Source organism: Oncorhynchus masou, chromosome 12 (assembly GCF_036934945.1).
Source record: "Oncorhynchus masou masou isolate Uvic2021 chromosome 12, UVic_Omas_1.1, whole genome shotgun sequence".
Taxonomy (NCBI): Eukaryota; Metazoa; Chordata; class Actinopteri; order Salmoniformes; family Salmonidae; genus Oncorhynchus; species Oncorhynchus masou.
Genome location: NC_088223.1, coordinates 79625565 through 80202280, shown reverse-complemented (window position 1 = coordinate 80202280; position 576716 = coordinate 79625565). Strand labels below are relative to the sequence as shown.

The following is a 576716-nucleotide window of genomic DNA, read 5'->3' as shown; positions in this document are numbered from 1 at the left end:
TGAATTTATCTTTTAAGAAACACTAATTTTTGTTACAAAACATTTTCAGTTGCAAAACGTTTTGCAACGGTGTGCACTGTAGTGTGGTTTCCCACTTTAATTTTGAGTGTGACTCCAAATCCAGACATCCATGGGTTGATAAATTTGATTTCCATTGATAATTTTGTGTGATTTTGTTGTCAGCACATACAACTATGTAAAGAAAAAAGTATTTAATAAGAATATTTCATTCATTCAGATCCAGGATTTGTTATTTTAGTGTTCCCTTTATTTTTTTGAGCAGTGTATTATAATCAGATTACAGATACTTGTGAAAAACTAGATGATTTCTTTGAGGATTACTCTTAAATTCAGAAAGGATATTGTCGGAAAAAAATCTTTGACACTTCTCTGCTTCCTCAATGACATTCAAATCAGCATTGAAAAAAGGAGCACATTTTAAATGAGTTCCACCTGAGCAAGTCTGACCACAAGTCAGAGAAAACTATGATGACACACCAAATGTGTTTGATGGATCGCGGGAAAAGAGCAGGAATATGCATTTGTAGGCTTCAGTCCAAGCTATGGTGCAACTGTTGTCTGCATCCAAAGATTATCCAATTTGAATAAACGCTTGAAGGTAAGGATGACAGCAGTGGTGTAGTCTACGGCGATACGGATATCACTTATTATTTATATCTATGTAGCGCATTGATGTGAATCACCCAGCTGTTCTCTCATTTAGCTATTTGCGCCTTACGGATTGTGGTTGTTGTGGATGGCTGTTCACAAATCTAAATGTGTATTTGAACCCAATAATGGTTGGATAAAAGAAGTGTAAGAAGTTTATGTTGCCTATCAATCATTGTTTTTTAAGCAAATGGACAGCCTTTGACAAATGCGCTCTTGTAACAGCTGCACAGTGCAGATCACAGCCTATGGAATAAAAGTGGGGCTTTTATTGCTCAATCTAATTCATGCTGATTAAAAAAATGTATCCATAGGCCTAATAGGCACCTGCTCAAACTCACACATGTTTGATAGACTTAAAGGGACAATCTGTAGTTGCTACATCAATTTTTGGACATAAATGATATATCCATTGATTCTTGAAGAATATGAATCAAATACATTTTTATTGGTCACATACACATGGTTAGCAGATGTTATTGCGAGTGTAGCGAAATGCTTGTGCTTCTAGTTCCGTGAGTGCAGTTATATCTAACAAGTAATCTAACAAATTCACAGCGACTACCTTATACACACAAAATAAAGCAATGTAATAAGAGTATGTACATATAAATATATGGATGTGCGATGCCCGTGCAGCATAGGCACAAGATGCAATAGATGGTACAAAGTACAGTATATACATTTGAGATGAGTAATGTAGGATATGTAAACATTATTAAAGTGGCATTATTTAAAGTGTCTGGTGATACCATTATTAAATCCATTTATTAAAGTGGCCAGTGATTTGAGTCTGTATGTTGGCAGCAGCCTTTATGTTAGTGATGGCTGTTTAACAGTCTGATGGCCTTGAGATAGAAGCGGAGTGAACAGGCAGTGGCTTGGGTGGTTGTTGTCCTTGATCTTTTTGGTCTTACTGTGACATCGGGTGCTGTAGGTGTTCTGGAGGGTAGGTAGTTTGCCCCTGGTGATGCGTTGTGCAGACCGCATTACCCTCTAGAGAGCCTTGCGGATGAGGGTGGTGCAATTGCCATACCAGGCGGTGATACAGCCAGACAGGATGCTCTCGATTGTGCATCTGTAGAAGTTTGTGAGGGCTCTAGGTGACAAGCCCCATTACTTTAGCCTCCTGAGGTTGAAGAGGCTTGGTTACACCTTCACCACGCTGTCTGTGTGGGTGGACCATTTCAGTTTGTTCGTGATGTGTACGCCGAGGAACTTAACTTTCCACCTTCTCCACTACTGTCCCGTCTTTGTGGATAGGGGGGTGCTCCCTCTGTTGTTTCCTGAAGTCCACGATCATCTCCTTTGTTTTGTTGACATTGAGTGTGAGGTTATTATCCTGACACCACACTCTGAGGGCCCTCACCTCCTCTCTGTAGGATGTCTCGTCGATGTTGATAATCAAGCCTACCACTGTAACGTCGTCTGCAAACTTGATGATTGAGTTGGAGATGTGCATGGCCACACAGTCATGGTTGAACAAGGAGTACAAGAGAGGGCTGAGAACGCACCCTTGTGGGGCCCCAGTGTTGAGGATCAGCGGGGTGAGCTTAGTTCAACTGTTACACTCCATGAGAACCCAAAATATAATTTTGTTTTTCTCCAATGTTTGTAAACATTGTAAATGTAAACACTGTATAGCCTAATAACATGGTTAAAACAATAATTTTGATATCAAAATTCTGCACTCATCGACAACAGCCACCCCCGAAGCATCGTTACCCATCGCTCCACAAAAGTCGCAGACCTAGCAGAGCAAGGGGAACAACTACTTCAAGGTCTCAGAGCGAGTGACGTCACCAGTTGAAATGCTATTAGCACCACCACTAACTAGCTAGCCGTTTCACTTACGTGACACTCACCCCACCTTTTGACCTCCTCCTTTTCCGCAGGAACCAGTGATCCGGGTCAACAGCATCAATGTAACAGTATTGCTTCCGTCCCTCTCCCCGCCCCTACCTGGGCTCAAACCAGGGACCTTCTGCACACATCGACAACAGCCACCCTTGAAGCATCGTTACCCATTGCTCCACAAAAGCCACGGCCCTTGCAGAGCAAGAGAAACAACTACTTCAAGGTCTCACAGCGAGTGACGTCACCAATTGAATCGCTATTAGCGCACGCCCTGCTAACTAACTAGCTATTTCACACTGGTTACACTTGAATCTGTAGCTCTGTCTATTAATCTGAGGGTGGTTACATTTCTCCAGGCCCATCCCTCAGCTTTTTACCAAAACAGAGACGGGATGTCTATTTTGTTATGGTTTCCTCTGTGAATTTGCCATTTAAACAGCTGCATATTATCATGAAATCAAAGTGTTTGGGATTTGACTGCTCCAGTAACTGGAGCAAAAAGCTCAGTAATAGTAATCTACTCTACATTCCGTGGGCTGTTTTGCTTTGAGTCCCATATTGACGGCTTTGTTGCCTTCAACACACTAGGGATGAGGTGATAATGAAAGACCATAAAAGAAAGAACTAACTTGAAAGATACCTCAAATACATTTTAATTTAGCTTTTGAACCTTTCTAAGTTGAGTGTTAGCCTATAGGCCAACAGTAAATGCTTGATAGTTACATTGTGTTACTTTAAGTTCACACAGGCTTACATTTCCGATTGTATTTCACGTTAAGATTCTGCTGAAAATCGAACCCCAAGTTAGAGTTCAGTGGTATTTTCATAGATAATGGTGTCATCATTATTAGGTCATTGTAGTTAGCCTCTAATTAGCCATCATATTATTAGGGCCTAAAAATAAAAAGAGAAGATGAGGAAACGGTATGTTTTGTTGAAAACCACCTTTGTCACTTTGTAAATAAAAAGGGCTGAATAGATAAATGGAACAATAGCCACCCCAGTAAACAAATCTTCAATCTTCAGTGGATATCAAAGCTGTATGAATGTCATTGGCAATCCACATGAGTTCTGACCTATAGAATCACTGCACCGGCTGATGTGCTATCTGGAATGCTTGTTGCATTTTGTTAGTATGAGCCCTAAATGGCAACAGAACAAAAATGTATTGTTTTTGATGATCTGTCTTTAAGTAACATGACTTTTTAATAAGTGTGAGTCCATGCCCATTATGTGGTACATATACCTGCTTGAAATATGTTAATAGTCTTTTCTAAGGTGGCCTAAAATAATGTTGCCTGTGGTTCTTTAGAATATCCCTACAGGACTGATAAAACATTTATTCAGCTAAACATAGGGTCTATAAATATACTTAAGACTGGTAGGTACTAAAAGAAGTTCTGACTCTATACTTATGTCACTCTTGATTCATTTGAGAAACTTAGTTCCTTGTTTAGGTATTTTCCTGAGGTGATATGTACCCCTGCTGAGTTGGACAGGAATCCTCCTCAGCACCAGCATTCTACTCAAAATGAGTCCATTTGGGAACGGTTACTTTTTCCCGTAAGACATTTCTTGTATCTTTAGTAATTCCCACTGAGCAATAGTTCCTTTAAGTTATTTTGGTAGCAGTTTTTATGACCTACTTTATCTACTTACTTCATTCATGGTAGAAAGAAAACTGTAAGAAATACATGCAGTATGCATTGGGACTACAGTTCAATGTCAAAGGTCAGGTCTCCCAGACAGAGTAAGCCTAGTCCTGGACTAAAAAGTACTTTCAATGGAGAATCTCCATTAAGAAAGCTCTTCAGTCCAGGACTAGGCTTAATCATTTTGGGGGGAAACTAGCCCTATATGTCCATTATAAGGTATTGATATTTACAGATTACCCAGGCCTCCACAATGTGGTATTGTTAACTGTAAAATTGTATTTGATGTCCAAACTCACATTACGATAATGGGTCATATGATATAACAGATTGAGATTCATTGCTTATATTCAATGACCTCAAACTGGTAAAGTGCATTAACAAAGATGTAACCTTGTGATCAGAATGGACCAACTCAAGGTAACTTAGAAGGACAACCTCAGGTATTTCCACTAACCAAAAATACACTATCAACCGTGTTAGGTGCCAGTCATGATATTACATTGACGTCAGTTCTACATTATCTGACCAATGGAGATATGTTAAATGTGATATCTTAAACAGACTAACGCAGCTCATTTTGTACAGTAGGAATTTGTATAATGCATTTGAAAATGATATTGTCCATTCTGTCATCAAACCTGTCTGGGACAACACAAGATGGTGAGGAGCAGTTGGTACACTGTCTGTCATAATGATTTGTTTTTCATCCTCACCTCTAATTACTTTGCTTGGAGTCTAAACTCACTTAATTGAATCCATGTAACTCTGCATCCCATGGCATAATTGGTAAATCATTTTCTTGTCATCCAATACCATGCCCAGGAGACATATACAAATGTGAAGAACTTCACTGCTTTGGTGGTGGTACAATACATAGCCACATCAACAAATCAGCATAGCTATAAGCACACGTGCTGCAATACATTGGATATGCATGGGCTGGCATATCGATGAATTATTCATTCTCTGGGCTCCCGGGTGCAGGAGATTACACGTGCGCCAACACACATGTGCACACACATAAACATGGGCAGACAAAATACACACCGGTATGCATGCATGCGACCTCACGCACACACACTCACACACTCACACACTCACACACTCACACACACGGCCTTTTGTAGAAAGTTGTAATCGTCCCTTGACTAACAGTAAAACGCTTACTTTCAGGTCCTTTTCAAACAATGCAGAGATAGAGATAAAGATGAAAAAATAAAACATTTAAATAGTGACATGAGGAATAAATACACAGTGAATAACAAGTAAAAATAGCATGGCTTATACAGAGAGAACCAGTACCGAGTCGATGTACAGGGGTACGGAGGTAATTGAGGTAGCTACAGTATGTACATTTAGGTAGGGGTAAAGTGACTAAGCAACAGGATAGATAATAGACTGAGCTATTGCAACAGCGTACAGTATATGGAGAGTGTGAAAGTGTGTGTCTGTGGTGTCAGTATGCATGAGCATGTTATGTGGGTGTATGTAGTGTGTGTGTTGGGATGTCAGTGTATGTATGTGTGTACATGGTTCTATAAAATTATTATATTTAACATGGTGCACAACCTCACAGATGTATTATGAGAGCTCCAAAGCTCTGACAGCTTATTCCAACCACTTACCAATCACCAGCACTAGTGGCTTCTCTAATTCTCCACAACATCATTACCCAGTGAATTCCAGAAGCGTTGTTTCTGGTAGCCAGTTTCTGCGTCTCAAATAGCACCCTATTCCATGTATAGTGCACTATGTTTGACCCAGAGCCTCATTGGGTCATATAGGGAATAGGGTGCCATTTGGGACTCGGAGGTTTTACTTATTTTTGTTAACAACAAGATCTCGCTCACGGACAGGTCATTCTCCTCCACTAACGAACGATGCCAGTGAAAATGGAGAGCGCTGAACATCAGCTATAATTTTTCATCAACTCCTTTACTGCTGAAATGTGGTGTTAGGTCCTATGGAACTGAGTAGATTTCAATAAATCATTATGTTTAGCGCACTGGAATTAAGGATTAATAGGCACCTTTAAGAAAAGTTGTGACAGGCAAGTGGATACACAAACATACACACACACACTGTCATGCCCTGACCTGAGAGAGCCTTTTTATATCTCTATTTGGTTTGGTCAGGGTGTGATTTGGGGTGGGCATTCTATGTTTTGTTATCTATGATTAAGTATTTCTATGTTTTGGCTAGGTATGGTTCTCAATCAGGGACAGCTGTCTATCGTTGTCTCTGATTGGGAACCATACTTAGGTAGCCTTTTTTCCCTCCTTTCTTTGTGGGAAGTTGATTTTGTTTAGTGCACATAGCCTTTAGCTTCACGGTTTGTTTGTATTGTTAATTGTCAGCGTCATCTTAAATAAAGAATATGTACGTTCACCACGCTGCACCTTGGTCCTCCTCCTTCAACAGCAATGACACACACGCATGTTTTGTTCTTCTATCTCTGTGGAGACCTAAAATTGATATCCATTCATTCTATTTTCCCTACACCTTACCCTAACCTTAACCCGTAACCCTAACCCTAATTCAAACGCTAAACCTAACAACTAACCACTTACCCTAACCCTAAACCTAACCCTTTAGCTTAAACTAGTCTTTGTCTTCATGGGGACATGGGAGAAATTTCCTTGTTTTGCTATCCTTTTGGGGATTTTAGGTCCCACAAGGATAAAATCACCCCCCCCCACAGAAGTAACCATCTGTTTGACCAGCAAAGCTCTTGATAATTCCTAATTTTAGAATGGAAAATAGTTGAGAAATGTATCTATGCCTTCATTTCTCAAAAATATAGAATCTTAGCTTTCATTTGACACCAAATTGGAAATGCTCCTATTAGATGGAAATGTGCCTTAGCATTAGTGAACCTCCATTCTGCCACAACAAACTGGACAACAACTCGACCATGATTATCAGATTATTTACAGCCTTGCAATTCAATGATTGCACAGTGTATTAGACAAATAAGTGTAAAGATACACAGCAAAGAACAGGTAGGGATTTTAAGCTGCCCGTTTCAATAAAAAATATTCATAGGATATGGTTTGCCATAGACCAACAACATACCTTTTGAGATTCAGTTAGTGGATTTTCATTAAAAATGATTACATCAATGTTGGGTGTGTCTAACTGACACAGCAGCCCGCTATACTTCTTGTCACCACCTCAAGGCAACAGCATGAAGCCTTATCCTGATTAATTTAGGGAAGTAAGCTGTAAACAAACATTTTAACATTCAATTGGAAATGGAATGAGAGAGGCTCTGTATCAAGTATTCTGCAAGAATTCCTAATGTTAAATCCCCTTAATTTACTATGAGTACAAATTAAATCACAAATGTATTTCCAGATGTAATGCAATGGGCATCTCATGGGAGGGGGGACTTGAAAGTCAGAGTAAATAGTGAATGTTAGATCGAAAAAAAATTACTAATGAATTACCTCTTTTTCTGCAGTTATTCCCACTGCCATTGCATTGATTGTTAACAGGTAAGTGCATGCATAGTAAACATTCTTCCCTATAAGTTAGCCAAGAACATGGAGAATCGTACAGCACTAAATGCTACAACTTATTTGAGTTACATACGGAAGTTAGCATTCAGGATTATTGATAAACTTGTGTATGAGTGTGTGTGTGTGGGGGGGGGGGGGGTTGCCCTGTCAGACCTGTGGGTTCTTGACCTGTCAGTCTTAGGGATATAACCTCCACAACTCATGGCTTTCAATATGATTAATGTCCAATGCATAATGGTAATTGACTCCTTTCAAACTTTCATTGTCTGTGCTGAAAAAACTGAACTCTCTGGAGATAGAGTGAAGGTGAAACTTGTGAATTGCAAAACATCAGGGTTGTAGTGAAACTGATACTATTGGCTAGTCAGGCAAACATAAGCACTGAACGATTTTCTATTGGTTGTAGATTTTTTTTAAGCCTCACCCATGTAAAACCTGCTGAAAATGTAATGGACAGTATTTTCAACAATCCACTGTGGCCCAGCACATCTGTTTTCTCCAGCCTTAACTTGACTGAAAGTTCTTCTTTTCGTGTTCATAGTGAAACAAGATAAAGCTGTGACTTGGCAAAGCAAAATCAATTATAGTTGTAAAGATCTCCAGCAACATGTTGGGACAACAACATGTAGCCAGAAACATAAAGTTCCTTAAACAAATAATTAGGATTACCATTTGTTTTGCCCTATGATCGTGTCCAGATTAGGACACACATTTTCTACCCAGGCATTACTGGATCTAAGTGGAGCACAATACATTAGGGGCATTCCAGAAAATATGTGACACATTTCTAACTTTAATCAGTTATTTCTCAATAATCATTTTGGATACAGACTTCAAAGGAATGCCACACATCCTTCCCCCAAAGGACCTTTTAATGGATTTAATTTCTTGAAGATCCAAAACATCAGAAATATATTTGGGCCGATCTCATGTGGGGCGGCAGGGTAGCCTTGTGGTTAGAGCGTTGGAAGCCGGAAGGTTGCAAGTTCAAACCCTCAAACTGACAAGGTACAAATCTGTCGTTCTGCCCCTGAACAGGCAGTTAACCCACTGTTCCTAGGCCGTCATTGAAAATAAAAATTTGTTCTTAACTGACTTGCCTGGTTAAATAAAGGTACAATTTAAAATGCCCATTAGGGGATCAGCCTCCTCTTGTCCCTGGAGAAGTAGACTCCATCAGTCACACCGGGCAATTGCCCTTTTTTGTGAATAAATTAGGTAATGTTACTTCATTTCTAAAGATTAAAATAATTATGGCTGCAATTAAAGGCAACCCTGCAGCAGAAAGAAGTCTAGGCAGTCACGTGGGGAGTAGAGTTGAAGATTACACCGCTGTTATTGAGATTGGTGGAGAGATCTTAACACAAAGACAAGCAATGAAATAGAAGACTAAGCGAAAACAATGCATACACTAACTGGCCTGCTACGCTTGATGCCTAACTGAGTGAGATGTTCATGAGCAATATCCTTAGTAAAATAATTATACTGAGACTCAGATTTTTCACTTTAAAATGTATGTCTAAAATGTATGTCTAAAACCAATGATTGCAAAGTTAAACAAACCAACTCTATGCACTAGGACTACTTTTAACAATTTCCACAGAAATTTTACAAAAACCCAATTACTTGAAGATCAGATGCAGATGCTAAGTTTGGTAAAGAATGATGGTTTGTGCAGTTTTTGCTGTCATTCTGTTACCAAACATTGCATCTGCACCCAAATATTGAGCTCAACTATCATGTACCTTTCCTATTTTTACCCATTTTGACAATGGACCATCAGAGTCGATTAAAAAATGAATATGAATTTAAAAAACTGAGATACTATAAGAGCTGTCTCCACATAAAACACTGAAGCTCCCTTTTCTTTGTGTTCTGCTGCGAAAACAAGTCGATATGCATCCAAAGTGACAAATCTCACTCCAGTTCCCTCCCTCTCTCTTTCCTCCCCTGTCTCTGTGCAAGTTACTTGACTTTCAGCAGCCGAAGTGAGAGTTAATGATTCATGGAAATGAGAACAGACCGAGTGCAGGGGGGCGTTTAGCCAGCCACTGATAAAGAATGACAGTGTGCCTTGGCGTCCATTGGCCACCCAATTGATACAAATAATCATGATGTAGTTCTGTCAGGTAAGCCTACTTTTCTGTTAACATTTAATTGAGAAGGTTTTTGGGGAAAGTCTTTGTCTACCCACATATGGCATATATTGTGTTACGTTTTGCTTTTTAAACCAATAGTGACTAACCAGGGGTGGGATTATGTCAATGTGCCTTTGATTGGATAGTAGCTGGGAGCTTTATGTTTATGAAACACATGAAATGCATGTACTTTCAGAAATGATTGGCAAGCTGTTAGTAGGTGAGCTGCGAGCTACTGGTAGCGAATGACCTACCTGTTGGAGACCCTTGATATAGACAACTGGGTGCCATTTGGGACCGAGATCAGCGTCCAGGGGTTGGATGCTGTGCCATATGCACAATCTCCACCCTCCAGGGGAATCTTCTGGTTATAGGCCTCATTAATTCAACGTGAAGCAGTCACGGTAGTCACTTAGCTCCGACACAGTAGTGTATGCTTTGGCTACATCTCTCCTGGTAACATGACCAGATGGTGCCCTTTTCAAAGAGATACCAAAGGTGGCAAGGAAAGGTGTTAGACTCTGTTGCACACAGGATACGACTCCATTTTGTTGATCCCTGCCTACAGACAGAAACTAAAAAAAGAAGCTCCCACGCTGAGGTCTGTCCAACGCTGGTCCGACCAATCTGATTCCACACTCCAAGACTGCTTCCATCACGTGGACTGGGATATGTTTCGTATTGCGTCAGACAACAACAATGACGAATACGCTGATTCGGTGTGCGAGTTCATTAGAACGTGCGTTGAAGATGTCGTTCCCATAGCAACGATTAAAACATTCCCAAACCAGAAACCGTGGATTGATGGCAGCATTCGCGTGAAACTGAAAGCGCAAACCACTGCTTTTAATCAGGGCAAGGTGACCGGAAACATGACCGAATACAAACAGTGTAGCTATTCCCTCCGCAAGGCTATCAAACAAGCTAAGCGTCAGTATAGAGACAAAGTAGAATCTCAATTCAACGGCTCAGACACAAGAGGTATGTGGCAGGGTCTACAGTCAATCACGGATTATAAAAAGAAAACCAGCCCCGTCACGGACCAAGATGTCTTGCTCCCAGGCAGACTAAATAACTTTTTTGCCCGCTTTGAGGACAATACAGTGCCACTGACACGGCCTGCAAAGAAAACATACGGACTCTCCTTCACTGCAGCCGAGTTGAGTAAAACATTTAAATGTGTTAACCCTCGCAAGGCTGCAGGCCCAGACGGCATCCCCAGCCGCGCCCTCAGAGCATGCGCAGACCAGCTAGCTGGTGTGTTTACGGACATATTCAATTAATCCCTATCCCAGTCTACTGTTCCCACATGCTTCAAGAGGGCCACCATTGTTCCTGTTCCCAAGAAAGCTAAGGTAACTGAGCTAAACGACTACCGCCCCGTAGCACTCACTTCCGTCATCATGAAGTGCTTTGAGAGACTGGTGAAGGACCATATCACCTCCACCCTACCTGACACCCGAGACCCACTCCAATTTGCTTACCACCCAAATAGGTCCACAGACGATGCAATCTCAACCACACTGCACACTGCCCTAACCCATCTGGACAAGAGGAATACCTATGTGAGAATGCTGTTCATCGAATACAGCTCGGCATTTAACACCATAGTACCCTACAAGCTCGTCATCAAGCTCGAGACCCTGGGTCTCGACCCCGCCCTGTGCAACTGGGTACTGGACTTCCTGACGGGCCACTTCCAGGTGGTGAGGGTAGGCAACAACATCTCCACCCGCTGATCCTCAACACTGGGGCCCCACAAGGGTGCGTTCTGAGCCCTCTCCTGTACTCCCTGTTCACCCACGACTGCGTGGCCACACATGCCTCCAACTCAATCATCAAGTTTGCGGATGACACAACAGTGGTAGTCTTGATTACCAACAACGACGAGACAGCCTCAGGGAGGAGGTGAGGGCCCTCGGAGTGTGGTGTCAGGAAAATAACCTCACACTCAACGTCAACAAAACAAAGGAGATGATTGTGGACTTCAGGAAACAGCAGAGGGAACACCCCCCTATCCACATTGATGGAACAGTAGTGGAGAGGGTAGTAAGTTTTTAAGTTCCTTGGCATACACATCACAGACAAACTGAATTGGTCCACCCACACAGACAGCATCGTGAAGAAGGCGCAGCAGCGCCTCTTCAACCTCAGGAGGCTGAAGAAATTTGGCTTGTCACCAAAAGCACTCACAAACTTCTACAGATGCACAATCGAGAGCATCCTGGCGGGCTGAATCACCGACTGGTACGGCAACTGCTCCGCCCACAACCGTAAGGCCCTCCAGAGGGTAGTGAGGTCTGCACAACGCATCACCGGGGGCAAACTACCTGCCCTCCAGGACACCTACACCACCCGATGTTACAGGAAGGCCATAAAGATCATCAAGGACAACAACCACCCGAGCCACTGCCTGTTCACCCCGCTATCATCCAGAAGGCGAGGTCAGTACAGGTGCATCAAAGCTGGGACCGAGAGACTGAAAAACAGCTTCTATCTCAAGGCCATCAGACTGTTAAACAGCCACCACTAACATTGAGTGGCTGCTGCCAACACACTGACTCAACTCCAGCCACTTTAATAATGGGAATTGATGGGAAATGATCACTAGCCACTTTAAACAATGCTACCTAATATAATGTTTACATACCCTACATTATTCATCTCATATGTATACGTATATACTGTACTCTATATCATCTACTGCATCTTTATGTAATACATGTATCACTAGCCACTTTAACTATGCCACTTTGTATATACTGTACTCGATACCATCTACTGTATCTTGCCTATGCTGCTCTGTACCATCACTCATTCATATATCTTTATGTACATATTCTTTATCCCCTTACACTTGTGTGTATAAGACAGTAGTTTTGGAATTGTTAGTTAGATTACTTGTTGGTTATTACTGCATTGTCGGAACTAGAAGCACAAGCATTTCGCTACACTCGCATTAACATCTGCTAACCATGTGTATGTGACAAATAAAATTGGATTTGATTTTGATTTGATTTGATTTGATATATGCTTTTTGTTGCTTGGCCGCTTGCCTTGAATGGAAAACAGTGAAGACTTACTGTATATGTGGGTAATGACATTCAGAGTACAGGAATCGAAGGCTGTGGTCAAAGCTTATCTGTGTGAGGTTAATGTTTGTGTCCCAGCATTCACCTTTGCACGCCTCACAGGGTCAAGCTAAGCTATTTGATTTGGTTTCTCAGTTAGGAAATTGAACATTGAGAGAAAGATGAGAGAATGTCAAAAGTTCCAGGAAGGGAAGTACAGTCATTGGCTATAGAAGAGGTGTGGAGAAATTTCCCCCATTCAGCATCTCTTTCTCTTGGAGAAACACACTGTTCTGTTCCCTTGGGACGAGCCTTGACTGTGCATGCCAGGAGTGTACAATTAAGCATTACCCTTGCCATCTTAATAAGATGCATGTGGAAAAGAGGTACTCAGCACAACAACAACCAAAAAAACACAATGTCAGTGAAGTCAAAGTACAAGAGAATGCCCATCATAAAGATAATGGGGTCACAAGCAATAACAATGCTTCCTCAAGTGTTTACTCCTGTTGTCTCGAATTACAAACTAGTGTCCTGCACACTTGCATACTGAATATTTATGTACTGTATGGTATGAAAATCCGTCAAACAAAAGGATAACCAAGGGGACGCACACATATGCACGTGTGCGTGCACACACACTTGAGAAGCACGTTGTTTAGGCTTGTAGCTTTGGTATTTGGAGGCTAAATGACGGTTGACATGATTACTGCTATGTAGCTTCACATCACTGAACTTAAATCAGAACCACTTGAATTGATCCAGCAAATTCCCTGAGGGCCAAGTTGTGTGGTCTTTGAAAGTCTAAAGACTGCCTCCGTCAGAAGGGAAGACAGATCATGACAGGCCAACATTTAAGACATAATTTGTCTATCAGCCATTCAGATTGATGATAGTGCAAACATGTCTGACACAGGCCACTCTCGACAGGACCATGGACTGAGTGCTGGGAAGGCAATCCATCATGATTACGAACTTCTCAATGGAAAATCAGGTAATTGTGATGGATGGCCAGGCTTCTTGGTTTCCAATTTAAATCCTCATTCTACAAGCGGCAACAGTTAGAAACGTCTGAATATTTTCAGCAAGATCACTTGATCAGCCTTTGAACATAAAGAAACAATAATCAGCTTTAAAAAAGGGTTTCTAAAAGATGAATCTATGTTTTGACTATAATTTAGAATTTGTGAATAGCAGATCATATCTGTTATGAACTTGAGTGAAGACCCAAAAGCGGTTTTAACAGAAAACAGAGTTCTTTAATGAAAATACAGGAATGGCATAAATCCTCTTCCAACGTTGTCAGCAACAAAAAGAACGTTAGTATAGTGCAGGATACTCCTGCCAGGCAGACTCCGACAGGACAGGACAAGTGGAAGCAAACGAGACGACAGCTTGCTTCTGGCATCAAAAAACACAAACAAGAATCAGACACTGAAAGTAGCAGGAACAGAGAGAGAAATAGAGACCTAATCAGAGGGGGAAGAGAGAACAGGTGGGGAAGAGTGAAAGAGCTAGTTAGGGCAGATGTAGAACAGCTGAGGAATGAGAGACAGAGAAGGTAACCTAAAAAGACCAGCAGAGAGAGAGAATGAAGAGAAAGGACAGGAACAGACATAACAAGACATGACAGTACCCCCCACTCACCGAGCGCCTCCTGGCGCACTCGAGGAGGAAACCTGGCGGCAACGGAGGAAATCATCGATCAGCGAACGGTCCAGCACGTCCCGAGAGGGAACCCAACTCCTCTCCTCAGGACCGTACCCCTCCCAATCCACTAGGTACTGATGACCACGGCCCCGAGGGCGCATGTCCAAAATCTTACGAACCCTGTAGATGGGTGCGCCCTCGACAAGGATGGGGGGATGGGGGGGGGCGCGAAGAACGGAACACAGGAGACATGGAAGACCGGGTGAACGCGACGAAGATAGCGCGAAAGAACGGGCTTAACACAGGAGACATTGAACGCACTGCGACAGGATTAATGACCTGGGAAATACGGAACGGACCAATGAACCGGGGGCCAACTTGCTGAGTGGAGAGCCATACTCTCTGACCGCAACAATATCTAGGACTCTTGGTCCTACGCTTATTAGCGGCCCTCACAGTCTGCGCCCTATTACGGCAAAGTGCCGACCTGACCCCCTTCCAGGTGCGCTCGCAACGCTGGACAAAAGCCTGAGCGGAGGGGACGCAGGACTCGGCGAGCTGAGATGAGAACAGCGGAGGCTGGTACCCGAGGCTACACTGAAAAGGGGATAGACCGGTAGCAGACGAGGGAAGCGAGTTGTGGGCGTACTCTGCCCAGGGGAGCTGTTCTGACCAAGACGCAGGGTTACGAAAAGAAAGACTGCGTAAATGCGACCAACAGTCTGATTGGCCCGTTCGGCTTGACCGTTAGACTGGGGATGAAAGCCGGACGAGAGACTGACGGAAGCCCCAATCAAACGGCAAAACTCCCTCCAAAATTGAGACGTGAACTGCGGGCCTCTGTCGGAAACGACGTCAGACGGAAGGCCATGAATTTGGAAAACATTCTCGATAATGATCTGAGCCGTCTCCTTAGCAGAAGGGAGCTTATCGAGAGTAATGAAATGAGCCGCCTTAGAGAATCTATCGACAACCGTAAGAATAACTGTCTTCCCCGCTGATGAAGGCAGTCCGGTGATAAAATCTAAAGCGATGTGAGACCACGGTCGAGAGGGAATGGGAAGCGGTCTGAGACGGCCGGCAGGAGGAGAGTTCCCAGATTTAGTCTGCGCGCAGACCGAACAAGCGGCGACAAATCGACGCGCGTCACGTTCCCGAGTGGGCCACCAGAAACGCTGGCGAATGGAAGCGAGCGTACCCGAACGCCGGGGTGGCCGGCTAACTTGGCAGAGTGGGCCCACTGAAGAACGGCCGGACGAGTAGGAACGGGAACGAACAGAAGGTTCCTAGGACAAGCTCGCGGCGACGGAGTGTGAGCGAGTGCTTGCTTTACCTGCCTCTCAATTCCCCAGACAGTCAACCCGACAACACGCCCCTCAGGGAGAATCCCATCGGGGTCGGTGGAGACCTCAGAAGAACTGAAGAGACGAGATAAAGCATCAGGCTTGGTGTTTTTGAGCCCGGACGATAAGAAATAACAAACTCGAAACGAGCGAAAACAGAGCCCAACGAGCCTGACGCGCATTAAGTCGTTTGGCTGAACGGATGTACTCAAGGTTCCTATGGTCAGTCCAAACGACAAAAGGAACGGTCTCCAACCACTGTCGCCATTCGCCTAGGGCTAAGCGGATGGCGAGCAGTTCGCGATTACCAACATCATAGTTACGTTCTGACGGCGATAAGCGATGAGAGAAAACGCGCAAGGATGGACCTTGCCGTCAGAGAGAGAGCGCTGAGAAAGAATGGCTCCCACGCCCACCTCTGACGCGTCAACCTCAACAACAAACTGTCTAGAGATGTCAGGTGTAACAAGAATAGGTGCGGATGTAAAACGATTCTTAAGAAGATCAAAAGCTCCCTGGGCGGAAACGGACCACTTAAAGCACGTCTTAACAGAAGTAAGGGCTGTGAGAGGAGCTGCCACCTGACCGAAATTACGGATGAAACGACGGTAGAAATTAGCGAAGCCCAGAAAGCGCTGCAGCTCGACGCGTGACTTAGGAACGGGCCAATCAATGACAGCCTGGACCTTAGCGGGATCCATCTTAATGCCCTCAGCGGAAATAACGGAACCGAGAAAAGGGACAGAGGCGGCATGAAAAGTGCACTTCTCAGCCTTCACATAAAGACAGTTCTCCAAAAGGCGCTGGAGGACGCGTCGCACGTGCTGAACATGAATCGAGAGAGACGGTGAAAAAATCAGGATATCGTCCATGTAAACGAAAACAAAAATGTTCAGCATGTCTCTCAGGACGTCGTTAACTAGTGCCTGAAAGACAGCTGGAGCGTTAACGAGGCCGAAAGGAAGAACCCGGTATTCAAAGTGCCCTAACGGAGTGTTAAACGCCGTCTTCCACTCGTCCCCCTCCCTGATGCGCACGAGATGGTAGGCGTTACGAAGGTCCAATTTGGTGAAAAACCTGGCTCCCTGCAGGATCTCGAAGGCTGAAGACATAAGAGGAAGCGGATAACGATTCTTAACTGTTATGTCATTCAGCCCTCGATAATCCACGCATGGGCGCAGGGACCCGTCCTTCTTCTGAACAAAAAAAAACCCTGCTCCGGCGGGGGGGAGGAGGAGGAGACTATGGTACCGGCGTCGAGCGAAACCGACAAATAATCCTCGAGAGCCTTACGTTCGGGAGCCGACAGAGAGTATAATCTACCCCGGGGGGAGTAGTTCCCGGAAGGAGATCAATACTACAGTCATACGACCGGTGTGGAGGGAGAGAAGTGGCCTTGGAACGACTGAACACCGTGCGCAGATCGTGATACTCCTCCGGCACCCCTGTCAAATCGCCAGGCTCCTCCTGTGAAGAAGAGACAGAGGAAACAGGAGGGATAGCAGACATTAAACAGGTTACATGACAAGAAACATTCCAGGATAGGATAGTATTACTAGACCAATTAATAGAAGGGTTATGGCGCACTAGCCAGGGATGACCCAAAACAACAGGTGTAAAAGGTGAACGAAAAATTAAAAAAGAAATGGTTTCGCTTTGATTACCAGAGACAGTGAGGGTTAAAGGCAGCGTCTCACGCTGAATCTTGGGGAGAGAACTACCATCTAAAGCGAACAAGGCCCTGGGCTCCCTAACTGTCTGAGAGGAATGTCATGTTCCCGAGCCCAGGTCTCGTCCATAAAACAGCCCTCCGCCCCAGAGTCTATCAAGGCACTGCAGGAAGCAGATGAACCGGGCCAGCGGAGATGGACCGGAAAGGTAGTGCGTGATCCAGAAGGAGAGGCCTGAGTAGTTGCGCTCACCAGTAGCCCTCCTCTTACTGATGAGCTCTGGCTTTTACTGGACATGAGGTGACAAAATGACCAGCGGAGCCGCAGTAGAGACAGAGGCGATTGGTGATTCTCCGTTCCTCTCCTTGGCCGAGATGCGAATACCCCCAGCTGCATAGGCTCAGCATCCGAGCCGGCGGAGGAGGGTGGCAGTGATGCGGCAGGTGGCAGTGATGTGGAGAGGGGAGCAACGGAGAACGTGAGCTCCCTTCCACGAGCTCGGCGACGAAGATCAAACCGTCGCTCTATGCGAATTATTAAGGAGTCCAGACTGGAAGGAACCTCCCGGGAGAGGATCTCATCCTTAACCTCGACGTGGAGACCCTCCAGAAAACGAGCGAGCAAAGCCGGCTGTTCCAGTCACTAGAGGCAGCGAGAGTGCGAAACTCAATAGAATAATCCGTTATGGATCTATTCCCCTGACATAGGGAAGACAGGGCCCTGGAAGCCTCCTCGCCAAAAACAGAACGGTCAAAAACCCGCATCATCTCCTCCTTAAAGTCCTGATACTGGTTAATACACTCAGCCCTCGCCTCCCAGACTGCCGTGCCCCACTCACGCGCCCGTCCGGTAAGGAGAGAAATGACGTAGGCGATGCGGGCTGCGCTCCTGGAGTAAGTGTTGGGCTGGAGAGAGAACACCACATCACACTGAGTGAGGAATGAGCGGCACTCAGTGGGCTCCCCAGAGTAACACGGCGGGTTGTTGATCCTGGGCTCCGGAGACTCGGAAACCCTGGAAGTGGGCGGTGGATCGAGGTGGAGTTGGTGAACCTGTCTTGTGAGGTCGGAGACTTGGACGGCCAGGGTCTCAACGGCATGTTGAGCAGCAGACAATTCCTCCTCGTGTCTGCCTAGCATCGCTCCCTGGATCTCGACGGCGGAGTGAAAAGGGTCCGGAGCCGCTGGGTCCATTCTTGGTCTGATTCTTCTGTTATGAACTTGAGTGAAGACCCAAAAGCGGTTTTAACAGAAAACAGAGTTCTTTAATGAAAATACAGGAATGGCATAAATCCTCTTCCAACGTTGTCAGCAACAAAAAGAACGTTAGTATAGTGCAGGATACTCCTGCCAGGCAGACTCCGACAGGACAGGACAAGGTGGAAGCAAACGAGACGACAGCTTGCTTCTGGCATCAAAAAACACAAACAAGAATCAGACACTGAAAGTAGCAGGAACAGAGAGAGAAATAGAGACCTAATCAGAGGGGGAAGAGAGAACAGGTGGGGAAGAGTGAAAGAGCTAGTTAGGGCAGATGTAGAACAGCTGAGGAATGAGAGACAGAGAAGGTAACCTAAAAAGACCAGCAGAGAGAGAGAATGAAGAGAAAGGACAGGAACAGACATAACAAGACATGACAATATCAGGATGTTTTTTAGGGGATAGCCTTGCAGTTGAAGCTTTGGTGGGGCATCATTCTATGTTTAATTAGTTTTACAGACAAGACAAAAGCTCATTTTAATATGAATAAAGCCTTACAATTTGTGATCCATGAATAATGTCATTTCTTCTGTTCAAATCAAGTGTTCTTGCCTCTTGCCATAAATCTGACTATCGTGCAGACATAAAACATAAAACAGCACCTCATAAAATATACAACGTAGTCTGTCATTTTTTAAAGCAAGAGTAAACTTTCATTATGGTTTATGAGATTTATTAAGCATGTTACCGAAAGATCAATGGCACAAATCAAAATTATTATTTTGTTTCTCCTTCGGTGGCTAGTATAAATCTGTTAGGGTGAAAATGGATTCTCTATATAAGAGCCATGACATTGGGCAGTGGCACATACTGGATCTTAGTCTTTGACCAGAATTGATATTTTCAGACTTCCATGCAGGCTGTTTCCAAATGAAGAAAGATATTTTCTGTTAAAAATAATAAATATTCTCATTTACAAATAGTACGGGGACCTCCTATTTTTGAGACCCGGTTTGAGAAAGGCTATTTCTGAATTAGCCTAGTTTACGTTAGTGGTACATGCTTTCGCACCCCTACCTAAAAGGCTCTGCATGGTCAATCTGACGACTGTAGTGGCCATACAGCATTTAATGTGATACAGCCTCTGCAGAAGTTAGGGCATTCATACTTCTTGCGCTTTTCTGAGCAGAGAAAAACTGTTGTGAAGGACGTTGTCAAAGAAGTGAGTTTGTGTTTATACAGGACCTCCCGTCCCCACCTACCGTCAAGCAATCATGTCAATGCAGAGCTATACCTTATTCTAAAATGGCCTGATCAATAAAGGTCTGATTGGTGGAGTGCTGCAGAGATGGTTTTCCACACAATACGCCATAATGACAAAGAAAAAACATAAAAAAAAAAAAACATTGTTGCTAATTTATAAAAACAGAAATACCTTATTTACATAAGCATTCAGACCCTTTGCTATGAGACTCGAAATTAAGCTCAGGTGCATTCTGTTCCCAATGATCATCCTTTAGATGTTTCTACAACTTGATTGGAGTACACCTGTGGTAAATTCAATTAATTGGACATGATTTGGAAAGGCACACACTTGTCTATAATAAGGTCCTACAGTTGACAGTGCATGTCAGAGCAAAAACCAAGCCATGCAGTCAAAGGAATTATCCGTAGACAGGATTGTTTCGAGGCACAGATCTGTGGAAGGTTACCAAAAAATGTCTGCAGCATTGAAGTTCCCCAAGAACAAAGTGGCCTCCATCATTCTTTAAATGGAAGAAGTTTGGAACCACCAAGACTCTTCCTAGAGCTGACTGCCCGGCCAAACTGAGCAATTGTGGAAGAAGGACTTTGGTCAGGAAGGTGACCAGGAACCTGATGGTCACTCTGACAGAGCTCCACAGTTCCTCTGTGGAGATGGGAGAACCATCCAGAAGGACAACCATATTCGCAGTACTCCACCAATCAGGCCTTTATGGTAAAGTCGACAGATGGAAGCCACTCCTCAGTAAAAGGCACATGACGGCACACATGGAGTTTGCCAAAAGGCACTTAATTGACATGCATAGGTGTAATAGGTGGCAGGGAAGTCAGGCGCAGGAGAGTCAAATGGAGTGTAAAATGGAGTCTTTTAATAAAGTCCACGGAGTATGCTCCATAACACTATAAGTACATAACAAACAAACATGGGTACAAGGACACGACGCGCACCTACACAACAAACACACTACACTGACAATGAAACAATCTCTGCCAAAGACATGAGGGGAAACAGAGGGTTATATACACAACAGGTAATGAATGGGATTGAAAACAGGTGTGTGGGAAGACAAGACAAAACCAATGGAAAATGAAAAAAGGATCAATGATGGCTAGAAGACCGGTGACGTCGAACGCTGAGCACCGCCCGAACAAGGAGAGGCAACGACTTCGGCAGAAGTCGTGACATTAATAAAGACTCTCAGACCATGAGAAACAAGATTCTCTAGTCTGATGAAACCAAGATTGAACTCTTGGGCCTGAATACCAAGCGTCCCGTCTGGAGGACACCTGGCAACATCCCTACGGTAAAGAATGATGGAGGCAGCATCATGCTGTGGGGATGTTTTTCAGCAGCAGAGATTAGTCCGGATCGATGGAAAGATGAATGTACAGAGAGACCCTTGATGAAAACCTGCTCCAGAGCGCTCAGTCTGGGGCGAAGGTTCACCTTCCAACAGGACAACGACCCTAAGCACACAGCCAAGACTACGCCGGAGTGGCTTCGGGATAAGTCTCTGAATGTCCTTGAGTGGCCAGCCAAATTCAATCAAATTTTATTGGTCACATACACATGGTTAGCAGATGTTAATGCGAATGTAGCGAAATACTTGTGTTTCTAGTTCCGACAGTTCAGTAATATATCTAACAAGTAATCTAACAATTCCACAATACCTACCTAATACACACAAATCTAAAGGGATGGAATAAGAATATGTACATATAAATATATGGATGAGCGATGACCGAGCGGCATAGGCAAGACACAATAGATGGTATTAGACACAGTATATACACTACCATTCAAAAGTTTGGGGTCACTTAGAAATGTCCTTGTTTTTGAAAGAAAAGCACATTTTTGGTCCATTAAAATAACATCAAATTGATCAGAAATACAATGTAGACATTGTTAATGTTGTAAATGACTATTGTAGATGGAAACGGCAGATTTTTTATGGAATATCTACATAGGTGTACAGAGGCCCATTATCAGCAACCATCACTCCTATGTTCCAATGTCACGTTGTGTTAGCTAATCCAAGTTTATCATTTTAAAAGGCTAATTGATCATTAAAAAACACTTTTTCAATTATGTTAGCACTGTTGTTCTGATTAAAGCAGCAATAAAAATGGCCTTCTTTAGACTAGTTGAGTATCTGGAGCATCAGCATTTGTGGGTTCGATTACAGGCTCAAAATGGCCAGAAACAAAGTACTTTCTTCTGAAACGTGTCAGTCTTTTCTTGTTCTGAGAAATGAAGGCTATTCCATGCAAGAAATTGCCAAGAAACTGAAGATCTCGTACAACGCTGTGTACTACTCCCCTTCACAGAACAGCGCAAACTGGCTAAAACCAGAATAGAAAGAGGAGTGTGCTTTTCTTTAAAAAACAATGACATTTCTAAGTGACCCTAAACTTTTGAACAGTAGTGTACATATGAGATGAGTAATGTAAGATATGTAAAAATTACTAAAGTGGCATTATTTAAAGTGCCTCGTGATCCATGGCTTGGTGGTGAGAAGCCAAGTTTCTTCAGCCTCCTGAGGTTAAAGCAGCGTTGTTGCGCCTTCTTCACCACACTGTTTGTGTGGGTGAACCATTTCAGTTTGTCTGTGATATGTACGCAGAGATACATAAAACTTTCCACCTTCTCCACTACTGTCCCATCAATATGGATAGGGGGGTGCTCCCTCTGCTGATTCCTGAAGTCCACTGTCATTTCTTTTGTTGATGTTGAGTAAGAGGTTGTTTTACTGACACCACACTCCAAGTGCCCTCACCCCCTCCCTGTAGGATGTCTCGTCATTGTTGGTAATCAAGCCCACTACTGTTGTGTCATTTGCAAACTTGATGATTGAGTTGGATGCATGTGTGGCCACGCAGTCATATGCGAACAGGGAGTACAGGATGGGGCTGAGCAACCACCCTTGTGGGGCCCCAGTGTTGAGGATCAGCGAAGTGGAGATGTTGTTTCCTACCTTCACCATCTGGGGGCGGCCCATCAGAATGTGCAAGATCCAATTGCACAGGGCAGGGTTGTGACCCAGGGCCTCAAGTTAAATGATGAGCTTGGAGGGTACTATGGTGTTGAATGCAGAGCTGTAGTCAATTAACAGCATTTTTACATAGGTATTCCGCTTGTTCAGATGGGATAGGGTAGTGTGCAGTGTGATGGCGATTGCATCGTCTGTGGACCTGTTGGAGTGCTATGCAAACTGAAGTGGGTCTAGGGTGGCGGGAAAGGTGGAGGTGATATAATCCTTGACTAGTCTCTCAAAAATGAGGTGCCTTTTGTCAAACTCCATGCTGCAGAGCCCAGACTTGAAACCGATCGAACATCTCTGGAGAGACCTGAAAATTGCTGTGCAGCGATGCTCCACATCCAACCTTAGAGCTTGAGAGGATCTGCAGAGAAGAATGGGAGAAACTCTGCAAATACTGGTGTGCCAAGATTGTAGCGTCATACCCAAGAAGACTCGAGGCTGTAATCGCTGCCAAAGGTGCTTCAACAAAGTACTGACTACAAGGGCTGAATACTTATGTAAATGTGATATTTAATTATTATTAAATGTCGCAAAAATTTTGAAAACCTGTTTTTGCTTCGTCATTATGGGGTATTGTGTGTAGATTGATGAGGGGGGGAAAACATTTTAATCCATTTTAGAATAAGGCTGTAACGTAACAAATGTAGAAAAAGTCAGGGTCTGAATAGTTTCTGAATGCACTTTATACAGTGTATCCACAAAAATTATGCTTATTCATGATTTCAACTGGCTGACAAAAGCTGACTGCCTGTCCGTCTCATCCCGACTCCTGACACCTTCATTACTCTGGGACAGCTTGAGATCGAATTTGAATATTGAAACAATGTTGCAAATGTCGGTGAGACAGAGAGCAATGTTTATACAAATCCCCTCTGTTGAAAACAAAATATTAATCTAAAAGAAATGTGAGATAATATCTAGATGCTTTTTATAGTCGATATCAAGTTCATAAATTGCCTGGCTGGGCTGATAGCACAGATAGTGGATTGCGCAGTCAGATGGAACAGTGTAAATAGGCACTTTAACCTTATAGATTTAGCCGGTGGTAGACACCGGCTGGAATGCATTTTTAACCAATCAGCATTCAGGATTATACCCACCCATTGTATAAATTTGGACAATGCCATTGATGACATCACACCAGCAGATCTGAGAGTAGAAACGATTGACCAGTCTTTCAGACATTGCCATGATGCTCCTGTACTGCCTGCATCTGAGTGATTGAAGCGGAGAGAACAGGGCATGGTTGGGGTCCCTGATGAAGCTTAGGAAGTCAGGTTTATCTTTCTGAGATGGCGTTTCATGGGATTCTCAAGACATAACATGCACAGTTTTATCTACTCCAGGAAATGAGCTCAGTGCTGCCCTCTCTCATTGAGTTTGTCAAGTTGAATGCAGCCCGGGGGTACTGCACAGGTAGAACCTAAATTATGCTTCTTCTGTACGCGTTTTTTTTTAAATCGGTTCAAGGACATACAGTTGAAGTCGGAAGTTTACATACACCTTAGCCAAACATATTTAAACTCAGTTTTTCACAATTCCTGACATTTAATCCATGTAAAAATCCCTGTCTTAGGTCAGTTAGGATCACCACATTATTTTAAGAATGTGAAATGTCAGAATATAAGGGGAAAGAATAATTCATTTCCGCTTTTATTTCTTTCATCACACTCCCAGTGGGTCAGAATTTAACATACACTCAATTAGTATTTGGTAGCATTGCCTTTAAACTGTTGAACTTGGGTCAAACATTTTGGGTAGCCATCCACAAGCATCCCTCAATAAATTGGGTGAATTTTGGCCCATTCCCCCTGACAGAGCTGGTGTAACCGAGTCAGGTGTGTAGGCCTCCTTGCTCGCACACGCCTTTTCAGTTCTCCCTGCAAATCTTCCATGGGATAGAGGTCAGGGCTTTGTGATGGCCACTTCAATACCTTGACTTTTTAAGCCATTTTGCAACTTTGGACGTATGCTTGGGGTCATTGTCCATTTGGAAGACCAATTTACGACCAAGTTTTAACTTCCTGACTGATGTCTTGAGATGTCAATATATCCACACAATTTTCATGATGCCATCTATTTTGTGAAGTGCACCAGTCCCTCCTGCAGCAAAGCACTCCCACAACATGATGCTGCCACCCCTGTGCTTCACAGTTGGGATTGTGTTCTTCAGCTTGCAAGCCTCCCCCTTTTTCCTCCAAACATAACGATGGTCATTATGGCCAAACAGTTTTATTTTTTGTTTCATCAGACCAGAGTACATTTCTCCAAAAAGTATGACCTTTGTCCCCATGTGCAGTTACAAACCGTAGTCTGGCTTTTTAATGATGGCTTTGGAGCAGTGGCTTCTTCCTTGCTGTGTGGACTTTCAGGTTATGTCGATATAGAACTCGTTTTACTGTGGATATAGATACTTTTGTACCTGTTTCCTCCAGCATCTTCACAAGGTCCTTTGCTGTTATTCTGGGATTGATTTGCACTTTTAGCAAAGTACGTTCATCTCTAGGAGGCAGAACGCTTCTCCTTCCTGAGCGGTATGACGGATGCGTGGTCCCATGGTTTTTAAACTTGCATACTATTGTTTGTACAGATGAACGTGGTACCATCAGGCGTTTGGAAATTGCTCCCAAGGATGAACCAGACTTGTGGAAGTCTACCATTTTTTTCTGAGGTTTTATTTTGATTTTCCCATTATGTCAAGCAAAGAGGCACTGAGTTTGAAATACAGCCACAGCCATAGGTACACCTTCAATTGACTCAAATGATGTCAATTAGCCTATCAGAAGCTTCTAAAGCCATGACATAATTTTCTGGAATTTTCTAAGCTGTTTAAAGGCACAGTCAACTTAGTGTATGTAAACTTCTGACCCAATGGAATTATGATACAGTGAATTATAAGTTAAATAATCTGTTTGTAAACAAAGAAATATGTGGAGTGGTTGAAAAACGAGTTTTACTGAATCCAACCTAAGTGTATGTAAACTTCCGACTTCAACTGTACATCTGTGGTAATAGTATACATTTTTGGTACTATGATTGTCTTCTAATTGTATTTTATTTACACAAATATTGACCAGAAAGAATGGCATATTCCCATTGCCTATAATGGGGATGCTGATTTGGGAAAAGGAGCCTGCAGTAAGTACCCTGGCTTTTCAGTTCGAAAAGTCAAAAAAAGGTTTTATGGTCATTCAGTGTATTCTGTTTATTCCGAAACCACACATACACCATTTTCATAATGACACAACTCAGTTTTTTATTATTCAACAAACACAACTAGCATGATTGCTGCTCCATCTGAGAATCATTATAGCTGAACAATCAAAAATAACATTTGCCTCTTATTGAGAATCTGCTTGGAAAAAACAAATTTCCAGACGCATCATCTTCCATCTTGCATTGTTTTTATATTGCCTAAGATGGCTATGGCTCTATTAAATCCGTAGCGCTAAAGATCCGCTTTATAGCGTGATTGAACATTAAAGGCAATGTTCCCGCAGTCGCCAAGACTGCATGAACGCAGATATTTGGCGATACGGATTGAATCCAGCCCTAGGAGTAGACCTTGAAGTGACTTCATATTTGTTCAGTCTTTCCCTGAAATGGAGACAAAGTCGTCTTGGGGTTTGGGGCTTGGGGCTTGGCAGAGTCCCAGCTGCTTGTCCTTTCCCTGGCAGAGTTGTGATGGTACAGCAGCCTCTGTGCTCCGAGCGCCTGCTGGGTAATGCTTTGAATGTTAATGAAATGTGTCATTGCGTGTTTTCCCAGTAATTAATTGTTCGCATCACATATTTGAAAGGCCACCAGGAACGGGTCCCAGTTGCATGCGCAATGCGCTCCCTTTTACCTCCCCCCTTTGCTTCAAGGCCAAGAAAGAGAATGTTCATTGTGCAGCGCGGAACATCAGGATGTTCGCTCTGCCAAACACTGTAGGTGGGTGTTATGAGTACTAAAAGCACACACAGGCCTTAGATTTTTTTTTTAACAAGGAAAGTCAGTTAAGAACAAATTCTTATTTAAAATGACTGCCTACCACGGCCAAACCTTAACCCGGCGATGCTGGGCCAATCGTGCGCAGCCCTATGGGACTCCCAATTCCGGCTGGTTGTGATACAGTTGTAATGAATTAGTATTATAGAATCACATAGCTGCAAATTTAGAAACGTATGCGCCTGTTGGCTACACAATACCATGCACATCCATTAACACATAGACCAGGGTTTCCCAAACTCGGCCCTGGGTCCGCTTAACCCCCCAGGAGTTTGGGAAACCCTGATATATATATTTTTTTATTTAATTTTGATTGAACTAGGCAAGTGATTGCTATGTGATGCGAGTTATTGCTGGTTTTCAACCTGATAATTTACTTGCACCTACCTAGGGTGTATTCATTAGGAACCAAACAAACCAAATAGAAGCAAACTGAACGGAACTGGGAGAAACCCACCTGAATTTTTCCAATAGAAACACGATTTCCGTATGGAGTAAACGGTTTCTTTTGCAAAATGTTTTAGACTAATGATTACACACCTGGTGTCACAGGTCTAAATCGGTCCTGGTAAGGGGGAAATAATTAAAATCAGAAGTGGAATTGGCTTTAAGGTCCAGATTTGAATTAGCCTGATTGCTCCTGTAATTCACTCTGGATAAGAGTGTCTACTAAATGACAAAAATGTAAATGTACAAGTAATATAGACTGAATAAAGAAAAGGTTAAATAAGCCTACAGTAGTTTATTATGCTGTTATGCTCCTTTGGTATTATACTGTTTCAGGTTGCAATACTTTTTTGCTATAGATGACCTTTGAGATCCAAAAATTAAGTTAAATACTTGCCAAACAATACCATAGAACACTGTATTCATATACATGTATTCTATGAAGGACCACTCAAGCAGTACTTTCAGGTCATGCAGATTTACTGTATCTGTCGACCAAAACGATATTGTAAGTAAGTAGTCAGGTGGGAAAGGACGTGAGCAGGCAGACAAAAATATGATTTGTCATGTAATTACCATCAATCCCTTGAAACAACACAAGCGTTTGCTTTGCTCTAGCAAAAAGCCAGCAATATCAATTTGAAATATAATATGCTTTTTAAGGCTCAAAGAAAATCGATAACACTTTGAGATAACACAATTACATGACAGAGGACAAGATTGGGGATCTGGCCTGTTTAAAACGCAGGCCAAGATAATTGTGTCATAGCGATCAATAGCTATTTTCAAATGTAGTTATTTTTAAGTGTTTAGGCCTTATGATGAGTGGGTTGAATAACTGTCCACAAGCCATGATAACCCATTGAAATGCATTATCATCATTCAGTAATGTGTTTTGTGTGAGGAAATATATAATTGAGACATTTGTGAGTTCCTTTTTACTGCTGTACTATACAGTGGGCCACGTAATCAGGAAAAAAACTTTGATATTAAATGTGAGGGCTCATCGAAGATAATGTCTCACTTTGAATTTGTTGCATCACCCTAACTTGCATCACCCTAACCATCACTGTGAAGTCCATGGAGAACAAGAGCACCTCCTCCCAGCTGCCCACTGCACTGAGGCTAGGTAACACGGTCACCACCAATAAATCCATGATTATCGAAAACTTCAACAAGCATTTCTCAACGGCTGGCCATGCCTTCCGCCTGGCTACTCCAACCTCGGCCAACAGCCCCCCCCCCCCCCCGCAGCTCCTCGCCCAAGCCTCTCCAGGTTCTCCTTTACCCAAATCCAGATAGCAGATGTTCTGAAAGAGCTGCAAAACCTGGACCCGTACAAATCAGCTGGGCTTGACAATCTGGACCCTCTATTCCTGAAACTATCCGCCGCCATTGTCGCAACCCCTATTACCAGCCTGTTCAACCTCTCTTTCATATCGTCTGAGATCCCCAAGGATTGGAAAGCTGCCGCAGTCATCCCCCTCTTCAAAGGGAGAGACACCCTGGACCCAAACTGTTACAGACCTATATCCATCCTGCCCTGCCTATCTAAGGTCTTCGAAAGTCAACAAACAGGTCACTGACCATCTCGAATCCCACCGTACCTTCTCCGCTGTGCAATCTGGTTTCCGAGCCGGTCACGGGTGCACCTCAGCCACACTCAAGGTACTAAACGATATCATAACCGCCATCGATAAAAGACAGTACTGTGCAGCCGTCTTCATCGACCTTGCCAAGACTTTCGACTCTGTCAATCACCATATTCTTATCAGCAGACTCAGTAGCCTCGGTTTTTCGGATGACTGCCTTGCCTGGTTCACCAATTACTTTGCAGACAGAGTTCAGTGTGTCAAATCGGAGGGCATGCTGTCCGGTCCTCTGGCAGTCTCTATGGGGGTGCCACAGGGTTCAATTCTCGGGCCGACTCTTTTCTCTGTATATATCAATGATGTTGCTCTTGCTGTGGGCGATTCCCTGATGCACCTCTACGCAGACGACACCATTCTATATACTTCCGGCCCGTCCTTGGACACTGTGCTATCTAACCTCCAATTGAGCTTCAATGCCATACAACACTCCTTCCGTGGCCTCCAACTGCTCTTGAACGCTAGTAAAACCAAATGCATGCTTTTCAACCGATCGCTGCCTGCACCCGCATGCCCGACTAGCATCACCACACTGGATGGTTCCGACCTTGAATATGTGGACATCTATAAGTACCTAGGTGTCTGGCTAGACTGTAAACTCTCCTTCCAGACTCATATCAAACATCTCCAATCGAAAATCAAATCAAGAGTCGGCTTTCTGTTCCGCAACAAAGCCTCCTTCACTCATACCGCCAAACTTACCCTAGTAAAACTGACTATCCTACCGATCCTCGACTTCGGCGATGTCATCAACAAAATTGCTTCCAACACTCTACTCAGCAAACTGGATGCAGTTTATCACAGTGCCATCCGTTTTGTCACTAAAGCACCTTATACCACCCACCACTGCGACTTGTATGCTCTAGTCGGCTGGCCCTAGCTACATATTCGTCGCCAGACCCACTGGCTCCAGGTCATCTACAAGTCCATGCTAGGTAAAGCTCCGCCTTATCTCAGTTCACTGGTCACGATGGCAACACCCATCCGTAGCACGCGCTCCAGCAGGTGTATCTCACTGATCATCCCTAAAGCCAACACCTCATTTGGCCGCATTTCGTTCCAATACTCTGCTGCCTGTGACTGGAACGAATTGCAAAAATCCCTGAAGTTGGAGACTTTTATCTCCCTCACCAACTTCAAACATCTGCTATCTGAGCAGCTAACCGATCGCTGCAGCTGTACATAGTCTATTGGTAAATAGCCCACCCATTTTCACCTACCTCATCCCCATACTGTTTTTATTTATTTACTTTTCTGCTCTTTTGCACACCAATATCTCTACCTGTACATGACCATCTGATCATTTATCACCCCAGTGTTAATCTGCAAAATTGTAATTATTCGCCTACCTCCTCATGCCTTTTGCACACAATGTATATAGACTCCCCTTTTTTTCTACTGTGTTATTGACTTGTTAATTGTTTACTCCATGTGTAACTCTGTGTTGTCTGTTCACACTGCTATGCTTTATCTTGGCCAGGTTGCAGTTGCAAATGAGAACTTGTTCTCAACTAGCCTACCTGGTTAAATAAAGGTGAAAAAAAAAAAACTTAACCCTTTTAGCTAGCCCTTCCACTAACCCCAACTTTATCCCTTAACCTTACTCCTAACCCTAACCCCTAGTCTAGCTAACGTTAGCAAATTCGTAACATATCAGACATTTTTGCAAAGTCGTAACATATTGTATTCGCAACATATAAGATAAAATAAATTCGTAACATATAAGAATTGTACATTTTAACATATCATACAAAATGGAGTGACTCAGATTTACGTACAGAATAATATGAAATGCTCTGAGACCAGGTTGTGTTATACGGTCCAATGTTCAGATGCTTCACTCTTCTTGAATGTTCTTGACTGTTCTTGTCTCATGGCACATGAAGGCTGTTAGTGCTTTCTGGAATTATTGGAGTATGTAGAAGTATGCAACCATTTTACATGCATAGTTGTAATTATATAGATATTGCTTTGTAATAACATGGGTATGTCATGTTATTTCTGTTATAAGTTCCACTAACGTTTGAGAGTACAATCACAGTACAAGAGATGATACTGCACATGATAACCTAATTACCAACCACGATATGGGCCATATGCTCTGCAACTCTATTTGCACCCCAGGTAGGACAACGCTGTCTAGTCTATTGAATATATGACTCCTTTGAACAAATTCACTGCTTACTTTTGCTCTCTGGGAACGACTTCAGTTCTCTGGATTTGTTATGTAATTAACCTGCGAGTTGTGTTCTCGCAATCACACACTCCTGCAGCTGGATTAGGTACCCTTTACATCATTCACTCGACTCGAAAGCTTTGATCAAATAGCACTGGAGTGACATCTTATTTTATTTAGCTAGGCAAGTCAGTTAAGAACAAATTCTTATTTACAATGACGACCTACACTGGCCAAACATGGCGCAACGACCGATGGGACTCCCAATCACGGCCGGTTGTGATACAGCCTGGATTCGAACCAGGGTGTCTGTAGTGACGCCTCAATCGTCACTCGGGAGAATGCGTCACTCAGGAGACATAGCCAGCGTCCTAACTGCTGCCTTATACCCTACATAATACACTACTTTTGACGAAAAGTATTTTATTATGTAGGGAATAGGGTGACATTTGGGATGTAACCAGAGGGTAAACCTAGTTTAATTCAAGTACCCTTTGACAGCACCCCTTTTGATTTGAATGAAACCTTCCATACATACTTGCCCATTTTAAGTGACTTTTTGGACCTGAATGCCAAAACATTCAAGAGATAAAGGACCTCAAAGTTGAACTATTTTGCATACTCCACTATACCATGAGACATCCATGTCTTCATCACTGGAAGAGATAAAGGGTGGAGATTGATATAATTTAAAAGCTTAGAAACAGGGTTCTCAAACTAGTGTATATAATGTCTTAAAATATTTTTTAGCTATATCAAAATGTTCCTTTTTGAAAATAAATTATCTAAAAACTCCGATTTTTTTCATATTCGCATAGTTTAGACCCTATTTTACATCATCCAAGTATTTTGTGTTGTGCCTGCCATCGTTTGAGACTCAACATCCTCTTGAATACAGGGTGGTTGTCATGTTTTGGCTGATAAAAGTATTAATTAAAAATTTGAATAAAATAGAAATTGGTCAGCACACCAGAGAATGTTATCATGAATGAGAATATCTGTTGTTTTAAATTATAGTGTCAATCTTCCGTAGGAAACCTATAGAAATATAGATAATAGAATAGACATGACCTGTTAAGTTGACATTCAATGGTGGGTACCCCGGCATTCACCTTTGTGGTAGTAATTGGAATTAAAACGTTTAAATGAATAAAAATGTCAATGGTGTACCAGCTAAATTGCAGTGGTCTGAAAGGATGAATTCTATTTCTATGATTGAAATCACACCCACCCTGTATTTCAGATTATGATGTGGCTCAACCGATGGCGGGCACAACACAAAAACCTCAGATTGTGTAAAGTTGGGTCATATGTGAATATGAAAATAAAAAATAATGAAATAGTTTGACAACCCTGTTTCTAAGCTTTTAAATAATATCAAACTCAACCGTTTATCTTTTCCAGTGATAAAGACATGGAGGTCTCATAGAATGATGGGGTATGCAAAATGGGTCAACTTTGAGTGCCTTTATCTCCTGAATGTTTTGGCATTCAGGTCCAGAAAGTCATTTTCCGACCTCTTCTTCCCTTTTTGATTTAAACAAAAGTTTGGTTTAAATCAAAAGGGATGCTGTCAAAGAAGGGATTAAATTCAAATGGATTTACCCCATAACCTTCTGAATACAATTCTCACCCAGGGCCACTCAGTCGTCATGTTTCATTATTGCCATTGCCATCCTGCGCCTTTGAGTTTTTCTAGGAAATTGCATTCCAAATGGCACTACTTATGGTTTCCTTATGGGTCTGGAATAGGGTGCCATTTGGAATGCAGCAAAGTAATCTCTGGATGCCTATTGGGTACAGGTCCTCACAATGTATCTTTTTATTCTCAAAATGTCAGTAACCTTGGATGGCATTGAAGTACAGTATGCTTGAGAATGTCCCTCCTTTGAAATGTTTCTTCACTGATGGAATTTTCGTATCATACAGTGCCTTAAGAAAGTATTCACATGCCTTGATATTTTTAAAATTTTGTTGTGCTAGTCTGAATTACAATTTTTTGGGGTGGTTGCCTGTTTTGCATGTTATTTTGCCATTAATACCTGTCACTAATCAGTTGCGCCATGATTGGGTAATGTTCTCTAGTTGCGCCATGATTGGCTGTGTTCTGTCACTCATGGGAACACTACGTCACCGCCACATCTAAGGGTAGAAATAAAAAATTCAAACCCCTTGGGTGCTGCCATAGGGTTACATTAGAAGTGCCCATCTAAGAAGGCTCAAGATCATTGGCCACAGATAAAAGGATGTCAAATTATGTTATATCTACAGTAGCTTTGATTAGACTGATCATGACAACATGATACTTTCAATATCTTAGATAGCAAGCTAGCAGTAATCATCATGAATCAAGTCGACAATCTACTGGCAAAAGCTTTTTAATCCTTGTCATATGAAGATACATAATGAAGAGAAATTATAGATGAAACGTATCGGTGCTCATCGGCCATTGGACATAAACATGACACAACAAGTTGGAAGTCACAAATTCAACAATGAGTGGTTTGGAAGGAATTAGTGGATAAGTCTGGATTTAAGGGTCTCTTTTCCAAATTTAAAATGATGAACATTCAACATCGGCCATGCTGTCAAGCCAGCATAATTTCTGCCGAGCTCAAAACAACTGTTAACTCGGAACTGGGAAATCTTCAGTGAGTTCAAGACAACTGGGAACTCGGAAAAAAATGAGCTCAGACTGGGAAAATAAGTTCGGATTTGTAGGTCGGGAACTCTGGCCACTTTTTCTAGAGCCACGACCTGAAGATCGCTGATGTCATCATGATTTGATCTTGTTTTTTCAGAGTTCCCAGTTGTCTTGAAAGTGCCAAATTCAGAGAATGCGGCCCACCATTACACACCCACCTGTCACCATCGTTATGCGCATCAGCACTTCATGAGACTCACCTGGACTCTATTACTTTATTGATTGCCTCCCCTATATCGGTCACTTTCTCAGTTTCTTCCCCGTGTCTGCATTAATGTCATTATGTTTTCTCCTGTCCAGACGCTGTCCTTGTTTGTTTCTGGTCTGTTATCCATTAAATGTTCACTCCCTGTACTTGCTACTTGCTTCTCATCTCCCAGCATCTGTCCTAACAGTAAATGGGGCTGAATGAACTGTTTCGCTGCCAGACAAGGCTCCACTGATAGCCAGGTGTAGTAGTGGTAAGGTAATTGGACTGCTGTTGGGACTCCCTTATGTAGGCCCTAACAGTTTGTGGTCACCGTTGGTCACCGTTATAGTGCAATTAACATGTTGTTTTGTGTTGTGTAGTGGCTTTGCTGGCATGCACCCCCCCCCCCCACCAAAAAAAAAAAAAAGTTTTCCCCACCAAGATTTACATGCGAAAATCGCCACTGAATAGAGCAAAGCACAGGCAAAATCCTAGAGGAAAACCTGGCTCAGTCTCAGACACTGGGAGACAAATTCACCTTTCAGCAGAACAATAACCAAAAACACAAGGTAAAAAATACACTTGAGTTGCTTACCAAGACGACATTGAATGTTCCTGAGTGGCCTAGTTACAGTTTTGACTTCAACTGTCATGAAAATCTATGGCAAGAGTTGAAAATGGCTGTTTAGAAATGATCAACAACCATCTTGACAGAGCTTGAAGAATTTGTGAAAGAATAATGTGCAAATATTGTACAATCTAGGTGTACAAAGCTCTTAGCGACTTACCCATAAATAATCACAACTGTAATTGCTGCTAGGTAATTCTAACATGTATTACCTCGGGTGTGAATACTTACGTAAATTTGATATTTTTGTATTTCATTTTCAAGAAATTTATAAACAAAAATGTTCACTTTATCATCATGGGGTAGATATACAGTATATGGGTGAGAATTGTTTTTGATTTAATCCATTTTGAAATCAGGCTGTAACACAACAAAATAAGTGGAATAAGTCAAGAGTTGTGAATACCTTCTGAAGGCACTGTGTGTCAATCTCTGCAGTAAAGTCATACTACACACATAATATTGTTTTCAAACACCCAATTTTGCTCAAGGACTAAGTTTACAGACAATAATGTAATGGCATTGCTCAATAAAATCCACAAATAGTTTTTTTTAACAAAAATTCAGTTTAATGGTTAATTTAATGTCGTTACACTGTGTAGAATAACACCTTTTATTTGCTTGTTATAAAAGTGCTACCTGTTGAATATCTGTACAAAATAATGCTGGAAAGGTTCCTGGTTGAAAACAAGTCCTGCACTCATTAGCTGAATACCCACAGGATGTGTTTCTTGACAGATTCTTGACATGGCAAATTAGGTGCTACATTTCAGACGATAGAGAGTTGTCACATGTGTGCGTACTGGCAGCGAAGTCAGGTGCAGGAGAGCAGAGATTTGTGAACAGGCGCACACTTTATTTAGGCAAAAGTGCAAAACGCGCAAAACAGTCACAAGAATTATGTTTAACAATAAACATCTTCGTGAAAAATAACACAGAAAAAACAAGACAGTCTGGGGCGTCAACAAAGCACACATAACACAAATAATCTTACTGTCATGACTGTCCTGCTCGGCTCAGGTTACCAATGACCACAATCCTGCAGAGAGATTTCATCCCCACCAGAGGAGAAGGGATCACAAGGGAGAGGAAGATGTGCGGGTTTTATGACCCCTCACGCCCATGGTAAATCTTAGGCCACAGACAAAATTCCTTTGTCCTCTCACTATGGAGAACCAGCATCAAAACATTAAACATGAAATAAAGGGACTTTGGAACAATGGTTTCCGTCAGCCACAATGGTGGTCATGACGATAGGTGGAATATAAAAATGTATGTCATTTTTGTTTTGTTATTAAAGGTTAATAGATGACTTTATTATGAAAACATAGTAACGTTAAGAGTTTTCCTAGTATATGTTTGATGTTTATACATTATACGTTGTGTGGAAAATGTCCAAATCAAAGATAATTATTTGGTAAAGATGAAATGTGAAGTTAGTTGTCTAAAATTGGATTTGAGTAAAATCTAGACCTTGCCTCTTAACTTGGTACGCCCAGAGAATTGTACTAAAGGCGGTTACGCCCACTTCTGACCCGAGGGTATAAAACCTGCGAGTGAAGAATTAACATATCAGACTAAGTGACCCAAGCTGCAGCCAAGGTCTAAAACGTCAACGAACCCAAAACGCAACACAAGTTTGAAGACAAAGAAATATTTTTTTCTACCCAAGCTACGGATGAGAAGCTGTGTCTAAGCCGGTGAATTCAAGCCGGACCACCTAGCCTCCACTCTCCATCGAATCATGGTATCTACACTGTTTCATTCCTATGACTTTGAGCTCTGAGCTACAGAGCTGTCTGTCCCCAGAATACCCCTTCCAGAGCAAGGGCGAGGAAACAGACCACTAAGTGAGGACAACCAGGGAGTTGTCCTCACTTAAACGGTCCACGCAGAGCTTCCCATCAAATTTTATTGGTCACATACACGTGAGGAGCAGATGTTATTGCGGGTGTAGCGAAATGCTTGTGCTTCTAGTTCTGATGCAGTAATATCTAACAAGTAATATCTAACAAATTACAAACATATACCCAATACGCACAAATCTAAGTAGAAATTAATTAAGACTATATACATTGGCGAGCGATGTCAGAGCGGAATGGACTAAGATGGTCTCAGGGGCCAAGCTGAATTTCTTCAGTCTCCCAAGGTTGAAAAGGAGCTGTTGCGCCGCCTTCACCACACTATGTGAAAGGACCATTTCAGATTGTCAGTGATGCGCATGCAAAGGAACTTGAAGCTTCCGACCCTCTCCACTGTGTACCCGTCGATGTGGATGAGGGCGTGCTCTCTCTGCTACATCCTGTAGTTGACATTGAGGTTATTTTCCTGGCACCACTCTGCCAGGGCTTTCAACTCCTCCAGGTAGGCTGTATCAGTGTTAGTAATTAGGTCTACCAATGTTGTGTCATCAGCAAATGTTATGATTGTGTTGGAGACATGTTGTCATGGGTGAACATGGAGCACAGGAGGGGGCTGCTCACGCTGTGGGGATGTGTTGTCATGGGTGAACAGGGAGTACAGGAGGGGGCTGCTCACGCTGTAGGGCCCCTGTGTTGAGGATCAGTTTGGCAGAGGTGTTGTTGCCTACCTTCACTTCTTGGGGTCAGCCTGTCAGAAAGTCCAGGACCTAGTTGCACAGGGAGGGGTTCAGACCCAGGGCACCTGAGCTTAGTGATGAGCTGTAGTCGATGAACAGCATTCTTACATATGTATTTCTCTTGTCCAGGTGGGATAGGCCAGTGTGCAGTGCGATGGCGATTACGTTGTCTGTGGATCTGTTGGGGTGATGTGCGAATTGTAGTGGGTGTTGGGTAGGGTGGAGGTGATATGATCCTTAACTAGCCTCTCAAAGCACTTCATGATGACAGAAGTGAGTGCTAAGGGACGGTAGTCATTTAGTTCCGTTACCTTTGCTTTCTTGGGTACAATGGTAGTCATCAAGAAAGAGGAGACAACAGACTGGGATATGTAGAGATTGAATATGTCCGTAAACACTCCAACCAGCTGGTCTGCACATGCTCTGAGGCGTGGCTAGGGATGCATCATTGCCATTGTTAACACGCTTAAATTAGTTCAGCCACAGAGATACAGGGAAATAATTTCTTGTTCAATATCAGACTTAGAGATGTTCCATTTAATGCTTATTAACTGCCTTATATCTTGAGAGGGGCTTGTTGACACAGATGCATTATTGCAACACAATCTGCTGATCTAGTCATTGCACCAATGTTTTTATTTGGTGTTTTCATTTCATTTCAGGTCACTGTTGTCTATTATCTGCATATCAGTGTGGAGAGTGTTGTGTCTATGGTTACGCCTTTGAGGTAATGTACAAAAGAACAAAACATGACTTGTAAATTGATCCCTGAGGGAGATGAGTTGATAGGGACATGAACCCAACATGGAATAACAATGAAGTTGTCAAAGTCATAACTAAACAGCTGACAGACACAACAAATGCCATGTTCAATGCTGAAACTCTTGAATATCTTGGGGAAATACCTAGAATATGGTGCTCACACCTGGATATTTATTTATAACGTAGCTGTAACGGGATTCTTCTGTTAAAGGAGAGGCGGACCAAAATGCAGCGTGGTTATTTTTATACATCTTTAACCTCTAGCGTCGAGCAATCCCATATCCGGGAGCGTAATCATAGCCTCAAGCTCATTAGCATAACGCAACGTTAACTATTTTTGAAAATCGCTAATGAAATGAAATAAATATATTGGCTCACATGCTTAGCCTTTTGTTAACAATACTGTCATCTCAAATTTTCAAAATATGCTTTTCAACCATAGCTACACAAGCATTTGTGTAATAGTATTGATAGCTAGCATAGCATTAAGCCTAGCATTCAGAAGGCAACATTTTCACAAAAACAAGAAAAGCATTCAAATAAAATAATTTACCTTTGAAGAACTTCGGATGTTTTCAATGAGGAGACTCTCAGTTAGATAGCAAATGTTCAGTTTTTCCAAAAAGATTATTTGTGTAGGAGAAATCGCTCCGTTTTGTTCATCACGTTTGAAAATTCAGTCATTACAACGCCAAACTTTTTTCCAAATTAACTCCATAATATCGACAGAAACATGGCAAACGTTGTTTAGAATCAATCCTCAAGGTGTTTTTCACATATCTTTTCGATGATAAATCATTCGTGGCAGTTGCCTTTCTCTTCTGAACCAAATGGAAACGTGCATGCAGCTGGAGATTACGCAATAATTTCAACGGAGGACACCAGGCGGACAGCTGGTAAATGTAGTCTCTTATGGTCAATCTTCCAATGATATGCCTACAAATACGTCACAATGCTACAGACACCTTGGGGAAACGACAGAAAGTGTTGGCTCATTCCTTGAGCATTCACAGCCATATAAGGAGACATTGGAACACAGCGCATTCAAAATCTGGGGCATTTCCTGTATGAAATTTCATCTTGGTTTCGCCTGTAGCATTAGTTCTGGGGCACTCACAGACAATGTCAACACGTCAGAGTGTTTTCTTTCCAAAGCTGTCAATTGTATGCATAGTCGAGCATCTTTTCGTGACAAAATATCTTGTTTAAAACGGGAACGTTTTTTATCCAAAAATTAAAAGAGCGCCCCCTATATCGAAGAAGTTAATAAAGATGAAAATAGTACACAATAAACAAAACAAGAACCGTGAAAAAAAAACTAAAACTGCCTTATCTGGTGTAACAAACACAAAGACAGGAACAATCACCCACAAATCCCAACACCAAACCGGCTACCTAAATATGGTTCCCAATCAGAGACAATGACACCTGTCTCTGATTGAGAACCATATCAGGCCAAACACAGAAACAGACAAACTAGACACACAACATAGAATTCTCACTCAGAGCACACCCTGACCAAACAAAACATAGAAAGCAAACTATGGTCAGGGTGTGACAGTAGCAAGGATTAGATGTTTAAAAATCCATTCCTTCAAGCTATTTTTATCCCAATGGAATTTGACTATTCTCTCAACAATATATTCTAATCCACTTCAACACCATTACAGTTAGTTTTGGGTAAAACAGGCAGGCAAATCCATTGCATAATCAAAATCACCTGTTCCATCATCCATGGCTTGATAGTGGATGCTTCCCAAATGGTAACATTTTCCCTATAAAGTGCATTACTTTTGACCAGAGCCCTATGGGTCCTTGTCAGAATTAGTGCACTATAAAAGGCATGTGGTGTCAGTTGTGACACACACAGTGAGACAGTGTCTGCTCTGAATGTTGAACCTGTGTTCGGGCTCCCATTGCCGCATCACCGACTCCCCAGATATATTATTAGGTCTAAATATATGGAAATCCATACAAAAAGTAAAGGTATGTTTCATATTATTCACAAAACGAGCATACATGAGCATGTGTCGGCTGAGATATATTTCAACACGACGAAGGAGATCTTCTTGTGCACGGTAGTGGAAAGGGACACAGCTATGAGAGAGCATGGCAGTCTTTGGTTAGGCTTGATGGAAAAGGGATGCAACTCAATATTAGGAAGGTGTTCTTAATGTTTGGTATACTCAGTGTATACTTTTAGTTTTCCAAAACACAGTGTTCACCTTTTGAGGAATCTGTGATTAATATGCACTTAGACAGCAGAGGTATCCAATTAAGTATCTTAATCAAATCAGACAGAGGTAATGGCACCGGAGCTGGAGACATGAGGCAATTTTAGCCCTTATTACGGCTAGTAGCTGAGAATTAGCAGTGCACGGTTGTTTGCAGTGCTTAGTTTACTAGAGACCAGAATTTTGGAATATTTTAAAAATGTCGTCAGAAGGCATAGTACTTTAGGATAACATAATTACAGGTAACCTAAATTTGATACTGCATAGGCTAAGGTCAAGTGCACAACCTATTAGGGACATTTTTACTTTTTACATATTTTTTATGAACCTTTACCAGTTCAATGTAGATGCAAATGTGGGATTGTTTTGTATATTCTTTTTCTTAAATATTGTAATAAAATATGGAAATTAGGCAATATAGGCCTACATGTGCTTGTACCGCCAATTTACTTTTCTAGACACAAGATTAAGTCAGCTTATTTTGGGGCTGCTTAATTTGAAAAAGACACTCTAGGACTATTCACAGTGTGTGGATAAACACACTTTTCATCTTTCTATCAAAAATACACAATGTTCATTTTTGAGAAATGAATACAGGATAATATATATATATATTCAGGATATCAATTGCTTCAGTAAAAGTCCAAATAATACATCTCAGAACAAGCACACAAAATGTAGTGAATGCACATGCTTCTGAAGCCAAGATAATAATTAAAAATACATTTAATTTGTTTAGCGCTTTAATTAGAGATCTCAAAGCTCTACTGAGGAAAAATGATCTGTATACAATAAAAATAGCATGCATTTACAATCAATGCAGGTAAAATAGCATTAGTGGGTTAGGTGATAAATACAGTGCCTTGCGAAAGTATTCGGCCCCCTTGAACTTTGCGACCTTTTGCCACATTTCAGGCTTCAAACATAAAGATATAAAACTGTATTTTTTGTGAAGAATCAACAACAAGTGGGACACAATCATGAAGTGGAACGACATTTATTGGATATTTCAAACTTTTTTAACAAATCAAAAACTGAAAAATTGGACGTGCAAAATTATTCAGCCCCCTTAAGTTAATACTTTGTAGCGCCACCTTTTGCTGCGATTACAGCTGTAAGTCGCTTGGGGTATGTCTCTGTCAGTTTTGCACATCGAGAGACTGAAATTTTTTCCCATTCCTCCTTGCAAAACAGCTCGAGCTCAGTGAGGTTAGATGGAGAGCATTTGTGAACAGCAGTTTTCAGTTCTTTCCACAGATTCTCGATTGGATTCAGGTCTGGACTTTGACTTGGCCATTCTAACACCTGGATATATGTTTATTTTTGAACCATTCCATTGTAGATTTTGCTTTATGTTTTGGATCATTGTCTTGTTGGAAGACAAATCTCCGTCCCAGTCTCAGGTCTTTTGCAGACTCCCATCAGGTTTTCTTCCAGAATGGTCCTCTATTTGGCTCCAGCCATCTTCCCATCAATTTTAACCATCTTCCCTGTCCCTGCTGAAGAAAAGCAGGCCCAAACCATGATGCTGCCACCACCATGTTTGACAGTGGGTATGGTGTGTTCAGAGTGATGAGCTGTGTTGCTTTTACGCCAAACATAACGTTTTGCATTGTTGCCAAAAAGTTCAATTTTGGTTTCATCTGACCAGAGCACCTTCTTCCACATGTTTGGTGTGTCTCCCAGGTGGCCTGTGGCAAACTTTAAACAACACTTTTTATGGATATCTTTAAGAAATGGCTTTCTTCTTGCCACTCTTCCATAAAGGCCAGATTTGTGCAATATACGACTGATTGTTGTCCTATGGACAGAGTCTCCTACCTCAGCTGTAGATCTCTGCAGTTCATCCAGAGTGATCATGGGCCTCTTGGCTGCATCTCTGATCAGTCTTCTCCTTGTATGAGCTGAAAGTTTAGAGGGACGGCCAGGTCTTGGCAGATTTGCAGTGGTCTGATACTCCTTCCATTTCAATATTATCGCTTGCACAGTGCTCCTTGGGATGTTTAAAGCTTGGGAAATCTTTTTGAATCCAAATCCGGCTTTAAACTTCTTCACAACAGTATCTCGGACCTGCCTGGTGTGTTCCTTGTTCTTCATGATGCTCTCTGCGCTTTTAACGGACCTCTGAGACTATCACAGTGCAGGTGCATTTATACGGAGACTTGATTACACACAGGTGGATTGTATTTATCATCATTAGTCATTTAGGTCAACATTGGATCATTCAGAGATCCTCACTGAACTTCTGGAGAGAGTTTGCTGCACTGAAAGTAAAGGGGCTGAATAATTTTGCACGCCCAATTTTTCAGTTTTTGATTTGTTAAAAAAGTTTGAAATATCCAATAAATGTTGTTCCACTTCATTATTGTGTCCCACTTGTTGTTGATTCTTCACAAAAAATACAGTTTTATATCTTTACGTTTGAAGCCTGAAATGTGGCAAAGTTCAAGGGGGCCGAATACTTTCGCAAGGCACTGTACGTTTTAGATTGGGACTAGGACGATGATATATCCATATCCATCAGCCACAACAACCATTATGGATGTGTGAGATATCATAATGCTGAAGTTTGGTGTGAATGTAAAATTAGCACAGAATGTTGAGTTACTGTCCTTGCCTACTTCCATAAGAAATACGAATATACTGTTGAAGTCGGAAGTTTACATACACCTTAGCCAAATACATTTAATCTCAGTTTTTCACAATTCCTGACATTTAAAAAGTCACTGTTTTAGGTAAGTTAGGATCACCACTTTAGTTTAAGAATGTGAAATGTCATATTAATAGAGAGCCTGATTTATTTCAGCTTTCATTTCTTTCATCGCATTCCCAGTGGGTCAGAAGTTTACTGCACTGTTGAAGCTAGAAACACAGGCATTTCACTGCACGTGCGATAATATCTGCAAATCTGTGTACAAGACCGATAAACTATGTTGATTTGAGATGTGTTCACTGTAAGACTTGGCATTTTGTACGTTAAAACCAAACCTATAACTGGCATATGAACCAAAAAGAGGAAATGTTTGTTATGAAGCGATAGAGGAGAGGATAAGGGAAACAAGATCTTAGCTAATGGAACAACTCTCTATCGTCTGAAATGTAGCACCTAATTTGCCATGTCAAGAATCTGTCAAGAAACACATCCTGTGGGTATTCAACTAATGAGTGCAGGACTTGTTTTCAACCAGGAACAGACATCTGAACTTTTCCATCATTATTTTGTACAGATATTCAACAGGTAGCACTTTTATAACAAGCAATTAAAAGGTGTTATTCTACACAGTGTAACGAGACATAAATTAACCATTAAACTGAGTTTTTGTTTAATAAAAAAAACTATTTGTGGATTTTATTGTGCAATGCCATTACATTATTGTCTGTGAGCTTAGTCCTTGAGCAAAATTGGGTGTTTGAAATCAATATTATGTGTGTAGTATGACTTTACTGCAGAGATTGACATATTTTTTATTTTTTTATTTCACCTTTATTTAACCAGGTAGGCTAGTTGAGAACAAGTTCTCATTTACAACTGCGACCTGGCCAAGATAAAGCATAGCAGTGTGAACAGACAACACAGAGTTACACATGGAGTAAACAATTAACAAGTCAATAACACAGTAGAAAAAAAGGGGATGTGTGCAAAAGGCATGAGGTAGGCAAATAATTACAATATTGCAGATTAACACTGGAATGATAAATGATCATGTACAGGTAGATATATTGGTGTGCAAAAGAGCAGAAAAGTAAATAAATAAAAACTGTGGGGATGAGGTAGGTGAAAATGGGTGGGCTATTTACCAATAGATTATGTACAGCTGCAGCGATCGGTTAGCTGCTCAGATAGCTGATGTTTGAAGTTGCTGAGGGAGATAAAGGTCTCCAACTTCAGCGATTTTTGCAATTCGTTCCAGTCACAGGCAGCAGAGTATTGGAATGAAAGGCGGCCAAATCCGTAGCGGATACAGGCAATGAGGCAGTGGTCGCTGAGATCCTGATTGAAGACAGCGGAGGTGTATTTGGAGGGCCAGTTGGTCAGGATGACGTCTATGAGGGTGCCCTTGCTTACAGAGTTAGGGTTGTACCTGGTGGGTTCCTTGATGATTTGTGTGAGATTGAGGGCATCTAGCTTAGATTGTAGGACTGCCGGGATGTTAAGCATATCCCAGTTTAGGTCACCTAACAGAACAAACTCTGAAGCTAGATGGGGGGCAATCAATTCACAAATGGTGTCCAGGGCACAGCTGGGAGCTGAGGGGGTCGGTAGCAGGCGGCAACAGTGAGCAACTTATTTCTGGAGAGAGTAATTTTCAGAATTAGTAGTTCGAACTGTTTGGGTATGGACCTGGAAAGTATGACATTACTTTGCAGGCTATCTCTGCAGTAGACTGCAACTCCTCCCCCTTTGGCAGTTCTATCTTGACGGAAGATGTTATAGTTGGGTATGGAAATCTCTGAATTTTTGGTGGCCTTCCTGAGCCAGGATTCAGACACGGCAAGGACATCAGGGTTAGCAGAGTGTGCTAAAGCAGTGAGTAAAACAAACTTAGGGAGAAGGCTTCTGATGTTGACATGCATGAAACCAAGGCTTTTTCGATCACAGAAGTCAACAAATGAGGGTGCCTGGGGACATGCAGGGCCTGGGTTTACCTCCACATCACCCGCGGAACAGAGAAGGAGTAGTATGAGGGTGCGGCTAAAGGCTATCAAAACTGGTCACCTAGAGCATTGGGGACAGAGAATAAGAGGAGCAGGTATCTGGGCATGGTAGAATATATTCAGGGCATAATGCGCAGACAGGGGTATGGTGGGGTGCGGGTACGGCGGAGGTAAGCCCAGGCACTGGGTGATGATGAGAGAGGTTTTATCTCTGGACATGCTGGTTGTAATGGGTGAGGTCACCGCATATGTGGGAGGTGGGACAAAGGAGGTATCAGGGGTATGAGGAGTGGGACAAGGGGCTCAATTGTGAACTAAAACAATGATAACTAACCTGAGCAACAGTATACAAGGCATATTGACAATTGAGAGAGACATACAGCGAGGCATACAGTAATCACAGGTGTTGAACTGGGAAAGCTAGCTAAAACAGTGGGTGAGACAACAGCTAATCAGCTAGCATAACAACAGCAGGTAAAATGGCATTGACTAGGCAACGGGGCCGACAGATAAAACAAACAAGCAGAATGGAGTACCGTGATTAATGGACAGTCCAGCGTGTATCAGCTATGTAGCCAAGTGATCAGAGTCAATGGGGCAGGGGGGCTGGACTGGCGAATGTTATGTCCAGGTTAAAAAACTAACAATGACTAAATAGCTTGTAGCTAGTTAGCTGGTTAGCTTCTGGAGGTTCTTGAGTGTGTTCTAAAAATTAAAAATAGCGATTCCGTATCACATTGGGTGAGGCAGGTTTCTGGAAGGTATATAAAAAAAAAATATTAAAAAAAATAAAATAATAATAATAATAATAAATAAAAAAATCGGGAAGAGATAGAAAGTACATATGGGCCACTGCGTGTTTGGGACGCGGCGATGCAGACGGTTAGCAGGCCTGTGCTAACAAGCTAACAGATTAGCAGGCCGGGGTAAACAAGGTAGTAGTTAGCGGACCTGGGCTAAACAAGCTAGCAGTTAGCATGCCGAATTAGGAAGCAAGGAGGTAGCGAGGGCTAGAGAGTTAGCCTTTGGAGGGCGTCGCGATGGGGTAAGTCTGTTTATTCCTCTTCATGCAGTGACATCGATAGACCGGTCGTGGGTCCGGGTATTGTAGCCCAGGAGTGTGCTATGAGCACAGGAGCTCTGGCCGGGCTAGCTTCAAGCTACGTGGGTGGAAACGCTGGCCAGGAGTAATCAACCAGGGTTGCAGTTTAGCTCGATAGCTAGTTGTGAAGATCCAGCTGAAAGATGTTCCGTTTGCGGTGGGAATCCGGGGTTAAAAAAATAAATAGGTCCGTTATGCTCTGGTTAGCGTCGCGTTGTTCGAACTGGCGAGAGCTTTCCGAGCTAAGGGTTAGCTGATGACCGGTTAGCTGAAGACCGCTAGCATAGCAGGTGGTTAGCTGGCTAGCTTCAGTTGAGGGGTTCCGGTTCCGAAGTAAATATAAATACTTTAGGAAATGTAGCTACATTGGGTGAGGCGGGTTGCAGGAGAGTATTTGGAAGCGAGCAAATATGTTTTTAAAGATATGCGAAGAAAAATATCTAAAACGAAAAAGAGACGATATTTACAGAGAGATGATACGACAGGACGACTTACTGCTACGCCATCTTGGATTAAAGCATATAGTGCCTTATGAAAGTATTCACAACCCTTGACATATTCCACTTATTTTGTTGTGTTTACAGTCTGAATTCAAAATGGATTAAATCATTTTTTTACTCACCCATATACATATATGAAGTTGGAAGTTTACATACACCTTATCCAAATACATTTAATCTCAGTTTTTCACAATTCCTACCATTTAATCCAAGTAAAGATTCCCTGTTTTAGGTCAGTTAGGATCACCACTTTATTTTAAGAATATGAAATGTCAGAATAATAGTAGAGAGAATGATTTATTTTAGCTTTTATTTATTTCATCACATTCCCAGTGGGTCAGAAGTTAGTATACTCAATTAGTATTTGGTAGCATTGCCTTTAAATTGTTGAACTTGGGTCAAACAGTTTGGGTAGCCTTCCACAAGCTTTCCACAATAAGTTGGGTGAATTTTGGCCCATTCCACCTGACAGAGCTGGTGTAACTGAGTCAGGTTTGTCATCCTCCTTGCTCGCACACGCTTTTTCAGTTCTGCCCACAAATGTTATATAGGATTGAGGTCAGGGCTTTGTGATGGTCACTTCAATACCATTTTGCCACAACTTTGGAAGAATGCTTGGGGTCATTGTGGGAAGACCCATTTGTGATCAAGCTTTAACTTCCTGACCGATTTCTTGAAATGTTGCTTCAATTTATCCACATAATTTTGCTCCCTCATGAAGCCATCTATTTTGTGAAGTGCACCAGTCCCTCCTGCAGCAAAGCATCCTCCACAACATGATGCTGCCACCCCTGTGCTTCACGGTTGGGATTGTGTTCTTCAGCTTGCAAGCCTCCCCCTTTTTCCTCCAAACATAACGATGGTCATTATGGCCAAACAGTTCTATTTTTGCTTCATCAGACCAGAAGACATTTCTCCAAAAAGTACAATCTTTGCCCCCATGTGCAGTTACAAACCGTAGTCTGGCTTTTTTTATGGCAGTTTTGGAGTAGCGGCCTTTCAGGTTATGTCGATATAGGACTTGTTTTACTGTGGATATAGATACTTTTGTACCTGTTTCCTCCAGCACCTTCACAAAGTCTTTTGCTGTTGTTCTGGGATTGATTAGCACTTTTCACACCAAAGTACGTTCAACTCTAGGAGACAGAAGGCCTCTCCTTCCTTAGCGTTATGACAGCTGAGTGGTCCCATGGTGTTTATACTTGAGTACTATTGTTTGTACAGATGAACGTGGTACCTTCAGGCATTTGGAAATTGCTCCCAAGGATGAACCAGACTTGTGGAGGTCTACCATTATTTTCTGAGGTCTTGGCTAATTTTCTTTTGATTTTCCCATGATGTCAAGCAAAGAGACACTGAGTTTGAAGGTAGTCCTTGAAATACATCCACAGGTACACCTCCAATTGAATCAAATTATGTCAATTAGCCTATCAGAAGCTTTTAAAGCCATGACATCATTTTCTGGAATTTTCCAAGCTGTTGAAAGGTACAGTCAACTTAGTGTATGTAAACCTCTGACCCAATGCAATTGTGATACAGTGAATGATAAGTGAAATAAGCTGTCTGTAAACAATTGTTGGAAAAATGACAAGTAGATGTCCTAACCGACTTGCCAAATCTATAGTTTGTTAACAAGAAATATGTGTAGTGGTTGAAAAACAAGTTTTAATGACTCCAACCAAAGTGTATGTAAACTTCCGACTTCAACTGTATATGGTCTAAATATACAAATCATAAACTCTTATCAAATAACTATTTTCTTCAACATCACCCTCCCTCACCGGAGGACAACTTATTGTAACGTTAAGAATACTCAGTCTTTAAACACTTGTTTTTCCTTGTCACCCTCCTAACTATGAAAAACTCCTAGTTCCCTTCATGCATAAGTGGCAGTTGTCAGCCCTCTCTTTCACTTACACAATCCCATCTGTCCAGAAAATCCTACATTTGACTATCAATATTTGCCATATAGCCCTCCACAATATAACAACGCTTAAATAGTCTTTGGAAGCTATTCAATCTCAATGATTCCTGCTCTAGTGTCTTAAAAATAAAAACTTTCCCCTCTTATCAGATTACTTTATTAACCTAAATGTACTTCATGGAGACAAATGTATTGCCCAATTGCATTGTATGACAAATCGTTTTTAACTTGCAAATAACAAGTTAGAGGAAATAAGTACGATGAATCGAGCGCCACATGCAAAGTTCTTATCTCAAACAACTTTGAAGGTTACATAATCCCATAAATGTTGGTGTGCAGGGGAGACATTGCATTCCGTTTATACTTATAGGCCATTAGTAAAGTTAGAGGCCTCCATCCGTTGTGTACAGTACATTGCAAATCATATTACACCCCCGATGCCTTTGCTTTCAGAAGTTTAGCATTACAGAGCTAATGGTGTGCTATTAATCATTTTACATTAAAATGTCAGTTAAAGCTAACAGAATTAAATGTAAATTCTACATGGAAAGGCCAAAATATTCCCACTGGTGTTCTGAAAACCACATGCAGGTTCTCATTTATAAGTGTGGGAGATTCAACGTTTTAATTCACAAGTTAAATTGCATGTCAAAATACCCCATCTGCAATTGAATGAAAAATGTATCTCCAGGTAACCAAGGAAACATTAAGGTATATTAATAGTTTTACTTTTTTTTATCCAGGCACTGTATGTATGAAGAGTCTCAGAGCAGCAGTGCTGGTTTAGGATCAGTGTTGCATTTTCAATCATAATTATGAAAAGATTACATGGACAAGGGGTACTGTACCTGATCCTCGATCTGCACTTATGTGATATGTACAGCCCCAGAGCTCGACTTAATATGGTTCTGGGAAACCGGCCCCTAGGGTTTATTTATCTCATTTAAGTATGGGGCCTTACTTTACATGCCCATATCATAATTATATTGATATTACACATATTATACGTACATAATGTATCCAGATGACATAGTAGCACATAGCCTCAACATTGCAAAAATTATAATTACATTATGACAGCTAATCATGTGGGGAGAATAACGTCCTCAAAATGTTCTTCTAAATATTGGCATGTTGATGAAATAGAAGAGAACTAACAGGTGTTATGGATGTTACATGAAATGGACAAACTTTTTGGGGAGACTGAACATACTAGAAAAACACTGTGAGTTTGTAAGTCTTAGGTTAAAACATAAATAGTTATTTTGAAGCAAAGACTTGGGTGAACACAAAGACAATCATTTTGAAAATACTGTAATTTCCATTGTTATTTTGGACAGAAAAAAACAACCGTTATGGATTGTTTACCTTTCGTTATTGATTTGATGGTCTGAAATATACATGTACATTCAAATATGAAAGCTTTCTTGATCAACAATATCAGAACACATTTGTTGCCATTTGGAATGTTTTTACATTCAATTTGTTTAGCGCTTTCGTTAGAGTTATTTCAATTATCTATATACAATAAAAACAGCATGCATTTAGAATCAATGCAGGTAAAATAGCAATAGTGGGTTAGGTGATATACATTTTAGATTGGGACTGGGAATATGATATACACATCAATCACAACCATCCCGGGCACCATCCAATGTCTTGCCTCTCACCATTTGCTCAAATGAGAAGACGTTCCAATGTTCTTAAGAATTTTCATTACTATTGCAGTTAACTTTATACAGTCCATAGTGGATTTCATATTTATTGCTCCTCCCTTTGCAAACGACTGAGTCAGATCTATTGCTAGACACCCACAGTGGTTTATTGCCCGATTCAGAATACATAGCTGGAAATGGTGATTCCTCTCATAACACTTCATTGAATTGGAAAATCTTGGTTTTCATGAATGACAGCATTTTGATAAGAATTCAAAGGATATTGGGGGAATATAGTTCCAACCTGGACAATCTTGTGTTTTACTAGCTTCTCATATTGTTTTGGCTTTGTCATCAATATGCTGTGCAGACATGTATAGCTTCAGCTGCACCTTTGGGGTATCGTTTAGTATCTTACTAGACATGAGGAAGTGTCAACTCATGTCTATTGCAAATTCACTCTAGAGTGAAGCAAAACACATTCTGTTGACTTGATAGTGTATCTTATTTATTTTGTACTGTAATATTAGCACTAAATGATTTCAGTGTTTAAAAATAACTTCAGTGATCACAAATCCTTGAGATGATCTGATGTATTTATCACCTATCCCACTATAGCTATTTTATCTGCCTTGATTCTAAATGCATGCTGTTTTTATTGTATATAGATAATTGAAATAACTCTAACGAAAGCGCTAAACAAATTAAATGTAAAAATGATTTCAGTGTTTAAAAATAACAAAAGTGAACATAAATACTTGAGATGATCTGATTAGATGATTGATAACACTCGCAACCAATTATCACTCCTTTTAGTATTTGTGCCTCAGTGTCATTGTGTTTTGCCCGTTATTGAATACATCTTCCATAGTTGGTTTCCCAAAAATAATTGTGGATGAAGTCCTTGAAAGAAAACATTTAACTCAGGCATAGTCTATGTTACGTTACGATACGATACAATGTACTTTATTGTCCATTTACATGGACATTCATTTTGTGCAGTCATACAAATACACAAAACAATACACTACAATATATACAATATGGAAAACACTGGTGTCACGACTCCGACCGATGGTGGCTCCCCTTCCCGTTCGGGTGGCGCTCGGCCTACTAGCTGCCACTGATTCTTTCCTCCCCTCCTTATGTGTTTATTGAGTACACCTGTTTTGAGTTGGGTATAATTAGTGAGGCTTTATTAGTCAGCCGGCCCGCCTGGTTCTTTGTGCGGGATTGATTATTGTGACCTTCTGTTTTGTATGTAGAGGAACGTGTTTGTTCCTGGTCGTATATTTTGGTTGTGAGCACCCTGTGTTGCGTTTTTTGGACATTAAATAGCACAGCCAAGCACTCTCTGTTTCCTGCGTCTGACTCCACACCCACGACACCCGGAGCGTTTCAACTGGAAAGTTAATAGTCTAATGCACACATATTCACAATCCCTGTGGCCTACTGTCCACTGTTTTGGGCCTACTTCTGTCCTACAAGATAGAGCCCCACAGAGGAAGTGTCATAATACCCATAAAACCTAGCAGTCAAACACGGAAATGGTTCCAATAATTTCCCCACCAAACAGTTAAAATAAGGTCTGTGCTTCGTGTCGGCTAACCCTGGTGTGACGTTTTGATAACCATGTACGTCTCTCTGAGACAAGGTGACTTTTATCAATATATTCCTCTCTATAAATATGCAGAAAAACAATATCCTTAGACTAATCATATCTTCTCTGCAACATATACTGTATAGTAATTAATGAGAACAGCATACATGTACATAAGCAAGTGAAGTAAATATGCCAATTTAGTTTCAGCAGACCAGCTCTCTGGCTTTTCAAAGTGGAATCAGAGGATTAGACTTTAGAAGCCCTACAGTAATAAAACTATAATTTGCATTATTTTCACGTAGTGCCTTGTGCTTAGACCCAGAATAAATTACATGATTTAAGTCAAAACCTTGCATAGATAGATATTATGCTTGCCTGTCATTGTCATTGCTAATTAACATATTATGTATTACCTGGTTGCTATAATCCTCACATATGTCATAAAAATGTTCATGAAAGCAAAGCCTTGAATTCATAAATTGAGCTCTTCATATGGTATATAAATAAAAGGTTAAGATATGGTAGAGATGCAGGGAGACTGTTTTCCAACCAATTTCACATATTACTGTGCACTCTTTATAGGTAGACCCTTATAAATACACATGACACAAACACAAAGTGAGAGATACAAATCACCTCCAGATTTGTATAGAGATTATACAGCAGGTGCATGATAAAATGGATAACAGACATGTAAAGACCAATAGCCGACATTTTAACAACTCTGGTGAAACGGCTATTTGCACATCCCATATTCCACCTGCTAATATTACAGGGAAAGATGTTTGTCTCCATGGCCAATCATGATACTTTGCTTAAACCTTAAGCAAACTATAAACCTTGAAAGCACAACCTCGGATATGGTCTACTGTCCAATGGACATTTGAATGTATGATATCAATCATACCAATTGATTCTGATGTCTTAGTGCCTTGGCCATTGGGCCGAAACAAAAAAAAAATTCAGGTTGTGGAAGTTAAAGGGATAGTTCACCCAAATTACAAAATGACTTATTGGTTTCCATACCTGTAAGCAGTCTATCAATGGACAGGGTAAGGCAGCAACACATACTCTTTACCCATTTATGTAGATTCCCCCATATGCACATGCATAACTATATATTATTTCAGGTCTTCGTGTATAGAGTGATTCTGTTTTTTTCCACCAAAGTCAGTTCTTATTTGATAATTTGTAGACTTTTTATGAAAATATAACTTGGCTTAAATGTTACTCTGTACTTGTTATTCTTTTTTCGGCAACGCTTTTTTAAACCATCCGAATTTCCTACACCTCAGCTAAAGAAAACTTGGTCTGCACTTAAATGTTCCTGTGCTTTCAAGATCAGAGTTAGCGTAATACAACTTTAATTTCTAAATACAGAGCCAAGCTCAACTACTGTCAAACTGATATAATCATATCTGCGGATTTCATAAGAGGATGTCAGTTAAATTATTCATTAACCTGTTGAACCAGATACAGTATTATCTTTACATGTACAGAATAGTGAATAAAATGTATTATACTTTCCTCCTATTCTCTGCATCAGCAGTGCAATGAAAATGTCGGGGGGAACTCTTATAACCTTTATAAAAGGGCTGTTTTTACCAATGACTTTGAAGGGACGTATCTCAATGGAATTGACCTCCCCTTTAATACATATCAATAAAGTATCTAATATTGACCTCCGACATGGTGCCTTTCTATGTGGTGCCTGGACTGCCTATTCAGAGTATTTTCTCGCTCTTGCTGCAGAAATCTATCCTCTATTCATCACACCCTACAACTCTCGCTCAGCCATTGTGTACACAGAAAAACAGTACAGAGATGTATTTTACCTCTGGTGGATCAATCCCGGGGGACCCACGGTACAATGATAGTCCAGTCTTTTAAACATATTGCTTCAGGAAAGGCTGAAGAAATGCACTAGGCCCTTCAAACTCAACTCTGAACCTCGAAGCCAGTTCCACTGCATTTTTTCATTGTTCCTCTATAATCAGGGACTGATTTAGACCTGGGACACCAGGTGTGTGCAATTAATTATCAGGAAGAACAGAAAACCAGCAGGCTCTGGTTGAATACCCCTGCACTAAACCTGTTTTGAATCTATTGCTGTCAATATATTTTTTACCAATCTAAAACATATTGCAAAGTTTTGCTCAAATGTACATTGTACTGTATGCCTTTAGTTTATAAGCTTGCCTTTATGTGTTCAAAATGAGTAATAAGCATGTATAAACCTTTATTTGTTATAATCAAGTATTCATCTTTATGTCTTATCCACCTCAATCAGCCTGACTAACCGATGTCTGTATGTGGCCCCGCTACTTTTATAGCCTGTTATTTTTCTCTGTCTTTTTACTGTTGTTTTTATTTCTTTACTTACCTATTGTTCACCTAATACTGTTTTTGCACTATTGGTTAGAGCCTGTAAGTAAACATTTCACTGTAAGGTCTACATCTGTTGTATTCAGCGCACGTGACAAATAAACTTTGATTTGAGGTTCATAATATGTCTCTAAACAATATGGATCGTATGGATTCTTATGAGGCTGATGAGTCTAAGGAAAGTGAATGAGGAAACATGGTTGTCTGTAATCATGAGTAAGAATGCTAGAATTGTAATTAAGGCCATTAATAAAGTATTTATCATGTCATGTAATCATGAAAAATGTGTCAGTTGGAGAGAAACAGCCATTCAAATCACGAACATGTACTGTTCGGGATCCCTAGAGGGGGTTGTTTGTCAAGTAAGGCTACATTATGTAATGCCATTATGCCTTCAGTGTGCTCTATGTAGTAGACTGTCACAGGCCTCATGTGTTTTCAGTAACATTACAATTTTGAGCATTACTAAAGCTTTTGAGATCATGTTGGCTGTATGATGGAAATATGCACACATTTAGATGAGAAGCTCTGGTGAACACCTGGAATTGTCCAAGACCCATGCTTAGTAGTTATGGTTATGTTACAGAGCCACAATTGATTGGGATGTTGTTTACACAATATTTTTAGAGCTGTTGTCAATGTGGCAAAGAGATAAATGTGCCTCTTTACGCTCTTAACATTCTGAATTCTCACCGAACTATGAAATCTCAAAGACATTTGAAGGAAATGCAAGTATATTAGGGGAGTGCCTTTATTGTACATCACCATGTTACTGAATGCATTTTAAGGTTAGTATAATGTTAAGAACAAAGGAGTAATGTTAGGAACTCTAAAGGTGAACTACAGGATACAGAAACTCATGTTACTGCCTGCTGTGTGGGCCTGTCTATTGGCTTATTTCCATTCATGCAATACTGTAGGTTCTCTTTACACAGCACATTATATTTTACATTTACATATCATATGTACGTAGAAGTAGGAGATCAACTGAATTTTAAGTGCTGGACCATACTGCCCTACAAAGGCAAAATGCAGTAACTATGAATTTGGACAAAAATATTTAATCTGTTGTAATGGCCAGGTACTGTCACGCCAGGCAGAACATCATTACCCACACCTGTCACCATCGTTACATGCATCAGCGCGTCATGGGACTCACCTGGACTCTATTATCCTTATTGACTGCCTCCCCTATATCTGTCACTTCCTCAGTTTCTTCCCCGTGTCTGTTAATGTCCAGACGCTATCCTTGTTTTGTTTCATGTCCGTTATTTATGAAATATTCACTCCCTGTACTTGCTTCTAGTCTCCCAGCGTCTGTCCTCACAGGTACAGTATATTATCTGATGTTCTATTTCGTTTCTTGACACAAGAACAAGCCAGTCGATCAGAATATATTATGAAGGACCAGAAATGTCATCTTGACAGAAATTGTCCGATTTTGCAGATTAAAAAAGTATGCTGTTACTGAACCTTGCTTTTGTACGGCAGAATGCATGTAAAGGCAATTTGTTAATTGAGAGCTTTTAGCTGGAATAGCCTCTGCAATACTTATATACAAGAGTATACTCCATGATATGATACATTTACCATTAGTGATCAGTGGTAAACATGTCACCTAAGCTTGCTTTGAGTATGGAACATATTTCAAAGGTCTCTATTCCATAAAACAGAAAATACTGCCCTGGTCAAAATTCAGATGCTCTCACAGCTTGAGAGACCATGACTGTGCCAAATTCAGAGTGAGCACAAACAACCCCCCTGCCCTGGCACCCACCAGTGCTTCTATCTCATTCTCTTTTTCCATGTATTCCAACCACGTGTACTGAATGCACCCGCTATATGGGGTCTAAACCAGTGGTGTAGAAAGAACCCAATGACTCAAGTAAAAGTGAAATACTACTTGAGTAAAAGTAAAAGTATTTGGTTTTAAATATACTTAAGTATCAAAAGTGAATGTAATTGCTAAAATATATTTAAGTATCAAAAGTAAAAATAAGTGTAAATAATGACAAATTACTTATATTAAGCAGACCATACCACTTTCTTGTGACATCCAGGGGCACACTCCAACATTCAGACATAATTTACAAATGAAACATTTGTTTTTAGTGAGTCCTCCAGATCAGAGGCAGTAGAGAAGACCAGGGATGTTCTCGTGATAAGTGGGTGAATTGGAACATGTACACATCATACTACAGTAATTCAAAATATTTTGGTTGTCAGTGTTACAACTTCTAGAAGTAGTGGGTGCGGAGTCAGGCGCAGAGGGTAAAGGACAACTGTATTTATTCCGGAGAAAAGTAGGTCACGCCTAAACACCAGCCGCATACAATGACCGGCACAAAAACAGGACACAAACAGTCCGGAGAAATACAGAAAATATCACATCCACAAAACGAACAGAGAAACAAGCCCACACAAAAGCCGACGGGCTTACTGGGTTTAAATAGCCCACAATCACAACCTAAACACAAAACAGGTGCAACTAATCAGACACAACTAAATGAAACAGAAAAGGGGTTCGGTGGTAACTCGTAGGCCGGCGACGACGACCGCCGAGCGCCACCCAAACAGGAAGAGTGTCACACCCTGGCCTTAGTATTCTGTGTTTTCGTTATTATTTTGGTTAGGCCATGGTGTGACATGGGGATTTATGTGGTTTGTTTTGTCTGGGGTTGTTTGTAGTTATGGGAATGTGGTTAGAGTAGTACTCTAGGTAAGTCTATGGTTGCCTAGAGTGGTTCTCAATCAGAGGCAGGTGTTTATCGTTGTCTCTGATTGGGAACCATATTTAAGCAGCCATATTCTTTAGGTCTCTTGTGGGTGATTGTTCCTGTCTTTGTGGCACCAGATAGGACTTAGGACTTTTACTGAAGTACATTACACCATTGGTCTAAACGATTCGGTGCGCATGAAAACACACTGTTGAGTGTCAAAGAAAACGAACAAATTAAGGAAAATTTGATTGAACATTAACATAAATCACAATGATGAGAACAAAATGTTCAATATGATTGAAATCCATTTTTGGAGAACCAGATAATTAACCATCCTGATATTACCTTTGCGTTTGTTTGGTTCCCAGCAACTTTTGACAAAATGGGAGCATTCTGTGCGCTAGTGTTACAAATGCCTTGTCTTTCACAAGAAGCACACTGAGCAGAGCAATAAAATTACATTTGCCTCTCGATCAACAATTGTTACTAGCACTGCTAACATGGAAGCATCCTGAAACACTAGAATCTCAAACTGTGTTCCGAGAGCATTTCTGTTTGCTAATGTAGCTATGAAGCTTCCCTCTCTATTTATTTAATTTTATTGAGTACATTTTTTGTTGTTGCCCTTTTTCTCCCCAATATTGTGGAATCCAATTGGTAGTTAGTCTTGGCCAATCGCTGCAACTCCCGTACAGACTGGGGAGAGGCGAAGGTCGAGAGCCGTGCGTCCCTCCCAAAACACGATCCCACCAAGCCACACTGCTTCTTTGACACACTGCTCGCTTAACCCGGAAGCCAGCTGCACCAATGTGTTCTTCCCTCTCTTTAAACCATTATAAATTGTCCCTCTTTCCAACATATAGTGCTACATGTACTGCTTGATATGTTTTGGGGTGTTTTTTTTAATACTCAGTATTCATCTGTCTTTTGTTCTTTTGTCAGATGCAACCCTTGAATAATCATGCCAATGATGCAGTGTGGGTGCCAACATTTCCTAGAAACCAAACCTAAAGAGAGTGGTCGGAGACAGTAGAGATACCCAAACCAAACTGACTTACACACAGAAAGGTCTTGGTGGACTATTCCCCCTTGAATCAATAGACGCCACTGTGGCTAAGGGTATGCATTGCAAAGGACACTATTCCCTATATAGTGCATCGAAAAATGACACCAAATCCCCTATAGGGGGCTCTTTTGACAAGAGCTGTAGTAGAACGTAGTGCACTATGAAGGGAAAAGATTGCCTGACGACTCATTCTGAATTGAATTCTTCTGCCCTATCGATCGTTCCATACATCTGTCTAAACCTACCATCCTAGAAGTTGTTTGTGCTGACGTCAAAAATATGTGATTTATGATTTGTGTAGGCCAGCTCTGGTCCAACCCATCAGTTTCTGGAACCCATCAAAATGCTTTGAATGTGTTTGCATTTGAGTAGTCATCGAGGAGAAAGAAAATCCAGTCTCATCGTGGAGAAGAAACATTAGTGGGCATGGCGTTTGGCCAGAGAAAAGTGGATGGGCAGCCAGGCAAGGGAATAGAGTACCATTTGAGACACAATATGATCTCTGTGAGCTGGTTTGTTTCCAACTCTTTGACCGTGTTCGAGAGCATCGAATCCTTGATGTATCATAGGTAAATTGTGTCTGACTGACTGATCTACAAATAGTATTGAGTAATTATTGATGATGTAAGGTGATTTGTAGATCAATCAGTCTCGACTCGCCTTTAAAGTCGCCTGCAATGTAGAACGTGCCCATTGTCTTCATGAGTCACGGCCCAGACTGCAGACTGCAGGGGGTGCTTGGAAACAATGGGGAGTGTCACTACTACCCAGCAGGGCAAACCTGATCCTGATGCAGTGCACAGTTAATCCACACATTCCCCAGATTCCATTATATCAGGAGATTGAAAACACAGAGGAACTACCCATTTCAAGGGATTTATGATCAGAACTGGAGCCTCTAAAATTTTAAATAGACGTATTTTCCATATTTACTTCAGCAATAGTGGCCCCAAAAAACCCACACTGTATTTGATAAGGCTATGAAAGGCAAATAACTCACTCAGTATTCCTCTGTGTGTGCGTGCGTGTATATGACAAGTGTTGTGTCAACAGATATTATACATATCCCGATTTCACATGGGTACATCAAAAGGTCACATTGAAATCTCAAACAAATTGTCTGAAACAGGCTAATTCAAATCTGGACCTTGAAGCCAGTTCTGCTGCTGAATTCCATTCTTGCCCTCTAATGAAGGACTAATTTAGACCTGGAACACCAGGTGCGCACAATTCATTATCATGTAGAACAGAAAACCAGCAGTACTCTGGACCCCCCGGCTTGGATTTGAATACCTCTGGTCTAAAATGTGAATAAATTAACTTAAAATATTATATTATTTTTTATTTTATAGCTAATAAGTGGCCTACTTCTAATTTCACTTGATACTAGTAACCCAATTCTCTCCCCTGAAAATACTGGAATATCTTTTTCATGGATTATCTGCGAAAAGTAGCAATGGACCTAATTCCTGCTAAAATAGTTTGAAGTATACCATCAGTTTAACCTAAAATCATATTTTGTACAGATTTAAGAATGAAAAGATGAACATACACATCAAATGTTGGCACCATAACACTAGAGAAACATTTTAATAAATCAGATATTGTACTTAAGAATGACTTCTGACCAGGGTTGAGGAGTAACTGATTACAAAAACTGTAATAGGTTACTTTACCAGCAAATATATTGTTATCAGATTAGATACTTTTGAAAACTAGATGATTACTTCTAGGATTACTTTTAATTCCTGAAAGGATGTTTGCGAAACAATTATTTGACACCTTTCAGTTTTCCCAATGGCATTGAAAAAAGGTGCACATTTAAGTTTGTTCCACCTGAACGAGTCTGACGACAAGTCAGAGACCACTATGATGACACATCAAATGTGAAATGGATAGCGGGAAAAGAGCGAGATTTGGAATTTGTAGACTACAGTCCAATGGTGCGACTGCAGTTGCCATCGAAAGATGATCCAATTTGATTAACAACCTGGTCTCAGAGCATTTCGTATTATTCTTTAACTATGCCACACTCCATTTAGTATGTTATTTTACGTTTGGCATGGTTACATAAGACAGATGTCTACTTAAATCAAAAACTAACCCTTTTAGCTAACCCTGCACCTAAACCTAATCTTAACCCTTTTAGCTAACCTTAACCGTTTGACCTAACTCCTAAACTTAGCCCTAACCTTAACCCTAAACCCTAACCTTAACTCCTAGCCTAGCTAATATTAGCGAGCTAGCTAAAGCTAGCCAACCTACTAGAATTCGTAACATATTGTATGTTTTGCAAATTCGTAACATATAATGATAATTGTAATTCATAACATACTGTATCATACGAAATGGGTCATTGACATCCACAAATCAATACATACCATACAGAACATAATATTTAGTATCATACTAAATGGATTGTTCAGATTTACGTACTGAATAATACAAAATGTTCTGAGACCAGGTTGTGAATAAACACTTGGATGTAAGGATGACAACAGCAGTGTATCCTATAGGTGATACTGATAGCACTTATTATTGATATCTACATAGCACATTGGTGTGAATCATACTGCTGCTCTTTCAGTTAGCTATTTGCGCCTTACGGATTGAAGTTTAAGTTGCCTATCTATCATTGTTTTTGCGACCCAGTGGACAGCCAGTTAAAAATTATCTCTTGCATCAGCTGCATAGTACGGATACCAACCTATGGAAAAAAAGTTTGATGGAGCTCCTCCCTTCTAAATTCCTCCATGGTATTGTACTTTTTATTTTTATTTTTTTATTTCACCTTTATTTAACCAGGTAGGCTAGTTGAGAACAAGTTCTCATTTGCAACTGCGACCTGGCCAAGATAAAGCATAGCAGTGTGAACAGACAACACAGAGTTACACATGGAGTAAACAATTAACAAGTCAATAACACAGTAGAAAAAAAGGGGAGTCTATCTACAATGTGTGCAAAAGGCATGAGGAGGTAGGCGAATAATTACAATATTGCAGATTAACACTGGAGTGATAAATGATCAGATGATCATGTACAGGTAGAGATATTGGAGTGCAAAAGAGCAGAAAAGTAAATAAATAAAAACAGTATGGGGATGAGGTAGGTGAAAATGGGTGGGCTATTTACCAATAGATTATGTACAGCTGCAGCGATCGGTTAGCTGCTCAGATAGCTGATGTTTGAAGTTGGTGAGGGAGATAAAAGTTTCCAACTTCAGCGATTTTTGCAATTCGTTCCAGTCACAGGCAGCAGAGTACTGGAATGAAAGGCGGCCGAATGAGGTGTTGGCTTTTGGGATGATCAGTGAGATACACCTGCTGGAGCGCGTGCTACGGATGGGTGTTGCCATCGTGACCAGTGAACTGAGATAAGGCGGAGCTTTACCTAGCATGGCCTTGTAGATGACGTGGAGCCAGTGGGTCTGGCGACGAATATGTAGCGAGGGCCAGACGACTGGAGCATACAAGTCGCAGTGGTGGGTAGTATAAGGTGCTTTAGTGACAAAACGGATGGCACTGTGATAAACTGCATCCAGTTTGCTGAGTAGAGTGTTGGAAGCAATTTTGTAGATGACATCGCCGAAGTCGAGGATCGGTAGGATAGTCAGTTTTACTAGGGTAAGCTTGGCAGCGTGAGTGAAGGAGGCTTTGTTGCGGAATAGAAAGCCGACTCTTGATTTGATTTTTGATTGGAGATGTTTGATATGGGTCTGGAAGAAGAGTTTGCCAGACACCTAGGTACTTATAGGTGTCCACATATTCAAGGTCGGAACCATCCAGTGTGGTGATGCTAGTCGGGCATGCGGGTGCAGGCAGTGATCGGTTGAAAAGCATGCACTTGGTTTTACTAGCGTTTAAGAGCAGTTGGAGGCCACGGAAGGAGTGTTGTATCCATACTATCAAAAAATAGTTTAATTTAAGAAAAGCTTTTATTGCTCAATCTAATTTGTGCTGATAATAACGGACCCCTGCACTTTTGATAAACTTAAAAAGCTGTGAATTATTGAGATATCAGTGTCACCAACCAAAATATAAACAATAGTTCGAAAGCAAATGCAGCATATGGCATGACCTTTTCACATGCAAATAGCACTTTTTGGTTCAAAGCATTCCGTTCCATGAGAGCACCATTTATTTTCAACTCAAAGCAATGAACAGAGTAGGCTGCTAATAAGTCCTTAGTTTTTGGGTTATACTCAGGTAAAACAATTTGGCTAATCTATATTTCCTATTCTTGAAGATCAAGGGGTATCAAATTAATTGGAATGTCTGTTTTTTTAGGTTAAGGTATAGTCTAATCGTATTATTATCTGAAGTAGAAAGCAATGGGTTAAAGAAGCCTACATAACCAACCCATAAAGTAAAATGCAGCATACATTTATGGCCAGCTATTGATTTATCCTGCCATTGGTCATATACATTTTGTTCATGTTCTTTAAAAAAAAATGTCACCTTTATTTAACCAGGTAGGCCAGTTGAGAACATGTTCTCATTTACAACTGCGACCTGGCCAAGATAAAGCAAAGCAGTGTGACACCAACAACACAGAGTTACACATGGAATAAACAAACCTACAGTCGGGGGCTTTACCTGATAAAGACTTATAGATGACCTGGAGCCAGTGTGTTTGGCGACGAATATGAAGCGAGGGCCAGCCAACGAGATCATACAGGTCACAGTGGTGGGTATAATATATGGGGCTTTGGTGAAAGAATGAGTCTCCATCTTCAGTGATTTTTGCAATTCGTTCCAGTCATTGGCAGCAGAGAACTGAAAGGAAAGGCGGCCAAAGGAGGAGTTGGCTTTGGGGGTGACCAGTGAAATATACCTGATGGAGTGCGTGCTATGGGTGGGTGCTGCTATGGTGACCAGTGAGCTGAGATAAGGCGGGGCTTTACCTGATAAAGACTTGTAGATGACCTGGAGCCAGTGGATTTGGCGACGAATATGAAGCGAAGGCCAGCCAACGAGATCATACTGGTCACAGTGGTGGGTATAATATATGGGGCTTTGGTGAAAGAATGGATATCACTGTGATAGACTGCATCCAATTTGCTGAGTAGAGTGTTGGAGGCTATTTTGTAAATGACGTCGCCAAAGTCGAGGATCGGTAGGATAGTCAGTTTTACGAAGGTATGTTTGGCAGCATGAGTGAAGGATGCTTTGTTGTGAAATAGGAAGCCGATTTTAGATTTAATTTTGGATTGGAGATGCTTAATGTGAGTCTGGAAGGAGAGTTCACAGTCTAACCAGACGCCTAGGTCTAATACTGCTTAAAAGGGAAAAGTAATCTAAAAGTAACTGGAAGTAGTCATATTGCGTTACTGAGTTTGGGTAATTCAAAAGTTACATTACAATTTTAGACAGATAACTAGTAACTGTACCGGATTACATTTAGAAAGTAACCTACCCAAGCCTGCTTCAATATACATTTCCATAGGCTTTTCATATACAGATTTTCCAGGCAAGGCTCTTCTCAGTGCCAATAGCTGTGGTGATTTTCAAACCAAATATTTTCCAAATTAGATCAATTAAAGATACAGAAACCACAAATATAATTTGTCAAACAAGCAAACATAGTATTCCTAATAGATTTCAGAGATTTGTTTCTGTATTTGAGGAATGAGGGGAGGGTCTTTGAAAATGCCAACCAAAAAAGAAACAGATTGCCATAAATTGAAGTTGCTATTTTGTATGTTGTTTTTTTTAAGCCGGTGGATGTAATTCATAATTCTGTGTGAAGAGAACCTATAGAGGGCATCTTTGATGATTCCCTCTAATGTGATCCAATCTCTCTTGTACCTCAATTCTTAATCGACATTCATTTTCACATCATTCAATTCCTACCTTTAATACCTTGATTAGACTGTGGGAGTTGTTTAAATTCAAACAAGGCAGCAAGTATTTCAACAGCAGAGCCGATCCTATTGATTCAGAGAACAGACGAGATTCAAACCACATCTAAGTAATGCATAATGAAGGGTGTCTTACAAGTGTAAATTTCCCTCCCCGGAGTATTCGCTGCTGATAATGGCCTGTGTATTATGAATTATAAGACAAAGGAAAATGCCGATTGCTGTGCTTTATTTTATTCCTCACAGCTCTATTGAAGTTCATGAAGGGACAGGTGCTGTGTTTGGTCCCACAGGACACTACAATCTTACAAATTGCTCTTCTTCCTACCTGTTCATGCCTTTTCACATTCACAGGTACTACATGTGTCCCTTATCCCCTTTGCACCAGTTTGTTAGGCTATGTAATCAACAACACAGTAACTTGCAAAGTGAAGGAAGAATCTATAGGCAACTGGGCTGCTTTGTTAAATAACTACATTTAAACAGTGAGGATGTTATGTAGATTGCTGACTGAGGAAGCTGAACCTACTGTACTTGAGGGTTGAGGAAGGACACCTTTTCATGTAAGAAATTATCCCATAATGGTTGAAAATGGATTCCGTACTGCTGCTATCCTACTGATCTAAGAAATCTCAATTTTCAATTGTGGTTTTGGGAGGTTAATATCATGCGTTCTATGGTTCTTCTTACCTCCTGCCCTCGGTCAACCTGTGTCACCAGAGGTTTCCCCAGGTGGCCCTAAGGGTGATAGCTGTTTTAGTTCCCAGATGCCTACTCACCAGGGCAAATAAGAAGACATCTGTCCATAGCTACATTTAAAAAATAAAAAGATTCAACCTTTATTTAACTACATACACATCTGTCATCTCTAAGGGGTTTTGGGAGACCATCTCCAAATTCAACCTTGAATTCATATTACTTTGTCAATACCTAGCAAGATCGCAAAGATCTTGGAATCTCTTGGCTTAGGTGTTGATTTGACAGCTGCTGGACCCGGGTTTGAGTCCTGAAAGGGGCTAACCCCCAAAATCGCTACATTGGTGTTGGAAGGGTGATGACGCTACCATGAAGCCATCGAAGGCATTCATTGCAATACTTAAGGCTTATTGGTACAAAGGATTTACACGGACTCCTTTTCATTCCTTTTTCCCTGCAAAAACTCATATTGTTGTTAATAATACGGCAGACGGAGCGGTCTTCTGGTCAAGCTCCGTAGACGGGCACATCGCGCTCCGCTCCCGAGCATACTACTCACCAATGTCCAGTCTCTTGACAACAAGGTAGATGAAATACGAGCAAGGGTAGCCTTCCAGAGAGACATCAGAGATTGTAACGTTCTTTGTTTCACGGAAACATGGCTCACTCGGGATACGTCATCAGAAACGGTACAGCCACCTGGCTTCTTCACGCATCGCGCAGACAGAAACAAACATCTCTCTGGTAAGAACAAGGGTAGGGGTGTATGCCTTATGATTAACGAGACGTGGTGTGATCATAACAACATACAGGAACTCAATTCCTTTTGTTCACCTGCCTAGAATTCCTTACATTCAAATGGTGAGTGCATTATCTACCAAGAGAATTCTCTTCGATCATAATCACAGTCGTGTATATCCCGCCCCAATCAGACACATTGACGGCCCTGAAATAACTTCTTTAGACTCTATGTAAACTGGAAACCACATACCCTGAGGGTGCATTTATTGTAGCTGGGGATTTTAACTTCTTGGTGACGGGGCAGTATTTTCATTTCCGGATGAAATGTATGCCCAAATTCAACTGCCTGCTACTCATCCCCAGAAGATAAGATATGCATATTATTAGTAGATATGGATGGAAAACACTCTGCAGTTTCTGAAACTGTTTGAATCATGTCTGTGAGTATAACATAACTTATTTAGCAGGCAAAACCCCCGAGGACAAACCATTAAAAAAAAATTCTAGGTCACTCTCTTTTCAATGACATTTCATTGGGAATCCAGATTTCTAAGGGACCGTCTTGCAGTTCCTATCGCTTCCACTGGATGTCAACAGTCTTTAGAAATTGGTTGCGGTTTTTCCTTTGTGTAATGTACGGCCATCTTGAACGAGGGTAACTTGAAGTGTACTGTTAGATAGAGGCGCGTGATCAGAAAGCGAGCTACAGTTTGTTTTCCTCCTGTATTGAACACAGATCATCTCGGCTTCAATTTTACCAATTATTTACGAAACAAAAATACCGAAAGTTGTATTACAAAAGTAGTTTGAAATGTTTTGGCAAAGTTTACAGGTAACTTTTGAGATATTTTGTAGTCACGTTGCGCAAGTTGGAAACTGTGTTTTTCTGAATCAAATGCGCCAAATAAATTGACATTTTGGATATATATCGACGGAATTAATCGAACAAAGGGACCATTTCTGATGTTTATGGGACATATTGGAGTGCCAACAAAAGAAGCTCGTCAAAGGTAAGGCATGAATTATATTTTTATTTATGTGTTTTGTGTCGCACCTTCAGGGTTGAAATATGCTTCTCTCTCTTTGTTTACTATGGTGCTATCCTCAGAAAATAACATTGTTTGCGTTCGCCGAAAAGCCTTTTTGAAATCTGATATGTTGGCTGGATTCACAACAAGTGTAGCGTTAATTTGCTATCTTGCATGTGTGATTTCATGAAAGTTTGGAGCTCTGCATTTTCTCTGGCTTTTGGCCAGGTGGGACGCTACCGTCCCACATATCCCACATATCTTGCGACTAGCAAACCCGTATCCGGGAGCGTAATCATACCCTCAAACGCATTAGGATAACGCAACTTTTCCTATTAATGAAAATCGCAAATGAAATAAATATATTCAAACACAAGCTTAGCCTTTTTGGTAACAACACTGTCATCTCAGATTTTCAAAATATGCGTTACAGCCAACGCTAGACAAGCATTCGTGTAAGTTTAGCATGTCATAATGCTATGCTAGGCTCTGCTGGCAGCAAGCAACATTTTCACGAAAATAAGAAAAGCAACCAAATTAAATCATTTACCTTTGAAGAACTTCACATGCTTTCACTCAGGAGACTCCCAGTTAGATAGCAAATGTTCCTTTTTTCCAAAAATAATATTTTTGTAGGCGAAAAAGCTCCCATTTGTTCATCAGTTTTGGCTGAGAAATCGACCGAAAAATACTTAAACTATAACGCCAAACGTTTTTCATAATTTGCTCCGTAATATCGACAGAAACACGGCAAACGTTGTTTAGGATCCATCCTCAAGGTGTTTTTCACATATATATTCGATAATATATCCGTTGAGGCAATTGTTTTCTCATAGCCCACCCATTTTCACCTACCTCATCCCCACAGTTTTTATTTATTTACTTTTCTGCTCTTTTGCACACCAATATCTCTACCTGTACATGATCATTTATCAATCACGTGTTAATCTGCAATATTGTAATTATTCGCCTACCTCCTCATGCCTTTTGCACACATTGTATATAGACTCCCCTTTTTTTTCCTACTGTGTTATTGATTTGTTAATTGTTTACTCCATGTGTAACTCTGTGTTGTCTGTTCACACTGCTATGCTTTATCTTGGCCAGGTCACAGTTGTAAATGAGAACTTGTTCTCAACTAGCCTACCTGGTTAAATAAAGGTGAAATAAATAAAATAAATAAATAAGAAGTGATTGGAAAAATGGCTACCTCAGTATTTTACGCAAGATTTTCTCCGGGAGACACCATGTGACCACTCGCCAAATATGGTCCCTTACAGCTATTCTCCAATGTCACAATGCTATAGACACCTCGGGGAATGCGTGGAAAACGTAAGCTCATTCGAAGCTCATTCACAGCCATATAAGGAGTCATTGGCATGAGGCGGTTTCAAAAAATGCGTCACTTCCTGATTGGGTTTCGCCTGTAACATCAGTTCTGTGGCACTCACAGACAATATCTTTGCAGTTTTGGAAACGTCAGAGTGTTTTCCTTCGAAAGCTGTCAATTATATGCATAGTCAAGCATCTTTTCGTGACAAAATATCTTGTTTAAAACGGGAACGTTTTTCATCCAAAAATTAAAATAGCGCCCCCTATATCCAACTGGGCTAATCTGAAAACGAGGCTCCCTAAATTTTATCAGAGTATCGAATGCGCGACCCGGGCTGGCAAAACCCTGGATCATTGTTATTCTAACTTCCGCGACGCATATAAAGCCCTCTCCCGCCCTCCTTTCGGAAAATCTGACCAAGACTCCATTTTGTTGCTCCCAGCTTATCGACAGAAACTAAAACAGGAAGCGCCCATGCTCAGGTCTGTTCAACGCTGGTACTAACAATCGGATTCCATGCTTTAAGATTGCTTCGATCACGTGGACTGGGATTTGTTCCGCTTAGCGTCGGACAATAACATTGATAAATACGTTGATTCGGTGAGCGAGTTTATTAGCAAAGTGCAAAGGTGATGTTTTGCCAACAGTGTCTATTAAAACAGAAACAGGGGATTGATGGCAGCATTCGCGCAAAACTGAAAGCGTGAACCATTGCTTTTAATCAGGGCAAGGTGACCGGAAACATGACAGAATACAAACAGTGTAGCTATTCCCTCCGCAAGGCAATCAAACAAGCTAAGCGTCAGTATAGAGACAAAGTAGAGACAGAGTCGCATTTCAACGGCTCAGACACGAGAGGTATGTGGCAGGGTCTACAGTTAATCACGGACTACAAAAGGAAAACCAGCCCCGTCGCGGACCACGATGTCAAACTAAACAGCTTCTTTGCTCGCTTTGAGGACAACACATTGCCACTGACATGGCCCGCTACCATACCCTGCGGGCTCTCCTTCACTGCAGCCAATGTGAATAAAACTTTTAAACATGTTAACCCTCGCAAGGCTGCCGGCCCAGACGGCATCCCCAGCCACATCCTCAGAGCTTGCGCAGACCAGCTGGCTGGTGTGTTTACGGACATATTCAATCAATCCTTATCCTAGTCTGCTGTTCCCACATGCTTCAAGAGGGCCACCATTGTTCCTGGACCCAAGAAAGCAAAGGTAACTAGCTAAATGACTATCGCCACGTAGCACTCACTTCCATCATCATGAAGTGCTTTGAGAGACTAGTCAAGGACCATATACCTCCACCCTACCTGACACCCTAGACCCACTCCAATTTGCTTACCACCCCAATAGGTCCACAGACGACAAAATCACAATCAAACAGAACACTGCCCTAAACAATCTGGACAAGAGGAATACCTATGTAAGAATGCTGTTCATTGACGACAGCTCAGCATTTAACACCATAGTACCCTCCAAGCTCATCATTAAGCTGGAGGCCCTGGGTCCCAACCCCACCCTGTGCAACTGTGTCCTGGACTTCCTGACGGGCCACCCCCAGGTGGTGAGGGTAGGTAACAACATCCACCACTGATCCTCAACACTGGGGCCCCACAAGGGTGTGTTCTCAGCCCTCTCCTGTACTCCCTCTTCACCCATGACTGCGTGGCCATGCACTCCTCCAACTCAATCATCAAGTTTGCAGACGACACTACAGTGGTAGGCTTGATTACCAACAACGAAGAGACAGCCTCCAGGTAGGAGGTGAGGGCCCTTGGAGTGTGGTGTCAGGAAAATAACCTCACACTCAATGTCAACAAAACAAAGGAGATGATCATGGACTTCAGGAAACAGCAGAGGGAGCAGCCCCCTATCCACATCGATGGGACAGTAGTGGAGAAGGTGGAAAGTTTTAAGTTTCTCGGCGAACACATCACTGACAAACTGAAATTGTCCACTCACACAGACAGCATGGTGAATAGCTTCTTCTACCTCAGGAGGCTGAAGAAATTCGGCTTGTCACCAAAAGCACACAAACTTTTACAGATGCACAATCGAGAGCATCCTGTCGGGCTATATCACCGCCTGGTATGGCAACTGCTCTGCCCACAACCGTAAGGCTCTCCAAAGGGTAGTGAGGTCTGCACAACGCATCACCGGGGGCAAACTACCTGCCTTCCAGGACACCTACACCACCCGATGTCACAGGACGGCCAAAAAGATCTTGACCAAAAAGATCAAGGACAACAACCACTCGAGCCACTGCCTGTTCACCCTGCTATCATCCAGAAGGCGAGGTCAGTACAGGTGCATTCAAAGCGGGGACTGAGAGACTGAAAAACAGCTTCTATCTAAAGGCCATCAGACTGTTAAACAGCCATCACTAACATTGAGTGGCTGCTGCCAACATACTGACTCAACTCCAGCCACTTTAATAATGAAAAATGTATGCAATAAATGTGTCACTATCCACTTTAAACAATGACACTTTATATAATGTTTACATACCCTACATTACTCACCTCATATGTATATACTGTACTCTATACCATCTACTGCATCTTGCTTATGCCGTTCGGCTCATTCATATATTTTTATGCACATTCTTATTCATTCCTTCACAATTGTGTGCATAACCTAGTTGTTGTGAAATTGCTAGGTTAGATTACTTGTTAGATATTACTGCATGGTCGGAACTAGAAGCACAAGCATTTTGCTACACTCGCCTTAATATCTGCTAACCATGTGTATGTGACAAATAACATTTGATTTGATATGGCATGACAAAGCCACTCTACTATTGTCATCCTGCAAAGACCCATCTGTACAATGTCCCATAATTCCTAAATAAGCTGCAATATTTACAACACATCACTTTAGGTGGCTAGACATTCAGCTAAAAGCAATGATTTCTTGCAAGAGGTTCAGCCTATTTTAATAGTGTGACTGCTGTGCTAAAAGGTTAGAGTACACAAGTGCACCGCTAAGGACATGAACAAGAGAGCAGATTGCTTTGACAGATACATGGGGTTGAGGTGACTCTCTGCAAACTTTGCATCAAAGTCTTGATCAAAATGAATTCATTTCTGATTTATATGCAGACACATTAGTGTGAGCCACAAATCACAATTACCATAGGGAACTCTGGTTTCTGAATGGGAAAAGTGTGTAAGGCCTTTGGGCATATTAACTTGTCTGATATTTGCATCTGTGGTCATCTATGGAAATATATTTTTTGCTCCACAAGCAAATAGATGACAAATATCAGTATTCTGAGAAAGTACATCCATAAATACACCCACAAGTGTATGCTAGTGGTGACTAACGTGTTCTCTGGGCTTTCTGCAGTGCAATAAGATCATAAAGAAGTCTCCTCAGACCAAATTATGCAGAGAACAGCAGCATTTCCCCTGCCTTGACCTGTGAATCATGACACAAAGATGCCATTACAGTAGATCAGAGCTCCAACTACAGATGTTTAACATTCTTCACCACAACCAACATCCCTTTGAAACCTTTACCAATATTCCATGTTAAAATATCAATGTAGTAAAACATTCAAAAAGAGAATGTTCCACTAATACACTGGCTAAACAAGTTGAAGTGAATTACATTTTCAACATTTCTGCATGACGAATAATTGCTAACAATATTTGATTGTTAATTAAACATAATACAAAAATATATGTTGAATCTAATTTATTTAATCAAGTCAATTTGCATTATTTCTTACTGTTATTAAAACATGAAATAAAAATGTGTTGATTGCAAAATTTTGGGGTGTCCGTGTTAACATTTGTTCTTTTTTCAGGTGGAAAGTCAAATTGAATTACGATAGTTGCACCATTTCGCATAATACTGATTAATTACAAATTGTGAAGATCTTACATTGTTCTCATTACTAGTAGTTAAACTTTAACACTACTTATTTCTTACACAAACAGTATTTTTCCAAACATCAAAGCCTCTTGGATAAAGTTTGTCCCAATTCTGTGCTGTGAGGAAACTTGTTTGTCAACCTGTGGTTAATACTCACAGTTAATGATTTTCCATCATTACACAATTCCAACTAGTCTAAACATATTTTGTGGAAATAAGAGGTCACTACTGGAAATGTGCATGTTAAAAACATGTTGAATACACAATAACTACTACACAATAACATATTATATTCGAACACAAATTGAATTGTAACATGTATTTAAGCAATCTTTGCTTTCACAAACCCCTGAAAAGGTTGTTTGTAGTTCATTTAAAATGTATTGGAAATTAAACCGCTTATCAAGTCATTTCACATCCCATGGAACATGTTCCAAATGGAATTTGTTCATCTTATGTGAAGTGTCCGGTAGGGATGGCTTAAATGATTTGATTTAGTTGTTTTTATTCCCCCAATCAAACCTCTTAGTTAAAAAGGTTTCCTGGACACAGATTAAGGCAGCATATTCTTTGGTCCAGGACTAGGTTTAATCTGTGAGGTCATCTTGAAATCTGCAGAGCTGCATGTGTAATGTTCATCTATGTTTTCATCACCAGTACACAACATTTTCTGGAGTTGTTGACTCTTCAAACCTGTATGTCTCCAATAGTTTGGACATTTAAAAGTACAGACAATGTAATCGTCCACCTCAAGTGCTTTAGGAGGTGTGGAGATAGACATAAAATATTACACTGATTCCCAAACACTTTTACAGATTCTTCATGATTGCAAATAAAAGTCTATGTTAAAAGTATATGCAGAGAAAGAGAAAAGAGACCTAGCACACTGCTCACTTGCAAGACTCTCCTCTGCATTTTCAGCAAAAAACTTCAACTGACCTGCTGTGAACTGTAATCTACATGTGTTGAGTGCTTCTTTACAAAACTGTCATACAATCTACCATACAAACACAGCTTTACATACAAACTTAGAAGGGTAAACATACTGCTTTTTCATGGGTGTTCTAGTATTTGCATTCTTCATGATTTAGTTTATCTGTGAAATACTTAAATTATGGCATTATGCCTGCATAATATATTCAGAAGTTCTACTCTTGGGTATTTGGATCAACAGTTCAGGCCCTTTCGTCTTCACCGAACAACCAGCCCAACAACTGTACGCCAATAATTTGACAGGGGACTTTTTTTCTTCTCTCGCCTCGTTACAAATTGAAGAAAATGGACAGGGAAATGTTGCTGAAGTTGAAGTCTTGTTGGCAGTTCACTCGCTTGCATATTTCTCCACCACCACCTCCTAGATGATACGCTCAGGGATCAATTAGTGGCCATGAATGAGAGAGATATAAGCCATGCTTATTTGCATAGTGCTTTCATCACACCGGCGCAGCCCCAAAACACTCCCCTGCCTTTCAGCTGTACAGCCGCTGATCAGCTGGGAGCGAGGCAGCAACATGTAGGGCAGATATCAAAGAGGTCTGACAGGCTTTTCAACGCCTGTCCTAGCCTAGTGCTCACTGGGAGACTCCAGTACTGTGATAAGTTAACTCTCAGCCTGCTACTGAGGAGTGATGTCATGGGCTAAAAGTGCTGCAGATCTCAGAGAAATTAAAACCACCAGGAGGAGGATATAAGGGGGAAACAGCAGCTGGGGAAACTGCATTTCTCACCCTGTCAAGGAAGTGTCATTGAAAGGCACACAGCTTGAACAAGAGAGGAGAGGTACTCTTTGTAAGTCAGGTGGGGTTTGTTGAATTAGAGTTGCAATACAGAGGCACACCTTTACGCGACGTGGGGATAACTGAGGATTTTGGATGTCATGGTCTAAGTATCCACACCTTGGATATCTTTATGTTTGTGGATATTTGTTTTTTGTCTTGCTGTCATGCTAGCGACTGGTTAGTGTGATGGGTTACGGTAAAGGTCAGGTTTAGGCATGCTAGCGAGTTAAGGTAGGGGTTGGGTGTATGATAAGGTTGAACACTTGTCATCAGCGAGTGGCAGATATTTGAATACGAGTCCTGCGAGTTACGCCCTCCGCCACCCTAACCAACCTCCTTCTTAGCAATGCTATTTCCCGTTGACTTCTGCCGACATCAGGGATAGCTCACTCTGGAAATTCCTTTACTGAGGTCTCTACTGAGTTAACTAAAAGCTGATTTACCTTTCTTGCACCTTATTTGTAGAACAATCTGTCAGGATTTGGCCAGGGTTGTTCCGGGTTTTGGTCAGTAGATGCCCCCATTGTGCTTTTTGTCCTTATGTTTTTTCCCTTGATCCCCATTTATTATTTGCACCTGTGCCTCGTTTCCTCTAATTGTATTTAAACCCTTAGTTTCCCTCAGCTCTGTGCTCTGTGTTTGTATGTTAGCACCCTGCCCTAGTGTTCTGTGTACTCTTGTCGATTCCGGGGGACGCTCTTGTGGTATTCTGTTTTTTGTTTTTTGTTTATTTTTTGTGAGTTTCTTTTGAGGCCTTTTTGTGCTTTTCCTACCACCTTTTGGATTTGCCATTTTTTGTATTTAAGGATTTTTCTTTATTAAATACACCGTCTTAAGTACTGCTGTGTCTGCCTCATCTTCTGGGTTCTACTGACTATTCGTGGCTCAGTTGGTTAAGTGACTGTTTCTCACTCCGGAGACCCAGGTTCGAAACCGGGTCCTGACAGAAACACAGAGCCAAAAATGAACCCAGAGGCAGGCAGTTCCCAGGACCTTTTTGCCACGCTGTCCCACCACCAGGAGACTGTCCAACGCCACGAAGCCGCCCTGGTTCAGCAAGAGGCCTTAATGGCTAGACATTCTCATCTTCTGTCGGAGATGCTGACTTCCATTAAGCAAATATCTGATCGACTTACCCCGGCAACAGTTCCCGTCCCAGTACCTCAGGTTCACATACCCATGGCAGTTAACCCCCTGGCTGAACCTCGTCTTCCACCTCCCCAACGGTTCTCAGGTGATCCAAGTGCTTGTAAAGGGTTTCTCACTCAATGTTCTCTCTCCTTTGAGCTGCAACCTCGTCGTTTCCCACCGACCGGTCTAAGATCGCATATATCATCACCCTGCTGTCGGAAAAAGCCCTGGCCTGGGCTACTGCTGTGTGGGATGCCCATAGTTCCTGCTGTGCCAGCTACTCTGCCTTTGCTGAGGAATTCAAACGAGTGTTTCAAGGCCCAAGCAGTGGTTCTGACTCAGCCAAACAGCTCCTGACTCTCCATCAAGGTTGGAGCAGCGTGACGGAATATGCCATCCAGTTCCGCATGGTGGCAGCAGCGAGTGGCTGGAACAACGAGGCGCTCACGGTGTGCTTTCTGAAAGGCCTTTCTGACACTATCCAAGATGAACTGGCCACTCGGGAACCACCGGACAATCTCGAGTCCCTGATCAAGTTGGCCTCACGCATTGACCAGCGTCTGAGAGAGAGAGAACTCAACCGTAGACCTCTAGCCCCTATCAGTCCCAGCTCCGAGTCCCCACCTTTATCATCGCTTGCTCCACCGGAACCCATGCAGATTGGACGCATCTCCCAGGCTGAGAGAGACCGCCGGATGAGGGAGCGACGCTGTCTATATTGCGGAAAACCGGGCCATTTCCGTTCCACGTGTCCCGGGCTCCAGGGAAACGCTCTGTCCCGTACAGACCGGGGGAACTGTAACGGGAAACATAACCTCCTCCCATCCGTCCAACTCCCGTCTGCTCATTCCAGTCACCCTCTCCTGGGACAACCACAAGCTTCACCTTCAAGCCTTGGTAGACTCTGGAGCCGCAGGTAACTTCATGGATGGTGTCTGGGCGAAGGAGAATGGCGTTCCCTCTGAACCTCTAAGTGACCCCATGAGGGTTACTACATTGGATGGAAGCCCTTTGGGATCTGGACTTGTCACTCATGTCACTACCTCCTTGCGACTTTCAGTTTCACAACACCAGGAATTGATGAACTTTCATTTGATCTCCTGTTCCGAGTTCCCTCTCGTCCTTGGATACCCCTGGCTTCACAGCCATAACCCTCACATCGACTGGTCTGTGGGCACTATCAAGCAGTGGGGTCCTACGTGCCAAGCTACTTGTATTTTCCAGAATTCCCGAGTTCTACTCCCGAGTCTTTAGAATCCATCGACCTGACCCAAGTTCCCGAGTGTTACCATGACCTCAAACTGGTGTTTAGCAAACAGAGGGCCACCATGCTACCACCCCATAGATCTTACGATTGCCCCATCGACCTGTTTCCGGGCACTTGCCCCCAGGGTCGGATCTTTTCCCTATCTCCACCCGAACGAGCTGCTATGGATACCTGCATCAAGGACGCTCTGGAAGCAGGCCTCATGCGTCCATCCACCTCCCCCGGCGGGAGCAGGGTTTTTCTTTGTGGCCAAGAAAGACGGTGGATTACGTCCTTGCATCGACTACCGGGGACTCAATGCCATAACCGTCCGTAACCGTTACCCGCTACCCCTTATGGCCACAGCCTTCGAGCTGCTCCAGGAAGCAGTTGTTTTCACTAAGCTTGACCTGCGGAACGCATACCATCTTGTGTGGATCAGACCTGGTGACGAGTGGAAGACCGCTTTCAACACGCCTACTGGTCACTATGAATACTTGGTGATGCCATTCGGCCTGACCAACGCCCCAGCGGTGTTCCAAACGCTCATAAACGATGTGCTTAGGGATATGCTTAACATATTTGTGTTCGTTTACTTGGATGACATCCTCATCTTTTCGAGCTCCCTTCAAGAACACACTAAGCATGTCAGACAAGTACTCAAACGCCTCCTAGACAGCCATCTGTACGTTAAGCCGGAAAAATGTGAATTCCATTCATCCCGAGTACAATTCCTGGGATTTGTAGTGGAACCCGGTCGAGTCCAAATGGACCCTAGGAAGGTAGGGGCGGTAGCGGATTGGCCCACCCCCAAATCCGTTAAGGATGTTCAGCGTTTCCTGGGCTTCACAAACTTTTACCGCAAGTTCATCAAGAACTTCAGTTTGGTGGCAGCTCCTCTCTCAGCTTTAACCAAAGGTGGCAATGCAAGGTTTTTGTGGGGAAGAGAAGCTGAGACGGCTTTCCAAGGACTCAAGCAGCGCGTCCTCTCTGCTCCCATCCTGATACTACCGACTACGGATGAACCATTTGTGGTGGAGGTAGACGCATCAGAGGTTGGTGTTGGAGCTGTCCTGTCTCAGAGGGGTGAAGACAAGAAGCTTCATCCGTGCGCTTTCTTCTCACACCGGCTTACCCCGACTGAGAGGAACTACGATGTGGGGATCGTGAACTCCTAGCGGTTAAGATGGCATTGAAGGAATGGAGACACTGGCTCGAGGGGGCTTCTCACCCGTTTCAAGTGCTTACGGACCACAAAAATCTGGAGTATATCCAGCAGGCGAAGCGATTGAACTCTAGACAAGCTAGATGGTCTCTTTTCTTCAATCGATTCCAGTTTATCCTCACCTATCGGCCCGGGTCGAAGAATCTCAAACCGGATGCCCTGTCCCGAGTCTACGCTCCTGCCATTCGAGATGACACGGACATGCCTGTCCTTCCTGCTGCTAAGATTGTGGCTCCGATCTCGTGGCAAGTTGAGGATACCGTGAGACGTGCTCAAGCTAGCGAACCGGACCCTAAAGGAGGCCCTGCCAATCGGTTGTTTGTCCCCAAGGCAGTGAGGACTCAGGTCCTTCTGTGGGGGCACTCCTCTCGCCTCACCTGTCATCCGGGCGTAGGTCGCACCTTGGAGTTCATCCAGCGTAAGTTCTGGTGGCCTACCATAAGAGAAGACGTTGCCACTTTCATCAATGCCTGCCCCGTGTGCTGCCAGGGCAAATCTTCTCACCTCCGCCCTCAAGGACTCCTTCACCCTTTACCTGTTCCCCACAGACCCTGGTCCCATATCTCATTGGACTTTATTACTGGACTTCCTCCATCCCATGGCAATACTACTATCCTAGTCATAATCGACAGGTTTTCAAGGCGGCCAGTTTCGTCCCTCTGACTAAGTTACCTTCTGCCAAGGAAACGGCTGAGTTGGTAATTAATCATGTGTTCCGAGTCTTCGGCATTCCTCAAGATGTGGTTTCTGACAGAGGTCCCCAGTTCGCCTCAAGGTTTTGGAAGGCCTTCTGCCAACTCATGGGGGCTTCTGCCAGTCTATCTTCAGGGTACCATCCGGAGTCCAACGGCCAAACAGAGAGAATGAATCAAGAGCTGGAAACCACCCTCCGATGTATGACTCGTGACAACCCGTCCACATGGTCATCCTTTATTGTTTGGGCCGAATACGCGCACAACACCTTGCGCTCCTCCTCCACTGGTATGTCCCCGCACGAGTGTCAGTTTGGCTATGCTCCTCCATTGTTCCCGGACCAGGAGGCAGAAGTCAGAGTGCCTTCAGCCTTGAAGTTCGTCAGACGCTGTCGGCTTATGTGGAGGAAGACCCGTCTTAATCTTATGCGTTCCTCACAGAGGTATCAACAACAAGCCAACAGACGTCGCCGTCCGGGCCTACCCTGCGCCCGGCCAGAGAGTCTGGCTCTCCACAAGAGACTTACCTCTACGGGTGGAGTCTCGCAAGCTGTCCCAAAAATACATCGGTCCCTTCAAGGTTGCCAGGAGAGTTAACCCAGTTTCTTATCGCCTACACTTACCCAGATCCCTTAAGATTAATCCCACATTTCATGTTTCATTGTTAAAACCTGTTGTTTTTTCTCCCCTTGTCCCGCAGACAGACCTCCCCCTCCGCCTCGTGTCATTGGAGGCCAGCCGGCTTATACCGTCCACCGGATACTGGATTCCCGCCGGGTGCAGCGGTCCTGGCAGTATCTGGTGGACTGGGAAGGCTACGGTCCTGAGGAGCGCTCCTGGGTTCCTGCCAAAGACATCCTGGACCCTGACCTCATTCGTCAGTTCAGGGTCCTCCACCCTGAGAGAGCTGGTAGGAACGTCAGGAGCCGTTCCTAGGGGGGGGATTCTGTCAGGATTTGGCCAGGGTTGTTCCGGGTTTTGGTCAGTAGATGCCCCCATTGTGCTTTTTGTCCTTATGTTTTTTCCCTTGATCCCCATTTATTATTTGCACCTGTGCCTCGTTTCCTCTAATTGTATTTAAACCCTTAGTTTCCCTCAGTTCTGTGCTCTGTGTTTGTATGTTAGCACCCTGCCCTAGTGTTCTGTGTACTCTTGTCGATTCTGGGTGACGCTCTTGTGGTATTCTGTTTTTTGTTTTTTGTTTATTTTTTTGTGAGTTTCTTTTGAGGCCTTTTTGTGCTTTTCCTACCACCTTTTGGATTTGCCATTTTTTGTATTTAAGGATTTTTCTTTATTAAATACACCGTCTTAAGTACTGCTGTGTCTGCCTCATCTTCTGGGTTCTACTGACTATTCGTGGCTCAGTTGGTTAAGTGACTGTTTCTCACTCCGGCGACCCAGGTTCGAAACCGGGTCCTGACACAATCTTCACAATGTTCTTAAATGTGATGTTCTGGTGCCTCTAGGGCAATTCAGAAAGCTGATTGAGGACCTTATTACTTATGAATGATGTTGTTTTTCATTCTGCTTGCATTTTGTATGTATATTTTGATGTGTATTTTATGTAATTCAGGACTTATCTGTAAAAGAGACCTTGGTCTCAGTATGACTCCCTGATAAAATAAAGGTAAAATAAATAAAATAATTGCCAGTTGATTTTAATTTAATATTCAAATTCAATATTTTATATATTCCGTTTCAATATGGTAGATGTTGCATTCATTGTTTGTGTATTAAGTTTACAATTTAAATTTTCAAGTTTATCAAATATTAAAATGAACTTCTCAGATGCATTCAGATTAAGTTTTCAAAACCAGAGATAACATCCTGGTACTTTGCCAGTCAGGAGAGAAAAGCAGATGAATCAAATGTTCTCTATGGTCAACCAAAGCTTTTGGCGGTTTCTGATGTTGAATGTAGTTTGCGCTAGCATTAGAACCGTTTCAGCTATACGCTATTATAACCCCATTCCTGAAAGCTAAGACCCTTTGGAACATGGACCTGCCTTCTGTTCCCCTCTATGATGATCAGAGGCCATGCAGGACATGGTAGAATTTGCCACAAAACATTTGCTCTATTGTTACCACTGGTGAGAGAACAGGCTGATACTATCATATGAACAAGAGCAAAAAACATGACAAAATATAAACCAATTACCATGCACGCAACACTTCAGTGTACAATAATATACAATTCTAAATGTATCACTATGTACTGTTTACAGTCAGAGATAGGAGGGCCTTTGCACATGTAATATGACCCCCATTTACTCTACAATCATCAGAGAAGCCTATGAGAAGTTCCTCTGTTCATTCTGAGACACTCTGGCGTCACTGAGTCATTCTAATGATTCTAGAAAACTAGAATTAACATATAGAACATATCAAGCACCTATATGATGATCAAAAGCCTAGGCAGGAATGTGGATCTATTCCCAGAATTGGAAAACAGAGACTAAGCATTACGCCAGCACAATCCATGTGACTGTATAGCATCATCAACATCAATAACACAGGTTTTAGATGGATCAGGATTAATATTGTTGTACAGTTTGACCTCACAAGGTTGAAGGTTGAGTTCATAAACCAATATGGTACCTATTTCTTTATGTGACTGAGGGTTGTTTGTCAGCATGTAATTACTCCAGAGGGTGGTTTTGTCTGCCCAACTGTAACGGTTTTCTTTCGTTGAAGGAGAGGACCAAAATGCAGCGTGGTTAGTGTTCAACATGTTTAATAAAGACAATAAACATGAACACTACAAAATACCAAAACAACAAATGTGAAAAACCAAAACAGTCCTATGTGGTGCATAGACACAAAGACAGAACCCAACACAAAACAGGCTACCTAAATATGGTTCCCAATCAGAGACAATGACAAACACCTGCCTCTGATTGAGAACCATAACAGGCCAAACAACAAACCCAACATAGAAACACAAAACATAGAATGCCCACTCAGCTCACGTCCTGACCAACACTAAAACAAAGAAAACACAAAAGAACTATGGCCAGAACGTGACACCAACGCATCACCGGGGACAAACTACCTGCCCTCCAGTACACCTACAGCACCCGATGTCACAGGAAGGCCAAAAAGATCATCAAGGACAACAACCACCCAAGCCACTGCATGTTCACCCCGCTGTCATCCTGAAGGTGAGGTACAGGTGCATCAAAGCTGGGGATGAGAGACTGAAAAACAGCTTCTATCTCAAGGCCATCAGACTGTTGAATTGTCATCATTAGCACATAGAGACTGCTGCCTACATACATAGACTTGAAATCACTGGCCATTTTAATAAACAAAACATACATATATGTGTTTACATATCTTGCATTACTCATCTCATATGTGTATACTGTATTCCATACTATTCTACTGTATCTTAGTCCATGCCCCTCTGATAATTCTCATCCTCATATTTATATATTCTTAATTACATTCCTTTACTTATATTTGTGTGTATTGGGTATTTGTTGTGAAAAAACGTTATATTACTTGTTAGATATTACTGCACTTTTGGAGCTAGAGACACAAGCATTTCGCTACACCTGCAATAACATCTGCAAAACACATGTATGTGACCAATAAAATTAGATTTGATTTGTGACTGAGGGTTGTCTGCATGTAATTACTGCACAAAATGTAGTCAACAGTTTGATTCTACTGACTTTTGGAATATTGGAAACTTATTTTTGCATCTTATATCCCTTTTTACAGTAACATTTGACCTAGCCTTCAAACTACTAAACATTATAACACATTTTTCTACGTCATTTCGGGAACTAGCAAAGACGTTGTGCGGTTTGATGTGCAGAACTTAGATTGGGATTTGGATGAAAGCTAGCGTTGTTTTTCAAACTAATTAGCAAACTCAAACATTGTCCAGCTACTCTATAACTTTATTTTCCGTGCCATCCTACATATCGAATCGAGTCATAACGTCCTATCAGACTTTTTCCTGTTGCTGGTGTTAATGCACCTTAAGTGCAGAAGTATTTAAAAGGAGTCCGAATAACATTTCAGTAAAGGTTTCATGACCAGTGAAAAAGACTACACAACTGAGTGGCATTTTTTGTATCATATCCTGGGCACAGCATGAAAGGTGGCCGTACACAGACACACTAGACAGAGAAAACATTCCTTTCCTTGAGATGTGAATAATGCATTTAATTAAATAAGCAATTAGCAACACTTACCGTGCGTGAGGTAAAATAAAGTGCTCTTAAAGTACTATATCATTCAAAGCCACAGAGGCAATGTGTCCTTCAAAACACTAAACACTGCAATTTGACATCACCATATAATTTAGGAGGAAAGAATACCATTTCAAAAACCAGGCATTGAGGAAAAACTAATCCTTGGGTTAAAAGCCCATTGCCTTACCTTATACAGTATCCTTTAAGCCTGCATTCATAGACTGTTTTTAAACGGTTCAAACACAACATACAAATGGATTAATCAAACAGGAATTGTTAAAAGCAACATAATGACTCTTCTTTAGGGGAATGAACTGCACTTCCCATTGTAGTAATCCAGTCATGAAGGTGAGGAGGTGGACCTGTACATGATGAATTTAGCTGCCATGCAGAGTAGCCTAGACACTCCCAACACATCCATATCCAACATTCCCTGCCACAAACCTTATGGATCATTTCTGTTCCTCCTCTCTTTTTTAAAATTCAGAATTAAATTAAATTATACATTGATAGACTTGTTTAGATATTTGATTGGTAGGTGTTAAAAAGGGCGGGTGATAGTGAATAGTGGTTGGGGCAGGCTCTAATGGCTTTCAAGCAGGAGCACCTCACTACGGCGACCTTTGTTTATGACATGTAGTGATTTAAGAGAATTCACTCATGATTAAATAATTGTCATATGTTCAATATTGTAAATAAAATCATTATCTAAAATGCTGAAAGATTACATAGTGTGCGGAGACAATGCCCCACTTTATATTCAATGTATATTTTTATGTCAGAGCCTGTTGGGAAATTCATACTGGAACTTGGGAAATAATACATTATTTTAAAGGTGATCAGGAACTTGGCTACCCAAAACTATTTGTTTTTTGGGATAGTGCAGTAGGAAGTGGTAGATCTGTAAATTAGCTGTGAAGAGGGGAAATATAAGGGCATAGACAAGAGGAGAGGCCGGGATGAGACTTGTACACCCGTCGACCGGTGTATACAGTGCCTTGCAAAAGTATTCATCCCCTTTTTCCTATTTTGTTGCATTACAACCAGTAATTTAAATTGATTTTTATTTGGGTTAAGTGAAATGATTTTTTTTTTTTACTTGTTTCATAAAATAAAATTAAAAATTAAAAAATGGAAAAGTGCAATGTATTCATCCCCTTTGCTATGAAGCCCTGAAATAAGATCTGGTGCAACCAGTTACCTTCAGAAGTCATATAATTAGTTAAATAAAGTCCACCTGTGTGCAATCTAAGTGTCACATGATCTGTCACATGATCTCAGTATATATACACACCTGTTCCGAAAGGCCCCAGAGTCTGCAACACCACTAAGCAAGGGGCACCCCCAAGCAAGTGGCACCATGAAGATTAAGGAGCTCTTCAAACAGGCCAGGGACAAAGTTGTGGAGAAGTACATATCAGGGTTGGGTTATAAAAAATATCAGAAACTTTGAACATCCCAAGGAGCACCATTAAATCCATTATTTAAAAAAAAATTAGAAAGAATATGGCACCACATCAAACCTGCCAAGAGAGGACAGCCCAACAAAACTCACAGACCAGACAAGGAGGGAATTAATCAGAGAGGGAACAAAGGGACCAAAGATAACCCTAAAGGAGCTGCAAAGATCCACAGTGGAGATTGGAGTATCTGTCCATCACACCACTTTAAGCCACATCCTCATCGGCAGACTCGACAGCCTTGGTTTCTCAAATGATTGCCTCGCCTGGTTCACCAACTACTTCTCTGATAGAGTTCAGTGCGTCAAATCGGAGGGTCTGCTGTCCGGACCTCTGGCAGTCTCTATGGGGTTGCCACAGGGTTCAATTCTTGGACCGACTCTCTTCTCTGTATACATCAATAAGGTCGCTCTTGCTGCTGGTGAGTCTCTGATCCACCTCTACGCAGACGACACCATTCTGTATACTTCTGGCCCTTCTTTGGACACTGTGTTAACAACCCTCCAGGCAAGCTTCAATGCCATACAACTCTCCTTGCTCTTAAATACAAGTAAAACTAAATGCATGCTCTTCAACCGATCGCTACCTGCACCTGCCCGCCTGTCCAACATCACTACTCTGACTTAGAATATGTGGACAACTACAAATACTTACAGTGCCTTGCGAAAGTATTCGGCCCCCTTGAACTTTGCGACCTTTTGCCACATTTCAGGCTTCAAACATAAAGATATAAAACTGTATTTTTTGGTGAAGAATCAACAACAAGTGGGACACAATCATGAAGTGGAAGGACATTTATTGGATATTTCAAACTTTTTTAACAATTCAAAAACTGAAAAATTGGGCGTGCAAAATTATTCAGCCCCCTTAAGTTAATACTTTGTAGCGCCACCTTTTGCTGCGATTACAGCTGTAAGTCGCTTGGGGTATGTCTCTGTCAGTTTTGCACATCGAGAGACTGAAATTTTTTCCCATTCCTCCTTGCAAAACAGCTCGAGCTCAGTGAGGTTGGATGGAGAGCATTTGTGAACAGCAGTTTTCAGTTCTTTCCACAGATTCTCGATTGGATTCAGGTCTGGACTTTGACTTGGCCATTCTAACACCTGGATATGTTTATTTTTGAACCATTCCATTGTAGATTTTGCTTTATGTTTTGGATCATTGTCTTGTTGGAAGACAAATCTCCGTCCCAGTCTCAGGTCTTTTGCAGAATCAGGTTTTTCTTCCAGAATGGTCCTGTATTTGGCTCCATCCATCTTCCCATCAATTTTAACCATCTTCCCTGTCCCTGCTGAAGAAAAGCAGGCCCAAACCATGATGCTGCCACCACCATGTTCGACAGTGGGGATGGTGTGTTCAGAGTGATGAGCTGTGTTGCTTTTATGCCAAACATAACGTTTTGCATTGTTGCCAAAAAGTTCAATTTTGGTTTCATCTGACCAGAGCACCTTCTTCCACATGTTTGGTGTGTCTCCCAGGTGGCTTGTGGCAAACTTTAAACAACACTTTTTATGGATATCTTTAAGAAATGGCTTTCTTCTTGCCACTCTTCCATAAAGGCCAGATTTGTGCAATATACGACTGATTGTTGTCCTATGGACAAAGTCTCCCACCTCAGCTGTAGATCTCTGCAGTTCATCCAGAGTGATCATGGGCCTCTTGGCTGCATCTCTGATCAGTCTTCTCCTTGTATGAGCTGAAAGTTTAGAGGGACGGCCAGGTCTTGGTAGATTTGCAGTGGTCTGATACTCCTTCCATTTCAATATTATCGCTTGCACAGTGCTCCTTGGAATGTTTAAAGCTTGGGAAATCTTTTTGTATCCAAATCCGGCTTTAAACTTCTTCACAACAGTATCTCAGACCTGCCTGGTGTGTTCCTTGTTCTTCATGATGCTCTCTGCGCTTTTAACGGACCTCTGAGACTATCACAGTGCAGGTGCATTTATACGGAGACTTGATTACACACAGGTGGATTGTATTTATCATCATTAGTCATTTAGGTCAACATTGGATCATTCAGAGATCCTCACTGAACTTCTGGAGAGAGTTTGCTGCACTGAAAGTAAAGGGGCTGAATAATTTTGCACGCCCAATTTTTCAGTTTTTGATTTGTTAAAAAAGTTTGAAATATCCAATAAATGTCGTTCCACTTCATGATTGTGTCCCACTTGTTGTTGATTCTTCACAAAAAAATACAGTTTTATATCTTTAAGTTTGAAGCCTGAAATGTGGCAAACGGTCGCAAAGTTCAAGGGGGCCGAATACTTTCGCAAGGCACTGTAGGTGTCTGGTTAGACTGTAAACTCTCCTTCCAGACCCATAACAAACATCTCCAATCCAAAGTTAAATCTAGAATTGGCTTCCTATTTCGCAACAAAGCACCCTTCACTCGTGCTGCCAAACATACCCTTGTAAAACTGACCATCCTACCAATCCTCGACTTTGGCGATGTCATTTACAAAATAGCCTCCAATACCCTACTCAACAAATTGGATGCAGTCTATCACAGTGCAATCCGTTTTGTCACCAAAGCCCCATATACTACCCACCATTGCGACCTGTACGCTCTCGTTGGCTGGCCCTCGCTTCATACTCGTCGCCAAACCCACTGGATCCATGTCATCTACAAGACCGTACTAGGTAAAGTCCACCCTTATCTCAGCTCGCTGGTCACCATAGCATCTCCCACCTGTAGCACACGCTCCAGCAGGTATATCTCTCTCGTCACCCCCAAAACCAATTCTTTCTTTGGCCGCCTCTCCTTCCAGTTATCTGCTGCCAATGATTGGAACGAACTACAAAAATCTCTGAAACTGGAAACACTTATCTCCCTCAATAGCTTTAAGCACCAACTGTCAGAGCAGCTCACAGATTACTGTACCTGTACATAGCCCACCTATAATTTAGCCCAAACAACTACCTCTTTCCCTACTGTATTTAATTAATTTATTTATTTTGCTCCTTTGCACCCATTATTTTTATTTCTACTTTGCCCATTCTTCCATTGCAAATCTACCATTCCAGTGTTTTACTTGCTATATTGTATTTACTTTGCCACCATGGCCTTTTTTTGCCTTTACCTCCCTTATCTCACCTCATTTGCTCACATCGTATATAGACTTGTTTATACTGTATTATTGACTGTATGTTTGTTTTACTCCATGTGTAACTCTGTGTCTTTGTATGTGTCGAACTGCTTTGCTTTATCTTGGCCAGGTCGCAATTGTAAATAAGAACTTGTTCTCAACTTGCCTACCTGGTTAAATAAAGGTGAAATAAATAAATAAAATAAAAAAGCTGTACACGCCACAGAGCTGGGCTTTATGGAAGAGTGTCCAGAAAAAAGCCATTGCTTAAAGAAAATAAATAAGCAAACACGTTTGGTGTTTGCCAAAAGGCATATGGGAGACTCCCCCAAACATATGGAAGAAGGTACTTTGGTCAGATGAGACTAAAATTGAGCTTTTTTGTAACGTCGTTCTTCGTTTGTCGAAATAGAGTCGGACCGAAATGCAGCGTGTTGGTTACTCATGTTTTTTAATGAATGAATCGCGGTACATGAAATAACTGATATTAATAAATAACAACAAAACGGAACGTGAAACCTAATTACAGCCTATCTGGTGAAACTACACAGAGACAGGAACAATCACCCACGAAATACACAGTGAAACCCAGGCTACCTAAATACGGTTCCCCATCAGAGACAACAAGAATCACCTGACTCTGATTGAGAACCGCCTCAGGCAGCCAAACCTAAACTAAACACACCCCTAATCAACCACAATCCCAATGCCTACAAAAAAAACAATACGACAACACAAAAACATAAACCCATGTCACACCCTGGCCTGACCAACTAATTAACTAAAAACACAAAATACTAAGACCAAGGCGTGACATTTTTGGCCATCAAGGAAAACTCTATGTCTGGCGCAAATCCAACACCTCCATCACCCGAGAACACCATCCCCATAGTGAAGCAATGTGGTGGCAGCATCATGCTGTGGGGATGTTTTTCATAAACAGGGACTGGGAAACTGGTCAGAATTGAAGGAATGATGGATGGCGCTAAATACAGGGAAAGTCTTGAGGGAAACCTGTTGCAGTCTTCCAGAGATTTGAGACTGGGACTGGGACTGGGACTGGGACGGAGGTTCACCTTCCAGCAGGACAATGACCCTAAGCATACCACTAAAGCAACACTTGAATGGTTTCAGGGGAAACATTTAAATGTCTTGGAATGGCCTATTCAAAGCCCAGACCTCAATTTAATTGAGAATCTGTGGAACCCATCCAACTTGAAGGAGCTGGAGCAGTCTTGCCTTGAAGAATGGGAAAAATCCCAGTAGCTTGATGTGGCAAGCTTGTAGAGACATACCCCAAGATACTTGCAGCTGCAATTGCTGCAAAAGGTGGCTCTACAAAGTATTGACTTTGGGGGGGTGTGTAGTTATGCACGCTCAAGTTCTGTTTTTTTGTCTTATTTCTTGTTTATTTCACCCCAAAAATATTTTGCATCCTCAAAGTTGTAGGCGTGTTGTGTAAATCAAATGATACAAAACCCCCCAAAATACATTTTATTTCCAGGTTGTAAGGCAACAAAATAGGAAAAATGCCAAAGGGGTGAATACTTTCGAAAGCCACTGTATGTGTGGCCTGGATTCGAGTGCTTTGCCACTTGAATCCAGGACAACAACGGCACACATGGCTTGCACGGTTGAGGAGTAAACTATTTTACAATACACAATGAGTATGAGTTAATAATTTATTACACAATTTGATACAATGTCAAAGAGTGTCATTATGGTAAGCAGTGGGATTTGTTTTCAACTTTTTCACGTTGAAATGCATTGCATGTCCCCAGTTGTCCTTTTTTGTATCTGAAAAAGAAACTGTCCACACACTACATAGAATTAATTGAAGTTCAAAAGAGACCAATCATACTCTCATTTGAGTGAAATAATATAAAGATTCAGAAAAAGTGATAACCCTTACAGAAAAACCATGATTTCACATGTGAGATTTCCACATTTTGCACATTAACATTTTTGATGATATTTCACATGAAGTTTTACATGGATATTCACATGATGCCTTACAAACAAAAATGAGTCATTAGGATATGCCCAGTACGTCACCAAATAGACACAGTATTTTTAACTATTGAGTACATTGTGTATGTACATATATTTACACAGTATTTATTATTCAACATCTCCTCACCTGGGATTTGAACTCCCACCCTTTTGTTTTATAGCATTCCAATCTTTCTGCTACAGCACATGTGAATCATGTCATTACATTAGATCAGAGTTCCAACTACAGATGTTTCGCATTCTTCACCACCACCAATAGGCCTTTGAAACCATTACCCATAATCCATGTTACAATATCAATATATTAACACATTCAAAAAGAGAAAGTTCCACTAATACACTGGCTGAACAAGTTGATGTTAATTTCATTTTCAACATTTATGTATGCTGAAAAATGTATAATGTATAATGTATTTAGTCAGGTCAATTTGCATTATTTCTTACTTTTATTAAAACATTAAATAAACATTTTGCCGATTTCAAATTTATTTGTGGCTGTGTTAACCCGTTCTTTCTTCAAGTGGAAAGTAAAGTGTAATTACAATAGTTGCACCATTTTGCATAATACTGATTAATTAAAAAATGTAAAGATCTTACATCGTTCTAATTACTAGTAGTTAAACTTTAACACTGCTTCTTCTTACAGAAACAGTCTTATTCCAAACATCAAAGCCTCTTAGATAAAGTTTGCCCCAGTTCTGTTCCGTGAGGAAACTTGTTTGTCAATGTGTGGTTATTATTCACAGTTAAACATTTTCCATCATTACAGAATCTGAACTAGTTTGAACATATTTCCACATTTTGTATAAATAATAGGTCTGTAATGGAAATGTACATGTTCAAAACGTGTTGAATATATAATAATTACACAATAACAAATTGTATTCTAACACAAATTGAATTGTAACACATTAACAAGCAATCTTTGTTTTCACAGACACCTGAAAAAGTTGTTTGGAGTGCATTTTTTTTGTTTCTAAATACATTCAGAATGTATTAGAAATTAAACAGGTTATCAAGTAATTTCACATCCTATGGAGCATGTAACAAATGGAATGTGTTCATCTTGTGTGAAGTTTCCGGTAGGGATGGATTTAATAATCCTTTAATTTAGTTGTTTTTATTCTCCAAGAGAATCAACCCTCTTAGTTGAAAATGTTTTCCTGGACACAGAGGACACAAGGTTTCCCGGACACAGATTAAGGCAGCATATTCTTTGGTCCAGGACTAGGTTTAATCTGTGTCCAGGAAACTGGCCCTGACTGTATAAAATGAGGTCATCTTGAAATCTGCAGAGCTGCATGTGTAATGTTCATCTATGTTTTCATCACCAGTACACAACATTTTCTGGAGTTATTGACTCTTCAAATCTGTATGTCTCCAATAGTTTGGACATTTAAAAGTACAGACAATGTAATCGTCCACCTCAAGTGCTTTACGAGGTGTGGAGATAGACATAAGATATTACACTGATTCCCAAACACTTACAGATTCTTCATGATTGCTAAGGACAGTCAATGTTAAAGGTATATGCAGAGAAAGAGAAAAGAGACCTAGCACACTGCTCACTTGCAAGAATCTCGTCTGCATTTTCAGCAAAAAACTTCAACTGACCTGCTGTGAACTGTAATCTACATGTGTTGAATGCTGCTCTTTACATGTATTATGCTAAGAACATAAAACATGACAAAATATTGAAAGATTCCCAAGCACGCAACAGCTCAGTGTGATGTAAACATACTGTAAAATAACATATCAGTCAAAAAGTATTCTTATGTACAGTTTACAGTCAGAAATAGGAGGGCCTTTGCACTTGCAATGTGACCCCTATCTACTCTACTATCATCAGAGAAGCCTATGAGGAGTTCCTCTGTTTATTCTGAGTCACTCTGGCATCACTGAGTCATTCTAATGATTCTAGAAAACTAGGATTAACATATAGAACATAGCAAGCACTTCTAGAATTGGAAAACATAGACTAAGCATTCTGCCAGCTCATAATCCATGTGACTGTATAGCATCATCAACAGCATTAACAAAGGTTTAATATGGATCAGGATTCATGGTTTTTGTCAGATTGACCTCACAAGGTTGAGTAATTCATAAACCAATATCGTACCTATTGCTTTATGTAGCTGAGGGTTGTTTGTCTGTATGTAATTACTGCACTAAATGGAGTCAACATTTTGTTTCTACTGACTTTTGGAATATTGGAAACTTATTTTTGCATCTTATAGCCCTTTTTGCAGTAACATTTGCGACATATCCTTCAAACTACAATTTTTTAAAACATATATTTCTATATTTCTTAACTAGCAAAGACGTGCTGTTTGAAGTGCAGAACTTAGTTTGGGATTTGGATGTAAGCTAGCATTGTTTTTCAAACTAATTAGCAAACTCAAACATTGTCCAGCTACTCCACAAGTTTATACAGGTTTATTTTCCGTGCCATCTGCACACCGAATCTACAGTCATAACTTCCTATCAGACTTTTTCCCGTCCCTGGTGTTAACTCACAGTAAGAGCAGAAGTATTTAAAAGGAGTCAAAGTAACATTTCAGTGAACATTTCATGACCAGTGAAGAAGACTCCACAATTGAGTGGCATTTTTTGTATCATATCCTGGGCACAGCATGAAAGGTGGTCGTACGCAGACACACTAGACCGAGAAAACATTCCTTTCCTTGAGATGTGAATAATGCATTTAATTAAATAAGCAATTAGCAACACTTACCGTGCGTGAGGTAAAATAAAGTGCTCTTGAAGTGCTATATCGTTCAAAGCCACAGAGGCAATGTGTCCTTCAAACACTAAATACTGCAATTTGATATCACCATATAATTTAGGAGGAAAGAATACCATTTCAAAAACCAGGCATTGAGGAAAAAGCATGAGAACCTCACCACTGTGACCTTTGTCAATGACATGGAGTGATTAAGAGAATTAATCCGTTATTAAATCACTGTCAGATGTTCAACATTGTAAATTGGCTAATTATCTAAACTGCTGAAAGATTACAGTTTGCAGAGACAATGCCCCCCTTTATGTTTAAGGTATATTTTTATGTCAGAGCCGGGTGGGAAATTCATACTGGAGCTTGGTGAGAAATTCATACTGTTACTTAAAGGTGATCAGGAACTTGGTTAACCAAACATATTTAATTGTCTTTGGGATAGTGCAGTAGGAAGAAGTAGATATGGAAATATGTTGTGGAGAGGGGAAATGTAAGGGCATAAACAGGAGAGAGAGGCCGAGATGAGACTGTACACCCGTCGCCTAGTATACAGTGCATTCGGAAAGTATTCAGACCCCTTCCCTTTTTCCACATTTTGTTACGTTACTGCCTTATTCTAAAATTGATTACATCAATCTACATACAATACCCCATAATGACTAAATTAAAACACGTTTTTTTTCTAATTTGCAAAAAAATAAAAACAGAAACACCTTATTTACATAAGCATTCAGGCCCTTTGCTATGAGACTCGAAATTGAGCACGGGTGCATCCTGCTTCCATTTATCATCCTTGAGATGTTCTTACAACTTGATTGTAGTCTACCTATGGTATATTCAATTGACTGTACATGATTTATAAATGCACACACCTGTCTATAAGGTCCCACAGTTGATAGTGCATGTCAGAGCAAAAACCAAGCCATGAGGTTGAAGGAATTGTCAATAGAGCTCCGAGACAGGATTGTGGGGAATGTTACCAAAACATTTCTGCAGCATTGGAGGTCCCCAAGAACACAGTGGACTCCATCATTCTTAAATGTAAGAAGTTTGAAACCCCCAAGACTCTTCCTATAAGGTCACTCTGACAGAGCGCCAGAGCTCCTCTGTGGAGATGGGAGAACCTTCCAGAAGGACAACAATCTCTACAGCATTTTGCCAAAAGGCACCCAAAATTTCTCAGACCATGAGAATCAAGATGCTCTGGTCTGATGAAACCTAGATTGAACTCTTTGCCCTAAATGCCAAGAGAGTTCTGGAAGAAAGAAACCTGGCATCATCCCAATGGTGAAGAATGGTGGTGGAAGCATCATGCGGTGGGGATGTTTTTCAGCGGCAGGGACTGGGAGACTAGGTAGGTTCACCTTCCAACAGGACAATGACCCTTAAGCACACAGCCAAGACAGCGTAGGAGTGGCTTCGGGACAAGTCTCTGAATGTCCTTGAGGTGCCCAGTCAGAGCCTAACATCTCTGGAGACCTGAAAATAGCTGTGCAGCGACACTCCCCATCCAACCTGACAGAGCTCGAGAGGACTGCAGAGATGAATGGAGAAACTCCCCAAATACAGGTGTGCAAAGCTTGTAGCATCACACCAGAGAAGACTCGAGATTGTAATCGCTGCCAAAGGTGCTTCAACAAAGTACTGAGTAAGGTGTCTGAAAACTTACGTAAATGTGATATTTTGTTTATTTTTTTCTCCAAAAAACTGTGTTTGCTTTGCATTATGGGGTATTGTGTGTACATTTATAAGGAAAAAAAACATTTAAACAATTTTAGAATAAGGCTGTAACGTAACAAAATGTCAAAGGGTCTGAATACTTTCCGAATGTACTGTATGTGTGGCCCAGAGTCGAGCGCTTTGCCATTTGACCAGACTCCAGGACAACAACAGCACTTTTTGACTATCACACATGGTGTAATACACTGAAGAAAATTGATAATATTTTTGTGATTCAAGAGTAACATTAAAGCAGAAGACAACTATAGACCTTTTCAACTTTCAAAACAATAACATGTTCTATATGCAAGCGCAACCAAAAGGTTCCCCAGTAAACATCTGGTGCTGCAGCGAGCCATAATTGCTGCACGCTAGTTAGTTAGTTGGCTAGTTGCACAAATTAACAAGTTTGTATTTCTTGATCCAACCAAAAAAAGGAAAAATCTTGTAGCAACATTGACCTTTTACTACCAGATCCACTAAACAAAATCGTCAGACATTTATTTCCTGTTTTAATATCTGTTTGCCCTGGTGGTGTTACATTTGGATAGCACAGCAAATAACCACAGAGCTAGCATAATGTGAAGGTAGAGAAATATCAGAGTACCTTGTTAGCCAGCTTGATGGATACATTTCTCTCATGACAGCAACAATATAACTAAACTAAATGTAGTTAGCATACGAGTCCAATGTTTGACAGCCACATTGTTTACATCGAAAGGTACCTAGCATCAGTAATTACCCCACTATCATCCTCTCTCCCCCTCTCACCAATCTATCTTTCCTAGCTCTCCACCTGCTTCCTCCAAAACACAACTATATTTTACCCAGGTATATTGTCCACTTGGTTTCAATTAAGAAACATATTGTAGTTTTAATGAACCGCTAGCTTGTGCTAGGCATGTATTCTCGACCTCATGTTAAGTAACCTAGCTGGTTTGATTACATGTAATAAAGTCAGACTATAATATAAAATCCTAGAGCTGACACCTTGTGGTGATAGTGTTAAAACCTCCTAAGGATCGGACCCTTTAATTTTTTTTTTTGCCTAAAATGACATACCCAAATATAACTGCCTGTAGCTCAGTAACTGAAGCAAGGATATGCATATTTTTGATACCATTTGAAAGGAAACACTTTGAAGTTTGTGGAAATGTGAAATTAATGTAGGAGAATATAACACATTAGATCAGGTAAAGATAATACAAAAAAAGACATGTGTTTTCTATTTTTGTGTGTGTTTTGTTTGAAATGCAAGAGAAAGGTCATTATATCACTTTTAAGTCTAGCAGCAGTAGATGGCAGCAGTGTATGTGCAAAGTTTTAGACTGATCTAATGAACCGTTGCATTACTGTTCAAAATGTTGTATCAAGTCTACCCAAATGTGCCAAATTCATCGATTGATACATTTACAAGTACATAACTATAGAGAACATACAAAAATGATATGGTAATACATTTATACATTAAGTACATTATTTACCAGAGGTGAATGTTTCAGACCAGTTGCCGTGATAAACGTGTTGTTGTGCACTCTCCTCAAACAATTGCATGGTATTTTTTCACTGTGCATCTAGATTAAGAATAATGTAAGCTTTCTGCCCGCTAATCTAAACTGCATATTAGTTACACCAGGATGATACATACTGTAACATGAAGCAAACAGATCGCAACATTATTTCAATCATCTTGTATTTAGAAATTAAAAAATATATATATATTCCTTTCTGCACACCCTAAATATAGTGATATTTGCTAAAAATGTCTCTCCCCTATGCATGTGATCTTTAAGGCTTACCTTCATTACAAGGCTAGGGCTTGCAGTAATTCATTTCATGACTGCATGTACAGTCGGTGTTGAAGTCAAGTCTGGCATCGTTTAATATGGTTAGCCTCAATAATTTTCTAATGGAAAAAGAAAACACACACTGATCTTGATAGTATCATCCTTTTCTTTTCTTTCAAATTATTAGCAAATGATTCCCACACACGTTCTCAAAAGTGTGACTGCTTTTCCTATTAATAATAGTATAATTTAAAATGGAGAAAACATCTCAACAAAACACTGTGTGAGGATTTGCTAATCCTGTTTCAGTATAGAAATGATAAACCACATGTACCCATGCATTGGACATGCCCACGAGGCCAATACTATTCCCATTATATGTCTACATTGGGCATGCATGCCATAAATAATCTCACATCCACTGTTACCAAAAGGGGTAGTAGAGCACAGATAGTGGAGGCAAGAGAAAAATACCCTGGAGACTGACCACAGTGAAGGGTCACTTTTTCTTGGTTCCATCCCTGTTTGGCTGACCCTAATCAAGTTAAATGTAAGCTAGTTGACATGTAGGCCTTTATCAATTCCTCCTTCCTCGATTCCTCTCCTCACCTCCTTCTAAAAACCCATTGCAGAAGAACGTCAGAGGGGAGGGACTTTGTACCTTCTCCTCCAATACAGTTGTGATACAATACAGGTGAGCAGATAAGGAAAGACAAAGTGACACAAAGCCCTAGTAGCCATTGTGTGGTGATGTCACCCGCACTGAGACCTAAAGTACTGGTATTCTAGCCCAACCAAAATCATGGTTTTGGAAGGCTTATGAACGCTGGTTTGGGGGTATGAAGTGCTGTTGTGTACAGGGGTTGCATCCTAGTTCAGCCATACATGGATTGTTACACTCACACCAATGTTCAAGGACATCAGCTGCAGCTGCAAATCTGTGCAATTTCAGACAAATGAGAGTGAGTGACAACCAAATAAAACATACACTATACTTAAATCAAAGAATCAACACATTATTTCATATCATATCACATAAATCACATCTATGTAAATGGTTAGTGGGTTTAGACATGAATCTTACTACAAAGCAAGAGAGGATTGAATAGATAATTACTAGTGTCTAATACAAATAATAAGAAAAATGTCAGGGCTGTTGTCGTACAACCAATTATAACGTAAAAAAATAGCATATGTAACCCATTGGAGAATTACCCTTCAGTCTCTACAGCTTTTACAGGTCTCTGTATCTGACGTTAGGAAACATAGAAATTAGACCAGGACTTCCTTCATTATTCTCAAGTGTTGTAACATTTGATATTTCTTTGCAATTGTATTTTTGTATTGTTATAGTTCTCTCTTTGGACTGGAAATCTGTTAATTTGCTAAATAGCTTAGTTACTAGCTAGGTAGCTAACATTGTTTTTAGGAAATAAAGCTAAGGTTCGTGTCATAAAAAAGACTGTCTATCCTAGGTATATGTAGCTGGCTAGCTGACTTTACATAGAATAGATGGTTAACTTGATAAACATCTTACTTGTGTGCTACACATCATCCTGGCACCGCTACCTCCTGCTGCTAACGTTACTATCCATGCAGGCAATGCAGCCTGCTGTGATGCTTTTTTGGAAAATCTATAAACGTTCAATTAAAAAATGGATTTGTCCCCAGACGTAAGGACCATCCCACCCACTTATACTATGGTCAAAATGCTAATTTTGACCTTGAGAAAAACAAGGCAAAGTTATCTAGCTAGCTGTTTATAGCTGCGATGGATCAGCTATTGTTTATAAACGCACGGGAAGTTCTATGGGGGTTCCAGGATTCACTTCTGCTCCTCCTCAAAAAGCCATTAAAAAGATCTATAAAGAAAACCATCAAATTGCTGTAATAATTGTCACATTCTATCCTTAGTTCCTTTGTTATGTCTTTGTTTTAGTATGATCAGGGCGTGAGTTGTGTGGGTGCGTTTGGCCTGGTATGGTTCTCAATCAGAGGCAGGTGTCGTTAGTTGTCTCTGATTGAGAATCATACTTAGGTAGCCTTTTCCCACTTGTGTTTCGTGGGTGTTTATTTTCTGTGTCTGTGTGTTTCACACGGAACTGTTTCGGTTGGTTATTTCACGTGTCGTTTATTGTTTTGTTTCAGTGTTCGATTGTTTTAATAAAGAGCATGAACACGTACCACGCTGCGCATTGGTCCTCCGATCCTTACTACTCCTCCTCGTCATATGTTCACATGTATTCAATATAGTGTTCACATGTTAACACCGTGAGTAGTGTTCACATGTGAGTAGAAAACATGTTTTCACCTCACGTGTGATTTGCAGATTCACATGTGGGATTTGCAGTTTGACGCGTGAAAAACTTTCACATATGAAAATCTAACTCTCACATATGTGGAGTTATAAAACAATGAGGGTAGAATTTGACAAATGCTTTGGCCGATCATGGAACATTATTTCACAGCATAACGCTAGGCACAGAAGCACAGACCCATTACACAACAGAACATGCATCTTTTAAAGCTGAGGCACAATCACTGACTTAAGTGAATCCATCCTATGGTGAACCTATTCAAACACTTGGAAAGCTTTAGTTAAGAAACTCGCCTTGGGGTTGAGAACAAGACTCCTCTCTCATCTTCAGTGGGAACAAATGAGTATCCTTAGGCTTGGGATTTACTCTTGAGATAATGCAGTCAACTAAGGGTCCCTCAAAAAAGACGAATGATAGCCTCAGAGATCTGTACAGTTGTAGAAGCATGAAGAGGAAGGTTGTTAGAGAGAAGGGACAATAGATCATCTTCTAAAGATTGGGAGAAGGAAACTATTCAGTCGGAACCTTAACACACAGAAAGAGACAAGGCAAGTTAGTGTTTAATGTCTTTCCAGTACCAGAGAGATTCATCTCTCTTGTGTCATTGGACATGGGAAACACAAAAACAGTAGCATGGACCACTCTTATCTCACTCCAACCTGGTCTCAGAGCATTTCATATTCAATCCGAGACATGATGTCCATCATCCATTTTGTATGATAAGTTACAAATTAGCGAAATGTACAATATGTTACGAATTTTTAAAAAGTATGATAAGTTACGAATTAGCAACACTTACACTACCGTTCAAATGTTTGGGGTAACTTAGATATATCCTTGTTTTTGAGAGAAACGCACGTTGTTGTCCATTAAAATTACATTAAATTGATCAGAAATACAGTGTAGACAATGTTAATGATGTAAATGACTATTGTAGCTGGAAACGTCCAATTTTTTTATGGAATATCTACATAGGCGTACAGAGGCCAGTTATCAGCAATCATCACTCCTGTGTTCCAATGTCAAATCAAATCAAATTGTATTTGTCACATACACATGGTTAGCAGATGTTAATGCAAGTGTGCTTCTAGTTCCGACAATGCAGTAATAACCAACGAGTAATCTAACCTAGCAATTCCACAACTACTACCTTATACATACAAGTGTAAAGGGATAAAGAATATGTACATAAAGATATATGAATGAGTGATGGTACAGAACGGCATAGGCAAGATGCAGTAGATGGTATAGAGTACAGTATATACATATGAGATGAGTAATGTAGGGTATATAAGTGGCATAGTTTAAAGTGGCTAGTGATACATGTATTACATAAAGATGGCAAGATGCAGTAGATGATATATAGTACAGTATTTAAATATACATATGAGATGAGTAATGTAGGGTATGTAAACATTATATTAAGTGGCATTGTTTAAAGTGGCTAGTGATACATTTTTTTACATCAATTTCCATTATTAAAGTGGCTGGAGTTGAGTCAGTATGTTGGCAGCAGCCACTCAATGTTAGTGGTGGCTGTTTAACAGTCTGATGGTCTTGAGATAGAAGCTGTTTTCCGTCTCTCGGTCCCTGCTTTGATGCACCTGTACTGACCTCGCCTTCTGGATGATAGCGGGGAGAACAGGCAGTGGCTCGGGTGGTTGTTGTCCTTGATGATCTTTATGGCCTTCCTGTGACATCGGGTGGTGTAGGTGTCCTGGAGTGCAGGTAGTTTTCCCCCGGTGATGCGTTGTGCAGACCTCACTACCCTCTGGAGAGCCTTACGGTTGTGGGCGGAGCAGTTGCCGTACCAGGCGGTGATACAGCCCGACAGGATGCTCTCGATTGTGCATCTGTAGAAGTTTGTGAGTGCTTTTGGTGACAAGGAGAATTTCTTCAGCCTCAGGCTGCGCCTTCTTCACAACGCTGTCTGTGTGGGTGGACCAATTCAGTTTGTCCGTGATGTGTACGCCAAGGAACTTAAAACGTACTACCCTCTCCAATACTGTCCCGTCGATGTGGACAGGGGGGTGCTCCCTCTGCTGTTTCCTGAAGTCCACAATCATCTCATTTGTTTTGTTGACGTTGAGTGTGAGGTTATTTTCCTGACACCACACTACGAGGTCCCTCACCTCCTCCCTGTAGGCCGTCTCGTCGTTGTTGGTAATCAAGCCTACCACTGTAGTGTCGTCCATAAACTTGATGATTGAGTTGGAGGCGTGCATGGCCACGCAGTCGTGGGTGAACAGGGAGTACAGGAGAGGGCTCAGAACGCACCCTTGTGGGGCCCCAGTGTTGAGGATCAGTGGGGTGGAGATGTGTTTACCTACCCTCACCACCTGGGGGCAGCACATCAGGAAGTCCAGTACCCAGTTGCACGGGGTCGTGACCCAGGGTCTCGAGCTTGATGACGAGTTTGGAGGGTACTATGGTGTACTATGGTACTATGGTGTTAAATGCTGAGCTGTAGTCGATGAACAGTAGTCGATGAACAGCATTCTCACATAGGTATTCCTCTTTTCCAGATGGGTTAGGGCAGTGTGCAGTTTGGTTGCGATTGCGTCGTCTGTGCACCTATTGGGGCGGTAAGCAAATTGGAGTGGGTCTAGGTTGTCTGGTAGGGTGGAGGTGATATGGTCCTTGACTAGTCTCTCAAAGCACTTCATGATGACGGAAGTGAGTGCTACTGGGCGGTAGTCATTTAGCTCAGTTACCTTACCTTTCTTGGGTACAGGAACAAGCATGTGGGAACAGCAGACTGGGATAAGGATTGATTGAACATGTCCGTAAACACACCAGCCAGCTGGTCTGCGCATGCTCTGGGGATGCGCCTGGGGATGCCATCTGGGCCTGCAGCCTTGCGAGGGTTAACACGTTTAAATGTTTTACTCACATCAGCTACAGTGAAGGAGAGCCCGCATGTTTTGATAGCAGGCCATGTCAGTGGCACTCTATTGTCCTCAAAGCGAGCTAAACATATATTTAGTCTGTCAAGGAGCAAGACATCCTGGTCCGCGTTGGGGCTGGTTTTCTTTTTGTAATTCGTGATTGACTGTAGACCTTTGCTACATACCTCTGTCAAAATATTGTCTGTGATTATAACAGAACTGATATTGCAGGCGAAACCCTGAGGAAAATCCAATCAGGAATTGCCTCTTATTTTGAAACCCTTCTGTTCCTACGCATGTCTAGCCTCCATTTAAAGGGATATCTACCAGATTCCTTTTTCCTGTGGCTTCCCTAAGGTGTCAACAGTCTTTAGACATAGTTTCAGGCTCTTATTTTAAAAAATGAGCATGAAGGATCACATTGCGTAAGTGGAGAGGTGGGGAACAAAAGGAACATTTGCTGTGTAACTGGGAGTCTCGTGAGTCAAAACATCCAAAGATCATCAAAGGTAAACGGTTAATGTGATTGCTTTTCTGATTTTCGTGACCAAGCTTCCTGATGCTAAGTGTACATAATGCTATGCTAGGATATCGATAAACTAACACAAACGCTTGGATTGCTTTCGCTGTAAAGCATCATTTAAAAATATGAGACAGGGTGATTAACAAAAGGCTAAGCTGTGTTTCGCAATATTGCACTTGTGATTTCATGAATATGAATATTTGTCAGTAATATTATTTGACTGTTGCGCTATGCTATTCAGCGGTGGCTGACGAAAATGATCCTGCTACAGGGATGGGTATCGTCAAGAAGTTAAAAGCAGCGGTTCGCGCTTTCAGTTTCGCGCGAATGCTGCCATCAATCCACGGTTTCTGGTTTGGGAATCTTTTAATCGTTGCTGTGGGTATAACATTGCAGATGCACTTTCTAATGAACTCGCTCACCGAATCAGCGTATTCGTCAATGTTGTTGTTGGACGCAATGCGTAACTTATCCCAATCCACGTGATCGAAGCAGTCTTGAAGCGTGGAATCAGATTGGTCGGACCAGCATTGAACAAACTTGAGCGCGGGAGCTTCTTGTTTTAGTTTCTGTCTGTATGTTGGAAGCAACAAAATGAGTCATGGTCAGCTTTTCCAAAAGGAGGGCGGGGGAGGGCCTTATATGCGGGGGAGGGCCTTATATGCGTGCCGGAAGTTAGAATAACAATGATCTGTCTCTGCTGCTAAAGCCACTTTCTACCACTCTAAATTCCAAGCATCTGCCTCTAACCCTAGGAAGCTCTTTGCCACCTTCTCCTCCCTCCTGAATCCTCCTCCCCCTCCCCCCCCCTCCTCCCTCTCTGCAGATGACTTCGTCAACCATTTTGAAAAGAAGGTCGACGACATCCGATCCTCGTTTGCTAAGTCAAACGACACCGCTGGTTCTGCTCACACTGCCCTACCCTGTGCTCTGACCTCTTTCTCCCCTCTCTCTCCAGATGAAATCTCGCTTCTTGTGACGGCCGGCCGCCCAACAACCTGCCCGCTTGACCCTATCCCCTCCTCTCTTCTCCAGACCATTTCCGGAGACCTTCTCCCTTACCTCACCTCGCTCATCAACTCATCCCTGACCGCTGGCTACGTCCCTTCCGTCTTCAAGAGAGCGAGAGTTGCACCCCTTCTGAAAAAACCTACACTCGATCCCTCCGATGTCAACAACTACAGACCAGTATCCCTTCTTTCTTTTCTCTCCAAAACTCTTGAACGTGCCGTCCTTGGCCAGCTCTCCCGCTATCTCTCTCAGAATGACCTTCTTGATCCAAATCAGTCAGGTTCCAAGACTAGTCATTCAACTGAGACTGCTCTTCTCTGTATCACGGAGGCGCTCCGCACTGCTAAAGCTAACTCTCTCTCCTCTGCTCTCATCCTTCTAGACCTATCGGCTGCCTTCGATACTGTGAACCATCAGATCCTCCTCTCCACCCTCTCCGAATTGGGCATCTCCGGCGCGGCCCACGCTTGGATTGCGTCCTACCTGACCGGTCGCTCCTACAAGGTGGCGTGGCGAGAATCTGTCTCCTCGCCACGCGCTCTCACCACTGGTGTCCCCCAGGGCTCTGTTCTAGGCCCTCTCCTATTCTCACTATACACCAAGTCACTTGGCTCTGTCATGAGCTCACATGGTCTCTCCTATCATTGCTATGCAGACGACACACAATTAATCTTCTCCTTTCCCCCTTCTGATGACCAGGTGGCGAATCGCATCTCTGCATGTCTGGCAGACATATCAGTGTGGATGACGGATCACCACCTCAAGCTGAACCTCGGCAAGACGGAGCTGCTCTTCCTCCCGGGGAAGGACTGCCCGTTCCATGATCTCGCCATCACGGTTGACAACTCCATTGTGTCCTCCTCCCAGAGCGCTAAGAACCTTGGCGTGATCCTGGACAACACCCTGTCGTTCTCAACTAACATCAAGGCGGTGGCCCGTTCCTGTAGGTTCATGCTCTACAACATCCGCAGAGTATGACCCTGCCTCACACAGGAAGCGGCGCAGGTCCTAATCCAGGCACTTGTCATCTCCCGTCTGGATTACTGCAACTCGCTGTTGGCTGGGCTCCCTGCCTGTGCCATTAAACCCCTACAACTCATCCAGAACGCTGCAGCCCGTCTGGTGTTCAACCTTCCCAAGTTCTCTCACGTCACCCCACTCCTCCGCTCTCTCCACTGGCTTCCAGTTGAAGCTCGCATCCGCTACAAGACCATGCTTGCCTACGGAGCTGTGAGGGGAACGGCACCGCAGTACCTCCAGGCTCTGATCAGGCCCTACACCCAAACAAGGGCACTGCGTTCATCCACCTCTGGCCTGCTCGCCTCCCTACCACTGAGGAAGTACAGTTCCCGCTCAGCCCAGTCAAAACTGTTCGCTGCTCTGGCCCTCCAATGGTGGAACAAACTCCCTCACGACGCCAGGACAGCGGAGTCAATCACCACCTTCCGGAGACACCTGAAACCCCACCTCTTCAAGGAATACCTAGGATAGGATAAAGTAATCCTTCTCACCCCCCTTAAATGATTTAGATGCACTATTGTAAAGTGGCTGTTCCACTGGATGTCAGAAGATGAATTCACCAATTTGTAAGTCGCTCTGGATAAGAGCGTCTGCTAAATGACTTAAATGTTAAAACAAATGTAAAATCCAGGGTTTTACCAGCCCTGGTAGCACAATCGATATGCTGATAGAATTTAGGGAGTCTTGTTTTCAGATTAGCCTTGTTAAAATCCTCAGCTACAATGAATGCAGCCTTAGGATATGTGGTTTCCAGTTTACATAGAGTCAAATAAAGTTTGTTCAGGGCCATCGATGTGTCTGCTTGGGGGGGGGGGGGGAATATACAGCTGTGATTATAATCGAGGAGAATTCCCTTGGTAGATAATGCGGCCGACATTTGATTGTGAGGAATTCTAAGCCAGGTGAACAGAAGGACTTAAGTTCCTGTATGTTTATATGACCACACCACGTCTTGTTAATTATAAGGCATTACCCCCCCGCCCCTCTTCTTACCAGAAAGATGCTTGTTTCTGTCGGCGCGATGCGTGAAGAAACCAGCTGGCTGCACCGACTTCGTTAGTGTCTCTCGAGTGAGCCATGTTTCCGTGAAGCAAAAAACAATGTCACATTGTGTAAGCCAAGTTATTCATTTTAAAACATGGCATTCTCTGTAACCAAGCATTGCCTTACTGCCTGTCATTCAACATGGTGTCAGAAGTGGATTGTTTTATTGACAAGAGAAAGGACAGGAGAAGGACAATATTGAAATGAACGCAGGTAAAAAGGAAAAGTTTCTCTCTACCAAACTCGCAAAATCACTTACAATGCACATTTCCTGCAGTTAAATGACCAAATCGCCCTTTAGTGGCCTCATGGGTGGAGAGTTATTAATATTTTTCATAATTTCGTGAATGAAAAAAAATGAAGAAAATCCTGTTTCTATTTCAAATTATATTGTTACATTTCAGTCTTCTGTGATGTATATAAAGTGTAATATTAGGATAAACTCAAAATTGAATACGTTTCAACTCTATATCTGACATGGTACAGGTGTCTTCTTTTCTTTAAACCCATAACCATGTGTGCGAGGTGTTTACTTTTGTTTCAAAGTAGTCTACCAAGAAACACTCTGTGTAATCCTTAATTTAGCCCACTGCAGTAAAAGGATTTAAATCAGGAGTATGTTGTAGAGCGTTGTCATCATCAAATGTAATGTCTAACAACATCGCCCAGCCAACCTGCTGTCAAACTCTCTTCAGATCTAAAGTAAGAAGATATCTACACAGCAGCCAACACATCCTTGGCAATGTATTAGATCTACATACTGAAAATATGCATAACATCAAAGACACGTACTGAAGAAAATATGGTTAATATGGATAACGGAGTCAACCATGGCAGGCCATCTCTCATCACATATGGAAGCAATAGCAGTCAGAATATGGGAGCACTATAACTATGCCACTGGTTTCTCAGAAGGATCATATTTTATGCTAGTTATACTCCAGGGCCTCTTGGAATCCAGAGTTAAAGATGAGTTGTTGCAGCGGTAATTAGTAAACATTCCCTTGGCTCTCTAGTTCAGTTATAAGTGAGAAATGAGGCACCTGAGCCTCCCTAACTGCCAACATGGCACTCAGTCAAGCTGGCAAGGAGTGGCTTTCTGAAACGTGCAATTTTATCAGCAGCAGTCTAGTTTTTTCCACAGGCATTCACAAAGACCACTATTATATATGAAATCCTGTTTTTGAATCAAATGTATGGAACTGTCCAAGAGCTAATTCTTACTTTTGAAAATCTAGATAACACTTAAAGGGACATGGCTGCGGGAGTATTGTTCTCTGCTCTGCTGATTAGTATTTATCTCCCCTCATACATGTGTAATATAGGCCTAGTTCACAAACGAATATACACTCCTCAAAAAACTAAAGGGAACACTTAAACAACACAATGTGACTCCAAGTCAATCACACTTCTGTGAAATCAAACTGTCCACTTAGGAAGCAACACTGATTGACAATAAATTTCACATGCTGTTGTGCAAATGGAATAGACAACAGGTGGAAATTATAGGCAATTAGCAAGACACCCCCAATAAAGGGGTGCTCAAACGGTCAGAAACAGACTCCATGAGGGTGGTATGAGGGCCCGACATACAGCCCAACACCGTGCAGGACGTTTAGCATTTGCCAGAGAACACCAAGATTGGCAAATTTGCCACTGGCTCCCTGTGCTCTTCACAGATGAAAGCAGGTTCACACAGAGCATGTGACAGACGTGACAGAGTCTGGAGACGCCATGGAGAACGTTCTGCTGCTTGCAACATCCTCCAGCATGACCGCTTTGACGGTGGGTCAGTCATGTTGTGGGGTGGCATTTCTTTGGGGTGCCGCACAGCCCTCCATGTGCTCGCCAGAGGTAGCCTGACTGCCATTAGGTACCGAGATGAGATCCTCAGACCCCTTGTGAGACCATATACTGGTGCGGTTGGCCCTGGGTTCCTCCTAATGCAAGACAATGCTAGACCTCATGTGGCTGGAGTGTGTCAGCAGTTCCTGCAAGAGGAAGGCATTGATGCTATGGACTGGCCCGCCCATTCTCCAGATCTGAATCCAATTGAGCACATCTGGGACATCATGTCTCGCTCCATCCACCAACGCCACATTGCACCACAGACTGTCCAAGAGTTGGCAGATGCTTTAGTCCAGGTCTGGGATGAGATCCCTCAGGAGACTATCTGCCACCTCATCAGGAGCATGCACAGGCGTTGTAGGGAGGTCATACAGGCACGTGGATGCCACACACACTACTGTGCCTCATTTTGACTTGTTTTAAGGACGTTACATCAAAGTTGGATCAGCCTGTAGTGTGGTTTTCCACTTTAATTTTGAGTGTGACTCCAAATCCAGACCTCCATGGGTTGATAAATTTGATTTCCATTGATCGTTTTTGTGTGAATTTGTTGTCAGCACATTCAACTATGTAAAGAAAAAAGTATTGAATAAGAATATTTCATTCATTCAGATCTAGGATGTGTTATTTTAGTGTACTTTATATATATATATATATATATATATAAAATGTATTTTTTTTCTTTTTGTGTGCATTTGTTCATGTCTTTTGGGGGCCCCCATACAACACAACGTGGATGATGAAGTGATTTGCTGTTTGGGGTAAGTTTCTCAAAAATGTGAAATCACAAAAAATGTGTCTAGACCCTTCTTTACAGTGGTGTAAAGTACCTCTCTAACTTAAGTAAATGTCTTTAAAATACTACTTAAGTAGTATTTTGGGGTATCTCTACATTACTTACTATTTTTGCCAACTTTTACTTTACTCCATTCTTAAAGAAAATAATGTACTTTTTACTCCACGCATTTTCTCTGACACCCAAAAGTACTCATTACATTTTGACAGGAAAATGGTCACCCACTTATCAAGAGAACATCTCTGGTCACCCCTACAGCCTCTGATTTGGAGGACCCACTAAACACAACTGCTTCGTTTGTGTCTGAGTGTTGGAGTGTGCCACTGGCTGTCCATAAATAAACCAAAAACAGAAAATCCAAACCCAAATTGGTCTACACGGACAAGTTCTGGCCTGGTTTAGATCGTATCTGTTGGGAAGATATCAGTTTGTCTCTGTGAATGGTTTGTCCTCTGACAAATCAACTGTAAATTTCGGTGTTCCTCAAGGACCACTATTGTTTTCAATATATATTTTACCTCTTGGGGATGTCATTCGAAAACATAATGTTAACTTTCACTGCTGTGCGGATGACACACAGCTGTACATTTCAATGAAACATGGCGAAGCCCCAAAATTGCCCTCGCTAGAAGCCTGTGTTTCAGACATAAGGAAGTGGATGGCTGCAAACCTACTTTTAAACTTGGACAAAACAGAGATGCTTGTTCTAGGTCCCAAGAAATTGCAAAAGTCAGAAAATTTCTGTCCAAAAATGATGCAGAAAAATGAATCCATGCTTTTGTTACTTCTAGGTTAGACTACTGCAATGCTCTAGATAAAGCACTAAATAAACTTCAGTTGGTGCTAAATACAGCTGCTAGAATCCTGACTAGAACAAAAAAAATTGATCATATTACTCCAATGCTAGCCTCCCTACACTGGCTTCCTGTCAAGGCAAGGGCTGATTTCAAGGTTTTACTGCTAACTTACAAAACATTACATGGGCTTTCTACTACCTATCTGTCTGATTTGGTCCTGCCGTACATACCTACACGTACGCTACGGTCACACGACGCAGGCCTCCTAATTGTCCCTAGAATTTCTAAGCAAACAGCTGAAGGCAGGGCTTTCTCCTATAGAGCTCCATTTTTTATGGAATGGTCTGCCTACCCATGTGAGAGACGCAAACTCGGTCTCAACCTTTAAGTCTTTACTGAAGACTCATCTCTTCAGTGGGTCATATGATTGAGTGTAGTCTGGCCCAGGAGTGTGAAGGTGAACGGAAAGGCTCTGGAGCAACGAACCGCCCTTGCTGTCTCTGACTGGCCGGTTCCCCTCTTTCCACTGGGATTCTCTGCCTCTAACCTTATTACAGGGGCTGAGTGACTGGCTTACTGGTGTTCTTTCATGCCGTCCCTAAGAGGGGTGCATCACTTGAGTGGGTTGAGTCACTGATGTGATCTTCCTGTCTGGGTTGGCGCCCCCCCCCCCTCCCCCCCTCCCCCCCCGGGTTGTGCCGTGGCACAGATCTTTGTGGGCTATACTCGGCCTTGTCTCAGGATGGTAAGTTGGTGGTTGAAGATATCCCTCTAGTGGTGTGGGGGCTGTGCTTTGGCAAAGTGGGTGGAGTTATATCCTTCCTGTTTTGCCCTGTCTGGGGGTATCATCGGATGGGGCCACAGTGCCTCCTGACCCCTCCTGTCTCAGCCTCCAGTATTTATGCTGCAGTAGTTTATGTGTCGGGGGGCTAGGGTCAGTTTGTTATATCTGGAGTACTTATCCTGTCTTATCCGGTGTCCTGTGTGAATTTAAGTATGCTCTCTCTAATTCTCTCTCTCTTTCTCTCTTTCTTTCTTTCTCTCTCTCGGAGGACCTGAACCCTTGGACCATGCCTCAAGACTACCTGGCATGATGACTCCTTGCTGTCCCCAGTCCACCTGGCCGTGCTGCTGCTCCAGTTTCAACTGTTTTGCCTGGGCTATGGAACCCTGACCTGTTCACCGGACGTTCGGCCTGTCCCAGACCTATTATTTGATCATGCTGGTCATTTATGAACATTTGAACATCCTGGCCATGTTCTGTTATAATCTCCACCTGGCATAGCCAAAAGAGGACTGGCCACCCCTCATAGCCTGGTTCCTCTCTAGGTTTCTTCCTAGGTTTTGGCCTTTCTAGGGAGTTTTTCCTAGCCAACGTGCTTCAACACCTGCATTGCTTTCTGTTTGGGGTTTTAGGCTGTGTTTCTGTACAGCACTTTGAGATATCAGCTGATGTACGAAGGGCTATATAAATACATTTGATTTGATTTGATTTTGAAAACCGTTGGTTTGCTTAATATAAGGAATTTGAAATGGTTTATACTTGTACTTTTAATACTTAAGTACATTTTAGCAATTCAATTTACTTTTAATACTTAGGTACATTTAAACCAAATACGTTTAAACTTTTACTCAAGTAGTACTCAAATAGAATAGTAATGGCGCCAGAGGAGATGGCTGACATTTCACGGTCCCCTACCCAATTGCTATTGTGTGTGTTTTTTTGCTACTTATTTTGTACTTAATGTTTCTGCCACCGTCTCTTGTGACCGAAAATGTAAGGATCCGACGGTGAGTGGGAAATCTGCCTTTACCATCGATCCTATTAGCCAACATACAATCATTGGATAATAAAATAGACTAACTACGATCACGTATATCCTACCAACTGGACATTAAAAACTGTAATATCTTATGTTTCACCGAGTTGTGGCTGAATGACGACATGAATAACATGTCGCCGTTTTACGCTGTGTTGGAAAAATAGAACAGACGCTTCTGGTAAGCAAAGGGGTGGCTGTCTATGTACATTTGTAAACAACAACTGGTGCACAAAATCTAATGAAGTCTCAAGGTTTTGCTCACCTGAGGTAGAGTATCTCATGATAAGCTGTAGACCACACTATTTACCAAGATAATTTTCATGTGTATTCTTCGTAGCTGTCTATTTACCACCACAACAGATGCTGGCACTAAGACAGCACTCAATGAGCTGTATACGACACTAAGCAAACAGGATAACACTCACCCAGAGGCGGCGCTCCTAGTGGCCGGGGACATTAATGCAGGGAAACTTAAATCAATTTTACCGAATTTCTTCCAGCATGTTAAATGTGCAACCAGAGGAGAAAAAACTCCAGACCACCTTTACTAAACACACAGAAACGCGTACAAAGCTCTCCCTTGCACTATCCTACTGATTCCTGCTAACAAGCAAAAATTAAAATAGGAAGCACCCTTGACTCGGTCAATAAAAAAGTGGTCAGATGAAGCAGATGCTAAGCTACAAGACTGTTTTGCTAGCACAGACTGGAATATGTTTCGGGATTCTTCCGATGGCATTGAGGAGTACACCACATCAGTCTCTGGCTTTAACAATAAGTGCATTGATTATGTCATCCCCACAGTGACTGTACGTACATTCCCCAACCAGAAGCCATGGATTACAGGCAACATCCGCACTGAGCTAAAGGGTAGAGCTGCCGCTTTCAAGGAGCGGGACTCTAACCCGGAAGCTTATAAGAAATCCTGCTATGCCCTCCAACGAACCATCAACAGGCAAAGCATCAATACAGGATTAAGATTGAATTGTACTACACGGGCTCCGACGCTCATCGGATGTGGCAGGACTTGCAAACTACTGTCATGACGTTGCCCTCTTTGGGGATAGCGAGTACCATCCCCCTCTCTCACCACCACTCTCTCTCTTCCCCCCACCAACAGGCTCTGTTAGGCAGCTCATAAATTCCTAGAGGAGTTCTCTCCTCATGGACAGAGTATAAGAGAGAGTGAGTTTTCATAGAGAGAACAAAGGAACTTCTTCCACATCACAGAACTTGAGAACTGAACAATATTCATGTTCTGGAGAATGTATAAACGGTCAGTGAAGTAGCCAGCTACGAACTGGTCCGTTTCGTACAATTTGGTGACCTCAGGAAAGACAATACAGCCACATTACCATAACTCTGTTTAGGCAAGAGTCTAAGTTGTGTGACTTGCATCTAACTGTTGTATAAAATAAATGAGTAAAGATGAAACCCTTTGTGAAATTATGTAATGTGATTTTTTAACCATATCTACTTCGTTTGTTTGTATGTGCATTTCTGTGATTATTTAGTTAGTTAATAAATCAATGATTGAGACAATTGATGTACGAATGATTAATAGTGAAGACGGGTTTGTGCAGATAACCAACAATTTATTACGTTTGGAATGAGACTAACGTGAGGTAAAGAATAATTAATTAATTAGAAGACTAATTGATCAGATATTAATATATATGAACGTTATATTAGGAAAATTATAACTTTGTAATCTGAATATTTTCCTTGGTGCCCCGACTTCCTAGTTAATTACATTTATATGATTAGAATAATCACGTAATCATAATTACAGAGAATTGATTTGATAAAGTAACAGTCTTCATTTTAATGATGCCAAAGACACGACACTACTACAGACCACAAAGGGAAGCACAGCCGAAAGCTGCCCAGTGACACGAGCCTACCAGATGAGCTAAATTACTTCTACCTTTGCCTCGAGGCAAGCAACACTGAAACATGCATGAGAGCATCAGCTGTTCCGGACGACCGTGTGATCATGCTCTCCGTAGCTGATGTGAGTAAAACCTTTGAACAGGTCAACATTCACAAGGTCGGATGGCCAGATGGATTACCAGGACGTGTACTCCAAGCATGTGCGGACCAACTGGCAAGTGTATTCACTGACATTTTCAACCTGTCCCTGACTGAGTCTGTAATACCAACATGTTTCAAGCAGACCACCATGGTCCCTGTGCCCAAGAACACTAAGGTAACCTGCCAAAATGACTACCGACTCATAGGACTCACGTCTGTATCCATGAAATGCTTTGAAAGGCTGGTCATGACTCACATCAACACCACTATCCCAGAAACCCTAGAACATGTCCAATTTGCATACCGCACCAACAGATCCACAGATGATGCAATCTCTATTGCATTCCACACTGCCCTTTCACACCTGGACAAAAGGAACACCTATGTGAGAATGCTATTCATTGACAACAGCTCAACTTTCAACACCATAATTCCCTCAAAACTCATCACTAAGCTAAGGATCCTGGGACTAAACACCTCCCTCTGCAACTGGATCCTGGACCTCCTGACGGGCCGCCCCCAGGTGGTAAGGGTAGGTAACAACACATCCGCCACGCTGATCCTCAACACGGGGTCCCTCAGTGATCTGATCACCGCCTGATCACCGACAATGATAAGACAGCCTATAGGGAGGAAGTCAGAGACCTGATTGTGTGATGCAAGGACAACAATCTCTCCCTTAACGTGATCAAGACTAAGGAGATGATTGTAGACTACAGGAAAAGGAGGCCCGAGCACGCCCCCATTCTCATCGATGGGGCTGTAGTGGAGCAGGTTGAGAGCTTCAAGTTTATTGGCGTCCACATCATCAACAAACTAACATTGTCCAAGCACACCAAGACAGTCGTGAAGAGGGCACGACAAAACGTATTCCACCCCAGGAGACTGAAAAGATTTGTCATGGGTCCTCAGATCCTCAAAAGGTTTTAAAGCTGCACCATTGAGAGCATCCTGACTGGTTGCATCACTGCCTGGTATGGCAACTGCTCGGTTTCCGGGCAGTGGTATACCAGGCAGTGGTCTTAAAACTGCATTGTTGGTTAAGGGCTTGTAATTAAACATTTCACTGTAAGGTCTACACCTGTTGTATTCGGCACATGTGATAAATAAACAAATATTTACTGGGTGACTTCCACTTTTACTTGAGTCATTTTCTATTACGGTATTTTTACTTTTACTCAAGTATGACAATTTAGTACTTTTTCCACCACTGCTTCTTTAACTTGCCATTTTCACATCAAAACTTTGCTTAGAAAAAAGTTTACTTCTCCTTTAAATGAATAAAAACATGGATCCAGATTGAGGAACATCATGATGGCAGCGTTATAGAGCATAAAGTTACATGTTATATTTAGGAGTTAAAGTAAGTAACAAAAATATGAAATAGTGACAGTTCATCTAAATCAATTTCACTCATCATGGTAATTACTAGTTTGAGAATAATTCACTTTGACAGAAGTTGTGACGGTTTGGCGAAGTGCAGCACATGTATGACAGAGTATTAAATTACTTCCACATTGTACTACTTTTAAACCTTTGGATGCCGTCTATTATAGCACCATTCATTTTATCACTGGTGACATCCTGTATCAAAATGTTGGCTGGCCCTCATTAAAGTCATTACTCCCTTTTTGATTAAAAAAGCCCTTCCACACCAGCTTCCAACTTACCTAACTTTGTTGTTAAAGTATATACTTTTTAAACATGTCACACCAAACCCGCTCACAGAGATGGTTAACTCTTGAGATGCCTCGGGTCTCCACTGAATTAGGTAAATCTGCTTTTAGTTTTAATGCACCTCATTGCTGGAACCAACTGCAAAATACACTGCAATTGGATGCTCTGATGCAACTTGGGCAATTTGAAATATTGATTGGGGAACTATTTGCTGAGGAATGTGGCTGTTTTTCTTGATTGTTTGTTGTGCTGTATTTTAGATGGTGTTTGTGATTTTGATTAGATTTGTTCTATTAATTGTATGTGCAGGGCTCCCTTGCGAAAGAGACCCTGGTCTCAATGGTGACTCCCTGTTTAAATAAAGGTACTTAAAGTAAAGTGTAAGCCCTTCAAAATGATTGAGAGGATGCCTTCATTTTGAAGTGGAAAGAGGGGTGAAGCTTATGTTTTGTGTTTTTCAAGCCTCAGCTTGCATGTGAAATAGGTCATTATCTCCTCCAGTCAGTGTGGTTCCTCTAAAAGGTGTCACAAATATGTTTACAAGACAAAGCACTTGAGGATTTCACTTGGGCTTTAATCAGTTGGTTTCAAAAGTATTTGGCAGGTATGTAAGACTATTGTTATTTTTTTCTGTGTATTATTTTCATATTTGCACTCACTCCAGACCAATCGAACACTTTCAAGATCAAGAAAACATTAAGGTATTTTGTAATGTATGTGGAATATCCCTTTAACAGAATCAAAAAGCCTAGATTCAGCTTCAGTTTGTTTTCTGGTCTTGAAAATGCAATATGGCCTTGTTCTGCCAAATTGTACACTGTAGTTCACCTGTCCTTGCTATTAATGTCATCAGCAGATGCTGTCAGGCTGCCATTTAGTTGCACCAGGCAAAGAACAAATGGAACAATCACAAAAATCATGATAAAAGGCAGGTCAAGCACACAATAGTTATAAAATATATCCTAAGTATATAATCGCTGAGGGAAAAACAGTGGCCTTGTGAGCAAATAAGTATCACATGGAAGTGCTTCTGTTTCCTGTACTCACACCATTTAATAAACACTTGCTCAAGGGCACGTCAACAGATATTTCACTTCGTCGGCTTAGGGAGGTTGAACCACCAACTTTTCAATTACTGGCCCAACACGCTTCACCGCTAGGCTACCTGCCACCTAGGGTAAGTGATGGTACATATTGTACTTTTGTATCTCCTGAAAACGCTTTAATGGATCAGCCAGGGTCCATGTTAAAGGCACAATGCAAACGTTTTTCAATCAATATAAAATCATTTCTGGTTAACAATTAAGCTCCTTAATATATTTCCATTAAAATGGGCATATATAGCTTTTTAGCAAAATATCTATTTCTCAAGCAAGAATATTGCTAGGACTGTTTTGGAGAGGGAAGGAAGAAACGGAATACTAGCTGTTATTGGCAGAGAGGTTTGGAACTATTTACCACATGGTGATGTCACCATGAAAAGCCGACATTCCTGCCCATGCAAACCCATGAATTTAACAGCCTCAGCCGGGCGTCCTAATAAGCTAACTGTCACAGCCGTCGAAAGAACTGGACCAAAGCCCACCGCAGTGTGGTGAGCGTACATTTTTCCTTTATTAAAAATGACACCAACAAAACAATAAACCATACAAAACGACCGTGACGCTTAAGGGCTATAGTGCCACAAACAAAGACAACTTCCTACCCAGAAAGGAGGGGAAAAGGCTACCTAAGTACGGTTTTCAATCAGAGACAACGATAGACAGCTGTCCCTGATTGAGAACCATACCCGGTCAAAACAAAGAAATACAAAAACATAGAAAATAGAACATAGAATGCCCACCCAAATCACACCCTGATCAAACCCAAAATAGAGATATAAAAAGCTCTAAGGTCAGGGCATGACACTAACATATGGAATTGTTTTAAGATGGTCATACCAAGGTTCATTTAGCTATTTGATTTAGAATTTTAGGACCCATTTAGGTATAAAAAAAAGTATTTCATGAAACAGTAAATTTGGCCTTACCGCTATTAGCACATAGAAACTTATTTTATAACAGAATGAAACATGGAAAAACAGATAGTCCAAAATAAATCTAATGAAATTTTGTTTTAAAGTGTCTGTACTATATCTGAGAGATATAAGAAAGATCAGGAAAATAAGCATTTTTTTCTACTCATAACTAATAACATTTTGGGGGGCACTGAACTACTTCTATATATGTACTTCCATTCATTTTTTAAACTGGTACCAGGCTACCGTCAGACGAGTCTTGTGAGGGGACATTTACGTGTTTGGGAGCTTCTCACCTTTCCATAGAGGGGTCATATTAGTGTGTAGCCCAAACTGTTCGGACGCTACAGTCGGCGGTACTGACTTCAGACGAGTCCCATGACCCTTGTTGGGGTTGTGGATTAAAATGGCGAACACAATTGTGGTCCCGAGATCTTACTTTTCGGACGCTACAGACGTTTTCGTGAGAATTCGTGAGAATTCAGCCACCTTCCACCGCAGATGCCCGCCAATGGCAGATGTGGTGGATTGAGACGGAGTCCATGCAAAGAAACAGATATCTCTATCTTAAACCAATGGATTTTAATGCTAATTTGGTTTCCACGGGGGCGCAGACATCAACTCTAGGTTAAGAATTAAATAATTAGACACATCAAGACAATCAGTACTGTCCCAGTGACGAAGAGGCGTAAAGTGAAAGTTATTTGGCAATAATCCCAGTAACTAATCTTATTAGGCTATACAAAACATGTTTTTAATTAGAGCTTTGAAAGAGAAATGTCTTTTGAGTTCAAGGGAAAACGGTTGCTTTTGAAGATGCCTCTGCCCTATTGGATATGTCTCCAGCAGAATAAAAAAAACTTGGATGAGAGGCGAAAAGACACCTGAGAAGCACACGAGTACACAATTTGAGGATTGCTGGGGAGTGAGACCTCTTGCTAGACCATTTTGCTCATTGCAGGGGATTTGGGAGAAGGAAAATTGAGTAATTAGATAGAAAATGAGAGTGGATGGGCAGGACAAACCGCTACGTCCCCAATCCTCAGTCTACAACATTTTAATCTGGTTTGGGATTCCATATAACCATAACCCAATATATCTAACCTAATAACATGCAAATTACTCAGTGAACACTTCTATTTCTCTGCATAGGTCCAGAGAATCAAGTGGTTTTATAGGCCATTATAGGGCCACAAGGAACTGTCGTAAAATAAATATTGGACAAAATATTGTGCCTTCCTGGGGAAAACTGAAAACTAGCTGTTGTTGGCAGACAGGTTTGGAACTCTCTTTGTTATTGGTCTATAGATACACATGGCGAGGCATGGTTTAGCATGATCATGCCCCCGAGTAGGGTACAGTCGGGGGGTTCTCCTGTTAGTCCCATGTTAAATTGCCTACTTTACTCATAACCCGACAACGGCTGTATTACTTATTTTTATCATTCAATAAAAATGTTGAATGTGCTTGGTTGGTAATTTTTAACATACTTCCATGACGTCATAATCAACAAACTACATCATACTTAAACTTAAAAATATTAGCATGTACCAATAGACTGTGCATGTAATGTACAACTCAATTATCTGCCAAAGTGCCGATTCCAACAGACATTCTTCAACTAGCTAACTAACCCTACTGAAAAGCTGTTGCCGAACAATAGTAGGAGAAAAGAACACCAAATTAAGTTTAATTAACTGCCCAAGGACCAGGTTAAATGAACCTCATGGTTTCAGGCTATTACGTCGCAATGATGATGGAAAGCAGAGGGCTCTGGTACTCGATGACAGCTACATTTATGTGTGATCAAAGCACTGGTAAGTCACTAACACTTGTTTGTTTCTAACTAGCCATGTGTATTGCATAATGCTTGCTAGTTAGCTTGTAGTAAGGACTAGTGAGTGAGCTGTGTCCGTCAAAATAACAGGTATAATACTTTTCTGCATTTGGATATTTATGCAAACCTAGAGTTTCTACCAAGTAGGTATAGATATTGGCTTAGGCTACTTTGGGTCATTTGGTAGGGTTGTCTCCCCAGCAGGTCTGGACATATAGGCAAGCAAACAAGAGTCTAAATATCTTGACCATTCAAGGGCAGACAAAGACTGGAAATAGCAACACGACATATCTAAGACTAGTGACTAGCTCACAGATCATTACACCTGTACATAGCCCATCTGTAAATAGCCCATCCAACTTCCCCATATTGTTATTTATATTTTTGCTCCTTTGCACCCCAGTATCTCTACTTGCACATTCATCTTCTGCACATATATCACTCTAGTGTTTAATTGCTCAATTGTGATAACTTCGCCACTACGGCCTATTTATTGCCTTACCTCCCTAATCTTACCTCATTTGCACACACTTCATATAGATTTTTAATATTGTGTTATTGACTGTGTTTGTTTATTCCATGTGTAACTCTGTGTTGTTGTTTGTGTCGCACTTCTTTGCTTTATCTTGGCCAGGTCGCAGTTGTAAATGAGAACTTGTTTTCAACTGGCCTACCTGGTTAAATATAGGTGAAATAAATCAAATTAAATAAAACTTTTGATTGAGATGAACTTCTCTCGCTAGCCAGCCAGCTAACATCAGCTAACCGTCGAAAAAGCTAGGGGTAAACAGTGACGTACAGCACCAGTCAAAAGTTTGGACACACCTACTCATTCCAGGGTTTTTCTTTCTTTTTTTACACTTTGTTGTGTTTGGACGACCAATGTCAGAGCGGCATAGACTAAGATACAGTAAAATAGAATAGAAAACGAGATGAGTAAAGCAAAATATGTAAACATTATTAAAGTGACTAGTGTTCCATTATTAAGGTGGTCAGTGATTTCAAGTCTATGTATATAAGGCAGCATCCTCTAATGTGCTAGTGATGACGATTCAACAGTCTGATGGCTTTGAGATAGAAGCTGTTTCTCAGTCTCTCGGTCCCAGCTTTGATGCACCTGTATTGACCTCGCCTTCTGGATGATGGCGAGGTGACCAGGCAGTGGCTCAGGGGGTTGTCCTTGATGATCTTTTTGGTCTTCCTGTGACATTGGGTGCTGTAGGTGTCCTGGAGGTGTCCTGATTTGCCCCCGGTGATGCATTGGGCAGACCACCCCACCCTCCGGAGAGCCCTGCGGTTGCGGGCGGGGAAGTTGCCATACCAGGCGGTGATACAGCCCAACAGGATGCTCTCAATTGTGCATCTGTAAATCTTTGTAAAAGTTGTGACAAGGTAGGGGTGGTATATAGAAGATAGCCCTATTTGGTAAAAGACCAAGTCCATATTATGGCAAAAACAGCTCAAATAAGCAAAGAGAAATGACAGTCCATCATTAGTTTAAGACATGAAGGTCAGTCAATACAGAACGTTTCAAGAACTTCAAGTTTCTTCAAGTGCAGTCGCAAAAACCATCAAGCGCTATGATGAGACTGGCTCTCATGAGGACCGCCACAGGAAAGGAAGACACAGAGTTACCTCTGCTGTAGAGAATAGCGTTACCAGCCTCAGAAATTGCAGCCCAAATAAATGCTTCACAGAGTAAGACACATCTCAACATCAACTGTTCAGAGGAGCCTGCGTAAATCAGGCATTCATGGTCGAATTGCTGCAAAGAAACCACTACTAAAGGACACCAATAATAAGAAGAGACTTGCTTGGGCCAAGAAACATGAGCAATTGACATTAGACCGGTGGAAATCTGTCCGTTGGTCTGATGAGTCCAAATTTGCGATTTTTGGTTCCAACCGCTGTGTCTTTGTGAGATGCAGGATGGGTGAACAGATGATCTCCATATGTATGGTTCCCACCATGAAGCATGGAGGAGGAAGTGTGAGGGTACTTTGCAGGTGACACTGTCAGTGATTTATAATTCAAGGCACACTTAGCCCACATGGCTACCACAGCATTCTGCAGTGATATGCCATCCCATCTGGTTTGCATTTAGTGGGACTATCATTTGTTTTTCAATAGGACAATGACCCAACACACCTCCAGGCTGCATAAGGGCTATTTGACCAAGAAGTAGAGTGATGGATTGCTGTATCAGATGACCTGGCTTCCACAATCACCTGACCTCAATACAATTTAGATGACCAAGGATTTACCTCAATACAATTCACAACACTGGCGACATCGTGTGGAAGCTGTAGGACCTGTAAGCCAGTAGCTATCTATTTTACCTTGCAATAGACAATACAGAGACTGGCGGATTGATTTTTTCTTCGTCGATTTTGTGATCAGGTTTCCTTGGGATTTTGACACCCCGAAACACGTTCTGTTATAGTCACAGACATCATTTAACCAGTTTTAGAAACTTCAGAGTGTTTTCTATCCACACATACTAATCATATGCATATACTATATTCCTGGCATGACTAGCAGGACGTTGAAATGTTGCGTGATTTTTAACAAAATGCTGCGAAAATTCGCAGCAGCCATAACAGGTATAACTTGTGCTGTAACTGGAGTTCATAACTTGTGCTGTAACTGGAGTTCATAACTTGTGCTGTAACTGGAGTTCATAACTTGTAACTTCATAACTTGCTTAGATGTTTGAAAAATGTAAAAATGTCATTACGTTAAACTAAACAATGGGGAGTGCAAAACTTAATTTCGTTGTGATTATTACTGCTTGAAGCTACTACAGAATTAAGGGAATCGCAGAGTAGGAAAATATATAACAATTTCTCCATATAATATGAATGTGTCCCTTGCATTGATGCTATTTTAGAGTTTTACCTGAGGGTATGATACCACCTCCTTATTTGTAAAATCACTACTAATTCATTGGATTTATGTAGTGCTTTTCTAACAACTGACGTACTCAAAGCGCTTTACATAGTAAGGAGGAACTAACTTATTACCGCTTAATTTTCATGTTTTGGGCCAACATCATCATGAGCTGACAGTGATAATGGGTTAGCCACTATGCCACATACTGTAGCTAAGTCAACAAACATTATGCATATTGTGTTGACACAAAAAAAGGTGCAAAGTATGTCACGTTCTGACCTTAGTTCCTTTGTTTTGTCTTTTTTTTGTATGGTCAGGGCGTGAGTTGGGTGGGTTGTCTATGTTAGTTTGTCTATGATTTTCTATTTCTGTGTTTGGCCTGGTATGGTTCTCAATCAGAGGCGCTGTCAATCGTCCCTGATTGAGAACCATATTTAGGTAGCCTGTATTCCATTGTGTTTTGTGGGTGGTTGTTTCCTGTTTAGTGTTTTTGTTTCACCTTTCAGGACTGTTTGTTTGTTGTGTTGTCTATTGTTGCATATTTCATTAAATAATATGAACACTTACCACGCTGCACCTTGGTCCTCCTCTCCTTCCCCAGACGACAAGCATTACAAGGTAGTGATATGCCAATGTCTTCGCTAATTGCAGAAATCAGATCGTGGTTTTAATTAACGTGAAAAGAACAACTATGAAACACATACTATGGATACTCGATTTGGTTGTTAGCAATTTCAGTCTTCCAGAGTTCACATATACAGTGCCTTCAGAAAGTATTCATACCCCTGGACTTAATCCACATTTTGATGTTATACAGCCTGAATAAATTTCAGGATTTTAACAAATGTATTCATACACAACACCCCATAATGACAACGTGTAAACATGTTTTAAGACTTTTTTGCTAAATTATTGAAAGTTCAATACATAAATATCAAATTTACATAAGTATTCACACCCCATGAGTCAATACATTTCAGAATCACCTTTGGCAGTGATTACAGTTGTGAGTCTTTCTGGGTAAGTCTCTCTAAAAGCTTTGCACACCTGGATTGAACAATATTTGCACATTATTCATAAAAAATTCTTCAAGCTCCGTCAACTTGTTTATTGATCATTGCTAGACAGCCATTTTTAAGTTTGGTCATAGATTTTTTTGGTAGATTTAAGTCAAAACTTTAACTGGGCCACTCAAAAACATTCAATGCCGTCTTGGTAGGCCACTCAAGTGTATATTTGGCCTAGTGTTTTAGGTTATGGCTTAGCCTGTGCTTAGCCTGTGCCTGTGTTTAGCTCTATTCCTTTTTTTATCCTAAAAAAACTCCCTAGTCCTTGCCAATGACAAGCATACTCATAACATGATGCAGCCACCACCATGCTTGAAAATATGGAGAATGGTACTGTGTGTTGTGTTGGATTTGGCCCAAACATAACGTTTTGTATTCAGGACATGAAGTTAATTTCTTTGCCACATTTGATGCAGTTTTACTTAATTACTCTATTGCAAACAGGATGCATGTTGTGGAATATTTTATTCTGTACAGGCTTCTTTCTTTTCATTTTGTCATTTAGGTTAGTATTGTGAAGTAACTACAATGTTGTTTATCCATCCTCAGTTTTATTCTATCACAGCCATTAAACTCTGCAACTGTTTTAAAGTCCCCATTGGCCTTACGGTGAAATCCCTGAGCGGTTTCATTCCTCTCCAGCAACTGAGTAAGGAAGCACACCTGTATTTTTGTAGTGACTGGTTGTATTGATACACCATCCTAACTGTAATTAATAAGTCATTCAAAAATAATGTTAAACACTATTATTACAACTTATTATGTGACTTGTATTTATGCACATTTTACTCCTGAACCTATTTAGGCTTTCCATAACAAAGGGGTTGAATACTTATTCACTCAAGACATTTTCATTTTTTCGTAATTTGTAAACATTTTGAAAAAAATATAATCCACTTTGATATTATGGGGTATTGTGTGTAGGCCAGTAACACAAAATCACAATTTAATCAATTTTAAATTCAGGCTGTAACACAACAAAAATCCAAGGAGGTGTGAATACTTTCTGAAGGCACTGTAGATTTACAGTTGACAGACCATGTAGACGGCACGAGCATCAAGTATCAAACATAATATTCAAACTTTTATAATTGATTTATTTAAATCAAGAATATCCCCAGGTTCACTATATATAATTTGAATAACTCCTGTGAGTGAACCTCTTGTGTGCAGGGGTTTCATACAACACGTCACAGACAAATAATAAATAAAGGACAATGGAGGAAAGGACTAACAGCCCATTCAATCATGAAACAAGCAAGGTTAGAGCTGACTACCACATTGAGTTAAGGAGCTTGGTGGAAGTAAGGCTAAATCAGAATATTTTCCTTCCTTTATTCATGTTATTCCCTTTGTGAGCTCAGGGTAAGCTTAATAAAGGGTAAACTACACTTGATATCCAGCCTCGAATCAGTCAGAGAGACTTTAAATATTTCCCTTTGTTTCACTCTTGATTTGGAATTTGATATTTGCCACTACTACTGCGCTTACCCTGTCAGTGTTAATCTCCACTTCACCGGTGCTGTGATCTGCGCATTATTGCCTTCTAGTCGAGGGTATTACCTCCCCTCTATGCCACACTGAGCCTTCGGGCCTGCCATCAGCAACGCAGCAGGGATCCTCTCTCTAAGCACAGGTTGCTACTATTGGAGGATCTAGCATAGAGGAACTAACATTTAACTACACGAAAGAGAGTGAAGGAGAGCCGGCTCAGTCAAAGAAGCACGCCTGGCGTGTAAATGACAGACAGCGTTATGTGAGTGGGAAACCTGCAGGTGTTTTCAGGTCTTAGGTATTTTTTTTTAAACATTGCTCAAATGTATCACAAACACCCCAGTGTATACTTTCTTAGGTATGAGAGGACCTCTGCTGTCAGAAATGCTTTGTAAGCTGCATTACCTAAGACAACTGTGGGTTACATTGAATCAGCTTGCAAGCCACATTTGGCCCATGGGTCACCAGTTTGAGACCCCTGTTTAACAATGCATTTCCCACAATAATAGAGCCTCTCCAAAAATACTGTCTCTTGAAACTACTACTGTTTATAGCACAATATTAAGGGTACATTTAGAGCTTCATATGCCCATGGTTCAACATTCTGCATACACATTGGATTATCCACTAATATTCAAGGGAGCTGCATGATAAGTCCAAACCCATTCACAATGTCAAATACTAGCTATTCCCATCCTGGCACCCAGGTTACTTGCATATTCGTGACATTCTTCAGGGGAGAATGCATTTCAACATCATCCAAATGAATGAGTTTGCTTAGGAGCACCATTCTAATGAATATGTAAATACAGTACATAACTGAGAATGGAGAGTTCTTGTGGTTCCGCTGCTGTGAGGGATATCTCTCAAAAGGTATTGAGGCTCTGAAGGATGGCATTAGAATGAATTAAAGCAATAGGTGGTGTGCAAATGCCAAGATCATTAGCAGTCAGCTGAAGCAGGAAAGAGGCACAAAGTAAAGGAGTGCCAGATAGGTGTCTAATTGAGTGTCAGTCATAGGGAGGAGCTAATTACCTGTGTTTTACTCAGATATACTGAATTTACAGTGCATTCGCAAAGTATTCAAACCCCTTGACGTTTTTCACATTTTGTTACTTTACAGCCTTATTCTAAAGTGGACTTAAAAAATTGTTCCTTATCAATCTAAACACAATACCCCATAATGACAAACCAAAAGCAGGTTTTGATAAATTTATGCAAACTGCGAAAAATGAAATATAACATTTACATAAGTATTCAGACCCTTTACTCAGTACTTTGTTGAAGCACCTTTGGCAGGGATTACAGCCTCAAGTCTTCTTGGGTATGATGCTACAAGCATGGCACATTTGTATTTGGAGTTTCTCCCATTTTTCTCTGCAGATCCTGTCAAGCTCTGTCAGGTTGGATGGGGAGTGTCACTGCACAGCTATGTTCAGGTCTCTCCAGAGATGTTTGATCGGGTTCAAGACCAGGCTCTGGCTGGGCCACTCAAAGACATTCAGAGAATTGTCCCGAAGCCACTCCTGCATTGTCTTGGCTGTGTGCTTAGGGTCTTTGTCCTATTGGAAGGTGAACCTTCACCCAAGTCTGAGGTCTTGAGTGTGCTGGATGAGGTTTTCATCAAGGATCTCTCTGTACTTTGCTACGTTCATCTTTCCCTAAAACCTGGCAAGTCTCCCAGTCCCTGCCGCTGAAAAACATCCCCACAGCATGATGCTGCCACCACCATGCTTCACCGTAGGGATGGTGCCAGGTTTCCTCCAGATGTGACGTTTGGCATTCAGTCCAAAGCGTTACGTAAGGCCAAAGAATCAGACCAGAGAATCTTGTTTCTCATGGTCTGAGAGTCATTTAGGTGCCTTTTGGCAAACTCCAAGCTGGCTGTCATGTACCTTTTACTGAGAGGTGGCTTCCGTCTGGCCACTACCATAAAGGCCTGACTGGTGGAGTGCTGCAAAGAAGGTTGTCCTTCAGGAAGGTTCTCCCATCTCTACAGAGGAACTCTAGAGTTCTGTCAGAGTGACCATCGGGTGATCCAATAATAATGGAGCCGGAGGGGATGGCTGCCTTTTTATGGGCTCCTAACCAACTGTGCTATTTTGTTAGTTTTTATACATATTTTGGAACTAATTCTGTACATAATGTTGCTGCTACCGTCTCTTACGACCAAAAAAAGCTTCTGGACAAAGATTATTTTCTTTAATGAGTCCAAGGAGATACTGCTTTGTCGAGGTGGCAATAAAATCCCTGTCATCCGTGTGAAGAAAAGACAAAGAGAATGGGGAGGAGAGGGGGTGCCTTGTAAGAATTTGCAGATGAGAAGGTAAACCACCGTTACCCTCTGTACTATTGGCCAACCTGCTATCATTGGAAAACAAAATTGACAATCTATAATTTAAGACTATTCTACTTAACGGGACATTAAAAACTGTAATATCTTATGTTTCACCGAGACGTGACTAAACGATGACAGAAATAATATAGAGTTTGCTGGCTTCTCTGTGCATCGGCAGGGCAGAGCAGCTATGTCTGGTAAGATGAGGGGTGGGGGTGTGTGTCTGTGTCAATATCTGCTGGTGCGTGATGTCTAATATTAAAGAAGTCTTTAGGTATTGTGCGCCTGAGGTAGAATACCTCATGATAATGTGTAGACCACACTATTTACATTTACATTTAAGTCATTTAGCAGACGCTCTTATCCAGAGCGACTAGTTCTCATCTATATTATTTGTTGTCATCTATTTACCACCACACTGGCATTAAAACCACACTCAACCAGCTGTATAAGGCCATAAGCAAACAAGAACAACATAATCATCAAGAAGTGGTGCTCATAGTGGCTGGGGACTTTAATGCAGTCAAACTTAAATCCGTAATACCGCATTTCTACCAGTCACATGTGCAACCAGAGGAAGAAAAAAAACTCTAGACCACCTATGCCCTCTATTTGTCAATTCTGACCCTATTTCTATCCTGATTCCTGCTTTCCAGCAGAAACTAAAGCAGGAAGTACCAGTGACTCGCTCAATACAGAAGTGGTCAGATGACATGGAGGCTACGCTACAGAGCTGTTTTGCACAGACTGGAATATGTTCCGGGATTCATCCAATGGCATTGAGGAGTATACCTCCTGTCACCAGTTTCATCAGTAAGTGCATCGAGGATGACGTCCCCAAAGTAACCTTACATACATACCCCAACCAGAAGCCATGGATTACAGGCAACATCCACAATAATCTAAAGGCTAGAGCTGCCACTTTCAAGGAGTGGGACACTAATCCGGACACTTATAACAAATCCCGCTATGCCCTCAGACGAACCATCAAACAGGCAAAGCATCAATACAGAACTAAGATTGAATCCGACAACACCGGCTCTGACACTTGTTGGATGTCACAGGGCTTGAAAACTTTTATGGACTACAAAGGGAAACCGAGCCGTGAGCTGCCCAGTGACACGAGCCTAAAGACGAGCTAAATGCCTTTAATGCTCCTTTCAAGGCAAGCAACACTGATCCATCCATAAGAGCAACGGCTATTCAAGACGACTGTGTGATCACTCTCTCCATAGCCGATGTGAGCAAGACCTTTAAACAGATCAAAATCACAGGGCCAGACAAATTACCAGAACGTGTACTCAAAGCAAAACAAAACGGGACAAAACAATCAAAACAGACATCCCACTGCTACACCATCTCGGAAGACTTCTTTGCTCCCGGATGGCAAGCTGTACAGGAGTGCCAAGTCTAGGGACCAAAAGGCTCCTTAACAGCTTCTACCCTGAAGCCATAAGACTGCTAAACAAGTAATAAAATGCCACCCGGACTATTTACATTGCCCCCCTTCCCCTTTGTTTTTACACTGCTGACACTCACTGTCTATTATCTATTCATAGTCACTTTACAAATTACCTCGACTAACCTGTACCCCCGCACATTGACTCGACTAACCTGTACCCCTGCACATTGATCCTGTATATCTGTATATAGCCACTTTATTATTATGTAATTTTCTTGTTACTTTTTAATTTCATTACATTTTTTTACTTTAGTTTATTTAGTAACTCATTGAACTACATCTTTAGTTAAGGGCTTACAAGTAAGCATTTCACTGTTGTTTTTGGCGCATGTGACAAAATGTGATTAGATTATGATTTTATTTTATTCTTGGTCACCTTCTTGACCAAAAGCCCCTTCTTCCCCGATTTCTCAGTTGGTCGGGCAACCAGCTCTAGAAAGAGTCTTGGTGGTTCTGAACTTCTTCCATTTAAGAATGATGGAGGTCACTGTGTTCTTGGGGTCCTTCATTCCTGCAGACATTTTTTGGTACCCTTCCCAAGATCTGTGCCTCAACAAAATCCTGTCTCGGAGCTTTATGGACAATTCCTTCGACCTCACGGCTTGGTTTTTGCTCTGACATGCACTGTCAACTAGCCTTTCTAAATCATGTCCAATCAAGTTAATTTAACCCCTATGTGCACCGAACCCGTTAGCGTGATGAAATTCGACAACATACGGTGATCGCTACATAAATAGTCATATTAAACATTCATTAAAATACAAGTTTCTCGAAAGCCTAGAATCTTGCTAATCCAACTGCATTGTCAGATTTAAAAAAGGATTTACTGCGACAGAATACGATTTCATTATCTGAGGATAGAGCCCCCCAAAAAACAACTATTTCAACCAGCACAGGCATAACAAAATCACAAACTGCAATAAAACAAATTGTTTACCTTTGACGATCTTGCTCTGTTTGCAATCCCAATGCTCATTGTTACACAATGAATGGTCTTTTGTTTGATAAAATCAATTTTTATAGCCTAACACGAAACATTTTGTGAACCGCTTGTGTCGTGAATTCCGTCTCATTCAACTTCCGACGACACATTCGATGTAAAATACACACACTAAATATGACTTTTCCAGTCATGTTTGGTTTCATTGCAATCATCTGGTTTGTTTGTAACACAAACCTGATGGGTGATTTCGCGGGACGTATTGACTGAAAGAAACCGATTTGAAGACAACAAGTAATGACATCATAGTGCATCAATGATATGACCGCTGTTTCGTTGATTGACTGTATTTTAACCCAATGCCCACTGATCGTCTTGAAATCTAGCTGGGTAGATAGCCAATGAGCTGAGGTAAACGGCAATATGTGATGTTTAAGAGTTGGAAGACCAACCCATGTGGTAAACTCCGGCGTAAAGAGGGTCATTCGCCATTGAAGTTTCATACTGGAAGGAGCAAAGCATGTTACGCACAGCGTTGTTTTGGTAAAGCGCGTCTTCAGCTGTTTATATATTAATCGGTATGGCGAAGTCAGGGAAAGCTAAATCTAAGTCTAGATATACGATGTACACACAATTTTAGAAGAAATTGATCGGGAAAGTGAGACAGAGATTGTTGGAGGACGATTAATTTAGTAATTCCCAAATGGAGGAATATTTTTTGAACGGAGAGGACATCGTTTTGGACTGGTAAGTTCTTCTCATGCTAATGCCGTTGTTTGAAATTAATAATATAAAATATTATTTGTGATTTATTTTTATTTTTAGTAGCAATATATTAAAATGTAATGTTATGAAATGTGAGATGTGTGTGTCTGCCGCCCTAACCCACCCCCACATGAAATAGCCTATTTGAGGCTGTTGAGGGGAGGGCAGGCCCACAACAATGGCCAAAGTGAAATGGAGACAGTAGATACATCTAGCTGGTCTGTCATAATATAATAGAGACAGTCGATCTAGCCAAAATGTCATAATATAAAATAGACAGTAGATCTAGCTGGTCTGTCATAATATAAATGAGACAGTAGATCTAGCAGGTCTATAATAATATATTCAACCTTATGTTCCCTGTACTCTACATATATATCTGTTTATTATACCTGTTGATACAGGGCTCATATGTGAAACTATTCTAACTGAATATTTTCTTTCACAGTGACACTGACTCCGAATGGGAGCCCCCAGTGCCAAGGTGTCCATCCCCCACTGAAGCTGGTTCATCCAGCTCTTGCCACAAGTGGTGTTCATCTGCCCAAATGTATTTCTGCAGGCATGGATGTGCCTCAGGGCCAAAAGGGCACAGCATGGAGGCGTCGCTGTGTTCTTTACGAAATGAAGTCCCCCATCACCTGCACCACATGCTTAGTGACCCTCTGCTTTACAGAAGAAAGAGACTACGATGGCACAGGGCATCAGCAGCACAATATTGTGCATGATAAATGTATATATTTTTTCATGGGTTTTTTTCTCCATTGTTTTGGGGGGGGGGGGTGTTAGAATACCATTTTGGTATTTTGTATATAGTTATTTGTTTCAAAATGTATAACTTCACCAATTTGGCCACTTGGGTACATTTGGACTACTTGGTACTGTTGCCCTCTTATGTTTTTCGCTGAAATTCTCCCCATCATCCTATCTGAATGTTTGTTTTGTCTTGTTCATTTTAAAGATGATGATATGAAAATGAAAAAACATATGTTTTTTTCATTGTATTATCTAAACCAGATCTATTGTGTTATATTCTCCTACATTCAATTCACATTTACACACACTACAGTGTTTTCTTTCAAATCAAGAATATGCATATCCTTGGTTCGGAGCCAGAGCTACAGGCAGTTAGATTTGGGTATGTCTTCAGGCGGAATTTGAAAAAAGTAGGGGGGTAGCTATAAGAGGTTTTAATCTTGACGCTACCCATCCCGGTACCGGGATAATTATCATCAGCAACCGCTGAATAGCATAATGCCACAGTCAAATAATATTACAAAAAAATATTTGTATTCATGAAATCAGAAGCTCAATATTGCAAAACACAGCTTAGCCTTTTGTTAATCCACCTGTCGTCTCAGATTTTGAAATGATGCTTTACAGCGAAAGCAATCCAAGCGTTTGTGTAAGTTTATCGATAGCACAACATAACATTATGTACACTAAGCATTAAGTAGCTAGGTCACGAAAATCAGAAAAGCAATCAAAAAAATTGTTTACCTTTGATCTTCAGATGTTTTCACTCACGAGACTCCCAGTTACACAGCAAATGTTCCTTTTGTTCCATAAAGATGATATTTATACCCAAAATACTGACGTTTGTTTGTCGCGTTATGTTCAGAAATCCACAGGAAAGAGCGGTCATGACAACGCAGTATATTCCAAATAATATCCACAGAAACATGTCAAACATTTTTTATAATTAATCCTCAAGTTGTTTTAAAATATATATTTGATAATATATCAACCGAGTGTGTATCTTTTTCAATAACAGCGGGAGAAACAATGGCCGCTTTACTCAGTTGCGCAAAACTCACTCTGAGAACCCCCACCTATCCACTTACGCAATGTGATTCTTCACGCTCATTTTTCAAAATAAAAGCCTGAAACTATGTCTAAAGACTTTTGACACCTTAGGGAAGCCGTAGAAAACGGAATCTGTTGATATCCCTTTAAATGGGGGATAGGCATGCATAGGAACAGAGAGGTTTCAAAATAAGAGGCACTTCCTGATTGGATTATCCTCAGGCTCGCCTCCAATATCAGTTCTGTTTTACTCACAGACAATATTTTTACAGTTTTGGAAACTTTAGAGTGTTTTCTATCCCAATTTGACAATTATATGCATATTCTATTTCTGGGGCTGAGAAATAGGCTGTTTCAAATGGGTACGTTTTTTTAGCCAAAAACTAAAATACTGCCCCCTACACCAAAAGGTTAACACAGGTGGATTCCAATCAAGTTGTACAAACATCTCAAGGATGATCAATGGAAACTGGTTGTACCTGAGCTCAATTTCTAGTTTCATAGCAAAAGGTCTGGATACTTATGTAAATAAAGTGTTTCTGTTTTTTATTTTTAATGCATTTGCAAACATTTCTAAAAACACTTTTTCACTTTGTCATTATGGGGTATTATTTGTAGATTGATGAAAATATTTTTGTATTTAATCCATTTTAGAAAAAGGCTGTACTGTAAAAAAAAATGTGGAAAAAGGGAAGGGTTCTAAATACTATCCGAATGCACTGCAAGTGAAATTGACTAAACTATTTGGAGAGTGCACAGGGTTCACTTAGGGAGTAGTGTGAGTGTAGATGGTGTGAAATAGGAAGTGAAACCAGTCATTGACGCAAGATGCATGCTAGTAAAAGTTAAGGATGTGAAAGTGTGTTGTTAGAGTCACGTTCATGACATGGTTTATCAACAGGGTCAAATTGACGATGAAGGATGTTTCCCAAATGGCACCCTATTCCTTATATATTCCCTGGACATCCTGGTCAAAAGTAGTGCACTATAAAGGGAATAGGGTACCAGACCAATTCAGCATCTATTCCACATTGGTTCAACGGAATTTCATTGAAATTACTTGGAAACAACATTGATTCAACCAGTGTGTGCCTAGTGGGACTTTATCAGAGGGTCACATTGACGACACAGTTTAGCAGTAGGGTCTCATTGATAAAGGACATATTGATAATATATTGTTAAGGCGGCAAATAAATGAATGATTAATGGGTTAGAGTGACCATGCGTTAGCTCTAATGAGATTTGATTGGATATTAAAATCCAGTAATCTGCTGAACTCACTACTGAACTTAAGCCTTAGCTTCCAACACGGGTCTGCAGGTGTCAGACAAGATTATCCACCGTCACCTCCACTACAGTAAGATCATCAAGATGGGTGTGGCAAGGGGAAAAGTAGATTGAATGAATAACAAAGGGATGAAACAGGAAATGTTTGTGTGGGTTTATATTCAACAAGAGCTCCATGATCTACAGAGAGAATACAGTAGACGGCACGTGTCAAACGTTTGATTTATGACCCTATGGCTGGATGACGTGTGCATGCCCATATTTTGGCATCCAGTCAGGACATCCTGGAGGGAAGTTATCACGTGCTCTAGGGAGTGCCAATATAGGGGCATCCAGTCAGGACATCCTGGAGGGAAGTTATCCCGTGCTCTAGGGAGTGCCAATATAGGGGCATCCTGTCAGGACATCCTGTTCCTGTTCTCACGCCTTAGAGTGAGTGTATATAGTGCATCGGTTCTTTTGAAGCTGTCAAGCTTTAGTTGGTGTTTATTTAAGAAGATAGTGCATCATCAGATGTTATAACTATCCCTGATGAGGATTTGGAGGAGCAACTGGAGGACACCGAATTTGACTCATTATGTTCCGGGGTACCCCTTCCGTCTCGACCATGTCCTCTCGTGGTGTAGGGCCTTCGGTGTGGATTATACATTTTATCATAAAAAATACATACATTTGCCATATAGATATCTCGTGAAATTTGGGGTCCTCCTGTTGCTCCTCCGAATCCTCATCAGGGATAGTTATAACATCTGATGTTGGATGACCCAAAGCATTTATCCCCGGGAGCAGTTGGCTCAATGTTGGATATCCTACAAACGTAGATAATATTAACATATATTTATACAAAATATATACATTTTAACTTATAAAAATGTGCATTTGGCCTAAAATACATACCTAAAAAATCGGTTGTTTACCCATTTTAGAATATCTGTAAAAACAAAAACAGTCTGTTTAATGTTAGAACAATATCAAATTGTAATATCCAAACAATTCCTAGAAAAAATACCAAACACATCCAAATCTAATATATTATTTTAACTAACTGCTCCTTCAAAAATCTCCATTAGGATGGACTCACAGATTATGTTTTAGCTGCTAGGTCTTCTGGGCAGTTGGGTCGGGGGTTTGGACTTGCGTTAAAGTCGGTCGTACAGAAGTGTAGATTACAGTCTGTTTCACTAGCCTCGTTCCGCAGTCGTGTCCCTAACGCTTCATTTGGGGTGAGTTTACAGAGCGGGGGTGAAGTTTTTCTGGGGCGCCATCCTATATGCAAAAATGGACCTGTAGGACGCGAATGTTTAGAGACCAAAAGCAGTGTTTTATAACACCAGGGGGGGATGTCTAGACATATTCTATGCTGGCTGTATTGCCTTTTGATTTCCTACAACCTCAGGGATATAACGCCTTCTATTATTTTAGTCGAACCCTGTATACATATGTCACCGGTATACCATTGATTTAAACCCTAGGGGTCTGTCTCGACATATTGTATTCTGTCTGGGCTGTTTGACTTTTTAGCCCCCACATCCTCTGGGGTGAGATACATTTGGATTTCAAAGGCTTGTGTGTTAATTAAGCGAAGGTGCCGTTATTGTTTCAACTCTTTTTGATGGGGGTAGGCAGGTATCTGGACAGAGAGAGAGAGAAAGAGAGAGAGCACCTGAAGTGCAAAATGCCATGGTATTGTTGAACACCCCCCCCCCCCCCACCGAAACCCTTTGATTTGAAACACACCCATACATGCCCGCACGCGCACACAATTCTAAATCTTTAGTACAAACCTTTTTAAAACATGCTATTATTATTTAAACAATTTTACTGCGCAATATTTAAACATGTTCGAATGTTTTATGTATAAACATTGTTGGACTACAGTTGTACATCATTACCACACACAGTACTGAACTTTAATAACCTTTTAAATATTTATGTTTATAACAGGCTGTTGCAGGAAAGAATGTATTCGTATAAAATAATACATTGTTTTGAAACACACAGACCCATTTTCCCAGAAAAGCCTTTCTCTGCGAGAGAGAAGACGGTTGATTCCCGTTCGTTAAAGGGTGAGATAAAATTTTAAAACCATTTATTTAATTCTAAATATTTAGTACAGACATTTTAAAACATGTTATAATTAATTAAACAATTTTACTATTCCTTTCTTACAGGTAAAGGGCCCGGTTATAGGTTTATACATCCTGCCGTTTCCAATTCCACCCCGTCGTCAAGACAGGCTCTCTTGCTCACAGGATATCCCACACAAGCCCCACCTCTGTAAGTTTTCCAGGCATAAAGTAGTTCACATCCAGAAAGGCTTTGGAAAATACATACGAACTAGCAGATTTTGTAGCATCTCTACTATATCTGATATGTTACTGTGGTCTTTTTTTAAGTCAATAAACATGTGTGAAGTGTACACTTTTGTTTCACAGTAGATTTGTTTAAGACCACCAAGAAACACCTGATTTATCCCACAGCATTAATTAATAAGCTGGGTAGAAAATTAATATCTTTAAGTCATAAGTAAAGGCCTTTCAAAAAGAGCCTGGCATGATTGACCTTGACAGCCCCCACCCTGGAGAGCAGCTCTCTTTTGATCCCCAATCTAGGATGCCCAAATATGAGCATGCACACGTCATCCGGACATAGGTTCATAAATCAAACGTTTGACGTGTGCCGTCTACTGTATTCTCTCTATCTACAGTACATGATTATAAAGTAAGAATTCACATTATTGTTTTAATAGATCATACAAATTCAACCACTCAAATACGGACTGGCCATAGGGGAGTTTGGCGAATGCCAAATGGGCTGGTCTAGCTTTAGCCCAGTGGGCCTGTCTACATTGTTTGTTTGTTTGGTTGGTTGGAAAGAAAACGGGAAGTTGTGGTGGACAGGGAAAAAAGGTCCGGTGTGGGGGCCTCAAGGTCAAATAATGGGCCGGTGGACCGATTTCTGGTCCCAGTCTGTCCCTGCACCCAATGGATGATTTTGCCTCGTTTGACAAAAACACTTTGTTGTTGTTCTTTTTGCTTCAGGAAATGCACTTGTAATAATGAGTAACGTACCCTTATTGAATAAGCACTCCACCTCTGTTCCCCTGGTTGTCATCCCAGAGCGTGTTTGTCTACTCACACAGAGGGACCTATTTCCTCCCCATCAATTAATACTACGCGATGAATTGTGCCAAGATTAATGGATGTGGTAATCAGACTGTTTTCTAAAGAGTGACTGTTAATGGTGTCTAGCGGAGTCTAGCTTTCCAAGGACATTAGCGAAGGGTGACTCTTTGAATAGACTGATGAGAGGGAAATGGGAACTAAAAACAAATACAATAACCAAACAGTCTCCTTTATATCGCAAAAACAAATTATATTAGCGCACCCATCATCAATTAAGACAGGTGTGGCGCAAAAACCATTGTTCGCCCGGCTCTCACTGAGGGATTGGAGACATGGATGCATTATGTTTGAATATACTTCAAGAACAATGAGGCCTTTTCTTTAGGAGGAGAATTTGGATAAACCTCTTTGCAGAGTTCAGTGTTTGAATTAGAATAAAAGCTTTCGACAGTGAATGAGATCGGCTTACATCTCAGAGGAAAATGGCTGCTTTCAGTCAATCTTTGTCATAATAATTGTTATTGTCGTCGATCTGTTCATAAATCTCTGAAAAATTTCATTTTTTAGGTATAATTTTCATTGATCATTTGTAATCTTTTGCAAGTCTCACCATTTATTGTTTAGCTGTTAATTTTTCAACATGTTACGTTGTGTCAATATTCTGTAAAATCACCGCGCGCTGCCACTTTAAGAGCGCATTGGCAGTCAGGAAGAAGGGAAAAAAGATGGCTATTCTGGCTCTGTTTGAGAGTTTTTAGTTTGCAAAAGTAGCAGCGTACTGCGGTGCAGATGGCATGGTGCCGCAGAAATTTATGGCAGGTTATTAACAGTTGAAGTTGGAAGTTTACACTGTCTTAGGTCAGTTAAGATCACCACTTTATTTTAAGAATGTGAAATGTCAGAATAATAGTAGAGAGAATGATTTATTTCAGCATTTATTTCTTTCATCACATTCCCAGTGGGTGAGAAGTTTACATACACTCAATTAGTATCTGGTAGCATTGCCTTTAAATTGTTTAACTTGGGTCAAATGTTTCGGGTAGCCTTCCAAAAGCTTCCCACAATAAATTGGGTGAATTTTGGCCCATTCCTCCTGACAGAGCTGGTGTAACGGAGTCAGGTTTGTAGGCCTCCTTACTCACACACGCATTTTAAATTCTACCCACATGTTTTCTATTGGATTGAGGTCACGGCTTTGTGATGGCCACTCCTTGACTTTGTTGTCCTTAACCTCTCTGCGCAACGAACCCGTTAGCAGGATTAAATTCGACAACATACGGTGATTGCTACATAAATAGTCATATTAAACATTCATGAAAATACAAGTGTCTCACATGTTTTGAAAGCCTAGAATCTTGCTAATCAAACTGCGTTGTCAGATTTAAAAAAGTATTTACTGCGAAAGAATACAATGCGATTATCTGAGGACAGAGCCCTATAAAAAAACTATTTCAACCAGCACAGGCATAACAAAATCACAAATTGCAATAAAATAAATTGTTTACCTTTGACGATCTTCCTCTGTTTGCAATCCCAATGCTCATTGTTACACAATGAATGTTTTTTTGTTTGATAAAATCCATTTTTATAGCCAAACACAAAACAATTTGTGAACCGCTTGTGTCGTAAATTCCATATCATTCAATTTTCGACTAAACATTCGATGTAAATACACACATTAAACATGACTTTTCCAGTCATGTTTGGTTTAATTGCAATAATTTGGTTGTTTGTCACACAACCAAACGTGATGGGTCATTTCGCGGGATGTATTGACTGAAAGAAACCAACAAGTAATGACATCATTGTGCACCAATGATATGACCGCTGTTTCGTTGATTAACTGTATTTTAACCCAATGACCACTGATCGTCTTGAAATGTAGCTTGGTTGATAGCCAATGAGCTGAGGTAAACGGCAATATGTAATGGTTATGTGTTGGAAGACCAACCCATATAGTAAACTCTGGCGTAAAGAGGGTCATTCGCCATTGAAGATTCATACTGTAAGGATCCGCGTATGTTACACACAGCACTATTTTGGTAAAGCGCATCTTCAGCTCTTTATATATCAATCAGTATGGCGACTAAGTCAGGGAAAGCTAAATCGAAGTCTAGATATACAGATGTACACACAATTTTAGAAGAAATTGATTGGGAAAGTGAGACAGAGATTGTTGGAGGACGATTCATTTAGCTAGCATAACTTTGATTCCCAAATGGAGGAATATTTTTTTAACGGAGGGGACATCGTTTTGGACCGGTATGTTCTTCTCATGCAAATGCCGTTGTTCGAAATTAATAATATCAAATATTATTTGTGATTTTTTAAAATTTTAGTAGTAATATATAAAAGTGTAATGAAATGTGTAAAGTACACGTTGGCTATACATTGTGGGTGGGGTATGTTTGTATGTATGTATATGACACATAGCCTATGTTTGTGTGTGTATATATACATATTCTGGATTAGAGGGAGCATGGCCGAGATGCGTGTCTGCCGCTCCACCCCCACATGAAATAGCCTATTTGAGGCTGTTGAGGGGAGGGCAGGCCCACAACAATGGCCAAAGTGAAATGGAGACAGTAGATACAGCTGGTCTGTCATAATATAATAGAGACAGTAGATCTAGCTGAAATGTCATAATGTAAAATAGACAGTAGATCTAGTTGGTCTGTCATAATATAAATGAGACAGTAGATCTAGCAGGTCTATAATAATATATTCAACCTTATGTTCCCTGTACTCTATATATATATCTGTTTATTATACCTGTTGATACAGGGCTCATATGTGAAACTATTCTAGCTGAATATTTTCTTTCACAGTGACACTGACTCCGAATGGGAGCCCCCAGTGCCAAGGTGTCCATCCCCCACTGAAGCTGGTTCATCCAGCCAGACACCTGTTGTCTCAGCACTACTGCAAAAAATGGCCCCATTCCAACTGCAATGAAGGACTACAACAAGAGTATGGGAGGTGTGGACCTGTCAGATACTCTGATAGGCTATTACAATGTTCTCCATAAGACGATGAAATGATACAAGACCTTCTTCTATCATTTCATCAACATTGCTGTGGTGAATGCATTCCTCCTACACAAGGAAATGGCTAAGAGCTGTGGAAAGCCCCCCATCTCACAGCTAGCCTTCAGAGAGCTGTTCATCAAGGAGCTTGCTGGCTACAGCACCACAGCAGCACGTTCTGGCCCCTCTACCTCTGTCCCTTCTGCTCCTGCCACAAGTGGTGTTCATCTGCCCAAATGTATTTCTGCAGGCATGGATGTGCCTCAGGGCCAAAAGGACACAGCATGGAGGCATCGCTGTGGTCTTTGCAAAATGAAGTCCCCCATCACCTGCACCACATGCTTGGTGACCATGTGCTCTACAGCAGAAAGAGACTGCTATGGCACCTGGCATCAGCAGCACAATATTGTGTAGAGGACTGAGGGTCTTCCAAATATTGAAAGTGTTATTTTGTAAATGTATATATATTTTTTTCATGTTTTTTCTAGAAAGAAATTTGGGGGGGGGGGTGTTAGAATACCATTTTGACATTTTGTATATAGTTATTTCATAAAAAAATGTGTAACTTCACCAACGTGGCCACTTGGGTACATTTGGGCTACTTGTGTGGGACATGATAAGTGTCATGTAGCACACTCATTTTGAAAGTTATCATTCTGAAACTTTGCACAAGTACTGTTGCCCTCTTATGATTTTCACTGCAACTGTCCCATCATCCTATCTGAATGTTTGTTTTGTCTTTTTCATTTTAAAGATGATGATATAACAATAAAAGAAAAAACATGTGTTTTTTTCCCAGTGTATTATTTAAACCAGATCTATTGTGTTATATTCTCCTACATTGAATTCACATTTACACAAACTTCAGTGTTTTCATTCAAATCAGGCGAAAATTGAAAAAAGTGTGGGGGGGTGGCTGAAAGAGTTTTAAGCCATTTTGCCACAACTTTGGAAGTATGCTTGGGTCATTGTCCATTTGGAAGACCCATTTGCGACCAAGCTTGAACTTCCTGACTGATGTCTTGAGATGTTGCCTCAATTTATCCACCCTCATTGATGGCATCTATTATGTGAAGTGCACCAACCCTCCTGCAGCAGAGCTGGGATGATGTTCTTCAGCTTGCAAGCATCCCACTTTTTCCTCCAAAAATAATGATGGTCATTATGACCAAACAATTCTATTTTTGTTTCATCAGACCAGAGGACATTTCTCCAAAAAGTACAATCTTTGTCCCCATGTGCAGTTGCAAACTCTAGTCTGGCTTTTTTTTATGATGGTTTTGGAACAGTGTCTTCTTCCTTGCTGTGAGGCTTTTCAGGTTATGTCGATATAGGACTCGTTTTACTGTGGATGTAGATACATTTGTACCTGTTTCCTCCAGCCTCTTCACAAGGTCCTTTGTCCTTCCTTTTCTGGAATTTTCCAAGTTGTTCAAAGGCACAGTCACCTTAGTGTATGTAAACTTCTGACCCACTGGAATTGTGATTGTGAAAAAGTAGTGCTAGTTTGACCACCTGATGGCATCTTTGAGAAACATTTGATAGCCTTCAATAATGGCTTTACGAGAGAATGTGGGCACATGGGAGAACGGAATTCAATTCCCCGATGGGGAGGCTGTAGGCTGTCCTTGTAAAGTAGGCTGTCCTTGTAAATAAGAATTTGTTCTAAACTGATTCCGTATGTGTTATTTCATAGTTGTGATGTCTTCACTGTTATTCTACTATGTAGAAAATAGTAAAAATAAAGAAAACCCTTGAATAAGTAGGTATGTCCAATCTTTTGACTGGTAGTTGCTTTATTAATTTGATTTATATTATGGTGTTTCTATTCCAAGAAAAACTAAAAACCCTCCGTTAGGATGGTACGGAAAATATGACGCTGTACAATGTGACGATCGAGTGTACAGTACTGGGCTATTTAGCTGAAGATTCCCTGTGTGCATGCCAGAAACAGGGTTTCAATTCCCCGACAGGGAGGAAGGAGTAGGCTGTCCTTGTAAAAAGAATTTGTTCTTATCTGACTTGCCCAGTTAACTTTTTGCGACTAGGTGGTGCTATTAAACATTTTGGATGAAAAACGTTCCCGTTTTAAACAAGATATTTTGTCACGAAAAGATGCTTGACTATGCATATAATTGACAGCTTTGGAAAGAAAACACTTTGACGTTTCCAAAACTGCAAAGATATTGTCTGTGAGTGCCACAGAACTGATGTTACAGGCGAAACCCAGATAAAAATCCACCAAGAAGTGCTGCATTTTTTGAAACCGCTGAATGAGCTATGAATGAGCTTACATTTCCCAAGGTGTCTACAGCATTGTGACATCTTTTTAGGCATTTCCATTGAAGAATGGCTGTAAGGGACCATATATAGCATGTGGTCACATGGTGTCTCCCGCAGAAAATCTCACGTAAAATACTGATGTCGCCATTTTTGCAATCGCTTCTTATGAGAAACCAATTGCCTCGACGGATATATTATCGAATATATATGTTAAAAACACCTTGAGGATGGATCCTTAACAATGTTTGCCGTGTTTGTCGATATTATGGATCAAATTTTGAAAAAAGTTTGTCGTTATAGTTGTAGCATTTTACGGTCGATTTCTCAGCCAAGCATGATGAAGAAACGGGAGCTATTTTTCCTACAAAAATAATCTTTTTGGAATAAAGGAACATTTGCTATCTAACTGGGAGTCTCCTGAGTGAAAGCATCTGAAGTTCTTCAAAGGTAAATAATTTAATTTGGTTGCTTTTCTTATTTTCGTGAAAATGTTGCCTGCTGCCAGTAGAGCCTAGCATAGCATTATGTCATGATAAACTTACACAAATGCTTGTCTAGCCTTGGCTGTAACGCATATTTTGAAAATCTGAGATGACAGTGATGTTACCAAAAGGCTAAGCTTGTGTTTGAATATATTTATTTCATTTCATTTGCGATTTTCATGAATAGGAAAAGTTTCTAGGGGTATTTATGTCCGCTGCGTTATGCTAATGCGTTTGAGGCAATGATTACGCTCCCGGATACGGGATTGCTCGTAGCAAGAGGTTACAGTTAACGAGTGGAGGACAGAGGAGCCTCTTAAAGAAATCAAATCAAATTTTATTTGTCACATACACATGGTTAGCAGATGTTAATGCGAGTGTAGCGAAATGCTTGTGCTTCTAGTTCCAACAATGCAGTAATAACCAACAAGTAATCTAACTAACAATTCCAAAACTACTGACTTATACATACAAGTGTAAGGGGATAAAGAATATGTACATAAAGATATATGAATGAGTGATGGTACAGAGCAGCATAGGCAAGATACAGTAGATGGTATCGAGTACAGTATATACAAAGTGGCATAGTTAAAGTGGCTAGTGATACATGTATTACATAAAGATGATACAGAGTACAGTATATACGTATACATATGAGATGAATAATGTAGGGTATGTAAACATTATATTAAGTAGCATTGTTTAACCACTTACATCTATGGGGGCGCTATTTCATTTTTGGATGAAAAACGTTCCCGTTTTAAACAAGATATTTTGTCACAAAAAGATGCTCGACTATGCATATAATTGATAGCTTTCGAAAGAAAACACTCTGACGTGTCCAGAACTACCAAGATATTCTCTGTGCGTGCCCTAGAACGTGAGCTTCAGGCAAAACCAAGATGAGATGGCATCCAGGAAATGAGCAGGATTTTTGAGGCTCTGTTTTCCATTGTCTCCTTATATGGCTGTGAATGCGAGAGGAATGAGCCTGCCCTTTCTGTCGTTTCCCCAAGGTGTCTGCAGCATTGTGACGTATTTGTAGGCAGATCATTGGAAGATTGACCATAAGAGACCACATTTACCAGGTGTCCGCCCCGGTGTCCTGCTCCGAAATTGGTGCGCAAAGTCACCTGCCAGTATTTTTCCATGGGATACAGAGAGGAAAGCAAGCTTCCACGAACTGCATATCAATGAAGAGATATGTGAAAAAACACCTTGAGGATTGATTCCAAACAACGTTTGCCATGTTTCGGTCGATATTATGTAGTTAATCCGGAAAAAGTTTTACGTTGTAGGTGACTGAATTTTCGGTTCTTTTCGGTAGCCAGACGCAATGTAGAAAACGGAACGATTTCTCCTACACACAGACGCTTTCAGGAAAAACTGCGCATTTGGTATGTAACTGAGAGTCACCTCATTGAAAACATCAGAAGCTCTTCAAAGGTAAATGATTTTATTTATTTGGTTATCTGGTTTTTGTAAAAATGTTGCGTGCTAAATTAGTCAATTTCTATGGTTCAAAAGCATATTTTGAAAATCTGAGATGACAGTGTTGTTAAGAAAAGGCTAAGCTTGAGAGCAGACGCATTATTTTCATTTTATTTGCGATTTTCAGAAATCGTTAACGTTGCGTTATGCTAATGAGCCTGAGGCTTTAGTCACAAACCCGGATCCGGTATGGGGAGTTTCAAGAAGTTAAAGTGGCTAGTGATATATTTTACATAATATCCCATCAATTCCACTTATTAATATGGCTGGAGTTGAGTCAGTGTGTTGGCAGCAGCCACTCAATGTTAGTGGTGGCTGTTTAACAGTCTGATGGCCTTGAGATAGAAGCTGTTTTTCAGTCTCTCGGTCCCAGCTTTGATGCACCTGTTCTGACCTCGCCTTCTGGATGATAGCGGGGTGAACAGGCAGTGGCTCGGATGGTTGTTGTCCTTGATGATCTTTATGGCCTTCCTGTAACATCGGGTGGTGTAGGTGTCCTGGAGGGCAGGTAGTTTGCCCCCGGTGATGCGTTGTTCAGACCTCACTACCCTCTGGAGAGCCTTACGGTTGTGGGCGGAGCAGTTTACGTACCAGTCGGTGATTCAGCCCGCCAGGATGCTCTCGATTGTGCATCTGTAGAAGTTTGTGAGTGCTTTTGGTGACAAGCCAAATTTCTTCAGCCTCCTGAGGTTGATGAGGCGCTGCTGTGCCTTCTTCACGATGCTGTCTGTGTGGGTGGACCAATTCTGTTTGTCTGTCATGTGTATGCCGAGGAACTTAAAACTTACTACCCTCTCCACTACTGTTCCATCGATGTGGATAGGGGGGTGTTCCCTCTGCTGTTTCCTGAAGTCCACAATCATCTCCTTAGTTTTGTTGACGTTGAGTGTGAGGTTATTTTCCTGACACCACACTCCGAGGGCCTTCACCTCCTCCCTGTAGGCCGTCTCATCGTTGTTGGTAATCAAGCCTACCACTGTTGTGTCGTCCGCAAACTTGATGATTGAGTTGGAGGCGTGTGTGGCCACGCAGTCGTGGGTGAACAGTGAGTACAGGAGAGGGCTCAGGACGCAACCTTGTGGGGCCCCAGTGTTGAGGATCAGCGGGGTGGAGATGTTGTTGCCTACCCTCACCACCTGGGGGTGGCCCAAATTACCTCTAAGTCACATGGTGTAAGCTTACAATTTTTAAAGGAGGAACCTCTGTAATTGTTCAGAAGCCTTGGTCATTTTCTATGTGTGTAGACTGTAAAAGTTCTACATTTATTGCTCTACTCCCAATGTGTTGCCGTTCAAACGTGGATTTTATGTATTACTGGCGACTTTGTTTTTCGAAGCTTTGACAAACCAAACAGATTGTGTATCGGACGGTTGGAGGGGTACAACTGCAAGCCTGAAGTCAACAGCTCAGACCCCCCTCTCTCTCTCATTTCCCTCTCTCGCTCCAGTGCTTTAAACTGCAACAGAGGGAATACAGATTATTGCAAATTCTTTAAAAATTTCTTAGGGATCAGATCCCGTCAACGGGTTCGATTTGACAGCCAGTGAAAGTGCAGGGCGCCAAATTCAAACAACAGAAATCTCATTATTAAAATTCCTCAAACATACAAATATTATACACCATTTCAAAGATAAAACTTATTCTTAATCCAACCACATTTTGATCATTTTATTCAGAAATGTCATGTGCTCCATTCCCCTTGGACAAATATTACTCTGCAGCACCAGAGCTATTTCCATGATGGTTATGGCAATCTGCAGCACCAGAGCCGTGATGGTCACACTCCGTGATCTACCACTTTCAAACAAGCTCTTGTGGAAGTGTGATTAGGTACACAGTGCCTATTTCCCTGAACAGAAGCAACAACCTCTGAAACGTGGTGGAACCAAGCCTCATCTACATTTCTTCCCATCACTCATATATGCAATTAACATTGTTGACACCTCGGCACATGTACATTGTGACTGTGATAAAGGGCATATATGTGAGCAGAAGTGAACAGAAAATATGGTTTATTTGACACTCAAGCAAACACAGGGAGTCGTTGACTTAAATGGATGAGCAGTCAATGTAAATAAGAATTTGTTCTTAACTGACTTGCCTCGTTAAAAAAATGACATGCTGGGCAGGCCTCTTGCTGGCTGTCACTCAAATGCGAGGGGCTGATCTCCAATTGCTCGGGAGCTGCCCCACATTAGGGAAATGTAGGCAAAATTGCACAGCGTAGGTTCAAGAAAACAGTGGATTTCAAACTAGGGATCTTATAGCTAATTGAGGTAAGACAGTAATTCTGCTCCAGTGGAGGCTGCTGAGGGGAGATCGGCTCATAGTAATGGCCAAAACGGAAACCATGTGTTTGATACCATTCCACTGATTCTGCTCCAGTCATTACCCCAAGCCTGTTCTCCCTAATTAAGATGCCACCAACCTCCTGTGTTCTGTTAATAGATTATGTATGGACGACACATTGACACATCCAGCCCAAAGAGGGAGGTTTAAAGTATACTTTCTTACTCTCCAAAGTACCAGAGCATGTCTTTAATGAGCTTTTAGGAATTATCTTTCCATGCATCACATTTGAGGTAAAGTCACTAGTTTATGACTCAGAACAGAACAAGGTGTTAATTGCAATGAGAAGCTTTAAAAAGCATTTGCAGGGTAGAGATTAACCAGCCTGGCAAGAAGGACCATTTCTTATCTTTAATTTTTTTTTTAAATAACCCTAGCCACAACTTTAAGAGTATACTTGGGAGAGAATTACGAACTTTTAGGAACTCTTAACCTTCATGTTGGAGTCCTGCAGAAAACTATAAATCGGAGAAGACGAAGAGCCAGGCGTTCATGACCTTCATGAACAGATGAGAGCTCAGGACAAGGAGGAGCTGTAATAGAAATGGAGCCTTGAAGTGCTTCACTGGAGAGAGTAATACGCAAAGAAAATCTTCCCATTTGACAAGATCATAGCAATCAGAAACCGGAGGGGTAAGAGGATGATGAAGAATGAGAGATCCCAGAAATTCCAGGTCCAAATGTTATGAGGTTTGGAGTGTGGCAGGACCAGGTGGCAAGTAACCTAGTGGTTAAGAGCATTGGACCAGTAACAAAGTTTGCTGGTGTGAATCCCAAATCTGAATAGGTGAAAGATCTGTTTATGTGCCCTTAAGCAAGGCACTTAATAATTGCTCATGTAAGTCACTCTGGATAAGAGCATCTGCTAATTGACAAAAATGTAAAAACATTTCGATCCCAGGTTGTGTCACAACCGGCCATGACTGGGAATCCCATAGGGCGGTGCACAATTGGCCCAGCGTTGTCCGGGTTTGGCTAGGGGGTCCTTAACTTGGCTCATCGCGCTCTAGCGACACCCTGTGGCAGGCCGGGCACCTGCCTTCGGTCGTCACTTGAATGGGTTTCCTCCGACACATTGGTGCAGCTGGCTTCGGGGTTAGGACACATGGCTCGACCCTCCTGAGCACGTTGGGGAGTTGCAGCGATGCAACAAGATCAAAAGTCCGGAGAAAAAGAGGGTAAAAACACAAATATATTTTTAAAGAAATAAGAAATTACTATTTGAGGTTGAGTTTTATCTATCATCTGTACTTTACAGCTCTAACTAAACCAACAATTATTTGATTGCAAAATAGTATAGGGTGAATTTAGAATGCTATTGGGAAAGCAATCTTCACAAAGTGGTGTTGTGTGTGATATACAGTACACTTCATATGCTATTGGTTAGTAAGAAACATATGGTGTAATCATTGACCATGTTTCCATCCAATCATGTTTGTGAGTAAAGTACCTGTCAGGTAAAATAAACCTCACGACAGGCCTGATGGAAACAAATAGTTATTTAACTATTTTAAATGTGAACAAAACAAGTTAATTATTATTTTGTCGGTGAAGTACATAGATCATGCAACAAATGGAAGTGGAAATGTCTTTTCCCTTACAATTGTAACCTTGCAGTAACACAATGCCATTTTGTGTTGTGCTACCACTACAACTTGGAAAAGCACGTACAGTTTAATAGGCAACATATTAATTTGGTTATGAACATCTCAGGGTGGGGAAAGTGCACGGTGAAGAGCTTGAAGACAATTTTCATTAAGCATCAAGAAAGTGTATGCTGGTGACAATGCTCGGTGCTTGGCTGCCAAGTAACAAATTTCGCTCTTTCCCATAATCTCATCATGTACCCTCAGCACTGCATATACCAGCTGTTGGCTAGAGCTCATGTGCCAAACTCAGAGCAGGCACATAGTTTATCGTTTGTTGCAAAAACTTTGACAATGTTAATGGGATTGGAAACACAAATTATGTGCTTGAGTTATGTGCTTGTAAATGGAACATTAATCCCTTTTCATGCAGTTATTTGAGTATGTTGACCTTGAATTTAAGCATGAGAATGTGCTATTCACCTGCTATTAATTTTGGGTGGAGCTCAAATAAATATAGATGTGGCAGAGGTGTCTGCAGATTCTGACTTTGACTTAATTCCACCAACATTTTACGTGAGGGAACCATGAATAAGGTCTAGCGAACCTACTGGTTCCATTGTGAAAGCATTGACTATTTTTTTTCCAATAGAAATAACACTTATCCATGCAATGTAATTCACAACTTGATAAGAGCTAGGTCAATTTATCCATTTGGATAAGGGAATTGTAAATACAAATGCCACGAACCGGATCAAAGTTCTAAACAAAAGGAAGACAATGAATAATAAAATATATGTATTAAATAAAGTAAACTAATATAACTAACAATGGTGTGTGTAATCAGTAGTGTAAGTGAGTGTTTGCATGCATAAATGTGATGTGGGGTGTTGAGAGGTGCCAAAGCAAACAAACGGCCACAACCAAAATCTACCAGTGTCTGCCTGGAGAGAGTCAACTCAATGAATGGGGAAGAGGTGCATTTATCCTGGGACACAGGAGCCCAGGTGTCCCATTTTGCTGACGACCCTCCCGGCACCACCCACCGAGGAAAACAAGAGCAAAGAGAAAGAATTCGGCAGACAGAGTGGGAGGGTCATCACACCCCTCCCCCCCATAAAACCGGGGACCAACAAAGACCCCGGAACACCATACCAGTCACACAAATTAATCCAGCCTTTGCGTCCCTTTACCCCAGCCAACCTCATCCTCCCCAGACCTCAGCAACCTTTGCAGACAGGAAGCAACCTTTAAGAGGAAAGAAAATGAGACCAGAAGGGAACAGACAGGAGCGACAGAACAGGACAATACCAGACATAAAATAAGTGGTCAGTCACATGGACATTCAGGAACCGGGCTAACGAAAGCGCGTCAGCAATGACATCAGTCCCCCGGATGTGCCGCACACCGAGATGGTATGCTTGTAACAATAAACATCTCATTATCCTCTGATTAGGACACATCATGGACCTCAAAAAGGTGAGGGTTATGGTCAGTGTAGACCACAATAGGCACTACTCCCGACCCGATATACACTTCAAAGTGTTGTAAGGCCCATATGAGTGCTAGCGCTTCTTTTTCCAATGACCGAGTAGCTCACTGATAATGGTTAAACTTTTTGGAAATTAAACAGGCCTCTCAACCCGACATCTGCTTGCAGCAAAACTGCACCTGCCCCCACATGTCTATCATCCACCTGCAAGGTAAATGACAAATCCACATTAGGAGCAGCCAGCACCAGAGTTGAGGTAAGCAACCTCTTTGCATCTTCAAAAGCATGTTGTCAACGAGAATACAATACGTAAACAGCCTTATCTTTCAGCAAATCTGACAAGGGAGCGACCACAGTAGAAAATGTCCTACAAAAACTACGGTAATAACCAATCATTCCCAAGAAATGCGTCAGTTCCTTTTTAGTAGTTGGTGGAATAGCATCAATAGCTATCACTTTAGCCCGAACTTCACCCTGCCCAACCATCTTTCCAAGGTATGTAGAGGTCGCTTGAGCAAACTCGCATTTAGCCAGATTGATCGTGAGGTGACCCGCAGCTAGGCGGTCGAACAAGGCTTGAATACGGGAAAGATGTTCCTCCCAAGTATCTACGTATATCACTACATCATCCAGATAAACAGCGCACCCAGCCTGACCGGAGTCAACCCTGTTCATAAGTCACTGAAAAGTGGCAGGTGCATTAAGCAGGCCGAAACTTATAGCCGAATACGAGTACAGACCACAGTGTGTAATAAAGGCAGAGATTTCACGTGCCCTACTCATCAGTGGCACCTGCCAATAGCCCTTCACCAGGTCAATTTTGCACAAACTTAGCGGCGCTGACTTGATCAACACAGCCCTCCATCCGAGGAAGAGGAAATTAATCTGGTTTAGTGACACTTTACCTTACGGTAGTCCGTACAAAATCTGTTTGTCCCATCCGGTTTACTGACCAAGATACAGGGAGAAGCCCAATTGGAGAAAGGCTCTGCTATCTTACTCTCCAGCATGTACTTGACCTTAGCATCCAGACAACGCAGTCTCTGAAGAAACTATAGAACCACTGACTAATGGGGTCAGCATCACCAATGTCAATATCATTTGTACATCAGAAAATAAATCAGACCAACCATCTCTTTCTGCCCATCAACAGATAGATGAGCGAGAAGGCTGTCTAAAATATCCAGTGTCTCTGAATTTTTCAATCTACCCTGCAGTATGCAATCATCGGGACCAAGAACATCCTCCTCATGCACGGACCTAGCATGACAAGAACCCAGGGAAATAACGGTATCGGCCAAAATAATAGGTAATACAGTCCTCTGTAGACTCCCACTGTTCAGTCTGAGGAACGTGCATAATAGGGTTTTAACAAATTTACATGGCATAGTTGGTGTGTTTATCTCCATTCTAGAGTGGCAACTAGATAGTTTTGCTCAGTGTGCTGGCGCACCACAGTATATGGACCTTGAAACTTGGCTTGAAAAGGAGAACCAATGATTGGCAGCAGAGCAATAACCTGGTCACCTAGACTAAAGTGACGAGGCTCAGCTCACCCATCAAATATGCCCTTCATCCTCCCCAGTGAAGAGGATAGCTCCTCTTTAGCCATTTCACCAGCGGCGTACAGGCGTTGCCGGTAATCACACACGATAACAGGGACTGAGGGGGCTCGGGAGACGGAGTCAAAGCTTTTAACACAGACTTAGTCATGATAGACCGGAGAGGATAGGCAGCAGGAAACCTAGTGGTCTGACACATTAGTGAACAGGTAACTACTACCCTTTTTAGAACGAGACGAACAGTCAATAATCAGATACTCAAAAAGTTGGCTGAGTACAGGAATAGGAAACAGTGGTACCGGCTTAATAGCTTGATTAGGTTTACCAGTTAATTGACCAGTTTTGATGAGCTTAGAAACATCCCTCTTTAGCCGAGGTTAAAAGAAATGTCTTAACATGCGAGTGTAGGTTTTTCTCACACCCACATGTCCAGCAACATTGTGAGAAGTTAGCAACACCAGCTCACTGGTACAACAACCTGACTAATCGCCTCCCCTAGAAAACAACTATCATGAAACACCCACTTCCTCATCAGAACATCCTGTTGGAGAAAATAGCCATGGGTTACATCTCCAAACTGTTCCACAGGCACAATTTGGTCACACAACTCTTCTAATGTGGGATCAGTCTGTTGCGAATTGATTAGATCTGAGCGGGTTACAGATAACGGGATAACAGGGCAACAGTGATAGACTGTGGTATTCTCGTTAGCCGGCGCAGTGACCAGGTAGAACACGTTACTGCACATGCAGAGAACACCTATGGGAAACTGATCACTCAGCCATCATTTGTAGGGAATCCTGATTAGTGGAAACCACTAGATAGAAACACGACAGGCCATACACGTTCACCAGCCAAGTTTTTCCCAAGGATAACGTCGATAACCTCAATAGGCAACAAAGGACGCACCCCCACAACAACCTCACCTGTCACATCCACAATCCAACGCCAATTAATGCAATGGAACTGTTAGTGTTCAAACCTTTCCCCTAATTAGAACACTATTCCCCAAATCAGTCTCAGCAGAGAAGGATAACAGATTCCAACAAATGATTGAGGCACCTGTGTCTCAGGATCTTCACTTGCACTAGGTTCTTCCTTCCTAACATAGACACAAAACCCTCCGTAATGAAAGGTAAATAGTTTAGGTCAATATGGACTTTCACATGCCCCTGGGTATGAGACAATGTGTCAGGAGTGATCTGATGTGGAACAGGCGCAGCTAACGCCATAGGCTTATATTTAATATAAGCACATGTACTGAATTTACCCCTAGCCCTGAGAACCGGACATTCATTTTCCACAGTAGTGACACTCTTGACCAAAGTCAGTTTTACCACGGGAGTCAGGTTCAACCCTAGTTGAATGAAACTCTGCCCGTGAACCAAAGTATCTCGGTGAGCGAGGCCCAAATCTCTCCAAACGTCCCCACTCAATCCGAATACGGGGCTCTGCAAAGACACTTTTGTGAGTCAAAACATACCACCAGAGATTCTGGGTTCGCGCCCAGGCTCTGCCAAAACCACAGCTTCAGCGACAGTCTTAATTTTTCATTTGTTAATGTACACGGCTATATGATCAGGGATTGTGCCCTTAAATTGCTCTAACATAATCAGATCACAGCCCTTGGAAAGTCATAACTGCAGAGGCGGAACACCAGCGATTAAACTGTGAAGATAATTCTCACGCAAACTCAACATGAGTCTGCCTATCCCTTTTTTAACACCTTTTTCTACCCAATTTCATGGTATCCAATTGTTTATTGTTCACTACAACTCCTGTACGGGCTCGGGAGAGATGAAGGTTGAAAGTCATGTGTCCTCCGATACACAACCCAACCAACACACTTTAAAAAGGGATGATAAGGGGCCTCCCGGGTGGCGCAGTGGTTAAGGGCGCTGTACTGCAGCGCCAGCTGCACCACCAGAGACCCTGGGAAGCCAGCCTGGAAGCCAGCTGCACCAATGTGTTGGAGGAAACACCATACATCTGGTAACCTTGGTTAGCGTGCACTGCAACTGGCCCGCCATAGGAGTCGCTGGTGTGATGAGACAAGGATTTCCCTACCGGCCAAGCCCTCCCTAACACGGACGATGTTAGGCCAATTGTGCGTCGCCCCACGGACCTCCCGGTTATGGCCGGTTATGACAGGGGCGCGAACCCAGGGTCTCTGGTGGTGCAGCTGGCGCTGCAGTACAGCGCCCTTAACCACTGCACCACCTGGGAGGCCTCTTATCATCCCTTTTTAAAGTTTTAAATTGTTGGCTGTAAGCCTCAGGAACAAATGTGTAAATCTGTAACACAGTCGTTTTAACCTTATAACTGACACTTGGCTACACTAAACGCTGAATATGCATCCTGTCTGCCAGTCAGCACACACTGCAACATTAAAGTGCAGTCAGAATCAAGCCAACTCCTTGCATCAGCAAAATGCTCAAACAAAAATAATGTCTCAGGGTCCTTTCTATTAAACTAACGCAAGCGTAAGTTCCCAACAATTTCAAATGTGTCCTGGGCATGACTTAGGAACGACCCCTAGGTAAATCTGGGTCACCTTCCCAGAGCAAACTCTCCCGAGAGTTTTCCTTCCCTAACAAGCTCTAGCCGCTCTTGCTGCAGCTGGATTTTAGCACGCTCCATATCCTGTTTAACCTGTTACATCTATGGGGGCGCTATTTCATTTTTGGATAAAAAGACGTGCCAGTTTTAAGCGCAATATTTTGTCACAAAAAGATGCTTGACTATGCATATAATTGATATCTTTGGAAAGAAAACACTCTGACGTTTCCAGAACTGCAAAGATATTGTCTGTGTGTGCCCCAGAACAGATGCTACAGGCAAAACCAAGATGAAACTTCAACCCGGAAATGAGCAGGATTTTTGAGGCTCTGTTTTTCATTGTCTCCTTATATGGCTGTGAATTTGCAAGGAATGAGCCTGGCCGATCTATAGTTTCCCCAAGGTGTCTGCAGCATTGTGACGTATTTGTAGGCATATCATTGGAAGATTGACCATAAGAGACTACATTTGCCAGGTGTCCGCCCGGTGTCCTCCGTCGAAATTGGTGCGTCATCTTCAACTGCACGTCTTTTTCCAAGCGATTCACTGGAGAAAGGAGACTACCACGAATGATATATCAATGAAGAGATATGTGAAAAACACATTAAGGATTGATTCTAAACAGCGTTTGCCGTGTTTCAGTCGATATTATGGAGTTAATTTGGAAAACAGTTTGCCGTTTTGATGATTGAATTTTCCCAAACGTGATGTACAAAACGGAGCGATTTCTCCTACACAAAGAATCTTTCAGGAAAAACTGAACATTTGCTATCTAACTGAGAGTCTCCTCATTGAAAACATCTGAAGTTCTTCAAAGGTAAATGATTTTATTTGAATGATTTTCTTGTTTTTGTGAAAATGTTGCTGGCTGAATTCTAGGCTTATAGCTATGCTAGCTACCAATACTCTTACACAAATGCTTGTTTAGCTATGGTTGAAAAGCATATTTTGAAAATCTGAGATGACAGTGTTGTTAACAAAAGTCTAAGCTTGAGAGCAAATATATTTATTTCATTTCATTTGCGATTTTCATGAATAGTTAACGTTGTGTTATGCTAATGAGCTTGAGGCTATAAATAGGATCCCGGATCCGGGATTGCTTGACCCAAGAAGTTAAATGCCATTTTTTTTCATTCTTCACACGATCATGCTCTAGCTGTAACAGGAGCAGTTCTTTCTGCTGATCATATAGAAGATTACTACGACTAACTGATGGAGCGGTCATTGTAACTTTACGGGGAGACGGCGAGTCCTCAGCAGAGGCTGTCCCAGTGGTAACATCAAGATTACCATGCCAACAGATTGGCCTTCAATATTAACCTAATAATTTAGACATCACTAATTTCAAACTTGTAGTGTTCAGCAACCTTCAACAGCTGTTCTTTAGTACATCATTCTAACAGTTCCTCTGAGGGAAAGCGAATGAACGTGTCACCATAGTCAGAAAATACAAATAAATAATCTCATTCTTCCCCTCTGCTGAGCACACCAGACCACAACCAGAGAAATGACAATCACACTGGGCACCACAGAAGAGAGATGAAATATTTATGAAGCTTCCCTAAAACCTACAGTAACTCAACCCTAGTCTTTGTGCAGATTTGCAGTGGATAATTACACACTGTAGCCTGCTGGCAAGAAAATAAACCACCCAGCATGCTGGCAGATTTCCCCAAGCCACAGATGTGACCCGAGACAACTGCTCAGTCCAAAGACAACACGCACAAAAAAAACCATGCCCAGCATATTCCAAAGTGAAACAACGCTAAGCCTAAGAGGAAAAAAGGCTATAGCGCCAGGTAGCTAGTGTCACTACCCTACCCAAATCTCCCACTGAGGAACACAACCAATTGTACTCACCGCCTTGGACTTATGTCCCAACAGTGAGAACAGCAAGAGTCTCCAGCCTGGGCAGGGGCCTGGAAACTAACCAAAGTACTTTCTCCAACACAGCACACAATGAACTATCCACCGCATTGGCAAGTTTACCAACCAAGCAAACACAACCAGTACTGGGCACCAAACATTACAACTCAAACAAGCTGTAACAAAAAATGCAAACAGAGCACCTAGAGTTTTAACATTAACTACACATTTTCTCCCAATAAGAGTAAGCCAAATTACATCAGTATTAGTCCTTCATAATGCAACAAAGTGCTATACGCCAAAATGTCTAGGAACCAAAATTATGATCCCGGATGAGCCCCCACTTGTCACGAACCGGCTCGAAGTTCATTACAAAAGGGAGACAACATGGAGACAAAGATTGACAAAGATGAACAAAAATAAATTTATTAATGTAAACTAAATATAATTGACAATGGTGTGTGTGTGTAATCAGTAGTGTAAGTGAGTGTTTGCATGCATAAACAGTAGTCTATGAAATGCTGTGCCATTATGCAGAATTTAAATTGTACGGCCTTTTAACTTAAATGTAGACTACTGTCGTAGTCAGTATGCCGGATTAAGTGATATGACATGCTATTCTATAAAATAATTTCTCCGAAATTAATATCACCTGATTGAGCAAATCATGTAAATGTAATTAACTAGAGAGTCGGGCACCATGAAAGAATATTTATAGAGCTGTTATCTTCCGAATAAACTCTTAAAGACCTAGTAATATTTTACATCAATAGCAGTCAATATTAATCTTCATCTTAATTCAGTCTCATCTGAATGTTGTAAATTCTTGGTTATCTGCACGAACCCTGGCTAACAATTTGTATCAGCAATACAAATTTGGGTTTAATCATGTATTTACTAAATACCTAACTAATCAGAATTACACATACACTTAATTAAATCATAACTTGATTACAAATTACATCATAAAGGAAAAAGTCCCTAGTGGGCGGAATAGATATGACAGCTTGTTACGCAAAAGAAAAAGGGGCTGGGTTTGAGTGGAAGAGCGGGAAGACAGGAACAAAGAGAAGAAGCTGTGCTATCGTAAATACAGTATCTGATGCATTCTAAATTACCGCCCATTTGGAAAAGGAAAATGCAATGAATATTTACTCTGAGCTGCGCTTCGGTAGGTTGGTTGCAGATGGAAGGCCGTGTTGCCAAACCGATTCCTTTGAAGAATATCTCTGCTTGTCAATTGAATACGTTGTAGTAACTTCGTTGGGTGATAGACGGGATACTCTGTCTGTTTCTTCCTCACCCTCGTTGCATCTGCTGTTGCTAACTCAACGGCTAGGAGGTATCACTTCTGTAGTGAATAAGAGTTCAAAGTTCATACCATTCGCAACCAAAGCTCACGCTGATGTTGGCTTTGTTCTGTAGTTATTATCTGAACCATTCTGACATAGGACCGTCATCCTACATCCTTGGAACAGGAAGTTATATTGTCGTCCAGGGCTTATATAGGAAGGGAGAGGAGGGCGTGTTTGAAAAGTTTTATAGCCCATTTGTAGCAGAGTGCTGTCTTATGAAAACCCAATTCTCACATTTTAGAAGCGAAAATTCACATTTCATCCCATCACGAATAATTTCATATTCAAACATTTAAATTGAACAACAATTCCATGTAAATCCGATAACTCTGATGTGTAGACTTTCCACTGTAGAGTTGGTCATCTTATCATTGATGAGAACGTCTCAGATGACAACCGAACTGACATCATATTCATTAAGTACCACCGCATATGTTCAATTGTTCGGATTACCAGAATATAGTTCATTTCCCCCACCTACTGATGTTCCCAGAATCTCTATGTTAACCAAAGGTTTTGCAAATGTAACCTCAGTAGGGTAAAGAGAGGAAAAAGGGGGAAAGAGGTATTTATGACTGTCATAAACCTATCCCCCATGTTGGGGTCTACCCCCCATGACAGTCCCCCCATGTTGGGTTCAATCTTGCGATTAACCTGCATGTTGCAAACCAACATAAAAATGACCGTGGGTTGTCCTGGTTGTGGACCATCGTTGTGGTCCCCATCTGGTGGTTGACCCGGGTAGGGTGTCTGCAAATGAAGAAGTCCGCTCCATGGTTCGGCAGCGGATGTCCAGATTGGGATCGCCATTGCAGTCCCCCCTCTGGTGGTCGACCTGGTTAGGCTGTCTGCAAATGAAGAAGTCTGCTCCATGGCTTGGCAGCGGATGTCCAGAATGGGATTGCCGTTCCGGACCCATCGTCTGGTTGTCCAGACGGGAAGATCTGGGCAGTAACTTAGGGAGATGTTAACAACGCACACACACTCATGAAATATATCATTACATTTCCTCCAAAATGAGCACCATTGTGGCACTAACTGATGGTTGCATGGAGAAGTTGTTTATGGCTCTATCACTTTCTACATGCCGAAGAAAATGAAACAAAATGAATGAAAGCATAAACAAAACAAAATATGCCCCGTGATCATCTAATTGAATGTATTATATCTACAGTGGGGCAAAACAAATATTTAGTCAGCCACCAATTGTGCAAGTTCTCCCACTTAAAAAGATGAGAGGCCTGTAATTTTTATCATATGTACACTTCAACTAAGACAGACAAAACGAGGGAAAAAAATCCAGAAAATCGCATTTTAGGATTTTTAATGAATTTATTTGCAAATTATGGTGGAAAATAAGTATTTGGTCAATAACAAAAGTTTATCTCAATACTTTGTTATATACCCTTTGTTGGCAATGACAGAGGTCAAACGTTTTCTGTAAGTCTTCACAAGGTTTTCTCACACTGTTGCTGGTATTTTGGCCCATTCCTCCATGCAGATCTCCTCTAGAGCAGTGATGTTTTGGGGCTGTTGCTGAGCAACATGGACTTTCAACTACCTCCAAAGATTTTCTATGGGGTTGAGATCTGGAGACTGGCTAGGCCACTCCAGGACCTTAAAATGCTTCTTATGAAGCCACTCATTGGTTGCCCGGGTGGTGTGTTTGGGACCATTGTCATGCTGAAAGACCCAACCACGTTTCATCTTCAATGCCCTTGCTGATGGTAGGCTTTTTTACTTTGGACCCAGCTCTCTGCTGGTCATTAACTAGGTACCCCCGTGTGGTTCTGGGATTTTTGCTCACTGTTCTTGTGATCATTTTTGACCCCACGGGGTGAGATCTTGCGTGGGGACCCAGATCGAGGGAGATTATCAGTGGTCTTGTATGTCTTCCATTTCCTAATAATTGCTCCCACAGTTGATTTCTTCAAACCAACCTGCTTACCTATTGCAGATTCAGTCTTCCCATTCTGGTGCAGGTCTACAATTTTGTTTCTGGTGTCCTTTGACAGCTCTTTGGTCTTGGCCATAGTGGAGTTTGGACTGTGAAGGTTTGAGGTTGTGGACAGTAGTCCTTTATACTGATAACAAGTTCAAATAGGTGCCATTAATACAGGTAACAAGTGGAGGACAGAGGAGCCTCTTAAAGAAGAAGTTACAGGTCTGTGAGAGCCAGAAATCTTGCTTGTTTATAGGTGACCAAATACTTATTTTCCACCATAATTTGCAAATAAATTCATTAAAAATCCTACAATGTGATTTTCTGGATTTTTTCTCTCATTTTTCTCTGTCATGGTTGAAGTATACCTATGATGAAAATTACAGGCCTCTCTCATGTTTTAAGCGGGAGAACTTGCACAATTGGTGGCTGACTACATTATTTTTTGCCCCACTGTACGTCCATGGTCTTGGCAAAATGACCCTATCATGGCATTGTCTAATGTCATATCTAGGGCTTTCCTAATTTGCTGGGTGTTGCTTAGGGTACTATCCCAAGGGGACTAAATGATAAGTCTACAGCTGTAAGGCACTAGTTTTGGGCAGTCTACAGGGATAACCTATGGACTTCTGAGAAGATAACTGGTCTGTGCTGTAGCTGTAGAGTTAAAGGCCTCAAAATAAATGTTCAACTTTACTAAGGCTGGTATTTTGCTCGAACCCTTAAGTGATCCTAGCATAAATCCTAATCGGATGTTCTGTTGTGCATGTGAGTTTATTCTTACGCAGGTGCACATGTCAAGGGAAGGAAACCAAGTATCCTGGCAGATTACAACTTGTTCAGAATGAGTCTGACGTAGTCAGGTAATTTTCAAGTCAATGCCTGGAAGTCAGTCAGAATTGGTGTTGAGGGAGTCTGTAGTAGTTTTACTACCAGTCACTGTCTTCCACTATAGTAGTGGTGGTAGGTATGAAGAAGTATACTTCATAGCTATGTTATCCACGGAGGAGCTAACCTTATGACGGAAGTACTCTAAGTATTAGACCAGTCGTACGTGGTGTGATCGTGGTTAATGACTCTAATAACGTTTCTCCTGAACGGAGGGTTCTATTTATTAGTGGCATTTGTAACCATTGGAAGAATGCAATGGAGATTCCCTTCCACGTGCTGCACTCTGAGTGACTCCTATTTTGCTATTATCAATAGCAATTTAAATTGTGAGGTCACTAATCCACTTACTGAGTGTTGCTGGACTGACTGTGGTATTGGTACTGGTACTCAAGGGGTCCAGATATCCTACCGATTTATTCTAAAATGTTATCCTCCAGGAATACATGATTAGAGCATTTTACTAGTTGTCTTGTTGTGACATTTACATTTACATTACATTTAAGTCATTTAGCAGACGCTCTTATCCAGAGCGACTTACAAATTGGTGAATTCACCTTCTGACATCCAATAACGACTACAACATCCAATAGTGACTACAACACATGGCAAGGAATGATTATTGTTGCCATTTATTTGGTAGGTGGACAAGTCCACTGGACTTCCTTTACCACCAGTGTGGTACACCTCAGTACTATCTTAGATGTGTTCTAAGATAATCCCCTTCTAGGGGCCTGTCTGCTCCACACTGTTCTCAAAGGGGAGTTTACAACTAGATTTGATTTATGCTCTGGCGGCCTCGTACGGTGTTGTCCATAGTCTCGACCCCCCCACTGGCCTCGATAAGGCTCATCATGGGTCTGGGCTACTATTCCCCGCCTTTGTGTCTTGGGATCCCCCCACCAGCGGGTGGTGTTGGTATCCGAGGCGCAAATGAAAAGTTCGGACCCTATGTACGAGTTGTCAGTGGCCACGTTATTATGAGAGTGGCTGTAACCTTTCAACCAAAGCTCCCAGTGTTTGTGCTTCAACACCCTCAGTGGCCTTCGAGGTCTGTCAGTCACCACCGCATCTGCGTATGGCAACCTCTTCAGTATCTGCGAACTGAGATGAGGATATCGGTCTATGATATCGCAAAGTGTTTCACCATTGGGAGTCATCGGGTCAGTTGCTGGACTGACGCCATTAGTGTCATTGTAAGGGTTGACAGTCCCCCACAAAGCGGAAGGTGTAACATCGGAAGCAGAGTATACTCTGCGCATCAATGTTTTTCTTGCTGGGACGGCCACAGTGTTTGCGCAAGTGTCCGAAGGGCAAGAGAAGTTCATCTCAACTACCGTATTGCACGACTGCAAGGAGGAGGGAAGTTGCTCACTCACAGGGACAGCTGGCTCAAAATCATGAAAATAATTTTCAATCAGATTGGCTGATGGAATGTGTCGAGATATCGTAATATCTCCTTGGATTCTGCACCAAGTGTTTTCTAAACGTCTTTTTCCCAAGGGGTGCTTTCGACAGATACCCCTCGTGAATGACTGCATTGCAGCTAGCATTAGGGGAAGACAGTGTGGTCTGTGGAGAAGGCACTGTAGCCTGTGACCATACCTGGTTGGTTTTCCAATCCATCAATGGGAGTAACCGATCCATCAATTCTGCTCCAAGTAGCAGGGGTACAGTTTCGAGGCTGGTAACATACACAGGGTGAAAGAGCGATACGTCCTGGAAGTAGTTTCAGCATGACTCTCAATGTGAGAGGCGAGGTAGTCTGAGTGACCCCTCGAAGTGTAGTGTGGCATCGTTCCACTTTTAATCAATGTTTAGTTGGCTTCAAAGCCCTTTTTAGATCATCAAACAATGTTTGAGAGATATTGTCACACCTGAATCAATTAGCGCATGACAAGTTAAACAGTCCTCCAGGACTGTTTCCAGGTATGGTCGTTTTGATTTGTGTTTAGTGGACATATTCCCCACAAAGTGGAGTGGTCGTTGGCAACGACGTGATGTGTCAATTCTGTTCAAGGTGGAAGCAGATCGACTTTTCAGATCTTGAGTGGGCTTGGCTTTAACGAAGCGTTTGACCTTTTTCTTCGTAACTTTTGTATCAGAGTCTATAGACAAAGCCCGTGGGCTTGTTTTTGATCAAGCGGGCCCTGGATAGGGTCTCGAGTGAGAGATTTTAATTTTAACGTCCTTGATATGGGTGTTAATTCCTGCGTACCTGGTGTCCGGTAATTCCCCGTCTAGTCCTTGTGACTTATCTTTTGCCCTTTTCTCAAATGTTTCTCACTTTAGTTCTTCACATAGTGGAACTTCTGGAGAACATTGGTCTATGTTTTGATCATCCTGCAACCCTTTGTTACCCTTGTGCTCTGACACTTGGTGTGGGTTGGGTGCAGGAACGTACTGAACAGGTCGATTGTAGAGGTAGTCAATTTGATGACGACGTACTTTACAGTTATTTCGACAGCGGAGGCTATTGGAATCATGGTTTCGTGGTAGAAACTGTTCTTGTGCGTCATCTCTTGACGCTCCAATACCTGATAATGAGCCCTCTAACTGGAGTGAGTGCTCCTGGTCAAACTTCAAAACCGAGTGATCAAGGCTCTTAGCGTTGCGAGCTTTTGATGCCTCAAAAGCTGGGCTTGCAAGCTCTCTGAGTTGTAAGATAGGCAAGCCAACGTGGGCTGCAGGGCCAAAGTAGGTAATGAAGGTGGGATACATGTTCGACAGGAACATTTGTTTAAATGGTAACAGGTCTTCCATGCCTGTTTCAGTGAGTAGGCCAAAGTAAGCTGAACGAAGCCTATAATAGTAAGCTTGTGGGTGTTCGTTCCGAGCTTGTTTGACTGTGTTAGCCAGTGAGCTATCGTGTTTGCGAGACGCAGATCCACTGAATTCTAATTTCAAAGTTGTGGCAAGTTTAGCGTAGTCATTTAGCACGTGTTGCTGTTGTAGACGAATGAACCTCGTCATGTGTCTATTCGATGTTTGCTTCAACGGGTAAACCCTGGCAGAACCTGTAGCATTCAGGTAGCCATCCAACGCATCCTCTATGTCAGCTAGGAACGTCTCAGTATCGTATGGCTGACCTGGAACGGGATCAAAGGTGGGGTAATTGTTGACGAGTTTGTCAAGGTTTTCCGCGTCAAGCGGGCGGAGAGGGTTGGCTTAATCCTGTGGGGAAAGTGGGGCCAAAAGGCCAAGAGGAGAAGCCAAGCATGGGCTTTTTTGGCTAAGAGGCGCCATATTACTCAGTGCCGAATGGCCATAAGGAGACTGACTGAGGGACACTTAATCGAGGCAATGTCTGAAACCTATAGTCTACACTCCTTTGAGTGCAGGGCTCCGAGCGTGACCATTCTGGATTTCCTCCAGATGGCACCTAAGGGTGGTATTCTGCAGCATTGCAGAGTCCACTTGAGCGCTTAGAGTACTGATTTTGGACACATGAGTGTCGCACTTGCTCCTTTCGGTCTCAAACTTATCTGTCATGGTTTGCAGATAGAGGTCTTGAGTACGGAGAGAGAGATTCAGTGAGGAGATTTCTTCTCATCACCCGAGTTCTCTCATCATTCATTTGGTCAGAAACTTCAATGAGTTCTGCTGATTTGTCGTCCAACTTAGTCATTGTGTTCATCAATTGATTGTCTTTGGTGTGCAGAATTTTGACTAGAACCGTGTTACTCTGAATAACGTTCAACAAAACTGCCTGCATGTTATCAAATTGAGCGCTCCTGTTTCTAGATAACTCAACAGATTTATCTAGTTTGGAGTGGACTACATTGTATTTAGTTTTGGCTAAATCGAGTTGTTCCTGGAGACAACGATTTTGTTGAAGAGTTTGTGCTCATTCATCGTCATAAGTATTTGAAATTACTTTTAATTGTTCAGATTTCAAACACAGTTCCGTCGACTAGAAGAATGTTTTCATTTCCTGCTTTTGTCAATAGTTGCAATTATAAATCAGACGTGTAAAGGCTATTTGGAAATTAAACTTTAATTAACCTGAGAAGTTGCTTCATCTAGGTTGGTTTGGAAAAAGTTTACAAAGTCTTATTTAGAAAACATCAATTTGGATATTATTTTAAAGATCTATTTCAGAATGTAAATTGCCAGATTTACACGTATTAGTTCAATTGGATAAGACATTAATATCCGTCTGGATATCAAAAGTAATGACCTGAGTGTGACCTGAATAATTCTTCAAGAAAGAATATACTAGGGCACATCAGCAGTCAATGATTTCACACTCTGAAATCAAACGGAACTATCCGGGCCGGGACTTCCATTCCGCAAGGCGGAGCAATTTCAACGTCGCACAAGAAAACAACATTCCTATTTTCCCTTGTTAGCTTTAGCATGCAAGCTAAACCCTCCTTTGTGCTTGAAAATGCAGCACATAGGATTCCCTTGGTAGGGGAAAGGTTTTACTTATAACGTGTTATGTTCAAACCCTTTTCGTCATTTTTTTTACGATGTTTTACCCGGAACACGCGGCAACAATGAAATGCGCCTTGGTCTACCCACGAGAGAGACACACCACACAGGGGGCACCAATTATCCGTAATTAATATCACCTGATTGAGCTAATTATGTAAATGTAATTAACTAGAGTCAGGCACCACAAAATAATATTTATAGAGCTTGTCAGGACCCGGTTACGAACCTGGGACTCCGGAGTGAGAAACAGTCACTTAACCAACTGAGCCACGAATAGTCAGCAGAACCCAGAAGATGAGGCAGACACAGCAGTACTAAAGACGGTGTATTTAATAAAGTAAAAAGGTGAAGTCCTTCAATACAAAAATGGCAAATGCAAAAGGTGGTAGGAATAGCACAAAAAAAGCCTCAAGAGATACTCAAAAACAAAAACAGAATTCCACAAGACCATCCACCGGAATCGACAAGAATACACAGAACACTAGGGCTGGGTGCTAACATACAAACACAGAGCACAGAACTGAGGGAAACTAAGGGTTTAAATACAATCAGGGGAAACGAGGCACAGGTGCAAATAATAATGGGGAACAAGGGAAAAAACATAAGGTCAAAAAGCACAATGGGGGCATCTAGTGACCAAAACCCGGAACAACCCTGGCCAAATCCTGACAGAGCTGTTATCTTCCTAATAAACTCTTAACCTCTAGCGTCGAGCAATCCCGTATCCGGGAGCGTAATCATAGCCTCAAGCTCATTAGCATAACGCAACGTTAACTATTCATGAAAATCGCAAATGAAATGAAATAAATATACTGGCTCACAAGCTTAGCCTTTTGTTAACAACACTGTCATCTCAGATTTTCAAAATATGCTTTTCAACCATAGCTACACAAGCATTTGTGTAAGAGTATTGATAGCTAGCATAGCATTAAGTCTAGCATTCAGCAGGCAACATTTTCACAAAAACAAGAAAAACATTCAAATAAAACAATTTACCTTTGAAGAACTTCGGATGTTTTCAATGAGGAGACTCTCAGTTACATAGCAAATGTTCAGTTTTTCCCCAAAAATGTTGTGTAGGAGAAATCGCTCCGTTTTGTTCATCACGTTTGGCTAAGAAAAAACCCCCGAATATTCAGTCATTACAACGCCAAACTTTTTTCCAAAGTAACTCCATAATATTGACAGGAACATGGCAAACGTTGTTTAGAATCAATCCTCAAGGTGTTTTTCACATATCTATTCGATGATAAATCATTCGTGGCAGTTGCCTTTCTCCTCTGAACCTAATGGAAAAGTGGACGCAGCTGGAGATTGCGCAATAATTTCGACGGAGGACCCCAAGCGGAGACCTGGTAAATGTAGTCTCTTCTGGTCAATCTTCCAATGATATGCCTACAAATACGTCACAATGCTGCAGACACCTTGGGGAAACGACAGAAAGTGTAGGCTCATTCCTGGCGCATTCACAGCCATATAAGGAGACATTGGAACACAGCGCATTCAAAATCTGGGGCATTTCCTGTATGAAATTTCATCTTGGTTTCACCTGTAGCATTATTTCTGGGGCAATCACAGACAATATCTTTGCAGTTTTGGAAACGTCAGAGTGTTTTCTTTCCAAAGCTGTCAATTATATGCATAGTCGAGCATCTTTTCGTGACAAAATATCTTGTTTAAAACGGGAACGTTTTTTTATCCAAAAATTAAAAGAGCGCACCCTATATTGAAGAAGTTAAAGACCTAGTAATATTTTACATCAATAGCAGTCAATATTAATCTTCATCTTAATTCAGTCTCATCTGAATGTTGTAAATTCTTGGTTATCTGCACGAACCCTGGCTAACAATTTGAATCAGCAATACAAAATTGGGTTTAATCATATATTTACTAAATACCTAACTAATCACACATAATTACACATACACATAGACATAATTATATCCATAACTTGATTACAAATTACGTCATAAAGGAAAACGTCCCTAGCGGGCAGAATAGATATGACAGCTTGTTACGCAAAAGAAAAGTGGCTGGGTTTGAGTGGAAGAGCGGGAAGACTGAGGAACAAAGAGAAGAAGCTGTGCTATCGTAAATACAGTATCTGATGCATTCTAAATTGCTGCCCATTTGGAAAAGGAAAATGCAATAAATATTTACTCTGAGCTGCGCTTCGGTAGGTTGGTGTTAGATGGAAGGCCGTGTTGCCAAACCGAGTCCTTTGAAGAATGTCTCTGTTGGTCAATTGGATACGTTGTAGTAACGTCGTTGTGTGATAGACGGGATACTCTGTCTGTTCCTTCCTAACCCTCGTTGCATCTGCTGTTGCTAACTCAACGGCTAGGAGGTATCACTTCTGTAGTGAATAAGAGTTCAAAGTTCATACCATTCGCAACCAAAGCTCACGCTGATGTTGGCTTTGTTCTGTAGTTATTATCTGAACCATTCTGACATAGGACCGTCATCCTACATCCTCGGAACAGGAAGTGATATTGTCGTATAGTGAGCGTACTTCGTTATTTATCTCCGGTAATGGTCTCCGGTATTCTCAGTCTTAAATTTGATCGTTTATTGACATATTAGGGTCCCTGAGGATTGATTAGGATCATTGTTTGTTATGTTTGGAAGAAGTTTGTTGGTAATTTACGGGATTCATTTGTATGCATTTTGAATGAGGGAAACCGGTGGATTACTGAGTCTAGAGCGCCAATGAAACAGACTTTTTTGGGATATGAGGAAGGACTTTATCAAACAAAGGACCATTTATTATGTAGCTGGGACCCTGGTGATTGCAACCAGATGAAGATCTTCAAAGGTAAGTGATTAATCTTAGAGCTATCTGCTTGATTGGAAAATGTATGTAATGCTTATGTGCACGAGGCGTTATCCTCAGATAATCGCATGGTGTGCTTTCACCGTAAAGCCTTTTTGAAATCTGACAACGCAGCTGGATTAACAAGAAATTAATCTTTTAAATGATGTATGACACTTGTATTTTCATGAATGTTTAATATTACGATTTCTGTCATTTGAATTTCGCGCTCTGTATTTTCACCGGATGTTGTCGAGGTGAGACGCTAGCATCCCAATGATCCATAAGAAGTTAAGAAGAATCCTAGAGTGTCAACATCTCTGTTGATGAATCTACAATACATAAAACACTAAACATGAATGGTGATCATGGGATGACCTCACAGAAAATGCCACTGCTGTCCAAAAAAAACATTGCTGCATGTCTGAAGTTTGCAAAGTGCACCTGGATGTTCCACAGAGCTACTGGCAAAATATTCTGTGGACAGATGAAACTACAGTTCAGTTGTTTGGAAGGAACACACAACACTATCTGTGGAGAAAAAAAGGCACAGCACACCAAGATCAAAACTTCAACCCAACTGTAAAGTAAGGTGGAGGGAGCGTCATGGTTTGCGGCTGCTTTGCTGCTTCAGGGCCTGGACAGTTTGCTATCATCGACGGAAAAATGAATGTTGCAGGAGAATGTTAGGCTGTCTGCCAATTGAAGCTCAACAGTAGTTGGGTGATGCAACAGCACCACGACCCAAAACACAGAAGTAAATCAAAAACAGAATGGCTTCAGAAGAAAATATGCCTTCTGGAGTGGCCCAGTCAGAGTGCTGACCTCAACCTGATTGAGATGCTGTGGCATGACCTCAAAAGAGCAGTACACACCAGATATCCCAAGAATACTGCTGAACTGAAACAGTTTTGTAAAGAGGAATGGTCTAAACTTCCTCCTGACCGTTGTGCAGTTCTGAGCTGCAACTACAGAAAAAGTTTGGTTGAGGTTATTTCTGTCAAAGTAGGGTCAAACAGTTATTAAAACCAAGGGTTCACATACTTTACCCACCCTGCACTGTGAACGTTTACACGGTGTGTTCAACAAAGACATAAAAATGTATAATTCTTTGTCCATTAATAGTTTAAGCCGTTTGTCCATTGTTGTGACCTAGATGAAGATCATATTTTATGACCAATTTATGCAGAAATCCAGGTATTTCCAAAGGGTTCACATACTTACATATCGTGTCAGGAAAAGGTATGTATGTATGTATGTATGTATGTATGTATGTATGTGTGGTACATGGCGAGGAGGAGAATCTCCAATTAGTGTGAATCTATAACTTCAACATACGTGGTGTCACTGACTCCTTATTGTTTGCCCTCCCACATGTTAAGCTGTGAACTAAGATTTGCTTCAATGCGTTCAGTTAGTAGTGGGGTTACCACATCACATCATTACTTTCTTTCAAAAACAAGGACATTTCTAAGTGACCCCAAACTTTTGAATGGTAGTGTGTATATATATACACACACAGTGAGGGAAAAAAGTATTTGATCCCCTGCTGATTTTGTACGTTTGCCCACTGACAAAGAAATTATGTCTATAATTTTAATGGTAGATTAATTTGAACAGTGAGAGACAGAATAACAATAAAAAAAATCCAGAAAAACGCATGTCAAAAATGTTATAACTTGATTTGCATTTTAATGAGGGAAATAAGTATTTGAACGCTCTGCAAAACATGACTTAGTACTTGGGGGCAAAACCCTTGTTGGCAATCAGAGGTCAGACATTTCTTGTAGTTGGCCACCAGGTTTGCACACATCTCAGGAGGGATTTGGTCCCACTCCTCTTTGCAGATCGTCTCCAAGTCATTAAGGTTTCGAGGCTGACGTTTGGAAACTCGAACCTTCAGCTCCCTCCACAGATTTTCTATGGGATTAAGGTCTGGAGACTGGCTAGGCCGCTCCAGGACCTTAGTGTGCTTCTTCTTGAGCCACTCCTTTGTTGCCTTGGCCGTGTGTTTTGGGTCATTGTCATGCTGGAATAACCATCCACGACCCATTTTCAATGCCCTGGCTGAGAGAAGGAGGTTCTCACCCAAGATTTGACGGTACATGGCCCCGTCCATCGTCCCTTTGATGTGTTGAAGTTGTCCTGTCCCCTTAGCAGAAAAACACCCCCAAAGCATAATGTTTCCACTCCATGTTTGACAGTGGGGATGGTGTTATTGGGGTCATGGGCAGCATTGCTCCTCCTCCAAATACGGTGAGTTAAGTTGATGCCAAAGAGCTCCATTTTGGTCTCATCTGACCACAATACTTGTCACCCAGTTGTCCTCTGAATCATCCAGATGTTCATTGGCAAACTTCAGACGGGCATGTATAAGTGCTTTTTGAGCAGGGGGACCTTGTGGGTGCTGCAGGATTTCAGTCCTTCACGTCGTAGTGTGTTACCAATTGCTTTCTTGGTGACTATGGTCCCAGCTGCCTTGAGATCATTGACAAGATCCTCCCGTGTAGTTCTGGGCTGATTCCTCACTGTTCTCATGATCATTGCAACTCCACGAGGTGAGATCTTGCATGGAGCCCCTGGCCGAGGTAGATTGACAGTTCTTTTGTGTTTCTTCCATTTGCAAATAATCACACCAACTGTTGTCACCTTCTCAGCAAGCTGCTTGGCGATGGTCTTGTAGCCCATTCCAGCATTGTGTAGGTCTACAATCTTGTCCCTGACATCCTTGGAGAGCTATTTGGTCTTGGCCATGGTGGAGAGTTTGGAATCTGATTGATTGATTGCTGGACAGGTGTCTTTTATACAGGTAACAAACTGAGATTAGGAGCACTCCCTTTAAGAGTGTGCTCCTAATCTCAGCTCGTTATCTGTAAAGAAGACAGCTGGGAGCCAGAAATCTTTCTGATTGAGAGGGGGTCAAATACTTATTTCCCAGAACGACAGATTTTTTTTGTTAGCTCAGGGATTTGATCTTGCAACCTTTTGGTTACTAGTCCAATGTTCTAACCAATAGGCTACCTGCCACACCAGTGCAAGCCTATCTGGCACTCCAGACAGGCTCAAATAATCATTGAAAGGATTTGAAAGAAAACAAATACTAATTGAACTCAGGTTCTGGTTGATTACTATGTTCTACTGAATAAGTGTAAAATAACATCAAACGGATCATAAATACTATGTAGACATTGTTAATGTTGTAAATTATCCTACCTGTTTATATCCTGCCTGTTTGGCCCTGTCCCGGGGGTATCGTCGGGTGGGGCCACGGTGTCTCCCGACCCCTCCTGTTTCAGCCTGCAGTATTTATGCTGCAGCAGTTTGTGTTGGGGGTCTAGGGTCAGTCTGTTATATCTGGAGTACTTCTGCTGTCTTATCTGGTGTCCTGTTTGAATTAAAGTATGCTCTCTCTAATTCTCTCTCTCTTCTCTCTCTCTTTCTTTCTCTCTCTCGGAGGACCTGAGCCCTAGGACCATGCCTCAGGACTACCTGGCCTGATGACTCCTTGCTGTCCCCAGTCCACCTGGCCGTGCTGCTACTCCAGTTTCAACTGTTCGGACCCTGCTGGTCATCTAGGAACATTTGAACATCTTGGCCATGTTCTGTTATAATCTCTACCCGGCACATCAAGAAAAGGACTGGCCATTCCTCATAGCCTGGTTCCTCTCTAGGTTTCTTCCTAGGTTCTGGACTTTCTAGGAAGTTTTTCCTAGCCACCGTGCTTCTACACCTGCGTTGCTTGCTGTTTGGAGTTTTAGGCTGGGTTTCTATACAGCACTTTGTGACATCAGCTGATTCAAGGGCTTTATACTTACATTTGATTGATTGATTAACCTCATTGAGCATTCTGTGCTGTGCTCTTGCAGTTATCTTTGCAGGGCATCCACTCCTAGGGAGAGTAGTAACAGTGTTGAAATTTCTCAAATTATAGACAATTTGTCTTACTGTGGACTGTTGAACCTCAAGGCTTTTCAGCTTTATGCAAGTCAACAACTCTTAATCTTTGGTCTTCTGCGATCTCTTTTGTTTGAGGCATGGTTCACATCAGGCAATGCTTCTTGTGAATAGCCTTTTAATAGGGCAAGGCAGCTCTAACAAACATCTCTGATCTCGTGTCATTGGTTGGACTCCAGGTCAGCTGACTCCTGACTCCAATTAGCATTTGGAGAAGTCATTAGCCTAGGGGTTCACATACCTTCCCAACCTACACTGTGAATGTTTAAATGGTGTTTTCAATATGGACAAGAAAAATACAATAATTTGTGTGTTATTAGTTTAAGCACACTTTGTTCATCTATTGTTGTGACTTAGATGAAGATCAACTTTGATTACTAATTTATGCAGAAATCCAGGTAATTCCAAAGGGTTCACCTACTTTTTCTTGCCACTGTACATACACACACACCTATGCTTGCTTATACTGTAGCTTCCTTGCTCACAAGTCCTTACCGGTTCTTGATCTTGGTCCTCTCCTTCACAAACATATGACCTTGCCGCTTGACAACCTCTTAGCCAGCTTCTCTACAGAAAAGCTGGCACTTCGATAATGCGGGTGGAGGCATGTCAAGTTGGGGAGTAAGGTTTCCAATCCAACTCTATTACATATATACATGAAATCTTATTGCTGCACTCCAAAAAGGAAATGTATCACACTTGTTCTGGTAAGGTCAATGATTAAATTAGCCATGTGAATTATCAACTAATTTGAGCTTTTTCAAACCACCAAAAGCCTCTGAATTTCTGTCCAATTCCCTCTTAGTTGTAGTTCAAAGAAATGGTTACATGCTGTCTGTCTGTGTTTAGTGACGTGTGAAAATAATTGGCTGACATCTGACACCATGTTCCACGTTCCATCTCTCAGAGGCTTCAGAGAATCTCTCCTCCATTTTGTTTAGTCCTTTTGAATCTAACAACCATGAGAGAAACTCGTCCTCAACAGCGAACATCCCATGTCTGTTTAACCATAAGTAAAAAATATTTCAACACAAGGAGCTAGACAAAAATATTGTCTGTATTAGAATCGTTACATACCTTCACTCCACATGATTTTGTTGAGTCAAACAAGAGGTTTTTCTAAGCCAATAATATTTAGAAAGATCCGTAGGTTCTTTCCCTATTCCCCACCATTTCAGCATTTAGACTTCTAAATGTACAGGATAGATGAAAGAAACATGGCAGAGGGTGCATTTAGCCTTTTGCAAGGTTGGGCCATTTCTGTTTTGTTTAGGTCTGAACAACAGTCTTTTATGATCTGTAGATTAGAACCGAACCAATAGTGGGAGGAGGAAAGAACTACCAGCACTTTTGAGTTCACAGATGACAATGTGGCACTCTTTTCCATGATCCTTCGAGCCAGATAGGAACAATTGTCCTGGAACATGACGTGTAGGGGTACAGTGCAGGTGACGCACTCTGGTGCGTACACAATGCCTCAGTCCAGACACACACGTCAACTATAGTAGGAGGACAAGTGAACTGGAATGGGTTTTGTACAGGCAGAAATGGAACCAGCCAGATATCTTCTAATTCCAACCATGAACAGAGTAACCAGTGCCCAGCACACAGTAAGGATCAGGCCACATCCAAGTCTACACAAGGAGAATGTGAGCTGTAGGGCTAATACTGCCACAGGCCCCAAAGGTACTGGCCTTTCCAACCTCCTAATCACAGCTAGACTGGGTTTAATATTTTGTGGGTGAGTGGGCTAGCAGCACAGGCATAGTTGGATTGTTGCACAGCACCTTGAATGATAATTACACATTATTAACTCTAGCCATTGTTCCACAGTAACATTGCTTTGACAAAGTCCTGTTAGGCATTTTACATGTTAGACATTTAGCAGACAGATCGAGAGCAACTTACAGGTGCATTTAGGGTTAAGTGCCTTGCTCAAGGGAACATCAACATATTTTCCCCCCAGTCAGCTCAGGGATTCCAACCAGCAACCAGAGAGTTACTGGCCCAACACTCTTAACTGCAAGGCTACCTGTCGCCCTGTCAGACCATCTGTCAACCACTCACTTTTAAGCAATTTATAAATGTAAAAAGCACAGTGTCATCAAATCGTTTTGTGGGTAGATACAACAAAATGCTCTGACAGAGGTCAAAAGGCTGAAACGTTAGCACAATAAACAAGCAATAATTTAGAAGAGTGTGCAGCATTCTGTCATTTCTTTAGAATAGTGTAGTTGTGAGTTTATTGGGCTACATACAATAGAACATTCAACTGACTATTTTTGTATCTCTGGGCTCAAATAAAGGTGGGTTCACACAATGTCAACTCTTTCAGAAGCCAACATACTTGTAGCTGTTCCTATCTCGGACATTGTCATTGGATAATGACGTGTATCACACCTGTCCTGTAAATACAATATAAACATTCCCTGAGGGAACCCACAAGTGCGGTCTCTCTTTATCTCAAATGTATGCCGGGAGTTTTTTTAGAAAGGCAGCAAGTTTGTATCCAAGCCGAGTATGCTGAGTGAAGAATTCTGCATAAATTGCATACCCTTAGAGCAATTTCCCCTAATATCTCATCCAAATACGTTGGCAATGCCATCATTCATCTCTAATCTATTAAACCTCAATGCAACCAATGCACTAATCACAATGTGTTAGAGGGCACATTTTGAAATTTCATTTCAATGAACCTCTGCCATTTTGACATATTCTGGTAGTGGATAATGTAATTTACCACACACTGCACATGAATAATGTCTTATAATTCAAATTTTCTGCGCTGGCCGTTTGTGTGCTATTTTTAATTAATTAAACATGGGAATCTGTAATATCCTCAGAGATGCAAGAAGGTGATGTATGAAATTGAATGTCAATATGTATTTTATTTAATAATGAATAGATATCATAAATGCTATGATGAATGACTAGCCTGCATGCTATCCTGGTTAGGCATAGGATACATCCCAAATGGCTCCCTATTCCCTATGTTTGACCAGGTCAAAAGTAGTGCACTTAATAGGGAATAGGGTGCCATTTGGAACACAGGCTTAGTTTCCTCATCCCTAGTGACCCTCTACTTGTCCGACCTGCTATTTCATATTCTTATGACCTGTGTCTGAGTATCTGTACTGCTGCTTGCTTTACTTGATTTTTGATAATCGCTCTGAGAAGATTGTTGTCTGGCTAATAACTGGAAGGAAATTTAAAATGTCAGCATGAGGGTGATGATGTCACGACTTCTGCCGAAGTCGTTGCCTCCCCTTGTTCGGGCGGTGCTCGGCGTTCGACGTCACCGGTCTTCTAGCCATTATTGATCCATTTTTCATTTTCCATTGGTTTTGTCTTGTCTTCCCACACACCTGTTTTAAATCCCATTCATTACCTGTTGTGTATTTAACCCTCTGTTTCCCCTCATGTCTTTGTCAGAGATTGTTTATCGTCAGTGTAGTGTTTTTGTATAGGTGCACGTCGGGTCTTCGTACCCATATTTATTTTATTATTCATTTGTCTATTTAGTGTTATGGAGCATGTTACTTGGACTTTGTTAAAAGACTCCATTTTACACTCCGTTTGACTCTCCTGCGCCTGACTTCCCTGCCACCTATACACATATGCCTGATAGATGAACACACACACACAATTATTTGACCATTTAAATACGCTACTTACAGTACCATGTCATTGTTTGGAGATCTGGGCTAATAATGTTACCATCTACTCACACACAGATTACCTTATTAAAGGATAAGGGCTTCCTAAATAGCCATTTCTATTTCTTTAGATAGGAAAGCTCGAGAGGGGAAGGGATTTGTACTCGGCCCTAGAAGGACTAAATGTTAAATATTAAAGTGCTCTTCCAATTACTTAATGTCTGTCTTAATAAAGTAGGGGGTATTCTGGTCCTTTTGTCTTTGCACTGCATAAGGGGCCTTTTAGTTTACATTTGGCTCATCCTATTATTGCTGTACCCAGAATTATAGCTCGGACTGAAATAATTGAACAGCGGCGCTTGGGAGGACAAAATGAAAGTATTACTAGTTGGTTGGGCCAATGCACAGTCTAAATCATGTTTTGTATTCTTCTTTCAAGATGCTCTGTAGAACCACTCAGGATCAGCAGAAGAAATTGGATAGTCATTCCATCATAATGCCACTGTTATGCTCAGGAGAAGGAGGGAGACTGAGGCATTCAAACTTTTTAATCCATTCATTACTAGAATTCTATTTCATTGCATTTCCCCATTAATGGCTCTTTAGCAAGGTTTTGTCTAATCGAGTTTAATTCATAAACTGCTCTGCTGAGAGAATTTGTTCTCAAGGTATTATCTGTTTTTTTTTTCAACCAGGGTTTGATTTCAAAGATAGAAGAGCCTTCCGTCCTAGGATTTTGTGAAGTTTCTACCCATCTCTTGAATGAAATTATACTGGGAATAATAGCTTGCTGATTGGCATGCTGAAAAGTTTCTGTTACGCCTGAAATGACAAAAATAGTTATTTGAAACATATGAAATGACACATGAACGTATTGACTGAACAATAAGCTTGTTGATATTCAGTAATGACAAACCTGTAATCCGTGCAATTTTATTCCCTGCAAAGAAAAACCATTAAAATCACAATCAATGCTTAGCCGCAGGTATGTGCACAATAGCAGCAGCAGGTGTCTAAATGCTCTCGCTTTGTAACTTCATACTTAAAAAAGTTTCCGTTTTGAGTCACCTCGGTTGCTATTAAGGCTACACCAGGGGGTGTAGAGGAACTTTAGGACTCCGGACATCCTTTGTTACAATTTAAAGTGTTGTGAGCTCAGGAACAGCTATAGCTAACCTACAGTTTGAGAATCGGTACGTGAGTAGGCACAGATTGAGATTGAGCTTTAAATCAATTTGTATGTAAAATGTTATAGTAAAGTAGAGGTGTATTGGATCAGTGTTTCCCAACCCTGGTCCTCCAGTAAACATGTTTGTTGTAGCCCTGGACAACACCTCATTCAGCTCATTGAGGGCTTGATGATTAGTTGACAAGTTGAATCAGGTGTGCTTGTCCAGGGTTACAATAAAAATCTGTACTGTTGGGGGTTCTGGAGGGAAACACTGTATTAGATCACTATGTGCTATATATGCAATTGTGCATGACTCGAGAGAAATGGGAACTACTTCCACATCGATATGCCATACGGTACACACAATTGCCATAGTGTACATTACCGTCATCACTGCTTCAAGACTTTCTCACGGTGAATTTTACACAACACATGCCCACATCTTTCTTTCAACATGATGTCTAAAAGCACCCATTGAGCTCTTCACTGCAAACATTTGTATACAGTCAGTCAGAGCAAACACAGACAGGGAAGACACTACACCTGTCTAAAATCATGAGCTAAGAACTGAGATCAGGATAACTTGGCCTTTATCACACTAATTCTCTTACAGATTGAGTCCCAAATTGCATGCTATTCCCTATATAGTGCACTACTTTTAAACTTAACCAGCTCAGTGGCGATATGGTCAGAATTTCCACCCTGAGACGAGAAGGTTGGGGGATTGGAGAAGGCTACTTACGATATAGGAAATAAGATACCCATTTGCGTCAGTCCTCTTCTATTCTTCGGGGTGGATGGTAACTAACCCCCTCATCAGACCAGCAGAGCTTGGGCTATCGATGATGCTACACTCCACTGTACGTCAAAGCTGCTGTGCTTGGTTCTGTGGTTTAACAGTGTGTTCCTATTGTAGCTACTTTCTGCCTGCCCATATCATTACTATGTAACTGCCATAGATATGTTTTAGCAATGCTTCATGTAAAGTGGTAACTTTTCTTCGTAGAAAATCGACGTCTTTTCTCAGATCTAATATATTTCACATTCATTTTAGAATTTATTGTTCTAATCATGTATGGCTGATGCAGGTGTCTTGGCATGTGTTCAGCTCATGGCACAAAGGACAAGCAAGAGTTGGGTAACAAATAAAAAACACTTCAACCCCTCCATCTAGCAACGGAGTGCAGTTACGCCCCATATAAAACTATCGAATAGACAATGCTGAGTGTGACTAGACAAGTGACAGTAATCTATTCAGATTGAGTTGAGGAGCAGGGCTGTAGTAAACAACGACCTTCAGAATTTAGGGAGCTGTCTTCCATATTTCTAAACTTAATTGTTGCGTGTGTGCAAGGGTCAACACTGTGGCAATTCATGTGTATTTCTTCTGTCACGTGAATTGTGATGCCCTGTCATCTTTCAGAGTGTGTGTGGCAATGGCGTGTCCAAAACATTTAAAATGGGGTGGCCAAGGGGGGGCACAGACACAGATTAGGGGGCCATAACATTATGAACCTTAATCAGTGCAGGGTGGATATTTTTCAATATTATATTGATGGTTCAATGCATTAAATGCTTCAGCCTCAGGTTTGGTACATTTCAAATAAAAGTTTATTTGTCACGTGTGCTGAATACAACAGGTGTAGTAGACCTTACAGTGAAATGCTTACTTCCAGGCTCTAACCAATAGTGCAAAAAATGTTTTGACAGTTTTGGAAACTTTAGAGTGTTTTCTATCCTAATCTGACAATTATATGCATATTCTAGTTTTTGGGGCTGAGAAATAGGCCGTTTCAAATGGGTACGTATTTTAGCCAAAAACGAAAATACTGCCCCCTACACGCAAAAGGTTAAATCAATGTGAATACTGCAATCCCCTAGGATAACAACATTGGAGAGGGATCGTGTACCTTTAAACAGCAAGCATTCCGTCACCATCTGTGACTACAACACAAACCACCATAATTTTCTCTCAAATGATTAGTACCTCCTTCAACTCCCCATGACTACCCTATTGATGAGAAAGTGTCTAGGGAGCGTATAGCCTGAGGGCCAATGAGGAGTGCTGCTTTCGTCGGGAGACGTTCCTATTGGTTAATGACAGCTCTGTCAGTTATCACAGCACGAGCCAATGGAATGATTACAGTCCATATACATGATCTCATCCACGAGCAGAACAAGGGTCCAGTTCAAATAATAATTAGAGGGGTACTAATACAGAGCCCAGCTGTTAAACGAATAAGAGGTGTCCCAAACAGCACCCTATACCCTACATATTGCATTACTTTTCATCAGAGCCCTATGGGTCCTGGTCAAAAGTAGTGCACTGTGTTGGGAATAGGTTGCCATTTGGCACACAGACTGAGAAGCTGGAGCTCCTCTCAGCAGTGAGAGGCAACAAAAGGTTCAAATGACATTGCCAAGGTCATAGCTAGTGCCAGCCAGCCAGGCTATTTAATCATGAAATTCTGCATCTTCTGGCCCAAGGCCGAACCTCGGCCTACCTTCTCTTTTCATCTCTCCCAGGACCTTTGTGGCAGGCATTAGAAGGATTTTGGCAACTGCCATTGGGCCAAATCCACCAATTTCATTATAAAGACACTTTTGCATACAAGATTTATAATGTGCCATCACCTTGTGAAAGAGAGCGTTTTGCTTCTGTGGAGTTAATCTATTGTTTTCCCAAGGCCTGGCTGCGAGCGATCTCCCCTCACCTTTCCCTGTAAAGCTGTACTCCTCCAACTCACTCTTGTATCTTTCACGAACACACAGCTTGTTTAAGAAACACATCATGTCCAGGAACGCTTCTTCATTTTCTGGGGTCTGCAGTTGTTCACAACATCCTAGTTCAGATATTCAGAGTAATGGAAGACTATTATGTCATACAAAAAAAATCCATATTTTGTTGTGTTATAATCAAAGAGAAAGATTTTACAGTGTGTGATGGAGAGGATTGTGCAATGTTTATAAGGTAGGTTCCAAACATTAAATACACTGTGGGTTGCACAAGTCCTTCAGCAGTAGATATCATGGCAATAGATGGCGAGCATTTGAACAGCTTGCAATAAAACAAAGGCTCAGCATTATTTATGTATCTTTGCCAATGGCTCTGCTGGTTGCTGTCATTCTCCAAGATGCTTTTCACTGTGCTCATTATGAACTGCTCTGAAGTGAGGGTGCCTTTTTGTGCAGTGTGGCCCTCCAACACCAAATACGCCACATTTCCCTAAACATACTGCAGGCTTTGCACACACCACCCTGGGACGGTTAAATGACGGTGACGATGACAGAGCAAGCCGAGTCGAGATGAGCCCCCTTTTGTGTCAGGCCAGGAGTCGGAGCCATCACCTCCTAATTATATAATTGAATTAATGACTCCACCTTGAGGGTAGGACTTTGTGAGGGAACAAGGCTCATTCTTCATTTCAACCTCTCAATGTCAGATATGGGGATTTTTGGAAGCACACTCTCATCAGTTGTACAGCTACTCCCAATTGGTTCATAATGAGTTAGAGCATCGAGGGAGTGAGCGAGCGCATTTGGTCCAGAGTCAGCCCTGTTCATCATACATGATGGTTATTATTAAGCAGCCGAGCAAGCTTTTTTTTGTAATTATCCTCTCCTAAATTGAAGATAATGTTATTACTTTTTCTATGAAAAAGAAAGGTTTGACTTTGATAACAGGTGTATGTTTCTAAAGGGCAGTGCATTCATTATAATTTAATTATGTGAGATTGTGCCCTAGAAAATGTACAAGTTCATTCAAGCAGTTTCTAATGAAATTATTCTAGTTTGACAAAGCAAACATGTTCTAGTTTAGTCACAAGCATTTGACAAAAGTAGCACCGACTGTGCGGTATACAGTGCACCGACTATACTGTGCACCGACTGTGCAGCTGGAAGATCGATCCAATGTGAGATTGGTGACCAACTGTGTTAATTTACACAGTAAGGGGTCAAATAAATGTCCTTACCAAAACCACAACACATCTGTTAATTCAATAATTTGTCTCTGTAGATTAATTGTGTAGTGGAACAGGTTTATTGCTTTAGCATTTAAGAGATTACATGCTCCCTATAATCTTTGAAAATATTGGAGCCTTTAGTAGGTTATTGGTGACTTTCTATATACCATGTGTGTAATTCATTATCAATGCATCTACTTGTTAAAAATGCTTATAGCAATTCTTAAAATGTACTATGGGGACACTTAGACTAAGAAGGACACTGCCATGCTGGTAAAGGCAAAATACACTGAGGACAGGAATGAACGTAATAATAAATATGAACCAAAAACATAGACATGAAAAATTGACATAATGAAATTATCAACACCCTCTTTCTTTTAAAGTAATTTATCTCAAGATAATGTTTCATAGGATGCCCCTCTAGCTGGTGTTGTAGTGGTTGTGTAAAACTGTTTGATTTATTACAGCGTTGAGTATTCCACTGTAACAAATGGGCTTCAAGGTGAAATAGTTAGAGGGTGCCTGATAGCTGGAGTATACACCATATATAATTCTAGAGAGCATATGCACAACATGCATAGCTATAATTTACTGTACAGTATTATGTGATTGTGTATTAATAAACAGTACTCTAGAGCAGGGTTTCCGAAACTCTGTCCTGGGGTCCCCCTGGGTGCACGTTTTGGTTCTTGCCCTAGCATTACACAGCGGATTCAAATAATGAAAGCTTGACGTTGAGCTGGTTATTTGAATCAGCAGTGTAGTGCAAGGGCAATATCTAAACATGCTCTCAGGGGGGCCCCAGGACAGATTTTGGGTAACTCTGGCCTAGTGTATTATCAAATGATCTAACTCTTCAACAATGTTGAAAAACACCTGTAATTGTAAGTGAGCTGATGATTATTTGATTGTAGCAGTTGGGTCATTCTTGAATTGTGGTGGCATTTGGGCATGGCATTTTGGGGGAAAAGTACATTTTTCTAAAACAAAAATTGTTTAATGATGGAATCTGCAGTAGCACCACTGGCCACCCACGCACTTGTCAAGAGAACATCCCTGGTCATCCCTGCTGCTGATCTGGCAGACTCATAAACACAAATGCTTCGTTGGTAAATTATGTCATAGTGTTGAACTGTGCTGGTTTGTTGTCTGGTTTGCTTAATCTTAGGGCTGAGATCCCACTAACAGGATCGATATGACAACAGCCAGTGAAAGTGCAGGGAGCCAAATTCAAAACAACAGAAATCACAAAATTAAAATTCCTCAAAAATACAAGTATTTTACACCATTTTAATACAAGACATTTTAAATAATTTTTACTTTTGATACTTAAGTACATTTAAAACCAAATACTTTTAGACTTTTACTCAAGTAGTATTTTACCTGGGTGACTTTACTTTTACTCAAGTATGGAAATAGGGTACTTTTTCCACCACTGTGGCCACCCAACCACCGTTATTGTTTTCTTTGCTGAGCTGAGGAGCATCGTGCAGCATGTAAAAAAACATTCTGTACTTATTGTGCTCTTCTATCACGCATCCAATGATGTCTGATGGGGGAAAAACTGTTTTTTTTTCTTTGCAGTAACTTCATTGTTGTAATATCGCAAACAGAAGTGGCAGTTTCGCCATTAAGGATTCCTGCTTTGAATATATTTGAGAAGATCTTCTTTATTCTTTGTCCACTTCTTAAACTCACAGACAATATTTTTACAGTTTTGGAAACTTTAGAGTGTTTTCTATCCTAAGCTGTCACTTATATGCATATTCTATTATCTGGTCCTGAAAAATAGCCTGTTTACTTTGGGAACGTCATTTTTCCAAAACACTAGTGCCCCCTAGTTTCTAGAGGTTAAGAATCCATCTTGAACCTGTCTCCCCCCCTTCATCTACACTGATTGAAGTGGATTTAACAAGTAACATGGATAAGGGATCGTAGCTTTCACCAGGATTCACCTGGTCAGTCTATGTCATGGAAAGAGCAGGTGTCCTTAATGTTTTGTACATTAAGTGTAAGCACACATAGTATGCACACCCTGTAGGTATAAATACATTTCTTAATTATCTAAGTCAAGTTATTCATTGTGAGACAAGTGATTCATTATTATATAAGGTTAAATATAAGTAATCTTAGTATGCATACACTCTATGTATAAGTATATTTCCTAATTGTTTAAGTCAAGTCATTCAATTTAGAGAAATGTCTGTAGTTATGTCTTTGAGGATCACACCTCACTGCTCAATGATTAAAAAAAACACTTAGATACTTGAACTATTTTCTAATGTACATTTAACATAACTCTTTATTATCATCTATTAACTAATTTACAGTATGTTAATATTAATCTTTGAGGCAATGTGGAACAGAAAACATTTAACTCAGTAGTATAGAAAAGCCTCCACAGTAAAAGCCCACTAAACCAAATCTGAGTTGTAAGCAACATATGCCATTTGAAATGTGCAGGGTATGTAAATCTGGTATTACCTCAGAAGGAACAGATGTTCCCATGTGTGCATGATGGCAAAAATGTTTGTAAAATATCCCCTATTAGAATTATGCATGAGCAACTCAGAGATGGCAAACAGATCAGAGGCTGAGCTCAATTAAATAGGGCTATCATCACATATACAGCATTTTAATTTTTTATTTAAATTTTTTCTAACATGTACTTCATAAAGACCAAAACTTTTTTGTTTTTAAACCACTAAAACTGAATATCGTCATATTTTCATTATGCTTTCTTCTGCTTCCATTACTTCAATGTTAGATTAGGTTGCTTGCAACCACACTGGAGTACATTATCATGCTGGGTAAATTCTCTATAAATTCTCAAATGCAAATGAATCTCCAATGGCAGCCCTGTTAGGGAAGAAATCCCAGCCCTCTTAAACACTGCTTTCCAGAAGTGGTATAGCTGTTCAAACCTTTAGCCAGTGCTTCATTGCACATGCATATTTGAATTAAGACATGTTTAACCATGTACAGCACTGTAGCAATTTTTATGTAGGTGACAGTGTTCTCCCCTTGTGGGTCTGGAACCCAGTTCTCCCAGCCTGTAAGAAGTACAATGACTGTGGTTGTATCTTGTTTACTGGGTGGTCAGTGCATCCATACCCATCCCATTAATTGGTACTTCATGTTTGAGGGCCTGGCAGCACTCACATTCACATTGACCTAAAAGTCATTAACCTCTCTAACCTCGCTGAAATTCCACAACATACGGTGATGCTACATAAATAGTCATATTAAACATTCATGGAAATACAAGTGTCTCACATGTATCGAAAGCCTAGAATTGTCACGTTCTGACCATCGTTCGTGTGTGTTTGCCTTGTTTTAGTGTTGGTCGGGACGTGAGCTGGGTGTGCATTCTATGTTGTGTGTCTGGTTTGTCCATTTCTATGTTAGGCCTGATATGGTTCTCAATCAGAGGCAGGTGTTAGTCATTGTCTCTGATTGGGAACCATATTTAGGTAGCCTGGGTTTCACTGTGTGTTTGTGGGTGATTGTTCCTGTCTCTGTGTTTTGCACCAGATAGGGCTGTTTTTGGTTTTCCACGTTTGTTGTTTTGTAGTGTTCATGTTTATCTGTTTTAATTAAACATGAATCAATATAACCACGCCGCGTTTTGGTCCTCCTCTACTTCACCACAGGAAAACCCTTACAAGAATCTTGCTAATCCAACTGCGTTGTCACATTTAAAAAAGGATTTACTGCGAAATAATATGTGATTATCTGAGCCCCATTAAAAAAAAACTATTTCAACCTACACAGGGTAACAAGATCACAAACTGCAATAAAATAAATTGTTTACCTTTGACGATCTTCGTCTGTTTGCAATCAAAATTCTCATTGTTACACAATGAATGATCTTTTGTTTGTTAAAATTTGTTTTTATAGCCTAACACGAAACATTTTGTGAACCGCTCGTGTCGTGAATTCCGTCTCATTCCATTTTCGACGACACATTCGAGGGTAAATACCCACACAAAACGTGACTTTTCCAGTCATGTTTGGTTTCATTGCAATCAACTGGTTTGTTTGTAACACAACCAAACCTGATGGGCCTTTTCGTGGGATGTATTGACTGAAAGAAACTGATTTGAAGACAACAAATAATGACATCAATGTGCACCAATGATATGACCACTGTTTCGTTGATTGACTGTATTTTAACCCAATAACCACTGATCGTCTTGAAATCTAGCTGGGTAGATAGCCAATGAGTTGAGGTAAACGGCAGTATGCAATGGTTGTGTGTTGGAAGACCAACACATGTTGTAAACTCCTGCGTAAAATTCTTGTCATACTAATGCCCTTATTTGAAATAATAATCTAAAATGTTATTTGTGATTTTATTTTATTTTAGAAGCAATATATAAAAATGGAATGTAAATGAAATGTGAGATGCGTGTGTCTGCCGCCCCACCCCAACCCACATGAAATAGCCTATTTGAGGCTGTTGAGGGGAGGGCAGGCCCACAACAATGGCCAAAGTGAAATGGAGACAGTAGATACAGCTGGTCAGTTGTAATATAATAAAGATAGTAGATCTAGCTGGTCTGTCATAATATAATAGAGACAGTAGATCTAGCTGAAATGTCATAATATAAAAAAGACAGATCTAGCAGGTCTATAATAATATATTCAACCTTATGTTCCCTGTACTCTATATACACTGGACAAAAAAATAAAGTGAACACTAAAATAACACATCCTAGATCTGAATGAATGAAATATTCTTATTAAATACTTTTTTCTTTACATAGTTGAATGTGCAAAATGTATCAATGGAAATCAAATGTATCAACCCATGGAGGTCTGGATTGGAGTCACTCAAAATTAAAGTGGAAAACCACACTACAGGCTGATCCAACTTTGATGTAATGTCCTTAAAACCAGTCAAAATGAGGCTCAGTAGTGTGTGTGGCCTCCACGTGCCTGTATGACCTCCCTACAACGCCTGGGCATGCTCCTGATGAGGTGGCGGATGGTCTCATGAGGGATCTCCTCCCAGACCTGGACTAAAGCATCCGCCCACTCCTGAACAGTCTGTGGTGCAACGTGGCTTTAGTGGATGGAGCGAGACATGATGTCCCAGATGTGCTCAATTGGATTCAGGTCTGGGGAACGGGAGGGCCAGTCCATAGCATCAATGCCTTCCTCTTGCAGGAACTGCCGACATACACGAGGTCTAGCATTGTCTTGCATTAGGAGGAACCCAGGGCCAACCACACCAGCATATGGTCTCACAAGGGGTCTGAGGATCTCATCTCGGTACCTAATGGCAGTCAGGCTACCTCTGGAGAGCACATGGAGGGCTGTGAAGAGCACAGGGCAAAGGCAGAGGTAGCAGAGGTAGCGGTAGCGGTCCTGCTGCTGGGTTGTTGCCCTCCTACGGCCTCCTCCACGTCTCCTGATGTACCAGCCTGTCTCCTGGTAGCGCCTCTATGCTCTGGACACTATGCTGACAAACACAGCAAACCTTCTTGCCACAGCTCGCATTGATGTTCCATCCTGGATGAGCTGCACTACCTGAGCCACTTGTGTGGGATGTAGACTCCGTCTCATGCTACCACTAGAGTGGAAGCACCGCCAGCATTCAAAAGTGACAAAAACATCAGCCAGGACGCATAGGAACAGAGAAGTGGTGTAGTCACCACCTGCAGAACCACTCCTTTATTGGGGGTGTCTTGCTAAATGCTTATAATTTTCACCTGTTGTCTATTCCATCTGCACAACAGCATGTGAAATTCCATTTTGTATATAGTTATTTGTTTCAAAATGTATACCTTCACCAATTTGGCCTCTTGGGTACATTTGGGCTACTTGTGTGGGACACCTGGGTGACTTCATGATAAATGTCATGTGGCACACTCATATTGGAAGTTATCATTCTGAAACTTTGCACAAGTACTGTTGCCCTCTCATATTTTTCACTGAAATTATCCCCATCATCCTATCTGAATGTTTGTTTTATCTTGTTCACTATAAAGATGATGATACAACAATATAAATAAAAAAAATGTTTTTTTCATTGTATTATCTAAACCAGATCTATTGTGTTATATTCTCCTACATTCACTTCACATTTACACAACCTTCAGAGTGTTTTCTTTTAAATGGTACCAAGAATATGCATATCCTTGCTTCTGGGCCAGAGCTACAGGCAATTAGATTTGGGTATGTCTTCAGGCGGAAATTCTAAGAGGTTTTAACCTCTAGTGACTCCCCATCCCGGGTGCGGGAGCGTAATCATCGACTGACACTAATTAGCATAACACAACGGACATAAATATTCCTAGAAAATAAAATATTAATATTCATGAAAATCACAAGTGAAATATATTGAGACACAGCTTAGCCTTTTGTTAATCACCCTGTCATCTCAGATTTTCAAAATATGCTTTAAAGCCAAAGCTAGACAAGCATTTGTGTAAGTTTATCGATAGCCTAGCATAGCATTTTGTCCAGATAGCAGCAGGTAACTTGGTCATGGAAATCAGAAAAGCAATCAAGTTAAATCGTTTACCTTTGATGAGCTTCGGATGTTTTCACTCACGAGACTCCCAGTTAGATAGCCAATGTTCCGTTTTCGCCCGGAAATTGCAGTCATGAAAACGGCGAAAAATATTCAAAATTAGCTCCATAATATCGACAGAAACATGGCAAACGTTGTTTATAATCAATCCTCAAGGTGTTTTTCAAATATCTATTCGATAATATATCCACCGGGACAATTGGTTTTTCAGTAGGACCGATTGGAATAATGGCTACCTCTGTATTCTACGCGAGAATCACTCTGGGAGCCATCAGGTGACCAGTTGCGCAATGTAGCCGCTTACGGGTATTCTTCAACATAAATGCTAAAACTACGTCACAATGCTGTAGACACCTTGGGGAATACAGAGAAAAAGTAATCTGGTTGATAGCCCATTCACTGCTCAATGCTCACGCATTGGAATGCAAAGCTTTCAAAAGATGAGTCACTTCCGGATTGGATTTTTCTTATGCTTTCACCTGCAATATCACCATTTCCTGGTTGAAGTTTCATCTTGGTTTTGCCTGTAGCATCTGTTCTGGGGCACTCACAGACAATATCTTTGCAGTTCTGGAAACGTCAGAGTGTTTTCTTTCCAAAGCTATCAATTATATGCATAGTCGAGCATCTTTTTGTGACAAAATATTGCGCTTAAAACGGGCACGTCTTTTTAACCAAAAATGAAATAGCGACCCCATAGCATCAAGATTAACGTCGGACCGTCGCCCTAACGTCCTCGGAACAGGAAGTTACATTTTCGTAAAGGGGCTTATATAGGGTTGGGAGAGAGGGCCGTGTTTCATAGTTTACAACCCGTGTCTGTTCACTTGGGCGGGGCCTCTGAGTGAGCAGAGTGGTGTTCTTCTGACAAACCGTTCTCTCATTAAGAAGCTAAAAATTACATTTCATCTTTTCACAAGTAGTTTCATATTTAAACATTTAAATTGCACAACAATTCCATGTGAATCTGAAACTGCAACTTGGAAAATCTACACATTCTAGTTATGTCGTCCTATCACCAGTAATCATGTCTGACGCCAACTGAACTGACATCATATTCATTATGTCCCAACGCATATTTTCAACTGGTTGGATTACCGAAATATGGTTCCGTTTCCCCATCTTTTGATGTCATCAGACTCTCTCTGTTAACAAAGGGATTTTCAATAGTTACATCGGTAGAGTAGAGAGAGGAAAAAGGGGAAATGTATTTATGGGGGTCATAAACCTCCCCCATCAGGCCAACGTCATGAAACAACCTACCAGGATACTTGGTTCTTACCCTTGGCATGTGCGCTTATGTAATCAAATCAAAGTTTATTTGTCACGTGCGCTGAATACAACAGGTGTAGTAGACCTTACAGTGAAATGCTTACTTACAGGTTCTAACCAATAGTGCAAAAAAGGTATTAGGTGAACAATAGGTGAGTAAAGAAATAAAACAGTAAAAAGACAGGCTATATACAGTATCGAGGCTATATACAGACACCGGTTAGTCAGGCTGATTGAGGTAGTATGTACATGTAGATATGGTTAAAGTGACTATGCATATATGATGAACACAGTAGCAGTAGCGTAAAAGAGGGGTTGGTGAGTGGTGGGAGGTGGGACACAATGCAGATAGCCCGGTTAGCCAATGTGCAGCAGCACTTTTTGGTCGGCCCAATTGAGGTAGTATGTACATGAATGTATAGTTAAAGTGACTATGCATATAAGATAAACGGAGTGTAGCAGCAGCGTAAAAAGAGGGGTTGGGGGGCACACAATGCAAATAGTCCGGGTAGCCATTTGATTACCTGTTCAGGAGTCGTATGGCTTGCACTATTGTAAAGTGGCTGTTCCACTGGATGTCAGAAGGTGAATTCACCAATTTGTAAGTCGCTCTGGATAAGAGCGTCTGCTAAATGACTTAAATGTAATGTAAATGGGTAAAAACTGTTGAGAAGCCTTTTTGTCCTAGACTTGGCACTCCGGTACCTCTTGTAGTGGTAGTAGAGAGAACAGTCTATGACTGGAATGGCTGGAGTCTTTAACAATTTAGGGCCTTCCTCTGACACCGCCTGGTGTAGAGCTCCTGGATGGCAGGCAGCTTAACCTCTGTAGTGCCTTGCGATCAGAGGCTGAGAATGGGGGCGTGCTCGGTCCTCCTTTTCCTGTAGTCCACAATCATCTCCTTAGTCTTGGCTACGTTGAGGGATAGGTTGTTATTCTAGCACCACACGGCCAGGTCTCTGACCTCCTACCTATAGGCTGTCTCGTCGTTGTCTGTGATCAGGCCTACCACTGTTGTGACTTCTGAAAACTTAATGATGTTGTTGGAGTCATGCCTGGCCATGCAGTCGTGGGTGAACATAGAGTACAGGAGGGGACTGAGCACGCACCCCTGGGGAGCTCCAGTGTTGAGGATCAGTGTGGCAGATGTGTTGCTACCTACCCTCACCACCTGGGGGCGGCCCGTCAGGAAGTCCAGGATCCAGTTGCAGAAGGTGTTTAGTCCCAGGACCCTTAGCTTGGTGATGAGCTGTAGTCAATGAACAGCATTCTCACATAAGTGTTCATTTTGTCCAGGTGGGAAAGGGCAGTGTGGAGTGCAATAGAGATTGCATCATGTGTGGATCTGTTTAGGCAGTATGCAAATTAGAGTGGATCTAGGGTTTCTGGGATAATGTTGTTGATGTGAGCCATTACCAACCTTTCAAAGCACTTCATGGGTACGGACGTGAGTGTTACAGGTCTGTAGTCATTTAGGCAGGTTGCCTTTGTGTTCTTGGGCACAGGGATTATGGTGGTCTGCTTGAAACATGTTGGTATTACAGACTCAATCAGGGACATGTTGGAAATGTCAGTGAAGACACCTGCCTGTTGGTCAGCACAATCCCGGCGCACAAGTCCTGCAAATCTGGGGCAGTCCATGAGGAGGAGATGCATTGCATTACTTAATGCAGCTGGTGGCCACACCAGATACTGACTTACTTTTGATTTTGACCCCACCTTTGTTCAGGGACACATTATTCCATTTCTGTTAGTCACATGTTTGTGGAACTTGTTCAGTTTGTCTCAGTTGTTGAATCTTGTTATGTTCATACAAATAGTTACACATGTTAAGTCTGCTGAAAATCAGCGCAGTTGACAGTGAGAGGGCGTTATGACATTAGACAATGCCATGATAGGGTCATTTTGCCAGGACCTTGGACGTTTTTCGAATACAGTCCAATTAGATGATTTTGGTGTGATAACTATATTTTGTATATCTTTTGTTTATGCTTTTATTCCTTTTTGTTTCAGTTCTTTTGACACTTAGGAAGTGATAGAGCCATAAACACAGTCCCCATACAACCATCACTTAGTGCCACACCACCGCTCATTTGGGAAGAAATTGTATATTTCATGAGTGTGTGTTGTTAACATCTGCCTAAGTTATTGCACAGCTCTTCCAATCTGGACGACCAGACGACGGGACCGGAATGGCGATCCCAATCCAGACATCCGCTGCCCATCCTGCTCCATTTGCAGAAATCCTACCCAGTTTGACCACAGGATGGGGACTGCAACGGCAATTACAAACCGGACATTCACTGCTCATCCTTGTGTTGGACTGCTCTGCTTTCAGAGAGCCTACCAAGGTAAACCACCAGAGGGGGACCGTAACGGTATCACCAACCAGGACATCCCCTGGCCATTCCTGTGGTGCTTTGCAAATTCCAGGAAACCTACCAAGGTCAACCACCAGAGGGGGACTGCAACGATTATCCACAACCAGGACATCACGTGGTCGTTATTTTTATGTTGGTGTGCAACTTGCAGGATATTAACAAGATTGAACCCATCAGAAGGGGACTGTCACGACGTGGCCCTTTGGGGGTGTATAGTGTATATTTATGACTTTACGACAGGTCATAAATACCTGGAAGAAGGGAGAGAGTCTACCAGAACAAAGAGCTTCCATTAGTTCAATACTCCTAATCCTCAAAATAGGAGAACTAAACAATATTTATATTTTGAGAATGTGGGAATGGTCCATGGACACTTAAGCGACAGTTATGGCGAGTGTGTTTCATTTGGTGATCTCATTAAGGACAGGAAACACACAACTGTATCTCTTAACCTCTCTGGGGTAGGCGGGACGCTTGCGTCCCACATGGCCAATAGCCTGCGTGTTTGATCCAGAAAAACACATGCTGCCCCCTACCCCAAACAGGTTAAAGTGTACATTTCCCAACTGTCAGGTTGAGCATAGTCATTACGTCGGAGTCATGGACCACCTTTTTCTCTGAAGTGTATAAAACCCACTCCTGACGAAATTCACATTAGACTAGAAAATATGCAGCTGACGCTTTGTGTGAAATGGTTTAAGCTACAACTCTACCAAAGGACAAGTCAGAGAACGTCAGGACAGAGTCCCCATGTTTAATTGGTTACAATTCTATAGACAGACACCATACAGCTGTAGTTCTGGGTACACGGCTGGGAATGGTTAAACTCTGAGACTATCAATCACTACAGAATAAGAGCAAATCTTAGACGTATAATAACTGGTCTGCAGCTAGAAATTATGTAAGTCTAGAATGAGAATACTGACAACCGTCAAAGCATTTAACCTATGAGAACATTTCCGACTGGTACTCTGAAGTATCCATTCTACCACCTACAACCACGAAAGACATTGTGACTTCTGGGAAAGTTAACCAGAGACTCTGACGAACTATACAGGACGATTGTGGATTCCAATAGAGAAGACAACAATGACATACGGGTGTAAATATATACATTACAGTTATTCTCGAATGAGAGGCCATTCATATGCAAAGGATTAACATTTCAATGATCATAATTATTCATTGTGTGTAGTGAATCCATTTTGTCTTTGCCACACTTTCCCACCCCTTTCTTTTGTCTACCAAGCCGTCATATCGGCTTAGCCCACTAGGGACTTTTCTGTCATTGTTAGTAACCAATATCTACTGTTTGTTTGTTATATATATGAGGTAATTAGTTAGTAAATAAATAATTAAGCCAATTTGTATATTGCTGTTTCATTATGGAAACTAGGGTTCGTGGAGATATCCAGCCCCACCAATGTGTCAGAGGAAACGCAGTACAACTGGCAACCGAAGTCAGCATGCATGCGTTCAGCCCGCCACAAGGAGTTGCTGGAGTGCAATGGGACAAGGGCATCCCCGAACCCGGACGACTCCGGGCCAATTGTACTCCGCCTCATGGGTCTCCCAGTCGTGACAGTCTGTGACACAGCCTGGGATTGAACCCGGCTCTGTAGTGATGCCTCAGACTGATGTGCCACTCGGGAGGACCAACCTCATTCCTGAAAGCTAAGACTCTGAAACATGGACGTGCCTTCTGTTCCCATCTATGTTGATCAGAGGCTGCGCAGGATACATTAACATAAGATTTTGTCAGCCAGTAATTGTCATGCAAATGACTGCCGGTCTCAGGTTAATTGAACGTTAATTAACATGAACACATTTAGCATCTCCAGGCCTTCACACATAAAAGTATAATAAATCAATGTAATATACATCACAATAAATATTATGACATCCTGGAGTCGCCTCTTCACTGTTAACTTTAAGACTGGTGTTTTGCAGGTACTATTTAATGAAGCTGCCAGTTGAAGACTTGTTTCTCAAACTAGACACTAATGTACTTGTCCTCTTGCTCAGTTGTGCACCAGGACCTCCCACTCCTCTCTCTATTCTGGTTAGAGACAGTTTTCCCTGCTCCGTGAAGGTAGTAGTACACAGCGTAGTAAAAATAAAGAAAAAATTGCGTAAGTGGTCACATGATGGCTCACAGGGTGACTCTCGAGTAAAATACAGAGGTAGCCATTACTCCAATGACGGATATATTATCGAATAGATATTAGAAAAACACATTGAGGATTGATTATAAACAACGTTTGCCATGTTTGTCGATATTATGGAGCTAATTTAGAATATTTTGCCGTTTTCGTGACTGCAATTTCTCAGCCAAACGTGAAAAACAATTTGGAGCTATTTCACCTACAAAAATAATCTTTTGGGAAAAAATGAACTTTGGCTATCTACCTGGGAGTCCCGTGAGTGAAAACATCCGAAGTTCAAAGGTAAATTGTTTAATTTGATTGCTTTTCTGATTTGTGACAAGGTTGCCTGCTACTAGCAAGGCATCATGCTATGCTAGGCTATCGCTAAACTTACACAAATGCTTGTCTAGCTTTGGCTATAAAGCATATTTTGAAAATCTGAGATGACAGGGTGATTGACAAAAGGCTAAGCTGTGTCTTAATATATTTCATTTGTGACTTTCATGAATAGGAATATTTATGTCGATTACGTTATGCTAATTAGTGTCAGGCGATGATTACGCTCCCGGATTGGGAGTCACAAGAAGCATTATACTGTTTTGATGATGTGATTTTCGATTGTATTTGTTTTGATGTGTGTTACGCACGCCTCTATGAAGAGGGAACGCAACCCCCTGCTACAACTAAACTCTCCGTGAAGTGAAAAAGGTATGGACTGTAGGTGCAAGAAAGAATGACAACAGGCAGAATGTGGTACCGTTTACCAGGACTTTATTCCTTCACACGGTAATATGGGGAAAAGGGGCTGGACGGAACCAAAGCAAAGAAAGTAAATCTCAAAGCCCCCCCTCTCCTATCTTACCTGCCTACCCACTACTTACCTAATTTAGCACCACCTGGTGCCCTAACTAAAATACAAGGGGGTGGTCCGCCCAGGTCTTACCTAGTGTGCCTAGACAGCGAATATGCTACGGGTATGTATGCCCGCGGGCCTCTTGCCTAAGCACTCCCTAGGTGCCTTCCCCTTCCCCCCTGGGAACAAATTAAACAGAATATTAAACAATTTCACAAACAAACTAAGAAACAAAGGACATCAAATAAGCTCTATCTGAGCAACAAACTCACAAAACATACCAACTCTCAGCCCAGCAAAATCTCAGGCCAGCAAAATCTCAGGCCAGCAAAATCTCAGGCCAGCAAAATCTCAGGCCAGCAAAATCTCAGGCCAGCAAAATCTCAGGCCAGCAAAATCTCTCTAGCAAAATCTCTGCAATGACCTCCCAGCAAAATCTCTCTCTCCTGAACAGAACACTGGCATTTATATAGCTTCAGAATGAATGGGTAATTGGAGACAGCTGCGTCTTGACGAGGGGGTGGGGTCAGCTCTCCTATTAGCCATGGAGTCGACCAATCAGCTGCTTGAGGGATTTCAGAAAGCCATTTCCTAAAATAAACACATGCAAATACACAAACTACAACACATAAACTGGGGAACGTAACAATGTGGTTGGCGGGCCAATAGAGAGCTGAGTACCAGGCCATAAAAGGAGATTACCGGAACTCAACGGTCACATGCAATTTGGCCCCCATAAGAATATAGTTGAATAGCCCTGTCATAGCCCTTCTAAGGAAAGCCTTTCCACTCCCTATTTAATGTTGTTCTTGTGACTGACTGGGTTTGAACTAGGTCTCCTGCATGTCACAAGACTGTTAGCCCACTTAGCTAAAGCCATAAGGATGAGTTCAGGACGCTAACACAAGTCTTTAAGTCTCCAGCAAGGTTGCTCATCAAAAGAGCATGGTTCATCGAACAACCTTGGTTACATTTCACCTCCCTTTTACCTCATATTCAGAGATCAAGGCACCAATATAACTGTTACTGGGTTCTAAATCAGGCCTATTGCACAACAATGAGACTGCCACAGAGGTGGTTTGGTGATGCATGCATGTGATGAGCAACCTTCCCTGAGACATGAAGACGTGAGAGTGTGACTGGGTACTAACTCAGGTCCCCTGTGTACAAAACAATGCACCTTTTCCTAATACAAATTCAAAATTACCAAATTCAAATACAATTTCCCTTGGCACTTAAATTGCTCCATACAGAACCTCTGCCATTGATAGCACTTTACTGACCCTCCTGAAGCATCTGTAATGGAATTTCAATGTTTGTGCTTTTCTTAGAACTAATTTCTGTGTTCTATTCATGTGCTCTTCTATAAACCAATTTCTGTGATCATGGAAGACTGTACAAATCCTCACTATCAGTAGCTGTAATTTGGCAGTACGCCCAGACCTTGTTTTGAGAATGAACGAAAGATATCTCAGAGATAAGAAGCCTCGTGAGGTGTTGGTTTGTCACATGAATGAAACAAAATGATAATGATTAATTAATTATGCAAAATCATGCAAATATAACTTGTATAGCCGTTTATAAGACAACTGCTGCGACTGCCCAGGCAGATCTCCTGATTGACATGTGTACTACGGTGCATTGAATTGGTTGGAACCTCTCCAGCGCGCTGACAATAAACAATGATTAATTTAAGATTGACTTTGAGTGTCCCTGTGTAAGAATTTGTCTCACAAGTTGCGTCACGCGAAAAGCTAGCTATTCAGCGGGAAAAGTGGCAACTTCAGGCTGAGGAGGGAGTTTCACACCTTCCCCATGTGCTACATTTGCACCAACACAAGTGTAGAAGAATAGTACTTAACAGTAAACATATTTGACCTTTTATTGCAGTGCTGGAATCCCACGGTTGCAGTGATAGAGCCATATAAGGTGGCTGTGCAGTCAATCGATGGAATTAATACAATCATACTTTTATTTAGAACCAACCCTGAAGTGACTTTGCAATCATACAAAGGTACTGCACTTCTAAGGGATGGTATTGATGAGATTGTGTGAGTCTCTAAAGCTATCGCTGCAATGTCAACTTTGATGTGGAGCACCAATAGGTTGACACAAAAAAGCAGCATCTCCCATTGTGTTGCATATAATGTACATGCTTATTGAACACCTTCACCTGTAATTTACTGGGCGCTCTGGTGCAGGTTTTCATCAAGGATCTCGCTGTACTTTGATCCGTTCATCTTTCCCTCGATCTTGACAAGTCACCCAGTCCCTGCCACTGAAAAACATCTCCATAGCATGATGCTGCCACAACTATGCTTCAACGTAGGGATGGTGCCAGGTTTCTTCCAGATGTGACGATTGTCATTCAGTTCAAAGAGTTCAATCTTGGTTTCATCAGACCAGAGAATCTTGTTTCTCATGGTCTGAGAATCTTTATGTGCCTTTTGGCAAACTCCAAGTGGGCTGTGACACGGAAGAGTAGGCCAGAAAGCTAAACTGAAAAACATAACCTCTATCAAATAAAAAGATGGCGGAGCCTCAAAAGTACTTCCGTGCAGGGTTGTTTATCTACATAGTCAATCCGTGAGAAAAACAACAGTACTGCCATCCAAAGTATACATTATGGGGACAGCTTGAAAACAATGCTGCCCAATCAACAGCTCAATCCAAAATGTTTCTTCCCTTGAACTGAAAGAGAGGCTCCTTTTGTCGTGGAAGCCCCTCCCATCAGAACATACCCAGCACTAATTAATAAAGCAATTACCTTCAGCAAAGCCTACATTTTCCACTCAGCTCAACATAATGAATTATATACATTGCAATTTCTCATGATACAATATACCAATTTCACCCATTTTAAAAATCCCATCCCTACTGATATGGATTCGCCATGAACGAGCCATTCGTAATATTGATAAGTACAATAAACGTTGCTTAAATTAAACACGCTAAAAACGCATAAAAAATGCTTGTCTGTATATTCTTTATACCATAAACTGTTACTGACGGGAGGTAAGAATAAAGTGTGAAATGTATGTACTAAGATAGAGAAGTTAAGTTGTGTGTCGACCCACATTGTTAATGTAGCTGATAACGTAGCAGGGAGGCACACTGGGAGTGTGTGTGTGTTAGTGTACTTAATGCTGCCCGCGGCCAGTGACAGACTTCTCCGTCATAGGCTGTCATGTGCCTCTTACTGAGGAGTGGCTTCCATCTGGCCACTCTACCAAAAAGGCCTGATTAGTGGAGTGCTGCAGAGATGGTTGTGCTTCTGGAAGGTTGTCCCATCTCCAAAGAGGAACTCTAGAACTCTGTCAGACTGACCATTGGGTTCTTGGTTACCTCTCTGACAAAGGACCTTCTCCCCTGATTGCACAGTTTGGCCAGGCGGCCAGCTCTAGGAAAATTCTTGGTGGTTCCATTTTATTTATTTAACTAGGCAAGTCAGTTAAGAACAAATTCTTATTTTCGATGACAGCCTAGGAACAGTGGGTTAAGTGCCTGTTCAAGGGCAGAACAACAGATTTGTACCTTGTCAGCTTGGGGATTTGAACTTTCAACCTTTTGGTTACTAGTCTAACACTCTAACCACTAGGCTACCCTGCCGCCCCTGCCGAATGATGGAGGCCATTGTGTTCTTGGGGACTTTCAATGTTGCAGAAATGTTTTGGTACCCTTCCCCAGATCTGTGCCTCGACGCAATCCTGTCTCGGAACTGTACTGACAATTCCGAGCTTGGTTTTTGCACTGTCAACTGTGGGTCCTTATATAGACATGTGTGAGCCTTTCCAAATCATGTCCAATCAATCGAATTTACCACAGATGGACTCCAATCAAGTTGTATAAACATCTGAATGATGATCAATGGAAACAGAATGTGCCTGAGCTCAATTTTGGAGTCTCATAACAAAGGGTCTGAATACTTACGGAAATATGGTTTTTCTGTTTTTTATATTTAATGCATTTGCAAACATTTCTAAAATCCTGTTTTGACTTCGTCATTATGGGGTATTGTGTGTAGATTGATGAGGAAAAACTATTATTTCATCCATTTGAGATTAATGCTGTAAGGTAAGAAAATGTGGAAAAGTCAAGAGATCTGAATACTTTGCTAATGCACTGTAAGAGATCAAGGACTTGCAGAAATGGTCCAAGAAAGTGATCAACCTGTCCTTTAAAATATGGTGCCTACTGAAAGTCTTGACTAGGCAATTTAATATTTTGGGGGGAAATGTAAAAGCTATTTGGATAGAATATATTGAAGAGCGCAGAAGGGTTGATAAATGAAATATATTGGAGTCTGTAAAGCATTTTGATTTATCTATCCTGGGTTGTACAAAAAAGCCTCTCTAAAACGTATTATCAATTACATTTCACATTTAATACAAGATGTTCCATTAAGATGTCAGGAGCAATACCTTTGATATGCTATCCTGTTTCTTTCAGCCACTGGAACATGAGCACTTTACATAAACTTAAAACTCATAGTGTAACCACTCCATTAGCATTACGCTACCATCAGGTTATGATTGTCTGATTGTCTCTGACTAAAACACCTCAGTACATTGCAACATACGCTGTGTTGTTTGTTTCTCTCCTGAGGCTTGCCCTCTCCCTCTCTGTCTTTATTCCTCTCCTACATTGTCTGCGTCGGTTCTTTCCCCCGTTCAAATGATGTCAGCTAAAGTGATCCAGCGGAACCACAAGCTCAGTGGTGGTACTGTTTGTGTTCTCTTGACAAACAGCCATGTTGGCTGTTCTTTTATCTGCCTGTGATCTACAATGGATCTCTGTATTGCTCCTTCAGACACAGGGAGCTTAAAACATAAATGGTTTAATACTGAGAGTTTTTGGTTCTCAGCAGTTGGTGTAATAAGGGATGTCTTCACACTGTTACATTTTGAGTGCACGCCAAACTATTAATCATAAAAAGCGTGCTGGCCTTTGGCCATATAAACTGAGTATGTGAAATGTGCCTCTAGAGGTAGGTTAGTAGCCCCAAGCATCGGGCCCCTCTGTAGAAAAATTGTATCAAGAGTCGGTGCTGGTCTACTGACTTTCAACGGTCAAGTATGGTCACATACTTGACATTGTGATTGTTAGGGCTTGAAACAACTCTCTCACTATTTGACATATAAGACCCGATTCTCATTTTGCTCTAATAGCAGCTATGTTTTGCCATAAATCATACCTTTTCCTGGTGGATTAGACAGACTGCACCAACAGGAAAGTCTTACTTTTTGGCAGTGGGTACAGGGTAGGAAACACACTCCCTAGAAAGGTGTTTATGCATCAGTAACTCCTGCTCTTTACTGTCATTATTTAGGCTATTTTTGTGATAAATGACATAAAAAATGGGCAGAGTGCCTTTGGCACCTTTTCAACATAATGCTGAGTTACTTTCTTTTTTTCTTTCTATATTAAAGTTTCCTTGTAGTCAAACAGCATTTCTAAGTTTTTTGGATGGTTAAACTGACTGCTACAGTACGCATATACAGTGCATTCCTACTCTAGTCCCTAGTAATGTTAATAATAAAATTGAGGTATCAGAGGTTCCGAATATCAATTTACACGCACAATAAGCAGGAACAGATTTCCATACATTTTTTATCACAAGGATCAGATGCAAACTACATATGTGCTTAGTATGCAGTAAGAACTCAACTGGCATTTAACTCATTGACATTCCTATTTTGCCCGTTGCGATTAGGAAAACAAATACAGATGAGCCGTGGACTTGGTACTGTATGATGATAGTCACTAACGAGTAACAATTGAAGTTTAATTATTCAATGTTATGTAGTGCACCATTTATGATGTCATACATTTCAGAAGTTGTCTAAATTGGAGGAGGAAAAAATCATAATAATTGCAAATTTTTTAAAAAGAGCAGAGTAACTGAGATAATACATGGGCTCAAAGTGTGCTGACTCAAGTTAGTGATGCTGAATGTTGGCGAGAAATCATAGTGGTTTAGTTAATAGATGGCCTCAACGCCTTTGTGTTTCCTGGCAGCTCTTGACCAAATTCTGTATTGAAACCTCCAATGTGTACAGAAACAGTAATGCAATGAATGGGAGGAAAATGGTAATGTAACTTACATCTTCACCTCACTCTTCTCCTCTCAGTTTATACCCCTGGGTAGAAAGGGATTAATCATCTCTGTCATGATTACCTCAGCTTTTGTCTTACAACGTAGGCAAGTGTGTAGATTGGAAACGAACAACTGGTATCAAACAGGGCCCTGCAAAGAGATCTGTGGTATGCAAATTCAAGGAGAATCACATTTCCCCACACAAATTGAGAGATGGCGTATATTTTGGTTTCAGTGTGATCAACTTGACTGTCTTATCGAGTAGTCCAATAATCAATTACCGCGTCACATTCAAGGCTCCAGTAGAGTGAGTAGACTGTTTTCAGAACTATGTTAGAGCCAAAAGTGCTAGCGCTTACATGGTATATGGCTTCTTCTCTCTGTGTTTCCACTGTGTTAGATCCAATCCCTCTATTGCATATTTGTGACCTTATATTCCCTTCATATTCAGAGGTGTACTGTCTGTCTACATAAGATCAAACCTTGACTGACACCCAACTCTACTGATTCAGTATTCCTTTATTCCTCTCATTCTCCTATTTTTTTTCTCTCTCACCCCCCCTCACTCTCTCTCTCACTCTGTTTCTCTCTCCCGCTCTCTCTCTCTCTCTCGCCAACATTATTTTGCTTATAACTGGGGCTGTATCATCCCAACACACTGCAAAAACACCAATGTACTTCCTGTGGCCTTTGAGTGGTTGCAAGTCAGCCTCCCACTCTGTGGTGAGCTGGAGAAACATTTTTCAAAGTGCTTCATGGGTTATTAAAAGCAAAAGAGAATGCCCCCCATCCTAACTGTGGAGATTGGAACAGTAGTCTATTAGATATATAAAATACTCTGTTAAATGTTTTAGAGATCAGATTAATGGAACACCGAGTGGTTGGTTGCCACTGGTGCTAAAACAGCATGAGATTTCCAGTGTTGTAAAGTAATTACAGTAAGTAAAAATACTTTAAAGTTCTACTGAAATAGATTTTTGGGGTATCTGTACCTTACTATTTATATTTTTCACAACTTTTACTTTAACTTCACTACATTCCCAAAGAAAATAATGTACTTTTTACTCCTTACATTTTCCCTGACAGGAGGACAGTAAAATGGTCAAATTCAAGCACTTTCCAAGTAATCCCTACTGCCTCTGATCTGGTGGACTCACTAAACACACGCTTCGTTTGTAAATTTTGTCTGAGTGTTGGAATGTGCCTCTGGCTCTCTGTAAATAAAAAATAATATTGTGCCGTCTGGTTTGCTTAATACAGTATAACCATTTTGAAATTATGTATACTTTTACTTTTGATACTTAAGTATATTTTTTGCAATAACATTTACTTTTGATACTTATGTATATTTTAAACCAAATACTTTCAGACTTTTACTCAAGGTATTTTTGACTTTTACTCAAGCAAAACAATTGGGTACTTTTTCCACCACTGGGGATTTCCACTTGTACCGCGATCTGCATCGCACGGGCAGTCCTTACTTACAGATTTAACACTTGGAGATTACTTATGGTTCTGCCATAGCTGCAGGTCTCTGGAACGTCTCTTTATTTATTTATCATAAATAAGAATAAAGAATTTATCTGTTGGTTGTCATTTGACTTGGCTGTCCCAGCAGAATTCAGAATTCTCTGACTGCATAGTATAGTTAGAAACTGTCAGTACCAGACAAGCAAAGCTACATTAAGTTGGCCACTTTACTGTAGAGTTAACATGAATTTAAAGGGATAGTTCAGCAAAATTACAGATTTAGATTTTTGGTACTTACCTTGAAACCAATCTATGGACAAAGAGTGGCTGCAATCCACACTTACAGGTGTAAAATCTTAATTTGATCACCTTGTTGCAGGATAGCTTTTAGTGTATTTGAGGTTTAAAAAGGCCCCTGGAGTTTGTAATTTCCACTTAGAAATGTCAGACATGAATTTCCTTTACCAAAAATGTATCAACCCCTACAAAAATGTCCATAAATTATAATCCACATAATAATTCACATTTCCTGTTGCAGCAGGATTATTTCCCTGCTGTAACAAACTGGCTTAACTTAATATCCTACATCTGTAGGTTTTATTAAACTATTTTCAGCCCAAAACCCCATGTAAATCAATCCCCACTGTTAAGCATTTAAAATGTCATGCCCAAATCAGCTGGAAATAATACACCAAGCCATTGAGCATCAGAATCCACCTAAAATACTATTTGAAGACCTAATAGAATAATCTATTCATGTGATCTAGATTGAGACAAGCTTTTCCAAGCAGTGACATTGAAAAGCTCTCATGTATGGTCCCATGGTTAGTCCCTAAGGCCCACTTACTGTGCCTATTCTTGCATGATACGAATATCTAAAAAACATAGAGGCCTCCAGCACTTTGCCCATGGCCAGGAATAGCATGTCAACATCATGTCCCCATCTCAAAGCTTTTATTTTTATGGATGTCACTTCATGTATGCACTTAAAAACCATCACAGACGCATCTACCTACTGTAAATAACACTCTCCATGCTAAAAGACCCGTTGTTGTATTTATAGATTATTCAAGACACACACTAGATACCTTTTGGTATGGACAGCACTCAAAGACCCCATATTAAATATTAAATATATTTGGCCAAATGTACTTCAGTGTCAGTTAGCTTTAGCTCCATAGAATTCAATCTGGCCTGGAAATATTACACTGACACTTCCAGTTACAGTACCAGGCAAAAGTTTGGACACACCTACTCATTCCAGGGTTTTGCTTTATTTGTACTATTTTCTACATCGTAGAATAGTAGTGAATACATCAAAACTATGAAATAACACATCTGAAATAATTTAGTAACCAAAAAAGTGTTAAACAAACAAAAATATATATTATATTTGAGATTCTTCAAAGTAGCCACCCTTTGCCTTGATGAGCACTTTGCACACTCTTGGCATTCTCTTAACCAGCTTCATGAGGTAGTCACCTGGACTACATTTCAATTAGCACGTGTGCCTTGTTAAAAGTTAATTTGTGGAATTTCTTTCCTTCTTAATGCGTTAGAGCCAATCAGTTGGGTTGTGACAAATTATGTGACAAATTAGGGGTGATATACAGAAGATAGCCCTATTTGGTAAAATACCAAACTTCATATTATGGCAAGATCAGCTCAAGTAAGCAAAGAGAAATGACAGTCCATCATTACTTTAACTCATAAATGTTAATCAATCTGGAAAAATGTCAAGAACTTTGAGAGTTTCTTCAAGTGCAGTCACAAAAATCATCAAGCACTATGACGAAACTGGCTCTCATAAGGACTGCCACAGGAAAGAAAGACCCAGAGTCACCTCTGCTGCAGAGGATAAGTTCAATAGAGTTACTGTACCAGCCTGAGAAATTGCAGCCCAAAAAAATGTTTCACAGAGTTCAAGTAACAGACACATCTCAACATTAATTGTTCAGAGGAGACTGTGTGAATCAGACCTTCATGGTCAAATTCCTGCAAATAAGAAGAAGAGACTTGCTTGGGCCAAGAAACACAAGCAATTGACATTAGAACGGTGGAAATCTGTCCTTTGGAAATTTGTCCAAATTTGAAATGTACATAAAAAAAACAAATGTATATAAAAAATGTATCACTATCCACTTTAAACAATGCCACTTTATGTAATGTTTACATACCCTACATTACTCTTCTCATACTGTACTCTATACCATCTACTGCATCTTGCCTATGCGGTTCGGCCATCACTCATTCATATATTTTTATGTACATATTCTTATTCATTCCTTTACAGTTGTGTGCTTAAGGTAGTTGTGAAATTGTTCGGTTAGATTGCGATGTGACAAATAAAATTGGATTTGATTTGACATGATTCCTTGGGCTTAACAACTAATGTATTCCATGCCATTCTCCTCTCATTATTATATGTGCCATATTCAACACGGGCCCACCCACAGTTACTGTAGCAAGGCAATCCACCATTGCCATGTAATATTCTCCATCTTAACACCTACCATGACGAGGTGGAGGATGTCATTTATTTGCATTATCATACAGCGGATGAATTTGTAAGCTACTATTATAGCTTTCTATAGCCATTCAATAGAATAATTGAATTCCTATACTGTGCTCTTCCAAACAACGATTGTCTACTCATTATACTTAATGTCAAAAGTAGGAGTAATTACATATTCATAAACAAATCAACGTGGGGTAAAGGTAGGAGGAGGCCGGTTTTAGGTTATTGTCAGAATATTGTGTGTACATCAATGTGATTCATAATGTTCACCTTCAACAGGGGAGAGCTGTATCTCATCTGTTATTTTACACAGTGTCTGTTTTTCAAGCGAATGTCTTTTAAAGGTCAAGTGCAGTCAAAAACGTGATTTCCTGTGTTGTATATATATTTCCACCCTATGAGGTTGGAATAATATTGTGAAATTGTGAAAAATGATAATGCCCTTTTAGTGTTGGAGCTGTTTGAATAGATTGCCTGAAATGTCTGCCTGTTTTGGTGGGATGGAGTTTTGGCCTTCCATTGTGACATTCCCACCATGCGGTAAATTCGTTAATAGACCAATAAGAAAGAGTTACGAACCGCTCTACAATTAACAGCTAATTTTCTGTTTTCCCCTCATCACTCAGACCACTCCCAGGCAGTCCTAGCAAAATCATTGCTTGAACAATTGCTCTTTGCCAAGAAGCTATTTTTGTTTCTTTTTTTAGAAAGAGTCAGGAAAAATGTGTGGCTGGGCTGGATTTTTTTTTTTTTACCCGTGCTACAAACGACTATATTGGTTTTCCAATACTGGACTAGTAAAGGCCCAGTGCACTACTTTTAAGAGAAAGAAAAAAATATATATAATATATATAATTTTGTATTCATATTTTCATTCATGCAGAACCCTCAGCACCCCTACTTCCTGTGGCTATGACAGTAAGCTACTTAACTGTTACCCAGAAATGTGTCCAATCCCATATACTTTACTATCAAACATTGCATTTCTTTTGGAGTGTGTGGATCATTGCCAGTCATTGCCAAACCATAACCATAGTGAGGAATTCACATGATTTAAATTTAATTGCGCCTGGCCCGACACAGGGTTCGCTAGAGCATGATGGGACAAGGACAACCCGGCCGGCCAAAACCTCCTGGACCAATTGTGCGCCACCTCATGGGTCTCCCGGTTGCGGCCCACTGCGACATAGCCTGGGATTGACCCAGGATCTGTAGTGACGCAGCTAGCACAACGATGCAGTGCCTTAGACTGCTGCGACACTCGGGAGGCCCCAGGGAAATACAGTGGGGCAAAAAAGTATTTAGTCAGCCACCAATTGTGCAAGTTCTCCCACTTAAAAAGATGAGAGAGGCCTGTAATTTTCATCATAGGTACACTTCAACTATGACAGACAAAATGAGAAAAAAATCCAGAAAATCACATTGTAGGATTTTTAATGAATTTATTTGCAAATTTTGGTGGAAAATAAGTATTTGGTTAATAACAAAAGTTTATCTCAATACTTTGTTATATACGCTTTGTTGACAATGACAGAGGTCAAGCGTTTTCTGTAAGTCTTCACAAGGTTTTCACACACTGTTGCTGGTATTTTGGCCCATTCCTCCATGCAGATCTCCTCTAGAGCAGTGATGTTTTGGGCTGTTATTGGGCAACACGGACTTTCAACTCCCTCCAAAGATTTTCTATGGGGTTGAGATCTGGAGACTGGCTAGGCCACTCCAGGACCTTGAAATGCTTCTTACGAAGCCACTCCTTGGTTGTGTTTGTGTGTTTGGGATCATTGTCATGGTGAAAGACCCAGCCACGTTTCATCTTCAATGCCCTTGCTGATGGAAGGAGGTTTTCACTTAAAATCTCACGATACATGGCCCCATTCATTCTTTCCTTTACACGGATCAGTCATCCTGGTCCCTTTGCAGGAAAACAGCCCCAAAGCATGATGTTTCCACCCCCATGCTTCACAGTAGGTATGGTGTTCTTTGGATGCAACTCAGCATTCTTTCTCCTCCAAACACGACGAGTTGAGTTTTTACCAAAAATGTCTATTTTGGTTTCATCTGACCATATGACATTCTCCCAATCTTCTTCTGGATCATCCAAATGCTCTCTAGTAAACTTCAGACGGGCCTGGACATGTACTGGCTTAAGCAGGGGGACACGTCTGGCACTGCAGGATTTGAGTCCCTGGCGGCGTAGTGTGTTACTGATGGTAGGCTTTGTTACTTTTGTCCCAGCTCTCTGCAGGTCATTCACTAGGTACCCCCGTGTGGTTCTGGGATTTTTGCTCACCGTTCTTGTGATCATTTTGACCCGCGGGGTGAGATCTTGCGTGGAGCCCCAGATCGAGGGAGATTATCAGTGGTCTTGTATGTCTTCCATTTCCTAATAATTGCTCCCACAGTTGATTTCTTCAAACCAAGCTGCTTACCTATTGCAGATTCAGTCTTCCCAGCCTGGTGCAGGTCTACAATTTTGTTTCTGGTGTCCTTTGACAGCTCTTTGGTCTTGGCCATAGTGAAGTTTGGAGTGTGACTGTTTGAGGTTGTGGACAGGTGTCTTTTATACTGATAACAAGTTCAAACAGGTGCCATTAATACAGGTAACGAGTGGAGGACAGAGGAGCCTCTTAAAGAGGGAGTTACAGGTCTGTGAGAGCCAGAAATCTTGCTTGTTTGTAGGTGACCAAATACTTATTTTCCACCATAATTTGCAAATAAATTCATTAAAAATCCTACAATGTGATTGTCTGGATTTTATTCCTCATTTTGTCTGTCATAGTTGAAGTGTACCCATGATGAAAATGACAGGCCTCTCATCTTTTTAAGTGGGAGAACTTGCACAATTGGTGGCTGACTAAATACCGTTTTGCCCCACTGTATATGTTATCAATATCTCAATGTAAATGAAAAACATTTGTAATAAACCTGATATCCATCATTTCTAGCCAATAAATACTGTAAGCTACTGTCAGGCTAATGTAAATCACAAGAGCCATAAGAAGAAGACTATTTGTTTTCCCAGCTATCTTCAATAACAACCAGTCAGTACCAACACTCTCACTATGAAAGACCAGTGAATGCAACTTAGATTTTCTTGTTCAGAAGTAATTTTCAGCTGTGTTGTGGGTTATGTAACTGTGTGGGACAGAGTAATTTGTTTTAATGAAACATGGTTGAAAAATCGATAAGTAATTGCGGGGTACAGCACAGTTTGTGTCCACAATAATCAAGCTAATATCAAGCCATCTTCTCAGGCCACAGCTCAGTTTACTTGTGTCAAAAATGTGTTACAAATGAGGAAATCAAAATCGAGAGCATAAGGTTCACAAAACCAAAATGCCTGAAAGTCTGTACAACTGAAAAGTAGGATTAGCTCAACCCTTTACACTCGTACCCGTGGAGGTGTGTGGCCACTTGGAGACACCAATTAGTCCTCTCACCCAAACCTTTGAAATTGTTTTGTCTTGTTGCACCTACAATACATTTTCAAGTAATATTCTTATCATGTTAATGAATGTATCCAAAGTATCTTCAGATTTCATTATCAACAAATGCCAGCGAAAGTACAGTAATGTTTATTTTTTACATAGGGTTAACAGAGAATGTTTGAATTCAGTCTTGCCAGGTGAACAGTTGTGTCCTTACATTTGGCCTAATCAATTTCCCATAATCTCCAAACTGTTCCCTTTCAATTGCTACCATGGTTATGCATATGCTTTTTATATTTCCTCTGTAAGAAACATTTAGCCATATCCATATAGGCTAATTCCTACGAGTGTAAAGGGTTAAATTATGATTTATTGCACCAACGGCTCTAAAGTGCACAACAAAATATTTAGCTGTGTGATCAGGAGTTTTATTTTGGGAACATAGTTATGGAGATATATTTTTATCAAAATGTTTTATATAAATGAGTAGTGAGTCACAAACATAAATATGTTTTGATAATAAAAATAATAAACAGAAATACCTTATTTACAAGTTTTCAAACCCTTTGCGATGAGACCCGAAATTGAACTCCTGTGAATCTTGTTTCCATTGATCATCCTTGAGATGTTTTTACAACTTGATTGGAGTCCACCAGTGGTAAATTCAATTGATTGGACATGATTTGGAAAGGCACACACCTGTCTATAAGGTCCCACAGTTGACAGTGAACTTCAGTGCAAAAACCAAGCCATGAGGTCGAAGGAATTGTCTGTGGAACGCCGAGACAGGATTGTGTCTGGACACAGATCTGGGGAAGGGTACTAAAAAATGTCTGCAGCATTGAAAATCAAATCAAATTGTATTTGTGACATACACATGGTTAGCAGATGTTAATGCGAGTGTAGAGAAATGCTTGTGCTTCTAGTTCCGACAATGCAGTAATTACCAATGAGCAATCTAACCTAACAATTCCACAACTACTACCTTATACACACAAGTGTAAAGGGATAAAGAATATGTACATAAAGATATGAGTGAGTGATGGTACAGAACGGCATAGTCAAGATGCAGTAGATGGTATCGAGTACAGTATATACATATGAGATGAGTAATGTAGGGTATATAAACATTATATTAAGTGGAATTGTTTGAAGTGGTTGGTGATACATTTCTTACATCAATTTCCATTATTAAAGTGGCTGGAGTTGAGTCAGTATGTTGGCAGCAGCCACTCAATGTTAGTGGTGGCTGTTTAACAGTCTGGGATAGAAGCTGTTTTTCAACTCTCGGTCCCTGCTTTGAAGCACCTGTACTGACCTCGCCTTCTGGATGATAGCGGGGTGAACAGGCAGTGGCTCGGGTGGTTGTTGTCCTTGATGATCTGTAGGTGTCCTGGAGGGCAGGTAGTTTGCTCCCGGTGATGTGTTGTGCAGACCTCACTACCCTCTGGAGAGCCTTACGGTTGTGGGCGGAGCAGTTGCCATACTAGGCGGTGATACAGCCCGACAGGACGCTCTCAATTGTGCATCTGTAAAAGTTTGTGAGTGTTTTTGGTGACAAGCCAAATTTCTTCAGCCTCTTCACAACGCTGTCTGTGTGGGTAGACCACTTCAGTTTGTCTGTGATGTGTACGTCGAGGAACTTAAAACTTTCCACCCTCTCCACTACTGTCCCGTCGATGTGAATAGGGGGCTGCTAGTCCACGATCGTCTCCTTTGTTTTGATGACATTGAGTGTGAGGTTATTTTCCTGACACCACACCCTGAGGGCCCTCACCTTCCCCCTGTAGGCCGTCTCGTCGTTGTTGGTAATCAAGCATACCCCTGTAGTGTCGTCCGCAAACTTGATGATTGAGTTGGAGGCGTGCATGGCCACGCAGTCGTGGGTGAACAGGGAGTACAGGAGAGGGCTCAGAACGCACCCTTGTTGAGTATCAGCGGGTGGAGATGTGTTTACCTACCCTCACCACCTGGGGGCGGCCCACCAGGAACTCCAGCACCTAGTTGCACAGGGCGTGGTCAAGACCCAGGGTCTCGAGCTTGAAGACGAGTTTGGAGGGTACTATGCTGTTAAATGCTGAGCTGTAGTCGATGAACAACATTCTTACATAGGTATTCCTCTTGTCCAGATGGGTTAGGGCTGTGTGCAGTGTGGTTGCGATTGTGTCATCTGTGGACCTATTGGGGCGGTAAGCAAATTGGAGTGGGTCTAGGGTGTCAGGTAGGGTGGAGGTGATATGGTCCTTGACTAGTCTCTCAAAGCACTTCATGATGACGGAAGTGAGTGTTACGGGGCGGTATTTGTTTAGCTCAATTACTTTAGCTTTCTTGGGAAGAAGAACAATGGTGGCCCTCTTGAAGCATGTGGGAACAGCAGACTGGGATAAGGATTGATTGAATATGTCCGTAAACACATCAGCCAGCTGGTCTGCGCATGCTCTGAGGACGCGGCTGGGGATGCCGTCTGGGCCTGCAGCTTTGTGAGTGTTAACACGTTTAAATGTTTTACTCACATTGGCTGCAGTGAAGGAGAGTCCACAGGTTTTGGTAGCGGGCCATGTCAGTGGCACTGTATTGTCCTCAAAGCGAGCAAATAAGTTATTTAGTCTGTCTGGGAGCAAGACATCCTGGTCATCCGGGGATGGTTTTCTTTTTGTAATCCGTGATTGACTGTAGACCCTGCCACATACCTCTTGTGTCTGAGCCGTTGAATTGCAACTCTACTTTGTCTCTATACTGACGCTTAGCTTGTTTGATTGCCTTGTGGAGGGAATAGCTAGACTGTTTGTATTCGGTCATGTTTCCGGTCACCTTCCGGTCACCTTCAGTTTCGCACGAATGCTGCCATCAATCCACGGTTTCTGGTTTGGGAATGTTTTAATCGTTGCTGTGGGTATAACATCGCTGATGCACTTTCTAATGAACTCGCTCACCGAAACAGCGTATTCGGCAATGTTGTTGTTGGACGCAATGCGGAACATATCCCAATCCACATGATCAAAGCAGTCTTGAAGCTTGGAATCAGATTGGTTGGACCAGCGTTGAACAGACCTGAGCGCGGGAGCTTCTTGTTTTAGGTTCTGTCTTTAGGCTGGAAGCAACAAAATTGAGTCGTGGTCAGCTTTTCCGAATGGAGGGCGGGGGAGGGCCTTATATGCATTACGGAAGTTAGAATAACAATGATCCAGGGTTTTACCAGCCCTGGTTGCGCAATCGATATGCTGATAGAATTTAGGGAGTCTTGTTTTCAGATTAGCCTTGTTAAAATCCCCAGCTACAATGAATGCAGCCTCAGAATATGTGGTTTCCAGTTTACATAGAGTCAAATAAAGTTTGTTCAGGGCCATCGATGTGTCTGCTTGGGGGGGAATATATACAGCTGTGATTATAATCGAGGAGAATTCCCTTGGTAGATAATGCGGTCGACATTTGATTGTGAGGAATTCTAAGTCAGGTGAACAGAAGGACTTGAGTTCCTGTATGTTGTTATGATCACACCACGTCTCGTTAATCATAAGGCATACCCCCCCGCCCCTCTTCTTACCAGAAAGATGCTTGTTTCTGTCAGCGCGATGCGTGAAGAAACCAGCTGGCTGCACCGACTCCGATAGCTTCTCCCGAGTGAGCCATGTTTCCGTGAAGCAAAGAACGTTACAGTCTCTGATGTCTCTCTGGAATGCTACTCTTGCTCGGATTTCATCAACCTTGTTGTCAAGAGACTGGACATTGGCGGGTAGTATGCTAGGGAGTGGTGCGCGATGTGCCCGTCTCCGGAGCCTGACCAGAAGACCGCTTCATTTGCCCCTTTTACAGCCACGTTGTTTTGGTTTGCCGGCTGGGATCTGATCCATTTTCCTGGGTGGAAGGCAAAACACAGGATCCGCTTCAGGAAAGTAATATTCCTGGTCATAATGATGGTGAGTTGACGTTGCTCTTATATTCAGTAGTTCCTCCCAACTGTATATCATGAAACCTAAGATTACCTGGGGTACCATTGTAACACGTAAAAAACAAAATACTGCATAGTTTCCTAGGAATGCGAAGCGAGGCGGCCATCTCTGTCGGCGCTGGATGTAGGACAAAGTCCCCAAGAACACAGTGGCCTCCATCATTTTTAATTTGAAGAAGTTTGGAACCACCAAGACACTGCCTAGACCTGGCCGGCCTGCCAAACTGAGCAATTGAGGGAGAAGGGCCTTGGTCAGGCAGGTGATCCTCTGTGAAGATGGGAGAACCTTCCAGAAGAGTGTGCTAAGCTGTCATCAAGGCAAAGGGTGGCTACTTTGATGAATCTCAAATAGAAAATATATTTAGATTTGTTTAAAACTTTTTTGGTTACTACATGTGCTATTTCATAGTTTTGATGTCTTAACTATTATTCTACAATGGAGAAAATAGTTAAAATAAGGAAAAACCCTTGAATGAGTAGGTATGTCCAAAACGTTTGACTAGTACTGTATACACACACATACAAAAACAGAGTCATAGGAAGCACAAATAAAACATCACATATCACCCAGTTACATTCCTCCAATAATATGTCTCCAATCAATACTTTAAATTGCCCCATTGGCACCAGAACATCGGATGAAATGTATTTCGAATTTTGTTCCAGCAATACGGTGCATTAAAACGAAAAGCAGATTTACCTAGCTCGGTGGATACCATAGGAACCACAAGAGTTAATCAATCCTGGGTTAGGCAACGCAGGGGTCTATACTTCGACAGCAAAGTTAGATAAGACAGACGTTTATGAAGTAGGGCCTTACAAACAAAAAGGGAGTAAATGAAGGGCACTATAGTAGAAAACGAAGGGCACTATGGTAGATGGCATCCAAAGGTTTAAGAGTAGTAGCAGCTGCACTTTGATAAATAATATCACCATAATAAAGAACAGATAAAAAGGTTGACTGAATAATCTACTTCCTACTATTCAGAGAAAGGTGCCCTCCACTTCTGTAGAAAAAGCCAACCTTAAATCTTACCTTCATAAGCAGGTCATCTATATGTTTTTTAAACGTCAAATTCATATGAATCTAAATGCTTAAGTATTTATATTCGGGAACACCTTTTCGTGGAGAACCATCTAATGACTGAACATGTAGTTCATCTGAAACATTTTTTACGAGAGTTTAAAAAAACAACATTTATTTTGTCTTGCCCGTATTAAGCACAAGTTTTAAATCTGCAAGGGATTCCTAGCTGTATATATAGTTTTGCTACCGCATGGTCAACAGTCTGGGCAATAACATCTATAATAGTATCATTTGCATATAGAGGAAGTAAAAAAAAATAATAACAGATCGATCAATGGTGTTTATAAATAGGGAAGACAACAGGTCCCAAAAATCAAACCCTGTGGAACACCTTAATGTATTTCAACAAATTCAGACTTTACCCCATCAATCATGCTGGCCTGAGTTCTGAGACCATAACTAAGATGATCATGAAAGCATGAACGGGCGTCAGAGCTCAGACCTATCGAGGACAACTTATTGAATAAAATAGCATGATCATCAGTATTAAAAGCTTTTGACAAGTCCACAAACAAAGCAGCACATTTCATTTTAGTGTCAAAAGCATTGACAAGATCATTAACTACTAAAGTGGTTGCTGTAATATTGCTATGCCCAGGCCTAAACCCTGATTGTTTTACATTCAAAATACATTTCTCAAATAAAAATAACAAAGTTGTAAATTTACAAAGGATTCAAGAATCTTGGCTAGACAAGGATGCCTTGAAATGGGGGAATAATTATTAGGATCACTACTATCCCCGCCATTATAGAGTGGCAGCACAAGAGATGATTTCCATACTTTTGGAATATTTCCTGATATCAATGTTAAATTCAAAATGTGGTTTAGTGAGCCAATAATGATGGGTGTTGCAAACTTAAGCAGACCAGGATGCAATTGGCCGGACCCTGTGGATTTCGTGTTGTCTTTTGCTAGCAAAGCATCCAGAACTTATTTTTCTGTAAATAGCCTAAAAGAAAAGCTTCGACTATAATTTCTCTGATCATTCAGCAAGTTTCTCCTATCAGCATCCGGCCCAAAATCATTGTGAATAGGCTTAGAAGTTATTTCAAAGGGATAGCTCATTGAAATAAAATGCTGATTAAATGCATCAATGATGGCATTTATTTCCATAATGGTGCCAGTGTCTGAATGACTTTGTTGTGGCAGAGAGGAGGAAGTCAAATTCTTTAGGGATTTGACAGTTTTCCAGAATTTAGCCAGGTTCCCATTACAATCCAAAAGAGCAGTTACATAATAATCAGATTTAGCCTTTTTTTATTTTATTTGTCTGACACAATTATTCCCCAGTTGCTTAAAAGCTTTACAATCCGGGACTAGGCCTGTGTTCCTGGACTTGACCCAAGCATAATCTCTTTCATGAATGACTTTTGATAATTTCAGAGTGTACCAGACATTTTATCTGCCTTTAACCCTTATATTTTTGAAGGGAGCATGATTATCCACAACAGTGTTGAAGACATCTGCACAAAGGCTTCAGGGATAACTGAAACACAATCAAGGTCACTAAAATAAAGATAATGTAAAAAAGCCTGTTCACTTAAGTTTTTAAAGTTCCTCTTTGTGATGACACGAGGCTTCGATTTCTGTATTCTCACATCTCTAACACAAACAACTGGGCAATGATCACTAATGTCTTGTGTGAAGACATCAGTAGAAACATATTTATCTGGTGTATTTGCTAAAATAAGATCAATCAGAGTTGACTTGAAGGATCTTTAGGGTTGTGCCACAGAATAGAATAAAACTTTATTGTCCATCCAGGATGGACATTTTTCTTTGGTATAACCTTAAATTAAAATAATCACATACTGTACACATACATTCTCACATCATACACATTTAAACCAATCAATTATATTGCATACATAAAAGAAATGAGGAAATTTATACATTCACTCACAAGTGACCGCTGTCCCAACTGCACTGGATAGATAAGTACATATACCAATACAATTTACGTTGCATTTAGTAGTCCAACAGCACAAGGAACTAATTAATATTTGAAAACGTTCTTCTTGGCATTCTGAAGCGCCGGCCAAAGGGAAGCCTCTCAAACTGAGGGTGTAGAGGGTGGGTCACCAGCTAAGTTTGGTTTAGATAAATACTAATGTATTTTCGATTGTCTGAAGCTAGGAAAGCAAAGGAGGGGGGGAAGGGTTCAAGGAAAGGAAGGTAGAAAAGGAGGAATGGAAGATGGGAAATACCAAGGAAAGGTAGCAAGGAAAGTAGGAAAGGAAAGGGAGCTAGAAAAGGATAGACGGAAAGGGAGCTGTGAAAGCAAAGGAAGGGAGGAAAGGCAGCAAAGAGAGCAAGGAAAGGAAGCTCGGAATGGAGGAAAGGAAACTAGGAAAGGAGAAGAGGAAGGTAAATTAGGGAAAGAAAGAACAAAGAAGGGAGGAAAGGGATCTTAGAAAGGAGGAAAGGGATCTAGGAAAGGAGGACAGGAAAGGAAACTAGGGAAGGAAAGGGAGAAAGAAAAGGAAGCTAGGATAGGAGAAAAGGAGAGTTAGGAAAGGATAGGAAAGGATAGGAAGAAAAGAGCTATGAAAGCAAGGGGAGTAAAGGAAGGAAATGGGTCAAGAAAAGGAATCTGGGAATGGAGGAAAGGAAAGGGAGCTAGAGCTAGTAAAAGATGGGAGCAAAGTGAGCTAGGTGAGCGGAAGGAAAGGGAGAAAGAAAAGGAAGCAAGGAAAGGAAAGGAAAGGGAACTTGGAAAAGAGAGGAATCCAGGGAAGGACAGGGAACAAGGAAAGGAGGAGAGGAAAGGGAGCTAGGGTAAAATAAAATAAAAGGGAGTTGTGAAAGGATAGGAGTGAAGAGAACAAGGAAACCAAAGCAGGGGAGGATATTAAGAAAATGGATCAAGTAAAGGAAACTAGGAAAGGAGAACATTTAGATAGGAAAGGAAGCTAGGATACCAAACAGGTGCATTTCTATAAGTAATTGTGATATATTCATTTTACCTTATTTTTATGAGAATGTAGGATGTCCTAATCTGGATGTTGTATCATAAAACTGCACAAACTGATCTGCAAAACACAACTCACAAATATGAGAAATGCAGGTTACAAATGTGATCTGTGGAGTCACAAATATTGTCACATTCACAAAAACATATATGTTTGCAAAGTAATAAATATTTGTATAAAACGTGCTGTGTTAATCTGAAAAAACCTTTGCATTTATTTGCTAATCATCATTTGTTTTAGTTAATGACTAATTTGCTTTTGGATCATGACATATGTTTGTGAAACTGTATGGGCATATCCACAGACAGTAATATTTTATTAAATGTACCATTCTGTATTTTCAAAACATATTTTGTTCGTGACTCACTACTCATATGTATGCAATGCGCGCCTAGGAAAAAAATCTCTCATATAATAATTGTTTTAATGATAAGGCTTGCTGTACAGTTATTTACGAGTACCCTCGAGAATGTGTTAGTGTCATGGTTGCACCATTATTACAATGAAAACGGATAGCTTCCAACTCAACCAGGTGAAAAGATCTGACCCATTTTACCTTCCTATACCAGATGGCAAGGACCACATATATTCATAACCCATGCCATGGGGTGTTCTAAAACTACTAGCGTGTCGTTAACCATTTGTTTACACAGTCATTTTACCTCATTGGCTAGCTAGCTAACAACCTTGTACCTTCGTACCTTGTACCAGTATATCCAAACATTTGGGGGCACAGAAAGAAAGAAAAAGGATAGGTTCTTCAGGAGTTTAACTATCATAGTAATGATTTAATAACAGAGCTCTTCCATGTCATGTCACAAACCTGACATTTTTAAAGAGACAGTGTGCAGTTTTCAATGTAATGCATCTCAACAGGAAAATAGTGCTTTTACACAATGTAAAACCTAATATTCCACAAATTACTTTGTAATTTCAATGACAGGTATTCGTATCCACATTTTACCTTTTATAATAAACTAATATCTTGTGTTACATATTAGTTTATAGGGCACGACATGTGCTAAAAAGTACCTAGAATTAATTAAGGCCCAATATAGGCTGTTTTTCAATCTATTTAAAAACTTGTATTTTCCGGTGCTCCTAAATTTAATGTGGTGCTCCTAACTTTTTAAATTGAGAGTGCCAGTGCTACCAATACATTTTTTTACATTTAGAGCCCTGGTTGCAACTATAGATGACCGGACACAACCCTCTAATATGAGGTGCTGGGAGCTCAAATAAATCACGCTGGGCCCACTCCATAATCCTTTCTGTCATCTCCAAGTATGACCTCCGAGTCCTTTGATAAATATTCATAATGCCTGCACTTTAATTGTCCCCCTGCTTTTGTAAAAACAAGGCCTCTTTCGATGCAACTGATATGTTAATCATGATGTGGTTACCCAGGACATAATGTAACAGGTATCCCGTAGGATTTCACTGTTGTATACCATGTGTATCCTGTACAACTAATAAAATGTGAAACTTAATCAATTCACTGTAAGATAATGATAGAAACACATACAGTACATTTATGTTAAATCAATACTTAGCATCCAGTAGTTGAAGAGAACGTTGTCTTAATTTCTTGGCTCTGGTCCAGCACACAATAGTTTAAGTTAATTTGGTTCCTGACAACTTTCAACTAATTAATACTGTAATGATGCAAAAAACTATCAAAAACATTCAGGTTAGAAGAGGTATTACAACTGGCAACCATTTTATTTTTTCACACACAAAACCACAGACATTTTGTGTAAACTCCATTGCCATTTCCCTATGAATTCATTTGGTATTCGTAACATAAGTCACATGAGCCACTTCCTATATGTGACAAGCATAATATGAAAGAGAGGACAAAGCAGTGTTGGTTCTGGTGATGACGACTGATGTTCCATGCTAATTCTTTCATCCTGGGGTATATGAGAGTATGGCTAACATGTAAGTGTCCAAAATGCAAATATACCATTTAAGAGATCACGCAACATTAAAGGGAAGAAATATTTATTGTATTACAGACTGAAGAACCCATAAAACCCATCAAATCATACAGACTGCCTCTTGAAAAGCGTAATATAAACCCATCAGCCATTCCTTTACCATGAACTCAACATTGTGCTACTGAGAGAGGAGAGATACTGTACTGTTTCATATTCATGTAGGTTGCTTCTCTGTAGGCCATGAAGGGTAGGTGGGCAGATGGATTCCTGAGCAGGCTGCACACCGAAGGAACCTGACACCCAATATGAACTGAATCCCTGCTATTGAACAGTGATAAGGCTGCATTTGCCCAACTGAAAAGCCATACAGTACATGGTTATATAAACAGAAGACAATTAACAGAAAGAAAAGCAGACAGTGGAAAGCTGCAGAGCGGCACAGCTCAGCCATGACATACCATCGCTTTTCACTCACGAGACTCCCAGGTAGATAGCCAATGTTCACTTTTTCCCAAAAGATTATTTTTGTAGGCGAAATAGCTCTGTTTGTTCTTCACGTTTGGCTGAGAAATCACCCGGAAAATGAGGTCACCACAACTCTGAAAAATATTCCAAATTAGCTCCATAATATCGACAGAAAAATGGCAAACGTTGTTTATAATCAATCCTCAAGGTGTTTTTCTAATATCTATTTGATAATATATCAGTCGGGACAATTTGTTTTTCAGTAGGACCGATTGGAGTAATGGCTACCTCTGTATTTTATGCGAGAATCTCTCTCGGAGCCACCATGTGACCACTTACACAATGTGGCCGCCTATGGCTATTCTTCAACAGAAATGCGTAAAACTACATCACAATGCTGTAGACACCATGGGGAATACATAGAAAGTGTAAACTCGTTGATGGCACATTCACAGCTGAATAGTGACTCATTGGAACGCAGCGCTTTCAAAACCTGGGGCACTTCCGGATTGGATTTTTCTCAGGCTTTCATCAGTTCTGTTATACTCACAGACACTATCTTTACAGTTTTGGAAACGTTAGAGTGTTTTCTATCCAAAGCTGACAATTATATGCATATTCTAGTATCTTGTCCTGACAAAATATCCCCTTTAAAACGGGAAAGTTTTTTAAAGATCTGAATTCAAAATGGATTACATGTATTTTTTTACCACCCATATACACACACAATACACCATAGTGACAAAGTGAAACATGTTTTTAGACATTTTTGCAAATTATTGAAAATGAAATACATAAATATCTAATTTACATAAGTATTAACACCCCTGAGTCAATACTTTGTAAAAGTCTTTCTGGGTAAGTCTCTAAGAGCTTTCCACACCTGGATTTGGCAAAATGTGCCCATTATTCTTTTCAACATTCTTCAAGTGCTGCCAAAGTGGTTGTTGATCATTGCTAGACAACCATTTTCAGGTACTGCCATAGATTTTCAAGTAGATTTAAGTCAAAACTGTAACTCGGCCTTTCCCCTCAATTAGTGCTAATGTGAGGGTTTGTGACAGTGACTGACATGTGGTAATTGCCATATTAATGAAGCTATTTACTGTCTTCTTGGTAAACAACTCCAGTGTATATTTGGCTTTGTGTTTTAGGTTATTGTCCCGCTGAAGGGTGAATTCATCTCCCAGTGTCTGGTGGTAAGCAGACTGAACCAGGTTTTCCTCTAGGATTTTGCCTGTGCTTAGCTCCATTCTATTTATTTTTTTATCCTGAAAAACTCCCTAGTCCTTAACGATTTCAAGAATACCCATAACATGATTCAGCCACCACTATGCTTGAAAATAGGGAGAGTTGTATTCAGTAATGTGTTGCATTGGATTTGCCCCAAACATAACACTTTTTATTAAGGACAAAAAGTGAATTGCTTTGCAACAGTTTTGCAGCATTACTGTAGTGCCTTGTTGCAAACAGGATGCATGTTTTAGAATACTTTTAGTCTGTACATGCTTTCTTTCTACTCTGTCAATTAGGTTAGTACTGTGGAGTAACGACAACGTTGTTGATCCATCCTCAGTTTTATTCTATCACAGCCATTAAACTCTGTTTTAAGTCACCATTGGGCTCATGATGAAATCCCTGAGCAGTTTCTTTCCTCTCCGGCAACAGAAGGACGGGCGCCTGTGTCTTTGTAGTGACTGGGTGTACCATGCTCAAAGGGATATTCAGTGTCTGCTTTTACATTTTTACCCATCTACCTATAGGTGCCCTTCTTTGCGAGGCATTGAAAAACCTCCCTGGTTTTGGTGGTTAAATCGGTGTTTGAAATGCACTGCTCGACAGAGGGACCTTACAGATAGTTGTATGTGTGGGGTACAGAGATTAGGTAGTCATTAAAATATCATGTTACACACTTATTGCACACAAAGTGAGTCCATGCAACTTATTTTGTGACTTGTTAAGCACATTTTTACTGCTGAACTTATTTAGGCTTGCCATAAAGGGGTTGAATATTTATTGACTCAAGACATTGACTCAATTTGTAAAAATTCTAAAAACATAATTACACTTATGGCCATTATGGTGTATTGTGTGTCAGACTGTGTGTCATGTTCTGACCTTAGTTCCTTTATTTTTATTTTTATTTTTTTTATTTCACCTTTATTTAACCAGGTAGACTAGTTGAGAACAAGTTCTCATTATTATGTCTTTGTGTTAGTTTGGTCAGGGCGTGAGTTGGGGTGGGTAGTCTTTGTTCTTTTTCCTATATAGTATTTATGCGTTTGGCCTGGTATGGTTCTCAATCAGAGGCAGGTGTCGCGTTGTCTCTGATTGAGAATCATACTTAGACAGCCTGTTTTCCCCATTTTGGTTGTGGGTGTTTATTTTCTGTTTAATGTTTTAAGTCACCTTACAGGACTGTTCGTTTGTCATTTTGTTGTTTTGTTCAGTGTTCAGTTGCTTTATTAAAAATTTGAACACTTATCACGCTGCGCTTGGTCCTCCTCTCTTTCTCCAGACGACAATCTTTCGACAAAATAGCTCAATTGAATACGTTAATTCAGGCTGTAACACAACAAAATGTGGAAAAAGTCAAGCGGTGTAAATTCTTTCTGAAGGCACTGTACGTAACCACCTGTACTATCTAAATGGCCTTAAGTCCTACTGACACTGCTCAGCAGTAGCTGATGCATCTGCAGAATACACAGTGTGCAAGGTGAGAGTGATATGATCATCTAAAATCTAGACCTACAATATACAGCTCCCGCCGTAATTATTTGGACAGTGAACAATTTTTCTTCTTTTGGCACTTTAGATTTTATACTTGTACGTCTGTAACTTTCTCACTCATCATTATTCACGATTCATTCAGGACTATCCGTAATCATGTTAGCATCCACATGACTGTATGTTTAAGGGTATCATCGGATGGGGCCACAGTCTCTATCCCAATAATTACGGAGGTGTCACGGGAAACTTGGTGCGTGAGGGAAGAATCAGGCGCAGAAAGCATATAGTTCCACAGGAAGACGTGCACTTTAATATCGCACTGAGAATAATGCCCAACAACACAGGGCGCGGAAAATGTGAACCAACCTAACACACAGGGTACCGGGTCCAGACACGAACACCAAAAAACATACACACGTAACATATGAGTAATCCCACACAAAACAAGGGCGGTTAAACATACTTTAAATAAGGAAGCCCATCAAGCACACAAAATAGACACATGTGCAACTAATAAGACAAAACAAACAGACCACGAAAAAGAGATCGGTGGCAGCTAGTAGGCCGGTGACGACCCGCGAGCACCGCCCGAACAGGCAGGGGAGCCAACTTCGGCAAAAGTCTTGGGCACTGTAGTCTACCTGAGCTGTATGTATGTCTTCGATGTATGCCGGTAAGCCATGAGAGAAGAGTAGATGATGACCTGGTAACAAGACAAATACACCCCATAGATTAGCAGAATAAACCTGCATGTAAGTGTGACTGAAATAATCTTTAACAGACATTTCCATAAAATTCAAGGAATGCTTGATCGCCAACAGCTGACCGCCATGTAGGTGCTTAGCAAGCCCACCGCATGCTAGGTAATGCTAATTGAACAGCACATCCAACCAGCTGAAGCTATAGCGAGCCTTGATTGGTCATTGTACTATACAGCGTCAGCTCCACTAAGGTCCAAGGTGATCATTTAAAATCTGATTAAAAAAGGTTAGCGTTATGATTAGGGTTAAGTAGTAGTAATCCATTTAAAATGAGACTGTACGTCTTTGATATATGCTTAATGTTGGAAAGACCCAGAAATGTTTAGCCGACGACAGACAGACGCCATCCGAGTAGCACAAGATATCCCACTGCTAGACTGCTGAAAAGCGTATGTAGCAACGCACAGCATTTGGGCCAGTACGATGGTGGTAGATATGAGTCACTCTCAACTAAAAGGACTGTAGCAGGAGGAGCTGCATCAGGGTGTAAGATGCCTTGCATATGTACAAGCATGTATAATACCACCACTCACGGACCAAGCAGCGTGCACAGGAGGAGAGGCTATACTAGGCCTGGGAGGTTATCCAGGAGGTAAGGACATCCTGGTCTTGGGAAGAGATAATGGCAGGAGACAAAAGCCTTCCATGGAAGCAGACGCAAGCGAAAGTACACCCCCCAAAGGTGCGGACTCCGGCCGCAAAACCTGTACAGAAACCCAGCCTAAAACCCCTAACAGCAAGCAATGCAGGTGTTGAAGCACGTTGGCTAGGAAAAACTCCCTAGAAAGGCCAAAACCTAGAGAGGAACCAGACTATGTGGGGTGGCCTGTCTTCTTCTGGCTGTGCCGGGTGGAGATTATAACAGAACATGGCCAAGATGTTCAAATTTTCATAAATGACCAGCATGGTCAAATAATAATAATCATTGGCAGAACAGTTGAAACTGGAGCAGCAGCACGGCCAGGTGGACTGGGGACAGCAAGGAGTCATCATGTCAGGTAGTCCTGAGGCATGGTCCTAGGGCTCAGGTCCTCCGAGAGAGAGAGAGAATTAGAGAATTAGATAATTAGATACTTAAATTCACACAGGACGCCGGATAAGACGGAAGAAGTACTCCAGATATAACAAACTGACCCTAGCCCCCCGACACATAAACTCCTGCAGCATAAATACTGGAGGCTTAGACAGGAGGGGTCAGGAGACACTGTGGTGCCATCCGATGGCTACTCCTGAGACTAATTCTACTTAGCTAGTTAGCTAGCTGTAGCCAGCTATTGACTGACAACAGCAGGGCAGCAACATGGTTGATCCTCGCAATCAATGACATCCAGCCAAACAGCCAAACATTGCAACATGATCATATCGAATGATGATGGCGAGGTTCAAACACAGCTAGCGAGCATTCACAAAGAAAATGTCACATCACAAAACAGCAGCATAGCATATAGCATATTATAATATATTATGAAGAGGGTATTCATAGAAAATGTCATCGTAATATCAAATTGTCATTTGCAGCATATTTTTTTATATTTTTGAGTTGGAAGTTTTTTCTATTAGCTTTGATACCATTTAGAAACTAATATGAAACCCATATTTTTACAAATCTTTGCTATTGTGGTTAATTACTTTTTATGTTTGGCTATTGTTGGTCTCCGAGTTGCTGAGTACTTCCATGGCTTCATTAATATGGTAATTAGTCAGTCACTGTCACAAACCCTCACATTAGCACTAATTGAGGGGAAGGATGAATCTGTATTCATTTGAGGTTTCTCCTGCCAATGTTAATTGGCCTCTACTAAACAAAGGCAAGTTTAAAAATAAACTTTTAATTGTGAGTGCAAGTGGGGCATTGTGTGGTAAATTATTGACATCCAATAAAACTGTGGATAACACAGTCTGCTCAATTACTTACATGCACATGTCCTTTTGTTTTTAGCTGTATTCATTCGCACACCAAAAAAATATAATTGAAAGAAAACAAGGAGATAAAAAAAGGTAAAAAAGGTGTGCAGGTGAGGTTGTAATTCAATGAGGGCTTACAGTATATGAAAACCACACCAAAAAATAAGCAATATTTATATACAAAACAATTTAATTAAATTCAATCAATTAAACAAAAAACACAAATTACAATTGAACATGATAAACATAAAAAAAGAAAGAAAAAAAAGTTGTGAATGAGTGAGTGATTGAATATTAGGCTAAATGGAGGAGATGAATAGGTAGTTTGGTACATCAGGCTGACCCGTAATCTATGCTTGAAATTATGAAGGCAAAATTATATGTTTGGCAATATGAAGATTGGAATTCCTGAGTATGGGACCTCTGTATCTGATAGAGGATTGACTATGTAAGTGTAAATGCACAGAATTAATGCATTTCTGTTCCTTTAAGAAACATGGAGTTTTTTTTCTTAGATCAAATTACTAGATCTTTCTTTGCTATGCAAAAGCCATTGTTGGTCCATTTTAAAGGCAACTACGGTTCCGATGTCATCACTCTCACTTCCTGCCCTGAGCAACAGCTGAATAACAGAGAATGGAGACAGCTGTCAGTCATGGATAGCAATTGTGGATGAACTAACACCAGCTGCTGAAAGAGAGATAGAAAGCTTGTTTTGTCAACTCCGTTAGCTGACATCTGTCAAAGAAATCCTGTGGAAACAGTCTGTTCTTTCTATTGTAGTTGTTTGAAATCTTTGATAAGTCAGTCCATTCAGATGAATGCCATACTGTAGATAATCAAGTGGTGGCTTCACTTTGTGTAAAAAGTGTTCCCTCACCCTCCATGGCCTGTAATTCTGTATTTATGTAGTGAACCATAGCATTGGAATGATTTGGGGTGAATTTCCTGTGGGTTTTAGCCAAAGTAAAACAAATTGGGTGTTGGGACAGAGAGAAGTGTGCCCTGTACCAAACATGTCATTGTAATTATGATAATATTGTGATACACTACAAACACATTTGCCGTCAGAGTCGTGTGTATACGTGGCAGGGAAGTCAGGCGCAGGAGAGTCAAACGGAGTGTAAATGGAGTCTTTTAATATAAGTTCACTTTAACATGCTCCAAACACTAAACATGTACATACATAAACGAACATGGGTATGAGGACCCGTCGCTCACCTATACAACATAAAACAACCCTTGACATAAAACAATCTCTGACAAAGACATGAGGGGAAACAGAGGGTTAAATACACAACAGGTAATAAATGGGATTGAAAACAGGTGTGTGGGAAGACAAGACAAAACCAATGAAAAATGGATCAATGATGGCTAGAAGGCGGGTGACGTCGACCGCCGAGCACTGCCCGAACAAGGAGAGGCAACGACTTCGGCAGCACTGTTGTTAAATATTCCACTAAAACAAGTTAGTTTATTAATGTAGGTAGGCTATCGTTTGTGATATCGGAAGCCCTGTGTGCACGCTATCCAGTTCAAAAGGTTCAGACATGAATTGGAAGCACAGCATTTGTGGGCTAGTGCAGGGTTTCCCAAATTTCGGTTTTGACATTGGCATTGTTATTGTGATTATGCACCAACACAAGGTTACCCAAACTTGGTCCTGGGAACCCCCTAGGTGCACGTTTTGTTTTTTACCCTGGGACTACACAGCTGATTCAAATATTCAAAGCTTGAAGATGAGTTTATTATTTGAACCAGCTGTATAGTGCTTGGGCAAAAAACAAAACCTGGGCCTGACATCACATCAAGCGTTTGACATCTTATGTAACACGACATTGGTCTAGCAGTATCAGTATCAGTGTATCCTCAGTGTTGAGGAAATTATGATATTGCTTATTACCTATGAATCATTTGTACATAAACAATATGATCAATATATTCTTCTTGTTATATCCAAATCACTGCCTAAGGCTTTTTTCTGAGATGTTATTTGAGGTAAGCTGCTCTGTCTCATGAGGTTTGCGTTAACTCACTCTTCTCAAGAAAGAAAGCATGCATTTTTTATTCCGTCCTTTGCTTTGTAAAATATTGATTGTTTAGAATTAATTGCATTTCATATGAGGTAAATATACATCTTACTCAGAGACATTGTGCAGAATGTCAACGAGTCCTTAGTAAAAAAACAAGTCTGTCCAGACAGTACTGTTCTTCAGTTGGACAGAATAGTCAACATGATGATTTAAACATAAAAGACAGCAGCACAAAACAAATTATGGATGTTCTTCTGCCACCAGAGAAGAGGAAATGGCTATATGGACACAGTGACACTGACTTCTGGACACAAGTGACTTACACAACAATTTTAACATATAAGTCGTTGTTCTGGTAGAGACTAGATAAATTACTATAAAATGGAGAGACTTTGCTTCCATCATAAAATTGGGGCACTGAAATCTACATGCCAGTTAAGCCTATTGTTTTAGATTCAGCTGTGGTTTTAACACTGATGCCCATTGCATGTCCCCTGCCCCAAAGTATGTACTTTGCGACTGATAACATTGATGCCCTAGAATGGAGTGCAGACGTCAAGTGTCAATACAAAAGGGTACCAAATCCTTATACTACACTACACGATAACGTCACTGTGCAATCACTTACGCTGCAAGACCAAAGCAGCTTAGCCTAACATTATAAGAACAAGGAAGTCCAAAGCGATGCAATATCTTAGGACATAGCATTTATATTCCCAGCAGACCTTTTCGGGCTGGCAGTAATGAACGTTGTTTAATGCCACTACAAGTGAGATATGTTTGTAGGCCTCTACATTTGGAAGGGAAAGATACTCCGATACTCAGTATCAGTGACAATATTATTGGGGGCCAGGGGGACTGTGTGAAGCACATCACTCAAAAACCTGGAAGCCAAAGGATGACAACTTCCCTCCAGAAGGGGAATGGATCACCGTTATCTGCAGTCCTAATAATGTAAGGTGCACTGGACAAAGATGGTTCAAAGCTGTGATATAATCCTTCTGGGACCTTTGAACGCTTAACATAGTGATCATGACCTCTGTACCCTGGATGGATTGCTGGAGCCTTGACAAATCTCAGAACAGAGCCAAATAAAATGCATGAAGCGACATGCTTTAATGAGAAAATTAGTTGGAGTCTCCATTTCCCACATCGATGCTTTCACTCAACTTGGAAGAGAATGGAGCAGCTGTGTTGTGAGGTCATCTGCTTAGCAAACGGTGGCCAAAAGTGGATGTTTATTTGCTACTCTGTTTAGAATTCTGCTATTCTTAGGCTTGTTACGGGTTTTCGGTTTCTCAATCAATTTCAAGGTTGGTTAGCACTTTAGCATGTTAGCTGAGGTGCACAGATTGGAGTCACCTCGTTAGTCAGTATGTGCTAGCCCAGAGAGAGTAATCTCGTTAATGAGGATGTGTTTCACCTGTGCTGGCCCAGAAAGTGATCTCGTTAGTCAGGATTTGTTTCACCTGTGCTGGCCCAGCTAGTATTTTGGACCTGCTGGCCCAGTGCATCAGGTGGAGAGGAGATGTTGGGATAATGACTATGTGGTTATGTTGCCAGTCTAACAATGGGAGTCGGAGGTGGAAATTGTGCTTCAAGCTTAGGTCCAAAATGAGCCCAGAGAGACTCATTGGGCTTATTTTGGACAGATTTTGGCGAGAGTGAAACTTCGCTTTGCCTCTTCTTCTCTGGAGAGCTACACCTCAAGTCAGTTCTTCCACTTTAGTTAGCCAAAAAGAAACCTGAGTTTAGTTCTCCCCTGTTTTTCTCCATATTTGTTTTATTCCCTATTCTAAATTGGTGTGGGTGGTTTTCCTGTTTTCCTTTTAGTTTGTCCTTCCTTTTAGAGGGCATTCATGATGGGTGTCTTCGAAGCCCATTATTAGTTGCTTGCCAAAGTTCAGGGTATGCACCATGGGTGTCTTTCAGAACCCCTTTCTGTTTTGGTTGTGGAAGTCACTTCTTGTTAGTTCCCTTTTCTGTGAGGAATGACATTTTTAGTTTTTCCATTGGGACTGTAACAGGTTGCATGATATTTATTGTATATAATGTTCTTCACATGCTGTAATATTCAGAATAAACAGTGAAACCAGAACCCATTCAGTAACACTCCCTGCAACTGGAATAACGCTGCGTTCACATAATGTCGGAAACTTGGGACCTCAGAGTTAAAATCAATGTAAGTTATTTCCGTAAAGCATCCCGGGATCCGACTCTTTCGCCTATGTTAGCAAGTCCGAAATAGCAGAGTTTCCGACATGATGTGATCACTGCATAAGGCTCATGATTGAGTGAAGATGTTTACCATATCAGAGCTCACACTAGATAATAGCAGATAAGTGTGTTGAATCAGAAATGACAATAGTTGACTTATGTAATAGTGTATTATCCAATATGACACGTTGGTAATTATTGCATGAAGTTGATCTCAAACATAGGAACATTTAAATAATCGTCATTCATACAGAGATTAATGGCCTCTTTGTATTATCCTGCATGTTATAAGCCTTTAACTTGATAATTTCTATAAATTTTTATTAAAATGAAGACTGTTACGGTAGAGGTAACCCATTCATAGACGCTAACTGCATTAGTGCCTGTTGATGATAGTATCTTCTGTTTGAGGGAGTTTTGTTAACATCCCCGACATTCGTTCTGAACATTAGTTCACTGGTCACGATGGCAACACCCATCCGTAGCACGCACTCCAGCAGGTGTATCTCACTGATCATCCCTAAAGCCAACACCTCATTTGGCCGCCTTTCGTTCCAGTTTTCTGCTGCCTGTGACTGAAACGAATTGCAGAAATCGCTGAAGTTGGAGACTTTTATCTCCCTCACCAACTTCAAACATCTGCTATCTGAGCAGCGAACCGATCGCTGCAGCTGTACATAGTCTTATCAGTAAATAGCCCACCCAATTATACCTACCTCATCTCCATACTGTTTTTATTTATTTACTTTTCTGCTCTTTTGCACATCAATATCTCTACCTGTACATGACCATCTGATCATTTATCACTCCAGTGTTAATCTGCAAAATTGTAATTATTTGCCTACCTCCTCATGCCTTTTGCACACAATGTATATAGACCCTTTTTTTCTACTGTGTTATTGACTTGTTTATTCAATGTGTAACTCGGTTTTGCCTGTTCACACTGCTATGCTTTATCTTGGCCAGGTCGCAGTTGCCTACCAACTAGCCTACCTGGTTAAATAAAGGTGAAAAAAAAGAATGCTTGCTGTATGGTTTTGAAAACATAAGGAACCAAACTTTCATATCAGCGAGAAAACATTTTCAACTAAACAAAAGGTTAAATTACTACACACCTTTACAGGGTTAGTGTTCCGATAGGGCCACCTCTCCATATTATATTGCTTGTTTACAGGAGACAGACGATGCTAAACCTTGTTTAGATCTATTATTGAATAATGTGGCTTTTGAGCAAGTTGAGGAGACTAAACTAATGTGTGTAACCCTTGATTGCAAGCTTTCATGGTCAGAACATAGACTCAATGGTTGCTAAAATTGGAAGAGGTCTATCCATGATAGGGCATTACTCCGCCTTCTTGACATCTCAGTTGACCAGACAGGTCCTACAGGCCCTTGTCTTGTCGCACCTGGACTACTGCCCAGCTGTGTGGTCATACCTTTGAAGTCGGAAGTTTACATACACCTTACCCAAAAACATTTAAACTCAGTTTTTCACTATTCCTGACATTTAATCCAAATAAAAATTAAGTTAGGATCACCACTTTATTTTAAGAATGTGAAATGTCAGAATAATGGTAGAGAGAATAATTTCTTTCAGCTTTTATTTCTTTCATCACATTCCCAGTGGGTCAGAAGTTTACAGACACTCAATTAGTATTTGGTAGCATTGCCTTTAAATTGTTTAATTTGGGTCAAACATTTCAGGTAGCCTTCCACAAGCTTCTCACAATAAGTTGGGTGAATTTTGGCCCATTCCTCCTGACAGAGCTGGTGTAACTGAGTCAGGTTTGTAGGCCTCCTTGCTCCCCACATGCATTTTCAGTTCTGCCCACATATTTTCTATGGGATTGAGGTCAAGGCTTTGTGATGGCAACTCCAATACCTTGACTGTTGTCTCTAAGCCATTTTGCCACAACTTTGGAAGTATGCTTGGGGTCATTGTTCATTTGGAAGACCCATTCGCGACCAATATTTTAACTCCCTGACTGATGTCTTGAGATTTTGCTTCAATATATCCACATAATTGTCCTGCCTCATGATGCCATCTATTTTGTGAAGTGCACCAGTTCCTCCTGCAGCAAAGCACACCCACCGGTGTGCTTTGGCCGTCATTGAAAATAAGAATAGGCCCTCATTGAAAATAAGAATTTGTTCTTAACTGACTTGCCTAGTTAAATAAAGATAATAAAAAAAGGATAATTGATGATTTAGAAAACCCTTTTGCAATTATGTTAGCACTGCTGAAAACTGTTGTCCTGGTGAAAGAAGCAATAAAACAGGCCTTCTTAAGACTAGTTGAGCATCCACATTTGTGGGTTCGATTACAGGCTCAAAATGGCCAGAAACAAACAACTTTCTTCTGAAACTCATTTTTCTTGTTCTGAGAAATTCATTCGAGAAATTGGCAAGAAACTGAATATCTCATACGACGCTGTGTACTACTCCCTTTATAGAACAGTGAAAACTGGCTTGAACCAGAATAGAAAGAGGAGTGAGGGGCCCTGGTGCACAATGGAGAAAGAGGACAAGTACATTAGTGTCTAGTTGGAGAAACAGATGCCTCACAAGTCCTCAACTGGCAGTTTCATTAAATAGTACGAGCAAAACACCAGTCTCAATGTCAACAGTGAAGAGGCGACCCCGGGATGCTGGCCTCCTAGGCAGAGTTGCAAAGAAAAAGCCATATCTCAGACTGGCCAATAAAAAGAAAAGATGACAGACAAACTCTGCATAGAAGGCCAACATCCCGGAGTCGCCTTTTTACTCTTGACATTGAAACTGGTGTTTTGCGGGTACTATTTAATGAACCTGTCAGTTGAGGACTTGTCTGGTCTGTTTCTCAAACTAAACACTAATGTACTTGTCGTCTTGCTCAGTTGTGCACTGGGGCCTCCCACTCTTTCTATTCTGGTTAGAGCCTGTTTGCACTGTTCTGTGAAGGGAGTAGAACACAGTGTTGTACAGAGAACATCAACATGCCAGGGGATATATCCATTATCCACTTGGGGCTCTGCTTGGAGTTTACCTCAAATGTAGATTTTTTTATTCTGCTTTGCCATTAAAATCATAACACTGACAAATAAAATATTGCAGCATTGTTATTGTTAAGCATATTACTATTATTATTACTACATTTAACTACATTTAACATTTAACTTATAATAGGGGAGGGGCTGGTTAAAAGTACCCCAAAGGGTTCTTTGAGGATCCACTAAAAGGGGATCCTTGAAGAACCCTTTGTTAATTTTTTTATTTAACTTATACATTTTCAGATATAACAACAAAAACAGAACAACCTAACCCCTCATTTTCCCTTCCATTCCCCCCCCCTCCCTCCCTCCAAACCATCCACCCACCAAGGCATCTATAAAAGTAAGTTAAATAGGAAAGACAAACAGAAACAAACAGACAGAAGAACTTATAGGGTTTCCCCAGAGTTTCAATTTTAAGAACCACTAAAGGATATTCCAGGAACCTTTTCTTTTTAGGGTGTGAGGCACTCTGTTCACAAAAGCACACTGCTCGGCCACACGAAGCCATACACGTGATCTGCATTTGTGAGGCCGGTTGGACGTACTGCTAAATTATCTAAAACAACGTTGGAGGCAGTTTATGGTAGAGAAAAGAACATTAAATTCACTGGCAACATCTCTGGTGGACATTCCTGCAGTCACCATGCCAATTGCACACTCCCCCAAGACTTGAGACTTCAAGGGCCTCCAGAGTGTCACAGCGGTCTAAGGCACTACAGACCAGGATTCAATCCCGGGCTGTATCACAGCTGGCCGCAACCGGGAGACCCATGAGGCGGCGCACAATTGGCCCAGCATCGTCCAGGTTAGGTGAGGGTTTAGTCGGCTGGGATGTCCTTGTCCTATCGCGCTCTAGCAACTCCTTGTGGCGGGCCGGGTGCATGCACGCTGACTGCGGTCACCAGTTGTACGGTGTTTCTTCCGATACATTGGTGTGGCTGGCTTCCAGGTTAAGCCAACAGTGAGTAAGGAAGCAGTGCTGCTTGGCAGGGTTGTGTTTCAGAGGATGCGATGGCTCTCGACCTTTGCCTCTCCCGAGGTCCGTACGGGACTTGCAGCGATGGGACAAGCCTGTAACTACCAATTGGATATCATAAATTGGAGAGAAAAAGTGGTACATTTAAAAAAACAAAAAACAATTGAGACACCTGAACTACACATTTTAGTGGCCTTTTATTTTCTGCAGCATAAGGTGCACCTGTGGAATGATCATGCTATTTAATCAGCTTCTTGATATACCACACCTGTCAGGTGGCTGGATTATCTTGGCAAAGGAGAAATGCTCACTATCAGGGATGTAAACAAATTTGTGCACAACATTTGAGAGAAGCTTTTTGTGCGTATAGAAACTGTCTAGGGTATTTTATTACACCTCATGATACCAATGCTTTACATGTCGTGTTTATCTTTTTGTTCAGTGTAGAATGTTATGTTACGTTTGGTATAGTTACTTAAGACACAAGGTCACTTAAGGCAAAAACTAAAGGAGGGTCATTGTGTATGTATAACGTGATCGTCTAGCAACCCAATGGTTGTGTGTTTGATTCCTGTCACAGACAACTTTTAGCATTTTAGATAATTAGCAACTACTTACTACCTTTTAGCTACTTTGCAACTATTTAGCATGTTAGCAAACCCTATCCCTTGAACCTAACTCCTAACCTTAACCCCTAATTCCTAGCCTAGCGTGTGAAAGGAATGATGGACATCCACAAATGAAAACCATACTAAATGTTGTCTCGGATTTACGTATAGAATAATACGACATTCTCTGAGACCAAGTTGTAACCAGAGATTAGACGATGTTGCTCACCTGGAATTTCAAATGTAATAGCCTACATATGCTTTTGGTTCAACAAATGCAGCGTAGCCTAGTGGTTAGAGCGTTGGACTAGTAACCGGAAGGTTGCAAGTTCAAACCCCCGAGCTGACAAGGTACAAATCTGTCCCCTGAACAGGCAGTTAACCCACTGTTCCTAGGCCGTCATTGAAAATAAGAATTTGTTGACTTGCCTCGTTAAATAAAGGTTAAAAAAAATGAATAGGCCACATGCAACATGTTATAAGAATTGACGAAATGTTTTCAATACTAATTCACAAATATATTTGAAAAAAAAATACATGATGGGCTACACATGCACACTGTCCATCTCATTGAATAAACGATGCATTGTGTGCGTCAGACTGAGGTCTGATGAGGGTACCACGTGATTGAAATTTGGTTCACGCCACTTTCAGTTGTGCGTGTGGAATCCTTAGATCGAGGAAGAACGATCTCTGTTGCAACTGCCTTTGAGAAAGTCGCCTTTTTTACTGTTAAAACCTGCTGTACCGGACACAACGCATACGAGGAGTATGTATTAGCAATTTCTCTTTATTCCCTTAACCAGACGAGCGGCAACGAATGCGTAAATGGCCAACGCTGAGCAGGATAGTGCGAAACAATGAAGTCGAACTACCCGTGAGTTTTTAACCACAGTTAGGAGATGGATTTGGACTACTGCCGCAGATTCAGTAACTATGGTCAACATTCTTGTGTCTGAGGACGTGTAGGAGGAAGATTTATGTAGCCTAACATCGACACGTGGTACATGGACTGCCGTTTAAAATCTGGGAACTAGATCACTGCATGAATCAAATGCAGTGACTTGGGTTGGGAAACGCTGTGATAGTTTTGGAAACGAGGAATCTCACAGCCTATCCAATATTATTAGTCGAGTTTCTTTAGTATAGCCTTTTAATACTGGAATTTCCATGTTTTGCTTACTAAAGATTCGTCTCGCCTGTGTACTGGAGAACTTTTTAAGAAAGGCAGGAGGTACCCATCTTTGAACCCGAACCGGTGTTGCCTTCCGCACAGTGAAGACCGACGGGCGTACTCTCCATTAATCGCGTTTGTTGGCTAAATTGTTGCATCCGGTGTTGGTTGTCTTTTTTGTGTGTTTTTTTTAAATTGGGCCAGTCGTGGAAATCAACAACCGCTCTCCAGTTTCAGGACCGTTTGAAAAACACAACGTTTATCTTTCTGTAGGCTAAGGGACTCAGTGTTGTATCTCAGGCACTTCAATTTATACCATCATCAAATCTCTCAGCCTTTATCCTACTGAGCGAGGAGGAATTCAACATCAAATAGTATATTTGTTTGCCACGTATTTGTGAACTATTGCGCATTTGTTGAATTTATTAACCAGTTGACTTGGCTTCATATTTGGAACATTGTGGAATACTTAATTGAGGGCGCAATTGAGCCACTTATTCCGGATACATGTAACTTTCTTCTGCCGCTTGGTGCTCCTTTAGAAAGAGAAGAGGTCTTCGTCATGCCTTGCGTTTTATCAGAAAGCCAATCAGACAATTGTCATATTTGACATAGTAGACAGATTCAGAAAGGCTACACCACCATATATTGTAAACAATTGAACTTGACTCTCGAAGAACCTGCCATAGGCAAACACCGGTCGGAAGCTATATTTGAAGACTCCTGTATTCACGATTGCTTACTGGATTTACCGAGATATCTACGATGTCAATTTTACCATCTTGCAAAGGAACTCTGCTGCTCTGTGTGGTGCTAATTTCAAATGGTAAGTGCCTAACCAAGCGACATGCAATAAGCCTAGGCTATTCGCCAGAATGATAAGCCTATGTTCGATTATGACTGGTGTATGTTGTAGGCTATGTCAAGTGAGATGCGATTCCAAGAAGGCAGCAAATACAGCAGAAGTGCCGCCTTTAATTCAGATTGGTTATGATCTCCACGCACAATATAGGACCCAAATGTTGCAGTTTATTCATTTATTTGACCTTTATTTAACTAGGCAAGTCAGTTAAGAACACATTCTTATTTTCAATGACGGCCTGGGAACAGTGGGTTAATTAACTGCTTGTTCAGGGGCAGAACGACAGATTTGTACCTTGTCAGCTCAGGGATATGAACTTGCAACCTTTCGGTTACTAGTCCAATGTTCTACCCTGCCGCCCCAAAAATCGCAGTGAGGAGAAGTGAGCCAACTTAGATCCTGTGCATGTCAAGACGAGTTAAGGTTTTATTCCACCATGTTAATTGTCTATTTTTAGCTGTTTATGGTTCAATTATTCATGCATGTGAGGTATACAACCAGTTGTATGCTTTTATTGCAATGAATGGACCACGGCCAGTGTAGTTTTGGGGGTCTATATGGTCCACACACATCTCTCCAAGGTGGGGAGCAGGGCTGTGTAGCTTGCCACACTTAGATTAATGAGTACAGTGTTCTTTAACCATAATAATAGGAATATGATCAACAATTTGCTCTTCTACCTCCTATTTGTTGTGTATTTTGAGGTAATCTTGTCTTCCAACCGGCTCTCTGTTGAACCGCCAGGTTTAAAAAAATACATAAAATGTGAAATGTTGTTTTTACAGGTGTAACCATAGTAGTACTGCACCCCTGGAGAAAATTAGTGTGAAGTGCCTTGCTCAAGGGCAGATCGACAGATTTTCACATAGTCTGCGCTGGTATTTGAACCAGCGACCTTTCGGTTACTGGCCCAACACTCTTAAGTGCTGGAGGCTATGGCATGAGGATGAAACAACCACTGATTTTTAATTGGCTGATCTCTGCATTACCATTAGCACAACCCTTAGAACCTCCCCTACATTGTAGACTTCAAAGCGTGAGCAATGCAAGCAATTTAACACTAGAACCACTGGGCCTCGACAGCCCCCCCCCTTCAAGTTAATGAGCAGTCATTCAGACTGCAACATTCTAACGGTGTAATTAAAACATTTCATTATATAAAAAAAAATGTTTTTATGAAGGCCTTGGGTAACATTATATTCTAACCTTTATTTTATTTCAGATAACACAAGCATTTTCTTTAGTTTGTTACTGTTGGCTATATGTAAGAACAAAAAAATCACAAATGCCAAAATTCAAGTGTTCAATCAATTTTATTTGTGGTGTACCATTGTCACAACTATGAAACAGAAAGCATTTGTGTTAACTCGGTAAGAGCTTATTTTTTTTATAACTATGAAAGAAAAAAAACATACCCCAACCACCAAGATGCAAGTTCAAAAGACACGGTCAAATTATGAAAACATCAGTAGCCTAAACATAAGTGCCAAGTGGTCTTCATAAATAGTGAAACTCGGCACAAAAGCGATAATGGCATTATGACTAGAAGTGTCGATATGAAAGCAGTCAAATAGTTAATTGTTGCGTGCATCTTTATTCAATGGCACCATTTGGATTTAATTTAGCTGTTATCCCTTGTCCTAACAGTTGACACAATTTTGCTAACTTTCACTTGCTTGACACACTTTGACATACCTTTTGTTTCGTTCTAGTGCGTAATAGTCTCCGGTTCTCTTTGTGTCCCCATTGTCTTGTCATTCTTCAGCACCATTGGACAACTGCTCTGCAGGTGCCTTATTTTGCGCAAAGGGAGGTAGCTCCGTCTCACTTTGTTCATGGTGCTGGCCAGACTTGTTTTCTTCGCAAGCAACTTGTTCGCCAATGATAATGAAGTGAAATTTTCCATGGTGACATTTCTCCCCTTGCCAACATAAGGTTCCACAAGCCTCATCACCTTATTCTCCAACACTCGCTCACCTGCTGCTGTGGAAATTTTCCCAGATATTGATAGCCGATCAACATGTACAGTTACGCACGCTCTCACTGTAGACTGCTTTGATTCGGTGGACTAATAATGCTACATACAATTTTAAAGATTATAATTAGAATGGATCAATAGAATGAAGAACAGGGCAGGCCATTCACAATTTGTGATTACGTAATCATTCGCTTCCCCTTGCTCATCAACTCACCCATTCTCCCTCTTTCTACCCATCATACTTAATTGATTTAGTCTCTTATGTGTGAAAATAGTTTCAGTACAGTTTTGAGGCAATACTTGAGGTGATTATCAGCTGGGCACTTAAAACTCTAGGAGGAAGGAGCTGCAGCAGGCCCTGCTGTTGTGAGGAGCGTCAACAGGAGGGCATGTCATTTTTTCTTTATGCTTTCCCCCTGAGACTGGTTATAACTCTAGTTCTGTGTGGTATTATAATTATTACACCAACAGTGTTTATATAGACTTATTTAGGAAACGTGATGGACGGAGGGGGGCATGACTTAAAAATGGCAGTCATTTTTAAAATAATAATGAGCAGTCAAAATTACTGCTTTAGCGGTTCTAGTGTTAAACAAGGAAATTAGTTAGCAAAATCTCATTGTACACATCTTAGAAATACTGTAGTTTTCACATGCTCGAACTCAATTGGGCATCCCTAAAATAATATGGCTAATGTGATAGAACATTAATTTTGATTGGCAATTTAAACCCACTTTCAAAGTCCCATTTAATACAGCTGTAGCTGGCTCGCTCCCTCTCCCGCCTCCATTTTAAGACACAGCCCTTTCAAGTGCAATTGAGCCTGGGGACCAGGCAATAATAATAAATAAAATAGTTTAGTCTGGGTAGGATGGGTGGAAGGCAACGCAATGAGTATGTCTGTAAGATGATCTTGATCTTTTCAGGCTTCAAATTATGTCACAGTAGACAGGTGATGTAAGGTGGTTGAAATAGGATCAGAGAAACACATTGTCTGTATGAGGTGGTCACATGGACAACAAATTAAATGCACTTGATCAAACAAAGGTTTAAGGCCCCATTACCACTACAGGATTTAACATGTAAGTCTTGGTGGGGCAAACTCAAATGTTTTCTGATAAATGCCAGCAGAGCCACTATACAATACTTTAATTGCACTATAACTGTGACAAACAGTGCCACCAAACTGTTAGGCCTACATAAAGCTGTCCCGAAAGCATTCTGTACACCTTACGACTGCTACACCTGGCTATCAGCGGAGCCTTGTCTGGCAGCGAAACAGTTCATTCAGCCTCATTTACTGCCTTTAAAAAAGCATAGCTGCTATGGCTGACTATTGCTATGGCTGCTATTGCTTAAACAAATGTGGTTTCTACTGACAACTGAGCTGTACGAACTATGGCGTAGGGGAACAATAAGCGGATAAGAGGCAATCCATAATTTTGATTAAGATATTAATGAGCGTGCTAGGATGGATGAAGGCAACTCTTTGTTCAGCACCTTTGAAATGTACGACAACAGAACACAGGCCTTTCTTAAAATATTCTTCCTGTACACCAAGTCAGAACCGTTTGATAAATAAAGGGGGCATATAAGCAGACAATGAAAGCTTTTATCTTCATATTTGTTGATATTTTTCTAAGGCTATAGACTAAATGTGCACCAACAAGTCAGAACAGGAGGTGAAAATACACAATTATTAGGGTGAGGCACATGGGCTACTAACAGTTTACTACACAACATACACTTAGTATTATTTTCTTAGCTACAGTATAGATATCGTCCTGGCATATTACATAATTAATGCAGTAGCATACAATTTTTGGACTCCCCTTGTTGTGCTGTGCGCACTTGAAGAGGAAGATGGCGCATTGGTCCTTCTTGTGGGCTCTTGGACTTCAGGGTTGTATTACCGTTCAACATTATTTCCCTCATCAGAGCTAGTTTTATCTGAGTTCCCAGTAGTCTTGAACTCACTGAAGTCTGAGATTTCCCAGATCAGAGTTTCCAGTTGTTTTGAACATGACAGAAGTCATGCTGAACTGACAGCATGGCCAATGTATTCAGTCTTTTCTGTGCAATGGGGTTACCCCCTTTTTCGTGATATCCAATTGGTAGTTACGATCTTGTCTCACCGCTGCAATTCCCCCATGGACTCGGGCTAAGGTCGCGAGCAAAGCCACATTACTTATTGACACAACGTCCGCTTAATCATGCAAAAGACTGCCGGTCTCACGGTAAGTGACCGTTAATTAACAAACTTTTAGCATCTCCAGGCCTCTACGCATACAAGCTGCTTCAGCCTTTGGAACATCATGGGCATCTTGAACTGGGGACAATAAAAGGCCATTGTAAAATGTGCAGTTTTGTCACACAACACAATGCCAGCGATGTATTAAGTTGAGAGAGTGTGCAATTAGCATGCGGACTGCAGGAATGTCCACCAGAGCTGAATGTTAGTTTCTCTACCAAAAGTCGCCTCCATCGTTTTTGATAATTTAGCATGGCATCTAACCTGCCTTACAACCCCGGTACGTACAACTGGCCTCACAATCGCAGCCCAAGTGTATGGCGTCATGTGGGCGAGTGGTTTGCGGATGACAACGTTGTGAACAGAGTGCCCTATAGTGGTGGTAGTGTTATGGTATGGGCAGGCATAAGCTACGGACAAAGAACACAATTGCATTTTATCAATGGCAATTTGAATGCACAGATGCCGTGATGAGATCCTGAGGTCCATTGTCGTGCCATTCATCCACCACCGTCACCTCATATTTCAGCATGATAATATACATCCCAATGTCGCAAGTCTTTGTACACAATTCCTGGAAGATGACAATGTCTTAGTTTTTCCATGGCCTGCATATTCAGACCTGTCTCCCCTTGAGCATGTTTGGGATCCTTTGGATCGACGTGTACGACAACATTCCACAGGCCACAATCAACAGCCTGATCAACTCTATGCGAAGGAGGTGTCACGCTGCACACCAATTTTGTTTCTGGTGTCCTTTGACAGCTCTTTGGTCTTGGCCATAGTGGAGTTTGGAGTGTGACTGTTTGAGGTTGTGGACAGGTGTCTTTTATACTGATAACAAGTTCAAACAGGTGCCATTAATACAGGTAACGAGTGGAGGACAGAGGAGCCTCTTAAAGAAGGAGTTACAGGTCTGTGAGAGCCAGAAATATTGCTTGTTTGTAGGTGACCAAATACTTACAGGTCATATTCCAGGTGATATTCCACCAAAACTCTGTATACCATAGGCTCCCAAACATTGTTCCTGCAGCTATTGGGTGCTTCATTTGGGATCCAAGTGAAATCTGTTCAGGAACATCGATAGTAAACATGTTCACAGCTAAACAAATTTCATTAAACTGTTGACAGTCCCGCTCTCTTTGCGCTGGAGAAAGGAATGAAGGAGAGAAGGGGAGATGGAAACACACAGTGGTGAGATATTCTGTAGCTAAAGGTAATGTGTCAGCCTATTACGAAAATATGCTGAACAGTTCATAAGGAAATAAGTTAATTGAAATAAATAAATTAAGCCCTTATCTGTGGATTTCAAATCGCTTGGAATAAAGATATGCATCTGTTGGCCACAAATACCTTTAAAAAAAGTAGAGGTGGATCAGAAAACCACTTTAATAGCTGGTGTGACCACTATTTCCCTCGTGCAGCATTACACATCTCCTTCTCAAAGGATTAAGGCTGTTGATTATGGCCCGTAGAAGGTTGTCCCACACCTCTTCAATGGCTGTGCAAATTGCCAGGAACCGAAACTTGATGTTGTGCATGTTGATACAGAGCATCCTAAACATGCTCAATGGGTGACATGTCTGGTGAGTACGCAGGCCATGAAAGAACTGGGACATTTTCACCTTCCAGGAATTGTGTACAGATCCTTGCGACATGGGGCTGTGTATTATCATGCTGAAACATGAGGCGATGGCAGCGTATGAATGGCACGACAATGGGCCTCATGAGCTCATCACAGTATCGCTGTGCATTCAAATTGCCATCAATAAAATGCAATTGTGTTCGTTGCCGTAGCTTATGCTTGCCCATATCATAACCACACATCCACCATAGGGCGCTCTGTTCACAACGTTGACATCAGTAAACCGCTCTGCAACACGACACCATACATGGGGTCTGCAGTTGTGAGGCCGGTTGGACGTACTGCCAAATTCTAAAACAACGTTGGATGTAGTTTATGGTAGAGACATTGACATGCAATTATCTGGCAACAGCTCTGATGGACATTCTGCAGTCAGCATACCAATTGCAGGCTTTCTCAAAACTTGAGACATGTTGTTTGACAAAACTGCACATTTTAGAGTGGCCTTTAGTCTCGAGCACAAGGTGCACCTGTGTAATGATCATGCTGTTTAATTAGCTTCTTGATATGCTACACGTGTCAAGTAGATGGATTATCTTGGCAAAGGAGAATTGCTCACTAACAGGGATGTAAACAAATATGTGCACAACACTTGAGAAATAAGATTTTTGTGCGTATGGAACATTTTTTTATTTCAGCTCATGAAACATGGGACCAAGACTTTACATGCGTTTATTTTTGTTAAGTGTATAAAAATGTTTTACTAGGCTAATCAAAATCAAATTCACTATAATTGCAGGCTAACTGGATTTCTTAAATTTAGGCTACACCAATGTACCAAAAACTTAACATCTGTGATTTTTTTTTCTGCCTAGTGTAGTATGCAGTAGGCTATGTATTGTATAACAGCTCAATCATTATTTATATTCAAGTTTTTTACAGGGGGCTTGACCTCATATAGGCCTATGCATATGCTTGAATATGCACATGGGTGTTTTGAATTAATTTTCACCTTAAAACACCATCCATTTGTTGTGTTAGGCTTTGAAACAACATCCACAACAATCATGTTTTCCACTCAGTTTCAACTTGTTAAACTTCTTTCTTCAAATTGACAAAATCACAATGTGATTTTCAATTGCATTTACACTGATGTCAGAGTGGTTAGTGGGACAATAAAGCCCTGAGTAGTAAACTGATGATTATTAGTGAGTTGGGTACTACTAACATGTCCAGAGTGCATAGTAGGAGATTAACGTGACCCAGCGGTAATGTTGAATTTTACTGCGGCCATGACTCATTACTGCTGGTGCGGCGGGAATATGGTCACCGCAACAGTCCGTCTCGACCTCTACCTCTGGAGGTAGAGCATGACAATTGCCCGACAGTTGCCCCTCTAAGCAGGAAAAGTAAACAGAATTGACTAGAGCCTACCCTCTTAACAGTAAGAATTTTTATAGCAGAACAGCTGAAATGTAAAAACATTGCCCATATGAGACTTTTAAGTCTACCTGAAATTGTATTAACAGCCTGTTATATTCTGAAATTGTCATCAAAGCTTTAAATCTGTGTTTTTATTTTTTGCTTGAGTACACCAAGCCCCCAGGCAAGAAGCAACTCCCTTGGGAATTGTCCACGTTTTCAGTCGCAATTTGCGTTTTACCTCAATTACTTCCATGATATTGATAAAATGAAGCCTGTTTTTTTTCTAAGGCAATTTTACTGATATCCTAACGTTACTTAATCATGAAGTATGTTCGTTAACTAGCAGGAGTTAGCTGTGTATTGTCAGCTAATTTAATGTGCACAGATGAGAAAATAAACCCTTTAATGGTCTGCTAATGCTTGTGTATTGTTGCATAATTCAAGAGTAATATGGTTTGGTTGCATTATTAAAATATTGTAATAAATTTCAGAAAAATTGCTCAGCTTGTTAAATAGTTTGCGCTGCTTACTGGCTACTGTGATATTTCTGGTATATTTGAGCTGCGGACCAAGAATGTTGCGTTGCCAGTCAACTTAAGTCAAGGCAAGGATACAGTGGCGATGTGTCATTTAGGGCACACCTGTTTTGAGGCCTACCTGTTTAGATAAAAATAAACAAAATCATTGAGTTAAAGCCGCATACAAACGTGGTCTCTTTTTTTGGTTTCTTGAGTAAGGCAGCTCCAAAATGCAGGTGTTTCAGCCTAGCTTAGTGTTTTCTGTGGTGGTGGGGAAGCCAGCAGAAAATACGAAGCATAGGGGTTGGTATTGTTCTCTAGTTGTGCAATGATTGGCTCAGGGTGTCACTCATGGGACCCTACGTCACAACAAAATCTACGGGGAGAGCTCAAACTCAAGCCCCTTGGGTGCTGCCATAGATTTACATTAGAAGTGCCCATCAAAGAACGCTCAAGGTCAATGGCCACAGATACAATTACGTCAAATATCTACCAAAGCTTTTATTGGATTGATCATGTCAACATCATCATTTAAAAATCTTAGCTAGAAAGCAGTCATCATGCATGAAGTCGGCACTCTACTGGCAAATCATTTTTTATCCTTGTCACATGAAGAGAAATGAGAAACTATAGATAAAACGTATCGGTGCTCATCGGCCATAAACATTAAAAACAAGTTGGAAATCGCAAATTCAACAATAAGTGCTAAAGCACCACTGTAGCCTCGGGTTAGATCCCAAGATGTGTCACAGCCGGCCGTGACACCCATGGGACAGTGCACACTTGGCCCAGCATCATCCGGGTTAGGGGAGGGTTTGGCCAGCCGGGATGTCCTTGTTTCATCGTGCTCTAGCGACTCCTTGTAGCGGGCTGGTTGATCAACTTCGGTTGTCAGTTCAACAGTTTCCTCCAACACATTGGTGCAGCTGACTTCTGGGTAATTACCCTCTTAGAGCTACCCCCTACTTTTTTCAATTTCCGCCTGAAGACATACCCAAATCTAACTGCCTGTAGCTCTGGCACGGAAGCAAGGATATGCATATTCTTTGTATCATTTGAAAGAAATCAACACTCTGAACTTTGCATAAATGTGAATTGATTGTAGGATAATATAACACAATAGATCTGTTTTAGATAATACAATGAAAAAAACCTTTTTTAAATGAACAAGATAAAACATTCAGATAGGATGATGGGGATACTTTCAGTGAAAAATATAAGAGGGCAACAGTACTTGTGCAAAGTTTCAGAATGATAACATTCAAAATGAGTGTGCTACATGACATTTATCATGAAGTCACACAGGTGCCCCACACAAGTAGCCCAAATGTACCCAAGTGGCCAAATTGGTGAAGGTATACATTTTGAAACAAATAACTATATACAAAATGCCAAAACGGTATTCTAACACCCCTCCCCCCCCCACACACAAAAAAAACACGGAGGAAAAAATATGGGGGAAAAAATTATATATATACATTTACAAAATAACATGGGTAACTATTTACACAATTTCAATATTTGGAAGACCCTCAGTCCTCCATCAAATTTATTTATATAGCCCTTTGTACTTCAGCTAATATCTCAATGTGCTGTACAGAAACCCAGCCTAAAGCCCCAAACAGCAAGCAATGCAGGTGTAGAAGCATGGTGGCTAGGAAAAACTCCCTAGAAAGGCCAAAACTTAGGAAGAAACCTAGAGAGGAACCAGGCTATGAGGGGTGGCCAGTCCTCTTCTGGCTGTGCCGGGTGGAGATTATAACAGAACATGGCCAAGATTTTAAAACGTTCATAGATGACCAGCAGGGTCAAATAATAATAATAATAATAATAATCACAGTAGTTGTGGAGGATGCAACAGGACAGCACCTCGAGTAAATATGAACAGTTTAGGGTTCCATAGCCGCAGGCAGAACAGTTGAAACTGGAACAGCAGCATGGACTGGGGACAGCAAGGCGTTATGCCAGGTAGTCCTGACGCATGGTCCTAGGGCTCAGGTCCTCCTCCGAGAGAGAGAGAATTAGAGAGAGCATACTTAAATTCACACAGGACACTGGATAAGACTGAAGAAGTACTCCAGATATAACAAACTGACCCTAGCCCCCCGACACACAAACTCCTGCTACAAAAATACTGGAGGCTGAGACAGGAAGGGTCAGGAGACACTGGTGCCATCCGATGAGACCCCCGGACAGGGCCAAACAGGAAGGATATAACATCACCCACTTTGCCAAAGCTCTACAGAATATTGTGCTGGTGAGGTATAATAAACATATATTGCTCAAAAAAACATTTCTGAAAGGGAACACTAAAATAACACATCCTAGATCTGAATGAATGAAATACCCATAAAAATGGCAAAACGGAAGGTGGACACTGAGAACCGGGGTCTTCTGTTCACCCGTGGGATTCTTAAAGACTTTTTTTCTTTAGATAGTTGAATGTGCTGACAACACAATCACACAAATTATCAATGGAAATCAAATTTATCAATGGAGGTCTGGATTTGGAGTCCCACTCAAAATTAAAGTACACTACAAGCTGATCCAACTTTGATGTAATGTCCTTAAAACAAGTCAAAATGATGCTCAGTAGTGTGTGTGGCCTCCACATGCCTGTATGACCTCCCTACAATGCCTGGGCATGCTCCTGATGAGGTGGCGGATGGTCTCCTGAGGGATCTCCTCCCAGACCTGGACTAAAGCATCCGCCAACTGTTGGACAGTCTGTGGTGTTGGTGGATGGAGCGAGACATGATGTGCTCAATTGGATTCAGGTCTGGGGAACGGGCGGGCCAGTCCATAGCATCAATGCCTTCCTCTTGCAGGAACTGCTGACACACTCCAGCCACATGAGGTCTAGCATTGTCTTGCATTAGGAGGAACCCAGGGCCAACCGCACCAGCATATGGTCTCACAAGGGGTCTGAGGATCTCATCTCGGGACCTAATGGCAGTCAGGCTACCTCTGGCGAGCACATGGAGGGCTGTGCGGCCCCCCAAAGAAATGCCACCCCACACCATGACTGACCCACCGCCAAACCGGTCATGCTGGAGGATGTTGCAGGCAGCAGAACGTTCTCAATGGCGTCTCCAGACTCTGTCACGTGCTCAGTGTGAACCTGCTTTCATCTGTGAAGAGCACAGGGCACCAGTGGCGAATTTGCCAATCTTGGTGTTCTCTGGCAAATGCCAAACGTCCTGCACGGTGTTCGGCTGTAAGCACAACCCCCACCTGTGGACGTCGGGCCCTCATACCACCCTCATGGAGTCTGTTTCTGACCGTTTGAGCAGACACATGCACATTTGTGGCCTGCTGGAGGTCATTTTGCAGGGCTCTGGCAGTGCTCCTCCTGCTCCTCCTTGCACAAAGGCGGAGGTAGCGGTCCTGCTGCTGGGTTGTTGCCCTCCTACGGCCTCCTCCACGTCTCCTGATGTACTGGCCTGTCTCCTGGTAGCGCCTCCATGCTCTGGACACTACGCTGACAGACATAGCAAACCTTCTTGCCACAGCTCGCATTGTTGTGCCATCCTGGATGAGCTGCACTACCTGAGCCATTTGTGTGGGTTGTAGACTCCTTCTAATGCTACCACTAGAGTGAAAGCACCGCCAGCGTTCAAAAGTGACCAAAACATCAGCCAGGAAGCATAGGAACTGAGAAGTGGTCGGTTGTTACTACCTGCAGAACCACTCCTGTATTGGGGGTGTCTTGCTAATTGCCTATAATTTCCAACTGTTGTCTAGTTCATTTGCACAACAGCATGTGAAATGTATTGGCAATCAGTGTTGCTTCCGAAGTGGACAGTTTGATTTCACAGAAGTGTGATTGACTTGGTTACATTGTGTTGTTTAAGTGTTCCCTTTTTTTGAGCAGTGTATATATAGAGTACAGGGAACATAAGGTTGAATATATTATTATAGACCTCCTACATCTGCTGTCTCTATTATATCATGACAGACCAGCTGTATCTACTGTCTTCATTTCACTTTGGCCATTGTTCTGGGCCTGCCCACCCCTCAACAGCCTCAAAGGCTCAAAGGCTATTTCATGTGGGTTGGGTTGGGGCGGCAGACGCACGCATCTCACATTTCATGACATTACATGTTTGTATATTGCTTCTAAAATTTAAAATAATCACAAATAATATTTCATATTATTCATTTCAAACAAGGGCATTAGCATGATAAGAACTTACCAGTCCAAAACAGTGACAATGTTCCTCTTCTGCAGGCACGTTACAGATTATACACAGTGGCTACAACAGTGTCTTCTCCATTAAAAAAATATTCCTCCACTTGGGAATCGCTAAATGAATCGTCCTACAACAATCTCTCTCACTTTTCCGAGCAATTTCTTCTAAAATTGTGTGTACTTCTGTATATCTAGACTTCGATTGAGCTTTCCCTGACTTAGCCGCCATACTGACTGATATATAAACAGCTGAATCTGCGCGTAGCTCCTTCCGGAATAAAACTTCAATAGCGAATGACTCCCTTCACGCTGGAGTTTACGACATGGGTTGGTCTTCCAACACACAACCATTGCATATTGCCGCTTACCTCAGCTCATTGGCTATCTACCCAGCTAGATTTCAAGACGATCAGTGGTCATTGGGTTAAAATACAGTTAATCAACGAAACAGTGATCATATCATTGGTGCACGGTGATGCCATTACTTGTCTTCCAATTGGTTTCTTACAGTCAATACGTCCCGCGAAATGGCCCATCAGGTTTGGTTGTGTTACAAACCAGTTGATTGCAATGAAACCAAACATGACTGGAAAAGTCACGTTCTGTGTGGGTTATTTACCTGGAATGAGACAGAATTCACGACACAAGCTGTTCACAAAATGTTTCGTGTTTGGCTATAAAAACTGATTTTATCAAACAAAAAATAATTAATTGTGTAACAATGAGCATTGGGATTGCAAACAGACAAAGATTGTCAAACGTAAACTATTTATTTTAATGCAGTATGTGGTTTTGTTACATCTGTGCTGGTTGAAATTGTTTTTTTATGGGGCTCTATACTCAGATAATCGCATCGTATTCTTTCGCAGTAAATCATTTTTTAAATCTGACAACTGAGTTGGATTAGCAAGATTCTAGGCTTTAAATACACGTGAGACACTTGTATTTTCATGAATGTTTAATATGACTATTTATGTAGCGATCACCGTATGTTGTGGAATTTCAGCCCGCTACCGGGTTCTGTGCTCAGAGAGGTTAACTGGCTGACAAAATATCGTGATCGCCAGTCCTAGTCGAGACGTGACAAGTTTGCAAGTTTACATTGCAGTATACACTACATGTTCAAAAGTATGTGGACATTGCTTGTCGAACATCTCATTACAAAATCATGGGCATTAATATGGAGTTGGTACTCCCTTTGCTCCTATAACAGCCTCCACTCTTCTGGGAAGGCTTTCCACTACATGTTGGGACATTGCTGCAGGGACTTGTTTCCATTCAGCCAAAAGAGCATTAGTGAGGTCGGTCATTGATGTTGGGCAATTAGGCCTGGCTTGCAGTCAGCGTTCCAATTCAACCCAGAGTTGTTCGATGGGGTTGAGATCAGGATTCTGTGCAGGCCAGTGAAGTTTTGCCACACCGATCTCGACAAACCATTTCTGACCTTGCTTTGTGCACGGGGGCATTGTCATACTGAAACAGGAAAGGGCCTTCCCCAAACTGTTGTCACAAAGTTGAAAGTACAGAATCGGCTCGAATGTCATTGTATGCTGTAGCTTTAAGATTTCCCTTCACTGGAACTAAGGGGCCGAGGCCGAACTATGAAAAACAACCTCAGACTATTTTTCCTCCTCCACTAATTTTTGACACTTGGCACTATGCATTTGGGCAGGTAGTGTTCCCCTGGCATCCTCTAAACCCAGATTAGTCTGTCGTACTGCCAGAGGGTGAAGCATGATTCATCACTCCAGAGAACGCATTTCCACTGCTCCAGAGTCCAGTGGCAGTGAGCTTTACACCAGCTGATGCTTGACATTAATCTTACACCATGCCCAAACCGCGTCTGCCATCGTGCACAAATTGATTCCCATCACACCAAACGTGATCACGACACGCAGGTTGAAATTTCAGAACCAATTATATTAATTTAGGGACAGGTCGAAAAGCATTAAACATTAATGGCAATTTAGCTAGCTAGCTTGCGATTGTTGGCTAATTTGCCCTATTTAGCTAACTTGCTGTTACTGGCTAATTTGTCCTGGAATTTAAATGTTGAGTTATTTTACCTGAAATGCACAAGGTCCTCTAATCAGACAAATAATCCGTACGTAACGGTCAACCGACTCGTTTCTAGATATCTCCTCCTTCCAGACTTTTTCTTCTTTTGACTTTATATGGCGATTGGCATCGTTCATAATGAGGTGTATTATAGAAATGGGTGTTGCAACCGAGGACAGAATGTTTTTACACGCTTTAGCACTCGACGGTTCTGTTCTATGAGCTTGTGTGGCCTACCACTTTGCGGTTGAGCCGATGTTGCGCCTAGAGGTTTCCACTTCACAATAACAGAATTTACAGTTGACCGGGCAGCTTTAGCAGGGCAGAAATTTGACCAACTGACTTGATGGAAAGGTGGCATCCTATGACGGTGTCGCTTTAAGTCTCTGAGCTCTTCTGTAAGTCCATTCTGCTGCCAATGTTTGTCTATGGAGATCACATGGCTGTGTGCTCGATTTTATCCTCCGGTCAGCAACTGGTGTGTCTAAAATAGCAAAATCCACTATTTTCAAGGGGTGTGTGTAGCAGAAGCTATTTTTTTTACTCAAGTGTGAAGACCCTCTGAGTGGTACGGTGTGACTCAAATAGCAGACAAGGGAAGTGCACTTATAGTATTTGCACAACAATCCATCAATCGCCGAACAATATAAATCTACATAACAAAACGAAAGATACGTTGGTGGCCACACACCACACTCATTCCAAACTCAGTCAATTAATCTCTAGTTCCGTTCTGGTATGGTTGAAAGAGGACTAATTGTTGCAGGTGGTGGCATTTTTAAAGTGGTATCCCTGCCTTTATCAAGGTGGGCGTTATTGGTACTGATGAGGGGGAGTGAGGTGTGTTGCTGCTGATGAAGAGAGAGCTGATGCATACGGGTGTCTTGAACACTTACTGTCCAAGTTGATTTGGCTAGGTTTCATACAGATTAATGAAACATCCAACCACCATGGTACATTACCTTTTGATTTCGCTGTTTTAATATTCAAGGTGAGTTTTTTATTTTTTTTATTTTTTATTTTTTTTTGCTGTTTTATGAAAGACCACATATTGACGTTGAGGTCTATTGAATCAATAATGGCCCTGACTGTCATGCACACAGTTGCATTGCACCATTGAGGTGCATACACTGAATATCTCAATCCAATTCATTTTCTGTGGAGCTCATTTAGATCAACAGGAACAACCACGCTGATTCTGCTGTCTCAGGTTATGCTAATGCTCGATTCAGAATAAAGTCTGTCAAATAAGGGCTTACCTTCTGATTTTGATATTCCGCGTTGAGGCAAACCTAAATTTGACCTTTTACCACTTTTTATCCCCAATTTCGTGATATCCAATTGATTGATAGTCTTGTCCCATCGCTCGGGAGAGGCTTGCTCCCCCCAAAAATACGACCTCGCCAAGCTGCACTGCTTCTTGACATAGTGCTTGCTTAACCCAGAAGCCAGCCGCACCAATGTGTCGGAGAAAACGCTGAACAGCTAGCGACTGGTCAGTGTTCCTGCGCCCAGCCCGCCACAAGGAGTCACTAGAGTGCGATGGGACAAGGACATGCCGGCTGACCAAACCCTCCCTAACAATGATGGGCCAATTGTGCACCGCCTCATGGCTCTCCCGGTCGTGGCCGGATGCGACACCGCCAGGAGATTGAACCAGGGTCTGTAGTGACGCCTCTAACATTGCGATGAAGTGCTTTAGACCGCTGTGCCACTCGGGAGCCTATGGTACCTTAGTCATCTGTTATTTTTATCCCCTATTCTTTATCATGAAGTTGCTGACCTTTACATTTTCAAGGTACTTATGTTAAGGCCTTTGATTGCAATTAAAACTGTCCTATAGTGTGATTTCCCCAATGACATTCCATAGTTTCTCAAATCCCTCTGCTTTGAATAGTGATGAAAATAGTAATTGTAATGAACCCAAGAGACTGGAAGAAACATCAGAGGGAGATGCTGGTCTCTGAATCAAGTCTATAAACCTGCGATCTTTAAATATATCAGGGGTCATATGTATCAGGCGTCTGAGTAGGAATTCTAGGATCAGCCCCCTGTCAGTGTAATTTTATTTATTGTGATCTAAAAGGCAAAACTAAATTTGCACTCTTATTGAGACTCTTGCAACATGGCCATGGTGTAACATTCAGGTTAAAGGGGAACTCCACTAAAAAACAACTATTGATATTTTGTGACTGTTTATAGTCCCAAAATGCATTTTGCTTCATCATGATGATGTGGCTGGTGGTACTTCGATTATTGAAAGTCCAGTATCTAAAACATGACTGACATTTCAAACATTTTGGGACTGTTAGAACAGTGTACTAATGACAAAAATACCAAAACATGTTTTTTTAGGTGAGTTCCCCTTTTTTAACCTTGCAAGAATCTCAATAGGAGTGCAGATTTTAGTTCTGCTTTTTAGATCAGAGGTAATATAAGTTTTTGTGCCTTCATTTTTTTTAGGAGCTCTCAATTTCCCTAGTCTCATTTTCTGCACAAACCGAAACAAATGTACTTTTAAATATCATATACATCATCTGCAGGCAGTATTCACACCCATTTACTTTTTCCACATTTTGTTACAAAGTGGGATTAAAAGGGATTAGTGTGGATTGTTGACCAAAAAAAGTCAGTAGAAGAGATTCTAACTATATAAAAAATAATTAAATAAAACACTTGATTTAGATAAGTAATCAACACCCTGAGTCAATACAGGTTAGAATCACCTTTGGCAGCAATTACAGCTTTTTGTCATTCTGAGTAAGTCTCTAAGAGCTCTCTACACCTGGATTGTACAATATTCTTCAAGCTCTGTAAAGTTTGTTGATAATCGCTAGACAGCCATTTTCAAGTCTTGCCATAGACTTTGAAGAAGATTTAAGTCCAAAACTATATATATAGCTACTCCGAAACATTGAATGTCGTCTTGGTAGGTAACTCTAGTGTATATTTGGCCTTGTGTTTCAGGTTATTGTCCTGCTGAAAAGTGGATTTGTCTCCCAGTGTCTGTTGGAAAGCAGACTGAACCAGGTTTTATTCTAGGACTTTGCCTGTGCTTAGCTCTAGTCCATTTTTTTTATCCTAAAAGCTCCCTAGTCCTTGCTGATGACAAGCATACCAATAACATAATACAACCACCACCATGCTTGAAAATAGGAAGAGTGGTATTCTGTTGGATTTACCACAAAATATGCATTGTATTTGGGGAAAAAAGTTAATTTCTTTGCTACATTATTTGCAGTATATGTGCAGTATTTAGTGCATTATTGCAAACAGGATGCATGTTTTTGAATATTTTTATTCTGTACCGGTTTCCTTTGCTCTCTGTCAATTAGGTTAATATTGTGGGGTAACTACAATGTTTGCCCATTCTCTGTTTTTTCCTATCACAGCCATTTAAACTAACTGTTTTAAAGTCACCATTGGCCTCATGGTGAAATCCCTGAGCAGTCTCCTTCTCCATCAAACAATTTTAGAAAGGACACGTCTGAAGTGACTGGGTGTATTGATACACTATCCAAAGTGTAATGAATAACTTCACCATGCTCAAAGTGATATTCCCATCTACCCATAGGTGCCCTTTGAGAGACATTGGAAAACCTCCCTGGTCTTTGTGGTTGAATCTGTGCTTGAAATTCATTGCTTGACTGAGGGACCTTACAATTCTCTGTATGTGTGGGGTGCAGAGATGGGTAGTCATTTAAAAATCATGTTAAACATCATTATTACACATAGTTAGTCCATGCAATTTGTCTGACTTAAGCAAATGTTTTGCTCCTGAAGTTTAGGCTTGCCATGACAAAGGGTTTGAGTACTTATTTCCTCAAGACATTTCAGCTTTTTAATTTAATTAGTTTGTAAAAATTGTCTTAACAATTCCACATTGACATTATGGGGTATTTGTGTGTGTAGATCAGTGACACAATCTACATTTTTAATAAATGTGGGCTGTAAGGCAACAAAATGTGGAAAAAGTCAAGAGGTGTGAATACTTTCTGAAGCTACTGTACATATTTCTGTTCTCTCACACTCAGGGTTAGGATGTGCCCTTCCATCCCAGGTACTGCACTGAGGGAAGCACTACATCACACACACTCAATTAAATGGTTTTACTGTTCTGCAAAGTCACTAGATTTTGCAATCTATTCCCTGCAAGAGGGAACCCTGAAGCCATTGGTCGGTATTGCCTCCCATTGCTTGGGTTATCTACTCTCGCCTTGGCCAGTGGAGGCGAAGCTGTCAAAAGCAATTCCACTAAGGGATCACTCATGATCTGGCGCAAACTCTATCCTGCCCCCCCCCTTGTGTTTATGTTCAAGCACTACACAGCTGTTTCAAATATCCAACTCATCAAGCTTTGATTATTTCAGAACTAAATTTGCTCCCGGTTGGGGTGGCCTCAGGACTCACTTTCTGGGGATATTATTTTGTTTACCATATTTTCAGTAGTTTAATGGTGTTTATAGTCTTTGTTTACCACAAGACAGACTTGGAAACAATTTGTATAAAATTGTCTCTGGAGTCCAGTGAACTTGATGGTTAAATTGTCAGTAAAATACACTGCACAAAAATAGTAATGCAATAATTTAAGAGTTACAGTTCATATAAGGAAATCGGTTGACTGAAATAAATTAATGAAGCCCTAATCGATGGATTTCACATGACTGGGAATACAGATATGTTGGTCACCGATACGTTAAGGTAGGGGCGTGGATCAGAAAACCAGTCAGTATCTGGTGTGACAACCATTTGCCTCATGCAGCGCGACATCTCCTTCCCATGAAGTTGATCAGGATGTTGATTGTGGAATGTTGTCCCACACCTCTTCACTGTGTGAAGTGGCTGGATGTTGGCAGGCACTGGAACATTCATGCACGTTGATCCAGAGCATCCCAAACATGCTCAATGGGTGACACATCTGGTGAGTAAGCAGGCCATGGAAGAACTGGGACATTTTCAGCTTCCGGGAATTGTGTACAGATCTTTGCGATATTGGGCCTTGCATGATTATCCTGTAACGAGGTGATGGCAGGTGGATGGATGGCACGACAATGGGCATTAAAATAGTCATTGGTTTTAAAATTCAATTGTGTTCGTTGTCCGTAGCTTATGCATGCCCATACCATAACTGCACGCCACCATGAGGCACTGTTCACAACTTTGACAAGAGCAAACCGCTCGGCCACACAATGCCATTCACGCCGCCTGCTATCTGCCCAGTACGTTTGAAACGGATTAATCGACGAGGAGCATGTTTCTACAGCGTGCCAGTGGTCATTTGCCCACGAAAGTCAGTTACGAACTGCAGTCAGGTCAAGACTTTGGTGAGGATGTAGAGCATGCGGAATGAGCTTCCCTGAGATGTTTTCTGACAGTTTGTGCAGAAATTCTTCGGTTGTGCAAACCCACATTTTCATCTGCTGTCAGAGTGGCTGGTCTCAGACGATCCTGCAGGTGAAGAAGCCAGATTATTTAAGTCATGGGTTTTGCTGTGGCAGTCATGAAATTGTCAGCTGGTGATTGTCAAGCAAATTAACTGCCTGTCTGACGGAAATTGACCGTTTAATTAACAAACACTTAGCATCTCCTGCCTTCCACGCATAGCATTCAAGCCACTGATGCAGACATTTACATTTTAAAGTCTAAATCCATGTAATATAGCCTACACATCACAATAAATCCATTATTTTAGACGGGTCTAAAGAAACATGATATGAAGAAAATGTCTATTTCAGAAGAACAGAATACCATACTGCGTTGTACTTATGTAATAGCCAGATCAAGGCCTAACATATGGCTGTGGGCTACACTAGTTCATTTGGCAGACAATTCCGTGGCATTATTTTATATTATGAAGAATACAATTGAACATATCTGAATGAAATAGAAAGGATATTTTCTCAGAACGATTTGAGGGAGTGTGTACATGCGGCTATTCTGTGTTTATCGGTTAACAAAGAAACAGGCACTCATATGCTTAATTTAAAGTTATTTATGTAACTTTGGTTGTGATACAAATGTTGGGCTGTATGTTTTGATTTTAATACATTTCTAGGCTGCATGATGCAACTTTTAATGATTTAAAAAAAGTTGCAAGTAAGGCAAGAGCTCTGCTTTGTTGTTTTGCGTAGGCTGTACCCACTTCATTAAACTCGTTCACAATTTGACAAGCACTTGATAATGCCTCGAATTTCCAGGCTGCATCCCCTTTGTGTGGCCATAATCCCCCTAAAATAAAAACCTTGCCCTCTGTGGCCGTTGTGCCCTTGGGCTGAATATAATCATTAAAATTATCTTCTCCCCACATGATCTGATCCTTCTCACAGACTACAAGTGTAGACCTGTAGACCAACACATCGGGGATGCAACTGTCCTTATCCAATGCCGAGGCGCAAATTGAAGATGTTGGAAGTACTGTCCATATTTACTTTTTGTCAGTCAACAAGATGAGTAGGCCTAACGTACAGCAAAAGCACTAGCCTAGGGCAATCTACTATCCCCCATTGTACAAAAGTTTACCTTTTCTGTGTGAGAAATAAATATTCCAAACCTTGTCTGGGACAGTTTTGGGATACGATAGATCCCAAATTAATATCACCAATAGCATAAAAAAAACAGTTTTAAGCAATGAGCCCGATGCAACAGATGAGAACGTTTAGCTAACATGTTAAATTATTAGGCTATTTTTTCACATAAGCACAGCAATGTGCACACGGCAGTAGGCTATAAACGCGAAGCTACTATTTGCAGGAAAACACCATTCTCAAGTGACTACAAAGGGGATTATGCATGTAATGCTTTTATTATAAAGGTACATTTTTATGGTGAAAATTATCTTCCCCAAACTTGAAACTCACTTGCTGCATACAGTGGGGCAAAAAAGTATTTTAGTCAGCCACCAATTGTGCAAGTTCTCCCACTTAAAAAAATGAGAGGCCTGTAATTTTCATTATAGGTACACTTCAACTATGACAGACAAAATCAGAAAAAATATCCAGAAAATCACATTGTAGGATTTTTAATGAATATATTTGCAAATTATGTTGGAAAATAAGTATTTGGTCACCTACAAACAAGCAAGATTTCTGGCTCTAACAGACCTGTAACTCCTTTAAGAGGCTCCACTGTCCTCCACTCGTTACCTGTATTAATGGCACCTGTTTGAACTTATTATCAAAGACACCTGTCCACAACCTCAAACAGTCACATTCCAAACTCCACTATGGCCAAGACCAAAGAGCTGTCAAAGGACACCAGAAACAAAATTGTAGACCTGCACCAAGCTGGGAAGACTGAATCTGCAATAGGTAAGCAGCTTGGTTTGAAGATATCAACTGTGGGAGCAATTATTAGGAAATTATTATGGAAGACATACAAGACCACTGATAATCTCCCTCGATCTGGGGCTCCACGCAAGATCTCACCCCGTGGGGTGAAAATGATCACAAGAACGGTGAGCAAAAATCCCAGAACCACACGGGGGGACCTAGTGAATGACCTGCAGAGAGCTGGGACAAAAGTAACAAAGCCTACCATCAGTAACACACTACGCCCCCAGGGACTCAAATCCTGCAGTGCCAGACGTGTCCCCCTGCTTAAGCCAGTACATGTCCAGGCCCGTCTGAAGTTTGCTAGAGAGCATTTGGATGATCCAGAAGAAGATTGGGAGAATGTCATATGGTCAGATGAATCCAAAATAGCCATTTTTGGTAAAAACTCAACTCGTCGTGTTTGGAGGAGAAAGAATGCTGAGTTGCATCCAAAGAACACCATACCTACTGTGAAGTATGGGGGTGGAAACATCATGCTTTGGGGCTGTTTTTCTGCAAAGGGACCAAGATGACTGATCCGTGTAAAGGAAAGAATTAATGGGGCCATGTATCGTGAGATTTTGAGTGAAACCCTCCTTCCATCAGCAAGGTCATTGAAGATGAAACGTGGCTGGGTCTTTCAGCATGACAATGATCCCAAACACACCACCCGGGCAACGAAGGAGTGGCTTCGTAAGAAGCATTTCAAGGTCCTGAAGTGGCCTAGCCAGTCTCCAGATTTTAAACCCATAGAAAATCTTTGGAGGGAGCTGAAAGTCCGTGTTGCCCAGCAACAACCCCAAAACATCACTGCTCTAGAGGAGATCTGCATGGAGGAATGGGCCAAAATACCAGCAACAGTGTGTGAAAACCTTGTGAAGACTTACAGAAAACGTTTGACCTCTGTTATATACCTTTTGTTGGCAATGACAAAGTATTGAGAAACCTTTGTTATTGACCAAATACTTATTTTCCACCATAATTTGCTAATAAATTCATTAAAAATCCTACACGTTGATTTTCTGGATTTTTTTCTCTTTTGTCTGTCATAGTTGAAGTGTACCTATGATGATAAATTACAGTGCTCATCTTTTTAAGTGGGAGAATTTACACAATTGGTGGCTGACTAAATACTTTTTTGCCCCACTGTATGTATGCCACTTAGGCTCTACACCCTTTGTAAAGCAGATTTGTGCTTCATTTTAAGAAGTTATTAGGTCACTTTAGTTGTGATACAAACCATATGAAAACATATAGGCTTATGGGCTAGGCTACATGAGGTGTGCGACTATGATTTGAAAAGTCTCAAAAAAAAGCATGCGCTGTTTGACTTAAGCTGGGCATCATTCACAAGTGATGGGCTGATTATTTTCACCCATCAGACTGTTCTTGATTTAATCTTGTCTTTACATATACTAAATAATTTGTGACATTTGTTTTGATTTACAATGGACCATTATTTTGCACCGGTCTCAACAGGGGCAGCGGGGAAAAAATACATGTCATCTATGCACTTAAATAGCGAAAGGAGAAGGCTTTTCTCGTGGTTCATTTTCATGCCAGCCAGGTAGGCTATACTCCTGTTTTTAAAGAGAAGCAATGTGCTTAAAATTAGGAAGGTTGAGAAATAAATATAGTAGGCCTAGCCTATAGAAAGCTGATGGAATTCTCTTTTTAATGGAGGCAATCACTGTTTTCTCACGCAATTGCATAGCCTATAGAAATGTTGTGCAACAATAACTCATGGGCTCTCATGAAGTGTTTGATTCGATTGCATTGATGTCAGTGAATAGAGGGACAATAGAGTGCAGAGTACCAGGTGGTTAGTGAGCATTAGTAGCCTACCAAACTTGCTAACAGGGATGTAAACAAATTTGTGCACAACATTTTAGAGCGATATGATTTTTGTGCGTATGGAAAATGTCTGGGATCTCTTATTTCAGCTCATGAAACATGGGACGAACTTTACGTGTTGCGTTTTATTTTTGTTCAGTATAGAATGATTGTTGTCTAAGGTTAGTCCAAAATAGATGTTTTTTGTTCTCCATTTCCAGTGTAAGAACATACCTGTGAAGCAGGGTGAAAAGTTGTAAATGAAAGTGGTACACCAATAAAATAGATTTATCACACTATTGATATTCCAATGCAGGCTTATTTAGGTAGGGGCGACTTAAAAAGAACATTGACAAATGTCCTCACAGCCCCAACACCCTTTTCTCTGCCATAGTACAGTCTAAGATTAATCTTATCAACTAATTTGCATTATATGAATATATGTTTGTCTTGGACTGTATCAGACCTCTCATGTTCTGTCGGGAACAACTATTAATTTTGACTGTGAAAGTATTTATTGCACCAAATATGTCAGCACGCATCCAAAGAAGACCGGTATATGAGCCATGTTATGACAAAGATGCCAGTTTATTATATGTCTCCCTAAATCCTCTGTCAGTGGTTGATTAGTAATGTGAGGAGGCATTGAACGTCTCTCCTGAACATGCATGCACTGCCTTCGGTTTCTGTTTCAGGTCCAATGCAACCCTTTATGTCAATATCAAATCATTTCTGGGTAACAATTAACTACTATTGTGATTGTTTTCAATGAAAAAAAATAGCTTCTTTGCAAATAGAAATTTCTCAAGCAAGAATTTTGTTAAGACTGTCTGTGATGAACCTTATTGTGTGGAAGTATATACACCTTAGCACACACATTTGAAATAACGTTTTTGACTACACTGGACTTTAAAATTTTTTAATAATGATTTGCACCAATTGGAAGATCAAGACAATGGATATTTGGTTTACATTGAATTAGTTAGGTTGGCCATGAGTGTAACTGACAGTTTGACTTACAGGTTATGTCGTTGTCTTTTGTTTGAATTGTTTACGTGTCCGCTGTGCAGGGGAAATGATAATACAAGCGGAACTGCGTAGCTAATACTGTTGTAACGGGGATCCTTATTGTAGCAACACACTTTTGGAGGGAAGGCAATCCTGCGCTGCGTTAGCTAAGTTATCATGTCATCGGGTATAGTTCATAAAGGTTGAAGAGTGTATGTTAGGATGAAGTGTGAATTCATGCCAGGAATAATAGGTGTGAAGTTTGATTTCCTCCTCTCTGTAATAAGCAGCCAATGAGATTTTTTTTCCTTTATTCATGTGTTTAATCTGAACCCGTTATAAAGCCGGTTAAACTGTTATGTATGTAAGCACTTCAGAGTTATACCAAGCTAATAAGTCACTCGTAAGATAAGGTTGTAAGAGTGTGCTTAACTGTATTTTTCATTTACTTTATAGTTCTCACGGAAGGTGATAATTCTGACTAAAACTACAGAATAAAGCCGCCAGTTAAAATCAAGGAACGTTTGTGCTTGTGGTTACTGAAGGGAGCTACAATGAGATCTTCCTGAACATATCAAATGGTATTAATGTCTGGCTCATCTTGAGCTTTTTGAACTGCTGCTCTCTTATCCCACCCCAACCCAAACTATAGGTCTAGTCTTAAATACCTTTCACAATGCCATCAAGCATGTCTAAGCCATAAAAAAATAGTATCTCTGTTATCAAGCAGACAAGGTGACATTGGGTATCTCTGATCTGTTAGCTTTGAATATCTACCATGTTTACTAGTCCTGTGATATGTCTGAGCTGTCCTTCCTCTGTGGATTGATTGCCTGAGAGTGCTTTCACCGTCCGCTGCATAACATGCTTGAGGTGGAAGTGTATTCCAAGTCATGATGGGTGTTTGCTTGGCACACCTCCTACCACTAGCCCATTTGCACAGAGCACACTGACACTGTGAATATGGACTATAGCTACCACTCTGCAGTCTCAATCCAGCCCAAATGTATCCATTGGGAATTACAGCATTTGTTCTTTCAATCAACATCCTTTACTTTGTGTTAGTCAGTGGGTCAAATTAAACACAGTTCAGTATTTTAGACCTTTTTAGTCTGGTTTCTTAACCTGACCTGTATATGAGCCAGAATAAAAAAATTCACGGATCAGATTTAAGCCTTTAACACTAGGAAAACTGGGCCTCGAGCCATCCCGTTCTGAACCTTTGACCAGTAATTTTGACGTTAACATTTGAACATTCTAATAAATACACTTATTATATGCTATCACAAAAATAATAATTTGGTTGCATTTATGAAGGGCTTAGGTAACATTAGAATACAATAACATTTTCCTTAGTATGTCACTGTATAAACGAAAAACCATTAACCAGCACATTTTAAGTGTTAAAATCCATTCATATTTCATTTTGGCAGGTCTTAAACACTGAACATAAGAAAATATATTTCAAACAGAATAGCATATTCTAAGTTGTATGCTACTAGACTGTGCTTAGTAGCCTAGGCAATATGCTGCCTCAAGTGTTCAACACATGAACCACGGTTATTTTTGGAAAAAGTGTTATTTTGAAAGAGTGCATCTGCTCAATTCGGAAAGTTTGCCAAATGTAATGTTTTTTTAAACCTTAGCATATGCCTTTTCTGATAGGCAATATAAATCAATGTTTTACTTGCATGAACCTGTGTATGATGTTTAGAAAAGCTTATTTTAGATAAGCTCTGTTCCCTTTGTCAATTAGCCTACATACGCTGCACTGTTCATCAGTCTTCATTCAGGATTTCACAATTGATAATATTGTCCCCCATCAGACTATTGTCAGACTATTTAAACTAGTTTTTATGCTACATCTCATTATTATGTGTGAAATATTACATTGTGATATCAAAATTCTAACAAGGTCTGTGTGTGAATAGACTTATTTTGGAAGAGTCAAGGACGGAGGTGGACAATAGCAGAGATATTTAAGTTCCTATGATGGTAGTGGCACTTCTAGTGAGCAGAACCAGGATAATATGCAGAAAATAACCTAAAGCAAATATTCCATCAGCGAATCATTTTCATGTGATATGTTGGATGGGGCTACATGACACTAGGTAATGACGTGGTTTTTCTTTTTGTGGAGACAAATGACTAAGTGCACTGTCACATTTTGTTACTCGATCAGCACCATAATTACTATTATTATTAATTTTTTTTCAGATGTGCCTGACAATTCGGTTTGATCCGTAATGGACCTCAATCTCATTAAATGCTAATGGCTTCAACACGACTAAACCAGAATTTGAGCTTTTATTATAAAATGTTCTTAGAATGCCTGCCAAGGACATACATTAAAGGCGCATCTGGCTTTTTCATGTTAGGTTGGATAGTCGCGAGCCACCCGCTGTGACAAGTGAGCATTTCTAAATTGAGAAGGAATATTGTGACTGCATTGGTTGTTGAAAATCTGATGTTGCTGCCCCCCCCCCACACACACACACACCACCACCACCAAGGACTCGAGGTCTTGATGTTGTAATTCTCTGAAAGTAGCACACTTTTTTTTTTAAACTCATTGAACATTACCTTTTGCATGATAGACTCCTTAATCATAATGATTTCAATCTATAAGTAGGTCAAGCATGAATACATTTTCTAGTGTTATTTTATGCCATCTGAGATGGTCTTCGACAGGGTTCTCCATACAAGTAGCCTTTATATCATGCAAGATAAATGGATGCCTCTGCCAGGCACGCTGTTGACCCATCATGGTGAACAAAGTTAACATGGTCTTATTTTTTTTCATGGCTACAATTTTAACCTTTTACCTGCAGCAGCCAACTCCACGATACCAGCATTTTGACTTCGATACAGATGTAGTATCATGATACTCTATACCAAAACGATAACACAGCAAAAAAAGTAACAGATTGGTACTTGATCCAGACAGAGAAACTCCACAACTGCTCCGCTCAATCGCTGGGCATCTTGAGTTCAATATCATTACATTTTGTCAATTTGACAAAACCATGTATGAATTAATGAATCAATTATACAGTAATACAATCAATTTAACTATGTAGTTAGATTGGTAAACAATGTAATGGTAATCATTTATTTGAATGGTGCATCTCTTGATAAACTCGATAAATCAAGATCTAGCATAGGCCTAGTAACAATACAGGAGAATGCATATTCAATAGGAGTGTGTGCATATTGCGTTATTGAGTTTGTTTTGACTAATTTCATGAGGCCTCAGATGATAATATGTTTCCATTTTATTTGGTACTTATTAAATGGTACTGTTCAACAATATTTGCATAGAAGTAGCAAGCCCTTCTTTTATAGTATTGTGCGCTGTGTCTTTAAGACCCAGTAAGGACGTCCTTCATGTGGCACCAACAACACCGCTACTCTTGTCAAGAGGGCGCAAAAGCGCCTCTACTTCTAAAGGTGACTAAAGATTGTACAGAGGCTCAAAATACTACCACTGTACCATCGAGCGCGTCCTGACCAGTTGCATCAGGGCCTGGTATGGAAATTGCTCTGTCCACGACTGCAAGGCCCTCCAGTGGGTGGTGTTCCCACCCATCCAGGACATCTACTTGAAACGGTGCATAATCAAAGAACCCACACACCCAGCCACAAGCTGTTCACACCCTTACCGTCGGGAATGAGGTCTGATACCGACAGGCTCCGACAGAAACTGTCTTCAAGTCATCAGACTGCTGGACACTTGAACTGGACATGCCACCTGCACTGACTCACCGCACCTTAGAGCACACACACACATGCATATATACAGTGAGTATACCAAATTTTAGGAACACCTCCTCTGTGTCTCAGACATGGCATTTGGAACCAAACATCTCAAATTTAGACTCAGCAGACCAAAGGACAGATTTCCACCGGTTTAATGTCCATTGCTCGTGTTTCTTGGCCCAAGCAAGTCTCTTCTTAGTTTTCTTTGCAGCAATTCAACCATGAAGTCCTGATTTCACACAGTCTCCTCTGAACAGTTGATGTTGAGATGTCTGTTACTTGAACTCTGAAGCATTTATTTGGGCTGCAATTTCTGTGGCTGGTAATTCTAATGAACTTATCCTCTGCAGCAGAGGTAACTCTGGGTCTTCCATTCCTGTGGCGGTCCTCATGAGTCAGTTTCATCGTAGAGCTTGGTTTTTGCGACTGCACTTACAGGAACTTTCAAAGTTCTTGACATTTTCCAGATTGACTGACCATCATGTCTCAAAGTAATGATGGACTGTTGTTTCTCTTTGTTTTTTTTGCCGCTCTTTTTGCCCTAATATGAACTTGGTCTTTTACCAAATAGGGCTATCTTCTGTATACCACCCCTACCTTGTCACATCACAACTGATCGTCTCAAACACATTAAGGAAAGAAAGAAATTCCAAAAATGTACTTATACAAGGCACACCTGTTAATTGAAATGCATTCCAGGTGACTACCTCATGAAGCTGGTTGAGAGAATTCCAAGTGAGCAAATCTGTCAGGGCAAAGGGTGGCTACTTGGAAGAATTTCAATTAAATAAATTAAACATTGTATTTGATTAATTAAAGGACTCCCAGACCATGAGAAAGGACTCCCAGAAAATGAGCCTGGAGTGAAACCTGATCGAACATCTCTGGAGACCTAAAAATAGCTGTCCAGCGACACTCCCCATCCAACATGAGAGCTTGAGAGGATCTGCAGAGAAGAATGGGAGAAACACTCCAAATACAGGTGTGCCAAGCATGTATGTCATACCCAAGAAGACTCGAGGCTGTAATCGCTACCAAAGGTGCTTCTACAAAGTACTGAGTAAATGGTCTGAATACTTATGTAATTGGGATATTCCTGGTGTTTTTGTAAATACAGTGCCTTGCGAAAGTATTCGGCCCCCTTGAACTTTGTGACCTTTTGCCACATTTCAGGCTTCAAACATAAAGATATAAAACTGTATTTTTTTGTGAAGAATCAACAACAAGTGGGACACAATCATGACGTGGAACGACATTTACTGGATATTTCACACTTTTTTTAACAAATCAAAAACTGAAAAATTGGGCGTGCAAAATTATTCAGCCCCTTTACTTTCAGTGCAGCAAACTCTCTCCAGAAGTTCAGTGAGGATCTCTGAATGATCCAATGTTGACCTAAATGACTAATGATGATAAATACAATCCACCTGTGTGTAATCAAGTCTCCGTATAAATGCACCTGCACTGTGATCGTCTCAGAGGTCCGTTAAAAGCGCAGAGAGCATCATGAAGAACAAGGAACACACCAGGCAGGTCCGAGATACTGTTATAAAGAAGTTTAAAGCCGGATTTGGATACAAAAAGATTTCCCAAGCTTTAAACATCCCAAGGAGCACTGTGCAAGCGATAATATTGAAATGGAAGGAGTATCAGACCACTGCAAATCTACCAAGACCTGGCCGTCCCTCTAAACTTTCAGCTCATACAAGGAGAAGACTGATCAGAGATGCAGCCAAGAGGCCCATGATCACTCTGGATGAACTGCAGAGATCTACAGCTGAGGTGGGAGACTCTGTCCATAGGACAACAATCAGTCGTATATTGCACAAATCTTGCCTTTATGGAAGAATGGCAAGAAGAAAGACATTTCTTAAAGATATCCATAAAAAGTGTTGTTTAAAGTTTGCCACAAGCCACACCAAACATGTGGAAGAAGGTGCTCTGGTCAGATGAAACCAAAATTGAACTTTTTGGCAACAATGCAAAACGTTATGTTTGGCGTAAAAGCAACACAGCTCATCACTCTGAACACACCATCCCCACTGTCAAACATGGTGGTGGCAGCATCATGGTTTGGGCCTGCTTTTCTTCAGCAGGGACAGGGAAGATGGTTAAAATTGATGGGAAGATGGATGGAGCCAAATACAGGACCATTCTGGAAGAAAACCTGATGGAGTCTGCAAAAGACCTGAGACTGGGACGGAGATTTGTCTTCCAACAAGACAATGATCCAAAACATAAAGCAAAATCTACAATGGAATGGTTCAAAAATAAACATATCCAGGTGTTAGAATGGCCAGTCAAAGTCCAGACCTGAATCCATGGAAAGAACTGAAAACTGCTGTTCACAAATGCTCTCCATCCAACCTCACTGAGCTCGAGCTGTTTTGCAAGGAGGAATGGGAAAAAATTCAGTCTCTCGATGTGCAAAACTGATAGAGACATACCCCAAGCGACTTACAGCTGTAATCGCAGCAAAAGGTGGCGCTACAAAGTATTAACTTAAGGGGGCTGAATAATTTTGCACGCCCAATTTTTCAGTTTTGGATTTGTTAAAAAAGTTTGAAATATCCAATAAATGTCGTTCCACTTCATGATTGTGTCCCACCTGTGGTTGATTCTTCACAAAAAAATACAGTTTTATATCTTTATGTTTGAAGCCTGAAATGTGGCAAAAGGTCGCAAAGTTCAAGGGGGCCGAATACTTTCGCAAGGCACTGTATAACTTTGCTAAAATTTATAAATGGTTTTTGCTTTGTCATTTATGGAAAGTGTGTTAAGATTGATGTGTGGAAAAAAAACATTTGTTAATTTTAGAGTAAATCTCTAACGTAACAAGCGGAAATTAAAAAAACAATTTCATACGCACAAATTTGTTTGCATCCCTGTTAATGAGCGTTTCTCCTCTGCCAATATAATCCATCCACCTGACAGGTCGAAAATATCAAGATGCGGATTAAACACTATGATCATTAGCTGGTCACCATAGTAACACCCGTGCTCCAACAGGTATATTGCACTGGTCGTCCCCAAAGCCAGCTCTTCCTTTGGCCACCTTTCTTTCCAGTTCTATGCTGTCAATGACTGTAAGGAATTGCAAAAATCTCTGAAGCTGGAGTCTTCTCTCCCTCTCTAACTTTAAGCATCAGCTGTCAGAGCATCTGTGTACAGGTACAGTGAATCTGTAAAAAGTACACCCAACTACCTCATCCCCATATTATTACTTACCCTCTTGCTCTTTTGCACCCCAGTATCTCTACTTGCACATCATCATCTGCACATCTATCACTCCAGTATTAATGCTACATTTGAATTATTTTTGCCTCTATGGCCTATTTATTGCCTACCTCCCTACTCTTCTACATTTGCACACACTGTACATAAGTAGAGTTTTCTTTTTTTGTTTTCTGGACTGTACGTTTATATGTATCTCTGTTGTTTTTTTGTTGCACTGCTTTGCTTTAGCTTGGCCAGGTCGCGGTGGTAAATGAGAACTTGTTCCAATGAAATGGGTGCACTTTGTGCTGAGGACAATAAAATGACACACAAATTTGCCCATTTGTCACACAACATAATGCCACTGTCTTGAGTGAGTGTGAAATTGGCATGCTGACTGCAGAAATGTCCACCAGAGCTGTTTTCTACCATGAACTCCCTCCAATGTCGTTTTAGAGAATTTTTCAGTACGTCCAATCGGCCTCACAACCGCAGACCACGTGTATGGCGTCGTGTGGGTGAGTGGTTTGCTGACTTCAACGTTGTGAACAGACTGCCCAATGGTGGGGTTATTGTTATGGGCACAATCTTTGGGCAATGAACACAATTGCATTTTATTGATGGCAATTTGAATGCACAGAGATGCAAGGGCTAGATCCTGAGGCCTTGTCGTGCTGTTCATCTGCCGTTATCACCTCTTTCTATAGCTTCTTCCAAGATGGCGTAGCAGTCAGACGTTCTTTGTCCTCGTCTTGTCCCATGTATATATGTTTTGTATCTTTTTGTCTTCGCATATATTTTTTCTAAAAACTACCGCAAGCTCTGGACATTTACACCTGGATCTTGGACAACACCCTGTCGTTCTCAACTAACATCAAGGCGGTGGCCCGTTCCTGTAGGTTCATGCTCTACAACATCCGCAGAGTACGACCCTGCCTCACACAGGAAGCGGCGCAGGTCCTAATCCAGGCACTTGTCATCTCCCGTCTGGATTACTGCAACTCGCTGTTGGCTGGGCTCCCTGCCTGTGCCATTAAACCCCTACAACTCATCCAGAACGCCGCAGCCCGTCTGGTGTTCAACCTTCCCAAGTTCTCTCACGTCACCCCGCTCCTCCGCTCTCTCCACTGGCTTCCAGTTGAAGCTCGCATCCGCTACAAGACCATGGTGCTTGCCTACGGAGCTGTGAGGGGAACGGCACCGCAGTACCTCCAGGCTCTGATCAGGCCCTACACCCAAACAAGGGCACTGCGTTCATCCACCTCTGGCCTGCTCGCCTCCCTACCACTGAGGAAGTACAGTTCCCGCTCAGCCCAGTCAAAACTGTTCGCTGCTCTGGCCCCCCAATGGTGGAACAAACTCCCTCACGACGCCAGGACAGCAGAGTCAATCACCACCTTCCGGAGACACCTGAAACCCCACCTCTTTAAGGAATACCTAGGATAGGATAAAGTAATCCTTCTCACCCCCCCCCTTAAATGATTTAGATGCACTATTGTAAAGTGGCTGTTCCACTGGATGTCATAAGGTGAATTCACCAATTTGTAAGTCGCTCTGGATAAGAGCGTCTGCCAAATGACTTAAATGTAAATGTAAAATCTTGTAGCTAACTATCTGCTATCCGAGTGACTATTGGCTAACGTCGATTTCGGAGTGCAAACCAATTATCCCGGAGCTAGCCAGCTGAAGAGTTCCATCAGCCACTCCTGGGCTACAATCACCTATCCGGTTTTACTGCCGATGCGGAGCCCCACCGGGCCTTCACGACTGGAATACTGACGTTATCTGCCCAAGGGAGTTATTCAACTGGCTCCTCCATCGCGGGGTAACCTGAACGCTCATCTGCTATCTGCGGCCCGCTAATTGTTAGCTGTCTTGTGCATATCGGCTGCTATCTGAACAGGTCTATCGAAAAATCTTCTTGGGCCACTATAACTATAACTATTTTGACAATTGGATTGGTCCCCTCTACCACACGGAACACACTAATCTACCGACGGAAGCGCATGGGGTGGCTAAAAACAGACCTCCATCTTCTGCTAGCTTGCTACCCATGGCTCGGCTAGCTGTCTGAATCGCCGTGACTCCAACCAACCTCACTACTCACTGGACCCTTATGATCACTTGGCTAAGCATGCCTCTCCTTAATTTCAAGATGCCTTGCTCAATGCTGTTCTGGTTGGCTTATTTCACTGTAGAGCTTCTAGCCCTGCTCATTATACCTTATCCAACCCTTCAGTTCCACCACCCACACATGCGATGACATCACCTGGTTTCAATTATGTTTCTAGAGACCATCTCTTTCATCATCACTCAATGCCTAGGTTTACCTCCACTGTATTCACATCCTACCATACCTTTGTCTGTGCACTATACCTTGAATCTATTTTATCCCTCCCAGAAACCTGCTCTTTTTACTCTTTGTTCTGGACATCCTAGATGTCAAATTCTCATGGCTTTAAGCCGTCCCCTTATCTTACTCCTTTGTTCCTCTGCCGATGTAAAAGTTAATCCAGGCCCTGCAGTGCCTAGCTCAACTCCTATTCCCCAGGTGCACTCTTTTGATGTCTTCTGTAACCGTAAAAGCCTTGGTTTCATGCATGTTAACATTAGAAGCCTCCTCCCTAAATTTGTTTTATTGACTGCTTTAACATACTCTGCCAACCTGGATGTCTTAGCTGTGTCTGAATCCTGGCTTAGGAAGACCACCAATAACTCTGAAATCTCCATTCTTAACTACAACATTTTGAGACAAGATAGAACAGCCAAAGGGTGCGGTGTTGAAATCTACTGCAGTGAGAGCCTGCAGAGTTCTGTCCTACTATCCAGGTCTGCACCCAAACAATTTGAACTTCTACTTTTAAAAATCCACCGCTCTAAAAACAAGTCTCTCACTGTTGCCGCCTGCTATAGACCACCCTCTACCCCCAGCTGTGCTCTGGATACCATATGTGAACTGATTGCCCCCCCATCTATCTTCAGAGCTCGTGCTGCTAGGTGACTTAAACTGTGACGTGCTTAACACCGCGGCCATCCTACAATCTAAGCTTGATGCCCTTAATCTCACACAAATTATCAATGACTCCACCAGGTACAACTCCAAAGCCGTAAACATGGGCACCCTTATAGATATCATCCTAACCAACTTGCCCTCTAAATACACCTCTGCTGTTTTCAACCAAGATCTCAGCAAGCACTGCTTCATTGCCTGCATCCGTAATGGGTCAGCGGTCAAACGACCTCCACTCATCACTATCAAACGCTCCCTGAAACATTTCAGCGAGCAGGCCTTTCTAATCGACCTGGCCCAGGTATACTGGAAGGAAATCGACCTCATACTGTCAGTAGAGGATGCCTGGTCATTTAAAAAAAATGCTTTCCTCACCATCTTAAATAAGCATGCCCCATTCAAGAAATTTAGAACAAGGAACCGATATAGCCCTTGGTTCTCTCCAGACTCGACTGCCCTTAACCAACACACAAACACCCTGTGGCACTCTGCATTAGCATCGAACAGCCCCCGTGAAATGCAACTTTTTAGAGAAGTTAGAAACCAATATACACAGGCAGTTAGAAGAGCCAAGGCTAGTTTTTTTCAAGTAGAAATTTGCTTCCTGCAACACAAACTCTAAAAAGTTCTGGGACATTGTAAAGTCTATGGAGAATCAGAGCACCTCCTCCCAGCTGCCCACTGCACTGAGGATAGGAAACTCTGTCAACACCGATAAATCCACGATAATTGAGAATTTCAATAAGCATTTTTCTACGGCTGGCCATGCTTTCCACCTGGCCACCCCTACCACGGTCAACAGCATTGCACACCCCACAGCAACACACCCAAGCCATTTGTCCTTTTCCCAAATCCACTCAGCTGATATTCTGAAAGTGCTGCTAGACAATCTGGACCCTTTCTTTCAAAAATGATCTGCCGAAATTGTTGCAACCCCTATTACTAGCCTGTTCAACCTCTTTCGTGTCGTCTGAGATTCCCAAAGATTGGAAAGCAGCTGCGGTCATCCCCCTCTTCAAAGGGGTACACACTCTTGACCCATACTGTTACAGACCTATATCCATCCTTCCCTGCCTTTCTAAGGTCTTCGAAAGCCAAGTTAATAAACAGATCACCGACCATTTCGAATCCCACCGTACCTTCTCCGCTATATAATCATCTGGTTTCAGAGCTGGTCATGGGTGCACCTCAGCCACGCTCAAGGCTCTAAACGATATCTTAACCGCCATCGATAAGAAACAATACTGTGCAGCCGTATTCATTGACCTGGCCAAGGCTTTTGACTCTATCACCACATCCTCATCGACAGACTCAACAGCCTTGGTTACTCAAATGATTGCCTCGCCTGGGTCACCAACTACTTCTCTGATCGAGTTCAGTGTGTCAAATCTGATGGCCTGTTGTCCGGGCCTCTGGCAGTCTCTATAGGGGTGCCACAGGGTTCAATTCTTGGGCCGACTCTCTTCTCTGTATATATCAATGATGTCGCTCTTGCTGCTGGTGAGTCTCCGATCCACCTCTACGCAGACGACACCATTCTGTATACTTCTGGCCCTTTGGTCACTGTGTTAACATCCCTCCAGACGAGCTTCAATGCCATACAACTCTCCTTCCGTGACCTCCAATTGCTCTTAAATACAAGTAAAACTAAATGCATGCTCTTCAACCGATTGCTACCTGCCCGCCCGTCCAGCATCACTACTCCGGACGATTCTGACTTAGAATATGTGAACAACTACAAATATACCTAGGTGTCTGGTTAGACTGTAAACTCTCCTTCCAGACTCAAATAAAACATCTCCAATCCAAAGTTAAATCTAGAATTGGCTTCCTATTTCGCAACAAAGCATCCTTCACTCATGCTGCCAAACACCCTCGTAAAAATGACCATCTTACCGATCCTCAACTTTGGCGATGTCATTTACAATATAGCCCCCAACACCCTACTCAACAAATTGGATGCAGTCTATTACAGTGCCATCCGTTTTGTCACCAAAGCCCCATATACTACCCACAACTGCGACCTGTGCGCTCTCGTTGGCTCGCCCTTGCTTCATACTCGTCGCCAAACCCACTGGCTCCAGGTCATCTACAAGACCCTGCTAGGTAAAGTCCCCCCTTATCTCAGCTCGCTGGTCACCATAGCTGCACCCACACGTAGCACGCGTTCCAGCAGGTATATCTCACTTTTCACCCCCAAAGCCAATTCCTCCTTTGGCCGCCTTTCCTTCCAGTTCTCTGCTGCCAATGACTGGAACGAACTACAAAAATCTCTGAAACTGGAAACACATCTCCCTCACTAGCTTTAAGCACCAGCTGTCAGAGCAGCTCGCAGATCACTGCACCTGTACATAGCCCATCTATAAATGGCCCAAACAACTACCTCATCCCCTACTTTATTTATTTATTTTAATTTGCTCTTTAATTTGCTCCCAGTATTTCTACTATGCACACCATCTACGGTCAAATCTACCATTCCAGTGTTTTAATTGCTATATTGTATTTACTTTGCCACCATGGCCTATTTATTGCCTTTACCTCCCTTATCTCACCTCCTTTGCTCACATTGTATATAGACTTATTTTTCTACTGTATTATTGACAGTATGTTTGTTTTACTCCATGTGTAACTCTGTGTTATATGTGTCGAACTGCTTTGCTTTATCTTGGCCAGGACGCAGTTGTAAATGAAAACTTGTTCTCATGTTGACTACCTGGTTAAATAAAGGTGAAATAAAAAATAAGATGTTTTAGACATCACCATTGAGCATGTTTGGGATTGACGTGTATGACAGTGTGCTCCAGTTCCAGCCAATATCCAGCAACTTCGCACAGCCATTAAAGAGGAGTGGGACAACATTCCACAGGCCACAATCAACAGCCTGATCAACTCTGTGAAGATGTCACGCTGCATAAGGCATAACTACACTGGCTCTGACTCTCGTCGGATGTGGCAGATCTTAAACTATTACGAACTACAAAGATAAACCCAGACGCGAGCTGCCCAGTAACGCGAGCCTACCAGACGAGCTAAATACCTTCAATGTTCGCTTCGAGGCAAGCAACACTGAAGCATGTATGGGTGCACCAGCTGTTCTGGACGACTGTGTGTTAACACTCTCGGAAGCCAACGTGAGCAAGACCTTTTTAAACAGATCAAAATTCACAAAGCCGCGGGGCCAGAAGAATTAGCAGAACGTGTACTCAAAGCACGCGAGAACCTAAAGCAAGCATTTCATTAGACTGTGTATACCATGTGTGTTTATTTTCTTTACCTTTTATTTTGACAGTCCATGCTGAGACAAAGTTTTCCAGATGAGCTCTGTATAGCACCACAATACATATCAAGACTTGATCCTCTCAATCAGTATACAATGTGAGACACATTTTGAAAGAAGAACCCCAAAAAATAGTAATCAAGTTACATTTTTCAAGTTTTAGTATCGGGAAAGTACCGCAGTTTCAGTATACCGTGCAACACTATTCACTATTTAGTCACAGCCTCAAGGATGAAGGATCAAGGATGAAACAGCATATGCTGAAAAATGAAGTACTAGTCGTATTTCTATAATTGGGCATACAAACAGACGAGTGCTGCTGGCAGATAATTTTACAGTAAGAGAATAATGGATATCTGTCTTCTAATACTGTAACCTTAATTTCCTGCACCAGTTTTGCTCAACCACACTATACCCTCAAGATCATTGGGATAATCATCTTGACAAAATAAATGCTTATTTTGGGTAAAAAGAGGGGAAATAATTGGGCTTTCGCCCCAGGATAAATAAGAGAATATTAGAAATGTCTGTTTTTGTAAGGCTATGAAATGTGTAAGGGCAATAATTTAGACTACTGGAGTGAAACACAAACGGATTAAATTGTAAAATCATCTAACCTCTATTTAGTGTAAACTTATCATTATCCAATGACTTCAAAGGAGCAAGTTTCGTGATTCAGGGTTTCCGTTAACTGCACCATTTTGTCTATTTATTTTGTATAGAGATCTGGATCTTCGCTCTCTCCCAGTACATCTGAACAAAACCACAAACCATCTGGGACCAAGGTCCTAAAGTCACCCATCTCCCAAGTTCCATATCAACATCAATCACCCTGTGGACGGTGTCCCTTTACATGAAATATTGGTCTGCACTCAGTGCCGTGGAAGCTGAAGAAATATGGCCAGATTTTTGCCCTCCAGCATTTCAAGCTGTATATACCCCCTCCCTCCCCCATATCTTAATGCGACAAATCTGGAAGAAGTCACACATACATTACCCATGCTCCACTCTGGCAATCGACCGGCTATCCCCCCACAGTAGCTAGCTCTTATTTGTTTGTGTTACTTTCAGCAGGGAGTTTTGTTTTCTCTGCTGTACTGCAGTGGGCCTTTCTGGGTTGTGCTGAGTTCACCACCCACAGTAAGCCTCTTCTCATTAACATGGGAGATTGGAAAGGCTTGCACTCTGAGTATTTCAATGGGCTTGGGTCAACTCAGCAGGATAATAGTGGGTGGATAAGACTTGGATAAGGCTGCTTTGATACCATCCTCCCAATCGAATCGCCTTATGGCTCTGAGGAGAAGACGACCTGGGCTTAGGGTGCCAATGTAATCTCAGCATGATTCACGATCCTTAAAGCATTCCTCTAAAGATAAACGTGAGGAGTTATAATGCATTTAAAGTGTTTTCAGAAAGTATTCCCACCCCTTGACCTTTTCCACAGTGTTGTTAATCTGAATTTAAAATTGATTAAATTGTGATGTTTTTTTGTGGTCACTGGCTTACATGCAATACCTCTGTCAAAATGTAATTATATTTTACAATTTAATAAGAAATGAAAAGCTGAAATGTATTGAGTCTAAGTATTCAACCCCTTTGTTATGGCAAGCCTAAATAAGTTCAGGAGTAAACATTTGCACAATTTGCGTAGACTCACTCCGCAATTGTTTAACATGACTTTGAATGACAACCACTTCTCTGTACCCCACACATACACTTATCTGTAAGGTCCCTCAGATGAGCAGGAAATTTCAAACACCGATTCAGCCAAAAAGACCAGGGAGGTTTTCCAATGCCTCGCAAAGAAGAGCACAAATTGGTAGATGGGTTAAAAAGCAGACATTGAATATCCATTGGGAGCATGGTGAAGTTATTAATTACACTTTGGATGGTGTATCAATACACTCAGTCACTACAAAGATACAGCCGTCATTCCTAACTCAGTTGCCGGAAAGGAAGGAAACAGCTCAGGGATTTCACAATGAGGCCAATGGTGACTTTAAAACAGTTTGTTTAATGCCTGTGATAGAACTGAGGATGGATGTTTGTGGCAAATCAAATACAACACATACTTTCAAGCATAGTGGTCGTGTCACGCCCTGACCTTATCTGTTTTCTTTATTTTGGTTAGGTCAGGGTGTGACTAGGGTGGGTATGCTAGTTTTTATATTGTCTAGGGATTTTTGTATTTCTATATTGGCCTGATATGGTTCTCAGTCACAGAGAGCTGTTTATCGTTGACTCTGATTCGGGATCATATTTAGTTAGCCATTTGTGTTTTGTGGGATCTTGTTCTATGTTTAGTTGCCTGTCTGCACTATTCCTATTAGCTTCACGGTTCGTTTTGTTGTTTTGTTGTTTTGTTAGTTTGTTCAGTGTTCTTTCTTTAATAAAAGAAGAATGTACGCATACCACGCTGCGCCTTGGTCTCATTCGTACGTCGAACGTGACAGAAGAACCCACCACAAAAGGACCAAGCAGCGTGTTCAGAAGGAATGGACATGGGAAGAGTTTCTGGATGGAGCAGGACCCTGGACGCAGGCGTGGGAGTATCGCCTTCCGAAGGAAGAAATAGAGTCAGCGAAAGCGGAATGGTGAAATTACGAGGAGAAATACAAATGAGGCAAGCACGAGAGGCAGCCCCAATAAAAAACAAATTGGGTGGCACACCGGGAGATTGGCTGAGTCAGTTTGGAGACCTCCTCGTGCTTACCGTGGGGAGCGTGTGACTGGTCAGACACGATGTTATGCAGTGATGTGCACATTGTCTCCAGTTCACATTCATAGCCCGGTGCGCTCTATTCCAGCTCCTTGCATTTGCCGGGCTAGAAAGGGCATCAAGCCAGGACGGATAGTGCCGGCTCAGCGCTCCTGGTCTCCAGTACACCTCCTTGGACCAGGATATCCTGCGCCGGCTCTGTGTACTGTGTCTCCGGTGCGTCTGCACAGCCCAGTGCGTCCTGTGCTAGCGCCAGCACTTGCCGGGCTCAAGTGAGCATGCAGCCAGGACACATTGTGCCAGCTCTATGCTCCAGATCTCCAGTGCGCCGCCACAGTCCAGTACGTCCTGTGCCTGCTCCCCGCACTCGCCCTGAGGTGCGTGTCACCAGCCCGGTACCACCAGTGCCTTCACCAGACCTCCAGTGCGCCTCCACAGTCCAGTAAGTCCTGTGCCTCCTCCCCACACTAGCTTCACGGTTCGTTTTGTTAGTTTGTTCAGTGTTCTTTCTTTAATAAAAGAAGAATGTACTCGTACCACGCTGCAAATTGGTCTCATTAATACGACAAACGTGACAGGTGGCTGCATCATGTTATGGGTGGGTATGCTTGTAATCGTTAAGGACGGGAGTTTTTCAGGAGTTCAAAAATAAAAGGAATAGAGCTAAGCACATGTAAATCCTAGAGGAAAACCTTGTTCAGTCTGATTTCCGCCGGACACTGGGAGATGAATTCACATTTAAACAGTACAATAATCTAAAACACAAGGCCAAATCTACACTGGAGTAGTTTACCAATTTTTTTTTATTTTTAATAAATGTTAAAATTTGTTTTCCACTTTGGCTTTAGAGTATTTTGTGTAGATCGTTGTCAAAACACAACAAAATGTGGAAAAAGTTAGGGTGTGTGAATACATTCTGAAGACACTGCAGAATCAAATAATCTTTTGATATAAAAACGTCTTAAATGTAACTATGTAATCTACGAAATTCCCCAAAGTAATTATTTATCATGAGTTGGCCATAAACAATAACTAGTAATGCAGTGTACTTTCAGCTTAACTGTAAAATTCATATTTGTATATTTGGTGTTATTTTGTAGGTCTCCCTCGACCCAAACGTCTGCCACATCGTTGTGAACGTCTCAGAGCTCTAGCTTGGCATCCTGAACTCCTTAGGAACTCTCCTTTTAATCTCATATTAATCTTGTCCGTCTATGACAAATGGAAAGAAAGTGTTTTGGTTTAAAATCTATGAAATTTTTAGATTGATTTATAGCCAGGATTCTCTGAATGTGCTACAGCAGCGAAACAACTCTCTACTGCTGTGTTAGGATGTAAGGGTTTTAGGCATATGCATTGTTAGTGGCTGTGCTAATTAAATGGTAGGAGGGAGATCCCAGCTTCAAGTGGTGTCAGATTTCACATCCTGCTTCACAGAGGCAGAAGAGACATACTCCTGTGTCTGTGAGAGTCAGGGCTACCGCTCAATACAAGCCATTTCGATGGTGTCCACATCGATTTACAAGTGAAATTGGCAGTCAAAACCGGTACCAGAACCACGCAGGTCCTCAAAAAAGGGGACTTTACATCTAAGGAGTTTTTAAATGTGACCTTGTGTCCGACAATGAAATTAGTAGGTGGAAGGTGTTTATTTCACTACATTTCTAGACAGGATAGTAAACATTAATAACGAATAAATATTGTTACATACACTGGATAGGTGCAGTGAAATGTGTTTTACAGGGTCAGCAATAGTAGTATGGCACCCCTGGTGCAAATTAGGGTTCAGTGCCTTGCTCAATAGCTTATCGACAGCTTTTTTTTTCACCATGTCAGCTTGTGTATCCTCACTGCATTTTGTAACTCCTAGTCATCACATATGTCACACATGAGACATAATGCTTTAGAGACAATTCCATAAAGTTGATTGGCAATATCAACTTAAATGCAGCCTATGCGCTTTACTGAATTTAATAGTTTTGCATGATTTAAAGGGTTGCGCTGTATGAGGTTGAACTTGTGAGGTGAGCATTTAGATGAGATGAAAAGGCAAGATTTGCCGGTGCTTGATGTCTACTGCACTCTTAAAACTACCACTTAATGCCTTCTTACTTTCCCAAAGTTTATAGACACTTCCTTAGTGGAGTAAGAGTGGGTATAAATTTGTATGCTTGCAGTAGTTCGATCAGCCTCTGAGTGTGTACTATACTCTTTATACCATAGCTGTACGTCCATATTCTGAATTATCCATGTCTACAAATGTACATGTGTTGTCAAAGCAAAGCTTACAGGGGATAATGTCCCCTATGTAAAGCTGGGTGAAATTGTTGTCACATTTGCTAATCTGAATCACAACAATGCATGCATGTGTTTAGCTTTCAGCTTGCTTTGAACTCTTGTGTGGAAGTCTTGTAATCAGTGAATCCTGTTTCAATGAGTTTCATTGGTCGGCGTCTCAATGGCTTTTTCACATTTTCGTAACAATTTCAGTGCCTTTCAAAGAAGTTGATGGGGGAAAAAGGGTATAGACTGGAATTGGAGGATACATTAGAGACCTTGATTTTGGGTCCTTTGAACATCCTGTTTTAGCATGTATTCAGTTCAATCCACAACAACAAAGGACATTTCTAAGTAATCAAATTAGTTCCTGCTTACTTTGTATCTGACCATGTGTACAAACATGTTGATGCAAATGTGGCAGGTGGGTAGAGGACTGCCAAGAATTTTGTGCCCGTAAGTGTTTTTTTGTGCCCGTCTCCAAATTGTTTTTAATTTGGTTAATTGCAATTAAATTTCTCCACTCCAGTGTCCTTAACTAACTCTGGGATTAGAGTTTCGAGGCGCCGGGATAGGGTTGTGGCACCATAAATTAAGTAGCTGCATGGCAGGGTGAGCAAGAGATGCTCGTCTTGGCAACAGGAAACCAAATTTGTTCATAAATGAATAGCCCCCCCCCCCCTCCAAGTCTCAGAGGCTGCGCCTGGAAAAGCCATACAGAATGGGCACCGAACTGGGCTGGAATTGAGAACCTTGGGGAAAAGAACACTCCTTGGCTTCATGAAGTCTTTTTAAAGGTTTTTCTCAGATGTTAAAGCTACCTTAAACCTCATATCTTAATGTCTTATGGCTGGGGGCAGTATTGAGTAGCTTGGATGAATAAGGTGCCCAGAGTAAACTGTCTGCTACTTAGCCCAGTTGCTAATATATGCATATTATTAGTATATTTGGATAGAAAACACTCTGAAGTTTCTAAAACTGTTTGAGTGATGTCTGTGAGTATAGCAGAACTCATACAGCAGGCAAAAACCTGAGAAAAAATCCAACCAGGAAGTGGGAAATCTGAGGTTTGTAGTTTTTCAAGTCATTGCCTATCGAATATATAGTGTCTATGGGGTCATATTGCAGTTCCTAAGGCTTCCACTAGATGTCAACAGTCTTTAGAACCTTGTTTGAGGCTTCTACTGTGAAGGAGAGAAAAAATCCAACCAGGAAGTGGGAAATCTGAGGTTTGTAGTTTTTCAAGTCATTGCCTATCGAATATATAGTGTCTATGGGGTCATATTGCAGTTCCTAAGGCTTCCACTAGATGTCAACAGTCTTTAGAACCTTGTTTGAGGCTTCTACTGTGAAGTAGGGGGGAATGAGAGCTGATTGAGTCAGGTGTCTGTCAGAGTGGCATGAGCTGATCACGCACACTCACATGAGCGACCTGCGTTCCATTGCAATTCTAAAGACAAATTAATTCTCCGGTTGGAATATTGTTGAAGATTTGTTAAAAACATCCTAAAGATTCATTCTATACATTGTTTGACATGTTTCTACGAACTGTAATATAACTTTTTGAACTTTTCGTCTGAACTTTTGCCTGGACTTGCCCGCGCCTCGTGAGTTGGATTTGTTTACTAAACATGCTAACAAAAGGAGGTATTTGGACATAAATGGTGGACTTTATCGAACAAAACAAAAGTTTTTTTTGTGGAACTGGGATTCATGGGAGTGCATTCCGATGAAGATCATCAAAGGTAAGTGAATATTTATAATGCTATTTCTGACTTCTGTTGACTCCACAACATGGCAGGTATCTGTTTGGCTTGTTTTGTTGTCTGAGCGCTGTACTCAGATTATTGCATGGTGTACTTTTTCCATAACGTTTTTTTGAAACCTGACACAGCGCTTGCATTAAGGAGAAGTGTATCTAAAATTTCATGCATAACAGTTGTATCTTTTAACAATGTTTTATTATGAGTATTTCTGTAAATTGATGTTGCTCTCTGCAAAATCACCGGATGTTTTGGAACTACTGAACATAACGCGCCAATGTAAACAGATTTTTGGATATAAATATGAACTTTATCGAACAAAACATACATGTATTGTGTAACATTAAGTCATATGAGTGTCATCTGATGAAGATCATCAAAGGTTAGTGATTAATTTCTCTATTTCTGCTTTTTGTGACTCCTCTCTTTGGTTGGAAAATGGCTGTGTTTTTCTGTGACTAGGTGGTGACCTAACATAATCGTTTGGTGTGCTTTCACTGTAAAGCCTTTTTGAAATTGGACACTGTGTTGGGATTAACAACACGTTTATCTTTAAAATAGTGTAAAATACTTGTATGTTTGAGGAATTTTAATTATGAGATTTCTGTTTGAATTTGGCGTCCTGCACTTTCACTGGCTGTTGTCATATCGATCCCGGTAGCGGGATTTCAGCCATAAGAAGTTTTAAGAGTTGGTTTTGTAGAGATGTTACCACAGTACTTTTATGTTGGCCTACAGTCAGACTTACGTAGGTATTCCATCTTTCTCTGATTTGATTATTTTTTCTGACAAATCAAAACCAATCTTATGTATACTATAATGTATACTGACTTATGTATACTTATTCTGAGATTTGTTTAACACTTTTTTTTGGCTACTACATGATTGATATATTTTATTTCCTAGTTTTGATGTCTGTACTATTATTCTACAATGTAGAAAATAATAAAAATAAAGAGTAACCCTGGAATAAGTAGCTGTGTCCAAACCTTTGACTGTGTGTATATACAGTTGAAGTCGGAAGTTTACATACTAATTGAGTGTATTTGGTAGCATTGCCTTTAAATTGTTAAACTTGGGTCATACGTTTAATCACCCTGTCATCTCAGATTTTCAAAATATGCTTTACAGCCAAAGCTAGACAGTCATTTGTGTAAGTTTATCGATAGCCTAGCATAGCATTTTGTCCAGCTAGTGGCAGGTAACTTGGTCACGGAAATCAGAAAAGCAATCAAATTAAATCGTTTACCTTTGATGAGCTTCAGATGTTTTCACTCACGAGACTCCCAGTTAGATAGCAAATGTTCCTTTTTTCCAAAAATATTATTTTTGTAGGCGAAATAGCTCCGTTTGTTCTTCACGTTTGGCTGAGAAATCGCTCGGAAATTGCAGTCACGAAAATGGAAAAAAATATTCAGAATTAGCTCCATAATATCGACAGAAACATGGCAAACATTGTTTATAATCAATCCTCAAGGTGTTTTTCATGCATCTTCACAATGTCCTTTGCTGCTGTTCTGAGATTGATTTGGACTTTTCACACCAAAGTCCATTCATCTCGAGGAGACAGAACGTGTCTCATTCCTGAGCGGTATGACGGCTACGTGGTCCCATGGTGTTTATACTTGAGTACTATTGTTTGTACAGATGAACGTTGTACCTTCAGGCGTTTGAAAATGGTTCCCAAGGATGAACCAGACTTGTGGAGGTCTTAATTTTTTTCTGATTTTTCTTTTGATTTTCCCATGATGTCAAGCAAAGAGGCACTGCGTTAGAAGGTAGGCCTTGAAATACATCCACAGGTACACCTCCAATTGACTCAAATTATGTCAATTAGCCTATCAGAAGCTTCTAAAGCCATAACATTTTCTGGAATTTTCCAAGCTTTTTAAAGGCGCAGTCAATTTAGTATATGTAAACTTCTGACCCACTGGAATTATGATAAAGTCAAATAATCTGTCTGTAAACAATTGTTGGAAAAATTACTCTTCTCATACACAAAGTAGATGTCCTAATCAACTTGCCAAAACTATAGTTTATTAACAAGATTTTTGTGGAGTCCTTGAAAAACAAGTTTAATGACTCCAATCAAAGTATATATAATCGCTAACTTCAGCTGTATAGATAAACGCACCAAATAAAGAAAAGTCCCTTTTTCAGGACCCGGTCTTTCAAAGATAATTTGGAAAAATCCAAATAACTTCAGATCTTCATTGTAAAGTTTCCCATGATTGTTCAATGAACCATAAACAATTAATGAACATGCACCTGTGGAATGGTCATTAACCTGTTGCGATGAGCAATCCCGTATCCGGGAGCGTAATTATAGCCTCAAGCTCATTACCATAATGCAACGTTAACTATTCATGAAAATCGCAAATGAAATGGAATAAATATATTGGCTCACAAACTTAGCCTTTTGTTAACAACACTGTCATCTCAGATTTTCAAAAAATGCTTTTCAACCATAGCTGCACAAGCATTTGTGTAAGAGTATTGATAGCTAGCATAGCATAAGCCTAGCATTCAGCAGGCAACATTTTCACAAAAACAAGAAAAGCATTCAAATAAAATCATTTACCTTTGAAGAACTTCGGATGTTTTCAATGAGGAGACTCTCAGTTAGATAGCAAATGTTCAGAAATTTCATCTTGGTTTCGCCTGTAGCATTAGTTCTGGGGCAATCACAGACAATAGCTTTGCAGTTTTGGAAACGTCAGAGTGTTTTCTTTCCAAGGCTGTCAATTATATGCATAGTCGAGCATCTTTTCGTGCCAAAATAACTTGTTTAAAACGGGAACGTTTTTCATCCAAAAATGAAATACTGCCCCCAGAGGTTCAAGAGGTTAAGACACTAACATCTTACAGGCGGCAAGCAATTAAGGTCACAGGTATGCAAACTTGGGACACTAAAGAGGCCTTTCTACTGAAAAACACCCACACCTGTGGGACAGGTTCAGGATGGCAACAACTGCCTGAGTTACACCAGGAATGCACAATCCCTCCATCACTGCTCAGACTGTCTGCAATGGGCTGAGAGAGGCTGGAGTGAGGGCTTGTAGGCTGGTTGTAAGTCAGGTACTCACCAGACATCACTGGCAACAACGTCACCTATGGGCACAAACCCACCGTCGCTGGACCATATGGGACTGGCAAAAAGTGCTATTCACTGACGAGTCGCTGTTTTGTCTCACCAGGGGTGATGGTCGGATTCACGTTTATCGTCGAAGGAATGAGCTTTACACCGAGGCCTGTACTCTGGAGCGGGATTGAATTGGAGGTGGAGGGTCTGTCATGGTCTGGGGCGGTGTGTCACAGCATCATCGGACTGAGCTTGTTGTCATTGCCTGCAATCTCAAAGCTGTGTGTTACAGGGAAGACATTCTTCCTCATGTGGTACCCTTCCTGCAGGCTCATCCTGACATGACCCTCCAGCATGACAATGCCACCAGCCATACTGCTCGTTCTGTGTGTGATTTCCTGCAAGACAGGAATGTCAGTGTTCTGCCATAGCCAGCGAAGAGCCCAGATCTCAATCTCATTGAGCACGTCTGGGATCGGAGGGTGAGGGCTAGGGCCATTCCCCCCTGAAATGTTTGGGAACTTGCAGGTGCCTTGGTGGAAGAGTGGGGTAACATCTCACAGCAAGAACTGGCAAATCTGGTGCAGTCCATGAGGAGGAGATGCACTGCAGTACTTTAGTTTCTGGTATGGCCAACAGCTGCATTGACTATTACTTTTGATTTTGACCTCCCCCACCTTTGTTCAGGGACACATTATTCCATTTCTGTTAGTCACATGTCTGTGGAACTTGTTCAGTTTGTCTCAGTTGTTGAATCTTGTTATGTTCATACAAATATTTACACTTAGAAATGTCCTTGTTTTCCATGAAAACATACATGAAATGAGTTGCAAAATTAATGGGAAATGTTGACAAGGTTATAAATAAATACATTTAATTGAAATAATAATTGTCCTTCAAACTTTGCTTTGGTCAAAAAATCCTCAATTTGCAGCAATTACAGCCTTGCAGACGTTTGGCATTATAGTTGTCAATTTGTTGAGGTTATCTGAAGAGATTTCACCCTATGCTTCCTGAAGCATCCCCCACAAATTGGATTGGCTTGATGGGGACCAAACGGTCATGATGCTCCCACAACAGCTCAATAGGGTTGAGATCCTGTGACTGGCCATTCCGTTATAGACAGAATACCAGCTGACTGCTTCTTCCCAAAACAGTTATTGCATAGTTTGGAGCTGTGCTTTGGGTCATTGTCCTGTTGTTAGAGGAAATTGGCTCCAATTAAGCACTGTCCACAGACCATCACATTACCTCCACTATGCTTGACAGATGACGTCAAGCACTCCTCCAGCATCTTCATTTTTTCTGCTTGTCACGTATGTTCTTTGCGATTCGAACACCTAAAACTTAGATTCGTCTGTCTATGGAACAAAGTGTTAATCTTCCTTTGTCCAGTGTCTGTGTTATTTTGCCCATCTTAAACTTTTATTTTTATTGGCCAGTCTGTGAGATGGCTTTTTCTTTGCAAATCTGCCTAGAAGGCCAGCATCTCGGAGTCGCCTCTTCACTGTTGATGTTGAGACTGGTGTTTTGCGGATACTATTTAATCAAGTTGTCAGTTGAGGACGTATGTAATGTAAGGTATGTATGTATGTATGTATGTATGTATGTGTGTGTGTGTGTGTGTGTGTGTGTGTGTGTGTGTGTGTGTGTATGCATGCATACACACACAGAAAAGATGAACGGAGCAAAGTAGAGAGAGATCCTTGATGAAACCTGCTCCAACAAGATAACAACCCTAAGCGGCTTCAGTTCAAGTGTCTGAATGTCATTGAGTGGCCCAGCCAGAAACTGCCCAAATACAGGTGTGCCAAGCTTGTAGAGTCATACCCAATAAGAATCAATGCTGTAATCGCTGCAACAAAGTACTTATTAAAGGGTCTGAATACTTATGTTAATAATTCTAAGCTTTTTTAAAATGTATTTTACCAGGAAAGTTGACTGAGAACAGATTCTCATTTACAGCAACAACCTGGGGAATAGTTACAGGGGATGAATGAGGCAATTGTAAACTGGGGATGATTAGGTGGCCATGATGGTTTGAGGGCCAGATTGGGAATTTACCCATGACACCGGGGTTAACACCCCTACTCTTACAATAAGTGTCATGGGATCTTTAATGACCTCAGAGTCAGGACACCTGTTTAACGTCCCCTTACACAGAGCAGTGTCCCCAATCACTATTCTGGGGCATTGGAATATTTTTAGACCAGAGGAAAGAGTGCCTCCTACTGGCCCTCCAACATCACTTCCAGCTGCATCTGGTCTCCCATCCAGGAACCAACCAGGACCAACTCTGCTTAGCTTCAGAAGCAAGCCAGCAGTGGGATGCAGGGTGGTATGCTGCTGGTTTATGCTTTGTCACTATGGGGTGTTGTGTATGTGTTTTTTTTCTCCTCAATCTATTCAATCAATTTTAGAATAAGGTTGTAACATAACAAGATTCAACATAACAACAGCACCTGTATATAAAAATGTGTTCTTACCAAATATGAATTTAAAACCGTAAATATTAATCTCTGGCTCTGGCATTATGCTGGTGGACATCTCTAGCAAATGAAAATAGCTGAATAGGTACCTTGGAGTCCATGATATTTCTGTGGATCAGACCAAGTTGAATTAATGCTCCTTTTTCTTTCACATATAGTCAGCCTAGCAGTTTAAAATTACCCCCTGCTTGACACTGAGATGGTAGGAATTTCCAATGTCACCTCTGGAATAATGAAAAACAATGGGAACCACCCTTTCAAAGATGGGATCAAAGCGTCTTAACAGGAGAGATGCCTTAACATTAATAGGTACTAGTATTGTCAGTAAATCAGAATCCTGGGTTAACATTTTTCTCAGTCTACCATATCGCATGCACTTGAAAAAGCAGTCAGATCTGGAATGGCTGTCTAGGGAACTGACTTTCCCCTACAAAAAAAGTATGGCATCTTTTGAGAGATTCAATATAAACGTCCTCTCCACAGGAAGCGTATGTTCAGCTTTAAATCTAGGGTTGCGGCAATAGTGGGTGGGTGGTTTTACGAAAACTACTGCTGGTTTGGATGAGTCTTATCTCAACAAAGATTGTGTTCTCAACGAATACACACCAGTTGTCCCATATTAAAGATGCATCTCCCTCTAACTTTTTGGTGTTTGTTTATTTAATCTTGAGGTGTCAAAGTTTGCCGTCTGGTCCACAACATGCTCCAAAACACTGTAGGAGGAGGCTGTAACAGTGTCCGTCTGTGATGTGTGCAGTTCTGTCAGGAGGCAGCTTGTCTCCTGTACCAAAATAACTGCATTCTGGCCATGTGTTGTCTGTTCAGTCTCAAACACTCATAATCCACAATACATCATAAGAACGAACATCCAAACTCAAAATGTAGTTCCCCTCTCACGTGTGCTTTTGGGGAGATGTTTATAATGTCTGCACAGACTGAGAATGACTGATTGGCACTGCTCTAGCCTGCAGTTCCCCGGTCATTTGGGAGTATGGCGTCTGTACTCTAAGATGGACTACCTGACCAAAAAATAGATTTCTGGGACGGACAGGCCACATTATGAGCCATTTTTATTGTTGAGTAAAGATGTGGAGTCTGACACTCGGCCGGTAGAAACGGATTAACCCGAGACAAGCGTGTTTCCAAATGAAAGATGAGAGCTCCAAATCCCTGAAATAAGTACTCACCCCTGGGAAATCAAACTCTATGGGGCAACTAGAAGAGCAACATGCGTCGGACTCAGAATGACATTAAATCACATAGCCCACGCCAAGGAAGGACACATTTTTCATGAACCCCCTTCCAGCTCACCAACAGGCATGCGCAAACACGCACACAGGCCTACACATGCATAAATACACACATTTTTCTTTGAAGCAGTGCTAAGAGTAACAACGGCACAGAGTGCTGAAGCGCGTAGCTAGTAAAAATCGTCTCTCCTCTGTTGCAACGCTCACAGTTCCAAACGGTCTCTGGAAGCAACGTCAGCACAAACTGTTTGGAGCTTGATGAAATGGGTTTCAATAGCCAAGCAGCCACACATAAACCTAAGATCATAAAGCGTTGGCTGGAGTGGTGTAAAGCTTGCCGCCATTGGACTCTGGAGAAGTGGAACCGCTTTCTCTGGAGTGATGAATCACGCTTCACAATCTGGCAGTCTGACCAAGGAATCTGGGTATGGCGCATGTCAGGAGAACGCTACCTGCTCGATTGCAAGTGCCAACTTTTAAACATTTGGTTGAGGAGGAATAATGGTCTGGGTTTGGTTTTCATGGTTCGGTTTAGGCTCCTTAGTTCCAGTGATGGGAAATCTTAACGCTACAGCATACAATGACATTCTAGGTGATTCTGTGCTCCCAACTTTGTGGCAACAGTTTGGGGAAGTCCCTTTCCTGTTTCAGCATGACAATGCCCCCGTGCACAAAGCCAGGTCTGTACAGAAATGGTTTGTCGAGGTCAGTGTGGAAGAGCTTGACTGGCCTGCACAGAGCCCTGAGCTCAACCCTGTCGAACACCTTTGGGATGAATTGGAACGCCAACGGCGAGCCAGGCCTAATTGTGCAACGTCAGTGCTCGACCACACTAATGTGCTTGTGGCGGAATGAAAGCAAGTCCCCACAGCAATATTCTAACATCTAGTGGAAAGCCTTCCCAGACGAGTGGAGGCTGTTATAGCAGCAAAGGGGTGACCAACTACATATTAATGCCAATGATTTTGGAATGAGATGTGCTTGTCGAATGTATTCTACCCTCTCTATTTCCTTCTTAGCCTGAGGGCATGTAGTTGTGCACATTGTAATTAGATGAGTGAATGGGCATTGGACACAATTGCCTTTTCATATAACTAATGTTCAAGTGCCGTTTCATGCAACAAATGTGCATTGCAATGTTTCGATCTCTTCATTTGATAGAGGAAACCTGATGGTGAAACATTGAGCCAAAAAATCTACTCATTTGTGCATGGTCTGTGACCTTTCTTTGGATGGCTTTTGTTTATGTAAGCACTTACCGTTTGATTATAGCACATGAGATCTTGGCATTAACTAGCCTAAGCCCCACTTTGAAGTCCTAAGAATGCTAATATATGTTGACGTGAATAAATTGGACTTTCAAGTTATTGACCAATCTGGCAACCAAGCTATTTCACTTTTCAAATATGCATGGTCCTAATGGCATTGAATCAGTGTAATCACATCTTGCTCAGCAGGGGAGAGAGAAATTGTCTGCCCATGGGCTCTGACCTTTTGTTTATGTATTCATTAACAATTCAGAAGAATTTGTTTCACCTACCATGGTCACAGCTTCGAAACAGAAGTCAATCTCACTTGTCTGCAACAACGCAACCTGCTTTAAAGGCTATTCATCTCTTCAGGAAACATTTGCCTCCAGGAATATGGCAGTCACATTTTTAATATACTGTACAGTAGACCCTTCAAATTAATTGGGAAATGGCATTTCCTTACTTAGACCTATTGAATCTAGAAGGGTTTTTTCCACTAAACTCAACTGGATCAACTCGACTCAAACCTTACATGTTATTTCTCGGAATGCAGACAATGTAAACCCACGGTCTGAAGAAAGAATCCAAACCATCAGTGATTAGGTCTGTGAAATCTGAAAATGTAAAAAACAAAACAATTCACAGCTGCCTGCTAATCTGAAGAGCATCCGTTTTAGACAGGAGTTGCGAGGCCTGCCTATTGTCACGGCGACTGCTCCGGCTTTCATTTGATGTATGGCAATGTCAACCGCAGAGGGGTTTGCTGCTTCCAGATGGGGATTTGCTCTCTCTCTCACCACTGGCAAGAGGCCTCACTGATGCCGTGACTGCTGCGAGTGCGAGGCCTTTTCATCTGGGTTAGACTGTGGACACTAACGACTCTCACACACAAGCCTGTTGGACAGGGCCATGTGCAAATTAAGGGTTTGTGAATTCGTAACTAGTTATTGGTCAAGAGGAAGCCAAGGTAAGAGCAGCCACTTTCGTTCATGGTCCAAAATAGTTATTGAAAAGTAGTTATTTCATTAGTCCTCATTATGTCAAGTCATATTTGGTAGATTATTTATGCTTTCTATCACTGTCATACCACAGATGAAACAGATTCAGATCAGTCTCTGTAACATCGCAAAAGACACCTTAATAGATGCACCTGGTAAACTCGGCAACAGGCTTATTTAATTAGTGTTAATTGCTGCACCTAGGTTTAATGCCGTCAGATTGAATCATCTCTGTTGAACTCTTGATGGGGCTAAGTTTTTAGTGCCGACGGCATAGTCTCTCTGTGACAGTAAAACACTGGTTTAGGTATGACTTCAGACTTATGACTCTAACCTCCAATCTCATCCATGGGCTGCCTTGGCTGGAACTGAATATTGCTTAGATGGTCAGTGAGATCAATGTATCATATTTGTGTGTCTGCATACTATTCACAATACAAGAGGCTGCATTTGTAAGCACTTTAATTACTCTTGAGCAAGCAAAACGCGATCAGAGTCACCCTTTCATCACAGATATGAAAGTGACAGAAGATCTTGGCCCGGTTCCTCAAAAGCATTTTAAGGACTTAAGATGATTTTGGGAAACCGTCCCTGGTCATTCGTAAACCCTGGTATCAGTTGGCTTGCACTCTGTGTAGCTAGAGGGTATGGGACATGAGTCTGGAATGGTAAAAGTAACTTGAATCAGTAGCTTTTTAATTACTTTGCCGTGTGTCGTGAAAGTTTAATGAAATTCACTGGCTGCTGTGCCCCCCATTTGATATGTTAATGTTGGCTTTCTTCCCAATGAGGGTGATCTTTTGTCGTTGCCTAGTTTTGCAAACTTGACTTTCTTCTCTCACGCAAGGACTTAACATTTCCTTGCCTTATTAGGTGATTATTTGTAATTAAGTAGCACTTGTTCAGTGGATGAGCACCCTCAGATTCTGTCATTAACTCCTATAAGAGCTGAATGATAATGGCCAAATACACTAAGTTTTCCCACAGTTAGGAACATGTATTTTGAAAATCCCCTTTTCGATTTTGCATATTACATTTGTTAAAGGGAAAGGTGAGAGCACTACACATCTGAGCACCCTTATAAGAAATTCGATACAGAAGGGTCTAGATCTGAGGCCTCAATTAGAAACATTTTCTATTATTTCATTTCCATGATCATTGCAGAATACATTCCTCACCTTTCTGACTGTGATGGTTTCATTCTTGCGAAATAGCTTATTGGCCTACAACAAGTTAGGATAGCCTACCATTCATCCCATCTCTCATTTAACTGGACCCACTTCACACTAACCTAGTAAATGGATAAGCTATTTCAACTATTTTGCTCTATGCGGTTCAAAGCGTAGCTTAACGGTGGAACCAACAGTTCAGCTTTTCCATTGACGTCTGAATACTGCAATGACAGATTTCTCAAGTAGACTTTTATTTATAAACATACATCATACATAATATATTATATCATAATCACTGCAGAATATATTCCTCACCTTTTATGGACATGAGAATATCCCCAAAGTAGCCAGACAACAAATGACCATGCGGATCTATAATTGAATTGGACAAAAATATTATTTCTCTAAAATGTTTTACACAAATTTGTTTACATCCCTTTTGGTGAGCATTTCTCCTTTGCCAAGAGAATCCATCAACCTGCCAGGTGTGGCATATCATGAAACTGATTAAATCACATTATCATTACACAGGTGCAGCTTGTGCTGGGGACAAGGCCCCTCTAAAATGTGCAGTTTTGTCACACAACACAATGCTACAGATGTCTCAAGTTTTGAGGGAGCATGTGATTGGCATGCTGACTGCGTACAGTAGATGTCCACCAAAGCTGTTGGCAGATAATTTATTGTTTACTTCTCTACCATAAGCTGCCTCCAATGTCGTTTTAGAGAATTTGGCGTATCCAACCTGCCTCACAACGTCAGACCATGTGTAACCACGCCAGCCCAGGACCTCCATATCTGGCTTCTTCACCTGTGGGTTCGTCGGAGCCCAGCCACCTGGACAGCTGATGAAACTGTGGGTTTGCACAACTTAAGAATTTCTTCACAAACTGTCAGAAACCATCACAGGGAAGCTCATCTGCGTACTCATCCTGACTGTTCGGCGTCGTAACTGACTTCAGTGAGAAAATACTCATCTTCAATGGCCACTGGCACGCTTGAGAAGTGTGCTCTTCACAGATAAATTTTGATATCAACTGTACCGGGCAGACAGAGAGTAAGGCGTTGTGTGGGCGAGCGGTTTGCTAATGTCAATGTTGTGAACAGAGTGCCCCATGGTGGGGTTATGGTATGGGCAGACATAAGCTACAGACAATGAACACAATTGCATTTTATTGATGGCAATTTTGAATGCACAGAGATACCGTGACGAGATCCTGAGGCCCATTGTCATGCCATTCATCCGCGTCCATCGCCTCATGTTTCAGCATGTTAATGCATGGCCATGTCGCAAGGATCTGTATACAATTCCTGGAAACGTAGCCTGCAAGCTCACCAGACATGTCACCCATTGAGCACGTTTGGGATGCTCTGGATTGACGCCTACGACAGCATGTTCCAGTTACCGCAAATATCCAGCAGCTTCACAAAGCCATTGAGGAGTGGGACAACATTCTACAGGCCACAATCAACAGCCAGATCAACTCTATGCAAAGGAGTTATTGCGCTGCCTGAGGCAAATGGTAGTCACAATCAAATACTAACTGGTTTTCTGATCCACTCTCCTACTTTTTGAATTTTTATTTTAAGTATCTGTCTGTGACCAACGGATGCAGATCTGTATTCCCAGTCATGTGAAATTTCCTTTATGAACTGTAACTCAGTAAAATCTTTTAAACTGTTGCATGCTGCATTAATATTTTTGGTAATGTAAAAGATGTTTCACAGCGATTTTAGATGGTATAATTACTCTCTACACTATACTTACTTGTTTTGTCACAAACTCAAATTAGGCAAATTATTAGAATTTTAGCTACCAGGAAATTGCAGAGTGATTTCTGCATAGTGCATCTTGTTGCAACGGGGAGTGATGCAAGACAACCTATCACCTGATGACTTGAAATGCTTTATTTGAGGCCACAAAAATGACTCTTGTCTGTGCTCGCTCGCTTAACTTTATACACTTTGTTTTTATGTGGTGTGGGTGTGTGTCAATTGCTGATTATGATAACTTATTCCATTAATGTTTTATTATTGAGAAATGGACATGAGCTATCACTCAGGTAAATTGATTAACATCACATGACCCAGGTTGAATGGATCTAACCTTCAGCTCACTGGCTACCGCTAGGGCTGGGTGATATATCGTATATATGCATTCACATACCGGTATGGAATTTTACAATACCGTCTATAACAATATTTTTTTATACAATGCTGAATTGAATGAAAAGTTCTACAAATTGGGATACTTCACTGTACATTTAGTCCTACTTTAGTTAACTATAAAACCATCTGAAGGAAAACCAATTAGAATTCATTTGAAAATGTATTATTTAGGAGCATAAATTTTAGAAAAATATATATTTTCGCCACATCGCTCAGCCCTAGCCACCTTCTAATGGGTGGTCTTGATCCAAGGTGCCTCAGACATTGTACTCACCAGTAATTCACCTGTAGAGGTGTTGGTAACAGGAGAGTGTGTGTGTGTGTCGACACCATGGGCAGGTACAGTAGTTAGCACTCAGCCTGTGGTGAGGAGTGGAGTCGTCTGAAATCCCCCAGCTCAGACGATGGCTGCCAGGCCTCCTGCTGCTCTCAATGAGTAGAGTAAATGTTCAATTCAAATCCCCCATTTGCTACCTCACAATTGAACCATTGTTTTGTGAGGCAGCGTGAGCTTTCTTCTCTCTTGCTACCTTGTCCCTTCTCTTTCTCTCCTACTTCCCCTCTCTTTTATTGCTCATATTCTCTCTCTCTCACCCTGCAGGCAGTGCTTGTCCTAGATTTATTGCACTCTCTCTCCTTCCCTGACACGCTCTGGCTGTCTCATTCTCTCCCACACACTCTTGCTCGCTACTTCATTTCTGATTGGTCATAGCAATGTCTGCTTTTAATCCCACCACAATTAGTAAACAAGGTGATTCTCCCTGCCAATGCTGCACAGTTTTATTTAGTTATATGTATGTATGTATGTGTATATAATAAAGGAATATATATATACATTGTGCACGTTGCATTGCTCTGCATTCCCCCTGGCACTCATTTAACTTGGCATGATGCCTGCTAGAATTACATTTGATTTATTATTGACTTATTTATTTATTATCTGAATAAATAAGCACATAGCTAAAGGATAGCTCTATTCAGAACTAAAACCAATAAATATGAAACAATCCTCTCAGTTATGTCTACCGTTTTGGAGAGGTAACATAGCTGCTTCACAAATTTTGACATTCACAAATGTCCTCGGTGAAACAGTGGTTAACGAGCGCCATCTCAAAAAGGCTAGAGGATTGATTGAATACCGAAGTGCAAATGCCATATGGGGCAAGAGGCCCAGAATAACATGAGACCTGCCTGCCTAAAAAGGTTGCTCTCCTCGGTGACCTGGGTATTAAGGTCAACGGTTTGAGCAATTCTAATCTGTTTTAATAAAATCCCTCCCAAGTCGTTTGCAAGCTGTTCGTACATGGGGATGATGCATGTTCGTCCAAGCACAAATGATAGATTCTGATTTGAATGTTCTTGGGACAGGTTTTTAAACTGCTGTAAATCTTATTTTGAATTCCATATGTAGAGGACGGGCAGAGGTATTTATATAAAAAAAAATGAAACAATGTCTTCCTACTATTGTAACATGTGAGGACAATCTCACTCTGTTGACCCAAATAGCTAGTCTTACATGCTTGGCTGTGTTATTGGTATTTTAAAGCAATGGCACAAAATCTGTAAAAAAAAATAATCTTATAGTTAATACAATAATTGTTATTGTACTAAACAACATAGTGGGCCCCAGACAAACCACCCATCTGTCAGTGTTCAACAACTTGGGGGCTCGGACCCCTAAACTCTGCTTGTTAAACGAGTCTGCACTGCCACCTGGAACAACCAATTATTAAATTGCATTTTCCAGAATACTTGACAGTCTTCTAAGATGGTGGTAGGGCTACACTATCACTGCATATTCTGTCATTCTCACTCATGAACAAACACAAACTCATGATGGAGCTTTTTTTCTAACAACATTTCTGCTCTCAGCAAGTAATGCTATCATTGTGGCTGTAGTTAAAAGAAAGGAATGAGCACCTGCGGCTGGGGGGGATGGTTACTTACAATGAATATGCTGTCTCATTGTGCATGTTTTGCTAGTGTCCACTGCTCATGATAGCCATCCAGAATGGTAATAATTTTCTGCCTCTGTCCAGAAGAGCGTAAACAGCATCCAAACTTAGTGTGTCCACTGCTCATGACAGCCATCCAGAATGGTAATCATTTTCTGCCTCTGTCCAGAAGAGCGTAAACAGCATCCAAACTTAAAGATGTTGCTCAAGAGTTGATCCTATGCCACCCAACACCCTTTACCATTTCAAATGACCTTTCACTAATTTAGGTCATAGGGTAGGATTGCTTGATGTTCATACAGCTCATAAACAAAGTTTGGTGTGGTTTGAGTGCACAATCTAGCCATCTGTCCCAAAAATACATCCATATTAAGATGTTTTAAAGGGTGGCTGCATCACAATACTACATTGATTCTCTGTTTGAAAGAGTATGTTTGAAGGGGATTCATTCAGTTCTGTCCGAAATGTATATTCATGAAAAATCCTGTATTTTCAGTAGAAAAGGTATTGGAGGCATCACATGCTGCCTGGATGGCGTCTTTGCTGTGCAGTAGTGATTTGTTTGTTTTCCACAGACAACCCTAGTAGGGAGTTGGGCTATTGTTTTGCCTGTTAATAACTAAAATTAGACTCATTCATTTTAACACTGTAATATAGGCTTCAACAATATGCAAAGTAACATAATAAAAAGGTAGGCTGCTCAGAGTGGGAGGATGGGTGATAAAGGTATGACTTATTTACTAAGGTTTTTAAATGCCCGGGAGTAAGAGCATGGTTAGCAGAAACCATGAAAGCATTTTATTTTAGCTGTCTTGAGAAGAGCGTAGTGTGGTCCTTTCATGTTGACAAGGCAACTTCTCAGGAGGCCAGACCTTTACAGCTCATTGAAGAGAGGATAGGATACAAGACGAACACTCATTCAGAGGCAGAAAAAATTACTTTGCTATCCAATGATATTGACAGGAACTTACCTTCGTTCTAAGAAACAAAAACACATACCGCAGTCACATCACGGACTAAAGCAAGGCCATAATGGCAGGCGAGTTACTGTAATCGTTTTTGTGTGTCCACAAGGGTGACCGCTTTCAGGGGGAAAAAATGATGTGCCAAGCAGGGTCATGTTCAGTAGGGAGAAAATGTTTTGAACAAGGGAGAGAAACTAAACTTGCACAATTAGAACAGATTTTTTTTCTGTGTACCACAGTGTACTCTACTGCACAGGACTCTTTCTGACGGACCTGTAGCATCTACCTGATGCCAATATAGGAGTGTTGCTTGTGGCACTCGTCTGCTCAATATCTGTGTCCCAAATGACACCTTATTCCCTGTACAGTGCACTATTTTTGACCAGAGCTCTATAGGCCCTGGTCTGAAGTAGTGCATTTAGGGAATAGGGTGCCATTTGGGATCTAGACAATGTTACGGGACAAACACAGCCATCCGTCTTCCCCGTCTGTGACCTATCTGTCAGAGAGAGTCTGTAATCCAGGTTAGCTGCTCATGCCCGTTTAGTGGGACCATTGTGTTAAACCCAGAGCTAAGGTCACAGGACGGATCCTTTGATACATGCATGCTTGTACCTAGATTTTTCTAGATTTTGCAGTGGCACAACAATTGAATGATAAATTGGAGTTGTTTAGTGTTCTTTCTGCTCTGGTGTGAAGCCCACCTCTGCAGTTAATTTATTGCTCCCCCCACAGAGCCAGAGCTGCTGTCATGAATACCGTCCACAGCAGTGGAGGCTGCTGAGTGGAGGACGGCTCATAATAATGGCTGGAATGGAGTCAAGGAATGGTTTCAACCACATGGAAACCACATCTTTGACACCATTCCATTGACTCCATTCCAACCATTATTATGAGCAGTCCTCCCCTCAGCAGCCTCCACTGGTCCACAGGGTATCTGACATAGGACTAGCTTATACATTACAGATAACAATGGTCATTTAATCTCATGCTGTTTTAGGGCCAAATATACACACCCAGTCTTTGCCAAATCGTAACTTTCAGCTTAAATGACAGCGGCAGTTTTAGCTAAATGAGGGCAATGTCAATCCTCTTATATTCCTATACACTACACACTTTTTAAATAGTTAATGACCTCTTTACATATTTTGGGAGGTTCTTTGTTCTTGAAACCAGTACAGGTCTGGTCATTGGGTGCACACAAGTCTCAAGGAATTAACAAGAGAGGGGACGAGAAAGGAAAAGAAGACAAGGCAGAGTACTGTTAAAATTTCAATTTTCCACCTCAGAGGTTAGTTCCACATGAAAGAGGACGAAGATGCTGTGCATAGAGAAAAATGCTACGAAAGCCGTTGACAACGCCATCATTTGTTTTGTTTTTATGCACATTTTTAGTCTCGCAAACTCACCTCTAATATTTGAGGTGGAAAAGTTGATAAACGACATAGTCAAGGTGCGGTGACTAAGTTGCGGAACGGTTTGTGTTCAACACGCTGCATTCTTTCATTTCAAAGCTGTCATTCGCGGTATGCTAAATTTAGCCATGCCTTATGGTAACTTACATATTGCGTATGATGCAGGTTCCATGTGGGAATACTCAGGCGATAGATGAATAGCCCTTGAGGTTGGTGGCATCTTAATTGGGGAGGACGTGCTCTTGATAATGGCTGGAGTGAAACGATATCAAACACATGGTTTCCATGTGTTTGATGCCATTTCATTTGCTACATTCCAGCCATTATTATGAGCCGCCCTCCCCTCAGCAGCCTCCACTGATGGATAGATAGATGCTGAGAAGGGCCATTGCATATTTATGAGCATACCGTTTCATATTCCGATTTCCCATGTTAGTCAGGTTTTACAAGCATGAAGAGTGCCTTGACAAATGTAGAGCTTTGGCTTACTTTGGGGTATTAGGCAGTGACACAGTTATGTTAGGGAGAACTTGACATCTCCGCTATTTACGAAAGTTTGACACCTACCTGTCATGGCTCCAAATTCAAAAAGGTGGAACTGGGGAAGGGATCAGAACTTGTGTTCCTGTCTCACAAAAATAGATGTGTAAAAATAAATATCCGACTTATCCAACAATGTAGGCCAAGAGCATGTCTGCATTTTATAAATATTGACATTCAAAACTGTTTGCCAATGTGGGCTTTGTATAGTGCATGTGTTTCTCACTTCGTCCTCGAGCGCTATAGTGCACAGATTTTCAAGGTAAATGCATCTAACAGCAACAGTCTAGGGGTGATTGAGAGAGACTTGTTTTGGAACTCTGTGTACCTGAGGTAAAAAGAATGCAACTTGCACCAGGAATAATTAAACCAATTTTATGTAATCTATCACAAGACATTTAGTGGCCCTTTTAGGTACTTTAAGATTATCACAGGTGTCTAATAATCTCTGGCCCTCGGTGAGGCCTTATTGCCATTTTATTAAATCTGTTAAACATTAATCTAAATATAAACCATCAGTTTAGTGAATATCATTGGTGTTTTAATATGAGGGTTTCCGCATGAAATATTTTTTATAGACAGTAAAAAAAAGTGTAAAAAATACTATGTTAATCCATATTTGTCTTCATTGTTTTGGCATCAAACTTGTGGCAGTTGTGAACACAATCAATAGTTGGAAGAGTTGCGGAGTTAATTGAAAATGCCGTAGGTGGATGTTGCTTTATTCATTAACTACATTTTTTTCTTGAATATGGACACAGATATAATAAATAAACTATATAGAAAATATATTTTTTATAGTTATTCAAATATAATTTACTAAAGTTACCATAAATTGTCATAGATTTCTGTTAATTACCAATATTACTGAACATCCCAGTAACTTTGGTAAATGACCCGTGGCTTTGAAACCCTAAGCTTGGCTGATTTATAGAAACGGACATCCATTGGCTCATAACACCAGTGTTTGTCTGCTTTATTGGAAAGATGTTCAGTAGTGCCCATTGATGTCCTGTGGTTGGTGTGAGCTCAGCTTGGATGAAAAGCCTCCTTCGTTTTCCAGCAGCCCATCAAACAGCAGGTGTTCAGTGTGCCGCCAACCGCGAGGCACACTCCCATGTCATGAGCCCCCACGAGATGGCTTGTCATTGTCCTTCCACTTATCCACCACACACTAGCAGCAGCAGATCTAGAACCAGCCTGCAACGCTATGACCAAGAAGAGAAGGAGCCTTTTGTATGTCATGAATTTGTCATGGAGTCATGATCGGAGATGATATTGACAGACGAGGCAGATACGAAAAGTAGGCCATGCCTCCGCAGTGTTGTATAGTGTCTAACTTGCCTGCGCCAGTGCTAAGCTTGTCGCCATCATGCAGTTCTTTGATTAGTATTATTAGCCAGCAGCTTGTCAAGAGCAGCTGTTTCAGGTCAAACCAATGGGACTCTGGAGGAACTATGCCCCAAAGACACAATAAATTAATTTCCTCTTATCTTCGGCGTGCAGCCATATTTACGGCTAATCTTATCTAGGCATCTGTGTGTTTTAAGGACAGACTTGTGAATTAATCGCTCGCCTTTAGTGGAAGCCTACACCACGTGCCGTTTTGAGGGAGGCCACATATGGGTGAAAGGGGATGGGGAGCTGTATAAGTAGTGTACTCCATTTCTACATGTAGATGTGTCTTTTTAGATCTCAATGCCTCTCCAAATGGTTTTCTTAGCCTTGGTTCAATTGTCGGAGTATCGGTACAATTTATTTTCGAAGATGGTGGACAAAAATTGTAGCCTACAATTCTACAACAAGGATGAATCATACAGTGGCAGCATAGTGATTTTTTTCAAGGATGATTAATTGAATTGGGGAGATCAAAATGCCACTTTGTTTCCCACCTCCCAACAGCATAGCCAGCTTTGAATCGTTGTCCCATTACATTTGCCTTCACAATACCAGCCAAGAAATTTGATCAGGAATTGTTTGTCTGTAATTCCAAACACGGTGTTCTTCCAGCAAGACCTCTGATCTGCTTTCTAGTATGAGTAAAGGGATTGCATGGGAGCCGGCGTCTGTCTCGTATGATAACACAACTCTTCTCCCTCTTCCTTCATTTGATAGGAAGAACAAAACTCTTATCTTGCATGAGGTTGTCCATCCAGCTTAGTACGAACATCTAATCTACTCTGTTCTATTTACTCTGTCTTCTTACGCCGTTGCATGGCTTACTGAAAAAAAATATATCCCTGTTTTTGGATTGTAATTTTTTTGCCACCAAATCCTTTTTTAAAGCTGATAAATCTTTGTTAAAGAAGAGTTGTTTTTCCCCCTTCCTTTTGGGCAACACATTTTTTATTAAAACTTTTTAACTAGGCAATTCAGTTAAGAACAAATTCTTATTTACAATGACGGCCTACATCGGCCCAACCCGGACAACACAGGGCCAATTGTGCGCCACCCTATGGGACTCCCAATCATGGCTGGTTGTGATACAGCCTGGATTCGAACCTGGGTGTCTGTAGTGACGCCTCTAGCACTGAGATGCAGTGCCTTCGACCACTGCACCACTCAGGAGCCCAAATAACTTAAGAGTATGTGACATTGCACACTGACATGCATTCCTCAAACAGGCGCTTTGTGCCTATCTGCGCTAAGAGAACACTGGCACTTAGCAATAACCTATTTTTCCAATTATGAATTGTGAGGTGATTGCCTTATGAAATTGTCATGTGATTGGCAGCCCCCATTACCTGTGTACCGTTTCAACGTTCTTGGCAGAATTTCTTCAAAGATAAAAACAACTTAAAAGCGCTTTGTTTCTACACCTCTTCTTACCTGCCTATGCTCTTTTTTGCCCTTGGGGAAGACGGTTGTCTCCCACTAGTCTTTTGTTGGTAGTCGGCACCTCCCTCCTCTCTTCTACCACATCATCTACCAGGTCTGCGATGGAAATGGCACCCTATTCCCCATATAGTGCACTACTTTTGACCAGAATGCTATGAGACCTGGTCAGAAATAGTGCACTATATAGGGAATAGGGTGCTATTTGGGATGAAACCAGACTCCTGTGTCGTAGTAGTGAAGGTTCCTGATGATAGGGAGGGCCGGCCGTGTTTAGCCTTCATGCTCCGGCCCTGACTTGCTGACTCTGGGATTATGATGAATAGCTAGCTCCAACCATGGCCCCCTCTCTACCACACAGCCCTCTGGGCCCCCTGAGCTCTTTGTGTGTGTATGTGTGTGTGTGTGTGGTCGGATCCGTGATGACGACTGTTGAGTCCCTCTGGTTTTGGTGAAGCAACACATCAATGGGAAGACTTGGAGGGTCAGTTGCCATTTGGCGTGCCAACAGGGCTGTACAGAAAGATTGCATACCCTTTAGATCGTGTACATGCCCCTGCTATAGACCCCTGACCAAGAGCCTTACTAGAATGGAGACTTAATACAATTATAGGATTTGAGTTTGAAAATAGTATGGGACAGAATATAGCGATTTATATGTCAGTGTTTTCTTTTCATGAGCAGAGGACCTAAGTGGATGAAGACTCTGTCAGAGGCTACATCCCAAATAGCACCCTATTCTCTACATAGTACACTACTTTTATCCATAGCCCTATAGGCCCTGGTCAAAAATAGTCAAAAGTAGTGCACTAAATTGGGAATAGGGTGCCATTTAGGACACAGCCGAGGTGTAACGGAATGTATATTATTACCTCCAGCTACTATACAATCATATCAAGGTAGCTGCACTTGCAGTTGTTTTTCCTCGATTGAATGCGTCTTTCACACCAGTTTAGTACCTGTAACAGCATCTTTGATCAACAAGCTATAGCAAAAATATAGCAGGGATACACTCCACATCTACACCGGAATGATTGCATGAATTGGTTCTGACAGACAACTGGATATTATCCGCTATTGAGCACAACCATTGTAAGCAACATCAAACTACGAGTGCAAAGACTTTTACATGCCTGTACATATTATGCAGGGGAATGAGCCTGCTCTTTTTAGAGTATAGGTAATTTCAGACTGACAAACTGGGGCATGGGCTGACTCAGTGGGTTGATGGAGTAAAACCCCTGTGGGTACTTGATGGAAGTTGTTTCATTCGCAAGTTCTGCACGAGAACAAGCTTTGATTTTACCCAATCCTATCAGCAACAACGTGTACCACGAGACCCTCTATATACCTCTAGACAGGCCCCTACCTTTGGTGCCAAAGAGAGACACCAGCTCTATCGCACACAAAAGCTAATCTACGCATTATGATCACATTACAAATGGAGGTGGGTGGTGTAAGCATACAGTGCTCTCCCTGGTGCCGCAGCAGTCTAGGGCATTGCAGTGCCTGAGGCGTCACTACAGACCCGAGCTTGATCTCAGGCTTTGTCACAGCCGGCCGTGACCGGTAGATCCATGAGGCGGCATGACCGATAGACCCATGGCCCTGCATCGTTAGGGGAGGGTTTGGCCGGCCGGGATTTTCTTGTGCCATCTCGCTCTAGTGACTCCTTGTGGCGGGCCAGGCACCTGCAAGCTGACTTCAGTCGCCAGCTGAACGGCGCTTCCACCGTCACATTGGTGCAATTGGCTTCCGGGGTAAGCGAGCAGTGTGTCGTGTTTTGGAGGACGCATGTCTCTCGACCTTCACCTCTCCAGAGTCCTTAGGGGAGTTGCAGCGATGGGACAAGACTGTAACTACCAATTGGGGAGAAAAAGGGTAAAAGTACAACAACAAAAAATACAAAAACAGGGCTGACAGTAAAAACAATATGGGGCATTTCCCTAATTTCCTGTATTAGCAGCTGATTCAGCATCTCCTTCTTTCCTGTGGCTGTATTGACTTTCAAGGACACCTTTCTTGTCCTGATAAAGGGTAGTATGGTGGTGTCTACTCTGTCTGTGTGCTATGGTTTGGTAAATAGCAGTTAGCTTGTTGATAGTCTCATTGATCCTCATGCCCTAACGTGTTATCTGGCAGTTTCCAAGGACAACTTTTATAGGCTAGGTGAAGGCGGTTTTCTTTTTTATTGAAAACGAGAGCCACATCTTATTCCAATTTCTATGTAATTCCACATCCTCTATATAGCCATCAAATTAGGCTATACAATATACCTGGTTGAATATTTCAGGAAAATGGTGTATTTGTGAATTATTGAAATATATATGATTAATAGGATGTTTAATTTTTTGGGACCATTGACTGAAATTGTGTGCCACTGTAAACCAAAGAAGATCAAAATGACAATAGTTGAAGTCTCGCATTTAGTTTTACAGTTAACTAAACAGCGTGAAGCAGTGAACATTTCTGTATATAGCAGAATCGAGCCATTTTGGTGTCTCTTACTATGCAAGAATATATGCCACTCAGTAAGGTCTCCTATTGTCAGCTAGTATATCCATATCTCCATTATATACTGAAATAATGTTTCCCCTCTCTTCCTCCTATCTGATTGCTCACTGAACAACCCTACTCGGCGACACTCAATAAACAGGGTTTACTGGACTGGCCATTTCCTCTCATTGGACAGAGAATGAGGGCTGTTACAGGGTGCAATGGTGACTGGGAAAGTAGCAAGCGGCCAGGCTTGGTGGCAAGCACAATGTACACTTCGTTTTATTACCATTATTTTAATTCAACTGTGAAAGTGCAGGTCCCTGCCCCCTGTTTTCTTCATTGAGTGTGACACACACACACCATTTTAATCATGAGTGAGTGTTGTGGGCCCTGGCCATTTGGAGACAATCGGAGAGGTTGTCAAGAAGAACATTTAATTATGACCCCATTTCATAGGGGAAGGAGCATTTTCATTTTTCTTTGCTCAAGGTATACAGACACACCACTACTATACTATTAATTGTATATTATGTATTCAACTGCGCGACCAAGACACTATCCAATTTATAAATGTCAATCTTTTTTTTAAATTGCGCCGAATACAACAGGTGAAAAGATTACTTACAAGCCTGTAATCAACAATGCCGTTTTAAGAAAAGACCCCCCAAAGAAGTAAGAGAGATCAGAATAACAAATAATTAAAGAGCAGCAGTAAATAACAATAGCGGGGCAATATACAGGGGGTACCGATACAGAGTCAATGTAATGTGCGGGGGCACCGGTGCCGAGGTAATTGAGGTAATATGTACATGTAGGTAGAGTCATTAAAGTGACTATGCATAGATAATATCAGAGTGTAGCAGCAGCGTTCCGGGGAGGCAGAGGGGGGAAGCAATGCAAATAGTCTGGGTAGCCATTTGATTAGCTGTTCAGGAATCTTATGGCTTGGGGGTAGAAGCTATTTAGGAGCCTAATGGACCTAGACTTGGTGCTTTGGTACCACTTGCCATGCGTTAGCAGAGAAAATAGTCTCTGACTAGGGTGGCTGGAGTCTTTGACAATTTTTAGGGCCTTCCTCTGATACCACCTTGTATAGAAGTCCTGGATGGCAGGAAGCTTGGCCCCGGTGATGTACTGGGCCGTACGAGCTACCCTCTGTAGTGCAACCCGTCAGGAGGCTCTCGATGGTGCAGCTGTATAATCTTTTGAGGATCCATGCCAATCTTTTCAGTCTCCTGAAGGGTAACGTGATTTGTCATGCCCTCTTCACGACTGTCTTGGTGTGCTTGGACCATGTTAGTTTGTTGGTGATGTGGATGCCAAGAAACTTGAAGCTCTCAACCTGCTCCACTACAGCACCATCCATGAGAATGGGTGACGTGCTCGGTCCTCCTTTTCTTGTAGTCCACAATCATCTCCTTTGTCTTGATCACGTTGAGGGAGAGATTGTTGTCCTGGCACCACATGGTCAGCTCTCTGACCTCCCTATAAGCTGTCTCATCATTGTCGTGATCAGACTGTTGTCACATGCAAATTTAATGGTGTTGTAGTCATGCCTGGCCATGCAGTCATGAGTGAACAGGCAGTACAGAAGGGGGCTGAGCACGCACCCCTGAGGGGCCCCTGTGTTGAGGATCAGTGTGGTGGATGTGTTGTTACCTACTTTTACCACCTGGGGGCGGCCCGTCAGGAAGTCCAAGATCCAGTTGCAGAGGGAGGTGTTTAGTCCCAGGGTCCTTAACATAGTGATTAACTTTGACGGCCCTATGGTGTTGAATGCTGAGCTGTAGTCAATGAATAGCATTCTCACATAGGTGTTCCTTTTGTCCAGGTGTGAAAGGGCATTGTGGAATGCAATAGAGATTGCGTCATCTGTGGATCTGTTGGTGCGGTATGCAAATTGGAGTGGGTCTAGAGTTTCTGCGATAATGTTGTTGATGGGAACCATGACCAGCCTTTCAAAGCATTTGATGGCTACAGATGTGAGTGTCTCGGGTCGGTAGTCATTTAGGCAGGTTATCTTCGTGTTCTTGGGAACAGGGATTATGGTGGTCTGCTTGAAACATGTTGGTATTACAGACTCAGACAGGGAGAGGATCTACATGTCATTGAAGACATTTGCCAGTTGGTCATGCTCGGAGTACACGTCCTGGTAATCCGTCTGGCCTGACTTGTGAATGTTGACCTGTTTGAAGGTCTTACTCACATCGGCTGCGAAGAGCGTGATCACACAGTCATCTGGAGCAGCTGATGCTGTCATGCATGTTTCAGTGTTACTTGCCTCGAAGCGAGCATAGAAGTTGTTTAGCTCGTCTGGTAAGCTCGTGTCACTGGGCAGCTTTCAGCTGTGCTTCCCTTTGTAGTCTGTAGTAGTTTGCAAGCCCTGCCACATCCGATGAGCGTCGGAGCCGGGGTGTGGTACGATTCGATCTTAGTCCTGTATTGACAGTTTGTTTGAGGTCATAGCGGGATTTCTTATAAGCTTCCAGGTTAGAGTCCCGCTCCTTGAAAGCGGCAACTCTACCCTTTTGCTCAGTGCGAATGTTGCCTGTAATCCATTGCTTCTGGTTGGGGTATGTACTTGCAGTCACTGTGGGGATGACGTCCTCGTTGCACTTATTGATAAAGTCAGTGACTGATGTGGTGTACTCCTCAATGCCATTGTAAGAATCCCGGAACCTATTCCTGTCTATGCTAGCAAAGCAGTCCTGTAGTTTAGCATCTCCTTCATCTGACCACTTTTTTATTGACCGAGTCACTGGGGCTTCCTGCTTTAATTTTTGCTTGTAAGCAGGAGTCAGGAGGATATAATTATGGTCAGAATGGAGGGCGAGGGAGAGCTTTGTACGCATCTCTGTGTGTGGAGTAAAGGTGGTCCAGAAATGTTTTTCCTCTGGTTGCACATTTAACATGCTGATAGAAATGAGGTAAAACTGATTTAAGATTCCCTGCATTAAAATCCCAGTCACTAGTAGTACCACCTCTGGATGAGCGTTTTCGTGTTTGCTTATGGTGATATACAGCTCATTGAGTGCAGTTTTGTACTAGCATCGGTCTGTGGTAGTATGTAGACAGCTACGAAAAATACAGATAAACTCTCTAGGTAGATAGCGTGGTCTACAGCTTTTCATGAGATACTGTACCTCAGGCGAGCAAAACCTTGAGACTGTTGTTCACAAAAATGCATAGGCCCCTGGTCCGTGTCTTACCAGAGGTTGCTCTTCTGTCATAACGATAGTGTATAACTAGCCAGCTGTATGTTCTTAATGTCGTTGTTCAGCCACGACTCGGTGAAACATTAGATTATACAGTTTTTAATGTCCCATTGGTAGGATATACGCGCTTTCAGCTCGTCCCATTTATTTTCCAGCAATTGAACATTAGCTAGCAGGACAGAAGGCAAGTGCAGATTAGCAAACAAAATAACATGGTTGGTTAAGAGCCGATAAGACTGCCGCCCTCCTGTCAGGCACCATCGTAAATAGTCATATTTGACGTTGCAGATTAGAATTTATTCTGTATATCCTATTGTGTACATATCAGTTTTATTACTATGTATACTGCCAACTTATTATTATTGATCTTGATATTTGAATTGCACTGTTGAAGGAGCTGCAAGTAAGCGTTTCTCTGCATCGTTTACACCTGCTGTAACCTGTACGTGGTGAATACACAAAAAGCATTACTATTCTTCTCTCAAAATATTCCCCACATTTCTCACCCACAGACATTAGCTAGATGTAAAGGTGATCATAGGTAACTGTAGGCTAGGTGTGTTTGTGCCAAGCATTTATTTTCTGTCAGTGAGTTTAAAGTCACTCACTTTAAATAGACATAAAGCTTACCATGTTTTTATATATTTTATCTTACCCTGACTAAACTTAATTCCATGAGTGATCAAAACTAATTTATCATGCTATCTCTTGTCTCTCTGCTGCAGACATAGTGAGCAATATGTTTGGAACTTCAAATTGCAATAACAACGCATTTTCAAATCGCAATACATATAGAATCACAATACATATTGTATAGGCACTTGAGTATTGTTATATCGTATGGTGAGGTCCCTGGCAATTCCCAGTCCTATCACATAACCTGTCGTCCCTTCTACCTGAGGGCTTAGGAACCTTTTATTTTGGCCATCTCCAAATGCTCTGAAATCGGAGACTCTAAACTGCACTGGAGAGGAGGACATCTGGGCTAACTGCATGATTCCTAGGTCCACTAGGAGAAAACACATCTGTCAATAGATTTTTGGCATCACTTGTCATAAAACCTCTTACACCGAGACTCTCCGGGCTGCGGTAAAAGCCTTTTCATTCAATGCCGGTTTTACAGCGTGCCCTACAACAGACGACTACCCTGCTCTATTGCTTTTCTCCGTATCCCCCTCTCCCTCCCTCACATAATGGATTGGCAAGAAAGAACGTCATTGTTGGTGGTTTTCCGTGTGCAATTTTCATAGAGTCCTTTTGAGTTTGATGTATTTTCTCATCTCTTCTGTAGCAAACAAGTGGAGCGCACTGTGAATCCAGAGGGCTCACTTTTTCCATGGTCATTAAAGGGCTAGTTTGTGTCCTAAATGGCACCCCACTCCCTACATGGTTAACTACATTTGACAAGAGCTTAGATCCCTGCTACCTGGCCCAAGCCCGACGGGATCTCATGCTGGGCCAAGTCAATTTTTTTCTTCAGTAACTAGGGCACGGGCGGGGGTATCATTTTGAAGCTGAGCCATTTGCTGCGCATTGCCGCTGTATTAAGACTAAGTACTAAGATCAGTGCTTCAACTTCTTCAAATATAATTCCAGAACATTGTCTGAGTCGACAGGATACTAGTTGCTCTGGCTACTCACATGCAGAGAGGAAGTTACTACTGATATTGGGGCGGTAGGTAGCCTAGCGGTTAAGAGCACTGGGCTTTAACTGAAAGGTCACTGGATCGAATCCCTGAGCCAACTAGTTGAAAAATCTGACAAGCAAGACACTTAACCCTAATTGCTCCTGTAAGTCTCTCTGGATAAGAGTCTAATAAATGACTCAAATGTATAAAAAATGATTAGGCAGGGCAATGCCACAAATTTGGCAGAAGCTATGGATCCTGGGTCAGGCCTGAATATTTTTACCATGGGTAGGGCTCTGGCTTAAATGTCATGCCTGTGCATGATTCTACAAGACCCTATGGGCACTTGTCAAAAGTAGTGCACTTTATAGGGAATAGGGTGCCATTTTGGAACATAGCCAACACAGGGCAGGGTTTCCTGGGGCCGCTCCTGGGTGTACGTTTTGGTTTCTGCCTGGTTTATACAATGATTTGGGGACCTGGTTTTGTAAGGCTCTGAGCACAAAAATACATTTTTGTTTTGTTTATCTCAACAGTTAGGAGTTGCAACTAGAAGTTGTTCAGACCTTTAGTCTGCTATAGTCCTAATGATAGTTGAGCAAGTTCAGATAAATTATACAGTCGGATGGAACATTTGCCCCGTTGAAGTACAGATAATATAATATATTATAGTGTAGATGTAATATCTTAAATTGATCACTCTGTTGCTGAACATTTTCTCGTGGCGATGGAAATTCAAACAAGCCTCGTAATTGACATAAATTCACTGTAATGTCAGTAGGCTACTAGACTGCTTCGGTGGGGGATGGGCAGATAGCTTACGCACACATTGGCAAAGCTTTTCAGCTGGCAGGCAGACACTGGAATAAGTTTCTGAATGACAGTGATGGCTTTGCCTAGGTGCTTTGTTGCATTTTCTGTTGGACTGGATACAAATTCCCTTCCCATGCTTTTAAAATGGTGCATGATTCTGTTCTGGAACATTATAGATCACTTTTGTTCTCAGTGCTGATTATGTTACTCAAAAATAGCTGTTTTCTGGTCCAACCCCTGCTCTGTATTCATGTACTGTTGAAAGCGTCCTTAACCTCCCCTTGTGAGTTTATCACTAAGTATAATTTTCCTGTTTTATAGGAGGTATGCAATGGTCTCACCTATCTTCCACATAAATTATATACAGTACTAGTCAAAAGTGTGGACATTTCTACAATGTAGAAAATGAGTAGACTAGTAGTGAAGACATCAAAACTATGAAATAACACATGGAATCATGTAGTAACCAAAAAAGTGTTAGCCACCCTTTGCTTTGATGACAGCTTTGAACACACTTGGCATTCTCTCAACCAGCTTCACGAGGTAGTCACCTGGAAGGCATTTCAATTAACAGGCGTGCCTTGTTAAGCCAATCAGTTGTTGGGACAAGGTAGGGGTGGTATACAGAATATAACCCTATTTGGTAAAATTGGAACTGTTCTTGCCATATTATGCCTTCATTTTATATATATTTTTTAAACCGTTTTAACTGGGCAAGTCAGTTAAGAACAAATTCTTATTTTACAATGACTGCCTACCACGGCCAAACCCTCTCCTAACCCGGACAACACTGGGCCAATTGTGCGCTGCCTTATGGGACTCCCGATCACAGCCGGTTGTGATGCAGCCCCGAACTAACCAAATTCTGTAGTGACGCCTCTAGCACTGAGATGCAGTGCCTTAGACCACTGCGCGACTCGGGAGCCCCTGCAAATTGCTGCAAAGAAACCACTACTAAAGGACACCAATAAGAAGAGGATACTTGCTTGGGCCAAGAAACACTAGGATTGGACTTTAGAGGGTTGGAAATACGTCCTTTAATGTACTGCTCGATTGAGGAACATTACGATTATCTTTATTTTTGGGATACAGAGATGAGGTAGTCATTCAAAAATCATGTTAGGCACTATTGTTACACAGAGTGAGTCCATGCAACTTATTATGTGACTAGTAAAGCAAATGTTTCCCTTTTCAACTTATTTAGGCTTGCAATAACAAAGGGGTTGAATACATATTGACTCGAGACATTTCAGTTTTTAAATGTTTTATTCATTATTCCACTATTGACATTATGGGGTTTTATGTATAGATCAGTGACACACAATTTCATCAATTTCATCCATTTTATATTCCGACTGTAACACAACAAAATGTGGAACACGTTGAGGGGTGCGAATACTTTCTGAAGGCTCTGTATACAGTAGGAAGGGGTAAAGGAACTACGCAACAGTAATAGACAGTAGTAGCAGCAGCGTGTGTGGCGTCAGTATGTATACGTGTCCTCTCTCCCCACCCCAAGACTTGAGTTACTATCCATTCCCTGCTCCCTGGAACTGTATCACCTCTGTGATTGAAACCTGCTCTCTTTGCATCTGGCTGTCCTGCACGAAACCTTCAAAGGGACCCAGCTAAATTACATGCTGCCCACAGAATGTATTGTTGCAATGTTTCAAAGCCTTGCATTGCTCTTCCCTTCCAAACAGATGTGGAGGTGGATTTAGCAAGATTGCAAGGCTATCACTTCTGGGCTCCTTTGTGTAAATGTTTTAACCGGAGCTCTGTTGTTAGGAAATGAGATTCGATACTTGTAAATCTGCCAGGCAAGGTTATGTTTTTCCGTCTTCTCAGTAAGGCATTACTTCTACAGATGTTCTCTCTCTCTGTCTCTCTGTGTGTGTGTGTGTGTGTGTGTGTGTGTGTGTGTGTGTGTGTGTGTGCAAAAGGGAAAATAAATATGGGTTGTATTTACAATGATGTTTGTTCTTCACTGGTTGCTTCTGTGATGGCACACTGTGGTATTTAACCCGGTGGATATGGCTCTTTTCTGGATTTTGAAAAATAGCGGGTATCGGCCTAATTCTGCTCTGCATGCATTATTTGGTGTTCTACGTTGTACATGTAGGATATCTTTGCAGAATTCTGCATGCAGAGTCTCAATTTTGTGTTTGTCCCATTTTGTGAATTCTTGGTTGGTGAGCAGACCACAGACCTCACAACCATAAATGGCAATGGCTTCTATAACTGAATTTAATATTTTTAGCCAGATCCTAATTGGTATGTTGAATTTTATGTTTCTTCTCATGGAATAGAAGGCCCTTCTTGCCTTGTCTCTCAGATAGTTCACAGCTTTGTGGAAGTTACCTGTGGCGCTGATGTTTAGGCCATCATGTAGTTTTTTTGGGCCGCTCTAGGGCAACAGTGTCTAGATGGAATTTGTATTTGTGGTCCTTGTGACTGGACCTTTTTTGGTTGGTGACAGAAGCACCAGATTATCAGCAGACCGTAGACACTTGACTTCAGATTATAGGAGGGTGAGGCCGGGTGCTGCAGACTTCTCTAGTGCCCGCGCCAATTCGTTGATATATATGTTGAAGAGGGTGGGGCTTAAGCTGCATCCCTGTCTCACCCCACGACCCTGTGGGAAGAAATGTGTATTTTTTGCCTATTTTAACCGCACACTTGTTGTTTGTGTACATGGATTTTACAATGTTTTTCCCCCAACACCACTTACCATCAATTTGTATAGCAGACCCTCATGCCAAATTGAGTCAAAGGCTTTTTTGAAATCAACAAAGCATGAAAAGACTTTGCCTTTGTTTTGGTTTGTTTGATTGTCAATTAGGGTGTGTACGTCTGTCGTACGATAATTTGGTAAAAAGACAATTTGACATTTGCTCAGTACAAGGAAATGTACAAGTCTGCTGTTATGGATAATGCAGAGGATTTTTCCCAAGGTTGCTGTTGAGGCATATTCCATTGTAGTTATTGGGTCAAATTTGCCTCCACTTTTGTGGATTGGTTCCAAATATTGGGAAGATGCCAGAGCTAAGGATTATGTTAGAGTTTTAGTATAGCCAATTGGAATTTGTTGTCTGTATATTTGCTAATTTAATTGAGGATACCATCAACACCACAGGCCTTTTGGGGTTGGAGGGTTTTTATTTTGTCCTGTAGTTCATTCAAGGTAATTGGAGAATCCAGTGGGTTCTGGTAGTCTTTAAATGTTGATTCTAGGATTTGTATTTGATTATGTATATGTTTTTGCTGTTTTTGTCTTTGTTATAGAGCCAAAAAGATTAGAGAAGTGGTTTTACCCATACATCTCCATTTTGGATAGATAATTATTTGTGTTGTTTGTTTAGTGTTTTCCAATTTTCCCAGAAGTGGTTAGTCCATGGATTCTTCAATTACATTGAGCTGATTTCTGATGTGCTGTTCCTTCTTTTTCCGTAGTCTGTACAGTTTTAGTGATTCACCATAGCGAAGGTGTAGACTCAGGTTTTCTGGGTCTCTGTTTTTGGTTGGACAAGTTTCTCAATTTCTTTCTTAGATTTTTACATTCTTCATCAAACCATTTGTCATTGTAGTTCATTTTCTTTGATTTTCTTTATGAGATATTTAGATTTGATAGGGAAGCTGAGAGGTCAAATATACTGTTAAGATTTTCTACTGCCATGTTTACACCTTCACTATTACAGTGGAACGTTTTGTCCAGGAAGTTGTCTAAAAGGGATTGAATTTGTTGTTGCCTAATTGTTTTTTGGTAGGTTTCCAAACTACACTGCTCAAAAAAGAAAGGGATCACTAAAATAACACATCCTAGATCTGAATGAATGAAATATTCTTATTAAATACTTTTTTCTTTACATAGTTGAATGTGCTGACAACAAAATCACACAAAAATTATTAATGGAAATGAAATTTAGCAACCCATGAAGGTCTGGATTTGGAGTCACACTCAAAATTAAAGTGGAAAACCACACTACAGGCTGATCCAACTTTGATGTAATGTCCTTAAAACAAGTCAAAATGTGGCTCAGTAGTGTGTGTGGCCTCCACGTGCCTGTATGACCTCCCTACAATGCCTGGGCATGCTCCTGATGAGATGGCGGATGGTCTCCTGAGGGATCTCCTCCCAGACCTGGACTAAAGCATCCGCCAACTCCTGGACAGTCTGTGATGCAACGTGGCGTTGCTGGATGGAGCGAGACATGATGTCCCAGATGTGCTCAATTGGATTCAGTCTGGGGAACGGGCGGGTCAGTCCATAGCATTAATGCCTTCCTCTTGCAGGAACATGGAGGGCTGTGCGGCCCCCCAAAGAAATGCCACCCCACACCATGACTGACCCACCGCCAAACCGGTCATGCTGGAGGATGTTGCAGGCAGCAGAACATTCTCCACGGCGTCTCCAGACTCTGTCACGTCTGTCACGTGATCAGTGTGAACCTGCTTCCATCTGTGAAGAGCACAGGGCGCCAGTGGCGAATTTGCCAATCTTGGTGTTCTCTGGCAAATGCAAAACGTCTTGCACGGTGTTGGGCTGTAAGCACAACCCCCACCTGTGGACGTCGGGCCCTCATATCACCCTCATGGAGTCTGTTTCTGACCGTTTGAGCAGACACATGCACATTTGTGGCCTGCTGGAGGTCATTTTGCAGGGCTCTGGCAGTGCTCCTCCTTGCACAAAGGCGGAGGTAGCGGTCCTGCTGCTGGATTGTTACCCTCCCACGTCCTCCTCCACGTCTCCTGGTAGAGGAGATCAAGATGGCAAGATGCAGCAGATGGTATAGAGTACAGTATCTACGAATGAAATGAGTAATGTAGGGTATGCAAACATTGTTTAAAGTGGCTAGTGATACATTTATTACATGAATTTTTCCATTATTAAAGTGGCTAGAGTTGAGTCAGTATGTTGGCAGCAGCCACTCAATGTTATTGATGGCTCTTTAACAGTCTGATGGCCTTGAGATCGAAGCTGTTTTTCAGTCTCTCAGTCCCCGCTTTGATGCACCTGTACTGACCTCGCCTTCTGGATGATAGCGGGATGAACAGGCAGTGGCTCGGGTGGTTGTTGTCCTTGAGGATCTTTTGGCCTTCTTGTGACATTGGGTGGTGTAGGTATCCTGGAGGGCAGGTAGTTTGCCCCCTGTAATCCGTTGTGCAGACCTCACTACCCTCTGAAGAACCTTACAGTTATGGGCAGAGCAGTTGCCGTACCAGGCGGTGATACAGCCCGATAGGATGCTCTCGATTGTGCATCTGTAGACGTTTGTGAGTGTTTTTGGTGACAAGTCTGTGTGGGTGGACCATTTTCAGTTTGTCCGTGATGTGTACGCCGAGGAACTTAAAACTTTCCAAACTCCACTACTGTCCCGTCGATGTGGATAGGGGGCTGCTCCCTCTACTGTTTCCTGAAGTCCACAATCATCTCCTTTGTTTTGTTGACATTGAGTGTGAGGTTATTTTTCCTAACACCACACTCCGAGGGCCCTCACCTCCTCCCTGTAGGCCGGCTCGTTGTTGTTGGTAATCAAGCCTACCACTGTAGTGTAATCTGCAAACTTGATGATTGAGTTGGATGCGTGCATGGCCACGCAGTCATGGGTGAACAGGGAGTACAGGAGAAGGCTCAGAACGCACCCTTGTGGGGCCCCAGTGTTGAGGATCAGCGGGGTGGAGATGTTGTTACCTACCCTTACCACCTGGGGGCGGCCCGTCAGGAAGTCCAGGACACAGTTGCACAGTTCGGGGTCGAGACCCAGGGTCTCGAGCTTAATGATGAGTTTGGAGGGTACTATGGTGTTAAATGCTTAGCTGTAGTCGATGAACAGCATTCTTAAATAGGTATTCCTCTTGTCCAGATGGGTTAGGGCAGTGTGATTGCGATTGCGTCGTCTGTGGACCTATTGGGGCGGTAAGCAGATTGGAGTGGGTCTAGGGTGTCAGGTAGCGTGGAGGTGATATGGTCCTTGACTAGTCTCTCAAAGCACTTCATGATGACGGAAGTGAGTGCTACGGGGCTGTAGTCATTTAGCTCAGTTACCTTCGCTTTCTTGGGAACAGTAACAATGGTGGCCATCTTGAAGCATGTGGGAACAGCAGACTGGGATAAGGATTGATTGAATATGTCCGTAAACACACCAGCCAGCTGGTCTGTGCATGCTCTGAGGACGTGGCTGGGGATGCTGTCTTGGCCTGCAGCCTTGCGAGGGTTAACACGATTGAGTATTGCTCTGTTCAAGTAGACAGATTTTTCTGTGGTCTGATAGGGGTGTCAGTGGGCTGACTGTGAACGGTCTGAAAGACTCTTGGTTGAGGTCAATGATAAAGTAGTCTACGGTACTACTGCCAAGAGATGAGCTGTCGGTGTACCTAAAATACGATTCCCCTCGAAGCCTACCATTGACTATTTACATACCCAGCATGTGACAGAGCTGCAGGAGTTGTGACCCGTTTTTGTTGGTTATGTTGTCATAGTTGTGCCTAGGGGAGCATATGCGGAAGGGAATGCTGTCACCTCCAGGCAGGTGTTTGTCCCCCTGTGTGCTGAGGGTGGCAGGTTCTTATCCGTTTCTGGCATTTAGGTCGCCACAGACTAGTACATGTCCCTGGGCCTGGAAATTATTGATTTCCCCCTCCAGGATGGAGAAGCTGTCTTCATTGAAGTATATGGATTCTATTTGGGGGATATAGGTAGCACAGAGGAGGAAATTTTTCTCGCCAAATGGAAAATATTCCTTGATTAATTTAATGGTGTGAGTTAGGTCTGCTCTATTCCAAATTAGCATACCCCCTGAGTAGAGGTTGAGCGATTATGATTTTTCAACACCGATACCGATTATTGGAGGACCAAAAAAGCCGATTCCGATTAGTCGGACAATTTTTATATTTATTTATATGTAATACTGACAATTACAACAATACTGAATGAACACTTATTTTAAATTGATGTGGGGTGGTCGGAGGTCCGTGGGGTGATGCACAATTGGCCTAGCGTCGTCTGGGTTATGGAGGGTTTGGCCAGTAGGGAAATCCTTGTCTCATCGCGCACTAGCGACTCCTGTGGCGGGCCGGGCGCAGTGCGCGCAAACCAAGGTTGCCAGGTGCACGGTGTTTCCTCCGACACATTGGTGCGGCTGGCTTCCGGGCTGGATGGCGCTGTGTTAAGAAGCAGTGCGGCTTGGTTGGGTTGTGTATCGGAGGCCGCATGACTTTCAACCTTTGTCTCTCCCGAGCCCATACGGGAGTTGTAGCGATGAGACAAGATAGTAGCTACTAAAAACAATTGGATACCACGAAATTGGGGAGAAAAAGGGGTACAATTCAAAAAAAGAAAGATATTATAGGACAATTTCTCTCTATACGATTTGTATTTCATATACCTTTGACTATTGGATGCTCTTATAGGCACTTTAGTATTGCCAGTGTAACAGTATAGCTTCCGTCCCTTTCTTCGCTCCTACCTGGGCTCAAACCAGGAACACATCGACAACAGCAACCCTTGAAGCATCGTTACCCATCGCTCCACAAAATCCGCAGCCTTTGCAGAGCAAGGGGAACAACTACTCCAAGTCTCAGAGCGAGTGACGATTGAAATGCTATTAGCGCGCACCACACTTACTAGCTAGCCATTTCACATCGGTTACACTATCCTAATCTCAGGAGTTGATAGGCTTGAAGTCATGAACAGCTCAATGCTTGAAGTGTTGCAAAGAGCTGCTGGCAAAACGCACGAAAGTGCTGTTTGAATGACTGCTTACGAGCCTGCAGGTGCCTACCATCGCTCAGTCAGACTGCTCTATCAAATCATAGATTTAATTATAACATAATAACACACAGAAATACGAGTCTTAGGTCATTAATATGGTCGATTCCGGAAACTATCATCTCGAAAACAAATTCTTTCAGTGAAATACGGAACAGTTCCGTATTTTATCTAACGGGTGACATCCATAAGTCTAAATATTCCTGTTACATTTCACAACCTTCAATGTTATGTCATAATTACTTAAAATTCTGGCAAATTAGGTGGCCCAAACTGTTGCATATACACTGACACTGCGTGCAATGAACGCAAGAGAAGTGACACAATTTCACCTGGTTAATATTGCCTGCTAACCTGGATTTCTTTTAGCTAAATATGCAGGTTTAAAAATATATACTTCTGTGTATTGATTTTAAGAAAGGCATTGATGTTTATGATTAGGTACAGTCGTGCAACGATTGTGCTTTTATCGCAAATGCCCTTTTGTTAAATCATCCCCCGTTTGGCGAAGTTGGAATTTCTTTAATGAATCGAAATCCCATGAATTTCAGCTTTGCTAAGCTGGTCTAATTTACCTGTTAAGGTGATTTCTGTTCCATGGATGGGCTTCTCTTCAATCATGATCTTCAAGCTGTCATAACCAGTTGGTGAATTGGGCATCACACGCTTGGTGTGAAGAGCTCGCTGCTTCCCTCTCCAAGTGTAAGCACCCTGAACAGATGCTCTGCTGATTGGTCAGTCTGTCTTCTAATGGGGGACAACAAATATCTGCAACCCAAATGGAACCTTAATCTCTACATAGTGCACTAGGGAATAGGATACCATTTGGTGTTTTGTAGCTTAGATCTTGGGTTAGTTCGAGAGGGAAATTATACCGTTCATGAAATTGGGATCCTACTGATTTTAAGTTATTGAAAGAGACTAAATAAAGCACACTACCCAAATAGCCACCTATACTGAAAAAATATATAAACTCAACATGTAAAGTGTTGGATTCATTAGCTGAAATAAAAGATCCCAGAAATGTTCCATATGCAGAAAAAGCTTATTTGTCTAATTTTGTGCACAAATGTGTTTAAATCCCTGTTAGTGAACCTTTCACCTTTGCCAAGATAATCCATCCACCTGACAGGTGTGGCATACCAAGCTGATTAAACAGCATTATCATTGCACAGTTGCACCATGTGCTGGGGACAATAAAAGGCCACACAATGCCACCGATGTCTCAAGTATTGAGAGAGTGTGCTACTGGAATGCTGACAGCAGGAATGTCCACCAGAGCTGTTGCCAGAGAATTGCATGTTCATTTCTCTAACATAAGCCGCCTCCAAACTCCTTTTAGAGAATTTGGCAGTACGTCCAACTGGCCTCACAACCACAGACCACGTGTAACCATGCCAGCCCAGGACCTCCTCATCCGGCTTCTTCACCTGCGAGATTGTTTGAGGAGGGGGAGGGAGGGAGGTCCCGAGGAGTATTTCTGACTCTAATAAAGCCCTTTTGTGGGGAAAACTCATTTCGATTGGCTGGACCTGGCTCCCAAGTGGGTTTGCCTATAAATACATAGATTAGGGCCCAATGAATTTATTTCAATTGACTGATTTCCTTCTATGAACTTTGAAATTGTTGCATGTTGCGTTTATATTTTTGGAAAGTATACTTTAACCACAATTTGCCTCATCACAGGTATTTAGCTTTTAGCTAAATACATTTTGAGCTGGTAATACCTTTTGTCTTTCTGCTAGCTTAACGGCCCAGTGTAGTCAAAGGTGATTTTGCTGTATTTTATATACACTCACCAGACAGTTTATTAGGTACACCACCCTGTTCATGAAAACGGATCGCACCTACAAGTCGCGTAGCCATGGCTTGCTATATAAAGCAGGCAGACAGCCATCCAGTTACTGTTCGATTGAACGTTAGAATTTGAAACACTAGTGACCTAAGCGATTTTGAGCATGGTGTCCTTGTCGCGGATGGGCTATTGCAGGAGTGGAAACCGGTGTGGTCATCTGCTATCAGCTAAAAACAATAATAATCGTCTCCAGTGGGCACATGATCAACACTGGACAATTGCCCGGAACATGACAGCGAGTTCAGTTTACTTGAGTGCCCTGCGCAGCCCCCAGACCTCAACCCTATAGAACATCTTTGGGATGAGGTGGAACAGGCCGTCCTCTCTGCAGCAACTGAATGAGGCCATCGTGTCAGCATGAATCAACATTCCTGTTTCCAACATCTTGTAGAATTCCCTGAAGAATTCAGGCTGTTCTGGAGGCAAAGAGGCCCAACCAAGTACTAGATGGGTGTGAAATTGTGAAAATTATAATGATGCCCTTTTAGTATAAGAGCTGTTTTAAAAAGCCCCCCTGAAATGTCAGTTTTAATACCCACAAGGCATATAGACATTAATTTCACCCTAGCCAACGTGGTTTGTTTTAGTTTTTGCTGTTGGATGTCATCTAATTAGGGTAATGATACTGAACCCAGTAACGATGTCAATATGTTTGGTAATCCACTCAAACTGGATATCCATTTTCACTTCCGATGCGGATTATTTTTTTTATGTGATTTGGGAGTAGGTTGAGCAAGGTCATTGTGAAATTTCTGAAAGCTTCGAGAGACTTGACTGAACAAAAAAACCATCCGGTTTATCGAAAGCACTAATTGAACCCCTAATTTGTCCAATAGGGCAAGGTAGTTTTTTTAGTTTCCTTGATGTTGCTCAGACAGAGACAGCTTTTTTTTAAGTGCCACACCGTCTGTTATTCCAATGCAAATAGTTTTGGCATTTTATTAACAGTGGACAAAGGAACAAAATACTAAAATATAGTTTGTCAACTATCCCGTTAAGGCTGAAACTGGAACATGTCATTGAGTGGTGACATCCGCTGTGGTTTGTCTGCTGATGAGTGGCGGCAGCAGAGGTCTCTGCTGATTTGATTTGCATGCCCTGTCTGCCTGTCTGCCAAGACTCTGTGACTGATTGATGTTGCACAGTGGAAATATAAACATTTCCCTCCCAGACTCTTATGGTTTGGTTTAGTGTGTGTGCATGTGCCTGCGTGTGTACATTGGTCACATGACAGAGAGGGGCGGAGGAGTGCACACTCTTTTTGTTTGTTTTTGTGTTTGTTTCGAGAGGATATGTGTGTGTCCGTTTGTGAGTGAGTGCTTGTGAGAGTGTATGCACTTGTTTATGAGCACACAGTACAATCTCTGCATTCAAGTTTATTCTTGGTCAGTGAATGTCTTTGACAACATATTTAGAGGCCCACATTGTAAGTAGAAAACAATTATGTTGCTGTGTCCTATTACGAGTGCTTTTTGGAAAATTGGAAAGTCCTGAATATTTTGTTTCTCTCACAAGATTACTTTAATAATTAGTGCACCACCTTCAACAGTCTCACTGCTATACGATTTAACTTTTTGTTATATCCCAGTTAGATGTTTGAAATCCACAGACTGCAATTGAATGTTTCCATGAAGTTCATCAAATATAAACTTGGCTCAGGCCAATTGGGATATACAAAATGCAGGATGGTGAGGCAAATACAGATGGTCGGATTCGAAGCAAGCCTAATAGAGCTCATCAGACGAGGAACACACACAAATTCAGCGGCTTATCCGCCCTTGTCTTCACAGTCCCTTGCCAGCAGAAAACTGTTTGTTTAATTTATTTAGCTATCAATCTTTGATTGAAGGCTGCCAGTATTTCTGCTCGTATTGTGTGTGTGTGTGTGTGTGTGTGTGTGTGTGTGTGTGTGTGTGTGTGTGTGTGTGTGTGTGTGTGTGTGTGTGTGTGTGTGTGTGTGTGAGAATATATAGAGTAACAGTCACCTACTCATTCCAGGGTTTTTCTTTAGTTTTATTACGTTGTAAAATAATAGTGAAGACATTAAAACTATTAAACAACACATATGAAATCATGTAGCAACCAAAAAAGTGTTAAACACATCTAAATATATTTTAGTTTCTTCAAAGTAGCCACCCCTTGATGACAGCTTTGCATACTCTTGGCATTCTCTCAACCAGCATCATGAGGTAGTCACCTGGAATGCATTTCAATTAACAGGTCTGCCTTGTAAAAGTACATTTGTATAATTTCTTTCCTTATTGCTTTTGAGCATCAGTTGTGACAAGGTAGGGGTTGTATACAGAGGCAAAGATAAATGACAGTCCATCATTACTTTAAGAAATAAAGGTCAGTCGCAGAGGATAAGTTCATTAGCGTTATCAGCCTCAGAAATTGCAGCCCAAATAAATGCTTCACTGAGTTCAAGTAACAGACACATCTCAACATCAACTGTTCAGAGGGGACTCCATGAATCAGGCATTCATTGTCGAATTACTGCAAAGAAACCACTACGAAAAGACACCAATAAGAATAAGAGAATTGCCTGGGCCAAGAAACACGAGCAGTGGACACACAATCTGTCTTTTGGTCGGATGAGTCCAAATGTTTGATTTTTGGTTCCAACCACTGTGTCTTTGTGAGACGAAGAGGTGAACGGATGATCTCCGCATGTTTGGTTCCCACCGTGAAGCATGGAGGAGGTGGTGTGTTGGTGCTCTGCTGTTGACACTGTCAGTGTTTTATTTATAATTCAAGGCACACTTAACCAGCATGGCTACCACAGCATTCTGCAGTGATACTCTATCCCATCTGCTTTGCTCTTAGTGGGACTATTATTTGTTTTTCAACCAGACATTGGCCCTAAACTCACCTCCAGGCTGTGTAAAGGCTATTTGACCAATAAGGAGAGTGATGGAGTGCTGCATCCGATGACCTGGCCTCCACAATCACCCAACCTCAATCCAATTGAGATGGTTTTGGATGACCGCAGAGTGAAGGAAAAGCAGCCACGAAGTGCTTAGCATATGTGGGAACTCCTTCAAGATTGTTAGACAATCATTCCTCATGAAGCTAGTTGAGAGAATGCCAAGAGTGTGCAAAGCTGTCATCAAAGGGTGGCTACTTTGAAGAATCTAAAATATATTTAGATGTGTTTAACACTTTTTTGGATGCTACATGATTTCATATGTTATTTAATAGTTTTGATGTTTTCACTGTTATTCTACAATGTAGAAAATAGTGAAAATGAAAGAAAATCCCTTGAATGAGTAGGTGTCCAAACTTTTGACTGGTGGTGTGTGTGTGTGTGTATATTCAGTAGGTAGAAAGGTGTTAATATCTTCATTGTGATACTAGTCTCTTGAGAGTAGGTGTCGTCTTTGACACATTGTGCTCTGTCTAGATTCAATATACAATCTTAAAGGAGTAGCCTATCGGTTTCTACTGTCTGACAGGTTAGGTGCCTCTCACTTCAGCTACTCATGGCTAAAACATTTACATTTTTTTCGGGGGGGGGGGGGGTACTTTTTTTACCCCTTTTTCCAATTGGTAGTCCCATTGCTGAAACTCCCGTACGTACGGGCACGGGAGAGGCAACGGTCAAGAGCCATGCATCCTCTGAAACACGACCCTGCCAAACCACACTGCTTGCTTAACCCGGAACCAGCCACACAAATGTGTCAGCTTGCATGCACCTGGCCCACCACAAGGAGTCACTGGAGCGCAATGGACAATGACATCCCATCCGGCCAAGCCCTCCCCGAACGACGCTGGGCCAATTGTGCGCCGCCTCACGGGTCTCCCGGTCGCGGCCGGCTGTGACACAGCCTGGGATCGAACCTGGGTCTGTAGTGATACCTCAAGCAATCTGATGCAGTGCCTTTGACCACTGTGCCACTTAGGAGGCCCAATGGATAACAATTTTAATTGAGATTAATGATATTCCACAATTATTTTCACTGTGAGGTAGGCTATTTCGAACAGTAGTACAAAACATCAGGGATTAATTAAATGAAACCAGGTGCTCTGATTGTATTGCATTTAGATTGTTTTTGTTTTATGCTGGTTTTGTTCCTTATTTGGGTAACAAAAATGACCAACTGTATGTTTAGAATTATAACTGAAATGAAATTAATAGTTTAGTGTATCCATCTCTGTCTAGTGTGGTCTATTAGGCTATGCATACATCAGCTAGTTTGAAGACTGTACTGTATGTCTTTTGCCAAGTGAATCACGGTCCAAGATAATTCCAGAGGAAGAACATTCAGTAACAGGAACATTTGTTTCAATGTAATGCACATATGTCGTTTGATGTGTTCCATTAATCTGTCCAACTGTGACTTGATGTCTGACAGTCAGAAATAGCTATGGGATGACTAATTTGAAAAAATGGCATTTAAATTCCAATGATGTATAATGCTTTCTGGTATAGACCCTACAATATTGACTTTCTGTTATGGTACTGACTGAGTCATCCACATAACATTACAAAGCATGTCAACATTCGGGGCTCGACATGAAGGGCTGCCCGCTGGCCAGGGTAGGTTTTGGAAACCCTTTGGGCCAGTCGATCATCCCTGTCAAGTGACCTGCTTGGGCCAGTTGGTAAAACCTTTATAATTTTCGCTTGACATGATCACTTTGCCTACTTTTAATTATTGCCTATGTTGGCATGCATAATTACATTTTTTTATCCAATTCTGATGGTTGTTAAAGTGGAATTTTGACTACAACCGTTATATCAACACACTCCTCCTGTTTAACAACTCCAAATCCTTTTGCCACAGTAGGCATCAAGTCACGTGGTGATAATGTTGCATTCAACATTTTGAAAGGTCTATATTTTTCATCCAACACAATTAAACATAAGCACTAGATGTCTTAAATTGCACAATTTAAGTTGCGTTCCAAATGAATAACTTCAAATAACATGTAGGTAATTAAATAATCAAAATAACTTGTTAGCCTAGTGGTTTTAAGTATTTAGGCATATCATGTGAAATTGGCCATATGTAAAGTCATTGTCAAAAGTGCAAGAGATTCTGTTACATGTAGGCTTAGATCAGGGATGGGCTGCTTTGATGGTGCTGGGGCCACAAAAAAACAGGACTCATCATGAGGGACCCAGTGGCTCGTGGGTCTGTACACCCACATCCATATCCCCCACCTTGCTAGCAAAACATTTGAGCGGCCCCGCTCGTGACTGTGAAGAGAAAGAAAACCGTTTTGAAGTTAATGTCTTGCAGTTCTGCAGATTTTATCATGGGGCGGAGAGAGAAATTAGCAGTTTTACAGCTAATTTCCTATAATTCTACACATTTTGCCGTAGGGTGGAGGCAAATGATTTCAGTTTTTAATATGATAACTGATGATCAATGGGCCCCACACTGGTCGCTAATTCAACCATGCTTACTGCAAGTTTGGATACAGTTAAATGCACTTAGGCTGAAGTCATTAAAACTCATTTTTCAACCACTCCACAAATTTCTTGTAAACAAAATATAGTTTTGGCAAGTCGGTTAGGACATCTACTTTGCGCATGAGACAAGTCATTTTTCCAACAACTGTTTACAGACAGATTATCTCACTTATAATTCACTGTATCACAATTCCAGTGGGTCAAAAGTTTTACATACACTAAGTTGACTCTGCCTTTAAACAGCTTGGCAAATTCCAGAAAATGTCATGGCTTCAGAAGCTACTGATAGGCTAATTGACATCGTTTGAGTCAATTGGAGGTGTACCTGTGGATGTGTTTAAAAAATCAAAAATCAAAAATAAATCAGCCAAGACCTCAGAAAACAATTGTAGACCTCCACAAGTCTGGTTCATCCTTGGGAGCAATTTCCAAACGCCTGAAGGTACCACGTTCATCTGTACAAGCAATAGTACTCAAGTATATACACCATGGGACCAGGCAGCCATCATATCGCTCAGGAAGGAGATGTGTTCTGTGTGAGTGTGAGAAGTGCAAATCAATTCCAGAACAACAGCAAAGGACCTTGTGAAAATGCTGGAGGAAACAGGTACAAAAGTATCTATATCCACAGTAAAACCAGTCCAGTATCAACATAACCTGAAAGGCCACTCAGCAAGAGAGAAACCACTGTTCAAAAACCGCCATAAAAAAACAGACTACGATTTGCAACTGCACATTGGGACAAAGATCGTACTTTTTTAAGAAATGTCCTCTGGTCTGATGAAGCAAAAATAGAACTGTTTGGCCATAATGACCATCGTTATGTTTGGAGGAAAAAGGGGGAGGCTTGCAAGCCCGAAGAACACCATCCCATCCATGAAATATAGAGGTGGCAGCATCATGTTTTGGTAGTGCTTTGCTGTAGGAGGGACTGGATGGATTGGTGCACTTCACAAAATGGATGGCATCATGAGGGAGTAAACTTGTGTGGATATATTGAAGCAACATCTCAAGACATCAGTCAGGAAGTTAAAGCTTGGTCGCAAATGGGTCTTGGACAATGACCCCAAGCATACATCCAAAGTTGTGGCAAAATGGCTTAAAGACAACAAAGTCAAAGTATTGGAGTGGCCATCACAAAGCCCTGACCTCAATCCTATAGACAATTTGTGGGCAGAACTGAAAAAGCGTGTGCGAGCAAGGAGGCCTACAAACCTGACTCCGTTACACCAGCTCTGTCAGGAAGAATGGGCCAAAATTCGCCCACCTTATTGTGGGAAGCTTGTGGAAGGCTACCCAAAACATTTGAGCCAAGTTAAACAATTTAAAGGCAATGCTACCAAATACTAATTGAGTGTATGTAAACTTCTGACCCACTGGGAATGTGATGAGAGAAATAAAAGCTGAAATAAATTATTCTCTACCGTTATTCTGACATTTCACATTCTTAAAATAAAGTGGTGATCCCAACTGATCTAAGACCAGGACTTTTTACTAGGATAAAATGTCAGGAATTGTGAAAAACTGAGTTAAAATGTATTTGGCTAAGGTGTATGTAAATTTCTGACTTCAACTGTAGTTGAACTCAGACTCATTTACTAATCTGAACACATTTAGCTAATTGAGTGACTGCTGATACACAACCAAATTTAGAAATGTGTAACTTGTGCATTCAGATTATTTATGGATTGATGAAATATCCCAAAATTATTTTAACAACTCAAAAGCAAATGCATGTAACACAGGGACCACTGACTCGCTGCATTTTTCTGTTATCAAGACACCTGATTGTAACTCTTAACTGGCTTTAGTGAAGCTCATGAGGTGTCCTAAGTAACTGTCTACTAGGTGCGAATGTTATGACTAAAGAGCCTTCAGGCATAGATTTTATTTTGTACCCATGAAATCAGGAGTAAAATGTCTCTGTTCTTAGCACTTACGACCAAGAAACACTGTTAGCCAAACACAACGTTCTCTTTCTAGGTGCGCAATTGAATTCAAAAGCAATTATACCCTCCCTCAGAAATTGTAATTACATTTTTTTCCCAATCTCAAAAGTAGTATCCTCGTGTGGTTTAAGCATAGTTGTTGAAAATCCAATTTTTGTCATTTTTTTCTTTATAAAAATGTGATTTTGAGAGAGGGAACCTGGAAAAAATAGGGAAACTAGGAAACCTGGAAAAACACATCCGGGAAACGGAATTTAGCAAAAGATAAAACTGCTTTTAAAGTGTCCTACAACTGTAGCCTGTTGACTGTTCAAAATCACAAGATTTTGAGATTGATTGTTTGGAGAAAAAACACAATATAAATATGATATTGTCAAGGGAAAATGTAATTATTTGTGTATGGAGGGTAGGTTATTATAGGCTGTAGGCTACTTGCTAATCCTGCAAAATAAGCATACAATCACCTGACATTGAAATAATCCAACCAGCATCCTCTTTCCTGTGAGATCTTTGCCAGGGACAGTATTTTTTTCATTCGGGCCATTAGCTTTCTGTTGCACTGGCAAATTGACTTAAATATCAAGCGCAGAGTCATTATTTCAAAGTTTAGATTCCTAGAACATCTGCAACATTTTGGCAGCAATTTGAATGAGCATTTATATAATAATCAACACATTAGCAAATCAGTAAAAAACAACTTTTATCCTGTTTTGGCTTTCATTTGTGTTTCTGTTGTGTTCAGTTTCGTGGTCTCTTCTACAGAAGTTTTCTTCCTGGAAAACAGGAGGTGTGCTCTCTGATAGCAGGTTGTCTCCTGTAGCGCCGGGTCACGCCATTGCAGGCTCTTTCCTAAGCTGGCGGATTACTCTGCCAGGCACTGTTCCCTGATTAGGTCCACGGGGTAATGCCATAGGAGCGAGCCAAAGATATGAGTTCATTGGACATTCATCGATCAAGCAGCCTCGCAAGATGAGGAGTGGATTCTAAAGTGAGCTCTCCATAGGGCTTCTCTGACCTAGAGAGCAATGCAGTAGCCCTTTCCACCTGCACATCTTGTGGGTCAGAAGTCATAGTGGGAGCAGTGGTGTTATTGAGGCATGGTTTTATGTTTTTTTTAATGATCAGTCTTCTGAGAGAAAATGGGAAATGAAAAATAAATTGGAAAGAGAAAAGTGGTCAGTGGAGGTGCTACGGAGCATTCATGATACATCCATAAACACTACACAATAAATAACACCATCATTTAGTATTCATGATATATTGTGATATGCCAGATTTTGACAGTACTTTAGGAAAACATCTCTCTCAGGTCAAATATGGCAGGCAGAAATACAGTGCCTTCAGAAAGTATCCACACCCCTTGACCTTTTCCACATGTGTTACAGCCTGAATTTAAAATGTATTAAATGTATATGTTTTTGTCACTGGCCTACACACAATAACCCATAATGTACGTTTTTATTTATTTTACATTTTTATTAATAAAAAATGAATTGCTGAAATGTCTTGAGTCTAAGTATTCAGCCCCTTTTGTTATGGCAAGCCTAAATAAGTTCAGGAGTAAAAATGTGCTTAACAAGTCACATAAGTTGCAATAGTACTAATTAAAAAATCATGTTAAACACTATCTAATTTCTGTACCCCACACATACAATTATCTGTGAGGTCCCTCAGTCGAGCAGTGAATTTCAAACACAAAGGCCAGGGAGGTTTTCCAATGCCTCATGAAGAAGGGCACCTATTGGTAGATGGGTAAAAAATAAATCAGACATTGAATATCCCTTTGAGCATGGTGGAGTTATTAATTACACTTTGGATGGTGTATCAATACACCCAGTCACTACAATGATACAGGTGTCCTTCCTTGCTCAGTTGCCGGAGAGGAAGGAAACCGCTCAGGGATTTTACCATGAGGCGAATGGTGACTTAAAAAAATGGACTGTTTAAAATTGTAGCTACTCTACAATACTAACCTAATGCACAGAGTGAAAAGAAGGACTCCTTTACAGAATAAAAATATTCCAAAACATGCATCCCTTTTGCAACAACGCACTAAAGTAAGACAGCAAATATTGTGTCAAAGCAATTCACTTTTTGTCCTGAATACAAAGTGTTGCGTTTGGGGAAAATCCAATACAACAGATTAAGTATCACTCTCCATAGTTTCAAGCATAGTGGGGGCTGCATCATGTTATGGGTATTATTGTAATCAGTAAAGACTGGGGAGTTTTTCAGAGTTAAAAAGAAACTGAATGGAGCAAGCACAGGCACAATCCTAGAGGAAAACCTGGTTCAGTCTGTTTTCCACCACACACTGGGAGGTGAATTCACCGTTCAGTAGAGACAATAACCTAAAACACAAGTCCACATCTACACTGGAGTTGCTTACCAAGAAGACCATGAATGTTCCTGAGTGGCCGAGTTACAGTTTTGACTTAAATCTGCTTGTAAATCTATGGAAAGACTTGAAAATGGCTGACTAGCAATGATCAACAGCTAACTTGACAGAGCTTGAAGAATTTTTTAAAATAATAATGGGCAAATATTGTACAATCCAGGTGTGTAAAGCTCTTACATGCTGACCACACCTCTCATGGCGCAACATAAATGTACACATACATGTTATTCAATCATTGCACCAACACTGCTCGCATGCGCCATTGAGCGTCTGTGTTGCCAAGCGCTAAAATAGAAGTCAGTTCTATTTGTTATGCTGAACGCCATGCAAGTCCTACCTCTCCCATCTCCTCATTGGTTTATAGTAGCAGATACTCACATGCCATCTCCTCATTGGTTATACCCACGTGGGTGATTGAAAGAGGTAGGTAGGTGTAATACTATGAAAGTTAGATGCCAATCGCCATATAAAATCCAAAGAAAAAGCCTGGAAGGAGAAGAGATGACTAGAAACGATGCGGTTGACCATTTTATGTGTGGATTAATTGTCGGAGTAGAGGACCTTGTGCATTTCTGGTAAAATAACTCAACATTTATATCCCAGAACAAATTAGCTTGCAACAGCAAGCTTGCTAAATAGCACAAATTATCTAGCAGTTGCATAAATTGCCATAAATGTTTAATACATTTTGACCTCCTTTTTAATCCTTTTCGACCTCCTTGAATGCTTTTTGACCAAATGAAAATAATTTGTTTAAAGTTTGTTTTGATATTTCAACCTGTGTGTCGTGATCGAGTTTGGTGTTGGGGGACAAAATCAATTTGCGTACGATGGCGCACATGCGGGTCCGGTCTGGACATGGTGTTAGAGACTCACAGCTGTAATCACTTCCAAAAGTGATTCGAACATGTTTTGACTCAGGGCTGTGAATACTTATGTAAATGAGAGATTCTGTATTTGATACATTTGTTATTATGGGGTATTGTGTGTAGATGGATGAGAGAAAAATTATTTGATCTATTTTGCATTCAGGCTGTAACACAACAAAATGTGGAATAACTCAAGGGTTGTGAATACTTTCAAAAGGCACTGTACGCTTGCAGATGCCATGTTTAACATATGGTGAAAGTCTAACCAGGCTCTATGTAACTGTCATGTTTACTTAGTGCTTACAAAAAGCTTTATGTAACACAGGTTTAGCTAATTGCTTTTTGCTACCAAAATAAGACGGACCAACAAAACCGCCACTCTTGTCAAGAGGGCGCAGCAGCGTCACTACTGTCTAAGGCAGCTGAAGAATTGTGGCATGCCACCGCGGGTCCTGTCCAAATACTACACCATCGAGAGTGTTCTGACCAGTTACATCATGGTCTGCTACGGGAATTGCTCTGTTCACAATCATAAGGCCATCCAGCGGTTGGTGAAGACTGCCCAGTACATCACTGGGACCATGCTCCCACCCATCCAGGACATCTACTCGAAACAATGACCAGCCATGAACTGTTCACTCCCTTACGGTCGGGCAGAGGGTATCGGAGCATGACGTCTGATACCAACAGGCTCAGAGACACTTTATATCTACAAGCCATCAGACCGTTGAACACTTGAACTGGACTGACCACCTGCTCTGACCACCTGCTCTCCGCACCTTAGCACACATGCACTTACACACCCATCTGAACAGACATACCCACATACACATTCATGCTCCACACACATCACAACTGCTGCTACCACTCTTATTGTCGCGTTTGTTTAATGGAGTAGACCAAGCGGCAGCGTAAGATGAATACATAATATTTAATGAAGACAGACACTTAACTATACAATACAACAAACCGACCATGAAACTATATAATACTAGTGCAGACACAGGCAACAAGACATAGACAATAACCCACGAATTACCCAAGGAATATGGCTGCCTAAATATGGTTCCCAATCAGAGACAACAATAAACAGCTGTCTCTAATTGAGAACCAATCTAGGCAACCATGGACATAAAAAAAACACCTAGAATTGTAAAACCCATAAACATACAAAAACCCCTAGACAATACAAAAACACATACATCACCCTTGTCACACCCTGACCTAACCAAAATAAGAAAGAAAACAAAGGGCGTGACACTTATTATGATTGCTAAAACTGCACATTTTAAACACTTGTCCCCCAATCACCCTTCCTCAAAACATGTGTAAATATTGGACTATTAATGGTGCCTTCCTGTATTATACTTATGATAAAATGTTTTCTATTTTACTGAGACAATTACTTAGTTTGTATTCTTATCTTTTATTTGTTATTGTTGTTGCATTGTCGAAGGAACATGCTAGTAAGCATTTTGTTAGACAGTATATACCAATGTGTATCCCATATATACAACAAATAAATCTTGATGTGGAAACAAGGGTGTAAGTTTATCGCTACTGTCGATTTGGTGCCTATTCCTTTGCCAGGACTCGAGAATCTGGATGTGCCTGGCCCTTCTTTTTCATGAGAGCTCACTACTCCTGACAGATCTACGGGGAGAATACGACGTCAATACCAGATAACGGATGCGTCAAGACGGCTCTTCCCTCCCTCGCTCACTACCTCCCTCACTCACTCTCGTTCCCCTCCTCTTCTCTTCCCTCCCTCGCTCACTACCTCCCTCGCTCACTACCTCCCTCACTCACTCACTCCCTCCCTCGTTACCTCCCCACTCCTCTTCTCTTCCCTCCCTCGCTCACTACCTCCCTCACTCACTCTCGTTCCCCTCCTCTTCTCTTCCCTCCCTCGCTCACTACCTCCCTCGCTCACTACCTCCCTCACTCACTCTCGTTCCCCTCCTCTTCTCTTCCCTCCCTCGCTCACTACCTCCCTCACTCACTCTCGTTCCCCTCCTCTTCTCTTCCCTCCCTCACTACCTCACTACCTCCCTCTTCTCTTCACTCCCTCGTTCCCCTCCTCTTCTCTTCCCTCCCTCGCTCACTACCTCCCTCACTCACTCTCGTTCCCCTCCTCTTCTCTTCCCTCCCTCGCTCACTACCTCCCTCACTCACTCTCGTTCCCCTCCTCTTCTCTTCCCTCCCTCGCTCACTACCTCCCTCGCTCACTCTCGTTCCCCTCCTCTTCTCTTCCCTCCCTCGCTCACTACCTCCCTCACTTACTCTCGTTCCCCTCCTCTTCTCTTCCCTCCATTCCCCACTAGCCTCTCTCTTTCTAATTTATTGTGTATTATCTAGTGTGTGTGTGTGTGAAATCAAGTTAGTCTACACCTGTTGTTTGAAATGAAATGAAATGCTTACTTACAGGCCCTTCCAAACAATGCAGAGAAAAATTATACAATAGAAAAATAATATCACAGTGAGTACTGATAACTTGACTATATACACCAGTACAGAGTCCATGTGCATGGGTTCAAGGTAATTGAGATGATATGTACATTTAGGTAGGGATAAAGTGACTATGCAACAGGATAGATAATGCAGTATAATATAATATGTAATGAGTCAAAACAGTTAGTGCAAAAAGGGTCAATGCAGATTGTTTGGTTATATATCAGCTAACTATTTTTTTACCCCCTTTTTCATTGTATCCAATTATTAGAAATTACTGTCTTGTCTCATTGCTACAACTCCTGTTTAGGCTCAGGAGAGACGAAGGTTGGAGCACAACCAAACCAAGCCGCACTGCTTCTTAACACAGCGCGCATCCAACCCGAAAGCACCAATGTGTCAGAGGAAACACCGTACACCTAGCAACCTGGTCAGCATGCACTGCGCCCAGCACGCCACAGGAGTTTCTAGTGCACAATAAGACAAGGATATCCCTACCGGCCAAACCCTCATTAACAACGCTAGGCCAATTGTTCACCGCCCCATGGACCTCCTGGTCACGGCTGGCTGCGGCAGAGCCTGGGCTCGAACCCAGAGTCTCTGGTGGCACAGCCTTAGAACACTGCGTCGCCCCATGGACCTCCTGGTTGCGGCTGGCTGCGGCAGAGCCTGGGTTCGAACCCAGAGTCTCTGGTGGCAGAGCTTTAGACCACTGCGTCGCCCCATGGACCTCCTGGTTGCGGCTGGCTGCGGCAGAGCCTGGGTTCAAACCCAGACTCTCTGGTGGCACAGCTTCAGACCACTGCATCACCCGGGAGGCCCTCGGGTAACTATTTAACTAACTATTTAGCTGTCATTGGTACCACTTGCCATGCAGTAACAGAGAGAACAGTGTGTGTGTGTGTGTGAGAGAGAGAGAGATTGTGTGTGACTGCGTGCATTTGTGGCTGTGTGTGTGTGCGCTTTTGTAATCACACAGGTAGCCTAGTGGTTAGAGCGTAACCGAAAGGTTGCTAGATCGAATCCCCGACCTGACAAGATAAAAATCTGTCGTTCTGCCCATGAACAAGTGTTCCTAGGCCGTCATTGTGAATAAGAATTTGTTCTTAACTGATTTACCTAGTTCTTAACTGATTTACCTAGTTAAATAAAGGTTAAATAAAAATAAAATAAATGCACAAAGACTGTGAGGAGGATGAGTAAGTGTGTGTATGGCTCACACTGGCTAGTGCTGATTCATTGCAGGGTGAGCTCTGGCTAAAGTGATGCAAGTCTCCATAAAGCACCTGCCTGTCTTATCTGCTCCTCACCTGTGAGGGGTCTATATGTTTAATTACCTAAGCGCATTGGGGGAATGGTTTTTAATCACCTTTGTAAGGTGTTTTGGCAGCTGCGTATTAGACTTTCTTTTCCAACTAACCATGGCTGCGTCCCTATTCCTTATATAGGTCTATTCCACTACTTTTGACCAGGGCCCATTGGGTCCTGGTCAAAAGCTGTGGACTGTGTAGGATGTTGGGTGCCATTTGGGACACAGAGACCATATCATTGATCTCTTTAGCATGCCTTGAAATCTATATCGGCGACTGCTGAAAAGGTCAGCCCGATCAATTTCCTGTTGCGAGAGGTGAAATAAAATCCATGTCATGGATTTTATTTCACTTCTCGCAACATGAGAATTGATCAGGCTGCCAATGCCTGTGCTAAATGGCTGGCTCCTTTAACTGGCACACCAATAATTTAATAATTACAAAATGGTGTATTTAGCCTTAATATAGGCCATAAATGAATCATTTGTATTTTTTTACGCATCGCAGACATCTCAACCATCCAGTTGAGTTGCCCAATTAGGGTAAATTAAATCGGAATTTGCATAGACTTTTAAAATCATATGAAAATTATACATTACTTAACATTGTCTGCTTCAGTTACTTATAATAGAAGTCAGGCCTAGTTAAATGAGGTCTGATATCAAGTATGAATATAATACGATATATTTGTGTGTCAAAATACAAATATTAAAATATGTAAATTAATGCGAAACATTGATGATAACAGTAAATACTGATATAATATTAAAAGATTGTTCTATTTGCACAGACAAAAAAATCCCATATCAATATTTCTCCATTGTCCATAATGACTAGCTATGACTAAAAAGCATTCCTTTATTAATGGCCATCTCAACCGCCTGGTAGAACATATTTTTCAAGAGTTCCTAAAATTATAAAATAACATTTTAATCATTTAATCATTCCAAAATCTTTGAGGTCAACAACATTTTAGTCTTGTAATTTCCGGTTTTATACACAATTAGTACTGAAAATGTTTGATTAATGAAGTTAGGGTTTGCTAACATTCACTTCCTGGTTTTCAACCATCTTTGAATGTGTGGTTAAAAAAAATACCAATAATGAAAACCACATGATCATTTTACTAAATGGCATTTGTTAAGATAAAATACGCCAAACAAAATTCATGTTTAATTTAATTTCAAAGGTTTAAATGTATAAGGTTTAAATGTATTATTAGCTTATTTGTTTTTCTATTTCAATGGGTTTCAACTCAACCTGATTGGCATGCAGGCTTTATTTGCTTACATTATCCCTGGGTATGAATGAGTGTCAGTGGCCATGCCCTAGCCACATTTGGCTATTGCAATAATTATTATAAATGTTTTAATCAAGCTGACAACACACGGTATGAAGTGGCAGTCATGGACAAACACACACACAAACACATACTTCCAGAAATTAATAATTCACGTCCATCCAGCACATCTCATGTGTTTTCCTTTATGACACCTCCAAAGGGCTGGAGCCAGCCAGCCAGTCAGCCAGCCAGCCAACCAGGATAGGGATCTCTGGCATCATTACAGCTTGAGCAATAAGGCTGTATAGCCCCTCTAATGAAGGAGAAGACAGATTGGCACCACAGTGGCTTATTGCTATTCAGAGGACACTCCCTCACTCTCTGGAGCAGAGAGAAAGAGACTGAGGGAGGGAGAGGCAGAGAAATGGAGGGTAATGAAGGGAGTTCATTGGACACCTCAGGGAATCACAGGAGTGACTGTGTCTGCGTCCCAAATTGCACCTTATTCCATATGTAGTGCACTACTTTTGGGCCCTGGTCAATAGTAGTGCACTAAATAGGGAATGGAGTTGCCATTTAGGATGCAGGCCCTGTCCCGTGGAGCAGATCCCCTCCTACATGTATATGCCTCGGTCCAAGCAGCCCTACAATCTGCTTCTCAGCCGGGTTCTGATTTGGACCGGACTCCTTCAACGGGGGTAGTGGGGTTCCAGAAAGGCCTTGTTAATCATCCAGAGTTTAGAGGACTCCACGGACACTTGGGCTGTGAAATGACACACCATGGGCCATGGTAAAAATAAGTGCACTATGTAGGGAATAGTGTGCCATTTTGGATGCAGTTATGGCCATGAAACTAGGTGAGAACTTACTGTTCTTTTTCTTCCCTCCCCATAATTTGTTTGGACTGTTTCTTCTTCCCTGTACATAAAGTGCTAGGGTGTAGCCTGCTCTGCATTTTTGGGGGGGTATTTCGCAGTGCCCATTTCATCCTCAGTGCCGAGGTAAGCTGGGTTGATTGGCATCCACGGCGACGGTAATTAAGAGCATGGATCGGCTTTGCAGAGATTTTACCTTTAGGCCATAGTCAGACACCATATCAATTCACCACTATCTCCCCACCCTCCATTGCTACCCCCCTACTTTCTTCTTTCCCTACCTCCTTTACAGGCAGCTCACATGGTCAACTACTTTGATTGTATCCCTTTGTGCACTCCGCTAAAAGACAAACACCACTTACATTGAGTGATTGCCCTCTTCAGACGAAGCAACACATTTGACTTTGTCTGGGGGATGGCATTTTTTTCTGCTGGCTCTCCAGTAGTAGTCCTTGCCTTCGAATTGTTGTCTCTGACACACTGTGTCATAATGGAATGGCAGTCGCCTCTTCACAACTTGTTTACTCATTTGAAATAATAATGATAGTCTTAGATATGTTTATGTTGCCTGGATTCATGGTTGATGTATGTATTCGATAAATATGAGGCAAATGAGGCAGGTAGCCTTGTGGTTAGAGCGTTGGACAAGTAACCGAAAGGTTGCAAGATCAAATCTCCGAGCTGACAAGGTAAAAATCTGTTGTTCTGACCCTGAACAAGGCAATCAACCCACTGTTCCTAAGCTGTCATTGAAAATAAGAATTTGTTCTTAACTGACTTGCCTAGTTAAATAAAGGTAAAAAAGAAAAAATTGTAAAGATATGTCGCTGACCTATCAACGATACATTGTCATCAAGACCTTGCTAAATGCACTGCCTGGATTTTGAACCGCACAACATATTCTTTGAAACATTAGCCTTGTTTTTACGACTCACAATGTGGCCAAGTCAAAAAGATGAGATATGAGCACATACATTCACCGTAAGAAACATCACTGTTCTTTTACAGCTCCTCTCCTGCCACATAACATTTGTCATTGCGGTATCACGCTTGACATGAACAATTCCTTCTGAGATTGATCTGAATATGGACGTTTCCACCAAAGCACTATAGAAGGCCATATTTGGACATTATCCAAAGACTGAGTGCTGGAACATTAAATGGTTACCCGGGGAGTGTATTTTGATTTCTTTCAGCCTCCGATTGATCAATGCCCTGACCAATGTGCTTGTGCCGTTAGCAGGGCCGCACGTTCATGTCCTGAATGTTTAAAAACCTGGCCCGGGCCTGCCACTCAAGCCCCTTCCATTCTCTCCAGAAAGGTGTGTGATGCCAGGCTGTGGCTGATGTCATCCCTGTAGGTTTCAAGTTCCAAAGCCTCCCCATTCTTTTCCCCCTTCCTTTCCCCCATGGCCACCTGCCCTGATGCCGAGTCTGATTTCAGAGCTTCACCTAGAGTGAATCCCTTTAAATTTTCAAGTCAAATCGGACAGGGAAAACACTTTAATGCATGCATGCGCACGCCTGCTATTGTGCATGCTGAAAAATAAGCCCCAAACACCTGTTAAAACCAAGTGGGTAAAGTTATTGGTTCTCTGTTTCACTGAACAGTTCTTTTATCATTTTAGGTTGAAGTCTCAGTACAAATGCTTCTGTCAATTCTACGATTTCATACCTTATCAGCTTGTTACAGTAGAATGTCAATGTAAACTCTCCTACGTATGTATTTGGACAGTGATGCAATGTGTTTTATTTGGCTCTATACTCCAGCCTTTTGGATTTGAGATCATATGTTTCATGTGAGGTGACAGTACAGAATGCCACCTTTTTATTTGAGAATATTTTCTTATATATCACATTTACCATTTAGAAATTAAAGCACTTTATTGATCTTGTTGTATTTGGACAAAATTTCACTTATAGTGTACCAAAGCAGTAAAGTTTAGTATTTGGTCCCGTATTCCTAGCACCCAATGACTCAAGCTTGTGACGACAAACTCATTGGATACGTCTGCAGATTGTTTTGGTTGTGTTTTGGGTTATGTTTTGCCCAATAAGAACTGAAGGGTGGAAGATGACTGGAGTAATTACCTTTCCAAGCGAGCAGATATTTCTGAACCCTTCTAAATCAAACCTGATAATGCCACTATTAAGAAAAAACATGAACACATCATCAATAATTACGAGTGAGAAAGTTACAGAGGCTACAACAAAGCATGCTAATCTCTCACCATTTCTAATAATGGGGAAGATTAGCATTTTTCGGGGTTATGATCTTTGTCCCTCTAACATTCTCACTCATCATCATTCACGATTCTTTCATGATTATCCATAATCATGGTAGCATCCACATTCATGTAGAAGTGTTCACTCATCACCATGAATAGGCTGCAACTTCCTCTGGTAGCTATTGACCTTTTTAGTCCAACAACAACTTGCTGTCCAGATACAAATGGAGATAATTTATGGCAAAGGATGTGTGACACCCTGAGTCTACCACTTTAGTCTGCCCACTTGATTAGAAAAGTAGTCCCTACGTTTATCTTCCCCCATGTGCCAAAGCGTATGGTTTATCGCCAGAGTCGCTGAGTCCTAACAACGAGCTCACATCCTATACGTCATAATGTCCCCACATAGGAATGAGCCCTATGAAGAACGGTGTTGCTGCTATTAAAACATCTCATGTAATTTGAACATCCTCTGAAAATAAACCTGCAATGACAATGATGAGAATACGGATGCTGTTTATTGTAATGCTTAATAACATGGGATATTGTGATAATTTAAATGCAAATGTATGAATTAATTGAAGATTAATGTGTTTATGCTCCAGAAATCTTACAAACACCCAAAAGCCATTCTTGGCGATTAATAAATTGGTCAGACAGTTTTTTGTGGAATATACTGCAACATTAAGCCAACAAATCCTTATATTACATTTTGTTTCCAGTTTTAACGATGACTGTGATAAGTCATTCAGAAAAATGGCAGTGATGTGATTATAGACTACAGTGGTTGTTTGCTTGCTGCTTGTACTTAAAATATATTTTTTTGTTCAACCCCTTGTCAACAATGCTTTGTTTTCTCTATTTCTCCTTTCTTTTCCATGACCTTCTTTGATCTTGTCACTGCTACGCCAATTGAATAGGTGAGTAATTTACACTTTGTTTGTTACACATAACATTTGCAAATGACACAAGGTTGAACATAATTTAAGAAACACAACAAAATTGGTTTTCTTTCATCCTGAGGCCTTGGATCCAAGTTGCAGAGTCATGTTAGGGACTCGATTGATGAGTGAAAACGAATTAGCCTTGAGCAGGATATGGGCAATAGGCTAATCTAGAAATTAAGTTAGTCAGCAATGCATTACCTAAAATACAAATTGGGGTAACCATTGAATTTGTTTTAAGCATTATTGGTAGAATGCCAGATTTGTAATTTATCACAGAATGCCTTGACTTAGAGTTTTTAGCAAGTGAACTTATTTTGTTGAGTCCAAGGTGTTTGTGCATCTTATTCTTGGTATATTACATTCCAGACAGTCAGTCTCTGTTGTTGAGAAGCTTACAGAAAGACTGTCCCTCGGGTCCACTCTGGTAGTAATGATGCAAATTGAATTATTTTGGAATAGAAGTCAAGTGCAGTCAGTAAATGAGTTTAACCTAGTGTTGCTTCGGTTATTTAGCCATTTTTTCTTGTTCAGATGTATCTTTTTGCTGCCCACAGGCCTGAGGATTATAGTCCCATGGGCGTGAGGACTAATTTAGTTGAATGCATGGGCACTTTAGGCTGATGGTGTTAGAAATAAAGTAGCTCCAAATATACCAACTGTTTCCTGGGGGGTTGCCGGGATTTTCACATGTGTTTTGTGTACATTACTTGCCTCTGCGGCATATGTTGGGCTTGTTGAAACCATCTAATATAGACCTAAGAGTTGTTGTGCTTTCTTGCAATTGGAATAAAAAACACATCCATAATTTGTGTTGCTGTCACTGCAAAGTACTCTGATTCAATAAGAGATTACTTCTTTAAACTGAAGCGTCAAGGTTATAGCAGCCACAACATTGGGAGCTTACTGTAGGCTTATATGCATTTTGCAAACTGCTTGATTTTAGGGCCGATGGGAATTATGGCTAAATGCTCTGATCTTCAAACATGGCGGGTGAGATTCTCCCTTAGGTGCCCGGTAGCTTTGCAGAAACACATGAAACTTTGACTAAAAGCAACATGAGAGAATATGGGACTTGTTTGCATTAAAGGTTTCAGCTAGTCATTGGTAAGACTTCTGTATGAACATTCTCATGGTTGAGACATTAAGTCTCATGTGTCCTGTACCAGTGATTTGTTTGACCTAGAGCTGGGAAAAATGGACAAAAAAATCATATTGCGATAAATTGCCTGAATTTATGCGGTAAGTTCATAACAATGTGTACCACATTTATTTTTTATCCTTTAAATGACTACTACTAGGTTGATGGTTGTAGCCATCAATTGTCCCATTAACAATCACACATATTAGCTAACTTATTACATTTCTCTAGTGTTACTTATCATAATGAACAATATCAGAAAATTGCCTGTAATTGGTATGGTCGGTGTCGATTCATTTATTGTCCCAGCTCTAATTTGAGCCCACCTTTGGAAACAGCCTGCCTCAAAGGAGCACTATGTTGACACTGACAGTTACGTATGCCCTCTGTAGTGAGGTGGCACATTGAGTTGTCTGACATCTGATCTCGACATCCCTGAAAAAATGCAGCTGTGTGTCTCATTCTTGTCTGCCACAGCTCACTGGAACTACCACTGCCTCAGGTTGGGATTCAGGGGGAGGGAGGAAGATAAAAAAAGAGGTCAGAAAGATTGACTAAATCATAAGATTAAGCTCCCGCCACAGGCCCCAGGCCCAAATGTGCAGATGAGAGCAGAAAGCCCCAAAAGTAATTTCACAGATTGGTAGATGTAGCTGCTCTGCTCCTTAGCCCTAGTGTTCCCTGTACAGGGACAGTAATCAAAACCTGCCCTCAGCTCCTTCATCTTCATGGACCAACTTGATCTTGATCTTAATAGCTCCACAATGAATGTACACCCAGTTTATCTCTCCCTGTTTATCTCCAGTATTCATATTATCCCTTGTAATTATAAATAATATGTTGTCTACCATGTACCAGGTGGGGAAAGGGCCCCTTTTCTCGAGCATATTCAGATATAGTATGACCAAATGTGGGATCCTGCATGAAAATGGATTGTCGAGCTATGGCACAGAGACGTCTTTGATGTGCTAATTACTCGAGGAGTCTCTTGCTAGACAGTGGGCTAGATAATCTGAAGTCTTCTACTTTAGTGCAATTAATGCCGCTTTTAAAAACTGCAGACACAGAGAAAATGGAGAAAGAGATCGAGACTTTAAATATGAAGTGTTTCATATTTTGAATGTTAGTGTGAAAGAGACCAATTACCGTTCACTCTTTGTTAAGTGATCTTCAGGAAACCTTTGAGAAGAACACAGCCATAGCTTTTTGACCAGATGACATTTTGTAAGGTAACCTTTTATCACTAAATTGATGAGATTATCTACTTTTACTAACCCTGTTTTCAGACCTGCAGAGCTTAGTTTCTTCAACAATTTGCACTGCCATTTCTCCTTAGTACTTATTACTCAGGTGGCGACGTCCCTTTTTCCCTTTTAAATGAAACGCAAAGGCGTCCAATAGGAGTGCATCAAATGGATTGCGGGACGCGAGTGCTCTCCAATGGCTTTTTTGGAAGGCATCTAGGTCTGCTGCTGAATGATCTCCTTGGGGTCGAGGCAAGGGAAAAATATAAACATCCTGCTGGGGTTTGCCTCTGTAAATCTCCTGCCTATCTACACCAAAGACCAAGAGCTCACGTATACAAACATCGGACCTCCAGCAACGCTGAGTCGACACCTTTTGTCTACTCCCATTCCAATTTGCAAATGGAATCGTGGAGAACTGAGCTGACGGCGGGAGGCTTCTTTTATAGTTAACCAACCCGTGCAGTAACACCCACATCCATTGCCACAGATCTTTAATGGCTGTGAAATGGTTGTAGATTGAAGTTTTACTTCACCTGCTGGGTAACCTGTAATCACCTTTGTTGTGAACAGACTGTTTTTAGAGAGGGGACATGGCACAGAAATTGGTCACAGCATTAAAGGTGTAGTGAAGTCAAAACATTAATTTCCTTTTTTTTTTTTAAATAAAATTTCCACACTGAGGTCAGAATTTTAAAAAATTATGATAATTTCCCTATTGGTGTAAGAGCTATTTGGAAGAAAAATCTGGAATTTCAGCCTGTTCAGGTGGGATGGAGTTTTTGGCCCTGATCATGATGTTATAATCTGATTGGATTATTCTGACCAATGACATGTCATCTTTTATTTGAATATGCTCTCTAGAGCAGAGACATTCAACTCTTACCCTACAAGGTCCGGAGATCTTAATCAGTCCCTCATTAGAGGGGAACAATGAAAAGAAGCAGTGAAACTGGTTTCGATGTCGAGTTGAGTTTGAGTTACCTATCTGTCAATCAGGGCTTTGTATGTAAATATATTTACATTTGTATCAACACGCCTACACGATCAAACATCATTTCAATGGCAAAAGAAGGCTCAGGGAAATGAATGTTCAAAAATATATTTGGAATTATTTTCTTGAAATAAACAATGATTTATTAGACAGTGATCATTTTTATATAAAATTAAGACGACTGAATGGGTTCTTTAGACATGAATGGATAAGACATGACAAAAATAATTCTGTATCACCATGTGAAATGCAAGGTTAGAGGTTCAATTTTGATTGGATTATCTAGCAATTTTCTGGATGTCTAGAGTAGACCAGGGTTTCCCAAACTCAGTCCTGGGGCCCTCCCATGGATGTATGTTTTATTTTTTGCCATAGCACTACCCAGCTGATTCAAATAATCCAACTCATCATCAAGCTTTGATTATTTGAATCAGCTGTGTAGTGCTAGAGCAAAAACATGCACGCCAGGGGATCCCCAGGATCAAGTTGGGAAACCCTGAACTAAACCCTTTGCCACCCTGTAGTTGTATCAAAATAAGAATGTTTGGATTTGGCCCAAGCTTTTTGCTTTATAGCAACAGTTCCATTTCAATTTTCCTATGAATCAGCATTCCTATATTGTTGAGTGCATTTCAGTATCTATGTTAAGTAGAGGTTTAAGTTACTTGCTCAGAACATGAGAACATATGAAAGCTGGTGGTTCCTTTTAACATGAGTCTTCAATATTCCTAGGTAAGAAGTTTTAGGTTGTAGTTATTTTAGGAATTATAGGACTATTTCTCTCTATACCATTTGTATTTCATATACATTTGACTATTGGATGTTCTTATAGGCCCTATAGTATTGCCAGCCTAATCTCAGGAGTTGATAGCCTTGAAGTCATAAACAGTGCAATGCTTGAAGCACAGCGAAGAGCTGCTGGCAAATGCCAGAAAGTGCTTTTTGAATGAATGCTAACGAGCCTGCTGCTGCCTACCACCGCTCATCAGACTGTTCTATCAAATATCAAATCATAGACTTAATTATAATATAATAACACACAGAAATATGAGCCTTAGGTCAATATGGTCAAATCCAGAAACTATCATTTCGAAAACAAAACGTTTATTCTTTCAGTGAAATACGGTACCGTTCCGTCTTTTATCTAATTGGTGGCATCCCTAAGTCTAAATATTGCTGTTACGTTGCATAACCTTCAAAGTTATGTCATAATTATGTGTAATTCTGGCAAATTAATTACGGTCTTTGTTAGGAAGAAATAGTGTTCACACAGAATGCAAGAGAAGTGACACAATTTCCCTAGTTATAAGAAATTCATGTTAGCAGGCAATATAACTAAATATGCAGGTTTAAAAATATATATTTGTATATTGATTTTAAGAAAGGCATTGATGTTGATGATTAGGTACACATTACTGCAACGACAGTGCTTTATTCGCGAATGCGCTTGTTAAACCATCACCTGTTTGGCGAAGTAGGCTGTGATTCGATGATAAATTAACTAGTGATTATGTTAAGATTGATTGTTTATTTATACGATAACTTTAATGCTAGCTAGCAACTTACCTTGGCTCCTTGCTGCACTCGCGTAACAGGTAGTCAGCCTGCCACGCAGTCTCCTCGTGGAGTGTAATGTAATCGGCGTCTAAAAATGCCGATTACAGATTGTTATGAAAACTTGAAATCGGCCATTCGGTTGACCTCTACTTTTAAGTATCAGATTAGCTATACCTGTCATCCACTTTTGTTTTCTCCCCATTCACTGTTGGTGGCTACTGTGTGTTTATTTATGGTCCTTAAGTGGACTCTGTGAAAGGACCTTTTCTATGTAAATGGTTTTTGAATATATTAATTAATTTATTTTTTATTTTTCTAGGCAAGCCAGTTAAGAACAAATTCTTATTTTCAATGACGGCCTAGGAACAGTGGGTTAACTGCCTGTTCAGGGGCAGAAAGACAGATTTGTACCTTGTCAGCTCGGGGATTTGAACTTACAACCTTGCGGTTACCAATCCAACGCTCTAACCACTAGGCTACCCTGCCACTAGGTTACCCTGCCATGGATATATGTTTTGATACCTCAGATATTTAGTACTAGTCAAAAGTTTGGACACACCTACTCATTCCAGGGTTTTTCTTTATTTTTACTAATTTCTACATTGTGGAATAATGGTGAAGACATCACAACTATGTAATAGCACATATGGAATCATGTAGTAACCCCAAAGGTGTTTTTGAGATTCTTCAAAGTAGCCGCCCTTTGCCTTGATGACAGCTTTGCACACTCTTGGCATTGTCTCAAAAAGCTTCATGAGTCACCTGGAATGCATTTCAATTAACAGGTGTGACTTGTTAAACGTTATTTTGTGGAATTTCTTTCTTTATGCGTTTGAGCCAATAAGTTGTGTTGTGACAAGGTAGGAGTGGTATACAGAAGATAGCCCTATTTGGTAAAAGACCAAGTCCATATTATGGTACGACAGCTAAAATAAGCAAAGAGAAATGACAGTCCATCATTACGTTAAGACAGGAACATTTCAAGAACTTTGAATGTTTCTTCAAGTGCAGTTGCTAAAACCATCAAGTGCTATGATGAAACTGGCTCTCAAGAGGACCGCCACGGCAAAGGAAGACCCAGAGTTACCTCTGCTGCAGAGAATACTTCATTAGAGTTACCTGCACCTCAGATTGCGGCCCAAATAAGTGCTTCACAGAGTTCAATTAACAGACACATCTCAACATCAACTGTTCAGAGGAGACTGCATGCATCAGGCCTTCATGGTCGAATTGCTGCAAAGAAACCACTACTAAAGGACACCAATAATAAGAAGAGACTTGCTTGGGCCAAGAAAAACGAGCAAGGAACATTAGACCGGAGGAAATCTGTCCTTTGGTCTGATGAATCCAAATTTGAGATTGGTGGTTCCAACCGCCGTGTCATTGTGAGATGCAGAGTAGGTGAACAGATGATCTCTGTATGTGTGGTTCCCACTGTGAAGCATGGTGGAGGAGGTGTGGGGATGGTTTGCTGGTGACAGTGTTGGTGATTTATTTAGAATTCAAGGCACACTTAACCAGCATGGCTACCACAGCATTCTGCACCAATACGTCATCCCATCTGGTTTGCACTTAGTGGGACTATTATTTGTTTTTCAACAGGACAATGACCCAAGACACCTCCAGGCTGTGTAAGGCCTATTTGACCAAGAAGGAGAGTGATGGAGTGCTGCATCAGATGACCTGGCCTCCACAATCACCCAACCTCAACCTAATTGAGATGGTTTGGGTGAAGAGTGAAGGAAAAGTAGCCACCAAGGGCTTAGCATATGTGGAAACTCCTTCAAGACTGTTGGAAAAGCATTCCAAGTGAAGCTGATTGAGAGAATGCCAAGAGTGTGCAAAGCTGTCATCAAGGCAAAGGGTGGATACTTTAAGGATGGGAAGCATAGAAATAGCACACACAGAACACATCTGCCGCTTCTTATACTTGCTTTAAATGAGAATGACAGATCTATAGCACATTTCTATGTGAATTTGGTCTGGTCACCCATAAAGTGACATATTGCAGCGTTACGAAGTGAATGATTTGAGACATCAAGACAACCATTACTGTCTAGCATTCAGTGCAGTCGGAAAGGATTCAGACCCTTTGACTTTTTGAGCTCAAGTGCATCTTGTTTTTATTGCTCATCCTACAACTTGATTGGAGTCCCCCTGTGGTAAATTCAATAGGTTGGACATGATTTGGAAATACACACACCTGTCTATATAAGGTCCCACAGTTGACAGTGCATGTCAGAGCAAAAACCAAGTCATGAGGTCGAAGGAATTGTCCGTAGACATCTCAGAGACAGGATTGTGTCGAGGCACAGATCTGGGGAAGTGTACCAAAAAATGTCTGCAGCATTGAAGGCTCCCAAAAACACAGTGGTCTCAATCATTCTGAAATGGGAGAAGTGTGGAACCACCAACACTCTTCCTAGGGCTGGCCGCCCAGAAAAATGGAGCAATCAGGGGAGAATCGCCTTGGTCAGGAAGGTGACCAAGAACCTGATGGTCACTCTGACAAAGCTCCAGAGTTCCTCTGTGGAGATGGGAAAATCTTCCAGAATGACAACCATCTCTGCAGCACTCCACCAATCAGGCCTTTATGGTAGAGCGGCCAGACGGAAGCCAATCCTCAGTAAAAGGCACATGACAGCCCGCACCTAAAGATTCTCAAGACAACGAGAAACAAGATTCTCTGGTCTGATGAAACCAAGATTTTAAGAAGCACTTTCAAAGAGAAATGTATTTTGAGTTCAAGAGAAAATGGTTGCTTTTGAAGATGCCTCTTCCTGCAGAATAAAAATATATATCTGGCGTGAGATGGCTCCTTAGAAGCACACAGGGGTGGAATGGTTTGCTAGTCATCTTTGTGAGTACACAACTTGAGAGGATTGTTAGGGAGTGAGCCATCTTGTTAGGCCCTTTTACTCATTGCAGGGGAATGGGAATAGGGAAAATGTAGGAATATAGAAGATGAGAGTGGATGGAGAGCAGCGCAGGCTTCTCCATCCCCAACATTTTAATCTGGTTTGAGATTCCAAATAACGGTAACCCAATATATCTAACCTAATAACATGCCGATTCCTCAGTAATCACTTCTCTTCATATGTCCAGAGAATCATGTTGTCTTATAGGCCCTCCTAGGGACACACGCAACTGTCATAATGAAAGTGATCATTATAGCCTAAAATCGAAATGTTTTTTCATATGTCAAAATAGTCTTCATGGATTAGATGTCTGTTGTGATTACGCTATATTGAATACCGTCTCAATAAAGATGGAATTAGAAGTTGTCAATCTTTCTCATTCATAAAGGTTTGATGGACAAACTAAAGCATACAGCAGGATCTACGCAACATATTGCATGGAATATGGATTCAGGTTAACTTTTGAACTACAGTACCAGTCAAAGGTTTGGACACACCTGCAGTACTCATTCAAGGGTTTTTCTTTATTTTTACTATGTTCTACATTGTAGAATAGTGAAGACATCAAAACTATGAAATAACACATAAGGAATAATATAGTATCCAAGTGTCAAAATAATCTAAATATACAGTTGTTGTTTTTTCATTCTATTATCTTTTACCAGATCTAATGTGTTATATTCTCCTACATTCCTCTCACATTTCCAAAAACTTCAAAGTGTTTCCTTTCAAGTGGTATCAAGAATATGCATATCCTTGCTTCAGGATCATGAGCTACAGGCAGTTAGATTTGGTCCCTTCACGTGCCAATCCCTTTATTGCAATCCCTAAATTGCAGAGCGCCAAATTCAAACTACAGGAATGTCAATATTCAACATAATATATAAATATTCAACATTCACGAAAATATAATTGTAATACATCAAAATAAAGCTTAACTTCTTGTTAATCCAGCCGCTTTATCAGATTTCAAAAGGGCTTTGCGGAGAAACTAGACCATGCGATTATCTGAGGACAGCGCCCCACATACAAACACATGAAAATCATTTTTCAACCAGGCAGGTATGACACAAACGTCAGAAATAATGATATAATACATGCCTTACCTTTGAATATCTTCTTCTCTTTGCAATCCCAAATGTCTCATTGACACAATGAATGGTTGTTTTGTTCGATAAATGTCTTCTTTATATCCCCAAAATGTCCATTTATTTGGCATGTTTGATTCAGAAATACACTGGTTCCAACTCGCCCAACATGACTACAAAGTATTGAATAAGTTATCTGTAAACTTGGTCCAAACATTCCAAATAATGTTCCTAATCCAACCTCTGGTATCCTAAAATGTAAATAATCAATCAAATTTAAGACAGAATAAACTGTTTCTAATACTGGATAAAAACAACGTGAAGCACGTTCCTGTTCACCAAAATAGTAGGGACCTTCAGAGTGACAGATGGAATGAAGAGCACTTCTTCTTCATTTCTCAAAAGAAAAACATCAACACATTTCTAAAGACTGTTTACATCTAGTGGAAGCCATAGGAACTGCAATCTGGGCCCTAAATAATCATCATTCCCATAGAAAACCATTGGGAAACACAATGTCCTCAAAAAAATAATTCCCTGGATGGATTGTGCTCGGGGTTTTGCCTGCCAAATCAGTTCTGTTATACTGACAGACATTATTTTAACAGTTTTAGAAACTTCTGAGTGTTTTCATTCCAAATCTACTAATTACATGCATATCCTAGCTTCTGGGCCTGAGTAACAGGCAGTTTACTTTGGGCACACTTTTCATCCAGATGTGAAAATACTGCCCCTATCCCTAAGAAGATTTAAGTTAAGTTTTTGTATCTTTTACTTTCGGTTTTGTGCACCATCTTCAAACAACTGAAAATACAAACAAAACAATTTTTTCACAGTGGTTTAGATGGTACAATGATTCTCTCCACTATACTTGCTTGTTATGTCCCAGAAACAGAAATTAGGCAAACTATTAGAATTTTAGCAACCAGGAAATGTACCCTTGGATTTGTAGTAAACACTATGCGGAGGCAGATATTGCTGCTATGGTGGACGGAAAATGGAGAAACAATTTTTATACTTAATATTGTTTAATAGGAATTGAACAGCCCAACTTTTTGTCCGTATTCAACCTGGCTGGTTGCACTGTGTCTAAATTCTTATTGTACTTTTTGCATGGTATATTGCATTGCAATCACTGGAGACATTTAGAACAGATTGAATCTCTTTTTTTAAATGCAGCCAAGTGCCAGTTGTAGGCCCTACATCTCAGCTCTCTTCCTATCAAACTAGGGGACACTCAGTAGTTAATGTCACTGAAGTAACCCAAGCTTAAATCAGTCACAGGCTTATTTCAGTTACTCATTGATGACTTTAACCTGAATGCCTGCAATGCTCTGTCCTGTCCCATCCATATCCTTTTCACTGCAATAATTAAAATGACAAACCGCATTGTGCTTTCTTTTCAAGCCATTGATCCTTGCCTAAATGAAACCATTACTCTTCCATTGATTTTCATTTTCTGTTTACTTCTTCCCTTTCCAGGGTCTCTTTTAATTAAATGATGCACCGGGTCCTTAATGAACATCATCCCACAAACCTCATCCTCTGCTTTACTCTGAAGAGGCAAAGCAAGGGAGCTCAACCCCCCCACCCCTCCCCTCACCTCCATTTTTTGTTTGTCCCACGTTGTCTCTTCCTTTTCCTAAGCAGCTTTGGGTTCACCGTGGGTATTCTCAGCCATACAAAGCAGTTTCATGGCAATGCACTGTGGCAAAGTATGACATATTTATATTTCCCAGTGCTGCAGATTCATATGGGCCATATTTTCACAAAATGTGAAAAGCAAAGAATATGAATAATTCAGCCACGGATGCCATCATTTTCTAACTATGCAGAAAGGGTAAACTGATTAAAGATGTTACAAGAGGCTATTGGTGCGCGTGCTCTGGACTCCTCTGTTAATTGGATCTTGCAGGCACATTTCATTTGATTGGCAGCGATTAATTACTTATTTAAGGTGTTAACTTCATAGCTACATATCCGTTCGCACGGCAGCAGTCATTTGTAGCTTGGTGCGCTGATCATGACCAGGACCTCTGCCTCACCTTCTGTAGCCTCAGCTGCTAACAAACTCAAGGCTTTCCGAGGAGCAGCCTTAGCACAGAACATGAACATAATTACCTCATCTTCTCGAGAGCAAAGAGGCGCAGTGGACGGGTTTAACTTAACATTGATGCTGTAAACACTAACCGGACTGTGATCCTGATTAATGATCTACACATACCTGGTGTGTTTGTGTTTTAGCGTTTGTCTGCCGGTGCGTTTGTGGGCATATCTGCACGTGTGCGTGCGTGTCTTTGAGAGCCTGAAATTACTTTCATATTTGTTTGTGTTAGTGCAGCTCCCATAAGCGTGTGATAGTAAAATTAAGCAATAAGTCCCGAGGAGGTGTGGTATATGGCCAATATACCATGGCTAAGGGCTGTTCTTATGCATGACACAACGTGGGGTGCCTGGATACAGCGCTTAGCCGTGGTATATTGGCCATATACTGCTAACACCCGAGGTGCCTTATTGCTATTACAAACTGGTTATCAACATAATTAGCACAGTAAAAATATTTTGGGGGTCTTACCCTTGGTATACAGTCTGATATACCACGGCTGTCAGCCAATCAGCATTCAGGGCTCGAAGCACCCAGTTTATAATATCGAATAAACGCCCATTTTAGTATTTCCTCTCAAACTCTCTCTTTAAAGAGCATGGAAAGATCCCTTGCCACATGTTGATTTGAGGTTGTTTTCCCCCATTCTCTCCCCACTACTTTGACCTTCAATGCATTGTTTTGCTCATTTTTGTTGCTCAGAAAGAAAGGCTGTAGTGTGGCACTTCTGCGGTGGAGCGGCTCTATCGTGGTGCTCAGGGAAGAGTGGTCGTCCATTCAGAATTAATTTGAGTTTGAGGGAGTGGATATCTTGAAGGTTTGGACTGTTTTGACAGCGATGCGAACAGCCGCTTTGAATTAATCATGTGCATGAGCTCACCGGTCATGGGAGGAGGGTTGACTGGAAGAACACCTTGCCATCAGTGATAACAGTGTGTTCGCCTCACACAGGTTTCCACACTGAAACTCCCCTTACTGTCGTGAATGACAGGATACATCACATCCAAAGCCAGCTGTGAGGGTTTTAAACATTCTTGCTGCCAGGGGTCCCTGCAGTACTTTTTCAAATGGTGGGTTGCATCTGGCTAGGAAAAATGTTTCTGCTTTTAGCTGACAACAGTCCTGACTAGTAACGTTTGGTTTTACTTATTTCTATTTACTTAGTTTAGGAACCACTGTCCTGGATAATAGGTAAGAGTTTATGACCTGCAAATCATAAAGAATAGGGCGTTCACTTACTGCCCTAGAATATAGTGAAATACGAGTAAATTCAAGAGGGTGCTACTAAATATCTTCTTTAGTCTATGTCATTATGAATCACATACAATTAATTATTTATTGTTCTCCACAATATTACAACCTTAAAATGCTTGTACTTAAGTGTTGATTAAATGAGACGACTTGTTTTTGTGACCGTTGCTAGTTCAGCGCAGCTTTTGGTTGCTTTTGGTTGCATCTCTTTCATATTTCAGCATTGGGATGTGGTAACATTAGGAGGCATTTCTGTGCTTTGGACCAATCAAAATCAAGTTGATACCCTCGTAATTTTAATCTCCATATCTGTGGCTTTCTATTCCTCTAACCTGCCAATCAATGTTGAGGGGGCCGTTTCTATGACAATTTAAATCGCAATGAAAAATGTAACAGATTTTTTTTCAGTAAATGCAGATATTGAAATTCAATCTGTTAGCTTTGTTAATTAATATACAGTACCAGTCAAAAGTTTGGAAACACCTACTCATTCCAGAGTCTTTCTTTATTTGTACTATTTTCTACATAGAATAATAGTGTAGAATAATAGTGAAGACAAACACTATGAAATAACACATATGGGATCATGTAGTAAACAAAAAAGTGTTAAACAAATCTAAATATATTTTAGATTCTTCAAAGTAGCCATCCTTTCCCTTCATGACAGCTTTGCACACTCTTGGCATTCTCTCAACCTGGATCAAGAAGTAGACACCTGGAATGCATTTCAATTAGCAGGTGTGCCTTGTTAAAAGTTATTTTGTGGAATTTCTTTCCTTCTTAATTCGTTTGAGAAAATCAGTTGTGTTGTGACAAGGTAGGGGTGAGAAGATAGCCCTATTTGGTAAAAGACCAAATCCATATTCTGGCGTGACAGCTCAAATAAGCAAAGAGACATGACAGTCAACCATTCGTTTAAGACATGAAGGTCAGTCAATGAGGAAACTTTCAAGAACTTTGAAAGTTTCTCTAAGTGCAGTCGCAAAAACCATCAAGCGCTATGATGAGGCTGACTCTCATGAGGACGGCCACAGGAAAAGAAGACCAGGAGTTACCTCTGCTGCAAAGGATTCATTAAAGTTACCAGCCACAGAAATTGCAGCCCAAATAAATGCTTCACAAGAGTTCAATTAACAGACACATCTCAACATCAACTTTTGAGAGGAGACTGTGTGAATCAGACCTTCATGTACAAATTGCTGCAAAGAAACCACTACTAAAGGACACCAATAATAATAAGAGGCTTTCTTGGGCCAAGAAACACGAGCAATGGACATTAGATCTGTGGAAATCTGTCCTTTGGTCTGATGAGTCCAAATTTTAGATTTTTTTGTTCCAACCGCCTTGTCTTTGTGAGATGCAGAGTAGGTGAACAAATGATCTCTGCATGTGTGGTTCCCACCATGAAGCATGGAGGAGGAGGGGTGATGGTGTGGGGGTGCTTTTCTGGTGACACTGTCGGTGATTCATGTAGAATTCAAGGCACACTTAACCAGCATGGCTACCACAGCATTCTGAAACGTTACTCTATCCCATGTGTTTTGCGCTTAGTGGGACTATTATTTGTTTTTCAACAAGACAATGACCTAACAGACCTCCAGGCTGTGTAAGGGCTATTTGACCAAGAAGGAGAGTGATGGAGTGCTGCATCAGATGACCTGGCCTCCACAATCACCCGACCTCAACCCAATTGAGATGGTTTGGGATGAGTTTGACCGCAGAGTGAAGGAAAAGAAGCAAATAAGTTCTCAGCATATGTGGGAACTCCTTCAAGACTGTTCGACAAGCATTCCTCATGAAGCTGGTTGAGACAATGCCAAGAGTGTGCAAAGCGGTCATCGGGGCAAAGGGTGGCAACTTTGAAAAATATAAAATATATTTCAATGTATTTAACACTTTTTTGGTTACTGCATGAATCCATATGTCTTATTTCATCGTTTTGATGTCTTCACTGTTATTTTACAATGTAGAAAATAGTAAAAAATGAGTATGTGTGTGCACACTTTTGACTGGTACTGACTATTGTTCTTCTAACACAAATGATCTATTTAATGAATATTTTCAGAAACATTAAATTAAATAATCATTTTTGAACACCCTGTAAAGGTTCTAAATTGTAGTTGAAGTTGATAATACAGAAATCCACTCATTTATCCTTTAAAAGGAATAGTCCCATCTCTCTTGAACTTGTTTGGCTTAAAATGTTCAATGGCTTTTGACAGATTGAAAGTATTTTTTCCTTTTGATCTTTAAAAAAAATCATAATTAAGAATAATAAAAAATAATGTATTCACACATCTGCAGCTTTCTGATACTGAGAAAAAAAAGGATGTAGGACTAATGAAAGTTTTTAACCGCCAACCTCTTTTGCACTGTCACATAATGGCCCTCTTAATGAACACTTCAGGCCTGTAACAAGTTATCACAGTTTGATTTGAATGATTATGCTAAATATACAATCGTTTCTGACAAAGCCCTTTAGCAGGTTCAAAGACATAAAATAAAATAACTTGTACTTTCTTCCTCAGTCTCGTTTAGCAGATAAGAAATACAATGTTCTTTTTACAGAAGGATCCAGACTGTGTCAATGTGGAACGATGACATTAGTGCGGAACGACAACATTAGTCTTTTGCAAACGACCTGGGAGTCCTTTTCGGCATCACAATTTCACCTGCAATGCGGAGCCGCTACCGAATCTGGCCCCCCAATGAACACAAAGTATAAAGTAGAAGAACTTTGAAAATTCCACCAGCAGTCGCCCTGCAGCAGGGCTTTCTAGGAGGATGATAGTGTCTAAATAGCTTAAATGGAGACAGGATATCCCTGAGGTTTCTAGAGATCTAGACTGGAGCAGTGACTTAGGGAACCTAGTGGGGAAAACTGATCAAACTCTGAGCATTAGATTCATGCTCCTTGAACCGCAGGCAGGTACTCAGAATCACTGCTGTGCCTCAGGACTGAATTACCACACACGTTTGGCTGTCAAGAGAAGCTGGCAGAGTTTAAATGAGAAATTGCTGTCCAGCAGATATTCCGGCATGTTTCAAAACTTTTAGAGTGCTTGCTTTGGAATGCTTTGGGTACATCTTTGATTTATTAAATTAGCAGGCAAGCTACCTGCTGTAAATATAACAAATGTTTACAATTTACATTTTCTATATTTATGGCTCCGCTGCCAAAACTGAGAGTATCCTTTGACATCACATTATCTAAGAAAATTTGGCTGAAGAGGTTAATCACAGGATATATTCTAATAAACATAAATTGAAAAATCCGTAGCTTGGCACAAATACGCTATCTAGTTAAATGAAACTAGTGAAACAGATGCAATCTTTAATCTTTCTTGCATTGTGTAATAAAGAAAGGAATGCCAACCAGTGGTCCCAGTTGACCATTAGTTTTTTTTTCTGACAATAGATAGGAAACAGCATATTAGATGTGCGGGGCTCGATAGCATGAATTACTTGCATATCAATATCAGACTGTGTCTTTAATCATCATTGTTCACACAATAACAAAACATTTGACCAAATACACAATATGTGTAAATACCTGACAGTAGCTACTGTAGGAAACAGTGTTTTAGTAGTGCAAGGCTCAATGATGTTGATGGCTGTCGATAGCATGAATCTGTAACAACAACTCTGTATGAGCAGGGGCTAATGCGACCATTACATCTCAATCATGTACAGCATCTCACTTATACAGCAATCATAGCGTCTTGCAAAAGTATTTAGACGCCTTGGATTTCTTCACATTTCATAGTTACAAAGTGGGATCAAAATGTATTTATTTGTCAACTATCTACACAACATACTTTGTCAAAGTGGGAGAAGAGCCTAACACCTTTGGCATCGATTACAGCTGTAAATCTTCTTGGGTAAGACTAAGAGAGATTTGCACACCTGGATTGTGCAATATTTGCACATTTATTATTTTCTAAATTATTAAAGCTCTGTCAAGATGTTGGGGATCATTTTCAAATCTTGCCATAGATGTTCAAGCAGATTTAAGTCAAAACTGTAACTACGCCACTCAGGAACATTCACTGTCTTCTTGGTAAGCAACTCCAGTGTAGATTTGGCCTTGTCCTGTAGGATATTGTTCTGCTGAAAGGTGAATTCCTCTCCCAGTCTCTGGTGTTTATTATCCCCCCCAAAAACAGTATTTGCTGATGTCAAGCATACCCATGCCATGATGCAGCCATCACCATTCTAGAAAATTAGTAATTTACTCAGTGATGTGTTGCTAGATTTGCCCCAAACATAAGGATTTGCATTTAGGCCAAACAGTGTATTACTTTGCTGTGTTTTTTCTTTTCAATATTACTTTGGTTCCTTGTTGCATACAAAATGCATGTTTTGGAATATTTGTATTCCGCATATTTGTATTCTTCTTTTCACTCTGTCATTTAACTAATTATTGTGGAGTCACTACAATGTTGATCCATCCTCAATTTTCTACTGTCACAGACATTGAACTCTGTAGCTGTTTTAAAATCTACAATGGCCTAAAGGTAACATCCTTGAGCAATTTAGTTCCTGTTCTGCAGCTCAGTTCAGAAGGAAGACTATCTTTGCTGTTTATGTTATTATTGATTTGACAATGCGAGGAACACGAAGAATTATCTATCCAAAATGGAGATGTATGGGTAAACCACTTCTCCAATCTTTTTGGCTCTATAACAAAGAATAAAGAGCAAAAACATATACATGATCAAATACAGATCTTAGAATCAACTATTAAAGACTACCAGAACCCACTGGATTCTCCAATTACATTGAATGAGTTACAGGACAAAATAAAAACCCTCCAACCCAAAAAGGCCTGTGGTGTTGATGGTATCCTCAATGAAATGATCAAATATACAGACAACAAATTCCAATTGGCTATACTAAAACTCTTTAACATCATCCTTAGCTCTGGCATCTTCCCCAATATTTGGAACCAAGGACTGATCACCCCAATCCACAAAAATGGAGACAAATTTGACCCCAATAACTACCGTGGAATATGCGTCAACAGTAACCTTGGGAAAATACTCTGCATTATCATTAACAGCAGACTCGTACACTTCCTCAATGAAAACAATGTACTGAGCAAATGTCAAATTGGCTTTTTACCAAATTACCGTACAACAGACCATGTATTCACCCAGCACACCCTAATTGACAACCAAAAAACCCAAAACAAAGGCAAAGTCTTCTCATGCTTTGTTGATTTCAAAAAAGCCTTCGACTCAATTTGGCATGAGGGTCTGCTATACAAACTGATGGAAAGTGGTGTTGGGGGTAAAACATACGACATCATAAAATCCATGTACACAAACAAGTGTGCAGTTAAAATTGGCAAAAAACACACACATTTCTTCACACAGGGTTGTGGGGTTAGACAGGGATGCAGCTTAAGCCCCACCCTCTTCAATATATATATCAATGAATTCGCGCGGGAACTAGAAAAGTCTGCAGCACCCGGCCTCACCCTACTAGAATCCGAAGTCAAATGTCTGCTGTTTGCTGATGATCTGGTACTTCTGTCACCAACCAAAGGAGGGCCTACAGCAGCACCTAGATCTTATTCACAGATTCTGTCAGACCTGGGCCCTGACAGTAAATCTCAGTAAGACCAAAATAATGGTCTTCCAAAAAAGGTCCAGTCACCAGGACCACAAATACAAATTCCATCTAGACACTGTTGCCCTAGAGCACACAAAAAACTATACATACCTTGGCCTAAACATCAGCGCCACAGGTAACTTCCACAAAGCTGTGAACGATCTGAGAGACAAGGCAAGAAGGGCATTCTATGCCATCAAAAGGAACATAAATTTCAACATACCAATTAGGATTTGGCTAAAAATACTTGAATCTGTCATAGAGCCCATTGTCCTTTATGGTTGTGAGGTCTGGGGTCCGCTCACCAACCAAGACTTCACAAAATGGGACAAACACCAAATTGAGACTCTGCACGCAGAATTCTGCAAAAATATCCTCCGTGTACAACATAGAACACCAAATAATGCATGCAGAGCAGAATTAGGCCGATACCCACTAATTATCAAAATCCAGAAAAGAGCCGTTAAATTCTATAACCACCTAAAAGGAAGCGATTCCCAAACCTTCCACAACAAAGCCATCACCTACAGAGAGATGAACCTGGAGAAGAGTCCCCTAAGCAAGCTAGTCCTGGGGCTCTGTTCACAAACACAAACACACCCTACAGAGCCCCAGCACAGCAGCACAATTAGACCCAACCAAATTATGAGAAAACAAAAAGATAATTACTTGACACATTGGAAAGAATTAACAAAAAAACAGAGCAAACTCGAATGCTATTTGGCCCTACACAGAGAGTACACAGCGGCAGAATACCTGACCACTGTGACTGACCCAAAATTAAGGAAAGCTTTGACTATGTACAGACTCAGCGAGCATAGCCTTGCTATTGAGAAAGGCCGCGTAGGCAGACATGGCTCTCAAGAGAAGACAGGCTATGTGCTCACTGCCCACAAAATGAGGTGGAAACTGAGCTTCACTTCCTAACCTCATGCCCAATGTATGACCATATTAGAGAGACATATTTCCCTCAGATTACACAGATCCACGAAGAATTCGAAAACAAATCCAATTTTGAAAAACTCCCATATCTACTGGGTGAAATTCCACAGTGTGCCACCAGAGCAGCAAGATTTGTGACCTGTTGCCACGTGAAAAGGGCAACCAGTGAAGAACACACACCATTGCAAACCCATATCTATGCTTATTTATTTTATCTTGTGTCCTTTACCATTTGTACATTGTTAAAACACTATATATATTTATATATATATATATATATATATATATATATATATATAATATGACATTTGTAATGTCTTTATTGTTTTGAAACTTCTGTATGTGTGATGTTTACTGTTAATTTTTATTGTTTATTTCACTTTATATATTCACTTTATATATTATCTTCCTTACTTGCTTTGGCAATGTTAACACATGTTTCCCATGCCAATAAAGCCCTTGAATTGAATTGAATTGAAATTGAAATTGATATCTGATTTGTTATTGTTACCTATCTAACAATCACTGTTGTTTTGTGTATATTGTTGACAGAACATTGAAAAAAAGTATTTAAATAAAATACAGTATGTGAAGATATCCTAGGGATCTGAATACTTTTGCAAGGCAAAAGCACCTCACAGGAAGCCCCCAATATCTAACAGGAACCACACACGTACATTGTGAACTCGTACACATTGTAAATCTGAAAATAGAATACAGTGCCTTCAGAGTATTCACAACCCTTCACTTTTCCAAATTTTGTTACAGCCTGAATTTACAATGGATTAAATTGTGATTTGTTTGGGACTGGCCTACATCCAATACCCCATAGTATCATAGTGGAATTACAATTTTCATTTTTTTTGACAAATAAATTAAAAAATGAAAAGTCACTAAGTATTCAACTAATTTGTTATGGCCTAAATACGTTTGGTAGTAAAAATGTGCTTAACAAGTCACATAATACGTTGCATGGATAATAGTGTTTAACATAACCCACATTTTTTAATGTCTACCTCATCTCTGTACCCCACACATACAATTATCTCTAATGTCCATCAGTCGGGCAGTGAATTTCAAACACAGATTCAACCACCAAGACCAGGGATGTTTTCCAATACCTTTCAAAGAAGGGCGCCTACTTGTAGATGGGTAAAACAAATATAAAAAGCAGAAAATACTGCAGAAAATGTGGGAAAGCAAGTTACTTTTTGTCCTGAATCCGAAGTGTTATGTTTGGGGCAAATCCAATTCAACACATTACTGAGTACCATTCTCCATATTGTTAAGCTATTAGAGACTTACCCAGAAAGACTCGAAGCTGTAATCGCTGCCAAAGGTGCTTCTACAAAGTATTGACTCAGGATATGAATACTTATGTCAATGAGATATTTTTGTATTTCATTTTAAATAAATGTGTACGAATGTCAAAAACCATGTTTATACTTTGTCATTATGGAGTATTTTGTGTGTAGATGGGATAGAAAAAAAAAATTCAATCCATTTTAAATTCAGGATGTAACACAACAAAACATTGTATATGTCTGAATACTTTCTAAAGGCACTGTAGTATTTCAGAACATGACCTACCACTTGCATATCAATATCAGACTGGGAAGAATTTACGTTTGCGATCTCCCCCTATCTGCATTACACCTTACTCACAGTCAGTGGAGCTCTGGCCTTTGGATCTGGGGCTTTACTGAACACACATCTCTTGCAGCACTTGAGTTACTCTCTCACATCAGTCTCCAGACCATGCCAGAAGAACCTCTGTTTCGTCAGATACAACATCCGCTTTTGCCCCTGATGACCGGCTTTATCGTGGACTCTTGGTCACACGATATAACACATCTTCAGAGTCAGCTTCTCCCAGGTCTTGAGGAGCCACAGAGCCTCAACTTGTTCATGGCCACATTCCCTCCTGGAAGGTCTCCTCCCACCCTCTACACATAAACGGTAACTTTGGCAAGTGCATTGTCCTGGCACTGCTTTGACATCAGTTCATCATGGGATAGCACTCCAACATCAGCCATCTCTGGTAGCACCAGTGACTGAGTGAGCTGTGGCACAGCTCTGTAGACTAACCTCTCCCTGTGAGTTCAGGACTGCTGACACGGCTTCTTTCGGCAGGGAACCAGGAGAGGGATATGAGGGGTATTGGCAGTTATTGGCCACAGAACTTGCATCTGTCTCAACTGGTGATGAGCAGCTATCAAGGTCAAATGGGTGATTCGACCAGCGAAACACATCTTGCACCCTCAGCATGTACACCCACAGCCTCCTCCAGCAACGCCTTGTACGGAATGCTTGTGAGGCGGTGGAGAGTGCTCAGCTTCAGAAATGGCTGCTTGCTGATTGCGTCAGTGATGACATTCATGGGAACGGTGATTTACTTGATGTCAAAATCAAATGGAGCAAGCTTAGCAACCCATCTCTGCTCACAAGCATCCAGTTTGTGCTTGGACAGAATGTACATCAATGGGTTGTTGTCTGACCATTCAGTGAAAGGCCGGCCCATCAGCCAATGACTAAACTTCTCACAGATGGCCCAGCTTAAAGCAAAAAACAAACATATGGGCAGGATACCTTTACTGTGCATAATTAAGGGATTTGCTAGTGAAAGCTAGAGGTCTGGCTGTTGACCCATCTTCAGGCACCTGGGAGAGGACAGCACCTAGGCCATTAGTAGAGGCATCTACAGAGAACAAAAAGAGGCCTGTTGATATTAGGGTGGGCTAGCATGACCTGATTGAGGAGGGCTAGTTTCAACTGACTGTAGGTCTGTTTGCACTCTTCTGTCCAGTCTGCTGCTGAGTTATCTCTGTACTTTTCGCTTCTTCTTGCCTTTCCCATGGCGTGGGGTCTTTTTCCCAGTGGTCAGCCCATGAAGCAGCTTGGCGAAGGTGGAGCCCCCCTCAATGAACTGCTGGTAATAGACTACTATTGTGAGGTAGGACCGAATCTTCTCTTGGGAGGGCTGTGTTATCTGTGTTATCCTCCATGAGATCCTCCTCTGTCATCCCTGCAATAGCCTTAACCTTTTCTGAGTCTGTAGTGACACCACCTTTTCATGATGATACAGTGCCTTGCGAAAGTATTCGGCCCCCAAGAACTTTGTGAACTTTTGCCACATTTCAGGCTTCAAACATAAAGATATAAAACTGTATTTTTTTGTGAAGAATCAACAACAAGTGGGACACAATCATGAAGTGGAACGACATTTATTGGATATTTCAAACTTTTTTAACAAATCAAAAACTGAAAAATTGGGCGTGCAAAATTACACTTCAACTGTGGTTTTCGCTCTGACATGCCCTGTCAACTGTAGGACCTTATATAGACAAGTGTGTGCCTTTCCAAATCATGTCCAATCATTTGTATTTACCACAGGTAGACTCCCAATTAAGTTGTAGAAAGATCTCAAGGATGATCAATGGAAACAGGATGCACCTGAGCTCAAGTTTCATAGCAAAGGGTCTGAATAGTAAGGTATTTCTGTTTTTAATATGTATAAATGTTCTAAAATATTTTTAAAAACTGTTTTGGCTTATTATGGGGTATTGGTTGTAGATTGATGAGGATTTTTTTTATTTAATCAATTTTAGAATAAGGCTGTAACTTCACAAAATTTGGAAAAAGTAAAGGGGTTGAATGCACTGTGCCGACATACACGTCCGGGAAATATACATAGTGAACTCGTACACGTTGTTAATATAAAAATAGAATTCAGTATTTCAGAACATGACTTACCACTTACATATCATTATCAGACTGGCATTATATCTTACTGACATCTGACTTGAACCAACCTATTATAACATATAAACTTTAAATACAAATTTCTGAAGTGACAAGTGTAAACATAAATAACCCTGTTGCAGTCGGACGGTGCCTGACCAAAATTGGTACGAATAATGTTAATTCATAATTAATGTAGTTGCTTTGATCCAATATGGTTGACTCCATTACCATCCGTCAAAACGTCATTTGACCATCCGGGTTCACATTAGTGTTTAAAACTCACACAGTGCGCCCACTGGGAAGGTAGAATGGTTTACGCAACTCCGAACAACTGGAAATCATCCAATGAAGAGATAAACTAATCACCTGTATTGAGGAGTTAGAACATCACTTTTAAGGGAGGGTTTTCAGGTTGTCAGCACTCTCTGCACCCACTCCTCCTCCCAGCAAATTGCACCTGTCAGCATCCTGAGTCGATTATGAACCGCTGGATTTGGAGAAGAGGATCAAAGCGGCTCAGGCGTTGGCACTGGGCCAATGGGCCCCATTTAACACTACCAGCAACTTTGTTTTCACCCTCTCTGTCCTCTCTCTATGTATTTATCTCGGTCTTCTCTTTCTCTCTCTCCATCTCTCTCTAATCTTCATCCTTGTCTCGTCTTCTCCACTCCACAGTTGTGTGTTGTGGATGTGCAGTAGAATTTAGACCGGGACAAGGAAGTTGAATCTTCTGCAGCAGTTACCTTGATATCCTTTAATATTGTGGAGGTATGGTTTACCTTTCAGGGTTTTTTGCCTGACGACATCTATTGTATTAACTTTATTGCCTACCAGGTACTATTTGGTTGATGCTTCTTTTAGTTTTGAATTACCTTGTGTTCCCTTTAGTAACCGTTTATTGAGATTCTCATTATCATCAAGAGTATACTAAGTGGGGAGAGGTTTTACAGAGGAGCATTACTGTAACACTCATCGTTAAATGAAGACCAAGGTGCTGCGTGGAAGGCGTACATTTTCTTTAATTTTAAATGTTCCACCAAAAACAATAAACAACTAAATTAACGTAAAGCTAGGAGTGCAACACATGCAACACACAAAGACAAGATCCCAAAACTGAAGGCAGTAAAAAGGGGTGCCTAAGTATGATCCCCAATCAGAGACAACGATAGACAGCTGCCTCTGATTGGGAACCATACTCGGTAACAAAGAAATATAAACATAGATTTCCCAACCTAGTCACACCCTGACCTACCAAATAGAGAATTTTAAGGATCTCTAAGGTCAGGGCATGACAATTACGTTGTTCCCTGAGATTTTTAGTTTGCTAGAAACCTAGCCATCGAGTAATATCACTGTCAAATTGTTTTATTTTTCAGGCCAACTGCACTATCAGTATTGCCTTGTATAGATTTCTACTTCACTTCAACAAGGACCTGAACTACCAACTGCCAGAAATGAACAAAGCTAGTTTCTGTGAGTAATGAAACCAGCCTATGCCAGCCTAGCATGAGATGCTGCGCTTCTCTTGAGCGATACTTCAATTTCAGGACTGAGGAGTTTGAAACACATCAGTTGGCAACTGCCACTATCATACAAGGTGTTGTTTACCGTTGGGTTAAGAGCAGACAGTGCAGCTGTCAACGTCTTCTTGTAAAACATGGAGTGCTGTTCTCGTCTGAGCGGTATCACTGTCTGGAAAAGCCTCTACACGCGGTTCAGAGAGAAAATAGAACCATTAATATGGAGCTCAGGTCTCTGTAGGAGAAGGAGAAAATACAGAGATGGCCGTCACAAAGATTGGCTTTTCGCAGGAACATGATATGATCTGCACTTTATTGGATTTCTGAGCTGCAGCTGCAATGTAAACAGAGAAATCCAGGTGCTTGCAGTGTTATCTGATACCAGGACCGCTGACAAGCTCTCCAGCTACCTGTATTACGCCACAGTCACTATCACTCACAACACATACACACACCTTTAACCTGGCTCTTGGAACCCTTCAACTAAGCTTTTCATTACTAATCCAGTTCCCCTAATGGTCTTCCAATTCCCCACATTTCCATGTACATTTATGCATAGAATTAGAGAAATTCACATTGCAACTTGCACCATACATACGGTATGTTTCAGATAATAACCCCCAAAAACATCTGACACCAGTGAATACAACTTTACCTCATCGATACCTACTCTATTTCATTGAAGTTAATGATGCAATTTGTAATGACGAGCAATTAAAAAGGCTTGCCATTGTAGCGAATGAAGCCCGTAAGGGTGGCATCTCAATAACCTTATCATATTCCTGGCAGAGGTCTGCCTTCGAGCTTTTTCCTCATACCGCCACTAATAAATGTTGCATCAAATAATCAAAGAAGACATCACATTTTTTCCATACAATTACACCCCATTTGTACAAACATAATAGGACGGAGGTGGAGCCGACAGGGTAATTACCGGGACATATGTAATTATGTTCACAAACAACACGTACAGAGCTGAAAATCTACATCTGACAGGAGAGCCAAAGGTCATAACGGTACACCAAGAGGGATAATGTGCTACAGTCTGTATAACCTAATATCCTTGGAAATAATTCTTAACATTTCCTTAAAGTGAGAACTTGACTTTGGTTAATATCACAGTTACTGATTATTCTTTAATAGATGTGCTGCTGACCGACGACGGTTTTCTCTTATGACTTACCGTTTGTCGTCGACTTCGGCATAATGTTGATGGATTAATAGTGATAAATTTTCTAAACAATTTAGGGCCTCAATGTCAATGCAAAAGGCTGAAATGAGTAATGAGTGTTTGGATGACTTTTAAATGTTTTTGACTATAGAGAAACACAGAAGCTAGTATATGACAGATTATGTCCTGTCTCGTCAAAACCAAATTCAGACAGTTCCTTTATATGGTAAATTAGTTTACCTCAATAAAGTAGCCTTAGCCTAAACCTCCATATTGCTTCACCTTGTTTATCTAATGGGATTTACCAACCATACAATAATGTTAGCATGCACATCTCAAGAGCTACTTACTGTTATCCTGTCTGGTGAGCATCAAATGATGCATGGTAACGTTTCTGACTCACGAGGGAGCTTTCATTTCCTGAGTTCACATCCAGCATTTGTGATGTGGATGGTGTGACACATTGATCACGCCAGTTTCTTAACCATGCAACTGTATGTAACATATGGGAAAAGGTCAGGACATAACATGCTACTGATGTCATATTAATGTTGAGTCAATATAAACATCAGTAAATGTCACTAACACTGAACATTTGATCAGTGGACCATAGAGTTGTTTCAGAAATTAAATGACACACTCAAATTCTAAATGTTTTAGACCTCAGAAGTAGTCTGTCCACATCCCACACCAGTGATTATGCAGATACAGCTATACGTCTCGATCCCAATTGAATGGTAAGATAAGCACCCAGTAAAATCAAAACAATTGTGGCAAATAGTCTGAAAATATCTGAGAAACTTTGATTTTAGGATGTAATGTCCCTTTTAAAGTTTACCTTCCACCTTGACTCTAATGCACTTAGGCCATTTAGAAATCCTCCAGGTACCCACTTGGCTCTCTAGTCACAAACAGAGCAACGAGATGCCTCGAATGCCAACGCAGAGTTCTATATCAATCATTAGCTGAGTGTCTGAGGCATAACGCCACCATGTTGGTTGTTTCCCAAATGGCACCCTATGCCCTATATATTGCACTACTTTTGAGCATAGCTCATAGTGCACTACCCTATGTAGGGAATAGGATGCCATTTGGGAGGGCAGCCATAATCTATGAGCTATCAAAATAGAGAAAAGAAAATATGAATGGGCAAGACTTTAAAAAAAGGACAGGCAACTGCAGAGCTAATTCTTATGGGGAAGCATGGCTAGCCACAAAGCACTTGTTAAATCATGCCGCAGCATGAGTTCCCTACAGATTTGGGGATGATGATAAAATATCTGGGTTAGGCGGGGAGAAGACTAATCTACTAAATGTAAGGTCATGTTTGTTTTAATTTAGTGCATGGCCCTGAGTTGTAGTCGTGTTAAGAGACTCGACTTGTCAAGAAAAGATGTAGCTAAGCAAAGCTACAGTATGTACTCAAGACCATGCTGTCTTGATCTAGCCAGGCACACACTGGATGTAGTTGGGGCTAATATGAACTAGGAATTCCGTGCAGAAACGTCAAGATGTTCCACCCAAACATCCTGCTGTGGGTAAACTGCTCCACTTGAGAATGGATACTGGCCATACAGATGCATTGGCACATTCATGGTCTTATTAAATTGAAATCAAATACCATTTTATTGGTCAAATGTGCCGAATACAACAGTCATAGTCTTTACGATCTTGGTCCTGTATTAACACTTTGCCTGTTTGATGGTTTGATGGAAGGTGTAGTGGGATTTCTTAAAAGCGTCCAGAATTGTGTCCCACTCCTTGAAAGCGACAGCTCTAGCCTTTAGCTCAGTGTGGATGTTGCCTGTAATCCATGGCTTCTGTTTGGGATATGTACGTACGGTCACTGTGGGGACGATGTCGTTGATGCACTTCATAATGAAGCCGGCGATTGATGTGGTAAACTCTTCAATGGCATCGGATGAATCCCAGAACATATTCCAGTTTGTGCTAGCGAAACAGTCCTGTAGCTTAGCATTACTCCACAGCTAAAAGACATACACCAGCTGTACATGTTGTGACTTTTTGTTGTGACTTTTTCATTCACTGTATCAAGTAACAGCACATGCAGTATTACATTGAATTAGCTTATAAGTGTAATTGAACTGGCTTTTGGATTGTTCAATACGTAATGATTTCTCAGGCTCTATTTCTAAAGGCGGGGCACATTCAATGTGCAAAAGGATACAGCTCTAGGATACAGTAGGATATAGAGCTACGTCAGATGTGTAGCTGTGATGGGTTCCCAAATATCCTTGTAGGTTCCGAAATGAGAATATCTGAAGAATAGTTGAAGTACATCAGATGACAAGGAAAGCTCTAACCTAAACTGACAATCTGACAAATCTTACGAAGGTCAAAGTGTAGCTGATCCCTAGGCAGTTTAGTGAACATGCACTATGAGGTTGGTTATTGATATCAGTTTTCAGGATTTCTTTACTCAGCGATTTTTTTTTGCATGATGACTGAAATTTGCCCCAGCTAAGCATGTTATATGCCATACAGTATTCTCTTTGTAGAATTTATTTTTAACTGTAGTGAATGATATCCATGGATAACAGGGCTGTTTTCTTTTTCGTACACAGACTGCTCTTTTTCTCTTAATTACCCTACTATGAGCAAAATATCTAACGAATGGTAAATAACATTACATTACATTTAAGTCATTTAGCAGACGCTCTTATCCAGAGCGACTTACAAATTGGATAAATCACTTCTTTACCAGTGTGAGTCTCATCGGCATCAGTCTTGCAATGTGTTTAGTTGCTCTGGGTTACATGCTACTACAGATTAGTCTTCTGTCAGTCAATATTTCATTTGATGGCAGCTACCCACAATTCCCTGTTTAGGTTAGGCTACATACACTGTACTTGGACATACCACAATGGATGGAGGGAAAAGGGAACACTGGTTTTGAATGGGTTATGATCTCCAGTCTCCAATTTCAGTGATCATCTTTCAATTTCAGTGATCATTTCATCTCAAATCCAGTAAAACAAACTGTCTGACTGAAACTAACAACATATGTTCAATTAAGGACAGAGGCAATGATACTTCATCAAACGTCACACCAATTGAAACGGTAATGATAACGCCGAAGTGAACGGTCAATTTATATTCATAAAGTTAAACAATGATAAACATTTGTCAAAGAGCTAATAGCATGACGGTAATATACATAAGTACCTAATTTGAGAGGGAGAGGCGTTTCTCTCAACAATTCAGTGGGAAAGCCTAAAATCTCCACAGGCTCTGAATGTGAAAGATTTACATGGCTTCAAATCCATTTATTTTAAAGATAAGACGTTGTAGTCATTACAATGGAGAATATTGAATGACAGTTCTCAGAATTCAGAGTCAATCTCAGCACTCTACTATAATTAACTTGTTGATAGTATGGTTGTGTTTGTTGTAGAAATCAACTATCGGGGTAACAAAGAAAAATCGGTAGCTAATTTATTGTATTTGTCACTATTTTGTAGTGGACCAAAACAACTCACTGTACAGCATTGACAGCCTGTATTTTTTTAAAGTACATAGGATACAGCTAGCAGAAGACAATGTCTGATAGGGTAAATCGTAACAAAATGAATATACAGTATACACCAAAGCCATCTATGCATGCACAGGTTCTAGACCCATGTTCTACAAAACAGTCGGGTGGCAGATGTAAAAGTGCATGCAAAGTTTATTAGAATACTAGGGTTTAGCTTTGCCACAAAATGCATTGACATGAGTACACAAAAGGGCTTCTTCGATCTCAATTCCTTTCTAAAGTTCAACAGCGCTATCACGTGACTACATTTCACAGGACTAGATTGGCCAGGTTAGGCTACACACAGTGACAAAACAACTTCACAGAAGAAAGAAAATAAAGAATAGTAAGCCATTACATTTACTAATGAATAATTCATATGAATTGAAACATAAATGCACAATAAATAAATAATCACCGGGGGGGCGCTATCAACAAACTGCTTGGACACCCAAACAATATTTTATTTTTAAATTTAACTAGGCAAGTCAGTTAAGAACAAATTCGTATTTACAATGACGGCCTACCCCGGCCAAACCAGGGCCAATTGTGCGCAGCCCTATGGGACTCCCAATCACGGCCAGATGTGATGCAGCCTGGATTTGAATCAGGTACTGCAGTGACGCTTGTAGCACTGAGATGCTGTGCCTAAGACCGCTGCGCCACTCGGCAGCCTTCAAAGCCACTCCCAACAAAAAGCAACTGGAAACAATTGAAAACAAAAAGGGCATTACTGTAGGTGCATAACTTTACAGAAATAGTTGGAATATTCAAATTCAATCCATACAGTGCCTTCAGAAAGTATTCTCACCCTTTGACTTTATTTTATTTATTTATTTAACCTTTATTTAACCAGGTAGGCAAGTTGAGAACAAGTTCTCATTTACAATTGCGACCTGGCCAGGATAAAGCAAAGCAGTTCGACACATTCAACGACAAAGAGTTACACATGGAGTAAAACAAACATACAGTCAATAATACAGTATAAACAAGTCTATATACGATGTGAGCAAATGAGGTGAGATAAGGGAGGTAAAGGCAAAAAAGGCCATGGTGGCAAAGTAAATACAATATAGCAAGTAAAACACTGGAATGGTAGATTTGCAATGGAAGAATGTGCAAAGTAGAAATAAAAATAACGGGGTGCAAAGGAGCAAAATAAATTAATTAATTAAATACAGTAGGGAAAGAGGTAGTTGTTTGGGCTAAAATATAGGTGGGCTATGTACAGGTGCAGTACTCTGTGAGCTGCTCTGACAGTTGATGCTTAAAGCTAGTGAGGGAGATAAGTGTTTCCAGTTTCAGAGATTTTTGTAGTTCGTTCCAGTCATTGGCAGCAGAGAGCTGGAAGGAGAGGCGGCCAAAGAAATAATTGGTTTTGGGCGTGACTAGAGAGATATACCTGCTGGAGCATGTGCTACAGGTGGGAGATGCTATGGTGACCAGCGAGCTGAGATAAGGGGGGACTTTACCGAGCAGGGTCTTGTAGATGACATGGAGCCAGTGGGTTTGGCGACGAGTATGAAGCGAGGGCCAGCCAATGAGAGCGTACAGGTCGCAATGGTGGGTAGTATATGGGGCTTTGGTGACAAAACGGATTGCACTGTGATAGACTGCATCCAATTTGTTGAGTAGGGTATTGGAGGCTATTTTGTAAATGACATCGCCAAGGTCGAGGATTGGTAGGATGTTCAGTTTTACAAGGGTATGTTGAGAAGGTATGGTGAGATTCGAAATGGTCGGTAATCTGTTTGTTGACTTTCGAAGACCTTAGAAAGGCATGGTAGGATAGATATAGGTCTGTAGCAGTTTGGGTCAAGAGTGTCCCCCACTTTGAAGAGGGGGATGACCGCAGCTGCTTTCCAATCTTTGGGAATCTCAGACGACACAAAAGAGAGGTTGAACAGGCTAGTAATAGGGTGGCAACAATTTCGGCAGATCATTTTAGAAAGAAAGGATCCAGATTGTCTAGCCCGGCTAATTTCTAGGGGTTCAGATTTTGCAGCTCTTTCAGAACATCAGCTGACTGGATTTGGGAGAAGGAGAAATGGGGAAGGCTTGGGTGAGTTGCTGTGGGGGGTGCAGTGCTGTTGACCGGGGTAGGAGTAGCCAGGTGGAAAGCATGGCCAGCCGTAGAAAAATGCTTATTGAAATTCTCAATTATGGTGGATTTATCAGTGGTGACAGTGTTTCCTATCTTCAGTGCAGTGGGCAGCTGGGAGGAGGTGTTCTTATTCTCCATGGACTTTACAGTGTCCCAGAACTTTTTTGAGTTAGTTTTGCAGGAAGCAAATTTCTGCTTGAAAAAGCTAGCCTTGGCTTTTCTAACTGCCTGTGTATAATGGTTTCTAGCTTCCCTGAACAGCTGCATATCACGGGGGCTGTTCGATGCTAATGCAGAACGCCATAGGAACGCCATGTTTTTGTGTTGGTTAAGGCAGTCAGGTCTGGGGAGAACCAAGGGCTATATCTGTTCCTGGTTCTAAATTTCTTGAATGGGGCATGTTTATTTAAGATGGTTAGGAAGGCATTTAAAAAAATATCCAGGATTCCTCTACTGACGGGATGAGATCAATATCCTACCAGGATTCCCCGGCCAGGTCGATTAGAAAGGCCTGCTCGCTGAAGTGTTTCAGGGAGCGTTTTACAGTGATGAGTGGAGGTTGTTTGACCTCTGACCGATTATGGATGCAGGCAATGAGGCAGTGATCGCTGAGATCTTGGTTGAAGACAGCAGCGGTGTATTTAGAGGGCAAGTTGTTTAGGATGATATCTATGAGGGTGCCCGTGTACAAGGCTTTGGGGAGGTACCTGGTAGGTTCATTGATAATTTGTGTGAGATTGAGGGCATCAAGTTTAGATTGTAGGATGGCTGGGGTGTTAAGCATGTACCAGTTTAGGTTGCCTAGCAGCACGAGCTCTGAAGATAGATGGGGGGCAATCAGTTCACATATGGTGTCCAGAGCACAGCTGGGGGCAGAGGGTGGTCTATAGCAGGCTGCAATGGTGAGAGACTTATTTTTAGAGAGGTGGATTTTTAAAAGTAGAAGTTCAAATTGTTTGGGTACAGACCTGGATAGTAGGACAGAACTCTGCAGGCTATCTTTGCAGTAGATTGCAACACTGCCCCCTTTGGCAGTTATATCTTGTCTGAAAATGTTATAGTTTGGAATTAAAATTTCAGATTTTTTGGTAGTCTTCCTAAGCCAGGATTCAGACACAGCTCGAACATCCGGGATGGCAGAGTGTGCTAAAGCAGTGAATAGAACAAACTTAGGGAGGAGGCTTCTAATGTTAACATGCATGAAACCAAGGCTATTACGGTTACAGAAGTCGTCAAAAGAGAGCGCCTGGGGAATAGGAGTGGAGCTAGGCACTGCAGGGCCTGGATTCACCTCTACATCGCCAGAGGAACAGAGGAGGAGTAGAATAAGGGTGCGGCTAAAAGCAATAAGAATTGGTCGTCTAGAACGTCTGGAACAGAGAGTAAAATGAGGTTTCTGGGGGCGATAAAATATCATCAAGGTATAATGTACAGACAAAGGTATGGTAGGATGTGAATACAGTGGAGGTAAACCTAGGTATTGAGTGATGAAGAGAGAGATATTTTCTCCAGAAACATCATTGTAACCAGGAGATGTCATTGCATGTGTGGGTGGTGGAACTAATAGGTTGGATAAGGTATAGTGAGCAGGACTAGAGGCTCTACAGTGAAATAAGCCAATAAACACTAACCAGCACAGCAATGGACAAGGCATATTGACATTAAGGAGAGGCATGCTTAGTCGAGTGATCAAAAGGGTCCGGTGAGTGGAGAGGTTGGTTGGGGGTCACGGCGATTTAGACAGCTAGCCAGGCCATCGGTAGCAAGCTAGCATAGGATGGACGTCTGTTATTTGCCACCTCTTGCGTTCCGTCAGTAGATTAGTGGGGTTCCGTGTGGTAGAGGGGATTAATCCAAATCACACAACAACAACAAAAATAAAAACAATAGATATAGTTAGAGGCCCAAGAAGAAGAAAAAAGAAAATAATAATAATAAAAATAAATAAATAAATTGTCCGATTGTCTATTCAGATAGCAGCCGATAAGACAGCTAACGGTTAGCAGGCCGCAGATGGGCGTTCAGGTAACATCGCGACGGAGGAGCCAGCCGGATAACTCCTTCGGGTAGATAACATCGGCAGTCCAGTTGTGAAGGCCCGGTGGGGCTCCGCGTAGGCAGTAAAACGGGTCCGGATAGGTGACTGCAGCCCAGGAGTGATTGATGGAACTCTTCAGCTGGCGAGCTCCGGAATAATTGATGTTTGCTCCTGAATCGACGAAAGCTTTAACTAGCCTCTGACCTAGCTTCTGATTAGCTTCTGGATTAGCTTCTGGCTAGCTCCTGGCTAGCTTCTGGCCAGTTTCTGGCTAGCTTCTTGGAGTTTCTGGCTAGCTTCTTGGAGGATTACAGATTTGAGGTAAATAATACTTTTTTATAAATATAAATTGGTGAGGCGGGTTGCAGGAGAGTGTTTTGAAGATGAGTTTATGGAAAATTTAAAAATAAAATGTATGAAAAAAGTTGTAAATATATATATTTACGGGACACGACAAGACAAAGAAAAAAAAGCCGTCTGAACTGCTATGCCATCTTGGATCTTTTTCTTGATTAGATAAGTTTTCAACCACTGAGTCAATACATGTAAGACTTACCTTTTGCAGCGATTACCGCTGTGAGTCTTTCTGAGTAAGTCTCTAAGAGCTTTCCACAACTGAATTGTGCAACATTTGCCTATTTATTATTTTCAAAATTCTTCAACCTCTGTCAAATTTGTTGTTGATTATTGCTATTGAACTGTTTCTGGTCTTGCCATCGATTTTCAAGCAGATTTAAGTCAAAACTGTAACTAGATGCTTCAGGAACATTCACTTTCTTCTTGGTAAGCAACTCCAGTGTAGATTCGGCCTTGTGTTTTAGGTTATTGTCTTACTGAAAGGTGAATTCATCTCCCAGTGTCTGGTGGAAATTAGACTGAACAAGGTTTTCCTCTAGGGTTTTGCCTGTGCTTAGCTCCATTCCATGATTTTTTTTAATCCTGAACCTCCCCAGTCCTTAACAATTGCAAGCATACCCATAACACGATGCAGGCACCATGATGCTTTAAATCTGGGGAGTGGTACTCATTAATGTGTTGTATTGGATTTGTCCCAAACATTACACTTTGTCTTCAGGACAAAAATTGAGTTGCTTTGCCACATTTCTTGCAGTATTACTGTACTGCCTTGTTGCAAATAGGGTGCATGTTTTAGAATATGTTTATTCTGTACAGGCTTCCTTCTTTTCACGCTGTCAATTAGGTTAGCATTGTGGAATAACCACAATGTTGTTGATCCATCCTCAATTTTATCCTATCACAGCCATTAAATTCCACCCAAAAACTAGATTTTGGAATGTTTTATTATTGTTGACATAGTCCCAAAATGTTTTGCTTGTCAGCAATCAAGTTTGCAAGATATGTAACATTCAAATATAGAAACCATCCCTGTTTGATGCATTTTGAATCATATGATGCAAAACACAGCATCAAATGATGCAAAATGCATCATACAGGGAGGAAAGTTACATATATTGAAAACTTGATTACTGACAAAATAAACATTTGGGGACTATGCCAACCATGGACTAATGAAACAAACACCAAAATATAGTTTTTAGGTAGAGTTCTACTTAAAACTCTGTAACTGTTATAAAGTCACCATTGGCCTCATGGTGAAGTCCCTGAGCCGTTTTCTTCCTCTCTGGCAAATGAGCCAGGAAGGACACCTGTATCTTTGTAGTGACTGGGTGTATTGATACACCATCCAAAGTGTAATTAATAACTTCACCATTCTCAAAGAGATATTCAATGTCTGCTTTTTTTTACCCATCTACCAATAGGTGCCCTTCTTTGTGGGGCATTGGAAAACCTCCCTGGTCTTTGTGGTTGAATCTGTGCTTGAAATTCCCTGCTTGACTGAGGGACCTTACAGATAATTGTATGTGTGGGGTACAGAGATGAGGTAGTCATTCAGAAATCTAGTTAAACACTATTGTTGCACACAAAGTGAGTTCATGCAACTTATTATGTGACTTGTTTAAGCACTTTTCTTACTCCTGAACTTTGGCTTTCCAATTTAAAACATAATTCCACTTTGACATTATCGGGTATTGTGTGTTGACCAGTGACATATCTCAATTGAATCTATTTTAAATTCAGGCTGTGACACAACAAAATGTGGAACAAGTCTATGGATGTGAATACTTTCTGAAGGCACTGTACCTTGTCAACTACAATTGACCACGCCCCAAATATTTATTCTCACACGGTGGTCTGAAAAGGGTTTCTTCACAGAAATAGACTAGTACAGAAACGACACAGTACAAACTACATACAACCTCCAGGGATAAAGCTCTTGAAGAAAAGGACTAGAGGGGGTTTTATACCTTTTAGCCTGTCCTCCCTGAAACATGGTCCCCAGGGAAAAACTGACAACTATAGTTCCTTTCATTAGCATAATTTTAGCCATAACTCATGGAACATTTCTAGATTGATCACAATGAACAGAAATGCCTAGCTTTGAGGGATGGAATAAGCAATGAATTCACAGAGGGACATTTTGTCCATAAGCACAGAATGATTAACTGGAGACAAATGTATTCTCCTCTGCACAGTTGCTGCTAAACTTTCTGGAATAATCCCATTAACAAGTAGAACTCATTTAGAATACACCACAATATGTAGAATTGCTAACTGATGATTCTGATGAAAGGTTTGCCTTGTGTCTCAATATACCCCGAGGACCTACATTTCTTTGAACTGTAACCCAAGCAACTAATGATTGCAGGAATAGAACAAACACTTTCTAATACCCATATGCCACTGTTCAAGGTCTGGTTCTTTGTACAGAATGCATCACAATTTTCATATCTCTATTTTACAATGCAATATTTTCAGACCAAATCGATTTTTTTGTACCAAAACAGCACCCTTCACCAGGACTCCAGTCTTTATTTTTGTATTACTATTATCAAACTGATGATATATATATATATTCCACAAATAGTGCTAAAGGACTCCAATACCATGATGACAACACTGTCTCTATTTTAGGGTTGGTGCATTGACTTTTATTTTATTTCAATTGTTAGTGCATTACAGTGAAAACAGAACAAAACCTTAACTATCTGCTTTTAGTAATGTGGCTGAAAGCAACGGTTGACAGGCAATTGAAGTTTGTACCAAAAATAATCACAGTGAAGTGTTTGATCGATACAGGGCTGCTTTTGGAATTTGATATCTTGCCTACCTGCCAGACACGGTTTGATATTTGCTTTTGGGCTTTTTTGGCAAATCAATTATCAGATTTGTTAATTTCATGAAGTCATTTATTATTTAAATAATTGATTTAACTCAATCAGTCTTTTATTCACTGTCGTCTTCACTGAAGTAACCTCTGAGGAAATAAATCCTGTACACCTGCTCTGCCTCACGTTGGATTCACAAAAGTTATTTACCAGACTAACAAAGCACTATGCACCTTTGCTCCCCCTCACTCTCTTGACATTCTCTGCTGTTCCAAATCCTCAGCCTCAGATGTTTATTCCCCCTCTTGCTGTGCTGTCAGGGCTTGTGCGGCATTGATAGGAGAGGCCTCTTTCTGACAGACTCCCCAGTGCGTAGGGAATTATTGCTTTGCCCTCACCGCTGTAAGTCAGACATGCAGCTCTTGGAGAGCAGGCTGTGAGAATGACAGAGATGAGATCATGAAATCCAATGGGCCTCTCCTCTATATGCCTGCCGCCTGAGCCTCCCTTCAGAGAGGACCAGGATTGACGCAGGTTGTGCTCCCTGGTCCAGTCATCAGTGATTTATTTTTAAAGAAGCCTCCTGGGTGTCCCTTTGGAGAAACAAACACTGTGGCATCATAAAGGGAATTATGTCTTGCAGTGTTTGAAGACCACCAGGACAGTGCCTTTTTATCCGTCTGGTTCAGCTGAAGTGAGTGAGATGCCGCTGACAATTTCCACTAAGCCCACATAGGCAAGGGCTCAGTACAATACCACGACTTTGACCAGCGCAAACTGCTCTTCCTAGTCATCATCAAAGTGGACTCCCTTTTTGTGTGTAGCCGTTCATTCTCTTGCAGTCCACTGAGTTCTTCAAAAGTGTGCTGCCTCACCTTTCTCTATATACGTTTTCTGTACCTGTTCTATCCTTTCCATTTATAGGTGTCTATAAAAGTGTGCTATCCCATCGCTGGCAGCTGGTGGGAGTGTGTGCCTCGCTAATTTAATCAATCACTAAAGGTGAAGGACAAGGTTTATAACATCAAGGTTTCTGCTACCCTATTGTACCATGCCCGGGGCCAGAGTAGTTTACTGAGAGGGGTGAGAAGCAGGAACACTAGGGTCTGTTTTATTTAGCCTTCCATAACACGTCACAGCACCCCGACACATTAATTAGACTGCTGTAAAAAGTCAAACCAGTATCACAGATTATTGTGAAATAGACACAAATTGCCTATTGGAAATTTGTGACAGGCACACGAAAAGTATATATTTTTGTGTGCAGTACACCATTTTGGATGGGTGGGTGTATAATGCAAATGACTAGCAACCCAAAGGAGGCCTTTCAGTTGAGCGGATTATTAACTGGCAAGCCCCTTTTCAATATCACAGCTCTACTGTATAGTGCTCCGAGTGAAGCGAGCGAGCAACACAGACAATTGGAAGACGCTTGATATTTAAGCGTTGACACTTTCACCCTATTGGATGGACTACCGTGTGCACCACACAAGGCATCACGGAAGATCTGTTTTGAAAACATCGCAAGCAAACTCTCCTCTGGCGAAGATGGAAAGAAGAAAGTAGGCCAATTAAACACCAGAACGACACAAGGCCAATGGATCTCTCAGCCACTCATGACTCCACGCTGACTGTCAAGTTGAATTTCTACAGGCACGGAGGCCTTAATATGTTCGATTGCCAAACCACACAGACACTGGTTGCATCATTATCCTCTCTTCAAACCACGGTCTAATGACACATTTGATGTCAGTGATTGGTAGGATGGAGCCCTAACAGCCGATTAATTCTTCCTTGTAGAGTATAGATATAGTTTTGAACAGCGACCAAGTTAATCATTCCCCGTTCTGTTAACTTCTCTTGTTCATATTCAGTATCTGTGATACAGTACGTTTGGGTCATTTCATCAGGTGGTATGGTCACGTCTGCTGAGTTGCAATCACAATACTAATGATTTACATTTGAAGATCTCAGTTACTGACTGCGGATGCAATAATTCTTCTTTGAGTCGTTTTTGAGAGCTTTATAACATGCAGTCTGCATTTGTAAGGAGATATTACAGTCTGATGTGTATGCTGTATGTTGCTCTTTCAAAAGACATTTCTCTTGTCAAGTTTGAGATTGTTTCCCCTCAAAAAATAACATTTAAAATACAGGCATTTATTTTCAGCCAAATGCAGTTTCAACCTTTTTAATGTTCAGTTATCTATCAACAATCAGTTGAGCCAGAAACATGCATTTGTAAAATATTGTCAGGAAGTTTTAAAATAATTGTCAAATGAGTTCAGTTCATACCTGTTGCCATTGTCAAATCTCACTGTTATGGGTACATGCCTCCCTACCCTGAGGACAATGACAGTATGCATACAGTGCCTTCAGACAGTATTCACACCCCTTGACCTTTTCCACATTTTGTGTTACAGCCTGAATTTAAAATGGATTAAACTGAGATGTTTTTGTCACTGGCCTACAGACAATACCCGGTAATGTCAAAGTGGAATTATGTTTTCTGAAATTATTACAAAGGAATTAAAAATGTAAAGCTGAAATGTCTTGAGTCAAGTATTCAACCCCTTTTTGACAAAGACACGGGTGTCCTTCCTAGCTCAGTTGCCGGGGAGTGATAACTTTAAAACATTTACAGAGTTGAATTGATAAAACTGAGGATGGATCAACAACATTGTATTTACTCCACAATATTAACCTAATTGACAGAGTGACGCCTGTACGGAATAAAACATATTCAAAAACATCAATCCTGTTTGCAACAAAGCACTAAAGTAATACTGCAAAAACTGTTGCAAAGCAATTCACTTTTTGTCCTGAATAGTATTGTATTTGGGAAAAATCCAATACAACACAATACTGAATACCACTCTCCATATTTTCAAGCATACACTGGTTCCTCCTTTAAAAGTTCCGAGCTTAGAGGTAATTTGTGGTTTTGTACGGTACCCTGCGTCACCACTTAATTGCCCCAGACCAGGGGGAGTTAGAGCACTGATTATGCTTTTGGGTCCTACTGTGTCTCTAACTGACAATGAGTGGGTGGCATAAACCTAAATAGAAACTGATAATTGTGCATGACTTCAGTATTACTTACTAAAACTGTTGTTACACTAAGGATCTTATTATTTTATTTTGTTAGGATTATTTTGCTCTTACTGTAGGTCACTTCTGAACAGTCACGTTATACAGTGCCTGAGTGGTGCAACGGTCTAAGACACTGCATAACAGTGCAAGTTGTGTTGCTATAGATGCTGGTTCAATACCTGTGCCGGCCTCTGCTGGGAGACCCATGAGATGATTGTAGGTTTTTGATTTTTTCCCCCCTCTAGAAATAGAAATAAATAATTCTAAATGAATTGGCTTTCTTTACACATTAGTAACAATGTCTCACCCCATGTTAAAGAATGGCATTTTTCTCACTCATTTTATGTTATTTGAAAACTAAATAATCTCCAAAATATTGTTATTTTTTAAACAAAGCGATTATTATTATTAATTTAGAATTATATAAAAGCCCGTTAGCGACATGAGTCTCACTAGTGTTGAGTAATGTGCTGTTAAAAGTGGTGTAGGTCTTATTTATTTAAAGATCATATTGAACTTAGAAGCAATAGGATTTGAAGCAATAGCCTACAACTATTTTAGCATCGTTTCACACTGCTCTGAGACAAGCATGGGGACTGGTCTTGATAAATCAATGAGATTTTTATTTTCACTGAATCTTCGTTTCGGTATTGGTTAGATTAGAATGAGACCATTAGGGTGTATAAATGTTATGCTCTTAGTGCAACCTTTATTTAAATAGGCAAGTCAGTTAAGAAAAAAATCTTATTTACAAGGACAGCCTACTCCTTCCTCCCCGTCGGGGAATTGAACCCCAGTCTCCTGTGTGCCCGCATTCTCTAGTACAGTCATTGTTGAAGGCTACCAAATGCTCCTCAAAGATACCCTCTGGTGGTCAAACTAGCACTAACTAGCATTAATGGTACCAGTGATTCACACTTAAATAACATGCCATAGAATTCTCCGGCACCATGCAAGCTGCGCCGCAGTACGCGACCAACTTTTAAGGAGGAACCCCTGTAGTCGTGGCTGCATTATGTTATGGGTTTGCTTGTAATCGTTAAGGACTGGGGAGTTTTTCAGGATAAAAATAAACTAAGTGGTAAGCACTGGCAAATTCCTAGAGGAAAACCTTGTTCAGTCTTAAGTCTGCTTGAAAATCTATGTCAAGATCTGAAAATGGTTGTCTATCAATGATTAACAACCAAATTGACAGATCTTGAAGAACTGTTGAAAGAATAATGGGTAAATGTTGCACAATCCAGGTGTGGAAAGCTCTTACAGACTTACCCAGAAAGACAGCTGTAACCACTGCCAATTGTGATTTTAACTTGTATTGACTGAGGGTTGAATACTTATCTAATTCAGATATATTCGTGTTTTATTTTTTTTAATTTTTTTTTTGCAAATACATTTTTCTTCCCCTTTGACATTAGAGTATTTTGTGTAGATCGTTGACAAAAAATGACAATTAAATCCATTTTAGTCACACTTTCTAACACAACAAAACATGGAAAAAGTCAAGGGGTGTGAATACTATCTGAAGGCACTTGCTATGAAGTGAGTGTTAGAGGACAGCTGTGTTGACAGACTGCATGGCAAAATTTGCTCAAACAGGATTGTGCGCGATGGGATTAGCTTATTATTAGAGTTTGTTGGAGGAAGAAATGAAAATGCCAGCAGAACCAATCTAAGAAATCCACCGGCTTAGTTAGAGCAAACACAGTTATGGAGTCAATTACCGGACAGTATGTACTTCACTGCATTGCCCATTACCTGTTGCGCCGTTTGCCGTGCCAATGATTATTTGCAGGTGACGCTTTGCTTGGCATATCTGCCAAAATTCTGTGCTTATATCACGGACTGAAACAGTTAACATGTCTGATTAATGTTAACTGACTTAGTGAAATAAAGATTGAATAAAAAAAAATGTGTTGTGTTGTTCCCCATGGCGTTGTATCATCATGTTCAAGGCGTTTGTTTGTGCAAGTGTGGGAATTGGTCGAAATGAGCGTGCCATCCGTGACACTGGTTACTGTGAGGCCTTGGTTAGAAACTCTGAGATGTGGAGAGATTCCTTTTTTTAAATTATCCCCAATTGTTAATTAGTCTTGTCCCATTGTTGCAACGCCCGTATGGACTCAGGAGAGGCAAAGATCGAGAGCCATGCGTCCTCCGAAACACAACCCTGCCAAGTCACATTGCTTTTTGACACATTGCTCACTAAACCCAGAAGCCAGTCACACCAATGTGTCGGAGGAAACACTGTACTGGCGAGCAAAGTCAGCGTGCATGCACCCGGCCCGTCACAAGGAGTTGCGGTTACAGCTGTCTTTCTGGGTAAGTCTCTAAGAGCTTTCCACGCCTGGATTGTGCACGATGGGACAAGGACATCCCAGCTAGCCAAACCCTCTCCTAACCCGGACGACGCTGGGCCAATTGTGTGCTGTCTCATGGGTCCTCCCGGTCTAGGCTGGCTATGACACAGCCTGGAATCAAACCCAGGTCTGTAATGACGCCTCAAGCACTGCGATGCCTTAGACCTCTGCGCCACTCGTGAGGCTCTAGAGAGATACTTAATGCCCCAGGCTATTGAGGAATACTGATGATAGGCAAATATGTTGAGCCAAACTGTCTTCATGACCTTGTATTAAACTACAAAGGCCGAGAGTGTTTATGCTACAGTAATATGACTGGTCTGACTGTTCTTTGCTACATTAGTTGCCTGGAGCGATTGTAGTAGTGATTAGAAAAAAATGGATGTTCTAGCACCTCTTGCTGTGGAGTCAATTTGGTGACATATGAAGATTACTTGAGGCTCCTCTCCCTTAGAGGTGATGTATAATGATTTTGGATTGATGACACCATACATATTTGTATGCAAGTCTAAAGAATGAAGTTCAATATACCCTTATTATTCTAGCCCACAGCAAATAATATACCCTTTTTGGAGCCTTCTCAGAACTCATCTTACATTTCCTTTAAAAACAATTAATCACACACATTGGTTTCCTGGCTCTGACTTTTTGTTGCGGAGTGATGGTAGGTATTTGAGGTTCTCCACTCCCTAGTGATGTAGGCATGCATACTCATTCAATGTCAAAGCCCCAGGATCATATTTATCAATTGTGAATTACCCAGAAATCTCTAATGGTTCTTACCCACAGCTGGCCTGTACAGTAATTTCTCACAGGGCTGCTGCTCACTACCGCTGCTACTGGGAGTGGAAGTACTTAGCTGGATTGGTAGAGGTGGAAGCCCCCCGATTGAATATTTCCTCCTAACAGAAACCAAATGGAAACATTGGAATTGCCTGATATTAATTTAGAGCAGCAACCTATTGTCCCATGGGAATGGGGGTCAAGTATATTTGCATACATTTCCCATGGGGTCTCATTCCAGGCCACAACCAATTCAGGCAGTGCATAAGCAGAGGACCACCCCGTTGGAAATGGTTCAATTGGCAACTGACACAGATGTCTGCCATTGTTAACCTTTTCATGTCAAACCCGGCGAGGCACCTTGCAAAATGAATATGATAAATCTTACTTTCATAGCCAGCGCTGGTAGAGGCACATGGTGCCACTCCAGGCAACACAATCCAAAAGTAGGATTATAGAATTACTATGCCCAAATATTTTATTTAATCATTGCTAATCTTTTCTTGCCTTCTGTGAATTAATGCTGTAATCTTATCTATACTAACTGTCTATTTCTCAGGGTCATTCTGGTTAAACAAGAGGGTGGAATGTGGGCCAGTCATGTCAGACAGAATTATAGCCCAGTTGAAAACCCAGCGCCAACACCACAGGATAACACTGAATTTGGGATATTGGTTTCCTGTATATGGATTCTTACCAAAACATGGGTGCGATCTCTCTTTGCTTATTGGCAATGGAAAATTACATTTGTTTGCGGTAAATACTTCACATTGACATTATAAAATAAATGTAAATACATCCAATGTAAGAGCCCCACGTTCACTGAATAAGCTTTAAAATACAATTTTCACGTTTATTAGTTCTTGAAGTCATACACTTGGTGATATACAGTAGGATGAGGTTTGGTTTTGCTCTAGCCAATGTGGCATGCCATCATGATCTGATTCACATTCAGGGTTAATCCTACTGCTACTGTACAGTGCATTTAGAAAGTATTCAGACCCCTTGACTTTTTACACATTTTGTTATCTTACATACTTATTCAAAAATGTATTAAATCATTTTTCCCTTAATCGATCTACACAATACCCCAAGATGACAAAGCAAAAACAGGTTTTTAGTAAACAGAATATATCACATTTCCATAAGTATTCTGACCCCCTTTTGACAGCCTTGAGACTTCTTGGGTATGAAGCTTGGAGTTTCTCTCATTCTTCTCTGCAGATCCTCTCAAGCTCTGTCAAGTTGGATGGGTAGCGTAGCTGCACAGCTATTGTCAGGTCTCTCCAGAGATGTTAGATTGGGTTCAAGACCGGGCTCTGGCTGGGCTTTACCCGAAGCCGCTCCTGTGATGTCATGACTGTGTGCTTAGGGTCGTTGTCCTGTTAGAAGGTGAACCTTTGCCTCAGTATGAGATCCTGAGCGCTCTGGAGCAGGTGTTCATCAAGGATCTCTCTGTACTTTTCTCTGTCATCTTTCCCTTGATCCTGACAAGTCTCCCAGTACCTGCTTCTTAAAAACATCACTTCAGCATAATGCTGCCACCACCATGCTTCACCGTAGGGATGCTGCCAGGTTTCCTCCAGACGTGACGCTTGGCATTCAGGCCAAAGAGTTCAATCTACAATGGAATGGTTCACAAATAAACATATCCAGGTGTTAGAATGGCCAAGTCAAAGTCCAGACCTGAATCCAATCGAGAATCTGTGGAAAGAACTGAAAACTGCTGTTCACAAATGCTCTCCATCCAACCTCACTGAGCTCGAGCTGTTTTCAAGGAGGAATGGGAAAACATTTCAGTCTCTCGATGTGCAAAACTGATAGAGACATACCCCAAGCGACTTACAGCTGTAATCGCAGCAAAAGGTGGCGCTACAAATTATTAACTTAAGGGGGCTGAATAATTTTGCACGCCCAATTTTTCAGTTTTTGATTTGTTAAAAAAGTTTGAAATATCCAATAAATGTCGTTCCACTTCATGATTGTGTCCCACTTGTTGTTGATTCTTCACAAAAAAATACAGTTTTATATCTTTATGTTTTAAGCCTGAAATGTGGCAAAAGGTCGCAAAGTTCAAGGGGGCCGAATACTTTCGCAGGGTACTGTATATGTACATATTCTTATTCCATCCCTTTACATTTGTGTGTATAAGGTAGTTGTTGTGAATTTGTTACATTACTTGTTAAATATTACTGCACTTTCGGAACTAGAAGCACAAGCATTTTGCTACACTCGCATTAACATCTGCTAACTATGTGTATGTGACAAATAATATTTGATTTGATGACCCAGGTACTGTCGTTTTTATATTTTATTTAACTAGGCAAGTCAGCTAAGAACAAATTCCTATTTACAATGACGGCCTAACCCGGATGACGCTGGTCTAATTGTGCGCCGCCCTATGGGACTCCCAATCACGGACGGATGTGATACAGCCTGGATTCTAACTAGGGACTGTAGTGATGCCTCTTGCACTGAGATGCAGTGCCTGCACCATTCGGGAGCCCTTGTTACATCTGCTTCCTTTCAGAGAACACAGGACCAAAGAGTTTGTTCACTCAAACGCTCTTCTTTGAGCTGTTTTGAAATTAGAGGTCATCCTGACTGTGAAGGGCAATCGAAGCATAAAAACATATTTTTCGGTAGTTTTCTTAAAAGGTCAGAAAAAAGTATTGAGTATTGCAAACTTCAGTCAAAAATGTCAGTCCTCTAAGGTAACATTGGTGCTTATTTTACTCTTACACTTTTTCCCGTATTTTCCAGCATTTTAAATCAACAAATAAATATTTTAAATGGGTTAAAGTAGGAAGATGATTTGACAAGAGTCCACAAGAACCCAGTGGCCTCAATCATTCTTAAATGGTAGAAGTTTGGAACCACTAAGACTCTTCTTAGGGCTGGCTGCCCGGCCAAACTGAGCACTCGGGGAGGAGGGCCTTGGTCAGGAAGGTGACAAAGATCCAGATGGTCCCTCTAACAGAGCTCCAGAGTTCCTCTGTGAAGATGGGAGAACCTTCCAGAAAGACAAACATCTCTGCAGCACTGCACCAATCAGGCCTTACTGGTAGAGTGGCCAAACGGAAGCCACTCCTCAGTAAAAGGCACATGACAGCCCGCTTAGAATTTATCAAAAGGCACCTAAATATTTTTTTCCCTTCTTTTTTTCCGTTGTTCGTAACTTGTTTTGTGCATAATGTTGCTGCTATTGTGTCTTATGAAAAGAGCTTCTGGACATCAGAACTGGGATTAACCACCTCAAATTGTACGAGGAGTTATTCTTCAATAAGTCGGCCGTGAGGGATGCACTGCAGACACCCGACCAGGCCCTGATCCCCGTGATTCGCTGGTGAAGGAAACAAAGATTTCGAGGCAAAAAATCCGGATGCCTTGCGAGGAGTGACGAGTGGCTAATCTGCCCTTGCCTTCCAGTCTTCTAGCTAAAGTTCAATCGCTGTAAAATAAATCAGACGAACTGAGAGCACGTACATGTATATCCAACCAACGGGACATCAAAAACGGTAATATCTAATGCTTCACCGAGTCGTGGTTGAACAACGACATTAAGAACATACAGCTGGCGGGTTACACACTATCGGCAGGACAGAACAGCAGCCTCTGGTAAGACAGGCCAGGGGCCTATGCATTTATGTAAACAACAGCTGGTGCACGATATCTAAGGACGTTTTGCTCGCCTGAGGTAGAGTATCTCATGATAAGCTATAGGCCACACTATCTACCTAGAGATTTATCATCTGTATTTTTCATAGCTATCTTCTATCTATCCACCACAGAGTGAAGCTGTCACTAAAACCGCACTCAATGAGCTGTATTCCGCCATAAACAAACAGGAAAACGCTCACCATGAGCTCACCATTCTGGTGGCCGGTGACTTTAATGCAGGGAAACTTAAATCAGTTTTACCGAATTCTATCAGCATGTTAAATGTTCAACCGGAGGGAAAACAATTCTAGACCACCTTTACTCCACACACAGAGACGTGTACAAAGCTCTCCCTCGCCCTCTACTTGGCACATCTGACCACAACTCTACCCTCCTGATTCCTGCTTACAAGCAAAAATTAAAGCAGGAAGCACCAGTGACTCAGTCTATAAACAAGTGGTCAGATGAAGCAGGTTCTAAACTAGAGGACTGTTTTGGTAGCACAGACTGGAATATGTTCCAGGATTCTTCCTATGGCATTGAGGAGTACACCACATCAGACATTGGCTTTATCAATAAGTGAATTGAGGATGACGTCCCCACAGTGACTATACATACAGTGCCTTGCGAAAGTATTCGGCCCCCAAGAACTTTGCGACCTTTTGCCACATTTCAGGCTTCAAACATAAAGATATAAAACGGTATTTTTTTGTGAAGAATCAACAAGTGGGACACAATCATGAAGTGGAACGACATTTATTGGTTATTTCAAACTTTTTTAACAAATCAAAAACTGAAAAATTGGGCTTGCAAAATTATTCCACAGGTACACCCCCAATTGGTGGTGGAAATAGTCATTCAATCTGATTATGGTCTTTGGATGATACTGTAAATGTTGTACGTAGAGTAGAAATCCCCTCTGATCTTTGCAAGCCGTGAGGGCGGGTTCATTTGAATCCGCTTCCCGCCATCGTCTGAGCTAATGCGTTTGACTTAATGCACGGGGCTAATAAGACATTATTACCAACATTATGAGCTACAGTACATGTCAGTTTGAGTCTGCCATGTTTAATATATGCATCTCATATGGTTATTGTTGGCACTCAGTCGTAATAGCTCTCTCTCATATAATGCTCTATCCTTAACCATGGTACTGAATTGCCACTATTTACTTGCGTAAACTCACTTTCCTGGCCACCTGTTTGGCTTACATCAAATCACAATCTGCTCTATTGGATTCTCTGAGAAGTACTTGGTTTTTATGTGGAATCTTGCAATTTTTTTAAAACACAAAATGTTTTTGTTAGCCTTAAGATGCTTCCACTATCACATTCTGTTTTTAGTCCTGTTATTGGATAATAATATAAATATAAATATATATTATAAACTGGGTGGTTCGAGCACTGAATGCTGATTGGCTGACAGCAATGGTATATCAGACCGTATACCACGGGTATGACAAAATAAATATTTTTACTGCTCTAATTAGGTTGGTAACCAGTTTATAATAGCAATAAGGCACCTCGGGGGTTTGTGGTATATGGCCAATATACCACGACTAAGGGCTGTATCCAGGCACTCCGCGTTGCGTTGTGCTTAAGAACAGCCCTTAGCTGTGTTATATTGGCCATATACCACAACCCCTCGTGCCTTATTGCTTAATTATAACATCTGACACTAATAACTAGGGAATGGCAAATTATTTTCTATCATCCAGCTCATCTGTCTTTTGTCTTACAATACTGTTGTGACTTGACAACTGTGTTGATACCACTGTATTAGTGTCAGACAAATTGATTCCCTTATTTACCGGCTGATCCAGGCCATCATCCAACAGCGCCTAGCACATAATGTGTTTCTCCTAAACCATCCCAAACTCAGGTCAAATATAGGTTTTCAGGCAATCAGCATCCAATTGATTTGGAATTCAGCTTTTACCAATTCAGTCTGGACCTAATGATTGAATTAATGTTGAGGGAATAAAATGTACCCGCAAAATGACATGATCTGCACTTCATAGACTCCCACACGGCGTCTCGTGCCTTGCAGGATCACCACAATCACCCACCAACCTCATTTTTGGGAGGCTGCAAGTCGATGGAAAACTCATTTATTTGCATGATAAGAAATGCAAAATGCCTGCATTGACTGCAGTCTAGACATCACACAAGGTGATAACAAGCTTTTGATGGAGATCGTTAAGATGACTGCACACCAGGCACTCTCCGACAGGTCAGCAGTGGACAACATCCTCAGCATTCAAGAGGGTGTGATGTTTGAATACAGTATACTGTACCCGTAATGGAACTGGCTATGTACTGTGTAAAATGATAATAATTGTCAGTCGTATAGGTTGAGTATAGTTTGTTTAGTTAATCTTCGAGAAATACAGCAGTTAAGGTTGAAGTTGTAAATTTAACAAAAAGTTCTTGAGATGTAAACTTCTAATCCGTCTAATATTTTGAAAGTTGTACTGTTTGTACAATTCAAAATGAAAGCACATATGTCATTCATTGCTTTCTTGATGCAATCATTTAGAGGCTATAACCTGCTTTTTGAATTCAGGACATCTAATCGTTTAACTGTAAATTGCAGGTAAGACAAATTAATAACTTATGAGCAACAATTTGTATACATATCTTGGACTGACATTTTTTTGTAGTATCCCCCTAAAATCTCTTGTAGTTTTGGGTGAAAATGGCTATTAAGAAATGCTGAGACATCTAAATTGTCTCTTTGGCACTAAATCAACCCCACCTTGAAAGGCCTGGGCTTTGGGCCAGAGCTGAGGATCCACATTGAAACTTCTCTTAAATGAGATAAAACTATACTAAATATATTCACATCACCAAATAACTGATTAAAATACACTGTTTTGAAATAAAGGTCTACAGTTGCCTCAACAGAACCCTCTAGGGCAGCACCAAAGTGTAGCCAGAAGAAAGCTATTTTCCGTCCTCCTCTTAGTACATTGACTTCAATACAAAAACAAAGAGGCTCATGGTTCTCACCCCCTTCAATAGACTTACACAGTAAATATGACGACTTCCAGGGGACATCTTCCAACCCATCAGAGCTAATGCAGTATGAACTGACATGTAGTCCATTCAATCAAAGTATCAGAAAATGAATCTAGTACTGAAAGCATAGCACTGCAGTGCATAAAGTTTGGTGACTCAGAGAAAGACAATAAGTAGTTGAACAGTTTAGAAGAAATGTCTTTAAAAATGAAGGAGAAGCAACAGAGAGAGAGAGCTAGATAGCTATATTTTGTGACCAATACAATTTGATTTGATTTTGTTGTATTTTTCTTCTTTGTTTACCTTTCACTTACCTAACTAGCAAATTGCAGTTAATTTAGGCTACTCCACAATGGGACTCAAACAGAGAAGAATGCTATTTATGTTAGCTAAGGCTATCCAACACTGCAACTCTTCCAAGTTAAGGTACGCTTTCGGTTTTATACATTTATTGTGTAATTGTTAAACTGTTTGCTGTAAACTGTACTGTGTGATTGTACACATGGATTGTGGGTTTACTAACGTGTTAGTTCTAGTAGCTATGTTGACTATGATGTTAGCTAATATAGTGACAACGATGTAGGCTGTGTAGCATTATGGTATGAAGGTTTGGCTTGTTGAGTTATTTTTTGCCTGGTCATAGAAATCTGTTGTGTTGTACACTGAAGTCCAAGCTAAAGGAAAATGTTAGAACACGTAGATGCAAGAAGGAATGATACAATGAGCAAAATGAGGATGCAGTATGTGGCTGCTATGAAAGGGAACTGTGTGTGCAGGAGATCAGGGGTGTATTCATTCCACCGATTCTGTTGCAAAATGTTTCTTAAACGGAAGCAAACAAAACAGGGATGTACCTGAATTTTTCCAATAAACTGTAGTTTTAGTTTAGTTTTGCAACTGTTTCGACTAATGAGTACACCCCAAGTCAGCTATATGCAGGCAAAAGTGTGCAAGGGACTATTGAATGTGACACTGCCTGTCACTGAGATTACTCTAATTTGTTGTAAACTTTAATTTGTAGGCTAGGTTGTAGCAACCTCATGATGGGTATAGGGCAAATTCGAGTATCATGTAGTAGCCTAATCCTATCGATGCTACATTGAGCTGGGTAAATGGAATATGAACGTGCTGTAATAGAAATAAGGCCATGCTCATAAATAATAAAATTGTCCTCTGTAATCTTAAACGGTACCGACCGCCACTGCAATAAACAGAGAGAGCCTGAGCTTTCTGTCTTTAGAACATCAACAAAACGAGGCTTGGCTGCAGATTAGAGACGGGCACAAAGAGAATATTCTGTCTGGTAGAGATATGAAACTCCTATCTGAGGAACAGTTGGCCAATGCAAATACTGTAGGCCCATTTTACAGGAAGACCACAGAGCAATAAAGATTTGGAGGAAAGGGAGGGGAGCAGTGGGCCAAATAGGACAAGATAGGGGTCCTGACATCAAGCCAAGTAGTGTTGTTTAACTCCCTAAATCAGCCTTTTATGTACGCTGAAAAATCGTGAGACGGAGTTAACAGTACTAATACCAAACTCACCAAGGACCAATTCAATGTTTATGTAAAGGTTTTGACTCAACAGCGTATTCTAACACGATAAGGATCTATATTTTGCCAAAATAGAGGGAGAAAACTTTCCGATGCCTTCAATGACAAACCATAGCATCGAAAAAAGAAAAAAAAACTAAAATGCAAATATTTTAAGTTTGGAAACAACAGCTGTTCCAGAGATTGATGGGATAGTCGCCCCTCCTTGGTAGTGCTGATAAATTCCGGTTAGGTGGTCCCCAGCTGTGGAAGCGATTGTGACTGTGGTGCTGACACTGGCAGGCTGCAGACAAACACAGCTGGTGACATGGATGGATTACAATGCTAGAAACGTGATACATTCTACCATAATGAAAAAAGCTCTACTACTCTAACACACTGTACCGTTTGTTCACAGATGTGTATGGGACTATTTGTGACCTTATAATACTCCAGCTGTGTGGCTATTGTTTTGACTTATTCAGGTTACAGAGTAGGCTCAATTCTATCAGGTGGTTAATCTACAGTAGAATTATGCAAATTATGTTAACTTTTTATCCAGTTCTATCATAAAATTGTTTGTCAGCAACAGATGTCTTGCATTTTAGGAGCGGCAGAAGCCTTTGATGCCTCTCTGATGTTGGTGACATTTTTATCTGAAAGAACCGGGTTGCTAATTCTTTGTGAAAATCAATTTAACTGCTTATTTGGCAGTCATTTACGGTGGCTGTTCTCAGGAGACTATGTTTGTTTACCTGTTAGAAGTGGCTTTTTATTGTGTCTATCTTCTGGCTGTATCTTCCCGGCTATCTATAAATTCTTTCTTGTTATTTCTCAAGTGGACAAAATGCTAGTAGTGCAGCAGCCTATATTGCCTGTCACAATGCCATCACATCAAAGTACTTCGATTGGTATACCTGTTGCATACCTCTCTAGCTGCCTTTGCCTGGGTGCTCTCATCCATTTATCTGGCTTTTGTGACTCAGGAGACGTCGAAGGGGCCTTGGCCGGGACTTATTAAAGGACTTATCAACATAAAGGGTTAAAGGTCGTGTACCCATGCAGTGACATTCACGTCGTAATGGTGAAGAGAGTCATTGACATACTTTGTTTACGAATGGATCAGACTTTTTACTAACTTTCTTGGGTACAACATTATTGTCCTTGAATGTGGAGCTGCTGTTGTATAAGCTTTAATGTCACAAAACAACTAACTATTCTAGAGGTTATAGTTTGAAAGGTCACTGCAAAGAATGCAGAAGTAGGCTGTAGAAGCCATTATGTCTGTAACTCCATACATAATTTATATTGGACCGTTGAAAGTTGTTTCCGAGGGAATAGTCTAGAAGTTTTTGAATATTTATTTAAACATTTGACAATGACTGTTCATTGTACAGCAACCTAAATCTGACTGTAGTATTTGGCCAAAAAACAAGAACAAATGAGCTACTTAAAACAGAAATATACGCAGTTTTCTACTACACATCTGGCAACAAGGAAGTAGAATCAATCAGTTGGCCGGAGGAAGTTGTTAAGCAGGAGTCTGTGAATAGGAGCAGGTCAAAGATCACGGTTGAAACTCACATGGAGTGTTGACGTGGCGACGCGGAAGATCCATGCAAGTTCTGACAAGGTTGCTCAGCAAAGGCATCTGGATCGGTGCTCATTAACGTGCACCTTTTCATTGTCTCTCCCCTCAAATCTCCAAGGAAGCCAATTAGCTGCAGACCAAACACGTTTGTTTGACAGGACCATGCTAGCATGGCAGGGTAAAGCACAGATAATCTACAGGCACCAACAAAAGGCCCCACATTGCACCTTGACCACATCAACCACATATCCCCAGTGTTACATGAGCCACCACTCCAGCAGTTGACGGACTCAGAAAAAGGATAGAAGGTCACTTTTCCAAAATCTTACATATTTTCCCATGATCAAATATATAATAGGCTTACAATATGCAGTAATTTCATATAGGTGTTTATAATGTTTTTCTCCCTATACCTTAAAGGCCCTCAGATTCATTTGTTGACATTCTTGAATTACAAGTGTTTATTTAATCAATTTGTAGCAATGAATGCAATAGGGCTTCACATCAGTAGTTCTAGTCTTGGGATTTCACCTTCTCTGCACTGTCTTTGGATAAAAATAATTTAAATCCTCGCTAATTATCATGTGAACAGATGGTCCTAAGTCAACATTTCCCAAGCTTGGTCCTTGGGACTCCAAGGGGTGCATGTTTTGGTTTGTGCTCTAGCACTACACAATTGATTCAAATAATGAACTAATCATCAAGCTTTTATTATTTGAATCAGCTGTGTAGTGCTAGGGCAAAAACTAAAATGTGCACCCCTTGGAGTCCCCAGGACCGAGTTTAGGAAACGCTGGCCTAAGTGTTGTAATGTAGGTTTGGGCGGTATCCAGATTTTCCCTCATCCCGGGATTTACAGTATTACCGGCATAGTACATAAGGTTATCGCAAATAAATGCAAGAAAAGCCCATTACATTTTTTCTTTAAGTTTTATTTATCTAGTCAGTTAACTTAAAGTCCGTTCAGAACAAATTCTTATTTACAATGACGGCCTAGGAACAGTGGGTTAATTGCCTTGTTAAGGGGCAGAATGACATATTTTTACCTTGTCAGCTCGGGGAATCGATCCAGAAACCTTTTGGTTACTGGCTTAACGCTCTAACCACTAGGCTACCTGCTGCTCCATTGGGCCTCCTATTACCAGAATGTTAACACAATTAGCCCAAACTAATAGCGAAATCACAGACGCTGTTAGCTAAATGCTAACGAGCTAAAATGAACATAAACTAATTGCAAAGTCAGGCAAATCCAGCGCATAAAATTATACAAGCATAACTAGTAGCTACAGAATGTAATTACTGTTGAGTGTGGACATTTACAAGAGAAAGTGTGTGGGAAAAATTGTGCAAGTGAACAAAGTTCTGAGTATGTCAACTGTACAGATAAATCCTCCAGAGCCCTTTGACTTTTGGTAGGAAGCTACACTACATGACCATAAGTATATGGACACTTGCTCGTCGAACATCTCATTCCAAAATCATGGTGTTCACATCCCAAAGGTGTTCGATGGTGTTGAGGTCAGGGCTCTGTCCAGGCCAGTCAAGTTATTCCACACCAATCTCGACAAACCATTTTTATATGGACTTCACTTTGTGCTCAGGGGCATTGTCATGCTGAAGCAGGAAAGGGCCTTCCCCAAACTGTTGCCACAAAGTTAGAAGCACTGAATCATCTAGAATATCTTGTATGCTGTAGGCTTAAGATTTTCCTTCACTGAAACTAAGGGGCCTAGCCCAACCCAAAACAGCCCCAGACTATTATTCCTCCTCCGCCAAACTTTACAGTTGGCACTATGCATTCGTGCAGGTAGTGTTCTCCTGGCATCCTCTAAGCCCAGATTTGTCTGTCCTACTGCCAGATGTTAAAGCGTGATTCATCACTCCAGAGAACGTGTTTTCACTGCTCCAGAATCCAATGGCGGCGAGCTTGTGCTGTTCTTTTGTTGACATTGCTTCCAGAGGCAGTTTGGAACTCGGTAGTGAGTGTTGCAACCGAGGCCAGACGATTTTTATGTGCTACGTGTTTTAGCACTCGGCGGTCATGTTCTGTACGCTTGTGTGGTCTAGTACTTCCCAGCTGAGCCGTTGTTGTTCCTAGACGTTTCCACCTCACAAAAATAGCACTTAGTTAACCGGGGCAGCTCTAGCAGGGCAGAAATTTGATGAACTGACTTGTTGGAAAGATGGCATCCTATGACAGTTCCACTTTGAAAGTCACTGAGCTCTTCAGTAAGGCCATCCTGCAATGTTTCTCTATGGAGATTGCATGGCTGTGTGTATGATTATATACACCTGTCAGCAACGGGTGTGGCTGAAATAGCCGAATCCACAAATTTGAAGGGGTGTCAACATACTTTTGTATGCAGTCTTTAGACCCCGCGACTTATTATTATTATTATTTTTCCACATTTTGTTACGTTACAGCCTTATTCTAAAATGTATTAAATACATTGTTTTCCTCATCAATCTACACACAATACGCATAATGACAAAGCAAAAACAGGTTTTTAGAAATGTTAGCAAATAAAAAATAAAAAAATGAAATACCTTATTTACGTAAGTTTTCAGACCCTTTGCTATGAGACTCGAAATTGATCTCATGTGCATCCTGTTTCCATTGATAATCCTTGAGATGTTTCTACAACTTGATTGAAGTCCACCTGTGGTAAATTTAATTGATTGGACATGATTTGGAAAGGCACACACCTGTCTATGTAACGCCCCACGGTTGACAGTGCATATCAGAGCAAAAACCTAGCTGTGAGGTCAAAGAAATTGTCTGAAAAGCTCAGAGACAGGATTGCGTCGAGGCACAGATCTGGGGAGGGGACCGAAACATTTCTGCAGCATTGAAGGTCCACAAGAACACAGTGGCCACCATCATTGTTAAATGGAAGAAGTTTGGAACTGCCAAGACTCTTCCTAGAGCTGACCACCCGGGAAAACTGAGCAATCGGGTGAGAAGGGCGTTGGTCAGGGAGACGACCAAGAACCCAATGGTCACACTGACAGAGCTTCAGAGTTCCTCTGTGGAGATGGGAGAACCTTCCAGAAGGACAACTATCTCTGCAGCACTCCACCAATCCGACCTTTATGGTAGAGTGGCCAGACAAAAGCCACTCCTTGGCAAAAGGCACATTGCAGGCCGCTTGGAGTTTGCCAAAAGGCACATAAAGACTCTCAGACCATGAGAAACAAGATTCTCTGGTCTGATGAAGCCGAGATTGAACTCTTTGGCCTGAATGCCAAGCGTCACTGTCACGGCTTTCGTTGTGGGAATGAGGAGCGGACCAAAATGCAGCGTAGTTGTGATTCATTTTATTTAATACGGAAACTATACACGATAAACTAACAAAATAACAAACGTACGAAAACCGAAAACAGCCCTATCTGGTGCAAAACACAGAGACAGGAACAATCACCCACAAACACACAGTGAAACCCAGGCTACCTAAATATGGTTCCCAATCGGAGACAATGACTAACACCTGCCCCTGATTGAGGACCATATCAGGCCAAACACAGAAATAGACAAACAAGACATCCAACATAGAATGCCCACTCAGATCACACCCTGACCAATCAAAACATAGAAACATACAAAGTAAACTATGGCCAGGGTGTGACAGTCACGTCTTGAGGAAACCTGGCACCATCCCTACGGTGAAGCATGGTGGTGGCAGCATCATGATGTGGGAATGTTTTTCAGCGGAAGGGACTGGGAGACTAGTCAGGATCAAGGGAAAGATGAACGGAGCAAAGTACAGAGAGATCCTTGATGAAAACCTGCTCCAAATTACTCAGAATCTCAACCTGTGGAGAAGGCTCACCTTCCAACAGGACAACAACCCTAAGCACACAGCCAAGACAATACGGTAGTGTCTTCAGGACAAGTCTCTGAATGTCCTTGAGTGGCCGAGCCAGAGATGGACTTGTACCCGATTGAACATCTCTGGAGTTTTTGCTTTGTCATTTTGGGTTATTGTGTGTAGGGTTAGGGTTAGATTGATGAGAAGAAAACAATTTAATACATTTTAGAATAAAGCTGTAACGTAACAAAATGTGTAAAAAGTCAAGGGGTCTGAGTACTATCCGAATGCAATGTATCTGATGGCTAACATTTAGTAGTGAATTGCATATAAGTGAAACTTCAACACCTCATGTGAGCCACACGACAGAGACAATCCTATAGATATAGAACCCTATGGACACTTTCTCCCGTTGTACTATTTACAGACAAACACGTGCCGGTCTTAACTGTTCTGGGGAACTACGGTAAGCTCAAAATGTAAACTAATGTGACAGGTGACATGAAGAACACAATCTGTTTCATCTCCTAAGGTATTGCACAAGTTGACTGCAGGTGTTAACTTAAACAGTAGCTACAGATATGACAATTTATTGAAAAACTTAAATTCAATATTTTTGACTGTATTTAAAAACCATCCCGTGGCTTTTTCCAAATACCCCGGTATACGGTATACCGTGCAAGCCCATTGTAATCCTCCACTCACAGACCCAAGCTGATAAGAGTGGAGTTTGCATCTTAAAGCTTCTCTTTGTCCATTAACACGTACCCTACCATGACTTTAGTTCCTAAATGCCTGACTGATCAAGCTAATTTACCCCCCACCCATCTTACACCTTCAATGAATACAAATGTCTGTTGCTGTTTGTAGAAAGGATCCCAAGTCACAAAACACATTGCATAAAGACTGTGCATCTCTCCTGTTTCTCAGGAGAATCTTGAGAACACCTTAAGCCCTCCAAATCCCTAGGCCCAGTTTTTCAAAAGTTGTCTATCATATAGGATTAAATGCATAGAAATAGAATGAATAGATAGGACGAATCATTGACTTGAATGGGGACTCTCATTCTATTTATTCATTCTATTTCTATGCATTTAATCCTATCCGATAGCTAAACTCCAGATAACTTTTGAAAAACTAGGACCTGGTGATCTGAGGAAAAGAGTGGTGGTGTGAAGGCAAGGAAGGGATGAGAGCAGGCTTAGCCCAGTATTATTTTTAAATGCTGTCTGTTTCTCAAATGGCACCCTATTACCTATGTAATGTACTACTTTTGACCAGGCCCAGTCACTGCACCAATACCACCAATAAAAGTTTGAGGGTGCACACTTTACATTAACTGGTTTGTTAAGAGTTTAAGTAGTAGTTTATAGGCTATTATCCATTAGTTTATAAGCACATACATAACTCATTGGTTGAAAATGTGATTAGCATGCTGATGCTGGACAAATCTATGAGATGATGAGCCTACCTTGTTTTATTGTTTCTACCGATAAACAAATGAAATAAGACTAAAGTACTTTGGCTGCATTTACACAGGCAGCCCAATTGAGATGTTTTTTTTTTCAGTCTTTTGACCAATCAGATCAGCTCTGAAAATATCTGATGTGAAAAGATGTGTGATTGGTCAAAAGACCAAATAGTGGAAAAAATATTAGAATTGGGTTTCCTGTTTAAACGCAGCCTTATAGACCCTTTACAAACCCATCAATGTATACCTTCATGTAAAGTGTTTAATGTGAGCAATATTTGATCAGCTGATAGTATGTGGTTCAATATTATGCGGCGCATGACCTGACACAATATTGAACAGCATGTCCATTTCTAGCCATGTCTCGCTTATCTGCTAAATCACCCTAACATGCAGTGTGCTGAGCCCCCTAACCTAGTGTGCTCAGTCCCCTAACATGCAGTGATACTGCCATTCCTATGAATGCCATAAGTACAGAAAGTAGGTTATGTGATCTGATTTGTTTTTGCGGCAAGAGAAGTACAGATGAAGAGGTGGATCCCATTTATTTTGTATTGAGGCCAAGTGGAACAGTGAACAGAACAAGACTGGCTGTCAGATGCACTGCTAAAGGCTGGCTAGGAGAGGACGACATGAGCATGAGTACACAGTGTACTACTGTATGTTTTAGTTTCTGTCCAGAAAGTCTGGACACTGACCTCTGGCAATGGGTTGTGTTGGCAACTGCACGCAACGGGAAGCAATGTTTCACACTTCAACTCTGTGAAGGATTAACATTACTTGGTCTCCTTAACAGAAACAAACATGGATGCAGACACGCACGTGTGTGTGTCTCTGTGTGTGTGTGTGTGTGTGTGTGTGTGTGTGTGTGTGTGTGTGTGTGTGTGTGTGTGTGTGTGTGTGTGTGTGTGTGTGTGTGTGTGTGTGTGTGTGTGCGTGCATGCGTGTATGTGTACACACACGCATACACGCATACTGCTCGCTTTGAGGACAATGCGGTGCCACCGACACGGTCTGCTACCTAAACCTGCGGGCTCTCCTTCACTGAAGCCAATGTGAGTAAAACATTTAAACGTGTTAACTCTTGCAAGGATGCAGGCCCAGGCAGCATCCCTAGCCGCGTTCTCAGAGCATGCGCAGACCAGCTGACTGGTGTGTTTACGGACATATTCAATCACTCCTTATCCCAGTCTGCTGTTCCCACATGCTTCAAGAGGGCCACCATTGTTACTGTTCCTTAGAAAGCTAAGGTAACTGAGCTAAATGACTACCGCCCCGTAGCACTCACTTCCGTCATCATTAATTGCTTTGAGAGACTAGTCAAGGACCATATCACCTCCACCCTACCTGACACCCTAGACCCACTCCAATTTGCTTACCGCCCGAATCAGTCCACAGATGACGCAATCGCAATCACACTGCACACTGACCTAACCCATCTGGACAAGAGGAATACCTATGTAAGTACGCTGTTCATCGACTACAGCTCAGCATTTAACACCATAGTACCCTCCAAACTCGTCATTAAGCTCGAGACCCTGGGTCTTGACCCCGCCCTGGGCGACTGGGTCCTGGACATCCTGGCGGGCCTCCCCCAGGTGGTAAGTGTAGGAAACAACATCTCCACCCCGCTGATCCTCACCACTGGGGCCCCACAAGGGTGCATTCTCAGCCCTCTCAGCCCTTCCTGTTCCAAACATGCCGGCTAATGCTTGTGTTCTCGTGATCTTCCACTATAAAATACCTAATCCAACAATCTGAAAATGTATTTGCATTCAACTTGCGTTTCTCGCCTTTCACTAATTATTTCCCCCTGGGCTTCACTGACATTGGCATGTTGCCCTCCCATTTCTTGCAAGCCCATAAAGCTCTGTCAGTTATTGTTAAGATTTTGTTTTACACTTTTGCTCTTTGATCACTGGAGCACAGTGGCCATCTAGTCCCCATCACCCACAGTGCCTTCACCATATCTTCTTCCCTGTTCATCCCAACGTAAAAAAAAAGGCCCTCCAAAATGTAATTCTCCTCGCATTGCTGCCGGACCACCATAGGGACAGATTGTGTATATGACAAACATCATCTACTATAGGGATCACAATGGAAGACAAACATCATCTACTATGGCGAGCACAATGAAAGACAAACATCATCTACTGTGGCGAGCACAATGAAAGACAAACATCAATCTACTATGGCGATCACAATGAAAGACAAACATCAATCTACTATGGCGATCACAATGAAAGACAAACATCATCTACTATGGCAAGCACAATGAAAGACAAACATCATCTACTATAGCGATCACAATGAAAGACAAACATCAATCTACTATGGCGAGCACAATGAAAGACAAACATCAGCTACTATGGCGATCACAATGAAAGACAAACATCATTTACTATGAAAGACAAACATCATCTACTATGCACAATGAAAGACAAACATCATCTACTATGGCGAGCACAATGAAAGACAAACATCATCTACTATGGCACAATGAAAGACAAACAATGAAAGACAAGATCAAACATCATCTACTATGGTGATCACAATGAAAGACAAACATCATCTACTATGGTGAGCACAATGAAAGACAAACATCAATCTACTATGGCGATCACAATGAAAGACAAACATCATCTACTATGGCGATCACAATGAAAGACAAACATCATCTACTATGGCGAGCACAATGAAAGACAAACATCATCTACTATGGCGATCACAATGAAAGACAAACATCATCTACTATGGCGAGCACAATGAAAGACAAACATCATCTACTATAGGGATCACAATGAAAGACAAACATCATCTACTATGGTGATCACAATGAAAGACAAACATCATTTACTATGGCATCTACTATGCACAATGAAAGACAAACATCATCTACTATGGCGAGCACAATGAAAGACAAACATCATCTACTATGAAAGACAAACATCATCTACTATGCACAATGAAAGACAAACATCATCTACTATAGGGATCACAATGAAAGACAAACATCATCTACTATGGCGATCACAATGAAAGACAAACATCATCTACTATGGCGAGCACAATGAAAGACAAACATCATCTACTATGGCGAGCACAATGAAAGACAAACATCATCTACTATGGCGATCACAATGAAAGACAAACATCAATCTACTATGGCGATCACAATGAAAGACAAACATCATCTACTATGGCGAGCACAATGAAAGACAAACATCATCTACTATGGCGATCACAATGAAAGACAAACATCAATCTACTATGGCGATCACAATGAAAGACAAACATCATCTACTATGGCGATCACAATGAAAGACAAACATCACAATGAACAATGAAAGACAAACATCATCTACTATGGCGAGCACAATGAAAGACAAACATCATCTACTATCTACTACAATGAAAGAGGGACAAATGAAAGACAAACATCATCTACTATGGCGATCACAATGAAAGACAAACATCATCAATGAAAGAAAGACAAACATCATCTACTATGGCGAGCACAATGAAAGACAAACATCATCTACTATGGCGAGCACAATGAAAGACAAACATCATCTACTATAGGGATCACAATGAAAGACAAACATCATCTACTATGGCGATCACAATGAAAGACAAACATCATCTACTATGGTGAGCACAATGAAAGACAAACATCATCTACTATAGCGAGCACAATGAAAGACAAACATCATCTACTATGGCGATCACAATGAAAGACAAACATCAATCTACTATGGCGAGCACAATGAAAGACAAACATCATCTACTATGGCAAACATCATCTACTATAGGGATCACAATGAAAGACAAACATCATCTACTATGGCGATCACAATGAAAGAAAACATCATCTACTATGACAAACATCAATCTACTATCATCTACTATGGCGAGCACAATGAAAGACAAACATCAATCTACTATGGCGATGAAAGACAAACAATGAAAGACAAACATCAATCTACTATGGCGATCACAATGAAAGACAAACATCATCTACTATGGCGAGCACAATGAAAGACAAACATCAATCTACTATGGCGAGCACAATGAAAGCTGCATTTGAATAAAAGCGGGGAAGCGTTTATTGCATATTATGTGCCAAGCTTTGTGTGCTGTTCTAAAACCCATCAAAAGGGACAGTGGGGTATGAATATAAATGGATTAGTGGAAGATTACTCCCAAGGCCCAGTGAGGCCTTACCTCAGATGTTGTCTTTCTGGTTGGTCACATGCACAATAAGCCCGCACAGCAGAGGGATATCAGGAGGTGAATGGATCTTATGGGGATATTGGCCCGAACAGGAACTGGCATTAAAGCCACTGTGTGGCTAGTGACATGTCAAGGATTTCATTAAGTTTAGTGTGTATTATACGTGCTCATCTGTGACATTGCCACCAGGTTTTTGGATGATGTGAGTGGAATTAGCTACATACGTTGGATATGTATTCTGGCTCTGCATAGTTTCTGGCCAAATGCATATATCCAACTTCTCCCACTATAGGGTTAATTATTTATATTAACCAAGAGTACATGGAAAATATATGATAATATTTGGATGAACAATGTACAATAATTATTTAGTGAAAACTGTCCTTTTCACTGTATTAGCCATTTCAATGCTGCTGTGGCAATTAGTGAACTTCCTCTAAGAATAGTGAAGAAATGATGCTATATATTGTCACATCTCTATTTAACAGTTCTTTGCCTTGTGTACACTGTCATACTGTACATAGCAGGATGCATGTTTGTGATGGCAATCCCCATTTCACAACATTTGAGCAACAAGTAGCCTGCTGAATCTAAACTGCAAAAGGAGAACACTGCCAATAGTATCAAAATCAGTGGTATCAAGTTAAACTACAGTTGAAGTTTCTCTTTCTCTAAAGCAAATATGTAATTGTTGTGCAATTAATTCTGATCGTATACTGTTTCCAGTCCTTTCAGATCTGCATGCCGCTTAGACACAGGTGATGAATTAATTTTCCTTCTACCATGTGCTCCTCATTCGTTCCCCCGTTAATGGCTGATGTCACCTATTCATATCCTCTAATGTGAAACAAGGCCCACATTTCATTACACTTTCATTAGAATATACAGCAAAATGTTCAGTGTAATAGATGTTTACTTCCATATTATCTATTCATGTAATCAGAATATTCCACATCTCCGGCTCCTACGCGCCAATAATTATACCATGTGGATGCTAAGTACCTTTTTAGTCAAGTTGCCTGGCCAAAGTAAGTAAATATGACCAGATCTGCTAAATGACTTAAATGTAAATGTAAATGTATTTTTTTTTAACTATATGATGATTTATCCAAGAAGATCATTCACATGATGTCTCATTCACTTTTACTTCTGGTATTTCATTGTCTGCATCAAGTCATGTATTGCTTGCAGCCATTTTTCAGGGGGCACCTTTATTAAAACAAAATGTACATAATCCTTTGTGGGGAATAACTTTGTCATTCCCACTTTCAGGACACCAGTTTGATGGGAAAATGCAGTGAGATTCCACACAGATTATCCATTATATTGACCAGATACTCAAGTGGCCGCTCTAACAATAAAAATTAATGTCTTAAAAAATGGAAGGCAGTCGGGAAGAGGCAATATCAGGTGAGACCATTATAGCTAATTAGGGCCGATACGATCAAATAAGCCTCACGTAGCAAATACGTCATACTTTTTTTTGTTGGCCAGATTTTACACTCAATAACCCCAATACAAAAACTCTTCACTTCGTGAGCAAAACCCCCCGTGAAAAAACGCACCTGCTGAAGAAAACAGATTTTGGGTACAGTTACCCCTCTCGCTTCACCTCATCCTCTCTGGATTCCATCATACATTGTAAATATGCTCATAACTCAACAACCTTTGCTTGTGTTTTCAATCTGAAGCCCAATCCTCGCTCACCATCCCATTTGCTTCTGTTCTGTTTATGCCCAGGCAGTGCTGTTGTGGCACTAGGTGTTGAATACAAGTCGTTACTTGCTCTCCCTGAGGTGACAGATGAAAACACACACAGCTCGGGGGAGGTCAACACACACACACACACACACACACACACACACACACACACACACACACACACACACACACACACACACACACACACACACACACACACACACACACACACACACACACACACACACACACACACACACACACACACAGAGCTCACACACACACACACACACACACACACACACACACACACACACACACACACACACACACACACACACACACACACACTATGGCCTCCGAACTTTAAAGCTGCACATCTCCACTTCGGGGCCTTTGGCACAGTGCCGTCCCCTTGAGAGTGTCTCTGCTATTGATGACCAACTACAAAGCTTAATATGTGCAGACATGCCCAGGGTGTACATGAAAGAGTTTTACACAAACTGATAGACCTGCCCCCAGAAGCCTTTCACCTTCAGACTCGATACGTGTGCTTTTGTACTTGAAATTGTTTTGCTTTGTTGAGGTTAATACAGTGTACTCACAGATCCCACCACTGCCACCAGCGGTATTATTTCAGAGTGTTTTGATAAAAGCATCCCTCAGCCAATTGTACAAGCAACTGTCAGGGTTGACTTGATTGAACACAGTCTGTTGGCAATTTAACTAATTGTCTTCAGGACTGCTGCCTCTCATTTTAGGGGGTTGTGTAAAAGGGGGACAAGTGCATCAGCGAGCTGAAATGCTTGTGAAGAGGAGGTAGGGAGAGCATCTCATTCCCGTTCACACTGCCTAGGTTTGAGTGGCAGCTACTGAAGTGGCACTATACTCCAGTCTAGGATACATGTGCACATAACTGGTCCAGAATAATCCACCAAAATGAGATTCCTCACAGCCACACTCGACAGGAGTTGTAGACGTTCCCAGACGAAAACTTGACAGTTTCACTGCTATCAAACTGTCAGGCAATATATACCACCTGCACACACACACTGTCAGGAGTGTTTTCATCAGATTCGAGAGAGAAATTGTTTTTGTTTCAGTGTGATCTAATATTTTTTTTCAGTGAAGTGAGAGGCAGGAATAGTGCTTGGATTATGTTGGGCTCCAACTATAACTCAAATTTACAGTCACAAAGTCATTTGATTTGAGGCTAAAAACGATCATCCTACCCCTTTTGGAAAATAGCCTCCATTTTATTCAGATACTGTATTCTACCAACATTTGTTTGTTGGATTTTTTGTTTGAACTGTTGAGTCACCCACCCACTGTTAGTTATGTCATTTCAATTGCTTTCTTGGTACTTGACTGTGTCTGAATAGTGTCATAGGTTTCATTTTCTTTTGCCATTTTTTTCTATTCCTGGTATTAGTAAAGTGGTAAACAGATGCTACCTTTATTTATATTATATTGAGTCTTCCTGGTTTTAAAATGTCTGTCTTTAATAGGCTTTATCAAGTTGCTGCTCAAGTACTGACTCTCAGGGGATCCTTCCTGTTTTCACAAGTCATTGCTTAGGCTGTAGAGTAGAGTGACTAATAGGTACAGACTGCTTCCAAAATGGCAGCCTATACCCTGTATAGTGCACTACCCTACAGTGTAGGCCCTGGTCAAAAGTATTGTACTATATAGTGATTTTGGACACAACCACAGTCTTTTCAATTGATTGTCAGCCAGTGTGCTCTGGTGATTTTTTTGACTGCCCAGATAGTGGGTGTAATGGAGATTTTTAAAGTGGGGGCCAGTGGAACCCTCCTACTGAGCGAAGCCCAGTCAGCAGGTGGCTAACCAAGAGAAGAGGGTCATTTGGCCAACCATTAACCTGGTCCCTACCATGGCCTTGTACTACAGCCAAATCCCGGGCTTGGCACAATGCCATTTGAAATGTTTTACTAGACCCCACATGTGCACAGAAGTATTTTTGCCTTTATGCACAGTATTTCATCCATAGTTGTCAGCTCTTGTGAAAGTGTTACATTTTTGATTTACTAATATCTATATCGGGCCTGGATCCAATGGAAAAAACAACTGAGGATGTGTGCTGGATTCGTGAAATAGGCATACATCTTAATCATGTCTTTTCTTTGTGTACATGAAAATACAGTTGAATAAGGATGAAATTCATGTCAAGAGAGTGCAAATTTATTCTCAAGATGGCAGCCGTAATTGAAGGTTGTCATGCAACTGAATGTATCCTCAGCTATGAATTATCTCTGTCAGATGAGTAGAAGGTTGAGATAAGAAATGATCTCTTTGCATATGAATAAAGAAATGTTACACACACACACACACACACACACACACAAACACACTGTCACGGGTAGTTAAGTTAAATGGGGTGTACTTGATTTTGTGTGAAGGAGAGGCCAGTCCTCATTTGTGTCATCATAAATGTTCATCCACACACTGATAATAATAGCAATGTCCGGTTCCTTGTCATAAGCTAAAGCAGCAGAAACTGTACTGAGCCTAGCAGGTCAATTTGGGACAATGAAACACTTCAATCAGTGAACCCTTCAGGCCTTGAAAATGAAATCTTGTTGTATGAGACTCTGATGATAAAATACAGTAGCAGACTAACAGACCCATACATGGATGGGTGGAAAGATTGATTTCAATTTTACGTTGGGTTGTTATGGAATCCACAAAGGTGCCACAATTAAAATTTGTATAAAAAAAATATTTACCTTCATTTAAACAGGCAAGTCAGTTAAGAACAAATTCTTATTTTCAATGACGGCCTAGGAACAGTGGGTTAACTGCCTTGCTCAGGGGCAGAACAGAATATTTTTTACCTTGGCAGCTCAGGGATTCAAGCTGGCAACCTTTCGGATACTGGCCCAACGCTCTAACCACTAGGCTACCTGCCGCAGGATCAGTGATAATATTGAAGATGTGGTCAAAGAGAAACAGTAGCCTATAGTCTTTGATGGCTTAAACAGAGCTTTTAAACAGAGCTTTTTGGGGGATTGTCTAAAATGCCACTCCATCTCCTCATTCCTTATCTCTTTGTGGTGTAAATGAAAGCCTTTACTCTCCATTTACATGTAGTCTTTCATTATTATCGTTTGATACTTGAGTTTTTTTCACAAAGTGGATAAAGATTAGACTGATTTAGAAAGCATTTAGTCCCTCCTCCCAATTACCATAAACTGTAAAGGCCCATAGGTTGCTATGCATTCCCTATGTGCAGTATAAAGTGACTGGTGTGGAAAATATCTTGCAGCCAACCTCTGTAATAAAGGATTGTCAGGAACCATACACCTGCTGTTAAACACAGTCAGTGCTCACTGCAGGCATTCAATTCTACCGGGAGACCGATGCTATGTTAATGGGGAAGGAGATACAGCAGCCAGTTGGGCTTTGGGGCCATCGATCTTCTGGAGGTGTTTCAGAGTAAGCAAAGCGCTGTGAAAAATCGTAGATCGGCTGGTGTACAGAGCTTTGGGGGCCGTTGACAGGATTGCTTTCTGCTGGAGAAGTTGAGCATTGAGAGCGAGAGCGAGGGCACCCCTACTTGCCAGCTTCCCACCATGCACTTTTCTTTAGTCCACTCCTTCACCTTTGTTGTTACTATAGGAACAGAGTTCTTCATTACAGTAAAATATATTTGACAGCACTTCAACACAACACACACAGAGCTAGATTACCTCCCAAATGCACTGCTGGAAACAGCCCCACTAGAGTCCTTTCCCCAATAGAAACGGCAATTCCTTTAGCCTATCAAAGGGACTTTTTGTTAGGTTAACCTTTTGAGCGTTTTGATTGACTTTGCAGTTACTGCCCAGGGGACTATCAAAGCTGATATAACCCTTGGCCTTGGAATTAACAATCTGTAAACTTTGTGATTGGACTGATTCATGTGTTTATGTATTTTTGTATTGAAGGCAGTGGCATAGTCTCATGGCCAGGCGTTGGGATCCAGGGCTTTCTCAATTGGCTTTATTGAGCCACGGCTCGGCTATAGACAGCCAGGGAGGAATTCATAATGAATCTCTTCGGAGAGTTTGGGCGCATCCTCTTAGCCTTCTGATTGCACTTCATGAATGTGAGGCTAACCTTGGAGCTAGTCGGGCCATCTGGGACCCTCAGTAAATACGCAGCGGTGTCGTTTCATGAGGATTTCTCACCGCATTTCATTAGGTGCACCTGGTGTTCTTCGCTTCCCTGCTAATTTGAGGTCCCGACAAACCCACGATCTCTTGTTCTTCCACCGCAGTGACTTCGCTCATATCCTGCTAATCCTTTCGAGGTTGTTGTTGGTGGTTTTCCTGTAAACAAGCCCTGTGTGTTTTTCCCATTGTAAGCCTGCCCTGTCATTATTGGTCCCCTGAGCATGTTGTCAGGGCAATGCATAGGCCTAAATATAACTACCATCTTAAGGAATCCCTGTCTGCATAAATTGAACGTTGTTTAGCTATGTTGTTTTTCATTTTGTGCAGTTTTGTCTCCATTTGATTGAAAGCAGTATGTGTTTTTGTCTTGACAACCAATAAGAAACTTCCTGAAACCAACTTTCTGAGAAGTGGCTGTGCAGTCAGTGCCAAATTTCAAGCCGCGCTACGTTCCATGCTAAAAGCTGACTTGGTGTCAAAAAACAGTGCAGGTGATGATGAAACGAGCCACGAGTACAGTGTCATTTATTTAGATTTGATGACCTGAAATGGGCCAGTGGGGTTAACTTCATCACGCCGTGGGAGTCATTACGCCATCTAATTCTCTCAGCCACTGATTGCTGGCAGAATGTAGAGATGGAGTCCCCCATTATCTTCTCCAAGTGCCCATATCAATCAGCTCTAAGGTAATGGATACATGGCAATAACAACCTGCTGTACTCTGGGCCCTGTTGAGGCTAGAATGCACTAATAGCTAATGCCACTCATAGTTCACTTGCGCGTCACGCTTTCCTTCTATTTTATCGCCATTAACTCACTGTTTCATACACGCGCGTTATATGCAGTATTTTCTCCCCACCAATGCACCTATTTGTGAAAATTAGATTGTTCTTGGAACCATGCCATAGAGGTTGGAGATATGATCATGTCTCTGTGGATGTTTCTTGGTCCTTACTGTAGAAGCAGATGGAGGCCCTTGAGTGACCTCCCCTCCACCAGGTGCACAAAGCCTGTACAGTAGTTCTTCTGAAACACAGACTCGGGATGACCCATCTGTGCTCTCTCTTCCCACTCTGGCTTTGATGTCATTAAAAGGGTCAGTTGACCTCCATATTACATTGTTTTTGTGTTAGCTGTTTAATTATTTTTTTTAACCTTGACTTTTCACTCGCCTTGTAGTCGCTATTTAGCCAAAGGAAACCATTTTGTTTCTTTTACGCTTTATTCTTTATCAGTTGAATATATTTAAAGGAGCAATCTGCAGTTCAAAGTATAACAAAGTGTTCACACTGCCACTGTTTTGGTAAAAAGATAATGGATGGGGCCGGAGAAATGAAACCACTCTCAAATTCATAGACAGAGCTATGGGTACAAGGACTGGCCATCCATGATACCAAAATTATAGTTTTACCTATGTTTTAAGGCTATACAGTGTTGGTTTACATTTACATTGTTTATAAACATTGGAGTAAAACAAGCTTATATATATTTTGGGATCTGATGCGGAATCAGCATGTGTAGTAGCTAGTTGGCTGTAAAATTGCCTAAACAAACTGCACTATTTAGCATTCTGCAATCTCATCATGTTCAACCTGCAGATTGATGTGCCTCGCAGAGTGGAGTCTGACATTCACAATGGCCATGCAACGGCACCATGCAATGCACCCCGGACTGAAGAGGCAGACAAATAGGAGAAATGTGCTGGACCCTAAGGTCAATGGCTCATTCGCGAGAAGGCAACCTCCCGCGTTATGACATCGGACAGGATTGAAATCTGACATGTATGATAGACATTTTCGCAATCTAAAAGTCATATTCCTATTAACTTCCAGTGTATTGAGGGCGACTTTATCACAGTGCTACGTCATAATGGCCACATTTCTGCCTGCTTGAACAATAATGGCTCAGATACACATGAAAACATGAAATGATCCCGGACTCGTTCTAGCGAACATCTCTCAGCGATATAACATTAAAAATGTAACAATATAATATTAAAATGGTTGGATCTTTCCTTTGAGTGTGAGGGGAATGAGATGCCTTTGAATTAAATTAAATTGTGTCTTTCTCTCTATGATCCCTCAGGCAGACATCGTTGAAATTAACACTGCTTATTCAATTTGGGTCATCCGCATGAATATTCGCTCGGCTTGGCCGGAGAGCTTATCTGGTTAATAATGTGTCCGTGTGTGATTACTATCTCCATACTGTAAATCTTTGGGTCTTGGCCATCCCTGCTTCACCCAATGAACCCTGCTGTAGCCACACACCCAATTAGTACATGGGCACCATAGTGCTTTGCTAATAGTATAGGCCACGATATGTGGGCAAACATGTCTTCATTGTGTGTACCATCACATTTCCATAATTCCCTAAGCTGCTTATAGGGGGAACAACAATGCCTTTTGTTTACATGTTAGAGATTATAAGGCATTTGAGGACCACATTTAATGATCACTGAGATCATCTTAACAAGTTATTTAACAGTAATCATGTTTGTTATAATGTGCATACAGTAGGTAGGCCAATTTGGGCTTGGGGTGTTGAGAGGGGTGAACAGGGCTATGTTTATAGAGGGGTAACGGTATGCTGTGGACATGGCAGAAAGCAAACAATAAAATTGACATTTTTGAAATTGACAGACTCATATTGACAGATGTTAATACCAGTGAGATATAGAAATAGCTAAATGCAGTAGTACAAATCGGTAAATAAGTTGTATTAATTGATCCACCTCTGTTTGATACTCAAATAAATTGCTGACTGTTACTATTTGTGGAGGACGATATCGCAAAAAACGCTATTGCAAGCATTTTTTCTAGACATGGGTCACTATGACAGGTGTCCCACTAGTAGAGGATTTGGAGGATCCCATGATGTATTTTATCTATTGCAAGTGTTTAATATGGGTAGAATCAGATCAATACTGTATAATAGATAGCTGTTCATACAAGAGGCCGGGGATCAGGCATGCACTTTAACACAAACATAACCCCACTTACTGTATGTGTGAATCCTCTTGAAAAGGGCATTGACGTTCATTCAGCATTAAAATCAGCCGAAAGTCAGCTTTCATGCACTTAGAAGAAGAAGCCCCATTTTTTGGTTTGTGTAACGTACTCATGGAAGATGAATTATGATGACATCAAACAAGCATAATTTTACTAGCAGGCAGGCATGTGCTGGTGAAATGTGGGTTAATTGATGCTGATTGCAGGGGGTCTTTTACAGCCCTCCAAGGCATTAACCATCGTTTTAACCCTTAGAACTTTAGATGGTTGGGAAACGTGTGTGTGTACTTGACACGTGATTGGGGCAGACTGTGTGTGTGAGTTGGTTCTTTTATCCTTGTGGGGACCTGAAATCCTCAAAAGTCCTCACAAGGATAGTAAAACAAGGAGAATTCTCGACATCCCCATGAGGACAAAGGCTAGGGTAAGGGGTTAGGTTTAAAGTTTGGGTTAGGGTTATGCGTTACACGTTAGGGTTATGGTAAGGGTTAGGTTTAAGGTTCGGGAAAATAGGATTTTCAATGGAAATATATTTTAGGTCCCCATTTTTTTATTTTCTTTATTTTTTGAACCTTTATTTAACTAGGCAATTCAGGTGAGAACACCTTCTTATTTTACAATTTATTTTATTTATTTCACCTTTATTTAACCAGGTAGGCTAGTTGAGAACAAGTTCTCATTTACAACTGCGACCTGGCCAAGATAAAGCATAGCAGTGTGAACAGACAGCAACACAGAGTTACACATGGACTAAACAATAAGCAAGTCAATAACACAGTAGAAAAAAAGAGAAAAAAAGAGTCTATATACATTGTGTGCAAAAGGCATGAGGAGGTAGGCGAATAATTACAATTTAGCAGATTAACACTGGCGTGATAAATGATCAGATGGTCATGTGCAGGTAGAGATACTGGTGTGCAAAAGAGCAGAAAAGTAAATATATAAAAACAGTATGGGGATGAGGTAGGTAAATTGGGGGGGCTATTTACCGATGGACTATGTACAGCTGCAGCAATCGGTTAGCTGCTCAGATAGCAGATGTTTAAAGTTGGTGAGGGAGATAAAAGTCTCCAACTTCAGCGATTTTTGCAATTCGTTCCAGTCACAGGCAGCAGAGAACTGGAAGGAAAGGCGGCCAAATGAGGTATTGGCTTTAGGGATGATCAGTGAGATACACCTGCTGGAGTGCATGCTACGGGTGGGTGTTGCCATCGTGACCAGTGAACTGAGATAAGGCGGAGCTTTACCTAGCATGGACTTGTAGATGACCTGGAGCCAGTGGGTCTGGCGACGAATATGAAACGAGGGCCAGCCGACTAGAGCATACAGGTCGCAGTGGTGGGTGGTATAAGATGCTTTAGTAACAAAACGGATGGCACTGTGATAAACTGCATCCAGTTTGCTGAGTAGAGTATTGGAAGCCATTTTGTAGATGACATCGCCGAAGTCGAGGATCGGTAGGATAGTCAGTTTTACTAGGGTAAGTTTGGCGGCGTGAGTGAAAGAGTCTTTGTTGCGAAATAGAAAGCCGATTCTAGATTTGATTTTGGATTGGAGATGTTTGATATGAGTCTGGAAGGAGAGTTTACAGTCGAGCCAGACACATAGGTACTTATAGATGTCCACATATTCTAGATCGGAACCATCCAGGGTGGTCATGCTAGTCGGGCGTGCGGGTGCAGGCAGCGAACGGTTGAAAAGCATGCATTTGGTTTTACTTGTGTTGTATGGTATTGAATCTCGTTTGGAGGTTAGATAGCACAGTGTCCAAGGAAGGGCCAGAAGTATACAGAATGTTGTTGTCTGCGTAGAGGTGGATCAGGGAATCGCCCGCAGCAAGAGCAACATCATTGATATATAGAGAGAAAATAGTCGGCCCAAGAATTGAACCCTGTGGCACTCCCATAGAGACTGCCAGAGGACCGGACAACATGCCCTCCGATTTGACACACTGAACTCTGTCTGCAAAGTAGTTGGTGAACCAGGCAAGGCAGTCATTAGAAAAACCGAGGCTACTGAGTCTGCCGATAAGAATATGGTGATTGGCAGAGTCGAAAGCCTTGGCCAGGTCGATGAAGACCGCTGCACAGTACTGTCTTTTATCGATGGCGGTTATGATATCGTTTAGTACCTTTAGCGTGGCTGAGGTGCACCCGTGACCGGCTCGGAAACCAGATTGCACAGCGGAGAAGGTACGACACAATGACAGCCTACCAAAAGGCAAAATACCTCCTGCGGGGACGGGGGCTGGGATTTTTTAAAATATGAATAAATAACATAAATATAGGGAAAAACACACATCACGACAAGAGAGACAACACAACACATAAAGAGAGACCTAAGGCAACAACATAGCAAGGCAGCAACACATGACAACGCAGCATGGTAGCAACACAACATGACAACAACATGGTAGCAGCGCAAAACATGGTACAAACATTATTGGGCACAGAGGGCAAGAAGATAGTGACAACAATACATCACGCAAAGGAGCCACAACTGTCTGTAAGAGTGTGCATGATTGAGTCCAAGCATCTTCGACAGAGCGGATCAAGCTGATTCTATACCATTTTACAGAGGCCAGTTCATGAAGGAAGACTTGCTCATTAAAGTTTTTTTGCAAGCGTCTATGACAAATCAGCACATGTCGTTTCACTGAGCAGCCATTAAGTACACAGGCTGTAAAACAGTGATCACTAACGTCATTACAGAAAACACCTGACTGATACCTATCAGGATTATTTGCGAGTATAACATCAAGAAGAGTAGCTGGGTGTTTGGAGTCATACCTTGTGGTATTGGTAATAATCTGAGAAAGATGTAGGGAGTGCCATTGCTTTAGGACTTGGTCAGGTGGTTTAAGCATGTCCCAGTTTAGGTCACCTAGCAGGACAAATTCAGACTTAGTGTAAGGGGCCAGGAGAGAGCTTAGAGCAGGTAGGGTACAGGCCGGTGTTGATGGAGGACGATAGCACCCAGCAACATTCAACAAAGAGCTATTTGAAAGTTTAATTCTTAAAACCAACAAATCAAATTGTTTGGGGACAGACTTGGTAGAGACAACCGAGCACTGAAGGTGATCCTTGGTAAAGATTGCCACTCCCCCACCTTTGGAAGATCTGTCTTGCCAAAAAAAGTTATAACCAGAAAGGTTAACATCAGTATTCAAAACACTCTTCCAGTAATGACCAACACATCTGGATTGGAGCTCTGAACCCACACTTTCAATTGATCCATTTTAGGTAATACGCTTCTAGTGTTAACGTGCAGAAAACCCAGGCTTTTACGAGATCAGAAATCAGTGAAGCATAAATCAGAGTACAAGTCAGAATTGGGCCTAGCAACAGTAGATGGGCCAGGGTGTACATGCATATTTCCAGATATCATCAACAGTAATACAATCAAGGCACGGCATAGTAGAGGTCTGATTTATGACAACTGAATGTGCATCAGATGGCAACAAGATCATATTGTACAACAATTTCATCAGGTAACATGAATACAAAACCAGCGAGAGGTGTTTAGAATGAGGTGGGATGCAAAAAGTCTGTGTAACCAATAGAGAGTCAGACTCCCGAGTGTGGGAACAAACATAGTCTGTCCCACGGTTTGGTAAAGAAAGTTCGTAGTCAACAAAGCATGCAGGAGTCATGAGGCAAATAGCAAAATAGCAAAATTCCCAAGAAAAGTAAAATATATATATAATTACTTGGGGCTAGCCATTGTAAGCACTCGCAGTGCATATGTGCACTTTTGGGGGAGGGGGGGGGGGGTGACAGGCCAGGGCAGACGGTGAACAGATCGTCAGGTGGAATCCAAGCAGCGGTGCAGCAGGCAATGGGAGTAGGTGTCACACACTTGGGAGAAGCTTTTATTTCTGGAGGCAGATTTCTTGTAAAAAAATGCCAGACTTTCAACAGGTGGGGTAGCCTGCCATTTGTTAGGCTCAAAGGCTTCGACACCTCTCGCTTCACACGTCAGTACTAATGGAAGTTGTATCTCTTCGTCCTAGCAAAGCTTGGCAGCATGAGCCCTTATTAAGTCAAATGTATCATTGTAATGTATTGAGAATAGAACAACATAACGTACGTGTGTGTGTGTGTGTGTGTGTGTGTGTGTGTGTGTGTGTGTGTGTGTGTGTGTGTGTGTGTGTGTGTGTGTGTGTGTGTGTGTGTGTGTGTGTGTGTGTGTGTGTGTGTGGAGGGGGTCCAGTTCCAGACAAAGGGCCCCCTTTGGATGACTCAAACCTGAGACCCCCAGAATCTCCCCACATAATGAGCAGTAAAAGGTGTCTTAGGTTGTTGAAAATCACTTGGGAGGATTTCCCCTCTTTTCTTAATGCACATCTTCAGACTGACCACAATTAAAATTTAAAAGCGAATTCACCACACCCTGAATAATTTACAGTGGCAAAAGTTGTTAATGGGGTCACGGGCTGACAATGGAAAGGGCTTGGCCTGGTGCGAGTGTTTTGTGTGTGTGTGTATGTGTGTTTCGTTGTGTGTTAGTGTGAGTTTCTTCAACCAGAGGAACCTGACTAGCATGCTTGGGGGGGGGACACTGCTCAGGAGGGGGGTGTCTGAGTGTGCATCAGGTGCATTGTTGGACACATAAGAGATCAGCATAGTTTTCCCATTTTTCCACTAGGACATGAAGATGTTGTTGATGTTTATGGACTGCCTTTGTTTTCTCTCCTGCAAGCGAGCTGTACTCATGCATATGATGTTTGACAAATCACAGTGCATTTTAAATGCCATCAGCATATTTCTCACACGTGAGATGTAATGTATATACACAGTGTGGGATTGTATGAGCCGATGTTGCTATATCATTTTGCACAGTCCCATATGACTAACACTTTTAAAGATTAATATCACTTCTGAACAGAGGTCTTAAATCACAGAGCTGACATTATATTACCCTACTGAATGTATAAAATACCTAGCATTTTATACCATTTTGACAGCCAAATTAGACCAGGAGACAATATCATAATATATAATTATAATAATATATGCCATTTAGCAGACACTTTTATCATGTGTGCATACCTTTTACATATGGGTGGTCCCAGGAAGCCAAGCCACTACCCTGGTGTTACAAGCACCATGCTCTATCAATTGACCTACAAAGGACCGATATCAATGAGGTAGAAAACCCTTTGCTTATACATTCTTCAACCTTACTTGTGAATGACATACTTGCAAATCGGTTATGTTTCTTGCTCTATAGGCCAATACCTATAAATAGCTTGTCAAGGAATGCCTCAAGATGCCAGTCAATCCAAAAACAACTGCAGTTGTGCAGCATAAATACATGCGACCACAGCTATAATGTTTTCTTTATTTTGAGTATATATTCATACATTGACATATTGACAAATCACTTAGCAGCTGTAGTTTTTCTGGATATGGGAGCAACTCTTGCAGTGTTTAGACAAATGGGTTTAATCATCAGTGAAGCGCCAGAGATCATGTGCTGTTCTGGGAAATATATACTGTACGCCATGCCCACTACTAAATTTGGCTGACCAGGCATAGAACACAGACTAGCTATCTCTAGAGCGGTCACTCGTGGGTGCTCCTGCCGGGTATCGGGGACACTCCGCCTCATTACATTCCAATGGGACTCTCCAAATAATTTCAAGCATCAAATCGGGTCAGACGTTTTAATTTTCACGTTATCTCATTGTCTGAGGTCAATTCAGCTATGCATGGGAATTCACTGTCTAATAACTTTTCAACATTTTTTACCAGTTGATTGGCTAGTCCAGATCTCGAACTTCCTCAACATTGAAGTTTTGGACCTTTTGAATCAGCACCATATTGCCACCAGTCTTGATGTTCAAGACACTGCAGTATGTTCTTTGTTTCTGTGTATTACCCCTCAGGGCCATCATAAGTCATCACCTGACAGTAGACCATGACTGCACACCATGTCGCTCCTCCAGGCCTCCAGACTGACCCTATATTGATCACTGCTCCCAGTAGTCAGAAGCGAGAAGGTCAGACTTCGAGTCATCCCCCTGAGGAATTTGCATTACTCATAATAATCTAAAATGGATTAAGGGGGCCTGTTCCTGTAGAGCTACTGGAGCTTGGCTCTAATCCAATCAGATTTATCAGGTTTGCCAGCAGCAGCCAGCAGCAGCCAGCCGCCTTTCCTGGGAGGCACTGCTGCAACGCCTGGAGAGGAGCCTTTAAACAGGAGGATGACCAGGCAGAGTATATGTGTCCTATTAAATAGTCAATTTAAGGGAGATGTTTTTATGCCCTACTCCTCCTCTTTGTTCTCTTTAGACACATCCACATTAACCTTCCTGGTTTTGCGAGGACACTAAATACACAGGAGCGGTTTGTTTCAATCCAGCAGTTGTTTCTTTCCTCTTCCTGCTACTACCTTCTCCTGTAGGCCTTATTTCTAGAGGAACAGAGGTTTGTGCTTTAACGTCACGCTGCCGGCTTTATAGTGTCTCTGTCATGCAGAGCCATGCTTAACATTCCAGCGAATGTCAGTGTTTCCCCTACATTAATTTAGCAGTGGTGGCCCACCCCTCTTTTAAGTATGAGAGGAGGCGAGCACATTATTAGCCCCAATGCAGAGGCAGGTTCAGACTCCTTTGTTTTAAACCACCAAGCCAAAGCAGTGCTGGCATGAGGTTATGTGCTGTTGGTGATTGTGGATTCCTGTCATGTCGGTACTGACTGAATGCTTCTGTAGTCTTTCTACCCATTGTCTTCATTGTTACTTTGGCCAATTTCCAGGGATGCAAACTAGTCACCTTTCGGGCGAAATTCGCCATTATGAATCCAAAATAGGTGACCTATGTGATTCGTTTAGAACCGATGAGTGAGTGAGTGGGGATTATCATTTTTTTTGCTCAGTGAATGTTATTTTAAGCAAACAATAGAATACCTGTTTGTTTCATTCTATTTCTACTTTAAGATGTTTTTTCCCCAAGTGCAATATTTTGATGTGTCTGGTCACAAGCATTCTATTATAAAGGCTGTCATGGTAACAAGCATTCTATTATAAAGGCTTTCATGGCTAACTACAATATTAGTGTTGTTTTTTTCTCAAGACTTGAGTGTCATTTGCAGTAAAGTCTAGGCAACAAATAATATTGGATTGCTTTCTTTACATTTTTTAGCTGTGAGTTAGGTTCACATTAACCACTTTTTATTTTACACACAGAGACGGATCATGTAGATCATATTCTTTGTTGTTGAATTAGTTATAACCTGCATTTCCCCCTAGCAGGGATTATTTGCATGTTTCTGTGTAAAAAATAAAAAGTGTCACCTTTTTGGGCCCTCACCAGTTTGCATCCCTGCAATATCAGACTGGACATAATATTATAGAAATGTAAATGGTAGACACTATTAGCCTTCACTCTTTAAGCCAAGAAAGTCGCCGTCGTTTCCTCAACAGAAGCTAACTCGGAAAGGTAAACGGAAAACAACTTGATGTTATCCTACACTGAATAAATGATTGTTTTCTGTTGTGGCGATAAGTGTAAAAAATGTCTACATATAAATAAATCAAACAGCTGCATAGATGTAGACTACGATGTTACATTATTTATGCCTGTACCTTATGTCCTTTGTCCTGATGGAAATGGTGCTCAGGTTTGTAGCATCTCCGTGTATTGCTTCAGGAGAAGACTGCAGCAAATGTGCCCACAGTTACACACAGTCTTCTCCTGAAGCAATACACAGAGTCTATAAATACGATTATTTTTTTCACCCTACCTTCACATGCACTTTTGAACCCAAAATGACTTCATTTTTCTCTGGCTCAGTCTGTATGATATAAATCCTGATGGACAGATTTAGAAGTAGGGAAAGAGAGAAAGGAGGGTCGACTTTGATTACAGCATGAATTAATAAAACAGAAAAAGAAAAAGTGACAGAATGTGAAATTGCCTTCCTGGCGACCCCTGCTACCTTCCTCCCTACACCTGAATTACCCCAAGGATGAAACATCCAAAGACAGCACAGCCATGCGTTAATATGTGTTTGTGTGTCATGTGTGTGTCCATGTGTGTGTGTGTCTCTCTCTGAGTGAAAGATAGTGAGCTTCTGTGTGTGTGCATGTGCATGCGTGTCTTTCTATGTGTTGTGTGTGTGTGTGTCCATGTGTGTGTCACTCTCTGAGCCTCTGTATGTGGATGTGCATGTGTGTCTTTCTCTGTGTGTGTGTGTGTGTGTGTGTGTGTGAGTGTGTGTGTGTGTGTCTTTGTCTATGTGCGCATCCGTCCGTGCATGCTGGAAGTCCCCCTGCAGTCTAAATGTGGATGCTAATACAGCGAGTGGTGCAGGTTGGCCAGGCTCATCTGCTGGGCTGGACTGTCCCCTTTAGCCCAGCCGTGCGTTAATGGGCCCCTGTAGGCTCCAGGGCTGTACTCCAAGAGGAAGGACATGCAGACGATAGACATACAGTGGAGGACGATAGACAGACCGAGGAGATGAGAGAGATGCAGAGAAATTAGAGATTGAGGCTGTGCCATCTCCTGCAATACAGTGCTGGTCCTCACTACTGTTTTCTGTTGTGGTTTACATTTTTACATTTCAGAAGACGCTCTTATCCAGAACGACTTACAGTAGTGAGTTCATACATTTTTTTGAGAACCCACAACCCTGGCGTTGCAAGGGCCATGCTCTACCAACTGAGCTCAATGCAAGGTATTATTACCTTTAGCAGATAAGAAGAAGACGAAGCGTTCCTGTACAGCCACAGTGAGGGGTTCATTAGTTAGATTAGACTTAATACTTACCCATCATGTACAGTGCCTTCAGAAAGTTCTATAAATGTATGTTTTATAAATGTTTTATAAATGTTATGTTACAAAGGGAGATTAAAATGTATTTAATTGTCATTCTATGTCAATGATCCACACACAATACTCTGTGTAATGTCAGTGGAAGAAAAATTCTAATATTTGTATAAAATGTATGAAAAGAGATTCAACCCCCTGAGTCAATACATGTTAGAATCACCTTTGGCAGCGATTACAGCTGTGAATGTTTTTGGGTAAGTCTCTAAGAGCTTTGAATACCTGGATTGTACAACATTTGCCCATTATGCTTTTTAAGTTCAAGTTGGTTGTTGATCATTGCTAGATAGCCATTCTTGCCATAGATTTTTTTCCCATTGTCACTGTTTTCTTCTATCTCCTCCTCTGACGATGAGGTGTAGCAAGGATCGGACCAAAATGCAGTGTGGTAATTTTCATACATGTTTAATAACGAATAAACACGAACAATACAAAAACAAGAAACGTAACACGAAAACCAAAACAGCTTATACTGGTGCAAAGTAACACAGAGACAGGAACAATCACCCACGACACACACAAAGAATATGGCTGCCTAAATATGGTTCCCAATCAGAGACAACGATAAACACCTTCCTCTGATTGAGAACCACTTCAGGCAACCATAGACTTTTCTAGATAACCCTACTAATTCACAATCCCAATGCCTACAAAAAACCCAAGACAAAACGCACCACATAATAAACCCATGTCACACCCTGGCCTGACCAAAATAATAAAGAAACACAAAATACTAAGACCAGGGTGTGACACCCATAGATGTTTTAAGTCAAAACTGTAGCTTGGCCACTCAGGAACATTCAATGTCGTCTTGGTAAGCAACTCCAGTGTATATTTGGCCTTGTGTTTTAGGTTATTAGGTGAACGTGTCTCCCGGTGTCTGTTGGAAATCTGACTGAACCTGGTTGTCCTGTGCTTGAGTCTATTCCATTTATGTTGATCCTAAACTAGTCCTGTCCAACAACAAGCATACACATAACACGATGCAGCCAGCAGCATTCTTGAAAATATGAAGAGTGGTACTCAATGTGTTGTTTTGGATTTGCCCCAAACTAACACTTAGTAATCAGGACAAATAGTAATGCCTTATTGCAAATTTTGAATATTTTACAGGCTTCCTTCTTTTCACTTTGTAATTTAGGTTAGTATTGTGAGTAACTACAAATTTGTTGATCCATTCTGTCACAGCCATTAAACTGTTATAAACTGTTATAAAGTCCCCATTGGCCTCGTGGTGAAATCCCTGAGCCGTTTCCTTCCTCTCCGGCAACGGAATTAGGAAGGACGCCTGTATCTTTATGGTGACTGGGTGTATTGATACACCATCCATAGTTTAATTGTTAACTTAACTTACATTTTCGCTCATCTACCAATAAGTGCCCTTATTGGGGGGCATTGGAAATTCTGCCTGTACTTTGTGGTTGAACCTGTGCTAGAAATGCACTTCTCAACTGAGAGACCTTACAGATATATGTGTGGGATACAGAGATGGGGTAGTCATTCAAAATTATATTAACCACTATTATTGCACACAGAGTGAGTCTATGCAACTTATGTGAATTGTTAAGCACATTTGTACTCCTGTACTTATTTCCATAACAAACAAATACTTATTGACTCAAGACGTTTTCATTTTTAATTATTATTATTTTTATTATTTTTTATTACAACACAATTCCACTCTGACATTATTTGGTATTGTGTGTAGATCAGTGACACAAAATCTACATTTAATCAATTTTCAGGCTGTAACAACAAAATCTGAAAAAGTCAAGGGGTGTGAATACTTTCTGAAGGCACTGTACAACCTTAATTTCTATTACATATGGTGGTCAACAATACTAACAAAGTTGTCACAACATGGACGCCTGCATTACTAGCAGCCACTTAGTCTTGTACTAGTGGATGCTAAACTACCTGGAGAGACAGGGGCACTGTGTTACCATAGGAAGCCAAGGTCACTGTTATTGACATATCTACCGACACTACCATTATCACCATCGCTCAAATTAAGATGATGATAAGTGGGACTCTATTACCCCAGAATAAAAGGTGGAGGAAAGGGTCAATTAAAGTGTTGGGCGAGATATGAAGCTACCAGGCTCACTTTGTCGAAGACCTCATCAAGATGGCTGTCAGGTGCATTAAGGGCTAGCTGGTTTGTCAAATAAATGAGGCCCTTAAGGTTTTTGACAGTGAGCTGATGAGAAAAAAGTCACAAAGCCCCCATACACATAAAATATAACGAGTACTGACTACTGACTCACCGGAGCCTGGGCCTCACTTTGAAAACCTGTGTGGATTTAAGAGAAATATATGCTCTTTCATGCTCCCGTTCAGCCGATGCAATGAGAAGGTCTCAGGGATTCAATAGAGACCAAGGACTCCTTAAAATGTTTCAGAAAGTAAGTTATCCTTTCCAGTTCAGTTTTCTTTAAAAAAAGACCATTGTTTGGTGTTCTACTTTAGCTGAATCATTAAGAAAGTGATTTCGTAGAATTGCCAATGAACCAAACGAATTGAAAATGACTATTATGAGATCACATTTAGTGCAGTAAAGGTACAATATTTTATCACTGACACTCAAATGTGACTGAAAATCAACTTACATTTGAAGTGAAGTGCTATGGCACATATTCCTATACTCTATGTATGTATAGCAATACATTTGATGTCATATTATTGCGAACAACAAACAAAAGAAACAAGTGTGATGCCATTTTTGAATGTTTTCAGCCCATTGATGTCCACAGCATGCATGACGCGTGGAATAGTTCATTAGGACAACATTTGGAATCTACAAAGCGAGCGATCCCTAATGCGAGGTCTCCCTGTGTAACGTCTGACGTTAAATGAAGACCAAGGTGCTGCGTGGTAGGCGTACATTTTCTTTCATTTTAAATGTTCCACAAAAAACAATAAACAACTCAATGAACGTAACGTTAGGAGTGCAACACATGCAACACACAAAGACAAGATCCCACAACAGAAGGTGGGAAAAAGGGCTGCCTCAGCATGATCCCCAATCAGAGACAACGATAGACAGCTGCCTCTGATTGGGAACCATACTCGGCCAACAAAGAATTAGAAACATAGATTTCCCACCTTAGTCACCTACCAAATAGAGAATTTAAAGGATCGCTAAGGTCAGGGTGTGACACCCTGGCCTTGGAGGTCTCTCGCAGCCATGTCTGCACGTTCTCCAGAAAGGTCTTCACGCAACAATGTGCTTTATTGACAACACAATACTAATCTTTGGAGTGGGAGCTTAAAGCTTGCTTAATTGTGCAAGTAGACGCTGTATTATAGGTAAAACAAACTGAGATGAATACAAGTTCTCATTAGTCCTACAGAGTGTCATAACATGTACAATGAGTTGGCCTACCAGAAATGCACCTCTTCCCTTCAAATTAGTTGATACACTAGAAGCCATGGCAACAGCTGGATTTAATGAGTCATGATGCTCGTTGTCATGACACTTGTGTGGGTGAATGGCCGTAGCTGTGTATGCCTCCCTATAGATGGAAAAAAGCTAGAAATGTATCTCTGACTGGTGGGCGATGGGCTGCAATCCACAGCAAATTTCAATACCAAAGTTGCATAATTGAGATGCCGCTTTGCTTGTTCCACTCTCCCCCTGGTACTACTGTTGATGCAAGCGAACTGAAAATGTCATCTTTCAAGTGGCAAGTACTACTGGAGCCTTGGAGGAATCTCTTTATTGGAGCGTTGCTCGCGTCCCTTTCCCTCTCAGTTAGCCAAAGGCGCTAGTACACCTCCAACCCATATGCTTGGGTATGACAATTCAGCTGTGGTATTGTGCCCCAACAGGGAAGGACTGCGCCACTGTTGTTGATTTAGTTTATCATCCCATTTTAGTGCCAATACAAAATGGCCACGAATATCATGAGCCGAATTTGTGGCACATAAAAATAAAAGTCTAACACTGCTGTCACTTTCAATCCTGGTGACTGGGTTCACCGTTGCGGGCGGGCTTCTCACAGGACCTGGATGTAAAGTCGGAACTCGGTGGGTTGTCCCTCAAGGCATGTCATTATTTGTTAAAACCCCACTGCACATACAAAATGTTGTGTGCGCCATTTACTATGCAATAGGAATGGCTCTAGTCTCTCTTCTCCTTATGGTAGTAATAGGCAGTAAGTCATATGTACACACACATATGCACACACAAGAATGCTGTACATGCAAACACATACACACAATGATTCACTTTCAGTCAGACTGCATGCGTACTGTGATTGATAGGTTGTTGCAATATGGTAATAGCTAAATGGATTGCTGCAGTGGGGTGCATATGGCCTTTGGGAATCTCTTGGCCTTGTGCTAGCCCTGCAAATGCCCCCTGTTCCCTCTGCTTCCTCTGCTTATGAGAAAAAACACAAAACCAACCAAGAGATGCACTATAAGCAAATGTAAATGTTTTTTTTTCTGCCCGCCCTACACTAATCTATAAATGTGAACTCTTTCAGAGTAATCCAGTTTGGGTCGCTTCAAACTCTGGGCCAAAAAGAGGCGCTTTGCAAGCACAAGTCAATGCCCTCCCATTCCCATAATATTCCTTCAATCTGGCGTACCATGCAACATTAACCTCTTGCCATCAAAGACTGTGGGACACTTTTAACTGCCCCAATTCTCTGCTGCCTTCTGAGATTGGCTGCCAGAATCGTTGTCCTTGTTTTGACAGTGATTCTAGCAACCTCGTATGAAGTCATCACTTATTTAAATCTTTGATGGAACATATTGATTATAGTGTATGATATATTTTTCGAGGAATTTCTGTGAACAGAATTGATAAGAAAATGTATTTACTTCTGAACAATATGTTGCATTATTACCCAGTGACACTATGTTGTGTTATGCACGGATACCTTGGCTCAAGTTGTCTTCCACAATTTGTCAAATTTCCAATTCAAATAGTAACGCAGCTGAATTTATTAATCACTGCCATAGTAAAAGCAATTTGCACAGGAGCGAGGACGAGCTGAATTCTTAGCACCGAACCACAGTAGAATAGTCAATGTCATTGCTCACGCTGGTGCAGTGTTGATAATTGAAGTCAGAAATTAGTTTGGTCATGGAGAGGGAAAAATACAGGAAGTGTTGCTTGTGGCAGCGAGAACTGCAAGGTCTCATAGCATTGAGTCATCGAGTGGCTCTTGGAGAGGATGATAGAGTACATATGAGTGTGTCCAATGCCACTTGACTGATGACAATATTTGGCTAATATGTTGAGGAGTATGAGTCTGCAGTGTTGGAATGTCGCCCTCCACAATGATAACTAACTCCACCTCTTTTTTTCTCCCATTTCTTCCATGTTCTCCCTCCATTGGATCCTGGTATTCTTGCTGCAGGTAAGTAATTTTCATACTCATGTCATATTTTACATGGGTCAATTTGATTTTGATTTAGAATCCCCATTTGCCGACGCCAGTGGCGACAGCTAGTCTTACTGGGGTCCGGCAGAGGTCTAAGGCACTGCATCTCAGTGCTTGAGGCGTCACTACAGACCCATGTTCGATTCCAGGCTGCATCACAACCGGCCGTGATTGGGAGTCCCATAGTGTGGTGCACAATTGTCCCAGCGTCTTCCAGGGTAGGCCGTCATTGTAAATAAGAACTGACTTGCCTAGTTAAACAAAGGTTAAATAAATAAAAAATAAACATACATTTAAACTAAAGACATACATTTACACAATACATTCAAAGAATAATAATGTGTGTGTGTGTGCTTCTATCAATTACACGTACATCAATGTATAAGCTGAATGGGTGACCTCTCGAGTGAAGCTGTCTATAGTTCAACCTTGATAGAAACGTTCCATTGTACAGGTCATACTAGGCTGTACTATCAGCTAGTGTGGTGGGGGCTAACCTTACAATCAATGAAGGTATTAAAACAGGTTGTTTGCTGGGCCCAGTTTAATAACCTGAAATGAATTTGATTGGGGGGACTGATTAAGAAACCTAGGCTCTGAAAAATAAGGGTCAAGAGGTAGCACTCGCACTGCGTTCCCCAGACATTTATACCTCATCATACCCAGCAGCTCGCTCTTTGATTCATCATCTGTCCAATATGTTCAGAGGGGGAAAATAACTCTTAAAAATCCACTAAGGCCTGCAGTGCACCAAAAGTTATTCTGAAAATGGAGGGGCGATTGTCACAGTATGAAATGTCATGTCGACATCATCCTTGTTCATATCAGTGAAGTGAAAAACTGTTCCTCCCAGCTCCAACCAGAGCCTAGATTCCTGTGTGAAGCGTGGTTTTCACCTATTTTGCCAAATTACGGGTAACAATATCCAAATATGTGCCACGTCGCTTAAGCCATGTATTCAAAGCTGCATCATAGCTACAGGATATATAATACTACACAGCATGAATATTCTAACCAACGCAAAGGACTATACAGCATCTCCACCTATGGTTTCAAAGGCTTGTTTTGCAGAGATAGATAACATGCGTGACACAAGCAGAGCTTTCTATTATGAGGAAAAGCAGGACTTTCAATGTGGATGTGGGCTGCCACTGACCTTTCAGAACTCTAATTCCAGTTCAAGAAAATAAGAGAAGGCTCTGAAACCGTCTGATGCCGTGTGGCCAAAGGGGTTCAGGCATGGTGGAATGATCAAAAGAACTCGCCGTCAGAGGGTTCATAAACTAATTTGTTGTCTCGCACAGGTCACGCCGGCAGGTCTACCTCTTATCTTTGGGGGATTGTTAGACCTCAAGCGAGCACTGGTCTCCATTTTGACTGGGTAACCAAAGACGAGCCGAGGCTCTTGTTTTAATGAATCTCAGCAGAGTGGAGGAGACAAGCTAGACCAAGCCTTTTCACTAGCGTTGCAGACTGACTGAAGCCTTCAGCTAAATGTGGGGGAAGCATCAGCATGGTTCTCTCCACTTATCCCTGGTCCAGGAAGTACTTTGTTTACAGCTTTACTTTCCCCTTTGTCTTACTATTCTTTCATATTTCATGTCATCAATTCGCATCAATTATTCAAGACCAGTCATTGTTTAGATTGTCCAGTTGTGTGCTGCGCCTCATTCAGGCTCATTGAACCAGGTCACAGTTTGTTTTATGATTGCCTTTGTACAGAGGACTGTCATTCATTCTCTGTAAACCATCACGTTTCAAGGCAGTTCTAGCCATTAGTTGTCAAGAAACGTCCATTTTATCTACTTTTGTCTGTCCTATTCCTATGGAGCGTACAGTGTGCACTGAGAAACTGAATAGAGAAAATGAAAGAACCCATACAAACAATGCATAGATCATGTTTAGTGTTATCAGACAAACTGTATGCGGGACAATTTCTTGAATAAATACAAATCCATAACCCGTAAGGTTTTAGAGCTGGTAGTCTTTCTATTAGAACAAACCAAAACAACCCTGTTTCCTTTATCACAACTTTTCCAGATTACCAATTTATCTAAAACCACTATAACAATCCTGGAGCCGATAAGGGGAAAAAAATATGTCACTGTGCCCTTGAGCAAGGCACTTAACCCCGGTTGCTCTAGGGGCTCTGGACAACGGTGACCCTGGCCGGGAACCCACTTCCTGTGGGTGTCTCAGGCGGAGTTGGCATATACAAGAAGCACATTTCCAATACACGGTTGTGTGTAACAGGACAAATATAAGCACCCCCAAATTAGTATTATTATACTATGCCAATCATGAGTAGGTGGGATCATGTCTACAGGCCAAACAAGATGTTAACTCATCAACTGAATTCCTCGTTATCTCCGGAGAAGTATCACCTTACAATTACGAGCTGAATCACATGTCGACGTATGGTGTTTTTAGGAGTTGTCTCCTCAACAGAATGAAGTAAAAAGGGGAACTCATTAGAAAGTTGGACTTGTGATGCCAATTAGGAGCTAAGCCATATGCACTGTAATTACCAGATGCTGGCACGCTTCCCTACGGGTAACTTTCTGGGGAAAGAAATGGGCCATTCATACATCTCCAGAGTACGAGCCTTGAAATTCTAAACAGTGCATGTGCTCTTGGACTCCCTCCAGTACATGCCCAGGCAGTCATGCGATCTGAAGCGACGTGAGCAAGTAGTTTACCTAGAGAATCACTTTCAATTACCGTCTCAGTGTAGATCTGAATCTGTAGGCCTACTTCACAGGATTGAAGTTCAGCCTCAGTGGGATATGCCTTCATCCAGTCTTGTGGACAGTATGTGGGTATCAGATGCAGCAACATACTGTATTCACATATTGCAAGAAGGCATCTTTTGGGCTCAAAACACTTGATAGGGTGCATGACTTGTTAAGACAGTGAAATAATTGATAGAGCCACCCGTGACAGAGGATTCAAGGCGTTTTACTGATGGGGATTGTCTGCCCAAGCAGAAAATGAACCCATGCCCACAAGGTAAATATTAGCTGTATTAATGGGTTGTGACTAGGCCTATACAGACACTGTTAAATGATGTGCAATTGATTTGTGTTATCCATTTTTTGGCATTGGACGTAGGCCAATCTGCTCAAAAGATACAGTAAGGATGCATTGTCATGCACCCAAACTACACATACAGACACATGAACAGAATGTACCAAAGACTCAAAGATCAGTCAGGGGCAGAAACTTTGTTTGTGCTGTGTGGGAGAAATGGACGTGGAGATGTTTCACGTCAAAGGCGTGACACACATTCACATCACATTCCATTCTTCGACGGAATATCGCAACCTTCACAACCTCATGGCAGTGTGCTGTGCAGTCGGCAGCCCACTAACTCAGAGGTGTCAAAGAACCAAGGTCTCTGGGAATGAACAGACCAAAGGATGAGGTTAAGCCTTTTAACAGGTTCATGATGATAACAAGCTCATCAGACAGAAAGCATCCTTTTCATGAGGGACTTTTCACAGGAACATGCTAAGTATAAGCCCAGTTCCTGTAGAATTTTGCATGATGACCGTGTGCTAATGTTTGACTCCAATAAATTGGTCTTTAGCTGAGAATGTTTGAGATAATTTCTTGAGCTTTGGTTGCTTCTCAACTTTTCAATTTGTTTGTTATCCATGCCAATTTAATTAGCTGTTTTACCAATGCAAATAGTGTTTCATCGAAGCTTCAGGGAGACTGCAGGTCAACTTCAGCCAATAAGAGACAAAGGAAGGATCACTTTCAACAACAAAAGCTTTGGAGTCTTTATTCTCCTTTCGTCAGACTCTTATCTCTCATGCCCCAAAAAATTTGACATATCATGACCATTTTGTTTCTCGTCTTTCAAAGATAATTCAGAGTGAGCCATTGTCCAGTAAAGTCTGCCTCTATTCTTCATAGCTAGACTTTCAATTGTATGTCGGTCTTGACAGCTTTGAGCCTAATATCTCCATTTTGACACAGACATCGAGTATTTCAAGTATGTATTTTCATTACTTTGTTTCATGCATTTTCGACATTGAATAACAGGTATTTATCGTAATACACTGGAAGGCCAGGAGAATTAAGACTATTATTTTGCTTAGTGCTGACAGTATTTACTGTGGACTGGATGATGTCACTGCCTCTGCACCCACGGGTAAACCATCATCTTTAATTTATCTGTTTCCAGTACAACAAGTGCAGGACTGTGTGGAGGCAGCAAAGTTCCCTCGGAGTGGTTTAACTATCTAAATCAATAAATACACACAATGATAAAAGAGGACATCATGAATATTGCACGCAAGCTTCCCAGCAGTGTTAACATTGACCCTATGGAGATTCAACAGCCTATGATTTCTTTCATTGACCAGTCTTTATGGTCTCCCCCTGTACTCCCCGGACATCTCACGGGAGTGGACAATGGCATCTAGATGGGTAATTCAATATGACCCATGCTGCTCCATTCTCTGAGAGTATTGGGACTAGATAAGAAATAAAGCAGGAAAATGCATAGAAGGATAATCCAGATCAGCAGCAATGATTTTTTTTCTCCCTAGTATCTTTGGGGTTTGCATGGTCCATGGACTGTGACGGGGGAGCAGCGTGAAGCACATCAGAGCCTCTGTTTGCTCTGTCTGCCCATACACCATCTCATCTGCACCTTAACACATACAGTAACTACCCAGAGAGACATAAAGGAATATTATAGCCAAACAGTATGTAGGTCAGCAATTGTGGGGCAGCCATTTTTACAATTGGACTAATTGTGATTGTGGGTTATTTTTATCGCCAGTGGTTTTCTTTGTATTGGATCACACACTGGGCAATCAGTGCATTAGCCTGTAATTGAATAGGCACTAAAATGCATAAGGCCAGCATAACTGTATTATTATATCTTATCTTGGCTCGTTCTCCTCCTTAGGTAGACTATTTGTTACCATCTGCCGGTAATGGCTGTCTGATAACAAGAGAGAACCCACGCAATGTGATACTCTGCTCAAGCCTTAATATGATAGATGTGCCATAATGGAAGCTTGTGATATGTAATCTGTGCATTTACCAGATGTAATTTTAATTGAATGTAATTTGTTTTGATGATCCTTGTGAATTTCTTAGCCTTTTCCTCTTCCTTTTGACAGTCGTTAGATCAGTCTACTGTACAATGGATCTCCCCTGGGTTGTTTTCTTGTCTTATAAGCCTGTATCCGTATTGTTCTGGTGCAGTATGTTACATGTTTGAGGAGAATGGAGAAAAGAGAGACCTTGTCAACCCACAGTTGTTTTTGTTGAGTATTTGTCATTTTGTGTCAAAGTTCCTTCAGTATGTGTTCTGACCTTTCTTCACACATTCTTCTCTTCTTGTTACTCAGGTGCAATGTGCAACAGTTAGGTTGAATGCCTATTTGTAGCCTAATGGCTGCTGAACCCAAATGTACAGTGTATGAACCTACCATTTTCAAAATGACGTACACATTTAGATTTTGACATTCATAGCACTTCTATAGTCAGATTGTGGACATGGTCATTCTTCCTTGAAGCTCCAGTGAATTAACGCACAGGGTTTGGTTCAATGGTGGTTGTGTTGCTTGGGTATTCCACGTTGAGACCACATACTCTTGGCCAACAGCGTTGTCTACGCTGACTTATCTCTATCGGTGGCTACAACTTTGAAGTATCAAAATTGATTATGAAACAAGTCCAACTCCGGAATGCTGGCCTTCTAGGCAGAGTCCTTCTGTCCAGTGTCTGTGTTCTTTTGGCCATCTTAATCTTTTATTTTTATTGGCCTGTCTGAGATATGGCTTTTCTTTGCAACTCTGCCTAGAAGGCCAGCATCCCGTAGTCGCCTCTTCACTGTTGACGTTGAGACTGGTGGACAATTTTTTTTGCTTTTCTTTCAAAAATAAGGACATTTCTAGGTGACCCCAAAATTTTGAACGGTAGTGTACATTTAATGCAATGTCCAAGCATTAGTCATCAGCAATACATTCAGATGCTACTTATTAAAAGGGGTCATTGGTACCAGCTGCTATCTTTGTTTTATTTGGTCTGTGACAGTTCCCTTGTGTACCCTGTCGAATTAGATTAGAAAGGCTAGTCAGACCCCCCCCCCCCCCATTGCGAAACTGTCTGATGCTACACAAACATGCTACATGTTATTGGTTCTTGAGCGAACACAATTCTCTTCATGTGAATTAAGTGCTTAGGTGAAGAAGAGCTTGCATGTAAATCTGGTTCTTTTTACTTATTATTTTTCATTCTCTATAAAGCAAATAGTTACACCCTTAAGGCTACAAGTTTCAAGCATAATACATTTAAGCACTTTACCAACCAAGAGGAAAACAAGACTAGCACGGTTAAAACATGGCCCTTGAAAGTCATTGTTCAACTTAGCACAACAACCTACAGCACAATACCCCGTCATGTGATGTAGCAATATCCATTAAGTAAATGAGCCTCACCAACATCCCCCTGCCTTCTCCTCATTGAGTGAAATTTCTGGGTTTGATATAGGCACAGAATCGCCCTGCCAGGTTGTTCTGAAATGTAATTTAAATAGAGTAGCGCCCCTTCGCTCTGTTTTCTCCAGTCTCTGAGTTGTCATGTTCCATCAGGTAGCTGTAACTTCATCATTAGCATGACAGCTTTATTGCAGCTATCTCTGCCATTACTCTCTTTGCCAATGTTTCTGCTGAAAGGGAATGATATTAAAGCCCTTCAATCCCTGCGATGCTATTACCTGCAAAGTGTTTACGCCAGAGCCTGAGTTCTGCCAGAGGCTTCTTCTCTCCTTTAAATACTGCATGGGGGCCTCAAGAGCCAGGCAGGGACAGCATACCCTCCTACAGGGTCACTGGTGTGGGCACTGGTGTGGGCTTCTCCAAATACAAGTAATATGCACTGTAATGGTCCAAGTGTTGCATATCTATTATAAAATAGGTTTTTTGTTTCCTTGTCTTTTAAATAAATCCTGATGTGTGCAATATCCCTGTAGGTCAGATTCATACAGATGCCCAACCGGGCTCAACTGAACGTTATTTTACACATTTCCATAATGAAGACTTGACTGCATACCCACCTGTAAAGCATGAGGGCAATAACAACAGTAGTTGCTTAAGGAACCCTCTGGACTGAATTTCTCCTTCTCCTTGAGTCTCTGGTTGTGTGCTCCCGTGCATGTGCATGCGTCATATGATACACAATGGGAAAAACCTCCATTAGGACAGACCAGGAACACAGAGGTCCAATCTCGTATTGATTCACAGGGCACAATTGATAGCCGGCACCACTACACTCTGAAACTCAATCCACTGGCTCCAGCCATTAGGGCCTCTTTATTTTTCTACTGTCTGATGGCCCTCAGTCTTGGCCTGTCTGCTTTCTTTGCATAATTCAACACGTGGACCCAATGGCTCCCAGGCCAGCTCATTTATATGATGTATTATTTATTCTTCGTCTGAGGCTGCCTCATATGGACTGATTTTGAGGTATTCATCTACAGGGTGAAAGGGGTGTTTGATTTCCACTAGTCTTTGTGTCTGAGTCTTTCGGTCTTTATTCGCACCCTGTTGACGCACCAATCGGAATACGATATGTGGATCCAGTTTGCTGTGTGTGGTGATGGACAGACCATTAGACCATTACTATTCAGCAGACTATACAATTGGCATAATTTTGTGACAAATTCTCTCTGATCTGTGCTTCTGATGGCCAGCTGTCAAGCGCATGTACACACACTCACTCACACACACACCACTGAGACACAACCACGGGGAGTCAAGCGGTGTGTTAACCTAAAACCAATCTCTCACAACATCACCTGATCCCAGACTCCAGTGTGTGTGAGTAATCACTCGGTCCTCCACTATATAGAGTGAAATACAGCCAGAGATTTAACTGCTATCAACCACATGACCTTTCTGTGGAAACTTTTCCAGTATATTCCCAGTTAGACACCAGGAGACAGGTGCATCAGCGTTAGAACTGCTAGTGGTGCTCGTCAAGCCCCTTTCTCAGGAGAGGCTCGTGGGACGGGAAACAGATGACACATTGGAATTTCCAAGTAAATTACATTTCCAATTGAAGAGGCAAATGACACTAATATCACACTTGGCTTGGCAGCTCTTAAAGCACTCACGAGGAGAGAAGAGTGTTGGGTCCATAGAGGGCCGATCACATCGCAGCCGATCACATCGCTCTCTCCAAACCCAACAGCATCAATGGAACCGTGGGGTAGGGCTCTGATTGGTTGACTGTCTTGACACGGAAGACAAATGATCAATGAAGGAGTCTGTACTACTCAGAAGAAAGGGGCGGTTTTAGATATGTTTGTTTTGGTTTTGTTGCTGTTTTTCCTTCCCCTTAAACTCGCCTCCATCTCTTTGTGATGTGCAAATGCAGATCTTGATGGCTCTGATTATTTTGAATAGAGAACACAAAGCAGATTTTTTTTAACCCCCTGTAGTTTTTGTTTTCAAAATAGTTGTCAATGCCCCACATTAGCTCATTGTTTCATGGTTAATGTATGAGCGTATTATTCATGTAATATTATCAGATGTGTGTTTTGAGCCAAAATTCCTTGTATGATAGACTTAGCTGGGAGCATTATCGGTTTGTCATGTGACACCTTGGTTTATTATGTTTGTTGTGTCTTCTTTACTTAAAAAAAAATCCCAGAGATGTTTTTTGGGTGGAATGTTTCTTCACGTTCCTGAAGTTAATTAAAGAGTAGGCTAAGTAATGTCAAGAAATTCATTATCTATCAAAATCCTGATGATCAAGATGCCTTATAGTGATAGTTCACCACCAATGCTGTATTGATAAATAATTTCTACCGTATGCTGTACCTTGGAAATAGTATGGAGGAGAGTAGAATAGGAATTTGTTGTTGCAATTGAGGGATTCTGTATTACTTATTTGCTAATGGCTAAAATTAGTATTGGCTATTAGGGACCCTTTCCCTAATACACTTAACCATATGACCCAATAGATCAAAGTTTTGTGTTAGAAAACTATAGAGTTTTTTGTTACAACCCGGCTCGTCACAACCCGGCGAAGTGACAAAGAGCTCTTATAAGACCAGGGCACAAATAGTAATATAATAATAATCAATCATTTTGCTCTATATTTAGCCAACTTACATATAGAACTGTATTTGTTCATCAAAAGTTCAGGGGCCTTGCTTTAACAAAGTTAACTATTTTCACTGCAGTGTCCAAAAAGTATTTCAAGCTGTCAGGCATTCCCTTGGCAGCAAGAGCCTCTCGGTGGATGCTGCAGTTTACCCAAGTGGCATTGGGAGCAAATGCTTGCACGCGCGTTACCACTCCACTATGTCTCCCTGTCATGGCCTTTGTGCCATCAGTACAGATACCAACACATCTTGACCACCAAAGTCCATTTGATGTCACAAAGCTGTCCAGTACTTAAAAAATATCCTCTCCGTTTGTCCTGGTTTCCAGTGGTTTGCAGAAGAGGATGTCTTCCTTAATTGACCCCCCATAAACATAATGGACATATACCAGGAGATGTGCCAGGCCCACCACGTCTGTTGACTCATCCAGCTGTAACGCATAGAATTACCTGGCTTGTATGCGAAACAGTAATTGTTTCAAAACATCTCCTGCCATGTCACTGATGCATCGTGAAACAGTGTTGTTTGATGAAGACATTGTCTGTATAGTTTTTTGGCCTTTTCCCCCAGTATTGTCCCAACCATATCTGCGGCAGCAGGAAGAATGAAGTCCTCCACAATAGTATGGGGCTGTCCTGTACTAGACACTCGGTAGCTCACCATATAAGACTCTTCTAGCCCCTTCTTATTAATGGTATCTGTTGCTTTTAAACATGTATTACTAATCGAAGGTCATCTTTATTCTCGCTCAAAAAACTCCCGTGGCTTATTTTTCAAATGGTCATGTTTCATTTCTAAATGTCTGCGCAAGAGTGAAGGTTTCCCGCGAGAGTAACGATTAATGTGATTGGATGTTAATTATTTGACAAGGCTACCAGTATTTGACATTGTGTTGTTCTTTTTGAACACTAGATGGTTTAATTTTATTTTTGGCAGTGAAACGAGGCTACCCAGGCGAGAGAAAAAAATCTCACCCAAAATGTTAAGCCCTGTTGGAAAATGTAAATGAGCTGTTTGAAAATGTGAATAATTATTCATATTTTTAAAAAATAAAAAAAATATATATTATATATAAAAAAAATGTGAATCACATTGTTGTTTGACTTTCCCCCCGATGGCACTGTGTGTACCCCAACCTGCCCCAGTAGATGCCTCTTCATTGAAAGCCCAATGATCTAATAGCAGGCTTATCTCTATTTTACAATGACTCAGCATCATGTAACTCCCTAAAAGAAGAACCAGACCCCACTACTTATGTCCACTCATTTGATGAATTACATGGATTAGATTGTGCCGAGTGAGTGTGAAATCTGTTAAAGAGTGTGTCATGGCCTTTGGGCCCTTCTTCTCACAGATATGACGGAGCCAGAGAAAGGAGTTAGAGCCAGCCGCATGAGGCCCATCGACCCTCTTCAAGGTCACTGCAAGCCCCGCAATTATGATCGCTACCATCTTCGGTTGGAAAACTAGTCCTCCCCCTTGCCCGTGAGCCCCCCCCATTATAAATTCACTTGGATTTGATTTCCATACCCCAGAGCTTACAGGGTTTCCACAAGCTCCGGCCAACAAAGCATCTCTACAGGTCGAGTCAGCTCATCTGAAATTGGACGCGCACGAGGGACCAGCGAATGGAGCCTTCCAAGGCTTTAGTCAGGGCTGTTGAATAAAACATGAACGCGGGCGCTGCTCCTCAAAAACGTTTACATTTTATGGGGTGTAAGAATATGAAAGGGGGAAAAATCTCTCTGTGTCATCTTTTGGGGGACATTATTTGTTTGGGGGTGTTATGAATGGCATTAGGCTTCAAAGTTATTTGGTGAATATTTCACTATTCCAGCTTTTGTAATTATATCTTTCCTGCATTAACTGGCAATTGTAAAGAGAAAGTACAAAACTATTTAAAGATGTATGGGTATACCAACATTGAATAAATCTCACCCTGCACATAACAATCTGGAAAGATGGGCTTTGAACACGATGTGATCAAAATCAATACTTCCGAGAGGTTGATGATCACCCTGATGTGACAGTACCAATCCCCACTGATCCTCATCAAGTGCTCGTCTTCTATGCCTCCCCTTCCACCTCCCTGAAAAACAATATTTTTCTCTATTTTTCCCACTACTCCGAATGTAGAAGTGCTTCAATGAGGCATCTCTTCTCCATTGATCACAATGCGAGTGAGCGGCAGAGAAGTGGAGTCTTTCAGTCTGTCGTTCTGTAGCTCAAGTAGATATCACAGTTCTCCTGTTATCAGATTATCAGGGTTCAGTTCAGACTTTAGACCCCAGGTCGGTGCGATATTTTCTTCTTCTTGAACTGCACTGTTGGTTAAGGGCTTGTAAGTAAGCATTTCATGGTAAAGTCTACACTTGTTGTATTCAACGCACGTGACAAATGAAGTTTGATTTGAATGGAGGAGAAAAAGTTGGAGCAGCGGCAGCCATTGAGACGGTGTGTGGCAGTATTTTACCAGCATGCACCAGGGTTGGTTGGCCCATTTAGTGTCGAGGAAGAAGAGATAAGAGACAGAGAGCACTGAGAGAGCAATGCCTCCTCCAAAGTAACCACCAGCCTCTTCAACACAGGTTTGCTGAAAGATCGATGCAAATCCACATGAAAAGGGCGGTTTTGGAGAGCCTTAACCTTCTTTTGAAGGGGCTTGTTTTTGCTGAAGGTGCGATGTGAATACATGAAGGTGACAGAGATAGAAACACTCTTGATAGAACTAGAAGCTAGGGAATTTGTTGTATTTTTTATATTACTAGAAGCTAGCGAATTCGTTGTATTTTTTATATTACTAGAAGCTAGGGAATTTGTTATATTCAGAATATGACATTCTCTTTGCCCAATTTTTAGTTTGACATTGTGTATGGCAGGGATTTTGCAGCAGTTACAACAGGGAAGGTTTTGTGTTTAGCCATGTCCCCAGCCAATTCAAATATGCCAGGCATATTGTTACATGCAGTCCAATTGATGAGTTCACGTAATTAAATGGCAAAACATGCCAGCCAGAAAGAGGAGACAATCATGTTCAAATGCATATTCTTTCAAGGAAGGTTTTTTTGGGGCGAGTTTGGTTTAGCAGCACTGATGACAAGGAAACTGTTTGCTTTGGAATGTAATCTTCTAATTTGATGACATAGCCTTGAGTACATGGAAGTTAATTTGGCACAGGCAAATGTGATTGACATGTTGTACATGCAATAATGAATGAGGAGGTTTTTTTTTTACTCTGAAAGCAGCAATTGAGGTCAAATGGTTTGGAGCAGTGTGCTGCAAACAAATGGAAACTACGCAAACATGAGATTATTTTTACTTGAAATCAGGGCCCATATTCACAAAACTTCTCGGAGTAGGAGTGTTTGATCTCGGATTACTTTAGCCTTTTAGATCACATTGAAAGAGACATATGGACAGGTGGGTAGTCCTGCTCTGAGACACTTTACTGAGTATGTGCCCAAGAATCACCCCAAAAAGAACCAAGATGAGCAGGCCCACTATTTTGGTTGAAACAAATGAGTGGGAGGTGGGGATGAACCACTTAGACTAGAGCATGGGGGGAGGCTAGTGATGGATGGGTCAATACTCTGGGGATGACTGCTGTTTCCTTTCTCGCCTGGCCATGCACACATAATCACATGTTTGGCGAGCTGTCTGCTCCCTGCGACTGCTTGTCCAACAGAGACAGGTGCTGTAGCCTGACATTTAGTGTCCTCCCCACCCCCTACATTACCCCCCCCCCCTACTTTAATCCGCCTTTTGTGAGCGATGAGCAATATCCGCAACTCCAGGGAAGCAGGGAGGTAGGGGGGGACAGTGCCCCACCACTAACTACGCTGTCTAATGTAATTACCCTCACATGCTAGCAGCAGTGGTGGTGGTAGTGGGGGGATTGATTTTTAGGGAGATATAGGGGACCGACAGCTGCAGCGGGAGACAGTAATGTGTAACAAAAAGAGGGGGCAGGATCGCCGCTAGCCCAAAATAACACCATTAGGTGAGGGGGTTCAATTCGATTTTTAGCAAGCGCCATAGAACAGGGTAACGTTACCCACTTTCTGGAGGTTGATATGGAGGCTGTGTGCTTGTAAATGAGTGTGTCTAAGCACGGCCCGAATCTCCTCAGCTCTGTCCATATCGTAGCTGACAAAATGAGACTTTTAAATCAACCCTGCAGCACTCCACTAGAGACCGAAAGAGAGAGAGAGAGGGAGGGCGGGAGGGAGGGATGGAGAGAGAGGGATTAAAGAGGAGTTATTATTTTAACTCCAGCCCGTCTAGTCCTTTGTGGTCTTATCACGCCGGCCCACGATTTGATGCGATAAACTTCCGCAGGACCCATTTATACACATTGTAAGCTCTGAAAGCCGTTTGTGTGGGCGGCAGCAGTCGCTCTCTTCCACGTTTTAAATGTGCTATTAGATGTTCCTCTGTTTTGGCTAGAATGTTTCTGGGAGGCTGGCTAAAGACCCATGCCCTTGGCTTTGTAATCAGCTGGTCTGCTATGTTTTTCCCCTCTCTGAATATCAACTAGCTCGTGCTAGGCTAGTGTTATTAGTGCCCTCCCATGCTGTTAGCTGTCTGCACCCAGATTTACATAGCCGCCATAAATAAAATACATATACTCCAGTGGGCTCATGCATTATTCATGTACAGGTGCCATATATTCATACATTCTGTAAATAATTGCGATATTGTATACAGTCTGTCGTCTCCCTTTGAAATATAAATTGTTTTGTTTTTTTCTTGTTTTTCTCCTCTCTTCTGGTTCCTCCTCCTCCCTGCTGTGCACATTACCTGGTGCAGGTAAGGCCCTATTCTTCGAACATCCAAAACGATAGGAGTGGAACTTCACATGGCCCTTTGTAGTGTGTGGTTTCTTTTATCTCTGTCCTACGTTACATCTATGGCTCATTATGAAATGTTTTGATGGTCCTCGGTCTGTGGGTTCAACATAAGTTAGCCTTACCTATCTATTCATTGTGTGTGTGTGAGGCTGACTTATCTACTCATGCTCACTAACCTAATGGTTGGTGTGTGTCCCTGAGTCTCTGTGTGTGTGTGTGTCCTCCCCTCAGACCGTGGCATGATTTGTGTGATCCCAAGCTACTGCCGGGCATAATGCGATTATGATTATGATTGATTAGCATTAGGTTGCAGCAGGTGTCAACCGGGGGTTGATTAAGGCATAAATGATGGTCGCCCTGATCACATTTATGACTGAGCCCTCCGCTGTACAATTAGCACTTTTAATGACCTGTCAATTAACAGACCCACTTCCCACAAGTCATCCAAACACACGCATGATCACAGCAATGACGCCACCCGCACCACCAACTCACTTATATTCTGCTGCAAATTGCTTTCGGGTGCTTTCGGGTGCCAGACCCTAAACTCAAGCCTCAGTAAATGACGAGATACGGGGGAATGATGGGATCATAGAACAAATGTGCTGCTGGTGGTCTGTGTTTCCTCTGTCCATTGTTTACTCTGTCCATTGTTTCCTCTGTCTATTGTTTCCTCTCTCCGTGTTTCCTCTGTCTATTGTTTCCTCTGTCCCTAGTTTCCTCTGTCTATTGTTCCCTCTGTCCAATGTTTGCTCTGTCCATAGTTTCTTCTGTCCATTGTTTCCTCTGTTCATTGTTTCATCGGTCTATTGTTTTCTCTGTACATTTTTTCCTCTGTCTATTGTTTCCTCTGTCCAATGTTTGATCGGTCAATTGTTTTCTCTGTCCATTGTTTCCTCGGTCTATTGTTTTCTCTGTCCATTGTTTCCTCTGCTATTGTTTCCTCTGTCCATTGTTTCCTCTGTGTATTGTTTCCTCTGTCCATTGTTTCCTCTGTCCATTCTTTCCTCTGTCCATTGTTTCCTCTGTCCTTTGTTTCCTCTGGCCATTGTTTCCTCTGTCCTTTGTTTCCTCTGTCCATTGTTTCCTCTGTCCATTGTTTCCTCTGTCCTTTGATTCCTCTGGCCATTGTTTCCTCTGTCCATTGTTTCCTCTGTCCATTGTTTCCTCTGTCCATTGTTTCCTCTGTCCATTGTTTCCTCTGTCCATTGTTTTTTCTGTCCATGGTTTCCTCTGTCCATTGTTTCCTCTGTCCATTGTTTCCTCTTTCCGTGTTTCCTCCGTTCATTGTTTCCATTGTTTCCTCTGTCCATTGTTTCCTCTGTCCATTGTTTCTTCTGTCCGTGTTTCCTCTGTCCATTGTTTCCTCTGTCCATTGTTTCTTCTGTCCATTGTTTCCTCTGTTCATTGTTTCCTCTGTCCGTGTTTCATCTGTCCATTGTTTCTTCTGTCCGTGTTTCCTCTGTCCATTGTTTACTATGTCCATTGTTTATTCTGTCCATTGTTTCCTCTGTTCATTGTTTCCTCTGTCCATTGTTTCCGCTGTCTGTTGTTTCCGCTGTCCGTGTTTCCTCTGTCCTTTGTTTCCTCTGTCCATTGTTTCCTCTGTCCATTGTTTCCTCTGTCCATTGTTTCCTCTGTCCGTTGTTTCCTCTGTCCGTTGTTTCCTCTGTCCGTGTTTCTTCTGTCCGTGTTTCCTCTGTCCTTTTTTTCCTCTGTCCATTGTTTCCTCTGTCCATTGTTTCCTCTGTCCATTGTTTCCTCTGTCCTTTGTTTCCTCTGTCCATTTTTTCCTCTGTCCTTTGTTTCCTCTGTCCATTGTTTCCTCTGTCCATTGTTCCCTCTGTCCATTGTTTCCTCTGTCCGTTGTTTCTTCTGCCCATTGTTTCCTCTGTCCATTGTTTCTTCTGTCCATGTTTCCTCTGTCCATTGTTTCCTCTGTCCATTGTTTCCTCTGTCCTTTGTTTCCTCTGTCCATTGTTTCCTCTGTCCATTGTTTCCTCTGTCCATTGTTTCCTCTTTCTGTGTTTCCTCTGTCCATTGTTTCCTCTGTCCTTTTTTACTCTGTTCATTGTTTCCTCTATCCATTGTTTCCTCTGTCCATTGTTTCCTCTTTCCGTGTTTCCTCTGTCCATTGTTTCCTCTGTCCTTTGTTTCCTCTGTCCATTGTTTCCTCTGTCCATTGTTTCCTCTGTCCATTGTTTCCTCTGTCCTTTGTTTCCTCTGTCCATTTTTTCCTCTGTCCTTTGTTTCCTCTGTCCATTGTTTCCTCTGTCCATTGTTCCCTCTGTCCATTGTTTCCTCTGTCCGTTGTTTCTTCTGTCCATTGTTTCCTCTGTCCATTGTTTCTTCTGTCCATGTTTCCTCTGTCCATTGTTTCCTCTGTCCATTGTTTCCTCTGTCATTTGTTTCCTCTGTCCATTGTTTCCTCTGTCCATTGTTTCCTCTGTCCATTGTTTCCTCTTTCCGTGTTTCCTCTGTCCATTGTTTCTTCTGTCCTTTTTTACTCTGTTCATTGTTTCCTCTATCCATTGTTTCCTCTGTCCATTGTTTCCTCTTTCCGTGTTTCCTCTGTCCATTGTTTCCTCTGTCCTTTGTTTCCTCTGTCCATTGTTTCCTCTGTCCGTGTTTCCTCTGTTCATTGTTTCCTCTATCCATTCTTTCCTCTGTCCATTTTTTCCGCTGTCCTTTGTTTCCTCTGTCCATTGTTTCCTCTGTCCATTGTTTCCCCTGTCCATTGTTTCCCCTGTCCATTGTTTCCCCTCTCCATTGTTTCCTCTGTCCTTTGTTTCCTCTGTCCATTGTTTCTTCTGTCCATCGTTTACTCTGTCCATTGTTTCCTCTGTCCATTGTTTCCTCTGTTCATTGTTTCCTCTGTCCATTGTTTCCTCTGTCCATTGTTTCCTCTGTCCATTGTTTCCTCTGTCCATTGTTTCCGCTGTCTATTGTTTCCTCTATCCATGTTTCTCTGTCCATTGTTTCTCTGTCCATTGTTTCCTCTATCCATTATTTCCTCTGTCCATTTTTTTCCGCTTTCCTTTGTTTCCTCTGTCAATTGTTTCCTCTGTCCATTGTTTCCTCTGTCCATTGTTTCCCATGTTCATTGTTTCCTCTATCCATTGTTTCCTCTGTCCATTGTTTTCTCTGTCCATTGTTTCCTCTGTCCATTTTTGCCTCTGCCTATTGTTTCCTCTGTCTGTGTTCCCTCTGTCCATTGTTTCCTCTGTCCATTGTTTCCTCTTTCCGTGTTTCCTCTGTCCATTGTTTCCTCTGTCCTTTGTTTCCTCTGTCCATTGTTTCCTCTGTCCGTGTTTCCTCTGTCCATTGTTTCCTCTGTCCATTGTTTCCTCTGTCCATTGTTTCCTCTGTCCTTTGTTTCCTCTGTCCATTTTTTCCTCTGTCCTTTGTTTCCTCTGTCCATTGTTTCCTCTGTCCATTGTTCCCTCTGTGCATTGTTTCCTCTGTCCGTTGTTTCTTCTGTCCATTGTTTCCTCTGTCCATTGTTTCTTCTGTCCATGTTTCCTCTGTCCATTGTTTCCTCTGTTCATTGTTTCCTCTGTCCTTTGTTTCCTCTGTCCATTGTTTCCTCTGTCCATTGTTTCCTCTGTCCATTGTTTCCTCTTTCCGTGTTTCCTCTGTCCATTGTTTCCTCTGTCCTTTTTTACTCTGTTCATTGTTTCCTCTATCCATTGTTTCCTCTGTCCATTGTTTCCTCTTTCCGTGTTTCCTCTGTCCATTGTTTCCTCTGTCCTTTGTTTCCTCTGTCCATTGTTTCCTCTGTCCGTGTTTCCTCTGTTCATTGTTTCCTCTATCCATTATTTCCTCTGTCCATTTTTTCCGCTGTCCTTTGTTTCCTCTGTCCATTGTTTCCTATGTCCATTGTTCCCCCTGTCCATTGTTTCCCCTGTCCATTGTTTCCCCTGTCCCTTGTTTCCTCTGTCCTTTGTTTCCTCTGTCCATTGTTTCTTCTGTCCATCGTTTACTCTGTCCATTGTTTCCTCTGTCCATTGTTTCCTCTGTTCATTGTTTCCTCTGTCCATTGTTTCCTCTGTCCATTGTTTCCTCTGTCCATTGTTTCCTCTGTCCATTGTTTCCGCTGTCTATTGTTTCCTCTATCCATGTTTCTCTGTCCATTGTTTCCTCTATCCATTGTTTCCTCTATCCATTATTTCCTCTGTCCATTTTTTTCCGCTTTCCTTTGTTTCCTCTGTCAATTGTTTCATCTGTCCATTGTTTCCTCTGTCCATTGTTTCCCATGTTCATTGTTTCCTCTATCCATTGTTTCCTCTGTCCATTGTTTCCTCTGTCCATTGTTTCCTCTGTCCATTTTTGCCTCTGCCTATTGTTTCCTCTGTCCGTGTTCCCTCTGTCCATTGTTTCCTCTGTCCATTGTTTCCTCTGTCTATTGTTTCCTCTGTCCGTGTTTCCTCTGTTCATTGTTTCCTCTATCCATTGTTTCCTCTGTCCATTGTTTCCTCTGTCCTTTGTTTTTGGCCTTCAATAATGAATGAGACAACTCGGAGAGAATGTAACCCCAGAACATGTTTGAGCCCCCCCCCTCCCCCAACCTCGCAAACATTGAAACATCTGGTGGCTTTTTTTCAGTGGAGAGGACAGTGTGTTCAAGGAGCTAATGGTGTCTGACGTGCTTGTTTGCCGCTGCTTAAGCATGTCAAGCCACAGCTGGAAAATCTCTCTACCTCTCTGCACCAATATTTGGAGTCAGGCTTTTCTGTCTGATGCTGACTGGCAAGGCCTATCTGTACTGTAGTCGAGGAGGGGGGGGGGTATGGTGAGAGAGGCAGAGACAGGAGGTACAGTGAGAGATACAGAGACAGGAGGTATAGTGAGAGAGACAGGAGGTATAGTGAGAGAGACAGAGACTGGAGGTATAGTGAGATATACAGAGACCGGAGGTATAGTGAGAGAGACAGAGACAGGAGGTATAGTGACAGAGACAGAGATTGGATGTATAGTGAGAGAGACAGAGACATGAGGTATAGTGACAGAGACAGAGACAGGAGGTATAGTGAGAGAGACAGAGACAGGAGGTATAGTGAGAGAGACAGAGACAGGAGGTATAGTGAGAGATACCGAGACTGGAGGTATAGTGAGAGAGACAGAGACAGGAGGTATAGTGACAGAGACAGAGACAGGAGGTATAGTGAGAGATACAGAGACAGGAGGTATAGTGAGAGAGACATAGACAGGAGATATCGTGAGAGATACAGAGACAGGAGGTATAGTGAGAGAGACAGAGACAGGAGGTATAGTGAGAGAGACAGAGACAGGAGGTATAGTGAGAGAGACAGACAGGAGGTATAGTCAGAGATACAGAGACAGAAGGTATAGTGACAGAGACAGGAGGTATAGTGACAGAGACAGGAGGTATAGTGAGAGAGACAGGAGGTATAGTGAGAGGGCGGGATAGAGTCGGTGCTGCACGGTAGCCGTGGTAGCCGTGTTCAGAGCTCAAATTGACCAAGGTCCTCTGAGTCTTTCCTAAGCGTGTTTGCTTTGCTGATGTGTGTTGCTGGCAGTGGAGGCCACGAAGGCAATGGAGGCACGAAGGTGGCTGGGGCCACGGGGAGGGAGACAGCGGCTGCTTCCCTCCCTCCGCCTGCTTTCGCTTCGTGTTTGTGGCCTAACGGTCTCCCACTGCGAGGCGAAAGGCTAAAGTGTAGCCGACCCTCGTGTTGGATGTGCACGCTGTTCCCCCTGCGGCGTTGGCCCAGACAAGGACCCCTGACTGGGCATCTGATGTGATGTGTTGCCGTTTCAAACCAACCGTTTCTTATCTAGTGTGTTATTCAATGGAATCAATTGTTTTTATGTAAAATACTATTCCCCGTGCATGCGCATGAAATTATGATATACACAATGTCTGTAACTTGAGACAACTGCCTTATACCTAGTATGACAGATATGAGCCATATAACTTGACAGGTAATAACCAAATGTACATACACCAATTCTCATGGGAGGAGGGTCATTTAGCAGTGATATGAGGGGTTTTGGATGCTAGACAGACAGTGCTAGGTTATATTAGGAAAGCCTCCCCCTATCATTTTCCTCCAGAGACATCATCAGGCCTTCATTACTGGCCTGCCACTCTGTGGAGTCGGGACTGGTGTTACCTCAGTACCAGACCCTTTATCTCTCCTCTGCTTCTCTATCTCTCTCTACAGCTCTGTTTCTCACTCCATCTCTAACTCTCTCTCTCTTTCCCTCCTACCCTCCTCATCCCTCCATCCTCTCCACTCCTCCTTCTCAACCCGTTAATGTGACGTCCTTGGGCTTTTTTGGAGTTATTAGCCATGTATCAGTTGAAGCGTTCCGCGTTCATTACAATCTTGACAGTGAGGACCAAGGTGTGGGGAGCGACGGCACATGCGTTGCACTCCAATCAGCTCACCACGTCCTTGGGGGAGAGAGAGATGTACTGTAGGGAGAGAGACATGTACTGTAGGGAGAGAGACATGTAGGGAGCGAGACATGTAGTAAGAGAGAGATGTACTGTAGGGAGAGAGAGATGTACTGTAGAGAGAGAGATGTACTGTAGAGAGAGGTGTTGGGAGAGTGAGATGTAGGGAGAGAGATGTACTGTGGGAAGAGAGATGTAAGGAGAGAGAGATATAGGGAGAGAGATATGTACTGTCGGGAGAGAGAGATGTAGGGAGAGATGAATGTGCTGTAGGGAGAGAGAGATATGGGGAGAGAGATGTACTGTAGGGAGAGAGACATGTACTGTAGGGAGAGAGACATGTAGGGAGAGAGACATGCAGGGAGAGAGACATTCATGGAGAGAGACATGTAGGGAGAGAGACATGTACTGTAGGGTGAGAGACATGTACTGTAGGGAGAGAGAAATGTAGGGAGAGAGACATGCAGGGAGAGAGACAAGTAGGGAGAGAGACGTGCAGGGAGAGAGACACATGCCGGGAAAGAGACGTGCAGGGAGAGAGACGTGCAGTGAGAGAGACATGTAGGGAAAGAGACATGTAGGGAGAGGGATGTAGGGAGAAAGATATGCAGGGAGAGAGACATGCTGGCAGAGAGACGTGTAGGGAGAGAGACGTGCAGGGAGAGACATGCAGGGAGAGAGACATGCAGGGAGAGAGACGTGCAGGGAGAGAGACATGCAGGAAGATAGACATGTAGGGAGAGAGACATGCAGGGAGAGAGACATGTAGGGAGAGAGACGTGCAGGTAGAGAGACATGTAGAGAGAGAGACGTGCAGGGAGAGAGACATGTAGGGAGAGAGACATGTAGGGAGAGGGACGTGCAGGGAGATAGACATGTAGGGAGAGAGATGTTGGGAGAGAGACATGTAGGGAGAGAGCTGTACTGTAGGGAGAGAGAGTTGTAGGGAGAGAGACATGCAGGGAGAGAGAGACGTGCAGGGAGAGAGACATGTAGGGAGAGGGATGTAGGGAGAATGCCGGGAAAGAGACGTGCAGGGAGAGAGACGTGCAGGGAGAGAGACATGTAGGGAAAGAGACATGTAGGGAGAGAGAGTTGTAGGGAGAGAGATGTAGGGAGAAAGATATGCAGGGAGAGAGACACATGCCGGGAAAGAGACGTGCAGGGAGAGAGACGTGCAGGGAGAGAGACATGTAGGGAAAGAGACATGTAGGGAGAGGGATGTAGGGAGAAAGATATGCAGGGAGAGAGACATGCAGGCAGAGAGACATGTAGGGAGAGATGTGCAGGGAGAGACATGCAGGGAGAGAGACATGTAGGGAGAGAGACATGCAGGGAGAGAGACATGCAGGGCTAGAGACATTCAGGGAGAGAGACATGCAGGGAGAGAGACATGCAGTGGGAGAGACATTTTTATTTTATTTTCACCTTTATTTAACCATTTAGTTGAGAACAAGTTCTCATTTACAACTGCCACCTGGCCAAGATAAAGCGTAGCAGTGTGAACAGACAGCAACACAGAGATACATATGGAGTAAACAATTAACAAGGCAATAACACAGTCGGGAAAAAAAGAGTCTATATACATTGTGTGCAAAAGGCATGAGGAGGTTGGCGAATAATTACAATTTTGCAGATTAACACTGGAGTGATAAATGATCAGATGGTCATGTACAGGTAGAGATACTGGTGTGCAAAAGAGCAGAAAAGTAAATAAATATAAACAGTATGGGGATGTACAGCTACAGGACTATGTACAGTTGCAGCGATCGGTTAGCTGCTCAGATAGCAGATGTTTGAAGTTGGTGAGGGAGTTAAAAGTCTCCAACTTCAGCGATTTTTGCAATTCGTTCCAGTCACAGGCAGCAGAGAACTGTAACGAAAGGCGGCCAACTGAGGTGTTGGCTTTAGTCATGATCAGTGAGATACACCTGCTGGAGCGCGGGCTACGGGTGGGTGTTGCCATTGTGACCAGTGAACTGAGATAAGATGGAGCTTTACCTAGCATGGACTTGTAGATGACCTGGAGCTAGTGGGTCTGGCGACGAATATGTAGCGAGGGCCAGCCGACTAGAGCATACAGGTCGCAGTGGTGGGTGGTATAAGGTGCTTTAGTAACAAAACGGATGGCACTGTGATAAACTGCATCCAGTTTGCTGAGTAGAGTATTGGAAGCTATTTTGTAGATGACATCGCTGAAGTCGAGGATCAGTAGGATAGTCAGTTTTACTAGGGTAAGTTTGGCGGCGTGAGTGAAGGAGGCTTTGATGCGGAATAGAAAGCCAACTCTACATTTGATTTTAGATTGGAGATGTTTGATATGAGTCTGGAAGGAGAGTTTACAGTCTCGCCAGACACCTAGGTACTTATAGATGTCCACATATTCTAGATCGGAACCATCCAGGGTGGTGATGCTAGTCGTGCGAGCGGGTGCAGGCAGCGAACGATTGAAAAGCATGCATTTGGTTTTACTAGCGTTTAAGAGCAGTTGGAGGCCACGGAAGGAGTGTTGTATGGCGTTGAAGCTCGTTTGGAGGTTAGATAGCACAGTGTCCAAGGAAGGGCCGGAAGTATACAGAATGGTGTCGTCTGCGTAGAGGTGGATCAGGGAATCGCCCGCAGCAAGAGCAACATCATTGATATATACAGAGAAAAGAGTCGGCCCGAGAATTGAACCCTGTGGCACCCCCATAGAGACTGCCAGAGGACCGGACAACATGCCCCCCGATTTGACACACTGAACTCTGTCTGCAAAGTAGTTGGTGAACCAGGCAAGGCAGTCATTAGAAAATCCGAGGCTACTGAGTCTGCCGATAAGAATATGGTGATTGACAGATTCTAAAGCCTTGGCCAGGTCGATGAAGACGGCTGCACAGTACTGTCTTATATATGGCGGTTATGATATCGTTTAGTACCTTGAGCATGTCTGAGGTGCCCCCGTGACCGGCTCGGAAACCAGATTGCACAGCGGAGAAGGTACGGTGGGATTTGAGATGGTCACTTGGCTTTAGAAGACCTTAGATAGGCAGGGCAGGATGTATATAGGTCTGTAACAGTTGGGGTCCAGGGTGTCTCCCCTTTGAAGAGGGGGATGACTGCGGCAGCTTTCCAATCCTTGGAGATCTCAGACGATATGAAAGAGAGGTTGAACTGGCTGGTAATTGGGGTTGCGACAATGGCGGCGGATAGTTTCAGAAATAGAGGTTCCAGATTGTCAAGCCCAGCTGATTTGTACGGGTCCAGGTTTTGAAGCTCTTTCAGAACATCTGCTATCTGGATTTGGGTAAAGTAGAAGCTGGAGAGGCTTGGGCGAGTAGTTGCGGGGGGGGGGAGCTGTTGGACGAGGTTGGAGTAGCCAGGAGGAAGGCATGGCCAGCCGTTGAGACATGCTTGTTGAAGTTTTCGATAATCATGGATTTATCGGTGGCGACCGTGTTACCTAGCCTCAGTGCAGTGGGCAGCTGGGAGGAGGTGTTCTTGTTCTCCATGGACTTTACAGTGTCCCAGAACTTTTTGGAGTTAGAGCTACAGGATGCAAATTTCTGCCCAAAGAAGCTGCAGGGAGAGAGACATGCAGGGGGAGAAATATGTCGGGAGAGAGACATGCAGTGGGAGAGACATGCATGAGGAGAAATATGTCTGGAGAGAGACATGCAGTGGGAGAGACATGCATGAGGAGAAATATGTCGGGAGAGAGACATGCAGTGGGAGAGACATGCATGAGGAGAAATATGTCTGGAGAGAGACATGCAGTGGGAGAGACATGCATGAGGAGAAATATGTCGGGAGAGAGACATGCAGTGGGAGAGACATGCATGAGGCAAAATATGTCAGGAGAGAGATATGTTGGGAGAGATGGAAGGGGAGTAAGAGGGAGGGAGTGAGACAGAGGGGAGAGAGTGACATATATATGATGTCAGTGTACAGATCAACAGAAAATAAATAACCAATACAATGTGATTGTTTAAGCAAAAAGCTTAACATTATCCCATCCTTATACAGCACCTTATAATGCTTTTTAGACGACACTACATCTACATGCCCATGTAAAGTACTGTATTTTAGTGAATCCCATTTGAATGTAATCCGCCTTGTTAGATGGAGCTCCTATCTACATGTGAGTGGTTCAACTCTTCCATTTAGTGATGTAGAGATCCTATTTTCACCTGTAGAAAATATACCCCGAGTGCACAAAACATTAGGAATATCTTCCTAATATTGACTTGCACCTCCTTTTGCTCTCAGAAACGCCTCAATTCGTCAGAGCATGGACTTTATAAGGTGTTGAAAGCGTTCCACAAGGATGCTGACTCATGTTGACTCCAATGCTGATGTCCTTTGGATGGTGGACCATTCTTGATACACACAGGAAACCGCTGAGTGTCACACTCAAACCGGTCCGCCTGAGAGGGCTGAACGAATAGTTATATTGACTACGTCCATCCTAGCTCGCTCATTAATGTCTTAATCGAAATTACAGATTGCCTCTTATCCGCTTGTCATCCCCTTATGCCATAGTTTGTACATCTCAATTGTCAGTAGAAACCACAATTGTTTCAGCAAGTCAGCCATTTCAGCTATGTTTATTTAAAAGGCAATAATTGAGGCTGAATGAACTGTTTTGCTGCCAGACAAGACTCCACTGATAGCCAGGTGTAGCAGTGATACAGTGCTGGGACTGCTTTAGGGACTGCTGTTGGGACAGATTTATGTAGGCCCTAACAGTTTTTGGCCACCGTTTGTCCCCGGTATAGTGTAATTAATGTATTGTTTAGTGTTGTGTAGTGGCTTTGCTGACATGCATCCTACCTTCTTTTTTCCCCCACCAAGATTTACATGCACGCTTGATAAAGATGAGCAAAAATGACTGTATAAAGTGAATAATACAAATACTGAGCTATTTTGTATGCTCAAACATTTTTACAAATTATATTTTTTATACTAATACAATTCCTCACACGGAACCCAAACAGGCTGAGAGCATGGGCAATCGTGCATAAATGTATTTTGTCCACCCACACCAAACGCTATCACGCCACACAGGTTAAAATATCAAAACAGACTCTGAAACAATTATATTAATTTGGGGACAGGTCGAAAAGCATTAAACATTTATGGCAATTTAGCTAGCTTGCACTTGCTAGCTAATTTGTCCTTTTTAGCATGCTTGCTCTTGCTAGCTAATTTGTCCTGGGATATAAACATGGAGTTGTTATTTTACCTGAAATGAACAAGGTCCTCTACTCCGCCAATTAATCCACACATTCCACACATAAAACGGTCAACCGAAACATTTCCCGTTCTCTCTCCTCCCAGGCTTTTTCTTCTCTTGACTTTATATTGCGTTTGGCAACTTTCATAAATTAGGTGCATTCCCGCCATTGACTTTGTTTGTCTTTCAGTCACCCACATGGGTATAACCAATGAGGAGATGGCACGTGGGTACCTGCTTCTATAAACCAATGCGGAAATGGGAGAAGCAGGACTTGCAGCGTGATCTGCGTCTGAAATAGAACTGACCTATATTTTATCCCTTGGCAACGCAGACACTCGTTGGAGCGCATGAGCAGTGTGGGTGCAATAATTGAATGACATAGATTTCAAAATGTATTTTGCAACACTGCAAGTGGCGCAAGCGGTGTTGTCAGCCTGTCAGAGAGATTTTGTTGAACAAGTAATTCAAATAAATCTCAATAGGATAGGTGCACCCCTGTTTGCAATATTTTGTGCACCCTCCCCCCTCACTTAGCCTTTTTCAACAAATGTATATGAGATTGAAGAACACATTGGGAGGAATCCATACACAATCTTTTCAGATCCCTGATATCCTTTAGTCTGCGCTTATGGACTGCCCTCTTCATTGAAACCACATGTTTTCAATGTGGTCCAAGTCCAGAGTCTGAGATGGCCATTGCAAAATTGATTTTGTGATTAAATAACCATTTCTTTGTGGATTTTATGTGAGCTTGGGATCATTGTCTTTCTGGAAGATCCACTTGCATGAGGTCCACTGGCCACAGGACCAGTGGAAACATCCTTCTTTCGGGGCCAAACCCACCACTAGTGTGCACGGCCAATGAGCTCTATTTTTATCTCATCTGACCATAGCACCCGGTTCCAATCCAAGTGCCAATGCTGTTTAGCAAACTCCAGGTGTTTACATTTGTTGGTTGCTCTCAATTAAGGTTTTTTTATGCAACCCTTCCAAATAAGATGCAAGTGCATCTTTTTCCAAGATGGCGCTGCAGTAGGATGTGTGTATCGGTCTTTTTCGTATACAGTTGTGCCCGAAAGTTTTGAGAATGACACAAATATTAATTTTCACAAAGTCTGCTGCCTCAGTTTGTATGATGGCGATGCAGAGGACAAAGAGCCGGATGCCTCGTCCGGACCCGCAGAAGACAACTAGGAAAGCTGCCGTTACCGTCAATATTACTCGCCAACATGCAATCATTGGACAATAAACTAGACGAGGTACGATCACGAATATCCTACCAACGGGACATCAAAAACTGTAATATCCTATGCTTCACGGAATCGTGGCTGAATGACGACATGGATATTCAGCTAGCGGGATACACGCTGCACCGGCAGGATAGAACAGCACACTCGCGCAAGATGGGGGGTGGGGTCTGTGCATGTTGGTAAATAACAGCTGGTGCACAAAATCTAAGGAAATCTCTAGATTTTGCTCACCTGAAGTAGAGTCTATTGTGATAAACAGCAGGCCACACTACTTGCCTAGAGAGTTCTCAGCTATAATTTTTGTGGCTGTTTATTTTCCACCACAGACAGATGCTGGCACTAAGACCACACTCAGTCAGCTGTATAAGGAAATAAGCAAACAGGAAACCACTCACGCAGAGGCGGCGCTCCTAGTGGCCGAAGACTTTAATGCAGGGAAACTTAAATCAGTTCTACAAAATCTCAATCAACATGTTAAATGTGCAACCAGAGGGAAAAAAATTCTAGATCATCTGTACTCCACACACAGAGACGCGTAAAAAACTCCCCCCCGCCCTCCATTTGGTAAATCCGACCACAACTCTATCCTCCTGGTTCCTGCTTACAAGAAAAAATTTAAGCAGGAAGTACCAGTAACTCAATCTATAAAAAAAATGGTCAGATGAAGCAGATGCTAAACTACAGGACTGCTTTGCTATCACAGACTGGAACATGTTCCGGGACTCTTCCGATGACATTAAGGAATACACTACATCAGTCACTGGCTTTATCAATAAGTGCATTGAGGACGTCGTCCCCACAGTGACTGTACATACATACCCCAACCAGAAGCCATGGATTACAGGCAACATTCACACTGAGCTAAAGGGTAGAGCTGCCGCTTTCAAGGTGCGGGACTCTAACCCGGAAGCTTACAAGAAATCCCGCTATGCCCTGCGACGAACCATCAAACAGGCAAAGCGTCAATACAGGGCTAAGATTGAATCATACTACACCGGCTCCAACGCTCGTCGCATGTGGCAGGGCTTGCAAAATATTACAGACTACAAAGGGAAACACAGCAGCGAGCTGCCCAGTGACACGAGCCTACCAGATGAGCTAAATCACTTCTATGCTCGCTTCGAGGCAAGCAACACTGAGGCATGCATGAGAGCTTCAGCTGTTCCAGACGACTGTGTGATCACGCTCTCCGTAGCCGACCTGAGTAAGATCTTTAAACAGGTCAACATACACAAGGCTGCGGGGCCAGACAGATTATCAGGACGTGTGCTCCGTGCATGTGGTGACCAACTGGCAGGTGTCTTCACTGACATTTTCAACATGTCCCTGATTGAGTCTGTAATACCAACATGTTTCAAACAGACCACCATAGTCCCTGTGCCCAAGAACATGAAGGCAACCTGCCTAAATGACTACAGACCCGTAGCACTCACGTCCATAGCCATGAAGCGCTTCGAAAGGCTGGTAATGGCTCACATTAACACCATTATCCCAGAAACCCTAGACCCACTCCAATTTGCATACCGCCCAAACAGATCCACAGATGATGCAATCTCTATTGCACTCTACACTGCCCTTTCCCACCTGGACAAAAGGAACACCTATGTGAGAATGCTGTTCATCGACTACAACTCAGCGTTCAACACCATAGTACCCTGAAATCTCATCACCAAGCTAAGGATCCTGGGACTAAACACCTCCCTCTGCAACTGGATCCTGGTCTTCCTGACAGGCCGCCCCCAGGTGGTGAGGTTAGGTAGCAACACATTTGCCACACTGATCCTCAACACTGGAGCTCCCCAGGGGTGCGTGCTCAGTCCCCTCCTGTACTCCTTGTTCACCCACGACTACATGGCCAGGCACGACTCCAACACCATCATTAAGTTTGCTGACGACACAACAGTGGTAGGCCTGATCACCGACAACGACGAGACAGCCTATACGGAGGAGGTCAGTCACCTGGCCGGGTGGTGCCAGAATAACAACCTATCCCTCAATGTAACCAAGACTAAGGAGATGATTGTAGACTACAGGAAAAGGAGCACCGAGCACGTCCCCATTCTCATCGACGGGGCTATAGTGGAGCAGGTTCAGAGCTTCAAATTCCTTGGTGTCCACATCAACAAACTAGATTGGTCCAAACACACCAAGACAGTCATGAAGAGGGCACGACAAAGCCTATTCTTCCTTAGGAAACTAAAAAGATTTGACATGGGTCCTGAGATCCTCAAAAGGTTCTACAGCTGCAACATCGAGAGCATTCTGCCCGCTTGCATCACTGCCTGGTACGGCAATTGCTTGGCCTCCGGCCGCAAGGCACTTCAGATGGTAGTGCGTACGTCCCAGTACATCACTGGGGCAAAGCTGCCTGCCATCCAGGACCTCTACACCAGGCAGTGTCGGGGCGGCAGGGTAGCCTAGTGGTTAGAGCGTTGGACTAGTAACCGGAATGTTGCAAGTTTGAATCCCCGAGCTGACGAGGTACAAATCTGTCATTCTGCCCCTGAATAGGCAGTTAACCTACTGTTCCTAGGTCGTCATTGTAAATAAGAATGTGTTCTTAACTGACTTGCCTAGTAAAATAAAGGTAAAAAAAGAAAAGAGGAAGGCCCTAAAAATTGTCAAAGACCCCAACCACCCCAGTCAAAGACTGTTCTCTCTACTACCTCTTGGCAAGCAGTACCGGAGTGCCAAGTCTAGGACAAAAAGACTTCTCAAAAGTTTTACCCCCAAGCCATAACACTCCTGAACAGGTAACCAGATGGTTACCCGAACTATTTGCATTGTGTAACCCCCCCAACCCCTCTTTTTACGCTGCTGCTACTCTCTGTTTATCTTATATGCATAGTCACTTTAACTATACATTCCTGTAGATACTACCTCAGTTGGGCCGACCAACCAGTGCTCCAGCACTTTGGCTAACCAGGCTATTTGCATTGTGTCCCACCCACCACCCGCCAACCCCTCTTTTACGCTACTGCTACTCTCTGTTCATCATATATGTATAGTCACTTTAACCATACATTCCATTTCAATATTATCGCTTGCACAGTGCTCCTTGGGATGTTTAAAGCTTGGGAAATCTTTTTGTATCCAAATCCGGCTTTAAACTTCTTTACAACAGTATCTCGGACCTGCCTGGTGTGTTCCTTGTTCTTCATGATGCTCTCTGCGCTTTTAACGGACCTCTGAGACTAGTGGGTGCATTTATACGGAGACTTGATTACACACAGGTGGATTGTATTTATCATCATTTGTCATTTAGGTCAACATTGGATCATTCAGAGATCCTCACTGAACTTCTGGAGAGAGTTTGCTGCACTGAAAGTAAAGGGGCTGAATAATTTTGCACACCCAATTTTTCAGTTTTGGATTTGTTAAAAAGTTTGAAATATCCAATAAATGTCGTTCCACTTCATGATTGTGTCCCACTTGTTGTTGATTCTTCACAAAAAAATACAGTTTTATATCTTTATGTTTGAAGCCTGAAATGTGGCAAACGGTCGCAAAGTTCAAGGGGGCCGAATACTTTCGCAAGGCACTGTATCTACATGTACATACTACCTCAATAAGCCTGACTAACAGGTATCTGTATATAGCCTTGCTACTCTTTTTCAAATGTATTTTATACTGTTGTATTAATTCTTTACTTACCTACACACACACACACACCATTGGTTATAGCCTGTAAGTAAGCATTTCACTGTTGTATTCGGCGCACGTGACAAATAAAGTTTGATTTTATTTGAATTTGCCTATTCTCCAGAATGTTATGAAGAGTGATCAGATGAATTGCAATTAATTGCAAAGTCCCTCTTTGCCATGCAAATTAACTGAATCCCAATAAACATTTCCACTGCATTTCAGCCCTGCCGCCAAAGGACCAGCTGACGTCATGTCAGTGATTCTCTCGTTAACACAGGTGTGAGTGTTGATGAGGACAAGGTTGGAGATCACTCTGTCATGCTGATTGAGTTTGAATTACAGACTGGAAGCATCAAAAGGAGGGTGGTGCTTGGAATCATTGTTCTTCCTCTGTTAAATTTCTTATGGCTTGGGGGTGCTATTTTCACATTTGGATGAAAAGTGTTCCCAAAGTAAACTGCCTGCTACTCAGACCCATAATCTAGGATATGCATATAATAGGTAGATTCGGATGGAAACACTCTAAAGTTTCTAAAACTGTTTGAATGATGTCTGTGAATATAACATAACTTATTTGGCAGGCGAAACCCCGAGGACAAACCATCCAGGATTTTTTTGAGGTTTCATTGAGAATCCAGAATTCTAAGGCAGTTGCTTGCAGTTCCTATCGCTTCCACTGGATGTAAACAGTCTTTAGAAATTGGTTGATGTTTTTCCTTTGTGTAATGAAGAAGTTGCCCTGTTCAGAACGAGAGTAGAGTGAAGTGTACTGTTTGATAGAGGCGCATGACCTGAAAAGCACACTCCACTTTGTTTTCCTCCGGTGTTGACACAGTTTATCCCGTCTTAAATTGTATAGATTATTTTGGGTCCATGGCCAGGAAACTCCCAGACCTTAATCCCATTGAGAATTTGTGTTCAATCCTCAAGAGACGGATGGACAAACAAAACCCCACAAATTCTGACAAACTCCAAGCATTGATTATGCAAGAAATGGCTGCCATCAGTCAGGATGTGGCCCAGAAGTTAATTGACAGAATGCCAGGGCGGATTGCAGAGGTCTTGAAAAAGAAGGGTCAACACTACAAATATTGACTCTTTGCATCAACTTCATGTAATTGTCAATAAAAGCCTTTGACACTTATGAAATGCTTGTAATTATACTTCACCATAGTAACATCTGAGAAGAATATTGAAAGACACTGAAGCAGCAAACTTTGTGGAAATTAATATTTGTGTCATTCTCAAAACTTTTGGCCACAACTGTATATCTTAATCTCACTTTCTATCTACGAACTAAATATACTTTCCTGCAACCCGCCTCACCCAATGTGGTACGGATCTGCTATTTTTATTCCTTATAACTGGAACTTCCTTAGGACGTAGCCAGCTAACTAGCTACAAGTCTTTGTTAGCCACAGCTAGTGGTCCTTGCCCTTTTTCCCATCATCAGCCAGCCTTAGCTCGGACAGTACCTGCCAGTCTGCACAGCGCTATATCAACCCAGAGCATATCTGAATGCTTCTCTCTACCATATCACTGGATTCCTGCCGCTCTGGATCATTACACCGGATCATTACTCCGGATCATCTCAGCTAGCTAGCTGCAAACCAGTGGCAACTGTTAGCTAACGCCTCTGTCCCGATGCAAGCACCAGCTAGCCTTGAGCTAGCCTCGAGCTAGGCCCATATACCAGCCAATTCTAGGGCTACAATACCTCCTTTGCCAATTGGCCTTGACCTATTATTGTCTACACAGAGCCCCGCCGATCCATTACGACTGGACTGCCGATGTGATCGAACGATGTGGTCTCAACAGGCTATTCTGTTACAATGTTGCCGAAGAACCAGCTACTAGCCCCGGCCCACTAGCTTTTCTGAACGCTGTGTCCCCTGCTCTCCTAGCGTAGTAGTGACTACCGAATAGCACCCTGACTCACCAATTGCTGCTCTTTTGACCATATGATCACTCGGCGACACAGCTGATGCCCCCTGGACTGTTTCAATAACACGGTACCTCATTTTGTTTACCTGTCGGCCCCAGCCTCGAACTCAGGTCCTGTATGTATCTAACTGACCTGCTTTGCCCATTCATCACCATTTACCCGTAGTTGTCTTAGCTCTCCGATCAACACCTGAGATTGCTTTATGCCTCTCTCTAATGTCTATATGCCTTGTCTACTGCTGTCTTGGCTAGTTTTCCTGTTTTATTTCACTGTAGAGCCTTCAGTCCCGCTCAAAATAACTTAGATACCTCTTTCGTCCCACCCCACACACATGCGGAGACCTCACCTGGCTTAACTTGTCCCTCCAGAGACGAAACCTCTCTCATTGTCACTCAACGCCTAGGTTTACCTCCACTGTACTCACATCCTACCATACCCTTGTCTGTACATTATGCCTTGAATCTATTCTACCACACCCGTAAATCTGCTTCTTTTATTCTCTGTCCCCCATGCACTAGACGGCCAGTTCTTACAGCCTTTAGCCATGCCCTTATCCTACTCCTCCTCTGTTCCTCTGGTGATGTAGAGGTTAAACCAGGCCCTGTAGCCCCTAGTTCCACTCCTATTCCCCAGGTGCTATTATTTGTTGACTTCTGTAACCGTAAAAGCCTTGGTTTCATGCATGTTAGCATCAGAAGCCTCCTCCCTAAGTTTGTTTTATTCACTGCTTTAGCACACTCCGCCAACCCTGATGTCCTAGCCATGACTGAATACTAGCTTAGGAAGGCCACCAAAAATTCTGAAATTTCTATCCCCAACTACAACATTTAGCCTCCAACACTCTACTCAGCAAATTGGATGTAGTCTATCACAGTGCCAGCCGTTTTGTCACCAAAGCCCCATATACTAACCACAACTGCGACCTGTACGCTCTCGTTGGCTGGCCCTCGCTTCATACTCGTCGCCAAACTCACTGGCTACAATTTATCTACAAGTCTCTGCTAGGTAAAACCCCGCCCTATCTCAGCTCGCTGGTCACCATAGCAGCACTCACTCGTAGCACACACTCCAGCAGGTATATCTCACTGGTCAACCCCAAAGCCAATTCCTCCTTTGGTCGCTTTTCCTTCCAGTTCTCTGCTGCCACTGACTGGAATGAACTGCAAAAATCACTGAAGCTGGAGATTCCCATCTCCCTCAATAGCTTTAAGAACCACCTGTCAGAGCAGCTCACAGATCACTGCACCTGTTCATAGCCCATCTGTATACAGCCCATCTATCTACCTCATCCCCATACTGTATTTATTTATTTGCACATCCATCTTTTGCACATCTACCATTCCAGTGTTTAATTGCCATACTGTAATTACTTCGCCACCATGGCCTATTTATTGCTATAACTCCCTTATTTGACCTAATTTGCACTCACTGTATATAGACTTTTTTTTCTCTTTTTTTCTACTGTATTATTGACTGTATGTTTTGTTCATTCCATGTGTAACTCTGTGTTGTTGTATGTGTCGAACTGCCATGCTTTATCTTGGCCAGGTCGCAGTTGCAAATGAGAACTTGTTCTCAACCAGCTTACCTGGTGAAATAAAAATAAAAAAACTAACAAAATAGAACTATTGTAAAACAGATTGTGTCTGTAAAATGTGTATAGTATGTATAAGCTGAAAGTAGAAGCCTAATTGTTATTGTTTATTAGTTTACTCCAATTTGGGGAGGGTTGGTAGGGTTTGCAGGGAATAATAAAGGAAGGTATATTTTTTTAAGGTGTGTGTATGTATGTATGTGTATATGTATATCCCCCCCCCCCAAATGTATATATCTCCCCCCCCAAAAAAACCCCACTATATATATATATACCTAAAGAATATATGGGGGCTTTGAAAGTATACAGACAATTACATTGACGGAAGCCACATTCAATCCACAATATTAAAGCTGATCCACCCCCTAGATAAGCAAAAAAATATCAAAAATGAAATGATGCTGTGTGTCACATGTTGTGTCCATGCCGGTTCCCTCTCTGTGTGAGCGGCAGCACGAAGCGCGGCCAGACCCATTTGATTCATTCATAAAGTCATCAAAAAGCATTTGCTCCTCATTCACTAGAAATATATAATTAAGTGATGCTAGGTTTTCTGTTATTTTCATGATTTCTGAGTTTGATTCAAAGTATTGAAAGATTCTGGGCCTCTGAGGCCTAGGTCCTATAGTCACGGTTTGCCACTGGTTTCCTACCCTCACCACCTGGGGCTGGCCGGTCAGGAAGTCCAGGATCCAGTTGCAGAGGGAGGGGTTCAGTCCCAGGGTCCATAGCTTGGTGATGAGCTTAGAGGGGACTGAGCTGTAGTCTATGAACAGCATTCTCACGTAGTTATTATCCCTCTTGTCCAGGTGGGAGAGGGCAGTGTGAAGTTCAATTGAGATCGCATTATCTGTGGATCTGTTGGGGGCAGTATGCGAACTGGAGTGGGTCTAGGGTGTCTGGGATGATGGCGGCAGGGAGGCTCAGTGGCAGCTGCCGGTGACCTGACAAACAGAAAGTGTGACAGGACTGGTGACGAGGCTGTCACTACTGATGACAGACTTGCAGGTCCTTTCTGTCAGACACCATCTGGGAGAGGGGAGTATTCATATAGAGAGGGAGCATACGGAGGGAGAGCGCGAGGGAGAGCGGGACAGGTAATAGGTGTGCACTGATTTTCAGTGTCATCACATCATGAAGCAGTGGGTAAGTGATTCACTAACTTATTTTGGAAGTAGGCACATACACACAGACATACAGGCAGCTTACACACACGTGCACACACACATAGCTATTTGAGCTGTTTATGAGCATTGTGAGGATGTTTTCTTAGTTGGCCTCATAGCTTGTTAGCTCCCGTTTTGAAACGCATAAATCAACGTGTTGTAACATGGCCCTGAGACTCTTTGGCTGTTCAGGTGACTCAGTGTTGACACTGTGTTTGCGGCACAAGGCTCCGTGAAAGGTTTGCTTTCTAGTGAGGATATTCCTTCAGACTGGTATAGGATCTTCTTTTGGCCACAACAAAGCTTTTGTTATTCTCTTTTGTGCTAGGCTGTTTGTGTTGTGACGCTCAAAACGAAAGTGGTCTTTAAAAAAAGATAAAGTGAAAGAAATATATTCATATATAATAATATATATATAATATTTTGTATTTTCAAGGGTAGCCTCAGTTATTTGTAGTCGCAGGTTTAGGATGTGGTTGGAGACATGGAAGTAAGAGATACTTGAGTGGTCTGTTATCTATTTGATTGCTCATTACAAACTGGCCTGATCAAAAACAGCTGTGTGTGTGCGTATCAGATCTTTCGAATTAGCAAACTATCATGTTTGACATTTGTTGAAATAAGTTGAACTTTAAAGTTAATAAAGGAGAGGTTTTTGCGTTCTGCTCTGAGAGCATTTCCCCTCTCCTCTCTTCCCTTCTTCTCCTTCTCTCCTCCCACTTTCCATGTGTTTTGTATGGAGGGCACATCCCTGGGAGACCCAACTCTCACAGTAGCTTTTATTAGCAGTGGAGTAATGAAAAAAATGCATCTCTCCCAGGCGACATCCGGCGCTAGAACAACGCTACAGCCCCCGCTACACACATCATTTTGGGCTGTGCTCTCCTCCCCCGCAAGTGTTCTTCAAAAGGGAGGGTACGAGCAGCAAGCAGCAACAACAAGCGCTGATTAAAATGGGGCCGTGAAGAACTCCCTTTCATTTGGATCCAGGAGGGGTCAATTTGGTTTCACATTATGCTGTATGCAATCACTAGTCCTAAAACAATAAGACTTGTTATAAAAGACTGTGGTCTTGATGCATAGAGATGCACTCCTTTAAAACTAGAAGCTCAGAGGCAGTCATTTTGACTTGCATATGAATTTAAAATGTAAATATATCTGCATTTTTTTAAGTCATGGCCGGCATCCGTCATTGACCTTTCCTAAATAAGTTTATTTAACACACGTGTATTGTTAGAATTTTGATATCACAAACAGAATTTGTGCTCATAAGTAGTTTCTCCCCAGAAAGTCAAATCCTCCTACAGAATCACATGCAGGTAAGACATTTTGATTTCTATATAGTATCAAAAAGAGCTGATTCTGATGTTCCCAAAACATTTGCCAAATAACAGAAAAAATGTAAGAGATTAACTCTATTTCAAAATATCACTTTTTCCAAGAATAACTGTGGTTCCTTTGCGCTCCATACATGAGCACGAGGCAGCACTCACGGCGGCCATTTTGTTATCATTAGCATTTCCCCTCAGTGGTGGCTAGCGAACATAGCTAACCGATACCCAGGGTCCTTCTTAGCTTGATGGTAAAGACTACAGTTGGCTGTTTGGGAAACACAAGTTAAATTGATCAAAGGGAAGGACTGGGTTTTGGTTGCGGTTTGAAAGACGACATTGTTGCTAATTAACCAAATGCAGCACCATGAGACAGAGTGAGAGAGAGGATGTGGGCTGCCATCAGTAATTTTTATGATGAGAGAAAGCCACACGGAAGATCAACCCAGCAGTGGGGCACTGCTGTTTTCATCAGTGCCCCTCGCTAATAAGACCCAGTGGTGTGTTTTTGTTTGTCTCTGTGTTTCATAGAAACAGCGAGACAAAGGGAGTGAGTTTGTAGAGAGAAATAGGTGTTTGTGGCATCCTAATAGTCTCACTCTTGTTCATCACATATCAGGTCCCACTACCCACTACCCTGTTGAGTTACTTAGGGAACAACTGAGCTCCATGTACTGAAGTGAATGACACATTATAAACAGTTTAAACATCCAGCCTGAGCTTTCGACACAGTCTAGATGAAATCTCTCCCCAGTATGACTTGTGGTCATAATATTATTGTTGGTGCTGTGCAGTAATAGCAAACCATTATCTGGGCAATTTCAGCAATACTATTGTCGAATAGTGTTCATAATACACCAGTGTTCATAATGTGATTATCGTCTGGGCTGTGCTATATTTTGCAGATTGATTGCTAGAAAGAGCTTTTCTGCAGACTTTGCTGAAAGGGGTTAGCAATTGCCAGTTACAACAATATGTTTGATCATACATAGCCATGATGAATAATTAATTCCCAGATACACCTCCTCCTGTGCAGATTGTTGCCCAGAGGTATGGGGAGAAAAAAACGTGTGCATACATTACAAGTGTACTTCAAACACTTTGCTGAGGAGGCAGGCCAGACCGATTCCTCCCCACTCTCTCCGTCTCACAACACACACATTATATCTAGTACACCCCCCCCTCTAAAATAATCACCTCTAAGCCTGTTTGATGCTGTTGCCATGAATAATTGACACACAAGTTGCTTCCTGGGACCTCATCAGAGGAACTTTCCTGTAATTACAACAAGCAGCCTTCCTTTTGTTCCCCGGCTGTTAGCGGAGGCTGGATAAGCAAGGACCTTTATACTGCTTTACACAGTTGTCATGTCATTGTGGGGACAGAGTGGAGCAGACACCTACAGATGTATGTCTGCACCTTCCTGGCTGTTGCATAATGAATACAGTCATGTGTCATGTTAATATTAATGCCAGAGGTGTGTAATTATTCCGGGTTGACATCTTGACTAAGATCCTTTTGAGCGGAGATGCTATTTTTCCATCCAACATGGGAACAATACAGTGAGGAAGGTTTTTTCTGCTGACTAATTTGAAATCATGACTTGACTGAGTCATTTCCGCTACTTACGATGGATGAGTGAGGGGCTGAGCTGTAATAAGAGCCGGGGTTTGAAATGCTAGTTTGTTGGTAATTATTTAATTTAAAACTAAATATTTAATTTCTTATTCATCAGGTGTTATTGCGTTTATCTCGCCATTTTCTTGGTTCCCGTCAATGATTGGATGTCTCTGTCAGTACCCAAGGCCACTTCAGCCAAATAACTGCGATGCCACAGTTATTATGTCACATATCAAAGTTCTCTCTTATAAATTGTCAAAGACCCCAGCCACCCCAGTCATAGACTGTTCTCTCTACTGACACATGGCAAGCGGTACCGGAGTGCCAAGTCTAGGACAAAAAGTCCTCTCAACAGTTTTTACCCCCAAGCCATAAGACTCCTGAACAGGTAATCAAATGGCTACCCGGACTATTTGCATTGTGTGCTCCCCCCAACCCCTCTTTTTACGCTACTGCTACTCTCTGTTCATCATATATGTATAGTCACTTTAACCATATCTACATGTACATACTACCTCAATCAGCCTGATTAACCGGTGTCTGTATGTAGCCTCGCTACTGTATATCGCCCGTCTTTTTACTGTTGTTTTATTTCTTTCCCTACCTATTGTTCACTTAACACCTTTATTGCACTGGTTAGAGATTATAAGTAAGCATTTCACTGTAAGGTCTACACCTGTTGTATTAGGCGCACGTGACAAATAAACTTTGATTCGATTTGATTAGCATGCTTGTTTACATGGTACTTGCTTAGACAGCAGAAAAACGAGAGAATGACTGAGGCGTACAGTCTTCATGTCAAGATGGAGCACTCGCTCCATGTATAGTACTTTTTTACCAATTTGGTAAGCCCCCCCAAATACTGTATGATGAATGTTTCGGTTTGTGTCATGTCCTGCCCAGTAGTCACTCCAGGGAGATTTGAGGCTTGTTGACAGTTGACGTGATTCCCAAGGTTTGCGCCCCTTTATTCTAAGAGCTTTCAAAAAAGGCAGAGTGAAGGTAAAGCCGCCAGAGCTCGCTCCGCTAATCTCTCATTCACACCTTTTATCACCATGACAGAGAGGGAGATGTGATAGACCGCTCCACAACAGGCCGGGAAATCTTTTTGACAAAACCGCAAGCCGTGTTTATCCCAAATGTTTGGCTTCTATAGTGCAAAGAGAACGCTGCTTAACAGGACTAGAGCACTCACTGCACAATGAAAGGCCCTACCTGTGGCTAGCAGGAGGCTTTAAAGTGAATGGTTTCTTCCAAAATGGAAACTTGAATAAAATGTAGCTACTGTGTACGCTGTAGCTATGTCCTGTTGAGGAAAATTACTGGGTTTTGACAAAAGCAGTAATGGTTGGATGATTGGGTTGACTTTGGTCATTGGTGCAGGATGTCCGATCTTAGAGACATTTTTTGAATGAACTAAATCAATTGCATTTCAGCTCACTGTACAAACATACAGTAATAGTTTGCTCTTTTTTTCATGAACTAATATGTGCTCCACTTCTGTTTTGGTTCTTCAGAAGAAAAAAACTAGATCTGATTTGTGCTCTCAGTAGCATCCCCAGCAGAATGAATGGTCAACTCTCAAACTGATGGTTGTCAAGGGTGTGCGTACTCGTAGCGGAGTCAGGTGCAGGAGAGCAGAGAGTTGTGAACAGGTGCACACTTTATTGATGGAGGAGGAGAAACCAACAGACACAAAAATTGACACATAACACAAAGACATGAGGGGGAACAGAGGAATAAATGCATGCCGTGTGATTAGGGAATGAAAAACAGGTGTGCAGGGAACAAGACAAAACAAATGGATAAATGAAAAATGGAGCGGCGATGGCTAGAAAGCCGGTGACGTCGACCGCCGAATGCCGCCCGAACAAGGAGAGGAGCCGACTTTGACGGAAGTCATGACAGTACCCCCCACTTGGCGCGCCGACACCAGCCTCGGGTACGATCCGGAGGGCGAGGCGCAGGGCGATCCAGCCGGCGATGGTGAAACTCCCGCAGCAGTTCAGGGTCCAACACATCCGCCACCTGAACCCAGCACCTCTCCTCCCGACCGTGCCCCTCCCACTCCACGAGGTACTGAAGGCCCCTCGCCCGACGTCTTGAATCCAGGATGGAACAGACGGAGTACGCCGGGGCCCCCTTGGTGTCCGGAGGAGACGGGGGAAACTCCCGCACCTCAGACTCCTGGAGCGGACCAACCACCACCGGCCTGAGGAGAGACACATGGAACGAGGGGTTAATATGGTGATCGGGTGGGAAGCCTTAACCTATAACTTAACCTATAACATACCCCAGGTCGAACACCGGGGCCTCACTGCGGTGACTGTCACTGGTCCTCAGGACTTTAAATGGCCCCACAAACCGCGGGCCCAGGTCGAACACCGGAACCGGCCCCTCACTGCAGGAGTGGAGGAGCGAGTTCTGCTCCATCTCTGCCCAGGCGCGATCATTCCCCCAGTTCCGTACTGGCAATAGGACCCACATCCTGGTTCACTCTTTCCACCTGAAACATGAGGTGAGGCTGATCGAGACCCCTAGACGTTCCATGAACGCCCTCCAGACTCTTGAAGTGTACTGGGGACCTTGATCAGACACTATATCCTCAGGCACCCCATAGTGCCGGAAGACATGTGTAACAGGGCCATTCCAGTTGTGGAATGGATAAGGGATGAGCTTACATCTGGGCAGGTGTCTAGGAGCCTTACACGGGCCAATCCCCAGATGACCAGTGGAGAGAGCACGGCCCTATCCCAGTCATGGACAGACGCATCCACCTCCACTATGAACGCCAAAGAGGGATCCGGATGGGGAGTCCAGCACATACAGGGAACAGTGAGGCCTTCAAAACAGGGTAAACACAGCCCCACCTTGCCTGACGTTAGTTGCCCAAAAAAAGGGTATGTCTCCATAGCCGTTGTCTCCGCTTGCGACAGGGGATACACGTGACTCCTGGGAAGTGCAGCGTCTACCGGGAGATTTATCGCACAATCCCCCCTTCGATGGGGTGTTAATTGAGTCACCTTCTTTTTACAGAAGGGGGGAGCCAAAATCTGCATATTCTGGCACGATGGAGACCTGGTCTGGACTTTCCACCGTGGTAGCACCAACGGAAACCCCTACACACCTCCACGAACACTCTCGCAACCACCCCGTGAGAGCCCTCTGTTGCCATGAAATGGTGGGGCCATGACGAGCTAATCAGGGAAGGCCTAGTACCACGGGAAATGCAGGAGACTCAATGAGGAAGAGACTGATTCTCTCCTCGTGACCCCCCTGCATCACCATGGCCAGGGAGATGATGGCTTCCCTGATTAGCCCAGACCCCTAATGGACTTCTATACACAGCGTGTACCGGGAAAGTTCTAACCACAGGAATAATAGGGATCCCTAAACTAAGGCATAGTGCTCTGTCGTTAAAATTCCCAGTCGCGCCTGTATCAACGAACGCCTTATGCTGGTAATGAGGGGAAAAATCAGGAAAACAATCAGGTACAAACAGTTGGACAACAGAGGACTCCGGATGAGAGTGGTGCAGACTCACCTGGGGTGACGCCAGAGTGCCCTGCCTGCTGCCTCGATTCCCAGAGGGACCAACTCGGCACTGATCGGCAGTGTGCCCTCTGCGGCCACAGATGGTGCACGTGAAAGCACCTCCTTCAGCCTCCCTATGCGCAGCCCCTCCCAGTTCCAAGGGGCTCCGGAGCAGAGGTGCTCGAAGAGGGAACCGACAGAGCCCTCTCTGGACGTCTGCGGGTGACCAGCAGGTTATCCAACCGGATGAACAAATCCACCAGTTGGTCAAAAGTGATGGTGGCATCCCTACAGGCTAACTCCCATCAGACGACCTCGAGCAGGCTGCATTGGAAGTGGTCGATAAGGGCCCTGTTGTTCCATCCTGCTCCGGCGGCCAAGGTCTGGAATTCCAGTGCGAACTCCTGGGCGCTCCTCGTCACCTGCCTAAAGTGGAAGAGCCGTTCCCCCGCCGCTCTACCTTCGGGCAGATGGTCGAAGATGGCCCGGGTATATGGCGGAAGTGGTCCAACGCCGCGTCTCCTTCACCCCACACGGCGTTTGCCTACTCCAGAGCTCTCCCCAAGAGGAATGAGACGAGGGCGGACACCCTCTCCCTTCCCGAGGGAGCTGGGTGAACGGTGGCCAGGTATAGGTCCAGCTGTAATAGGAACCCCTGGCACCGTGCTGCCGCCCATCATACAGTGCCTTGCGAAAGTATTCGGCCCCCTTGAACTTTGCGACCTTTTGCCACATTCCAAGCTTCAAACATAAAGAAATAAAACTGTATTTTTTTGCGAAGAATCAACAACAAGTGGGACATAATCATGAAGTGGAACGACATTTATTGGATATTTCAAACTTTTTTAACAAATCAAAAACTGAAAAATTGGGCGTGCAAAATTGTTCAGCCCCCTTAAGTTAATACTTTGTAGCGCCACCTTTTGCTGCGATTACAGCTGTAAGTCGCTTGGGGAATGTCTCTATCAGTTTTGCACATCGAGAGACTGAATTTTTTTCCCATTCCTCCTTGCAAAACAGCTCGAGCTCAGTGAGGTTGGATGGAGAGCATTTGTGAACAGCAGTTTTCAGTTCTTTCCACAGATTCTCGATTGGATTCAGGTCTGGACTTTGACTTGGCCATTCTAACACCTGGATATGTTTATTTTTGAACCATTCCATTGTAGATTTTGCTTTATGTTTTGGATCATTGTCTTGTTGGAAGACAAATCTCCGTCCCAGTCTCAGGTCTTTTGCAGACTCCATCAGGTTTTCTTCCAGAATGGTCCTGTATTTGGCTCCATCCATCTTCCCATTAATTTTAACCATCTTCCCTGTCCCTGCTGAAGAAAAGCAGGCCCAAACCATGATGCTGCCACCACCATGTTTGACAGTGGAGATGGTGTGTTCAGGGTGATTAGCTGTGTTGCTTTTACGCCAAACATAACGTTTTGCATTGTTGCCAAAAAGTTCAATTTTGGTTTCATCTGACCAGAGCACCTTCTTCCACATGTTTGGAGTGTCTCCCAGGTGTCTTGTGGCAAACTTTAAACGACACTTTTTATGGATATCTTCAAGAAATTGCTTTCTTCTTGCCACTCTTCCATAAAGGCCAGATTTGTGCAATATACGACTGATTGTTGTCCTATGGACAGAGTCTCCCACCTCAGCTGTAGATCTCTGCAGTTCATCCAGAGTGATCATGGGCCTCTTGGCTTCATCTCTGATCAGTCTTCTCCTTGTATGAGCTGAAAGTTTAGAGGGACGGCCAGGTCTTGGTAGATTTGCAGTGGTCTGATACTCCTTCCATTTCAATATTATCGCTTGCACAGTGCTCCTTGGGATGTTTAAAGCTTGGGAAATCTTTTTGTATCCAAATCCGGCTTTAACAGTATCTCGGACCTGCCTGGTGTGTTCCTTGTTCTTCATGATGCTCTCTGCGCTTTTAACGGACCTCTGAGACTATCACAGTGCAGGTGCATTTATATGGAGACTTGATTACACACAGGTGGATTGTATTTATCATCATTAGTCATTTAGGTCAACATTGGATCATTCAGAGATCCTCACTGAACTTCTGGAGAGAGTTTGCTGCACTGAAAGTGAAGGGGCTGAATAATTTTGCACACCCAATTTTTCAGTTTTTGATTTGTTAAAAAAGTTTGAAATATCCAATAAATGTCGTTCCACTTCATGATTGTGTCCCACTTGTTGTTGATTCTTCACAAAAAAATACAGTTTTATATCTTTATGTTTTAAGCCAGAAATGTGGCAAAAGGTCGCAAAGTTCAAGGGGGCCTAATACTTTCGCAAGGCACTGTACTCCCTGGGAAGGGAGAGACGCATCCCACTGGGACTGGATCCAGGAGGTATGGGAGAGGTAACCCCGGTTGCGCTGGTCGAGGCGCTGGAGAAACTTCCTGTCTCTCCCAGTGGTCCATGGTCTGACCAACGCGATCCATCGTAACACCAAGATGTTGCAGCATAGCCAAGTGTTCCCGAATGCGCTCCGAATGCGCTTTTCTGACCGGGGTACCTGCTCCTGCTGACTCCATGGGTGGTGTAGAATTCTGTCAAGGGTGTGCGTACTGGTAGCGGAGTCAGGTGCAGGAGAGCAGAGAGTTGTGAACAGGCGCACACAACAGGTGCACACAACGGACGCCACTGTGTCAAAACCTCCAGCCAATTGGCACAATTGCATAAGGCGCAAATAGTCACAATAATTATATGTTCAAACAAATAAACATACCTCGTGACAAAACACGGAATAATACGAACACCAGTCTGGCGTGTCAAAATTGACACGTAACACGAACAATTCTACACAAAGACATGAAGGGGAACAGAGGAATAAATACATGCAGGGTCATTAGAGAATGAAAACCAGGTGTGCAGGGAACAAGACAAAACAAATGGATAAATGAAAAATGGAGCGGCGATGGCTAAGAAAGCCGGTGACGTCGACCGTCGAACGCCGCCTGAACAAGGAGAGGAGCGGTGCAAGTCGTGACAATGGTTCATGAAAGTTTAATGCGGTACCATTTCCATAAACACACTGTAAGAGCTGATGGAGAAACAAACCAAAAATGCTCTTACAATATGAACAATACATTCCACAAACAACACACTTTTACGCAACTTTTACATTAGCGTGCTTGATCCATCAAAAGCATGAGAATTTCTACCAGAATTGTTGATTACGTGCTAATAGCTTGCTAATGTGGCACAATATTAACTAATATTAGCCAGCACAAACAGTGAAGCTAGTCTACAGCTAATATCGTCATATCGATTGTAAACTTCAGAACATCAATTACAACACAAATATCCATTCAGTACATATTCAAAATAATTAGAAAGATATCTGAAACAAGACCAATCTTGAAACACAGTTCTCAACACAGTTCTCAAACACAGTTCTCACAGTTCTCTTTCCAGCTAGGTGCTACATTTTACGTTGTTTCTTGGGTGCTTGAACAACCTTAACAAAAAGTTTTCCTTTTCCTCTCTCACGCCCGTTTCTCATTTGCCCTTGGCGCGTAACCAGAGAAGGCAAAAAACACCTGCTCTCAAAATAAAAGTCACACTAAACTGTCAAATATACAGTGAGGATAGAAAGCTCATGCAAGAAAATAAAAGTCCAAATATGGAGCAGACATTGTGATTGGACACTCGTTTTAGTGGTTAATTTACACTCTCCAAAACATTAGATGGTGATCGAGATCCTCAGCATCTGCGAGAACAGAATGTGCATTGTTTGTTTTTGACTGTGAAATCTCAAACCATTCTTTCTTCAACAGTAGCTATTAGCATCGCTATGGTCTCCTGTGTAGGCGCTCAGGAAGGCTTATCCACATGTAATGGACCGAAAACAAGGGCACAACCCTCTTCCCTACTGTGGCCATTTAGAGAACAAAGCTCAGTCCAGCATATGACATCCACTTTGCAAAGCGTTCATGTTAGTCAGATCCTTAGAATCCTCTATTCCCTGGTCTCAGCCATTTGATTAAAAGACAAACAGCGCTGCAGTGGCAAATTCCCCTCCTATCCATTTTTCAAACCTATGGCTTTAATATCTCCCTTGATGGCCTATTGTAAGTGAATGCTAACCTAGACGCTCTTTTAAGCGGGGGGCCCCATTGCGCTTCATTAGCCCTCAGTACAAAGTGTTAACCCAAACCTTTGTAGCGTAGCAGGCAAATGGCTCGGGAAAGAGGGCTTTTGTATCCCTCCATATCGCGATGGGCTCTACATAAAAGTTATATTTACTTAGAGTGCTCTTAAGTTGAAACCTTGGACTCTATTGTTCTTTGCTCTCAATCAATAAAACATATGCTCCTCTTGCAAGCATTTCATGAATATTTAATCTCACTTTTTGCTTCCTTTTATCTGCCGGTCTCTCTAAAGAAAGAAATCTTCCCCCAACCATTGACTTTGAATATTTAGCTTTTATCCACCTCATTTGAAGCGGGGAAAGGTAAACTTGAAAGCACATGAGCTAGGTTAATATACAGTATGTGACTCACCACCTGGATTCGGTCTTATGTAGCAACATTTGAATTTCTGTTTTTCACATTGGATAAAAGTAGAGACTCAGAGCTACAAAATGGTATATCATACACGGCATTTGAGGAAACAATGGGAAAGTAATTCTACTTTGAAAGTTGTTCAACTTGTAAACTCACGTTTGAGAGAACCGTCTTTCAATGTTTTGCTACTACTATTGGAGAGCCCTTCTTTGTCAACACCCATTCAGCATTGTTCACACCCTCTTAAGCCTTAGCCCCACCCATCTCTTTAAGGGTTGATAACAGTACACTTGAAATTAAACCAATTTCTGTCAAAATTAGAAACTTGTAATATCTGAATATCTTACCTGTCTAATGCCGTGCATGGTTGCCTTAGTTTGTCGATGTTTTCCATACTGGTGTTTTTTCCATCTCCTTAGCTATCATACTCGAATTCCACTGATTTCAAAACTCGGTCCTCCAGAAAGTGGAGAGCATACACATAACGTTAGCTCGTGAGCCAGCTATCTAACAGTATACTTTAACTTGACATTAGATTTATGCAGTATTACTACACAATACTTTTATTTAAAAAGCCGCATTCGACACTATTACCTAAACATACTGACCAGCTCAAATAAACAGACGCGTGCTATATGGTAGACCAATCAAAACTCATCTCTCGGCATGTCCAGCCCACTCATTATCTCAGCCAATCATGGCTAGCAGAAAGGTTGCTCCTTTTTTCTGTGGCTAAACCAATCAGGCTCGTAATTTAACAATTGTATTAGTATTTACATATGGCATACACGTTTGATGAAAGTTCATGAAAGTTCACATGTTCCGAGAAGGCATTTCTGCCAAAAAAAAAACGCATTTTGCTAAAAACATTATTTTACGTTCAAACAGCTCTCCTGTGAATTCATGACTTGCGACATATGCCTAGTTTCCTGAATCGGATCACATATTGGCACGTATTGTACCAACCACCAGATCTTCTACAGCAGGGGTGTCAAAGTCAAATGGACGGAGGGCCAAATAAAAAATTTAGCTACAAGCCGAGGGCCGGACTGTTCGAATGTTCATTGAAAATTTTTAAATGACGCATATAGTCTAGTGAACCTAATTGAACCTACTGAAAACCTAACAAATATATTCCAATATGATCAGATAAATAAAGCAATATTTTCTTATGGCTCTGTCAGTAATCTTTAATTTTCAACAGACACAAAAGACAAATTTCCTTTATATAAAAATCCCCATAACATGAACATTAAATGAAAGAAACCGGTATTCAAGGCACCATCAGTAGCCTATATTTTCTATTTTAGCAAAAGTGGGCTAAATTTACTTCAAAGAAAAAAACAATAATAGCAATTTTCTATCATCCACTCAACTGAAATATTTTTAAAATATAATTGGATTGAAATACAATAAAATAAAGTGCAAAAATCTATTAATCAAAAACAACACTTTGTTTAAGGAGAAGTAACATGCAGTGAAAACAAATATTAAACTTTAACTTTTAAACTTGAACTGAGTAAAAACTCTAAATATGTGATTGCACAGTAATGTTCACTTGTTTGAGGTTGAGGGTGATACTTGGTGGTGTCCCATCTTTTCCACAAGTTCATCAATGTTCGGGTAAGGCTCTGAGCTGAGGAAATCCTCAGAATTGAGTGGAGGTGTTCAGCAGTAAGTCGACTTCTGTGTGATGTTTTGTTCAGGTTCATCAAAGAAAAAAGTTGTTCACACAGGTATGTGCTGCCAAACATAGACAACGTTTGAGCAGCCTGGATGCGCAGCTGGGGCATTGTGTCGGGGAGGAAACGGGCGAACTCCGCAGCACCCACTGCCGCATATTTTGCCCTCAGTGCATCATTGCATTGGAGGTCAATCAACTCCATTTGGAGGTTTGGTGGTGAGCTTTCCACGTCAACAGCAAATGGGTTACCGAGCAGTTCCAACCTGCTTTTTTGTGCTTCAAAGTCAGCAAATCGGCGTCGAAAGTCAGCGGCAAGCATACCTATTTTATCAGCCAACTGTGCGCTCGGGAACGCACTGGTAGAGAGCTTCTCTTTCATGGTCTGGCAGCTGGGAAAGTGGCTCAAATTTTCTTTCCGCATCTGCGTCTCCCACAGAGTCAGTTTGGTTTTAAATGCCTTCACTGTACTGTACATACCTCCGTGAACATATACTCCGACTCCCACCTTGTTTGAAACCCCCGGTTCTCAGTGTCCACCTTCCGTTTTGCCATTTTTGATGGGTATCTGAAAGTTAATTTTACTGTGATGCTGACGACTGCTGTGCCAATAAATATTGAAATGAAGCAGCCTACTGCTCGGTGCGTCACCGTTGCATTGTGGGAAATGTAGTATTGGTGCGTGTAAAAGATCTGCGGGCTGCCGGCTTGCTGCGGTCTGCGGGCCGGTTCTAATAATAAATCAAGATCATCCCAGGGGCCGTAAAAACCTTCTCGCGGGCCGGATGTGGCCCGCGGGCCTTGACTCTGACATATGTGTTCTACAGTTTACAGCACTGTCTTTTTGTTGAATCACGTGACATTCTCTTTTCATCAAATTAGTTCCCTCTACCATTGTACAAAGGTTTCCTAGTTAATGTCTGCTTCCAGAAAGGTTTGACCCAAATGGAAACAAATAATGAAAATGCTGCTGCTGCCTTGTTAATATTACCACTTAGCAGCATTCGTCTGGAAGGGCACAATTTCAGTCCCTTCCAGTCCAATGAATTTCACCACATACAGTCAGAGAATTCTAATGCAGCACAACAGGGAATTTGGTAATTGTTTAAATTTCATTATGCCTTTTGCTTCAAATAGTAGGTAACCTAAGATTTAGTAAGATGAATGACATCATGTGTAGTAGGACAATATGTTCCAGAAGAAACAAAGTTTACCAACCTGCAGAGGAGTGAACTCAACAATCTTATGTAAATCTGCTCTACATTTCAGGAGGTAGTAAGTCATTGGTGTTAGGTACGGTTCTCCACTAACCGTCTTTGAAGGTTTTCATATGTTTCCATTTGTCTTACCCTCAAATCTTGGACTAACGGGAAAGACATATATTAGAGCTTGTCGTAGGGTCTTTGAATAGTCACAAGGAATCTGGATAAATAGGCTTCCTTCCCCAAAGTGAGTAAGCTGTATTTTCCCCTTTACTTTCACCTTCCACCATCTCCCACCCACTGACGACAGGTGGTAATCCATTTACAAAAAGGATGTTTCCAAGGATTACAATAGTCCTGGGTCTAACACTCTCAATGTTGGAGATCCCATTAGGGCATAGGTCAATCACTGTCTGTGTCAGGTCAACTGGGATCAGCAGTTAGCCTTGTTAGGGGCTGTTAAAATCAATGATATTCCACTGACATCACTGCTTTTAAGCAGATATTTTTTTTTATCAGCATGTGCTTATGAATTGAGTCAAAAATATGTCTATTGATGACTCCATATCTGTAATTGTCACAGTGTACAGTATGTGTGCTGGTTCAGTGTAGTGTAGTGTAGATACATTCAATACACAGTAGACCTCAATACAGTTCATGAACCATACCAAAGTACCCCTCTGGCACAAACCTCAGTGCCCGATCCTTAACCATCATAGGATATCTAGGCTAATTAACTGAACTCCTGTTGAGGTGACCTCCATTACTGCCCAATCCTCTACTACCTACACTCTGTGTCAGAACAAATAACCTTAACCTCAAAAGCCACCTCATCAAAGCCCTGCTTACAGTGTTTACCAGTGATTATAACTTATTTATCAAGGATATAGCATCATGCCCTTCATTTCATACTAAATCACCCTTCAGGTATCTTGCCAGATACACAGTTTATTCAGTGAAGTTCTAAAGGGTTGGCAAATTGTCCAATCAGATCTCCAATTATGTACCAGAGAAGGGTCCAAGGAAGCCTCCTTGCTCTCCGCGTGGGCTTTGGTTCACTACACAGACATGATCCTCTGTAGACTGTCTTTTATCTGCTCGATGAACAGATGTCTGGTAACCCAACTGGCAACTACACAACAGCCGGGCATTCACAGACACATGCCCAAGACTTTGAAAATCATTGCCATTTCTCCGAATGGTTTTGGACAACCACTTGCCTCCGTGGCACATATTGCAACTTGTTAATAATAGTTAGCGCTCTCTTAAAAAAAAAAACATTTATGCACCCAGTTTATGTTCTTGATTTTAGGTTGATCAATTGTTTATTATTCTGACAGGTAAATACTATTTTCTCTAAGTAGCCTCTAACTTTTTTTTCAGTCAGAGTGAGTTCTGTCCATGGTTTTCCCGATCCAGAAAGTGAACTCGCGGCCCATAATAGCACTTGCTGATAGAACAAGAAGCTAGCCTATGACTCGATGACTGACAGTTGACTTTAGATCTCAGCGACGGTGTCATCATTGTACAATGGTTAGGCCTACTAGCGGACTCAGCAGATTTGCACACATTTACAGTACATTTGCACTGCCACAGATTGTGAGATCCTGCTATTTTTTCAAAAGCATAGGACCACTGCAAATGTTGTTCTTGCCCTAAAGCTAATAAAGAGAGCATGAAATGGAATTGTCAGACTGCACTAAAACCATCTGAACCATGAGCACAGCATTTCCATTCTTCATAGTACATAAGTTATATATACGTACATTCTCTGGAAAAAGTGCTGTGCGTGGGATTTAGCTGAAAAAGAAGTCAAAGCTTTCCTTGCACATTCAAAAGCGTTTTTCTTTCTCTAATCCAGACGAGGCCCATTCAGTGGATGGGTTTAAGTGGAGCCCCATATGTTGACCCAGGCAAATCAAATTCCTCCTAACATGTGGCCATGGAAACGGAGAGTGGATAGGTATTCCGGAATTGGGGGTCTTGTTCTCAAGCCAAGGACAAATGTTCTTGGTACCCCTGGTTGTTATGGTGATCTGGCAGGGAGGTTTGGAGTCCATCACCATGGGAACAAGGAAACTAAAAGCTGTGTGTGTGTGAGAGCGAAGGAGTTTGAAACAAAGATATATTTTCCTCCCACCCAAGAGCACAGAATCCATCGGCTAAAAATCCCCCACTCAATCTGGGGACAGGGCATGACATTGTGAAGGCTTTCTTTACAATATACAGGGTTTTCCTGAATAGCTCCCAGCAATTGCAAAGCTAATGAAATAACGTTTTTTTTTTCAACTTACTGCGAATGAGTTTATTTTTGCATAGGAAGTTATTGTTACAAATGTGTGTAAGTTATATCTTAGTACCACTATATGTCTTTCAAATATACCCAATATACACAACCGTTCAAAAGTCTGGGGTCACATAGAAATGGCCTTGTTTTTGAAAGAAAAGCCATTTTTTTGTCCATTAAAACATCAAATTGATCAGAAATACAGTGTAAACATTGTTAATGTTGTAAATTACTATTGAAGCTGGAAACTTGTATCAGCAACCATCACTCCTGTGTTCCAATGGCACATTGTGTTAGCTAATCCAAGTTTATCATTTTAAAAGGCTAATTGATCATTAGAAAACTCTTTTGAAATTATACTAGCACAGCTGAAAACTGTTGTGCTGATTAAAGGTGCAATAAAACTGCCCTTTTTTAGACTAGTTGAGTATTTGGAGCGTTAGCATGTGTGGGTTCGATTACAGGCACAAAATGGCTAGAAACAAATAACTTTCTACTGAAGCTTGTCAGTCTATTCTTATTCTGAGAAATGAAGGCTATTCCATGCAAGAAATTGCCAAGCAACTGAAGATCTCGTACAACGCTGTGTACTACTCCTTTCACAGAACCCCGCAAACTGTCTCTAACCAGAATTAGAAAGAGGGGTGCGAGGCCACAGTGCACAACTAAGCAAGAGGATAAGTACATTAGAGTGTCTAGTTTGAGAAACGGAAGCCTCGCAAGTCCTCAGCTGGCAGCTTCATTAAATAGTACCCGCAAAACACCAGTCTCAACAGTGAAGAGGCGACTCCCGGATACTGGCCTTCTAGGCAGTTCCTCTCTCCAATCTCTGTGTTCTTTTGCCCATCATAATCTTTTCTTTTTATTGGCCAGTCTGAGATATGGCTTTTTTTTGCAACTCTGCCTAGAAGGCCAGCATCCCAGAGTCGCCTCTTCACTGCTGATGTTGAGACTGGTGTTATGCGGGGTACTATATATTCAAGCTCCAGAGAGGGGAAGCAGGAGCAGGTGACACTATGAGGATGTGGAGGGATCCAAATTGTGGATTTACAAGAAAACATGAATCATCATGTTTTAAGCCCTGGATTTCTTACCCCTTGATATTGTTGTTGGATCTGATTTTAGTATCTAACATAACCAATATTTTAATACAATGATTTTATTGTTCCTCATGGAGTCTGCATGTTGTAAATATGGTATTGGCAATGACCCTAGAACTTACCCTGTATATAACTTACTTACTTTCTTGTGTTCTTCTTGTTTCTATTTCTCGTGGGTTTTTACATTTACATTACATTTAAGTCATTTGGCAGACGCTCTTATCCAGAGCGACTTACAAATTGGTGAGTTCACCTTATGACATCCAGTGGAACAGCCACTTTACAATAGTGCATCTAAATCATTTAAGGGGGGGGGTGAGAAGGATTACTTTATCCTATCCTAGGTATTCCTTAAAGAGGTGGGGTTTCAGGTGTCTCCGGAAGGTGGTGATTGACTCCGCTGTCCTGGCGTCGTGAGGGAGTTTGTTCCACCATTGGGGGGCCAGAGCAGTGAACAGTTTTGACTGGGCTGAGCGGGAACTGTTTTGGTTTTTGTTCTAGTTTACTTTATTTTATAGTACTACTGATATTCTTTACTGCATTGTTGGTAAAGAGCTTGCGAGAAATGCATTTCACAATTCCGAGCACACGCCAATAAAACTTGAAACTAAAATTGAAACTTACTATCAGTCACTGTTTTATGCAGGTTGGCATTTATTGCCTTCCAGGGCAAGATTCAAGACAAATGTCAATCTGCCTGAGGGCTGAAACTTTGCATTTGTAAGCCGTTTTTTTGCAAAAACAGCTTAAAACCTCTAGTGACTCCCCATCCCGCATGCGGGAGCGTTATTCATTGCCTGACACTAATTAGCATAACGCAACGGACATAAATATCCCTAGAAAATATTCCTATTCATAAAAATCACAAATGAAATATATTGAGACACAGCTTAGCCTTTTGGTTAACATCAGGTTAATCACCCTGTCATCTCAGATTGTCAAAATATGCTTTACAGCGAAAGCTAGACAAGCATTTGTGTAAGTTTATCGATAGCCTAGCATAGCATTTTGTCCAGCTAGCAGCAGGTAACTTGGTCACGGAAATCAGAAAAGCAAACAAATTAAATTGTTTACCTTTGATGAGCTGTTTTCACTCACGAGACTCCCAGTTAGATAGCAAATGTTCCTTTTTTCAAAAAATATTATTTTTGCAGGCGAAATAGCTCCATTTGTTCTTCACGTTTGGCTAAGAAATCGCCCGGAAATTGCAGTCACGAAAACCGAAAAATATTAGATCCATAATATCGACAGAAACATGGCAAAAGTTGTTTAAAATCAATCCTCAAGGTGTGTTTCAAATATCTATTCAATAATATATCCATCAGGACAATTATTTTTTCAGTAGGACCGATTGGAGTAATGGCTATCTTTGTATTTTTCGCGAGAATCTCTCCGGCAGCATCAGGTGACCACTTGCGCAATGTCGCCGCTCACGGGTATTCTTCAACATAAATTCGTAAAACTACGTCACAATGCTGTAGACACCTTTGGGAATACGGAGAAAGAGTAATCTGGTTGATAGCCCATTCACTGCTCAATAGGCACTCATTGGAACGCAGCACTTTCAAAACATGGGGCACTTCCGGATTGGATTTTTATCAGGCTTTCGCCTGCAACATCAGTTCTGTTATATTCACAGACAATATTTTTACAGTTTTGGAAACGTTAGAGTGTTTTCTATCCTAAACTGTCAATTATATGCATATTCTAGCATCTTGTCCTGACAAAATATCCGTTATTACGGGAACATTTTTTTCCCAAAAATGAAAATACTGCCCCCTAGTCACAACAGGTTAATTCTAAATCATAGAGCTAGATTTGTTTTAATCTTGTGTGAGGGTGATAGCAGACAGCTTCTCTGTATGAAGGTGAAAGCAATGCATTGCTGGTGTAATCAATTATCAACCTCCGCAGAAACCCTTTCAGTCAATGGGCTCATTAGAGTTCCCAGTGGACTAGCTCTATCCATATTGCTTTCTCTTTCCTTGCTCATTAAGCAGTCTTCAATGTGAAATCAATCCTAAATTTGTGTGGCCAGTGTGTGTGTGTGTGTGTGTGTGTGTGTGTGTGTGTGTGTGTGTGTGTGTGTGTGTGTGTGTGTGTGTGTGTGTGTGTGTGTGTGTGTGTGTGTGTGTGTGTGTGTGTGTGTGTGTGTGTGTGTGTGTGTGTGTGTGTGTGTGTGCGTGTGTGTGTGTGGGTGAGAGAGAGAGAGAGAGGGTCAGAAGGTTGGTTGTTTTAGATCACAATACTTTTTGTGCTAATCAAATCAAATGTATTTAAATAGCCCTTCGTACATCAGCTGATATCTCAAAGTGCTGTACAGAAACCCAGCCTAAAACCTCAAACAGCAAGCAATGCAGGTGTAGAAGCACGGTGGCTAGGAAAAACTCCCTAGAAAGGCCAAAACCTAGGAAGAAACCTAGAGAGGAACCAGGCTATGTGGGGTGGCCAGTTCTCATCTGGCTGTGCCGGGTGGAGTTTATAACAGAACATGGCCAAGATGTTCAAATGTTCATAAATGACCAGCATGGTCAAATAATAATAGTCACAGGCAGAACAGTTGAAACTGGAGCAGCTGCACGGCCAGTTGGACTGGGGACAGCAAGGAGTCATCATGTCAGGTAGTCCTGAGGCATGGTCCTAGGGCTCAGGTCTTCCGAGAGAGAGAGAGAATTAGAGAGTGCATACTTAAATTCACACAGGACATCGGATAGGACAGGAGAAGTACTCCAGATATAACAAACTGACCCTAGCCCCCCGACACAAACTACTGCAGCATAAATACTGGAGGCTGAGACAGGAGGGGCCATGAGACACTGTGGCCCCATCTGATGACACCCCCGGACAGGGCCAAAACAGGAAGGATATAACCCCACCCACTTTGCCAAAGCACAGCCCCCACACCACTAGAGAGATATCTTAAACCACCAACTTACCATCCTGAGACAAGGCCGAGTATAGCCCACAAAGATCTCCGCCACGGCACAACCCAAGGAAGGGGGCCAACCCAGACAGGAAGATCACATCAGTGATATCAGTGATATATTACAATATAGTATTATAGTTCAGGCCCTATCAACATTATTTTTTGGATTGAGATATTCAAAATGTTCATTCTTACTGCAAAGTAATAGTTTTGTCTCGCTCCCGAAATTTTGACTGATCGATTTTAGGCTCATTGAATAAGGCCCAAAGAAACATCATATAACATAATTGAATTTTTTGGGCCAGGCCTCAGAGGTGGAAACAGAAAGATCAAAATGTTGAGCCTAACACTGGAGCTTAGTCTGATGGTTGAAATGCACCAGGATTTCCCTCCACTTTTATAGCCTATAGTATTACAGTCATGGAATTGTAATTGGCAGATATTTTCTTACAACAATGAACGTATATCCCCGATGGGTTGGACGATGCTCTTCTCATCATTCATCTTTAAAAAACGTATACTAAAAACTTGGAAATCAATCAATCCGCCATTGTTAACACAATAGAAAAAATCATATTATTTATGATTTAAATATTGAAAGTGTGTGGGCAATGGAGAGAAACAAAATGGTGTGATTAACATAAAGAAGCCAGATGTGGAGGTCCAAAAACATAAAGTTACCCTCTTTTCTACCTGTATTCTGTTCCCCAGTCTTACAATGACACTTGCATTGTGCACATAGGTATTTAATATGCATAGCTCCATGAGCAACCAGCTCTGTTTCTCTTGGAGCATACAGGAACCAAATGGGCATTTCACTGTTACTGTCCGCGATACGGCATGTCATCTGCCTCCATGAAAGCTTCACTATTTTCCCAGTTTCTGTACTTAACCAGCTCTGTTCTGGTTCTATTCTGTATTTTTGAGACTGTAAATGTGTAATGGTCTGACCTGAACGTGCCCAATTGCTGAATGTGTATAGCAATCGGTGTCATAGATGGGGTTTCAAATATCCATCTCATTCTAATGGTATTATGTTTTCTATTAATGATGGCGATTAGGGATACATTAATCTGTACCTCATCATTTTAGAGGCAGCTCAAGATTAAATCTGCTTACTTGCCCCGATACCCTTTGTGTGTAATGGGATTGTCAACACACACAACTCTGAAATGCACTAAATCAGTTTAAAATGTGTTTGAATCAGGTGTTCCACATCCCAGATAAAAACAGTATGTCATTTTGAATAACACAAGCAATGACAAGGCAACAACAAGCTTAGTTTAGCTGGTAGCTAGCTAGCTAGCTACAAACATATTTTGATTCTTAAAACATGAACATCTCATAGTACAATTTTACATCTTACTTTTAAGTCTTGTAAAATGACTGACATGTTGTGTTTTGTCTATCAGACATAATAAAGTGAAAACATCAATTTCTGGCATTGATGAAAATAGACAATAATAATAAAGGATTCCTTTATATACATTGCTGTGACAAAGTATTTTCCCCCTTCCTGATTTCTTATTTTTTTGCACATTTGTCAAACTTAAATGTTTCACAAAGATAACCCAAGTAAACACAAAATGCAGTTTTTAAGTGATGATTTTATTTACTAAGGGAAAAAAAGCTATCCGAACCTTCACGGCCCTATGTGAAAAAGTAATTGCCCCCTAAACCGAATAACTGGTTGTGCCATCTTCAGCAGCAACAACTGCAATCAAGCATTTGCGATAACTGGCAATGATTCTTTCACATTTTGGCCCACTCTTCTTTGCAGAATTGTTTTAATTCAGCCACACTGAAGGGTTTTTGAGCTTGAACCGCCTTTTAAAGGTCACGCTACATCATCTCAATCGGATTCAAGTCCGGACTTTGACTAGGCCACTCCAAAACCTTAATTTTGGGTTTTTTTGCCATTCAGAGGTGGACTTGCTGGTCTGTTTTGGATCATTGTCCTGCTGCAGAAACCAAGTGCGCTTCAGCTTGAGGTCACAAACTGATGGCCGGACATTCTCCTTCAGGATGTTTTGGTAGAGACCAGAATTCATGGTTCCATCAATCACAGCAAGTCGTCCAGGTCCTGAAGCAGCAAAGCAGCCCATCACACTAACACCACCATATTTAACTATTGGTATAATGTTCCTTTTCTGAAATCCTGTGTTACTTTTACGGCAGATATAACGTGACGTACACCTTCCAAAAAGTTCAACTTTTGTCTCGTCAGTCCACAGAATATTTTCCCAAAAGTCTTGGGGATCATCAAGATGTTTTTTGCCAAAAGTGTGATGAGCCTTTATGTTCTTTTTGGTCAGCAGATGTTTTCGCCTTGGAACTCTGCCATGGATGCCATTTTTGTACAGTCTCTTTCTTATGGTTGAGTCATGAACACTGACCTTAACTGAGGTCTGCAGTTCTTTAGATGTTGTTGAGGGTTCTTTTGTGACCTCTTGAATGAGTCGTCGCTGCGCTCTTGGGGTAATTTTGGTAGGCTGGCCAATCCTGGGAAGGTTCACCACTGTTCCAAATGTTCTCCATTTGTGGATACTGGCTCTCACCGTGGTTCGCTGGAGTCCCAAAGCTTTAGAAATGGCTTTGTAACCCTTTCCAGACTGATAGATGTCAATTACTTTGTTTCTCATCTGTTCCTGAATTTCTTTGAATCGCGTTATGATGTCTTGCTTTTTGAGATCTTTTGGCCTACATCACTTTTTTCAGATAGGTTATTTTTAAGGGATTCCTTGATTCAACAGTTCTGGCAGTAATCAGGCCTGGGTGTGGCTAGTGAAATTGAACTCAGCTTTCCAAAAAATGTGATTAACCACAGTAAATTCATGATTTAACAAGGGGGCGATTACTTTGTCACATAGGGCCATGACGGTTCGGATAGCTATTTTCCCTTAACCTCTCTGGGCAACCCGTCGCGCTAGCGTCCCACCTTGCCAACAATAAATGCAAATGCGCTACGCCAAATGCTAATAGCACTCGTTAAAACTCAAACGTTCATTAAAACACACATGCAGGGTACTCAATTCAAGCTACACTCGTTGTGAATCTAGCCAACAAGTCAGATTTTTTAAATGAGAAGCTATTATCTGATAGCATGCAACACCCCGAAATACCTGAAGGGGACGTAAACAAAAGAATTAGCGTAGCCGGCGCTACACAAAACGCAGAAATGAAATATAAAACATTCATTGCCTTTGACGAGCTTCTTTGTTGGCACTCCTATATGTCCCATAAACATCACAATTGGGTCTTTTTTTCGTTTAAATCGGTCCTTGTATACCCAAAATGTCCATTTATGAAGACTGTGTGATCCAGGAAAAACACTGTTTATAAACGCAACGTTATTTTTTTAAATTAAAAAAGTTGCCTATAAACTTTGACAAAAAACTTCAAACTACTTCTGTAATCCAACGTTAGGTATTAGTAAACGTTAATAAACGATCAAATTGACCACGGAGCGATCTGTATTCAATAGCAACAAGTTTGGAAAACGTAGTCCACTTTCCCCCTTCCATAACTTTCTGCTGTGTACCTGACGAAAGGCTGTGCCTATTACTCATATGACCAAGGATTTAGCTGCATAGAATTCACAACACTGGCGACATCGTGTGGAAGCTGTAGGAACTGTAAGCCCATCGTTATCTATTATACCTTGCAATAGACAATACAGAGACTGGCGGATTGATTTTTTCTTCATCGATTTTGTGATCAGGTTTCCTTGCGATTTTGACCACGAAACACATTCCAGTATAGTCACAGACATCATTTAACCAGTTTTAGAAACTTCAGAGTGTGTTCTATATGCACACATAGTAATCATATGCATATACTATATTCCTGGCATGAGTAGCAGGACGTTGAAATGTTGCACGATTTTTAACAGAATGTTGAAAAAAGTAGCCCGATCTCTAACAGGTTTTAATAAATAAAAGTATCACTTAAAAACTGCATTTTGTGTTTACTTGGGTTATCTTTGTGTAATATTACAATTTGTTTGATGATCTGAAACATTTAAGTGTGACAAATGTGCAAAAAAAATCAGGAAGGGGGCAAATCCTTTTTCACAGCACTGTAGATACCTATTGCTTAGCAATATGGAGGAACATTTGTAACTTTTCATACGACTCATGAATATTCAACAGCTGCACAAATGGCCATATCATTGTCTCTGAGAAATGTGATTTGGAAAATATCTTTAGAACATTAGAATATTGAGCAGCAAGCACAGACTACTAATATTGTGTACCGCTCATCCTCTTCTTCTGACGAGGAGTAAGAGATGTCAGACTAATGTGAAGCGTTGTAAGTGTTCATAACAATGCTTCATTTACATGAACACTAAACTACAAAATAACACTGTGAATAACCGAAACAAATGAAACAGTCCCGTGTGAAACAAACACTGACACAGGAAACAATCACCCACAAATCAAAAGTGAAACCAGGCTACCTAAGTATGGTTCTCAATTAGGGACAATGATTGACAGCTGCCTCTGATTGAGAACCATACCAGGCCAAACACAGAAATCCCAAATCATAGAAAATGGAACATAGACAACCCACCCAACTCACAGCCTGACCATACTAAACAAAATCATAACAACAGAACTAAGGTCGGAACGTGACATATTTGCTTTGCTCAGTTTGACATCAGCCGTTTTTATTTTACATTGTGAAATTTTTCTATGTAATGATTGACTGATGTCTATGAAATATGTATACCTTTGTTTTTCAACCTCAATAGTTTATAAGATCGATATTCTGCACAATGTAAAATTGCGTAAGACATTTAGGATCGATGGGAATGCTCCGATGACAGAGACGGTGAAGACGCTGCCGTTCACTTTAAACGCTCGAGCAACCTTTCCCTCCCCTGTCATTGAAGAGGCATTTATTCATTTAATCTACCTTGCTCTCCCATTAATTTCTCTGCATATTTTAACCTGCGCCACTCAGCTCATAACAGCCAGTGTCTATATTTTCAATGACTTTGACAGGCTGCTTTATATCTACAACTGTTAGTGCTGAGCGAATATCCAACTTTTTGGGTGAGGGTGTTATTAAACAAAACTGATTGACCGACGTTGGTTCAATTACCTGAATTCCAATGTGCCGTTTCACTGTAGAGAAATAAAATCATTCACGAAAGAAAACAGAGAAATCAAGTCAAGAACTATTTGGGACACAATTTAAAAAACAACAACATTTGATCCTCTTTTCCACCCAACTTTCATGATTTCCAATTGCGATCCAATTACAATCTTGTCTCAGCACTGCAACTCCCCAACGGGCTCGGTAGAGACAAAGGTCAGGTCATACGTCCTCCGAAACATGACCCGCCAAACCGTGCTTCTTACCATTTTGTAGTATACACAACTGAAATATTGTATTATTTCATAGTAATTTCCTATTTATCTATTTATTTCTACCCCATGTGGACCTGACAGAGACAATGGAATTATTTTCAATGTTTTGGCAATTGAATGTTCACTATTTTTGGCTTTGGAATTTCCATTAAAACAATGTCCATTAAAAAATTACTGTAACTTCTTTATTTCATAGTACATTTCATGTTAAAAAAAAATGTTTCAAAACCAAAATTGAAAACGGTTATTATTTTTTAATAATCAAACTGAAACAAAAAAAAGCATTAATCGCTCAACACGAGACACAGTAGCCTTTTCATGGCATCAGCAAACCAGCGATGTTACTTAAACAGAGAATAATGTACTATAACTCCCTTGTAGATGTACGTTTTTCTCACATCACTCATTATTAAGCTAGACTATGTTGATATAGCATGTTCCCTCTTCAGTGTCGGCCTATTTCACAGAAACTGTGATTTGCACATTTCAAAGGCGCAAGTGGCAAATTGAACCGCCACCAGAGAAAAGGAGGCAAAACAAAAATGCCAGCACCCTACTCTAACATATAACTTTCCCTGCAGCATTCGCCCTCCAATGCGTAAACAAATACCATTGGAGGCAATGGAGCTTTGATGGGAGATGAGGGGTGCTACAAAGTAGGCAGGTTTGCCAGGAAATGATGTTGCTGTGATTGTACTGATATAACAGACATTACAACATTAATTACATATTTGCTGTGGGTTTCGTTTTCAGGATACTGTGCCGTGCCGTGTCTGTGAACTAATACCCAGACATGAGACACCAAAAGCCTCAAAGCAAATGCCCAGTTTTTTATGCAAATCAACTTATTTGCAACCATTGTTTGTTATGCTAACTCCTATCTAGCTAATGCAGCAGACTGTCTGAGTTGTGGCCATTGAGCAAGTGATTAGCATAAAGTAGCAAGATCAAACGGATCCAGCTTTATGTCATTCTAGCCCTCTGTAAATTATTAGTTTCACTGATGTCTACATTTCATCACTTTTTGTCAATAAATAAACCCTCTGAAATTATAAATTGACTTGATGCATCCTAACAAGTTGGAGGATAAGAGAAGGTCATTTCTGCAATATTATCTTTTTTATCTTACATGGGGGGAAATGTAATCTTGAGGGACAAATGGTTTGCAACATAATAGTACACACTAAGCTGAATGAAATAGCCCCAACCTTAACAACCAATAGTAGGCAAAATGTTTCATTAATCCCCATCAGGGCAAATGTTCTGATAGATGGAAAGAGCCCTGAGGTGATGCTAGCTAGTGCTACACATTCATTTCCCCCACCCAACAGATGTGTATCATGTTAACAGAGCATGCAACAGGAAGAGAAGCCACTAAATTTGGCCCTTAGGTCTAATAGGAAGCCAAATGGTAATAGGGGAGGGGGAAACTATCAGATTTCCATTTGTAAGCCCCATCTGCTCCCCCATCCCCACTGCACTTTGATACAGCAGCAACGAAAAGAAAGGGCACCCCAGGTGAAGAGGGGAAGTACCCCAGTGCATCGTGGGCCATAAATCATGCCCCCTCAATCAGACCATAGTGTGCCTTAGCTGGAGTACACAGTAGGAGGGAGGGAGGAACGGGGAACTATACAAGAGCAATCGGTTGTGTGCATTACGCGTGTTTAGAAAGGGATGAAGAGACACTCAAGCAGCTAATGTGGTCTCGTAATGGAACAGCGTTGCTCTGCTCTGCAGAGATGAGAGTATCATGTCAGTCCCCTAAAGAGGTACTTCATTGCCTGGCCCTCAGACGGTCAGAGTCGACCACACTGTGGGAGTGCACCATGTTTGACTAGAGCTGGGCGATATGGACAAAAATCCATATCGCGATAAATGGACCCCTTTTTTCCCGATAATGCTAAATCAGCTATAATTATATGAAATAATTTTTGAAGGAGGCTCAGACAACCCGGAGAAATGTACTGGTTCCTCAAGCAGATACGCAAAATCTCATCTGTAGTCCTTTGGGAAATCTGATACATGACTGAAAATAACTGATAAAAACAGTGCCCAAGAACATCTACCTCATTGCGAGATGAGAATTATTCCGTTTATCTTCTTGATGTGGAAATAAGTGAAACGGTTCGTGGTGGAATGAACAACAGGCCCCTTCATCTTTTTTTGGGCCTCCTGTTGAGTGTGATGCCGAGTGTAGGTCTGGCCCACACACACATCCACATCCATTCCCTTGTCTTTTATTGTAGGAATTCAAGCAACTTGTGATTTAGGGGGAAAAGTAGTCGAAATCCCCTAACCCTCCCCCTCCCCCACGTACCCTCATTCTCTTTCTCGGGGTCGTGGCAGAAGAAGAGAGGAGGAGAGTGAGGAGTAGAGGGAGAGCTAATTCGTCAATGATCTTTAGCTAATCCCCCCCTCTCTCCCGCTCACTCTCTTTGCCTGAAGGCATTCAAGTAATACATTCCTCCCCCATTCCCACCTCACCCCTCCCCTCCAACACATACAGACACTCGCTCACTCACTGACTCACACACAAACAGAAGAGCCTGCCTGAACACGTCCTGTGGGAGAGGATGAATCGAGCTGGAGATTTTTTTTCCTCGAGTGTGTGGTTCAAGAGTCCTTTGAGGCCTGTGTGTCTTAGCTCTGGCTGGGAGCTAAAATGGTGATTATAGACTGAGGCTAGGTGTGGCGAGACGGGGCGGTGTCAAGGCTTTGTCTACAGCATTAGACCCAGCTAGCGAGGAGGGGTTTGGTCTATAAGGGACTGCTGCCAGAGTGAAGCTGCATGTGGACTGGATTCAAAGAGCTTCTGTGTGTCTTTGCTGTGGACCACGACTGCACCAAAGGGAATAGAAGCAGAGGTTCAAGAACCTCTGTAGGTCCCCCACAGGCATGTGCTGCAGTGCAAGCAATTGAGCCACTGAGAAATCTGTTCCAGTACAGTGAATATCTGTGGAGATATTTTTTTTACTGATGCTTGAGGATCGGTTAATTGTGTGACTGCAAACTCTCTACTGATGATTGGATATTCGCTTTTCAAAGGCTAATCAAGGAAATATACTTTCAATGCCAGGCCATTTGGAACATGGGACTTTTAATCTCTTATTTGGTCTGTCTGGAAAGGCTTTGGCACTTTTATGCCCTATTCTTGGTACTTCTGATAAGTATGTCACATCAATGGTGTTTCTTTATGACTGTGTCCTATGCCTGAGCAGATTGTATGTTATAGCTTGAGGGTATATGTTTTAAGTTGTTCTTTTCTCTGAGTTTGTGATTATATAACACGTTTTTGTTTGTTCCCACTTTATTTTGTCCTAAATGATCTCCCTATTTAACCCTATTTAGCTTTTACATTTTGTCCTCATCAAATGTCTTGTTGTTTAAAAAACCTCTGCGTTTTGTCCAATTGTTAGCTTCTCAGTCAATTTTAAGACTGACTACTGGTATGTTATTGAACTCGAGGAACAATCGATTGAGCGTGTTGTGTTGAGCTGTATCTTGTGAACAGCATGTATGATATAGATCAGTGGCCGGGCAGCTTATGAACGGGTACAACCGTACAATGACCCAACCTGCCTGCAAGCCACTTGACACATACTGCCCCTTTATCAGATGATTAGTGTTCATTGACTGTTCACATTTCATCCTTCTCTGACTGGGTGAGATGGTAAAATCTATGTCTGTCTGTCTGTCTGTCTGTCTGTCTGTCTGTCTGTCTGTCTGTCTGTCTGTCTGTCTGTCTGTCTGTCTGTCTGTCTGTCTGTCTGTCTGTCTGTCTGTCTGTCTGTCTGTCTGTCTGTCTGTCTGTCTGTCTGTCTGTCTGTCTGTCTGTCTGTCTGTGTGTGTGTGTGTGTGTGTGTGTGTGTGTGTGTGTGTGTGTGTGTGTGTGTGTGTGTGGCAGTTAAATGTAAAGAGCAGGTGAAAATGGCAAAGAAAGAAATGACATGTTGCATTGTAAAGATTATAACCTTGTCCTCTCTCTTTCTCTTTCTCTCTGATCAGCATTTGCAGGGAAGGTATCCCCGACAAGCTCAGATGCTCTCCTCAGCTCTTCGGCAGTCACATCCACCCCCACCCCTCCTGATGTCTACCTTCCCTCCAACTTTAAGCTCTCCAACGCCCAGCTGGCCTTCTTCCTGCGAGAGACCAGGTCCTCGGGCCAGAGCAGCGGTATCCCCGCCAACGGACATCCTCTCCAGCGTTCCGAGAGCTTTGTGGTCTTTCAGACCAAGGAGCTTCCCGCCGTCAACATCACCTTTGGCCCGTTCGCCCAGGACCAGAGCCTGCCGAAGGACCTCCTTCAGCCCTCCAGCCCCCTGGACATCCCCGGGCGGCTGACAGTCAACTGGAAGGTCCGGGCCTTTATTGTCCAGTCAAGGGTGTTTTCCAGCAACCCTGTGGTCCAGGTGCTCTTCTACATAGCAGGTCGCGACTGGGATGACTTCAAGGTCCAGGACAAGCTGCCCTGCGTGAGGCTCCACGCCTTCCGTGACGTACGCGAGATCAAGACGTCGTGCCGCCTTTGGGGGAACCTGGCCCAGTGCTTGGCCCAGCTGGAGTTGCCCCCCACCTGGTTCAATACCAATGTGGCCCCCCTGGGCCGGAGGAAAGGCTCCAGCGACAGCTTGGGCCTGGAGCTGAGTGTGGAGACCCTACAGACGGAGCTCTACTACACCCTCCACGACCCGGACAGCGGAGGGGAGTGCGGCGAGAGCTCGGGCCGCAGAGGAGGATCACAGGGTGAGCCGCCCTCTCAGCACCCCCTCCTCCGCATCGGTAGCATCAGCCTGTACCAGTCCAGCCAGGAGCAGTTGGTGGTGGACAAGCAGCTGGATAAGAACATGTTCCTGAGGTTGCCGGAGAAGCCGTTGAAGCCAGGCGAGACCCTCAACATCTTCCTCTACCTGGTGCCCAACTCCACCGTGGAGCAGTTCACCCTCAAGTAAGTGGGTATTTATATAATTTTCTTCTTAATTCATCTTTCCTGGATTCTTCACATCATCTCCCCTAGGTCAGAGGGTAGGGACCTTGGACCTTCTCCTCCAATACAGCTAAGAAGGCAAGGAATCGCAGTGTGTCCTTTCATACGGAAATATGGTCAATGTGTTACTTACTGCCTTACTTAAGCGCTGTCCAAGCATTACTGACATAGTTGTTTATCTCCTTCTCCAGGGTTAACCCTAACGCTTTATCCAGGGTTAACCCTTCTCCAAGGTTAACCCTAACCCTTTATCCAGGGTTAACCCTAACCCTTCTCCAAGGTTAACCCTAACCATTTATCCAGGGTTAACCCTTTATCCAGGATTAACCCTAACCCTCCTACAGGGTTAACTCTAACCCTTGTCCAGGGAGTTCAGTCTTACCAATTATATGCATTAGATTATTTTCTTAAGACTAGGTAGAATTTATAATCACTGATTTCTTCACTCTCATTAGATTACTTTTACTGAGTCTGTAAAAGTGTCTTGTGGCAATTACCAAGGTAGGGAGTCAACTTGAGTCATCTCAGTCCTTTGAAGTGGTGCCTATATGTTTTGAACAGAAACGTTTCCTTACATAAGTGCTGGAGCTTACACAATTAAAAGACAATTGGGAGATGTTCTCTAGAATCAAGAACGTCAAGTCATTTTAAAGTTTCTGTTTTTCAACATTCTGTAGAGGAAAAAATACACTTCTGGTTTGTATACCATCTCTCTATTGAACACACACCTAGATGTTGATAACTGGAGGATTCAATTTCCCCTGTAACAGAGAGGCCTAGCTACTTCATTCCCGAGCGCTATAGATTCAACTGGCACAGTGAAGAAGTTAAAGGACTATATCATGTCAAATCTTTTTGAATCTCTCATGTAAGACTCGGCTCCAAGAACATGAGACGGAAGAGCGTTCAGCAGCCCCTCGAAAGAGCAGGCATAATGGGTAGTAATTGACATCTGTTCAAATTAAATTCCTCATGAGCTGACCCACTTCTTGTTGAATTAGAGCTTAGGGGATACGAGGCATGTCTCCTCTCCCTCGCCCCTGTGTTTCTCACTGTTCATCCTCTCTGTCAACATAATGGGAGGGTTAGAGTTCTCCGACGAAAGAAAATGATTATTTAAATCCATTAAAGCCTCGGGAAAATGAGCTTTCTTTTTCCACTCCCCTGAAGATGAGAAGAAGTAGAGGGGGAGGGGCCCGATATTAAGCGAAAGCTGAGGCATGACGGCAAAACGCTTCGTAAACACGGCGCCCCCTAATCAAAATGGAAACTCTCAGACTTCAATTTAGGAATTCACTGTGAATTAATTAGACTTCAATAACGCATTAAGGCAAACAGGAACAGGCAGTGCTATGATTTATGCAGGCAGGGATAGTGCATTAGAGTTACCACCCCAGTTCAACATGAAAGACTCCTACTACATAACCAACCCAAGGTGTGTGTGGGGACAAGCATGAGACGTGTGTATGTGCGTACTAGCATACGTATGTGCTGGATGTGTTTCCTGTGTATGTGTATAAAGGTATAAATTGTGGGCTGTCTTATGGAACTTATCCACACAACAGTCTTTTCACAAGGTAAAGGCTTTCCAGACTCCAAGGAGGACAGCCCCAAGCATTTGTCCTTACATCATCACAGCCGTGTCTGCATCCAAGGAGACCCTCCCTCCCAAAAGATATCTTGTTCCAAGAGGTGTTCTGCCCAATCTCTTACCCTAACACTAGGCCTGTGATGATACCAGTATCGCAAAACTTTTTCCATGGCTAAAGTGAAAACACAAAGCAGACCGAACTCTTAGTTCCTTTAAAAACCTGTTAAATATTTTGTGCTATATCTTAGAAAATAGATACATTTGACTCTGGATGACTACATAATGATGTTTGTTCCAACCTTCAAGGTGTTTTCCTAAAGAAGTCATTCCAGCCCTACCTAACACTGTTGTCATATATAGATCAAGCATTTACTTTTAACTTCACCTCATCGGTGTCCATCCCATTCATAACATTTTCTAATGAATCCATTTTAGTGCCACTTTAGTGATGAAAATGCCAAATGTATTTTTTTTCACTGGTTTTCCATCCAGTTATATTGTATATGTTTCTGTACATAGTTAAAACATGGTGAAACAAAATGTATGACCAGATTCTCTGATGTTTCAAAGGTTTTCATAATATTGAATGATACCGTGTCTATTTCAGCCATCATCACGTTGTGTGCAATGTGCATCCTCTAAACTGATTTTTTTATCATTACTGTCTTGGACATGACTTTCCCTTGCAAACTAGGTTGCCTTAGAAACATAACATTCAAATGTCAGCTCTCTATTCATCTTTGACCCTCCTCTTTAACATTTCTGTGATTGTCTAAGAATTATACAGTGTTGCATATACAGGATAGTGATAGTGTTGCATTTCTGTCTCTCTGTGGAAAAGAGAAAAATACAACTCCAGGTAAAATAGGTGATAAGAGGGGAACATCCAAGGGAGAGAAACCCTGGGACAGTTGACTCAATTGGGTGTGAATTAAACAGTGCTGGAAGTCAACTGTTGAGGCATCTCCACCAAAATAAGATGAGTAAAGATGTAATAAAGAAGGTCTTTAAATATGAATTGAACTCAGCAAAAGTCTACCTCCTTTAACCCTCCCTCCCTAGCTGACTCCATCCATCCCCTTTTCATTTCTTATGGCATTGAATGTCTGTCATGTTACTGCAGTGGATCACATTTGAGGTGGTGGGGCTTTGTGACTCTTGGAAATTCCCTGTCCGCCCCCCTCCCCCACGGTTACCATTGTAACAAACGTGCATGTGTGCACGTGTGTGTGTGTGTGTTGGGGGGGGGGGGTAGCTATGCCTTTAATGTTCCGTTACTATGGAAATAATAAGAATACAGTGCATGGCAGTATGTGGTCCTCTGCAGCTCAGTTGGTAACGAATGGCAATTGCTACGCCTTGATAGTGGGTTTGATTCCTGGACCACCCCTACTTAAAATGTATGCACTGCATTGGATAAAAGCCTCTGCAGAATGGCATATATTATTATATATTATTAATCATACCCAGCACATCTTTGTAATGCTTGTCATCACCCAGAAAAGCTATAATTACATGCATAGTTGGCAGCATGAGTTTGTTATGTGTTTTTGTTGAGATTGAGAAGTCCACCTCTATCTGGAGTGGTGAATAAACAGAGGTGAGAATGACATCTACATTTGTGGGGCTACATTAATGAATAAGAATTAGAATTATTATCATGTACATATGTTAAAGTACAGTTTATTCAGGCCTCCCGGGTGGTGCAGTGGTTAAGGGTGCTGTACTGCAGTGCCAGCTGTGCCACCAGAGACTCTGGGTTTGCGCCCAGGCTCTGTCATAACCGGCTGCGACCGGGAGGTTGGCCCAGCGTCGTCTGGGTTAGGGTGGGCTTGGGTGCTGTACTGCAGTGCCAGCTGTGCCACCAGAGACTCTGGGTTCGCGCCCAGGCTCTGTCGTAACCGGCTGCGACCGGGAGGTTGGCCCAGCGTCGTCTGGGTTAGGGTGGGCTTGGGTGCTGTACTGCAGTGCCAGCTGTGCCACCAGAGACTCTGGGTTCGCGCCCAGGCTCTGTCGTAACCGGCTGTGACCGGGAGGTTGGCCCAGCGTCGTCTGGGTTAGGGTGGGCTTGGCCGGTAGAGATATCCATGTCTCATCGTGCACCAGCGACTCCTGTGGCGGGCTGGGCGCAGTGCACGCTAACCAAGGTTGCCAGGTGCACGGTGTTTTCTCCGACACATTGGTGCGGCTGGCTTCCGGGTTGGATGCGCGCTGTGTTAAGAAGAAGAGCGGCTTGGTTGGGTTGTGTATCGGAGGACGCATGACTTTCAACCTTTGTCTCTCCCCGAGCCCGTACAGGAGTTGTAGCGATGAGACAAGATAGTAGCTACTAAACAATTGGTTACCACAAAATTGGGGAGAAAAAGGGGTGAAATTTTCAAATAAATACAGTTTATTCGATGATGCCATAATATTTCAATGAACTGTAAGTAAAACGCTGTCTTATACAGTACAGTGGCCTCACGTACACCGTATAAATCAGAACCTATCAGAGCCTATTCTTATGCCTATGCCCTTTGGCGTTTTTGTTGCCGCTATCGATGAACACGGCAACAACCTGATCCGGGCTTCTGTTTCCTGCTGTCCAATGGCTTTGCCATGTCTCCCCGTTCTGACTTGGTTTTATTGACGGTTTCTAGACTGTCTGGATAACTATCCTCCGTCCCCTCACTTTTTTATTCTTGATCTGATGGTGGCATTGAGAGAGCTACCTGTAAAGTAGCCACCCTACCACTATTACTATCTCACTCACACACACGCTGTGTGTGAGTTATTTACAGCCTGGAGAAAAAAGTGTCAAAGACATTTACCATTGCACAATGCCAGATGATATCCAATTCATATTGGACACACAAACCTTACAAACAAGATGTACAGTATGTGACAAATGTTAAATGAAATGTCCTCCGCTTTTAACTTTTTTTCTTTGGTGTGCAGGACAGAAGCACGTAACTGTTCACCAACTACCGCTTTTTATTCACATCAACCTGAGAGGAGACTAAGGTTTTAAGCCTGAGGCAGTTTCTTAATTATTTTTAGGATTTAGTAGTAGACCATCATGTCTTCTCCTTGGAGAGAAGCATTTTATTCCCTGTTTTGAGTTTTCGTACCTCAATCAGACCGACCACTCTCCTTTTCTAGTTGTTGAAGTTTTCACTGAGTTGCAGAATTTGTTATATTTTCTCTATGACTTAAAGTTTCTATCATTTTGATGCACACCAGTGAAATAAGGCAATATAGGCTGAATTTCAAATCAACCCTTAGCCCCTACCCCCTTGAGTTTATTGCAGATCTGAAAGGATTGGATAGGTTTAAAGTAGTTTGGTTATTGCTTCACCATTCCTTCTGATAGGCTGTGTAGACTCTTTACCATATTGTTTAAACCTCACTGTTCCAATCTAGGCCAAAGGAATGCCTAGGGATTAGGGACTGGTGATCACCATATCACCATACTTAATCGAAGATAGCGTAACAGTGGGGATGTCTGTTTTGATTGTCTTGTCCTGTCCCTTGTATATATTATTTTTTAAATCTAATTTTCCATCTACGGACTGAACATGCTCTCCTGTAACCCGCCTCACTCAATGTGGTATGGATCTTCTATTTTTACACTTTTGAACCGGAACCCCCTTCTGAAGCTAGCCAGCTAACTAGCTACTAGCTAGTAGTCAGTTAGCCACTGTTAGCGGTCATCACCGTTAACGCGGACTGCCAGCCTCATCCCGGGAAACTCTTGCCAGCCTCCACAGCGCAATATCTACCCAGACCATATCAGACTGCCTTGCTTTATCACATCTCCGGATTCCTACCGCAAGCTCTGAACTACTCCGGATCATCGCAGCTAGCTAGCTGCTATCCGAGTGGCTACTCCTGTCTAACGTCTCTGGAGCTATCCTCGAACTAGGCCCATCTCTCGGCTAGCTGAAAAAATTCCATCAAGTAATCCCTGGGCTTCAATTACCTCTTTTGCCAATTGACCTGGACCCTTTGCTGCCGACACGGAGCCCCGCCGATCTATCACGACTGGTCTACCAATGTAACCGTCCAAGGGGGTTTCTGTGCCGAAGCAAGCACCAGTTAGCCTGGAGCTAGCCTCGAGCTAGGCCCTTCTCCCGGCTAGCCGAAGTATCCAATCAGATAATTCCCGGGCTTCAATACGTCTTCTGCCAATTGACCTGGACCCTTTGCTGCCGACACAGATCCATCACGACTGGTCTGCCGACGTAACCATCCGAGGGGGTTTCAACAGACTCTCGCATTGCGAAGTCCCCCTGAGGCCTATCTGCTAGCCTGCTGCTTGCCCCGGCCTGCTAGCTGTCTGAATCGCCGTGCCTCCAGCTCACCTAGCTACTCACTGGACCCTATGATCACTCGGCTACACATGCCTCTCCCTAATGTCAATATGCCTCGTCTATTGCTATTTTGGTTAGTAATTTTTGTCTTATTTCACTGTAGAGCCTCCAGCCCTGCTCAATATTCCTTAGCTAGCCCTTATGTTCCACCCCCCACACATGCGGTGACCGCACCTGGCTTAAATGGTGCCTCTAGAGACAAAACCTCTCTCATCGTTACTCAATGCCTAGGCTTACCTCCACTGTACTCACATCCTACCATACCCCTATCTGTACATTATGCCTGGAATCTATTCTTCCGCGGCCAGAAACTTTGGTCCTCTGGTGATGTAGAGGTTAACCCAGGCCCTGTAGCCTCCAGCATCACTCCCATTCCCCATGCGCTCTCATTTGTTGACTTCTGTAAGCGTAAAAGCATTGGGTTCATGCATGTTAGCATTAGAAGCCTCCTCCCTAAGTTTGTTTTATTTACTACTTTAGCATACTCCACCAACCTGGATGTTCTAGCCATGTCTAAATCCTGGCTTAGGAAGGCCACCAAATTTCCATCCCTAACTATAACATTTTCCGACAAGATAGAACTGCTAAAGGGGGCGGAGTTGCAATCTACTGCAGAGACAGCCTGCAGAGTTCTGTCATACCTTCCAGGTCTGTGCCCTAACAATTCGAGCTTCTACTTTTAAAAATCCACCTTTCCAGAAACAAGTTTCTCACTGTTGCCACCTGTTATAGACCCCCCTCGGCCCCCAGTTGTGCCCTGACACCATATGTGAATTGATTGCCCCCCATCTATCTTCAGAGTTCGTACTGTTTAGGTGACCTAAACTGGGACATGCTTTACACCCCGGCCGTCCTACAATCTAAGCTAGATGCCCTCAATCTCACACAATCATCAAGGAGCCTACCAGGTACAACCCTAAATCCGTAACCATGGGCACCCTCTTAGATATCATCCTGACCAACCTGCCCTCTAAATACACCTACCTTCAACCAGGATCTCAGCGATCACTGCCTCATTGCCTGCGTGCGTACTGGGTCTGCGGTCAATCGACCACCCCTCATCACTGTCAAATGCTCCCTAAAACACTTCAGCGAGCAGGCCTTTCTAATTGACTTGGCCCGGGTATCCTGGAACGATATTGACCTCATCCCATCTGTAGAGGATGCCTGGTTGCTTTCTCTCCATCTTTAACAAGAATTCAAAAATGTAGAACTAAGAACAGATATAGCCCTTTGTTCACCCCAGACTTGTCTGCCCTTGACCAGAACAAAAACATCCTGTGGCATTCTGCATTAACATCGAATAGCTCCCGTGAAGTCAGGAACCAATATACTCAGTCAGTGAGGAACGCTAAGGCTAGCTTTTTCAAACAGAAATTTGCTTCCTGTAGCACTAATTCCCAAATGTTTTGTGACATTGTAAAGTCCATGGAGAATAAGTGCATCTCCTCCCAGCTGCCCACTGCACTGAGGATAGGAAACACTGTCACCACTGATACATTTACGATAATCAATAATATCAATGAGCATTTTTCCATGGCCGGCCATTCTTTCCACCAGGGTACCCTGGCCAACATCTCAGCTCCCGCTGCATCAACTTGACCAACCCACACCCCCCCCCTCCCGCTTCTCCTTCACCCAAATCCAGACGGCTGATGTTCTGAAAGAGCTGCAAAATTTGGATCTCTTCAAATCAGCTGAGCTAGACAATCTGAACCCTCTCTAAAATGATCTGCCAAAATTGTTGCAACCCTTATTACTAGCCTATTCAACCTCTCTTTCATATCATCTGAGATCCCCAAAGATTGGAAAGCTGCCGTGGTCATCCCCCTCTTCAAAGGGTAGACACTCTAGACCCAAACTGTTATAGACCTATATCTATCCTACCCTGCCTTTCTAAAATCTTTGAAAGCCAAGTTAATTAACAGATCACCGAACTTTTTGAATCACACCGTACTTTCTCCACTATGCAATCTGGTTTCCGAGCTGGTCATGGGTGCACCTCAGCTACACTCAAGGTCCTATACAATATCATAACCGCCATCGATAAAAGACAGTACTGTGCAGCCGTTTTCATTGACCTGGCAAAGGCTTTCGACTCTGAGATTGTGTTATGTGGAGTGTGTGTGTGTGTGAGCCCATACGATCATGAAGGAGCAAGTGTGTGAGCACGTGCATATGTAGGTGCCAGCAAGTACTGTATGTGTATGTGATAACCAGATAACCAAAGACCATCTTTTAAAAGGGCTTTTCTTAATGGAACTATAAAGGAAAATCAACCGTCACTCCTGACTGATGATATCATGGGTATCTTAAGCACAGACAGAACAGCACAATATACTAAGCTTGTCTATTCACTCTGAACAGACAGACGTCTATCCCTCTGAGGGGTTTTGCATTACAGAAAATTTGTCTCACAGTATTACTCAGTCAATGTCAATTTCTGGCCGTTTCTATTAGATCTGTTTGCCTGAACTGATCCAATGCTGACGCTCACACGGCAAACTCCAGTCACTTACAGTGGGGAGAACAAGTATTTGATACACTGCCGATTTGCAGATTTTCCTACTTACAAGCATGTAGAGGTCTGTAATTTTTTATCATAGGTACACTTCAACTGTGAGAGATGGAATCTAAAACAAAAATCCAGAAAATCACATTGTATGATTTTTAAGTAATTAATTTGCATTTTATTGCATGACATAAGTCTTTTATACATCAGAAAAGCATAACCTATTATTTGGTACAGAAACCTTTGTTTGCAATTACAGAGATCATACGTTTCCTGTAGTTTTTCATAAGGTTTGCACACACTGCAGCAGGGATTTTGGCCCACTCCTCCTTACAGACCTTCTTCAGATCCTTCAGGCTTCGGGGCTGTTTGTCATGCCTTGGTCTTAGTATTTTGTGTTTTAGTTAATTAGTTGGTCAGGCCAGGGTGTGACATGGGTTTATGTTTGTTGTATTTCTTAGTGGGTTTTTTTTAGTTATTGGGATTGTGGCTGATTAGGGGTGTGTGTTGCATAGGTTTGGCTGCCTGAGGCGGTTCTCAATCAGAGTCAGGTGATTCTCGTTGTCTCTGATTGGGAACCGTATTTAGGTAGCCTGTGTTTCACTTTGTATTTCGTGGGTGATTGTTCCTGTCTCTGTGTAGTGTTCACCAGATAGGCTGTAATAGGTTTCACGTTCCGTTTTGTTGTTTTTTGTATTTATATGTTATTTCGTGTATCGTCATTTTGTTCCATTAAAGAACATGAGTAACCAACACGCTGCATTTCGGTCCGACTTTCTTTCAACAAACGAAGAACGCCGTTACACTGTTGCTGGGCAATACGGACTTTCAGCTCCCTCCAAAGATGTTCTATTGGGTTCAGGTCTGGAGACTGACTAGGCCACTCCAGGACCTTGAGATGCTTCTTACGGAGCCACTCCTTAGTTGCCCTGGCTGTGTGTTTCAGGTCATTGTCATGCTGGAAGACCCAGCCACGACCCATCTTCAATGCTCTTACTGAGGGAAGGAGGTTGTTGGCCAAGATCTCGCGATACATGGCCCCATCCATTCTCCCCTCAATACAGTGCAGTCGTCCTGTCCCCTTTGCAGAAAAGCATCCCCAAAGAATGATGTTTCTACCTCCATGCTTCATGGTTGGGATGGTGTTCTTGGGGTTGTACTCTTCCTTCTTCTTCCTCCAAACACGGCGAGTGGAGTTTAGACCAAAAAGCTTCATTTTTGTCTCATCAGACCACATAACCTTCTCCCATTCCTCCTCTGGATCATCCAGATGGTCATTGGCAAACTTCAGACGGGCCTGGACATTCGCTGGCTTGAGCAGGGGGACCTTGCGTGCGCTGCAGGATTTTAATCCATGACGGCGTAGTGTGTTACTAATGGTTTTCTATGAGGCTGTGGTCCCAGCTCTCTTCAGGAATTGACCAGGTCCTGCCGTGTAGTTCTGGGCTGATCCCTCACCTTCCTCATGATCATTGATGCCCCACGAGGAGAGATTTTGCATGGAGCCCCAGACCGAGGATGATTGACCGTCATCTTGAACTTCTTCTATTTTCTAATAATTGGGCCAACAATTGTTGCCTTCTCACCAAGCTGCTTGCCTATTGTCCTGTAGCCCATCCCAGCCTTGTGAAGGTCTACAATTTTATCCCTGAGGTCCTTACACCCTCTCTGGTCTTGGCCATTGTGAAGAGGTTGGAGTCTGTTTGATTGAGTGTGTGGACAGGTGTCTGTTGTACAGGTAACGAGTTCAAACAGGTGCAGTTAATACAGGTAATGAGTGGAGAACAGGAGGGCTTCTTAAAGAAAAAGTAACAGGTCTGTGAGAGCCGGAATTCTTACTGGTTGGTAGGTGATCAAATACTTATGTCACGCAATAAAATGCAAATGAATTACTTAAAAATCATACAATGTGATTTTCTGGATTTTTGTTTTAGATTCCGTCACTCACAGTTGAAGTTAACCTATGATAAAAATTACAGACCTCTACATGCTTTGTAAGTAGGAAAACCTGCAAAATCGGCAGTGTGTCAAATACTTGTTCTCCCCACTGTATATGTTTGTTTGTTGTTCCATGGTCAGATTACATTTGTGTATGGTGACTTCTGGATAATGTGTTGTGTAGTGAAAATCAAGTTTCTTCATTTGACATTTAAAATGGAAACTTAAATGAATGAGATTCTATGACACTAACGTATTAGATCTGTTCTATTGGAGCTGCAGCAGCAAGTTCCCCCTGGTTATCCCAGGCCCTTCAGGGGTTTAGACACGGCAAAGATGAGTGCTGCATTTTACACTACAGCTTACCTCTATTTACCTGTCCTCCCTTTAATTTAGTCACAAAACTGCAGAAATTGATCTGGCTTTTTTTGACAACTCACATTTTACAGGCAAAGGCTCCCAAGGAAGGTGTCTTCCTGTAATAATGTACACAATGCTGCCCCGGGGAGTGATTTGGATAGCTGAGATGCTTTTAAAAGGGAGTCATGGAGAAGTTGTTTTTCCCACCACTATCTTTGATTGTAATGATGTATCAATTCTGGAGGGGTCTCTTTGACATGGGCAAGAACTAAGTTATTTGATGTCTTTGAGGGGAGGCAGTACAAAAAAATTATAAACATGTCTATTATTCCTCTCTTCGACAATTAGGGCCAGTTTCCTTGGACCCAGAATAAGCCTAGTCCTGGACTAAACACATATGCTCAATGGAAAATCTCCCCCAAAAATTGGGGGGGGGGCTGAACTAGACTTAATAAGGGTCTGGGAAACTGGCCCCTTAATGTCAGCGATGTTGAATAGTTTGGCCAATATAACCCACCCCAGTGTCCCCATGTCTTGCCAATGTCTTTTCTCTTGGGAATTCACTGTTCAAGCCTCACAGAAAGTCATGTAAACACTAGCATCAGATCATATGGGCAGGGGGAGTGCGTTTTGCGTGTTGGTGCTGTTGGTGCTAATGCTGGCCAGAGAACTACACTCAGGCTACTGCTGTGCTGTGACATGCTGTTCCGTGCAAAGTAGAAAAACAGGCTGTTTCCACACCATTATGAGCCATGATGGGAAAATAATACATTAATAAATGATCTAACATCCGGAAATGGACGGGCATCATAGAAATGGGGTCCTCTGAAGGGAAAGAAACACGGACAAGGGTATTGCGGGCAGGTACGTATTTATAACAGATGGCTGAGGGGAGGGTTTTCAGGAAAGTTAATGATTATACATTTATGAGTTGTATTTTTCACCTTGTTGCGGGGGCATAATCTGCAGCATATGCCCAGTTGCTAAAATCTGTCACATGTTTTTGGATCGGTTTAAATTCCGACTCCCTTATGGTGTTGTGGCTTTTGCTAGAATGCTTTTTTTCTATCACTGGGTGAGCAGTCCACTTCCTTGGGTGGTGAAACTGCAGACATTGAATGAACAGTCGTGTTCATAAAGTGTCTAGTGTCATATGATAGAATACAATGGCACTGATACACAGTATCATCACGCTTGTGGACTGCCTGTAAGTGCACTCAAAAGGGATACTTGGTAGAGCGTCCCACCCTAATGTCTTCCAATGTGTGATTTTCTCCAGAGAGAAAAATGACCACTTGTATCAGCTCAATTCACAGAGGAGAAAATCGCTTTACCTTGGTGGATTCTTGGAAGGACTTGTGTCATAGAAGTGTGTTTTACACAGAAATTTGGACCCCTGCTATAGGAAAAGCAGTTTGAACCCCAGCGGTTTTGAACAGAAAACTTTAAATGAGACAAAGCAGGGGCAAGGGGGGTGCAAGGTAATTGGAGCACATTACCGTAATTACCTTGACACCAACACACAGTCCTGCAATCTCGGTCAATGCTATCCCGGTCTCCTCCCACCGCTGCGGTTCACACTTCCCAGGGGGCCTTGCCTGGGGCTTAGAGATAAGGGGAGGCTCATTTACATGCGCCAGCGTAAGTAAGTGTCTCTCCAGAACTGGGCGTTCGAGGCGGTCTGCTGGCGCGTCCATCATGTGGCTCGTGGACTCCATCGACCAGGTAGAAGCACGCACTCTATAAAGACTTGCTTACACACATAGACAGACTCCAAGCATAAAGAGACTACACACACTTGCAGAGGCACATGCATGCTGATGTCCGCTGGAACACCAGTCGATTCAGAGGAAAAGACTCGGCAGAGTATTTCGGACTGATTCCAAGGGAAGTCTTTCGTGCATGTGTGCAAAAGTCAATTGCTGACTGGACTGATTAGATCTAATTCTCAATAGATTCCAATGGCATGCTTCTTGGTCTACTTTATTCTGTATGTAGTCCAACATTATTAGACTGGTCAAGTCAAATTGTTTGATATCCACTAAGTCAGTAATTTCTTATACTCAGAGATATGAGAGTTCCACTCTGCAGGATTCGCTCCAGACTGCAATACTGATACATGATTAACCTGGCTTTCCCATGTTGATATCTATCTGCATATAAAGGATGATACATACAACTTGAAGATATGACAGTTGCCGTGGATACAGCTATGTAGCTGCTGTGAACTTCAATCATTTATATTATTCACTCTGGTTGAGCGTTAGCTGAGCAGTTGCCGTCTTAGATGGCTGCCGGCAAGATGGATGCTGCCTTTAAACAGATTTTGTCACCAAAATGACACCATAAATAGACAATATGAATCCAAATTCGCATTGGAGACTGCAACTCACTCTCTCGTTCTCTACAACCACCCATTACATTTCCATAATTTGCCATCCATCCCCTGGAGTCAGGACATGTTGCCCTCTTCTCTCCTTCTTCGTTTTAGCATAATCAAATTCATCATCAGGAGATTGCCCTGCTATTGGCTGACGCAAAACGGTGCTTAACCTCGCCACACATACTGTATCACACCACATTCTATGTAGCGGTGAAGTTGGCCAAATGTGCCCAATTTCAAATACTCAAGGCGTAATGTAAATTTGGTGTAGTGATTAGCTGGTTGTGACCCCTTGCATGTCGATTTCCTAAGTGTTGACGGGGTTTGAACTGTTTTGATTTCTCAATTACCCTCTATTGAGTGGTGACAAGATTAGCTGGCAAACCTAGCAAGGTGAATACTTATTTGTATCATAAAAATGTGAGCACTGATTATATAAAAGCCACAAGATTATTGAAACTATTAGGGAAAATAAAGATTTGCCTGTCATGCCTTTGATGAGTGAAACTACAAACACATTTCCGTATTGCAGTTGCATACAGTTGAGTATTCAGCACAACTCAAATGCCTCTATCTATTTTTCGGCATCTCAAACTTAGTTTGCCTTTCCATCCTCCTGAACGATATCACTGTTGATATTTTCCTCCACCTACACTCGGATGCGGCTGCACTCCAACCCATGGCAGGCATGTGTTCTGGAATGTGAATGTGATGTAATGTATTGTATTGATGTTCATTTCCTCTTTTGATCCCATAAATTAACTATATACAGTACCAGTCAAAAGTTTGGATACACCTACTCATTCAAGGCTTTTTCTTTAGTTTTACTATTTTCTACATTGTAGAGTAATAGTGAAGACATAAACTATGAAATAACACATATGGAATCATGTAGTAACCAAATAATTGTCCAACTCATCCCAAACCATCACAATTGGGTTGGGTGATTGTGGAGGTCAGGTCATCTGATGCAGCACGCCATCATTCTCCTTCTTGGTCAAATAGCCCTTACACGGCCTAGAGGTGTGTTGGGTTGTTGTCCTGTTGAAAAATAAATTATAGTCCCACTCAGCACAACCAGATGGGATGGCGTATTGCTGCAGAATGCTGTGGTAGCCATGCTGGTTAAGTGGGCCTTGAATTTGAAATAAATCACTGACAGTGTCACCAGCAAAGCACCCCCACACCATCATGCCTCCATGCTTCACGGTGGGAACAGCACATGCAGAGATCATCCATTCACCTACTCTGCATCTCACAAAGACACAGCAGTTGGAACCAGAAATCTCAAATTTTGACATATTAGTCCAAAAGACAGATTTCCACCAGTCTAATGTCCATTGCTCGTGTTTCTTGACCCAAGCAAGTCTCTTCTTCTTATTGGCGTCCTTTAGTAATGGTTTATTTGCAGCAATTCACCATGAAGGCCTGATTCATGCACTCACCTCTGAACAGTTGATGTTGAGATGTGTCTGGTACTTGAACTCTCTGAAGCATTTATTTGAGCTGCAATTTCTGAGGCTGGTAACTCTAATGAACTTATCCACTGCAGCAGAGGTAACTCTGGGTCTTTCTTTCCTGTGGCGGTCCTCATGAAAGCCAGTTTCATCATAGCGCTTAATGGTTTTTGCTAGTGATGCACCGATATGACATTTTTGGCCGATATCGATATCCGATATTTTCCTTTCCCCCCAAAAAAACGATACTATAACCAATATTTCACATTTTAGCGGCCTTTTTAAGCATTCTAGTACATTTACATAGCTAACACTGTCACGACTCCCGCCGAAGTTGGCTACTCTCCTTGTTCGGGCAGTGCTCGGTGGTTGACGTAACCGGTCTTCTAGCCATCGCCGCTCCACCTTTCATTTTCCATTTGTTTTGTCTTGTTTTTCGCACACCTGTTTTACATCCCCTCATCACTCTACGTGTATATTATCCTCTGTTCTCCCCATGTCTGTGTGTGTAATTGTTCGTTACGTGTAATGTGTGACGCTTCATGCTGGTTTTTCGCCGGGTCTTGTTTGAACCCATGGTATTGTATGCTATACATTATTTGTGGGACGAGTGCGCTATTCGCTTTTGCCTTTGGCGGGAGTGTCGTTACGCAGTTGCGTCCGACGGTTTTCCTTCTGCCAAATAAAGTGTGCCTGTTCACTCATCACTGCTCTCCTGCACCTGACTTCAGTTCACCAGTTGCACACAGTGTTGACAAACACACGCACGGACGCAGCGGTCTAAGGCACTGAATCTCAGTGCAAGAAGCGTCACTACAGTCCCTGGTTCGAATCCAGGCTGTATCACATCCGGCCGTTGGGACTCCCATAGGGTGGCACACAATTGGCCAAGCGCCGTCCGGGTTTGGCCTGGGTAGGCCTTCTTTGTAAATAAAAATTTGTTCTTATCTGACTTGCCTAGTTAAATAAAGGTTTGTGTGTATGCCGAGGGGGAAAAAGGTGTGTATGCCGAGGAACTTAAAACATTCTACCCTCTCCACTACTGTCCCGTCGATGTGGATAGGGATGGTGCTCCGTCTGCTGGTGGCTGCTTATAACGTTTGCTTTGGGCAACAGGGTTAAGTAGCTGGCAAGCTATTTATTTTCATGAACTGAAGTATACAACAACAAGTGGCGACCTAGCCAATACTTACTCACAAGGATTCCTAAATCAAATCAAATCAAATTTTATTTCACATGCACATGATTAGCAGATGTTAATGCGAGTGTAGCGAAATGCTTGTGCTTCTAGTTCCGACAATGCAGTAATAACCAACGAGCAATCTAACCTAACAATTTCACAACAGCTACCTTATACACACAAGTGTAAAGGGATGAAGAATATATACATAAAGATATATGAATGAGTGATGGTACAGAACAGCATAGGCAAGATACAGTAGATGGCATATACAGCATATACATATGAGATGAGTAATGTTGGGTATGTAAACATTATATTAAGTGGCATTGTTTAAAGTGGCTAGTGATACATGTATTACATAAAGATGGCAAGATGCAGTAGGTGGTGTAGAGTACAGTATATACATATGAGATGCGTAATGTAGGGTATGTAAACATTAAGTGGCTAGTGATACATTTTTTGACATGTATGGCAGCTGTTTAACAGTCTGATGGCCTTGAGATAGAAGCTGTTTTTCATTCTCTTGGTCCCTGCTTTGATGCACCTGTACTGACCTCATCTTCTGGATGATAGCGGGGTGAACAGGCAGTGGCTCGGGTGGTTGTTGTGCTTGATGATCTTTATGGCCTTCCTGTGACATCGGGTGGTGTAGGTGTCCTGTAGGGCAGGTAGTTTGCCCCCGGCGATGTGTTGTGCAGACCTCACGACTCTCTTACGGTTGTGGGCAGAGCAGTTGCCGTACCAGGCGGTGATACAGCCCTACAGGATGCTCTAGATTGTGCATCTGTAAACGTTTGTGAGTGCTTTTGGTGACAAGCCGAATTTCTCCTGAGGTTGAAGAGGCATTGCTGCGCCTTCTTCACCACGCTGTCTGTGTGGGTGGACCAATTCCGTTTGTCCATGATGTGTACGCCAAGGAACTTAAAACTTACTACTCTCTCCACTACTGTCCCGTTGATGTGGATAAGGATGGTGCTCCCTCTGCTGTTTCTTGAAGTCCACGATCATCTCCTTTGTTTTGTTGACGTTGAGTGTGAGGTTATTTTCCTGACACCACACTCCGAGGGCCCTCACCTCCTCCCTGTAGGCCGTCTCGTCTTTGCTGGTAATCAAGCCTACCACTGTTGTGTCGTCCGCAAACTTGATGATTGAGTTGGAGGCGGTCATGGCCACGCAGTCATGGGTGAACAGGGAGTACAGGAGAGGGCTCAGAACGTAGCCTTGTGGGGCCCCAGTATTGAGGATCAGCGGGGTGGAGATGTTGTTACCTACCCTCACCACCTGGGGGCGGCCCGTCAGGAAGTCCAGTACCCAGTTGCACAGGGCGGGGTCGTGACCCAGGGTCTCGAGCTTGATGACGAGTTTGGAGGTTACTATGGCGTTAAATGCTGAGCTGTAGTCGATGAACAGCATTCTCACATAGGTATTCATCTTGTCCAGATGTGTTAGGTCAGTGTGCAGTGTGGTTGCGATTGCGTCGTCTGTGGACCTATTGGGGCGGTAAGCAAATTGAAGTGGGTCTAGGGTGTCAGGTAGGGTGGAGGTGATATGATCCTTGACTAGTCTCTCAAAGCACTTCATGATGACGGAAGTGAGTGCTACGGGGGCGGTAGTCATTTAGCTCAGTTACATTAGCTTTCTTGGGAACAGGAACAATGGTGGCCCTCTTGAAGCATGTGGGAACAGCAGACTAGGATAAGGATTGAGTGAATATGTCCGTTACCAGCTGGTCTGCGCATGCTCTGAGGACACGGCTGGGGATGCCATCTGGGCCTGCAGCCTTGCGAGGGTTAACACGTTTAAATGTTTTACTCACGTTGGCTGCAGTGAAGGAGAGTCCGCAGGTTTTGGTAGCGGGCTGTGTCAGTGGCACTGTATTGTCCTCAAAGCGAGTAAAGAAGTTGTTTAGTCTGTCTGGGAGCAAGACATCCTGGTCCGCGACGGGGCTGGTTTTCTTTTTGTAATCCGTGATTGACTGGAGACCCTGCCACATACCTCTTGTGTCTGAGCCGTTGAATTGCGACTCTACTTTGTCTTTATACTGACGCTTAGCTTGTTTGATTGCCTTGCGGAGGGAATAGCTACAGTATTTGTATTCGGTCATGTTTCTGGTCACCTTGCCCTGGTTAAAATCAGTGGTTCACGCTTTCAGTTTTGCGCGAATGCTGCCATCAACCCACGGTTTCTGGTTGGGGAATGTTTTAATAGTTGCTGTGGGTACGACATCGCCGATGCACTTGCTAACGAACTCGCTCACCGAATCAGCGTATTCGTCAATGTTGTTGTTTGATGCAATGCGGAAAATATCCCAATCCACGTGATCAGAGCAATCTTGAAGCGTGGAATCAGATTGGACCAGCATTGAACAGACCTGAGAGCGGGAGCTTCCTGTTTTAGTTTCCATCTATAGGCTGGAAGCAACAAAATGGAGTCGTGGTCAGCTTTTCTGAAAGGAGGGCGGGGGAGGGCCTTATATGCGTCGGGGAAGTTAGAATAACAATGATCCAGGCCTGGTAGAACAATCAATATGCTGATAGAATTTAGGGAGTCTTGTTTTCAGATTATCCTTGTTAAAATCCCCAGCAACAATGAATGCAGCCTCAGGATATGTGGTTTCTAGTTTACATAGAGTCAAACAAAGTTCAGGGTCATCTATGTGTCTGCTTGGGGGAAAATATATGCGGCTGTGATTATAATCGAAGATAATTCTCTTGGTAGATAATGCGGTCGACATTGGATTGTAAGGTCAGGTGAACAGAAGGACTTGAGTTCCTGTATGTTTTTATGATCACACCATGTCTGGTTAATCATAGGGCATACCCCCCCCACACCTCTTCTTACCAGAAAGATGTATGTTTCTGTCGGCGTGAAGCATGAAGAAACCAGCTGGCTGTACCGACTCCGATAGCGTGTCTTGAGTGAGCCATGTATCGAATGAGCCATGTCTCGAGTGAGCCATGTTTTCATTGCTACGAGTAATGAAAATGACTGCAGTTTCTACTGTTTTCAGGCTGATTGTATTGGTGCTAGCTAGGTACCAAGCTAAAGATAGCTACCCCAGAACTTGCGGATAAACAAATGATGCTTTATTACCAACGCAGTATTGTAAACACGTTGTTCGTGGCCGGTGTTTGCTTGTTTGCAGACGTTTTTGTACAGCTTTGACAGTGCTACTGTATCTTTTTTGACACGCAAAGACCCAAACAGCGTTCCATATGTATGTCGTGAAGCTAATAGCAGTGATGCTATTACTGTGTAAATACTGTGAAAAATAGCACACTTGGTACTGTGTACCGGTGCTCAACCAGTCGGCGAAAGCTAACATCACCCATGACAGAGAACGGCTGATTGTCAAGGGCAATGAATTCCATTATCTTGGCTTTAATGGATTTCGCCTTTGAATTGTCTCACTGAAATTGTGTTACTCTTTCAAATGACTGCTCGACTTGTTGACTGCTCGATCCACACAGCAAACATTGTGGCTAGTGTAGAAATGCTGTGTTGCACGTATATTTTACTTGGTGTCATTATGTCATGTACCTACACTACCGTTCAAAAGTTTGGGATCATTTAGAAAAGTCCTTGTTTTTTAAAGAAAAGCACATTTTTGTCCATTAAAATAACATCAAATTGGTCAGACATACAGTGTTGACATTGTTAATGTTGTAAATTACTATTGTAGCTTGAAGAGGCAGATTTCTTTATGGAACATCCACATAGGCGTACAGAGGCCAATTTTCAGCAACCATCACTCCTGTGTTCCAATGGCACATTGTGTAAGTTAATCCAAGTTTATAATTTTAAAAGGCTAATTGATGACTAGAAAACCCTTTTGTAATTATGTTAGCACAGCTGAAAACTGTTGTTCTGATTGTACCTGTGGATGTATTCCAAGGCCTACCTTCAAACTCAGTGCCTCTTTGCTTGACATCATGGGAAAATCAAAAGAAATCAGCCAAGACCTCAGAAACAAAATTGTAGACGTCCACAAGTCTGGTTCATTCTTGGGAGCAATTTCCAAACACCTGAAGGTACCACGTTCATCTGTACAAACAATTGTACGCAAGTGTAAACACCATGGGACCATGCAGCTGTCACACCGCTCAGGAAGAAGACATGTTCGATCTCCTAGAACAACAGCAAAGGACCTTGTGAAGATGCTGGAGGAAACAGGTACAAAAGTATCTATAACCACAGTAAAACGAGTCCTATATCGACATAACCTGAAAGGCAGCTCAGAAGGAAGAATCCACTGCTCCAAAACTGCCATTAAAAGCCAGACTACGGTTTGCAACTGCACATGGGGACAAAGATCATACTTTTTGGAGAAATGTCCTCTGGTCTGATGAAACAAAATAGCACTGTTTGGCCATAAAGACCATTGTTATGTTTGGAGGAAAAAGGGGATGCTTGCAAGCCGAAGAACACCATCCCAACCGTGAAGCATGGGGATGGCAGCATCATGTTTTTGTTTTTGTTTTCAGCAGGAGAGATTGGTGGATTTGACAAAATAGATGGCATCATGAGGTTGGAAAATGATGGAAGTTAAAGCTCAGTCGCAAATGGGTCTTCCAAATTGACAATGACCCCAAGCATACTTCCAAATTTGTGGTAAAATGGCTTAAGGACAACAAAGTCAAGGTATTGGAGTGGCCATCACAAAGCCCTGACCTCAACCTCTAGAAAATGTGTGGGCAAAACTGAAAAAGCTTGTGCGAGCAAGGAGGCCTACAAACCTGACTCAGTTATACCAGCTCTGTCAGGAGGAATGGGCCAAAATTCACCCAAGTTATTGTGGGAAGCTTGGAGAAGGCTACCCGAAACATTTGACCCAAGTTAAACAATTTAAAGGCAATGCTAACAATTACTAATTGAGTGTATGTAAACTTCTGACCCACTGGGAATGTAATTAAACAAATAAAAGCTGAAATAAATCATTCTCTCTGCTATTATTCTGACATTTCACATTCTTAAAATAAAGTGGTGATCCTAACTGACCTAAGACAGGGACCTTTTACTACGATTAAATGACAGGAATTGTGTAAAATTGAGTTTAAATGTATTTGGCTCAGGTGTATGTAAACTTCCGACTTCAACTGTATATATATAGATATACACAGTGGGTCAAAAAAGTATTTAGTCAGCCACCAATTGTGCAAGTTCTCCCACTTAAAAAGATGAGAGAGAGGCCTGTATAGGTACACTTTCAACTATGACAGACAAAATGAGAAAACATTTTTTTATGAATTTATTTGCAAATTATGGTGGAAAATAAGTATTATTATGTTGAAGTCGGAAGTTTACATACACCTGAGCCAAATACATTTAAATTCAGTTTAGGTATATATATATATTTATTTATAGCCTATTTAACATGGAATAAAGATCATTTTAAAACAAAAAGGAAGCTACAAAACAAGAGATGATGCAAAACAACTGTCTAACTCATGAAAGTGAGAGCAAAAGAATGTTATTTTTAAAGCTATTGTAAATAAAACTAAACCCCCAAAAAATGTTAAGTCCCGCATGCCAGCTCTGACCATCAAGTGTGAAACATGTTTCTTAACCCACAGTGGATGTTCTCTTGGCCTCCCTTGGCTTGAGGTCATGACGTGAAGCTGATTTAAATGAGAATACATTTGAGAACCGGAGTCTCTTATTATTGATGCCTGCCAGCTAACTGGGGCAGATTTGTTATGGCTATTTCCTATGCCCTCCTATCCTCTCTAATGGCTAGTTAGTGCCGTAGCCTCTCATCTCTGTGAGGGAGCCATGACCCCTTACCGTTTTATTGAAGTTATTAAACCCCAATAGACAAACAGGAGACACAGGGCAAAAACACCCCTTAAATAGCTGATTGGACTCTCTCCCTCACGCTTCACCTCTGCCTTCTCTCCTAGAATAAAAATGTGGCTGTGTGGGGTGAGAAAAATCTAGTTTCTCACTCTGAAGTTGTAGGTTTTTTGGCATTGTTGTCTGTCCAGAGAAGAGCGGAATGGACATCTCTGAACAGAGATGGTATGCTTACACATCAACTAGAATGTCAAAGGATAGCCAGATTTAATCTCTTCACCATACTTTCCTAATAAAAACCGCCAACACAACCCTAGTGCTTTTGTGTTTCTCTCTCTGCCTCGTTCTCTATGCATAACAATTGATGCTAAATCGATCCCTAATCTCAGCACCTGTTCCTCCTTGTTCTCAGACCAGAAAATTGAGCCAACACAGAAAACAACGTGCGGGGTGGACTTAGCTGCTGCTTCCTCTGTTGCGCCACACTGAGCGTGCCCACTAAGCCCCTGGTTGGACTGTGTTGTGGGGGTAGGGTAGCCCTGTGTACGGCAGCCAGCCGATCGGAAAAGACAGCCATGCTCCAGCAGAAGTACCCAGATCTCAAGGTTGGCATGTTGTTATTGTGCTGAGGAGTCCCTCAGGGTGTGGTATTATGTGGTGTTGAGGAACAGGACAAGGAGGCCAGGCGCTCTGGGAGTTGGGGGTGGTATGTGGAGGAATGGAAGGGAGGAGTATAAATGTGGTGGATTCCCAATGGAGTGCCACGCAGTCTTTTCACTGGTGGCTAATGCTGAGGCTAGCTGCTGCTACTGTCCTACTGTACTGGCCTTTAAAGCCAATATACTGAGATAGAAGTATGTCACATGGCCATATTAGTTGAAGTAATGACATTAATCATGTAATGTTGTATAAACAAGCTGTATCATTTTGAATTAAATACATTTTATCAGCCACCATACTGTATTGATATACTCTCACCATGTATATGATGCCAGGCGTGTTGGTATACACGTCGGTGCCAGGCGCACTGGATCCCGTATCTCCACAACAGCCGCCCACCTGGGCTTTTCACACCCAACAGTGTCTAGGGTTTACTGAGAATGGTTCGACATTCCTGTGGGAGAAAACAGCTGGTTGATGAGAGAGATCGAAGGAGAATGGCAAGAATCGTTCTAACAGGCGGCCCTCTAATAGACAAATAATGGCGCAGTACAACAGTAGTGTGCAGAATGACATCTTGGAAAGCACAACATGTTGACCCTTGTCACGGATGGCCAATTGCAGCGGACGACCACACCGTGTTCCCCTCCTATCAACTAAAAACAAGAAGAAGCGGCTCCAATGGGTACTCGATCACCAACACCGGACAATTGAGGAATGGAAAACATTGTCTGGTCCAACGAATCCTGGTTCCTGTTGCGTCAGGATTTCGCGTAAACAGCTTGATTCCATGGAGTCCACCTTGTAGAATCCTTTCCCCGATGAATTCGGGTTGTTCTGGAGGCAATAGGGGGTTCGACCCAGTACTAGTGTGTACCTACTCACCTGTCCGGTGAGTGTATATTAGAGGCATTTTTATGTGATATTTCGTAAGTAAGTGAAACTCGACCATACAAAACAGCATTCGTTTTTTCACCCTTTTAGGTGAATAAAGTTGAATCTTGTATTTAGAGGGATCCAGTTTGGCATCCAAAGTCATTACACAAACATGAATCAATGCTTTTAAATTCTCACACTTGAAATTGAAAGTAATCCTATGACACAAGATTCAGTACACAGCTCAGCTGAGGACCCGTGAACCTGGAAAATATTAATTAAGTATGCCAATTGAATTATGGTGAGCCGGATGAAGCTCCCGAGTGGCGCAGCGGCCTAAGGTGCTGCATCTCAGTGCTTGAGGCGTCAGACACTCTGGTTCGAATCCAGGCTGTATCACAACCGGACGTGATTGGGAGTCCCATAGGGCAGCGCACAATTGGCCCAGCGTCGACTGGATTAGGGTTTGGCCGGTGTAGGCCATCATTGTAAATAAGAATTTGTTCTTAACTGACTTGCCAGGTTAAAAACTAAAAACTAAAAATAAATTATGGCTTCAGTTGCCTGGGGCATTGTGTTCCATTATCAGTTGATAATGTCAATGCCTGGGGCATTGTGTCCCATTACCTCCATAAACACTACATGGCAACACTACAAAGTATGTGGACACCCTTTCAAATTAGTGAATTAAGCTATTTCAGCCACACCTGTTGCTGATAGGTGTATAAAATCGAGCACACAGCCATGCAATCTTCATAGACAAACATTGGCAATAGAATGACCCGTACTGAAGAGCTCAGTTTTTGCCCTGCTAGAGCTTCCCCGGTCAACTACTAGTGCTGTCATTGTGAAGTGGAAACAGCTGTTTTTCATGGTTTGGGCTAGGCTCCTTAGTTCCATTGAAGGGAAATCTTAACACTACAACAAACAATGACATTATAGACGATTCTGTGCTTCAAATTTGGTGGCAACTGTTTGGGGAAGGCCCTTTCCTGTTTCAGCATGACAATGCCCCCATGCACAAAGCGAGGTCCATAAAGAAATGATTTGTCGAAATTGGTGTGGAAGAACGTCTCTGGCTTGCAGAGAGCCCTGACCTCAATCCCATAATACACCTTTGGGATGAATTGGAACACCGCCTGCGATCCAGGTCTAATTGACCAAAATGAGGCGTTCGATAAGCAGGGGTCCACAACCTTTTGGACATGTAGTGTATTTACCTGACAAATAATTCCCCATCAATAATAGGCCAGGTGAGTTTTGAAGTGTGGGAAAATGCTAAACGTTCTAGGCCTCACTGGCGCAGTCAGAGCAGGCTCTGGGTTAGGTTTTGTCCTTAGTTGTTCTGCCCTGTCTCATGTAGGAGGGAGGAGAACGAGGAGAGTGAGATCGAGAGAGCTTTACGCTGTTTTTATAAAAGCCCGGACGCACAAAGGAATGCTTTGTTCCATTTGAGCAAACTTGCTGTAAAAACTGCACGTCCCTGAGCGTGTGAAAAGTAAATATTGCCTCATCAGCCACGATGCCTCATAATCTGGTCTGAGCCCTTGATGGAACATGGATTGCAAATTGTCACGGCGACAAGTTACGGCACTCTTCCAGCTCAGCGGTCTAGATTGTTATTGTCTCCCCCATCAAAGGCGTGGCCCGTGCACAAACATACATAATCAAAAGAGTCAAAGCACGGCATAAAGCGCAGTTTTGCGCTTGCTTGATGTTTTACAGTTTGATGGCCAGTTATCATTATCATGGTCAGTTACAACTACGATAAACCATGCTGGCTCTGCATTCCGCTTCATTTGGCTTTGCCGCTCCCACTTTTAAAACCATCCTCCCATCGTTTTCAAAAATTAAGTTGGTTTCATGCATTGGACGGGAGGTGGGTAGTCTAGATCCAATATTGGCTTTGAAACCCAGAACCTAGCTCGTCTTGATTGTAGTTAGGAGACCTCATTTGAGACAGTCGGATTGTGTTGATTTTGATTGCAAAAATGACTGTCGTGGCCAACCACTGTCCAAATTCATTGTGTGCGTGTAATCACTAGCCAGGGGGACTAACAAACCATTATGCAGGCAGCTGTATCCCCCTACGCTTTAGTTCTCCTCCTCCAACTCCGCATAGGGCTCCCTCCTAATCAGCGTTTAACTCAAGGCACAGTCATTTGGATCATTTGGCAAGCAAGGTCATTAGAGTGGTGGGGGTGAGGAGACAGAAAAGGGAAAGCGAATGAATGGGAAAAAGTGAGGGAGGAAGGGTAAGGAGGGGAGTGGATGTGGATGTGGAGGGAGCTGAAGCAGAGTGATTTAACAGCAGCCTGGGAAAATAAATGAAGTCAAGGTTGCCGTGAGGACAGGTTGGAGTTTATTAAAAAAAGGCACGTTTCCACCTGGTGGGGAGGTGGAGGTCGTGGGGAGTAGTGGTAGCATGCCTCTCCATGTGACACAGTCCAGATAGGGTATCTAACAAACTACTGATTGTCCTTTTGAATCCAGCTCCAAATGGTTGCATATCTTATCATGTGAAGACCACCAGGCCCCCACCTAGTATGCCTATCATGGCCCCGCTTCAGTATCCCCCGTCTTCCTGGTGAGGTGAGGGCCACCTGTTGGCCACTTCATGGTATTGCGCTTCCTCAACAGCCATAGGGTAGAACTAGGATTCTGAAAGGCTGGGTTGCAGGGTGATAAAGGAGGTTAGCGCCAGTGAGAGTGCATCAGTAGCTGTCTTCTCCATTTACTGTCTATAAGGAAGATGGCTATCCATTCCGCTGGCGGGTTATGAAAATACCATTATCTTTATAGGCGCTGGTCAATACAGGCCATTAACACTACATGATGGTGTATCAGGGCACCCGGTGTAGCAGGTTAGTGAGTTGAATTACCCATTCCTACAGAGCCCCTGATTAGACTGACAAGACGCCAGCAATGTCTAGTGAAAGTTTAATTGAACAGCTGCGTGTTGGAAGTGATTTATTTAAGAGGATAGGTGCAGAACGAGGGAAAGGGGAAAAAAGAGGGGGTGAAGGAGGTAGGGAGTCATGCAGGGAAATAGGGAGGGGAGGTATGGTTGACAGAGAACAATGTGAACATAATGAGAGTTAGAGGAATGGATGAAAAGAGGGTTCCATTGGAGAACAGAACTGGTCCACTCACAGCAGCAACGACAGCATGTGGCATCACTCTTAAGAAGCTCTGGGTTCGGGTTGAGAATCGTTCAATCAATTGGTGGGAGTTGTTTTTCTCCTTTCATTTTTCTACACTTTAAGAATGTGTGGGGCCTTCCCAAAACAACTGACCCAAATCGAGATATTACACCTTTTTTCCTCTTGTTTCCTCACTCCGTCAGTCCATCCCAGGTCTCCTGTATTTTATGACATTCAATGACCATTGGATAGAATCTGATCTTTCGTTGATCTTTAGAAGTGCTGGACATGACATTTATCTCTCCATCAAATTAATATATGGCGTCAGTATTTCTGTTCTGTCGGCGACAGGGGCCGAGAGACGAGGCTGCGCTTCAAGACGGATGGATAAGCTCTCTGAGCCGCATAACAATAATATAACCCCCCCCTTAAAGAATTTTACATCTTCAAGTGTATCAGTATTCCTCACAGTCATCCAGTATCCAATCACATTGTGACAACCTGCTTTTGTCCTGGCAGCATTTATTTATTCACAAACGCCTAGCTTTTCTCTCTCTCTCTCTCTCTCTCTCTCTCTCTCTCTCTCTCTCTCTCTCTCTCTCTCTCTCTCTCTCTCTCTCTCTCTCTCTCTCTCAAGTGTTCTGTATCACTTTTTTTCTCCTTTTCTTAGTGGGATACCTGGTTTGTCAGTGTCTGTTATCATCCAATGCCTAGTAGCCTTTATCTGACTATTGATAGATGTACCTGCTGGTAAACAGCACCGCAAACCATAGGAATTCTCAACTTTTCTTAGTTCTCATTTGGAATGGGCAATTTTTAACACAAAATAAAATATCATTATATATGCATAGTGATGTGAACTCTGAAAATATCAGCAACTTGGTTTCAGAAAGGCCCTGATTTTCTTGTTCTCCATGTCTGTTGGCATCGCTGAGTTCTACTCGCCTTATCAAATAAATTGGAGAGTGTCTTTTTTCCCGATTGCCTCCACAGAAAGGTTATGGCTCACCCGAGGGTCTTCTACTCATGGCTCCGGCTGATGGAAAAACTACTTAGAATAATTGTGTTCCAGGAGGACGGATTCCCAGCCACCGCCATCGCTCTGCAGTGTGTTTGTGCATCAGTGTGCGCCTGTGGTTTGTGTGTGTGCGTGTGTGTGCGTGATCACGTGTGTGTGCACCTGTGTGTGTGTGTGTGTGTGTGTGTGTGTGTGTGTGTGTGTGTGTGTGTGTGTGTGTGTGTGTGTGTGTGTGTGTGTGTGTGTGTGTGTGTGTGTGTGTGTGTGTGTGTGCAGATAGCTGCGTCTACATCAGTGGCATCAGGGCACAGAAAAGGGAGTCTCCACTCCACACGTCAGCCCACCACCCCACTTAAAGATAAGACAGGAACCCTCCTCCCTCTCAGGCCTGCAGCCTCTGTTGTGAATCCTGCAATTGTGTTTTGTTTTAAGTAGTCAGTTTTCAACTTTTTCTTTGGGTCTGTTTGGTCTGTGTGAAGCTATTTAAACCTTGACCCTTTTATCTCCTCAAATAATCAGGATACCTTCAGAGATGTTTTCCATTCTGAGATCAATGGATTAGGAACACAAACGCTGCTGTCACCAGGGGCTCTACGATGACCTTTATTACAAGGACCACGTGTTTAGGAGAACAATTCAAGGAAATGGAAGATCACAAAAAAATATATTTGAGATATTCAAGCTATAATATTTTATTTTTATAGTCTCACTGGTGCTACTAAATAAAAATTCCAGGTGGCACAGCAAAATAATTAGGTGATTATGCAAGTAAAATGGTCGCACTGTAGTGCCCTGGTTACCCTTTTCTGCGCCTGTTAAAACAGCATTTTCCTATTTTTCGGCTCGCTGCTTAGGAGAATACAAATTAAGCACAAGAAAATGTAGCCCAATCTGATCAACAGTTCTAAGTTTCTGCTCTGCATTTTCCAAAGCTGCTCCTAAATGGATGATATGGGATGGAGCACTGAGCTCCTGAGTGGCGCAGCGGTCTACGGCGCTGTATCTCTGAGCTAGAAGTGTCACTACAGACCCTGGTGTGATTCCAGGCTGCATCACAACCGGCCGTGATTGGAAATCCCAAAGGGCGGCGCACAATTGGCCCAGCGTCATCCGGATTTGGCTGGTATAGGCCGTCATTGTAAATAAGAATTGGTTCATAACTGACTTGCTTAGTTATATAAAGGTTAAATCTATTTTTTTTTAAATCCCCCACTCAAAAGAAGTATAATACAGCTATTCTCTGTGCCTCTGTGCCTTCTCTTTTCTCCTTAGATGATTTGTCAGATTAGTGTAAATCCCGACTGTCGGGTCATCCCTCGCTGTTCACGTCCCATATCGTCTTTTGTTTTAGCGAGAGATTACTGAAGATGCTCATCATTCCCGACCCGTGGTGGCTGGCCCTTCATCTGTGCCTGGGCTGGCCACTCAGTTTACCGTCAGACGAGCATCAGCAGTGTGACGAATGCATCAGATCTTTTTGTGGTGCCGGGCGTCTCGTTCCAAAGCGAACATCTGTCCTGATTGTTTCCCGCTGCCAATTATGGCAGAATGTCCACATGGCTAGAGATGGAGGCTGACGAGGTTTACATGTCCTCGTATTGACGTCCCTCTCATATTTCCACAATAATGAGCAGCTGGCATGTGCTTCTCCAGCAAGGTGATGCAAAACGAAGCTATTTCTCTCTCTCTTTGTTGCCGAACAGTGATTCTCAAGGTCTGGCATACACAATATCTGAGATTACAATACTGCAATTCAATAAATAACTACTTAGGAATGACTTGTGGACCCTCAATGATCCCCTGTTGACTGGTGCCGTATTTAATACTCTTGTGTGCTATTTTCTACAGCAGTCGCTTGCAGCACACCTTGTAAGCATAATCCATTGTTGTCGTGACATTTTTGAAATAATAGCTTTGTCAGTGCAATTGAAGGCTTATGGAGTGGCATCGGAATAAATCGGGTTTTTTTTGCCTCACATTACATCAAGCTGCTACTTCAAGGATGCAAAGTGCTGGAAACAAACAATAATGTTTCTCAAGCTTGTATAAACATATCATACATGTCAAGCTGTTATATCACACACAGCCAAGTGCATGATTGAATCACATGTCACATAAAACGGGCACTGCGTCAAGCACAGGGCCAAGGACAAGCATACATTGATAGATAAATAATATACTGTCATGGAATGGGAATTTGTTGTGACTGCAGAACTCCAAGTGGAGAAGTTGTCTGGAAAGTGCCCCCTCAAACTAATGGAGCTTCAATGGAAAAAGGCTTCGCTGGCCAAATGTAGCTGTCGGAGATGCCCTGTTTTTGCAGCAATTCAAAAGGGAGTGCCTTTGAGACATTCTAGTGCTGACATTTTAGTTCCTTTTTATTTACTTTTTTGCCTGCATTTGTGCACAGAAGTCCGTCGAGGTTACGAACGCCAAGGCTTGATATCCATTAGAGTTTAGGCCGCCCAACAGTGGCACTGCACTTCATCTGTGAGCTGTTGTCACCGCTACCATGGTCAAATGTTTGTTTTTTGGCACTCCCCACCACAACATACTACCGCTAGCCACTTCCAAATAATTGAATTGCAATCTGTGAGTGGTTGGCATTCTCTAAGCAAAGGGTTTGTTGTGAATGCTTGGTCATTTCACACAGGCATTGCTTTAACAGTTAAGCAGAGCTAGGGGAGTTGTGTCTGGGAGAGCCTGGAAAAGGAAGCAGAGTGAGGAAAGAGGCTAATGTGGTTGGATAGATGCTAGACTTAAAGCACAAACAACTGTTTCTATTCATATTTTAGTTTCCAGTTAAAGCCAAGCTCTTTTCTGTAATTTGACTGGTGTATGTGTGAAGAATAAACATAATAGCCATGTTACACTACTAGGATTAATACTGACTATTATTCATTGATTCAAATAAGTTGAAACCACAACAACCGTGTCTTGGTGTTGACTCCTTAACAACATTGACCAGCATTGGCCCACTGTGTTCTGTCTTATTTACCAGGAGTTGGTTTGTTCATCATAGCTTGGTACTGAAGGTGACACGTTGAGCTGGACTAGAACTTTAGAGCCGTCTTCTTTCATCTGAACCAAACCAATCCAACTCTGTTTGTGGTTATACTGTTTGGAAAGGGCACGCTCCAGGTGTACATAATTATTCCAAACAGATTTATTTCCCAGGGAAAGATTCTTGCGATAACTGCAACCAGATTCCTATCTTGCCTTGCACTTTCAGAGATTTAACATTTGAAAAATAGGAATGTGCCACATCATCAATAAAGGTGTTTTTTTACACGGCGGGCAGCTGCATATAGCATGAGATATAGAGTAAACCAAAGCCTTGTTGTAAAACAGGGCGCTGCAGCCTCCTCTATTGGTCATGGCCCGATCCTCAAAGTGGTGCTGCCGCTGCTTTATCAGGTGAGTGCAGAGAGAGCGGTTTAAAAGCAAAGGAAGGGAGCGTTTGAAAATCGGTTGGGGGTTAATCCGGCAGAAAGATTCACCCCATCAATGAATTTGTCGTCACCCTTTTAAAGTTGTTTGGCCAGCCTTTGAATATGGTTACCAGAGCCTGAAGAAATAAGGTCAGAATTCCAAGGTCTAGGTCACAGAATACTGCTGACTCTCAACCTCCCCAATTGCGCAATGGGTGGGAGTTTGCTGTTTTGACAGTCCTTAACTACACATCATCATATTATGTTAATTAGTAACTGTCAGACTGTTGCAAACCACATGTTTTGGTTCCCATCTGTATCTGCCAACGCAATACAACAATAATTTCCTTGTGCAAGATATGAGTAAATTCTGTATCAGATGTGAACATTGCAAGGTTTTGATTTTTTGATCCTTCGCTCGATCATTCTAATTTCCCCAGCCTGCCCCACTAAAGAACATCTCCCTGCCAGCCAGGTTTCCTTCTTTCTCCTTCCTTCCAGCTCTTCATCTGCATGGCTCTGTGCTGGCTGCTGAACCTCAAAGCTGTACTTAGAGTGATAAACAAGATAAATATCGGAGTGCTCAAGATCATTGTTGAGATTGCTGTTCATGATCCAGAGGCAAGGAGCTCCTGTCACTCAATACAGTTGCCTTCCGTTGCGTAGAGCCATCACTGGGATATTGTGTTTGAAGGTGTTAACCACAGTCTTTGACAATCTGAGCAATATCCTGAAGACTAGATGGATGAAAGGCTATGCACCAATCCACATTAGCTATTTGTGCAAAACTAAATTATTCCCCACAGGTTACAAGAAACAATGAATTAAACCACATCGAGGGTTGAAGAGAAGTAATTTCTTAATCGCTCTTTCAGAGCATAAATGTGTGCACTGAAAATGTCCAGTGACATTTTAGACCCCAGTGTATGAATTAGCTATATGGCCTTGAAGGATGGGGAGCATTTAGAGCTAACCGCTCCTGTTTAGCAGTCAGCCATTCCAGCGCAGCGCTTAATAGAAGTTGCCATGGCAGAAGGCATCTGTGTGGAATGAATAAATAATAGTAGTGTCTTAGTCGAAGAAGTTCACACAAGCGCCTCCATTTGCCTCTTATCAGCGCTGCAAAGATGGCTAGAGTCTTACAGAATTGGTGCGTATTACTAGTCACAGCTGTACCTTTCTGATTCTCTATGCTCACTCATTAATCGGTTTTGTGCGAACGCAATGGCGAGCTAAATTCACATGGGCCCTACCAGGGTGATACCTTATACCCTCTCATTTGTGTGGGGAAATTAATCGGAGTCACTGAAATGGATCATAGTCTTAAAAGCACTACTACAGCACAATATTCAAGCTTTCTCAAAATATTATGGAACCAAATAATATGGAGTTTGTTTTTAGCTTTTTGCCTGATGCTTAATATACAGTTGGCTGGTTGAGAAATACTCTCAATCGTTATTCAAGCATTATTCAGACATTTATCCATGATTTCAAAATTCCAGTGCGATAGTCTTTGTCTTTAGAGTCAGTTTATCACCACATTGTCCAACTACATTAACTGTCATTGATTGATCTTTCAAAATTGCATTTGCCCCGATGTCATACAGTGCTGTGCACATGAGGGAACTACAGTATACAAACACACCGACAGCCTCTGACCTCACAGATAAATCATGGGCTGTTCATAAAGTTGATTCATTCCTTTTATCTCTCGATTGCAGGGTCAAGGCAAAGAAAGGGGTGAATCTTCTGCAAACCAAGTCAAAGAATGCCCAGTGGACTGTGGACTGGGAGGTACAGTCTGGGGCGAAGCATTCCATCACCACCATCGACGTGAACAAAAATAAAGGAGTGCAAGCTGGGTAAGTCAACAGCCTAAGGCCTAAACACACAACATACAACATCCACCCAAACACTACAGAGTGAGGCTGTTGTGCCCAGCACATTGTTAACTTTAGGATGGTGTGTTCGGTGAAAGACTAATTGAGACTTTCTCAAAACATCTCCTTGGCTGCAATAGTGTCATCATGTTGCTTGCTGATGATAAGTCACTGCATCTCAGTGCAAGAGGCATCAGTACAGACCCTGGTTCAATCCTGGGCTGTATCACAACTGGCTGTGATCAGGTGTCCCATAGGGTGGCTCACAATTGGCCCAGCGTCGTCCAGATTAGGGGAGGGTTTGGCCGGGGTAGTCGGTCATTGTAAATAAGAATGTTCTTAACTGACCTGCCTAGTTAAATAAAGGTTAAATAAAATAAATACTTACACCAATGATGATTTAAACATTTCTCCCTGCTTGGCAGAAAGCTGATATGTTTGGAGGACAACTACATTAAACTGTAGTTTTGAAATGCGTGCTTTTTACAGCTTGAGGATCAACTTAAGTGATATAGCCATTTTATGTGTAGGGAAAACCAATAGAAAAATGGCAAAGTGATATGTACAGTTTCACTTTTATACAGTTCCTTCAGAAACTATTCATAACCCTTGACTTATTCCACATTTTCTTGTGTTACAGCCTGAATTCAAAATGGATTAAATCAAAAATATTCTCACCCGTCTACACACAATACCCCATAATGACAAAGTGAATACATGTTTTTAGAAATGTTTGAAAATGTTTGCTTATGAAATACAGAAATATCTCATTTATATAAGTATTCACAACCCTGAATCAATACTTTATAGAAGCACTTTTGGCAGTGGTTACAGCTGGGAGTCATTCTGGGTAAGAGCTTTCCACACCTGGATTGTGTAACATTTGCCCATTATTCTTTTCAAAATTCTTCAAACTCTGTCAAATTGGTTGTTGATCATTGGTAGACAACCATTTTCAGTTCTTGCCGTATATCTTCAAGTAGATTTAAGTCAAAACTGGAGCGCTGCCACTCAGGAAAATTCACTGTCTTCTTGGTAAGCAACTCCAGTGTAGATTTGGCCGTGTGTTTTAGGTTATTGTCCTGCTGAATTGTGAATTAATCTCCCAGTGTCTGGTGGAAAGCAGACTGAACCAGGTTTTTCTCTAGGATTTTGCCTGTGTAGATAACACAGGCAAAATCCTAGAGAAAAACCTGGTTCAGGACAATTTTTTTTAACCTTGCTTAGCTCCATTCCATGTATTTTTTTATTCTGAAAACCTCAGTCAAGCATACCCATAACATGATGCAGCCACCACTATGCTTGAAAATATGGAGAGTGGTACTGAGTAATATGTTGTATTGGATTTGCCTCAAACATAACACTTTGTATTCAGAACAAAACATGTATTACTTTGCCACATTTTTTGCAGCATTACTTTAGTGCCTTGTTGCAGAAAACGTTTGGGAAATATTTTTATTCTGTACAGGCTTCCTTCTTTTCACTCTATCAATTAGGTTAGTGTTGTAGAGTAACTACAATGTTGTTAATCCATCCTCAGGTTTGTCCTATCACAGCCATTACACTCTAACTGTTCAGTGGTCACCATTGGCCTCATGGTGAAATCCCTGAGCTGTTTCCTTCCTCTCCGGCAACAGAGCTAGGAAGGACGCCTGTATCTTTGTAGTGGCTGGGTTTATTGATACACCATCCAAAGTATAATTAATAACTTCACCATGCTCAAAGGGATATTCAATGTCTGCTTTTTTAAATTGATACCCATCTACCAATACGTGCCCTTCTTTGCGAGGCATTGGGAAAGCTCCCTGGGCTTTGTAGTTGAATTCACTGCTCGACTGAGGGACCTTACAATTATCTGTATGTGTGGGGTACAGAGATACTGTAATTATTCAAAAATCTAGTTAAACACTATTTCTGCACACTTATTATGTGACTTGTTAATTAAGCACAGTTTTACTCCTGAACTTATTTAGGCTTGCCATAACAAAGGGGTTGAATACTTATTGACTCAATACATTTTAGATGTAATTTTTTAATTAATAAATGTAAAATAAAATGAAAAATGTAAATCCAATTTGACATTATGGGGTATTGGGTGTAGGCCAGTGACAAAAAAACTACATTTAATCCATTTTAAATGTAAGCTGTAACACAGAAAAAAGTCAAGGAGTGTGAATACTTTGTATGTTGCTGCATTGCAGTGCCATGGAGATGTTATCGGCAAAAATGGCAGCACTACCTATGCCTGTCACTGGGCAAGGGTACCCATGATTATATACAGGCACATCACAGGACTCGGGCTACGTTCCAATATCCATACTAGGCTTCATCTTAGAATGCATGCCCAATACATTGGATAATGGATCATACCATTACTCTCATCAGTCCTAAAACAGGTCCTCCATTTTGAATGAAGGCAGTAACAGTGGAATCAGGTGCTGAGGATGAAGGGAGGTAGCTAGCTTCTTAGCCTGTGATACCGCAATACCTCTGGGCGGGCGAAGCCTGGAATTAGCTAACATAAATCACTAATACACTCAATTCATTAACAAAGAAGGCATTAAGAGTTTGGGCTGCTTATCCTAAACCTCCGGAGCTATTTAGCCAGTGCAGATCCTAGTAATACCACCGCCCATCGTTTCCAGGGACTGTGGGGAAAAAAGAAACTGGCCAAGTGGGTCTGGAGGGAGGGGGGGTGGAGAGTGAGCGTAACAGACAAACAGTGACATCACCTGAATAAAAGATCAGCCAGTCTTTCTTTGTTCTCTCTCAATAGGGCACTTAGTGTCTGGCTTTCTCGCTATATGTAGTGGACCGTGTCAAGTCATCTTTGCCATCCTGTCACCATGTTGGAAATCCAGTCCAGCAGGGGGTCAAGCTACAATATAGACACATTGTGTCATCTCGACTTTTGTCAGAGGCCCAGTCAAAAGTCATGAAGGTATTTTGGGCAGAGTTCATATGTTACTAATGAGTTTTGCCTACATTGTAGAGCCATATAACAGTCTCCAAGAGTAAATAGCCTGCCGTTTCCTTTTTTCCTTTGATTTAGCCTTCTAGCTGATAAAAAGCATTCAAGATGAGTGAATTCTCAAACTACAGTATTTCAGGCCCACTTCACCCAGCTAAGTGAGATAACGTTAATGGCGGGACCTTTTTTGAAGGCATATTTAACTGTGATATAGTTTTGCTTTTTGTGCCGACTTAGGTATATATTTTAGATAATGGACCATGCTGGGCTGCTTTATAAATCTGTCCACAAAAGTAGTATGTGTAGATCCATGCCAAACAGGGTCCCAGTAGTTTCGTGTTACCACATTAAGCCTAATAAGTTTAAAGCCTTCATTCGATATGGTTTAGCAAAAAATCTAGGCCTATAATAGATTACATTGTCATCTTCAATCATGAAGCGTGATCAATTTTCTGGGCGAACGCGGCACTTGGGAGCATTTTGCATTCCCTGCTAGATGAAAACATTACTTTCTTCAATAGCTTGGTAACATGTACGTTATACAAGGAACTAAGAATAGTCAATGCTTTTAATGTCCACCATGTGATTCTCTGTGTTGTCAAGGACTTTGGAGTTGTTATGACAACATGCAATTATTATACAGTGCCTTGCGAAAGTATTCGACCCCCTTGAACTTTACGACCTTTTGCCACATTTCAGGCTTCAAACATAAAGATAAAAACTGTATTTTTTGATATAAAACGACATTTATTGGATATTTCAAACTTTTTTAACACTGAAAAATTGGGCGTATTTAGGTCAACATTGGATCATTCAGAGATTTTTTTGTGAAGAATCAATTTGTTAAAAAGGTTTGAAATATCAATAAATGTCAAGTGAGACACAAAAAAATCATTTTATATCTTTATGTTTGAAGCCTGAAATGGAAAGTTCAAGACATTTATTTAATGGATATTTCAAACTTTTTCTTCAACAAATCAAAAAGCTGAAAAATGTAGTTATGCATCTTACCACTGAGCTCATCAAAGTAGAAATCATTTTTTTAGTTTATCATCATTGGTCATTTGCTGAGGTCAACTCCTGTGGAGAATTGGATCATTCAGACCAATTTGATCTTTCTTTCACTGAACTTCTGGAGAGAGTTTGCTGCACTGAAAGTAAAGGGGCTGAATAAGAGAGGCGATTTTGCATGCCCAATTTTTCAGTTTTGGAGAACCAACTGATTTGTTAAAAAAGGTTTGAACACTATCCAATAAATGTAACTGCATACATTTTTCATACTTTTTCATGATTGTGTCCCAAAACCCTGTTGTTGATTCTTCACAAAAAAATACAGTTTTATATCTTTATGTTGCACGATCTCGAATAGAAGTCAAGAGGTTCTTCTCACCTAAGCTAGAATACCCCATGATAAGTTGTTGACTTTTGTTTTTGTGTTACTATTTATTTTTTTATTAAGCAAATATTTGTCTTACTTTTGAACTCTGCATTGTTGGGAATTGGCTCATACAGTGCCTTCAGAAAGTATTCATACCCCTTGACTTATGACTGTGACTGACTGTCACAGCCTTAAATCAAAATGTATCAAAAAAATGAAATAAACATTTATTGAAAATGGAATGCAGAAATATCTCATTTACTTAGTTTTACAAGCCGATTTAAGTCAAAACTGTAACTAGGCCACTCAGGAACATTCAATGGAATCTTGGTAAGCAACTTTGTCCTTGTGTTTTAGTTTATTGTCCTGCTGACAGGTGAATTTCTCTCCCAGTGTCTGTTGGACAGCAGACTGAACCACGTTTTCCTCTAGGATTTTGCCTGTGCTTAGCTCTATGATGTTTTTTTATCAGAAAAAAACTCCCCAGGTCTTGCCAGTGACAGGCATACCCTTAATATGATGCGGCCACCACCATGCTTGAAAATATAAAGAGTGGCACTCAGTGATGTGTTGTGTTGCATTTGCCCCAAACATAACGCTTTGTATTAAGGACATAAAGTACATTTCTTAGTCACATTTTTTTGCTGTTTTACTTTAGTGCCTTATTGCAAACAGGATGCATGTTTTGGAATAGTTTTATTCTGTACAGGCTTCCTTTTTTTCACTTTGTCATTTAGGTTAGTATTGTGGAGTAACTACAATGTTATTGATTCATCCTCAGTTTTCTCCTATCACAGCAATTAAACTCTGTAACTGTATTAAAGTCACCATTGGCCTCATGGTGGAATTCCTGAGCGGTTTCCTTCCTCTCCGGCAACTGAGTTAGTGATGGGGTGTATTGGCCACTCAAAGTCTAATCAATAACTTCACATCCTCAAATGGATATTCAGTGTGTGCTTTTTAAATGTTTTATCGATCTACCAATTGGTGCCCTTCTTTGCGAGGCATTGTAAAACCTCCCTGTGTTTGAAATTCACTGCTCGACTTACAGATACTTGTATGTGTGAGGTACAGAGAAGAGGTAGTCATTCAAAAATCATGTTAATTAAACACTATTATTACATACAGAGTGAGTCAATGCAACTTTTTATTCTACTTGTTAAGCACATTTTTACTCCTAAACTTATTTAGGCTTGCCATAACAAAGGGGTTGAATACTTATTGACTCAAGACATTTCAGGTTTTCATTTTTGATTCATTTGTAAAAATGTCGAAAAAGATAATTCCACTTTAACATTATGGGGTATTGCGTGTAGGCCAGTGACCCAAAATCTCAATTTAATCCATTTGATATTCAGGCTGTAACACAACAAAATGTGGAAAAAGTCGAGGAGTGTGAATATTTTCTGAAGGCACTGTAAGTAAGCTTGTCACTGTAAAGTCTACACCTGTTATATTTGGCGCATGTGACCAATCAAATTTTATTTCATTTGACAACACTATTTACCAGGAGAGTTTTCATCTATATTTTTTTTTTTTTTTTTTAGCTGTCAATATTTCCCACCACAAACCGATGTTGGCACTAAGATCCCACTCAATGAGCTGTATAGAGCCTTAAGCAAACAAGAAAATGTTCATCAGAAATTTGGCCTCCCCTTTTTAGCACATCACTAGGACATCTACAGCACCTGGTGTCACAGGAAGGCCAAGAAAATGATCAAGGACCTCAGCTACCCAAGCCACAGCCTGTTCACCCCACTACCATCTACAAGACGGAGACAGTGCAGGTGCATCAAAGCTGGGACCGAGAAACTGAAAAACTGCTTCTATCTCCAGGCCATCAGACTGTTAAATAGTCACCAATATCCGTCCTCCGCCCAGTACCCTGCCCCCAGTACCCTGCCCTGAACCTTAATCACTGTTACCTAGCCTTCTACCACCTGGTATTCTACCCTGCACCTTAAAGACTACTGCCCTATGTACATAGTCATTGAACACTGGTCACTTTAATGTTTACATACTGTTTTACCAACTTCAAAGTGCCTTCAGAAAGTATTCAAACCCTTTGACTTTTTCCTTTTTGTTGTTGTGTTACAGCCTGAATTTAAATTAAATTTAGATTAAATTTAGATTTTTGTCACTGGCCCATGCACAATATCCCATAATGTAAAAGTGGAATTGTGTTTCTCGATATGTGACAAATTAATAGAAAAATTAAAAGCTGAAATGTCTTTGGTCAATAAGTATTCAACCCCTTTGTTGTGGCAAGCCTAAATAAGTTCAGGAGTACAAATATTCTTAACAGGTCACATAATAAGTTTTGTGGAATAATGTTGGAATAGTGGAATAGTGTTTAACATGATTTTTGAATGTTACCTCATCTCTGCACCCCACACAGCAGTGAAGTTCAACCACAAAGACTAGTTGTTTTACTATGCCTCTCAAAGTAGGGCACCTGTTGGTAGGATGGTTAACAAAATAAAAAGCAGACATTGAATATCCCTTTGAGCATAGAACATTTATTGATTACATTTTGGGTGGTGTATCAATACACTTGGTCACTACAGGCTACAGGTGTCCGTCCTTCTGTTGCCGGAGAGGAAGGAAACCCCTCAGGGATTTCACCATGAGACTAATGGTGACTTTAAAACAGTTAGTTTAATGGCTGGGATGGGAGAAAACTGAGGATGGATCAACAACATTGGAGTTACTCCACAATACTAACCTAATTGACAGGGTGAAAAAAAGAAGCCTGTACAGAATAAAAATATTCCAAAACACGCATCCTGTTTGCAACAAGGCACTAAATTAATAATGCAAAACATGTGGCAAAGCCATTAACTTTCTGTCCTGGGGCAAATCAAATGCAACACATTACTGAGTACCACTCTCAATATTTTCAAGCATAGTGATGGCTGTATCATGTTATTGGTGTGCTTGAAATCGTTAAAAACTGGTGAGTTTTTCAGGATAAAAGAGAAACGGAATGGAACTAAGCACAGGCAAAATCGTAGAGGAAAACCTGGTTCAGTCTGCTTTTCACCAGACACTGGGAGACTATAATTCACCTTTTAGCACCAACGTTGCTTACCAAGAAGATGCCAGAATCCCCCACGCCAGAATTTACTCTAAGCGCAGGCACATTTACATCCAGCTTTAGCACTGCTTAGCACTTTATTGTTGTCTTGATCCTCTCTCACCTCTCACTATGCATTGTACTTGACATCGATTTTTTCCAATGGCTTCCTAATCATGGCAATATTCATTTTGTAAACGCAGTGTCCTCCCATGTCCCTGTGGAGACGACGGGAAAATCAGATTTGATTGAAATTGATTACCGGCTAAAAAATGTAAACAACTGATAAAGCAATTAACTGGGTCAAGTTGGCATTCTCCCAAGGATGTTGCTCTTAACTTATAATTGTAACTATTGATTCAAAGGAACAATTGTGGAGAGGCATTCTCTCTGTCTAGAAAGCTTTACGGCAAAATGTATTTTCCATGGCACATCTCATTCTCTTCTTCTAAGGCTAATCTATAGGTATATTGTATATCTGTGCAAACTCTTACTGGAAGAAATGGAAAGCTTTGGAACTGTATTTTAAGAATTTAAACCCAGGTTTGGTAGCTGAATATTCCTGGTGCATGGGGTGAAGTGTAATTGTTGAAAGATAGGTGGGGACCATCGGGCCTCCCATCGGTCTCTCGTGGGTTCTTCTAAACCAGCTGTCATCATCGGCAGCTCTATGGTGAGAAACATCTTGATTCCTGGAGCAAAAACCCTGTTCTATACTGGAGCACGAGTACAGGACATTACAAGGCTGCTTCCTACCGTTCTATGACATTGTTGTAGATAACATTCATATAGTGAAAATTTGTGCAAAAAGGCTAACTCTGCTCCATCGTTCATTGAATCAGATGGCTCATTCATCATAAAACTACTTTAATGATTTTTTTATTGGCAAGATTAGCAAACAACATTCTGAACCTACACTCCATGCATAACTGACCAAATTAAGAAATCAAGCATTGTAATTTAAAATTCCTAAAAGTGAATGTGGAAGAGGTGGAACATTTTTTGTACTTACACATATTTTGTACATACACATATTTAGCAGATGTTATTGTGGATGTAGCGAAATGCTTATGTTCCTAGCTCCAACAGTGCAGTAGTATCTAACAATGCATAACAATACAAACAAATCTAAAAGTAAAATAATGGAATTAAGAAGTATATAAATATTAGGACGAGCAATGTCAGAGTGGCATTGACTAAAATACAGTAGAATACACTATATACATATGAAATGAATAAAACAGTATGTAAACATTATTAAAGTGACCAGTGATTCCATGTCTATGGACAGTTGAAGTTGGACGTTTACATATACTTAGGTTGGAGTCATTAAAACTCATTTTATTAAACCACTCCATAGATTTCTTGTTAACAAACTGGTTAAGTTGGTTAGGACATCTACTTTGTGCATGACACAAATTATTTTTCCAACAATTGTTTATAGACAGATTATTTCACTTATAATTCACTGTATCAGAATTCGAGTGGGTCACTAAATTGACTGTGCCTTTAAACAGCTTGGAAAATACCAGAAAATGATGTCATGGCTATAAAAACTTTTGATAGGCTAATAGACATAATTTGAGTCAATTGGAGGTGTACCTGTGGATGTATTTCAAGGCCTACCTTCAAGCTCAGTGCCTCTTTTTTGATATCATGGGAATATCAAAAGATATCAGCCAAGACCTCGGAAAAAAAATTGTAGACCTCCACAAGTCTGGTTCATCCTTGGGAGCAATTTCCAAACACCTGAAGGTACCACGTTCATCTGTACAAACAATAGTACGCAAGTATAAACCCTATAGGACCACGCAGCCGTCATACCGCTCAGGAAGGAGACGCGTTCTGTTTCCTAGAGAAAAGTGCAAATCAATCCCAGAACGACAACAAAGGACCTTGTGAAAATGATGGAGGAAACAGGTACAAAAGTATCTATATACACAGTAAAACGAGTCCTATATTGACATAACCTGAAAGGCTGCTCAGCAAGGAAGAAGCCACTCTTCCAAAACCGCCATAAAAAAGACAGGCTACGGTTTGCAACTACACATGGGGAAAAATATTGTACTTTTTGGAGAAATGTCCTCTGGTCTGATGAAACAAAAATAGAATTGTTTGGCCATAACGACCATCATTATGTTTGGAGGAAAAAGGGGAGGCTTGCAAGCCAAAGAACATCATCCCACCCGTGAAGCACGGGGTTGGCAGCATCAGGTTGTGGAGGTGCTTTGCAGCAGGAGGGACTGGTGCACTTCACAAAATAGATGGCATCATCAGATAGGAAAATGATGTGGATATATTGAAGCAACATCTCAAGACATCAGTCAGGAAGTTAAAGCTTGGTCACAAATGGTCTTCCAAATGAACAATGACCCCAAGCATACTTCCAAAGTTGTGGCAAAAGGACAACAAAGTCAAGGTATTGGAGTGGCCATCACAAAGCCCTGACCTCCATCCTATAGAACATTTGTGGGCAGAACTGAAAAAAGCGTGTGCCAGCAAGGAGGCCTACAAACCTGACTCAGTTACACCAACTCTGTCAGGAGTAATGGAACAAAATTCACCCAACTTATTATGGGAAGCTTGTAGAAGGCTACCCAAAACATTTGACCCAAGTTAAGCAATTTAATGACAATGCTACCAAATACTAATTGAGTGTCTGTAAACTTCTGACCCACTGGGAATGTGATGAAAGAAATAAAAGCTTAAATAAATAATTCTCTCTACTATTATTCTGACATTTCACATTCTTAAAATAAAAGTGGTGATCCTAACTGACAGAGAATATTTACTAGGATTAAATGTCAGGAATTGTGAAAAACTGAGTTTAAATGTATTTGGCTAAGGTGAATGTAAACTTCTGACTTCAACTGTACATAGGGCAGCAGCCTCTACGGTGCAGGGTTGAGTAACCATGTGGTAGCCGGCTAGTAATGGCTATTTAACAGTCTGAAGGCCTTGAGATAGGAGCTGTTTTTCAGTATCTCGGTCCCAGCTTTGATGCACCTGTACTGACTTTGCCTTCTGGATGATAGCGGGGTGAACAGGCCGTGGCTCGGGTAGTTGATGTCCCTGATGATCTTTTTGGCGGCCTTTCTGTGACATCAGGTGCTGTAGGTGTCCAGGAGGGCAGGCAGTGTGCACCGGGTGATATGTTGAGCAGACTGCAGCACCCTCTGGATAGCTCTGTGGTTGTGGGTGGTGCAGTTACCGTAACAGGCAGTGATACAGCCCAACAGGATGCTCTTAATTGTGCATCTGTAAACGTTTTTGAGGGTCTTAGGGGCCAAGCCGAATTTCTTCAGCCTCCTGAGGTTGAAGAGGTGCTGTTGCGTTTTCTTCACCACACTGTCTGTGTGGGGTGGACCATTTCAGCTTGTCAGTGATGTGTACGTCGAGGAACTTGAAGTTTTTCACCTTCTCCATTGTGGTCCCACTGCGGTCACACACTTAATGTGTTGTGAAATCTGCCTTGGTAGCAGCTAATGGGGATCCATATTTTGTAATTTTTTATTTGACCTTTATTTAACTAGGAAAGTCAGTTAAGAACAAATTCTTATTTTCTATGACAGCCTAGGAACAGTGGGTTAACTGCCTTGACAGCTAGGGTGTGGCACTACAACGTTCTGCCCCACTACAACAAAAAATGTGCTGTTGGGTGTACTCGAGGACCGGAGTTGGGAAACAGCACCAGCACAGCCCCATCAGTGATCAATAAGAGGGATCAGGTAGATATTGTTCAATAATGCATCCCTCCCCTTGACGTTCTATAGGACCCTGCTGTGGTGTTGTGTTAAATAACTAGCTACGCCTCTGAGGGAGTTGACCCAATGACACAATGAAACTATCCTGCTAATCAGCTCAGCAGGGGCCTGATCTGAGCATGGAAGCCCTACTTATGTAAACGTGTAAGCATGGGCTAGTAAAGATAACCAGGGTGCACAGAAAGGGCGTTGTTAACCCCACAAGGCCTTTCATTTGAAAAGGACATGTCACCCACACAACATATCCTAATAGCGCATTGACTCCATTTCCACCCCTGTGTAACTCTTATTCAGCACATGAGCGATTTGGGTGTCTGGTTTTCTGAGTGCTAGTTGTCGAGGGTCAGGCCAAGCTACCTGCTTTGTAAGGAGTGTCATAGATAAATAAGTAGGAATATTCCATGAGTGATGTTGAGACAAACAGTCAGAAGTCATTTAGGCTGTCATCTCTCATCATGCTGATTCCAGTAAGGCCCTTTGTGAGTGCAGTATACTGGAGATAGGGACTCAGCTCCCAGTCTTCATTACGACATTGGCATTTTCCCTTTGAATGGCAGACTTCTTTTCTCTCTGCCTAGGGGAGATAGCAGCATGGTTAATTTCAGATCCAGGTTAAGTGTGTCTGTATTGGTCTTGTAAACCGGGAACCTACTGTAGGCCTACACTGCTGAAACCCTTTCGAAGTGCAATGCGGAATGTGTCTTTCAGATGTGATGGTTTCGCAGCTTGGAGCAATAGTAATGGTGGTATAGAAAACATATAGTATGTTGGTCTGCTGGTACTTCCACAATTGATTCAATCATTTTACACCATCTTAGAAGAAGATAAGTCCTTTATAAGTAGAAGGGGTTGAATGTTTTAGTACATATACAATGCATGGAATGAAACGGGGTGAAAGTTAATCTTTGCCTAGGTAAAACTAACATGTGCGAGTACACATGGCTACTGTTCATGTGGTTAAAATAATGGATGTTTGAAATGGTAGGAGGGGTTGTTCACATCGTATGTTTGACCACTTTACTGCATGTGTGCTAGTCATAACTGGCTGGTACGTATGCACATACTGTGTATGGGCTATGGTAATGATCATGGAAATGTAATGAAAAGCTTACCATGTCCATAGAAATGTAATGAAACGCTTACCATGTACATAGAAATGTAATGAAACGCTTACCATGTACATAGAAATGTAATGAAAAGCTTACCATGTACATAGAAATGTAATGAAACGCTTACCATGTACATAGAAATGTAATGAAACGCTTACCATGTACATAGAAATGTAATGAAAAGCTTACCATGTACATAGAAATGTGATGAAAAGCTTACCATGTCCATAGAAATGTAATGAAACGCTTACCATGTACATAGAAATGTAATGAAACGCTTACCATGTACATAGAAATGTAATGAAACGCTTACCATGTCCATAGAAATGTAATGAAACGCTTACCATGTACATAGAAATGTAATGAAACGCTTACCATGTACATAGAAATGTAATGAAACGCTTACCATGTACATAGAAATGTGATGAAACGCTTACCATGTACATAGATATGTAATGAAACGCTTACCATGTACATAGAAATGTAATGAAACGCTTACCATGTACATAGAAATGTGATGAAACGCTTACCATGTCCATAGAAATGTAATGAAATGCTTTTACCATGTCCATAGAAATGTAATGAAAAGCTTCACCATGTCCATAGAAATGTAATGAAACGCTTACCATGTCCATAGAAATGTAATGAACCGGTTTTGCCGTTTCATTGACTGATCATTGAAATCCATTGAGACAGTTGTAACATCTTGTACAGATGATGCATTGCAGGGTTTCCCAAATAATCCGTGCTTGATGATGAGTTGGTTATTTGACTCAGCTGTGTAGTGCAAGTGGAAAAACCTAAATGTGCATCCCGGAAGGGTCCCCAGAACCGAGTTTGGAAAACACAGATGTTTTGTACTAAATGATCACATTGAAAATCTACTGTAGGCTGCTTGTCCGTGTGGGAAACAGACATATTGATCATAAATATAGTATTCTGCTTCTACCAAAGATTGATGTGGGAATGAGTTGCTTGGCTAGCTGGATAGGTAAATAGATGCAAAAAAAGTGAAAAGACAACACACAAGAAAGGAACACAACCATAATATTTCTAACTACCCACGTGAGGAGCGTTTGAAGGAAAAAATAAGCTGTTTCACTACACTGGACCTGTCAGAATGAGAAGCAACTAGCCAATGACATTACAGTAGGGGTGTGATTGACGTTGTGTGGACCATTAACATGACAGATCGTGTGGTGCAAAAGCATCAGAAATTGTAACGACACGTCTGACAACGCTTCAAATATCTAGGACACGGGGGAGGAGGGAATTCAGTTTTTTCTCAAATGGTTAGGAATCTATGTCACGGTGCTCTTTTATAAAAAAAAGCTGTCACGTTTCGACCGTGAAGTCTTTATAAAGCTTAGCTTATCAAAGACTCTTTGGTCACCTTGTAAGAAGTTCAACTCACTTTTGGAGTTCAGTCACACTCACTTTTTCCAGAGTTCAGTCACATTCATTTAGGTGAATCACCTGAGGCTGACGTTGTGAAGGCTTCACATGCTTCCTTCATTTATACATTTTTAGAACGATGTTGGCGCACTGCAATTTTCAAATAAAAATAAGATGATGTTTTGTCACACACTGAGTAGGTATGGTGAAATGTATTGTTTTACAGGGTCAGCCATAGTAGTACGGTACCCCTGGAGCAAACTAGCGTCATGTGCCATGCTCAAGGGGAGATGGAAAGATTTTTCACCTTGTCGGCTCAGGTATGCGAACCAACGCTCTAATCGCTAGGCTACCTGCCTCCGTATCGTCAGTTCATGTTAATCTCTCTTGATAAACACCCCAAAAATACATGCTCAAGCATGTGTGTGGGGATCTCATGCCTGGTCAGGTAACTCCTAAAAGCAGATAGGAATGGCATATTTCTGGACCTCATTGGTTATTCCAAAACAACAGATGCACACAAGCAGCAGCCTGATTGCTGACTGTTCCAATAATACCTAATACATGACAGAACAGCTGCTTGTTCCGATCGTCTACTCATTAGCATATTTAATGATCAAATGCAGCCTGACCCCCATTAAGCCCCTTGTAAATGAATAAAATGCTGGATTTGGTGCTGGATCCTACTGTGTTTTTGGTAACATATTGTTGTTATTGATTCTTTAATTGCTCAATTATTCCATTCCCCACAGGGATGAACTGGCCAATATCGAGGTGATGCAACTGGACTTTGAGATGGAGAACTTCACCAGCCAATCGGTCACCAGAAGGATCAACTGGAACATCGACTACCGGGGCCAGAACCCACCTCCGGACTCGGAGAAGGTGGTGACTGAGTTGACCGTGGTGCAGAAGGACATTCAGGCTATCATCCCACTCTCCATGGTGAGTAACCTGTGACATCACATATGGTATGCTATAATAATGTTCATATCAGTTGAATCGGTCCATCGAAACATTTGCCACAACTATTCAATTCAAATCTCTCATGTAAGACAATAGGTTAGCCTCCAGTTTCATCAAAGGACCTTCAATCCCCATTGTCATTTGTAACCATGCTTATCAACACAAGGTTCTCTCTCACTAGATCGATGATGATTCCACCTGCTAAGAGAAGGCTACAAAGGCCACCAAGTAATGGCACATCATGCTAAGAGTCTGTCTGGTGTCTCCACTCCTATCTCATGAAAAGGGGCAATTACTGTAGTAGGCAGTAAAAAACAATTGTGGAAGCAAGGGACATTAATGAAGTAATAGGAAGGAAGAGGGCCAGTCCTGAAGGGTCAAGTCGCCTCCTATGTGGTTTCACCTCCCCTTACTTGGTGAAGGGAGCCTGTGGAAAGTCTCTCAAAGTTTTAGGGGGGAGAGATTTCATTATTTGGATATTACAATTCAACTGGTTGGGTAAAATGTATAACGACACTTAGTTCTCTCAGCCCTACATATATTTATATAGGTCTAAAATGCCACAAATTGCAAAGAAGCAAGCACCCAGGTACTGAATATACTTTTTTAACACACTCAACAACAGAGGTTAATTAGCGAAGAGGAACATGACCTCTGTGTGTTCACCGGACTTGGCGGTATGCTTCGAGGGCTTTGTTAGAGGGGTCAGGCAGCGATGAGGATAGGAGTTCAGCTGAAAGGAGCCGGGGTCATAGAAAGGCCAACGCGTGGGGAATAGCAAAAAATAGCAATAGCCGAGGCAACCTGCGCCATTTCATTCATTATCAGCTGCTTTGTTTCACTGTTTCTGCTTCATGTACTGTAGTGTAGAGAGGCTACGTCCCAAATGTAACCTTATTCCCTTCATAGTGTACTACTTTTGACCTGGTCCCATAGCACTCTGGTCAAAAGTAATGCACTATATAGGGAATAGGGTGCCATTTGACCAAGGCAGAATCTAATGCCACACATTCTCAGATCTCTCTGTCTAATTATTGTAACAGTAACAGTAGCAGCAAGGTGGTAGACATAATGCACTTAGTTCTTTGTGTCTACCATTGCACACATCCTCTGAGAGCTTGATAGAAACCAGAAGGCTCAGATCAGTATTTTTTCTGCAGCCACTGATTTGGGAGACAGCAGGATGAGGCAATCTGGGGAAAAAACACACAAGATGCATTTTATCTTGAGTAACAAAAAAATGAAACAGACAACGGACAAGAACATGGCAAGCCATGTGCACAAAATGAATCCCCTCTCTGATTTAGCCCTAGCATGAACAAACGAGGGAGAGAGGGAGGGACGCTTGAGGGATGGAAAAAAAGGAGAAAAAAAACTAATCCCAAGACGTGAAAGCTTTGCTAAGCAGATTCCCTGCCAGCCAGAGCTGAGCCACTACAACTGGGGAGGAGGAGGCGAGGGAGGGAGGGGTGAGATAGTAGAGAGGGAGGAGGAGCGAAGGAGGTGGGTGAGTTTACAGTGCAGAGTAGTAGCATCTTCCAGGAGGATGTGGTTAAATCAGACTCCATCACATTAGTCTTGTCAGGGCCCCAACTAGGTCCCCCTGGCCCCCACAGTCTTGGCGCAATTACCGCCCCGTGTCAGAGAGCCCTCTCGGGCTTCTTATTAACGAGGGATGGGAGAGGTGGAGAGGGTGATGAGGGGAATAGCGGGATACTGTGTTGCTGGCACCACCACTGCTTCATGCTGCCGCAGTAGCGAACAGATTATAAATAAAACATGGGCATTTTCTTTGCCGAGGTCCTCATGGCACGAAGTCACAGGGCACGCGCACACACACACACATCTACACACGCCACAGGTTTTGCACATCTGACGTGGCGTTTCAATCATTTCCATGAGGAGTAGGAAGTGGGAGCCAGCAGAGGTTTGGCTTTGATATGATTTGCTGGCTAATCGGCTCGGTCTTAAAGCCTCCATCAAAACTCAACAACTGTGGGGCTGTCAAGCTTCATTCATTCTCTCACTGCTTGTCATTTGGTTACTTGGATTAAAGTGGACCCTGCTTCTTTCATTTCTCCAGTTTAAATCTAAAACACTGTTCACATGGATGAAGCTAAACTAGTAGTCATTAATCGAGAATACTAGTCATTGTTTCAGAAGCAGTATAATACATGTTTTAATTTCCGCAGTGTATTAGACGGATAGTTGTCTAGGTCCTGTTTATCGGGCCTGGAGGAGTCGTGTCTTGTGTCTACACTAACTTATCCTTTTCTCACTGTATGGAGTTTAAAAGTGTTAACCTTGGTGTTTCGTAGGCTATAAAGTGTTTGATTACTTTGAAATCCTTTCCTGCGTGTTATTGATAGCTCTCCCCCTACTGTGTTCACGATAAGCTCTCACTCATTACTCTGGACACTGTGGCTTCCGCTTACCACCACCATAAATTCTCAGGCCCCCCCATTTAAATTTTGCATATTAGCTGGGCAACAGAATACCTGTCACGGCTGTTAAAGGTAGAGGACCAAAGCGCAGCGTGGGGAGCGTACATTTTCTCTTTATTTGGAAAAAAGACACTGAACAACACTACAAAAACTACTGCGCCGCTAATTGCTATGTGCCTTAAACAAAAGTCAACTCCCCACAAAGACAGGTGGAAAAAAGGGCTACCTAAGTATGGTTCTCAATCAGAGACAACGATAGACAGCTGCCTCTGATTGAGAACCACACCCGGCCAAACACAAAGAAATAGAAAACATAGAAATAAAGAAACTAGAATGCCCACCCTAGTCACACCCTGTGACCCGTGACAATACCATTGGCACGTGAAAATGAGAAACATTAGGGAGGACAAGATGTTTTTTTACTATAAGGTGGCAGTTTTGGTTTGTTGAGAAGAAAAAAAGTTGAACTCTTTTCTCCTTCCCATAATTTGTCAATGTCAGAGGACCTCCCACTGGGCACAGATGTCAATTCAACGTCTATTCCATGTTGGTTCAACGTTATTTCATTGAAATGATGTGGAAATCAACGTTGATTTAACCATTGTGTGCTTAGTTGGCTGTCATTGGTCTGCCGTGGCTATTCTTTAGCAAGAAACTCATAGGCTAGGTTAACACATTTTCCTCATTTAAAATGACTTAATAAGCATATTGTATTATGAACAAATGTATCAACAGGTAAAATGGCATCAATATTCAAATAGTGCACCAGCTAATTTGATTTGGGCAGGACCTGACCATTGTGAATTCTTCTAGACTTTAAATTGTTCTTGTTTCAAATAGTTTGGAAGTTATATTGTGAGATTACCTGCTATGGACAGCATTAAGTCATTCAGTATGTATTGGTTTTCGAAGGGCACACACAACATACAATTTGCACTCATTGTCAGTGAACATATGCTTGTATCATGCCGGGTAAACTCTCCTATTTGATTGCCAGCTCTAGGGCACTACAAATTAAAGGAGCTCATCAACACACATGCCTCCAGAAGCAACATTAATCCTCTTTTATATGCTGTATTCTTTTTGATTACACCACATTAAGTATTACTGTTTTCCCTCCAAGACGTGAGCATGGTGGTGTTTTGATTGAAGTCAAAGGAACATTTACATGCGTTGGCTTTTCTCTAGGGGGCCACGAGGGACACAAATTAAAGTCAAACTCCTTACCCCCACATAGCTCACATTCATTCCGTCAAAATAATGAGTTTATTAACAGTTGCCCATTTCAAGGACCAGTGTGCATTTTAATTGGCTGTTTCTATATCACTGGAGTCATGATAAAAGTGCAGGTCTGCTGACGGACTTGGCCCTGTTTATAATCAGTTCTCAAGTCAGTTTTTGCTCCCCAGCATTTATTAGCAACACTAGACTTCATAGTTGTTGTTTGAGGCCTTAGTGCACAGATTCACTAACAGTAACCTGTTGTTTGAGGCCTTAGTGCACAGATTCACTAACAGTAACCTGTGGTTTGAGGCCTTAGTGCACAGATTCACTAACAGTAACCTGTTGTTTGAGGCCGTAGTGCACAGATTCACCAACAGTAACCTGTTGTTTGAGGCCTTAGTGCACAGATTCACTAACAGTAACCTGTTGTTTGAGGCCTTAGTGCACAGATTCACTAACAGTAACCTGTGGTTTGAGGCCTTAGTGCACAGATTCACTAACAGTAACCTGTTGTTTGAGGCCTTAGTGCACAGATTCACCAACAGTAACCTGTTGTTTGAGGCCTTAGTGCACAGATTCACTAACAGTAACCTGTTGTTTGAGGCCTTAGTGCACAGATTCACTAACAGTAACCTGTTGTTTGAGGCCTTAGTGCACAGATTCACTAACAGTAACCTGTTGTTTGAGGCCTTAGTGCACAGATTCACTAACAGTAACCTGTTGTTTGAGGCCTTAGTGCACAGATTCACTAACAGTAACCTGTGGTTTGAGGCCTTAGTGCACAGATTCACTAACAGTAACCTGTTGTTTGAGGCCTTAGTGCACAGATTCACTAACAGTAACCTGTGGTTTGAGGCCTTAGTGCACAGATTCACTAACAGTAACCTGTTGTTTGAGGCCTTAGTGCACAGATTCACCAACAGTAACCTGTTGTTTGAGGCCTTAGTGCACAGATTCACTAACAGTAACCTGTTGTTTGAGGCCTTAGTGCACAGATTCACTAACAGTAACCTGTTGTTTGAGGCCTTAGTGCACAGATTCACTAACAGTAACCTGTTGTTTGAGGCCTTAGTGCACAGATTCACTAACAGTAACCTGTTGTTTGAAGCCTTAGTGCACAGATTCACTAACAGTAACCTGTTGTTTGAGGCCTTAGTGCACAGATTCACTAACAGTAACCTGTTGTTTGAGGCCTTAGTGCACAGATTCACTAACAGTAACCTGTTGTTTGAGGCCTTAGTGCACAGATTCACTAACAGTAACCTGTTGTTTGAGGCCTTAGTGCACAGATTCACCAACAGTAACCAAGATTGTGAGGACAGATACAAAGGTTTTTAGGACAGGTTATATTTTGTTGGGGCATTCAAATATACTTTCCTTTGTCACCTTAATTTTTGCATCCTCTTGATGAAGAAGGAATGTTTCATTTTAAAACTCAAATTACTTAGCATACATAGTCAACATGAACTTCGTGCCTTTTTGTTCTAGAGTCATTTGGAGCAGAATGCAGCTCAGAGGAGAAAACATAAAAACATATTCCCTTTGTACAGTATAGGAAATGTTCAACTTGTAGTATATTTGAGATTTCAAAAAGGCTTCTGAAGTATGTAATTTCCACTTTGAAATTTCAGCCTTGATTTACCCTTAAGAAAAATGTATCAAGCCTTACAAAAATGTGTATTATAATGCCAATTATAATCCACATAATAATTCACATTTCCTGCTGAAGCAAACTGGCTCAAGTTAAGATCCTACATCTGTACTTGGAGTGATGAAATGGATGAAAATCAAGCCCAACGATCCCTGAGAATGGTTTCCAGCGGAACTCTTTTCAACATTATTTTTGAAAGGTACATATTGGAAGTACCCAGTGAAATATAATAGCGATGAACACTATCTAACACTGTTTCATGTTTGTTCCCCCTCTACTCTACAGGACACTGAAATCATTAACACTGCGATACTGACCGGCCGAACCGTGGCCATTCCTGTAAAAGTTGTCTCTATTGAAATGAGTGGAGTCGTCACTGATGTCTCGTCCTTCGTAGAGTGCAAGTCGTCTAACGAAGACATTGTCAAGGTATGGTACAGTAGATTCCCACTTAGGTTGCAAAATTCCAGTAATTTTCCCCAAATCCCCAGGTTTTCATTATTGGGATTTCTGGAAAACTTGGGAATTTGGGGAAAATCCCGGAATTTTGCATCCCTATCTCTCCGATCTTGGTAATGCATCTGATACCGAATGGAATTCCACCGTACTCCTGCACACCCTAATGGACCTGCAGCACACTTTAATATACCATAATGCAAACATGAAAACCTCATTATATGGCTGTCCCCCCATGGACGAATCAATGGATGTTCATACACGTACTGGTACACCAAAAGGTTACAAAGCACAGTTATAACTATAAAGGATATAGTTTTGAAACACTTCTCTTCTCTGGCCTAGTCTGGTCTAGTCTGGCCTAGTCTGGTCTAGTCTGGTCTAGTCTGGCCTAGTCTGGCCTAGTCTGGTCTAGTCTGGCCTAGTCTGGTCTAGTCTGGCCTACTCTGCCCTAGTCTGGTCTAGTCTGGCCTAGTCTGGCCGAGTCTGGCCGAGTCTGGTTGCCACCTTGTCTCCAGACCTTAGAGTTTACTTTAGCTGCATTATCTGGTGCAAGGCATCCATTTCCATCCATTTTCATTGACTAAGGCTACATCCCAAATGTCACGCTATTCCCTATTTACTGCACACATTTTTACCAGAGGTCCTGGTTGGAATTACTGCACAAAATAGGCAATAGGGTACTATTTGGGACGCAGCCTTAGCCAAGTAGGGCGACTGTAGTGCTGTAAAGGACTTAAGTAAAAGTACTTGAAAGTACTACTTAAGTAGTATTTTGGGGTATCTGTACATTACTATTTTTTATTTTTGACAACTTTTACTTTTACTTCACTACATTCCTAAAGAAAATGATGTACTTTTTATTCCATGCATTTTCCCTGACACCCAAAAGTACTCGTTACATTTTGAATGCTTAGCAGGACAGGAAAATGGTCTAATTCACACACTTATCAAGAGCACATCCCTGGTCATCCCTACTGCCACTGATCTGGCAGACTCACTAAACACAAATGCTTTGTTTGTCTGAGTGATGGAGGTTGCCTCTGGCTATGCTGCTTAAGTATATTTAAAAACAAATAGTTTTCGACATTTACACAAATATTATTTTACTGGGTGACTTTCACTTTTACTTGAGTCATTTTCTATTAAGGTAGCTTTACTTTTACTCAAGTATGACACTTGGGTACTTTTTCCACCACTGGATGACTGGAGGCGAGGAGACGATGCTAGTGTCCTGGGATGACTCACAAACACAACTTTGGCCCATTGGGAGCCCACAGTGGTAGAATACAACTTCAACTCCCATTTGTGGATTGAAGAAGGACCCACATTTTGCCTTCATACCCCATAATCAGCAAGGGTCAATCCCATTTATCTGTAGAAAGAGTTGGATAAAGGAGGTTGCAACCTCTGAAATGTAATCCAACTTTATTTGTTGATTTTCTCGGAGCACGTTTGATGACAGCATCACAACACCTTACAGAACGTGAGAAAAATTATACAATTTTTTTTATGTTGATTCAAGCGTTTCTGTTCATTTGAGATGATCACGTGGGATTATCGAAAGCAGAGTGCACAACAATAAATCAAATCAAATCAAATTTTATTTGTCACATACACATGGTTAGCAGATGTTAATGCGAGTGTAGCGAAATGCTTGTGCTTCTAGTTCCGACAATGCAGTAATAACCAACAAGTAATCTAACTAACAATTCCTAAACTACTGTCTTATACACAGTGTAAGGGGATAAAGAATATGTACATAAGGATATATGAATGAGTGATGGTACAGAGCAGCATAGGCAAGATACAGTAGATGGTATCGAGTACAGTATATACATATGAGATGAGTATGTAAACAAAGTGGCATAGTTAAAGTGGCTAGTGATACATGTATTACATAAGGATGCAGTCGATGATATAGAGTACAGTATATACGTATGCATATGCGATGAATAATGTAGGGTAAGTAACATTATATAAGGTATCATTGTTTAACTTCTTGAAACTCCCCATCCCGATCCGGGATCGTGAATAAAGCCTCAGGCTCATTAGCATAACGCAACGTTAACGATTTCTGAAAATCGCAAATAAAATGAAAATAATGCGCCTACTCTCAAGCTTAGCCTTTTCTTAACAACACTGTCATCTCAGATTTTCAAAATATGCTTTTGAACCATAGCAATTCACTAATTTGTGTAAGAGTATGCTAAGCTAGCTTAGCATTTTGAGTAGCATTTAGCACGCAACATTTTCACAAAAACCAGATAACCAAATAAATAAAATCATTTACCTTTGAAGAGCTTCGGATGTTTTCAATGAGGAGACTCTCAGTTACATAGCAATGTGCAGTTTTTCCTGAAAGCGTCTTTGTGTAGGAGAAATCGCTCCGTTTTGTACATCACATTTGGCTACCAAAACGAACCGAAAATTCAGTCACCAACAACGTCAAACTTTTTCCAAATTAACTCCATAATATCGACCGAAACATGGCAAACGTTGTTTGGAATCAATCCTCAATGTGTTTTTTCACATATCTCTTTATTGATATATCGTTCGTGGAAGCCTGCTTTCTTCTCTGAATTCCATGGAAAAATACTTGCAGCTGAGTTTTGAGCACCAATTTCGGCGCAGGACACCGGGCGGACACCTGGTAAATGTGGTCTCTTATGGTCAATCTTCCAATGATATGCCTACAAATACGTCACAATGCTGCAGACACCTTGGGGAAATGACAGAAAGGGCAGACTCACTCCTCTCGCATTCACAGCCATATAAGGAGACAATGGAAAACGGAGCCTCAAAAATCCTGCTCATTTCCTGGATGCCGTTTCATCTTGGTTTTGCCTGTAGCTCACGTTCTAGGGCACGCACAGAGAATATCTTTGCAGTTCTGGACACGTGTGTTTTCTTTCCAAAGCTACCAATTATATGCATAGTCGAGCATATTTTTGTGATAAAATATTGCGCTTAAAACGGGCACGTCTTTTTATCCAAAAATGGTATAGCGCCCCCAGAGTTTCAACAGGTTAAAGTGGCTAGTGATATATTTACATCATTTCCCATCAATTCCCATTATTAAAGTGGCTGGAGTTGAGTCAGTGTCAGTGTGTTGGCAGCAGCCACTCAATGTTAGTGGTGGCTGTTTAACAGTCTGATGGCCTTGAGATAGAAGCTGTTTTTCAGTCTCTCTGTCCCAGCTTTGATGCACATGTACTGACCTCGCCTTCTGGATGATAGCGGGGTGAACAGGCAGTGGCTCGGGTGGTTGATGTCCTTGATGATCTTTATGGCCTTCCTGTAACATCGGGTGGTGTAGGTGTCCTGGAGGGCAGGTAGTTTGCCCCCGGTGATGCGTTGTGCAGACCTCACTACCCTCTGGAGAGCCTTACGGTTGAGGGCGGAGCAGTTGCCGTACCAGGCGGTGAGGGCCACCAGGATGCTCTCGATTGTGCATCTGTAGAAGTTTGTGAGTGCTTTTTGGTGACAAGCCGAATTTCTTCAGCCTCCTGAGGTTGAAGAGGCGCTGCTGCGCCTTCTTCACGATGCTGTCTGTGTGAGTGGACCAATTCAGTTTGTCTGTGATGTGTATGCCGAGGAACTTAAAACTTGCTACTCTCTCCACTACTGTTCCATCGATGTGGATAGGGGGGTGTTCCCAATAAATGCATGTGTTCAGAATAAGTGGAGGGAAAAGCATCAACTGTACAATACAGCAAGAACATACAGACCGCACCTAATCTTATTCTGACATTCATATGTGTGATAAGACTAGGATCTATTTGTCAGAGGGCAAATCAAAAGCGAGACATTTTGCCATTAATCTGTTTGTGAGAAGGTTTAGAATGGTTTCAAGGCGAGCTGCATTAGCTCAATGTTATTGAATAGACCTCGCTTCGCTGCCCTTGCCATTGAACTTTAGAGGATAATGCAAGATGAGACCTTCAAGCCGAGACAGTTCTATAAAACAATCCGCCGAATACAAAAGAAAGGTTCCTAAAGATTATCCACAAAGGTTGTGTGGTTGTTCAGTTGTGTGGTTTTGTGCTATCCCCATTGCATTTTGTGGTGCCACATTATTCATACACAGCACTGTAATGCAGATCTGTTCTAATCAGATTACTCTATTCTGTTATTCTATTCGCGTAGCCTAGGTGAATCTGTGGAACACTCAAAACTATAGGCTCCACTCGGTCTATAAGTAAAGCACATAGAGAATGTCTTGTCATTTAAACCAGGCCTCACCATGTGCACACTGTAGGTTGTGAATTCCAAATGCGTGGGCTTCTGCTTCATTTTTGTATGTTTTTTTTTTTAAACAAAGCATTTATTTTTTATTTTTTGCTTTGGCTATTCGCCAACCTGCCATTGTTCTGTTTTTGTTCCCAACTTTTGGAAAAGGTTATGCTGCTCTCATTTCTCTTTGCTGAGGCGTTTATTTGTTTGTTTGTTTCTCCCTCTTTGAAATAAATAGGCCACAGTATATGTCAGCACTGCCGGATAACCCAATCCCATTTGACTGTACAGTGTGTGTGTGTGTGTGTGTGTGTGTGTGTGTGTGTGTGTGTGTGTGTGTGTGTGTGTGTGTGTGTGTGTGTGTGTGTGTGTGTGTGTGTGTGTGTGTGTGTGTGCACAGTAGGGTGATTTGGTTATTAAAGACCACATCTGTGCTCTGCTCAGACGGAGTTCATTCTGCTATTTTGTGTTGTGTTGTGCAGGGTGTGGAGGAAGGCACGGGAATGGGAGCCAGTATGGGGAGAAGCCAGGCAGCAGAGAGGGAGGCTGGGCGAAAGGAGGTGTGGGCTGAGGACCCTGTGGGGATTTGTCAGCGAGCGGGAGACATGACTCCCCCAGCTGATCCTGTCTCCCAGGGCTGTGTGTGTGTGTGTGTGTGTGTGTGTGTGTGTGTGTGTGTGTGTGTGTGTGTGTGTGTGTGTGTGTGTGTGTGTGTGTGTGTGTGTGTGTGTGTGTGTGTGTGTGTGTGTGTGTGTGTGTGTGTGTGTGTGTGTGTGTGTGTGTGTGTGTGTGTGTGTGTGTGTGTGTGTGTGTGTGTGTGTGTGAGTCACTGTAGCCATCTGAGGACACAGATAAGGCGGTGGCGGAAAGCCTTGTTCCATGCCAGTGGTCATCCAACCCTTGCCCTGCCAAGCCCTCTGTTTCCTCCATTCTGCACTCACACCAATGTGACACATTCACCTTCAGCCAACGACTAGGCTTAAATAAGAAAGGCTTTGTGAGGCAGTGAGATAAGTACACCTGAGTGGTCTAGTGTTTCAGTGTTGTCTCCTTGCTGTCTGCTGTGCTATTGTATATGAGAGGTCTCGAAGAAGTTCGTATTATTGTCCATGGCCTCACAATGAGGACATAATCCAGTCAATGAGAGCATACAGGCCCAGATTTTTTTTGTTAATGATTGTATCCTGCTAGAAACTGGTTTTGAGAGATTAAGCAATGAAACGCTGTGTTTCGCAAAGAATTCCTTCAGTTGATTAATAAGTTAAGGGGGATTTTTAAAGAGAAGTCTATTGATTATCATACTGTACCTTCCATCAATCAAAGTAGGTTTTCATAATGGCCACGACAGAGCAACATTAACCCAACAGGGGTGTATTCATTAGGCACCAAACAAAAAGTAAAATAAACTGAAACAGGGAGGGACAACCCAAACTTGTACCTTAACGCTTGATTTCGCTTTCTGTTGCAAAACATTTTAAAATGTTTGATGTTGCATGCCCTAATGAACACAGCCCAAGTTATGTTTTATTTTTCCATCTGCTCCACCTCCAGCAAGAAAACAGGTGGCATTGATAGGCCGAAATCCTGTTTGGAGGCACATGTTGAAGTTAAGCGTGTAATCAGAGGTGAGCCAGCATGGGATCTCCATCACTAAATGGTGCTCATTGTTTCTCATTAGATCCATACGCATTAGTCAGTCGAATAAGTACTATCAGGTCAAATGAACCTGCCAACCTTCTGTGTTCCACATGCATGCAACTCAACGTGCATGCACAATACGTTAAACCAAAACAAACATTAAGTGACCCGTGGAAAAACAAAGCCCGACAATACAGTATTGGAATCCGTTTTGTTATCAGAGCTGCCGAGGAGTAAAGATATGGATATACTGTGCTGCAGGCGGGTGGTGATCCATTTTGATCCTGGATCTCTGACTGTTGGTTTAAACTGAGCCTGGATGCCACCATAGCGGGTAGTGCCCGCCCTGTCTTTCTTTGCCCCGACCCTACCCAGAAAATCTGTTGGCACCATGGAAGATGCCACAGCACATTAGAGGGCTGTGTAGCGACGACAGCTCGCGGCTCCATGCATGAGAGCACTTTCACGGGCCCCGCTGGGCTACTGACACCCGTAGTCGTTAACAGCTTTTGACTCGCAATTAACCAGCCAAGTTTATTAGCTGCCTGCAGGAGCTGGGATCGTTTATGCTAGCGCAGTTAGCAAGGGTGAGTGAGAGTGATCGGAAGGCTGGTGTTAGCATTATATAGATAGAGAGGCCTAGAGGGGTAGGTCACAGGTGTGGAGGGGGCACTGTGTTTTGGTGTAGAGGGTGTGTGTGTGTGTGTGTGTGTGTGTGTGTGTGTGTGTGTGTGTGTGTGTGTGTGTGTGTGTGTGTGTGTGTGTGTGTGTGTGTGTGTGTGTGTGTGAGAGACAGAGAGAATATGGGGGTAGGTACACTACATGACTAAAAGTATGTGGACACCTGCTCGTCGAACATCTTATTCCAAAATCATGGGCGTTAATATGGAGTTGGTCTATTACAGGCTATTACAGCCTCCACTCTTCTGGGTAGGCTTTCCACTTGATGTTGGAACATTGCTGCAGGGACTTGCTTCCATTCAGCCACAAGAGCATTTGTGAGGTCTGGTACTGATGTTTGGCGATTATGCCTGGCTCGCAGTCAGCGTTCCAATTCATCCCAATGGTGTTCAATGGGGTCAGGGTTCTGTGCACGCCAGTCAAGTTCTTCCACATCGATCTCAACAAACCATTTCTGTATGGACCTCACTTTGTGCACAGGGGCATTTTCATGCTGAAACAGGAAAAGGCCTTCCCAAACTGTTGCCACAAAGTTGGAAGCACAGAATCGTGATTCATCACTCCAGAGAACGCGTTTCCACTGCTCCAGAGTCCAATGGCAGCGAGCTTTACGCCACTCCAGTCGACGCTTGGCATTGCACATGGTGATCTTAGGCTTGTGTGCGGCTACTCGGCCATGGAAACCCAGTTATTGTGCTGATGTTGCTTCAAGTGGCAGTATGTAACTCGGTAGTGAGGACAGACGTTTTTTACGCGTTATGTGCATCAGCACTCGGCGGCCGCGTTCTGTGAGCTTGTGTGGCCTACTACTTCGCGGCTGAGCCGTTGTTGCTCCTAGACATTTCCACTTCACAGTAAAAGCACTTACAGTTGACCAGGACAGCACTAGCAGGGCAGAAATTTGATGAAATGACTCGTTGGAAAATTGGCACCCTATGACGGTGCCACGTTGAAAGTCAATGAGCTATTCTACTGCCAATGTTTGTCTATGGAGATTGCATGGCTGTGTGCTCAATTTTATATACCTGTCAGCAACGGGTTTGGCGTAAATGGACAAATCCACTAATTTGAAGGGGTGTCCACATACTTCTGTATATATAGTGTATGTCCTTTGCTCTGTACAGTATCTAAGCCTGGCAAGCAAGAACCTAATTATCATGATTCAGTATGAAAAAAAGTATATTACCCTGATTCCAGCTGACACCCCAGATCTTTGCCAGAGAATGATGATCCCAAAATCCCTATTCACACAAAGGTGACTACAGACAGATAATCTGAAAACTTGATTTACCAGAACAAGGGAAACGAGGGAAAAGACTCATCTCTCTCCTCTATCTGAAGGCTTCCCACCCAGCCTGTATGGATTGCAGAGTGGAGAGGCCTGTCTGGATGGACTGGGTGTTTTATTATCCCCCCCCCCCCCTCTTATGATGAATCCTCAACCCTGAGAAGACTGGCGAGCCCGACCTCCATTTGCAGGAGATTAGCTCCTCTGATTACAGTGTCAGCTGCCTCCAACTGCCAGATAAATCATCGATGGTATCCCGAAAGCAAACCCTGCTATCTATTACTGTAAATCATTTAGTATTAAAGGGATGGGTATTTATGAGAAATACTGTGCTGGGTGATTTCTTGGAGAATGCTTAGATAAAAAATAAGTAAACAGAATTTTGTGTGTGGGCACCTGGTGTATTAAGCTTTCATATTCTATGAATTATTTGTTGCCTGAAAGCTTGTGTTAGTATATATATTCTGATGTGTGTCTCTGCTTAATTGTGTATAGATCATTACACTGAAAATAGTGGTGGGTTGTGGGTGATCATGGGCCTGATTTTTAAAGGCTTAGAGTAGACTGTACTTAAGAGCCAGTTCATCCACTCAAGAAGAGACTCAAATTAGATAGGAGAAAACCTTCAAGTAGTGTTGTTTACACTGTGTTCCCAAATATTTCAAATGACAAAAATATAGCCCCTCGTGGCAAAATATTGGAATATTCACAAAGGAGGATTATTGTGACCTAATAATAATAGTACACATTCCACATTAAAATAATCTGTAAGCGAAAAGGAAGACATGTTTTCCTTGTTTCCTTTAGTGGAATCTGAGAAAAGCTGTGCACCAGCAAATCCAATGTAATAAACTCGGTGGTGGACTCTACTCCTGCATCCATACTGTACTATATCACTTGTATCACCTGTCAACGGCAGATCATTATCATATATTGACCAATAACCTTTGTTTTTCACAGGTGTCCATGAATTGTGACTACGTGTTTGTGAACGGGAAGGAGACGCGGGGCTCCATGAACGCCCGTGTCATCTTCAGCTACGAGCACCTCAGTGCCCCCTTAGAGCTGACCTTGTGGGTGCCCAAACTCCCCCTTCAAGTGGAACTGTCTGACAGCAACCTGAGCTTCATCAAGGGCTGGAGGGTACCCATTCTTCCTGACCGCAGGTAGGACTCACCAACACACAGCTCCCCTTTGTGTATGGTGTTAGAGTGGAGAGCACTGCTTTTTTAGAGGTGATGTTTCTTGTATTTATTTTTAATTCATTTTGAGGTTACTGCACTCTAGTGTGGTTTGCTGCACTCTAGCTGAGACACTAGCCTAGATGTCATTGTCTTCCTCAACTTAATGTTTTTAGTCTTTACCCCTTGCATTGTCATGTAATCGTTTCAATTGTGCAGCCCATGTTTTGCTTGTGTCGTGTGTTTGTGTTACATGTCGTCCTAGTGACGCAATTCTATGCAAATCTGCCTAACCAATGTTTATGCCTCTTAGGCCTTATCTTTGTTTGCACAACTACTCCCTGTGCACACATTTTATTAGAGTTTAGCTTTTAGGTCCGGTTTCCCAGACACAGATTAAACCTCGTTCTGAAAAAACAATTTCAAAAGAGTTTCTCGATTGAGGATCTTTTTAATCCTGGACTAGGCTTAATCAGTGTTTTGAACCATCAACCACAATGAACAACATTAACTACTGTCTTCAAAACAGAACTGCAGAAGGCTTCATTCTGCCATTTTGGCAAAACATTTAGCACTTAACTAGATGTTTGTGATGTTGTCAGAACAAGGACAAAAAACACCTCACTGTGCATTAAACACTTAGATGTGATGTTTTTACTTTATATATATATCAGATACCACCAAACTATGCTATTAATTTAGCTGTAATTTAATCTCCTTTTATTTGGTCTCCCCTCAGAACACAAGCCATTTGGCTCACTTCTCACTCTGTCTCTCATCTCTCACTCTCACTCTCTCATATCTCTCGCTCTATCTCCCTCTATCTCTCCTAACACAACACTGTTTAAGCCCTAAGCTTTATCAAGGGCCAGGTCTCTTGGACCGCAATGTGTGTGTTTGCTACATTGCAGCTGCATTGCTCACTGGCTGTGTTATCCAGTAATGTGTTCTAAAAGAGGACAGAAGTGTAATCGGGTAGGCCGGCCGATGTGCAGCAAAGCTCCAGCTGGTGTATCAAAGATCCTAATAAGAACAGACACTTCTCTAAAGAAAAAAAACGTTAGGTATGGCCTTAACATGGGAAACACTCTGACCTGAGCAAAGAGTCATGAAACTCCATGAGGAGAGTCACGCTGTCTCTCTGGTTTACCCTAGTCTTAACTGAACACTCTTGTCTACATTCTTGTCTCTCCACTGCTATTGTGGCTTTGTTGTACAAGTTGAAAAACACAGGCGAACCGTGCCTTTTAGCCTTAAATGTCTAGCGTTAGCCGGCCACGGGACATGATGCATGCTAGAGTATTGTCAGACCTTTTAGGGAACACAGGACAGGCCTGCTTGATATTCAGATGGGTTTTGGGAATCAATGGGTGGGATATGCTTTGTCAGTCACTGACAGCCCACTGCCGCTCCTGCATCTTAAGTTATCTGAAAGGATAAGTCAAAGCAAAGATTAATTAGCCTTGGGAATGGAGGAGAGCTTTTTAGCATTTAAGAGGAAAGCCGGCAGCTTGTCAGGCTGTTGAGAAACGTTTGGCAAGTATTACATCTTCTGGAGCAACATATTGGGCTTGGTTGGGATGCACTGACCGTGTTCTCCCCCTGTCCATCTAAGCATCCATTGATTTAGGAATGGAAGGCACATGTCCAAATCTTGCTTGTTTGGAAGTTTTTGGAGGAGTTTCGTGCCGGCTTGGATAACTTTTCCCTCACAAAGGGCACATTGGAACAGACACTGTAACAGATGTCCTCCACATAGATTAGTGTTGGGCCTCTCTTCAAATCAAGTGCTAAATTATGTAATGATAAGAAGCAATTAAGAACATAAGCTCCCGAAACAGGATGCAGGATTTAACTACACTACAGCATATTCCACAAACATATTGAGTTACAAGATGCATCATTAAAGGTTATGATAAGCCATTGAGCTACTGCTGAAACGGCTTCGTAAATAGTACAGCAAATACATTTTGACATGATAACCCTTACTTTGTTGTTGTACACTTTGATACTGGTAATGATATTGACAATGTTTACGGTTTTGACACTGTTAACATCATTGACACAGTTTCTTTCTTTATCTCTCTCTCTATCTCTCTCTCCCTGTCTTTGTCTCAGGAGCGCCAGAGACAGTGACACAGATGACGACGAGGACGACCGGCGGGTGAGCCGGGGCTGCACCTTGCAGTACCAGCGTTCCCTTGTCAAGGTGCTGACCCAGTTTCACACCACCTCCACTGAGGGCACCGACCAGGTCATCACCATGCTGGGCCCCGACTGGCAGGTGGACGTGACTGACCTGGTTCAGGACTCGCTGAAGGTGGTCGACCCCAGGATAGCCGAGCTGGTGGACCGCACCGTGCTGGTGGGCCTGGAGCTGGGCTCCACTGTACTGAAGGTATATAAACTTGGCTAGGACACCAAAGTCTGTAAAAAGGAAATGGCTTCTTTCAATTGCCTCTTTTACCTCATAGATGTTCGCCCATCTCATAAATGTTATAGGCTAGGGCACTAGAGGCAAATAGGAAATTGACACTGAGGTAGACAAAGTATGGATCATACTGACCAAAGTGCAGCTGTAATAGGCAGAAGCGCTCAGAGTGCACAACAAAATATTTTGTGCTTCACACTGACCTAGACGAACTGACAGGTGAAAGAAGGAAATTAGACCTCTTCTTCATCGCTTTCACCCATTTTGTTTTTGTAAAGGAAGCCTCTTTACAATGATGAAATGATAAATGAGATCTGTCCAAACTTGCTTTTAAAGATGGCTCCATCTGCATAGGCATGTAGTCTATATGGGCTTCCGCTTAGCCTTCCAATATGCAGCTTTACCATTCAAACTGAGTGATTGATGGCATAGAAAACCATACTTATGGAAGGCTGTAAGAAAATAAAAGATCTCCAGCTTACACAGTATTTTATGGAACATTAGGAAAATGAAGAGTAGCCTGTTTCTCACTACCAACCCATATTAGTGGAGCAAATAAAAATGAAACATGTAACCTTTATTTAACTAGGCAAGTCAGTTAAGAACAAATTCTTATTTACAATGACGGCCTATCCTGGCCAAACCCGGACGATGCTGGGCCAATTGTGCGCCGCCCTATGGGACTCCCAATTTCTCACTACCAACCCCTGTTGGTGGAGCAAATAATTTATTTATAAACATTTAACCTTCATTTAACTAGTCAGGCCAGTTAAGAACAAATTCCTATTACAATGACGGCCTATCCTGGCGACGCTGGGAAGATTGTGTGCCACCCTATGGGACTCCCAATCACGGCCGGATGTGATACAGCCTGGAATCAAACCAGGGACTGTAGTGACACCTCTTGCACTGACTTGCAGTTCCTTAGACCACTGCGCCACTCGGGAGTCCGTGAGTCCATGAATCTACTCTCAAACTAACTTATTTCACTTAGAGGGTTCACTGATGAACATAAATGAGTTATAAGATCTTTTTCATTAATCGAACGCCATTTTCCAAACAATAACTTAATCGGGGGGGAGTAGTCTGGAAGATTTGATAATAGGCAACAGTTTAATCCCACCATCTTGACTTTAAGGGCTTTCATTTTGGAGCTAATTATTGTTTTTGAATGAAAGTATGGCACCACAAATGGTGTAAGAGTCAGATTTTGTATAGTTTTTTCGTTTAGATGTGTATTTATTTTACATTAAATGTATTACGAATTATGACCTTCACCTGATTTTTGAGCTTTTTAATTGACATTCCAAAGACGCATATTGAGAACATTTAATTGCCAAACATTGAAAAGATTTAATTGTTTCTAACAACACAGAATTAAACAATTAATAAGAGCCCACATGACTTTACTTAAATAAAATATTTCACTTGTGTATATTACTTTTTTAAATTTGATGACTATTATTTAATTTCTTAAAATCATTGTCTCATCTCTGCTCAGGCTGTAGCAGCCAGACAGCCAGATAACCATCTAACGCTATCTCTGTGCTCCCCAACGAGTCATACTAAACTCAGCAAAAAAGAAATGTCCTCTCACTGTCAACTGTGTTTATATTCAGCACACTTAACATGTGTAAATATTTGGATGAACATAACAAGATTCAACAACTGAGACATTAACTGAAGGCCCTAGCCCTCACCCTCCAATCCAACAGGTCCCAGACGTGCTCAATGGAATTGAGATCCGGGCTCTTCGCTGGCCATGGCAGAACACTGACGTTCCTGTCTTGCAGGAAGTTACGCACAGAATGAGCAGTATGGCTGGTGGCATTGTCATGCTGGAGAGTCATGTCAGGATGTGCTTGCAGGAAGGGTACCACATGAGGGAGGAGGATGTCTTCCCTGTAACGCTCAGCGTTGAGATTGCCCCTCTCAGCCTATTGCGGACAGTCTGAGCACTGATGGAGGGATTGTGCGTTCCTGGTGTAACTCGGGCAGTTGTTGTTGCCATCCTGTACCTGTCCCGCAGGTGTGATGTTTGAATATACCGATCCTGTGCAGGTGTTGTTACATGTGATCTGCCACTGCGAGGACGATCAGCTGTTCGTTCTATCTCCCTGTAGCGCTGTTTTAGGCGTCTCACAGTACGGACATTGCAATTTATTGCCCTGACCACATCTGCAGTCCTCATGCCTCCTTGCAGCATGGCTAAGGCACGTTCACGCAGATGAGCAGGGACCCTGGGCATCTTTCTTTTGGTGTTTTTCATTGTCAGTAGAAAGGCCTCTTTAGTGTCATAAGTTTTCATAACTGTGACCTTAATTGCCTACCATCTATAAGCTGTTAGTGTCTTAACAACCGTTCCACAGGAGCATGTTCATTAATTGTTTATGGTTCATTGAACAAGCATGGGATACAGTGTTTAAACCCTTTGCAATGAAGATCTGTAAAGTTATTTAGATTTTTCCAAATTATTATTGTGTGCGGGGTCAGGAAGAATAAGTGCAGTGGATTCTGGTCATTGTAGATCATTTAAAAATATTTAAAAATACGCAAATCTAATTTTTCTGGTGCTGAACAGATGAACATGTCAAAGAAAAAAAGCAATTTTTCGCAACTTTGGTATGTTTCCATAGGAAAATACTCAACCTAGTTTAGCGCAGAAAACGTGGTAATTTTCTACAATGAAAAAAGGAATGTCCGCAACTTCTCCCATGGTGATTTAATCATGCGCCCAATAAAAACAACATTTCGATCCGAGTTGGATTTTCGTCAGACCGGACGAATGTCCAACGCTGATCAAAACATTGTGATTATTTCTCTCGAGAGAAACGGCGTGTAGAGCTCACCAAAAAACTAAATGCAAGTAATTGAACCAATATCGGTCAATTTGTTGTTTAATTATAATACAACAAAAACTACATTTCAGTTCATCGCTCAGCACTTCTTTATAGGGCAGGGTTATTCAAACTCTTACCCTACGAGGTTCCGCACCCTGCTGCTTTTCTGTTCTACTTGATCATTAATTTCACACAGTCCATGATTAGAGGGGAACAATTTAAAAACACATTGAAACTGGCTTCGAGGTCCATTTGCGACACAACCATAGACATTGATGAGGTGTACTTGTAACACCCATTTCTGTCAGCCTCACACAGAGTGTGATGGAGTGAGAGAACGCTTCATAACGGTTGTTAGTACAGGAGAAGTGCATCCTAACCTATGACCTATGTACTGCATGGACCTATGTGTGGTATGGCTCCAAATTTTTGTTGTGTTAGCTCTGACCTAGATTCAAAATAATGTGTACAATCCACACTCTTAAAAGAGTTTACATTAAAGGTACTTCTTTTCATTTTTTTGAATTTTTTTATTCATGTTTTACTAAAAGACTATTGGTACTAGCCTACCCATAGAAGTGGTCCATAGTGTGCTGTATGCTTTGGGTTATTTCTACCTATTTCTGTTATATCTGTTTGTAATTACACAGTCATGTATTTCATTGTGAATCAATTATCCACATTAATTTTGACCAAACAAAAACAAAGCTTAGTTTAACCCTGATAATTTACTACTACGACGGTGGCTACTCAAATGAGTCGGAAAAACACAGGAGCCTAACTCGAAGCTTTTTTAGAGACAAAACCCAGTGTGGAGAACTGTCCTGCTTAGAGTACTTCATCATTCAACTGAATTCCCCACCTTTTGTGAAACTTTAGAAGTCATGTATTCATGTACCTTCATCCCCCGCGGTTACATTTTATGAGCGTAGGGGAGAAGAAGGGGAGACGGACTACCAATGAACTGGAACTCTCCTCTCCAGCAGGGATCAGAAGACGACAGCTTTGTCCTCTCTGGTGACATACGCGGCCGGTGACGTCAAGCCACATTGAGCCATCATAAAAAGCTGTTTAAAAGCATTCTTTATACACGTCACCTTACCAGACAGTCCAGCCTCTTCAGCACACTATACTCAACAGATCAGGATGGCAACTCTGTCGCTGTGTTAACGGGCTCTTACCTCTTTTTAATGGGTGTTTTGAACAGGGAGAAGGGCTGTAATGATAACAGATTGCCAAATTAGTGTGCTGTTTAGGATGGTAAGATTTTGAGCACTATTAAATGTTATTATGGCCGTTGGAGGCCAAATTAACAAAGGCAGAGGCTCTCAATGCCCCTCTTCACTGTAGATTTGGCATGAGCTCCAATTGCTACAGAAGTGGAACAACCAACCGGGCTCAGATGAGCAAGAGGGAACATATTTGGATAGATAATGATGCACTATGCCTGAAGGTGAACAAGCTATTTGGATAATGAGAAAAGCCAGTCGGCGGTCATCTCTAGTCATCTCTAGCCGCTGTTGTCACCAGAGCAGTACACATACAATTAATTATGACTGGAAAATGTATTAATCCTCCAAAAAATAGAGCTAAAAACAAAACAATCCAAAAATGACTAAACATAGGTCTTTGATGGTGGAGAGCCTGTCATATCATCTAAACCATCTTACAGGCCTTCCTGTATTTTACACAGGCAGCCTTATACATCTGAGTGCTGATGTAACTTTTCTATTTTATTTTTACGTCCTTTATGACTCACAGAGGAAGGCGAGTGCTTCTGTGGTTGACTTTTCACAAAGGAAGGCGAGTGCTTCTGTGGTTGACTTTTCCCACATGACCTTTACGAAGCAATCGGAGGCAACAACAGAAAGGTGACATAATGAGCTGTAAATGCCATGTTTGGCCCCTTGATGGAGGCAGACCTGTCAAGGCCCCAGGATTAGCTCTAGATATTTTGTATTTTGTGCCCTGCAGCCATCCAATGGACTCACATTTTTGCCAACCACCCACTGAAGAGAGGTCAAGAGGTCAAATGTAGGGCACAGGGAGGCTGTAAGTGGCAGCCCCCGGTCAGCATCCGGTGTCTGGTGCTTTCGTTTTGGCTTGAGTGTCTCATTTATCACACACTTACACAGAAGACGGACAGAAAGACAGACTCATATCCCACTTGTCTGTATTTCCCTGTCATGACACAAAATGCCTGGTGTGGCAGTCAAATGGTCTCTTGTCGTTTGCAGGTGGAGTCTCCACTCGCCGTGGAGGCAATGTTGGGAGAGACGTCGTTTTCCGTCACCGATGAGAAAGTCTCCATCTTGGAACTTCGCGTCCACGCCATCGCTGGACTTTCTTTGTCACTTCAGCCCAGCCCTGGCAACAGTCACACTATGGTCGCCAAGGCAACTGGCCTGCAGACACTTGCTGCACCAAAGCAGGTACTGTATACTAATATATAAGATGATACATGTAGAGGGCATTGAGTTTGTGTGGATGTCAGCTTTGAGTATATAAAACATTAAGAACCCCTGCTCTTTCCATGACATAGACTGACCAAGTGAATTCATGTCAAAGCTATGATCTCTTGTTGATGTCACTTGTTAAATACTCTTCAAACAGTATAGATGAAGGGGAGGAGACAGGTTTAAGGATTTGTAAGCCTTGAGACAATTGAGACATGTATTGGGTATGTATGCCATTCAGAGGTTGAATGGGCAAGTCAAAAAATGTAAGAGCCTTTGAATAGGGTTTGGTAGTAGGTGCCAGGAGCACCGGTTTGTGTCAAGAACTGCAATGATCAAATTAAATCAAATTTATTTATATAGCCCTTCGTACATCAGCTGATATCTCAAAGTGCTGTACAGAAACCCAGCCTAAAACCCCAAACTGCAAGCAATGCAGGTGTAGAAGCACGGTGGTTAGGAAAAACTCCCTAGAAAGGCCAAAACCTAGGAAGAAACCTAGAGAGGAACCAGGCTATGTGGGGTGGCCAGTCCTCTTCTGGCTGTGCTGGGTAGAGATTATAACAGAACATGGCCAAGATGTTCAAATGTTCATAAATGACCAGCATGGTCAAATAATAATAAGGCAGAACAGTTGAAACTGGAGCAGCAGCACGGCCAGGTGGACTGGGGACAGCAAGGAGTCATCATGTCAGGTAGTCCTGGGGCATGGTCCTAGGGCTCAGGGCCTCCGAGAGAGAGAAAGAAAGAGAATTAGAGAGAGCATATGTGGGGTGGCCAGTCCTCTTCCGGCTGTGCCGGGTGGAGATTATAACAGAACATGGCCAAGATGTTCAAATGTTCATAAATGACCAGCATGGTCGAATAATAATAAGGTAGAACAGTTGAAACTGGAGCAGCAGCACGGCCAGGTGGACTGGGGACAGCAAGGAGTCATCATGTCAGGTAGTCCTGGGGCATGGTCCTATGGCTCAGGTCCTCCGAGAGAGAGAAGGAGAGAATTAGAGAACGCACACTTATATTCACACAGGACACCGAATTGGACAGGAGAAGTACTCCAGATATAACAAACTGACCCCAGTCCCCCGACACATAAACTACTGCAGCATAAATACTGGAGGCTGAGACAGGAGGGGTCATTAGACACTGTGGCCCCACCCGAGGACACCCCCGGACAGGGCCAAACAGGAAGGATATAACCCCACCCACTTTGCCAAAGCACAGCCCCCACACCACTAGAGGGATATCTTCAACCACCAACTTACCATCCTGAGACAAAGCTGAGTATAGCCCGCAAAGATCTCCGCCATGGCACAACCCAAGGGGGGGTGCCAACCCAGACAGGATGACCACATCAGTGAATCAACCCATTCAGGTGATGCACCCCCTCCAGGGACGGCATGAGAGAGCCCCAGTAAGCCAGTGACTCAGCCCCTGTAATAGAGTTAGAGGCAGAGAATCCCAGTGGAAAGAGGGGAACCGGCCAGGCAGAGACAGCAAGGGTGGTTCGTTGCTCCAGAGCCTTTCCGTTCACCTTCCCACACCTGGGCCAGACTACACTCAATCATATGAGCCACTGAAGAGATGAGTCTTCAGTAAAGACTTAAAGGTTGAGACCGAGTTTGCGTCTCTGACATGGGTAGGCAGACCGTTCCATAAAAATGGAGCTCTATAGGACAAAGCCCTGCCTCCAGCTGTTTGCTTAGAAATTCTAGGGACAATTAGGAGGCCTGCGTCTTGTGACCGTAGCGTACGTGTAGGTATGTACGGCAGGACCAAATCAGAGAGATAGGTAGGAGCAAGCCCATGTAATGCTTTGTAGGTTAGCAGTAAAACCTTGAAATCAGCCCTTGCTTTGACAGGAAGCCAGTGTAGGGAGGCTAGCACTGGAGTAATATGATCAAATTTTTTGGTTCTAGTCAGGATTCTAGCAGCCGTATTTAGCACTAACTGAAGTTTATTTAGTGCTTTATCCGGGTAGCCGGAAAGTAGAGCATTGCAGTAGTCTAACCTAGAAGTGACAAAAGCATGGATTAATTTTTCTGCATCATTTTTGGACAGAAAGTTTCTGATGATGCTGGGTTTTTCATGCTTAACAATTTCCCGTGTGTATCAAGAATGGTCCACCACCCAAAGGACATTCAGCCAACTTGACACAACTGTGGGAAGCATTGGAGTCAACATGGGCCAGCATTCCTGTGGAACGCTTTCGACACCTTGTGGAGTCCATGCCACGACTAATTGAAGCTGTTCCCAATAATAGGAAGGTGTTCCTAACGTTTAGTATACTCAGTGAATGTTTATAGATGTATGCAACCTGTCATCATATTGTTTGGTACTCAGGTGAGTATAGATGAGTTCATTTTCACTAAGATACCTATTGAGCTTGGTATATTTTGATCTTGTTAATAGAACACCACAGTAACTGACTCATAGAACATAAAGATCTTCTTCAATGTACAGACCTGATTCATGTTGGCCTTCAAAGATACTCAATGACAAAATACATTTTCAGGTAAATAATAAAACATTGTCAAACCAGCCGCCTCATAGTACAGAAGGCAATAGTACAGAAGGCATTGCCATGGTTACAGTGTCTGAATGTGCCAGGACATGCCTTCTCACACCTTTGGAGGAAGGTCACTCCAGCGAACATAACACCTGTAGTGTTCTCTATCTCTATAGTACGTCTTCTCATTGAAAGCCATTTAATACATGTTTTATCTAAATGGTGTGAAGAGTACATTCTATTCATTTCTATTCTCAAGGCATTGCAGCTGGAGCACCACAATTATTTGAAGTGGTGCTACAGCATGTCTTCATGAATATTCCTTAATGAACAAAAATCAGACAGTGCATTCAGAAAGTATTCAGGCCCCTTCCCTTTTTTCACATTTTGTTACAGCCTTATTCTTATTACAGCCTTATTCTAAAATGGATGAAATAAAAAATATCCTCATCAATCTACACACAATACCCATAATGACAAAGCAAAAACCGCTATTTTGAAATGTTAGCAAATATATTAAAAATATAAAACAGATGCTTTATTTACACGTATTCAGGCCCATTGCTATGAAACTCGTAATTGACCTTGAGTGCATCCTGTTTCCCTTGATCATCCTTCAGATGTTTGGAGTCCACCTATGTTCAATTCAATTGATTGGACATGATTTGGAAAGACACACACCTGTCTATTTAAGGTCCCACAGTTGACAGTGCATGTCAAATTAAAAACCAAGCCATGAGGTTGAGGAAATTATCCATAGAGCTCCTCGACCAATCCCGTAGAGGTTTTAATGCATGGGTGTAATTTTTTAATAGATACTATAGTTGGAGAAACTGTCTTTCTTACCAGCATTACACCATAGGGGTTGATTTCTATAGGGAAACGTCAGTAACAGGGCATCTAACCCGCTAATATGAATCTGGAATTGAACATCTGTGGGAAGCAGCTCATGAATTTTCATGACATCACACACATCCAGAAAATGGACTGTTGACGCTCGCAGTGCTCATTAGCCTATTTGCCTTATTGCTGTGCTGCGCCCAAACAGCCCTCCAACACACAAGCCTGAAAATAAATCTGATTTGTTACAAAAAACTCCCTGGGAACGTCTCATCACACCAGCAAATATACATCTTGTTTAATAAAAGTCAGAGGAATCGGCCTTCTTTTCGGCATGTTTGAGTCTTGCAACTGGGGACTTCAGTTTCTCTAAATCCTCCCAAAGAATGAATTGGGCACAGTCCTTCACCTTTTCCTGAGAAGCCAGATCGCACTGTGTTGTTTCACACTTGGGTCGTTCATATTCCCCCACAACGAGAGAATATAGCCAGGTTTCAATGCCTTGGAAATTGGGGATGACAGCTATTGTTACTCTACCAACTCTCTCTTTGCGCTGGTGGTGGCCAAACAAAACTAAACCGTCAGGGCCCGGCATTTAATTCCAATTTAATCTCACCTTCCGCTGCTTGGCCACCTTACATTTAATTAGCATAATGTATTGTCCTAAAGTGCTCTCTGAGGTTGGGCCATAAAAGGCAGCCAATCCCTCTGCCAGTGGACCTCTCCGTGGGGTGCTCAGGTTATTTCACACCATTTGATTCTGTTTCACAGGAGAAACCTCACCTGCCGCGTCTGCTAAACGCCCCCTTTCTTACTCCATGAATGAATGAGAGCCATAAACTACAACTGAGGGAAGTGAAGAAGCCAAAGTCTCTTTCTGTTAGCCTGGAATCCAGCCCATTTTTATTAGGTTATATGTGCATTTGATTAACATTTGTTCATTTCAACCATCCCAAGTGTGAACTGTGATCTCATTTGCCAGGGCAGCTATTGTCATTTAGCATCTAAGAACAGAGAGGATGCACAAATCTTCCCTTCTATGAGTCAGCAATGCTTTGGCTGTTTAAGTCACAGAGATCCTATTTAATTTTATGGTCTAATTTCCCTTCTGGGGAAATACTGTTGATCTGTTAACCACAGTTAATCCTGAGCTCTCCAAAGAGGACTTAATAAATAGGTAACAGTGATTGATTCATTATCCTATTGAGGAATTATAATTAGAACATTCCAGTCACCCTCGAGTATACTGAGTACTTTGTTTGCTTTGTGTCTAACCTTTTTAACATGTTGGTGTACTACTAGTGGCTTCATCAGGACAGGGTGTCATACTCAATGTATTATTTAAATCATGTTTCAAAGGCCCCATTCATCTTGACAAGTGGAGATGACAGAGGCCCGTGTTCGAACAGGAATGTCATAGCAACCTTGAAGTTCAGTATCCTCCGCCTGAAATCAAAGAAAAATATGTCTACACTCTCAAACAGAGCGTTCCAATCCAGACAGAATTTGGATAAATGCCTCTCCCGTTAGAATATGAAAAGACATCTCGGTTGGGGACTAAAAGTGCTCTGTCAGAAAAGCTATTTTCTTTTGTCAGCCCTACAGAGCAGGTACGCTAGGTTGAGCTGAGAGGTATTGTTTTAGCAGGAGCCAAAGGAATGCTTCTGTCAAAAACCACCTCGTTACTTGGAGACATGGCCACCGAACATTGCCATTACTCTCATGAAGCCAGACTCAAGCTGTCAGGTAAAGTGCTGTGCAGTTGTGCAGCTCTGTCTGTTGTTTGTCTGCAGGACAACAGTTGCAAAACACCCACTCACCCCTCCTTTCTTAGAGCGAGCTTTGTGTTCGCTGGCATACACTACTGAGACAGACCGCCTGTGTGTGTCTCGGTCTGTGCCGAGGCAGGGGGTGCCGATGTTTAGAGATGCTTAGAAGATTTAGGGATCGAGCGAGTCAGAGACTTCAAAGGCAGGAATTGGACTCACATATATTCACATCATACGTAGAGGAGTGAAAGAGCATCTGTTTGAACCATCGAAATGATCAGTTTTCGAAGAAACAACTATATCAACCAATGTTTGTAATTTCTAAACATGAATCCTGTAGTTTGATTTGCAGCATATTGTTATTTGGTAAATCTGTTTGTTTCTTCAAGACATTAAAAGGTGTCTCTCTCTAGCCTTCCAGGAAAGTTTGTACATGGGGTTACTGTATGAATAATTAATCTGTGAAATGCTCCGGCATAGCAAAAATGGCATTTGAAAGCTGCATTTACCTAACAAAAAAACTAAAAATACCCTTTTCCTCTTGTTGTTATCACAGGAGGCCAGCTTGTCCATCTGGCTTTACTACAGCGATAGCACCGCATTGCCTCTGACCTTCTTCGACCCGAAGGACTACAACCTCAACGCTTCCACACTGGACGACAAGGTCGTGTCCATATCCCAGGAGCCTCAGCACCGCTGGCCGGTGGTTGTGGCGGAGGGCGAGGGCTCCGGGGAGATGGTGCGTATGGAGATGACCATCTGCGAGGCCTGTCAGAAAACCAAGCGCAAGAGCGTCATCGCTTCGGCCCCTGTGTATGTGAAAGTCCGCTTCGGCCCGGAGGAAGACTCTGAGGAAGAAATGGAAAGCGAGATCGAAATCGAGCCAGCCCGTGTCACCAGGCGGCCGGTGGTGGATTCCAACCTCGGTGATAAAGGCTTCGAGCCATCCAACGAGCAGCCGGCGAGCGTTCCCATCGACTACACCAACTTCCCGACCATCAGCAACCAGGAGAGGCCCACCGAGGGAGAGGAAGAAGAGGAAGATGATGATTTCATCCATGCGCCCCGCAGCATGACCGACCTGGAGATCGGCATGTACGCCCTCCTGGGCGTCTTCTGCCTTGCCATCCTGGTCTTCCTCATCAACTGCATTGTGTTTGTCCTCAAGTACCGCCACAAGAGAATCCCCCCTGAGGGCCAGGCCAACATGGACCATTCCCACCACTGGGTTTTTTTAGGGAACGGACAGCCCTTGAGGGCCCAGAGTGAGCTTTCACCCCAGACAGTGGAGAGCCCCATTAACCCCCTGGAAGGGGTACAGACTTGTTGCCATGGTGACCACCACAGCAGCGGCAGCTCCCAGACAAGCGTTCAGAGCCAGGTCCACGGGAGGGGCGATGGCAGCTCTGGGGGCTCCACCAAGGAGCATGGCGAGGAGGCCAGCTCGCCAACCTCCAAGCGCAAGCGTGTCAAGTTCACCACCTTCACCACACTCCCCACAGAAGACATGCCCTATAACTCCATCCCCATTGCAGATGAAGAAGACATTCAGTGGGTCTGCCAGGACATGGGTTTCCAGGACCCAGAGGAACTTCATGATTACATGCGCAGGATAAAGGAAATAGCCTGAAGGGGCGGCTGTTAAGAAGCACCCTCCTTACAGCTTCAAAAAATACTTTCCTTTCTATTTTTCTCTTTTTTCACTTTAGTGAGAGAGAACTTTTCACAAACAAAAAGCAAGGCCGAATACACTTCTGATTTTGTTTGTTTTCTTTTTCTTTGCACAGTGCCGTTTCCCGTACACACTTTTTTGGAAGTTGAAAAAAATTGGAAAGCCAAAGACTAGACAAGAATTTTAAACGCTAGAGAAATGGCTATGTCTGGATGTCCCTTCTACAGAAGTAGAGGAGTACACTCTCAAATGGAATTATAAGCTTCAGTCGTGAGCACTGTTCCGCAGGATGAATTTTAAGTGCTCTGTCACTCCTACTGGGGGTTATTTGGTGAGCGTGATAAGGACAGGAGTGTTTTTAGTAGGATGGGTTGGGTCTTGGCTCTGTGTTTGTCGGGTTGTCCCAACACCAAGTACCTTCTCCAACAAAGAGGCCTTCGATGTGCAGATTACATTTTCAGAGAAACAGCTTTTGGGACGCAACACAGAACAACATGATGGACAACCAATTGTCAAAGACGCTCATTAAAAACAATGTTACCAATTCATTTTATTTTGCCAGAGTAGGGAAGCATTCGTCAATGTTAGAACATCCATTGTTCTTGGTACAGCACATGCTATGATTTCATTCAATATCATTACTGTACACTTTGCTACATTTCATACAAATTCCAAGCCAGTTCCCGAATACTGGTTTCATACACTTTCCTGATTAAGTCTAATGCCTTAGAATGGGTTATAGAATGGGTTTCACTGATCACAACTGATTTCAATGCTGACACCCTGTTTTCACACTTGGTTAGGGGCTAGTGCGGAGGGCAATTATCCAAAACGCTACAACTTGTCAAAGGTTTAGTTATATTGGGAAATACAAAAGCTTGTACGTATATTGTGAAGTAAACAATCTTCGACATTCTTTGCATGAAAGGAGATACTGAGGCACAATCAGCAATTTTCCAAATTTGTAAATGTTTGTATTGTAATTATCTAATTATACCTAGACAATACTAAAGGACATATGTTGTATCATGCATTACATGCATGCCGTGCCAGACCTGCATAGTACAGCCCTCCCTCGTATGTACATACCATGAGTAGCTGAGTTCCTCTTCAGCAGCAACATTACATTGAACTTGTTATTCATGCAGAGATAGAGAAGGGGGAACGTGTTGGCCCATCACTGTAAGCATAGAGTTTCCTCTGCAGTTTTTACTAAGATGTCCCACTGTACACCTGAGAATTACAATGGAAGAACTTTCATCCCACCAAAATATTTTGCAGCAGAAATCGTTCCATTTCCTTTTTTATTTTTAAACACGGTGACCTCGTGTAATCATGCTCCCCATTGAACACCAACGATTTTGTACCGAGTCACGATATTAATTTCCAATCAATCTAAACAGATAATGAGAAGTACTATGTTTGGTCCAAAATATGTCCGTAATAAAAAGCATAGATGCTGCAAAGGAGCTGGTCATGACCGTCACAGAAGCCAAGCGCACTGGTGCTGACGCATTGGGCTATTGTTATGGTGGTGACACCTTTTAAGTTTCTCAGGACTGTCTGTGTTTGATGAAATCTTAAATGTAATACTAGGAGTTTTGGTTAGTGAACCTGCACAAAATAGAATGACTGCAAATGATGAATGCAATGGGATTCCATTTATAGGTTTGGTTATGTAGAAGTGTTGGCTAGCTAGAGTGTGATGAATTGTAAAGCACTGGGTGGGATGATGACTGATTCTTTGAAGATCATGTTGTTTCGTACTAATCTGAAGATTGCCAAGTTATTTTCAAGAGTAATGAAAAATAAACAGGATGGAAAACTGTTCAATCAGTTTTTAATTCACCTTTATTTGTGTGCTAGTAGGTTGTGGATTTGCTGTGTTTTTGTTAATCATATGATGTGCAATATGGCCACAATGGAAGAACAAATGTCACCCAACCTCTCAATTTGAGTTATGAATCCAATCAATTCATTTCCACAAAAAACATCAACCTAGTTGGCTGACATTTTGTCACCTGTTATGAAGTCATTTCTTTGCTATTCAGTTCATTTGATTTACAGCATGCCATGTGATGTACGTTCCAAATGGTTTCATTGAATAATGACCTAATTACAAAATTATATTAAATCTCAATCAAGCCCTATTAACATCTAAAGGTAAATGGTCTTCAAAATCAAAGACAACAATTCTTGCCCTCACTTGAAACCCACGCTTTTACAAAGAAACCGGTTGAGGAAATGAACTGTTGGTTACAGCCAGACTTTTCTTCTTTCTTTTTTTTAACCCCCATTTTAAACGATGGTGTCTCAGGATGAATGTATTGATTCTCTACTGTACTTTGATCATCAGATGGGTACTTTGCCTCATGTATTACTATGGTAAACCCAAATCAGTACCACTGCTTAACAACAACGGTGGATTAAGTTTCTAATAGCAGCTTTTTAACATTCTTTTTTTATAGTTCTGACTTTCCAATTTGATTATTCTTTCAGAGATCATAACAAATGTCTATTAAAAACATTTTATGGCTTCTGAGAATTTTTTTATGTTTCCTTTCTCAATGTATATATGTATATGCTAAACCATTTTTGTAATGTGACTTTGGTGAAGGTGTGCATATTTCTGTGTACATCCAGTGTTTCTTCTGCAAGCTGCTGCTACTAGAGACTTTCTCACATGTGGTTGAATACTTTTGAAGTGTACCCCAGGTGGAGACATGGTGACCGTGCACCAGCTCACTGACGATACTATGTTCATGTACAGAGCACTGTTCAATTTCCTGTATTCTCCAGAAAAAGAAAACCCTTGTATTTCCCCCTTATATGTAAAGTACTAAAGAAAATACAATACATAAAAATCATGTGTCCTTTCCACTCGTCATTATAGCACTGTCAGAAAAAGTGTAATTGGGTTACATACTGTATATGTGTTCTAATTTATTATAATTTATGGATGTATGCAGTTCCTTATCATTCAGTTGATCAGAAATAAGGAAGCCTAAAACTCCTGTCTGCAAACTCCACAACCACCACCACACACCAGACTCACATAAACACACAATTTTCATTCTACTACCATCATATGATTATAGGAGATTGGGACAAATTATAGTTGGGAGAAGTTTAATCAGAGATAGTACATTTAGTGAGATACCGCAGTTGGGCTTCTCCCCATTGAGAAAAGTGTCCTCTATTCCGGTCTGACTAGATGGGCGTGTCCTCTCGTGCCTGACTAACGGTCACCATAGAAGTACACGGGTAAAGTCCGGCACTGACCTGATACAAAGTTGTTTTTCCTCCAGTTTGGTAAATTGAAGGGGGGGGGGGGGGGTTATTGAACTGCTCAGAACCCTTTCAACTTAGATCATATTCAGTTCTAATCTACTGATGCCTCACCCCCACAAATATGACAGGTTTCATCTAATGTATCTAATGTCTCTGGTTAAATGGATCAGTACATGTAGGTAGGCACACATTTATTGTACCTAGGGAGCCTAGGGCGGACCAGTCACAGTACAGAGGTTAAATGGGAACCTGTGTGCCTGTCTATTCCTGGTCTCCTACTGTATACGAGATACTGTATCTAGAGAATGGGTAATTTAGCCAGCTGTCATTTTGGATGGCTATATATCTGTTGGCCTCGGGGTAGGCTGACCTTAAGTCTTTCCAGTTAGATCTGCCTGATGTATCTGTCCCAGTGTAACCAAAGACAAGGTCTTCATGCTATGAATCATTCGATAGAGTAACATTGACACGATGGATATTTAATGTGCCCATTTGGATGATGCTACAGTATTTTGGTAGTAGAGGATAGGGTGAGGTGCTCAAAATAGAGTATATTTTGGAAAGCGCTGTGATATGTGATCAAGACGTCATGAATACACTGCTCTCACCCAAGGGAAGCAATCTCATATTTCATTCATAATAGTTTATCTATGATAAACATGTTATCTGCAACATCTGTAGGATAAGTCGAAGATGGAATAAACACACATGAATCTGAAAGTGATGGCCATACAATCAAACACTGTGCAGACTATCAGTGATCTCTTGCAGAAACGGCATGTACTGCACAAAACATACATACCCTGTCATGGCACTAACGAACAGCTATGTTCGAATGTTATGTTTAATTCATCATCGTTGGGGGATAAGCAGTTAATATGACAGGACAAGTAATGAGTTTTAAAAAGACTGATAGTAATACAAGAATAATAATTTTGATAGTTATGAATGATTTTCATGTCACATCCCTTTGAGACCAATATGTTTTGTTGTCACTGAGCAACAATGCTTTATTTAAATAAATTAGGTTAAAGTAATGTGCGAACAGAAAATAACACTATGAGGCCAGTTTCCCAGCTAGTCCTGGAGAAATCAAATTGATTTATACAGCCCTTCTTATATCAGCTGATATCTTAAAGTGCTGTACAGAAACCCAGCCTAAACCGCCAAACAGCAAGCAATGCAGGTGTAGAAGCACGGTGGCTAGGATAAACTCCCTAGAAAGGCCAAAACCTAGGAAGAAACCTAGAGAGGAACCAGGCTATGAGGGGTTGCCAGTCCTCTTCTGGCTGTGGCGGGTGGAGATTATAACAAAACATGGCCAAGATGTTCAAAAGTTCATAAATGACCAGCATGGTCAAATAATAATAATCACAGTAGTTGTCGAGGGTGCAGCAAGTCAGCATGTAACGGCCGTTTGAAGAAGTGGACCAAAGAGCTGCGTGGTAAGTGTTCATGATTTAATAATAGAACTGAACACTGAATAACAAAACCAACAGAGACCGAACGAAACAGTTCTGTCTGGTGCAGACACAAATACAGAAAACAACTACCCACAAAACACAGGTGGGAAAAGGCTACCTAAGTATGGTTCTCAATCAGAGACAACGATAGACAGCTGCCTCTGATTGAGAATCAAACCCGGCCAAACACACAGAAATAGAAAACATAGAATACCCACCCCAACTCACACCCTGACCAAACCAAAATAGAGACATGAAAAGGATCTAAGGAAAGGGCGTGGCACAGCACCTCAGGAGTAAATGTCAGTTGGCTTTTCATGGCCGATCATTAAGAGCATCTCTACCGCTCCTGCTGTCTCTAGAGAGTTGAAAACAGCAGGTCTAGGACAGGTAGCACGTCCGGTGAACAGGTCAGGGTTCCATAGCCACAGGTAGAACAGTTGAAACTGGAGCAGCAGCACGGCCAGGTGGACTGGGGACAGCAAGGAGGCATCATGCCAGGTAGTCCTGGGGCATGGTCCCAGGGCTCAGGTCCTCCGAGAGAGAGAAAGAAAGAGAGAAAGAGAGAATTAGAGAGAGCATACTTAAATTCACACAGGACACCGGATAAGACAGGAGAAGTACTCCAGATATAACAAACTGACCCTAGCCCCCCGACAAACTACTGCAGCATAAATACTGGAGGAAGGGTCAGGAGACAGAAAGAGTCAGGAGACACTGTGGCGCCATCCGATGATTCCCCCGGACAGGGCCAAACAGGCAAGATATAACCCCACTCACTTTGCCAAAGCACAGCCCCCACACCACTAGAGGGATATCTTCAACCACCAACTTACCATCCTGAGACAAGGCCGAGTATAGCCCACAAAGATCTCCGCCACGGCACAACCCAAGGGGGGCGCCAACCCAGACAGGAAGACCACATCAGTGACTCCACACACTCAAGTGACGCACCCCTCCTAGAGATGACATGGAAGAGCACCAGTAAGCCAGTGACTAGAAAACACTCTGAAGCTTCTGTTTGAATTATGTCTGTGAGTATAACAGAACTCACAGGGCAGGCATTCTTCCAAACTAGTTTTGAAATCCTGAAAGTTGGGGCAACTTTGACGTCATTGCCCCCTCCCTTCCCAACAAGTTATGGATCTGGAAACACTTCCTATGTCTTACACTTTCTACTGAATGAGGACATCTAGTGGAAGTAGTAAGTGTCGCAAAAGATTTCCATGTGCTTGAACGTGCGAGTGCTTCGGCTGTTCCAATCAGCCCCAGATGAACATGAATAGTCTGGTTGGAATGCTATTTGATCTGTATGATTATAACATCCTGAAGATTGATTCTGCACTTAGTTTGACCAGTTTCATCGACCTGTAATATGTAATTTGGAAATGTTGATGCAAAGTTATCCTGGACCAGAAGTCATTTTTTGGGCATTTGAGCTGAAAGTGGTTGCAAATGCTGCTACTTGGACACTAGAATTGAACATTATGAAACAAAACAATTTATTGTTGACCTAGGACTCCTTACACTACATTCTGATGGAAGATCAAAAGTAAGGGAATATTTATGTTGTAATTTTGTATTTCTGTTGACTCCAACATAGCAGAGAAATATTGTTACGTCTGAGCGCCGTCTCAGATTATTGCAATGTTAGGCTCTTTCCATAACGTCAATAAAAAAAATGTGACACAGCGGTTGCATTAAGAACCAGTGTATCTTTTTAGGTCTCTGTTTGTTCACTGCGTTCTCATTGGCAAACAATATTTTTAGGAACTTGTTTTCCGTTCCTACCGCTTCCACTGGATGTCACCAGTCTTTGGAATTTGGTTGAGGTTATTCATTTATGCAATGAAGAAGTAGGGCCATCCTGGAAAAGGGTAACGCTGTTGAGAGTTGGCCAAGACTTGAAAAGTAGCGTTAGTTTCCTCTCGTCCTCTATTGAGACCAGATAGGTATTTTTAAACGTTAATAAACGGGTCTAAAGCTGTATTACAAAAGTAGTTTGAAATATTTTGGCAAAGTTTATAGTCAACTTTTGAAATCTTTTGTAGTGACGTTGCGCATTTTGGAAGTTGTTTTTTTCTGGATCAAACGTGCCAAATAAATGGACATTTTGGATATATATGGACGGAATTAATCGAACGAAAGGACTAATTGCGATGTTTATGGGACATATTGGATTTTCAACAAAAGAAGTTCGTCAAAGGTAAGGCATGTTTTATATTTTATTTTTGCGTTTTGTGTAGTGCCTGCAGAGTTGAAATATGCTACCCTCTTTGTTTACTGTTGTGCTATCATCAGATAATGGCTTCTCATGCTTTCGCCAAAAAGCCTTTTTAAAATCTGACATGTTGGCTGGATTCACAACGAATGTAGTTTTTATTGAGTATCGTACATGTGTGATTTAATGAAAGTTAGATTTTTTTATATAAATTTATTTGAATTTGCCGCAGTGCATTTTCCCTGTTTTTTGGCCAAGTGGGATGCAAATGTCCCCTATACCATAACAAGTAATTGTCTTTAGGAATGTAGTGAAGTAAAAGTAGTCAAAAATATGAATACTCAAGTAAAGTACAGATACCCCAAAAAACTACTTTGGTAAAAATACATGAAAGTACTACTTAAGTACTTTACACCACTGGCTGTTATGGAAAATGGTGCTTGGAACATATTCTGTTTCACGGAAACATAGCTTTCTCAGGATATACTGTCTGAGTCCGTACACCCAGGGTTCTCAGTTCATGAGGCAGACAGGAATAATATCTCTTCGGGAAGAAGGGCCGGGGTGTATGTTTCATGATTAACTACGCATAGTGTGATTGTGATAACATACAGAAACTCAAGTCCTTTTGTTCACCGGACCTAGAATACCATAATCAAATGCCGACCGTATTATCTTCAGTAATAGTTACATCCGTGTATATTCCCCCTCAAGCTGATACCACGGCGTCCCTCAAAGAACTTCATTGGACTTTATGCAAACTGGAAACCATATATCCTGAGGCTGCATTTATTGTAGCTGGGGATTTTAAACACAGCAAATTTGAGGAAAACACAACCGAAGTTATATCAACAAATTGACTGTAGTACTTGCACTGCTAAAACTCTCGGCTACTCCAACTTCAGGGATGCCTACAAGGCCCTCTGAATCTGACCACAACTCCATTTTGCTCCTCCCTTCTTATAGGCAGTAACTCAAACAGGAAGTACACATGCTAAGGTCTATTCAACGTTGGTCTGACCAATCGGAATCCTTTAACGCTCGTCGTGGGTGGAAGAAGAGGACCAATACGTAGCATGGTAAGTGTTCATATTCTTTCATGAAACAACTGAACACTGGAAAAAAAACAAAAAAAACAAACGAACAGTCCTGTACGGTGAAGAAAAACACAGAACAGAAAATAATCACCCACCCCACACAGGTGGGAAAAGGCTACCTAAGTATGATTCTCAATCAGAGACAACGAACAACACCTGCCTCGGATTGAGAACCGTACCAGGCCAAAAACAAAACCACAACATAGACTACCCACCCAACTCACGCCCTGACCATACTAAAACAAAGACATAACAAAAAGAACTAAGGTCAGAACGTGACAAATCCACACTTCAAGATTGTTTTGATCACACAGACTTGGATATTTTCCGGGTAGCCTCTGAGAATAAAATTGACGAAAACACTGATAGTGTGACTGAGTTTATCAGGAAGTGTATAGGAGATGTTGTACCAACTGTGACTATTAAAACCTACCCTAACCTGAAACTGTGGATAGATGGCAGCATTCGCGCAAAACCAATGGCGCGACCCACCGCATTTAACCATGGCTAGGTGACTAGGAATATGGCCGAATACAAACAGTGTAGTTATTCCCTCTGTAAGGCAATCAAACAGGCAAAATATCAGTATAAAGACAAAATGGAGTAGCAATTCAACGGCTCAGACACAAGACGTATGTGGCAGGGTCTACAGACAATCACTGACTACAAAGGGGAAATCAGCCACGTCGCAGACACGATGTCTTGCTTCCGGATATGCCAAGCACCTTCTTCATCCGGTTTGAGGATAACACAGTGCTACTAACGCGGCCTGCTACCAAAGACTGTGGGCTTCTCCATGGCCGACGTGAGTAAGACATTTACGCTTGTTAACTCCCGTGTGGTGCCTGGAATTCCTAGCCGTGTCCATGCATAGACCAGCTGGCTTGAGTGTTTACGGACATAATCTATCTCTCCCTATCCCAGTCTGCTGTCCCCACATGCTTCATGATGTCCACCATTGTTCCTGTACCCAAGAAAGCAAAGGAAACTGAACTATCGCCCTGTAGCACTAACTTCTGTCATCATGAAGTGCTTTGAGAGACTAGTTAAGGAACATATCAAATCAAATTTTATTTGTCACATACACATGGTTAGCAGATGTTAATGCGAGTGTAGCGAAAGGCTTGTGCTTCTAGTTCCGACAATGCAGTAATAACCAACAAGTAATCTAACTAACAATTCCTAAACTACTGTCTTATACACAGTGTAAGGGGATAAAGAATATGTACATAAGGATATATGAATGAGTGATGGTACAGAGCAGCATAGGCAAGATACAGTAGATGGTATCGAGTACAGTATATACATATGAGATGAGTATGTAAACAAAGTGGCATAGTTAAAGTGGCTAGTGATACATATATTACATAAGGATGCAGTCGATGATATAGAGTAGAGTATATACGTATGCATATGAGATGAATAATGTAGGGTAAGTAACATTATATAAGGTAGCATTGTTTAAAGTGGCTAGTGATATATTTACATCATTTCCCATCAATTCCCATTTTATTAAAGTGGCTGGAGTTGAGTCAGTGTCAGTGTGTTGGCAGCAGCCACTCAATGTTAGTGATAGAAGCTGTTTTTCAGTCTCTCGGTCCCAGCTTTGAGCACCTGTACTGACCTCGCCTTCTGGATGATAGCGGGGTGAACAGGCATTGGCTTGGGTGGTTGATGTCCTTGATGATCTTTATGGCCTTCCTGTAACATCGGGTGGTGTAGGTGTCCTGGAGGGCAGGTAGTTTGCCCCCGGTGATGCGTTGTGCAGACCTCACTACCCTCTGGAGAGCCTTACGGTTGAGGGCGGAGCAGTTGCCGTACCAGGCGGTGATACAGCCCGCCAGTATGCTCTCGATTGTGCATCTGTAGAAGTTTGTGAGTGCTTTTGGTGACAAGCCGAATTTCTTCAGCCTCCTGAAGTTGAAGAGGCGCGGCTGCGCCTTCTTCACGATGCTGTCTGTTTGAGTGGACCAATTCAGTTTGTCTGTGATGTGTATGCCGAGGAACTTAAAACTTGCTACTCTCTCCACTACTGTTCCATCGATGTGGATAGGGGGTGTTCCCTCTGCTGTTTCCTGAAGTCCACAATCATCTCCTTAGTTTTGTTGACGTTGAGTGTGAGGTTATTTTCCTGACACCACACTCCGAGGGCCCTCACCTCCTCCCTGTAGGCCGTCTCGTCGTTGTTGGTAATCAAGCCTACCACTGTTGTGTCGTCCGCAAACTTGATGATTGAGTTGGAGGCGTGCGTGGCCACGTAGTCGTGGGTGAACAGGGAGTACAGGAGAGGGCTCAGAACGCACCCTTGTGGGGCTCCAGTGTTGAGGATCAGCGGGGAGGAGATGTTGTTACCTACCCTCACCACCTAGGGGTGGCCCGTCAGGAAGTCCAGTACCCAGTTGCACAGGGCGGGGTCGAGACCCAGGGTCTCGAGCTTGATGACGAGCTTGGAGGGTACTATGGTGTTGAATGCCGAGCTGTAGTCGATGAACAGCATTCTCACATAGGTATTCCTCTTGTCCAGATGGGTTAGGGCAGTGTGCAGTGTGGTTGAGATTGCATCGTCTGTGGACCTATTTGAGCGGTAAGCAAATTGGAGTGGGTCTAGGGTGTCAGGTAGGCTGGAGGTGATATGGTCCTTGACTAGTCTCTCAAAGCACTTCATGATGATGGAAGTGAGTGCTACGGGGCGGTAGTCGTTTAGCTCAGTTACCTTAGCTTTCTTGGGAACAGGAACAATGGTGGCCCTCTTGAAGCATGTGGGAACAGCAGACTGGTATAGGGATTGATTGAATATGTCCGTAAACACACCAGCCAGCTGGTCTGCGCATGCTCTGAGGGCGCGGCTGGGGATGCCGTCTGGGCCTGCAGCCTTGCGAGGGTTAACACGTTTAAATGTTTTACTCACCTCGGCTGCAGTGAAGGAGAGACCGCATTTTTCCGTTGCAGGCAGTGTCAGTGGCACTGTATTGTCCTCAAAGCGGGCAAAAAAGTTATTTAGTCTGCCTGGGAGCAAGACATCCTGGTCCGTGACTGGGCTGGATTTCTTCCTGTAGTCCGTGATTGACTGTAGACCCTGCCACATGCCTCTTGTGTCTGAGCCGTTGAATTGGGATTCTACTTTGTCTCTGTACTGACGCTTAGCTTGTTTGATAGCCTTACGGAGGGAATAGCTGCACTGTTTGTATTCAGTCATGTTACCAGACACCTTGCCCTGATTGAAAGCAGTGGTTCGCGCTTTCAGTTTCACGCTAATGCTGCCATCAATCCACGGTTTCTGGTTAGGGAATGTTTTAATTGTTGCTATGGGAACAACATCTTCAACGCACGTTCTAATGAACTCGCACACCGAATCAGCGTATTCGTCAATGTTGTTATCTGACGCAATACGAAACATGTCCCAGTCCACGTGATGGAAGCAGTCTTGGAGTGTGGAGTCAGCTTGGTCGGACCAGCGTTGGACAGACCTCAGCGTGGGAGCTTCTTTTTTAGCTTTTGTCTGTAGGCAGGTATCAGCAAAATGGAGTCGTGGTCAGCTTTTCCGAAACGTCTACCTTACCTGAAACCCTAGACCCACTTCAATTATTATTATTTATATCTTTACAAGCATTTCGCTACACTCGCATTAACATGTGCTAACCATGTGTATGTGACCAATAAAATTTTATTTGCTTACCGCCCCAATAAAACCACAGACTATGCAATCACCATCGCACTGCACACTGCCCTATCCCATCTGGACAAGAGGAATACCTATGAATGAATGCTGTTTCATTGACTATGGCTCAGCATTCAACACCGTAGTACCCTCCAAGCTCATCATTAAGCTTGGGGTCCTGGGTCTCAACCCAGCCCTGTGCAACTGGGTCCTGGACATCCTGACGGACCGCCCCCAGGTGGTGAAGGTAGGAAACAACACCTCCACTTCGCTGATCCTCAACATAGGTGCCATACAAGGGTGTGTGCTCAGCCCCCTCCTGTACTCCCTGTTCACCCAGACTGCATGGCCACGCACGCCTCCAACTCAATCATCAAGTTGGCAGATGACACAACAGTTGTAGACCTGATTACCAACAATGACGAGACATCCTACGGGGAGGAGATGAGGGCCCTTGGAGTGTGGTGCCTGGAAAATAACCTCTCACTCAACGTCAACAAAATAAAGGAGCTGATCATGGACTTCAGGAAACAGCAGAGGGAGCACCCCCCTATCCACATCGACGGGACCGCAGTGGAGAAGGTGGAAGGCTTCAAGTTCCTCGGCGTACACATCACTGACCATCTGAAATGGTCCACCCACACAGATAGTGTGGTGAATAACGCGCAACAGCGCCTCTTCAACCTCAGGAGGCTAAAGAAATCTGACTTGGCACCTAAAACCCTCAAACGTTTAAAAATGCACAATTGAGAGCATCCTGTTGGGCTGTATCACTGCCTGGTACGGCAACTGCACCGCCCGCAACCACAGGGCTCTCCAGAGGGTGGTGCGGTCTGGCCAACGCATCACCCGGGGAAAACTCCCTTCTCTACAGGACACCTATAGCACCCGATGTTACAGGATGTCCAAAAAGATCATCAAGGACAACAACAGCCCAAGCCACTGCCTGTTCACCCCATTATCATCCAGAAGGCAAGGTCAGTACAGGTGCATCAACGCTGGGACCGAGAGACTGAAAAACAGCTTATATCTCAAGGCCATCAGACCATTAAATAGCACCTTAGAGGCTGCTGCCCTATATACATAGATTTGAAATCACTGGCCACTTTACAATGGAACACTTGTCACTTTAATGTTATACAGTATATGTTGCATTACTCATCTCATATGTATACTGTATTCTACTTTAGTCTATACCGCTCCGACATTGCTTGTCCAATTATTTATATATTCTTAATTCTATTCCATTACTTTAGATTTGGGTGTACTGTTGTGTAATTGTTAGCTATTACTTGTTAGATATTACTGCACTGTATGAGCAAGAAACAAGCATTTCGCTACATCCGCAATAACATCTGTTAAACATGTGTGTGTGACCAATATGAAAGCATTCAAATTCCACGTGACCGTTTAGTCATGGTAATTAGGCATCTCCAAGCTCTGATGCTGCTGGTGGTCATTAGTAGCCTACCAAACTTACAAACTGCCTGGTGTTTCAGGTGTATGATAAGGGTCCATTCTAAATCAAAACAAATGTCACAAATATATTATTTAGTATCTGTAAAGACAAGATTAAATCAAAAAGTCTGATGGGTGAGAATATTAGCTAATCACTTGTGAATTACACATCACATGTGAATGATGCCCAGTATAAGGCAAGAAATTATGCATACCTTTTTTTTTACTTTTTAAAATCCCATCATTTAAATTTTTTAAAACCTTTAATTTAACTAGGCAAGTCAGTTAAGAACAAATTCTTATTTACAATGACGGCCTAGCAAAAACAAAAAGGCTTCCTGCGGGGACAGGGGCCTGGGACAGATTTTTTACAAAAAATACACTATAAATATAGGACAAAACACACATCACAACACGAGAGACAACACAAAAAGAGAGACCTAAGATAACACAGAATGGTAGGAACACAACATGACAACATGGTATCAACACAACATGGCAGCAGCACAAAACATGGTACAAACATTATTGGTCACAGACAACAGCACAAAGGGCAAGGTAGAGACAACACGTCACACAAAGCAGCCACAATTGTCAGTAAGTGTCCATGATTGAGTCTGAATGAAGAGATTGCGATAAAACTGTCCAGTTTGAGTGTTTGCTGCAGCTCATTCCAGTCTCTAGCTGCAGCGAACTGAAAAGAGGAACGACCCAGGGGCGTGTGTGCTTAGGGGACCTTTAACAGAATGTGAGGCCTAAGAGGGTTTTATAAATAAGCATCAACCATTGGGTCTTGCGACGGGTATACAGAGATGGCCAGTTTACAGATAAGTATAGAGTACAGTGATGTGTCCTATAAGGAGCATTGATGGCAAATCTGATGGCCGAATGGTAAATAACATCTAGCCACTTGAGAGCACCCTTACCAGCCGATCAAAAAATGATGTCTCCGTAATTTGCATGGGTAGGATGGTCATCTGAATCAGGGTTAGTTTGGCAGCTGGGGGTGAAAGAGGAGCAATTACAAAAGAGGAAACCAAGTCTAGATTTCACTTTAGCCTGCAGCTTTGATATGTGCTGAGATAAGGACAGTGCACCATCTAGCCATACTCCCAAGTACTTTTATGAGGTGACTACCTCAAGCTCTAAACCCTCAGAGGTAATAATAACACGTGGGAAGAGGGGCATTCTTTTTACCAAACCACATGACCTCTGTTTTGGAGGTGTTCAGAACAAGGTTAAGGTTTGTTTTGATAAGGTTTGTAAAACAACTAAAGTGGACAATACTTCTTAAAATGAAGCACATTAATCCACTTTACACAGGGTGCAGAGCCGAATGGCCTTCATATTCAGCACCTAATTGTTTATCATTACATTTACATTTAAGTCATTTGGCAGACGCTCTTATCCAGAGCGACTTACAACATTTTAAGCTAAATGTTCTGATCTGTTGCAGCCTCATTGTATAAAAAAAGTGTTTTAAAATGTGGACCGTTCTTCCAATATGCACCTTGGAATTGGATAAGGACGTGCGCAGTTGCATCCCCGATGTATCGGTCTTCACTTGTAGCCTGTGAGAAAGACCCGATCACCTGACGGAGAGCCATGTGAGTGAGAGGTGCTTCGGAGCACACAGCACCCAGGGAGAAGAGAATTATAATTATTATATTCAGCCGAAGGGCACAACGGACACTGATGCAAAAGGCATGGATTTTTTTTAGGGGCATTATGGCATTATCAAGTGCTTGTCAAATTAGGAATGAGAGACTGATGAAATGTGTACAGCCTAAACACAAACCAAAGCTCATGCCTTTTATGCAACTTAAAAAAAAAAAATCATTAGAGTTGCATCATGTGGCCTTAGAATGTGTTATCAAAAGATATAGCCCGACGTTTGTATCCAACTAAAGTTAAATAAATAACTCAAAAGGAGTACAGTATTTTCACCCCTTTCTCCCCAATTTCGTGGTATCCAATTGTTAGTAGCTACTATCTTGTCTCATCGCTACAACTCCCGTACGGGCTCGGGAGAGACGAAGGTTGAAAGTCATGCGTCCGAGACACAACACAACCAAGCCGCACTGCTTCTTAACACAGCGCAACACATCCAACCCGGAAGCCAGCCGCACCAATGTGTCGGAGGAAACACTGTGCACCTGGCAACCTTGGTTAGCGTGCACTGGCCCACCACAGGAGTCGCTGGTGCGCGATGAGACAAGGATATCCCTACCGGCCAAACCCGGACGACACTAGGCCAATTGGGCATCGCCCCACGGACCTCCCGGTTGCGGCCAGTTACGACAAAGCCTGGGCACGAACCGAGAGTCTCTGGTGGCACAGCTGGTGCTGCAGTACAGCGCCCTTAACCACTGCGCCACCCGGGAGACCCAAGTAGTTTCACATTCTTTAAAAAAAATGACGCAGCTATGACGCTCAACACTGAACTATACCACAACAACAATCTACATGAGCGGCATGGGGTGTCAGTTATGACAGATCCCAGACGAGCCCCCACTTACGTTACGAATCTCTTTTGGCCCGACAGTCTAGGGGGGGATGGTAATGAGACCCGTAACATAACTCATGCAATTTATAATAGTGACAAAGTAAAAGTGAACGAAATAACCACAAGAACTGGCAAACAAACCAGCAAACAAACCAGCAAACAAACACCATAACCAAAAACAATACTCACAGGTGAGGACAAAGTGCTATGGAAGTACTCAAACAAAAGAGAGGTCAATACACAAAGAGCGGTCAATACACAAAGAGCGGTCAATACACAAAGAGCGGTCAATACACAAAGAGCGGTCAATACACAAAGAGCGGTCAATACACAAAGAGCGGTCAATACACAAAGAGCGGTCAATACACAAAGAGCGGTCAATACACAAAGAGCGGTCAATACACAAAGAGCGGTCAATACACAAAGAGCGGTCAATACACAAAGAGCGGTCAATACACAAAGAGCGGTCAATACACAAAGAGCGGTCAATACACAAAGCGAGCGTGAAACACAGAGACCTACAGCCATGGCATTTACAAAGAGATTGAGCACCAGAGCAAACAACTGACAGGGTTTTTAAACCAAGGGAAAGGAACTGTGATAGGGTAGGAAACAGGAGGAGGTGTGTCTTCTGATTGATGATTGGATTGGTGACTGATTGGAGAGTGATGATTTTCACCTGTGAGGGGAGAAGGAGAGAAAAGAGCACAGGATACAGGTATCCGTAACACTCCTCCTTCATTTAAAAAAAATCATTCTCACCCCTTTCCATAGACTTACACATAAATTATTACAACTTCTGGAGGATGTCCTCCAACCTATCAGAGCTCTTGCAGCATGAACTGACATATTATACACCCAATCAAAGGACCAGATAATTAATATAGTACTGAAAGCATAAGCTAGAGCTGGCTAGCACTGCAGTGCATAAAAGGCTGTGATTAGTTGACAACAGTTGGAAAGTTTTGAACAAAATAATTTCTTCAAAAATGAAGGAGAAGCGAGAGAGAGAGAGAGAGAGAGAGAGAGAGAGAGAGAGAGAGAGAGAGAGAGAGAGAGAGAGAGAGAGAGAGAGAGAGAGAGAGAGAGAGAGAGAGAGAGAGAGAGAGAGAGAGAGAGAGAGAGAGAGAGGGGTCATTTTTACTTTCACTTAGCCTACTCACCTGGATCAATCAGGGGGATGCTATGTTAGCTAGCCAGCTATAACTTTGCAACACAACACAGGACCTCTTACAAGTCAAGGTAGGCTTTTAGTTTTACTAATAAATTGCCTCTGGGGCCCGTCGGTGTAAACTGCTTACTGATTGTTCACTGTAACATTCCTGCATGATTGTAGCAGGTTTACTAATCTGTTAGTTTGATTAACTAAAGTGGACTATGACATTACTTTAGCTAATATGGTAACTGCGATGTAGGCTGTGTGGAGCGGTTATGATATGGTTTGACTTGGAAAGGTTTTTTTGCCTGGTCACATACAGCTGATGTGTTAGAGTGGGGCAAAAAAGTATTTAGTCAGCCACCAATTGTGCAAGTTCTCCCACTTAAAAAGATGAGAGGCCTGTAATTTTCATCATAGTTACACTTCAACTATGACAGACAATGAGAAAAAAATTCCAGAAAATCACATTGTAGGATTTTAAATGAATTTATTTGCAAATAATGGTGGAAAATAAGTATTTGGTCAATAACAAAAGTGTATCTCATTACTTTGTTATATACCCTTTGTTGGCAATGACAGAGGTCAAACGTTTTCTGTAAGTCTTCACAAGGTTTTCACACACCGTTGCTGGTATTTTGGCCCATTCCTCCATGATGTTTTGGGGCAGATCTCCTCCAAAGATTTTCTAGAGATCAGTGACCTTGAAATGCTTCTTACGAAGCCACTCTTTCGTTGCCCGGGCGGTGTGTTTGGGATCATTGTCATGCTGAAAGACCCAGCCACGTTTCATCTTCAATGCCCTTGCTGATGGAAGGAGGTTTTCACTCAAAATCTCACAATACATGGCCCCATTCATTTTTTCCTTTACACGGATCAGTCATCTGGATCATCCAAATGCTCTCTAGTAAACTTCAGACAGGCCTGGACATGTACTGGCTTAAGCAGGGGGACACGTCTGGCACTGCAGGATTTGATTCCCTGGCGGCGTAGTGTGTTATTGATGGTATGCTTTGTTACTTTGGTCCCAGCTCTCTGCAGGTCATTCACTAGGTCCCCCCGTGTGGTTCTGGGATTTTTGCTCACAGTTCTTGTGATCATTTTGGCCCCACGGAGTGA

The 576716-nt window shown here is 41.8% G+C and overlaps 1 protein-coding gene across 2 annotated transcripts; it reads left to right on the top strand.

The window, feature by feature from the left end:
* The first annotated feature begins 228437 nt into the window (after nucleotides 1-228437).
* Nucleotides 228438-561284, top strand: tmem132e (transmembrane protein 132E). 2 transcript variants are annotated; one of them, XM_064982123.1, is made up of 9 exons: nucleotides 228438-229758; nucleotides 481217-482156; nucleotides 514614-514754; nucleotides 529218-529410; nucleotides 535036-535179; nucleotides 544010-544215; nucleotides 546349-546628; nucleotides 551739-551933; nucleotides 557632-561284. In XM_064982123.1, exons 1-9 carry the CDS (start codon nucleotides 229698-229700, stop codon nucleotides 558703-558705), a joined length of 3234 nt encoding a protein of 1077 aa, XP_064838195.1. In that variant the 5' UTR covers nucleotides 228438-229697; the 3' UTR covers nucleotides 558706-561284. The 2 variants fall into 2 exon arrangements, with proteins under 2 accessions (XP_064838195.1, XP_064838194.1); XM_064982122.1 differs by lacking the exon at nucleotides 228438-229758 and adding an exon at nucleotides 479785-480378.
* Nucleotides 561285-576716: the final 15432 nt, after the last annotated feature.

What these genes read in the sequence shown, in the direction of transcription:
- tmem132e (XM_064982122.1), top strand. Translation starts at nt 480,300, where the DNA reads ATGGGACTTTTAATCTCTTATTTGGTCTGTCTGGAAAGGCTTTGGCAC. An exon ending in CTATCATCCCACTCTCCATG is followed by an intron (nt 529,411 to 535,035) that starts GTGAGTAACCTG and finishes TCTACTCTACAG; the next exon opens with GACACTGAAATCATTAACAC. An exon ending in TGGGCTCCACTGTACTGAAG is followed by an intron (nt 546,629 to 551,738) that starts GTATATAAACTT and finishes TGTCGTTTGCAG; the next exon opens with GTGGAGTCTCCACTCGCCGT.